Source organism: Phodopus roborovskii, unplaced genomic scaffold (assembly GCF_943737965.1).
Source record: "Phodopus roborovskii unplaced genomic scaffold, PHOROB, whole genome shotgun sequence".
NCBI classification, from domain to species: domain Eukaryota; kingdom Metazoa; phylum Chordata; class Mammalia; order Rodentia; family Cricetidae; genus Phodopus; species Phodopus roborovskii.
The window spans coordinates 2,320,757-2,897,472 of record NW_026125295.1 but is presented as its reverse complement, the minus strand read 5'-3'; the positions used below and the strand labels follow the sequence as shown (position 1 = coordinate 2,897,472).

Below are 576,716 nucleotides of genomic sequence, written 5' to 3'. Positions count from 1 at the left end.
GGAAAGGCGGTAGGTAGCAAAAGGCAGGTCACAGAGAGCAATGGGCACTTTGGGTCTGGACACTAAACCCTCCTGCACTCCTGACCAGTGGCCAGATTCATTCGCTCCCTTCATCTCAGATGGAAAAAGAAAAAAAAAAAAGACAAATGTATAGTTTTAAAAAGTAAAACTAGGAAGCTGGAGAGATGGCTCAGTGATTCAGAGCCACCTCTAATTCCAGCCCCAGACCTTTGGCTTCCTCAGGCACCTGCACTCATGTGGAAGACACAAAAACCTACACACGTTTAAAAATAAGTCCAAAAATAAAATAGCTGAGTAAAGGCTCTTGGCACCAAGCTGAGCAATGTGAGTTCGATCCCAGAGACCCACATGGTAGGAGAGAACTAGCCCCTCCAGCTGTCCTCTGACGGCCATGTTAGCCATCATAGACACACACACACACACACACACACACACACACACACACACAATTAAAATATATATTAAGTCCTCATTATCTTCATTTACTTCCTTCTGCATTATGGGTAAGAGGGATGTTAGACTTAAAGAGACAGCGCACGCTGGGCACATGGAAAAATTTTCAGACTTTAAATCAAACCAAAGAGAACTGTAAAAAGACAGTTCCCTGAGAAACTGGAGAAAGCACAGGGCTCCACGATGCACTCATTTAATCCCAGCACTCAGGAGGCAGAGGCACCAGGATCTCCTTGAGTTTTAGGCCAGCCTGGTCTGTGTAGTGAGTTCCGGGACACCCTGTCTCCAAAACAAATAAACAAACAATAGCAACAACGAAACCAAAACAAAATACCCAAACACAGATCAATGAAATAGAAGCCAGAAAAAAACAGAAACAGCACAAAAGAGTAAGCAAAACAGAACTGAAAAACTTTATCTACAGGGGAACCACTGAGTTTATAAAGGAAAGGGTGACTGACTGGTGCCACAAAACAAAGATATGACTGCAAGAGAATGGGATGGACATGGTGGCCCATTAGCTGTGATCCCAAGAGTCAGCGGGCCGAGGCAGGCTCCTTAGTGAGACCCAGTCAGGGAGGGAAGGAGGAGGAGGAGAAAGGAATTCCGTGAACACCTTCAATAACCCATGAACACCTTCGATAACCCGGAGTCGTGAAGAGAGTGAAGTAGCAAACGCTCTAAAGCAGGAAGAGACAGACGAGCTGGGAACACAGAACATCTGCTTCCCTTCTACACAAGGAGAGCGGGCGGGCGGCCTCATCTCTTCCGAGAACTGTCCTGTTCATGTCATTGTGTGCGTGTGGGCCACGCGATCTGTGTCTAAGTGTGGGCACACCCTTGGCACCACACACACGCACACGCAGGGGAGCTCAGAAGTCAGGCTTTGTGGGGCTGTCGCCTGCTGAGTCTCCTCATTGGCTCTGATCACTGTTTTTTTCCCTTTCTGTGATGGTCCCGAGACTGAGCCTAGGACCCCCACTTGCAAGGCAAGCTCTCCACCAGTGAGCTGTAGCCCAGCCCCCTCCTATTAACAGAAAAGTATTCAGTGACACAGAGTTCGGAGAGGATGGAGGAGCCAGGCGTGGTGGCGCAGGCCTGGCATCCAGCTCTTGGGAGGCAGAGGCAGGAGGATGACTGTAAGTCAAAGGCCATGGGGTATATACAAGAAGACCCTGCTTCTGAAACAGAAACGAAACAACAGAATGGATCCCAAGATGGCGGTATCAAACACGAAAGACCCAGGATGGCCAAAGCTAACTAACTTCATCAAGCCTACTGCCCTGAACAGAAAGATCCAGAGATCAAGGAACCAGTAAAAATAATGGGAATGGCAAGAGTCGAAAAGCTCCCAGCGGCAACAGGAGCCTGGAGTGGAAAGATGATGTCAACTGGAAAGATGTCAACTGTCTGCTGAGATGAAAAGCAAGTAGGAACAGAAGGGGCGGTCGTGACCCAGAGGGGGCTGAGTCGCCAGAAATGCAGAGCACGGGAGAAAGTGATCTTCGTGATGCTGGAGGGTGGCAGCCGGGAGGAGTCTGGGAGAGCTAGGGGCTGAGTGGTGGCTTCTCCTGGAGTCCCAGCCATAAGTCGTGGTTTTACAAAGTCTCTCTCAGGGCCCTGAAATCCTGTGTGAGGTGGGAGGGGGAAGAGACTACTCTCTCTCTCTCTTTCTCTCTCTCTCTCTCTCTCTCCCTCCCCTCCCCCACACAGGGTCTCATGTAGCCCAGGATGGCCTCAAACTCACTAACTCATTAGCAGCTTTGAACTCCTACTTGTCCTGTCTCCACCCACTGAGAGCTGGGGATTAGAGGTTGGACGGGGCCACTGTCCATGCCCTATCTACTGGGAGACAAGAATGCTCGAGTAGTCTCCTGCACCGCCCCAGACCCCACCACACCAGAAGGACAAGAAGGTGAAGAACCCCATCTACAAAGCAGAGTGTGTACAGGGCAGGAAGGAGGCTCTTAGTAGGCATCACATGGACACCTGGACTCTACTGGCCACTCAGATTCCTCAGGGCTGGCAGCCCCAGAGCAGAGGCTCTGCAGGCTCAGATTCCTCAGGGCTCGCAGCCCCAGAGCAGAGGCTCTGCAGGCTCATCCCTTAGCACCAACCAGCACTAGGACATCACACTAAGTGCCGACTGTGGGGACAGTCCCAGCGTTTTCTCAGCAAAGCAGCTCGAGGTAGACGCAAGAATTACACCCATTTCAGGGTGGATGGAAGTCAAGGATCTAGGAGGACTTGTCACTGCCGGGCACCAACCCTGCCTCAGAAGCAGCAGGAAGCTCCTCTCCAGGCAGAGGGTGTCTGCATGCCCGTCCAGAGGACTCCTGGCCATGAGTCTGAGCTACCCAGATGGTCCTGAACACATCTCAATGAGGCCTTTTCCTTAGAGCAGCTTTCTGCTATGCAAAAGGCAAAAATCTCTCTCGCCCCTGGCAAAGGCTAGACCAACAGAACTGCAGACATTCACAAGACAGCTCCTTTTAGTTTTCTTGTTGGTCTAGTATGCTTCTGTGGCCAGGGGCCAAGGTAGATGGATTAGAATACCCCACCAGGTAAAACAGTCCTATCATCCATGGCCAGGGCCTGAGGGAACTTGCAGGGGCAGAGCTGGGTCACATCCATGTCAGCTTTCCTATGGGTGGACAAGAAACCTCAGCTTCTCACCAAAATATCAGACCCAAACCTGGGGTAATGAGTAGGGGGTTCCAATCTCCTGGCTCATTCAACCATAACAGATGGCCTCCTGCAATTAGCAACTCTTAGAGGGCTCACTCCATCTAGGTATGGGTGAACTGAACCCAGCCTCAAACAAGCAAACCACTTTGAAGGGAACACGGGGCTCTGGGGCCTTGTTTAATGTTTATCTGCGTTCACCACGACCAATACAGCTACTTAACCACCGAGCCATAAAATGAACTTTCAGAAGGATTTAGCTCCCGCTTTGCACATCATGCATGCAGTCTCTCTCTCTCTCTCTCTCTCTCTCTCTCTCTCTCTTTCTCTCCTAGTTTTGTTTTGTGATGCTGGGTTGGAACTCAAAGTCGGGCACCTCCTAGGCAAGTACTTTGTCAAGCATACCTGATCACATCCAGTGTCCTTTCCTCACCCCTGAACACAGAAGCAGCCTATCCTTAATTGCCTCACCCAAAGACAACAGAATTCAGAGCCACCAAGAGTGTGAGAATCTGCAGAGTCATGACCTACCACCACTCACATGATTTCTTCTGCAGCTACCCAGCACAGCAATCAGTAACCCTCAAGGTCCAGACAGGAAAGACCCTGTGCTTCAGCAGGTTCTGCTGACGTCCTCAATAAGGGTGACTTGGACTGAGCTGAGGAGGAAAGGGACACACTCCTCCGGCAAGCAGAGGGAAGGCGTCCATCTCGTTTGACTTCTAAACATGGTCCATGCCCAAACCAACTGTCTCTAGAAATTCCAGAACCCACCCAAGTCCTGACCAGGGTTAAACCCACAGGAGACAAGTGTCCCTCCCTGAGTCTGAGCCAAGAGGTGCCCTTTGCAACCTCCCCACCCTCTACAAAAGGGCCTCTCTCCACAGCAGCCAGAAAACAGACGAGCGTTCGCATTTATGTGGAGGAGTAGACTCACAGGTGTGCTATCAAGAGCAACTGATTAACACAATTGGTAAACCAGTCTGAACTTGCCAACCCCACTGCAAGTCGCTGTTCCCAGCAGGCTGTGGTCAAAGGGGTGCTGGCAGGGCTGGGCTGCAGCAGGAGATGGACGAAGGTGCTGGGCAAGGGCGAAGCAGGGCAGGAGCACTGGGAAAGGCTTAGGGAGCCCGCCATAGGATGAGCTCTGTGATCTCCGCCCTGCTCCCCAACCTCATGGGTATCCCGTAGTAGGCCGTGCCAGGGCTGACATACACGAATGTAGCCTGGCCTACTTGGTAGAGTCCAGCAAAGAAAGGGTTCAGGAGATAGGCTGCGACATTCCAGGGGAAGATCTGCCCCGCATGTGTATGTCCAGAAAGGATCAAGTTTATATCTGGCCGAGCCTGGAGGGCTCTCTTGGCAGCCAGAGGCTGGTGAGCCAGCAAGATGGTGGTGTCATCTGGGCTGCAGCCCTCCAGAGCCTTCTCAAGGTCCATGCCATGGCCAGAGTAGTGAAGGATGTCTGCTTCTATGTCATCCACGCCCGCCAGGCAGACCCATTCCTTACCAGCCCCACCGCTGTCCTGGTCCCCGGGGGCAGAGATCTTCACGTTCTCGTTATGCAGAGGCCGGACGCGCAAGGATTCCAGCAGCGTGAACCAGTTGCTGACGTCTGATGTGTAGTACTCGTGGTTCCCTGTGACAAAGTAGATGCCAAGACGGGAGCGAAGGTGGCCCAAAGGCGCCACCGCTGTCTGCAGGACGGAGGCCTCCGAGTCGGAGAGGTCACCCACGATCACGGTGATGTCTGGCTCTAGCGTGTTCACCATCCTCACAAACATCTCCATCTTGGTCCTGCCCACTGTGGGACCCAAGTGAATGTCGGAAAGAAGCACAATCCTGAGGTTGTTCATAGAGGCGGGCAGCTGATGGATGGGCACCTCCACGGTTTTCACCACTGGGGGCTGGGCAGCATTCAGAAGGCCAATGGTACTGAGGACAGCTGTCACCGCCACCGCCAGGGCAGGCCTGAGCACCAGGTGCCTCGTCTTGTCAAGGCTGCTCACCACTCTACCGCTACGCCACGCTAAGAACTGGTAGGCCTGCTCCATGGCGTTCAAGATACAAAGGAAGAAAACCATGATGATGTAAGCCCCCAGGCAGGAGTAGGCTGCTAAGGAAAACACATAGGGTTCCTCGGCCACCAAGAAGAGCATGGTGAAGAAACTGGAATGTGCCAGGGCCAGAAACGCCATGACAACCAGCTTCCAAAGCTGAAAACAGGTGGATTCCACGGCAGGGGAATGGCTGAGGTTGCTCACTGTGCTCCGCCAGATGTACAGGGAACCAATGAGCATGAGCGAGTTGACAAACAGGACCAGCTGCAGGCGAAACAGCCAGCGCCAGGCCTGGAGCTCAAGGGTCTCAGCCAGAAAGGATCGGGAGAGGGTCATGGACACGAAGACAGCGGCTGCAGCCAGGGCAGCCTTGGAACCCAGGGACAGCTGCCTGAAGAGTGCCATTCTCAGCTCCCGGAAGAGTCCCCAGCAGCTCAGTGCAGGCGGACTCTGGAAGGCAATGACTTCTTTAGAAAGGACAGTGGCCAATGAGAAACTTCCAGGTCAGCTGCGCCTGCAACCAGGAACCGGCATCAGCTTTGTGGGATAGGTAATCAAAGCATCCTTGTCCCCATTCAGTAAAAGCCCACAGACCACTTACACAGCTCCAGCCTGCCCTAAATCCAAGCCACTCAAATGTCCATTGCTCGCTACAACTTAACATTAAAATACACTGCAATCGTGACATGATGCGCGATGGACAGTTTTATTTTTATTCATTTTAGTTTTGGTTTCTTGAGACAGGGTTTCTCTGTATAGCTCTGGCTGTTCTGGACTTGGCTCTGTAGACCAGGCTGGCCTCGAACTCAGAGGTCTGCCTGCCTCTGCCTCCTGAGCGCTGGGATTAGTGGCTTTGCCATGGGCAGTTGGTTTATATGGTTCCAAGGATAGAACCGAGGCTTCACCCATGCCAGGCAGGCATTCTACCAGGCAAGACACATCTCCAGGCTCAGTTTCCATCATCGTAACAGTGTTTTTTTTTTTTTTTTTTATGTTTAAGGGTTCCCTGCAATAGGTATGTATTGTTTCCTTTGTTTTGTTTTGTTTTAACAAAACATTCTAAAGCATCAGTAATCAGTGTGAAGTCTTTTTCTGAGCCAAAACCATTTTTGTAATTTATTAAACAGTTACTTACTAGTGTTTTTTTCAAAGGCAACCAACACGAGAGTTCATTGTAGACTGCAAAGGTCAACATAAAAAGCTAGGTCTGGGGGCTGGGGGTGTGACTGAGTTGGTAGAGTGTTCAACATGAACAAAGCCCTGGGTTCCACCTTCAGCACCTCATAAACAGGCATGGTGATGCACAGCTTTGTCCCCAGTATTTGAGACATGAATGGGGACCAAGTTAGAGGCCAGCCTAGGCTTTATGAGACCCAGCCATTAAAAACAAAAGAACGACTTCTCTTAATGGAGCTATAACCCTGTCCGAAAATGTTAACACTTGATTTTCATACAACGTATTTCGTGATTATTGGTTTATGACTTCTTAAGGAAGTACACATTTTATAACTGGGTGGTGGCGCTAGCACTTAACCCCAAGACGCAGAGCCAGGCAGATCTCTGAGTTCAAGGCCAGCCTGGTCTACAGAGTGAGTTTGAGGACAGCCAAGGCTACACAGAGAAACCCTGTCTCAAAAAAAAAACAAAACAAAACCAACCAAACAAACAAAAAATAAAAAGAAAGTACACATTTTAACTTTTCATCTAGGACTAAAGTTTGAGAGTTAATGTTGCAAATGCAAACAAAAAAATAATGGAAAGCTAGTTTACTAGTATTTTTCTTTGGCTTGAGTCTAACAGCTCAACAGGGTATCTAGATTCCTCAACAGGCGCACCTCCTACTTCTTACCTGACTTACACCAGACAGATGGCCTCCATGAATCCTTATCTCTCTCTCTGCCCATACTGATATTGAAGGAATTACGGATTCCTTTCTGTCCTCTACTCTACTGGTTCCCATAAACCTCTGCCCACTGGTTCTAAAGGATGGCAAGTTCTGATGGAGCAGCAGGCACTCAATTTTCTTTAAACGAGAGCATTCAAAAAAAAAAAAAAACGCGAAAGTTTAGATAAACGTCTGCCATTTCCAGGGGTGTAATTTTTATAAGTCATAAGGCTCAAAGTCTTCTAACTTGTACTTTAACTTACCCCCGACTCAGTCCGTCTGGCGGGCCCCAAGCTGATTCGCTCAAAGTGCAAAGCAGCAGCAGCCGCGTCCTACCACACTCTGTCCCCTTCACACGCTCAGAGCTGACCTCTCCTCCAGGTGCGCGTCCAACAAGCCTCAGCGCCCCCTGCCCCGAGATCTCGCCTGCCTGAGGCAGTTTGCCTCTTCCCCCACCCCCTTTTCCCCCTAAAAGAGGAAAGGTTTCCAGCAAGCCAAAGAACACCCCAAACTAAAAGCAGCCAGCAGGTGGCTAGCGAGAAGTGACAAGATGTTTGAGAAGGAAGGTGTCCCCGATTGCAAACATTCCTGTGACTCCACTGCAGGAGCCTCTCCTGACCCCATCTTTTTCTCCTTCCGGAGCGCTCTGTGAAGCCCGAACTCCGCAAGGATCGCGCCCCACGCAAGGGCCCGCGGGTCCTTCCCGCAGCCCCGCGCAGCCTGGAGCCCCTCTCCCCAGAAACCGAAGCTGGAAAGATGCGGGCGCACCTCAAGCCAGCCCCCGATCGCGTTGCACAAACGGGGAAGCGAGTCCGCGCGCAGAGCAACGCCGCAGCGGAACCCACGCGCGCCAGCAACCAGGAAGGAGCGCGCCCCGCCCTGCCGCTCGGCCGGCCCGCCCCCTACGGGAGGCCTGGCCACTGCCTGCGCCTCGGCGGCCTGCCTGTTCCGAGGGGTGACCGGGGGTCCCCGGGATCCGCGCTTTGCAGAGCCACAGCTTTCCTCGGCCTGTGGCCGCTTCCCAGCGGCGGAGCGTCCCCGCGCGGTGGCACCGAAGACTTACATAGACGCCGTGCGCGGCGCCCTGCAGCAGCGGCGCCGATAGCAGGAGCAGCGTGCACAGCGGGACCCGCAGCATGACGGCGATCGGCGGGATCTCAGCACTCGACCGTCGGCGCTCTGGCGAGCCGCTCCACCTCCGGCGGGGGGCTGAGGACCCTCAGCCTGGACCCGCCCCGGGAGGACCCGCCCCCGCCCGCCCCCAGCCCCGCCCCGAGGCTCTGCGCTGGGAGCGGAGATCCAGCCTCCCCGCTACGTGTCGCCGGAGCCCCTGTTGGCTAATCACTTCTCGCCTCTGAATGGCGGTTTGCCTGAATCAGCCTTGATTAAGCAAGCGCAGGGACCGGTCATCCCTGGGGACCTTCAGGCTGTCCCGGCTACCAGGAAAGAACTGAGCGGGGAAGAGGAAAACAGCCAGTCCTGAGTGTTCCGGGCAGCCGATGCCTAGCTCTTAAACCCTCCCTAGCACGTGGTCTAACACTCACGAGGTGGGTGGGATCCACAGGCCGCGTGACTCAAACCTGGAAAAGGCACACTCCGGTCCCCAGCCCAGGGAGCCCTGAAACACAGACGCTAGGACAGGACCCAGCTCTGAGTTTCAATGCAAGCTAAAGTTGGAGAAGCGCTGCGCTAGGTTACTGAGGAATTCTAAGTGTGACTCAGCTACGGTGAATTTATTGGTGAGACCGCAGCGCTTTCCACCGGTAACTTCTGGTCTACCGCCTCCTGAGTGCTGGAATTACAGTCGTGTGCCACCTCCTCTGGCTTAAGTGAGGTTGATTTAAGTATACATACTTGGGATGTACCAGCTTTAATGAGTTGCCATCTGTAACAGTGTTCATTTATTGTAAGGCATTGTAGGCACTTTATCTATTTATTTTATTTGTCCTTTCAGTGCCGCAGGTGGCCACAGGTCCTCATTAATGCCAGGCAAGTAGTACTCAACTACTGGGCCTATAAAGAACAAAACTCCCCATTTGGTTTATTTCTTTATTTCTTTGTTTTCTCTTATCTATTCATCTTCTGAGACAGCTTCTCAACATGTATCCTCCGACCTCCACATGTACACCATGGCACACATACCCGTGTGCCATGGACATACACATATACACACGATCTCAAGCAGTGCTCGAACTTACCACAGTTTTTGTTGTTTTGGTTTTAGACGGCAGGGTCTCTGTTATGTAGCCCTGGCTGTCCTGAAACTCTATGTAGAACAGACTGGTCTTGAACTTACAGAGATCTGCCTGCCTCCCAGGTGCTAAGATTAAAGGTGTGCACCACCGTGCTCACTCACATTCTCTTTCGGTAAATAAATGTGTAGTTAAATTACATTATTTTGACAGATGAGAATCTAATGTCCTTTTCGCACCTGGATCTCCAGATTCAGCCATTACACTTAGTTCTGTCCAGGGACTGAGGCAGGAGGATTGCCACAAATAAGAGACTAGCTTGGGTTACATGTCACTTTAGATAGGCGTTCTTAGACCTGATGTTTCTTAGTAATTTCCCACACACTAAGCCCCTTGCTTGCACAATGCTGCATGTTCACAATTGTATGTTCTTCGTAGGGCCCAGCTAGATCACTCCCCTATTGTAATGGTATCAACCCCTATTTCAACAGCTGAGAAAAGTCTTCCTTCAATTTTTGTTTTTGTTTTTTTCTCTGGGTAGCCCTGGCTGTTCTGGAGCTCGCTCTGTAGAACGCAGAGATGTGCCTGGCTCTGCCTCTGCCCCTAGAGTTCTGGGCGTGCGCTATCGACACCCAGCTTCTTCCTTCAAATTTTAAAGTGCAGACTAAGTTTTTCTTGGGGTCAGGGAGACGGCACAGCAGGTCACGGCTCTTGCTGTGAAAGACGGATGATGACTTGTGGAAGTAAATGCTTCCATCCAAGTCTAGCTTGGTAGATCATTGATTTTACTGGGGTTAATTACAGGAGACTGAGTGACTCAAAAGTAGCTGTATCAGGGACAGGCATGCCGCCCACAGATGGTTGAGGAATGTGTCACAGGGTCTTGACCACTCAGCCTTCCTCTTCTTGAACACTCAGCATTCCCCAAGATCACAAGGAGCTGGGTGCAGGGAGGAAAGGCAGTAGGGACCTCAGGTGAAGGTCCAGGGACTGGCTCCCCAGCCCTTGACTGCCACGTTACACCTGGCTGTCTCTGCTCTGCTAATTTAGCTCTATGGCTGCAGGCCCCAAGGCTCCTTTGACTCCCTCAGCAGCTTCTGCTTCGTGAAGACGACGGCACCATCGTGATGACAGACGGCGAGGCAGTGACACCACCGCCCTCCACCCCTTCCTCGTCTTTCTGCCACCTCTTCAGTCATGTTCAGTCTTTGAGGGGGTGACAGATGTTTTTCCTTCCTAAGCACTGGGATACTACGCCAAAACAACAACAGCTGCTTGCCTATCCCCAGGAGCGCGATCGTCAGTCCCCACAGACACCTCCGCCCACACTAGAAAGGGGTTTCCCTGGGGCCCAGCTGAAAGGTCCTACATGGGTGTAAACACAACGCTGTTCCATCTACCGAAACAATAGCCTTAGCCTCCCGCTGGTACCTGCAACCTGCCAGCCACACAGTGTCCCCCTGACGTTGGTAATGTGGTAAGCGAGATCCGGAACTGAGCAGGACCGACAGCAACCATTCTTTCCCAGCAGCCGGCACAGTGCCTTCCAGTGCTGTGTGTGCCCGCCATCAGGAAGGAAGCCTCCAGCTCTCTGCCCCTCCAGCTCTCTGCCCCAGCCCCTGTGTCCTGCAACTACAGGACATAGTGTTTGAGCAACACGGATTTGCCATCCAGTTCTGGTGTGCAGCCACCAACAGTGGCAATGGTGTTTATTTTAGGTCCACAGGAACCTTTCTGCCCAGCGGCTCATAAAGTGGTGATCGTCCCGTTTCTGGGATTTCTATCTAAGGCTTCTGGGAGCGCCTTTTTCTCACTTTAAAAAATTATTTCTTGTGGGTGGGTGTTTTACTTGCATGCATGTCTCCTGTGTGCCTGGTGCCTACAGAGGCCAGGAGGAGGTGTCAGAGCCCTCACAGCTGGAATTACAGATGCTTGAACCTCCATGTGGGTGCTGAGACTCGAACCTTAGTCTTCTGGAAGAGCAGCCAGAGCTTTCAAATGCTGAGGACTCTCCAGCCCCCTTTTCTCACAAAAAAAAAAAAAACAAAACAAAAAAACCCAGATTGTTATCTCTCTCTCTCTCTCTCTCTCTCTCTCTCTGTGTGTGTGTGTGTGTGTGTGTGTGTGTGTGTGTAGGTCCATACATGCCCTAACACACATGTGGAAGTCGGAGGACAACTTGCACAGGGATCGAACTGAGGTTGTCAGGGTCTTGGCAGGGCTTTACCTCGTGAGTATCTTGCTGGCCCCAAGACCAAATTCTTAGATCAAGTTTCTCAGCACAAAGGAGACTGATTTGCCCCAGAGGGGCAGAGGGCAGGGATAAGGGACAAAGACAGGAGATAGAGGATGAAGGAGAGGGGAGGGGAGCCAGGGGAAGGGGCCAAAAGACCAAGGACTTCCTCTGGATAGAGAGGGGACAGTAGCGACCCACAGGAAAACTGCGGTTTGTGAAGCTACAAGGGGAACCCTCATGTTAGGACGAGGTGTTTAATTTTAATTGGGCCTGTTGACTTGGTGAGCCCAAGGGGTTCTTTTGATTGCTGGATTTCAATACCATGATGGCTAGACCTTGGTAGGCGGCCTCAGGAGGAGGGATTGTCCAAATACGGGAATGGACCTCACGGGCTAGCTTCAGGAATGCAATCCAGCCGTTTTTGGCAAGGGCGAGGCCTGCCAAGGCCACATGTTTGAGTGGGCTAGTGTCTCTTCACCCACTTTTTAAATTTTGATTTTATTTTTTCCCCCCATAAAGAATCTCACTCTACCCCAGATTGATCTGGGAATTCGCCATGTTTAATGGAGGCTGGCCTAGAACCACATTGATCTCCTAATCTCAGCCTCCCAAGTGCCGGGATTACAGATGGGAGTCACCATGCCTGGCTCATTTTAACTCTTGTTTGTTTGAGACAGGGTCTCGCTAGATAGCCTTGGGTGGCCTGGAACTCACAGAGCTCTGCCTGCCTCTGTCTCCTGATGTTGTGATTAAAGAGTGTGCCATAATGGTAGAATCCTGAGGCCCACTCTGTTCAAGCAAGTATGAAGTAGACTTGGGATTCAGTAGCTAAAAGGATCACACACACACACACACACACACACACACACACACACACACACACACGGCATGAAGAGATCCCATCACATTGTTCTCTCAAAAGAACAATGTTAGGTACAGTGGCTTGGGTGGGGCACTACCTTATTTCAGTCTCCATTATCTGTAGTCATGCCATGGGCCCCCTAGACTCTCCATTGTCCACACTTGGCATTTGGAATGGCTTTGGCTTAGATGAATAATCTCTCACCTTACAGGCTGTCGTTTCCCCAGCCACACCAGATAATGCTCTAACGGTGGTGTCCAGGATGTGGTCAGCGGGCACTCACCTCCAGTGGAGAATTACACACACCCTACTCTCAGACCCAGTGCTAAGGAGCAAGCATAACCTGTGTCATCTGTAAACCTTCTTTCCACATCCCTCTACGCTGTCTCTGCTGCCTGGGGCGTTCCCACGAATTAAGGTACAGCTAGCTCCAACATCGACCGATGCTCCAAGTAGTCTGCACGTTATTAGCAGGGGACCAGTAAGTCTGAAATCCAATGCAGAGCCACGGGTAGCCCTGAGTAGTTCTCACCGTCGCATAGCATCAGCCGTCTTATTTGGGAGCAGCTGGGTGAGATCCCCAACTCCTGAGACCCCCTTTCTCTACACACCATCAGTGCCAACTCCTGCTGGCCACTTCTTTGGTGAACCCGTCGTGCTTCACAAGTTTTCAAAGGCTCACAAGAACAGCTTTCACTCAACTTCCCTTCACACAAATCTGGCCACTTTTGTCTGTGAGTGACCCAGGCAGGCCTCATCTGCTTTGCCATCCAAACTGGATTTACTTGCTGGTAGAAGTCTTTCAGATCCACCGAAGCCTCTCTCAGCTAGCAAGGATTAGGTTCCAGTACGGGTCACCGGAGCCAACAGTCCCCTCTCTTTCATCTTTCTTTCTAATTTTATTTTATGTGTATAGGTGCATGCATGCCCAGTGCCCGTGGAAGCCAGCAGAGGGCATTTGATCTCTTGGAACTGAAGTTAGAGATGGTTGAGAGACACCATGTGGGAGCTGTCAATCAAATCCAGGTCCAGTACTTCCAACAATTGAGCTGTCTTTCCAGTCCCTCATTTTCTTTTTCTTTTTCTTTTTTTTTTCTTTCTTTCTTTTCCTCTTTTTTTTTTTTTAAAGAGATAGGCTCTTACTATTAGACAAGGCTGGCCATGCAACTTCTACCTGGCTTCGTATGGGACACATATGGACACTGATTGCAGTCTACTGTCAGCCATTCATGGGGCCTCCCTGTAGTCGCTTGCTTGAGCCCACAGGCTTTTAATCACAAAAGTGAAGGGGCAAGGTCCCTGATCCCTGAAGAAGAAGGGGCAGGGTCCCCGATCCCCGAAGACGTGAACTTTTATTTGACTGGCATAGATGATTGACGCCTCTAGGTTATATGTTATATCAGATCTACTCAACATGCATCATCCCAGTATCCTCTCTCTCTGTTACAGTCACAAGATGACTGTCACAGTCTTAACAGACTTAAGTGGTTTGCAATGTCCCAAAGATCACCTTGGGACAACCAGTTTCCTTTAGTGCACATGTGTGCCAAATCCCTACTGAATTTTACTTCCTCAGTGGCCAGACTTCTTCCAGTGTGTTGGAGTCGGGGGTTCTGCACTGTGCAAGGGATGACCCAGTACAGTCCGCAAGGCAATTGTTTTAGTTGCTGTGTCTCAGAGATAACCTTGCCAGACTCGTCGTCTGCATCTGCCCCGCGTTCCTGCCTCAATAGGTGGCCACATTCATTCAGAACTGTGTCACCCCACATCACACAGAGGAAGACACACCTGCACTAGGACATCTCGCACAGACATCCCACCTCCAGGCAGCTCAGCTTTGTTCTCGTGTGTTACTTGTAAAAAGGACCATGCAACTGCCCCTCTCATTCTTTGGGTCCGTCGTGTTGCTCTTGGGGAACTGGTCTATTGTCTCATTTTCCCTGGGGGACAGGTGAGCAAATGTCTATTCACGCAGACACGGTGGCAGCCCACAGAAATGGTTCCGTTGAGTTTGGAACCCAGTGAGTTTACTGGGGTTACACACAGAGGCACGAGTTACTCGGTAACAGCTGCACCATGGCAAAGCACCACCCGCAAATGACCAATGGTCCCACTCCTGATTGTCCTTTCACTTCCTGTGTTCTCATGCTCCCTCAAGACTGCATGCAACTGGTGTGCACGAGTGTGGAGTGCATGAGCCTCAGTCACGCGTTAGAGCCGGCTCTGCTCTGTGTGTCCAGGAGAAAGCAGAAGCTCTCCAAACTTTAGTCCATACTCTGGCAAGATAGAGATTATAACATGACATTCTCTCATCGGTCTGATGAGTATCTAGAAGTTTGGCACATGGTTGCAAAAAGAATTGGACCCATTGAGTAGATAACACCATATCTCAAAGTCAGGGTTCTTATTGTTCATTATTTATTTGTTTTGTTAGTTGGTTTTTCGAAACAGGGTTTCTCTGTGTAGCCCTGGCTGTCCTGGAACTCACTCTATAAACCAGGCTGGCCTTGAACCAGACCTCTGCCTCTCTAGTGTTGGGATTAAAGGTGTGCACCACAACTTCCTGGATAGTGTTACCGTTTGATAATGACCCACAGACAAAGAATTAAGTAATATTTTTCACTTGGGAGGTGGTGTCAAGGGGATCAGAAGTTAAAGGTTATCGTTGGCTACAAAGAGAGAGAGAATTCAAGGCCAGCCTGGTTTACATGAGATCTTATCTTTAAAAAGAAAAGTTTTTTTATTGTTGATTTATTGACTTGATTATTACAGAGGGAATGTGAGAGACTATTCTGTTTTTGTTTTTTTTTTTTTTTCATTCAAGATTTATTATGTATACTTGCCTCCATGTATGCCTGCAGGCCAGAAGAGGGCGCCAGATCTCATTTTGGGTGGTTGTGAGAATTGAACTCAGGACCTCTGGAAGAGAAGCCAGTGCTCTTAACCTCTGAGCCATCTCTCTAGTTTGCCCCCCCCCCCTTTTTTTTTTTATTCTTTTTGGACACTTTTTTTTTTAAACCAATTACTCCAACCCATTCATGAAAAAAAAAAAATGGAGGACAGAAAATGTATCCCCAAATCGGTATTCCAAGCATGAAGAGACCCAGAGAGAAGGAAGTGAATATAGAATAAACAGTGACATTTGGGAAATCAGTCGATGAAGGGATTCTTTGTTTTGTGTTATTTTTTTTTCCAAGTCTGAAATTATGTTACATGGAGTTTTCAGTGTTTCTTAGAGCATGGTAAACCTAATTTCTCTGTTTCTCCCCAGCTTTTAGATACAAGATTATAACATGCAATAAACATTTTTAGCAGAACCGAGGCCGGGTGTTTAGAGCAGGGCTGACCAACTACAGGCAGGGGACCAAATGCAGCCTGTGTCCCGTTTTTCAACAGCCTGCCCGATAAGAATAGTTTTTGTATGTGCAGTTGGGCAGTGATGGACTGGCTAGAGATCCAGTTCCACACTGAGCATGTGTGTGCGTGTGCTGTTGTGTGCTGGTATGTGTATAGTGTGGTGTGCAGACATGTGAACACGTGTGCACGTGGAAGCCAGAGGACAACTTGGAGTGTCATCCTCAGGGACACCACCAACCTCCTGAGCAGCAGGGTCTGTCAGTGGCCTGGGGCTGGCTCACCAACTGGGCTAGCCCCGCTGTCAGTCAAGCCCCAGGATCCTCCTGTCTCTGACCCCCCCCCCAGCATTAGGACTGCAGACTGGTGTCACCACCCCGTGATCTTTACACTGAGCCCCTCCCCAGCCTAATATTTACGACGGAAATGTCAGTGTCTGTGGCTGAAGCACTCCTGATCTCTAGCGGAACTGTTTTCTCCATCCACTGACGGGGAGCAGCAGCTTCTACGGGGACTCGGGAGCAATAGACCGAAGTGCTTGTTACTCGGCCCTTCGCAGAAATCGCTCAGGAGAAGGCAGGTTGTGTTTGTTTCTGAAACTGTAGCATTTTACTTTTTATTGTAGTTGCAGTGTTAACTCCAGATTATTATTAGTTTTGAGACAGGGTATCATGTAACCCAGGTTGTCCTCAATCCTGTGAATAGACACAGACACATGTATGGAAACAAAAAGTAAAATAAATTGGTTTTTTTTTTAAGTACGAGTGCTTGCTTTGGCAGTACATATGCCAAAACTGAAATCATACAGACATTAGCATAGTCCCTGGGGAAGGGTGACGTAAGCATTTGTCAAGCAGTCTGTATTCATTTTTAGATTTTTTTTTTTTTGTGCATGAATGTTTTATATACCACACAAAGGCCTGGTACTCAGTGAAGCCAGAAGACTGTGTTAGAACCCCGTGACTGGAGCTACAGACGGTTGCAAGCCGCCATGTGGGTGCTGGGGATTGAACCCAGGTCCTGTGGAGGAGCAGCCAGTGCTCTTCACCACTGAGCCACCCCTCCATCCCTATCTCATCATCTGGCATACAGGAGTTCTTTTTATTGTGCTTTTTAGATTTTTACTCTTCCCATGCAGCCCAGGTTGGCCTTGAACTCATAACAATTCTTTTGCTCCAGTCTTTGCCGGTACATACAGGAACTCTTATATCAGAATGGAAAGTCAGCAAAGCGCTTGTGGTGGTGATATCTCATTTATGATTTAGGAAAGCTTGCCTAGAGTTCAGAAATGCAAAGTAGCTGGCCACTAGTTTCTTATGTCTGCCTCATGCTTAAAGAGCTGATCCTGTCTCCAGGAGGTCTCACCAAGCCTCGAACTGTAACCTGTCCTCAGCGTGGCTGGAGAATGAATGCCTCTGACAGAATACTGAAGACCCTGCTTCTATCTTTTATGCCCCTCTAGTGCTGGTGTTAAAGTCATGTGATCTGTTACTCTTTCAGACTGATCCAATCTCATGTATCCCTGGGCGGCCTTGAACTCAAAGAGATCTGTCTACCTTTTAATCCTGCATCCTAGGACTAAAGGTGTGTGCCACCACCTTCTAGCTTCTGGCTGATGGAATTAAAGGTGTGTGTCTGGCTTCTATGGCCTGTGACTGACTTTGCTTTCTGAATCCTCAGGCACGATTTAATAAATCATGACTAACATATCACCACAGCTTGACACACAAATATGAAGACTTCCTGAATTTGAGTCTTCAGAAATCATGTTGCAAAAAGAAGAAGAAAAAAAAAGTGTGCCCAAAGTCCTTATAATTCCAGGATGGGAGGCAGACATCAGAGGGTCCCTGGACCCCTCTGGCCAGTCGATCTTGCCAAGTCAGTGAGTTCCAGTTTCAAAAGACCCTGCCACAACAAAACAAGGTGGTGAGTGGCTAAATAAGACACCAGATGTCAACTTTTGAACCCCCACATCCAGATACACATGTGCACATGCACACACAGAAATGCACACACATACACAATATAAAATTTAAAGTTACTTAAAAGTAAATACCTAAATAAGCCAGGCATGGTGATTCACACCTGTACACTTGGGACTTGGATGGCTGGAGTAATAGGACTGCAAGTTTAAGGCCAGCCCAGATGTGTGCTATGAGCGGTTTTCCTGCCAGCCTGGTTCCACTGCTGCACCAGCCCCAAATAACACACTGTATTAGACATAAAGTTGTTAGCCTGTTACTAGCGTTTCTTATTGGCTACCTCTGTTTTAAATATTAACCCATTTCTATTAATCTAAGTATTTCCATGTGGTCTTATCTAACTGGAGAGAGGGTCTGGAGTTCTGCTCTCTTGGTCCTACATTTTGAATCTCCTCCTACCTCTCCCTGAATTCTTCTTCTCTCCTAGTCCCGCCTACCTTGCTTTCTTATTGGCCAACAGTGCTTTATTCATTAACCAGAACAAGAAACATATTTACAGAATGACATGTCCCATCAGATGAAGAAGGAGGTGTTCAAAACGAACACAGGGCTCGAGTGAGAGCTCAGTGGCGAAGCCACTTGCCTGAAGTCCCGAGTTCAGCTCCTAGAGTTCACATGGAGGAAAGACCCAACTCCTACAAGCTGTCCACTGACCTCTACATACAAGCATGGCACGTGTGTGCCTGAAGACATAAATGATGTAATCTAAAATAAACAGCAGCGCCCTCCCACCCCACCCCAGCTGAAACCGGGGGCAGCCCTTTTCCTTTGTTTTTTGAGACAGGGTTTCTCTGTGTGGCCCTGGCTGTCTGGAAACTCTCTCTGTAGACCCGGCTGGCCTTGAATCCACAGGGATCTGTCTGTCTGTCTCCTGAGTGCTGGGCCACTGCCAGGCCCCACGGTCCTTTTCTGATCTCTGTCACATCTTTAAGTCTCTGACAAAGGAAATCATGAGTTCCACATCTCAGGGTTAAGTTGCGCAACCAAGCCAGGGGCGCAGTTATAAAGCAATGAAAAGATAAAATTGTGAAATACACAACCCTGCAAGTTGATGGTCATGTGCCAGGAACCGGCTCGTGCATGTGATAGGGAGGGCTTCTGGGGTGTCTGAGCTGCCCTTGGGGGACACCCAAGGACCCATGGGACGGACTGGGTTGGGGGAGGCTATGGGAACAAAACGGCCATCATCATCACCATTCTCCCCAAATTCCCTTCTTATCTTCCTGTGTGTAGGGAGTATGAGCTTTAAGGTTTGTTTTGGGGTTTTGGTTGGTAGTTTCCTGGTCTTTCTGGTCTGCCCCCACACCCTGCTGTTCCTTCTTCAGGGAGGTCCCTTAGGTTGACCCCACTCTGAGCTTACAGCCACACCGCAGCCTCGAGTCACTGCCTCTGAATAATCATAATGGGTTTCTATCCAGATGGAAGGTTGTAATATGAAAAATAGAAGACCCAGAGACAGATATTGGGGTTCAAGCTTCAAACCTATCTCTTTTACCTCTACCTCAGGCCGGAAGGGCTGGACCTGTCTCCATGAGCTCTCACCATGAGCCTCTCCTCAGTGTGGCTGGAGAATCCTGAGGCTTCAATGTCTTCCTATCCTCACTGTGGCTGGAAAATGAATGCCAACTCTGAGACCCTGTTCCTGTCTTAAATACCACTTGAGTCTTGGGATTAAAGGCATGTGATCCCAGGTGCTGACATCACCTTTGTGTGAGCTCTTTCTCTCTAGGACTGGATCAATTTCCTGTATTCAGTGTGGCCTTGAACTCACAGAGATCCATCTACCTCTTGATCCTGAGTCCTGGGATTAAAGTGGCTGACTTTGCTTTCTGAATCCTCAGGCAAGCTTTAATAAATTATAAAAATATATATATCACCACAAAATGTAAAGAGCTATTGATTTGGCCCACACCATGTTGACCCACTAGTGTCTCAAGTTTAATTTCTATAACTGTCAACATACAATCAGAGAATGACATAATGTACATTTCCAGTTTTTCTTGAAAGATGAGACAGTCTGGCCACACCAGGCTGAAAATCCCAGAGAATAAGAGCATACCAGACTCCACTGTCTGGACAGTGGGGACACCACTGTCCTGGCTAGACTTGTCCCCCAGACACAGCCTATAGTCTTCTAAGAAAAGCCTCAACTCAGGGATTGCCTAGATCAGGTTGGTCTGTGGGCATGTCTGTGAGGCAGAATATTGATTATTAATTGATGTAGGAGGTCCTGGCCTACCGGGAGTGGCACCATTCCCCAGGTAGATGGTGTACAAGAGAGCTCTAAGCACACCTTTTACCCTAGCACTGGGGAGGCAGAGGAGGAGGAACTCAGCGAGCTTTGGGCCAGCCTGGTGTACAGAGTAAGTTCCAGGCCAGCCAGGAGTGAGACCGTCTAAAGATAAACAAAAAAATATTTGAAAGTAAAAGAGAAGAAAGCCAGGTAAGCATGAGCTTGAGAGAGCCAACAAGCCGTCTTCCATACTCCCTGTGCTCCTGCTCCGACTTCTCTCAAACCAAGTACACACTTTTCTCTCCAAGTTGCTTTTGGCCAGTGTTTTTATCACAGCAACAGAACACTGTGCTGTTGGTTTTTTTTTTTTTTTTTTTTTTTTTTTTTTTTGTCAACATAGAGTCATCTGTCGTCTGGGAAGAGGGGACAGTCAACTGAGAAGGCGCTGCTATCGGACTGGCCTATAGGCAAGCCTGTGGGGGCATTTTCTTAAAAAAATGATTGATAAGGGAGGGCTCGGCCCACTGTGGGCGGTGCTTCTCTGAGTGGGTGGTCCTGGTGGCATAAAACACGAGCTGAGCAAGCCTTGGAGAGCAAGCCAGTGAGCAGCATTCCTCCAAGGATTCTTCAGTTCCTGCCTCCATATTCCCGCCTCGGCTTCGGATGACGGATGCAAAGCCAGGAAATGATTTCATTGCCAAGTTGCTTTCAGTCATTCATGATGTTTTAATACAGTAACATATAAAGTAAGGCGGACAAACGCCCTCAGTTCTGAGGACTAAGGCTAGGACCTCACATGTTAGGTAAGTACTCAGCCACTGAGCCCTTCTTACTTTTTTAGAGTTTATATGTATGGGTGTTTTGCCGGCATGGTGCACCAAGTATGTGCCTGGTGCCTGGTGCCTAGAGAGAGGTCACAAGAGTGCATCGGTGCCCTGGGGCTAGAGTTACGGAAGGTTGTGAGCTGCCATGTGAGTCCTGGGAACTGAACCCAGGACCTCTGGAAGCGAAGCTAATGTTCTTAACCACCGAGCCATCTCTGCAGCTCCATTATCAATTAATTCTAATCTAATAGTCATCTAATCTTAGTCCTGAACTTGGTACGGAAAAGGAATGAGGAACTTTTGTCTTAATCGGATGATCTTTTACAGGAGTCTCCCAAAGAACATAATTTTCCTGTCCCGCTGACAGCACAGCACACTTGGGTACCCAGCATACATGTGGAGGCCACAGGACAACCCCAAGGATTGACCCTGTTTTCCCAGTTTGTCCCAGGATAGGACCCAGGCCATCGGGCTTGATAAAAGTGCCTTTAGCCACTAAATCTCGAAACGCTAATTAAGTTTTGGGTTTAGTATGTCTTAGACAAGTTGTCACTATGCAGCCTGGGCTGGCCTGGACCCAAAGATCCACCGCCTCTGCCTTCTAAGTGCTCAGATGAAAGGCGTGCCAGTCTCTTTGTAAATTTTCATGAAGGGGCATATATAGGGATTTTGGTTTCTGTCCCTATCATTTTGCTGTAAATTATTTCAAAAGTGTAAAGATTTTTAAGATGCTGTCTTCAAGATCGCTCAAGCACAAATTCTCCAGCATACTCCCCCCTAAAATGCAATGCAACCTCAATCCGACAAGTCATACCACGACACCGGCATTCTTATTAATTTTATCTATGAAGCATCTTCTAAAACCTTAGGCCAGCTGCGCTGCTATTCAAAGTGTGATCTGAAAGCCCGCAGCCTCAGTTGTTTAGGACAGGCTTGGTGGTGAATGTCTGTGGCTTCCAGGAGTGGGGGGACGGCAGACTATGTATAGTGAGTCCGAGGCTAGCCTCTGCTACAGCAACGAGACCCGGTTGGAGGGAAAAGAAAAAGCACACTCCAACCAGGATGTGCTGAACCAGAAACTAGGAGCGCGTGGTCCATGCATCCTCCGAGTGATTATAAACTTTCTTTCCTTTCCGAGATGGAGTCCCACGTACCCCAGGCAGACCTGGAATTCGCAAAAAGTCTCCACCTCGAGGGCTCAGCGCCTCCCCCGGGACACGCCCATCTCGGTCCCCGGGCAGGGAGGTCTGCCGGACGGGGCGGGCCACGGCCGGCGTCCCCGCCTCCCCCACCTCCCTCCCGGGCCTGCCGCGTCGCTCGTCCTCCGCTCGGGGCTCGGGCCGCGCGCGATGGGATCCCGCCTCCCCGCGGCCGCGTGGCTGGTGCTGCTGTGTGCCGGGTGCGCGCTGCCACCCGGGCTCGCACAGTACGAGCGCTACAGCTTCCGCAGCTTCCCGCGGGACGAGCTGATGCCGCTCGAGTCGGCCTACCGCCACGCGCTCGACCAGTACGGCGGCGAGCACTGGGCCGAGAGCGTGGGCTACCTGGAGGTGAGCCTGCGGCTGCACCGCCTGCTGCGCGACAGCGAGGCCTTCTGCCACCGCAACTGCAGCGCGGCCCCGCCCGCGCCCGCGCCCGCCGGCCCCGCCGAGCTGCGCCTCTTCGGCGGCGTGCTGCGCCGCGCGCAGTGCCTCAAGCGCTGCAAGCAGGGCCTGCCCGCCTTCCGCCAGTCGCAGCCCAGCCGCGCGGTGCTGGCCGACTTTCAGCAGCGCGAGCCCTACAAGTTCCTGCAGTTCGCGTACTTTAAGGTACGTGCGCTCGCTCCGCCCACGAGCCCCGCCCCACGGAGCCCCGCCCACGGAGCCCCTCCCTGCCGCGCTCAGGCCCCCGCCCATCCGAGCCCCTTCCGGCTGATCCCCCCCTTAAGTTCCGCCTAGCTGATCCTGCTCCCTAACCTCTCCCGCCCCACCCCCTGCCCCGCCCAGTTCTGATGAGCCCCGCCCCTCACCTGAGGCCCTCCACCCCACCCCAGATCTCACCCTATCCCATTGAGCCTCCCCCCAGGAGCTCCACCCTGACCACTGAGCCCCACCCTTGTGAGCACCCGCCATCAGCATCCATATTGGGCCTTTCCTAGGCCACTGCTCTAGGTTTGGACTCACTGTGCCCAAGGATCAGTCCTTTCCTAAAGCCTTGGGCATCATTCCTTTATCATTTGAATTTTTTCTTTATATTTGTGTGTGTGTGTGTGTGTGTGTGTGTGTGTGTGTACCACGCCACAAGTGTGTGAATGCTTTTGGAGGCCAGAAGAGGGCAATGGATACCCTGAAGCTGGGATTGGAGGAGGTTGTGAGCCACCCAATGCAACCTGAGTGCCGGGAACTGGCCTTGGGTCCTCTGGAAGAGCAGAGCGGGAAGGGCCCTTATCCACATGGCTCCAATCCCCTGCACCCAGGTTCTACCAATCAGCTATGCTAAAGGTCTCCACATCCTGCCCTGTGGGTGGAGTTTTTCCTTGGGGCGCCTGCTCCCCACACAGAGACTTCTTATTCATTGTAAATGCTCGGCAGTAGCTTAGGCTTGATACTTAACTAGCTCTTACATCTTAAATTAACCCGATCTCTTTAACCCATATTTCTTATCTACGCCTTGCCCGGTGGTGGTTCCTTTTTCCGGTGGGGCATTTTCGTCTTGTTTTTTTTTTTTTTTTTTTTCTGTGTCTTCTCCACTCCGCCTTTCTTCCCCGGGCTCTTTTCCCTCTCCACAAGTCCCGCCTCACCTCCTTCTTCCCAGCTATTGGCCGCTTAGCTCCTTCCTAAACCAATGAGATCAACAGGTATTCATAGTGTTCAAAAAGGTTATCCCACAGCACCGCCCTTCCTCCCTCATCTTAAGCATGAAAATTCTTTTTTTCCTTTTTGAGACACGGTCTCATGCAGCCTGGGCAGACTTGCTACACTGCTGAGGCTGAATTCTTCACCCTCCTGCCTGCATGCCTCCTGCACGCCCCACCCCTCCTGTGAAAATTGTTGCAGCCTGTTCTAAGGTGGCAGAGATGCCCCAGGATGGAAAGAGGTCTGCTCTTTGGGGGCAGGCTCCTCTCTGCTCAGAGAAATGAGTGCCCTGAGGCTCTCCAGGCTATTCTCTGTCAGTTAGAATTTCACACACAGTTCACTGCCTCCTCTTTATGGCTGCTTACATTCTGCCTCTGATTGCTTGCTAAAAATAGCCAGAGATTGCAGTTCCCTGCCCTCTAAGTCCTTGCTTGGGAGGTTTGAAATCCCAGTTGCTGGATAGAAAGGCCTCAGCTTGTTGGGCCTTCATAGGGCTTGGCAGAGAGAGAATTTTCAAAACCCAGTCTGTGCTTTTTCTGGTTTTTCTTGCTCATTTATTGTGTGTGTGTGTTGAGGTGTGTGGGCACACTCTGCATGTCTGAAGGTCAGAGGACAGCTCACTGGGAGCCTGCTCTCTCCTAGCATATCAACTCCAGGCTTCATGCTTAGTCATCCAGCTTGATGGCAAGCACCCTTACCCACTAGCCATCTTGCTGGCCCTTGAACTCCTCTTCCTAAATGTTTTCCCTAGATCAAATCTCACGCCTTTGGCTGCATCCAGAGCCTCCCCCTTCTCCCCAGCTGCTAACCTAGGCCTCCTCCCAAGTCAATCAGCCACAGGCCACCTACTGTCATTCTCTAGGTGTCAGCCTTTGTGGTGATACATTGTTTATGATTTAATAAAGCTTGCCTGAAGGAAAAGAATGCAGAGACAGCCACACTAGTTAGCCACAGAAGCTGGGCAGTGGTTGTAGGCATTTTGGTGGTTCGGATGGGATGGACATCTGGCACTCAGGAGCCACAGAACACTGAGTGTTACAGCTGGGATGGAAAGATACTCAGGCACTCAGGAGCCAAGGAATACCACAGATCACAGTGAGCATAGCAGCTTACAGCCCTGCTTCAGGGAAAGGCTTCCCCAGCCTATCAGCTCCCCAGGAGAGGGTTTCTAAGCAAAGTTGTTACAGTTCTGTTCCAGTCCCCCTGAGAGCTGAGTGTAACAACTTCGCTTTGCCAGGGGAAGGTTTCCCTGGTGAAAAGTATTTCAGCCCTGCTCTGCTCTGCTCAGGGTCGTCTCTGCCTGGACTAAAGAAGGTCTCACCCAAACCTCATTCAAGAGATGTATCAGGAGGGAAGAATCCAGGAGAGTGGCTGCCCTCTACCAGGGTGGCAGAGGACAGCCAGACAGCCTGAACAGCCAGAAGCAGAACAGACATGGAGTTTATATATGGCTTCTTAGGGGGCGGAGTTTTCCCAGGGAGATTTCCAGGGTAGGGATTGGTCAGATTTCAATCCTTGAGCTCAGACTGGCTAGACCTTGTCCTCAGGGATTGGTTGGTTTCCTGCACAGGTGTAGGGTCAGGTTTGGCTCTGGTTTCAGGGCCAAAGTGTGTTTCTTCAACTGGTCCTTTTTAGCCTTTTGGCTCTAATTTTAGGGCCAGGATGTTTCTTTCACTGGCTCTGATTCCAGGGACAAAGTGTGTTTCTTTGGCTCTGCTCAGGGTGTGTTTCTTTAGTTGGCCCTTTTCCCTTACAGTGGTGGCACACACATTTAATCCCAGTATTCAGGAGACAGAGGCAAATGGATCTTTGTGAGTTCAAGGCCACCGAGGGCTACAGAGAGTTAATTAGTCCAAAAGAGAAATGGCTCACACCTTTAATCCCAGCACTAGAGAGGTATGTAAGGAAGAAGTAAAGGGTCTCATGTGAGTTTCAGTTTCCAGTCAGGGAAGACAGGATCTCCATTTCAGTCTTGGTAGAGGTAAGAGCTACTGGCTGGCTGCTTTGCCTCTCTGATCTTCAGGTTGAACCCTAATTCTGTCTCTGTGTTTTTATTATTCATGCTATAAGCCTTGGCCTCTGGGAGACTACCCTCCTCTCCACCCACCCCCTCTCCACACGGAAACCACCATTGTATCTGATGACTTGCCTCAAATTTAGGGGCACTCTGGTACAGATGGATGCTACCTTACCTAACCTTATTCTCAAGAATTTGATGTTTCTCACATTCTCTCTCTCTCTCTCTCTCTCTCTCTCTCTCTCTCTAACCCTAACCACCCGCCTCAGAGTGTTCCTTCCTCTGATAGGCTGAAGGAGGCCTTGTATGTATCCATGAACCCATGATAGGGAGCCTTCTCTCTACCAGACTGTGCCAGAATTCTGTCAACATGGGGGCCTCAGGTTGTTGGCATGTGTCTCCACAGGGAGGCTGATCACCACCATCTGCCTGCCTGTGTTAGTTACTTTTCTAGTTTTTACTGTGACAGAGTGCCCACAGAGCTAACTTAAGGGAAGCCTTTTTGGCTTACATTTGAGGGTAGAGTCCCTCATAGAGGGGAAGTCAAAGCATCACTGTGTCAGGTGCCTAGTCACATAGTGTCCCCAGTCAGGAAGCAGAAAGAGAGAGAGATGCGTGCTGGAACTTACCTTCTCTAGTTTAGGTCTGGGAACCCAGGTTATAGAATGGTATTTGCCCATAGTGGGCGGATAATCCCAATTAAAAGTTAATGTAGATAATTCCTCACCGGCATGCTGAGGGGCCTGTCTCCTTTGTGGTTCTGGTTCTAGATTCCATCAAGGCGACCATGGAGACTTATTAACCACACGGCCTCCCAAGGTTCCCCCAATGGCACACCCACCCTATCTGAGATCATCTGTGTTCCTGGTAGTACCGATCAGGTGGCCATCTCTAAACCCAGGGCCCTGGACCCTGCAGCTCCTGCAGACTCTAAATGAATTGACGGTCGCTGACCTGATCCCTGGAGAGAGTGCCGGTTTATAGGGGACGTTTCACGGACATTGTGGGGAAAGGAGTCAGGAGAGAGGGAGCAGCAGTCCCCGAGAGCGGAGGCAGAAGGTTCTGGAGAGACCTGCAGGCACCAGTGTTTGTCAGGGTTGCAGAGCAGAAAAGATGGCATGAGGAAGATTCACCAAGACGGTTGTTTGTAAAAGTGTGCGGGTGTGGGCACCCACAAGGGATGTTTTAATCCCCCAGGGTAGTGCCACTTGGTTGTACCCATCCATTTGCGGGAAGGAGCAAGGGAGGGGGCAGTTCTGGAAGGTAGGAGGAGCGAGCACATGGAGAAGGCCGTCTTGACAGGCCTGCGATCTTCAGTTTGAGAACACACGCAGTCGGGGCTGACTGTAGGGAGAGAGCCAGAAGATGAAATAGGCCATAGCCCCCCTCCCTTTTAGCTTTCTAGTGGGCGACCCCTGTGGAAGCCAGAGAGTCCTGAGACTGCTGTAAGTGCCGCAGAGGCCATCCTCCTGGGGCCTAGGTGGTGGGGACAGAGGGGAGTAAATGAGGAAAGGCGTGATGAAGCCATCACAATCACACTATCACCTCGGGAACAAATGCTCACCGGAATGGCTGGCCCAGGTCTTGATAGGCCTGGAAAAGTCATTGACCTCTGAACTGGAAGTGTTATTTAGGTAAAGAAGGAACCGAAGGGCTCCCTGAAGAGGCTGGCACTGTAGCTGGCAGAGTACTTGCCCGGCCCGTAGCAGTCCTGCGTTTGAGCCCCATCAACACGTAAAACTGGGTGTGTTCATGGATGCCTGTGATACCAGCACTGCAGGAGGTTAGAAGTTCAAGGTCATCCTTAGCCTTGAGGCCAGCCTGAGATGGTAGGACTGGGTCAAGAGAGAGGAAGGAAGGACAGGGAGGAAAGGGGTGAGGGAGGAAGGAAGAAAAGTTCCTGAAAGGGGGCTCTCAGTTCTAAAACTCAGGCTCAGCGTGTGTCTGAACTGTTACCGCCTTACCGTGCACTCAGGCCAATGACCTCCCGAAGGCCATCGCCGCGGCTCACACCTATCTTCTGAAGCATCCCGATGATGAGATGATGAAGAGAAACATGGCATATTACAAGAGCTTGCCTGGAGCTGAGGACCACATTAAAGACCTGGAAACCAAGTCTTATGAGGTACTCTCTGGCTCCCCCCCCCCCCACAGTCGATGAAACAGGATGTGTTGAAGAAGCATGTCTCTGGGAGAAGCTAGCATCTTTTTCCTTCTTAATTACGTTCTAATTAGAGGTGTGTGTGTGTGTGTGTGTGTGTGTGTGTGTGTGACGGCACTTGGGTGGAGGTTAGAGGACAATGTGTATTTCTCTTCTCTAATCGCGTGGGTCTGGGGGTTGAACTCAGGTCCTCAGGCTTGGTGGCCAGTGCCCTAAAATTCACTGAGCCATCTTTCTGGCCCAGATACTGTCATCTAAAGATGTTTGTGATGTTTTCATTGATTTTGCTGAATTGTGACAGTCTGAAACCTCCTGAGCACAACATTTCCATGACGGAATAGCAGCAAACTGGGCATGGTGGCTTTTTCCTGTAATCCCAGCATTTGGGAGGCTGAGGCATTGATGGTTGCTGCAAGTTCAAAGCCAGGCTGGGATCCATGCACCACCTTGCACTTTATCTAACTGTTGATGAACTTTGCATCATTCAGTGATCTGTGACAACTTCATGTGTCATATGACAGCTACAAAGAACACACCGAGGAGTTTAGCACCAGCCTGACAAGTCCCCTCCTGCCCTTTTTCATTTAGGCTGTCACCCAGCCCTGACTCCTGGGAACCAGTGATCTGATTTCTTTCCCTTTTTCCATGGTCTGAATTTGATTTTCAAATACTTGCTATATTTTGAGTTGAACTAAAGAAGAAATATAATCATTTGGGCCGGGGGTGGGGGGTGGGGAGGGGTATGGCTCAGTTGATAGAGCGCTTGTCTAGATGCGCAAGACCCTAACGTTGTATAACACAGGGTATGGTAGTGCAGGCCTGCGATTTCAGAAGTTCAAGGCTGGCAAGAGGGCTCACTGGGTAAGGATTTTTCTGCCAAGCCTTGGGAGCTACGTGAGTTAAAGAATGTACCCCTTGTGAACGGTGTAGGCGGGCACGGTGCCTGATTTGCATCCAGTCAGGAGTCACTCAGGACTGACACGGATGGCTTGGTTAGGGTCATGGTTCTTTTGGGAGATGGTGGGGATGGACAAACATGTCTCCTGCTTGGCAGGAGGGAGCCTCACGGCATCTCCTTGCTTTCCAGAACCTGTTTGTCCGTGCGGTGAGGGCCTACAACGGGGAAAACTGGAGGACATCCATTACGGATATGGAACTGGCACTCCCTGACTTCCTCAAAGCCTTCTATGAATGCCTGGCTTCCTGCGAGGGTTCCAGGGAGATTAAGGACTTCAAGGACTTCTACCTGTCCATAGCAGGTTGGTGGTGGGTGGGGCCTGTACTCCAGATGCCTGGATAGCATCTGAGCACACTTGGTTTTTTCTTCAAGGTATGATTATTTATTTGTTACCCTGAGAGACTTCCTTTTGACTAGACTCAGAGAAGGAGCACTCAGCGAGGACAGCCTGTGTCTCTTGGCGATCCGCTCCTGGTGCTTTTCTTTGGCTTCCTGCGTTCTCTTGGCCAAGAGTTTAGCATGTTCTACAGCCTCCTCCGTTTTCCTTAGTACGTTGTTTCTTCAGAGCAGTATGTCCATTGTGTTGTGTTTGTGTTGCAGGACATGTGGGGTAACAAGATGCTGAATCTTGGGTGCTTTGGTCCTGGACTTCTGACCTTCTTTAAGGGCTTTCTGACAACAGATGGCAGACATCATCTTCTTTAGAGAGATTAAAAACCTTTCAGATTCTGCTAGCTCTTTTAAGTACCAACTGATGAGGCACAGTAGTATCTGTCAGTTCAGGAGTATTCTTCTCGGGCTGGAGAGATGGCTCAGCTGTTAAAGGCTAGGCTCACAACCAAAAGTATAGGAATATCCTTCTCTCCTTTTAAAACTTTTTTACGATAAGTAACTTAGGAACACTCAGCTTGGCATTCACAATGCATCCGCTAACAGACCTGGGCTTCCTTGGTCTATAACAGAAATGCCCCTTACTCAACGGCAAGCACAGTCTGCCTCGTTCAAAACCGCTTGCTACATGGGAAAATCTTGTCTGTTATTCCCACCAATGATTGGGACCACATAACCCTTCCACTCTTCACCCAGAGCATCGGCAGCTACTTCTGTGGCCACGCGCTTCTCATAGAACGTACGAAGCTTGCGTTCATCATCCACTTCAATGAGCTTCTAACAGCCAGTGGCGGGGAAGGAGATACTCAGCTTTATCTTGACATAGCCTAGGAGATGCCACAAAAAATGAGCTAGGAACACTTTTTTAAGATAGGAAAGACATTCGTGTTTTTCCTTTTTCCAGGGTCTCACTGTGTAGCCCACGCTGGCCTGGCTGTGTTGTGTATACCAGGCTGGTCTCAAACTTACAGGAATCTTCCTGCCTCTACCTCCTGAGCGCTGGGGGGTTATAGGCATGGGCCGCTATACCCAGTTTTTTGATTATGGTGGAGTCCTTAGAAGGTGGTCATACTTATATTTTTCTTTATTGGTATCTGGAGTAATTCCTCTACTTGTTTTCCATCCCCAATATTCCTTCTTCTGAAATCACTGGTAATGATTTCACTGTGTTTTTAATTCATTGAATTTTTAATTTTTAGCATTTCCGCCCTCCCCATCTCCATTTCCTTGTGAATTTCTCATCCATGTTGCTGCCTTTTCTTCTATATTACCAACTTTCTTTCCTTCCTTTTCTTTTTTCCTTTCTTTTCTTTTTTTTTTTTTTTTTTTTTTTTTTTTTTTTTTTTGAGATAAGGTTTCTTTGTGTAGCTTTGGCTTTTCTGGAACTCACTTTGTAGACCAGGCTGGCCTCAAACTCACAGAGATCCACCTGCCTCTGCCTCCTGAGTGCTGGGATTAAAGGTATGTGCACGCGCGCATGTGTTTATATGGATGCATGTGTGCGTGTGTGCTCGTGTGTGTGTGTGTTCGTGTATATGTGTTTATATGTGTGCATGTGTGTATGTGTGTGTATGTGCTCGTGTGTATACATTTGTATATGTGTATGTGCTCATGTGTATGCTTGTGTGTGTGTGTATGCATGTGCTGTGGACAATTTGTGGGAGTCAGTGTCTTCCTTCCACTATGCCGGTCTGGGTTTCGAACTCACGGGGTCAGGTTTAGCTGCAAGCACCTTTACCAGTGCTGAGCTGTCTCACTGGTTCTTATTTATTTATTTTGTGTGTGTATGTGCTTGCACACATGTGCATGTAGAGGTCAGAGGACAATGCATGGGGTCACTTCCCTCGTTTGCCATGTAGGTTCCAGGGATCAAACTCAGACCACCAGGCTTTTGGCAAGTCCCTTCTTTACCCAGTGAACCGTCTTGCTGACTTGTAAACACAATTAAAGAAAAAAAAAAAACAAAGGTTCCTGGCCGCCACCCCCTGCCCCTCTCCAGGCCGCCACCCACTGCCCTGGCCGATGCCCTCGTCACCTCTCGAGGCCGCCAGCAGGCTCCACACCTGAGCATCATGCCATTGATGTCACCAACATTACTTTTAAGACATTTAGGCCAGATACTTTGTAAATATTTCTCATTTGGGCTGGGCACAGTGGCGCACCTTTAATCCCAGCAGCAGGGAGGGGAGGTAGAGGCAGGCGGATCTCTGTGACTTCCAGGACAATCGGAGCTGTAGAATGAGACCCTTTCTCAAAAAAACCAACAAATGAACAAGGTTATTTGGTTTCTTACGGTTATATTGAGAGTGTCCATTTTGGCTGGGACACTAGAAGACCCTCAGAATGTCACACCAAGACAAGTGTGGTATCTGTCACTCTCTTACAGAAGGTGCTATTTATTTTATTTCATTTTTTATTGCAACGGTGGGGGTTGAATCTAGGGTCTCACATGAGCTACATTAACACTCAACCCTGCGCTCTGCCCCTAGCCCAGTGCTATTAATTTTTAAGCATCTAGTTCAAATGTTCTCTGTGTCGCTGCAGCAGGGTTGGTATTATCTCCTTACCAGTTACATGTTAACAGCCAGACGCTAGGGATTTCACATTCCTTACATGCTTCTCCTCCTCAGTCCCAGCTTTGCCCCCTGAGATTTGCCTCTACCATTTTTCTTTTTCTGTAAAGGCTACTCATACATAAGTACTTCCCCCATATTTTGTGTGCTTATTTTAGATAGAAGACGCATAATATGTCAAACTCATGTGGTTTTCATTTTGCCATCTCACATATCCGAGTTTGTACATAGAATGTATGTTATTTTGGGCTGTGGGTGTAGCTCAGTGGATGGACTTACCTAGCACGCACAAGGCCTTGGGTTCAATTCCCAGCTGTGCATCATCTGGTCATGGTGGTGCACAGCTGTTAGCCAAGGTCTTCTGCAGCTACACAGGGGTTCAAAGCCAGCCCCGGCTACACGAGATGCTGTCTCAATTGTTTTTCTACCAACTTGACAATTTGCTGTTGTCTTTGCGGTGCTGAGGATCAGATGCACCCGCCGCCATGGAGCTAGACTCCCAGCCTCCCGTTTAACTGTGTGAAAAGTGATACTCTTTGCTGCAGAAGACACAGCGTCTCGACAGTGCTTGACTGCTACTCCTATTCATTTATATTACATTAAGACATTGTAAATTATAGTTTTATTTACTTATTTTGTGTGTGTGTGTGTGTGTGTGTGTGTGTGTGTGTGTGTGTGTGGCTCCAGTGACGTGGTCAGATGACAACCTATGAATGTGGGTCTCTCCGCCGCTATGAGGGTCCTAAGGGTTTTGTGTTTTCTTTCTTTAAGATTGATTTATTTATTAAGTACACAGTGTTCTGTCGGCATTTACCCCTGCAGGCCAGAAGAGGGCGACGGGATTCCCCTGAAACTGGAGTTATAGGCAGTTGTGAGCCACCATGTGGGTGCTGGAATCTGAACCTGGGTCTCCTGGAAGAGCAGCCAGTGCTCTTAACTGCTGAGCCAGCCCTTAGCTCCAAGTTCTTTATTTTAGATGTTGTATTCTGTTTTTCCTTTACCTGACTGGAGCTGGATGAGTGGTAGAACACATGCCTAGAGCTCAGGAGGCTTTGGGTTTCATCGAGGGGGGGGGCAGAGAGAGGGAGAGAGAGAGAGAGAGAGAGAGAGAGAGAGAGATCGCAAGAGGCGTGGGAAGGGAGGCTGAGACTGTTCTGAGACCTTACATCTGTTTTTCAGATCATTATATAGAAGTTCTGGAATGCAAGATTCAGTGTGAGGAGAACCTCACCCCAGTCATAGGAGGCTATCCCGTGGAGAAATTCGTGGCTACCATGTACCACTATTTGCAGTTTGCTTATTATAAGTGTAAGTAACCCCGTGCAGGACCTTGAATGAGGTCCCAAGGCTTTCCTGTTACCTATGGTGGCTGAGAAGGCCCAGCAAAGCTATGTTCATGCAGTCCACGAAGAGGCCTTGTGGCCCCTTGGTTAGGGCAGAGACTCTGAGCTGTAGCGCTTGACTCCAGGTTTTGCCTACTGTTCCCTGGGAAATCTTTGCTTTCCAGGGATGTAGATTAAATAGTGTAAAGTAAAAATTAATATTTATTGAACGTAGTTGCAATTTACATTTGAAGCCTTCACCACCCACACAGACTGTCTGGGAGGGAAGAGCCTTAGATGTTCAGGTTTTAAAGTTGTCGTTATAGAAAACAGCCACCAGGTGGCACAATTGAGCCATCTACGGCTGGGTCCATTCCTGCCAACTAGAGTTTCGTAATAGAGGCGTCTGCCATAAAGGTTAGAGGTGGCTGTGGAAGGTGCCTGAATAAATACCCAGGGGCTTGTGTCATGTTTCTTCTTTGCCTGACTCCCCTCCCTCCCAAGACAAATGCCACCCCGCAGAGTCCCCATGTTGAAATTGTTGTAGGGGTGCGGTTCTAAGCAGAGGGCTGCAGCAGATCGGGGAGCCCTGTACCCAGGAGATGGCAGGACAAGGTAGCTCTTCCAGCGCCGAGGGCCCGCCATGGTGTATCTTGTTGGTTTCTGTAGCCCAGGCAGGCCTCCAACTCACTGTATAGGCAAGGTTGACCTTGAGTCTCCGGAGAGCCGGGGATGTGCGGACATGTGTGGTGTATGGGGAACTGAGGATAGAACCCAGGCTTTGTGGGGGCTCGGCAAGCCCTCTACCCGAGCTACATCCCCGGCCCTTCTTTATGCCTTCCAAATTTGGTTTGGTTGGAGGGGGGCCCACCTCCTCTGGGTATTGTTGGACTGGCCTGATGGGACCCAGGAACTGCAGCCGGAAGCTTCTAGTTAAACAGCCTGTCTTCCTCAGTCCCAGTGTGGCCCCGGCCTTGAGACCCAGCTCCGATTGCCTGAAGCCAGCTGAGCGGCACAGCCTGAGGGTGGTTCGAGGCCTCTACCCCCCTTAGCTTGGGCACTGCCCACCTTCTGAGGTCAGGGTTTTTTCTAGACGAGGGTCTGGTGGAAAAAACCTTAGGCGTGGTCTTTTCCAGGAGGAAGGCCAAGCGTCCGCCTTGCAGCAGATCACCCTGGAGCTGCAGGGCGTGGCTTGCCCACCTGGCCAACCTTTTCTCTCTGGTTCCAGTGAATGACCTGAAGAACGCGGCCCCCTGTGCTGTCAGCTACCTGCTCTTCGACAAGAATGACAAGGTCATGCAACAGAATCTGGTCTACTATCAATACCACAGGGACAAGTGGAGCCTCTTGGACGAGCATTTCCAGCCCAGACCCGTGAGTGTCCCACGCTGGGCCCCTCTTATTCCTCCTCCCCACCCTCTGGAGAATGTAATGAAGGAACTCTCTGTTTCTGGTTACTGTTGGTGCCTCCTGACCCTCTTGAATCAGACCCTGACTCCGTAGCCCTGTATGACCGGGCTGGCCTTGAACTCACAGAGAATATTTGCCTCTGCCTCCTGGATGCTGGGATCAGAGGCATATGCCATCACATCCTGCTTAATTCTTTTTTATATTTTTATTTATTTATCTCGTGTGTGTGTGTGTGTGTGCGTGTGTGTGTGTGTGTGTGTGCATGTGGAGGTCAGAGGACAACTTAAGAGAATCTGTTCTTACCTTCTTCGCTGTGGGTCTGGTTCTCACACCGGAAATCTGGTTGTCTGACGGGTCTCTCTTTATCTGAACAGGAAGCCGTCCAGTTCTATAATGTGACTACGCTGCAGAAGGAACTGTACAGCTTTGCTCAGGAGCACCTAATGGATGACGATGAGGTAAGCTTCCATGCTCTGCACACGTCTGCCTGACAGAAGGCGGCACTCATGTCTCTGCTGAGTCCTCCCCCAAATAAGAAACAGAAGGGGCCCTGGAGGAACCAGCTGCTGTGGGGTTTTAATGAACGCCAGTGCTCTGGTGTGGAAGAGTCCAGCTTTCTAGGAAGCCCAGGCTGGACCGCTGCTGCTTCTGCCTACTGTGTGGTAGATATTTCCTGACTGTTCCCTTCTTGATGGCGTCCTGACTTTGAGTGGAGGGGCAGCGGTGCCACGGAGAAGCCATTGTGGACACCTCTAACTATTTATTTAGAGAGTTGCGATCGGAAGGAATTGGAAAACGCTTTGTAAGAAAGCTGGGAACCTGCTGGGTTCGGAGCCAGAAGAGACCCGGGGGCTTCTTCTGCCTTGGCCCTTCTCATCCTGGGGGAGCCTGGAGGCTGGGGCGTTCTGACAGATGCTGGGCCAGGCCCAGAGGCTCTAAGCTTCTCCCCCACCCCACCCATGCCACTCTCCCAGAACTCCAGTTCTGCAGGGGAGTTTCGCCATGCTGAGTCACGTGGCCACTGCTACTGAGGAAGAAAGCGCCAGCCCTCTATGAAATAGGTGTGGCCATAAGTTGTGGGAATGGAACGCCGGTTGCCATACAAGTGTGGAAGTGGATGGAGGCTGGGCATGTAGCTGCCCTATAGTGTTTGCCTGCAATGCCCCAAGCCCTGGGGCCTTAGACTGGGTCTCATTGGAGAGCCCCAGGGATGCTGTCAGAGCCCAGGCTGGCTGTGGTGGTTTGGGAAGTGTAGGTTGCTGGTCAAAGCGGAAAGTACAGAAGAATGTGCTCCTGAGGCGCGGCCGAGGGTGTAGGAGGGAGACGGAAGGATGCTCAGAGCCCGGAACCGTGTGGAGCATTTCAGGATGGTGGCTAGACCTCCTACATGACACGGGTCATCTTTGGGATGGCGGGTCACTTGATGCTGAGGCCACATGGCGGGGAGAAGATGAGGCTCTGTTCCCAGTGGCGGTCTTAGACGCCTTTCGTGGTGTGTGTGGGGGGGGGGGCCACCTCACTGATGTCTGCGGTCTCTTCCAGGCAGAGGTTGTGGAGTATGTGGATGACCTGTTGGAGGTGGAGGAGGCTGGCTAGTCTGCGGCAACTGGAGAGACTTCTCTTCCACGTCCCTTCTTCCTCGAGTGCCTGGGTTGTTGATACCTCAACGGCTTCCCTCGTTAAAGGAAAGGGGAGCCGCCATCGGTCTTGCTATGGGGAACCAGGGTCCAGCCCTCCCTCCCTGTGTGTTCACACCTGCCTACCCACCTTCCCACCTGCCTCCTCTGCATTCACACCCGTGCCGTCTTCACGGCCTCCAGCCGTTTTTCCTCTTGTTCACACCCGTCCTCACACATGCACACACACACACACACACACACACGCACGCACGCACACTCACACGCACGCACACACACGCGCACACGCATTCCCACATCCCATCCGCCCTCCCCGTGTTCACATTTGTCTTCCGTGTGACCCCACCTGTGTCCCCCCCATGTTCAGAAAGACAGTCGTCTGTGGTCTGGTTTTTTTTTTTTAATCCCTGAAAAAAAAAATCAGTATTATTTTTAAAGTAAGAAAAACACTAAAAGATGATAAATATATTTGAAGAAGTCTTTTAGTCTCTAAACTCCTGCACGTCTCTTGTTGAAGATGAAAGACGATGGAAGATAAAGGCTTCATGTTGGCCTTCACTTGGTCTGCCCCGAGCCTCGCCTGTAGCCGCTGAGAAACAAATTGAGTGGATGGATGCGCAGAACACGGGAAGGAGAGGCCTAGGCCAAGTTCCTTTTAGTCTTCAGACTATAATGGCAACAGTGCCCAGTTACACGTCTCTGAGTTAGACATGGGTGCAGGCCAGGGCCAGGTTCTAGCTTTGTTTATTCTTCTAAGGGTTGTTGAGTTCCTGTCCCACATCAGGCATTTAACTGACACCGGAAGTCCCTGGTGCAGAGTAACTGATGGGAAAGGAAAGCCTGCCCCTGCTAGTTCCTGGCCTGCCAGCTGTGACAACACACCTCACTTAGCAATTTAAGGGAGGGTTCGTTCTGTCTCACAGGTGGAGGGTGGACTCCATCCTGGCGGGGGGAGCCATGGCGGCAGAAACTTGAGATAGCTGGTCATGTGCTCATGTTGTATCTGCAGGCAGTGAATGCTGGTGCTTAGCTCATGTCTTCCTTGGCTGGAACTCGCTCTGTAGACCAGGCTGGCCTTGAACTCAGATCTGCCAGCCCCTGCCTCCCGACTGCTGGGATTAAAGGCGTGAGCCACCATTACCAGCTGCACTTCCTCCTTTCTGTTACGTCTGGGATCCCCAGGAGAGGGGATGCTCACAGTTAGGGAGGATCCACCTCAGGTGTTGTAACTCCTTCACAGACATGCCCAGAAACTTCCCTCGGGCGACTCTGGATCCCCTCAAATTGACATTGGATGTTAACCACTATGCTCTCACAGTTTAGAATTTGCAGGAAGAGGGCATTCATGGGTTTGTAGGGGCCAATGCATCCTAGGCGTAGGTTGCTGCCTGGGGCGGGGCATGAAACGGAAGAGCAGGAGTTGGGGTGAGGGGAAGTGAGGTCAGGCTGGCCAAGGTGACCTTCAAGCTAAGGCTTTGGGGCATCAAGGTCTCAGGTGTAGCATTCCGGATCCAAGGAGGAAGGGCAGCAGAGCAGAGGAAGGGCACGGAGGTGGTGTGATTGGGGGCCGGCGGCGGTGGTGTGATTGGGAGCCAGCAGGGAGGCCTGCAGAGGGGGCTGGGCCGGGGACAAAGGAGGGAAGGCTAGGCAGGCGGGTGCACTGGATGGGCCAGGCACTGTGCTAGAATATTGTTTTAAGGTGTGTTACTTTTGTCTGTTGCATTTGTTTAACTCTGTGAAGCTGTGTTACTTTGCTTATCTAAAACGTCTGGTGGTCTAATAAAGAGGCAAACGGCCAATAGCAAGGCAGGAGCAAGGATAGGTGGAGTTGGCAGGCAGACGATAGGAGAAACGTGGCCGAGGAGGGACAGAGAACAAGAGGGGATGGCAGGGGCCAGCCAGCCAGCCAGCCAGCCAGCCAGCCACAGAGTAAGCATGAAAGTAAGACATACAGAAGTAAGAAAAGGAAAAAGCCCAGAGGCAAAAGGCAGTCGGGATAATTTAAGAAAAGCTGGCAAGAAACAAGCCAAGTTAAGGCTGGACATTTATAACTAAGAATAACCAACCCTCCGTGAGTGAGTTATTTGGGAGCTGGGTGGTATGCCCCCTCCCCCAAAAGTAAAGCATCACACGGCAAGGGATGAAGGAAGCCTAGGCGGGCGTGCAGGCTGGAGAGAGATGGCCAGGGTCCTGGTAGTGCTAGGCCTTTGGCTTGTGCTGAATGAAGGGTGGAAACTGCGCGTTTGCGCCGAGGGTTTCGCAGGGGTTACCCACTGCCCTGCTGTGGGGGCCTGAGCAGGAGGGTGGGGGCAGGGTGCTGAGACTGGGCAGCTCCAGGGTCCGCACCATGGCGATGCCAAGGAGGGGTCAGGTCCTAGATGGATTTGACAGCACAAGCCATGGGCGTTGATAATAGGGCATGTGTGGCATATAAGATGGCTTCCAAGTTTGGGCCTGAACGTAGAGAAGGATGAAGCAGGCACAGCATTGGGAGATGACCGGTACGGATTGAAAGCAAACATAAAAGCCTCTGCATTGTGGTGGCTTGATGAGGGCAGGGAACGCTCACGTGGGTGGGCATGTTAGGGACTGGAGTTCCAGTCCCCAGACCCCACCTTAAACAACAGCAGCTGGAAGATAGCTCAGTAGGTGAAGGTGGCTGCCACTAAGCCTGACAACCTGAGTTAATTCCCCGGACACACATGATAGAAGGGGCTCGAACCGACCGCTACAGGACCGCCTTCTGACCCTCACCTGCATCACACACACACACACACACACACACACACACACACACACGATAAGAAAGGTTAGAGGGGAAAAAAGCTGGGCATGGAGGTGGCTGGAAGCAAGCTCACTCACTCCTTCAGGCCAATGAACCAGTCATAGCAATATATCTTCACACAGTGTACAAATGTCCCTCTCAGTGACCAGTAACTTCCAGCTAGGGCAGATGACTCCCAGCAGTCCTAATTGGTATTAACTGCCAACCTGACACAGTCTAGGCTCACCTGGGAAGGGTGTGTAGTTATCTTGATTAAGTTGGTCTGTGGGACCTTTCTTTTTTTTAAGATTTATTTTTATGTGTATAGGTGTGTCATAGCTTCTGTTGTTACGGAGACACCATGGCCATGGCAACTCTTACAAAGGAAAAAACATTTAATTGTGGTGGCTCGCTTATAGTTCAGAGTTTTAGTTCATTATCGTCATGGACGCAAGCAAGGCAGTAGGCAGACAGACATGGTGCTGGATTAGGAGCCGAGAGTTCTACATCTTTCCGCGAAGGCAACAGGAAGTGGTCTGAGATACTGGGCATGGCTTGGGCATATATAAAACCTCAAACCCGGTCTCCACAGCGGCACCCTTCCTCCAACAAGGCCACACCCAGTCCAGCAAAGCCACACCTCTTAATACTACCACTCCTTTTGGGGGGCATTTTCTTCCAGACCACCACAAGATGTTTTGCCTTTGTGTATGTCTGTGTGCAGTACAGCCAGATGATCCCCTGGAACTGGAATTACAGACAACTGTGAGCCACCACATAGGTGCTTGGAAGACAACCTGTGTCCTCTGGCAAAGCGGCCAGTCCTCTCGACTGCTGAGCCATCTCTCCAATCCTGAAGGGTTCTTTCATTATTTTAATTGATGTAGGTGGGTCCAATCCACTGTGGGAGGAGCCATTTCCTGGGCAGGTGGAACTGGGTTGTATCAGAAAGCTAGTCAAGCATGAGTCTGTGAGTGGGCCCCAGGCGGTGAGCCTCAGATTCCTGCCTTCCGGGTTCTTGCCTGAGTTCCTGCCCTGACTTCTCTCAATGACGACGGTAAGAACACCACAGAGTGGTGGGTTCTCCTTCCTCACTTTGCCCCACCCACTATTCTACGAGAGCTCCAGAGTCTGCGCAGAGAACCTGCTGGTGGCTGACTTTGCTGTAAGCCTGTGGTTTTCTTTCCAGCCACGTGACAAGGGACAAGGTGGCAACTACAGGAGCTCACTCATCCCCACGGCCCTTAAAGTGGGCACCCTGTCCTTGTCCTTGGAGTCAGCGTGAAATGGTGGGTTGAGTTGGGACACTTAGAAGATAGCCTCCCATCCCAGCAACCTGTTCCCTGGTGGCGATATGGTGGACACTGACAATGCTGTGATTTTAATTTGCTGAATTTTGTTTATTTGAGGCAAGGTATCTCTATGTAACTCAGGTTGGCCCGGGGAAGTTGTAACCCTCTCAACTTAGCATTCGGAATCATGGGATGGCAGGCACGAACAACTGAGCCCAGTGAAATTATTTTATTTCGAAGGACACCAGATCTTCTCTCTTAAGAAAATGAACATGAAGTTGTTCCTTGGTTTCTACCATGCAATCGCTCAGTGGCTCAGCCAATGCCTCGCTCGCTGCCTCTGCTTCTTAGGAGAGCCTAGATGGTCTCTGCATTCCATAGGGCCAGCATCAGCTTGGTCTATCTTCTGAAAAAAAGTTTTAAAGCATGCAGTGGAAGTTTAAGGGACTTTCCATGTCTGCTCTGAGATGCCTTATTTGTCCTCTGTCCCACCAGCATGGAGCAATGGCTATCCTGCGGTGACCCCATCACAGGAGGGCATCTATCCAACTCTAGGAACCTCCAGTCTGAGTGTCAAATCCCTCCAAAGGGCCCTAGGGCTGGCACTTGGGGTCCACCCAGATTCAATGTGTACTCTGTTTTTGTTTTTTGAGACCCAGAGCCCACTTTATAGCCCAGGCTGTTTTTGAACTCGAGACAGTCCTGTATTTCAGCCTCTTAAGTACTGGGATGATAGGTAAGAGACCCACACGGGCCTTGGACCTGGCTTGCAGAGAGGAGAAATGACAAGGAAGAGTTCATGTACAGACACGAATGTAAAGGTGACCAGCAACCTACCAGATTCAAAATTATTTCTTCTTGTTTCAAAGCAGTGTCTCACTATGTGGCCCTGGCTAGCCTAGTTCTTGCTACATAGACCAGGCTAGCCTGAAAGTCACAGAGATCTCCCTGCCTCTGCCTCCTGAAAGGTGGGCACCAGCACACCTGACTATTTCTTCTTCTTCTCCTCCTCCTCCTCCTTCTTCTCTTACATTTTTATTTCTTTTATTTTTATTTTTGAAACAGTCTCATGGAGCCCCGGGCTAATCTCAGACTCCTTATGTAGCTGAAGATGACCTTGAACTCATGATCCTCTCGCTTTAACCTCCCAAGTGCTGGGATTATAGGTGGGAACCCTCATCTTTGGAATAAAGGGAACTTTGGAATGCATGGAGGTTGGGGGCAGTAATTGGGATCGAACCTAGGGCCTTGGCAAACATTCAGCCAGTGAGCTATGTCCCCAGCCCAGACCACTAGGTTCAGTACCCAAGTATCTTTCTGCATTATGACATTCTATTGGCCACTAACTGGGCTCCACTCACCTCCGGGGTCCAGAAGAGCTGCTGGGAATGTTACCCACAGAGCCCGGCTTCGGAAGGAAACGTGTGCTCTTAGGAGCCCTTATTAAGGGAACGTTAAGCACAGAAATGTTATTGAACCCAACCCAGTGGCAAACAGAAAAAGATCTGTTAGATTGTCAGTGGGCAAGGATTTATTATAGCCACCAGGGAATAAACAGTGGCTGGTTTTTGCCAGCTTTTATGGAAATAATGTTTTTTAAGTTTTAAATGTGAACTGCAAACCAAAGCTACTTCAGTTAAAAAAAAAAAATTCAATAGTTAAACTGTGGGGAGAAGACGGACGGGCGCCAGAGAAAACATTCTCATCTAGTAGTGTTTGAACATGGGATGGCAACGCAGTTTGTAGCTGTGAGAAGAAACCACAGCTAATCGTTCATCGCAGCTGTCTGAACTCTTGATCATCTGCCATCCCCCCGAACAGCGACTTCTTTTTTCTGGTGATTCCAGACTTGAATGCCCTAGTGTGGAGAGCAGAAACTATGTACAGCGGGGTGGGGTGGTGGGGGGAGCTTGAGTCTCAGTCAAAAGGGTTGTGTACTGCCCTTCCTGTCTGCAGCCAGGGGCAGCGGTCCTGCCCGAGTGTCTGTCTGATAGCATGTTTCTGCAAGCACGGTTGCAAGAGCTCAGGTTTGCATGGGCTGGCCCACTCAGACCCCAGCCAGGGACAGCAACGTTTGTACTAGTGCTTTTGAAACATTTCTCTTGGTGGCACACAAGCGCCTCTATCCTCAGACCATCTGCCGCAAATTCCTGGCTTGGGTTGTTTGTGGCTTTGTTTCAGCACCCTGAGAAGCTGGTACTCAAGGTTATCAGTGCCTCAGTTTACAAGCCAAAGGGGCCGTACATAAGCTGTGGTGGTTCACGCTTGCAAACAGGAGGCTGAGCCAGGAGGATCGCAAGTTTGAGGCCAGCATTGGGAGTTCTAGGCCAGCCTGGGCTAGACAGTGGGACCGTGTCTTAAAACAAAAGCAACAGAAGGGGGGGGATAGATTTCCGTTGTCACAGTGCTTGTCATGCAAGCCTGAGGGCCCGAGTTTGATTACCAGCTGTGCGCGAGAAAACGGATAAAACACGCAAGCAAGCAGACGCGGTGGTGTGCAGCTACAGTCCAGCACTGGGAGAAAGAAATGGACATAGGTGGGATCCCTCGGCTGGCTGGCCGGCTTGCCCGGGGCCCAGGAAAGGACCCTGTCTCAAAACACAGCCCCTGGGGAATGACACTTAAGGTTGACCTCTACCTGCGCAGGTATGCACACACAAACCAAAGGGATTAGTAAATATGGCCAGGGAATGCAAAACAGAGTCTCGTTTCCCACAAGGATGGTGAGCCATAGCCCAAAATGTTATTTCTGGCCCTGCCTACCCACTTGAGTTAGGGTGGTGTGCTCAGTCTGTGTCTTGGAGGAAACTGGAATTTGGAAAATAGTTGGGAAAAGAAGCTTTTCTTTTTTTTTTTTTTTTTTTCTTTTTAAGCTACTTGAAGTGTTTCATTTTGCTTATTTCCCACTGTTTCTCTTCTGTCCACTGCGCTCAGGGATCTTAGCCGCACCCAGTCATTCCAGGACAATCCTGCATACACTCTTTTCTCTCAAGTCCACGGAATTTCTGACACTCACCCACCAGGCCAGAATTTCCACAGCAGGACCCCTGGGTCTCCCAAAGTCTGGTTGGCTTCTGGAGTCCTGGGCTGGTCAGGACTGGGTGAAGCAGGAGAGGACCCCTCTGGAAGACTTCCAGAGGAGATCTGGGGGCCCAGAAGGAAAAGTATTTGCAGTCTAATTCATACAAGGACCCAGAGCAGTTTTGGACATGAGTATTAACCGCTTCATGCATGCCATTAAAGCACGGGAGGAACAAAAATAATGAGTGAGCAGAGAGAATAAAGAAGTAGCCAGTACAAAAACAGGGGACTCTCGGCATGGTGGTTCATGGCCACGATCCTAGCATCCCGAAAGCCTGAAGCAGGGGGATTGCAGTTTGAACTAACCTTGGGCTACATGGCAAGACCTTACCTCCAAACCAAACCACTCTGACAAGCCCAGCTAAAGCAAAGCAAAATAATAAGGAAGCCGGCTTGACAAGGTCAAGTCCCTTCCCAGCATGTAAAGGCCATGGTGGGTTCTGTGCGGACTCTGTGTCCTATGTTACTACATGTGCCAGCTTGTGCGGTCTGAACCATCTCCTCGTCCTTGGAATGAGGCCACATTGAGCATGATATATACTAAAAAAACGGGTTGTTAAATCCATTTGGCAAATATTGTACCAAAATGTTTTGTGTCCACACTCATGGACTATTGGTCTATATTCTTTTGTTATGTGCTTCTTGGTTCTGGTATTATCATAATACTTGTCTCATAGAATGAGCTTGGCAGTGTTCCTTCATTTCTATTTCATGCAACAGTGTGAGGAACATTCATGCTAGTCTCTCTTTAAAGGTCTGACAGAACTCAGCAGTGAATCTGTGTGGTCCTGGGTTCCCTTCAGCGGGAGCTACTTTATTACTGCATCGGTCTCCTTGCTCCATGTAGATAAATATTATTTATGCATTTTTATTTAACTTTGGTTGGTCATACATGTCCAGGAATCATTTCCTCTTGGTTTCTCAGCACTTTGGAATATAGATTTTTCAAAGCAGTCCTTAACAGTCCCCCAGGAGCTTGGAAAGATGGCTCAGTGGTTAAGAGCACTGGCTGTTCTTCCAAAGGTCCTGAGTTCAATTCCCAGCAACCACTTGGTGGCTCACAACCATCTGTAATGAGATCTGGGGCCCTCTTCTGACATGCAGACGGAAAGTGCATACATACTACATAATAAATAAATAAATCTTTAAAAAAAAAAGCAACAAAATTCTCTGTGTTTGGTTGATATCTATTGTAGCCTCCTCCTTTCCATCTCTAAGTTCATTTTATTTATTTTTGGTTTTCAAGACAGAGTTTCTCTGTGTAGCCCTGGCTGTCCTAGACTCACTCTGTAGACCAGGCTGGCCTCAAACTCAAAGAGATCAGCCCACCTCTGCCTCCCAAGTGCTGGGATCAAAGGTGTATGCCACCACTGCCAAGCCCATCTTTAATTTTAATTTGGGTTTCCTCTTTCCTTCGGTTACTTTTGCTTAGGACTTGTGGAATTTACTTATGTTTTTAAACAACCAACCCATTGATTCTTTGTGTTCTTTTATCCTCAGTCCCCTGTCCTCCCCTGTCCCTCCCACCAACCCCCATCCAATCCCTTTTCTGCTCTCTAGAGAGGATGAGGCCTTCCCTGGGGAATCTTCAAAATCTGTCACATCATTTGGAGCAGGGCCTACACCCCCATCCCATGTGTCTATGTCCCGCGCTACCATCTCACCAGCAAGAACGACGCAGCACACTCAGGATCCTTCTGCAGGAAAGCTTTAATGCATCTTGAGAGGGAGAGCATAAGCTTACAGAGCAGAGACCCCAAACATCCAAAACCCAACCCTTATATAGGTTTACAACCTTCGCCTGGGACGTGTCACCTCCTAATTGGCTGCAGCCCATCAGCCCATATGACACCATGGGAGAGGCAGAGGCCAAGGGAGGGAAAAATCACCCTGCAATTGCGTACTGACTTGTTTACTCTCAATGCCAGCCGGATGCAGGCGCCATCTTGTAATGGAGAATGCAGGGACAGCTCCCTACATGTCTAGGCTGAGGGAGTGTCCCTCTATGTGGAATGGGCTCCCAAAGTCCATTCATGTACTATGGATAAATACTGATGATCCACTACAGTCCTCCTAAGTAACACCCACATTCAGGGAATCTGTGTGGGTCCTATGCTGGTTTCCCAGCTGTCAGACTGGAGTCCATGAGCTCCCACTTATTCAGGTCAGCAATTTCTGTGGGTTTCTCCAACCTGGTCTTGACCCTTTTGCTCATCACTCTTCCCTGTCTGCAACTGGATTCCAAGAGTTCTGCTCAGTGTTTAGCTGTGTGTTCTAATTCTGCTTCCATCAGCTACTGGGTGAAGGCTCTAGGATGGCATATAGGGTAGTCATCAATCTCATTATCAGGGAAGGGCATTTTCACTATTGCTTAGATTGTTAGTTGGGGTCATCCTTGTAGGTCTCTAGACATTTCCCTAGTGGCAGGTTTCTCGTTAACCTATAATGGCTTCCTCTATTAAGGTGTCTCTTTTCTTGCTTTCCTCTGTTCTTTCCCTGACTCAGTCTTCCTGCTCCCTCATGCCCACCTCTCCCCTCCTCTTCTCCCCTTCTCTTTCTCCTGACTCCCTCTCCCCTCTCCCCATGCTCCAAATTTGCTCAGGAGATCCTGTTCCTTTCCCCTTCTCTAGGGGACCATGTATGTCTCTCTTAGGGTCCTCCTTGTTTCCTAGCTTCTCTGGTGGTGTGAATTATAGGCTGGTGATCCTTTGCTCTGTGTCTAAAATCCATATATGAGTGAGTACATACCAAGTTTGTCTTTTTGTGACTGGGTTACCTCACTCAGGATGGTTTCTTCTAGTTCCATCCATTTGCCTTTGAATTTCAAGATTCCAGTGTTTTTTTTCTGCTAAGTAGTAGGCCATTGTGTAAATGGACCACATTTTCTCTATCCATTCTTCAGTTAAGGGGCTTCTAGGTTGCTTCCAGTTTCTGGCTATTACAAATAATGCTGCTATGAACATAGTTGAACAGATGTCCTTGTTGTGTGAATGTGCATCTTTTGGGTATATGCCTAAGAGTGGAATTACTGGATCTTGAGGTAGATTGATTCCCATTTTCCTGAGGAACTGCCATACTGATTTCCAAAGTGGCTGTATGAGTTTGCACTCCTACCAGCAGTGGAGGAGTGTTCCCCTTTCTCTACATCCTCTCCAGCATAAGCTGTCATTGGTGTTTCTGATTTTATCCATTCTGACAGGAGTAAAGATGGTATCTCAGAGTTGTTTTGATTTGCATTTCCTTTCCTGATAGCTAAGGATGTTGAGCACTTCTTAAATGTCTTTCAGCCATTTTGGATTCCTCTATTGAGAATTCGCCATTTAGTTGTGGACCCCACTTTTTAATTTGGTATTTTGGTAACTGGCTTCTTGAGTTCTTTGTATATTTTGGAGATCAGCCCTCTGTCAGATGTGGGGTTGGTGAAGATCTTTTCCCATTCTATGGGCTACCGTTTTTGTCTTGTTGACTGTGTCCTTTGCCTTACAGAAGCTTTTCAGTTTCAGGAGGTCCCATTTATTTAATTGTCGATCTCAGTGTCTGTGCTACTGGTGTTATGTTCAGGAAGCAGTCTCCTGTACCAATTTGTTCAAGGGTACCTCCCACTTTCTCTTCTAAGAGGTTCTATGTTGAGGTCTTTGATCCATTTGGACTTAAGTTTTGCGCACAGTAATAGATATGGATCTATTACCTGCAGTCTTCTACACACCATCATCCAGTTATGCCAACACCATTTGTTGAAGATGCTTTCTTTTTTCCATTGTATAATTTTAGCTTCTTTGTCAAAAATCAGGTGTTTGTAGGTGTGTGGATTAATATCAGGGTTTTCAATTTGATTCCATTGGTCTTCCTGACTATTTTTGGGCCGATACCAAGCTGTTTTCAGGACTAAAGCTCTATAATAGAGCTTGAAGTCAGGGATGGTGATGCTTCTGGAAGTTCCCTTATTATATATTATACAGGGTTGTTTTGACTATCCTGGGTCTTTTGTTTTTCCATATAAAGTTGAGTATTATTCTTTCAAGGTCTGTGAAGAATTGTGCTGCGATTTTGATGGGGATTGCATTGAATCTGTAGATGGCTTTTGGTATGATTGCCATTTTTACTATGTTGATCCTACCTATCCAAGAGCATGGAAGATCTTTCCATTTTTTGTTATCTTCTTTAATGTCTTTCTTTAAAGACTCAAATATCTTATCACATAGGTCTTTCTTTCACTTGTTTGGTTAGTGTTACCCCAAGATATTTTGTGTTGTTTGTGGCTCTTATAGAGGGTGATGTTTGATTTCTTTTTCAGCCCCTTTATCGTCTGTATAAAGTAGGGCTGCTGATTTTTTTGAGTTAACCTTGTATCCTGCCACGTTGCTGAAGGTGTTTATCAGCTGTAGGAGTTCCCTGGTAGAGTTTTTCAGGTCACAAATAGTGAGAGTTTGACTTCTTCCTTTCCAATTTGTATCCCCTTGATTTCCTTTTGTTTTCTTATTGCTCTAGCTAGAACTTCGAGTACAGTATTGAAGAGATACGGAGAGGTGGTGCATGCTGGTAGGATTTGCTGAAGGAGGCAGAGGCAGGAGGATTATAAGTTCATTTTTATTTTTTTAATTTTTAATTTTGTTTTATTGTTTTCAAGACAGGAGTTCTCTGTGTAGCCTTGGCTGCCCTAGAACTGCAGACCAGGCTGGCCTCTAACTCAAAGAGACGCACCTGCCTCTGCCTCCTGTGTGCTGGGATTAAAGGTGTGCACCACCACTGCCTGACTTATTTTGGTGGGGGGGAGTTACAGACACTTGTGAGCTGCCCTGTGGCACTGGAAATCTAACCTGGATCCTCTGCAAGAACAAGCGTTCTTGACTGTTGCGAGCCACCTCTCCAGCCCCCAGCCCTGGCTTTTTAAATGTAAGCATCTATAGCCATAAACTTCCTGCTCGGCTGTAACCACAACTGAGCTTTTCACCCTCATCTGTTTATGTCCTCCTTTCTCTGGTCCTGTTGATCATTCAAGTGTGCTGTCCTGCTCCTATGCTTGTAGAACTGTAAGGTGTACAGTTTTTCCACCTGCCGCCGCTGGTCTTGTCCCACCGCTGCGCCAGCCCCAAATAACGCACAGAGACTCTGTATTTGATACAATGCTATTGGCCACGTGCTAGTTTCTTATCGGTAGCTCTGCCTTAATTATTAACCCATTTCTATGTATTTCCACGTGGTCTTACCGAGAGCAGAGGAATGGCGGTTATGTTCTCTCCAGACTCTCCATCCTGACTCCTCCTATCTATTTCCTCTTTCCTCCTTGTCTCCTAGTCCCTCCTCTCTTGCTTTCCTATTGGCCAGCAGTGCTTTATTCATTAACCAGTATGAGAAACATTTACAGAATGGCATCTCCCATCATAGAACTTCTTCTGCTACTGTTTTCTAGTTTCATTCCCCTATGATTTGATAAGCTGTAAGAAATGGTTAATATTGTTACAGTGGTTGTATTCGTTTGAATTAACTTTGAGCCCTGGGGTCCTGGGGATATTTGTATGTCAACCAAAGTCCTACATCTGGGTTCCTGAAGCATGTGGGAGGGTTCGTGTGAGGGACAAGCTGTGTCTGTCCAGTGGAAGCCCTGGAGCATGAATTACACAGATAGTCTGCATTTTAGCTGGGGAGGTGGGCCCATTTGATCTCCATGGTAACAGGCCCAGCAGGGAAGAAGGTGGGTCTCACTTGTGAGTACTCATTAGGCAGCTGTCAGAACAGCTGAGAGAGAGTCACCTGGCCCAGTGAAAGAGACCCGGGAGGGAGATCAAGTGTCTGCAACACGGGGGCCTTGTGACCTCCTTCTCTGCACACAGCCTCTCACCCCATGGACCTCTTTGCCTCCCCGATCTTTATGTTGTATACCACCTGGGCTTCCTCACTCTCTGACTTCCTGTTGCTAATTAGATCCATGTGCAGAAGACTGCAGAGAGCAGTAGTCAGGTCTTCACCCCACACTGCTCTAGGTCAAGGCTGGCCCATGGCTGCATCTTCTCTAAGGCCAGAGCTCCCCTTGCTGTATCTTCCGATCACTGATGCTGTCACAGAGTTCTTTGCCAGCTCCCTAGGAACCGTTGGTATTTCTCTCAGGCCACACCTTTGCAGACCTCTCTCTAACCCTCTTTAATGATTGCTTTGAGGTCATTGGCTGTGGTTGCTCAGATCTTACCACACACATCAATCACCAGGACCTTGCTCAGCGAGGTTCTAGCTCACCAGATCTGGAGAAGACCAAATTCTACATTTCTAGTATGTCCTCCAAATCCCTCTAAGGTTGGCATGAGGAAGAAAGAAGGAGAAGAGGGAGAGGGTATAAGAGCTCTGCTTCCCCCCCCCACCCCAATCCTGCAGGAGGTCAGGGGTTAGAGAGAGCCACTGTCAACATTGCAAGCACTAAGACATGGATTCTTAGAAGAAACCATGGCCGGTTGGGGAGCAGCTCAGTGGGTGAAGCACTAGAGTGAGACTGGGGGGGGGGCTGGTCCCCAGACCCACATAAAGTCAGGCACAGGAGTGCACATCTGTGACCCCAGTGTTCCTGCCGGGAGCTCTGAGTCAGAGACTGAGTCTCTGGAACTCACAGGCCAGCTAGCCTAGCTGTGCAGAGACAAACAACTGGACACTGTCCCAAACACACACCTAAGATGGCCCTCTGACCTACACACACAGTCGTCTCTCTCACACACACACACACAGAGCCAGGCACAGCCACAGTCTCTCTCTCATACACACACACACACACACACACACACACACACACACACATACACACACACACAAATTCATACACACTACATTTTTTTTTTTAAAAAAAGTGGCACAATGTAGATATTAATACAACTATCAAGGGTCTGTGGGAAATAACATTTATTTTAAATATATCAAAAGCTTATATTAAAGAAAACCTTCTCCCTCCCCATTTTCATAAGCATCTATTATTTTCAAAGATTTGTAGTGACAGCTCACGCCCTCCGACATGCAGGCTCATGTCCCTTCACAGCAAATCAGTCAAAATTATGAGCTAATGTGTTGCGCTTACTTTATAGTCCATGTCCATGTCTACAACAGAATGCATTGACATGTGTTAATAATTTACAATCAACTTATTAATACACTGGTTTCAACACCATCTACTTACACGTTGATATAAATTCAGGGTTCGGGGTTAATTTTAGTTACTGACAGGGTCCCCATGTGGAGACGGAGGTTATTTTACATAGCTAGTGATAAAAATAGAAATGCTATGTCACAAGAGATTAGACTCTACTTTAAAAATATACAGTCTCTGGGTTTACTCCGTCGAGTTCTTTGGCTACGTACAGAAAGCATCTTTTCCCTTCTTTCCGTTCCCTTGGTGGCAGACGTATTCTAGCAGGTTCCCTCAGGCCTTCGTTTGACCTAGTTATGGTCAGTGGGATTTTGTGTGGTGTTACACTGTTTTGTAGCTACTGAGGCTGGCGTTTTTCAAAGCGTGCATGACAGCACAGGAAATACATCATGACATCTTTTTCTCTTCCTTTGGTAAAATGCCGTCACCAACTCTTTTGTTTTTGTGGTACCAGAGATGGAACCTAGGGCCTCACACCTGCCAGACAAAGCCACAGCCCCTGCTGCCTACATTTCAGCTGTAAAATCACCACCTACACAGGCACATCTCAGGGTTTCTTGTCCCATATGAAAATAGACACTGCCAGGATGCCTCAGAATAAATGTATGGCCTCCATCGCTTTTATACCTTCAGGAAGGAACTCAGATAGAAAAGCATGGTGTGCTTACTTCTGGGTTAATACCCTGGGGACAGCCGGAGGTGACACTTCACACACTGCTGTCGAGATGCTGAGGTCAAACTAGACAGGGCACATCGTCCCCCCTTACTGGAGTTCAGAGAAACAGTTCATCCTGAGAGAGGAGTTGGGTTTTGTCACCAGCCCTGGTAGCAACCCCAAGCCTTTGTAGGCACAGAGCAGAGGGCACCCAATGTCCTCAGTGGTACAAAGTTCACCTTGCTCTTAAAGGAAATCTGTCTCACAGCTGCAGGGTCAGGGTGGGCAATGGGCCTCTTTGCTCCTCATACCCCGAGGCAGGATGTCAGTCTGAAATTCTCTCCAATTTCAACGAACAAACGAGGAAGTCAAAGTTTACGAAGTATGTTCTGGCTCCCGACTGTCCTCAGCAGCATCACACTAAAAGGAGACAGCAGGCTCCTTCCCTGTCCCATTCCACAACTGGACATCAGTTTCCTAACACGGCTCATCAAAACCACACGTTTCAGGGCACAGGGTCTGTAACTCTCTCTCAAGATGGAAAGGCATTACGTGATGAAACAAAAAGATGATTCAAACAGTGACAACGCAACCTTACAAACGCAGAGGCCTGTGATTCGGGCAGTGAATTCCAGAGCATGTGGCTGAAGAGACCTTGGCATGTGTGACGGCTCCACCAGACCCTTTCTGCCCGCTAGATGCCTCCAGGGACCCTTCTCTGAGCACAGAAGACTTGAACTTTAGAGGGTGAACCCTTATCCGCCTCCGATCCTGAGAATTATCAGTGTGACGAGTGACAGTTAATCTTCCTCCAGGTGGCTTGGGGAGAGCCCAAGCTGACGGGGGGAGGCTAGACCTTCTCCATCTCGATGTGCTGGTGGTAGTGTCTAGCCTGCCGCGGTCCAACATTCAGCTTGTATACAGAGCTCTTGTGCTGGTACCTGCGGTAGCCCCACACGGCTCCCACGACCGCCAGGAGCAGCAGCAGGCACAGGACAGTGACAATGATGGCGATCACGGGGCCCCTCCGTAAGCCGGGACAGTCATCCCCCACACATGCTGCCGAGGTTGGAAGAAGTTTCTCCTCGCTTGCACCGGGCCCAGGGCCCTCCTGTCCCAAGAAGTCCTCAGACAGCAGGTAGGGGAAGCTGTCCTGGCCCTCAGGAGCCTGGGTGGCCCCGGCTGGAGGCTGGGTGGCCCCGGCTGGAGGCTGGGTGGCCCCGGCTGGAGGCTGGGTGGCCCCGGCTGGAGCCTGGGTGGCCCCGGCTGGAGGCTGGGTGGCCCCGGCTGGAGCCTGGGTGGCCCCGGCTGGAGGCTGGGTGGCCCCGGCTGGAGGCTGGGTGGCCCCGGCTGGAGCCTGGGTGGCCCCGGCTGGAGGCTGGGTGGCCCCGGCTGGAGCCTGGGTGGCCCCGGCTGGAGGCTGGGTGGCCCCGGCTGGAGGCTGGGTGGCCTCCGAGGGGACGAGTTTAAGGGTGTGCTGCGTTGTTGTTGGCGCTGTCCCTCGGGTGGAGGTGGCGAGTTCGTAGGCTAAGGTGTCTGCGGGGGCCCTCCCTGTGGCGACGCTCCGAGGTGCAGCTGATCGATACTTGGTCAGGTCACCATTGCCCGTGCGGGGACCCTCGGCCTCGGCCTCATCCACGGGGCCTGGAGCCAGCGCCTGCACGTCGAGCGATGGAGGCGGCTCCCTGGTGCCGGCGGCGGCGGCGGCGTCCCTGCGCCCGTCAGCTCCCCCGGCAGGCTGACCCCCGGGACCCAGCCCCACCGACGCCTCCCTGCAGGCCCCGTCGGTCACGGGGTAGCCATCCAGCCAGGAGTCGTCGGTGCTGCCCGCCGCCGTGTCGCCGGGCTCGCTGCCGCCGCCACCCCCACCCGCGGACGGCTGCGAGGGCCGGCGCGCGGCCGCGAGCCCCGGCCTGGCGTCAGGCTCAGCCCCCAGCTCCCGCCCCGGCGCCGGAAACCAGAGCGAGTACTTCCCGTGTGGGCGTGGCCCGGGCCGGCGCGTGCGCGTGCGGCCCCTGCCGGCCGCGCCGGGCGAGCCCGTGCTGGGCGCGATCTCCGCCGACGCAGACGTGAGGGCCGGGCGGATGCGGCCGTGTCGGGCCGGCTCCTCGGACGCCTCGTCCTCCTCCCCCTCGGCCCGCGAGTCTTGCGTGAGCTCCCGGAAGGACCCGGATCGGTCGTCGGGGAAGCTGTCCTCGTAGTCGACGTGGGCCTCGGCCGCCTCTGCGCGCAAGCGGGAGAAGCCTCGCAGTGAGCTCTCTTTACAAGGTGAAGCACGTGTGCACACACCAGCAAATGTCACCGTAAAAGGACTTTCGGGGACTGGCGGTTTTAGGGTAGTCCCAGCATTGGTGTGGCTGAGGCCGGGGGCCTCGGGTCTGCGCCTGAGCCATGCGCTGAGACCCCAGCGTGTGTGGGGGGGGCTGGGGGTTAGCTGAAGGGTAGCTCACTTGGGAGCATGCTCGCCAGCACGCACAGCCTAGTTCGTTTTCTGTGGCCGTGAAAAATACCGGGACTAAATGTGACCGGTCACCTTAGACCTCTGAGCCAGAGTCCATCATTTAGGGAAACCGGGACAGAAAAGGAAGCAGAAACCATGGGAGAACAGCTTCCCAGCATGCTCTCGCCCTCCCGCTCCCTCCTCCTCTCCCCCCCTCCCTGAGACAGGGTCTCACTATGGCTGACTTGGAACTCACCATGTAGACTAGGTTTGCTTCGACCTCAGATTTACCCGCCTCTGTCCGCTGAGTTCAGCTAACTTTCTTACACAGCTCAGGCCCACAAAGTGCTGGGTCTCCCAAATATCCACCAATCACAATGACCCACAGCACGCCCATAGGCCAGCCTGATAAAGGCGGTTCCCTCTTCCCAGGTGACCCAAAGTTGTATCAAGCCAGCTACAAACAGTGACCAGTACAGCTCACAAGGCCCTGGGTTTGATTCCCCAGCACCACATAAACCAGATGTGGCCGTGCATATCTGGTACCCAGCACTCAGCGGAGGCAGGAGGATCAGAAACCCAAGGTCATCCTCAGCTATATAAGGAGTTTGAGGCCAGTCTGGGACATGTGGGACTCTGCCTGAAACACACACACACACACACACACACACACACACACACACACACACACAGTAAATTAATATAATGTAAATATATTGAATAAATAAAATTTAAAAGATGGGTCAGGGCCTCACATGCTTAGCTAACCCCAGGACTAGGGGTTGAGGACAGGAAGATTTCCCCAAGATCTGCTCTCCAGATGGACTAGCCAAAAATAGACCTTCAGATATAGTGAGAGACTCTGTCTCAAAACAAGGTGGCAGGAGCCGGGGACACAGTTCCGTGGGCAAACGTGCTTGTCACGCAAGCATAAGGGCATGAGTTCAAATCCCCAGAACCCACATAGATCTTGGGAGGGTATTGTAAGCCTGTGAAATCCCAATGCTTCTAGAAGGAGAGGAGACAGGATATCCAAAGCTCACAGGCTGGCTAGTTTGTGTATTCAGTAGGAAAACAATGAGACCGTCTGAACGTGAAAGGCAAGGCGCAGAACCCAAGCTTGCTTCTTGTCATGTCATTCCAGGTCTGCTGTGACCCAAGTCCTTCACTCAGTGAACTTGAGTGAAGGTCGACTACCTGCCTTGGAATGTATCATGATGAAGTTCAAAAGCTTTTGTATGTGAGGTCTCACTCACCATGCTAATAAAACTGCCGGCTTTCGTTTACACACTGTACTTTAAGATACAACACACAAGATAGATGACAAATCTTTTCTCTAAAACTGGTCAGTTGTCCTAGATTCAGGTGACATCCCGGGCCTCGGGAATAAAGAGGTTAGGTGTGCTTGGACCTCAGTTTACCCACTGGCCTTCATGGAAAGATTACCGGTGTGTGTGTGTGTGTGTGTGTGTGTGTGTGTGTGTGTGTGTGTCTTCCCCATGCTCCCTTGTCTTTCTTTTTGTTTAAGATGGGGTCTCTCTATGTAGCCCTGGCTGGAACTCAGTAGACGAGGCTGGCCTTGAACTCAGAGGTCCACCTTTCTGTGCCTCCCCAGAGCATTCTGTACTCCAGGTTGGTTTTAAAATCAGCAAGTAGCTGACGATGACCTTAAACTTTCCCCAGGGCCTCTCCACACCTTTAGTGCTGAGATTATAGTCACAGGACACTTCACACGCTCTCGATGATTGTTGTTTCTTACTACATTTTTTTATTTTATATATGGGTGCTTTAGCTTTCTCTCTCTTTCCCTCTCTCTGTGTGTGTGTGTGTGTGTGTGTGTGCGCGTGCACCATGTGTGTACTGCTCACAGAAGGTAGAAGAAGGCATTGGGACCCCACAAACTGGGGTTACAGATAGTTGTGAACCACCATGTGGTTGCTGGGAATTGAACTCAGGACCTCTGGAAGAGCAGCAAGTGCTCTTAACCTCTGAGCCATCTCTCCAGTCCCCTGATGCTTGACTGAGCCAGTATGATTCAGAAAAAGCTAAGACACGGGCAATGGACAGCTCTCAGGAAGGAATCCAGGCATTGAATTTGTAGGATGGGATAAGAAGACCTATTGCAGGCATTTTAAAAAATACTTAATTTTTTTTGAGACAGGGTCTTGCTATGTTGCCCATGCAGGCCTAGAATTGCTGGGATTGCAGATATTTATCCTCACGTCTGGCTCACAGAGGCATCTTTGAATGGATGAAAGAGTAAATTGTCCTGGCATGGGGAAGGAGAAAAGTCTGAAGTAGCTCACACCCCAAACTGCTCTCCAAAGAGCTTCATAACCACTCAGAACCAAAGACCTGTTTCCACAAGCTCAATCTGCCACTGCCAACTGATGAGGGACGGACGGCTTGTACCAAGTCCTCTAAAAAGACACCATTGTTGAGTGCGTGCACGCACACACACACACACACACACACACACACACACACACACACACACACACACAGGCCAAGAGCCCAGCTCCCCCTTGATGCCTAGACCCCTGTGTCAGCTTAATAGAATTCCCCAGCAGACCACTGCTGACAGACTCATTGTAACGAGGAGGAAAGGTGACTTTTTCACCAAAATTGAATCTTGTTGCACAGAAACTTGGCAATAACTCTCAACCCTACACGTTATTCTAGTCTGTGGCCAATTTGCTTTTAATTAAAAGAGAAAAACGCTGGTGGCGGTGGTGCTGATCTGATGAGATGGATGGTGCAGCAGTAAGATGCTTGCTATCAAGTCTGGTGACTTGAATTCAATCCCTGGGACCCACATGCTGGAAGGGAGGAGCCGTGCGCGCATGGGCACGCGGTTCTCTAAAGGCTGTGGGCAGCATTTGTCCGTATGGCCATAAACATAAATATTTAGACGGCCTCTTGGCACCGTGGCAATTTAGCTAAACAGTAATACTAAGTTCACCTTTATGGCCTCAGATCTCTTCAGCCATGGTAGTTTTTGTTGTTGTTGATTTTGTGCTTTGAGACAGGGTTTTACTATGTAGCCCTGACTGGCCTGGAACTCAATATATATAGACCGGGCTGGTCTTAAACTCAGTGACCCATCTGCCTCTGCTCCTACCTCCCTAGTACTGGGGATAAAAGTCATGCACCACCACACCCAGCCAGAAGCCAGTTTTCACACAACTTTATTTGGCCTGAAGTCTATGAGACAGATGGCCAGAGCCTGTGAGTTCCGGCACTTGGAAACATCACCGTCAACTCCTCCTATGTGGCTTATCCTGCATATTTAAATGTGTTGTGAAGTGAAGTAACATCGTGAGTAGGGACAAGAGGTGAGTCATGGTCTTATCCCCACTGTCCAGAGTAGAAGACACTGGCCTTATGTTTGGTGTTGAGGATGGCGGAAAGTGATCACCCTTGGGCTAGGGAGTGGACAGTGTCAAGATGTTAAAGTCACCCTCAGCTCGTTGTGTGTGTGTGTGTGTGGGTGTGTATCTGCCTTTAGGGCTCCCTGTGGATACAAACCCCAGGATGGTCTCCCAGTGCCTTAGCCAAGACCTTCCTGTCTCCAGATTCTCAGTCCCATAATGTCCTGGCACTGAAACAGCTCTCCCTGTGTCTATTTCCCCAAAATTTCGAATGAGGACAAGGACATCAAGTGTTTATATACAGCTTCCATATTCATGGAAGAGTATCCCAGGCATTTTTTTTTTTTTCACAGCAAACAGCAAAGTCTGTTCCTGACTAAATTTCTACCAGAAAGTATGTTTGCCCCAGAGACGCAGAAGTCCGGTGTGACTTCTCTCAACGCCCTCTGTGTCCTTACTGCAAGCTGACGTCATGCCAGCATCCAAGCCCTTCCACACATGGCACTCTCTACAGCAGCCTGGGCTGACACAGCCTGGAGCCTGCATTCTGCAGCTGATAGGAGGAAGACTAGGGAAAGGGAGCTCGTGGTTTTCCTGGCAAAAACCAGGCCCTTCACTGGGCATTTATATCTGACGGCTACTTTAGGAAACAGAGCTCAGAAGTCAGGAGGAAATGAGAGGTTGGGCCTGCGTCTTTATGTTTGTTTGTTTGTTTTTCGAGACAGGGATTCTCTGTGTAGCCCTGGCTGTCCTGGAATTTGCTCTGTAGACCAGGCTGGCCTTTAATTCACAATCCCATTTGCTGGGATTAAAGGTGTGTACCACCACAACCTGGCCTATTTCTCCTTAAAAGAAAAAAAAAAATTTAAAGTTGGACATGGTGGCTCATGCCTATAACCTCAGCACTTGAGAGGCTGAGGTGGGATAATCACTGTGTTTAGTCAAGCCTGGGCTACAGAGTGTGACTCTTCCTAAAACAAAAGTCAATCTGTTTTAGTGAGGCACAATGGTACATGCCAGCAATCCCAGTATTTGGGAGGCGGTTTGAGACCAATTTGGGCTACACAACAAGAGTCTATTTCAAAGAGAAAAATAAATAAAGCAATAAAAAAATTCAATTAAAAACTAGTTTTAGGAACTTAATGGTTAAGAACACTGGCTGCTCTTTCAGAGGATCCAGTTTTGATTCCCAGCAACCATATGGCAGCTCATATGGTTGTTTTGCATGCATATATGTCTGAATACTGTGTGTGTGTGTGTGTGTGTGTGTGTGTGTGTGTGTGTGTGTGTAGTGCCTGAGGAGGCCAGAAGAGGTTATCTCTTAGAAATTGAGTTAGAGATTGTAAGCTCTCATGTAGGTGCTGAGGGAAATTAGCATCTGATGTTTCAGAGGCGCCCACTCTGTGTTATTTTGTATAAGAGCAACTAAAAAACCTGAAGGAGAGTTAGAGCACCACAGACGAGGAAGGTGGAAGCAGCTCCCTGAGATGGCGGAGTCTTGTTCCAGGAAGGCATGGGGTGGGTATCTAATCAGGACCAAAAGGGGAAAGGAGTCCTGTTAAATCCCCAAGTCTGTGCCCATTTAGTGGACTTCAGCCTTACGCCTCTCCCATCCCGAAGGAATAAAATGTTCGCTTTCCCTTTCCCTGAGGCTTGGTCTTCGGCTCCCCCAGACGTTCAATTCTTTCTCTGAGTCAGCATGACCACAAGCATTCCCATTACAAAATCTATTTAGTGTGACGGCCAGTGGTGGCGCACACCTTTAATCCCAGCACTTGGGAAGCAGAGGCAGGTGGATCTCTGTGAGTTTGAGGCCAGCCTGGTCTACAGAGTGAGTTCCAGGATAGGCTCCAGAACTGCACAGAAAAACCCTGTCCACACCATGATAACAGTGGACAAAACCTCTGAAAATGTAAGTCAGCCCAGTCACACGCTTTCTCTTATGAGAGTGGCACTGGTAATGGTGTCTCTTGCACAGCAATGGGACAGTGACAAAGACAGGTGGACTCCTGGGGCCCCTGGCCACCCAGCCTAGCCTGCTTGGTGAATTCCAGGCCAGTGAGACAGCACATTTCCAATAAACAGATACAGATTTGAAGATGGCTCAGTGCTGAGTCTTCCAGAGCACCCAAGTTTAGTTCCCAGCACACATATCAGGCGGCTAACAACCCCGTCTAACTCCAGCTCTAGAGGCTTCTTCCCCCTCTTCTGGCGTCTGCAGGCATCCACACACGGGACATGCTCAACATAGACACACACAGGTATAACCATTCTTTCTAAAGGAAGATAGCAAGTGATGAATGACACCCTAAGTTGTCCTCTGGTCCCCATGCCCCATGCACACACATGTACACACACACACACACACACACACACACACACACACACACACACAGAGAGGGAGAGGGAGAGGGAGAGGGAGAGAGAGAACTAGATAAACAATGTCCTGACTTATCCAGGCTCTGGGGGCTGCTCTGACTTCCCTCCCTTCTCTCCCTCACCCGCGCCCTCCGCTGGACTAGCCATCCTCTGTATACCTGCACATCTGCAGTTCTCAGAGGATGTGGTCAGGGGATAATGTGCAGAAGGAACCCAGAGCTCCTGGGCTCTCCAGATGCCACCACTGTCCATCCTTGTCATGTCACATTTTGGGAAACCTACACGTAGCTTCTCTTTGCCCTCTGGTCTTGTCTACACAGCCTTTAAAAATAGTCGTTTTATAAAAAGACATCCAGACATGCCAGAAATAACCAGGGCTCAATGAACCTCTGAACAAATATGGTCACATTGACGAGGGAATTCTAAATTCGGCTTTGGGCTCATGTTTGAGTCAATGAGGAACACGAAGCCCAAATGGTAGAGAAAAATAGAGCCTGAAGTTGATTTAAGAAACCAAAAGAATGTCTTCCGAAATGAGAGCAAAAGCGAGCGAGGGGGTAACTCAAGGAGAAGACAGTTTGGGAGCCCGCGCCTGGCCGGCCTTGCTCACGAGAACTTTTGAGGTTCCTGGCAAGACACTGCTCTCCCCATGGTCTCTTCCCATGATGACGCTGGAATGACACAGGCAAATTCTTTAAGTCCAGCTCTGTAAGTGGTTTCCCTGTCTGTGACATGGACAGGTCAGGGAAGCTTTGTGAACCCCAATTTCCCTATCTGCACATTGGTGCTAGCCATTAACACACACAGAGACTGAATGGGGGGAGCGTGTACAGTGACTGTTGTAGAAAGGTGCAGGGGGAAGTTGGGGTGATGGGCAGAGATGTTCTGATTTTTTTTTTTTTTTTTAGACAGGGTTTCTCTGTGTAGCTCTGTAGACCAGGTTGGCCTCGAGCCTCAAACTCACAGACATCAGCCTACCTCTGTCCCCACTTCCCCCAGAGCTGGGATTAAAGGCGTGTGCCACCACTGCCTGGATGTTCTGATCGCTTTTAAATATTTTTATTTTGTGTTTATGGGTGTCTTGTCTGCATGTGTGTCTGTGTATCATGTGTGTGCCTGGTGCCTGAGGAGGCAAGAAAGGACCCAAGTTCAGTTCCCAGAACCCACCTCAGGTGGAGTTACAGATGGTTGTGAGTCTCTGTGTAGGTGCTGGGAATTGAACCTGGATCCTCTGGAAGAGCAGCCAGTGCTGTTATCTACTGAGTCATTTCTCCAACTTTGGGGTTCTGTATTTGATTGTGATAGTGGGTTCACAGGTGTATCCACCTGGGATAACTCACATAGTCTTATATTTGAAGTGAGCAGTCTTTCATGTTTAAGTTAAGCTTTAAACAAAGGTTTAGGGGAAAAAACATCACAATATCCAGGCCAGCAATGGCATGGGACAGATACTTGGTTGGTAACAGCTCTTAGGGCCTAACAGAGATGTGTCTTGTGTCCATGGCTGATCAGAACAGGGGAGTTAAAGAAGGGCTAGAGAAAGCCAGGCATGGTGGCAGACATTTGTAACCTCAGAATGTGGGTGCTGCAGGCTGGAGGATGTGGAGTTCGAGGTCATTCTCAGCTGCAAGATGAGCTCTAGGTCAGTTTGAGCAACAGGAGATATTGTCCCCCAAACAAACAAACGAACGAACAAACAAAATAACACATAAGAAACATGATATAGAGAAGCCAAGTTTGTTCATGGGGTAAAGGTGCCTGCTGCCAGCTCTGAGGACCTGAGTGGGAATTGTGGGTCCTACATAGTGGAAGGAGACAACCCACTCCTGCAATTTGCCCTCTGACCTCTGCATCAGCACCTTGACACACCCACCCACACACAAAAAATAAATAATAAATGTATAAATCCCAAAGAACCTGAATAAAATAAACACACGCATACACAGATGCACACACCTGTACATATACTTGCACTGGGGTCTTTAACAAACATTTTACTCAACTTTTTTTGTCTAAAGAGCATCTTTTTTTTTTTTTTTTTTTTTTTTAAATTAGGGAATGGCTTCAGATTGGAGAGCAGTCAGCTGTCCTGAAAGAATGAGAATATTTATCTCCTAGACTTAGCCCAGGTGTTCCTGGGGTCCTGGAAGCCGTGACCACTATGCTAACCGACCTACTCTGCTCTTCCTTACATGCTGGTATTTTCTAGCCCTGGCCTGGGTCTAGCTATTCAGCCTTCCATTCTTCCGCCCAAACCCACACATCTTGGTTTCCATTCCCAGGTTGGCAGCAGTGTCTGCTTGCTCTCCCCTGTACTCAGGACCCTGTGCTCAGGATCTGACTATAACTGCTTGTTGCTCCTACTACAGAGACCCTCATTGCCCTGCTCCTGGAGCAGAATGCCACCGATTTCCATGCTGGGTCTGGTTTCTATCGGTTCTTACTATGCCAAGCCTGTAATCTTCTGAAAGGCCATTTTCTTTCTGAGCCACTGTGTAATGACAGCAGTTCCCGCCCCGGTCACATGACCCTACTGTCGACCCTCCTAACGTGCCTGTGTTCCAAGAAAACCTGGAAATTAAACCCTTTAGCCCTCACCTCATGGTAAGCCCCAAGACTCCAAAAGACCAGTAGAACCTTCTACCCTCCCCCCACAATTCCTTATGTTTATCTGTTGTTTTAAGACCGTCTCTTGTAGCTCAAGCTGTGCCCTAACTTGCTGTGTAGCAGAAAAATGACCTTGAAGTTTTGCGCCTCCTTGCTCCATCTCCCAAGTCCTGAGGTGACAGGTGTGTGCCACCATGCACGGTTTGTATGGTGCCAGGGACCAAACCTAGGGCTCCAAACACAGTATGCGCACACCCTACCAAATGAGTCAATTCCCCCATCCCCAGGTTCCATAGATTCCAATTATGTTTTCTGTATGTATGTAGTGTTAAGGGAATGAATAGCTGGTCCTAAGCTTGTCTAATTCTTTCTCCCTTCCCCATCTCTCCTCACCCTTCCTCCTTCCCTCCCCCCTTCCCTCCTTCCTTCCAAAACAATCTTTCCCAACCCTGAAAACAAAACAAAAGCTCACCATGCAACTGAGAATATCACTGAACTCGGGTTCCTCCTGCCTTCACCTCCAAACTGCTCAGATCACAGGTGTGCGTCACAGGTGTGCGTCACAGGTGTGCGTCACCATGCACATTTTGTGTGGTGCAAAGGAGTTAATCCACGGCCTCACATGTGCTAGGAAAGTTCTCTTCCAGCTGAGCAACATCATCAATCCTTTTTTCCCCTTTTTCGGATGTATTTTCATGTATCCCAGGCTGGTCTTGAACTTGCTTTTGTGTCAAGGATGACCATGTCCCTCTCTTCTTGTCCCCACCTCCCAAGTGCTGGGATTACAGGTGTGTGCCACCATGACCATGTTGGTCAAGGTATTCTGCAAGAAAGGCGCGCACACATACACACACACACACACACACACACACACACACACACACACACTTTCTTCCTAGGACACAGACATTTTAAATGCCAAATCTTCTGAGTAAGGAGAACTGTACCCAGCCAATGTAGAAGCCAGAATCAGTTGAAAGCTCTGATTCCTCACAACAGTGAGAAAATAAACACCTTCCAGAACACACAAACCCTGCATTTAGTTTTCATCCTCCCTGGGCCAGTAACCCACCCATTTGGTAGATGGGTGTGGCTCACAGGAAGGTGCGACTTCAGCGCCTCTGGAAAACACTAAGGGTCTGAGTAAGGGTGGGCTAGGCCATTGATGGGCAACACCCTCCATGGCCTGCCTGTCTGTGCCACTTTACTAGGAAATAATAAATAAGGGGAGATAATGGCTGTAGAAGCTCCTGGAATAATTTCACAGGGAATTTAAAACTCTATGCCAACAAAAAAAAAAAAGTGTATTTACAGTGGGGATCTATTTTATAGAATTCATTTATTTATCTAATACCAAAAAGCTTGTAATAGTCCACAGAGTTTGCAGCTAGTCTATGACTAGACCACTCTAAATGTACCCACTCTAGTCTGGAAGGTTATACAATGGATATAGACACACACCACACACACACACACACAGCTAAAAACCCACTCATTAAAATGTGCTTGGAAGAGTGGCTGGATTAAGCCGTAGGCTGGGACAGAATCTTTACTTCTACCAATTCTGTGTTTGTGGGTTAGTGCTGTGCTTGCTTAGCATTCGTGAAAGCCTGGGTCCTTCCCCCAGTGTTGTATAAACCCCTGCCTTTTAGTTCCTTAGCTGGGAAAGAGAACAAACCTCATCAAGACTCGTAGACTGAAAGCTCTGGCTGTGGTGTCCATGCCTTTAAACCCAGCCCTTGGGAGGCAGAGGCAGGCAGATCTCTGGGTTCCAGGACAGCCTGGCCTACAGAGTGAATTCCATGTCAGACAGAGCTGCACAGAGAAACCCTGTCTAAAAGAAAAAAGGAACACACACACATATACACACACACATCCAAAAAAAAAAAAACCAAAAAGTCAAGAAAAGAAACAGATAGGAGAGGCATCTCGGTGGATGGAAGTGGTCCTGGTCGGCACAGCCTAAGGGTCTGAGTTTGATTCCTAGGACCCACACGGTGGAGGAGGGGACTGACTTCTGCTGGCTGTCCTTTCACCTCAATTGCATGCCATAGCATGTGTGTACTTACACACACACACTCACATTAATAGTAATGAAAAAGAAAAAAATACAGTTTAATTTGATTGCATGCATGTGTATGCATATGTGCACATGTATATGTGTGTGCCTGCTTGTGTGTGTGTGTGTGTGTGTGTGTGTGTGTGTGTGCTGAAAATTAAGTCCAGAACATTCTGGATAAGCACTTTATGAATGAACTATACCTCCCAAGCTAGGAAAATATTTATAACATATTAATTACGAATATCGCATAGGAAAACCTATGATATGTAAGTGAACCTTCCTTCCTTCCTTCCTTTTTTTCAGGACAATGTTTCTCTGTGTTAACAGGCTTGGCTGTCCTGGGGCTCACTCTGTAGAACAGACTGGCCTTAAACTCAGAGATCCGCCTCCCAAGTGCTGGGAATAAAGGTGTGCCACCAACACCACACCCAGATGCAAATGACCATTTCTAAGCAACTGGGAACCCTGACAAAATATTTCAGCTGACAGCTGACACGAGGAGAGTATAATGCTGGGCTGCCATGTCACGACCTCACTGCCATTTGACCTGATCCATGAACGTTGGGAGAACGGAATATGAGCTATCGTGTGATGGCTGGTGTCAATGCCATCACAGAGAGGCAGGGCGAGGGATTCCTGTTTGAGGTTAACTGAGGCGAGAAGCGCCACACTAAAGGTGGAAGGCGACACTGTGTGCGGGGTCCTCAGCTGCAAGAGAAGGGAAGGGTGAACTTCCTGACTGTGGCTGTTATGTGACCAGATGCTCCTTGCTCCCGCCACCATGACTCCCCACGGGGACCCTCCCCATGAGGGTCAGCTGGCCAGACTGGCCTAGAAAACGCTTGGGGAGCCACATTGAAGCTGGACGGGCACACGGTATAGTAGAGAGTCCTGCTCGTAGGAGCCAATGACACGACACTTCCCGAGAACCAAATGGCATGGGTGACAATCACCATGGTAGACAGCTCCGGACAGCCACAAAATGAAAACAAGCAGACAACAGACATCCTGGGCTGTGCCACACTAGGGATAGTAATTAGTAGTGGAGACATACGATAAACCAAAACTTTAGACCATGTGGGTGGATTGCAGTTTCCTAAAGGTACCAGTAATTCCTAATTCCCTCATGATCTTCATATGAGATGTTTGAGGACAAACTGTCCTAAATATAACACCGTAGCAGGGCTGGGGAGATGGCTCAACGGTTAAAGTGTTTGCTTTACAAGCGTGAGGACCTGAGTTCGGGTCCCCAGAAACTCCCATAATGTCTGGGTGGCCGTAGTGACCTATGCATATTTTAATGTAAGCTTTGAAGGTGAACAGGGCAAGCTGGGTAGCAAGACTATCTCTGTCTATGTCTGGGTTGACAGATATCTACACATGCAAAGCACCCATCAGATATAAAATGAAACAGTACAAACTTTAAAAGAAGCAGCTTAGCCTGAGGCAAGTCTCCCCTTAGAGAAGAGGGGCTGGGCATCGTTAACTCTTCACTTCCAGCAGGGAGATGAAGAGTGCAGTTGCGAAATGCCCCAAGCACCTGCATTCCCAGAGGTAGCGGCTCCCGATGCCCGAGGTAGACAGGGTGGGGACCTTCTGGAAGCCCTGTATGGGCTCCAAGTAGGCAAGTGGTGCTTACCTTTCCCGCAGGCTTGTACCAGCCCATACCACTCCCCACAGCTGTTACACAGCAAGGTGAAGGCAGTTTCTTGATGGCCTGTGACGGAGCCTGGTGCACACACATACAGCAGCTCATCCCCCATCTCCAAGCCAGTGCGACCCTGGAGGATGGTGTGTGGGAAGGATGGTGGGTCTCCACACGGCCTCTCTGAGGAAAAGAACATCAGTCAAAGTCTCCAAGCCGTGCTGGCTACTCCTGTCAGCTGGACAGGATCTAGAGCCACTATGGGAATGTATCTCTGGGCGTGTCTATGTGGGATTTTCTAGGTTGGGTTAATTGGGTTGGAGGACTTTAATGTAGGTGGCACCATTTCATGAGCGGTGGTCCAGGACTGAATACGAAGGAGAAAGTAGAGGAGTGTGGTAACGTGAACCTTTCATCCCAGCACTTGGGAGGCAGAGGCAGAGGCAGGAAAATCTCCTGTGAGTTTGAAGCCAGCCTGGTCTACATATCAAGTTCCAAGACAGGACTACATAGAAGAGAGAGAGAGACAGGGACAGAGACAGGGATAGAGAGAGGCAGAGAGAAACAGAAATAGACGGAAAGATGGAGAGCTGGCTAGCAGACTGGGATGCAGGAGACTTGACCCTTCTTCACCACGTATGGACTGTACCCTCAGGCTGTGAGACAAAAGAAACCCACCCTGTCAGGCACTCCACCCCAGCATCATGTCAAGTAATGGACATACAAATGATATAGAACTTTTCCAGACTGTGAGACAAAACCGAAACACTGCAGACACCCTGTTCTGTTCCCCAAGTACCACATGTACCCAGAACCAGGGTCCCAGGGGCAACCTCACTTAACTCATGGTCTGGCAGAATGCCTGACCGGAGGAAGCACCCCCCTACACACACACACTCACACAAATAGCTTGTTGAATGACTCAGTGTGGTACCACTGAGTTTGTGATTTTAAACTGCCAGACACCAAGACCCCTGTGCCTTGAGTGACTCAGACATACAAGCCCAGGAGCAGTTTCTTTTGCCTTGCTAGGATGAGGAATAATACGTCTCTCATCAAGAAGCCACATCTTGAGGGCGGTGGTGGCGCACGCCTTTAGTCCCAGCATTTGGGAGTCAGAGGCAGGTGGATTTATGTGAGTTTGAAGCCAGCCTGGTCTACAGAGTGAGTCCCAAGACAGCCAAGGCTACACAGAGAAACCTTGTCTTGACAAACCAAAAGCATAAATACAATAAAACTGGAGATGGAAATGGGGAGGCTACAAACAAGCACACAAGCAGGCAGGCATATACGAATTCATTCTTTCTTTACTCCTGAGCAAGGATGTGGTTGTCTAGCTGTTCGAAGTTCCTGTGCTCATGGATGAGTCTGATACTGTGAGAGCTAAGATTGCCCCCACTCCCTCCGTGAGTTGCTTTTCGTCAGGGTATACTATCACAGCCGGCAGAAATGAAAACAGGCCAGCGATGGTATGTGTTATCATTTGTAATTCCCTAAGTTCAAAGGGCGTTGGACACCTCTTCATATGCTTGCTGTCTGTGTATGCCTTTGGCAAAATACTTGTTCAGGTCTTTTGTCCATTTTCTGTTTTACCTGTTTTCTACTTTTATTTAGTGTTTGGTTTTTCGAGATAGGTTTTCTCTGTGTAACAGCCCTAGCTATCCTGGAACTTGATTTGTAGACCAGCCTGACCTCAAACTCACAGAGGTCCGCCTGCCTCCCCTCCCAAGTGATCACTCCGTGGCTTTGTCCATGTTTTAAACGAACTGATATAACAGTCATTGATATTGCTGAGTCATCTGTCAGTCCTTCCTGTCGTCCACGGTCCTTCCTGTGTTCCCTGGCCTGTGGCTCTTTTCTCATTCTGCTGTGCACCTATGGGACAGAATCTAACCCATAAGCCCCAGTTACCAATTGCATCTTTCACAGGCTGTCCCTGTGGTGCCTGCTGCCGTATCCAAGGCCACCTAGGCTTTCTCCTCCACTGTCTCCAGGGGTTTGTAGCCTGTTGCTTTATCCTTAGGTCTGTGATCCATGTTGAGTTCGTGTCTGTGAGGGGTTTAAGGTCAGCTTCAGGATGTCCAGTCGTTCTGGTATCTAAGTTGATAAAACTGTCTCTATTCCATTGTGTCTCTTTGTCCCTCTTTCAAAGATCAATTGGCTGAAGTGATGTGAATCTGGTTTTGAGCACTCTGCTCTGTCACACTGATCTGAGTTACTGTCCCACAAGCACCCTCTCTGCTGCTCACTGTAACTTCCAGGAGTCCTGAAGTCCAGCAGTGTTGGAGCAGATTTCATTGTTTAATATTGAGTTGGCTGCTCCGAGTCCTTTAGTCATAGTGTCTACAGCTATTGATTACATCCATAAAAATAATGTCTGAGCATTTTAACTATGGTATTGTGACAAAAAGAAATCAAGTTGGGAAGACTTAACATGTTGAACTGTCAAGTCTTACTGTTCACATGGAACATTTTTCTTTCTTTATCTCCTCAGTGTTCTGCAGTTTGCCCCATGCTCAACATTAGTTTTAGATTTATATCTAAGTATTGCACTTGGGGAGCTCTACTGTAAATGATGTGTTTTGAATTTCAAGCCCCACTGTGCACTGCTGTATAGAAGAAAGCAGAGTGTGGACTTTTATTTAGTAACTTTGCATTCTAGTTTCATTTCTGTTGCCATGACAAAATATTCTGACAAAAAGCAACTTAGGGTTTGTTCGGCTGACAGTTTAGGTTATAGTCCCACCACTGAGGGGAGTCAAGACAGTAGGGTGTTAGTGACATCACATCCACAGTCAAGATAGGAAAGGAGAGAAATGAATTCTTGCTTGCTAGCTCACCTTCTTGCTTGTACTCAACTCAGTGCCTCCACTCTTACCCACTTAGGACACTCCTGCCTAGGGATGGTGCTGCCCACAGTGGCCTGGGCCTTCCCACATCAGTTAACTGAGACAGTCTTCCACAGCTGTGACTATAGACAGTGTTGATGATCCCACGTTGAGATTCTCTCCCTAAGCTATTCCAGGTTATGTCAGTTGACTCTATATACATCATAATTTGTATCTTGCTGCTTTGCTATGATCAATTTCAAGACACTTTTGCCAATTGTTTTAGGTTCTGGAGTTGGAGAGATGGATCAGTGGGTAAGGGCACTTGCCTTCGAGCCTGATGACCTGGGTTCAATCCCCAGAACCCACATAGTTGACAGAGAGAAGCAAGTCTCAGAAGTCATCCTCTGACCTCTATGCACACACACACCAGGTGTGCACAGACCCTCTACCCACTGAGCAAATAGAGAGACATTGTTGAAACATTGTTCGAGGTTTTATACCTATACAGTCATTTTATCTGCAAACAAAAGACACCTTTTCTTTACTGCTCTGTATACCTCTTATTTTATCTTACTTAAAAAGGTTTATTTTTATTATTTTTAATTATGTGTATTTATGTGGGAGTTTGTGAAGGTGTATGTTATTTCTTGGAGCTGGAGTTATAGGAAGATGGTCATAAATTACCAGCTGTGGGCCCCGGGAACCAAACCCCTAAACCCCTGCCCTCTGGAAGAGCAGTCCAAACTCTCAACCACGGAGCCATCTCCCCGTCCCCCTCCATATACCTTCTCTTCCTTTCCAGTTGATGTTGGAAGGCAGGGGTAAGGGGTAAGTTAGTTCTGATCTCAGTGAGAGCCTCTTCACCTCTTCACCATGGTGAGAAACCCTTCACCTCTCATCATTCAGGAAATGGGAGCAGCAGGGTTTTATTTTCTAAATGCCCTCTGTCAACTCAAGAAAGCCCCTCTCTATTTCCATAATGGCGAAAGCTTATTTTATCAGCCATGGGTGCTGGATCTGCTCAACTGCTTTTCTCATGGATCAAACTTGTCACATGATTTCTTCTGTAGTCTGCTGAGGTAATGGATTATATTTTAACGTGAGAACAGATAAGTGCATCTGGGATCAGTTCCACTTAGTGTATGTGTGTGTGTGTGTGTGTGTGTGTGCGCATGGGCTCGTGTGTGTACATGCAGAGTCCAGGGCAGGACATCCAGTGTCCTTCTCTATAGCTCCCCTCCTCTCCTCCACCGTGGTATAGCTTTGACACTTGGTCTGTCACAAAAGCTGAAGCTTGAGTAGCTGCTTAGCCAAAAAGCTCCAGGATCCCCGTCTCCACCCCCAAATCTGGGGCAACAGGCACGTACAACTTTTTACTTATATGATGAGGATTTGAACCCAGAACTTAATACTTGCAGAGTAAGTGTTCTTAGCCACTAAACCATCTTCCCAGCTTCCCAGCTTTTTGGGGTAGGCTGGAGTGAGGTGTAGGGTCTTACTATGTAACCCAGACTGACCTCAAATTCGTGATTCTTCTGCCCCTGCCTTCTGGAGTGGTGGGATTCTAGGCAAGTCATCACACAGCTCTGTAATTCTTTTATATCTTGTTAGACTGAATTTGCTAATGTTTCCTTGTCTGTTCATGAGATATATTGGTCTGTAGTCCTCTGTTCTTGGAATGTCTTGTCTGGTTTTGGTTTGGAGGTAATAATGGTTTCATGGAATGAATTAGGAAGTATTCCTTCTGCTTTAAACTTCTGGAAAATTTTGCAGAGAATCAGCATAATTTCTTCCTTAAATGTGTGGGCCCATCTGTGCCTGATGCTCTCTGTTTCAGAGTTATTGTTTATTCTGTTTTCTGGCAGAGACAGGGTTTGTGAGATTGCTCCTGTCTTCTTAACAGTTTTGCTAGACTGTTCTTTCAGTGAACTGACTCATTTCCTCTAGGTTTTCAAAGCTGAGGGCACAACTACTCAGACCTCATTTATATTTAATTATATGTACTTATGTGTGTCTGTGTGTGGGTTTGTGCACATGAGTGCAGGGGACAAAAAAAGGGGGTCAGAACTCCTGAGGCTGGGATTACAGGTGGTTGTGAGCCATCCAGCATGTGTGCTGGGAATCAAACTGCCCCATGAGCTTGCCTAGCCGTTGCTCCAGCTCTATTTATGTTATTTTTAGGATTTATTTAATATCCACAAGATCTGCAATGATTCTCCTTTTCCCATGTCTTTTCTTTTTTGGGGGTGGGTGGGGAGGTTTCACTGTGTAGCTCTGGCTGGCCTGGAACTTATGTTGACCAGGTTGCCCTCAGACTCACAGAGAGCTGCCTGCCTCTGTCTTCTGAGTGCTGGGATTAAAGGCAAGCGCCACCATGCCCAGATGCTTTTTCATTTCTTTAAAAAAAAAAAAATATTTATTTTATTATTTGTGTATGCGCTCTCTCTCTCTCTCTCTCTCTCTCTCTCTCTCTCTCTGTTTCTATGTGTGTCTGTCTGTGCGTGGCTGCCTATGGAAGCCAGAAGAGATGTCAGCTCTCCTGGATCTGGATTTAGAGGTGGTTATGAGCCACCCAGTGCAATGTGGATGCTAGGAATCTAAGTCTGGTCCTGCCAGAGACCAGTGACTGCTCTTCACCAGCAAGTTATCCGTCCTGCGTTCCCTTTTCCATTTCTTACAGGGTTTCCCCCCTCTTACTGTGACCACAGGGTTATCAGCGTTTGCCATTTCAAAGCACTAACTTTGGCTTTTATTGATTTTTCTCTTATTTTCCATTTCTTCGTGCTCTTCTCTTTTGAGTATCTTACTGAAGCTTAGATTATTGGTTTCAGATCTTCCATTCTTTCTAATATAAGCACTCAAATCTCTATACTTCTGTCTGATGACTGTCTCATGAATTTTAATAAATTGTATTTTATTCTCATTTATTCTCGTTGAGTTGAAAAAAAATCTCTTAATAGTTTTTCTTTGATTCATGGGTTAGAAGATTTCTTAAAAATTCTGTGTCTGGGCACATATTTTCTGTCTCTAGTATTTATTTTTGTTCTCTCTAAGAATTTCTATTTAGGGCTATTGAGATGGCTTAGTATGTAAAGGGGCTTGCCACAAAGTCTGGAGACATGAGTTCAGTTCCTGGTTCCCACATAATAGAAGGAGAAAACTGACTCCTACATATTGTCCTGTCAGCTCCACGCCAGTGCCACTGGCACACATGAGTGCAAGTGCACACACACACACACACACACAGAGAGAGAGAGAGAGAGAGAGAGAGAGAGAGAGAGAGAGAGAGAGAGTAAATAAATGAAAATGTTAAAGTGTTATCAGTCTGTCAGCTCATTTCATGTTTTGCCTGTTATGCTTGGGTGTAGAGTCTTAGATGTCACATATTAGGCCAAAAAGCCTCTCCACCCTGTGTGTGTGCATGTGTGTGTACATGCCATTTGTATTTGTCTATGTGTGTCTTGTCTTCTATCCTCCATTGATGTCTACCTTACTTTTTGAGACAGGGTGGGTCACAGGACCTGGAACTCACTTGTTTTTTGTCTAGAGTGGCTAGTGAACCCCAGGATCCACCTGTGTCAGCTCCCAGCACTGGGGTTACAGACAAGATACAGACTTGTGTTGTAACACTTGGCTTTTATGTGGGTGCTGGGATCCAAACCCAAGTCTTCATGCTTCATGCTTGTACAGCTCATACTTTACCCAGTTCCACTGGTCAGCCCCCCCCCCCCAGACAGGGTTTCTCTGTAGCTTTGGAGTCTGTCCTGGAACTAGCTCTGTAGACCAGGCTGGCCTCAAACTCACAGAGATCTACCTGCTTTTTTTTTTTTTTTTTTTTTTTTACAGAGACCCACCTGCACTGGTGAGCTTTCTAAAAGCATGAATCCTGGACATTCGAATTCAGATCCAAACACTTTACCCCCTGAGCCATCTCCCAGTCCCATATTTTATTTAATTATTATTTTCTTTTAGGATAAATCTGTAGTAGTAGAAGTGCCACATCAAAGTGAAGAAATCTTTTTTTCTTTTTTCATAAAGGAAAATAATTTGGAGTGCATATTTCCTCTTCTAATATCCTATCATTCTTTCTTTTATTGTTAATGCTGTGAAGTCGCCCAAGAAACATGTTGCTCAAAAGAGATTGATGGGCCGGTGCGATGCCTGAGTGGGTAGAGACGCTTACCCACAGGCGTAAATAAATTTTACTGTCCAGTTGACTCAACCTAGAGTCAACTGGGAAGAGGAAACCTCAATTACCATGATCAGAATGGTCTGTGGGCATGTCTGTGACAGATTGCCTTGACTGCTGAAAATGTGTGAGAGGACCTGGCCAACCTCGGGTGTCACCATCCCTAGGCTGGTGGGTCTGGGCTGTCTAAGAAAGATCGCTGAACACGAACCAGTTGGTGAGCCAGGTAACACCGTTCCTCCACAGTCTCTGCTTAGCTCCTGCTTGGGCTCCTGCCCTCAGTGACAGGCCATGACCTGGAGGTGTGAACCACATCACCCTTTCCTTACCAAGTTGCTTTTGATCAGATTGTTTCACCACAGCAGGAAAACACCATGTTGGAATCACAGACAAGTCCAGGACCTACGTTATTCTTAGCTTGCCAGTTAGTTCTCCTTTACTTTCTTGTTTATTCATTTGAGCTACTGGAAACCGAACCCAGGGCCTCACATGGGCGGGACAAGCATTCTACCACTGAGCTAAGCTCCCAGCTCCCTCTTAGCTTTAAAACTCCCACAAGGGGCTCCTTGACGGTGAGCATATTACGTGCATATACAATCTGTGCGTTCTTGACCTTGATCAATAACTTCGAAAGAAAATCATGCATAACTCATTAGTTAAATATTGTGTAGGGTTGCTAGGCTGTGGTGGCATACGCCTTTAATCCCAGCACTTGGGAGGCAGAGACAGGAAGATCTCTTTGAGTCTGAGGCCAGCCTGGTGTACAGAGCTAGTTCAGGACAGCCAGAGCTCTATACACACACACACACACACACACACACACACACACACACACACACTCTCTCTCTCTCATACACACACCATCTCAAAAAACAGAAAACGAACAAGAAAATTGTGTAGGGTTAGGTGAAGAAGTCGGGCTATTATTACCCTGTATGTGTAGAGCTCTTGTTGAGCTAGACACAATTCACGTTAATGGTTCACACTGGAGCTTGAGTTTGTCCCCGTGTCAGGCAGGGCTAAGAGATTTACTTGTTTAGCTCATCTGTCTATGGCTAATTCTGCACCAGGAATTCTACCATTCTTCCCAAGGCAGAGAAGTTCAAAGCCAGGATTAGAAACGAGGACCTAGAAGGAGAGAGTCCATGGGTCTGGTCCCCAAACACTGTTGAATTTAGATGCTTTTTCATCAGGACAAACTGAGGTTCAGCACAGACTTGCCTTTTGTCATTGCCATGGGTCTCCCCATAGGAAGCAAGTTCAGGGCCTGCTGCACCTCTACACTCTGCCTCCAGCCACTAGAGCAACCAACCGCAAGATACTCAAAAACCCATGCTAGCCAAGAGCCGTCAAGGGCTTCCCGTTTCCCCCTTAAAATCCAGTCAGTTTTCTTTCCCCTGCAGATAACTGCTCAGTGTTTCCAGCCTTGTGTCAGACTGCCCTCCTCTTGGCGACATTGCTCAGATGCACGATATCTGCCTTGCTGCTGTTCAACACGGCTACCCAGCTTGGAGTCCTCCAAGGCAGGGGTTTTCAAAGGGTTGCAACCCCTCTGGGGGATTGAATGGACTTTTTTGTTTTTCGAGACAGGGTTTCTCTGCATAGACCTAGTTGCCCTGGAACTAGCTCTATAGACCAGGCTGGCCTCGAACTGTTCACCACCTGCCTCGGCCTCCCAAGTGCTTGGATTAAAGGTGTGCGCCACCACATCCAGCCAAACAATCCTTTTACAGGAGTCGCCTAAGGCCGTCAGAACACAGATATTTACAGTTCATAATAGTAGCAAAATCACAGTGAAAATAGTTTGTAGTTGGAGTCACCACACCATGAGGGACTGTGCTAAAGGGTCGAAGCACTGGGCACCGTCCCAAAGGCCAGCAGACCAAAAACTCCACAAGAGATGGGGCAGAGTGCATAGAGGGGGAAGAGCTGGGAAGTGACAGCTGTGTCACCTGCTTCTGTGACATGGAGTAACTAGACTCAGAGTCTGGGAGGAGGACCTGCCCTGAAAAGATAGTCAGAGGGGGCCGCAGAGATGGCTCAGGTGGGAAATTCTCCCACCTCCACCAGGAAGCCTGAGGGCTGTGAGGGATGGCTTACACGCTCCATCTAAGGCAGGACAAAAGGACACAGGGACAGATTGTGATGGGAGCAGTGGGGGGGGGGGTGCGGCTTTCCTCACAATACTCATGGTGGAGCAAGTTTTCTGCGCTGGGTTGCCTGTGAGTCGGTCATGTACCTGTGAGTAACTGCAGTCAACTCATCACCAAGATGGACTTGAATGGAGTCATTTCTTGTCCTGCCATTGGTGTCCTACTTGAGGTAACACGTTTGTTCACATCTCACTAGGAAAATCTCACAGTGCATGAGAGGAGACACGTGTGTGTGCACGCGCACGCGCACACGCACACACCAACACCCACACACTGCCCTGATCCATTTGAGAGTAGGTTGTAGACATAGTGCCCTTCACCTTCAAGTGACTTTGCTGTGCATTTCCTAAAATCAAGGATGTCGTCTTTACCACTGCAGCAGTAGCTATCAAAATCACAACGTTCAGACATTGACATCAAGCTGTTCAGTTCACAATCCATATTCAAATGCTATCAAATATAGTAGTTTTTTGCTAGTCTGGAAAACAAACCAGGATTGGATTTCATTGTCAAGTCTTTTACCCCATTTTAATCTAGAACAGCTGCTCAGCCTCTTGTTTTTCCATCCTTTGCATTTTAGTTTATTTTAGTGTGATGTGTGTGTGTGTGGGGGGGGAGTCTGTGTCTCTGTGTGGGGAGTGTCTGTGTAGGTGGTGTGTGTGTGTGTGTGTGTGTGTGTGTGTTAGGTGGTATCTGTGTGTGTATGTATGGTGCTGTGTGTGTGGGGAGTGTCTGTGTAGGTGGTGTGTGTGTGTGTGTGTGTGTGTGTTAGGTGGTATCTGTGTGTATGTATGGTGCTGTGTGTGTGGGGAGTGTCTGTGTTCTCTTTGTGTGTAGTGCTGTGGGGGGAGTATCTTTGTGTGATGTCTGTGTGTGTGTGTGTGTGGTGTTATAGGGGGAGAATCTGTGTAGGAGGGGTATGTATGCATGTGGAGGGAGTGTCTGTGTGTATCTGTGTGTGTGTGTGGTGTTATGGAGGTGTCTGTGTGTATCTGTGTGTGTGTGTGTGGTGTTATGGGGGTATCTCTGTGTATCTGTGTGTGTGTGTGTGGTGTTATGGAGGTGTCTGTGTGTATCTGTGTGTGTGTGTGTGGTGTTATGGAGGTGTCTGTGTGTATCTGTGTGTGTGTGGTGTTATGGAGGTGTCTGTGTGTATCTGTGTGTGTGTGTGTGTGTGGTGTTATGGGGGGTGTCTGTGTGTATCTGTGTATGTGTGTGTGTGGTGTTATGGGGGGGTCTGTGTGTATCTGTGTGTGTGTGTGGTGTTATGGGGGTGTCTGTGTGTATCTGTGTGTGTGTGTGTGTGTGTGGTGTTATGGGGGGGTCTGTGTGTATCTGTGTGTGTGTGTGTGTGTGTGTGGTGTTATGGGGGGTGTCTGTGTGTATCTGTGTCTGTGTGTATCTGTGTATGTGTGTGTGGTGTTATGGGGGGGTCTGTGTGTATCTCTGTGTGTGTGTGTGGTGTTATGGGGGTGTCTCTGTGTATCTCTGTGTGTGTGTGTGTGGTGTTAGGGGGGTGTCTGTGTGTATCTCTGTGTGTGTGTGTGTGGTGTTATGGGGGGTGTCTGTGTGTATCTCTCTGTGTGTGTGTGGTGTTAGGGGGGTGTCTCTGTGTATCTGTGTGTGTGTGTGTGTGGTGTTATGGGGGGTGTCTGTGTGTATCTGTGTATGTGTGTGTGTGGTGTTATGGGGGGGTCTGTGTGTATCTGTGTGTGTGTGTGGTGTTATGGGGGTGTCTGTGTGTATCTGTGTGTGTGTGTGTGTGGTGTTTTGGGGGGGGTCTGTGTGTATCTGTGTGTGTGTGTGTGTGTGTGTGGTGTTATGGGGGGGTGTCTGTGTGTATCTGTGTCTGTGTGTATCTGTGTATGTGTGTGTGGTGTTATGGGGGGGTCTGTGTGTATCTCTGTGTGTGTGTGTGGTGTTATGGGGGTGTCTCTGTGTATCTCTGTGTGTGTGTGTGTGGTGTTAGGGGGGTGTCTGTGTGTATCTCTGTGTGTGTGTGTGTGGTGTTATGGGGGGTGTCTGTGTGTATCTCTCTGTGTGTGTGTGGTGTTAGGGGGGTGTCTGTGTGTATCTGTGTGTGTGTGTGGTGTTATGGGGGTGTCTGTGTGTATCTGTGTGTGTGTGTGTGGTGTTGGGGGGTGTCTGTGTGTATCTCTCTGTGTGTGCATGCCTGAGCAGACTTGTGTGGAGGCTGAAGGAGGCTGTCAGCTGTCCTGCTCTGTCACTGCTAGACTTACTCCCCTCAGACAGGGTTTCCTTTTGAACCGGAAGTTCATCGTTGCATTGCAGCTAGGATGGAAGCTCTTGAGCTCCCCAGGAGCAAGGGTTAGCTCCAAACCATAAGCAGCCTAAAGATTTGTAGATGAGCCTAGCCAGGATTAGCACAAGAGCCACAAAAATTGTCATTTAAGTCACTCTGCTTTGGAGTGGCACATTATGTCACAAAAGCTAAAGAGGACCCGTTCCCTTGAGATCACGAAAGGGACGAGGGTTTTGCCTCTATTCTGTTTCCCTCAGGGATTTGACACTGCTGAGGTTTGAGATCCATAGGGTCAGTTGAATTTACTTATATGGCAGAGAGAGAGAGAGAGAGAGAGAGAGAGAGAGAGAGAGAGAGAGAGAGAGAGAGAGAGAGAGAGGAGAGATCTTACTGTCTCTAGATGTTTGTAAAAACAAGGCCACATCTCTTGATTATTTGATTGGGCCAATGGAGAGCGGGCTCTGGTGGTCTTCCACACCACCCAGCAAATGCAGACCGTTTCCTAGGCAGAGCGCTCACACTGGAAGATGGGCTTGTCACTCATGAATCCACACGCATGTTTTGAATGCATGTATCTATATGCACCATGTGCTTTCCTGCTATCTTCAAAACTCATAAGAGGGTGACTGACCCCCTGGGACTGGCATTACAGTCAGTCATGAGCTTCTATGAGGATGCTGGGAATTAGAGCTGAGGCCTCTGCTAGAGCAGTGAGCGCTCGTAACCTCTGAGCCAATTCTTCAGCTCAGAAAAGAGTTGTTTTTCGGTATGGCCCTCACTAGGAAGAAAGGCCTAAACTGTGACCATCAGGGTCTGGTGTGAAAGGCTACAGCTCTGTTCTTGTTTGTTTGTTCAAGACAGGGCTTCTCTGTGCAGCCCTGGATGTCCTGGAACTCACTTTGTAGACCACGCTGGCCTAGAACTCAGAGATCCACCTGCCACTGCCTCCCTCAGGCTGGGATTAAAGGCGTGCACTGCCACCACCCAGCCCAGGGCTCTGTTCTTATTCCCTAGAGACCTGGGTCTCTCCAGGCACCCGAGCCTCTTTGTGGGATGGTGGCACTTGTACCCAGGCAAACAAAAATGCAGAAGTCAACATTCTCGGACACATCCCTTGACCAGTGATTGACAGCTATACTGGCATATCTATCCCAGCTCCCTCACCCTAATCAGGAAAATCATGATTATGTACTGTGAGGGTTAATTTTCATTATCGACTTAGCTTGATTTAGAATCATAGGAGACAGATCCAGGTGTGTCTGTGAAGGGAGACATGTCCTCAGAGTGGCTGGTGCCATCCCATGACCTCTGGGAAAACAAGGGTCGGGTGGGCAGCAGTATTTGTCCCTCTCTGCTTCCCAGATGTGGACACACTGTCCACAGCAACTGTCCACAGCAACCCTAAGATCCTGCAGCATGATGGACTCTACCCCCACACTGTGAACCAAAGCAATCACCTACTCTCTTATGTCACCTTTTGTCACAGCACTGAGACAGTGAACAAACATGTCTCCAGAGGTTCTGCATACATGCACACTGTCTCCAGAGCTCCTCCATACATGCACACCGTCTCCAGAGCTCCTCCATACATGCACACTGTCTCCAGAGCTCCTCCATACATGCACACCGTCTCCAGAGGTTCTGCATACATGCACACCGTCTCCAGAGGTTCTGCATACATGCACACCGTCTCCAGAGCTCCTCCATACATGCACACCATCTTCAGAGCTCCTCCATACATGCACACCATCTCCAGAGCTCCTCCATACATGCACACCATCTCCAGAGCTCCTCCATACATGCACACCATCTTCAGAGCTCCTCCATACATGCACACCGTCTCCAGAGCTCCTCCATATATGCACACTGTCTCCAAAGGTTCTGCATACATGCACACCATCTCCAGAGCTCCACCATACATGCACACCATCTCCAGAGCTCCTCCATTCATGCACACCGTCTCCAGAGTTCCTTCATACATGCACACCATCTCCAGAGGTTCTGCATACATGCACACCATCTCCAGAGTTCCTTCATACATGCACACCATCTCCAGAGGTTCTGCATACATGCACACCATCTTCAGAGCTCCTCCATACATGCACACCGTCTCCAGAGGTTCTCTGAGACACTGGCTCCTGGCACATCTCTGTGAACTCTGCTGAATGTTGAACCATTGCTTGGGCCATCTTTGTTTTCCTGTCCAGGTCCTCACTGCCTTATCGGCTTCCCCAGTTAGACACTTTCTAAATTCTTATTTATTTTTTAATGCTTGTTTTATTTTTTAAATTATGTGTATGTGTGTGCACATGCGATTGCTAGTTCCCACAAAGTCCAGAAGAGGGTTTCAATTCCCTGGAGCTAGAGTGACAGGCAGTTGTCAGCTGCCCAGCAAGGGTGCTGGGAATGGAAGGTCCTTTGGAAGTAAGTGATCTTATCATCCAAGCCACCCCTCCATTCAACGAAGCATGTTCAGAGAAGGGTCACCTCGGGGTGTTCGTCTAGACAGCAGCTGCCACTCATCCTCCCGGCCCCTTACAAACACTGACCTTCATCCTTAATACAAAGGGCGTTGTACTTGGCGCCAGGAACTGGGTGACTGTCAATTCTCACATCAACAGCCCTGGCGATTTGCTGCTCTCCGCTCCCTTTGCTGCACACAGTTGTCCTGAAACAGACACAGGAGCACAGGAGGGTTAGGGGACTGTCTTCGGGATGAAAAGAACGCCTTTCTGCTATCAGCTCTAAGTCAGCAGAGATTTAGGTGACCCATGCGTGACCTTTGGGTGGAAGCATCCACATAGAAACAGAGGTCACATTTTGGAAGACAGCGGATGCTGGGGTTAACTCATCAGCTCAACTCTCAGAGGCAACACCTTTTGATCACTTCTACAACCTTTCTTCTTCACTATGAAAAAATCCATCAGAGGAATCGCTTGAGTTAGTTTTACATTCTGTGTGTACAAACTTTGTACATGTATGTATGATGAGCATGTGTGTATGAAGATCAAAGGATTGTCTGCCTGAATTTTTCTGAATAATTTATTTTTATTTTATTTGCATTGGTCTTTTTCTGGGCATGCATGTCTGTGTGAGGGTGTCAGACATGTAGTTACAGTCCGTTGTTAGCTGTCATGTGGACACTGGGAATTGAACCCCTGTCTTCTGGAAGAGCAGTCAGTGCTCTTAATCACCGAACCATCTCTCCAGCCCCTGCCTGAGTTTTTAAAAGGATTAATATATGGGCTGAAGAGATGGCTCAACAGCTGAATGGAGGCTCACAACCTCCTGTAATTCTAGTTTCAGGAGATCCCAAAAGACTAAAAACTCCACCAATCCACTAATTACGTAAAATTCTTTAACTTGCAAAGAAGAACCTAAGTCAAGCAAATCTATCACTCTAGGTAAGCAGTTGCAACCAAAGCACTTAAAAAGCAGCAGATTATTTGAGAACAAAAGGCATAAAATGACACATATCTTCCATAATGGCACACAACTGTAGCGCCAGCTACTTGGGAAGCTGAGGCAGGAGGATTTCTTGAAATAAAGAGTTGGAGACCAGCTGGGCCAATATTGTACACTCTCCACTACCATCTCCCCCAAAAGACAGATGGTCACCCAGGATCCCATTAAAAAGTTGGATATGGTGGCACGAATCTGTAATCCCACCATTCCTATGGCAAGATGGGGTCAGGGGCAGGGGAGCTGGCTGGGCAGCTTCAGGTAGAGCAGAAGAGACAAGAGGGACTCTGCTTTGACAAAGTGAGAACTGAATTCAAAAAGTTGTTCTCTGATTTCCATGTGGGTATGTGGGCATGCACAAGCTCGCATGAGTGCCTGTGTGCGTGCATGCGTGTGTGAGTGCGTGTGTGCGCGCCCAAACACATACACCCAAATAAATAATAAATAAATATCAGACATGCTAGAAGCCAGAGTCCTTTTCACATTGCCCACCCGCTTCTCCTGCTGGGCCATTGTTGAGCCCCATATATACCTAGCTAGGGCAGCTGAGGTGGCTGGGAAAGGGCACTTCCCTGTGTCCTGACTTACCCAAGGGTGCCATCATCCAGCCAGCCTGTTGTGCACACTGCGAAGGCGCAGTCTTGGACCACCCTCTTGAGCTCTTCAGCGGACACCAGGTGGGCACCCCTGCTCCTGCAGGAGAGCCGAGCTGCCTCCAGGTCCAGGCCCTGAGAGCCGTTCTGAGACTCCAGCAGGAAGAGTTTCCCTGTGCAGGGGGAGAAGGGTATGCAGATGTGAGGCCCATGGCAGAGTTCACCAGGCTCTCGGTCCTCACACACTGGTGCACTCCATCCCTGGGACCGGCCGTGACAGTTCTGCCCAGGTTTTCACTTAGTCAGCTCTAGTCATTTTGAGGTGGGCTCTCCTGTTGTCTAAGTGAGTTTCAAACCCATGAGCTCAGACCATCCTCCTCCCCCCACCCTCCCTTCTGTCTGGAACAAGAGTTTGACACCAGGTCTCATGTGTTCTAGTCTACTATAAACAAATGAGTTTAACTGTAGTGGGAGGACAGACTGATCGGTTAAATGACTGTTGGGGGAGATAGACGGGTCGGTTAAATGTTGCCCTGGGGGCTTACAGACCCTGAGTTTGATGTGCACAAACCATGTAAAGATAAAGCAGGGGTGGGGTGGAGTGGTGGTGGTGACTTGTGGCTCCAGTGCTGAGGAAATGGAGATGGGGACATAGTGGGGCTCACTGGCCGGCCGGCCAGCCCGGCCTGCCTGAGGAGTTTCAGGCCAATGAGAAACCCTGTCGGATTTGAAGACAACAGCTAATGTGTTCTCTGACTTCCACACTTGAGTGCGAACACACACACACACACACACACACACACACACTCCCCACTCCATGTACTTTCTGTCCCACCCCTTACATCAACCAGATGGTCCCGAGTGGATTTGAATTAGCTGGGTGTGGTGACACATGTCTCTAATCCAGGCACTGGGCAGGCAGAGGCACAGAGATCTCTGTGCTCTACTGGACAACCTGGTCTGCAGTGAGACCCTATTTGCGAGGGTGGGCATGTTTTTGTGTTGCTTTGTTTAATCCTTCTTCCAAAAAAAGATGCGTCAAGGCTCAGTGTCCTGGGGTCCCTGGTGTGGGTGTCTTGGTGCCCAGGGCTAAGGCAGTCCTCACTGCATTAGAATTCTGAAGTTATACAGAGGGTTGGGAATCAAGCCCTGGTCCTCCAGAAGAGCAACAAGCACCCTTAGCTGCTGATTCGTCTCTCCAGCCCCAGTGCCTAGTAATTTTTACTAGTTTTTCAGATTATCCTACTTTAAGTAAAAAGTCTCTTATACTGAAGTCAGTAGCTCATGCTTTGAACCCCAGCACTTGGGAGCCAGAGGCAGGGGGATCGCAGTGAGTAGGAGGTCAGCCTGGTCTGAGACCCTAAGCAAACAAACAACAGATGACAACCTCCTGGCGTGACTCTCGGAGCACCTTCTAGTCTCTAATCTCCTCAGTGGCGGACATGGCTATTGTACTCATCAGTGGCCTGCTTGAAGCTCTCCTCCTGTGTCTTCCCTGGTAGAAGCACCCATTTCCCTTCATCACTCTGTCTTTGTCGGCAAGGACATTGCCTGGTATGCAGTAGTTACTCAGAAAACATGGACTGAGTTAACTCTTTTTCTGCAGCCATTACCCAAACAGTTCTTTTACATCGAGTTGATAGGAGCGAAGTTTGGGAGATAACTCAGTTGGCAAAGTGCTTGCTGCTCTAACCTGAGGGCCTGAGCTCCAACCCCAGCTCTCACACTGGTAGGCGAGCCCGCTCAGGGGTAAGGGAGCTTGCCTCATGAATTTGACAATCTGAGTTTGTTCCTGGGGCCCAGATAGAGGTAGAAGGAGAGAGATGACTCCAAAAAGTTGTCTTTGACATCCACGTGTGAATGTGGTGTGTGCCCCACCCCCAATGACGTAAACTCTGAACATAGCGACACATGCCTGTAATCATAGCACATGAGCATTGCCGGGAAAACAAAGTAAAAACACAGAAATACAAGAGCCATCTGTGTATGTGACACACGCTGAATTACTGAAATACAAATGAGATGTTTCCTGTTTAAATTTTACTTTTTCGTCCAGATCTCTTCAAATGTCTACAGTCCCGAGTCTCAGCTAATCATTGCCCCCCTCCTCCCCACACAGACTCAGATAACCAGAACAGACCCGGGGAGGGAGCCATTCATAACACGGTTTACGGTTCGTCCACGGCTCTGCTGTCCCAGGGAGGGTGTGGCAAGTGGCGGTTCCTTAAAATGAAGTGTGCTCATGACTCTCCACAGCTCAAGTGGAGCGATGAAAAAGGACTGTGGTAGGAAAACAGGTGCCATTCCTGGCAACAAAATGCACACACTACGAGCCCTGGTTCCTCTTTGAAGGGTGGTGCTCCCTCTTTCTATTTTCTATGCCCCCCCCAGCCAGGCACAAAACTTTGACCCTTATCCATGTGGCATTCTGCTTAACTGTCCATAACAGGGTGAATCTCTATAAAACATTATGGGAAGAGATTTTGCTCAAAGGAATTAAAACTGGAAAGGAAGTAGACATTGTTCAAAAGTTAGTACTAACCCCAACCCATTCTACTTGCATTTTAAAAAATCAGTTTAATTTTCATAACTAAACATCAGAAATACTAAAGTATTACCAGTGGACGGACTGCAAAGAGGTGTGATGTTTCATGGGGGCAATGATGGAATGTTCTAGAATTAGATGCACAAACATTAGTTTGTACAATGAAATGTTTGTGTATATTTTAAAAACTGCAGTTATACATTTTAAACGGTAACTTTTATGAAGTGTACCTAGATTTTTTTTTAATTGGGGCTGAAGTGTGGGACACTTCTACAGTAAATGAACTGGTAATTGCATAGAGGGACCACTAACGGCCTTTAGAGTTAACAGTGCTCTCTCTTAATGCTCTGTGGCTAAGACGCTCACAGAGATGGCAAGTCCTTGCTTAAACATGGCACATACAGGCAAACTCGGAGAGCACACCTGTGGTGTGAGGGACATACTGTCCCCTCACCATTTCCTCAAGGGCCAGGCTTTTCTTTCCCTGTCTTTAGCTTGCCCTTATGCTTTACCAGATGTAAATAACCATACTTCAATGTATGCAAAGCTTCCTAAATCAGCCCACGGCTTTTCTCCCCTGTTGGTGGAGGTTGCCCCAAGGATGGGCTAGACGCCTTCTGAGGCTCCCGTCACACTCCCCACCTCCACGTTCTGAGGGGTTTTGTTTCAACAGCTAAACACAGCTGAATTCACGGAAATTATACTGACACAGAGCCCTAATCCTGCTAGGTTAAGGCAAGTATCAACAGCCAAATTCAAGGGCCAGGGAGATGATGGCCCAGCGGGTAAAGGTGCTTGCTGCCAAGCCTGATGACCTGATTTCTACCCCAGGGACCCATGAGAGAATCCTTCAGGTTGTCTTCTGACTTCTGACTTCTACACACACACACACACACACACACACACACACACAATTTTAAATTAAAGGTGAATTCAGACTTAAAAAGCAAAGTAAATAAACAATACATAAATACATACTGAATGTTTAAAATCTGTAAAGCTGAATTCGAGTTAAAAAAACAACAAAAACAAAACAAACCAAAACAACAACAAAAACCAAAGTGGGCCAACTTGTCAAATGGCTGCTACCTGGTTTTTCATCTCCTGTCCCAAGGCATCCACCCCCACCTGGCAGATAGGCTCCTGCCTCTCCCCCCCCCCCGTCTGTCTTTAAATCCTGTGCCCCACGTTCCCCAACACCCTGAGCACCTCAGGGCCAGCTGTGGCCCCTGCCCGGACGCCTTACTTCCCCTTTGCCCGGACATGGGTCTCCATTTGTCTTTCAAATATTCCTAGACAACGCTGAGTATTTTCTACCCGCAGCCTCGGGGAAGAGCACCCACTTAACAGAAACGAGGGAGGAAGGAAAATCAATCCCAGCAGGGGCAGTTCGAGGGCAGCCTAGACGTGACTTCATTCCGGGGCTCTCTCTCGGGAAGCAGGCGGCGGGGAAAGGCGGGGAAAGGTGGGGGCCGGTGATGCGGGGCTCGGGGTGGCGGGTTCCACGCTGCACCTCCGGCCCAGCTGGCGTCCCGGCTTCACCGGGGCCCTGCGGCTGCGGACACTCACCGTCGGCTGGCACGGGGGGCGGTTGCAGACCCAGCAGGAGCAGCGCGGCGCAGAGCGCAGCCAGGCTGCCGGGTGCCGGCCATCGCCGCCCGGCGTTCATGGTGGTGGCGACCACGGGCTGTGCGCGTCCGCAGAGTCTCGGGTTCCCGGGGATGCTGGAGCCGCGGCCAGGGATGCTGCGGGAGTCTCAGCCCGAGCGCCGGGACCCGCGAACACCCGGGGGTCTCGGTGGCGCCACCCAGGCGGCTGCAGTCCGGCTCCGCCTTTGCGCCGGGCACCTGGGAGCCGCGGTGCCAAAAGGGGCTGCGCCCGGGGCGCGGCCGGGGCGGAGGGCCAGGGCCCGGAGGGCTGGCAGTGGGTACCTTCGAGGGGAGGATGGTTGCCACGCAGGGCCCGAAGTCTCGATTGGGCGCAGACTCACAGACAGAACCTTCGTTAAACGGACGTGTTTTTTAAATGAAGGAAAGCTGCTGATTTGCTAGCCTTGGTCCTTAGAACAACGAGATCTGTTCCATTAGGAAAAGGCCATCTTGGGGCTGGGGATGTGGCTCGGTTGGCAGAGTGGTTGCCTGGCTGGCACAGAGCCCTGGGTTCTAATTCCCAGCACCGCAGAGAACCGGGTGTGGTGCAATCGCTTATAATCCCAGCACATTTGGGGGATGCTTAAGGTAGAGAGCTTGCATCTAATGTAAGCAAATTTTCCTTCCTCACCTTGGCGTTCCTCGACACACTATTCACTTCCAGAGTCAGAACTGGGTGACCTTCCAAGCGTGTGGAATTCCCAAATTTGGGGGGTGGGGTGATCTGAAAAGCTACAATCTTGATCTCGCCCGGACCCGCTATCTATCTCTTCCAGCTTACGGATCTTGTCTGCCCCAACATCGATTCCCTGTAGAAACCCAGCTCTGCTGCCTGGCCTGGTGGTTTTTATTCCCCCTAATCCTAGCACTTTGGAGACTGAGGCAGGAGAATTGCTGCCAGTTCTGGGCCAGCATGTGCTACACAGCAAGACCCCTATCCCAATTATTCAATCAGTAAAGAACAATGCATTGTCAAACTTAACACCAGTGGCGCTGCAGTTTGCAAATCCCTTCCATGTTAATATGCCGGTCAATATATGGGTTAAGTGCCCACAATATGGCTGCCCCTGTACTAGACGATAACGATGCCATACTTTGTTATATTGTTAAAGGCTAGAGACTGAACAAGAGTTTGCTGCTAAGCCACAAATAACTGTCGATAGCTAGTGAGCAAGGACATAGGGAGAATTTGCTTTCTTTTTGAAGTATAGAGTGGGATTTGAACCCACATCTGGCCTAGGACAGATGACATTTTTCAGCTCACATTGTTTAATTGAGCCAAGGCTAGTCTGGAACTCACTAGCCTGGTTGGCCTCAAACTCACAGCCCTCCAGGCTACACCCCTAAACATACGTCTTGCTACGGCCCAGGCCTTCACATAACTTTCATTATTTTTTTAAATGTGTGTGAGTGAATGTGTGTGAGAGTGTGTATGTGTGTGTATGTATGTATGTAGGTCAAAGACAAGGAGTCTCCTTCCATCATGTGGGTCCAGAGACTTGAACTCAGGTCCTGAGGTTCGAAGGCAAGTGCCTTTAAAAGCCAATAGCATCTTGCAAACCCTCATGTAATTTTCGGACTACCCTAAGAAGACAGCAAGTCTCCTCTCCTCGAAAGCACAAGTGCTGGTTAATTCCTTTAGATGATTAAGTTTCACATTTAAAACACAGGTACTTAAGGGTGTTGATGGAGCGAGGCCTGACCATCATTCTAAATGATTTTCCTTAGCTACTTTCAGTTTTGCTGTTGGCCAAGCAACCTAGGAAGTGAGACTTTGCATGTCTGGACTGGGGGAGACGCTGAAAGCTGAGTGCAGAAAACAAAGGAAGGGCTGTGAGGATGCCTTCGAGCAGGGCCAAGAGGCCCGTCCGAGGGCAGGCTCTGCTAGCACCCTAGAAGCCATTTGGAAACTGACTACCTAACCCTGATGGCATTTTAAACACTATCCTTGCCCAGGTCTGTCTTGGCCTGTCCTACTCCAGGGAAATGGTATGTTCTAGAGGTATAATTTGTGCAAGCACTGGGGAAAATCTTCCAGCTGTCTCCCAAGAGTGTATGCTTGCCTCGTGTCCAAGAAAGAACTGTAGTGTATATACAAAAGCAACGAAAACAAGCAGCCACAAAAAGATTCGTACAAAAGATGTTCATAGTCTCCCCTTTGTGCCACTCGGGAGCAGCCTGGACATCATCAATGGATGAATATAATGAGGAATGGCAATGTATTCAAGCAAAATACCAGTGGAAAAGGAGAGAAGCTAAACACATCGCTGAAGGTCCAGATGCTTGCCTGGCACACACCAACTTCCAGGTTCAACCCCAATACCACATCAGCCCGGTGTGGCTCTGCACACCTTCAGTCCAGGAGGGTCATGGACCAGAAGTTCAAGGTCATTCTTAGCTACATTAAGACCAGCCTGAACCTGCAAAAAGTAAATAAAATAAAACAAATAAAACGAAATAAAAACAGACCAGCAAGATGTCTCAAATGGAGAAGGCACTTGCCAAGAAGCCTACGGCCTGAGTTCTGTCTCTCTAGTCTACATGGGGCTGGTACTCTGACCTCCACATTCAAATTGTGACAAACACATCCACAAATAACTAGATGTTAAAAACAAACCCAGGTGTCGAGGCAGTGGAGGCACCTTTAATCCCAGTGCTTAGGAGGCAAAGGCAGACAGATCTCTGTGAGTTCGAGGCCAGCCTGGTCTATAGAGTGAGTTCTAGGATGGGCTCTGAAGCTACACAGAGAAACCCTGTCTCTCTCTCTCTCTCTCTCTCTCTCTCTCTCTCTCTCTCACACACACACACACACACACACACAAAGCAAAACAACAACAAAAACCAAAACAAACCAAAACACACACACCATCAAAAGTAAATAAATAGATAAGTAAATAAATAAAACCAAATACCAAGAAAAGCCTAATGCAAAAAAGGTTCATGCCGTCCGACTCCATTGATGTGAAATCTGTTTCAGATAGGAAAAAACAGCCAAGTGTGTTGCAGCTTGACTTTAACCCTGGTGCTTAGAAGGCAGAGTCAGGCAGATCTCTCAGGGGGTGAGAAGGTGGGGGATAGATAGTTCAAGCCCAGCCTGTTCTATATAGTGAGCTCCAGGACAGCCAGGAGCGAGGCCTGTTGTGCCAGGTAGCCACTTCCTGCAATGAAACCATCACCTGCAGAGGGAAGAAAGGTCCTGAGATTCAGGAAGCTTAGGAGGCCCAAGCTCCAGAAACTTAAACCAACCAAGGAAACTCCCAGAGGTCTTAAGTTCCCACCCAAGCAAATTTTGTATGAGCAGGAAGCCATTGTTCTGGGAGAGAAGATCCTTGGGTGGGGCGGCTTGCAAGCTGAGCAGGGTTAGGGTTATCTCGCACGCTGGGGTGGGCCTTGTGCTCCTGCTTGTGTGACTCATGCTGCAGTTAGAAACCCAAATGAACTCCCTGGTTCACCAAGCTAGACCTTTTTTTAATCTGTCAGTAATGTTCTAGCTGCAGTAAGTAGATGTCTGATCATGTCTCCCTAGGAAAAGCCTTCAAACTACCCACTACACCATAGCTGCCTCTGAGGGGCAGGAACACAAGTCTGAAGTACGTCCCCTCTTCTGAGGACAGTGGTGATCACACAGGTGTGGACATTTGTCAAAGCCCGCTAAACTATACATTTGAAGTGTACAGTGTTTATTGAGTAGTTATTCAACACTTTATTGATTGGATATTTTTTAAAATCATACATTCAGTTGCTTCTCTGAGGAACAAATAAACATTTCATTGCAAAAAAGAGCTGACTGAAAAGACCACATCCCGAGATGTGGGTGGGGTTAAGGGATGCCCAGGTTCTTGGGAGGGGCAACTGTGGAAAGGGGGTATCACCTTGGGAGGGGAGATTGGGGTGTTAGCAAACGGGGCAAGGACCTGAACCATGCCTGGGAGATGACTCAGTGGGAAAAGGTCAAGTGCAAATAGGAGAACCCAGATTCAGCTCCCCAGCACCCACAGAAAAAGCTGGTCACAGCAGCTGTAGTCCCAGACCCTGGGAAGCTTGCTGGGCAAGCAGTCCATTTGGACTTAGTGATCTCGAGTTTCAGTGGCAGTTGCTTTTCTGCTGCTGTGAGGGAGCCCTGACCAGAAGCAAGCTGGGAATATGTCACAGCATCAGGGACTTGACAGAGAAGGTCACGCCATGCCCATAACTGTCCTAGATGGACTGAGGTTGGTTGGGGGTTTTGTCGGTTGGTTTCCTAGTCAACTTGATGCAGTGTAGAGTGATCTGGGAAGAGGAACTTCAATTGAGGAGATGTCTCCATCAAACCGGCCTGTAGGCATGCCTCTGGGCGCGTTCATGATTAGTGAGTGACTTGGCAGGGCCCAGCCAGCTATGGACAGGGCTACCACCCATAGGCAGAGGGTCCTGAACAGGAGGAATTCAGCTGAGTAAGCAAAAGTAATATGTACGTGTTCATTTCTCTCTGTTTTGTTTGTTGGTTAGTTTGTTTGTTTTGAGGCAGGGTTTCTCTGTGTAGCTTTGGAGCCTGTCCTGGAACTCGCTCTGTAGACCAGGCTGACCTCAAACTCACAGAGACCTGCCTGCCTCTGCCTCCTAAGTGTTGGAGTTATAGGCTTTTGCCACCATGCCTGGCTTAACTATTGTCTTAGGGTTTCTGTTTCTGTGAAAAGACACCATGACCACGGCAACTCTTATAACGGAAAACATTTAATTGGGGCTGGCTTACAATTTAGAGGTTTAGTCCATTATCGTCATGGCAGGAGTCATAGTAGCGTGCAGGCGGACATGGGTCTGGAGCAGGAGCTGAGAGCTCTAACATCTTGACTCCCAGGCAAAAAGAAGTGGCAAGCTCCCAGGCAAGCCACTGGTGTGGCTTGAGCATATGAGACCTCAAAGCCCACTCCACAGCGACACACTTCCTCCAACATGGCCACACCTACTCCAACAAGGCCACACTGCCTAATAATGCCTATAGGGAGCCACTCGAGGGAGGAGAGGGTTTATTTCATCTTATAGCTTACAGCAGTCCATCCTGCAGAGAAGTCAGGGCAGGAACTCAAGGCAGGACCCTGGAGGCAGGAACTGATACAAAGGCCATGGAGGATGCTGCTTACTGTGTTTCCACGACAACCAACTAAATTAAGACAGTCCCCCACAGACACACCCACAAGCCTACCCGGTCTAGGTAATCCCTGACTCTCTTCCCTGGAGATTCTAGGTTGTGTCAAACTCATAGTCTAAAGCCAGGCATCACGGAGCCAGAGCAAGAGGCTGCTTGCACACGGCCCGGGTGCTGGTGCAGGTCTCCCTGTACCAAAAGCTTTCTGAAAGTTTCCAAGGCATTGTATGCTCTCCCCAATCACTCTGAAGTCAGCCAGTATGTGATCGACACCTGTCTCTGGCTCCAGGCCCAGACACACAATGACAGCGAGTCCTTGCTAGGTGAAGGCAAGCTGCTTCTGACGAAGTTGGACTAAGTGTTTACCTGGTTAGCAGCCACACCGCAAGCATCAGAGAGTGTACTAACAGAGCTCGGCAATGGCTGTGTTCCTGGGAGTGTAGCTTCATTCAGAATGGAGGCTGGATACGTTTGAATAGGAGTCACTAATATTTTTCCAAATTCTTCTAGCTTTTGCTCTGTTATGGGGAAGGAAAGCCACGAAGGAGCAGATATCCTGGTTCATATTTCTTACCTATGTGTAGGATCTCAGTATTCTATCCAGTTTCATATTGACCCAGAGTTTTCACTGCTTTGAAGACGTACCAATACCTTGTAATGTGGCTCATCTGTCCTGCCCCCGTCCTACAGCTGCTTTTAAATAATCACTCAGAGGTTTAATATTAATTACCATCCGCTTGGCCAAACAGCTCCGGCTTATTACTGACTAGCTCTTACTCTTAAATGAACCCATTTCTATTAATCTATGTTGTCTGTTATCTCCATGTTTGCCATGAGATTTCCCTGCATCGCTTTCTTTCACTGAAGTCATCAACGCGTTTACCGGAGAGATCAGTGAGTTACTTTCTTTCACAATTGTGTCCCCCAGGAGATACATAAATGGGATCACAGTCCCTAAGATTAACCAGTTTCTGTACCATGTAGCAATTTTCTATGCAAAAACATACAGTTCTCACCTTAAAAGGAAAGAGTGGTAGTTTATTCTCCAGCCATTTGAATGAGCATGGTCCAGGAACCCAGATTTAGGTTACCCCAAATGCCATGTTCCAATGGGGAATCAGTTCTATAGTTTTACAGAACAAAGAACATCTTAAATCAAGGTAAGTTTAAAACACATTAGTGCATCTATCAGTGTGGTGGCATGAAGGAGAATGGATCTCAAAGGATCCCATGTTTGAGTGCTTAGTCTAAAATTAGTGGGATTGTTCGGGAAGGGTTAGGACGCATGGCCTTGTTGGAGGAGGAGGTGTGTTACTAGGGTGGGCTTTGATGTTTCAAGTTGGCTTTCCTTCTCACGCTTGTAGATCAGCTGTAAGCTGTCAACTACTACCCAGTGCCAAGCCTGCTGCTTGCCGCCATACTGATCACGGACACTTCCACCTTCTGGGACCATGAGCTCCAGATTAAATGCCTTCTCTTATAAGTTTCCTTGCTCATGGTGTAGAAAATTAACTAAGACAAGTAGAGAGGAAAAGCTTTTCCATAGACCTCAGATACTATTTGATGACATTCTTAGCTTTGGGGACCTGAAAACTTCCAAGCCCTCCACATCACTGCAGTTTTAACCCATCAATTTGTCTTTGCAAACACAGCTACTTTCCAGGAATTCTTGCTCACAGCAAGAATTTTATGGATTTTTTTTTAATCACCATCACCACCACCACCACCACCACCATCACCATCACCAATATTGCCACCATCACAACCATCACCATCACCACCATCACCATCATCACCATCACCATCATCACCACCATCATCATCCCTACTTAACACATAGGCTGAAATTTAGTACCTAGTTTCCCCAGAGTGAAGGCATTCTGTGAAACAGAAGTGCCTGCCTCAAGAGGCCTCACTCAGACTCTCCATTCCACTGAGCTTCTAAGGATGAGGTTTCCCAGCCAAATAACCCCACCCCCTCACCAGGGAGAGTGGGCAGGGTTTCTGTTTACCCCTGAGTAGCTGGCCTCAGTTCTCTGCCAGCCTGGGAACTTATTCAAACAGGCCAACCGCACTCTGGGAGTGTGACCAGGCGTCACTCCACCCTCCTCTTACCACAAAGCCTGCCTCTCACTCATGTCCTCATGGACCGTGTTCTGCCAGTAAATGTAACCCCTGGGTGGTCTGTTCAGGGTGTGGCATCTTCACCCAGTGAACGCTGTCCATTTCATTTGGCCCGCACAGGGTGACAAGTGCTCAGCCATCTTCAGGTCCCAAGGACCAGACTTGGTGCACCAATGGGGTGAAGATGGAGTGACGGAATAGACAGCTAATCCACAGCAATGTGCCTGCACCACACCTCGCTGCCTCCCTTAGCGCCAAAACCTGCCAGACAGACACAGGCAGGAAGCCGAAGCTAACCTAGGAGGATAGACCTGGGGTGGTGTCCCTCACCTCCCCTGAGCTGAAGGGATAGGAATTCACGAGGTGACTGCTAGTTACCTGTCCCGAACATAAAACCGGGTTTGCAAATAGAGTCATGGCAATTTGAAGGAAGAATTGTCTACAGGAGCTTGGGATGTGGTTCACTGAGTTTGTCTGAGTAGTCTGCTGGGTGGGGCTCCTGGGTTTGAGTTTCAGCACTGAAAGGGGAAGAAGAAAAGGAAAGGAGGGAGGAAAGAAGGTATTAACAGAAGGAGGGCAGAAGGGAAATGGGAAGGAAAGAGGGAGAAAAGAAGAGGGAGGAAGAGATAGAGGGATGGAGGGACTGGGGGAGAGAGGGAGGGACGGGGAATGGAGGGAGGGACGGGGGATGGAGGGAGGGAGAGAGGGAGGGAGAGAGGGAGGGAGTGGGGGATGGAGGGAGGGACGGGGGATGGAGGGAGGGAGAGAGGGAGGGACGGGGGATGGAGGGAGGGACGGGGGATGGAGGGAGGGAGAGAGGGAGGGAGAGAGGGAGGGAGTGGGGGATGGAGGGAGGGACGGGGGATGGAGGGAGGGAGAGAGGGAGGGACGGGGGATGGAGGGAGGGACGGGGGATGGAGGGAGGGAGAGAGGGAGGGAGTGGGGGATGGAGGGAGGGACGGGGGATGGAGGGAGAGAGGGAGGGACTGGGGGATGGAGGGAGGGACTGGGGGATGGAGGGAGGGACTGGGGGATGGAGGGAGGGACTGGGGGATGGAGGGAGGGACTGGGGGATGGAGGGAGGGACTGGGGGATGGAGGGAGGGACTGGGGGATGGAGGGAGGGACTGGGGGATGGAGGGAGGCTCTGGGGAATGGAGGGAGGCTCTGGGGGATGGAGGGAGGCTCTGGGGGATGGAGGGAGGCTCTGGGGGATGGAGGGAGGCTCTGGGGGATGGAGGGAGGATGGAGAAGAGAGGGCAGGAAGAGGAAAGTTTCAGTTCCAACAGTGCTCTCTTGGGACTTTGATGGGACAACACCTAGACAGCAAAAAGCCACGTGAATCATGAGCTATCGCCACTTAGATGGTTTTTGGACTTGCACAAGACTTGCAAAAATCCACATAGCTTTCATCCATCAGTCCCGGGCCCTTTAGGGAAGTGGTTCTCAACCTGTGTGTTTCCGCCCCTGAGGGGTTTGAAGGGCCCTCTCACTAGGGTCACCTAAGATCATCCTGCATATCAGATATTTACATTATGGTTCACAACAGTAGCAAAGTCACAGTTATGGAGACGGTAACTCGGGATGGGGTCACCACACACATGGAACTGTATTAAACGGTCTCAGCGCCAGGGAGACCGAGAACAGAGCTTTAGCGGATGCAGTCCCAACAACCAGACCATCAATCAGATGCATCCCTCTGGAAGTTCTCTAGGGCTGTTTTCTTACCGCGAAACCATTGCTTGTGTGCCCACGCTCAGGCACATGTTTCACCTTGAAAAACACTCTTGGTGTCTTCATCTTGTGAGCATCATGTGACAGGACCCCTCCCCTACATGCTGTATGTAGATTAGTGACCCCCAACAACAGTGTCTACCCAGCCTTTGAAACACGTTCAAGTTACAGAGTTTGTTTCAAACTGTTCTTTCAGTTATTACTGTGTAGTGTGTGTGGGTACCGGTGTGCTATGGCACGCCTGTGGAGGTCAAAGGACAACTTTTGGAAGTTGGTTCTCTCCTACCATGTGGCTTCTGGGGAAGCAAACCCTGGTCACTGTCTCCCATGGCTGGTGCCCTAACACACAGAGCCGTCTCTCCAGCCCCATTATTTGCACTTTGTCAGACTAATCCATCTTGTCCAGCAAGAGCAACATGTGATTAACCCAATTACTCATCGTGGGTCCCCAGACTCCGTGGTCTGTTTCTACCCCAGCACTAACCCAAATGTGGAATTCCTCTTAGATTTTTTCATTGTCTTCATCCAGTATGTCAAAAGTGGTGAATTTTGTAGCATAAATGCAATAAGGTAAAGATTACTAGATTTCTCTATTTGAAAAAGTCATTTTGAGCCACTTCACTATTTTTCTTGTGTTTATTTGTTCTTTTAAAAATATGTACATATGTATTTTTTTAGGTGTGAGTGCTCTGCCTGCTTGTACACCTGCACGCCAGAAGGGGGCACCAGATCCCACTGTAGATGGTTGTGAGGCACAAAGTGGGTGCTGGGAATGGAACCCAGGTTCTCTAGAAGAGCAGCCAGTGCTTTTAACCTCTGAACCATCTCTTCACCCCTGTCTATTTGTTTTTTGAGACTGTGTTTCTCTATGTAGCCCTGGCTGTCCTGGAACTTATTATGTAGACCAGGCTGGCCAGATACACCTGCTTCTGCCTCCAGTGTGCTGGGATTAAAACGTGCATCACCAGGCCTATTTTTCTTTTAATTTATTTTCTTCTTATTATTACTACTAGTAGTAGTGTGTGTATGTGTGAGTGTGTGTGCATGTGTCCGTTCATGCATGCGTGTGTGTATGTGTATATGTGTGCTTGTGTATATGTATGTTATGTGTGTGTATGAGTGTGCATGTTCATGTGTGTATATGTATGTATGTATGTGTGAGTGTGTATATGTGTGTATGCGTGTGCATGAATGTGTGCATGTGTATGTGTATATATATATGTATGTGTGAGTGTGTGTGTGTGTGTGTGAGTGTATATTTGTGAGTGTGTGCATGTGTCCGTTCATGCATGCGTGTGTGTATGTGTATATGTGTGCATGTGTATATGTATGTTATGTGTGAGTGTATGAGTGTGCATGTGCATGTGTGTATATGTATGTATGTGTGAGTGTGTATATGTGTGTATGCGTGTGCATGAATGTGTGCATGTGTATGTGTATATATATATGTATGTGTGAGTGTGTGTGTGTGTGTGTGTGTGTGTGTGCACATAGGTGACAGTCAGAGACAACTTTGAGGTTAGTTCATGGAATCTCGGGGTTGAGCTCTGGTCCTCAGCTGTCCTAGTTTGCTCCTAGTTTGCTTTTCTTTTGCTGAGATAGACCATGACCAAGAGCCGCTGGGGATGAAGGTGGAAGTCATCATGGAGGGAAGCCACGACAGGAGCTCAGGGCAGGAGCCTGAAGTGAGGCCATGGAGCAGCAGTAGTGCTTGCTGGCTTTCTCCCAGGCTCACATCCTGCTACCTTTCTTCTTTTTAATGTTTGCATTATTTTACTTTATGTATGTGGATGGTTTGCATGCAATACCCAAAAGTGCCACAAGAGGGCGACAGATTCCGTGGGAATAGCGTTATGGATGGTTGTGAGATTCCTTTGGTGCTGAGAACAGAACCCGCAAGAGCAGTCAGTGCTCTTAGCCATCAGCTTGCTCTTACAAAGCCCACGCCCACCAGCCGAGGGATGGGACCGCCCACAATGACTGCACTCTGCTGTCAATTAGCAATTAAGACAGGCCAATGTGATGGAGGCCATTCTGCAGTTAAGGTTCCCGCTTCCTAGATGACGTTTAGTTTGTCTAAAGTGACTATGGCTGAAGGTAACTATGACATCAAGCCGGAACAGCAGGTGCTCTTACCCACCAAACCATCCTCCTGGCTCCAACTTCATCATTGGTTTGTTTTGCTTTGTTTACCATCTTCCCGTGTTGTCTCCTTGCCTGTCTCCTGTCCTCTCTCTCGTCATCAAATTCTTCCTCCATTTAGGTCTCCGCCCCTGTTTGGCTTCCCACCAGGGGCTCATAAGCGTTCCAATGGGTGAGGACCCAAGTGAGTCCCACCCTGGTGTATAGGACTGTCCTCGGAGGCAAACAGCTTCTGTCTTCCGGGGTTTAGCTGGAGAGGGTCATGGGATCCTCACCCCATAGCCAGCCACTCCTCCCGGACCAGATGTATACAATTCTGCCCTAATTGAGCCTTGGGGGGGGTCTCTGGGAAGGGCCAGAGGATAATGGTGGGGAGGGTGGGATGGGCTAGGGAGCTACACAGCCATACAGAGCCACCTGGGTCCAGCCCCTCCAGTTTGGCCACCCATGCTCCTGCCTGTAATTCCTCAACCCTTGCTCTGATACACTGGTTGCTCCCAGAGTGGACTTTGGTGGAATCCCGCCTTGGGGACTATTGGAGGAGAGGTGTTTAGGGCTCGCCAGGGGAAGGAACGTTAGCAGCAGGCACACTCCAGAGTCCCATTATTTACATTCAAGAGATGTTGCCTTGAACTGGGCACAACGATGCATGACCGTAATTCAACAACTAAGGCAGTGTCGAGACAAGAAGATTTCAAGTTCAAGGACAGCTTATGCAACTTATTAAGACTCCCTCAAAATAAAATACCAACGAGAAAAGGTCTGAGAAAGTAATTGAGTGGTAGAATGCTTGCCTGGCATTTCAAGAAGCCTTGCATTCAACCCCCAATACTACAAAGTCGGGGGTCAGGGAGCTCAAGATGGAGAAGCTAAGGGAGCTTACTGCTCTTCCAGAGCACTGGAGTTCAGTCGGGAGGGCCTCTTCTGGGCTCCACAGGCACCCGAACACATGCAGTTACACTCACACGTATACATACATACAAACAAAAATAACTCTTTAAACATTGTTTCAAATAAGGAAGAGAGGGAAGGAGGGACCGGGAATTAAACTGCTTGGAGGGAGAACCCGTTCCAGGGTGGGTGAGAAAACCCACCTGGGCAGCCCGGGCCTGCACAGCTGGGTCCTGTGATTATGCTTATGAACCTGTTCCTTTCCATAGGGTGGGGGTGGGGTCCTAATCTCCATATTGGGAGGGTCTTCCCCATCCTGTCCCGGTGCCTGGCATGTACTGGTTGCTAAAGGTTTGCTGAACGGGGGACATATTTCCATCCCACCGAAGGCGATTTCTTTCCCACAATCCTGGTTCTACACCTCATCATTTCCGGACTGTGTCTGTGGCAACGCCTCTGCCGAGCTGGCCCTCCTGGCGACCAAGCCCACCCCCTCCGCAGTTGAGGCAGGCAGTCTGAGGGTTAGTAGAGGCAGGGCCACCCCTTTGGTCTGAGCATTGGTAGAGGTAAGAACACTAGTGGATGGCCATCTTTCAGCTTTCACCCACTAATGTCTGTCTCAGGTTTTTATTATTAAGAACAATTGGAATTCATGCTACATCTTTTCTCTCCGTTTTTGTCTCCCCCCCCCCTCCCCTGATAGTCTCCTCCTCTCCTTCCTGATTTCCTGTCACGTATGATGTGTATGTCTATATATCTATATACAGATGTATAGATATGGTTTTTCACATCTGTAAAGGACTCTAGAACTCACAAATGAGAAAAAATGTGGTGTTTGTGTAAGTGCGGATTATTTTGTTTAATGTGATGACCTCCAGTTTTAGCTGCCACTTCCCAGCATACAGCAGCATTTCATTCCTTTGTGTGTGTGGGGGGGGGGTTTCAAGACAGGGTTTCTCTGTGTAGCCCTTGCTGTCCTGGAACTCACTCTTGTAGACCAGGCTGGCCTCAGATTCATCTGCCCCTGCCCCCTGAGTGCTGGGATTAAAGGCATGAGCCACCATAGCCTGGTACATTCCATTCTTTAAAAAAAAAAGCTTATTTTTTATGTGAATTATGTGTCCACATGTATGCAGTTGCCAGTGAGGCCACAAGAGGGCGTCAGGCTTCCCTGGAGCTGGAGTCATTGGTGGCTGTGAGCTGCTGGATGCGATTGCTGGAAAACAAGGTTTCTCTTCAAGAGCATCAAGTGGCTCTTAAGCGCTGAGCCCTCTCTCCAGGCCCATCATTTCCTTTCTCTATAGACGAGTAAAATTCCATTGTGCAGATGACGGTTATTTCAATTGACCTGGCAGGATCTAGAATCACCTAAAAAGCAAATCTCTGCCTGTGCCCATGAGTGGATTGCTAGCTTAGGCTAATCAGAGTAAAGACCCTCTCTACCTGTGGGTGGTGCTGTTCCATGGGCTAAGGACTCGGAATAAACAGGAGAAAGGCCATTGAGCAGGAGGAGCACTATGTAACAAACCAGGGAAGATGCTGCCCATCTACAACCCCGTCACGGGAACGGAGACAGGAAGATCTCCAGAGTTCCCTGGCCAGCCAGGGCAGCTGAGCCAGCGAACTCCAGGTTCCGGGAGAAACTCTCGGTCACAAAATAAGGTGGCAAGAAATGGACGGAGACCCGCAACATCTGCTTCCAGCATCCACATGCACACACTCATGCACACGCATGCACATACACATGCACACACACATGCACACACTCATGCACACGCATGCACACACACATGCACACAGGAATACATACACATGCAAGCAACACACATAGCATGCATGCACTCACACAATCACTCACACGTGCACACACACACACACAGTAGAAAGCCAACTGAGGGCCATCTTTCATCTTTCTTAGCTTCCTAACTGGGATCCGAATCAACCCATTGCCTGTTTCTCTTCCTACCAGAACATACCAAAGTCAGCCTTTTGTCAAGTGTTTGACTGCAACCATGAGAAAAGAAACTAATGCATGTGTTTGTGCCATGTTTTCTTCATTCATTAACTCGTGTTCATTCACTCACTCACTCATTCATTCTTCAGCTGTCATTGAACTCTTAAGCTGATTTATACCCCGGGCACAGCACTGTGTAAATATGGACATTTCTGAGCGAGTTGTTTTGGGGTCCATCAGGTTTACCCTCAGGAGTAGTTCTAGCTTTGGTACTTTAAATTTTTGCTTATTTATCGAGCGCCTGTGCATGCGTGTGTGTGTGTGTGCGCGTGTGTGTGTCTGTGTGTGTGTGAGAGAGAGAGAGCCCTTGCGTATGTTGGCCATAGGACAGTTTGTGAGAGTTGCTTCTTTGAACCTTGTGAATCCTAAAATCCCAAGGATCCAATTCAGGTCATTAGGCTTGGTGGTGACCTCATTTGGACACAAGCTTCCCCCTGGGAAGAGGGAACCTCAGCTGAAGTGTCACCCCCTCCGCCACACTGGCCTGTGGGCGTGTCTGTGGTACATTGCCAGCACTGGCGATTGATGTGGGCCTGTGGGGTCCACTGTGGGTAACACCGTCCCTAGGCAGATGGGCCTGGACTGTCTAATGAGCCCTAAGCAGTGTTCCTCCACAGCTTCTGACTCAGACCTTCCTAGACTTACTCCTGACTTTTCCTCTGATGGAATGTGACCCAGAACTGTAACCCTTTCCTTCCCAAGTTGCTTTTAGTCCCAGTGTTTTATCACAGGAACAACGGAATGAAACTGAGATGCTCCTCCATACTGTTTCCCATAGTGGTTGGGCCAACTTACTTTTCTGTGTTTTTTATCGGCAGTGGGCCCTCTGTCACAGGGTCAAGTGATTATAAACCCAGTGTGTCAGGCCGACTCATGAAGGGCCCCACAAGAAAGCTGGTTTCAATGTCTTTGTGCACTTGTACTTACGTTTGTTTGCATGTGTGTGTGCATGTGTGAATCGTGATGGGAGATGTCATTCTGTAAATACGTTTCTCGTATTGGTTAATGAATAAAGCACTGTTGGCCAATAGGAAAGCAAGATAGGCGGGACTAGGAGGCAAAGAGGTTTCGGGGAGAGAGGAGGAGATTCAACATGTAGGACTTGAGAGAACAGAGGTCCGAATCTTCTCTCCAATAAGATAGACCACATGGAAACACTTAGATTAATAGAAATGAGTTAATATTTAAGACAGAGCTAGCCACTAAGAAATGCCAGCAACAGGCCAACAGCTTTATATCTAATGTAGCGTCTCTGTGTGTTATTTGGGGCTGGTGAGACTGTGGGACCAGGCTGGCTGGTGGAAAACTACTCCTAACAAAATCCAGTCTTTCTCAAGTGCTCTCTCTCCACCTTATATTTTGAGACAGGGTCTCTCCTTGAACCTGAAGCCCAGTTCAACTCCAGCAAGCTCCAGGGAGTCTCCCGTTTTAACCTCTCCAGCCCTGGAATTACTCGCATGTAACCATCACACCCGACTTTCTACATGGGTGACAGGAATTTGAACTCAGGTCCCGGGGCCTTCACAGCACTTTACCAACCGAGCTGTCTCCCCAGCCCCTTAGAGTCCGTTTTATAGGATAACAGCCCTATTCTTTGGCGGCTTTCTGTCCCTTGTAGCCACTGCAGGACTGGGCACATCTTGCCCATTCGATAAAGGATGGCTCCACGAGCCTGCAAAGCAGCATTATAGGGGCCAGTATAGAATTTCAAAATGTGTTTGATGTGCAGCAGCCTTACAAATCATCTTGCTACCAGCCTGAAGCCACTGAAGGCACTGTAAAAACCCAGAGCACAATGTGGCATTTACATGTGGGCTGCCCCGGAGGCCCCGGAGTCTGTGGGCGGGGTCCTGGGTAAACAGGCTGCACTGGAGAACCATTGTGGACACTGGGGTTCTTTCAAGTTGCCCCAGGGTCTGAAGCCGATTTGCAGCTGGACCCAAGTCATTGCCAGAACTGCTCCCTACTTCCCAACCCTCAACTTACCATCCCTGCCTCTTTTAAAAATTAACTCCAAGAAACCACCAGGGAGGAGCCCGTTAGCCGTTAGCTGCAGGCTGCCAACAGGAGACCTTTCTTGTTTACCACAGGGTTAGCAGGAATGAGCCCTCAGAGAGGGGTGCTGAAGCCGGGACCCCAAAGGAAGCCCCTCCCCATACACTTAGAAGGAAGGCAGTTTAGAGTGGCCGAGGAGAGAGACCCTGGTGCACTCAGGAGTCTTACTTCAGGGTGTTGTCTCTGGCTGCTTCTGCTGGCATCTCAGAGACCCTGGGAAGCCCCCACTCTCCCAGGAAGCCCCTGCAGGCCCCTGCTGCTTTCTTCCTTTCTTGTAGAAATGCAGATGGTCCTGGGAGGGACAGTTCTGGTAAAATACCATATTTGAAGCCTGTGGTTAATTCTAGATCTTGTGATTTAATGGGCAGAAGCCTTGCCGCCTCCTTTTACATTTCTGGACCTGGGTTGCTTTTCTGTAAAACACAAAACAATGTCACCTACATAGCCATTTTATTTGTCTAAAGACAGCATCTGGCAGGCTGGAGCCTTGGCTCGGCGGTTAAAAGTGTGTGGCTTGGCAGAAGACCAAGCTCAGCTCCCACCTGTAACTCTAGCTCTAGCTCCAGGGATCTGATGTGTCTGTGCACCTCCACTGTCCACACACACACACACACACACACACACACACACACACACACACACTGGAAAAATAAACCGAGGACCTTAAGAGTCACAATTAACCAGAGAAACATATCCTTCTTCATTGACTCCTCCGTTGTCCTCTGGGCCTGTCATAGCGACAGCTCTTCTAGGGACTGTCCATCCCACACTGTCTTATTGTACCCATCAGGATACATTGTTTGTCAGTCTCCGTGGCTCCGTCTTTGTTTCTGGCATAGCTGTGGTTGTACAGAACACAGCAGACCCTGCTCTAAAGCACCGATAGGTTAAAATGGCTCACCTGAGATGCGTGTGGATCCGGGCTTTAGCAAAGGTATTTTCCTGCCTCTATTTCCTTCCTTCTTTCCTTCCTTCCTTCTGTTCTCCCTGCATCCCTCCCTTCCTGCTTTTCCCTCCATTGGCTGGGCAAGTACTAGGACTCGAACCTAGGACACATGCTAGGTGAACAGGCTAGGTAAAGAGGTCTAAGGCTTACATCTGCTGTCCAAGGTCAAGAGATGCAAGGGGTCTCAAAACAGAGACGTAACCATGATGGGTGTGAGACCTCTAACCAGCAGAGAAGCCTGACGCCTAGCAAGTTGTGTGTGTCGACCATTAACTGTCTCGTGTCAGGTTCTGAACTGAAACTGCAGGGCAGAGAAGTCCAGTCTGGGCTGCAGAGCTTGGCTTCCACCCTTTCAAAACCTGAGGGTTTTGCTTAGTGGTAGAGCCTTGCTTAGCACGTGCAAGGGTTTGCATTTGGTCCCCAGCACTGAAAAAAAAAAAAAAAAAAGAAAGAAAGAAAGAAAGAAAAAAACAGTTTGATGATTACCTAAAGTGGGAGAACCCCCCCCCCAAACTGGTACCAGCAAAAGCCACATGTTGGAGGGCAGGAGAAATGACTACAGTAAGTAGCTCAAAGGAGGACTAGAGAGGTGGCCCCAGGGACAGGAGCACTTGCTACTCTAGAGAGGACCTGAGTTTGGTTTCCAACACCCAAGTCAGATAACTCACAAGCACTGGGAACTCCTGCTCCAGGGGATCTGGTAGTGTCTGTTTTTCTGGTTTCTTGATGCAGGATGGTGTCATGTAGCCCTGGTTTGCTTTGTATTGGCTATGTAACCAAGGCTGGTCTCGAACTTGTGACAATCCTAGTCTCTCTAGTACTAGACTTGTAATCATGTGCCACCATGTTCCACCCTTGGTAGCTTTGTATTATTTTGTTGTTTGTTTAAGACAGGGTCTAGCTGTGGAAGCTGTGTCTGCTTCAAACTCACTATGTAGTCAAGGCTTACCTTGAACTCAAGATGTAGCCCAGGCTGGCCCAGAATTTTGTGACAATCTTTCTGTCCTTAATTCTCAAATGCTGAGAGTATAGGCATGTACCACTGTGTCTGGGTCAACTCGTGTATTTTACTGTGTGTGTGTGTTCATTTGGAACCTCATTTTTATTCTTTAATTTTGCATATAAAACTGAATAACTTTTATTTTTAACATTATACAGTAGAGGCTAAGTCCACTTGCTACCAAGAGCTAAAAATAACAAGACAGGCATAGTTATGGAAGTATGAGAATGGGTCTGGAGAGGAGCTCAGTGCTTAAGAGTATTCACTGCTGTTGGAGAGGATACAAGTTCAGTTCCAACCTCAGGTGCTCACAACTGACAGCAAATCCAGTTCAGGGGATCCAGCACATCCTGCTGACCCCACCCCAGGGTGAAAAGACCCCCAAGACCAAGTTCTCAGCACAAAGGAGATTTTTTGCCCCAGAGGGACAGAGAGCAGGGATAAGGGACAAGGAGACAGAGGACGAGAGGAAGAGAGGAAGAGAGGGGCCGGGTATTTGTGCCAGGATGGGGGTGGGGGGAGGGTGAACAAAGAAGCCTATGGATAGAGAGGAGACAGATGTGGCTCATAGGAAAATCATAGTTTATAAAGGCGAAATGGGAACCCCGTGCTGGGACGAGGTGTTTCATTTTAATTGTGCATGTTAACTAGGTGAGCCAAAGGACGCTTTTGATTGCTGGATTTCAATGCGTTGATAGCTGGACCTTGGTGGTCAGCCTCAGGAGGAGGAAGTGACCAAACAAGGGCACAGACCTTGGTGGCTGCCTTTAGGAATGTCATCCAGTGGTTTTTCAATGAGGCAGAGGGGCGGAGGAGGGCCAGGCTGCCAGAGTCCTGTTTGCCATGCTCCAGCTGGCTAGAGTCCAGTCTCAGAGGGTACCTCAACACACACACACTCCCCCACACAATAATACTAACACATTTTTTATTAAAAATAATTATGCAAGCTTTCTTGGCAATTGTTGTTGTGTGGCAGATTTTTCCTGGGGAGACACGGCGAATACCTCTCTTCACCCCATAAAGAGAACCATCACAGATTGAGGTTAGGACACCAATATCCTATTATGGGTTACTAACATGAATGGGGATGAAGGTTCTTTTGGGTTTCTGTTTGTTTTTAAACAAGGACAGGGATGACTCCAAAGTGGATGCATCTCTAGGAAGCCCACGCCAGCACGGTGATGGAAGACAGCTCACATTGCAGTCCTGGCCCTCGGCACAGCTTGCAGGCAGGTGGACAGCTCAGATGTGTGCCCTCCCCTCTGCAGTCCAGTTGGTCAGAACCTCCTTCCCAGGTTGTCTACTCATCCTTTATACCGCTGAGGAGGGACCCTGGAGAATCTTCCCAGTGTAGCTGGCTGTGGTGGTGCACACCTTTAATCCCAGCACCCAGGGGTCAGAAACAGGTAGACTGTGAGCTTGAGGCCAACCCGGTCTACAGAATGAGATCTGGAACAGCCAGGGTTACACAGAGGAACCCTGCCTTTTAGTTTTTGTGACGGGGTTTCTCGGTGTAACTCTGGCTGTCTCGGAACTCACTTTGTAGACCAGGTTAGCCTTGAACTGAGAGACTCCTCTGCCTCTGCCTCCTTCTGGGATTAAAGGCATGCACCACCTCTGCCTTGGACAAACAAGGAACGCCTTGAAACAACAAGAAGAATCCAAGTTTTGTTCTCTCAGGCTTGAGCCCTGGTGGGCTCCTCCTCCCTCCTGGAGGGAAAGTTTCTACTCAGAGGAAAAGGCCACACATCGGTGATGGTAGAACTGACTTTACCCGTCAGGAAGCAAGAGAAAGCCTTTCTGTTTTCCCTTTACAAAGGGCAGCAGAGAGCTGACAAGCTAAAGAGACCGGAGCACCATGGAGAAGAGGCCTCCGGCCAGAAGGGAGTTGCCCGGCACTCATGCGCGCACGATGCAATCAATCCACAGTGAAGGAAGATGAGGGGCTGGCGCAGTGCCCGCTGAAGGAGGCAGCTGCTTTCACAGCCCAACTCTAGGACCCAGTCGGCCGGAATCCAGACCCGGCAGTGCCACAGGCATAAGGAACTGTGGATCCCACCAAAAGGCCTGACCAAACCCTGCCAAGGGTAACACCTGCATCAAGTACTCCTCAGACTGCTAGACGCGCTCCTCTCCCCCCCCCGCCCCCGTACGTCCACGCCACCCATTAGAAAGGTGGCCAGGCTGGCATTTGTTTCTCGGAGGTGGGAAGGACCCAAAGCCAGGCTTTTCATCACATTGTTTCAGCGCACCATCTTTTCCTGTCTACTGACTTTTTATAAGAAGCCGAGCCAGGCTCTGCCAGAGCGAATGAGCAAATAAAAGGATTGCTTTGTAGCCGCTTGGGAGCTTTGGAACTTTATCTTCATTTGCACGGAAAAAGAAAACAAATCAAAACAAAATCCTGACTCCACGGTCCCTGCAGTCTGTGCCTGCTGGAGCAGAGAGGGGAGGATGGAAAGAATAACCCTGTTACCAGTGGAAAAGCTGCTTGCTGAGGTGATGGGGAGAGGCCACTGTATGGACCGCTGTGAACCAAACGCTGGGGGATGGGAGGGGCAGTAGGACCGTTTTTCGGTGCTGTATGAGGAAATGGTATGAACAGAGAAGTTAAAAATAATCCCCGGAGGTGGGGAGATGGTTTAGTTGGCAAAGTGCTTGCTGGACAAGCACGAGGTCTTAAATTCAGTCCCCAGCACCCACATAAAAATCTGTGCCTGGGGCTAGAGAGATGGCTCAGAAGTTGAGTGGACTGTTCTTCAAGAGGACCCAAGTTCGGTTCCCAGCACCCATGGCAGGTGGCTCCTGTAACTCCAGCTTCAGGGGATCTGACACCTCTGGCCTCTAAGAATAACTGCACTCACTACACACACACACACACACACACACACACACACAGAGAGAGAGAGAGAGAGAGAGAGAGAGAGAGAGAGAGAGAGAGAGAGAGCTGGGCCTAGTAGCATCTGCTTGTAAGCCCAATGCTAGAGAAATTGAGACAGGCAGGTTCGTGGGGCTCACTGGTCAACCAGCCTATCTCAGAATGCACCCAGGCAATGACATCTAAGACTGTCCTTTGGCCTCTGCATAAGTGCATCACATGAGACCACATACACATGTAGCACCCCCTCCCATTGACATACATGCACACAAATGATTCCCATCTGGATGTACATTGTAGAAACACAGGACCTAGGAAGTGGCAACTACTTACAATAGGTGTAAGTAGAGGCTACTAAGAGAAGAGAGTGATAAATCCAGGCCAGAGGGGACGAGGTAATGAGACCCTGTCCCAAAAGATCAAACATCAAGCAAGCAGACTCAAAAAAAGCTCCAAATGTTAGAAGATGTCTGGGAAAATGACGCTGTCTGCCCCAAAGGCCTTCTGCTCTAACCCCCAATGTCTTTACCTCACTTACAACCCTGACTTGTTCAGACTCTGAATTAGTAAGTTTCAATTAATTCAATTATCTTGTAAAAAAGTAAAACGTTATGTGACAGCCCAAGCACCAGGTGCCTGTATCATTATGAGCTGGTGCCGGTAAGCCCTGGGAACCCTAGCTCAGTGTGGTTAAGGACACTGCCTCTCTTCCAGAGGACTCATTCTCAATTCCCAGTGCCTACAGATTGACTCCGATGCCTGCAACTCCAGTCCCAGGGGACCACACACTGTCTTCAGGCTTCCGTGGACACCATTCATGCATGAGATGCACAGATGTACATGCAGGGAAAACATCCATATACATAAAACAAAAGTTAGTAAGTCCTTACAACATATAAGATCTTGAAACTACAGAGAGCCAAACCTCGGTATCCTAAAACTGCTAAAGTCCTATTATAGAAAACATAAATATTAAAGAAAAAGAGAGTGCAATATCATTTGTAATTGTGAACACATTAAATGTGTCTTCAGAGCTAAGGCGTCTCATATTAAAGATGGGCATAACATGGCATGCATCTCTCTGTTGAGACAAATGCATCTATTTAAAGAGAGGGCTATCTATACATGTATGTTTGTGGAACGAGTCTGTTGATTGATGAGTTCATCTACCAATCATCTAAGACCAGCCTTCCCAAGGGCACAGCATGGAGCATTTGAAAAACGAAGAGGGGGAGAGACTAGAATCGCATTGCCAACTGATACCCTGGCAAAGCAATAACCAAGGGTAAATGGGACTCAAGGTGAGACTTTCAGAAGAGAAAGGATAGACAGGACGGTAAACCACCAAGACAAAACCATTTTAGTGGGCTGGAGAGATGGCTCAGCAGGTGAGAGCACTGGCTGCTCTCCCAGAGGACCTGGGTTCAACTCCCAGCACCCACATGGGAGCTCAAGTGTGTGTGTGTGTGTGTGTGTGTAACTCCAGGTCCAGGGGATCTGACACCCTCACACAGACATACATGCAGGCAAAACACCAACGCATATGAAATATAAATAAATAAAGTAGTGAGTATCATTAAAAAAGAAGGGAGGAAAACACGAGGCAGCAGCCGCAAAGGAGGTGGTGGCACACGCCTTTAATCCCAGCACTCGAGAGACAGAGGCAGGCAGAGCTCTGAGTTCGAGGCCAGCCTGGTCTACAGAGTGAGTTCCAGGACAGCCAGGGTGACACAAGAAGAACCCTGTCTCGAAAAGCAGAAACAAACAAGCAAAAACAGAATAAAAGAAAGTGTCAGGGATAACAACATAGATTATTTTTATTTTTTGGGTTTTCAAGACAGGGTTGCTCTGTGTGTAGCCTTGGCTGTCCTAGAACTCAAAAACAAACAAACAAACAAAAAACACCTTTAGTGCTGGGGATGCATTCTATTGCTGGGGGGCTTGCTTGGCTCGAACAAAGCCCAGTGTGGGATCCCTACCGCTGTGTAAACCTAGTGTGGTAGCCTCCATTTGTCATTCCAGCTAGGAGGAGATAGAAAAGGCAGGGTCAGAAGTTCAAGGTCACCCTCAGCTACATAGTGGGGTCAAGGCAGCCTGCACTACTAGGGACCCTGTCTTTAACGGGATATTTACTTGTTTATTGTATATTATGTACATATAGTTGTGTGTTTGTACATGTCCGTGTGTGTGTGTGTGTGTGTGTGTGTGTGTGTTTGTATAGTATTTGTGTGAGTGCCCATGTATGGAAGTCAGAGGACAATGTCCACTGCCTGTCCTTGCCTTCCACCTTGTCTGAGGCAGCACGTTCTACTTTCCACCTATGCATAAACCAGGCTAACAGCTGACAAATTTCCAGGGATTCTCCAGTCCTCCCCTCCCATCCCACCATCGGGGTGCTGTGCTGTGGAGTTCCGAGGATTCTGAAGTTCCCTTGCTTCCATTGCAAACCCTCTACCCATTAAGCCATCTCCCCAGCGCAGTCTTCAGGCTACCTTCTAGTGGCTTTGCGCCCTGCCTGCTCCTTGGCCCTTCCTGATGTGGCTAAATGAAATACCAGAAAGGACAGCCCATGCAGACAGAGGTCTCCAGTGCCCTCCTCCCGTCCCCCCACCTCACGGAGCCACACAGACTTGTGTTGGAAGGGAGGTTATTTTTGGTGAGTACATATAGTCTGTTTAGGAAGTTATCTGTTCTGGAAGTTGGAAAAAAATGGCTGTGAAGCTTAACGGTGGAGGTCACCAAAGATCAGAGGTCACTACAGGAGCGGTGAACTGAGGTTAACCTTATTGGCCAGCACCTTTATCCCTTTATCGGGCCAGCTCTCTTTCTGTCTCTATTCATTCTAGGCAGAGCCTCACTCTGCAGCCCTGGCTGGCCTCAGACTTGCAGCAACCCAACTGTCTTGCCTCATCTTCCCAGGAGCTAGGCTTGCAGGACACGAAGCACAATGCCTACCTCTTCCAGTTTGTTTGTTTTGAGGCAGGGTCTTACTCTATAGCTCAGACTGTCCTTGAATTCAGTGTGTAGTCCTCAGTGGTCTTGAACTCCTGACTCTTCTGCCTCCACTTCCTGAGTGCTCAGATTATAGGATGAGCCACTATATCCATTAAAAAAAATCATTTATTTATTTGTGTGTGTCTGTATGCGTCTTGCATGAGTTTATGTGTACCGAGTGCATGTAGTTGTTCGCAGAGGCCAGAGAATGTTGGGGCCCCTGGACTAGAGTTAAAAGTGTTTGTGAGCCACTTGATGAGGATTCTGGGAACTGAAACTGGGTCCTTCTGAACCAATGAGCCATCTCTCCAGTCCCAACCGCCTAACCTCTTGGTTTTTATGTAAGTATGAAGTTGTCCTTTGAAAGAATCTTGAGAAGGACATAGTTAACTTTGTGCATAGTCATAATCTCTCTAAGCAAAATAAGACAGTATCCTTGAGAAATGCAGAGTCTATATATTAAAATGATGTGAAAAAAAAAAAAAAAAAAGAACGCACCAGTCCAAGATACTTAAAAATGTAAGTGTCAGGCAGTGGTGGTGCACACATTTAATCTCAGCACTCGGTAGGCAGAGGCAGGCAGATCTCTGTGAGTCCCAGACCAACCTGGCCCACAAAGTGAGTTCCGGCACAGGCTCCAAAGCTACAGAGAACTCCTGTCTCAAAGCAACCAACCAAAAAAGTATGCGTCTTAGTTACTTTTCTATTGCTGTGATAAGACACTATGACCAAGGCAACTTCTAGAAGAGCTTTTAGGTGCTCACAGTTCCAGAAGGTTCCAGTCCATGACTGCCATGGAGGGGGCATGCAGCAGATCGGTGAGCATGGTTCTGGAGCGGAGAACTTACATCCCGACACACAGGGTTTTGTTTTGTTTTTCAAGACAGGGTTTGAGTTTCAAGACAGCCCTGGCTGTCCTGGAACTTGTTCTGCAGACCAGACTCAAACTCAGAGATTTACCTGTCTGTTTAAAAGCTTGCAACACCACCCGGCAGCCCTTAGCTCTGCCCCTATGGGTCTAGTCTCCCACAAAAGCATTATCCAGTCCGTGTTTTGACAGAGACTCAGTTGTGAAGCACACCAACTAGCTGATGCTGTCAATCAGAAACTGGGGAGCTAGGAGGCAAGGAGTTGGTACAAAACCTGACAATGGGTTTAAAGAAGGCTGGACCTTGGGCTTCTTAAACCTCAAGGCCCATCCTCAGTGACACACCTCCTCCAAGGCCACACCTCCAAATACTTCCCACACAGTTCCACCAATGGGGAACAAGTATTGAGACATAGGAACCTACAGGGCCATTGTCACTTAAACTACTGCAGTGTGCCTGGACAGCAAAGGAGTATGCCATAGTTCCACTTTTAGTTCGCCAGCTTTATCATGGGCTCCTTTAGAATAACCTTTATCGATTCAGTAGCAAAGATGGTGAACCCTAGAGACAGTGCAAGCCTAGCCACCTGGGTTTTACCTCTGAAGCCCGTGCAATGGTGGAGGGGGAGGATAGGCTCTGACCCCCACGTAAGCACTGTGGCATGCATTCACATCATTTACACACACGCACGCATGCACGCACACACTGATAATAAAAAAGACATAGAGACATTCTCCCTGAAAGAGTCGCCGTCTTTTCCTGCTTCTGTGGTTTTGAATGGAACCTGGAGTTTGACCCAGCCAGCCACTCCCAACCCTCTGCTCCTTACACCCCCACAACCACAACATCAGCTTCGACAATGTGTCAACCCATCACCAGGACCCGGATGCTGCCATCAACTGCCAGGTCACTCTGGATCTCCATGTCTCCCATGTCTCTGTCCCACGCCTTGCTACTCTAACCATGATGATGTGGCTTTGAGGAACCTGGCTAGATACTTTCTTCACCACCCTCAAGAGGAGAGATGCTGAGAAACTCAGGAAGCTGCAGAAGAATGAACTGGCTGAATGTGCCTGGAAGTTATCAAGAAAGCAGGCATCAGGGCTTGAGCCGGCTCACTGGGTAGAACACTCACGGGCTGCTCTTCCACAGGACCCAGCTGTGACTTCCAGCACCTACGTGACAGCTCACAATCACCTGTAGCTCCAGTTCTAGGGGACCTGACCACAGTCTGGCCTCTACAGTACTTTCACACACGTGGCACACAGGCATTCATGCAAGCCCAAACACTCACACACATAAAATATATTTAAAAATAAACCTGTCCCTTAATTAACTAATATACAGTTTGGACCAGGCAAAAAATGAGCCTACGCTAAGGCCAAGCATTCATACCTAATAAGAAGCCTCCATGTCATGATTTCGGACTTGGTTGGTGGCCCAAAAGAAAAAGACCATCTATAGTAGTTTTACAAACAAACAAACAAACAAAAGAAAAACAAAACCCTTTTCAGGTATCAGTAATAGCAAATTTATGTAACTGGAATAGCTGAGTGTGTGGCCTGAGCTCATAAACGTGGTAGCTTTAGTAAATAGTGTGGTGACATCTTCAGCACTGTCCTCGGCAGGTTGCAAGGGTCTTGTTCAAGATTCTATAGTCCTTTAAGTGGGGGTGGGGGTGGGGGACAGTGGATCATGGGCTCAGAGTCTGGTGGGGGTCTTAGCTCAGCAGGTGTCCCTGCCCATGGGTGGTCTCCATTCCCTTATGAGGCATTGTCTATCCTGCAGTCCAAGAGGACCGTAGGAGCCAGACACAGTGTAGAGGAGATGATGCCGAACGCAGGCAGGTGGCCAAGCCTTTATACTGTATTTGCTTACCCATCCCTGTCTATGGACACTGTAGCTCAGTGAGGCAAATTCTTCCCCTGAGCACAAACACCCATCAAGTCTTTGTCACAGTGCACGGGAACAGCAGTTGCAAACGGTAGAATGTACGGGTCTCCCAACAGGTAAAGGCTTATTGATTGTGATAATTAATACTGTTCAATACTCGTCGTCAAGAGTCACCTAGGAGACAAACCTCCGGGCTTGTTTGTGAGGGGGTTTGTGCATTAGGTCACTTGAGGTGGGAAGACCTGTTGTTGGTTGTTTTCAGTCTTTGCTCTTTGGGGGGCCCACCACTCCAAATAAACACACACACACACACACACACACACACACACACACACACACAGAGTTTTATTATTATTATGAATATCTGAATGCCTGGCCTTAGCTTGGCTTGTATCTATCTAGGCAGTGTTTCTTAACTTTTTATCCTGTGTATTGTTTGCCTTTGGGTTTTTATCTTTCTCTGTTTTGTATACCTTTCTTCTTACCCCGTGGCTTGCTGGGTGGCTGCCCATGGGGCTCTCTCTCTCTCTCTTTTCTCTTGCTTTCTCTTTTTTTTTCTCCTTTTTATTCTCTCTATCCTTTCTCCTGGCCAGCTGTTGACCACCGGGCTCTTTATTAGACCAATCAGGTGTTTCAGGCAGGCACAGTGACACAGCTTCACAGAGTTAACGCAACACATCTTTCCACCGTTAAACAAATGTTCCACAGCGTAAACAAATGTAACACATCTCCCACCAATCTTCCATAACAAAGACCCTTCCTAAATCCAGCCATCTTCCACAAGCTGTGGTCCCTGCTTGAGTAGAGAGACAGCAGGGTGAGCGGCAGCCTGCCCCCACGCTTCCTGACCGTGGAGGCTGCGACAGTGTGATGAGCTACCTTGTGTTTCTGCTGCTCTGCCCTCCTGTCTCAATGTACGGGAACCTTAAACTGGGAGCCAAAGGAAGCCTTTCCTTCCAGAAGTTGCTTTTACTGGCGGGGATTTCATCACAGCCAGAGGTGAGCAACTGACCTAGACCATCAGAAGAGCTAGAAGGTTTTCTTTTGCCCTAAATGCCAGAGAGACCACTGGAGCCCTACCATTGTGCACACCACTGGAGGGAAAACAGATGGTACAGCGTGTTAGCTTGATCGTGCGGCTGTGGCAAAATACCATAGGCCGTGTCGTTTATAAGAAGTAGAAATTGTTTCTTATGGCTCTGGAAGCTCCAGTCCTGTTCAGGGCTGAGCCCCAAGAAGCATCATGTTCCCAGAACCTGGACACCCTGAGTCTCCTCACCGCATGGACCACTTCCCATGGCAAAATGAAGCCCCGAGCTAGGCCACGGTCTTTTCATGACAATAAACAGGTAAGTCAGAACATGAGTTTTGGACATAGATGCTCAAAGTATAGCACAGAAGCAAATTTAGGCAAGAGTGCCTGTAAGAAAGTAAGTCTGAGAAAGTAGATTTTTCAAGATACAGATCATATAGACACACTATATCTACAGTTGTGTCTATAGTGGGTATGTTTGTGTGGTATGTGTGTTTGTTTGCACACATGTGTGTAGATGCATGTGAAGGCAAGAGGACATCCTTGGACACTGTTCACCTTGATTTCCAGACAGGGTCTCATACGGCGTTTCCAAGCGGCCAGCAAGCTCTGGGAATTTCACGTCACTGGGATTACAAACACAGGCCTCTGCGACTTTTTTCTTTTAAACATCTGATCTAGGGGTCAAACTCGTGTCTTCATGCTTGTTCAGTAAGTGCCTTACTGCCTGAGCCATCTTGCTAGCCCCTGAGGACGTGTTTTTGTTGTTTGTTTTTTGAGACAGTTTCTCTATGTAGCTCTAGTTGTTCTGGAACTCTAAGACCAGGCTGGCTTCAAACTCAGAGATCCTCTGGTCTGTGCCTCCCACCTGCTGGAATTAAAGGCATGAGCTGCCAGGCCAGATAGACTTGAGAATGTTTGTTAATAGATGGAAAGTGAGGTCAAAGGAAAAGAAGGACACCAAGGACAATTTGTTCGGAGCAACCAGGGAACAGTAGGAACTCTATCGGACATCCCAAGGGAGATGGCATGTTTGATTGCATTTTGTTTTATCTATTTATTTTTGAGACGAGCTCTCATGGAGCCCAGACTGACTCCAGACTTACTACATAGCAACAGGGTGCCCTCGAACTTCTCACCCTTCAGTTTAGTGTGCATGCCCACCATAAAATGTTCATGCAGCACTGTGGGTCAGAACCAGGTTTCCTGCATGTTGGGTAAGCGCTCTACCAGCTGAGCCACAACCTCAAACCAAATGTTTCTTCTCCATCAGGTTGATGGGCTGCATCTGGGAATATCTAAATTTTATTCAACCACATTAAAGGGCTGGGGGGGTGGCTCAGCTGTTAAAGGTTAGGCTCACAATCAACCACATTGAAAGCATCTAACACACTGTCGTCAGATTTACTAAATTAGAAGCTATGCCTATTAAGCAACATCAGTAAGGGTCCTACAGAGATTACACATATGAATGTGTTTGTGTTTGAGATGGGGGGGGGTGTTTCTCTGTATTGATCCTCCTGACTCCATCTTCCAAGTATTTAGTATGCCACCTAAGCCACTGCACACCAGTTTAAAGATATTCTTCTTTTGTTCTGAGACAGGGTTTCTCTGTGCAGCCCTGGCTGTCCTGGAACTCGCTCTGTAGACCAGGCTGGCTTCCAACTCACAGATCTGCCTGCCTCTGCCTCTCTAGAGCTGGGATTAAAGGTGTGGGCCACCACTGCTTGCTGATAGTCATTTTTAATAGAAAAAAGTAGCTTATAGAACGGATGCATGCTTCACTATATTTGATTGGAAGGATGCAAGCAAACAGGTTAGAGTAGCAGTCGCGACCATTTCCGGTGTTGGGATTTACTGTGGTTTTATTCATTGGTCATTTTAAGACGGCCTCAACAATCAAGTGCTGTCTCAGGTAATTGGGGTTTGGTTTTTTTTCCCCCCCAAGACAAGGTCTCCTGTATCTCAGGCTGACCTGGAACTCTCTATGTAGCTAGGGATGACCTTGGATTTCTGATCCTCCAGCCTCCATCCGTGTGTACAGGTGTGCACCATCTCGCTGGGTTTATGCAGTGCTGGTGGTGGAACTCTGGACTTCCTGCCCTCTAAGCAAGCAGTCTATCAACTAAGTCACATCCCCACTCCAACTATTTGGGGTTTGGTTGTAGCGTGTTTGTTTTAATAAAGAGAACCCACAAAGGTGTCTTGCTCTGAACAGTGCGTGGCTGTGCCACCTGTCGGCTGCGAGGGCGTCAAGGTGATGCTGTGGTGATGGGAAAGGACCAGGTGTGGAGCCCCAAGGTAGGCAGGCTGCGTGGGGCCAGGAGGGGAGGGCGGACCGAAGGGCGCGCCTACAGATCACGTGGCGGATGCGGGCCAATGGCCGCCTCCGAGCCCACCTTGAGGCCGGGGCGGGGCGCCGGGCTGGCGTCACCAGGACAACGGGCGTCGCCGGCGCCGTGTGACTCCGGGCTGTGGGCGCGCTCGCGGCCATGGTGAGTCTGGGGCCCGCGCTCGCGGGGCAGCGGAGATGCTGGGCGCCTAGGGAGGGTGCAGAGGGGAGCCAAGGCCTGCTGGGCGGGGCGGGGCCGGGCTGAGCAGGGCAGGGCAGGGCCGGGTGAGGCCGGGCAGGGCAGGGCTAGGCTGATCGCATCGGTCCTGAAGAAGGAAACCCCAGGTCCCCGGGTCCTGGATGCCGGGGCACCGGGACGCTGTGCTCTCCGATGCTCCGTGTCTGGATCACACACCCGGGACGTGCACTCGGTGCACCACCCCGCCGCCGTGACGCTGTTCGGCCCGGGAAGCCACCAGAGGGTGTGGTTACACAGATACCCACAGTCACACTCTCCAGCCTGCGTACTGCACGCTGCTTTTATGCAATGATGTCAACACTGTGCCACACATCTGTTTCAAGTTCAGCGTCCTGACGGGGCTCCTAGCACGAGGGGATGTAGTGGGTGGCTCCGGAGAGACCCTTACCCCCACTTAACAATGGGGGACATTGAACTGGACTTTTATTTTTCCTTCTGAGTGCTGCACCCTCTGTGGGATTTAATGAATCTGTCATTAGTACCTTGTAAACACCTTAAGCCGTTAGCTTTGCTCAATAAACTTGGAAGGCTGTGGGCATTCCACCTGGCCTCCATTAACTTCTTGTTTAAAGCCACAACTGACTTGGGCCTGTGGGCTGGCTCGAATGGACAAGATCCAGGTGTGATTTCTTGAGAGGCCTCTATACAAAAGAAATGGGTTCCCTGGTTCGTGACACACCCTGGGAATAGGATATTTGAGGGTTGGTTAATATAGATGTGCCTAATTTTAAGAAATACATATCTAGAGGGCTGATGAGATGGCTCAGTGGGTAAACGTACTTTGTTGCCAATCCTGACAACCTGAGTTCCATACCCCTGACCCATGTGGTGGGAGCAGAGGGTCCCGTGAATTGCGCTCCGATCTGTACAGGGCATGTTCTCCACATAAGTAATAAAATGTTTAAAAATGTGTTTACCATGAACAGTTACATGGACATTTGCTTGGTGTGTGTTTGTGTGTGTGTATGGGTGTGTGTGTGTGTGTGCATGAGCCTGCTTGCGTGCATGTGTGTGTGCACATGCACATCCAGATGCGTGTGTGTAGGCGTCATGTGAAGTATGGAGCTCAGTGACTGGATGTCTTCCTCCATTCCTGTCCACCTCACTTTTTGACAGGTTCTCCCACTGAACCTGGAGCTCTAGGGGATCTTTAGTGTCTCTCACCCTCGGTCTCCTCCTGGCTGAGGTTAAAGACACTGCACACAAGTGGGTTGCACTGGAAAGCGTTCTGTGTTTCCCTGAAGAGACACCGTGGATGTTTGCATGCATTGGTTCTGAGCCGTGGTCGGGAGGGATCGGAGTCTTGTCCCACCCAGCCTTGGCTTACAAGCTGAGGAGCAGAGTGGGCAGGCCTCAGGCTCTCCTGGCTCTGCATTCTTCCCCGTGGTAAAGCTGAATGAGAAGGGATTAGCAGGCGCAGGCAGGGGCGCAAGGCTACGGTCACACTTCCGCCTAGGACCGCTCTGGGAGTTCGTCCCGGCACCTCAGTTTGTGTCCAGGACTTGGCGTCTGCTGCCTGTGCCTGGCAGAACTGGTGATTTACACAACGCCTTCCACCACTCAGGATGAAAGCGCAGTGTTTAAAATGTTGGTTTCTTCCCCTTGCTCTCCTTTCTTCAGCCTCGCGCGCACTCTTTCTCTGCCGGTCTCCTTTTACTGTTCTGGGTTCTCTCCTGCGGCTGCCGTGTGGGACCTCCCTCCAGCAGCGGGTTTGATGTCAGCTCGTCAGGAACACTGCCAGAGATCTTGGCTTTGGTGCCAGTTTTGTTGTTGTTTAATTCACCAGTAAATGTATCTTTTAAGTTGTATGTGCTGGGATTGCCGGCTCCTGTGCATCTAACACAGGCTACCGTAGAGAGATTGTAAATCCAAGGCCAACTCTGTAGTTTGTTGTGATCTTTTCTCGAAAGGGGCTTGGAGGGTAGCTCAGTGGGAGAGTACTCACCTGGCATGCACAAGACCTGCAGTATGGACAACACCAGGGAGGTTGGTGATGATACCCACACTCCCCACAGCACCAGGGGAGGTGCTGATTGGGACAGAGCCCCTATAGGATGAGAGCTCTGTGCTCATGATGATAAAAAGTAGTTGTCTGGATTCCTGCTCCCAATGTTGAGGGTTAGAATAATTTCATTCTAGCAGCTTCCTTCCCTGGAGCCTGAGTTCTGGGCTGATCCCACTGACTTCCTGCACCCCTCCACCGTCCCCATGAGACTGGCAACCCTATGCATATTTAGTAGACTTAGATTAAGCCTTTGCCTAGTCCCACAGTAGTTGGTCAGTAGCCAAGTAAGGATTTAACCTCACTCAATGTTCTCCAAAGCCTATGATCTTAACCTTCGCACCAAGGCCTTCCAAACTGTGCTACACTAAGAATCTCAGAAGGGGCTGCAGAGAAGGCTCAGCGGACCCAGGTTCAATTCCCAGCACCCATGTGGCTGCTCACAGCTGCCTGTAACTCCAGTTTTCAGGGACCTGACACCCTCTTCTGGTCTCTGCAGGCGCCAGGCATGCAAATGGTACATAGACATACATGCTGGCAAAACACCCGTGTACATAAAATAATAAGATAAGGGGGGGTGGGATAATTGCAAAGGATCCAGGTTAGGTTCCCAGTGCCTGCATGGCAGCTCACAACTCCCTGTAACTCCAGGGGGATCTGCTGTCCTTCTGGCCTCCCAGGCCAGAATGTACGCATGTGACATTCATGCAACTTATACACATACACACAAAATAAATAAAAGTAAATCTTTCCATGTTTGGGGGCTGGAGGGATTGCCTAGTGGTTAGGAGCACTTGTTGTTCTTGGAGAGGACCTGAGTTCAGTTCCCAGCACCCACCCTTTGACCGCTGCAGGAACCAGGCATGTACATGCTGCACATACACACATGCAGGCCAAGTACTCGTGTAAAACAGATAAGTCCAAAGATTAAGAGAGAGAACTTCAGTGTCTCGCCAACCAAGCCAGTGGAAGACCAATCTCTTCCCCTCCTTTCTCTCTCTCCCTGACAAACCGTCTTTTAATACTGACTGATGTCAGCTTGCAGAATTAGTCCTGGTTTTGTTTACATTTACTTGCATACTGTGTGTGTAAAAAGGGCCATGGTTTGCTCCAGGCTCTTGCGATGGCGTGTGGCGTGTTGACGGCCGCATTCTGCAGGATGTGTATAGACAGTCACAGCTGCCGAAGGCTCTGCAGTGCGCGCGCTCCTTTTGGTGTTTAGAAGACAGCGCTCTGCCCCCCTCCAGCTGCTCCTCTCCATCCACCGCCATTGTCCACTATGTTCCTTGAGCACTGGAAGGGATGACATCACTATCCTTCTAGGGCTCATCTTTCAGCAGTCGGTGATTGTCGGCAGTCTGCCCACTGCCGACAGTAAGAATAAGCCTCTCTGACTGAAGCTGCCAGCATCTGTGGCATAAACAGACATGTTTGGAAGGGGGATCTGGTGGACACACCGTCCCCAATTAGAACAGTCACAGTGATTCCCCGCTGAGACCTGTGATCGCCTCAGGCACAGGCTGTTTGGTTTATTTGTTTGTTGTTTTGAAATGTGTTGTTCGCGTCTGTGTGTCTCTGTGTGGGTATGTGGACATGAGCCCGGATGCACGAGAAGGCCAGAAGAGGGCGCTGGGTCCCCTGGAACTGGAGTTAATAGGTAGTTGAGTTTTGAAGTTTTTATTGTTTGGGTAGGAGTAGACCAGGCTGGCCTTGAACTCACAGAGATCCACCAGCCTCTGCCTCCCGAGTGCTGCTATTAAAGGTGTGCACCACCGTTAGGCCCTGGTTTTTCGTATGTGTTTTTGAACAGTGTCTCATGAATTGTAGGCCGGCCTCAAGCTTGCTGTGTAACTGAGAACAACCTGGATGCTCTGATGTACTGGCATCATGCTTTGCCAGTGAACTTGTGGTGATGGCCACACCCTTTAGGCGTGGTTTCCAGATGCAGACAAGACCCCTTATAAGGTAGAGGAAGGGGGCTCTCTTGGGTTGTGGAGAGCATCCGAAGGGCAGAGACTTCATCTCCTGGAGCAGGAAGACCGTGGCAGTTACTTACTCTTATCCGTTTAAGTGCTTCCCTAATAAATACCTAATTATAATTCATCTTGGGTCTGGTGGACTCATCTAAACCCTGCCCTCATCCTGATGCCCACACCTTCGCGTCCCAAATGCCAGGCTTGTGGACAGACCACACATGCTCCAAACAGTTTCTGGCCTGGATGAAAACCAGGGCTAGGCAAGCACTCTGTCAGATGAGGTGTACCCCTTGTTTGTTTGTGAGATGGGTCTGGCTGTGTTGCTCAGGCTGGTCTCAAAATCACGATTCAAGTGACTCCTCCTGCCTCATCCTCCCAAGCAGCTGGGGCCACAGGTACACAGCTCCACACCTGTCTCTGCCTTATTACCTTGGGACGGGGTCTCTCGCTGCACCGAAGCTCATCATTCAGCCGGGCTAGCTGGTCGGTGAGCTCTTGGGATGTGCCCCACCCTCCCCAATGCTGGGGTCATCAGCATGCTCAGCCATGCTTGGGTTCTAACATGGGTGCTGGGGATTTGAACTCGGGTCCTTATGCTTGCTGAGCAAGTGTTCTTACCCACTGGACCTCTCCCCGGCACTGGCCTGCCTTTCTGTGGTTGAGAGGTCTGGTATGTATCACGGGAACCCTTTATGTTAATTGTAAAGATTTATTTACAAGTACTGATCTGTTCCCATCTCTGTCTCTCAATCCCTGCCTTCCCTGTCCCCTCGTGGTCTCCCCATGTGATCTGAAACTTCCATTGTGGGCTAGTGTGGCTTCAAACTTGTGGCGATCCTCCTGCCTCTGTCTCTGCCTTAGAAGTGCTGGGCTTACTGGAGAGCGCGCCACCACACGCGGTCCCTTTTCTGTGCGGCGCCCTTTGTATCAAGAAGGTTTTAACCGTAATGAAGTTCACCTTACCTACATTTAATTCTGGTTACATGCGGTCTGGGTGTCCCAGAGCCCACAGCACAGAGGTTGCAGCTGTTGGTCCTGTGTTTGCGTGCGTCACATGCCTCCACGTGGAGTGAGTTCTGTGTGGAGGTGAACGCAGCCCCATGTTCTCAGCATGTCCCGTCGTCCCTGTGCATTTCTTGAAAAGACAGCCTGGTCTACAGAGCGAGTTCCAGGACATCCAGGGCTATGGGGAAACAACCCGAAAGAGTTTGTATCTGGGCTTTCAGTCCCGTTCACTTGTCTGTCTGTCCTTAGTTTTGCCAGGACTTCAGTGTTTCAATTGCTGTAGCTTTGTGGTCAAACACTTACTCTTTAGGACTGGAGCGATGACTCACTGGTTGACATTGCTCCTTCAGAGGACCCGAGTTCAGTTTCCAGCACCCATGTCCCCTCAAACTGCCCGGCACGCCAGTTCCAAGCGACCTAGGGGCCTCTGTGGGCACCGCACACACAATTGCATGCATTCACACTGTCTGGGGGTTTTATTGCTGTGAAGAGACACCACGAGCACAGCAATGCCGGTGTTTTGAGGCAGGGGTTCTGTGTAGCTTTTAGAGCCTGTCCTGGAACTCCACCTGTAGACCAGGATGACCTCAAACTCACAGAGATCCGCCTGCCTCTGCCTCCCCAGTGCTGGCATTAAAGACGGAGCACAGCAAATCTTACAAAGCATTGTACCGGAGCTTGGAGTTTAGACATGGAATCCATTGTCCCGGTGGCACACAGGCGTTCCAGACATGGTGATGGAGGGGCAGCTGAGAGCTCTACCTCTGGCTTGGCAGGCATCAGGAACGGAGAGTGGCATTGGGCCTGGCTTGGGCTTCCAAAACGCCAAAGCCCACCAGAGGAAGCCCAAAGCTTCCTCTGACAAGCCCACACCTCCCAATAGTGCCTGTTGGAGCCATTTTCATCCAAATCAGCACACACAGATACATAAGTTTGAATAGAGTTAAGACATCATCATCAACAACAAAACATTAAGAGTGTTTTAGCTTCGTGTGCACGCGCTCACGTGATTGCTCTTTGTCCACCGCTGTGGCAGCTGAGATGTGTGTGCCTGGCTATAGAGTAAACGTTGAAATTGGGAAGTTTGAGGTCTCCAACTTTTTCAGGCTTACTTTAGCTATTTTGGGTTCCTTGTATTTGTGCATGAACTTGAGGCTTAGATCAGATGTTGGTATGAATTTCAGGCCTGCACGGCAGTTTTGGGATTGCTTCGATTCACTTTGCACAATCAATTTCTCTTAACAAAATGTTAAGTAATCTCCTTTCCTTGTTTCCCTTCCCTCTCCCTGTCTTTCTCTCTTCCCTTGGATTTTCTGGGGTAGGGCCTCCCTCTGTAGCCCAGGCTGACATCTTTTATGTCCAGTCTTCCTGCCTTAGCCTCTGGAGTGCTGGATTGAAGGTGTGTCTACTTGGTGTGTGTGCATGCATGCTCGAGGGTGTGTGTGTGTGTGTGTGTGTGTGTGTGTGTGTGTGATGTATGCCTGTGTGTGTGTGTGATGTATGCCTGAGTGTCTATATGTATGTGTGTGTGATGTATGCTTGCCTTCGTGTGTGTGCGCGCGCGCAATGTATGCCTGTGTGTGTGTGTGATGTATGCCTGCGTGTGTATATGTGTGTGTGATGTATGCCTGTGTGTGTGTGTGTGTGATGTACGCCTGTGTGTGTGATGTATGCCTGAGTGTGTATGTATGTATGATGTATGCTTGCCTGCGTGTGTGTGTGAGATGTATGCTTGCCTGCGTGTGTGTGTGATGTATGCCTGCGTGTGTATATATGTGTGTGTGATGTATGTCTGCATATGTGCATACCTGTGCACGTGCAATTGTAGGCCAGTGGAGGATGTTCAGTGGCCTCCTCATCACATTCTGCCTTATTCACTTGAGAGAGAAATAATCACTGAGCTTGAAGTTCACTGGTCCAGCTAGGCTGCTGGTCAGTGAGCTGGAATCCACCATCACCCAGTGCTGGGGGCTATAGGCACTTACAGCCATGCCTGGCTTCTTCATGTGGGTGCTGGGATTTAAACTCTGATCTTTTGTTTGCACAGCAAGCCATCTGAACCATCTCTCTAAACCCAGAATGCAGTTTCAGTATGGAACTGGGTTTTTTTTTTTTTTTTTTTTTTTAGTCAAATTCATTTCTGGGTATTTTATTCATTTTAATGCCATTATAAGTTGGATTGCTTTTTAAAAATTTATTTCCAAGTTGTTCGTACTAATGTATAGAAATATATTTGCATGAAGCTAGAGAGATGGCTCAGCAGTGAAGAGCACTGGCTGCTCCTGTAGAGAACTAGAATTTAGTTTCCAGCACCCACTTGGTGCAGACAGCTCTCAACTGCCTACAACTCCAGCTCCGGGAGGTCCGGTGCCATCTTGTGGCCTCCTAGAGTGCCACACACACACACACACACACACACACACACACACACTTATAATTAAAATAAATCTTTAAAAATGTGTAATCTCCCTGGGTGTTGGTGGCAGTACACGCCAAGCACTTGGGAGGCAGAGGCAGGCAAACTCTGTGAGTTCAAGGCCAGCCTGGTCTACAGAGTGAGTTCCAGAACAGCCAGGGCTGTGACACAGAGAAACCCTGTCTCAAAACAAAACAAAACAAAACAAAAAAAGTGTCTAATTTCTTTTTTTATAAATATCTAACCTCGCTGAACTTTTTGAGTTATGGTGCTTTTGTGGCATTCTAAAGTTGTCTCCATACAATGGAGGCTGCCCCTTAAGTCTTCTGTCTTCTGCTCTGTGCTCACCAGAACCTCCAGTACACAAATGGCAGTGTGTCGCCATTTTAAAAAGATTCATTTTTGATTAACTTCAATTATGTGCATACGTCTGTCAGGGTTGGGATGGGAGAGGCTGGTGTCATGGAGGGCAGGGCTGTGGAGCTGGAGTTGCAGCTGGTTGTGAGCCGCCTGGTGTGGGTGCTGGGAACCGAACTCCGGGCGTGAAGCTGTTCTGATCAAGTATGGAAATACATGACTCAGGCTTTTTTTCATACATGGGCTAAAGAACTGATTTTCAGTCTCTCTCCTTCAGGTTTTCTCAAACAATGATGACGGCCTTATCAACAAAAAGTTACCCAAGGAGCTCCTCTTAAGGTAAGCGTGCACATGTTTAAGATCTTGGGTTTGGCTGGGGCCTCCGGGGGCCCTGTCTTAGAGCAGTCCTGAGCTAGGATGGTTCCGAGCCTGCCCAACTTTCTGGTTTTGCTTTGTAAAATTGCCGTCCGTTAAGCTTGTTCTTAAGGCTCGCTTGGTCTGCTCCAGAACCTATCAAGTATGGCTTCGTTTTGTAATGTGACTCATTTGTCATACATACCGACAGCAGGTGCACGTGTTGGGTATGACTAGACAATTATAAATCAATTAGTAACTTGGGGAAAGATGATTGCTACAGGCGTGAGCTCTTGGGGTCACAGAGTTTGGGGCATTTTCTAAGAGATGAGTTATTCAACAGTTACAAAAGATGTGTGTTTATGATGGCCTTACCACGCAGCCAGCCTGCTGTCCCCCCAGGTAGTGAGGCGATCACATGCTAAGTGATAGACCTAGAAAACGAAAGGGCATCCGGGCGTCCCTGTACTGCTCTGCTGTTACTTGCTTGTCACTATAGAATCTGCAGGTGACACTGTTGGCCACTAGGCACTGGGACTTTTTTTTTTTTTTTTCTGCAGTTATTAAATGTTCGTTTTAGAGGCTGTCATCTTAATTCTTTCCAAATAATTGACTTAGTACATGTGACAATCTTTGAGTGGCATTTTCCAAACTGTTTCCAATATCCCCCAAAACAAGAAACGGGTTCTGATGAAGGATGGACGTTTCTTTGGTGCAGGGTGTCTTAGAGTCGGGAAAGTTGGCGTGCATGGTTATGGCCTGGGGTGAGGCAGGAAGTTTGCAGGGTCCTTCGAAGTTGTAGAAGATGCTTACTTGCATCTAGAGAGAGATGGGGCACACGAGTCCACGCACTGGCTACGCTATATCTTTTTAGACCTCAGAAGTGAGTCTGTGTTTTGCTTGATCACTGGGGGTAAGTCTTTATGTGTAAATTACATTTATTTGTTTGGGGTGGAGGCATGCGTGTGTGTGTGTGTGTGTGTGTGTGTGTGTGTGTGTGTGTGTGTGATACAGTGTATCTGTGGAGGTCAGAAAATTCTTGTGTGAGTTGGTTATGTCCTCCAGTCACATTGGTCCCAAGGATGGGACTTAGAGCATCAGCCTTGGTGGCAGGTACCTTCATTTGCTGAGCCATCTGGTCAACCTGAGAGTAATTTTTTTCTCTCTTTTGGAGTTGACAATGAGCCACAGACCACTGCAAATGCTGCCAGGCCTCTCCCCTGCTGCCGTATGATGTTAAACTTTTTCTCTTGAGTCAGTCAGGGTGAGAACTTAGCTTCCTGTGCAGTGATCACATTTTAGGAACCCCAGAGTGTTTAATCTGGGGGGGGGGGAAGATTGTCTGGCACTGTGCTTACTACTTAGTTATAAAAACAGTAACCGAGGCAGCCCTGTATGAGAAAGTTTGTTTCTATTTTACTCCAATTAGAGATATTTCCATAAGAGAATCACCTTTGAATCCCCCCACCAGACAGGGTTTCTCTGTGTAGCTCTGTAGACCAGGCTGACCTCGAACTCACAGAGATCCGCCTGCCTCTGCCTCCCGGGTGCTGGAATTAAAGGTGTGCGCCACCAGCTTTATCTTTTAATTTTTAAATTAAAAAATGGTGACAAAGGACTGGATGGCATACTTTGACAAGGGCTCGAAAAGGATGAGGAGCCACTGGATCCTGGGTGGACTTTGTCACAATTCAGCTGCAGGGGACATGGCCCAGGCGGCACCTCCAGCCTCAGCATGAATGCTTGCCAAGCACAGGCCTCAGGCTGCCGTGTGAGGGTGATGTTGGTGCTGTGGGGAGCCGCAGCCAGCTTCAGACAGCCAGGCATTAGTCATTCCTCGCTAGGCTGTGATTAAACTCCACCCTTCTCAACAGTGCTATGAGACCCAGAGACTCAGGGCCACACATGCACACACACACGCACACACACGCACACACACACGTGAGCTTTCATATTCAGCCACAGCGTGGTTTCTATCTGCTGATACGAGGGAATGCAAGTCAAAATAAGGGATTCTGTCACTCTCTGTGGCCCTGTGATTTCTGAACCTGGCGTAGAAGTTCAGTCTTTCCGTTGTCTTTCTGTGGAGTCGTCAGCCTGTGGCACCCACAGCTGACCTAACTCTGGGCTGAGTGTCACAGACATATTCTCAGTTGAGATTTCCCTCATCCCCAGGTGACTCTAGCTTGTGTCAACTTGATAAAACACCAGCCAGCATTGCCACCTCGTATCGTTTACATCGAAAAGCTAGCCCGGCGGATATTAAACTGGTTCATGTTTCCTCTTCCTGATTCATTTAGATATGTTGCTCAATTTTCTTGATAATCGTGTTAAGGGATAAAAACAGTCTTCCTCCTGCAGTTTAGACAAACCAGGACCCCAAACTTGAATGCTCTGTGTTTTTCGTCTGTAGTTTGGTTACTGGCCTGTCCATAGCCTGTCGTGTGTGTGTGTGTGTGTGTGTGTGTGTGTGTGTGTGTGTCTGTCTGTCTGTCTGTCTCTGTGTGTTATGTGTGTGTGTTTGTGTCTGTCTGTCTGTCTGTGTGTGTGTGTGTTTGTGTCTGTGTGTGTGTGTGTGTGTGTGTGTGTGTGTGTGTGAGATCTGTCTTCCCATGTTGTCTGTCTCTCCTGCTGTCTCTAACAAAGGCCTTTACTCTGTATTTATTGAAATCACAGAAAGCATGGTGAGGGAAAGGCATGAGGAAGATACTTTCCTCCTCCACCTCCTCCTCCTCTTTTCAAGACAGGTGTAGCCCTGACTGTCCTGGAACTCACTGTGTAGGCCTTGAACTCAGAGATCCGCTGCTCTGCCTCCCGAGTGCTGGGATCACAGGCATGTGCCACCACTGCCTGGCCTTTAATACAGCTACAGGTGTCTGTGGGTGCTGGGGACGGCACTCAGGTCCCCTGGGAGAGCAGCCCGAGCTTTAACTCACTGGGCCATGCATGTCTCCTGCTTCTCTCTCTTCTGCATGAATGTGAATTGGTTGGGGATGTGCCGTAGCTGTCCTAGTTAGGTTTCCATTGCTGTGGAAACACCAAGACCCAATGCAACTGGGGGAGGGGAGGGGGCTATTTCACTCAGTTTCACATAACAGTTCATATCAAAAGCAGTGAGGGCAGGAACTCAAGCAGGGCAGGAACCTGGAGGTGGGAACTGATGCAGAGGCCATGGAAGGTGCTGCTGACTGGCTTGCTCATCATGGTTTGCTCAGACTCACCAGCCCAGGGATGATGCCACCCATAATGGGCTGGGCCCTCCCCCATCAATCTCTAATTAAGAAAATGCCCTGGGCCAGGCCTTGGTGACACTGGCCTTTAATCCCAGCACACACTCAGGAGGCAGAGGCAGACGGATATCTGTGAGTTCAAGACCAGCCTGGTCTACAGATTGAGTGCCAGGACAGCCTCCAAAACAATACAGAGAAACACTGTCTCAAAAAAAAAAAAAAAAAAAAAAAAGGAAGGAAGAAAGAAAAAAAGTCATATAGGGTTTCTTACAGTCCAATTTTATAGAGGCATTTTATTTTATTTTATGTGTGTGGTTGTTTTGCCTGCATTTGTCGGTGAACCACATGCACTCAGGGCATTAAATCTTCTTGTGCCTTGAGTTACAGATGGTTGTTAGCCATCATGTGGGCGCTGGGAATTGAACCTAGGTCCTCTGAAAGAGCAACAAGTACTCTTAATCCCTGAGCCAACTCTCTAGCCCACTGGAAGCATTTTCTTAATTCAGGTTCCTTGATGGTGCATACCTTTAATCCCAGCACTCAGGAGGCAGAGGCAGGAGGATTTCTGTGAGTTCAAGGCCAGCCTGGTCTACAGAGCGAGTTCCTGGACAACCAGAGCTGTTACACAGACAAACCCTATTTTTACCCCCCCCCCCCCAAAAAGGGTCCCCTCCTCTCAAATGAATTTAGTTTTTGTCAAGTTGTCGTAAATAGTTTTACAGCACAGACGACTACTGGCAGAATTTGGTTCTTTCTGTTTACCACGTAGGTTCTGGAAATGAAACTCAGGACTTTGGGCATGGCAATTGAGACGTCTCAAAAGCCCAAGATGTCCTAAGCAAACCTATAAAATGTAGCACAGGTTCTAATAGGTCGTAATGATAAAGGCCTGGAGTCAGATACTGAGAGATGCTGAGAGATCAAAGAGACGAAGGAGAAAGCCACAGCCACACCTTACCTTGCTAACTTCCCAGCCAAAAAGACACGGAGCTCGACCCAGCCATGTCTCTTCATGTCTGTGTGTACAGACCCCCAGATCTATGTGGTTACTTGGTGGCTAGTTCTGCTCTCTGATCTTCAGGCAAGCTTTATTTGTTAGAGTACAAACAAGATCTCACCAGAGTAAAGTGAGTGGGTTCCTAGAGACAGTGGTAAGTAACTAATAGCAGGTTTCTGGGCAGCAGCGATAAAAGGAAGAGTCCTATTCCATGTGCGCAAGGGAGGAGAACCCTAGAACTGCCTTCCTGAGCTAAGTTATTCTAAAATGAAGATGCAATGATGATGATGAAGTCATAGCTGGTGTAGCCAATTGGCAATTCTTCAAAACAAAGCATAAAATAATCACACGGTGGTGATTCCTTCCTTGGGTACGCTGTATCCCTGTGATTTCAGCAGCCCGCGTGACCTGGCGGTGTGTTGTGGTCCTCCCTGCATTGTGTTTTTCCTGTGCATGCAGATAAAGTTGAATCAACTCACGAGCAGAGTAAATAACAATAGCGAGTAGTAAAACAGATAACAACAGTCGGTAATGAAAGTTACACGAACTCACGCCAGATGCGGTGGCACACACAGCCCTTCCCAGCACTTGGGAGGCAGACAGTGGGTCTCAAGCTTTAAGGCCAGCTTAGTCTGTGTGGAGAGACTTTGTCTCAAAAGAAAATAAAAAAATCACACAAACTTAAAAGTGCTTATTTCTGGAATTTTTCCTTTTAATATTTTGAGATTGCAGTTTGCCACTCCAAAATTGAAGCTGCAAAAATCCAAAGTACACGACCAAAACAATTTAAAATGCCAATAATTACGCGTACACAGATATTCATAGCAGAATTGTTCACAAGAGGCGAGTGAGTGTGCCAGTATGGGTGAGTGTGTCAGTGTGGGTGAGTGAGTGTTTCAGTGTGAGTATGAATATTCCAGTATGGGTGAGTGTGTCAGTATGGGTGTGTGTGTGTGTCAGTGTGGGTGATATGAGTGTCAGTGTGAGTGTGTCAGTGTGAGTGAGTGTGACTATTCCATTGTGGGTATGAGTATGTCAGTGTGGGCGAGTGTGAATATTCCAGTGTGGGTGAGTGTGAGTGTGGCAGTGTGGGTGAGTGTGAGTGTGGCAGTGTGGGTGAGTGTGTGCCAGTGTGGGTGAGTGTGTGCCAGTGTGGGTGAGTGTGGGTCAGTGTGTGAGTGTGAGTGTGTGAGTGTGAGTGTGTGAGTGTGGGCGTGTCAGTGTGGGGGTGAGTGTGTGTGTGAGAGAGAGAGAGATCAACCTTGAGGGGCCATGACTGTTCCCTACTTTAGCCAGCTGTTTCTTCTTTGCTTTTGTATTTTTGGTTTGTTTGTTTGTTTGGGGGGGCTTTGTTTTGTTTTCTTTTTATTGTGTTTTTTTTTGTGTTTTTTTTTGTTTGTTTGTTTGTTTTTTTGTTTTTTTTTTTTTTTTTGAGACAGGGTTTCTCTGTGTAGCTCTGGCTGTCCTGGAACTTGCTCTGGCCTCGAACTCATTCACCTACCTCTGCCTCCCGAGTGCTGGGATTAAAGGTGTTTGCCACCGCCTTGCTTCTTATTTTGTTTTTACTTAAAAAAATTATTTTCTCTCATTCTGTGTGTGTGAGAGAGAGAACACGGGCAAGCTGGAGCAAGCCAGGGCACATGTGTGGAGGTCAGAGGACAACGTGGGAGTCATGGGCCTGACGGCAGGGACAGGCACCCTTACCTGCTGCCCCATCCCCTGCCGACCCCCCCCCCCAATCTGTCTATCACTAGTATCTTTCAGCATCGATTTCGTTCATCAAACCCTGGGTGAGGAATTGGTGTAGGCTGTAGACTGGCAGCTGGAAATACCACCGTGCCTATTTGTGGAAATGAAATTGCATTCAGTTTAAAGATGTGTGTGGGGGAAACGATGTAAATACCTCGGGCAATGCGCTTTTCCATTCCGTGACCATATAACGGAATAACGGGCACAAGAAGAGGCCCCGGCATGATGTGTGCGTTGTTGGTTTGTGGGTCCACTTGTGGGCTAGCAACACAGCTGTTGGGCAGGAGGGCCTGTGGGGTGAGCAAGGTAAATCCCCATAGAGGTCACCTGGGTGTGCGGAGACCCTGACCTAAGAGTGTGATTTACATGTCAGCCACTGGTATTTTCTGCACTTGGATCTGTACGGCCAGCGCAGCCCTAGGCTTCTGTCCCTTGTGTTCACAGAGCCTCTGTCGGAGAGCCGCGTCTGTCACCTCTGGTCCCATGGTATTGCATGGGTCCACCATGGTAGCTTGCGGCACTGTGGCCTTCTCGGGCTCTGCCATCCATCCCTGAGCCCACAACACTAACTCAACCCCGGCTGTAACTCGGGAGACTTGTGGGGACCTTTATTGGTGTGCACATGCCGTCTTACCCACACGGCACTGTGCATCCAGCCTCCTCGCAATGTCTGTCCCCACACTGCAGTGCACATAACTGCACCCACTCTGCTGTCATCAGTGACTCTGGCGTCAGGAGCCCCTCAGGCCCCGCCACCCACGGCCACCTTCCTCTGAAACCGTTGGACGTCCCAGGCTCCCATCTGTCCCTTGCCTTCCGTCCCTGTCTTTCTCATCTCCCGTGGCTCCTTGGCTTTTTATTTTTTTATTAATTTTTACTTAAATTAAAACAATTTTATTTTATATTCCAATCCACACCAACCTCCCCCTATCACTACCCCCCTCACATCTACTCCCAGGGAGGGTGAGTCCTCCAATGGGGGATCATCAAAGTCTGTCACATCATTTGGGGCAGAACCTAGGCCCTCCTTTAGGTGTCTAGGCTGAGAGAGTGTCCCTCCATGGGGAATGGGCTCCCAAAGCCCGTTTGTGCACTAGGGATAAATACTGATCCACTGCCAGAGGCCCCGTAGACTGCCCAGGCCTCCTAACTGACACCCATGTTCAGGGGCCCTGGTTCTGTCCTATGCTGGTTCCCCAGCTGTCAGTCTGGGGTCCATGAGCTGCCCCTTGCTCAAGTCAGCTGTCTCTGTGGGTTTCCCCAGCCTGGTCTTGGCCCCTTTGCTCATCATTTCTCCCTCTCTACAACTGGATTCCAGGAGTTCGGCTCAGTGCTTAGCTGTGGGTGTCGTCTTCTGCTTCCATCAGCTACTGGGTGAAGGCTCTAGGATGGCATATAAGGTAGTCATCAATCTCATTATAGGGAAGGGCATTTAAGGTAGCCTCTTCACTATTGCTTAGATTCTTAGTTGGGGTCATCCCTTGTGGATTCCTGAACATTTCCCTAGTGCCAGATTTCCCCTTAAGTCCATAACAGCTCCCTCTACCAAGGCATCTCTTTCCTTCCTCTTTCTCTGTTCTTTCCCCAACCGAACCTTCCTGAGCTCTCATGTTCTCCCCCCCTCTTCCTCCGGCCTCCCTGCCCCATGCTCCCAATTTACTCAGAATGTCTTGCACCTTTCACCTTCTCGGGGTGGGGGGCTAGGGGGGCTGGGGGCATGTATGTCTCTTAGGTTCCTCCTTGTTTCCTAGCTGCTCTGGGGTTGTGGATTTCAGGCTGGTTACCCCTTTGCTCTATGTCTAACACCCACTTGTGAGAGAGTGCATACTATGTTTGTGTTTCTGTGACTGAGTTACCTCACTCGGGATGGTTTCTTCTAGTTCCATCCATCCATCCATCCACTTGTGAATTTCAAGATTTCATTGCGCCGCCCCCCGCCCGCCCCGCTGAGTAGTATTCCATTGTGTAAATGTACCACATTTTCTTTATCCATTCTTCAATTGAGGAGCATCTAGGTTGCTTCCAGGTTCTGGCTATTACAAATAATGCTGCTATAAACATAGCTGAACAGATGTCTTTGTTGCATGAGTGTGCATCTTTGGGGTATATGCCCAAGAGTGGAATTGCTGGATCTTGTGGTGGATTGATTCCCATTTTCCTGAGGAACTGCCATACTCCTCTCCAAAGTGGCTGTACAAGTTTGCACTCCCACCAGCAATGGAGAAGTGTTCCCCCCCTCTCCACATCCTCTCCAGCATAAACTGTCCTTGCTGAGGTTTTTTGTTTGTTTGGTTTTTTTTCCATTCTGAAAGGTGTAAAATGGTATCTTAGAATTGTTTTGATTTGCATTTCCCTGATGGCTAAGGATGTTGAGCAATTTAAGTGCCTTTTGGTCATTGAGAATTCTCTATTTACATCTGTTCCCCATTTTTTAATTGGATTATTTGGTGTTTTGTTGACTAGTTTCTTAAATTCTTTGCATATTTTAGAAATCATCCCTCTGTCAGATGTGGGGTTGGTGAAGATACTTTCCCATTCTGTGGACTGCCATTTTGTCTTGTTGACTGTGTCCTTTGCCTTACAGAAGGTTCTCAGTTTCAGGAGGTCCCATTTATTAATTGTGGATCTCAGTGTCTGTGCTACTGGTATTATGTTCAGGAAGCAGTCTCCTGATCCAGTTTGTTCAAGGGTACCTCCCACTTTCTCTTCTAAGAGGTTCAGTGTGGCTGGATTTATGTTGGTCTTTGATCCATCTGGACTTAAGTTTTGTGCATGGTGATAGGTATGGATCTATCTGTAACCTTCCATATGTCAGTATCCAGTTATGCCAGGACCATTTGTTGAAGATGCTTTCTTTTTTTTTCCATTGTATAATTTTAGCTTCTTTGTCAAAAATCAGGTGTTTGTAGGTGTGTGGATTAATATCAGGGTCTTCAATTAGATTCCATTGGTCTACCTGTCTGTTCTTGTGCCAATACCAAGCTGTCTTCATTACTATAGTTCTATAGTAGAGTTTGAAGTCAGGGATGGTGATGCCCCTAAATGATCCTTTACTGTACAGGGTTGTTTTGACTATCCTGGGTCTTTTGATGATCATGTGGTTTTTCTTTTTCGGTTTGTTTATATGGTGGATTACATTGACAGATTTTCAAACCATCCTTTCATCTCTGGGATGAAGCCTCCTTGATCATGGCGGATAATATTTCTGATGTGTTCTTGGATTCGATTTGCCAGTATTTTGAGTATTTTTGCATCGATGTTCATGAGGGAGATTGGTCTGTAGTTCTCTTAGTTTGTGTGGCCTGGGTACCAAGGTAATTGTAGCCTCATAGAAAGAATTTAGCAATGACCCTTTTGGTACTATTGTGTAGAACACTTTGAGGAGTATTGGTATTAGCACTTCTTTGAATTTCTGGTAGAATTCTACACTGAGTCCATCTGGCCCTGGCTTTTTTTTTTTTTTTTTTTTTTTTTTTTTTTTTTGGTTGGGAGGCTTTTGATGATTGCTTCTGTTTCATTTGGGGTTATAGGTCTATTTAAGTTGCTTATCTGTTTTTTATTTAATTTTGGTAAGGGATATCTATCCAGGAAATTATCCATTTCCTTTAAATTTTCCAATTTTGTGGAGTACAGGTTTTCAAAGTATGACCTGATGATTCTCTGAATTTCCTCAGTGTCTGCTGTTATGTCCCCTTTTTCATTTGATTTCTTAATTTGCATATTCTTTTCCTTTTGGTTAGTTTGGATAAAGCTTTGTCTATCTTGTTGATTTTCTCGAAGAACCAACTCTTTGTTTCATTGACTCTTTGTATTGTTTTCTTTGTTTCTACTTTAATTGATTTCTGCCTTCAATTTGATTATTTCCTGGCATCTACGCCTCCTAGGTGAGTTTGCTTCTTTTTGTTCTAGAGCTTTCAGTTGTGCTGTTAAGTCTCTAGTGTGACTCTCCTCCAGTTTCTTCATGCGGGCGCTTAGTGCAATGAACTTTTCTCTTGACACTGCTTTCAAAGTGTTTCATAAGTTCCGGTATATTGTGCCTTCATTTTCATTGAATTCTAGGAAGTCTTTAATTTATCTCTTCCTTGCCCCAAGAGTGATGCAATTGAGCATTGTTCAATTTCCATGAGTTTGTAGGGTTTCTGAAGTGTGTGTTGTTGAATTCTAACTTTAAACCATGGTGCTCTGATAAGACACAGGGGGATATTCCAATTTTTTTGTATCTGTTGAGGTTTGCTTTGTTGCTGGGTATGTGGTCGATTTTAGAGAAGGTTCCATGTGGCATTGAGAAGTATATTCTTTTGTGTTTGGATGAAATGTTCTGTAGATGCCTGTTAAATCCAGTTGAGTCATAACTTCTGGTTGTTCCTTTATTTCTTTAAGTCTCTGACTGGTAGTCCTGTCTAGTGGTGAGAGTGGGGTGTTGAAGTCTCCTAGTATAAGTGTGTAGGGTTTTATATGTGATTCGAGTTTTAGTAATGTTTCTTTTATGAATGTGGGTGCCTTTGTATGTGGGTCATAGGTGTTCAGAATTGAGAATTGAGAATTGTTGGATTCGTCCTGTGATGAATATGAAATGACCTTCTTCTTCTCTTTTGATTGATTTTAGTTTAAAGTCTTAGGTCCATTTGATTGGAAACTCTTTTACCAACCCTTTACTCTGAGGTAGTGTCTGTCTTTGAAGTTGACATGTGTTTCTTGTATGTAACAGAAAGATGGATTCTGTCTTCGTATCCATTCTGTTAGCCTATGTCTTTTTATAGGCAAGTTAATACCATTGATATTGACGGGTATTAATGACCATTGATTATTGATTCTTGTTAGTTTTGGATTTGTTGGTAGTGGTGGTATTGTGTGTGGATTTCCCTTTTTTTGGGGGGGACTTTTGGTAATGTGGGATTATGTATTGCCTATGTTTTTGTGAGTGTGAGTGTAATAGTTAACTTCCTTGGATTGGAGTTTTCCTTCCAGTACTTTTTATAGGACTAGATTTGTGGATATATATTATTTAAATCCGGTTTTGTCATGGATATCTTGTTTTCTCCATCTATATTGAAAGCTTTTCTGGGTATAGTAGTCTAGGCTGGCATCCATGGTCTCTCAGTGTTGGTAGAATATCTCTCCAGGACCTTCTGGCTTTCAGAGTTTCCATTCGAGAAGTCAGGTGTAATTCTGATAGGTCTGCCTTTATATGTTACTTGGCCTTTTTCCTTTGCAGCTTTTAATATTTTTTTCATTATTCTGTATGTTTGGTGTTTCAATTTTTTCATTTAAAATTAAATATGAACATATTTCTTTATTAGTATATTCAAGAGTGAAGATTATTTTCACTCTCTTCATGTGATAGAGAATACATTTGATCCATGTTGTGGGAAGAGAAGGATGAGGGCCCCCAAAGTAAGTGTCAAACAGCTTCATAAGAAATCCCCATTCAACCAAGGACAGGATGTGCCATATAGCATTGCCTCTGCTGAAAGCTCCAGCCCAAAATACTTTATTCCAGCATTACTTTACTGTTTGTCCTTGCTACTCTTCAAGATCCAAGCACTCAAACTCACCCAGGCTACCTCTGAGTCTGCAGACCATCCCTTTGGATTGCTACTGCCTTGATAACCTCTAGGGAATGGGGTGAGAATAAAAGGTTACACACACCAAAAACACCCGAACATTATTAATAAATGGCACTTAGACGTAGAGTTAATATTATCAGACTTCCTCTTCAAATGATGGTGGGCGGGAAGACTCCTACCCAAAGAAAGATCTTCAGTCATGGTAATATTTATGGAGATTTTGTACGGGACCAGTGTTAGCATCATCTTACCCTACACAGAGGAATGAGTTTGCAGATGAAAGTAGACACTATGCCTGGCTTAAGTTTTTCCTGTTGTAAAATAGTGGCACCCTTTGTCTTAGGCATCGTTTCATTTCGTTTGTTTTAAAGATGAAAAAATGGTAGAAGAGAGGATGAAGAGATGGGGACAAACAGCCCCTTAAGACAATAAAAATACAAAAGCCAGATGTACAATATTTATAATAGAAACTGACCGAAAACACTACATGCTAACAGACGCTATGATACACAAGCAGTGTGGGGACAGACAGGAAGGGGCAGAGGCCCACACCAGCAGCCTTCCAATGGACTGCTGAGTGCCCGGGATCTGCTACTGTAGCTGAGAGAGAGCCTTCTCTGATAACAACAGGGGCCTGCTTGGAGTGCAGATACATAGGGGACATTCTGTCTTCACACAGCACTGGAGGTGCAGGATGATCGCCAAGGGCTCAGCGTCCGCTGCCATCACGGTGAACTCAGACATGTCCCTGTTGAGGGTTTTGGTGGCTTCATTGGCTCTCTTCCGAAGCTGCTTGTAGTTATAGGATGCTGAACAAGGCCCAGCAGCTTCTTAGTGAAGTGGGCATCTGCGAGGGGATGGGCCTTCGGATTCACACCAGCCTCTTCATGGCTGCGGTGAGCTGGCCTCGCCGCAATCCGAGAACAGCTCCCCTCAGACAGACCGAAATGCCGCACAGAAAAAAACTGGTGTTTTGATTGTACTTTCATAGGCATGACCTTCTTTAAGTTGGGAAAGTTTTCTTCTACGATTTTGTCGAATATGTTTTCTGCACCTTTGAGCTGGGCTTCTTCGCCTTCTTCTATGCCTATTATTCTTAGGTTTGGCCTTTTCACGGTGTTGAACAATTCCTGGATGTTTGTGTTAAGGATTTGTTGGATTTAAGATTTTCTTTGGTTGATGAATCTATTTCTCCTAGTGTATCTTCAACACCTGAGAGTCTGTCTTCGATCTCTGGTATTCTGTTTATGTTTGCGTCTGTAGCTCCTGATCGTTTGCCCAGTTTTTCTATTCCCAGCATTCCCTCAGTGTGTTTTCTTTATTGTCTCTCAGTTTTCAAGTCTTGAGTTGTTTGAGTTTTCTTCACCTGTTTGATTGTGCTTTCTTGCGTTAAGGGATTTCTTTCTTGCATTTATTTATTTATTTACTTATTTATTTATTTTGGTTTTTGTCCTTCTTTTCTTCCATTTTTTCCCCTTCCATTTCTTTAAGAGACTTTCTCATTTCCTCTTTGAAGGCCTCCGTCGTCTTCATAAAGTTGTTCTTAAGGTCACTTTCTTCCGCTTCGTCTGTGCTAGGATGTTCAGGTCTTGCTGGTGGTGTCATTTTAGTCTCTCTGCTGTAGAACGTGTTCTTATACTGTGATCTTCCCATCCCTCTTCCAGTGGGTGCAGGTGGGGCCTCTCCCTCTCCTGGTGGGTGCAGGTCCAAGGCTCTGACGGTGGCAGATGCTGGATGGTTCGGCTCCTTAGCTTTTACCTGGGAAAAGGCGCTGGGAGACTGGGAGAACTCTTTGCCAGGTGACCAGATACATCCAGCCAAGTGGGTTTTCTCACCAAATGATTTGAATCGTGTCATTTGAGGCTCCAGTATCTGGACCAGTAGTTGGTACTGCGTGTTAGGAATATTAGAAGGACGGGAAATTAGTTACCCCAGCCCCAGCACCTGGGAAACTAGAAAGCTGATTTTCAAGGAAAATGAAGAAGGGTCCATTTTTCCACGTCCAGTTCTCAGAGCAGGAGAAGTAGAAGTTCTGTGACCCCTGGTTAGAGAGAGTTTGTATGACAGGACTAAAGCAGGCTTGGAGCAGCCAGAGTTTTACCACAGCAGCGGGGAAGTAGCGTGCGTTAGTGAGCTGTTGACTGAGCATGTTGCCAGCCACTGGCTCTAGAAAATTCTGTGTATCCAGCAGGTGATACCTTAGATTTTTATCTCTCAAGTTCTAATTGTCCTCGATGTTGACAGCACCTCATCTTTCTTCTCTCTCTAGAATATTCTCCTTCTTGGATATTGTAACTCTTTGCCGCTGTGCACAGATTTCCAAGGTAGAGTATCACCCGGTTGTTAGGTTAATCAACGAGAGGACTGAGCTTGGTTCAGACAGGACTGAGCTTGGTTCAGACACGTTACAATCACATGTTATCTTCTTAAAATAACAGATTATAATTCCGTATTTTATTTTAAATTGGCGTAAACCATGAATAAAAGTTTGGAAATACAAAACATTGTCCGTTCTTAGCAGACATGTCCCTCTCACCCTGCCTTCCTCTCTTACCGTCACCTCCCAGGCATGGAACATCCTAGCCCTGGATGGAAGCAACTGGCAAAGAATAGACCTTTTTAACTTTCAGACAGATGTAGAGGTAAGTTAGTCCACTTAAGTTATTTTGTATGTATTTATCGTATGGGTAAGTGTGTGCACATGCATTTGCCAAGGGTATGAGTAGGGTCAGAGGACAACCTGTAGGAGTTGGTTCGTAGGGTCCCAAGGATCAGACTCCGGTCTTCAGGCTTGGGAACAGGCGCCTCTACTTACTCAGATGCCTCTCCAGTCCCGTTGGTGATAGCGCTTTTTGAGACAGGGTCTCTCCACATTGCAAGCATCTACAGCAAGTGGGCAGAACACTCTTACTATTCGCTTTGGAGCCCTTCATTCCTTATGCTTTGCTGTGTGAGCACAGAGGAGACAAGGACCAAGGGGTCCATGTGTCCCTCTGAAAGGGAAGCCATAGTCCCTGCAGATAACACACAAGAGTAATTCCTGCGAAGCAGGCCATGTGTGTTAATGCAGCTCGTCCTCTCAATACCAGACAGCAGAGAGTCTATAGAGATGGTTCAGTGGTTAAGAGCACTTGATCTGGGTTGGATTCCCAATACCACATGGCGGCTTACAACCATGTAAGTTCTAGGCAGTCAAACGCCCTCTTCTGGCCTCCGAGGGCTCCTACACTCACATTGTGCACATAAACTCACACAGGCAAACCCACATACATGAGAATTGGTAAATTAATTTAAAAACATACTGAAGAAACTGAGGAACAGTCTAGGTTCAGTCTAAGTACTTACCTAGGGAAGTGTGTTACACACCTGTGGGTTGATAAAAAGACAGAGTAAAGTGTTCAAGTGGTAGGAGCTTTAGGAGTCTTCCCCCGAGAGCCACTCTTTCTGAGCACACATGCTTCTCTGTGTCGAGGCCTTTCCATGCCTCCAGAGACTGGGCACATGAGATTGCTCAGCGGGTTGGTAAAGGCACTTGCTACCAAGCCCGATGATCTGAGGTCGGCCCTGGGGCCCCACGTGGTGGAAGGAGAGAACAGACTCTTGCGGATCGGCCTCTGATCTCCATACATGCGCCATGGTATGTTTACATGCATACACACATAAACAAATAAAAATTTAAAATGAAAAAGAAATCGGACATTGCCATCAATCTTTGTAGTTACAAAAAATGCTACCCACCCATAGCCAATGAACTATTGACATTGATAGATGTTGGGAGAGGGAGGGTCAGTGTTCCTTAAGAGTATAGGCCCTGTGAGTTGATCATTGGCCAATGGAGCCGCACACCTCCAAGAATGGGTAGATAGTGCAAATCAGACCTGATGGGTGAAAAAACAAAAACAACCCGCAGAGTTGGGTGCATAGGGGAGGGGTGGGCCTGGGAGGGGTGGGTGGGGGAATATGATGAAACAGATAATACAAGATTCTCAAAGCTCTAACTAAAGAGTGTAACGAGCCCCCAAATGACATGTGAGTCCTAGCTTTTAACAGGTTTTAAAGCCGATTTCAGGCCCCTCAATCCTAATGTGCATGCCTGTGTGTGCCGTGTCAGCAGGTAGCAAGGGTCAGTGAGTAAATGTTGAACTAGCCGAGGACTTGCTATTTTTCCCTTCTCAGAAACAGTGGTACATCATTATCACCCTGTACATAAGGTTGGTTTGTTTGTTTGTTTTTTCTGGTGCAAGAACTGTTGTTCCAGTGGGGAAAAAAGAACAAAGAAGTCTTTAAAACGGAGAGAGGTACACAGAAGCTGCTGTGGGCTTCTGCGCTTAGGTGCCCACGTAGCTACAAGTCCTAATCTTCTTTTCCCTTTGGTAGCAAAGATTTATTTTACAGTTGTCTTAGATTTTGCTTAAAGATGAGAAACTGTTAGAGAGATGGCTCAGGGACTAAGAGCACTTTCTGGCTTTCATCTTTTTTTTTTTTTTCTGTTTACATTGATTTTTCTTTGTTCTTGAGAATTTCTTACACATACAATGAAACATTGGCTATGTTTCCACTTCCCCTGTGCAGCTTCCCCAAGCCCTTCCAACCAATTCAGCACTCGTTTAGTTCCTTATTTTACATCGTGACTCCCTCCGTCCCGGCTCTCAATCCACCCCTGCCCCTCCTATTCACTCGAAGGGCAGCCCCCCTCCCCCCCATGAGCATCCGCCCTGCAGCTTTTGTGGAGGCCTCCAGTTCAGTTCACAGCACACATGCTGGGAGGCTTTACCAGCTCCGGGGATCCAGCGCCCTCTCCTGGCCTTTGTGGGTACTCACACACATACACATAAGTAAAAATAATATATTAGACACTTGCTCAGGTAACGAATACCACCAGTGTCGAAGTTCAGACTTGAGCCTAGTGAAATGTTAGCCAGGTAGCAGTGTGGATCAGCCCCTCTCGTGACGCTGTGGTTTGCGTCCTAGCAAATTCCTTGTGTTTATATGTCTCTACGGAGATAGGTATACACAAAAACACCACACACACACACACACACACACTACACACACACACACTCACGCACACGCACACACTACACTTACATTAAAAAGATTGACTTGTGTTTCAGCAGTATTATTTTACTCTCCAGTGGCTTCCACAGCCACGATCCGGTAGAATAGCTGTATAGCAGTGAGTGGGGAGGGTGTGTTCAAACCCTTTGAAAGGCGCTAGGCTTTCAGAGAACCTTCTCTGTGCTGGTGGAAGACAGGTCAGGATGGGCTCCAGAGGGCGCCGGGTGCATCTCTTGTTGTTGCGTTTGGAAAACTGCATTTACAGCTTAACTCATTCTGTCTCGAAACAAGCATCGTGAAAAAGTGACCATTCCCACCTTTCTCCACCTAAGGGCCGAGTGGTGGAAAACATCTCCAAGAGGTGCGGTGGTTTCCTTAGAAAACTCAGCTTGCGCGGCTGCATCGGCGTCGGGGACTCCTCCTTGAAGTGAGTGACAGCCACCACCGCCAGTGACTGGTGTCAGTAAAAGCAAAGCAAACATACTCTAAGCTTTTCTTCTGTTGTGGCCTTTCTGTGCTCATTTGCATAACGGGAGCGAAGCCTTTGGAATAACTGACACCCCACTGTCCTGAAGGGAACAGCCTGGGGACAAATGGCTTCACCTGCCTAGTGTGAGCCCTCTCCTGGACACCAGTGGGTCAGTCACAGAGCATGCGTGGAAGTAGCAAGGATGCCCATCATGAGTATTTTGCTCACTCTCATGTTACAGGTGGTTTTCCCGCCAGCCTGGTCCCACAGCCTCGTCAGCCCCAAATAACACGCAGAGACACTGTATTAGATATAAAGCTGTTGGCCAGTTACTAGCATTCATTGGCTAGCTTTGTCTTAAATATTAACCCAAACTAAGTATTTCCATGTGGTCTCATCTTACCCAAGAGAGAGTCAGGATCTCTGCTCTCTTGGTCCTACATGTTGACTCCTCCTACCTCTCCCTGAATCCTCCTTGTCTCCTAGTCCCACCTATCTTGCTTTCCTATTGGCCAACAGTGCTTTATTCATTAACCAGTATGAGAAACATATTTACAGAATGACATCTCCCATCATCTTCTCTTTTCTGTCTAAAATAAAAAGAAGGGTTTTAACCTTAACACAGCAAAATATATAACAAAGCAGTTATCAAGTAAGAACCATAGTTAGCAATGTTCAGTCCATTAACCAGCCAGATTTTCTACTTGAGAAGTTTGCCCATCAGTGAAATGGACTGAGTCTAGCTTAACAGGAAGCAAGAATTGACTGATAGGTCTGGTGTAGCTTATAATGCAAGGCATACAACTAACAGCTGCCCCATTGAAGACACCAACATAAATGTGAGCATGTGGCTTGCTGGTGGGGGGTATGATAGAGCCCTGGCTGGCGTAGAACTCTTTCTGTAGACTGGGCTAGCCTGGAGCTCACAGAGATCCACATGGCTCTGCCTCCTGAGTGCTGGGGCTAAAGGTGTGACCACCATGCCTGAGAGAGCTGCTCCTGTGTGTGGCTCCTGCCACTCAGCACAGCTGTCCTGGACTCATTCATTAATCTTGCTGTGGACACCGTTTGCTCCTTTTTACCCCTGAGAAGTAATCCGTCCTATAGTTGTGCAGGAGCTGTTGAACTGTCAGGGTTAGCATCCCATAACCCCACTGGGGTGGGGAGCTGGCTTATAGCTTAAGAGCACTTGCTACTCTTATAGAGTTTCCAGAACCCATGTCCAGTAGCCCAGAACCTGCTGTAACTCCACTCCAGGGGATCCAGCACCCTCTGTGGTCACTTGTGCTCGCATCACACACACACACACACACACACACACACACACACACACGTTCATAAAATAAAAGTAACCTCCTGTAATTGTATTTAATTCTCTTAACCTCAAAGCTTAGCCTAGCCTTAGCAGTGTTTGGAATACTGCTGTGACCACAGAACTGAGCAAAATTGTCCAATCCAAAGCTTGTGTCATACTTTAGTTGGGAGAGTCTTATATACTTTATTGAACGTCTGCATCTAAACACAACATTGTCTCTGGAGTAGTTTTACTGTTCATTCTTGATAGCCTGTGGCCAGCCGGGAGATGTGTCCCCCCCCCCAAGTGTCTGACCGCAGGGTTAGCCGGGAGCTGTGTCCCCCACCCCAGTTATGGATAATAGAGAGCTTCCGTGTGGGTGCTGGGAACTGAACTTGGATCCTCTGAAAGAACAGCCAGTGATACTAATTAGCTGTTCAGCCAGTCCCCTACAGGCCCTGAAGTGAAGTTTTTAATGAAAGACATTTCACAACTTCTTCCTTATGGAACAGAAGAACTTGCTGCCTAACTCAAGGGCACAGACACCCTGCCCTGTGCTTTTCTTGTAAAAGTCTTTAAGATTTGCTTGGTTTTTCTTTTACGTGCATATGTGAATGCCTTCACAAATGTGTACCGTGTGTGCTTCATGTGTGCCCGGCGCCCACTGAGGCCAGAAGAGGGCGTCAGACCTGGAACTAGAGTTGTACGTTGCCATGTGGATGCTGGGAAAAGAATGCAGGGTCTCCGCAAAAGCATGTGTGCACGTTTATCTGTTGTGGGGTTAGGCTATGTACATTTGAGTGCAGTGCCCAAGGAGGCCTGAAGAGGGCATCAGATCCCCTGGAGTTGGAGTTATAGGTGATTGTGAGCCACCTAACATAGGTGCCGGGAACTGAACTCGAGTCCTTTATAAGAGCAGCCTCCATTAATTAATGAAAAATACGGCTAGGTTGGGCAGAGTGGCATTTAATTTAGTCTACTTCTCCAATCCCAGAAACAATGGCACATTTTTCAAGTTTCGCAGGTGGAAGTAGCAACTGTACCTCACCAAGGGACCTTGGTGACCTCCCAACCTCATCCTCCCAGCCGATTCTGTCCCCAGCCTTAGATGGCTCCTCACGTGTAAATGTCAGGGTCCACATGGCAGCTGCTGGCACTCTGGTCCACGCGCACTCTTTGAGCACCATGGACTCCGTGGGTTTTATCGTTTGGTTCCATCTCTCAGAACGAGCAGATGACGTGCTCTGTGTTCATGGTTCAGCCAGCATTCGATCCTCTGAGACTCGCTGAAGTCATGTTTGAAGAAGTCGCGGATTGCCTGAGAGCATCCAGGCAAGCAGTGGTAGTGGTTGGTAGTTAACTGCTTCCGGCCTTGCTGTCACCCACAGTCGGGGCAGCTGTTCTTCATGCCTTGGGGTCCTGGTCAGTAAACTTGGGTCTTGATAGTGATGATACTTGACAGTGTCAGAGTGCCCCCCCTCAGGGCACAGTCAGGAGAAATGCCTGGAGTCTCAGCTCAGAAGGTCCCCAAGGTGGGGCTGGAGAAGGGTCATTGACAGGCAGCTTGGGCCAGGCTAGCTGCAGGCCGTGCCTGAGAGCCACCCAAGTTCCAGAGCCCTGTATCTGCCTTGGCGCATGTGGCCTTAGCTGATCTGTGTTTAGGAGGATTTGGGAAGCGCTGTTCTAAATGGATGGTTGTGCTGCCCTCTAGTGGCCACCATGAAAATTGCAGCCACCCTGTGGCCACTGGTCTCTTGCCTCGCATTACTTTGCTTTAATGTTCTCTTTTTTCTTTTCTTCTCCTTTTTTTTTTTTTTTTTTTTTTTTTTTGTGTTTGCTGCTTTGGGGGAAGAAAAAAACCCCACACAACTTTTGCCCCCATCCTAGGACCTTTGCACAGAACTGCCGAAATATTGAACATTTAAACCTCAATGGCTGCACAAAAATCACAGACAGGTAAGGAACAGAGATGGGTCCGGGGACAGAGGGGCCACAGGGAGACCGGGTGAGAAACAAGGTTGAAAATATCATTAGTGTGCCTGCCTTTTCCCAGCACGTGTTACAGCCTCAGCAGATTCTGCTCCAAGCTGAAACACCTGGATCTCACATCCTGCGTGTCTGTTACCAACAGCTCCTTAAAAGGGATCAGGTGAGCGGGCTGGGCATTCTGGGGTCAGAAAAATACCCTGGCATATGGGCTAGGGAAGTGGCGCACGCAGCCTGTATGGCAATAAAGACCCAAGTTCCAGTCTCCAGGATCCGTGTAAACAGCCAGGAACGGTGGCACCTGCCTGTGACCCCAGTCCTGGGGAGGGGGAGGCAAGCTGGGGGGAGAGGGGAGTCCCCAGGGCTCACTGGTCGGCCAGCCTGAGTTTCTGGGAGCTCAGTGGGAGACCCTGTGTGATCAGGAGGGGTAGAATGCAGGAAAAAGCACACTGGGCTGGGGAGAGGGCTCTGGGTAAGGGCACGTACCACTTTGTAAAGGAACCAAGTTCACAGACGGTAACTCCAGACCCGGGAGTATGGTGCCCTCTTCTGGCCATCTCGTGAAACTACACCCACAGACAGTTTAAGATTAAAAAGAGGATTTGAAGCTGTTTTTTATTTTCAATTCTATCATTTTTTTTCTTTTTGTGATGGATAAGTACATAAAATTGTAATCGATACCGTGAAGTCCTAAGGGAAACCCCGTGGCTTCGGAATGGCCCTTCTAACTGCGCAGAAGTCCACTGAGATGTTAGAGTTTGAGGCTGGGTCAGTATAAGATTCACTTAATCTAGCTGTGTCATGTTTTGTTTGTGAGTCCATTACAATCAACTGATCTTTTAAAAAGAAGTAACAAAAGATGGCGAGGAATTGAGGAAGACACCCAAAGTCCACGTCTGGCCACACACAACATGCAACCACACATACGTGCATTTACACAGAGAAACCCCAAACCCAACACTAGTATGTTTCGCGCCTCGGGCTGAGCTTTCCCTCCCAGGGACTGCGCGGGGTGAGGAAGAGGTGGCTCAGCCGGGCCCTGGGCTCGCGTCCTCTCCACCTGTTTGTGGGGTACTGAGTTCAGCACCGTCTGCAGGAGGCTGCACAGGGCTGTTCTTTGTTCTCTCAGCGATGGTTGCCGGAACCTGGAGTATCTGAACCTCTCCTGGTGCGACCAGATCACCAAGGAAGGCATCGAGGCGCTGGTGCGGGGGTGCCGGGGCCTGAAAGCCCTGCTCCTGAGGGGTTGCACACAGGTACAGGGCCCACGCACCTGGTCGGCCCGTTTCCCTTGGTGCGGCAGTCACCTGGGTACCTGACCCGGATTCCACCCTCTTTCATTTCCTCCATCCACTCAGTTAGAGGATGAAGCCCTGAAACACATTCAGAACCACTGCCACGAGCTCGTGAGTCTCAACCTGCAGTCCTGCTCAGTAAGTATGGCCCCGGGCACCCGTGTGCCACCCGTGCGCAGCCCCATTGTCTGGCCACGCATGCCCAAAGTGGATGGCAGATGGCCACATCACCCCGCCCCGCCTCCTTTTTCTCTGTCTTCCTTGGAGCTGTGAGTCTTTGTAAAGTGACATAACGATAAATATCGAGGCAGCGTGGTCAGCACAAGGCCAGTGCCACCTCCCCGAAACCATATCTATCAGTCTTGATTGATAAGTTTTATACCTGTATTCATATTCTTGTATTCTATTTAGGCACATATGTGAATATGTATGACATACATCACACATACATATGAGAGATAGACACGATCTCCCTGCATAGCCCAGGCTAGCCTGAAACAATTCTCATGCCTTAGCATATTGGAAGCTGGGATTTCAGGCGTGGGCCAGTATGCCTGGCTGACTCTCAGAACAGTCAGGAGTGCTGTAATTAGCTAGCTGTTAGACCGGAACTGCTTGGCGAGAACTCAGTGACTCATTTCTTTTTAACACACTGGGATGTTGACCCCTGTAATTCCCCACTGGGCCTTGGTAATAGTTTTGTAAGCACAGGGACCTGAGTTTCCTCTCTATAACCCATGCAAAAAAAGCTGCTGTGCATGGTGGCATGTTCTTAGAACCCCGGCACTGGGGAAGCCCGGCGGGGGGGGGGGGTTCCTCCGGCTCGCTGGCCCAGCCAGCCTCCTCTGAGCCAGTCACAGAGTGACTTTTATCTAGGAAGTCTCCTGAGTTCTTTGTTTAATGTTTTATCACGTTAATTTCTCCTGAAAACTGTGTCTTTTGTTGACTCTTTGGGTAGTCTTAAGACTTTCAGTGCTCTTTGCTAACACCAGGCTATTTTATAGCTAGGCAGGAGCGTCTCTCTGCTCTTCTGTTGAGTAGGACTGGGATTGAACTTGGGGAGAGAGAGCCTCTTGCATGCCAGGCAGGAACTTACCAACTTACTCATAGCCCAGACCTACTTACCATTACTTGGGTTTTGGAAAGTTTTGTTTGAGTTCTTGGCTGGCCTGGAGCTCACTCTGTAGACCAGGCTGACTCCAGACTCACAGAAATCCTCCAGAGGGTTCATTGCCACACAGGGCTTTTCCTCCTCCCTCCCTCCCTCCCTCCCTCCCTCCCTCCCTCCCTCCCTCCCTGCCTCCCTCCCTCCCTCCCTCCCTGCCTCCCTCGCTTCCTCCCTTCCTCTCTTTCTTCCTCTCTCTCTCTCTCTCTCTGGGGGGGGGTACAGTTTCACTTATGTAGTCCAGGATGGGCTAGGACTGGCACAATCCTCCTGCCTCAGCCTAAGTGCCAGGACTACAGGCCAGTGCTGCCACACCCAGCCCGCTCCCACTTTGCTTGGGCGTCAGGGTGAGGCGCCTGTGGGCAGCTGTTGGCGCATTCTCCTGGCCCCGAGTCTGTGCTGGCGCCCACCCCTGCCTTCCTCTCCCCAGCGCATCACTGACGATGGCCTGGTACAAATCTGCAGGGGCTGCCACCGGCTTCAGGCTCTGTGCCTCTCGGGTTGTAGCAATCTCACAGACGCATCTCTCACGGCCCTGGGCCTGAACTGCCCCAGACTACAGTGAGTATGGCCCACTCTTACTCTATGGCTCTGCCAGGGCCAGGCTGCCAGAGGGGAGAGGTTTGCCAGCGCTCGGAGAGGGATGGTGGAGCCAGGAGCTGTTGGCCGGGGGTGTAAGACAGCACCTCCCCATTGGGGGGGGGGACGGATGTGTGGTACGATGACTCTTAACATGTTTCTTGGTATGTTTCATGCGTTTGCCCATCATTTGACTCACACTGTTACACTTTGGCTATCAGAGTGGTCTGACAGGGGACAGATTAGTGGTGGGCCTCTGCGGCACCAGTCCCTAGATGGGTAAACTCTGGGGAGTATCAGCTGCTTGCCTGTCATCTTCCTGAATTCGGGAAAAGGGCTAGTTCCCAAGGCAGAGCATTCCTGTCCACTGCCCAAGCACTAACTCTTCACATGCTGGGGCTTGGTGCCTTGAGAGTAGCCGTTCCCTGTACACCTATGTCGCCCTGACTCAACACATCCCCGTGAGTTGACACTCACCTTACCCTGATTTAATTCAACACGTCCCCGTAAGTGGGCACTCACTTTCAGGAGAAACTGAGGCGCAGAGGAAAGTCAGTTTGTCCTGAACCTCATGATGGATACGGAGGGAAGCAAGATTATGAGCCTGTAGATTTCTACTTCAAAACCAGTTTTATTTTGCTTTTTGAGTCAGGTTTCCTCTGTGTAGTCCTAGCTGTCCTGGAACTCACTCTGTAGACCAGGCTGGCCTCGAACTCAAAGAGATCCACCTGCCTCCCAAATGCTGGGGTTGAAGATGTGTGCCACCATCACCCGGCTCCTGTTTAACTTTATAATTAACACATGCTTTTTCATTGCCTATTGTTAAAGTTTCCTAGAGGGCAACTAGACATTTCAGTGTCTAGAGGCTGAAGACATAACTTGCCTAGGTTACACGAGGCCCTTAGTTCAACACCCAGCACCACAGAATAAACAGCATGGATCTCAAGATGATTTTGTTTAGCAAAAGTTCATTTTAACTGTGTTTTTTAAAAACATTGGTGGGCAGGCTCCTGGGTCATGGTCCACATCTGTGATGAGACATTAGGACTCTGGTCCAGTCCATCTGTCCTGAGAGGCTGTGATTTCAAGGCCCTGCAGGACGCAACCAGAAAGCAACTCAGTGTACCACAGAACAGAGCAAACCAGAGAGCGTGCATCATGTCATGCAGTATGTTCTGATGTTAACCAGGCTCCTCCTCTTCTCCCCTCGTCCCCCGTCCCAGAATTTTGGAGGCTGCCCGATGCTCCCATTTGACGGATGCAGGCTTTACGCTCTTAGCTCGGGTAAGACATTGAGTATGAAACACAACTGTGTTGTAACCATTCCCCCCCACACCCAATTCAAAGTGACTCAGGTAGTTCTGGGGAACACAAAAGTCAAACCCTTCAGAAGAGATGAACATGAGGTAGCGTAGAACCCTTCCGGTAGGCTTTGCACTTTTTTCTGCTGGCCAGGACTCTAGGGAGATCCTGAAGTCATGCCTAACCTTTCAACATAATATTGCCGTTTACAAAGTTCAGGATAAGAGCTGTGCAATTGAGAAAAAATGTTGGGCCACATTCACAGCTCTCCTGGGCATGGGTGTCCCCCAGGGTGCAGTTTGGACATGCCTTCAGAGCATGTGGAAGGATCAGGCCTTACTGTCCCTCACTTGTCTTGAACAGAACCTTCTCTCCAGTACCAGTTACCCTCTCTGTGTGAACCCAACTGGGCTGTGCTGTGCTGTGTCTTGTAGACTGCCTGTGGTACCCTATGCCCTCCTGTCCTTCCCTCCCACAGGGCAGAGCACCCATTTCCAGGCCCTCCTTGAGCCTGTGGTATAGGAAGGTACATCAACCGCTTGGGTTGAGAGATGATGAGGTCCCCAGTAGCCACGGCCATTGGCCAAAGTGAGCAGGAACTCAGGACAGCCACTCTGAACTGCCGGCTTGGGGTGGCTGTAGAAGTAGGGCCCGCTCCTCAGTGGAACGGATGAGCTACAGGGCTGCTCTTTGTGTGGCCCAAGTAGCAGAGTGTCTGTGGCCTCTTTCAGAATTGCCATGACCTGGAGAAGATGGACCTTGAAGAATGTGTCCTGGTGAGTAGACTTGTGGCGACCCTTAGGACTACTCTCCCTAGCAAGCACAGGGTACCAATACCCCAGCGTGGTGGGAGGGATTGGGCCCCCATCAGGCCACTTGTGTTTGGCTGTTCCAGAACTTCAGACAGACTATGCAGAGGCTTATGACAGAGCCCAGCCATTCCCAAGCATGAGGACTCCCTTTTCCTTTACTCCTCGCCTGTCAGAGGAATAGACCTGCATTTTAGATGGTAGGGAAAGTACAGAGAAGGGGTCCTGGGGACCCCCCCCCCCCCCGTCTGCTCGCTTTCGTGTCCTGCCTCCCCGCTCCCTCAGGCACCGGAAGCAAGGCCAAACAGCAGCATCTCCCCAGGAGGGAATGGTTGAGCCAGTGAGCTTGGATGAGGTTTCAGTTTCTTTTGTGCCCTCTGATCCCCATGTTGAGGAGAAGCCAGGATTAGGTGTTAGATCCTGGCCTAGAAACCACACTGACATCGCGTTTCTCTCCAGATCACTGACAGCACCCTCATCCAGCTATCCATCCACTGTCCCAAGCTACAAGCCCTGGTGAGTGAGTTAATGGTCATAGGAACGACTTAACGCACGTCTCAGAGTGCCATATGGGTCCATTTCCTGTGAAGCCTGTCACTGTTGGTCTCAAAGGCCTCTTTGTTGGGCTGACTTGGGCTGTGGGGTATCCGGATGTTACTGCTTCCACGGTAGGAAAGGAAGCTGATAGGGACCCACAGCCCTGTCACTTCACTTAACCGCGTGGTGTTCATCTCATCAGGGAGATGGAAGTCAGAATGGAAAGTGCTGTTCCCAGACCAGACACTGGGCCTCCCTCCCCATAGTGTTGCCTGCAGGGGAAAGGTCTGAGCATGTTGAAAGGTGTGGCAGTCGTGGGAGAGTCCTGTAAGAACAGCGCCCACTGCCCTCCTTGGGAGTGCCTTCCAATAACCAAAGTCGTCCCTGGAGGTCTCTCTCAACGCAGCCCCCGATTTTCATACATGCTGCTTCTAGGGACGGGCCTTACGAGAGTAACAATGAACCGTGATACCACTGCGAGACAGGTGGTGTGAGGTTCACAGCTGTGATTTTAGATGATACAGAAGACTTCGGGTGTGAGCCCAGCCTGGCTAGCATGCAGAGACCATGTTTCAAAGAACAAGATAAAAAAAAAAAAGCTTATCCAGAAACTAAAGAGGCCAAAGTAAGACCCACCAGGGATAACCAGCAGACGGTCCTAGAACTTCAGGTGGCAGTCAGATGTCTCTGCACCTGAATCTGAGGTTTCTGAATGCCCATCTCCATCTAGCAGTATAGGCATCCGACCAGACTGGGATGGGGACTTGACCACTACATGTTGACAACAGCAAAGAGACATCAGAACCTCTTGGACGCAACAGAATGATCTGGACTCATGAAAAGAGATGGTTGGTAGCCAGCAGCATCAGGATGGCAAGTCCAGACGACATGAAAGCACTCAGAAATATTCCCGCTAGAAATTATGAAAACAGGAAGACCAACAGAAAACCAATGTCTGAGAGTAGATTCAGTATATACAACTGTTCGGGAAAATTGGGACCTAAATTCAATGGACGGCCTTAAAGCAGATGGAGGACCCCGTGAGAACAGACTGAAGGAAATAAAGGAAAAGAGGGAAGCTTAGGGCCTCAGTGAGCTTTAACAGAAGATGTGACAGTCCCAGTATCACAATCCTGTGGGTTCAAACTGATCAAACCTCGGACAGACCAATGCTTCCATCCATAGCCACCCATCTACCCACCCACCTACCCATGCATCCCTCCCTCCCTTCTTTCCTCCCCCTCCCCCCAAAGTCATTGCCTCACGAGGAAGCTCAGACAGGCACTGGCCTCATCAAAGGCTGAGAATTCTCAGCTCTGGATCCTGTGTGGTGGAAACAATGAAAAATTGGAACCTCTCTGTGCTGCTGGTGGGAATGGAAAAGGGTTCCACTACCCAGAAAGCAAAACGTGGTGGGGTCCTCAGAATGTTGCAAACTGCAGTGTGTGGTCCAGTGATGCTATTGCTGGGTATATTAACCACCACCACCACCAACAACAAACACCCAAAACGGAACTCAAGCCAACCTGAAAGCAGGATGTGAGAGACAGCCGGGCACATCCAAACTAAAGACGCTGATTCACAACAGCCAAAGGGAAATGACCCAAATGCCTGTCAGCAGGTAAATGCAATATGCTGTGCACACACAGAGAATGTTGTTCCGACAGAAGGAGTTAAGTCCTGGCACATGCTTCAGGATTGATGAGCTTGAGGACAAGATGCTAAGTGAAGCCACTCCCCCAAAGACAAGTGGCCTGTTCTGTAGGCCTTGCCACGTCTCTGAGATAGTCAGGGTCACACGGATAGAAGCTGAGGGGGGATGTGTCCTGGAGTAGGCGCACTTTAGAATACCCTGCAGCCTCACTGAGTAATGGCCTGAACTAGAGAATTACAGGTTCTCAGCTCAAGACAACAACAGAAAAGGTTACACATGGGAACCGAAGAGTAGGCTTCTAGATAAGGAGTCAAGGAGGAGCTCAAGGGAGTAAGCCGGGAGGTTACCTGATCAAAATCCAACCCGCCACTACATGTGGGTATAAATAAGACAGCACTCCAGACCCTGACACCAATGCTTGCATTTGAGAAAGATCCCAACGATTTAATCTTTCAACTGCAAGAAGCCAGAACAAAATTAAAATAAAGCCTAAATTAAAAGGACAAAACATGGTAGAGACCAGTGAAACTGGAAACAAAACAGGACAGTAGCAAAGCAACAACCTGCTGCCCTGTAAACAGAGCCTTAGGCCTTGGGCCGTCACCAGATCTGCCCAGGCTGAGCGTCCCTTATCCAAAATGTTTGGGACAGAGGTGTTTGGGCTTCCAGACTGTTGCATTACACACTTATCATACACACTTACACAACGATGTGCTTGGGATTAGGGCCAAGATCTAAACAAATTCATTTCTGTCTTGCACTGCACTGTGCCGACTGTGGTCTCAGCAGGTCAGCCGTGGGTTCCTATTTGTGGTACTATGTTCACAGCTCAAAAATTTTAAGAGTCTGGAGAATTTCAAATTTTCACATTATGGATGCACTCATGTACATAAATTTGATAACACAGGTGAAATGGACAAATAACTCATTTGATGCAAAGTAACTCTAAAATACTGCTTAAGGAAATTCACTTACAACCCCTAAATTGCCCCAAATGTTCATGAACAAATGGATTTGCTTAGAATTCTTCCTATCATTTAAAGAATGAACAGGATTTGATGCCGAGATAAGTGTAACATCTTCCCAGTGACCCTGGGATCAAAAGGAGCCCTGCGGAGGGACAGACTCAGTGGGGAAGGGTGTTTGTTGCCAAGCTTGATCCATATGGTGACAGGAAAGAACCAACTCCCGCCCCTTCATGTATTAGCTTGCATGGTCTTCACATCCTGTAACTATTTCTCCACCCAGGGGCATCCCCTACTTCCTGCTAAACTCTGAACCCGACATTCTCCTCCGCCAGCTGGGTCCTGGCCTCATATTCTTCCCTTTCCTATTCAGCCCCAAAACCTCAGACATTACACTAGCTTCTTCCTCAGGGTGAACCTCAGTCGCTTTCAGTCCTGCCCCTTTTCCCCTCTGAAGGTTGGTGTGGATTTTCTATTTTCACAGTGGGGAAACTGTCCCACTTGGTTACTAAGTAACCTTGGCTGTGTAAACTACCCATTATTTTTGTAACCTTTATTACCACTTCCAAGAGTTGAATGAACTATGTATGACTTAGGTCAGGGTCTCGGCTGTCTACACTTTACAGTGTGTATTGTCTGTGCTAGGATAAAGGCATTGGGGTCCTCCTGTAACCCTACACGGGTTGAGAGCCACACTCAGGTCCTCTGAAAGAGCAGTATGTGCTTGTCACTACCCAGCCACCTCTCCAGCCCTGTACATTTCATAGGAACAAGAGCATCAAAACTGCTGGCTTTACTGATGAAGCCCCTCTCTACTCAAATGGTGAATTGGGTCACACAATTGCTGGTGTGTGTGTGTATAAACTTTGAAACATGTATTTCCTTGTTTCTGGTTAGAGTTAGCTGCTATGGCCTGGGAGCAGCAAACGCAGGAGCTTGCCAACTCCTCCCTGGACAAGGAAACAGCATCATGGTCTTATAGAAACCCCCAGACTAAGTGTTCCTGCGGTTCTGGATGTTGGGGTGGGGGTGGGGTAAACAACAGCAGGCTGTCGATTTGATGAAGTTTTGTAGATTCCGTTCATTACTAAAGGTGGCTGTCACCAGCACATGGCATGTGCTCTGCAGAGGCCATAACGCACCTGGCACATGGCACCACAGCAAGCAGTTACTCTGGGCACTCCTGGAGCCAGCTCTCTTGCTCTTATTAGCCGGAGCCTCGAACGGGGGTCCTCTGAAGGAACATCTTTCTCCCCTCCCCAGAGTTTGTCCCACTGTGAGCTCATCACGGATGAAGGGATCCTACACCTGAGCAGCAGCACGTGTGGGCACGAGAGGCTGCGGGTGCTGGAGCTGGACAACTGTCTCCTCGTCACGGACGCTGCGCTGGAGCACCTGGAGAACTGCCGTGGCTTAGAGCGGCTGGAGCTGTACGACTGCCAGCAGGTCACACGTGCAGGCATCAAGCGCATGCGGGTAGGTGTGAGTCGCTCAGCAACTCAGGGATACCCAGAAATCAACATCCAGGCTGTGGGAGCGCTCAGCAGGTAAAGGTGAAGGTGCTGTGCCAAGCCTGTCTGTCCTGAGTTCAACGCCAAGAATGCAAAGGAGACTAGAATCAATCCCCAAATGTTTTCTGACCTCCACACAACGTGATGTGGCATGCACTTCTAGTGCACACAATGCACTTAAAAAAAAAAAAAAATCAACATCCATTTCTCTAGTCTGTTGGGTTCATGCAGACTGGTCTGGTTACACAGCACTACCTTAGGCTTCTTCAAACATCTACTCTTGGGAGGTACAGGTTCCATGTAGTCTGGTGATTGGCACCTTTGCAAGCTTCCATCTAAGGAAAGCAACCAAAGGTCACTGACTGCGTTAAGTGCGTAGGGGCTGTTTACAAAAGCCACTGGACAGAAATGCTGCCGTTTGTCTTCAGAAGTTGCGGGGCTTTGGAGGTACAAGGGGATATAACAGGAGTTGTAGCTTACAGCATCCTAGCTTCCTGATATCAAGGTAGTCCATTTTAAATGATCTTTAGGTTTTCAAAGGTTATACAAGAGTCCTAACACCAGGGCAGACTATTCCCCCTTTTCCATCTCCTTCCAGGCTCAGCTTCCTCATGTCAAAGTCCATGCCTACTTTGCTCCAGTCACCCCTCCACCAGCAGTGGCAGGAAGTGGACATCGGCTGTGCAGGTGCTGTGTCATACTTTGACGGCAGCTGCTTAGGCCGAGGGCCCCATCCTCCCATTACACCAATCTGCACCACCATCAGCCAATCTCAACTCTGCATTGGGAAAGCATTACAGGTAAAAGACTTCAGCACTGACCGGAGTAACTGGTGGTACCGTGAACTCACCTTAACCTTGCTGGGATGCAAGCCACGCCAAGCCTGTGCAGAGCAAGAGCACACACTTAGGCCAGAGCCCTTCAGAGGTGGGTACCTACCCGGGCACGCGAGCCCCACCCAGTTTTGTCAGCATCTTACACACAGACCTTCAGTGTTAGCACAACCCAAGCAGAGCAAAGAGCCTGTGGTTTTCTACTCGATCCTTAAGCCAGTGGCCTACTTTAATTCAGGATTCCTACTGATTTGCAGGACTTTTCCACTTTGAAGACTAAACAGCACCTTTATCAACGTGACTGTACTGCAAGCTCAGAATGGCTGGTAGTTTCATATGTAGAAACGTGGGAAAAGGCATGTTAACACATTTCCTTAAGACACCAAAGAAATGACTCTAAGCTGGGTGGGGCAGGATCTTCACCTTTCTGTTTATGTCAACGGGTCATACCCAACTTTAGGGACCAAAAACTAAACAAAAGCAGCCTACTTTGCATTGCCCCACTGGAAATAAGCTCTGCCATATGCTACAGCATACAGTGCATTTTTGCTAAAGGAAAAAAAGCCAATTATGTCCACATTTTTCAAAAAATTTGGGGGAACCTTGAAGAAATCCAGAATTAAGTTATCTATAATGTAATCAAGTAAAAATAATGAAGGGGTGCATGAAGAATGGATGTATTTTTTTTTTCAAATTTACTCTGAATTTTTAGAGATCATGCCAGAACTATATTAAAGCTTCACACATGAAAAACTCAAATGATTAAAGTGTTGGCACCTTTTAAATTCTAACAACAGTGCTCACTGGGACTGGTCAGAGGCTTTACTGACGCGAGGCTTGAGCTGGCAAATGTGAGCTAAGCCCCTTCCCAAACGCAGGCATTTCTCTCTCGCCTGAACTGGGGCAGGGTCCCGGTCTTCTACTATTGTGGCTGCTGCCAGCTGTGCCGTCCACATTTCCCACCACCTTCAGTGAAGCCACACTGGGGTTAATGGTAGTTAGCAGAGATAAAGGATCTGTACACTGCCGTAGCTGCAGAGGGGAAGCAGATACACACACAGCCTGAGATTCCTTACAGTCAGGAGAATCCTTGTAAGCAGTAGCTACTGTGAGTTCAACTGCCTCTCAGTATGCTGCAGCATTCCCTGCTTTGAAGGCTTTGTGAGCATCACAGCAGCTATTACCTAAACTGGGGGTGGGCATGTACTAGACTTGCTCCCGGGATTCATGAACTCATTTCTATTAGTTACCAGAGACAACCACACAGTTTTTCTGCGCTAGAATACAGCCCATCATAGATGCTGGACTTGACGCTCAGTGACCATAAGTTCACTCGCAGTCTAGAAGAACCAGTCAGAAAGCCTGACTTGTCTTCTGTAAGTATGGTTGTAGAAATCGGTGAAAAAGAAGGGAGGTTAGGGACAGTCTACAGGGGTGGACCTCTTACAGCACATCCACTAAGGTTTCTAGGACACCCAGGGACGTCCTTGATTCCATGTGAACTACTGAGATGACAGTGGCACAACTTAGAGTTTTAAATGAGTGACACGTTTACAAAACAATCAGAAAACATTTATTAGACGGAGCTGTGCATCCTATTAACAAAGTAGCAAACTGCTGGTGCGTGGGTTCTGCGTCTCACTGAGACAGACTGGCAGTCTGTGCTGCTCAGCGCAGTTTCAGTCTGAGGGGCTTGTGAGTACTTTCACCCCACTTTTCTAACCCTGATACGGATTAGAAAATAGCACACAGCATTAAATGACATTTATTGTTCCACAAATCATAAGATCCAAAAAAGAAAGCTAAGAGACAAGCAAAACTCTAAAAACAAGTAGATAAATTCACTTCTTTCCAAATAAGTGACTGGTACAGAAAGCATGTGGTCACACAAAAGCAAAGGGAAGGACAGATGGGAATGTGCCCCTCTTAAAGGGCCCGCAGAGCTATGGCACTGCCAAGCCCAAGATGAAAATATCGAGACAGTTTAGAGTTTGTGGCAAATAATTAACCCCCATCATAACTAAAAACTAAAATGCAAGACGTTAACGCCTTCACTCACGGAAGCAGTCACTCCTACCCACCTGAACAAGGTCAGATAGACATCACAGCCAGCAGCCGAGCAAATGGGCGGAGATGCTACATAATTAAAATGGAAAAAACGCTTTGTAAAACTCAGACCTGCCACAGGCCTCACAAGAAGTTTGCTGTTGAATCCTGGAGAGATGGTGATGAGGGAGTAATTAATGGCAGTGGAGGAAGGGAAAGCCAAAGACCCCCCCCTTTGAGAGTGGTGTTCGAGCATGTGACCCTGAAGAGGCACGCCTGTCACAGAGCAGCAGCAGAGATGCGAACACCGTAACAGCCCCAACCGATCACCAGAGTGTACAGCCATGACTGAACTGAAACTCAGCATGTGAGGGGAGAGGAGGGGGTTATGGTACATTTTAGTGTCTTGTTGTGACATCTAGTGTTTCCATGGGTACTTTCATCTCATTCAAAACACCAAGTGAGAAGCTATCAACAATAATACTCTGTTTCCCCCGTTACATCACATCACCTAGTTCTAATGTTTAAACATGTTTAAAAACAGCCCGGCATGGCACAGGCACACACCTGGAGTTCCACTGCTTGGGAAGCTGGAGCAGGTGAGAAAAGGAAACCACGTGAGTTTAAAAGGCAAGGAGGTTTCACAAGGAGAAATCTGGGAACTCAAATGCTAAAAATGGAAGCAAAAGCCAAACACCCAGTCTTTGTACCTATTAGGGTTTACACTGACCTCACACCAAGGTACTGCTGCTAGTTTGCTCGTCTTCTCTGCTTGGCTTTTCCCTGGTCTGGCATGATCCTCTGAGAAGGTGCTCAGCCCCTTACCTGACCATGCTGCCGCGTCAGCACAGCTCCCCAAGGAGAGCACACCCTATCTCCTCCCCAGGTCAGCATTGAGGGTCAGGAAACAAACCCAAACTGGCACAGAAAGGTAAATGCCCACAGTTGAGTTTTACATTCATTTCAAACCGCATACAGTGTAAAAAGCTGGCAGAGACTCCTGGGAACTCTGTCCGCTGGTCCCTGGCTAGGGAAGTGGGCACTGTGTCCCCCATGGCCGGGAGCTGGTTGCACGTCGACTGATGGATGTGCTCACTCTCGAGGGTGCTGGGCTGCGGCAGTGGCAATGAGGAGACTTGTCTCTCCTACAGCTCGTTAGGAAGGTCATCTTGTGTTTTCAATATGAAACATTTCACAGTAAAATCCAATCCCAAGACTTCTTGGATTCAGTCTTCACACACTTTTAAGCATGACTTTATTTGGTACTGGATAGAGTTCAGTCTGTATAAGGTATCATTTCAAAATTATGTGAATACCATCATTATTTTCAGCTGCCAAAAAAAAAAAAAAATGAAGTTTTAAAAAGAGTAAATTTAAAAGCACGTTAAAGAGGGAAACGTGCAATCTGCTTCAGGGTTACAGCTTGATAAATCGCTAACTGCTTTGCTCTAGACCTGCTTCCCTCAGACAACTCTGTAGTCAGTCCCCCTTCCACAGCTCTGGCCCCAGCTTCTACACCTCTTGCTGCTCTACAGGGACCCTTGTGAGGACCGCAGCAGAGACCTTTGTATGTGGAAGGTAAGTAAACAGGCTTGCACTATGTGAGGGCAGACCAGAGAAAGCCCTGCACAAACAAAACGTGTGGGTTCTCCTGTAGACACACATCTTTCCTGGGAAACCGAACTCTCAGAGGCAGATACAGAGCAAGACTTTGCCTCAAAGTGGTGCGAGGCAGTGAAGGCACTCACAGAGACAGATGAAGAGGAAGCTAAGACTGGAGGGGTCCTGTGAAGACCAATGCCACAAACGGCCACTGGTTTCACAAGACACAGTATGCAATTAAGTTCAGGTTTCTGGGTTTTCTGGAATTTTGCAAGATAAAAGCTATCTGGTTCTGAAGTTAGAGGTGTCTAAGAAGTGAGCCAGCTCACTGCTGCATTCATCGGCAGGTAGCTTAATGGCCAGTGGCATGTATTCCAATCAGGTACAAAGCAAAACTGTAATTTCAAAACCCTTTGGGGCTGCCGCTTTGCGGAGTGACTACCAGGAAAGGGGGACGTTGAGACCTTGTCCTCTTCTTGGGGGGTGGGGAAGGGTGTCTAGGTTCTGCCTTCACAAATCCCTTCCCTCTCTAACTTTATAGCTCATTTGACCTGGGCTGGACCTCTCCCCACACTCTTGCCTAATTAGCTCTGTCTGGATCTCAGCCACTACCGATAAGTACCTCAAGCCCAAGGGACCCAAGGTACCTCAGAATGATACAATTAGCTGCCTGCTTGACACACCAAGTTGTTTTGAATCAACCTTAACCTTTTTGATGAGGTGGCAACCTGCCTTGGCAGTTACAACTACTCCCTCATCAAACAGGGAGCCCAATGAGTGGGCCCTGTCCATACACTCCATAGCCTCGGCCTGGATGGACTGCCTACCTGCAGTTTTGTTATCTTGTTATCTCTCTCCACAGTTGTAGTAGAAGAAAAGACCCAATCCCCTTATTCCTTTGTTTAAACCACTTCACTGACTTCCCATCCCAACCCATCTGAAATAAGATCCAGCCCTCCCTGTGTGCCAGGGCCTGCTCTCCCCAACCCCGCTCTGCTCCCCGTCGCCCTACATGGCAGCAGCATGCCTTTCTTCCAGGGTTCACAGAGGCCAAGTGCATGCTTCTGCAGAGCCCCATGCTGCCTTTGGGCTAGTCCTGTGGCCAGCTCATTTTTCAAATCACCTCCTTAGAAAAGTCTTCTGCAACAGCTCCATGCCTCCTCCCCCAGGAGCCCCACGCTTCACACTGGTCAGTTTCTGTGCCTGTGGCCAATTCTGACTTCTCCCACTACCCTTGTTCATTCAGGGACTAGCACTAACAGTCAGTCTTGGATACATAGCCAGTCATCTAGAAAAACCAACCATTTCTACATCTATTAGATAGTTTCTATAAAAAACACTTCATCTTTTTCTTTCAAGAATATTCACATACAGCTAGGTGGTAGTGGCATATGCCTTTAATCCCAGCACTCTGGAGGCAGAGGGGGCCAGCCTGGTCTTCAGAGCTAGTTCCATGACAGCCAGGGATACACAGAGAAACCCTGTCTGCAATAAATACATGAGAGCTGCTATCAGGCACACAGTCCTTCATGACAACATTCTGAAGTGCACGAACATGGACAGTACCTTTCACTGTGGAGAATAAAAAACAACTCTCGTCTTGGAAGTTCTGAACCATCTAGAAGGATAAAGCAGACGTGTAAGTGTATGAGATCCACCTGTCCTTAACTAGCCATAAATGGTTCAATCCAGACTACAACATAATCTTCCTTACACAGATTACAGGACCCAGGTAACTCGTGGTGGCAGACAAGATGGTAAAGTCTACACCTGACACACACACACATGCTGTACCAGGTCCTACAGACATCTACTTCAAAATTGTGCAGACTGTTTCCCTACTATTATCTCTCTTCAGAGAACATAGCTTGAGCAAGGAAGCAGGCTGTACTTGTAATATCACATGTTTTTAAAAGATTGCTCTTCCAATAATGTGTAAAAGGAGAACACATCTAAGGCCTCACCTCACAGGAAGGACCGAAGACTAACACTAACCTTAGAGCCCCAGAAAGATCCGTTTCAACAAAAAGGTCGAGGAAGCAGACTGAGCTTCCCCGACTCTTCTCCACTAAGATGCTGTAATTCCTGATTATAAACCCATACATTTTGATCCCACCTCTTTAAAAATTGACTATCAATACTTACAAAGAAGTCAGCAGCGTTTCTTACAGTTCCAACAATACATGTGAGTGCCACTGTGGCAGAAAGAATGACTACTATTTGATTTACCTGGTCACTAACAAGAATGTGGATACCAGTGGGGCCCTGTCTGTAAACTTGGTTAATTTGGTGGAAAGGAATATTAAACACTGAAGCAAGTTTTCGAGCAACTTCTGAGGCAACCATTTCTTCCAAGTAGATTGCATGATAAACTGAAAGAAAGAAAAGTAGCACTTTAATAATAATGTTTGATCTGTTTGATCTGCTCTATACAGTCCATCTTTTCAAAGTGCCTAAGAAATCTCAGAAATAGGGACAAGGTAATGTTTCTTTGCCTCCTTAAGATTTCTACCCACAGCCAGGTGGTGGTGACGCATTTGGGAGGCAGAGGCAGGCAGATCTCTGTGAGTTCGAGACCAGCCTGGTCTACAAGAACTACTTCCAGGACAGCCTCCAAAGCCACAGAAAAACCCTGTCTCTAAAAAAGATCTCTACCCACTTATTTGAAGAACATTATTTATGGTCATGTATAATAAACACTAATGCTTTATAAAAACAATGTGACTTCATATTTTTCTGCAACAAACGAAGTCTCATATATTGAGGGTTTAAAAAAAACATTGGCTGGGTATGGTGGGGCACTCCTTTAATTCCAGTGCCTGGGAGGCAAGAGGATTTCTGAGTTCGAGGCCAGCCTGGTCCACAGAGGGAGCCAGACAGCCAGGGCTACACAGAAAAACCCTGTATAAGGAGAGGAAGGAAAAAAAAAAAAAAAAAAAAAAAAAAAAAAACCACTGGGGATCAGAGTAATGAAACTTAACTTAATAAAGGATTGGGGCAAAGGATGAAAAAATATGTGCATGAGCTACATTTGTCATGTGCAGACACAATGGGAGGAGTCTGCTATATAAATTATGTCACAAGCAAGCTGGGGTTCTGTTATTAAAAAGAACTCTTAATAGGAGTTTGAACCAGTAATTCTCCAACAACAGATTTAAGAGTAAAAATCTGTGTCACCTCCTAGATACACACCAAATTAAAAGTAAGGAGTCAGACAATGAAGTCTGGTTAGACTGTTCTTTCTGTCCATGACTTGAACTCAGCAGCACTTACATCTGGGTGAGTGTCACTCAAGGGATACAGCTCAACCACTGACTCAAGCCAGACATGGATCTGCAATAGGGAAACTGAAAAGTCAGCTTCCCAAATGAGCAGCTGCATGTACAGGAACATTCACGAATCACACACACCCAAAACTAAAGGCAACTCCGAAAGACTACCCTATCAAAATTTGGGAACTAGTTCCTGCCAGTTGGATCTTTTAATATAGTAGAAGCAACTATGTATGGTGTTCTGCCTGCATGTATTCCCGCAGGCCAGAAGGTGGCGGATCTCATTATATATAGATGGTTGTGGGCCACCATATGGTTGCCGGGAATTGAACTCAGGACCTCTGGAAGAGCTGCCAGTGCTCTTAACCACTCAGCCATCCCTCCAGCCCAGAGCAAAGGTGTTGTTCACCTGCTGTGATGGCAGAGGAGTTCAGGGCAGAAAAGCCCTTGTATCTGGAGTTTTACTTGAGCTCACGAAGAATGTGTGAATGGCCAAGGGCAAGGTGGCTGGTGCCTCGGCCTATCCCCACCCCCACGCTCATCTCTGAGGACACACATGCCATAACACCATACTCCTGGGGAAGATGGGAATGGTGCAGTGATACAGGGGGCTCCTTTGAGAATGTTTCCCCTCTTCCTGGGGTTGAATGACACATCTGGGTCTACACTGGGGGAAGACTCACCTTTGCCCACGCCTGATGAGGGCCCCTCCCCGTATCTGATCAGTGAGACGGGGGAAGAAGAAACACGCTCTGCTTTCCCCAGCATCATTCAGAAAGGTCTCAAACGGGTCAGGTTATTGTATTGCTTCCTGGGTATTTCAGGCATAAAGCCATATGAGAAGTACAGCAGGCACACACAGCTGAGGACTAAGGAAGGTTTGCGTTCTCTCCTTTCGCAAGGACTCAGCCCTGTGGCTGCTGCTCTAAGCCTGCGGCAGCAGCTCCACCACCCTGCGTGAACCCGGCTGACAGTCCCAGCAAGGACAGAGGCCGGAAGCCCTCAGTACCCACCGCAGGGGGTCCCACCGCCACTCTCGCCTGCAGCTTGGGGCCCTTGCGGCACACTGCTAGTCGGCTGCTCCTGGCAGACATAGATGGTTAAGCGGGGCCTAACCGACCTGTAATCAGAAGATGCCATCAATAAGACGATGAGCGCAAGTGGCCTCAGCACATGCACAGTCAGCAACTACAGGAATCTAAAGTCTGTTTTTCCTTATGAGAACTTTACAGTGTTATTTCATTATGCAAAATAATTTTCTAATAAAAATATAAAAGCCACACACCTCACACCAACTACCACAGGTCCAGACTCTAAAACCATTGAGATGGTCTGTCAGATGCTGGTAAATTTAAGTTTCAAGATTGATTAAGCAATTTGAAATCAGTAAGGCTCGAGTTTACTGAACTCTCACCACACAAGTCTAGAGACAGTAATGGCAGGCAGTAGGTCTCAAAGCCAGCACAGTCACAGTTCTAGCATTCTAATCGGACAGTTACAAGTTCACATTTAATAACTGCTTAACAATAATCATGACCTTGAAAACCATAGATTCTGTAGAGCTCACCTAAATTAGAAGTTTTGTTTTCTTGGCAACAAACCCAGTCGTCTTCAAGAAATCAGTCCTGCCCATGTGCATTGCTACCAGTCTTAGTCTACCTCTGCCCTCATCAGTGCCTGCCCTGAAGGTGTACACAAAACAGTCTTCTCGTGAGCACGATGCTGCCGATGCTCGGTGGCGCACACAGGCACACGCCAACCTAGCGTGGAAACACATTCTGCCCACCAAATCCCCCAACGCAGAGAAAGGTCCATTCTCATTTCTCACAGAACAGTCTATAGTATTTTACCTTGACTTCAGGGAATTATAGAGCCGAATTCCATCGGCTGCACCACAGATCTGAACTAAATCCTCCTTTGTCAGCTTTAATAAATCGGCACCTGGAAAACAGCAGAGACCCTCCAGTAAGCAGGGGACGACACAGCAGGTGCTTCACGGGGCTGTCTTCACACGGCTCTGTCCTAATCAGCGACGGTGTCCTGAATTAAAAACACCCATATCTGTCCCTCAGCGCAACAACGTGCTATGGTACCAAGGTGCCTAAAGGCCTGTGTGTTCACAATAACAAGACTCCCACACTGCCTTCCTTTCCTTGTGGCCGGGCTGTGGCTAACCATGTTTCTCACCCAACCCTGAAACACCCCCTCACCCCCAGACCTGCACCTTTCTCCTTTTTTATAAAACACATATGGAACTGTAGCATCTGGGGAACTTGCCCAAAGCCACCAATGAGTGGGAAGCAAAGTACAGACCAGGCCTCATTACAGCAGTCAAGTCAAGACTCTGTTCCTGCTCCATCCCCACAGCCAGTTCTAACAGGAAAGCAAGCACAGTAGAGAATCGCTCTGTTACTTACGGTCTCTTCCTTAAGTACTTGGCCTTAAAAGCAACAAAAGGGCCAATGTGTAAGGGAGACGTGGATACAAGACTGAGCAAGCACTGGGCAACAGCTAACTTGGGGTGGTCACAGGAAGTCCTTCATGTACTCCATACCTTTTATTGTGTTTGGATATAGCCATAAAATCTTGTTTTTAACTCTTTTAGTATCAGTCAAGACCCATACTTTCAGAACGGAGGCATGACTTCCTATAATAAATACCTACTCCCATAGGTAACAAGATAATGGGGTTGTCTTTATGTTACATAGGCTCAAAATGGTGAGCCTGACAGATTCCTAGCTTGTAAAAAGAATGAAGTTCAGAACCTAACTCCCACGGTGTGAGCCACTGTGAAGTTGCTCTTGGAAAGAAATAGCAGATAAAATTCTCCCATCTACTGGGGTCATTATACACAGCTCTGAGGCAGGGCTCCTGGTTGTGACAACTGTAACCCAGGAGGAGAAAGGGAGAGGGGGAGTATCACAGCTTTCTGACTGCACAGTCTCACTGTCCTCTCCATTCTCTAGTGCTGTGGCTCAGATGACACAGCTCTGCATGTGTCATGCAGCTTTGCATGAACCAAAGGAGGCCCAGGTTAAGGAGGAAGCAGAGTGCAAACCCCATGACCGCTGCACAGGGAAAAACCTTGCAGCTCCACACAACACACATGGTTCTGCATACCACGCAGGCTCCAGCTGCCACACGGTTTTCTATGGGCTGTGCTTTTCATCCACTTTTCCTAAGGGTTCATGAAATCCTTTCCCCTCATCTTGAATTCTGTGATTTTTAGTTTTCAACACATGAAAGGCTTTATTTAATCATATAAATACGTGGATCACAGCTAGCAAATTACTTCCATGTAGTATTTTAATTTCAGAGTCCTAAGAGCTACATGAGGAATGACTGCCCAATGCACAAACAATACAATAGAAACCCACTGTTTCCTTCAGCTGGGTATAGGCACACGTATGTCTGCCCTCATCAAACTGTTTCAGTGGCCCCACACACAGGGAAAGGGATGTTAGCTGCTGCATCTCAACGGCCCAGCACTTCTCAGGACGTTTGGCCAGGACACATTAGCAAATGGGCTCTGGGGAAAGGAAGAAGGGCCACACGCATTTTGAAGACTGCCCTTGCCTCTTGCATGCTCTCCACACAACCATACTACCTGGGGCAGTGCTGCTTGACACCTAAAGTCCCAACAGGGTGTTCCCTTAGATGCCTGTGCAGAAAAACGCATAGACAGCCACACTTGAGCAAAGCCAAACAAATGAGATACCAGTCTAGGTGAAATGGCTAAAACCACAGGACACAGGGCAGCCTTGTGGGACCTGAGATCATAGGCCAAGGAAGAAAAGGCTAGCTTCAAGGAGCCATTTGTATAGGGTTTCATTTGTTTAACGTTCTCAGAGTGATCAAATCATAGGCAGGACAGCTCAATGTGTGGAAAAGGTATGTGTGAGGATAGGGCAAAGAATGGTCTTAGAACAGGGCAATAGGCAGAGAGAACCCCTGGGTAGAGACATCCTACATCTACTCTTCTCTGCAGCAGTGGCTGCAGGGACCTACACTCACAGCACAGTGACAGATCCTGGTTGGAATACTATAGTTTTATGAGACACCGAGAGAATGTGTGCTGGATCATCTCCAAACTGGCTTTACAATTTACCATAAAACAAAGTTTTATGGGGCTGGAGAGACAGCTCACCAGTTAAGAGCACCTGCTGCTCCTGTAGCAGACCAGAGTTCGGGCTCTAACACCCATGGTGGGGTACTCACAACCACTAACTCCAGCTTCTGGGGCTCTGATACTTCTGGCTTCTGTGGACACCTGCACTCACGTGCATATACAGACATAAGCACACACTTACACACACAACTTTAAAGTTATAAAAATAAATAGAATGAAAGTATTTCATAGAACTAAATACATCTGCAATGAGTGGACTAGAGCAATGTTAATTTCCTTGTTTGGGAGGAATTTAACAAGGAGTCACAACTGAAGAAAACTGGGAGATAAATTCTTAGTTAATAAAAACACAAAAACATACAAATAAAATACTCTCCTGCATGCACACATATATACATACCTGAAAAATTAGAGAACAGTCTTGTATATGAAGAGAACCTGTTTTTGAGCAGCCACTGCTGTGTTTCCTGGGTTGTAGCTGAAGGCTGAATTTGCTATTAATGAAGAAAAAAAAAGTGACCATAGATAAAACCATTTAAGTTTAAAAACAAAAAACAAAACAAGTAACAAAACCCAAGTCACTGGCATGTCAATAAGAATGTTTAAAAGCAAAACTCAAAGGGCGTTAATAAAATCTGAAGTCATAACACAGCTGAAACTGAGCAACCCATACCACATGGTCAGAATCTTTAAAATGTAGGACGGTAACAGTACTTAATGCTTTCAGGGAAAGATACTTACTTCCCCAGATGCTTGAGCAACTCCGTCTCCCTGGTGATTTGGGGATGAAGAATTGCTGGAGAAAGGAAAAGGAACAGTTTTAAACTATGGAGTTAAAGGTTTCTGCACAGGTAATTTGGAATGGGACAGCTCTGTGGAAAGAGCTGTGTGAGCTTGTAACAAGAACGCAGCACATGGGGAGAGCATAGAGGTTGTGATGACGACATAACAATAGCACCAGCACGCATGAGTTAGTCCCCGTGAAAAATGTTCCCGCAGCCTTTGTATGGGTGCCAGGAAAATGGGGAAGGTATGCATTCATTTTAGCTAGGAAAACATGTAAAAATAACCGTAAAACACTAGTAAAATAGGCTATAAGAAACAGCGATCTTAACTAAATATACAAACCCTCCTCTTTAATTACTATATACATTCATGAGAAATGAAGTGAGACAAACGTGCCACAATGCTTGAGTCTTAAGGTATAAAGAAAACTGCAAATAAATTTCTTTCTCAGCACCAGACCTTATATTATTCTCCATCCACCAGAACCTGAACCCCTTCCAACAGGAATTTGTCTGGTCATCTAAATATCTTAGCACCTAGAACCATGCTGGGAGTAGAGTGGGCACTCAGGAAACGAAGGCATACAACTCAAAGCTCATCTCTTAAGATCACAGCCATTTCCTAACACACACAGACAGGAAACACAAGAGACTGCTTGGATGCTACACACTGGCTCTCTGATGCCCCTGGTCAGTGATAATTTTTCTATTTATTTTGTTGTTGTTGTTTGTTCTTGTTTTGACAGGGTTTGTTGGTATAGTCCTAGCTATCCTAGAATTCATTTTGTAGACCAAGCTGGCCTTAACTCAGAGATCTTCCTGCCTCTGCCTCCTGAGTGCTGGGATTAAAGGTGTTTGCCACCACACCTGGCATGAATTTTTCTACTTGTTGACAAAACCAATACATGAAAACAGGCTCCTGATCAGTTTTTCCATCTCCACAGAGAAAAAGGATTTTGTAGTTTTTCTTAACAGACCTTGTAAACAAGACTAGACTATATAAAGAGAACTTTTCCCTGCCATCTCAAGCTTTTATAATTTTTCTGTCTAACAAGAAACTTCCTAAAAGCAAGAACTTCTGAACTACTGCCCTCAGCAAGGCTGCAGGAGCTGAAGGCTTACAGAGGCCTCAAGCCTATGCAGCTCTTAGCTGTGAAAGCCTGATAACACATTCAAGAAAATCCAGACAGCCTGATTCAAAAGTCACCATAGTCATAAGGAAATCCAAGGTCTTTCCTTTAGTCTTAAATACTCAAGTAAAACTACATTAGCTGAGAGGGTAAGAAACAGTCAGAAGAAGGAAGGAAGGAAGGAAGGAAGGAAGGAAGGAAGGAAGGAAGGAAGGAAGGAAGGAAGGCTAAAACGCCTATGTCACATGGTAAACTTAAAGTCCAGTGTACTTTGTATTCACATCAGGGCTCACATCAACCACTCGTCCTTGACTATGCACCCTGTTAGTGCATTCTTAAATCTCTCAAAGACAACATCTTGGCTCTATCTTAAAAACTCCCTTCCCCTCTTTTCAGACAGTCTTGTTACATAGCCCCCAAGCTGGCCTCCATCTTCCTGTTTCAGTTTCTGCAGAAATCGCCCCTCCAGACTGTTCAGTTGTCAAAGTGAGACACAGGACGAGGTGTACAAGGACTGTCAGGGGAAGACGCATGCCTAGGACACACTGTTTCCTTGTACTAGGCACACCTGACACACAGACACACATAAATGAGGAGACTGCATGGATAGGGACTTGTAGGTGCAAGCACACGGCCACACAGACCAGATACCTGTCTGGGACACTGCAGGTGCTCTGTTGTGAGGAGGTGAAGGTGGGCGCTGGGGAAGGGCTGTTATTCACATAGGCTGTGGGGGTGTCAGGCCACGGAGAACACTAAGGACAGAAACAGAGATGAGTTAACAACTTGCTTCTTCAATGCGTCATCTGGTTTCTAACTGACCCAATGCAAACTTAAAAAGCACAAGATACCTGGTGCCTACCAGACATGTGTCAAATTCACCCTGTGCAGCAAAAGACATTACTTATAACCTGAGTGGTGATAGCAGCCAAATTTATAAAGACACTTTAAATATATATGTATATTTGCTTTCTAAAAGCGCGCACACACACACACACATTTCCAGCATCATCTGTCAGGTGCTCCAACAGACACATCTGAAGGTTTAAAAACAGCAGACAAGAAGGGATTCACAAGCAACATCTGACATTACACAGTGATCTGGGTGTGGCCAGGTCCTGTTTATTGCTCATATGCTTGCCCAGGGAGCAGCCTCATCAGTATCCCCTTGTTATCTTGATATAAATAAGACTTACTGAACAGGCTAGCAGGCAAGCAACCAACTGTTTGTGTATGCTGCCAGATATGTATCTGTTTTCTAAAAGGGATATGGTGAACTGAGTGTCTCTCAACCTTAGGCAAAGGTACAGAAACTAGCCAACTAAATAATAATCCAAGGTCCAGGGCATGCCAAGCAGGCCACAGTGGTCAGGTAGAAACCTTCCCTTCTGAGCTTCACAGATGCCTGCCTGACACTGGGTATTCTTTCTACAACTGTTCTGTGGAGGTTGTCAGTTTCAAGGGTTCCCTTTATTATCAGCCAGCTCCCATTTGAGAAAAGACAGGCATGACACCCAACCTCAGCACTGGGGTTTAAGACTCTCTAGGGCCAAGTAAATGAGAATAAAATAGCTGCTTCTGAAGGATGCTATTCTAAGGACTGAAAGAGTTTTCCTCTAAATAATGTGACCTTCAGGTCTTTGCTCTATTTACTACAGGGACGATGATTACCTGGCAGATACTAAATCACCTACAAAGATCACTGGTATATTTGTAGAGGGTTCAAAAGGAATGTTGATTCTTGAATGATACTATCAAATTTTATCTAACAAATTTTCTCATACCTATTTTTAAAAAACTGAGCTGGGCATGGTGGCACATACCTATAATCTAAGGACCTGAGGATGTTCCAGGTCAGCTTAGTCTCCCCCATCCAAAAAAAAAAAAAAAGGATCTAAAGAGTAATTGTTTTCTTTATTCAAGATGCATTTACAAAGAAATTCTATTTTATTTATTAACTGTTCTTCAAAATTTGTATAACTGACTGTCATGTGGTAATGTTGCAGCTCTTTAATCCCAGCACTTGGGAGGCAGAGGAAGGCTGATCTGATTTCCAGGCCAGACTGGTCTATAAAATAAGTTCTATAACAGCTAGGGCTACACAACGAAACCTGTGTTTAAAAATCCAAAACAAACAAAACATGTATTAACTGTTTTTAATAAATTGGTCCTAATGAGTTTTTCTTTTTAAAATGTATGTATGTATGTATGTATGTATGTATGTATGTATGTGCATTGCACATCTACCATGGCATGTATGTGGTAATCAGAGGACACTCTAGAGAGTTTGTTCTTTCCTTCTACCATTTGAGTGTTGGAGATCAAACTTAGGTTGTTGGGCTTGGCAGCAGACATACCAATTTTAATTTCCCACCCAAGCTTAATCTACAGTCATAAGAAATTTTAAAAATTCAATTTCAAGCGAGGCATGGTAGCACATGTCTAATCCAGGCTTGAGAGGTGGTGGCAAGGAGATCAAAAGTTTAAGGCCAACATCAGCTACATGAGACCCTAACTTAAAAACAAAACAAAATTAAAAACAACGAAACTCTTTCTTCCACATTTATAAAAATCTATTGTATCCAGGAGTGGTGGCTCATGCCTGGACTCCAGAATTCAGGAGGCTGACTAAGGAAGATGGCCATGAGTTCAAGGACAACCTGGACTAAAGAATAAAACTCAAAAACCCAGAAACTATGTTGTAAAGAGCTGGAAATACTGGGCTGGAGAGACGGCTCAGTGGTTAAGAGAATTTGTTTTTCCAGAGGACTTAGCTTTGGTTCCCAGGGCCCACATGGCCACTTACAACTGTCTGTAACTCCAGTTCCAGAGGATCCAACTCCCTCTTCTGGCTTCCTAGGCATTACACACATGTGGTACACAGACATGTATGCAGGCAAAATGCTCATGCACATAAAATAAAAATAAAATTTTGAAAAATTGAGGTTATCATGAGAAGACTTCCAGGCATAAGGGTATAATCACATTAAGGTAAGATTTAAAAGGAGCAGAATACACAGGTAAGCCAAGAGAGAAGATGGAAGTAAAATTCAGCACTAAACAGAAAAATCTGAAATGTCTGGGATACTTGGGTTCTATAGCCCACTCCCTCCAGATTCCTAATAGTTTTGTTTTAAAAGATTTATTTAGTATGTACCTGCAGACCAGAAGAGGGCACCAGATCTCTTTATAAATGGTTGTGAGGCAGCATGTGGTTGCTGGGAATTGAACTCAGAACCTCTAGAAGAGGAGCCAGTGCTCTTAATCTCTGAGTCATCTCTCCAGTCCAATAGTTTTAAATTTGTTTTTCGAGACAGGGTTTCTCTGTGTAGCCCTGATTGTCCTCGATCTCATAGATTTAAGTTTTAATAGATTTAATTTAAGACTTTAAATACAAATATTCATCATGCCATGAAATACTTCCCTTGCAACTGTTCAAATTCACAAGGAAACTTTTAGATGCCAGTTTGAAAATAATCAAGGGAAAAATCATCTTGTTCAAATTCTTAGCAACGTGTTAAGATCACTAATATGAAGCAAAGAGCTTGAACTGAGACCTCTGTAGGCAGGGAACACCTGTGTCTTAGCAGCTACCAAACAGCATAGGTAGGGAAAGAAATCCCCAGCATCCCTCATATCCGATCCCTCAAAAAAGAAAAGTCACTGCAGACACTGTTCCTACCGCCTTTCAAAGGAAAACTGCCTATAGTGAGATAGTCCTTCTGTGGCACTGGCCACGCCCATTGGGGGGTGGAGCCATGGGCGGAAGCAACCTGTGGAAGGTCAGAGGAAGAGCCGGTCCTGGCGGGACTCGGACAGGTGAGCATCTGGTGGAACTTGCTGGTGTTCATCAGTCTAGGTTGTAAGTTATTTCTCCCTGAATAAATACCTATTTGGCCTATTTGTTTATACTGATCCTTATTTAACAGCAATAACTGCCTGTCTGATCAACTCTAGCAGTGACCTTACTACACATTACATTCCATATGAAAATACCTGTTGTTTAAGAGTAGAGCCTGTTTTGTTTTACTAAGTATCACTTTTTCCTCAGTTCACACGTTGTGAAGAGCCCATGCCTGTAACAGTACATCTAACTAAGGGATCATGGCTGTTTGTCCCTCCACTACAAGCAAGAGTTTCCTGTTACACTCTTCTCCTAATAAAATAAATATCACAATATAACCAAACATACAAGTCTGAATAACTCTTAATATTCAACACAACATGTCCCCAAATTTACCTTGGTAATCCCTGCCAGCTCTATGAGGAAACAGAGCTATCCCCAAACTTCATGTTGGAGTGGCACAGTGCAGACAGCACGTTTACTCACCATACACCCATCTATTTCACTTTCACAACGTAGCTGCGTTTACTATTATCACAAGGAGAGTTTTTAATCTGGGGCTCTGCTTGCTTTGTGGGACTGGAGAGCAAACCCAAGATCACTATGTGTGCTGGGCAAGCACACACCACTATCGGGTACCACAGCCCAGGGAGCTGTTAAATGCAAGCTGCAGCACAGTGCTGATGTTCCTGTTCCAGTGTTCTGCAAATGTAGTGCTTTCCCACCAAGATTAAAGAATGAAGACCCACTGTCAGCAGCAAACTGTGGCAATCAGGAGTGAGCCAAAGATCAACAGAAACACAAAGGATTTATCTGGCATTATCTCCTGGGAACTAGCAGGAGTGACAATTCAGAATGGGACCCTGTCTTCCAGCATGTTTTAGGTTTTATCAAAACTTCTGGATACACATCCTTTTAACTGAAAGCCCAAAACTGCAGGAAAGGTTGCTCCCCCACCCCCTTTAAAGACGAAGTGATGCAGTTATGTTCTTGGTTAAGGGAGTCATGATCTGGCCCCTGCATTTTGAAAACAGGTTTCCAGACTGCAGTCTAAGCAACTGTAGAAGCATCAAACCCAAACCAAACACAGCCAGGGTGGCAGGCGGCACACATAAGAAGATGTGAAATCCCAGGTGTGAACTGCTGACGTTTTGCATGTTTTACACTTAAGAATTCACTACTGACTTCCTCATTTTTGGGTTAGTTCTGGCTAAAACAGATTTACCTATCAATCACACCAGAACCAACTTCTTTAAATGAGCTACATGGTTTATAAGGCAAGTGACTTAAGCTCCCAAGATCCCCTCAAAAAAAAAAAAAAAAAAAAAAAAAAAAGTTACTAAGAACATTTGTAGGTTTTCAGAGCAATTAGGAGCTGATAAAACATGAAATGGAGAGCAGACATTTGGGGGAATGGAGCATTCGGTGGTTCTGATTGTTCCTGATTTAAACCAAAACAGCCCAGCTAAATAAAATGCAAAGAATCAGGGGTGGTGGCTCACACCTGAAATCCTAGCACTTGGGAGGCTGAGGCAGGAGGACTGCCATGAGTTCAAAGCCAACCTAATCTGTGCAACATAGTGTCTAAAAAAGAAAAATTAAATAAATGAATAAATAAAAGAAAATGCAGCATGTGCTTCCAGTGCCCTGGGATGCAAGCATGCATGTACAGGCATTTAAACATTGCTCTAAAATGGAAATGATGTCCCTGAGATAGTCCTTGTGACGCTGACCTTCAAAGTCCACAATCAGTCACAGATCATTGTAAAAGAGTGAGAATCCATGTTGGGGACCCTATTAATACAAACAATGCAATAATAAACAGTGTACTCAAAATAGTTATTTTAAGATATTCTTTGACATTTCTACTTATATTTAATAAGGGTATATAAGCTGATTTAAATCTGAAATCAGAACAATCCTCTGTGGACTGCTGGACAGAGTTGTGTTATAGACTTGCTATATTTAACCTGACAAAGTTCAAAAACCCTCACTAACTGTTTGTCCCTGAGGGTCCTGGGGTTAAGTGCAGCAAGGTCACCACTGTGTGTGGTCTGAAGCATTGCATCACAAGCAGGTGCCGAGAGGAAACACTGCACAGTCACAGATTTTTCTACCAGTGCTGTCAAAGAGGCTTTTTAAAAGCACAGACAGACACACATTCTTATAGTGCATGCAAGGGGATGTGACACAGAGTACTGCACATGCTAATGTCAAGCTTGCTGCCATCATTTAACTATCTACAAAATTTTCTTATTAGGTATACACATGAAAAAAGCCAAACTTTCTTAACTACATAAAAATGACTTAAAATTAGTCAAGTAATTTCAGTATCTTGAAGGAGTTGTGTGTGTGAAGGGGAAGAAGGGAGGGGGGAGGGGAAGGGAATAAGGGAACATATTGGAAAACATCCGAGTGTCGTTCCCTCCAAAACCACCCAATATGGTCAACATCGTTTATGCTTTGTTTTAAAGTGTTAGATTTAGGAAATTTTCCTCAGCGAGGAACAAACAGAAAGCAGAAAGTCTAAACAAAAGCAAATTAAATAAAGACATGGACATAAAAAACAGTTTCGGCTTTACTTTTCCATGGAAGTTGGTCCTATATCTAACACTGCACAAGGGTTCTTGCACAATGAAAAGAGAAGCAGAAGTCCCTTACACTGCCTCGCTTTGCCAGAGAATCACCGTAGTCTGCTGGCAAAGTCCGCTTGCTGGACTTTTTCTGCTCATGTTCAACTGCATCTTCAATTATAGGCTCAAGCCTCATCTGGACAAACACCAAAGATTGGGGTCAATGTCTTTTCATTATACAAAGAAAGACCTAATACCCTGTTTCATGTCTTTGAGCTCAATTAAACAAATGTATGACTAACAGGATTCAAAGTTAAAGAAAATGCAAAACCCCAGCAGTGACAAAAATTGGACATTCTAGGCCCCCACTTAAATCTCTTGTCAATTTCAAGGTTTTAAGGTCTGTTCTGAGACCTCATTGGGATTTCAGCATCTTCATTCAAGATCCCACCCAGGCAAATAAACTCATGAACATCCCCAAACTTAGGTAAAACATGTGCCCACAAAATCCTCAGAATATCATGTCAATCCGCCACCCAGCCTTCCCAATCCCTTTGTTGCAACACATCTGCAAGGTCCTGCTAACACGCAAACCTCTGCTTCTCTGCAAAGCCAAATGCTGCGCCACATTACCTCTGTGAGGATGGTGGTGTCATAAGACGGCTGATACTTTTCTTTTTCATGAGCCGTTCTCTTCTCCATCTTTTCTCGGTCAGTTTTTTGTTTCCTATCAGCACCTTTAGGCTTAAAAACAAAGTAAATGACCTCATTCATCTGGCTGCACACAACTGTACAAGCAAAACTAAGCATCCCTCCTGGTTTCCATCGCTTACCTTAAAGACTTTGATTTGGCAACTAGCTGAGTGAAGATGATCTGTGTATTCTCCGTTTTCATTCTGCTTAAAGGTGTCAACCTGGATCCTAAAAGGCACTCCCTTTTCACCTCCATGCTTACGTGGAGTGAATTCTGTGCTGATGCAGTGCACCTACAAAACAATCCAAGCCGAACTATGTCAAAACAAACAAACAAACAAAAAACTGATGAGGCTCTATTTTATTTTATTCCCTCATGGATATACACTCAAGAGCCTTTAGAACAGAGCAGTCAGATTATCTCATGAGTTTCCGGAACCACTCTGAATGAAGCCCTTCCTTTCAGAGCTGCAGGGTCTCTGGACTCACCGGCCAGTAGTTCTCTTGATTTAGTGCTGCTCCTCAGTCACTGCTCCCTGCCTCCACCCCAACAAATGCTCTCTCAGACCCAGGGTAACCCTGCTTCCCCACTGTCTCCACCCCTGCTATCGACAGCCAAGCTTCCTGCTACTGCTTCTCCAAATACACCGATTTGTAATGCTCTGCCTGGGCAATTTTCAGCCCCTAAAGCCTTATTACTTATCAAGTTCAAATCCATCTAAACTCTCCATATTAACCTTTCCAAGCCCTGGCAGGGTCCTGGAGGGCAAGAATCATTTTAATCACTCATCATACCACTTGAAAAAACAACTCAGGATACAACACGAAGTTAGCAAGCAGCAAGACCAAGGGTCATGTCTGACTGCTACTTAGACATGCCCTCTTCAAATGATATGCAATGTGAAAAGTTCACCTCTGCAATATGGTTGCACAACCGGAAACAAAGCCTGGTCTTATCATTCTTATTTACTACAAAACCGATTATTCTATTGGACAAACACTAATAGCATGTGACAATATTAAACAAATATGAATCATGTCACCATCATTAACTAATGGTAATATTTCATAGACAACCCAAATACTGAATGCTAATGATCCTTAGAGTTGACACAAACACAGCTTACTTAAGCTGGTCAACAATTAAATAGCTATTCCCTCCTATATAATGACTACATAGATAATAGTTAAATTCCACCACTTACAAATTTATATACACTACATACTACAATTACTTTTGGGTTTTACATATGTAATCATGTTACTTTCAAAGTTACCTCTTGGACACACAAAAGTGTTTATGGACAAGGTAGAGTGGGGTTTGTTTTAAAATAGCCAATAAGTGCCTTGTGTGATGGTGCAAGCTTTGATCCCAGCACTCAGGAGGCAGAGGCAGGTAGATTTCTGTGACAGGATGAACACATGAAGAATTTACTATCATCTCTTCATTTGTGGAGGTTTTAAAGTTTGATTATGTTTTTGGTTGTGAGCCTAGCCTTTAACGGCTGAGCCATCTCTCCAGCCCTTAAAGTCTGATTATGAATGTATTTTAAATAATGTTAGAAAAGATTTAAACCTGAAACTTTTTAAATATCCTTTTAAAGGGTGGTTTCTATTCAAGAGAATGTGCATCATGGAAAAAAAAATTCTATTATTGTGAACACTGATTTAAAAAAAAATTTAAGCTGGGCAATGGTTAAGCATGTCTTTAATCCCAGCACTCAGGAGACAAGAGGCAGGTGGACCTCTATGAATTAGAGGCCAGCCTGGTCTACAGAGTTCCATGACAGCTAAGGCTATTACACAAGTAAACCCTGTCTTGAAAAACAAAACAAAACAAATTTATGACAGGTGATGGTGGCGCACGCCTTTAATCCCAGCACCTAGGAGGCAGAGGAAGAGTTCACAAGCAGCCTGGTCTACAGAGTGAGTTCCAGGACAGCCAGAGGTACAAAGTGAAATCCTGTCTCCAAAACAAACAAACAAAAAAAGGTACCGGTAGTGCATCTTTAAACTCATTACTCAGCAGGAGGATCTCTGGGAGTTGAAGGCTAGCCTGGGCTACATTCTGAGTTCCAGGACAGCTAGGGCTATGTAGAAAGACTCTGCCTTAAGGGGGAAAAAAAAGAAAAAACAAAAAAACAAAAAACTTTATTACTATCACCCAGTATCTTTTATGTCTATATGACTAAATCTAGCAAATTAAATCCATTTTAAACTGTGTGAATTTTTAAATTTTTTAAAGTTTATATTGTGTGCACTGGTGATTTTCCTGCATGTATGCATGTGTGAGAGTGTCAGATCCTGGAGTTACAGACAGCTGTTAGCTGCCATGTGAGTACAGAGGATGGAACCCAGACCCTTGGGAGAGCAGTCAGTGCTCATGACTGATGAGCCATCTGTCCAGCCCCTTAACTATGTGTATTTAAAAAAAAAGACATTACACTATAATTTACAAATAAATACTTTCATGACACAGGGATCCAATCTTCTAAACGGCTTGGGTAGTACACTTGTAAACAACACGAAAAGGCAAACCTGAATGAAGGCAGACGTGCGCTTTGCAGGGTCCCACAGAAATTCAACTGCATTTAACTGGCTTGGGTTTGTCCTTGTGTCAATTATTCCCACAGACATTGGAATATCTGTATGTTCAAACACAAGTTACAAAAAAAAAAAAAAAAAAAAAAAAAAAAGAAAAAAGAAAAAGAAGAAAAGCATCCATTTTAGGTAAGTAAAAGACTTGCAGGTTGAGCCTGGTGTGGTGGCACACTCCAGTAGAGTCCCAGCTATTTGGGAGACTGAGGCATTGGGGGGGCTTGAGCCTAGAGGTTCGAGCGCAACCTGGGCAGCATAGTGAAACCCCATCTCAAAACAAAACAAAAGATAAAAACAAACAAAAACAAAACAAACTTAAAACTTACTATATTATGTTCTATGGAAATAATTAATCCATGTTGAACTTCCCTTCAACGTTCTCCGTAGTCAACCTTGTCTTCAATATCAAATCCACCTAACAAGAATCACAGTTTCTCCTACCACGGCTTGTATTTCATTTCATTAAGATTATGATGGACATTGCCAACTGAGGTTTAAAACAGCTTCAAAATCATACAATTTCTGGTGGAGGTTACTTTAGCACCACAGAACTACTTCACTCTTCAAGCATAAAACAATTCTCAAGACAGACCCACTAACACCAACGCTGCATCTGAGAGATGACTTTTACGTGGTGCAAACATGTTAATGGACATAGCTACACAGCACCTTCATCTCCATGGTCTTTGACAGCCACCTGTACCTAAATCGAGAAGTCTGTCTCCTGGGCGATTCCACTTCCAGCCTTCAAGCTGCTGATGCTCTGTATACTGTAGCCGTCTATCGTGGAACACCACCCTTATGATGCTCTGTGAAACAAGGGAGGAAAGTGGGCATTTCAACCGCTCTAGCTAAAGGCAGAAGCATCTTTGTTTTCACATATTAACCAATAATAGATGAGCATACAAACCAGGTTCTGCTTTAAATGCTCTTTCTGTGAAGTTGGGTATCATGGCTCACACCTATAATGGCAGCACTTGAGAGGCTGAGGCAGGACTGCTTTAACTTTGACGCTATCCTGCCTGGATCACATAAACAGCTAGTTTCAAAGCCAACATAGGCTATATGTGACATCTTAGTTCCAAAATAAGAGAAATATTACCCGTAACCTTCCCATTCTTGGATACCTGCTTTATGATACACTTAGTTACCAGATATTACGAATAAAAACCATGCCCAATTTTATTTTCTCAAGACAGGGGTTCTCCGTGTAACAGCCCTGTCTGGAGCTCACTTTGTACACCAGTCTGGCCTCAAATTCATGGAGATCCAATAGAGCATTGGGGATTAAAGATGTGTGCCACCACTGCTCAGTTAAAACACACATATATTATATATATATATATATAATATATATATAATTATTTATATATATATTGATCCCAGTTCCCTCTCCCTCCTTCCCTTCCACCCTCCCTCTTTCCCACTCTCCCCTCCCACCCCACCTCAACTCCACATGTAGTGTGATGCCCTCCAGGAGGGGTCATCTAAATCTATCAAGTCATTTGGAGTAGGGACTAGGGCTTCTCTCTTGTCTCTAGGTTAAGGCAGTATCCCTCCATGAGGGATGTGCCCGCAAGGTCCTTTTGTGCACCAGGAATACATCCTGGTTCCACTGTCTGAGGTCCCTTAGACTGCTCAGGCCTTCTAGCTGAGACCCATGTTCAGGGGGTCTGAGTCAGTTCCATGCTGGATTCCCAGCTATCAGTCTGGGGTCCGTTAGCTCCTCCTTGTTCAGGTCCACTGTCTCTATGTGTTATAAACCCAAGACAGGGTTTCTCTGTGTAACAGCCTTGGCTGTCCTAGAACTCACTTTGTAGACCAGGCTGGACTCAAACTCACAGAGATCTGCCTGCCTTAGCTTCCCAAGTGCTAGGATTAAAGGCATGTGCCAGCAATGCCCGGCTAACTTATTACTCTTAATACTGGCTGTAATGACTCATGTCTGCAATCTAGAGGATGAGACAGCAAATTTCAGGATTGAGGTCAGCTGGGCTACATAGGCGACTGACTGAAAAAACAGTAACAACTGATAAGTTTCTCTAAAAAGACAGACTGGTGAGGTGGCTTACAGAATAAAGTGCTTGTAGACAACCTAAACTCAATCCTAGGAACCCACATAAAAGTGGGAAGAGAGAACTAACTCCATAAAATTTTCCTCTAATGTATACACATTCACACACACACACAGTGGCATATACATACAACTAAAATAAATCATCAAAAACTACAAAAATGATCATTCTAGCTGGGCCTAGTGATACTAGCCTATAATCCTAACTAATTGAGAGGCTGGAGAATCAGAAAATATGAGGCTAACCTAGGCTACTGAGTGAGCAGAAGGCCTTCCTTTGCAACTTAATGAGTCCCTGTGTCAAATGTTAAACATAAAATAAGCAGAGCCAGGTCTGACAGCTCACACTCAAGCCCAGCACTGCAATACCACAGTGAAGTCTGAGGCTTGAGCTACATGATGAGTGCTTGGCCACACAGATCCACAAAAAGTGAGAGTGGTCACTTTGGGAGCAGCCTGAGGTAAAATATACAAGGGGGGAGGGGGGGAACCAAATGCTCTGAGTAAAAGGAGACCTCACCCATAGAACTAGCATGAGAAAAAGGGGACAAGACCAAGCCAAGGCCACAGGGGCAGAACCTGGTACACAAGGCACAGGCCTGAAATCCCAACCCTTCAGAAGCCGAGACAGCAGGATCAGGAAATCTAGGACAGTGTAGGCTGTATCGCTGAGTTCAAAGCCATCCTGGACTATATAAGGAGTCTTAGCCAGACTAGGCTCCAAGTGAGACTCCATTGTTTATAAATAAAAAGCAAGCAGAGACAGCACATCAAAGTTCAACAGAGACAACTTCTACAAGACCTCTGACAACATCATTTTGGGTCCTAGGTGCCTCCAAATTTAAGTTGTACAGTCAAAGATTACAGGGCCAATAAATAAACTTAAAAGATGTGATTTGATTTTTTTTCCCCCCAATAAATTCACCCTATACTCATCCATGTTCTTTGTTGTTTTGTCACTGAGCTGAGGACCAAACCCAGGGCCTTGCACTTGTTAGGCAAGTGCTCTACCCACCGAGCTAAATCCCCAAACCCCTCACCCATGTTCTAAATCCTACCTCTCAGGATATAATTGGGTGTACTCAAACACAGTCAATAGAGGGAGGGAAAAAAAAAAAAAAAAATCAGACAAGTTGCCTACCAACTGAACTTTTTTCCATCAGTGTACTCAGTGTTTATGTGGACTATCGTGATGTCAACAGGACAGATCCATCTGGCTGGTTTTGGTAACAGGTCCTTATTTCATGGACTGCCAGCGTTGCCTATTTCTTCACTTGAAGTTAGTCTGATACACTGTTTCTGTATATTTTAATTTGGAAGTAAATCCAAGGCAGTTCAACAAATTAAATGATTAACCTTCAATACCAAATTAATCTGACAGGCTAAATTTTAACTAGCTCCACAAAATCATTTTAAACACCTCACTAATCAGCCATTTCTCAACCAGGGAACTGTTGTAAAAAGCCAATTTTCATTGATAAATGGCAAGTATTTCAGAACCTACTTTTCTAGTACTTTGATAGAAATTCAATTTGGCATTTGGTGTGGATGTCAAACTGTGTTTTACTTTCCACAGAACATCCGTAGTGTTGGCTACATGAATTAGTAAATAGTATAACCCAGCACACACAGGACTAACAGCTCAGCAGTTCTTACAGTCAGTCCAGGGTCATAACCACCTGTAATTCCAGCTACCAAGGGTTCTCTGGCCTCTGAGAGCTGCTGTATGTACGCATGTACACATACACGCACTTCATAAAATCTTTTAAAAACAGAGGGCAAAGGGGGATAGACGAGATAAGACTCCAAGACTGGAAAGTTATTGGTCACTGTTTATGCTGACAAGAGAATCTACAGAACTCAAGATAGACACTGCACTTTTCACATCACAGGTGTATGTGAGTTCACAGTACCTCCTCTCTATTTCCGGGTGTGTTCAAAGTGTACACAATACAAAAGTTAAAAAGCCAAGCCTGGCAGCACAAGACAGCAGCTCTGTTAGAAACTCTGAGGCAGGAGGACTGCAAGTTCAAGACCTGCATTGTCTACACAGGGAGATCAAGGCAGCTTATTTAAGCTGTTACAAGATTCAAAGTCCAATGACACTGCAAATTAGCTCACGGATAGACTACTTGCTTAGGATGCATGGAGCCCTAGATTCAATCGTCACTACCAAGAGGAAAAACAAAAACCAAACAAAAGAGTTTTTAAGAGCTGAAGACATGACTCAACAATTAAGAGCATTGGCTACTCTTCCAGAAGCCCAGTTTCAATTCCCAAACCTACGTAGCAGCTCACAAGTGTCTGTGGCTCCAGTTCCAGGGGATCCACCACCCTCACATGAACATGGAAGCACAAGAAAAACCAATGTACATAAAAATAAAAATAAATTTAAAAGTTTTTAAGATGCTCTAACAATTTTGGGGATTGTAGATATAGTTCAGTTGGTAGTGTTCCCTTAGCATGCATGAAGCTGTGGGTTCAATCCCCAGCACAGTGGTACTCCTGCACCATCCCAACACTTACACAGAGAAGGCAGAAAAAAACAGAAACTCAAGGCCATCCTCAGTCTACATAATGAATTTGAGACCAGCCTGGACTACATGAGACCATGTGCCAACAGACACAAATACACTAGAGCTTGACTTTTGAAACCAGTTTTAAAGGGCTCAACACAAGACATATCAAATACACTGTCCATTATATTATAGAATCCATAATATGAACAAATTTTCAACTGTGTTAAACTTGCACATTTTTGATAAAAGCAGCATACTAGTTATCAAGTTTAACTTTTACAGTGACAAAAAAATGCAGTCTTATCTCCTCATTAAAAAAATGATTACTTGTGCTGTGGAGGTGTCGCACACCTTTACTCTTAGCACTCGGGAGGCAGAGGCAGGCAGATCTCTGAGTTTGAGGACAGCGTGGACTACAGACTGAGTTCCAGGACAGCCAGGGCCACACAGTGAAACCCTGTCTCAAACAAACAATAAAACCAATGAAAAAAAATTACTGGGTATATGGGCAAATATCGGTCTAGCCTGTGTGAGATCCCAGTTTGATCCCCAGCCTCCTGCTGACAGTACAACTTATACCTTTCCAATAAACATGTTCCAAAAAACATACTGCCTCTAATGCTGTGGTATCTATAACAAACCCTGGTACACAGGCAGACAGAAGCTAGAAGGACTCACCTTCCATGAGCCATGTGTGAGAGTGTGTGTATTCCTTGTCTGAAGATCAATCCTCAAGGCTGACCAGACAGGGGCTATGTCCCTATATGTAGGATGACTGACATCCTCATTTAGATATGCCACTAGATAAATTGAAATTTCAAGTTATATTGAAAAAAATTTAAAAAGTGAAATCAAAGGATCTTAAAAGTTTTAAATTAACATATTTTCAAATTAAAGGTCTGACTGCTCAAATGGCTCAGCTGGTAAAAGTGCTTGCAATACAAGCCTGAGCATGCTGGTTCACTCCCCAGAGCACAGATAGGAAGAAGTTGGAAGGAGTTAGTCTCTAGCCTCCACATATGGTATGATATGGTATGTGTGTACCTGTGCTGGAGTGGCCTCTCTCCCCCACCAATAATAATAACAAATACAGTAAACTGAAAAAAGTTTCATTGTGGTGATAGGTTTCACTCTGCATAACTAAATTAACGACCCTACTGTTTCCTGGTTCCCAACAACTGTAATTTCCATGTCACACACGAGTAAGCAAAATACAGCTTAAAAAGCCCAAACTTCTAAAATAGTCAGTTTTCTAAAGAGAAATTTTTCTATGAAGAAGCTTGCATCAATGGCTCAGAGGTTAAGATGCAATTTCCAGAAGACCTGTGGTGGAAGCAAAGAACCAACTCCCTCCAGCCTCAAGTGTGCCGTGGCAGAGGCACACACACAAAATAAACACATATTTAAAAACAATCAAGACAACTTCTTGCATGACAATAGCCACTCTTACTCAATCACCACAGAATCTATTAGAAATTAAAACAGACTGTCCTTACCTTTACCAACTTCCCACTGATCTCAGGCATATCTCCCATTTTGCGATTATCCAGCATCCGAATTTCGTAAGACTGACCTGATTTAAAGAAATTATGTATCAAAAACAATCCACATAAAGAACACTACTCTATTCCACATAATTTAACTGTTCCTCCAAATACACAACCACATGAAATTAATTTGTCAGTGTGCCAGAAGTATATTCAAGTTGATCTTTCACTTTTGTCCCTGAAAAAAAATCACACCATCTATTCTTTTAATTACACATGGGAGACTGACAATTTACTTTCACTTTACTTAGGTCATTCTCCTAAACTATTTTACTGCATATGTATCCAGCATTAACTTTCTGCTTCTCTGAAATATTAATGTGTACCAAGAAGTTTATCTTATTTTTTGAGACAGGATTTCTCTGTGTAGCCCTGGCTGTCCTGGAACTTACTCTGTTGACTAGGCTGGCCTCAAACTCAGAGATCCACCTGCCTCTGCCTCCTGGGTGCTGGGATTAAAGGCGTGTGCCACCACCCACAATGAAATATATTTTTTAAGCCATAATTCATGGGTTTTAAATATGCCAGAGCTGCACAATTATTACTACTACCAATTTTAGAGCACTTCATTAAACAGAAACCCAAATCCAGAAACAATCACTTCCTATGCTCCGCTGACACTCCCCAAACCCCCAGACAATTACTAATCCACCTTCTATCTCGAGGGACTTGCCCATTACAGACATTTCATATAAACAAAAACATAATATGTGGGGTTTTGGAAATTGCCTTCTTTCACTTAATGTAATGTTTTTCCTTTTTATGTTACATTTTCCCTTTCTATTGCGAGACAATATCTACTGCAAGAGCAGACCAAATTTTGTTCATCCACTCATCAAATGATGTATATTTTGTGTTGCTTTCCAATTTGGGGGTGATGATAAATGGTACTATGAACATAGACAAATGTTTCTGTACGGACCAAGACCAGTTTTTAATCTTGGAGCCTCTGTGTTACTAAATCAAAGTCACACTTGCCCATTGCTTCATTTGTACACACATAATTTCCACATACTGGTCTAGAGAATTTAGAAAATTAGGATAAACTGCTGCAAAAAAATTAGCCACAGGGAGCTGAGAGACAGCTGCCTCAGTGTTTAAGAGTCAGTATTTACTGTTTCTCCAAAGGGCCTGAGTTGGACTCCCTATGCCCACATCAGGTGCTTACACTCTTTCCTAGCTCCAAGGCAACCGCACTCATACCCACACTAGCCACCCTACAAACACACACACAACACACACAACACACACAGAGTTACATGCACCCAAAGCAAAAAATACTACTTCTGATGGTGTAACATGGTATAAAGTGAAGACTATTTCTAGTTCAGGCTGAGTTGGAGGTTACTACCCAACACCCTATCAATCCTGTGAGTCTATGGGACAACATGCAAAGCAGGCTCTAGCTAGTGGTTCTCAACCTGTGGGTCATGACCACCACAGGGGTTGAATATCAGATACCCTGCATGCCAGATATTTATATTATAATTCATAATACTGGCAAAATTAACTATTAAGTAGCAATAGAATAATTTTATGGTTGGGGGTCACTACAACATGAGGAATTGTACTAATGGGTCACAGGATTAGGAAGGTTGAGAATCACTGTTTTAGACCACAGAATTATTTACAAAAGGTTATCAAAATATAGGCAAATCACTTGAAAACTGGTGAGAAAAAAAAACAGCATGTGTAGTGCATTACTGAAATATTCCTTAATTTCTAAAGTATTCCTTAAATTTGTCCATCATAATGAAAGATTAATAAAAGCATTTACAACAAGTGAAGTTGTTAGTTGAACTAAAATACAGGTTGTTAGTTAAAATACAGTTGTTAGTTGAACTAAAATACAGGTAACATTTAACAACGGATCTTGATTTTGAAAACTAACGATTTTCAAAGAAGCATAGGTGCAGTTTTGAAAAATATACCATTATACATTTAAAATTATACTGAGCCTCACAAGAACTTAGGAAATGAAGGTAAACGCGTTTTTTAAGAAAAACAAAACAAAAACAAACAAAAAACAAACAAACAAACAAACAAACAAAAAAGGCCAGGGTTTCTTTGTGTAGCCTTGGAGCCTGTCCTGAACTTGCTCTGTCTCCCAAGTGCTGGAATTAAAAGCGTGCATCACCACTGCCCAGCAAAGTAAAAGTTTTGTGTTAGTTATCTGATTATTCAAAAATGTTGAATAAAAAGTCAGCACTGTTGGGTGAAGCAAGACTGAGAGCTTCCGGCCACCCTGAAAAACTCAAGTGGGCAAGGAATGACTGCATACGATGGTAGACAAAATAGTCCTTCTAGAAAGCAACCTGTATACACCTGTCAATAAGCTAAATTCCAGATCTGTGAACTCAATATTCTAACAAATCAAAGCAGAAAAAAATACAAGAGAGGGACTATTTTAACTTGTATTCCCCTCAAAGGGCTGCCTACCCAAGAAGTGCTCACAAAATCACCAATACCTGCTATTCCCCAAGGTACACATATACAAATCAAAAGGACATGTAAGTTAAAAACAAAAACAAAAAACAATCAAAAAAACAAAACAGGAAAAGCCAATTGAAGACCAAGGAAAGCCAGTTAACCTCTAAGAGAGAAATATAGAACGATGATCATCTATCAGAGTGGTGTCTGCCCCTCAGTTTGAGTTTAAGGCTAAAGGTATATTCCCACTGGCTAACAGCTTAAGAGGGTAAGAGCAGAGGTCACTCATGGGAGACACCATAAGGGAGAGCCTGAGTGAGTTTTCAGCTTTCAGATGTGAGCTGTGAGAGCTCTGATGGAGACTGAGCAGCAGCCACCGTGTGACACAGTGAACACAAGGAGCAGACCTAGAGGAGATAAGATGAAGTCACAGAGTGGGCTGTGATGATAACAGAGGGCTTTTCAGGATTTAGTTAGTGTGGCCATTTAAGCATGGACCACTGAAAGAGTAAAGATGAAAACAGAGGGCTCAGACTCATGGAGTCACTCAGGAAAGCTGCTAATGAGAGGCTGGCTCTCATAGAAAAAGGGAAGTTTGTCCTACCGGGATTATTTCATGACACTCAAAAACACAAAATCCTCAAGCCTGAAAGAAAAAGAGAGAGAAGGAAGGCATCCTGGCGTCCCAGCTTTCTTTGATCAATGTTTCTTGATCTATCTAAGGAAGGGTCTGAACCACACACATGGATGACAGTTCTGTGTCTTCCAGACAGATCAAGACTTGCTGCTGGTGGATAAAAGTTACTTATTCTTCCAAACCAGAAGTGGCCTTTAAAGGGTTCTGGGAACTGGACATGGCGCTATGTGCCTGTAATCCCAGGATTTGAGATAGAGGCAAGAGTTCCAGGCCAGCCTGTTCAAATCCCAAGGGCAGGAATGTAGTGCAGAGACAAAGCACTTGCCCAGTATAACCACAATGCAGCATAACCCACTTCAGAGACACCCACTGGAAGGGTGGCCCAGAACTTTAGAGGCTTCGCTTTCCATTTGTCTTCTCCTCCATAGCCTTTCAACTCCATACATTTCACTTTCAACATTTCAGTTCCAAATGAAACTCGAAATTCCACTCCTAATAAAGTATGGAGTGGATACAATAAACTGCAACATCCGGTGAGATGCCGGTCCTGCCTGAACTTTACGGTTTGAATTTCTTTTAATATTTAGTTTTTATATGTTTGCCTACATGTATATATGTGCACCATGGTCAGAAGAAGCCATCAGGTTCCCTGGAACTGGAGTTACAGATGGTTGTAAGCCACCATGTGGATTCTGGGAAGTGAACCCAGGTACTCTATAAGAGCATTAAGTACTCATAACTACTGAGCCATTTCTCCAGCCCCTACCTTCTGAATTTACCTTCCACAGTTTGGTATTTTTCTTCCTGTGAGGTTTAGTAACACAAAAGAACTGCCATGAGTTGACAACTGATAGCTGGGTGTGGTGGCACATGCTTTTAATCTGAGCATGTGGGAGGCAAAGGTGGGCTGACCTGAGTTAGAGGCCATCTAAGTCCACAGAGTGAGTTCCAGGACAGCCAGGGCAGCATAGAGAAAGCCTGACTTAACAAACAAACGAAGAAAATACAACTGCTATGATGAGCTCATACCCTACATACCTCTTGTTTTGAGTACTCAGACTCTATGAGGACCTCCAGATGGACTCAGATGGACTCCAAAGATGTGACAAAGCCCACTGGCTAAGTTTAAGCATATTAAAAAAATAATTTACTGTTTTTAAAAAATGTGTATGAGTGTTCTGTCTACTCATTTGGCTGGCAGAAAGAATGTGATAGATTCCTTAGAACTGGAGTTATGAATGGTTGTAGCAGGACATGTGGGTACTGGGAAATGAACTCAGGTCCTCCTCTGCTAGAGTATCAAGTGTTTTTATGGCTGGAAAGCCCAGCACATGGGAGACAGAGGTAGGCATATTTCTGTGAATTTTAGGCCAGCCTGATCTATATAGTGAGTTTCAGCTAAGTCAGGACCACAAGGGAGACCCTATGCCCCACCCCCCTAAAAAAAAAAAAAAAAACCCAACCAAATAAGATAAAAATAATAAAAAAGCAGTATTCTTAACTGCAGGGCTACATTTACATATGGTCTAGCTTCTTATTTCTATAGTCCTGATTTGTAGTATCCAAAATTAAACAAAAGGAAATCTACTATGGAATAAAATGAAAGTAACTAAAAACATTTTTTCTAGAGTGTACAGTATTTTAACAGAATTTTAAGTCAGTAAATGTGCTATTATCTACTAGAGCCTAAGACCCATTTGCAAAGTAGTTAATAATGGTTAATTAACAATCATAGCAGAACAGTCTCCAAATAGAATTCAGCTCCAAATGAAGAGTATTTGAGAGGGACTAAGAGAAAGGCTCTTTTTGCTTGCAGAATGAGATGACACTCCAGGGCTACCAGGCACTAACCCAGGCCACAGCAGAGGGATTTGAAAGATCCACTCTGCCTTGCTGCATATTAAGCCCCTTGGGTTTCTCTGTAGCTTTGGAATCTGTCCTGGAACTCACTCTGTAGATCAGGCTGGCCTTGAACTCACAGAGATCTACCTGCCTGCCTCTGCCTCCTGAGTGCTGGGATTAAAGGCATAGGCCACCACCACATGGCCAAAGTTGCAGTTTTTAAACTCTGTACTCCTATAATTTTAACACTTCCCACCCACCCCCACCAAGCTAAGAATTCTCGTTCCAATTTCTGCTACCTAAGTTCCCTCCAGTTTCCGCTTTCTTTTGGCATAGTCCTTATGAATAGCTCCAAAAGGCAGGTGAGCAGCGAGCTTACGGGGGGCCCCAGCAAATAGCAAATCACAGCATTAGTTCCTGAATACCTGTCATCTCTCCCCTGAATGCTACTCTTTAACAGGTGGTGCTGGAGGGCTGGGGTTGGAGCTCAGTGGTTAGTATCTTCTGATTGAAGCAATGCAGAAATAGGAAATCAGATAAACAGAAATTTAAATTTTCTCAAATTATTTAAAGTTAAAAAAAAAAGTGAACTGTGAAGGGCATGGTAGCACAGTTTTAATCCTAGCAACTGAGGCAGAGGCATGCAGATCTCTGTGAGTTCAATGCCAGCCATGTCTACATAGTGAGTTGCAAGGATAGTCAGGGACATACAGTGAGACCCTGTCTCAAAAGAAAAGGACACCTGTGGTCCCCAAGTCAACAGCAGCCTCAACTCAAATTACCAGGCATACAAGTACCTGGTATACATACATACACACACACATACATACATACATACATATACATACACACACACACACACCATACATACATACACACACACACACACACACACACACACACACACAGTGACACACACCTTTAACCTCAGCACTTGGCAGGTAGACTTCTGTGAGTTTTACACACACACACACACACACACACACACACACACACACACACACAGTGACACACACCTTTAACCTCAGCACTTGGCAGGTAGACTTCTGTGAGTTACACACACACACACACACACACACACACACACACACACACACACAGTGACACACACCTTTAACCTCAGCACTTGGCAGGTAGACTTCTGTGAGTTACACACACACACACACACACACACACACACACACACACACACACACACACACTGACACACACCTTTAACCTCAGCACTTGGCAGGTAGACTTCTGTGAGTTCCAGGCCACTTAGAGACCCTGTCTCAGAAGACAAAAGAGGAGGGAAGTAGAGAGATGTAGAGGGCAGGAGAGAGAGAGAGAGAGAGAGAGAGAGAGAGAGAGAGAGAGAGAGAGAGAGAGAGAGAGAGAGAGAGGACCAAAGTCCCTGCATCTTGTCCCAAACCTCCTAGGAACTGGGACCTCACTCTCAGTGTCCCTACAACTCCAAAGCCACTGCCTTGTATGCAAGCCGAGTACTGGTCAGGACTCTTCCCAGTGCATTCAGAACTTTCCTTGACAAGGTCCTGCTCTAAAAGCTCTTGGTGGGCCTGATGTAGAACACAGCATTTGTTACACACCTACAGCCCGGGGTTGGATCCCAAGCACCCCAACAACAAACAAAGCACCTCTTACTGAAACAGTCAAGAATTAACCATGTTTCCTCAGTCAACCAACAGAATGAATAAAATAAGATTAAACGAATAACCTTGCCCCCACGCTATTTCTTTAGACAACTTCAAGTCCCAAACAAATTACTAAATAAAATCATTTGAAAGTTAAACCTCAAATAACTCCAAATAAGTACTATATATTAAAAGCAAAGTGAGGGGCCCACATATGCTACAGGTAGGACTCCTGTCTTAAGATAAAGAGCCTCATGATTCCAAACTCCCCATCAAAGGAAGTTACAAGTCATTCTTCCATTCTTCATTCTTTCCCCCTTTGTACAGGGTCTTACTGTATAGACCAGAGTGGCCTCAAACTCAAGATCTGCCTGCCTCTGTCCCTCAGATATTAGACTTAAAAGCATGTGCCACCAGGCCCAATTCCCTACTACATTTTGTAATATTAACCATAAATATACAGCCTAAAACCTATTGTTCAATGGCCATTTAGTGGCATGCCTTTAATGCCAGCACTGGGAAGGCAAAAGAAGGTGTGCCTCTGAATTTGAGGCCAGTCTGTTCTACAGAGCATGTTCTAAGACAGCCGGGGCCACACAGAAAACAAACTCAAAACAAAACAAACAAACAAAAAGACTCCATTTAGTGACAAAGAATCACATGTATATGAAAGAGCTGGCCTTGTATAACACTGTTGGTGCACAGAAAATGTCCCACATTTCTGCTAAGTTTGCACAATTTAAGAACCTAATTTTTAATTATTAATCAGCACTGTAAGTTATAATACCAAAACATTTCTTTAAGATGTTTGTAGATTTCTGCATTCTATATGACAAATCATACTAACCCTGGTTCAAGTAAGTGAGCGTCTCATCATGCAGTTTCACAGCTGGCGAAGTTGCAGCACACATCACATACTGGAAGGGGGGGTGCTTGGCCTCGCCATCCAAGGAAAGGCTGGAATCTTCTTGCTTGAAAATGGGCAATGCCAACACATCGCTGAAAAACAGAACATTGAAAGCATGTAAAGCATAGTTCAGGGGTCATTATAACCCACCCAGTATTCAAGATGGAACCGAAGCTTTGCATGCTAGGCAATGAATTATTTAAGAAAAGGTAGACTGTAGCAGTGCACGCCTTTAATCCCAGCGCTTGGGAGGAAGAGGCAGGAGGGTCTCTGTGAGTTCTAGACCATTATGGACAGCCAGGATTGTTAGTTAACACAGAGAAACCCTGCCTCAAAAAACCAAAACCAAAACCAAAAAAAAAAAAAAAAAGGTAAAAGCCAGGTAGGTGGTGGTGGTGCTTGCCTTAAGGTCAGCCTGGTCTACAGAGCTTGTTCCAGGACAGCCAACGATGAGCAAAGAAACCCTGACTTTAAATCCTCCTCCACCTCCACCCCAAATTAAGATAAATGTTCTGTAGAATAAAACCACTATGAATGCTAAACTGGTTCATCTAAAAGATACTGTAAGTCACCCGTTTTTCTAATGAGAGCACTGTAAAGTAATAGTGAGCTGGGCATGTAGCTCAGTGGAGAACACTTGCCCACTGCACAAGGACCCTAGGCTTAACAACCCGGCACCCCCAACAACAAAAGTCACCTGCAAGTTGTTCTCTTTTAAAACCAGTAAACTTGCCAGGTGTGGTAGTACAAGGCTTTACTTCCAGCATTCAGTAAGCAGAGGCAGGTGGATCTCTGAGTTCAAGGTCAGACTTGCAAGAATTACATAGTTGAGATCCTCTCAAAATAAATAAATAAGACAGTAAACTTTGACTTGGGATATAGCTCAGATGATAGAGCTTGGTCCTGTGTCAAATAAAAAAACTTAAACTCCAGATCACCTTTATTTAAAAAAAGAAAAAAAGCAAATCCAGAGTGCATAACTACCTCTTTTGAGAGGCAGAAACTAAGACTGCTGGGAAAAGGCAGGTCACACTAGCATCAGGGAGCCACAAAGAGTCATTGAATAAAATGGTGCTGAACAGAATGCCCCGCCCCCAGGCTGCCACAGCTGAAAACAAAGCTTTCCCTCTAGTTCAAAATGACTTCACAGCAAACTGACAGTAGAAACAGTGGCTACTTTTCTCCCAGTAATAACCTGCATCCAGGGGTCTTCTGGGACTGTCTTCACCTGTCAGCTTTGTGTGCATGCCTGACTGGCTCTTTTGTGTTTAACAGTATCATTAAGCAGTGACAGTCATCGTTTAACAATGTATGATTCCATTATTTTTGGTGTACTGATAGAGTCATGCAACCATTACCAGTATCTTAATTCCAGAACATCCCCCTGCCCCCCACCAAAATAAATCTATTATTATTGTAATCTCAGCCCTTGGAAGATTCAATGTTTGAGGTTAGCCTGGGTTTTACAGTGAGATTTTCTTTTCTTCTTTTTCTGAGACAGGGTTACCCTGTGTAACCCTGGCTGACTCAACTCTCTGAGATCCACCTGCCTCTGCCTCCCAAGTGCTGGGATTAAAGGCCTGCACCATCACTGGCAGGCCAGTTATATTTGCTTGCCTACCATACAAGAAGCCCTGGGGTCGATCCCCAGAGACACACAAACATGGTGGCTTCTGCCTGTAATCCCAGAAGTTCAAAGTCAGTCTTACTATGGAGCCAGTTTGAGGCCAGCCTGGACTGGACTACATGAGAACCTGCCTCAAAAGAGGGCGGTGGGGAGAGTGGAGATGCCCCATATCCAATAGCAATGACTCGCTGTACTGACCCCCACACTCGCACTGGCCTCCATTCAGTATCCACTACTAACTTGCTAATTCTAGACAGTTAATGCAAATGGAGTCTAAAGGTATTTATTGCCTCCTGGGACCTGGCCTGTCGCACTTAGCATCCTGTTGGGTCTATCTGTGTGCCCACGTGCACCAGGACTTCTCTTTGTACAACCTTACTGTATTATATGGACACAACACATTCTGCATCTGTTCTGATGACATGGGGCTGCCTCATGAATAATGATGGGAACATACTTATGTTTCTGTGAAGATATGACTCAGCTCCGAGTTTGCACCTCAGCAGAGTCCTAGACCACATGACCAAACAGCTTTCCAGGGTAGCTATAACATATGCCCACCATTAAAACAGGGAGATTTGTTGTTAAAGACTTACTTGTTTTATGTGTATGAGTGGGGTTTTCTGCCCATATGTACATAAGTATGGGCACCATATGCATGTTTGGTGCCAATGGAAGCCAGAAGATGGCATCAGATCCTTGGAATTGGAGTTGTGAACTGCCATGTGCAGTGTGGTGGTGGGAACAGAATCCCTGAATTCTCTAGAGCAGCAAATGCTCTCTTCAGAGCCATTGTGGTTGCTTTTTGTTTGTTTGACACAGGTTTTCACCTAGCCTAGGCTAGCTTCAAAATGACTATACAGTCAAGGAATGACCATGAACTCCTGATCCTCCTGCCTCTGCCTCCCAAGTGCTGGGACTACAGACATGTGCCACCATAACCTGAGATGCCAAATGTTTCTTAAACTTGACTTAATTAAAAATAAAATGTGGGAGCTGTGCATGGTAGCACACACTTTCAACCCAAGCACTCTGGAGGCTGAAGTCAGGCCTGATCTGCACAGCAGGCTCCAAGCCAGCCAGGGTATATAATAAGACTCTGTCTCAAAAAAAATGGCAAGGCTGTGCCTCAATAGTACAACATTTGCTTAACATGTACAAGGCCAGAAATGAATGAGAAACATGCTTGGCGTGGTAGTGCACACCTCTGATCCCAGCACTTGGAGGCAGAGGCAGGCGGGGCAGCTCTGAGTTCCAGGCCAGCTAGGATTTCATGGTGAAGACTTTGTCTTAGAAAACATACAGAGGGAGGGAGGGAGGGAGGGAGGGAGGGAGGGAGGGAGGAAGGAAGGAAGGAAGGAAGGAAGGAAGGAAGGAACTTAAAGGCAGACAAACAAAGCAAGTGATTCTTGCTCAGCCTCTGGGGTGCTAGGATCACAGGTCAGAAGGGGGTCTTAATCACATTTTTAAGGGAAATGGCTGTGGAACATTTGTTTAATGATGCAAAGATGTGCTACATTCTTTTATGTTGTATTTGTTAAACTCTGTGAAGCTGTGTCACGGTGCCTGCCTGAAACACCTGACTGGTCTAACAAAAAGCCCAATGATCAATAGCTAGGCAGGAAAAGGTTAGGGGGGACTGGGAGGCAGAAAGAACAAATAGAAGAAATGAGAAGAGAGAGGCAGATATAATAAATACAAATATTTTTAAATTAAAAAAGGTCCAATCAACACAGCAAATGTCAGAAATTAGATTATTTTATTCCTGTAACCCCTCCATCAGCTTGCTTTCAACCAGGGTCCTAACAAAAATCACAAAGCCCAGCCACGGTGTTCTGGTTCTCACCAGATCCTGGCCACACTGACCTCCCAACACTCCCTTCTCAGGGATATTTGCTGGCTCTGCTCTCCTACAGAATGTCCAAGCAGCTTATTTCATTTGAATATTATACTTCCAAACACTCCCCCATTACTCTGCTAACACAGAGATCTGATAAGTTTGTGTCCTCCCTAGCACAGTCACACCCAAAGTTGTTTCTTCACTGCTATCTAATACAAAGGAGCAATATTTGCTGAATCAATAAAACACTTAACTCAAGATTTCCTATATTAAACTATAGGAAAGTGCTAACACTCAGTGGTCTCTGTAATCTCACAAACGGAGAGTCTTCTGAGTATTAAAGACAACCTTTTTAAATTTATTCATTTTTATTTTATGTATATGGGTGTTTGGAGAACGTATATCTGTGTACCATGTGCATGTCTGGTGCCCACAGAGGCCAGAAGAGGGCATCAGATCCCCTGGAACTGGAGTTGTGAGCCACCATGAAGGTTCTAGAAACAAAAGTTGGGTCCTCTGAAAAAGCAGCCAGGGCTCTTAATCACTGAATGATGTCTTCAACCCAGGACAGATTATTACAGTTAACTAAAATAAGTAAATTTCATCTTTTAAAACTGGTAAATAAAATAATACATATATGATGTTTCAAACAAGTAGAACTTTTAATGAAAGACAATGGATGCTATAACAGATTTGATCTTACAATGTATCTACTGCATAGCCACAAAATGCATAAAACCCTTGATAAGAAAAACTGAACCATCTACACAGTTAGCACTGAAGTTATGACTTTAAAACCTTAACAAAGCTGGGCACACTGTGCATGCCTGGCATCCCAACAGAGGTGGGTCAGTTCAGTTATCCTTAGTTACATGTGGAAATGAAAACTAGCTTGGGCTACAGGAGACTGTGCCTCACAAACTCACAAAACAGAAACATGCTGCGTACGTCAGTATACACCTGTAACTCCAGCAATAGAGGCCTCAGAAATTCAAGGCCAGACCTGGCTACACAGTGAGTTTGAGTTTGGCCCAGTGGCCTGGGGAAGGAGTTTGGCCCAGTGGCACAAGAAGTTTGGTGAAATGACCATATGAAGAACTGTAAGGCTGCCTCAGGGTGTAGCAGTGCACGCTGCTTCCCTGGAGGATGGCTAGGCTGAGTGCTGTGCCTGCTCTCATAGTTTTGATACTACAGTGATGGGGTAGTTTTCAAATACAAGTTCAAATTTGATGCCTTCTTAGTGAGAAAATGGCAAGTAAATAATGAAAACATAAATGGAAGGTGAAATTCTAAAGGATTCAAAAGACAAAGGGCTGGCTAAATGACTCATCCAGGAAAGGCCTTGCCACATAACCCTGGTGACCAGTTCAGTCCCCAGGACCCATATGGTGAAAGGCAGGACCTACCCCAACAAGCTGTCATTGACTTTCACATGTGTGCTATGGTATGCATATGTATACCTGCATTCACACACACACAGTAATATATAAAATAACACTTTTTTTTTTTCAAAATTCAAAGAACAAGAATAAAACAACATGGAGACCTACACACCAACTCTGCCCTACTCAGAGCAAGAGAGCAAACATCTGAGGCAGATGGTCAAGGCTAAGGCTGAGTTCCAGGCAGCAAAGCGGTGCAGTCTCTATAATATACATACATAGTTGGAGGTAGTGGTACACATCTTTAATCCCAGCACTCAGATGGCAGAGGCAGGAGAATCTCTGAGTTTGAGGCCAGCCTGATGTATAGAGCAAGTTCCAGGCAGCCAGCACTATACATAGAAAATTACTTATATTCTTTTTAAAAAAAGGATTTAATATTTAGTGTGCATGTGTACATGCCCCACATGAATGCAGGAGCCCAAGGAAGCCAGAAGAGAACACTGGATTCTCTACATCTCCAATTATAGGCAGGTACTTGTGAGCCACAATACAGGCATTGGGAACTGAACCTTGGTTGTCTACAAAAGCAGTAAGTGTTGAACTTTCTCTCTAGCCCCAACATATATTCTTTTTATAAGTACTATAAGAGCTAACGATCTTGTATGGAAATAGTCTGAAATATAAGCAAAATTGAGAAACTCTGAGCAAACCTGGAATGCAAAACAGCTTTGACCAAGGGATACCTTTCCAGTTTGAAGATAGAATCACAGAGCTGTGTCATTATTTTGGCTACGTCATGGGTCTAGAATACTGCTCCCCTTCCCCCCCCCCACTCCCAGTGAACTGGACAGAAAAGAGTCCAAGGGCATGAAGCTAGAATGAGCTTCTGCAAGGATGCCTTTCACATTAATTTCTCCAGATGATCCAGGAAACTGCTAAATGTGGCCAGGTAGGATGACCTCCCAGAGTTTGACAAGCTATTGAAAAGCCATAGGCATCATCAAATTATTCCACATAATTCCACAATGCCAAGATTCAAAAATAACCACCAAAAGAACAAACAAGAATTTAGGAATAAGAACCCAAAGCAAAAACAACAGATGGCTTAACACCCAGTCCCAGACTCCTGTCTGCAGTACCCGGCTCTCTTCTATCTCTGCTGCAGAGGACAGAGACCTCACAACCCTCACAGGTGACTTCTTGCTAATGGAATCTTGTTAGTTTGAGTCAAAGAGAAGCACTTGTGGGAGATTTCAGAGCGAGGCAGGGAAAGGTATGTCCAAGGCAGGCAACACACAGGCTTCTGAAAGCTGGGTGCTGAGCCAGCAGGAATTAAGGGCAGCACAGCCTCTTCCCTAGTCCTCTCAGCACCTCTGCTGAGGAAGGGTTCACTAAGCTCTCTACTACAAACAACTCAGTGGTTTCCACTTTCCTAATTGGATACAGAAATGATTGAGACTTCAAACACTAGAATTCTGAAATCATGCTTACCTAGTTTGAAAAAATACAAGTCTGGAAAGACCTGCAGGGAAAGGAAAGTTTCAAGGAGAGCACACACAGAATTCTCAGAACAGAAAATTAAGACAGGCCAAATTAAGAACTTGGGCTGAATGGCAGCTCTGACTGTGACTGGAAAGTTGGGAAATGGAATGAGAAAAGAAGGTGTCCAGAACCCGGCAGACAGAGAGAAGTGGAAACAGAGGAGGAAAGGAAAAAGACCGCAGTGGTTTGTTGTCTGGAGGAGGGGCACCGAGACAGGGTCTCACCATGCAGCTCTGGCTATCCTGGAACTCAAAATGTAGAACCTGCTGGCCTCACAGAGCCACCTGCCTTAGCTCCTGAGGGCTGATTACAGGCCTGCGCCCCACCTGGCCAAGACCGCAAACCACCTAGAGTGCTGCATGGGGTGGCATCTGGAGACACAAAGGCTGAGAAAATCCCAAACTTGAACTCTTCCAATTTACTGACCCAAGATGTTCAAGAGACCAAACCAGGAGAAAGACAAAGTCAGCCATGCCCAAGTACACCTGACAGCCCAGAAGTCTTGAGTAGGTGCAGATTTGCTTTGCTCACTCAGTATCAAGGAAGGGAGTTAGCTGGACACAGAGGGAGGCACCCTGAGGCTGGGAAGCTATATAGGAAAGTATGGGGGGGACAGGAACAGGGGTAAAAGGTCACTAACTACTGAGCAGCACGAGCCAAGACTCAGCTAGGATCATGAGTCAAACACAACTATGATAATCTCAATACTCTCGTGTACCTGGGGGGGGGGGGAGGACACACGTTCAAACATTTTTGCAAACATTCTCATTGAAAAAGATCTGAAACTTAACTTAAAATCTAAAATTCATTCCAGGTTTTTTGAGGCAGGGTTTCTCTTCAGCTTCAAAGCTTATCCTGGAACTCATTTTGTAGAGCAGGCTGGCCTCGAACTCAGAGATCTGCTTGCCTCTGCTCCCAAGTGCTGGGATAGAGCTCTGTGCCACCACCACCAGGCCACTTTTGTCTTTTTAAAAAACAGCTTGCTTTTAATCTTATGTGCATTAGTGTTTGCCTGAATGTATGTCTGTGTGAGGGTGTTGGATCTCCTGGAACTGGAGTTACAGATAGTTGTAAGCTGCCATGTGGGTGCTGGGAATTGAACCGAAGTCCACTGGAATGAGCAACCAGTGCTCTTAATCATTAAGTCATCTCTCCAGCCCCCACTTTTTTTCTGTCTTTAGAGACGGTCTCATGCAACTCAGGACAGCCTAGGATGGTCCTGAACAACCAATCTTCCTGCCTCCATTTCTAAGTACTAGGATTTCAGGTGTGTGCTATTATGCCTGGTTTCAACCTTTGAATAATTAATTCTGCTTGAGCTATAGCTCTAAGAAAAATGAACAAAGGGCAGTGAAATTGCTCATCTGATAGAGGCACTGGTTGACAAGCTGGGACCCACAAGGTAGAAGATGGAATCCAGCAAGTTAGCATTTAACCCCCACATGTGTGCTGTGGCAAGTACACACCTCTTTCTGCCCCCCCCACACACACAGAGAGAGAGAGAGAGAGAGAGAGAGAGAGAGAGAGAGAGAGAGGGAGGGAGGGAGGGAGAGAAGTAAACAGAGAGCTGGAGAGACGGCTCATGGCTAAGAAGTTGCTGCTCTTAAAGAGGACCTGGGTTTGATTCCCAGCACCCACATGATGACACACAACCATCCAAAATCTGGCTGCAGGAAGTCTGACACCTTCTTCTGACCTCCTTGGGCACCAGGCATATACATATTTGCAACATTCATACACATATAAAATAAAACTTTAAAACATTTTGTTGTTGTTTTTTCAATACAGGGTTTCTTTGTGTTAATAGTCCTGGCTGTCCTGAAACTAGCTTTGTAGAGCAGGCCTGCCTCTGCCTCCTAAGTGCTAGGAATTAAAAACATGTGCCACTACCGTCTGGCTTAAAACCTTTTTTAAAAGAAAGAAGGCTAAATAAAAGTCAATCTTGTCTCAGAATGGAGACAAACAATTTAAGAAAATTTAGAATTCAAATTTAAAATTTATAGTATAGAATCCTCTATAACATCAGTAGACAAAGACTCCAGCTTTCGATGTCATTAGGCAACACTTCATTGAAACCCTGGCTGGCTGTCTCACAAAGGGAAATAGAAGAAAATATAAAAACTATAGTCACCATTTAAAGATACGGTCTAGCTAGGCAGAAAACCTGAGAGTTTATATACTCTTAGAATGAAATAAAATTACCAGAATGGTAACGAGTAAGATGGGTGTAGTGGGAATTCTCTTTGGTCTTAATAATAAACACTCAAGAGTCAGCTATCAAGGAGTGAAAGCTAAAGGATCAAAGAAGCAAAGCGGCCAGACTCTAGGAGTTCTTATCTCTACCAATGCTCAGCCCAAAGGACGATCCTGTCCTCAGACTGCACTACTCACTCCTCAGAATGCTCCCTCAGATTGCCTGCTTTAGACTGACTGCCTAGACTGCATTCGTCTCCACAAATCCTCAGACTGCCCTGCCCGGCTAGCTCAGTCGGTAGCGCATGAGACTCTTAATTGCAGGGTTCATGCCCCACATTTGGTGCCAGGTGTAACACAAATTTTAATTGGTACTACTACTACTGCCCCAGTCAGATATTATGGGGGAGGGGGGAGCTGAAATATCAGAGAAACAAAGAGCCAGCCATTAGTTCTTATCTCAGGCCAAAGGGACAATCGATCCTGTCCTCAGACTGCTTCTTCAGTCTGCATCCTCAGACTGACTGCCTCGGGCAGGCTGCACTGCTCCTCAGACTGCTGCCTCAGACTGCCATGAGCTCCTGTCTCCTCCTGCCTTATATTCCTCTCTGCTGAGTCATATGCCTTCCTGTCTCCACCTCCTTAGTGCTGGGATTAAAGGCATGTCACTCCAAGTGCTGGGATCACCTTTGTGTGAGCTGTTTCTCTTTTAGAATGGATCAATTTCATGTAGCCCAGGGTGGCCTTGAGCTTACAGAGATCCATCTGCCTCTGTCTCCTGAGTGCTGGGAATTAAAGGTGTGTGCCACCATTGCCTGGCTTCTATGGCTAACTAGTATGGCTAGCTTTGCACTCTGATCTTCAGGGAAGCTTTATTTGTTAGATCATAAACAAAATATCACCACAATAGAAACTCTAATCAAGTCCATGTGCCTCTACACAAAGATTGTACAAATTTTAGGCCGCCTTGAGTACATATAAATTTGAGGCCAGCATGGGCTATATAAGGAAACCTCACTCAAAAACCAACACAACACAACACAAAACAACAACAAAAAGTGCGTGATTCTCAATCCACTTTCCTCCTGTTGAGATCCTACTCTTCTATGTAGAGACTGTTCAATTACTGTATCAGTAGCATGTTTAGGACACTAAAGGAAGGACCAGAGGTCAATCCTAGTCTGGACCTACAAACCTCAACTGTCACTCTGTGATGCTCACAGCTACTAAATTTCTCTGGGCTCTAGCAATTAGTGAAGTGGAGGGAAAGATCTTACAAGTGTGAGAGACAGGAACAGACATCATTTTAACCTGAAAAGGTATGATTACTCGGATCTAGATGTAGAACAGAAATGGCCTCAAAATTAACACTGTGAAGACTGGCAAGAGGACTTAGCAGGTAAAGGGGTTTGCTGACAGACCTGATGACATGAATTCTATTCCTGACACACTTGGAAGGAGGGAACCCACTCCCAAAAGCTGTTTTCTGACCTTTACACCAAGGATGCCCTGGGGTATGCACAAGCACAAAAAAATGTAATTTTAAAAATTAAAAATTTAACAAAGTGAACCCATCATTCAAGGCAAAAAGCTGACAGTATGTTACAGTAATAAAGTCTGGGCTCCTCCATCATGGGAAGGAGAGACTGCCTGCTATATTAGAGAATACAACTTGTTGACACTGTGTAACTTCAAAGTGTCAAAATGTAACTGACTATAGCAGCAAAGGCCTGTAACACAGCACTGAGGCAGGAGGATAGAAGGTTCCAGCCAAAAGGGCTACATAAATAGACTCTGCCTCACAACAACAATCAGAAAAAGCAAAAACAGAAAGTACTGAAATGTCATGGTTTTGGATTCTACACCCCAGCTGAGTTTTAAGAGACTATCACTAGACCGCTCAGCGGGTAAAGGTATTTGCTGCCAGTCCTGGCCACTTGAATTTAATCTGTAGCATCGTATGGTAAAAGGGAACAACTGACAGAAGCTGTGGCTCACACACACAAACTCACAAGGAAGTTTTAAAAAGTAGTATGTTTTATGTGTATGGATGTTTTGTCTCTGTATTTGTCTGTGCCCCATATGCAAGCCTGGTGCTGGAGGAGATCAGAAGAGGTCTGTGGATCCCCGGAGACTGGAGTTCAACACAGTTGTGAGCTGCCCTGTAGGTCTTCTGGAAGAACAGCCATTGAGTATTCTTAACCACTGAACCATCTCTCCAATCTAGTAAGTTTTTTAAAAAGTAAACTACCACTTGTCAAATGCTGATATGCTCAAAGAATATCCACAACCATCTAAAAAAGCTATTTATATAAACTTTGTGAGGTTATTTTCTTCATTTGTATCAGATAAGCTGGACAGTGGTGGCGCACACCTTTGATCTCCGCACTGGGGAGACAGAGGCAGGCGGATCTCTGTGAGCTCTAGGCCAGCCTGGTCTACAGAGAGAGTCCCAGAACAGCAAGAGCTATTATATAAAGAAACCCTGTTTCAAAAAAAAAAAAAAAAAGTATCAGCTAATCAAATCCAAGGGAGAAAGTTAAGTTTTACAATAAAGAAAATAAGAATACATTTCATTCTATACCTAACTTTTCTATTTTGCAAAATAGTTTTTGGTTAAAAAAAAAAAAAGTAATACAAAATGGATTGTGGTTATTTTATAAATTAATAAGGGCTTTCTTTCTTTCTTTTCCTTTCATCTCATCATGTATCCCAAGCTGGCCTAGAATTTGCTATGTAGCCTTGAATTTCTGATGTACCTATTCCTATAACATTGTGCCCAGTTTTAGGCAGTGTTGGCTACTGAACCCAGGCCTTCATGCATGTTAGGGAGCACTCTACCTATTCAGCTCCATCCCCAGTCTTGTGTTGATACTATAATAAAAAAAAATTTAAGATTTATGTATGAATGACTTGGCTCATTTCAAAGAGGATCTGCACAGCTAGCTTACACGTCTGGCTACAGAACACATACCTGCAAAATGAGGACCAGATCCCTCCCCCAGAAAAAGAGAAGCAAAGGGAATATCAGAAATTTGCCTTACTATGTCCCCAATAACATCGGCCTACATTATTTAATGAAACACATATAAGGCCATAGAGATGAAGAAAACCAATTCTTTAATTCTTTCAAGTTACTATCCTCAAAAGTTGTAGAAACAATCCCCTAAAAAAGGTTTTAAGAATAAAGTTGCAGCCAGGCATGGTGACACATGCCTTTCGTCCCAGAGGCAGGCAGATCTCTTTGAATTCGAGGCCAGCCTGGTCTACAGAATGAGTTCCAGGACTGGCTCCAAAGCTACACAGACAAACCTTGTCTCAAAAAAAAAAAAAAAAAAAAAAAACCCAAAGCAACAACAAAACCATAAAAGAAAAAAAAAAAAAAATAGTAAAGAATAATACTGCTGTATTTGGAAGGCGGAGGGGAGCATGAACTACACTGTTGAGCTCCAAGACAGCCTGAAAAAGTCTTTAAAAGGTCGAAAGGGCAGAAGATATAGCTCAATTGTTCATGCTTACCTAGTTACTATGCACAAAGACCTGAGTTCAAGTCCAACACCAAACAGACCAGGAGGTGGTTCATGCCTATAATCCAAGCACTCTGAAAGTGGAGGCAGGAGGATTAGAAGTTCAAAATCATCCTCAGCTACTGAGTTCAAGGCCAGCCTGGGCTAAACGAGAACCTTTCTCAAAATGAATGAATGAATGAATGAATGAATGAATGAATGGGGAGGAGAAACAAAAATTTTTAATACTTTGCCTAAACTGGCTATGGTGACTTATTCCTATAATCCCAGCACTCAGGAATCTATTCAAGGCAAACCTAGACTACATAGTGAGTGCCAAAGACCTTAGCGAGTAAACTCAAGGCCTTTGGTTTAATTCCCAGAGCCATGAAGCTAGAGACAGAATAAATTTTATTTTAAGACATCCACAAATACAGTTTGAAGAAAAATGGCAATGCTTACTTTTAAAAAAAATCTGCATATGTGTGCCTTCAACATGTATGTGATAAAAAAAACAACTTACAGAAGTCAGTTTTCTCCTTCTATCATGTGTGTTCTAGGGCTAGAACACATGTCCACAAGCTTGGTGGCAAATGCCTTTACCTGCTGAGCCATCTCTGCAGCCCACCAAACCAAATTTTTATCAAGCTTTTTCCCAATACATTCACATATATATATATATATATATATATATATATATATATGAATATATACATATATATGTAATTTTTTTTTTTTTTGAGACAGGGTTTCCCTGAGTAGCTTTGGAGCCTGTCCTGATCTTGCCTCAGCCTCCCAAGTACTGAAATTACAGATGTGAGTCACCACCTCAGGCTTAGTTCTTGAGCTTAGTAGGTGAGAACAAACAATAAAAAGATAAGGCTTGCTTCCTATCAGATTCCTAGGCTGAGCACAGGCTGCTCTGAGACTCAGGGTAAATGGGAATAGAGACAGCAAATGGAGGGAGGAAGACCTATAGAAGACTAATGTGCCCCTAAGACTTTCTCCTTGTCAGCTCAATTTCACAATGTGTTTCTTATACTTAACAATTTTAAATCAAGGGTCTTGAATGCACAAGAGTCCAACTCCTCTTTGTTTCTCAAAACTCAGTTCAATATGAAATAAACAAGCCCCCTCAAAAACTAACATTCACTTTCAGAGCCATTGGAAATGTTAGATTAAATGACAGCCAAAAACACTGAAGGGAAAGGGTTTTCCCAAGCGTAGTGTCATTAATGAGAACTTCATGAACAAGGTCAAGGGAAGGGTATCACTAAGAATTGATTTTTCCTTTTGAGACATAGCCCTAAACACAAGTGAACCAGCTCAGAATCTCCAAAAACCAAAAACAGTTCACAGGAACCCCTAGAAAAAAGTCAAGCTCTGGAAACGGCTAATAAGCAAGCTTTTTCAGCAGCCGCGTCTGACTTCAGTACTCTCTGGGTGATCCCCCGACTCTCAGTAGCTCAATTTCCTCAACAACCAAGACAGTTGTTCTAGAAAACAATCCACCTCGTCTAAAGCCCTCAAGTTACACAACGGGGGAGAAAGGAGACGCCAAGTTTACGGAGCCGAGCAGAGACCAAAGCAGGGTTAGACACAAGTGACTTAATTCTCACTTTAGCAGGGTTTCTTTCCACCACTCCTTGCCACCGGCCAAGAAACCTCCCTCCCCACTGTCCTGAGAGCTCTGTGTGGGGCAGAGCCAAGCCACAATGCTTCAGGGATGAGCCTGGACTTCTCCAGACCAGTTGTGACCCGGGTCATTTGTCATGGGGCATTAATGCCCCTGTCCTCCTCCCCTGGGCGGCAGGGAAGCCAGGAGAGCTACTGGGAGCCTGCACCGCGCTTCACGCACCAGGCAGTTAGCTGCAAACAGAACGCTACACTTGATTCACGTCAGTCTCAAAGACCACTCCGCTTTTCGCCTCATTGGCTAACCCACCCCTACACAAGGCAGAGTCCAGTCCCAAAACAAAGGGCTGCCGAGCCACGAAGAAGTCTTCAACTCTCGGGATAAGGGGCAGACGGACTTGGCTCCTATCGGTTTCCACCTCTCCCAATTACACAAAATGGAACAGCTGCTGGTGCGGACAGCAGTGACTAAAGCATTGTTTGTGGCACAACCTGGACGCTGCCGGACCGAGGGGAGTCACTGCGCGGATGCAGAGCGAGTCAAGGGCCCAGCCTCACTCTCACGCAATCCGGAGACTAAACAGCAGGCCGATGCGCTCGCCAGCCCTCGGGGCTACTTCCACTCACAATATAACTTATTCTGAAGATGTCTAGTGGCTGAGCTGCTAAGGCCACCCTAACAGACGCGGTAGGAAAGGCTGCACCGTCTTCCCCCTGCAATCGGCGCCTTTCGTACAGCCCACGGCAGCTGAAAAGACTCGTAAATCACTGGGAAGGCAAGCCCCTTTCCCCTCTCACCCGGTCTCAACAGCTAGAGTGGCTTCCCCGGGCCGGAGCGCCGGCGCCCTCCTCCAGCCGTCCCCACCGGGCTCCGCGGCCACCGAGCCACGCGGCAGGACCCCGGCCCCGGCCCCGCCGGGGGAGGGGGAAGGGAGGCAGCCGCGCGCCCCTTACCTCATGCTGTAGGCGCCGGCGCCCAGCTCCTGCCCGATGCCCGACAGGCTGGAGTCGAAGTCGTGCACCAGCCCGGACTCGATCACCTCGTCCATCTTGAGCACCCAGGCCATCTTCCGGCCTCGCCGCCGCCCCGCGCAGCGCGGCCTCCGGGTCCGGGGCGAAGGCGCCCGAGCTCCGCGGGCGCGTCCTGAGGGAGGGCGCGGGTGAAGCCTCCGGCGGCGCGGCGAGTGGTCACCAGAGGCAGCCCGGGACGCGGCCGAGACGAGAGCGGCCGAGGCCCGGCTGTCAGGGCACAGCGCGCCGGCCAGCAGCTGCAGCGGGAGCGACCGGGCCGCGGGCCGCGCCGCCCTCCCGCGGCCGCCGGCCCCGCGCCTCCCGCGGCCGCCCGCCCGCCCCGCCCCGCCCCGCAGCCCCGGCTCGCATGCCCCCGGCGCGCCCGGCACCCACACCCGAGCCGCGCCCCCCAGGCCCTCTGCCCGCCCGCCCAGGCTCCAGCGCCCCTTCGCCCCGGCCAACCCCGCCGCCGCCGCTCCGCCGGCCCGGACGCAGCTTCCCGGCGACTCCGGCTCCAGCTCGCTCGCCGCTTCCGCCTCCTCCTCCGGCCCCGCCCCGGCCCCGCCCCCGCCCCCGCGGCCGCTCCCCTCCCAGGCCCGCCCCGCGCGGCCCCGCGCCTCTCCGCAGCGCGAGCGCCTGGGCCGAGCCGAGCTGCCCGGCCTCCGCGGCGTCGCTGGCTGGCGGCGGAAGAGGCGGGAGCAGAGGGGGCGGCTCGGATGACGGACAGCTGTGCTGGGCAGTCACGGCGAAGCGGCGGGGCTGGACTCCCGTGAGCCTCTGCGTGCTCGCCTGAGCCTCCAATCAAGATGTTCTTCCGCTCGGGGCGACAGTGGTTGCCGTAAGGGAGAGCTCATTGGCCCGCACTGGAGGAAGTGGTTCCGGGTCCTACTTCCGCCGGCGCTGGGGGAGACCTCTTCGCCGGCTTTCCTCCCGATTCGGGGAAAAGTGGCGCCAGTTCGCCTCAAGAGTTAAATTAGAACTGTTTTGCAGAAAGTCTTGATTGGCAGGAGGAGGAGCCAGACAGCCCGCCCCAAAAGGCTGCTCGAAGCCTCCCCACCCCCGGCCTCAATCTAGAAGGGTGGGGAGTCCGCACTCGGGAGGCAGGAGCAGGTTATCCAAGACCGAGGACGGCTTGGTCACCTTAGCGAGCTCCAGCCAGGCCACGTTTACGTAGCGAGGTCTGGTCTCAAAATTAAAAACTTTGAAATTTACAGAATACCTGGTGACTTTGGTATAGCCTAAGAACGTGTGACACCCTCCTTATTTTAGTCACGTGCGCTAACACAAAACATGTAAATTGCTGTGAGGGTTAACTTGAAGAAAACGAAGGTGTTTCTAAAGAAAAGAGGAGGCCGGGGCTGGAGAGATGCCTCAGCGGTTAAGGCCACTGGCTGCTCTTCCAGAGGACCCTGGTTCAATCCCCAGCATCCACAAGACGCTCACAATTGTAACTCCAGTTCCAGGGGATAAGACACCCTCACAACGATGCACATTGAAATAAAATTAAGTAATGAAAAGAAAACAGAAGATCATTGTTCAGGTGGCATGCAGACAAAGGAAGAAACAGATAATAATAGCAAAAAGAAACATAAAAACGACTACACTCAGTATGGAGAGGCTTCCTGCCCATTGCCAGGTGCCTCCTTTTACTTCCCACTGAAGGCCTTCTGTGTCTGGTTATCCCTAAACACGAAGCTTTGAGGAAAACTGCCACCTCACATTTATCAGGGCTGACCTTTGCTGAGTATTTCTTTTCCACAAAATACGGTCACAAAAGTACTGGATTTGAGTAATGAGCAGATGGATGTGGGTCCAGAACCATGGATTAGCGAGGTCTATTATTAACTTGCAAAATAAGGGGAGGGGTAATCTCTGATTATTGGGATGAGTAACAATGTGCAAACTGTTATCCCATCTCTTTAACCAATCGGATCATCCGTACCCTAAAGAAGTACTCAAATGTGTAGAAACAGAGTGTCTGAAATTCATAGAAACAGTTGCCAACATCTAAGCTTAGGGCTAACGGTGCTGGCGCACGCTTTTCCTTCCTGCACTCAGTGAGTTCATGGTCGGCCTGTTCTACACAGTGAGCTCCAGGCTAACCAAGGGTTACATAGTGGGACCATATCTCAAAACAGCAGTGACTCTTAGGTTTGTCCAGCTCATAACTCTACTGAAAGAGCAGGAGAGAGAAATGAGTGGAACAATTAGATTTATTCAAGACCATACCCAAGGAAAACGAAAGACTTTTATCAAATATTAGTCTTTGGAAGCAGGGCATGATGGTTCATGCATGTAATCACTAGGGATGCAGCACAGGAGAATCACAGTTAGTTTGAGGCCAGCCTGGGCTACAGACTGAGTTATAAGTTCATGCCTGGCTCAAAGAAGGTGTGTGTGTGCTGCCGAGTTAGCTTAATGGTTGAAAACACTAGCTGCTCACCCAGGGAACCTCAGCTGCAGGTTATCCAGCACCCCCTTCTGACCTTTTTTTTTTTTTTTTTTTTTTTTAAAGAAAAATGTTCAAGGTCTGTCTCAAAAATAGAAATCCACCTTGGGGTGGGAATCAGGAGTGAGAGAGTGCTGTGAGATAATCCCTTTGTACACTGTAAAGATTTGTCACTCAATTAGTTTAATAAAAAGCTGACTGGCCAGGCAGGAAGTATAGTCAGGATAACCAAACTACGATCTCTGGGAAGAGGAAGGGCAGAGTCAGAAGAGTTGCCAACAGATGTAGAGAGAGAAAGATGGGCATGCCCTACTGACTAAGAGTGCCAAACATCATGCCAAAGCACGGGTAAGAAATATGAGTTAATTTAAATGTAAGAGCAACAAGCCTGAGCTATTGGCCAAGTGTTTACAATTAATACAAGCCTCGGTGTGTTTATTCTGGAGCTGCTGGCAGAACAGAAACTCCCACAAACAAATGGAATTCTAACACACTCCCAGAATTTCCACGTAAGACCCGACAAAGCTTTAAAAAGGTTTCTAAACACACAAAAACAGAGTCAAGCATGGCTTCTTGATAACCACATTTTCTCAGGTAGGCTGTTTGCTGGTAACAAGCAGAGATGCAGCTCCTTTTAGAAATGGCTTCCTGGTCTGTGCCAGCAGCATGGGCATGGCTCTCTACTGAATACTTAAATGGGGTTTATGAGCAGAAGGCAAGGCACTGCTCAGTGGCATGAACCCCCAAACTCCCCGGAGTTGGAGCAGTAATTGTGGCTTGCTGCCTGCCATCAGTACATCCACCATGGAGTTAGATTCTCAGGGAACCAAGTGTAGTAAAGCCAGTGCCAAAGTAGAAGCAGAGGTCCTAACCACTCTGCTTAACTGTTTGGAGGCTCTTGAGGTCAGGAACAGAGTACAGATATGCAATAAAGAGAGAGTCAGATGGAAAACACCTCTAAATGGGTACAGGGTGTTTAAAAGTATACATAGGCTTGGGAGAGAAAGGAGAAAGTATAGACAGTCATAAAAAGAAATATATAGTTTTAAAATAATAAAATAAAGTCTTTAAGAAAGAAATAAAGTACGCCAGGCATTGGTGGCACATGCCTTTAGTCCCAGCACCGGGGAGGCAGAGGTAGGTGGATCTCTGTGAGGTCGAGGACAGCCTGGTCTATAGAGCGAGTTCCGGGACAGGTTCCAAAACAATGGAGAAACCCTGTCTCAAAAAAAAAAAAAAAAAAAAAAAAAAAGGAATGGAATAAAGGTAATATAAAAGAAAAGAAAGAAATCACAAAGATGAGAAACATGCCTTTCCGGTGGTGACGACCTTCGTATGAGAACATGCCTCTGGAAAAGCATCTCCTTCATCCCTCCTCAGAAGAGGAAAAGAGGGAACACAGAAAAAAGCACCTGGTGCAGAGCCCCAGTTCCTACTTTCTGGCTGTGAAATGCCCAGGGTGCCATAAAATCACCACGGTCTTCAGCCATGCACAAACGGTGGTCTGCTGTGTTGGCTGCTCCACTGTCCTCTGTCTGCCCACAGGCGGAAAAGTACAGCTGACAGAAGGATCCTCCTTCAGGAGGAAGCAACACCAAAAAGCATCTGATTCAAGATGAGTGGGAACCAACCTAATAGACACATTTTGGATAAGAAAAAAAAAAAAAAAAAAAAAAAGATGGGAAACACACTTGAGGCCTGGAAGCGCTGCGTGGCCTCCAGGGTCAGAACTGGAACCATGAGCTCCACTGGGACCAGGTATGACCTGTCTGCCTCTATGTTCTCTCCTGATGGAAGAGTCTTTCAAGTTGAGTATGCTATGAAGGCTGTGGAAAACAGTAGTACAGCTATTAGGATCAGATGTAAAGATGGTGTTGTGTTTGGGGTAGAAAAATTAGTCCTTTCTAAACTTTATGATGAAGGCTCCAATAAACGACTTTTTAATGGTGATCAACATGTTGGAATGGCAGTTGCAGGTCTGCTGGCAGATGCTCATTCCTTAGCAGACATAGCAAGAGAAGAAGCATCCAACTTTAGATCTAACTTGGGCTGTAACATTACTCTAAAACACCTTGCAGACAGAGTGGCCATGTATGTACACGCTTACACATTCTACAGTGCTGTAAGACTTTCTGGCTGCAGTTTCATGTTAGGGTCTTACAGTTCAAATGATGGTGCACGGCTTTATCTGATTGATCCCTTGGGTGTTTCATATGGTTATTGGGGCTGTGCCATTGGCAAAGCCAGGCAAGCTGCAAAGACAGAAATAGAAAAGCTTCAGATGAAAGAAATGACTTGCCGTGATGTAGTTAAAGAAGTTGCAAAAATAACTTATACAGTACATGATGAAGTTAAGGACAAAGCTCTTGAACTAGAGCTCAGCTGGGTTGGTGAATTAACTAAAGGAAGACATGAAATTGTTCCAAAAGATATAAAGGAGGAAGCAGAGAAATATGCCAAGGAATCTTTGAAGGAAGAAGATGAATCCGATGATGATAATATGTAACATTTTCTTCGTCATCTCTTCTGTTTTACATTTTTGTGACAGTTTCATATTACCAGCACCATGGATCATATATACCCACTGATCAATTTTCATTAAATTTTTGTTTAAAAAAAAAGATGGGAAACACACTGAAAGACTGGATTCTTTATGTTATTGTGTTACCTTGGGGAAGAGGTTATGCCTTTATTTTCACAGAAAATGAGAGGCTGTGGATTTGTTCAAGGTTAAAGATGATCAGTTGTGATTGAGGGAGACCCCCCCTGAAATCCTGACTACAGAAATAAAGAAATAAACCTGGAACTACAAGACACATGACATATATTTTACCTGCTCAAACAAATAACAAAAAATCAAATATGGATAACTTATGTATAATGCACAGTCTATACGTGTATTAATGCATCCATACACCTCTGTGTGTGTGTGTGTGTGTGTGACCTTTAAAAGTTTACATATTTTCTGGAAGGGGACAAGGACATCAATGAAAACAGATAGCCCAGGTGATCCAGCATTCAGAACAGCTTCAAGGTTGCTGACTGAAATGATCCAGCCTCACAGAATACCCCAGCCAAGACCTAGCAAAGATTATCAGCTCCCCAGTATAAAGATGTCCACATTCCCAAAAGATGGGCTACGGATATTATCACCTAAGAGAGGATTGTCACAAATTGTTAATGATGATGTGTTGCAGGCCACCCTGCTCAGACAGCCCTTGAGGGAGGGGATAAGAAGGCATGGAGTCAACAACACAGACACTGGCAGTCAGATGAGTAGCGAAGCATGCAGACTCAGACCCATTTTTTGCAGAAATCAGGCTCCCCTATATACCCTGCATCCCATGGCTTCAGTGAAAGAGTATATGGTGCTGGCCTCCTTCTATAGGCTCTGTGGATCAGGCAACCCCACATGAGTGGTGTCCAAGCACAGTGAAAGACTCCAGGATGGCCCAAGGGAAAGTCATTAGTATGCATGCTCACGTGAACCAGTCTACACAAGGGCAGCCATGGCCCAGTCAGGCTATCAGGCTGTATTCCTCCTATAATAGTGGTCAGGAAAAAATTAAACAAAGGAGATTAGATCTCAGGGATCTCATTCTGAAAAGAAAAAGGGGGATATAGAAATGATAGTATAAAAGGGTAGATTATTGAATCCACTTTGAACCCCCCCACCAAAAAAAAATAACCACTAGTCTTAAATATTTTATATTGGTATGGTTTTTTGTATATTGATACAAATTTAAAGTCAATTTTGTTATACAGTATGTATACTTTTACTCTTGTTTTGGGTATTATTTATATGCAGCTCATTTTAAAATATAATGCATAATTAAGAAATACAAATTAATAGTCATCTATAATAGTCAAACTTACAGTCACATTAGGTATGTTTTCAGGGTCATACACAGATATATTTAGATAGTCTTCAAACACTTCAAAGATTTATAGAATATGGCATTTAATATGTTTAATAGCCTAAGGCTTTTCATGACAAGACACATCTGAGCCTGGCAGCACCAATTTACTTCATAGAAGATAATGGGCATCAAAGAAACTCTATATGAAGTTGGCTTTGTTTTTGGAAAAGCTAGCCATTTGGCCAAAGAATCTGCCTTTGCCTCAATTGCTGACAGTATAGTGTCTAAACTGGACCAGTAGGACACAAAAGAAAACAACTGCTAAACTTTGCCAAGACAAGGTAGGACAGTCCTTCAAAACTCCCTGCTTCTTAGAAATGTCCATCAGATACACTGGGCCTGTAGATCAAAGTTGAATGCCTCAGTGTTACAGAAGAACCTAGGCTGACTGTTCAGACAGCCAGATGTCTCTGTCGTTAGGTAACATTTCACCCTTCTGAGGTCTTTGACAGAGTTGAAGACAACATAGTTATAGTTACTTTCTTTATGGTAAATTATAAGTATGGTAAAGGTGAAGTAGGGACACAACTTTAGAGTCACAATGATAAAACAGGCAATATTTTTTCTAATTTTATCAAATACAAATGAACTAGATATTGTAACGGTAATTCTTACTTGATATGTTTTGTTGTATATAATTTCATTATGTTAAAATTAAAACCTTCCTTTTCATTAGACAAAAAAGGGGGAAATGCTGTGGAATAATCCTCTTGTACAATGTAAAGATTTGTTGCTCGGATAACAAGCTGACTGGCTAGCAGCCAGGCAGAAAGAATAGGCAGGACAACCAAAGTGAGGTCTCTGGGAAGAGGAAGGGCGAAGTCAGTGGAGTCACCAGCAGATGCAGAGGGAATAAGATGGGAAGACCATACTGAGAAGAGCTACCAAGCCACATGGCAAAGCATAGATAAGAAATATGAGTTAATTTCAAGGAAAGAGTTAGCTAGTAACAGGCTTGAGCTATTGGCCGAACATTTACAATTAATGTAAGAGTCAGTGTGTTTATTTGGGAGCTGCTGGTGGGAAGGGAACTTCCACCGACATGGGGGCATTGACAGGACACTGTGAATTACTGTGAGGCAACTGGTGGGAAATTCCTGGATGGATGGAATCTTCTTGATAATTCTGTCTCACTCATTTTCTTTAAAAGTCTGGACCCGAGACTTGGGCAGCCTGCATTTTATCTTCAAACACAGTTTTCTGCAAGTCAATTCTTGTGTGCAGAAGAATGAAGGACACTTATAGAAGGATGATTGAGAATTTAGACAGCCCTGTGGAAAGGATGGTGATTAAAAGATTAGGGAAAGGAGAAGGGAAGGAGGTAGTTGCATGTAATCTACCCCAAAAGTGGGGAAAACAACATAGGTTGTTTTAACTATTCCAACTTTAGAGGTAGCTCCTGGAACGAGGGTGCAAAAGATACTTAGAGGGAGAGAGAGGGAGAGGAAGGGAGAGGGAGAGGGAGAGAGAGGAGAGAAAATATTTGTTCTAATCTCTTTATCTTCCAGGAGAGATGTTTACACATTTCTCACAGCAGAGATACAGTGATATTTTGTTTATAATCTAACAAATAAAGTTTGCCTGACCATCAGAGTGCAAAGCCAGCCACACTAGTCAGCATGCAGTCCAGGCAGGGGTGGCACACGCCTTTAATCTCAGCAGCCACACTAGTTAGCCATAGAAGCTGGGCGGTGGTGGTGCATGGCTTTAGTACCAGCACTAGTCCACACCAGTCATGGTGTGGTCTTCAGCTTGAACCCCAATATCTATCTGTCTCTGGGTTTTTATTATTTGTACTACAGAAATCGGAGTTGAGATGATGATAGATCAGTGATGTGTGAGACCACACCATGACTGGGTCTGATTAGATTTACATACCTGTTGTCCTCTATTATACCTAAACCTCTGTCATTATCCTTGAAGGTGGAGTAGGTTGGGGTCACTGGAACACTTCATTTGTTTCTCTTCCTAATGTGATCACTCTGAATACATCTCTGCCTCTAACACACACACACACACACACGCACACGCACACACGCACGCACGCACGCGCACACACACAAACACACACACCACCACCACCTGGCTTATTCTGTTATTTTTGAGATTATATCATTTCTCCCTTCCCCTTTTCCTCCCTTCCAATACCCCTTCTTGCTCTCTTCCAAATTCATGACCTTCTCCCCACTGTTGTTACAGTGCGTATATGTATATATACATATTCCTAAATACATAAAACCAACCTCCTCAGTCTGAATAATGTTACTTGCATGTTTTCACCACTGACCATTTGGTATTGGTTAGCAAATTGTGTTCTTCTCTGGGGAAAAGTGTCTCTCTCGCTCTCAGCATCCCTGAGTTGCCTGTAGTTCTTTGTGTGAGGCTGAGACCTGGTCCATGTTAGCATATTTGTTGTTGTTATCCTTGCTCAGCTCATATTTAGGCAATCATGTTGGTGAGATTTTATGGGTGTGTCTTCTGCCCTTACCAGGAGACACAACCTCACAGTAGACTCTTTCATCCTTTGGCTCTTACAATCTCAGCCCCATCTCTAGCAATGCATTCTGAGCCTTGGGTCCAGGAGTCATATTGCAAATGTAGGTTCAGGAGTCATATTATAAATGTATCCATTGGCACTGGGGATCCAGGGCTCTGTATTTTGATTGGTTGTGGCTTTCTGTTCTAGTCCCCATGTGCAATGGTCAGCTTCCTTCATAAGGTGTGAGAACTACATTTTTCTGTGAGTATAAGGGCAACTATTTGGGGTGTAGTTAGGGACAATGCTGGTTTAATAAATGGTTGTGGGTTCTCCTTCAAGACCCATGACTTCCCTAGCCATGGGTAGCTGGCAAGGTTTCCGTGGGAGGCACAATTTCCTTCTTGCACAGCAGGTTGTAAGTCTAAATAGCTATTGGTTACCACCAAGGTATGTGTGGTACTGCACCCTTAGGGTTATCATGTCATGGTGGTCATAAACTTCAAGCTAGTTACGACTGTTGGTTTCTGATGGGAGATGTCCGCCTGTATGCTGTGAATATGTTTCTCTTATTGGTTGATGAATAAAGTTGTTTTGGCCCATGGACAGGCAGGATGTAGCAGGCAGGAAATATGGGTAGGACTACAAGACTAGGAGAAGCTGGGAAAAGGAACACAGCGAGTGGAGAGAGAGAGAGAGAGAGAGAGAGAGAGAGAGAGAGAGAGAGAGAGAGAGAGAGCGAGAGCGAGCGAGAGAGAGAGAGAGAGAGAGAGAGAGAGAGCGAACATGTAGCTGCCGAGGAAGAAAGAGGTCCTGGCATCAGGAGTGAGCCAAGACCATGTAGAAATACACAGATGAATAGAAATGGGTTAATAATTAAGACAGAGCTAGCCAACAAGAAGCCTGAGCCATCGGCCAAACAGTTCATAATTAATATAAGCCTCTGTGTGTTTATTTGGGACTGCACGGCTTTGGGACCCAGTGGGACAGAAGCTTCCATCAATAGGTTTCTTTCCTCCTTTGGAAGCTGCCTGGTGCCTTCTGATATCATGAAACCTATTCTCAGGAAAGACACATTCAGGTCAGGTCAGATCCAGCCCAGGCCTTGCATCTGAAATGTACTGTGCCTTCAGCAAAAGGGATCGAGAGCAACATCAACAGCCTATTAGGTTTTAGGAGTCTCTTGGACAACTGTGACCCAAAATTCAAGAGGGCTTCTCAAACCTGGCCTTGCAGTCTTTGTTAGATGGTCTGACTCTTGGAGAACATTGTCAGCCCAGGCGAGAAAATTTTGTTTAAGCTACATACGCATATTTATACACAGACTTGTGCACAGTATATTTTAAATATATTTTTAATTTATCCTTTGGGAATGTCCCATCATGCACACCAACCCCACCCACTTCACAGCCAGCCCATATCTACCTGTCACCTCTGTAGCACCCTCCCCGAAAGAAAACGTACAAGTGTAATTAAAAACAAAACAAATAAAAGCCACGTTGCTCCCCCGTCTTTCCTCCGTTGGCCTTCGTGGCCCCGTCATACGGTGTGTCCTTTGTCCATTCTGCCTTACCTGCCAATATTCATTGTGGTCAACTATTGGTCTGGTGTGCCATCAACACTGGACCCTTACCAAAACTCCTGGATGTCCCCACCATTGCCCCAGGTCCTGGGGATCCTTTGGTTACGGCTCAGTCCTTTCACACCCTGCAGCAGGTCATGAATGGATTAGATGCTGGGGTGGGCCAACCCAGAGCCCTGGATGTGGGTTTGGTCGGTCCAGGCTGCTTGGGCTGCCCCCTTTAGGCGAGGGGTGGAGCCAGCTCTTCTACACCACACCTGTGGTGAGGGATGGAGGCCATTCCTCCTGAGTGAAGAGCAGGGACAGCTCTTCTGCCATAGTGGCCAGTGAGGGAAGGGCCAGCTCTCGCAGGGCCAGCACAGGGTGGTGCGTGCTCAGTACATGCATGGTTCCTATGGTCCCCTGGGGCATCTTGAACTATGGAGATCAGCGCAGACCCCAGCTGCAGCAGGACCACAGACCCAGGTATGGCCCACAGCAGCAGCCTGGCCCTAGACATCACCACTACCCTGGCTGGCAGCACAGGCCATTTAGATCAGCCTGGCCCCAGTGGAAACATGGCTCTCAGGGACCAACTTGAACTGAGGTGGGTGTCCAGAACCTGTAAATCTCCAGTGGTAACTGAAGCCATGGACATCAACACAGACCCTGGCTGCTGTAGGGCCATGGACCTAGACATGGTCCTTGGCAGGGGCTCAGGCCCTGACATCATCATGGCTCCTTGGGAGGCAGTGCAGGCTATTCAGCTGGTGACAGCATGGCCCTCGGACACCAACATGGTCTCAGGCTTAGACCTAGACTCTGGGCACCCATGTGGCCTTTAGTGGGAACATGGGCCATGGATGCCAGCACAGCCTGGCTGCTGTGTGACCTTGTATCCTGACCCAGCTGGCATCACCATGGCTCTGGGTAGCCTGCTCCTTTCAACCTTTGCCTCTTCCCACAGCACATGGACCAGTCTGCTTCTTTCTCTCCAATTTCTCCACCACACATTTGCTCATCACAACGGCATCTACGTCTGTGGATGTCTTCAGCCAGCCTGGTGTCATCACTGCAGGGTTTTAAGGGTAGATATTTAAACTTGCCTCTATTTTTTTTTTTTCATTTTGTGTATATGGCTGTTCTGTCTGCATGTGTCTCTGTGCACCAGCTGGTAGAGTACCAGTGGAGGCCAGAAGAGGATGTCAGATCCCTTGGGTCTGGAGTTACAATCAATTGTGAGCCATCATGTGGATGCTGGGAATAGAACCTGGGTCCTCTGGAAGAGCAGCCAGTGCTCCCAACCAATGAGCCAGCCCTTCACGTGTCTCTTTAGTTGGCCTTTCTAGGAACGAGTGGCAGCTCCTAGCCTCATAGGGCTGCCAGGGTAAAAATTAGCTCATGCAAAGCAGGGTAAAATTCAGAACACTTGAGTTAGGCATTGCCTTTCATTGGGAGAAGCCAAAAGAGGACTTGAGAGTCCCTGCAAAGGGAGTTCCAGACAGTTGTGAGCCACCACGTGGATGCTATGAATTGAATCCGAGTCCTGTGGAAGAACAGCATGTGTTCTTAACCACTGAGCCATCTCTCCGGCCCCTGTACCCAGGTTTTCCTAGACAAGGCTTCTCTGGGTAACCCTGGCTGTCCTGGAATTCGCTCTGTAGAACAGGCTGGTATCCAACTCAAGAGATCCCCTTACCCCGAGTACTGGGACTAAAGCCCCTGCCCGGCTGTACTCAGTTTGTTACTGGGGTTCTTCAGATCTAAACTCAGGTCCTCATGCTTGCTCAGTTTACTGATAGGCTCTCAAATAAACCAGGCTGGTTTCAACTTGCATGTAGCCGAGGGCCAACTTGAACTCCTGATCCTACTGCCCCCACTTTTTACGTGCTGGAATTACAAGTGTGTGCCACCACACCTGGCTCATTTGTTCCTTTCCATGCTAAGCAAGGTCACAGTACTGCCAGAGCATTTGCCATTACAGAACAAGATTACCTTCCCTCCAACTTCCAGGGAGGCCTCCCTTATTAAATTCTAAACCCCCTCTGCCTATGTGCTTTTAGGTTTGAGAGGGCATCCTCTTTGAGGCTGGCCTTCGGTTTCTGCTGAAAACAAAGCCTTGGGTCTTCCAGTATTTGTTATGGTGACAGCCCAATTCCAGGCAGTAGAGTCTACTGCTCTCATGTGATTATGTGACAAATCTAAAGTCGAGTGTCTCAAGCCAGCAACATCCCATGTTCCTGTGAGCACCTGTGTGCTGATGCCCGTGAGGCAAGAGACTAGTGCTGGCTGTCTTCCTTAATTCCACCTGTCTTAGAGGCAGGGTTTGCTCTGTGAAGCTGGAGCTCACCAGTTAGGCTAGGCTGGTTAACCAGTGAGCCCCAGGGATCGGACTCTGGTTCCCTGGTGCTGTGGTTACCACCTTCAGCTTTTATGTAGGTTTGGAGGATTAAACTCCGGTCTGAATGTTTGTATTCCAGTCACTGAACTGAGAAATGCCCCACCCTACCCCAAATCCCTGGCCTCTGTGTGTGTGTGGAAGGGCTCACTGTGCAGGTCTGGCAGGCTGGTTTCAAACTCACAGAGATCGGCCTGCTTTTTACAGACAGACAGTCCATTTTTTTAATATTTTGTGTGTGTGTGTGTGTGTGTGTGTGTGTGTGTGTGAGAGAGAGAGAGAGAGAGAGAGAGAGAGAGAGAGAGAGAGAGAGAGAGAATAATAAAAACCCAGAGACAGATATATGGGTTCAAACTAAAGATCTGAATTAAAGCAGCCAACCACTAGAGGGTTCTTACCTCTACCAAGGCTGGGGAGACTCTGTCCTCAGCGTGACTGCAGACTGAATACACTGCACTCCTATCTCCACCCGCATTATGTTCCTCTCTAGTGCTGGGATTAAAGCCATGCACCACCACCACCCAGCTTCTATGGCTAACTAGTGTGGCTCTGGGATTAAAGGCGTGTGCCACCCCTGCCTGACCTCTATGGCTGTGGCTAGCTGTGCACTCTGATCTTCAGGCAAGCTTTGTTATATCATAAACAAAATGTTATCACAATTCCCCCTTTGTTCTAATACAGAAAGGTTTAATTATATACAATAAGTACAATAACTATATACAATATATACAGGTAATAAGTACATCAACAATGTCTAGCCCATTTTCATTTAACAAATTCAGGGCAAATACTCCATCATCTATCCTATCTTGGTGAGTCCAAATTCAGCTTCTATTCTAATTTGGATTAGCAAATTATCTTTTAATGTCTCTCAAACTTTTACACCTCTTTAGTGAGTTTCTTTTCTGAGTCTGGTAAACAGGGAATACTATAACTATCTAGTCTTCAATCCCCTCAGAGACCCGAGAAGGAAATAATATTAACTGAGTAAGCAGGTAGTGTGAGCAAGTGATTTCCAAAAAATGTGAGAAATGACAAAAACAGCTGGCTTCCTGGACAGTCACCCAAGGTCCCTCTGTAATGTTGGGGCATCCATCTTTAGCCTAAAGGTCTAGAATATTTGACAGACTTTTCTATGAAGCAGGATTTTTGAAACACTGTCCTGCCATGTCTTGGCAAAGTTTTGCAGTCTCTCTCTCTCTCTCTCTCTCTCTCTGTTTTTCTAGACAGGGTTTCTCTGTCCTGGAACTCGCTCTGTAGACCAGGCTGGCCTCGAACTCACAGAGATCCACCTGCCTTTGCCTTAGTGCTGGGATTAAAGGCGTGTGCCACCAATGCCTGGCGATCCCTCTCTTTTGTGTTCTGCTTGTCCAATTTGGACAGCACACTGTCAGCAGTTGAGGCAAGAGTACTTCTTTCCCAGTGGCTTACTTTTGCCACAAAGAAAGTAACCTCCATGTGGAATTTCTTTGATGCCTATCATCTTCTCTAAGGTAGACTGGTGATGCCAGGGGCAGATATGTTTCACTGTCCTAAAAAAAGAGCCCATATTATTAAAATATCTTAAATGCTCACGTTCTGTAGACCTCTGAAGTGTTTAAGATGACCTGTCTATCCAAAATACATCTGTTTGACCTTGGAAACATACCTAATGTGGTTACAAATTCAATTGTAATAGGTGACTAGTTACTAGCCTGCATTTCCTTAGGATTCCATACAGTTGGTAATAATAATTTTTGAGGACTAGAAATTTGCATTACATTGGTAAATGAGCAATATAGGTAACAATACCTTGAACAAGATTAGAAACATATGTACAGTATGTTTTTTATAAAATTAATATCAAATTTATATCAAAATACAATATCTGTACACAATATGCAGAAATCCAAACCAATGCAAAGTATTTAAAACTAGTAGCTGCTTTTTAAAAATAGATCCAATAATCTTTTTATTCTATCATTTCTGTATCCCCCTTTTTTTTCTTTTCAGAGCAAGAACCCTGAATCTAATCTCCTTTGTTAGCTTTTTTCCTGACCATTACCAATAACAACTTAAAGTCCCCCAAACAATGACAAATATCTATAACCTACTGAATCACTAGAAACCACCCACCCTACCCCCTGGGAATGTGGGTATCACGTTCTTAAATTTACTTCCCACTGTCTGGGGGCAATGGCATCTTGAAGAGACCCTGAAAAGGAAAATTTGGGTTAAACTGTCACGTCTTGGGAGAGGCAGCTGTTACCATTTGTTGTCCAGCCTCTGTGTAATGGGAAAGCAAGCGTAGGGCGTGGCCTTGTCAAGTCCTTGCTAGAGTAGTCTGTAAGGCTGGATCATCTCAGAGCCATCTAGAAATTGTTCCAAGCAGTTTGTAGCACAAAGCTAATCTTTAGTTGGTGCTGTTCAGCTTGTGGTGTTGTTATAGTCCTTGTGGAATTGTTGTTGTGGGGTTCCATCATTAGGTCAGATTATTCCTATTCTTGGTAATTTTTTCCCCCCAGTTAGTTCTCCTGCCTTCTTTTGATGCTTATTTGTCCAAAAGTCTTTAAACTCTTCAAGTTCCCCAACCCTAACTCTGGGGAGGTTCCTAATCTCATCTTTACCCATTTTGACTTATGGTTTCTCCTGAAGTTTTCATTTCATCTTCCAAAGCTCTTCTATCATCCAGAGCAGCATGTTTTCTTACAATAAGCATTAGGTTTTTTTAATTGCCCTAGGAAGGAGTTTCTTCCAGATGACAGGAAACAACTAAACTGGATTTGGCATAGGGGCCTGTGAGAGGTTCCTCAAGGCATTTCATGATGACAAAGGGTTACACTGAATGTCCCTTGTTGACCTGTAGTCATTTGTTCAATGCCTGCTTTTGCCACATCTGCATAATCCAGAAGGGAGGGGCATTCTGCTTGAATTATGCTTAGAGAAAAACGTTGTTTTCTAGGAACGCCTTGTTTGCCATCCCTTTTAAGGTGACCTTGTTTGCCACAATTGGAAAACTTGACATTTTGATTTTTCTTCAAACCTCTTGAAATCACCTCTCCCATCCATGAATCATTATGGTCATGTGATTCAATATTGATTAAATCTTGGACCCATTTCTCCAAGGGTGCTGACCTTGCCTTTAAAGGCCTAATTATCTTTTTTCATTGAGAATTAGCATTTTCAAAAGCTAGAGATTCAATTATTATTTGTCTAGCTTCTGAGTTTGGTATCATTCTATTGACTGCTGATGTCAATCTTTGTAAGAAATCATCTGTGAAGGCTTCCTTTGGGCCCTGTACAACTTTAGAAAATGATGCAATTTTCTTTCCTACTTCTCCAATTCTGTGCCAAGCATTCAAAGCTGTTATGTGGCATAGCAGGACATGATTATCATACAGAAATTGCCTTTGTAAAGTAGCATAATCTTCTTCTCCAAGAAGTTGATCTTGGGAGATTTCCATACCTCTAGATTTACAATAGTCTTAGCCTCTTCTCTGAACCATGTATTCCATTGTAATTGTTGACTAGGCTCTAAAACAGCAATAACCAAGTCTATCCAGGCTTTAGGAATAATTCTATTACAAATTGACCATGAGTTTAACATCTGCCATATGAGACTTGCACTTCCTTGAATCTCTTTAAATGTAACATTGGCACAGGGGTCCAACTAGCTCTTACAGAGCCTCTATCATTTGGCAATTCCTGTAAGGAATTCCTGAATATATTAAGGTTGGTTGCTTGAAAACCTTAGGCTGTTCCTTTCTAACCTTATATAATGCAATGTTGAAATTCCTCTGGGTTTAAGTACCTCTATGATCTGCTTTAAAAAGTTTTTCTAACACCTGTATCTTGACACTTCCACCAACCAACTTTTTAAAGAGATAAACCAAGAATTATCAAACTAACAACAAAGATTATCAAAATGATAATTAACAGTATGTGAATCTCGGTTGATTATCCCTTCATTTAATCGTTCCAGTTTTAAATCATTCATTGTGCAATCTTACAGAGACTTAACTTTCTCCGTTTTAACAGTGTTTTTCATTCTTTAGTGTGGGAAAAAAATTCTCTTTTAACTAATTCATCCCTTTAAGAACTCCCAGTTGCCTGACCAGATTTGCTGACAGGGTCAGTGAACTGTGGGTGTGTAGCCCTGAGCTGAGATTAGCAGCCCAAGGAAAGGGAGGGGCTGCAGGGCAAGCCCAAGACCCATGGAGCCCCGGGGTGGTAGTGGGTGTCTGAAAAACCTACTCAGGATTGTCAGGAAGGAGCATGTGTGACGGGAGCTGCCTTGAGGCAGGGCCAGCTGGTCCAGGGTGGGAGATTCCCGTGGTCTTTGAAGCCTAGGTGCTTCTGGAGTTTGCCTGGCGGCTGGCGACTGTCTTAGGGAAAAAAGAGAAAACCTAGCCAGCTGGAAGTGAACCCAGTGGGAACCCCGCTTGCAGCTCCGGCGGCTGTAAAGCCACAGGCAAATGGCTTTTTCGTGAATTTGTACCTTTAAGTTGGGTGCCAAAATATAGCACGGGTAATAAAAACCCAGAGACAGATAGATATTGGGGTTCAAGCTGAAGATCAGACAAGCAAAGCAGCCAACCACTAGAGGGTTCTTACCTCTACCAAGGCTGGGGTGACTCTGTCCTCAGCGTGACTGCAGACTGAATACACTGCACTCCTATCTCCACCGCATTATGTTCCTCTCTAGTGCTGGGATTAAAGCCATGCACCACCACCACCCAGCTTCTATGGCTAACTAGTGTGGCTCTGGGAGAAAAGGTGTGTGCCACTGTGGGAAGCCACGCTGGCCACGTTGGCTTTGCCACGTCAGCTTGTTTATTGTTCTTGTATCCTAATCGTCTGCGCATGAACATTGTGACGTTATCCTAAGATGGCTGCTCACCTATCCCGATTGGGTGATGCACAATCGTCCGATGAGACCTAAGCCAATCAGAGGACGCTGCATGTCCACATCATCATGAGTATATAAGCTTGGCGCTCCGTAGGGTCGGGGTCCTTCTTCTCTTTTTCAGTCCTTCTCTCTTTCAGCTTGGAGCTCCCAATAGTGTGCTTGAGAAGAATCCTGTTGTTGTGGTTCTTCCCGCTGGCGGGACGGGCACAACATGCCACCACTGTGTAGCCTATGGGCTGACTAGTGTGGCTAGCTTCACATTTTGATCTTCAGGCAAACTTTATTTGTTAAATGATGTGTTTCGAAACAAGGTTTTGCTGCGTAGCCCTGGTTGATCTGGAACTCACTGTGCATCAAGTTGGCTTGGAACTGACAGCAATCCTTCCATGTCAGCCTGCCTAACAAGTGCTGAAATTACACGTGTGTGCCACCATGCCCACCACTTCAATATAAAGTCTGCGATTCACAAGTGAAATGCTTGGCTTGGGGACAGTAGGTGGAACGGTTCAGGTCTTGGGCAAGAAAATGAGCAGAGTATGAAGGAAGGCAGCAGCAGCCAGGCTGCTTGGGAGGTAGCTGCTTTGACATCTGCATAGATGCTCATGGCACCCATATTAGATGTCTTGGTTTCTGAACAGTTACTTATTTGAACTCCCATCTCCCCTCATCCTCAATGGCAACCACCAGTCTCATTTTGTCTCATTCTGATTATGTAGGTACTGCTCATCCGAGTGTAACCACGTAGTACTCAGACAACTCTCAGAATTTTTTTTTTTTTTTTTTTTTTTTTTTTTGAGATAGGGTTTCCTCTGTGGAGCTTTGGAGCCTGTCCTAGCACTCACTAGGTAGACCAGGCTGGCTTCAAACTCACAGAGATCTGCCTGCATCTGCCTCCAGAGTGCTGGGATTAAAGGCGTGCACCACCGCTGCCTGACTAAGTCTGGAACTTTTAATACTAGCCAGCCATTGCTGAAGGTTATTTGTCTGGTTTCCTTGGTTATTGTACTGTTGCTGACCTGGGGTAAAAACTCAATGTAAGCAAGTTTTGTTTTAAATTTGTATTTCTTTCTGTGGACTGTGGAACTGACAGCGGTATTCTGAAGTAAACCCCACCATTTTGGAGTAGGGGACATTAGCGGACTCTTTGTGTGACATACATGAAGCTCTGGATTTGATCTCCAGCAGCTCAAGATCACCTTCAGCTCTACAGTAAGCTTGAGGCTGCCCATGCTATATGAGGAGGTGTCCTTAAAACAAGAAATAACAACAAGACCCAAAACAAAAGCCTCCAGATGACCCCAACTCCAACAATAGTAATAAAACCCCAACAAGAACAACAAGCAAAATCCCAAACCACTCTTTCATGAGAATAACTTTAAAAATCCCACCTTCTGTTAACCCGAAACTTCTGAACGGAATGTGTTGTTGGAGAAAACATACAGGATCGAGTTGGTGTGACGGTTAGTCTACAATCACAGGGGAAGAGTGTCAATGAAGGGTTGTCTCTATCAGGTTGGTGTGGGTCTATCTATGGGAGATTATCTTAATGACATTGAGAAACATGCTCACCACAGGCGACACCATTTCCTAGGAACTTCATTAGAGAAAGGAAGCAGAGAACTATGCGTGCAATCATCTCTGCTCTTGATTGCAAATGTACTGTGGCAAATTCTCCCAAGCCCCCCCCCCCGCCCCCCCCCCGTATGTAAGTGTACCATGTGCATGTTTGGCGCCCAAGAAGCCCACTGGAGAGGGCACTGGATCCCCTGGAACTGGACTGACAGATGATTGTGAACTGCCATGTGTGTGTTGGGAACTGAGCTCTCAGGTCCTTTGGAAGAGCGTGGTGGCTATCTTGGGCTGTCAACTTGACCACAGCTGGAATTTTGCTCAATTCGAAGTGTGACGATCCATTTCTAATGTGGATCTTCGAGGTAGGAAGACATCTTTAAAATGCAGATCTTTTGAGGTATGGAGACCCGCCTCTGATCTGGGCCAGTCTTTTGCTGGAAACCTATATGATACAAGGGCACAGGAGAGTTTTTGCTTGCTGCCTGCTTGGTTTTGCCTCCCAGCACATCTATTCCTGGCTTTGGAGTCTCCTTAGGATTTCAGCATATACTGAAGAACAGGTAAGACATCCAGCCTTGTGGACGCATCAAGTACTGGATTCTTGGGACTTTCCATTCACAGGCAGCCATTGTTGTATTAGCTGGACCTAATAAATCCCCTTTCTATATACATAGAGAGAGACTCATTCTAAGTTGTTATTCCAGAGAACCCTAACTAATGCAAAGGGCAAGCAAGCACTCTTAAATGTGAGCCATTTCTTCAGCGAAGGACATTTAAACAGTTTTCTTTGCATGACAGTCTTTAATAGCTGATATCGAAGTTATGTCTCTCAAATGAACAAAGTAAAAGTATACTGCATACAGTGATCTATCTGAATATCAATAATTTTCTTACTCTGATAAAACTTGAAATTATGGAAGTGTTTTTGTGGCCCTGGGAAATGGACCTAGGACCCTGTGCACACTGGGCAAGGGCTCTGCCACAGACCCATATCTAATTCCAAGATTATACAATTTTCATGTTTAGTTCTTTCTTCCTTCCTCCCCCTCCCCCCCTTTTTGAGACAGGGTTTCTCTGTGTAGCCCTGGCTCTCCCGGAACATACCCTGTAGACCAGGCTAGCCTCTAACTTTGAGACAGGCCTGCCTCTGCCCCCTGAGTGCAGAGATTAAAGGCACCCCACCACTGCCAGAGTGCGTGTTAGCTTCCTTTGGGAACCATAAACCATGCTTTTCTTTTATGCAGCTCACTCTTTCCTGTGAGACCCAGGGACTAGATCTAATTTTTCAATGCTATTATTGAGCTCAAATCGATCTACTCAGCTGTCAACAGTAATGAAAACAGTGCAGAGGTCCAAATTAAATCCATACACGGATTCAACATTGTTATGAGATACATTAAAGGCCTCAATGCAAAACACTACTTCAGTGTTGAAGTTGTAAGAGACATACTGGCTTGTGGTGGTTGTTTCTGGTATTTGCAACTCAAATACACATATAAAAATTCATGAGGACATACCTGGTTCAAGATCTTTCATGTTTATGTAAGAACCCATACCTCTTGTTACAGTGAGACAGAAACAGCCGAGCTACACTGTTAAGGTTTTCAAGTAATGTTATGTACAGTTTTATTGCCAGTATATGCACAACAGTAAGCATAGAACTATAAATACACAATGTCATTAACAGTAGAAAACAAAACTGTTACAGGTAGGGGAGGGGATATGGAGCAATACCCTTTTACTTGCTGCTGGAACAGAATAAAAACAAAGGAAGGGAAAAGCCTACAACCATCCATCCGTCCAGTTCTCTTGGCATACGCTCTTTACATACATTTCTACATTCTTTTCAGTTGAACAAAGAATAGATAACTCTGTAACAATAGCGAACTCCTTCCCTAACAGCCATTTGCTTTCCGGTCAAATTCACCTTATGTTAGGATTAAAAAAAAAAAAAAAAGGTCAAGATGTATCCTGGTTCCAAATTTCCTACTTTGGTGCTTTACTCAAACTGGTAATATCTGAAAGTTGGCTGCACATAAAAACAATAGCTTTAGCAGAGGTGAGTTAAAAAAAAAAAATGTTAAATGGTAACGAAACAAACATCACCTTAAAGTAGTTTTCCAAGACACTGCAGGCAGCGGGTCAGTGAGGTGTCAACCCTGAAGAGGTAGAAAGTGTGAGCCCATTGTACACGAGCCGCGGCACCGTCTTCTCTCTCATCAGGGTCAGGGTTTTCATAAGACAATTTCATGGTCAAAGGAAACCAGGTTCCACCACTCAACAGAAGGTCCTGGTTGACTCCCATGTCAATAATTAGTTTATCAATTGAGAAACAGAAGACAGTCAAAGACACACATGCACTTGATTTTTTTTCATCTGTTTCCATTATCAAGTCTATTCATAAGTGAATTTGATATTAATAAATACAACAAAAAGCATCATTCACAACAAAGATAAACCAAAAAGCTCTGCAACAAAACCTTCCATTTTAGTAATTCCCATGGAAACCCAGGCAGGTGATTTGGTGCAGCTTTCTAACGGGGTCAGAAGGGGCACGGCTTTAAATAAAGGTGGCAAGATCAAGAACCAACAGACACCATCAGTCTTACAGACATGGCTGATTCTATGACATTTCTCTTTGAGGGCATCTCAAAGAAGTCGCAGCTAACGACATGTACCACTGTCACATCAACAGAGTCTGGCTGGAGTTCCAAGTAGCCCTGCTTTGTCTCACATCATTGTCAACATCTCTAGCATAGGACATGATACGGAACAAAACTCAAAGTAGCAATAAAAATATTCTCCTGCAATTGAACAGAGGCAAAAAAATGTTTAGTCTGTTACACTTTTAAAGCCTGAAGCATTCCTGTTTAACCAGCATTTAAAAAAAAAATTTATACAATCATAACACTGGCAAAGGTTAATGGGAAGACAAAGAAGTAAAAACGTGAAATGGTGAATTAGATTAAAAAATTCCTTTGTAGACTGATCAACTGATGTTAATACTGCTTTTCCTGAATTTGGAATAACTATCATAAAGTTACATGCAGACTGAGGACATCCTCTGTCACAGAAAATACAGAACGGAATAAAACAGAAAACTATATAGAACTGGGAAACGGTAGCTTAGTCCCAAAAGCTGTACTTGAGAGTTTCCTTTCTTTGAGGAGGGTGGGCAGTTGTCTGTTCCGAGACCTGCAGCACTAACTTTGTCCAGAAACATCAGTAGTGGGATCAGCTCCTGCAGAGCCTGTCTGTGCACGTTTGATGTAAAGGTTCAGCAGCTTCATCTGTGGACCAGAGCCATACAAGCCACATGAGAAAACTGCTCTAATTACAATAATACATTCAGTAAGAAATTGCACGTGCGCACACGCACGCATGTGCATGCATGTGTGCGCACACGCACACACACATACACAAGATCTGAAAGATAGATATTTTTGGGGACAGGGTCTCTTATAGCCATGGTGTCCTCAAATTTGGTATGTGCCTGAGAATGACCTTGAATGTCTGACCCCACATTTCCATCTAGACCCTAGGTGTGCACCATTATGTTCAGTTTATGTGGTGCTGGGGTCTGAATCCAGGGCTTTGAGTGTGTTAGGCAAGCTGTTTACAACTGAGCCGCATGTCTTACCCATATGTCTACTTTTACTTTGTCTTTTTGCAACTTAATATATATATTTGTCCACAGTAATAATTGTTGGGATTTGGGAAAACTCTAAATGAAGGTAAATGCCTCCAGTTAGCTGCACTAGCTAAAATTCAACCATCATGGTCCATAAGAAAAAGTTTCAAAGCTCGGTAGGATTAATACATTAAGAAAAATAACCTTTACTTAAATTTTTAAGTCTTGCAGATGAATTACCAAGTCAAAGTTGCATGGTAATCGGGATCACGGTACAGCCACGGTAGGAGCTAGTGGGGTGGGAGTCCACACCTGTAATCTCAGAACCTTCAAGGCAAAGACAAAAGGACTCCTGCAAAGCCAAAGTCAGCTGGCACTGTAGAATCTTAGGAAGATTCAGTCTTCTAGCGCATCCCCCAAACCAGAACAAGCGAAACAAGAAAGCTTGGAGAGAAAAGTACAGTATCTGACTGTCTTTCTGTCTGCTTTTGGAAGCAATCTGGAGCTGTAGTGTAGCCTGGCCTGGAGTTTGCTATGTACCCTAGACTGGCCTCCAAGCAACGACTCTCACAACTTGAAATGGAAGGCCAGGATGCACAGAAGCAGAGTAGCAACACAAGCTGTTTCCTAGTGTCCTAAGCTTTGGAACTACAGACAACAGTTTAAGAAAACACCCTGACAGATGGTGATGGCAGACTCCAAACAAAAAAGGGTCCAGGGCTCTCTCTCTCTCTCTCTCTCTCTTTTGGTGACTTAGCTTTGTGCTAAGAGGTAAAAGCAGCAATGTGTACCTAAGTATGCCAGGCTGATTTATGGGCATATAGTGAAGCCAAAGAAAGGATTGGTGAAGTCTAGTGTTTACTTATCAGTTTAGAAAATGTGGGTGACAGATGCAGAAAATAACAGGGGCTAGGGTGGGTATCTTGAAAAAGTATGGTAAGATTGAACCACAATGTTAGGATAGAATAGAAGAAGGGGAGAATTTGCTTTTCTGAATTATGATCATGAGACAGTTTGATGGGAGATGTCATTCTGTAAATATGTTTCTCTTATTGGTTAATGAATAAAACACTGTTGGCAAATAGGAATGCAAGGTAGGCGGGACTAGGAGACAAGGAGGATTCTGGGAGATGTAGTAGTGGGGAGAGTCAAGATGTAGGGACTTGAGAAAAGAAGTCTGGACCCTCTCTCTGGTAAGATAAGACCACGTGGAAACACTTAAATTAATAGAAATGGGTTAATATTTAAGACAGAGCAAGCCAATAAGAAATGCTAGTAACAGGCCAATAGCGTCTATGTGTGTTACTTGGGACTGATGCAGCTCTGGGTCCAGGCTGGTGGGAAAACTGCTGGTAACAACAGTTGGTAAAAATTATGCACAAAAATACTGATGTGTACAAACTGTAAGTGCAAAGGACCTTTCTAAGTAAGAAGAGGTCCTGCTGGATCACAAAGAGGTCCTGGAGGTGGATCTGGGTACTTAGGGGTTGAGGAGGCCACTTTGGAGGTATAGGTAATTTTGGCCATGGTGGGAAGGAATTTCAGTGGATAGGAAGCTACAATGATGGAGGTGATTGTGGCCACTATTAGTGGTCCTGGTTATAGAAACAGAGGAGGCTACGGTAGTGATAGACAGCATAAAGTTCTTCTGGTTGTTATAATTATGGTGGTGGTGGTAACTCTGATCAGTATTGGCCAGCAACCATTGAACTATGGACCACGATGGGGGTGGTGTTGGTGGAGGACACTCTGGCACTGCTCAAGGTAGTAGACAGGGTAGCAGGTTTAAAAGACAGCAAAGTTCTTGGCAGGAAAGAGGAAGCTTTGCAGGGCAGGTGGCCTTGAGACAGCCCTCCCACACAGATGATAAGGCATAAAAACACGGCAGGAAACAGCCATGGCCAACATCAGCAGCAGGAAACCCTTCTGCAGATGCCACAGTGCAGCCACTGACCGATCAGGTACAAAATCCCGAGACCTTTCTTTCACAAAAGGCTCTTTCCTTCCCTCTCACTGGGCCACGCATGCAGCAGCGGCACCAGAATCAAATGAGAAACAAGCTGGGCGTGGTGGTGTCACCTCTGATCCCAGCACTTGGAGGCAGAGGTAGGCGGGGCAGCTCTGAGTTCCAGGCCAGCTAGGATTACATGGTCAAGACTTTGTCTTAGAAAACAGACTGGGGGGGGGGGGGGAGAAGAAAAAATAAAAAAAATTAAGAAACTTAAAAGACAGACAAATAAAGCAAGTGATTCTTGCTCAGCCTCTGGGGTGCTAGGATCACAGGCCTGAAGCGGTTTTAACCACATTTTCAAGGGCATTTGTTAAGAACTTCAAGTGTTCCACATTTCGGGAGATATAATTTGTGAATTAACTACAACAACCTGTTCTTAACTAAACTGTTATGGAAGATTGGTTGAAGATGTGTTACATTTGTTTACGCTGTGGAACATTTGTTTTAACGGTGGAAAGCTGTGCTGCATTCTTTTACGTTGCATTTGTCTAACTGTGTGAAGCTGTGTCACTGTGCCTGCCTGAAACACCTGATTGGTCTAATAAAGAGGCCAGTGGTCAACAGCTGGCCAGGAGAAAGGATAGGTGGGGCTGGCAGGCAGAGAGAACATGTAGGAGAAGAAATATGAGAGAGAGAAGGGGAAGGAAGGGGAAGGAGAGGATGGCTCCAGGGGCCAGCCACCCAGCTTAGGGCAAGCCACAGAGTAAAGAAAGTACACAGACAGTAAAAGAAGTAAAGAGAGGTGTATAGAAAGGTAAAATCCCAGAGGCAAAAGGTAGTCAGGATAGAAAGAAGCCACGCTCAGGTTAGGCATTCACGAGTAAGACTAAGTGTCTGTGTACTTATTTGGGAGCTGGGCGGAGGGTCGGGGTGTAAGTGTGCTGGGAGACTGTCGGCTGTATCCCCACAGCAGCCTCCTGACCGTACCGCCTCTGTTGGTGTTAGTAACCGCAGTACGGACGGTAGGAACAGAGAAGAGCTAGAAGGCAGCTGGAGGGATAAAGGCCAAGTGAAAGCTCAGAACTAGTTACTAAAAGCCGGGTAGCAAGCTCACCACCTACTACACAGAGAACTAAGTCTGGGACTCATCATGGCTGCTACCCGACTGCCAGCCTCAGTGCTACTTACTTTACTGCCAGTGAGTTGACTGAGGTGTGGCTTGAGTTCATCACCAATCACCGCATGGACGGCTACCAGGCAGAAGACACAAGCTTTCCGGACACTGCTTTCTGAATTATCGTAACCCTAGGAAGAGAGGCCGTGTTAGTGTCTCTGATGGTTTAAGAAAGTCACCTCAGGGACAGAGGAGCTCTCATATGAACCTCACCTGTGCCAGCCCTCCCCCACAGGCAGGACTGATGCAGCTGTCCTCTACCCCACGCCACACCCCACCAGCCGCCCGTGTTCTCCACATGTCCTTTCTTTAGGATCCACTTTGCAGACATCCCCAGGGAACCTCCGTAGAGCATGCAGCTCAGAGGCAGTGCAGCCCTCCACACCATCTAATGAGGATGCTGTGGTTTGCCAGTCAAGGTCTTCCCGTAACCCAGGCCTAGCATGTTCCACATGTCTCCCTCTTTAAATAACCTTCTCAAATAAGTCCAGTCTAGATAATGCACTTTTGTTAAGTTTGGACATACCCTTTATTCTCTCCCAATAGTCCACAGAAATCCTATTCATGAGTACTAAATCAATTACCTGAATATAAGTAAACACTTTACCAAGAGTCCATCCCCACTAAAGTCACATCTTTTCTAAAATGACTGAAAACATAAAATACCAGGCATTATCCTTTTGAAAGAAATTCATAATAAAAGATGTAACTTTTCAGTTTTACCATCTCTATAAGATTATAAATTAATTTTTAACCATTTAGCACAATCCTAATTTCACTACTCTTTAGTACTGTAAATTTAGGCTTGATTTCTGTGCTGTGAATGAACCCAGGGCTTTTAGTATGAAGGGAAAATACTCTAGCACTAAACTGCACACTCAAGCCTAAATGCTCAAGTTTACTTCTGCTGACTTTTCCAATTACAAGTAACACTCCGATACTGCTATATTTAACAGTCAGATACTGTGAAGGGCTTGCTATGTAACCAGGATAGGTCAGGCTAACAGCGCTTGTCACTGTCCAGTGAGATACAACGGATCCTTGTGGAAGACTTACTGAAAGCCATGGCCGGGAGAGAGCAGGGTAGGAAACCGATAGTCAGAAAATACTTCACAACACAATCTAGAGGAGGACGCTGGTTGGGACAATAAACTAGGGTGGTATGGAGTAGAGATGGAGCTCAGTTGGTAGTGTGCTTGTCTAGGTCACACAAGGCCTTGGGTTTGATCCCCAGCAGGAGGTAAAGGCAGGAAGACCACAAGTTCAAGGTTACCCTATGCTATATAGCAGATTCAAGGCCAGTCTGGGCTATATAAAATTCATTCTAAAAAGTAAGGACAAGGAACTGGAGAGCTGGCTCAGTGGTTAAGAGCACTAGCAAAGGACCAACCACATGGCAGCTCATAATCATCTGTAACTCCAGTTGCAGAGAACCCAATGCTCTCTGTAGGCTCTGCTGAAACTGCACGTGCAGACATAATACAAGCAAATATCCATACACATAAAATAAAAATACATCTCAAAAGATAAAAAGGACAAAAGGGAATGAGGGCTAAATGTACCAGAGAGAGAGAGAGAGAGAGAGAGAGAGAGAGAGAGAGAGAGAGAGAGCGCATGACTTCATAAACAACCTAGCACTTCCTATGTATGAATAAATTCACTCATTAAAGGAGAACACATAAAATAGGAGGGCTTTAACCCCAGTAATTGGGAGGCTGAAGCAGGCATATCTCTGAGTTCTTGGCCAGCCTGATATACACATGGAGTTCTAGGTCAAAAACCAAAACAGGAACAGGCTAAGTAGGAGGATGAGGAAGGCAGGACCAGCTGGAGATCTACATGAGATACAGCTCATTTGGGTTGTGGAAACTGTGAAGGAGCTTGAGAGGTATTATATCAGAGCTGTACTTAGGAGGTCAGTCTCTGAGACCCAGCTTAATCTGGTTTGTATTCGCTTCCCGCTGCTGTGTAACAATTACCAAAACCCTTAAACCTCAAATCCCCCTGTTTTAAGGTCTTGGCATGTCAATCTGTCTCCATTTCCTGTCTGTGCTATGTGAAATCCCCTCTGCCTCTCCTATTTATAAGCACCTATGACAGCAGTTAGGGAGCATTGAAAAAACCCAGGGCTGCCTCATCCCAACACACCTAACTTGTCACATCTGCACACATTACTCACAGAAGGTAACACAAGTTACATAAAGCAGAATTTGGCATCCTTGTGACAACTATTCAGACTAGTACACTACCTATCCATTTTCCCTTTTCATTAAAAAGTAATTTTTACTTTTACGTATATGGGTGTTTTGTCTGCATGTATGACTGCATCACATTCATGTGTGACCTGTGGAAGGCACTCAATCCCTGGAGCTGGTATAAGAGATGGTTGTGAATGCTAGGAGTCAGACCCAGGACCTCTTGCTAGTACTAGTAACTGCTGGACCCATAGCTCCAGACCCACATTTCCATTCCTGAATTGCTGAGGCAAGGCCTTGGTATACCATCTGCACTGTCCTTAAAGTCAAGGTACGCTTGTTTCAGCTTCCTAAGTCTTGAAATTACGGGTAAGTGCCACTACCTCTGGTTCCTCTATCCATTTCCCTGGGCTTCTTTATTTTTCTATTTTTAGTTATTGTTTTAAAGATTTATGACTTTATTTTTAATCTTGTATGGTGTGTGTGGCAGGGTGCTGTGGAGGCCAGAAGTGTCAGATTGTTTGGAGCTGGAGTTCAAAAAGGCTGTAAGTCCTCTTTGTTGATATACTGGCATTATGCTGACAACAGGCAGGATAGCACACCAGCATTCAGGCAGATACTTAGACAGCTCAAAGGGCCCTGTGTTGTGTGGTCATGCATTGGGAGGGTGCACAAGGACAGCATGTGCGAGCTTTCCCTCTTAAGTGAGTGCCTCCCACCTGTTTGCCCCTTCTGCCAACTTCCCCTTCCTTCTCTGTCCCTGGTTAGACAACACCTACCCCTCCCTTTGTTTCCTCTCCCCAGTAAACTCCACACCGGTCTCGTGGCTCATGTTCCATCGCCTGCAGCTGCAGCAAAACAACAACACTCTTGACAAGCAATATCCATCTCTTTAGCAACTGGGCAATCTCTCTAGCCCTGGGTTTTGTTTTACTTTTTGTTGTTGTTGTTTTTTTTCGAGACAGGGCTTCTCTGTGTATTGTAAGAGATAGCTAGTAATAAGTCTGAGCCATTTGCTAAACAATTATAATTAATATCAAGCCTCTGAGAGATTATTTTATAAGTAGCTGCAGGGTAGGGTGGGACACAGAAAAGATTACTGTCACATCTGGTGCCTACTGTTAGGCACTGGTTGTCCTGGAACTCACACTTAGACCAGACTAGCCTCTGCATCCTGAGTACTAGGATTAAAGGAATGTGCCATCACCACCACCACCCCATAAACCCTGTCATTTTTTTGAGATAGGGTTCCACTTATAGCTCTGACTGGCCTAACACTATGTAGAAGAGGCTGGCCTCACAGAGACTCACCTACCCCCTGAGTACCAGGATTAATTGTATAGCTGTAGCACGAGTTCTAATAGATCTTAATAATAAAAACCTAGAGTCAGATATTGGGGTAAATGTTGAAAGGTCAGAGAAGTAAAGGAGCCAGCCACAAGAGATAATTCTGTCCCTATGAGTTTTCAGACTGAATGTCCTGAGATCTGTTACCTCTTGCCTCATACTTTCTGCCCAGCCACATCATCCCTGCTCTACCTCCCTAGAACTGGGATTAAAGGTGTGAGTAAAACCCTGTCTCACAAGACAAGAAACAAACAAGAGAACCCAGAGCCACAGGAACTCTCAGCATATGCAAGGCTTCATCCAGGAAACATTAATTCAGCATGCATAACATATGAAGAATATGCACCATGAACATGTTGTGCTTATTACCAAAGCATATGTAATAGCCCTGCATAAACACAGTGAGTTAACAAAGTTCAGGGAAAAGTCACATATAAACTACTATAGATGCAAAGAAATGATGCTCAGCCACTAAAACTATACTGTACAATATTAACAAAGTTTTACAGTATGTGATTATGTTGCAAAATATAATCTCACTTTTGCTAAAATGTTTAGATGCGTGGGTGGAAAGAAACAGTCATAGTCATAATGTATCTATGGATATTAATCAGTATAACTACCTTTCAGATAGATGTGGCAACAGGTTTCTGCTTCTAGACTGCAATAGTTACAGTAATAAAAAGCAGGAGAAAAATGTAGAATTCAAACATTCAGCAATGAATGGATAGTTAAGCAAATGTAAATTCCTAAATGATGGAGTGAGATTCTAACATTACGAAATTAATGAACTCCCAAAACATTAGGTAAGAGGACAAATATTTATGTTTCTCACATATATAGAAAAATCTACAAAAATTAAGTTCAGGGACAACAGAATAGAGATTACTGGGGACTGGGAGGGAAGTTTTGAGAAATAGATTTTATTGCCTTGTACAAAATGATAGTCTGGAATGATGGGGATGTTCTAGCAATGGACAGCAGTGACGGTTATGAAACACTACAAATGGATTCAAGAATACCAGATCATGTACTTAAGAGATTGCTTAGTTATGTTATATTTTGGGTACCACACCTAAATACCACCTACCTATATCTACAATGTAAATCTCTGTCTTGACCATGCCACTAGTGTTGCTTGAAAACACTATACAATAACCAAAGCACACATGCATCCTGCTATACTCCTCCATGCTTTGCAGCTTACCTGTATTAGGCCTGGCATGATCTCTGGTAAGAGCAGGTTAAGGGTTTCCTTGGATACTCTCTCTATCACTTTTGTTTGCATTTTGATTGCAGCCAGATTAATTGGGTAGTCAGCAGTTTGTATGATTGGACAAAGCACTTTGATGCACTGCTCTGGACTAATTGAAGTAGCCAACACAGAGGCAGCTTCTTCAGCAGACCTCACCACCTAAAACAAAAGGGAAAGCCAGGCAGGTAAACAAACAAACAAACAACTGTAAACCCTAAGCAAGAATTTCATCAAGCATTTAATTTGACATGATACTTTGGATTTGCACTGCAAATACTGCAGTAAACAAATACAAGGGAGGTAAGAACAGACTAGCAAGTACCAGTAGCTGCCACTGGGCTTCACTTTGTCATTCTCCTTACTCCCAGTTCTTTTACTTGGCAAAAGTAGTTTCATGACTGTAAGCATTCATTTATTTTGCTTTACTTCATGTCACGGTGATGTAAGTGGTACAAGCACTCCTTGAATGTAGGGTGCTGATGAGGATTTGTAGGGAGAGGGAATGTCATTAACATGAAGTGAGGAGAGAGATTTCCATGACTTTTAAGAAGGCTGATTTGCAGGGGCTAGAAAGATGGCTCAGAGGTTAAGAACACTGACTGCTCTTCCCAGAGGTCCTGAGTTCAATTCCCAGCACCCACATGGTGGCCCACAGCCATCTATAATGAGATCTGGTGTCCTCTTCAGGCCTGCAGGCATACATGCAGACAGAACACTGTATACATAATAAGTAAATCTTAAAAAAATCTTAAAAAAAAAAAGGCTGTTTTTATTGCCTTACTGAATAAACCTGCAACAGACACAGCTCCTCAACAGTGAATCAACATTCACACTTAAAAAATGACAATTTGTTATCTTCACCTGTTACGTAAACAGTAAATTCTTATTGCTAAGTGAAATGCAGGCTGGTGAATTCTAATTAGAAAGTGAAGAGCAAAATGGAGAAAGTGAGCCTGGATGGATCACCGAGGACCTATTCTATGGGACTGGTCTTGTTATCCATGTATTACATGAGATGAGCATATGCTCACACTTGTGTGTGAAGGCCAGAGCCAGGTGTCATTCCTCAGAAGGTACCTACCCTATTCTAAAATAAAACTGTAAATTTCAGTGTTCTGTGTGTGTATGCCTGAATGCATGTGTGTGTATGCCTTGATGGATATGAAAGTCAGAGGACAATTTTCAGGAATCGGTTCTTTCTTTCCATCATGTGAGTAAAACTCATATCATAAGCCTTGGCAGCAAGCGCTTTTATCTTGCCCGCCCCCAAGCAGTTTCTGTAAAAAGAGTTTCTCATTAGTATGAGATTGCCTATTCGGCTAGGGTGGCTGGTCATCCAGCCCCAGCGGCCTGCTTGTTCTCTAACCGACTTTCCAGGGTTAGACTCACACCAGCGCACTGGCTTTTTTCTGTAGGTTAGGGGACTGAACTCAGGTTCTCACCCTTTTGTAATAAGTACTCTACTGACTAACTTACGTGCCCGGCCCCATGCTTACATCTTAATCAAGCATTGTATCAAAAATCTAGTGTTTATGAAGGAAATGATTAAGAAGGGCCCTGTAAGCAGGAAATGTTAGCTCACATCTGCCGTCCCATACTTACAAGATTGAGGCAAGGGGGGGGGGGGGGCGTTGAGAGTTTGAGGCCAGCTGGACTACACAGTGAGTTTCAGGCAAAACCAAGGTGCGATATAAGACTAAGTGTAGGGAAGGACACAAGAAGGTGGTTCAGTGGGTACAGTGCCTGCCATACAAGCCTGGCGACCTGAGTTCAATTCCCAGAAGGCACATAAAGGTGGGAGGAAAGAACTGAGCGTATGCTCACATACACAAAAAATAAAAGGAAGCCTCACCCGCCGGAGACAGTCCTTTCTGGGAGTGCTTACACGTTCATGAGACAGTCACGAGCCACAGTAGCTGAGCTTGCTGGCCACTCACCTCTTTATGGGGGTCTTTATGTGCTTCCAGGGTTTTCATGACAGTCAGCTCTGCATAGTTTTTGAATCTTGCTGGTTGATGCCTTAAGATTTCTTTTAAAACTTTTAATGCCAAAGCCCTGATTGTAGGCTAAGAAGAAACGTTTAAGTGGTTTTAATATTTTGGATGGTACAAAAATCTTCCCACATTTTCAACTTCCTATAAGCGTGTTAAGACGGGGAAGGGGCAGGGTATAAAGAGTGTAGTACACAGCTTACGTCTGCAGTGAAAACTCTTTATTCACTCTCCCTTTTGCTGTGTTTGGGAGACAGGCTGGGCTCCAGTAGCCCAAGCTGGCCCCAAGCTGTAACTCTGCTGCTTTCACACCCGGAATGGAGACACTGCAGGTGCCTTCAGAGGACAGAAACATGGGCCCTGCTGGAGCTGGAGTTACAGGTGGGCTGTGAGCGGGTCACTACCAGGGGTTTGGCGTTCAGTACAGGTCCTCTTCAGGAGCATTAAACACTCTGAACTGCTTAGCCACCGCTCCAGCCCCATACCCAGATTTTTTTTTTTTTTAAATGATTTTAGTCTTTCTAGGCTTAAGACCGTATTATCAGAGTTTGAGAGAAAAAAAAAAACAAAACAAAACAGGACAGATAGCCCGGCGATGGTGGCACACGCCTTTAATCCCAGCACTTAGGAGGCAGAGGCAAGTGGATAGCTGTGAGTTCGAGACCAACCTGGTCTACAGAGCTAGTTCCAAGACAGCCTCCAAAACCAGAGAGAAACCCTGTCTTGAACCCCCTCCCAAAAAACAAAAACACCCCCCCAAACAAAAACCAGGACAGATAAGTTAAAATTCCGGAAGCTGAGGAAAGGAGACCATGACTTTTGAGAGAAGCATACAGGGTAGAGGGTTCCCTCAAGGCCCAGAGTGTCAGGGCTGACAACCAAAGAGGAGGAGGAAAAGGGGAAGTCGTGCTTTCACAGTTAAAATTCAGAAAGCACAGGTTCTGCGATGAAGACCTGCAGACAACTGCTTGGTAGCTGGTTCTAGACAGGGTCTACCTGTTGCCCAAACTTGCAGTGGTCCTCTAACTCAGCCTTCCAAATGCCCAGCTTTACTACTTTTAAGTAAGTAAATAGTAACATTTTGACTACGAAAGGAATTTTCACAACTGAAGCATCCCCTCTCCCCCCTCCCCACACCACCAAGACAGAGTGTCACTGTGTAGTCCTGGACTCACTCTGTAGAGCATGCTGGCCTCAGACTCACAGAGTTTAATCCCAAGTGCTGGGTTTAAAGGTGTGCACTATCACGGCCCAGCTCTGAAAAGGATTTCAATATATTCAAGTAATCTTTACTTTTCCATGGGAATCAGCTTGCTAGGTGTATCTCCTTTAACTATTGGAAACTTCATAAAATTTTTTGAAACAAAAATCTGTTAAAAGAAATAGCACTTGAGTAAAAATTAGATGCAGAAATCAGCAGCAGAACAGAGTCATCTGTCTATTTCCAATGTGTACTAGCTGGTCAACAGGAAAGCTAAACAAGCAAGGGCTGGAAAAGCCCTGGGGTAATTCCTAGTCCTCCACCTGCCAAGCCAAATAAGAATAAAGACATAAACACTCAGACAGGACAGAATTTCATTTATATATACCCTGCAATTTACCTCTTTATCCCCAAGGGTCTCAAGCAGTAACAATAATATTGTTTTGAAGTGTTCATCCCAAACACTGAAAGATTCTTCCTGGGTTAGCTTCATGAGTTCATAGAGGGCAATTTTTCTTTCTTCTATACGTTCATTGTGGTTAGACAGCTCTTTCAACAGCTCTGCAACTAGGTCAGAATGGTCTAAGGAGAGATCTGTCGGAAGGATTTAATATTAACTTTGTAATCTTATAGGCTAGCTCTCAGGTGCAGAAATGAGCACTTTAGAACACTATAAAACACAGCCACAACCAATATTGGTTACAAAAGAGATAAAAACAAACATTAATTTTCAGTTGTCAACCCTGAATCACCAATGTGCTTTAAACATTTACAAATTAAAAACAACAACAACAACAACCAAACCAAACCAAAGCAACAACTCTAGAGAGCAGTGTTAAGGGGCCCCAGGTGTCTTCTCACCCAGACCTCAGCAGGAGTAAAGCATTCCCACACCCCCATACCCAATCCCACCCTCAGGTCTCCTAGTTACTGTCCTTCAGGTAGCACCTGCCAGGAGACTCTGTGTTTGCAGATTCTACTTTCAGTGACTTAGGTAGTCACAACTTGATCACTGGGAACTCCTCGGGCAATATTTCAACAGTGGGCTGATCCACTGACTGCTGTTAAAGCAATTAATTTAAGGAGTTAAAAATGTTCATTATCACCAGCAGTGGTGGCACATGACATCTGCTCAGGAGGCAGAGACAGGTAGATCTCTTGTGAGTTAGAGGCCAGCCTGGTCTACAGAGAGAGTTCTAGGACAGGCTCCAAAGCTCCAGAGAAACCCTGCTTCAAAAAAAAGTTCATTATCTAATCATGTCATTCTTTCCAAGGTCCACAATTTTTCAGCAAAGTAACTGTATCAATTAGAGCTATTTCTTTATTTCTAATATCCATCCCTCCATCCATAAATGATCTTACTATGTATTTCTGCCTGCCCTTGAACTTACTTTATCGGTAAGCTGGTCTTGAACTCAAGAGCTCTACTTGCCTCTGCTTCATGAGTGCTGGAATTAAAAGCGTGTACCACCATGCCTGGCTAATGTAATTTCCTTTATGTTTCACAGTCAAGTTGAGATCAATTGTTATTAAAGAGGAGTTGGGTTTTAGTTATGGATTTTTATTTAAGTGCTTGTGTGCATATGCCCCACATGTGTAAATGCCTTCAAAGGTCAGAAGAGGGCATCAGACCCCTTGGAACTGGAATTACAGGTGATTGTGAGCTGCCTGACCTAGGTACTGGGGACCACACTTGGGTCCTCAGCAAGAGCATCAAGTGATCTTCATAGCTGAACCATGTCTCCAATCTTACTGTAGAGTTGATTTGTTTTTGCTCTCTTTTAAATACGTATTTAGAGATGAGGTCTTCAAAGGCATGCATCACTATGCCTGGTTCTTTTTTTTTTTCTTTTTTCTTAATGTGTTTTTTTTTTTTAAACTGTGTGTATGTGTACCACAGTATATACATGGAAGTCAGAGAACATCTTGCAGGAGTTAGTTCTCTCCTTCTATCATGTGGGTTCCAAGGACTGAACATAGGTTTCCATACTTGGTGGCAAAATGCCTTTCCTACTAAGTCTTATGTCTGGCACTGACAGGGATTTAAGTTTACCACAGAAAGTCATAAAGAACTGGAACTTTTAAAATTTTTTTTTTCATGTGTTTGAGGGTTTTGCCTGTGCGTGTGCAAATGTATCATGCGCAAGGCTGGTGCTCCCAGAGATCAGAAGAGTGTATCATATCCCCTGGAACTGGAGTTATGAATGGTTATGAACCACCATATGGGTGCTAGGAACTGAATTCAGGTCCTTTCCAAGAGTAGCAAATACTCTAACCCTGTATTGGAAATCTTTAAAGAAAGTAACATGTACTTATAGGAATAAAAATCTGGGCTGAGGAGATGGCTCAGCCATTCAGAGTACTGGCTACTGCCAGGCAGTGGTGGCACACACCTTTGATCCCAGCACCCAGGAGTCAGTCAGAGGCAGCAGATCTCTGAGTTCAATGCCAGTCTGGTCTAGAGGGTGAGTTCTAGAAGAGCCAGGGCTACATAGAGAAACCCTGTCATGAAAAACCTAAAGCAAGCAAACAACAACAAAGAGCACTGGCTGTTCTTCCAGAGGATCTGGGTCCAATTCCCAGCACCCACATGGCATCTTACAATTGTCTATAACTCCAGTTCTAGGGCATCTGGCACCCTCACACAGACATAAAGCAGGCAAAACACCAATACACATAAAAATATAAGAAAGTCTTTAAAAATGTATACAAAACACAAGAAAACAAACGCTTAATAGTTCTCATTGCCATGACTTTCTCGTCATGATGGTCTGTATTCTGAAACTGTAAGCCTTTCTTAAGGGGCTTTAGTCAAGTATTTTGACCCAATGATAAGTAACAAACACACATTCCCATTCCCCATTTCCTTAACATTTTAAAGAGTTACAATAAGAGAGTAAACACATCCGCTTGTTTCACTGATTACCAGTCTTCCAAAGTGCAAGTGGTAGGCCCTGTAACCCATGACATACCGTCAGGAAACTGGTCAGCGTCATCATCAAACATGGCTTCTTTGAGAGCAGACTTGTTGAAGGGACTGATGCTATCGGAATAGTTATATGGATTATAGTCACGAGATCGTGAAGAGGAGTGAAGTGGCATTGAATGGAGTAGAGATGCTTTATTATCAAGAGCTGTCTGGCTGGAGTCAGTAGCATCACCTCCTGCTCGTGGATCTGACATCCCAGGACCACACATCTATTGATAAGAAGAGGAAGGTATTGCAAGTTATCTTGTCTTAAAATACCTCATTCACATTCTGCTTCTTGGGGATAGGAGAGATGACGTGGCAGTTAAGAGTGTTTCTTGCTCTTCCAGAGGATGTGAATTCAGTTCTCAGCCTCTACACTGGGTGACTTCCAACTACCTGTAACACGAGTTCCAGGAGATATAATGCCCGCTGAAGACACCCAACAGTGCATATATTCACGGACATATAGGAATAAAACTAGTTTAAAAATAAAAAAGTTGGGTGATGGTGGCACATGCCTTTAATCCCAGCACTTGGGAGGCAGTGGCAGGTGGAACTCTGAGTTCGAGGCCAGCCTGGTCTATGGTGCGATTACCAGGACAGGCTCCAAAGCTACACAAAGAAACCTTGTCTCAAAAAACCAAACAAAAAAAAAAAAAACCAAACAAAAACAAAACAAAACACAGATGCTTCCCTTCTGTTTAAGGGGCTGTTTACAAATAGTAACAATAGGACTGGAGAGATGGTTCAGCAGGTATGAGTATGTGCTACCTTGTAGAGGAAGCAGGTTTAGCTCCCTGTAACTGCAGAGCAGCTCACAACCATCTAACAGTAGAACAGATGCCTTTTCTGGTCTCTGTGGACCAGATTGCATGCATGTGGTGCAAATACATATAGGCAAAACACTCATAAACATAAATAAATAAACAAATAAGTAAATATTTTTCTAAAAAAAAGAGAAAAGGTAAGGGTATAGAGAGACGGCTCAGTGGTTAAGAGCACAAGCTGCTCTTCTAGAAGACTCTAGTTCAGTTCCCAGCACCCACATGGTGGCTCAGAGGCTCCGGGAGGCTTCTGCAAGCACAGCATGCACATGGTGCACAGGTGTATGGGTAGGGAAAACACTATATACTTAAAATAATAAATTAAAAAAACAAACACAGGTAACAATAATTTAAAAGGAAATTAATGGCTGACAGTATGGGTTACAATAGATATTCAAATATATTGTATAAACATATAACATAATATATATTCAAAATGAAAAAGCTTAAAAAAAGATGTAAAGAAACCATAGCGGAGAGGCAAATAAGTCATCACAAATGTTGCCTCCAATGAAGTTATTCTTGCCAATGGCTCAACCAAGTAAAATAATACTGAGATTAGCAACAGCTTCTCCATGCCAGCTAAAGACACAAAAGACTTTCATTAGCAAAACATAGTTGAAGATTTATCTCGGTGCTAAGAGGGCTTGCCCATCACATTCAAGGCTCTGAATTCAATCCCAGCAATGAAACAAACAATAACAATAATAAATTATCTTTAAAATCTGGCACACTATACTATCTTTGAATATGAACTATTATTACAAAGCATCCTTCAGCCTATGTTTCTATGCCTTTCTCCTCCTAAAGGACAGTTTAAAGGCCAATATAATTTTCAGATGGATGCTAACAGAGTTGGGATACATTAACACCTTTACCCAACACTCAATATTAATACAAATACTACCATCAACATTATTATCACCAGAAGTATCACAATCATCAGCATCTGGTTGCCGGGAAGTCTACACATACCCTTCGTCCTTCATCCGGCCTGTGTGTCCAGTCCAAGCCAAGCACTGCTTCTGGCACTACTTGAGGCACCACCTTGGTTATGGAATATTTGCATCATTGAAGCAGTGACTTACTAACCTTTGGCACTACATACAGCTTTAGGATAGGGAAGCTCACACCTGGGTGGTTTTGACAACTGTTTCTATTACTCACTGCTACTGAGCTCTACCAGACAGGTATTAAGGAATACCAAGTGAGGGAAAAGGTAGGTGGGAAGTTAGTCCTTCAGAGATGTGCAGAAATGCTGTGGCTCTGAGGACACTGAGCAACAGGAATGAAGAGATGGCTTATTTCAACAGTCAAGTATAAGCAGATGCAAAAGTAAAGCCTAACTACTGATGTACCATAGCACAGGAAACCAGTTAAAACAGTATTTATATGTCGGGATGTAGGTTATAACAGCTCAGTGGGGACCACATAAACTGATGATGCAGACTACTATTACTACAATTAGTATGGGGAAAAACATAAACTTCCATTCCTAAACTCATGCGCTAAGACACATAGCCTAGTATGCTCAAGGCCCAGGCCAATGATAACCCATGTTCTGTGACCAAAGTTCCACACTTCCTTCCTTCCCTTCGTCCTTCCTTCCTCCCTCTTTTTAAAAAGATTTATTTATTTATTTTATGCATATACTGCTCTCCCTGCATGCCAGAAGAGGGCGCCAGATCTCATTATAGATGGCAGTGAGCCACCATGTGGGTGCTGGGAATTGAACCCAGGACCTCTGGAAGAGCTGCCAGTGCTCTGAACTGCTGAGCCAACTCTCTCACTCCACTTCTTTACTTCTTAATGCTCCAACTACACCAGCTTTCTACCAAATCCTCAACTACATAAGTTGGTTCCTAGCTAACCCTGTATTGCCTAATCAGTTCACAGAATTTTTTTCTATATTTTGTGGTTTTTAAGTCTCAGTACAAATGTCATTTGGCAGAGGTCTCCATTTCATGACCCCATAGTCTAATATGTATATTCACCTTCCCCTATAGCACAATCCAACCCAAAGCTCCACAGTACACATCTCTACTTAGAAATCTAAAAGGAACAATAGGAAGAAACTCTGCCTTACAGATCTAATACCTAAAACTTGCTAATATGTAGGTCAATGATACTTACTTAGTAAATGCTCAGAGTTATTGCCTGCTAAGAAATTATATGTGAAAGTGCCAGAAAGCAAAGTTTAAAATAAACAAACAAAACGACCTCCCTCCCCGGACCCCACTTCGATGGAAACCAAAGCAGTGTGCTGCAGTGTAAGAACACTCACACAGGAGGGACTCGGTGTGTTAGGAATGGTGGTAACAGACGGTAAAAACATGCAGACACTTACCGTGTCACCATCCTCTTTTTTAGGATCCCTCTTCAGTGGTTCACTCATGTCTTCTTGGCTTCTGAAGCTGAAATTCTGGATTGCCTCAGTGACACCTCTAAGGGAGCTGTAAATGTCTTCAGAGTTCATGTTTTCTGTGTCGTAATCAAATGCACTGCGAAAAAGATGGTACTAATTTTTACTTATTCTCTGTTTGGTTTGATTTTTATATCTATGTGTATGAGTGTTCTGCCTACATGTATACATGTGGACCATATGTGTGCAGACCCCTTGGAGGTCAGAAGAAGGCATCAGATCTCCTGGAAGTGGAGTTAACAGATAGCTGTGAGCCATCAAGTGGGTGCTGGGACCTAAACCCAGGTCCTCTCTCATAAAGTGCTTTTAACTACAGAGCATCTCTCCAGTATCTGTTTTTGAGGGTCTCACTCTGTGGCTCAGGCTAGTCTTTTTTGTTTGTTTGTTTGTTTTTGGGGACAGGGTTTCTCTGTGTACCTTTGTAGACCAGGCTGGCTTAGAACTCACAGAGATCCACCTGCCTCTGCCTCTGGAGTGTTGGGATTAAAGGCGTGTGCCACCACCACCAGGGGCTTGGGCTAGTCTTAAACACACTGTAATCCTCAATCCTCCTCAAAGTGCTAGATTTAGAGGTGTAAGATACCACAGTTGGCTATTAATTTTCAGTTATATTTTTAGAATACAAACAGGCTGGCTGTGGAGGAACACACCTGTAATGCCAGCACTTGGGGAGTAGAAGGAGGGTTAGGGGTTCAGGACATCCTCTACTACATAGAAGGTTGAAGATTAGCCTGGTCTAAACCTGACCCTGATGAAATAAATACATTAGAGGATATTGTAGAAGATATTTATAAAGATATGAATCATCTAACTTTATTTTTTTAAAATAAAAACTTTCTCTGTAACCCAAACTTTGCTAGAACTCTCTCTGTAGCCAAACCAGGCCTCAACTCAAGAGTCTCCTGCCTTCACTTACAGAGTTCTGAAATTATAGGCAAGAACCAATATGGCCAGCTACTACTGAACTCACAGGGATCCTCCTAGTTCTGCATCCTGAGTGCTGGGATTAAAGGGTGGGCCACCTAGGCTGATCTTAGTATTACAATTATTTTGCATGTATGTGCAGGTCAAAAACAACTTTTGGAAACTGATTCTTTCTTTCCACATATGGATCCTGGGAACCAAGCTCAGGTCATCTGACATTTTGCAGCACTGAACTTTTACCCACTGAGCCATCTTACCAACACAGCTTACATTTTTAAATTATTTTTTTATCCTCCCTCCCCACCCCCAGACAGGGTTTCCTCTGTGTAGCCTTGGCTGTCTTGGAACTAGCTCTGTAGACCAACCTGATCTCGAAATCACAGAGATTTGCCTGTCTCTGATTCTCGAGTGTTGGGATTAAAGGCGTGCACCACCACCACTGCCCAGCTCTAAAAAATTTTGTTATTACATGTGAATATTACACACAATTCAAGTTTCAGAACATATAAATACAATTTCACTGGAGCAGTCTGTGACTGTTTTGGAAGCATAACAGCAGAGCTGACTAAAGGTTACAGATCACTTGGCTTGAAAGCCTAAATTATTGGCCAATCTGGCCCTTTATAGAAAGCTTCCCAGTCCTTGTAATTAGCAAAAAGTAACAGGACTAGCTGAAGAAGAAACATAGTTGTGGATGAGTGTAGTCATTCTTAGCATTCAGAACTAAAGGCAGAAGAACAGGGGTCCACAGCCGTCCACTGCCAGGCGGAGGCCAGCCTGAGCAGCCAGGCATTCCAGTCTCTGAGAACAGTCCTTGGTGGAGAAATGTACTTCACCTATTTACAGTTCCTGCCCATTATTTTGCAAAATACCCCTTGGGAAATAAACAACAAAGGTAAAGGTAAAATGAAAAGGCAGGGCGTATTTTGAAATAAAAGCACGTATTATAGTGTGTGTTTGCGTGGGAGTGGGGGCACCAGAGCGTCCAGAGCACGCACGTGGAGCTCAGAGGAAAACTGTGGAGTCAGTTCTCACCCTTACGTCACATGGTGACCTGAGGACGGACTCAGGTAGTCAGGCTTTTTCACCGAGACCACTTATCTCCTGAGTATCTATCTATCTTTCTCTGCAGATTGTTTCGAGGTTTGAACTCACTGAACATAAATATTAATGACATGAATTCTATAATCAAGCTCAAAATACAACTAAAGCTTGAATTTACCCAGCAAAATTGTCACAAATGTTAAGATATAGTTAGGTGGTAAGTTCCAATACATTTCCTTCCTTAAACTCTGATGTAGCACCCTGTGATTTTAATGGATAATCTGATGAAGCAAGCCATGGTGTATGACCAATAACAAAACCCAGGCCGGCAATTCTAATGAGAGATTAAGAATCATTTTGCAAAATGCCAGCAAAAGGGGCTTGGTGGCTACTGACTATAATGAATCAAGGATTTAATCTGGGGCTGGTAAGATGGTCTATTGGGTGAAGGTGCTTGTTGAGCATGCCTGGTCACCTCACTGGATCCCTGGAACCCACAGAGGAGGAAGAAAATCAACTCCCGAAGGTTGTCCCCTGATCTCCATATGCAACCCTTGGACCATGTGCGCTTGCATTCACACACACACACACACACACACACACACACACACACACACACACACACACACACACATCCAATTAAAAAAGAGAAAAAGGAGAATTTAATCTCAAATATACCGATGCTTGAACTATGTGTGTAAAAATTTTACCTAACTTATTTTGTATTTAGGAGCAATATCTCAGTCACATCTTGCCATGTAAGTATAATAATGCCATTATGTACTCATAATATATTTACCTCTTCCCTGTTACTTTCTCTTTATGCTCTGTCTATAATATAAGCCCAAGTCCCTCCTGACCTTTCAGAAGTGACTCATCAGTATTCTATCTACTACCGTAACGGATACTGCCATTTATATTAAATAGTGTAAAAGAAATGTAACAATACCTTTTCATTCTGTATATCAGCATTTAAAGGGTTGGATTTTATATACCATTAAAGTTGTTTGAATCTGCTTAGTTTCTAAGGCATTTCAAGTCAAATACTGTCTACTGGGATTACAGTTACGCCTCCTTTCTAAGAATGGAAACTGGAAACACAAACCGTGAATGAAAACAATCATGTTACCTTGGAGATAATGTATTCTGTGATGTGTTGGTAGGAGAAGTAAGAGGACTGGACCAGTTGGCTGGTGATCGAGGTGTTGGTCTTGTCAAAGGACTCCCCATGGAACTCTTGATGGTGGCAGTAAAAAGAGTATTAACACAGGAAAATGCAACTAAAAGGTCCTCAGGGGAGAGGCACAGTCATGAGAGAGGACATTGTGCAAGCGCCATCTTTGTCAGCACCCTAAATACCCATGCCCTACCCACCTCTTCAGCCTTCTCCCTCACTTCCTTACCTGCCCTCCTCTCTATCACCCCCTCCAGCTTCCGGAGAGACTCATGTGCCCTTGACTAGCCTTGAACTTACTACATTCCCAAGAATGACCTCAAACTTTCGATCCTTCGGCCTCCAGCTGTGTATCACCATGCCCATTTGTTTTTAACCGGCTTATCTTACATATGTTATTAACATTTTTTCCATTAAGGATTTAACATGATCTTAATTTTTTTTTTTTTAGACAGAGTCTCATTAAGTAGCCCTGGCTGGTCTGGAACTCAATATATGGGTCAGGCTGGTCTCACAAAGACCTGTCTGCCTCTGCTCCTATTTAAAAAAAAAAATCAACTTTCTGTTCTTAGCTTATTAACCCTTCCTACTTCATTGACAATTTGATTTAATTCCTTCTGAGTCTTTTAGAAATGATTTTCATACAGACACCAAGAAAGTAAAATCTGGTCATGTTATTTGTCTTTTTCCTTCAGTTAATAGTCTTTCCAATTAAGAAGAGAAGGGACTGGTTCACAAGACATTACTCCCAGAGAAACTCTGACCCAGGAGCTAGTGCATGTTGGCAGTCAAGGAAAAGAGCACACACTTGAAACTGCAAGTTGCTCACAGATGCTGCACTAAGAGCAGAGAGTGAGTGCAGCCTTACAGCAGGGTGTGGGGATAGCTAACTAAAGCAGCTAAGGGGTGGACCAGGGCTCTGGGACAGTGACTGCAGGCGGCTTCCACACCTCTAGCCCTTGGGGAATATGTGTAAGGCACTATTGCTCGTTCATATATTCATGTGTCAAATGCAGCTAATTCTAACAGACTAAGTAAAGAGAGCGTCTAAGAAGGCCTCCACCTCTTTCAGGAAGGAGAACCCAGACCATTTGGAAGACTAGGTGTTAACTGCATGTGGGAGCCACGAGGAACAAAGAGTTCAATAGAATTATCGATTGAGACCCCTGCAAGGTCAGAAGGTAGTCAGAAGGCAGTAACATCCAGCAAGTGACCAACACCTAGAAGACAGTCAGGTCAATAGTAGACCCAGAGGAGGCTTCAACCATGTGCCATTAGTGTATGTTCACCTTTCTGGTTAGGCTGGGGGAACATACAATACTACATGGGTCCTCTATTACTGGTCCACAATATCTGTGAGAACTAGCCAATTTCACAGCCATTACTCCAGTCCAGATCGGTCCATTGTCTGCCATGGCCCCACAAAAGCCTACACGAACAAGTGTGACGCCATTTTTCTTCTCCTGGAAACCTTTCTGTCTCTCAGGAGATCCTCTCTCTTCTCTGTAACTCTTTTTAAGAAAGCTTGCTTTTGCTTTGCATGCTCCTTCCAGCGTCTGCATCTGGAATCTTCATCTCATGAAACAAGGTGTAGTCAATGCCATGGCAATCTTTGGTGAGTTCAGCATCAGAGTTCAGCATCCTAGGTCCCTGAGCCATGTACAACTGGGTTGTGAAATGTCTTGCCACACTCAAAAATCTTGCATCACTGTCAACCCTGAAACTCTTCTTAAGCCTGGCATCAGGTACATCTGTATCAAATTTCCCTCTTTTAAAACGTCACTCAATCTTTTATGTAAATTACACCTAATTTCACTAGAATGAACATTTAGTCAGACTTTCTTCCTCAGAACAAAATCCTGAATATTCATACCCAGAGGCCAACAAGCCTATAATCCTTTAGTGTGATTCTGTTCAAACTTACCTGTTAACTTAGGATGAGTTACTCTTGCTGGTGCTCAGTCATGGACTGGCTTCTCTGAAGGGCAAAGGGCAGGCATGCCCTAAAGTTCTAACACCTTCAGAGCTGGGACCCTCAGACACACTCTGCTCATATAAGTCTTTCCTTCCAAGTTGGCCACTGCTAACTACTACCCCAATGAACACAAATTATAATACAAACAGGATGGTTCAAGGGACACTAACTAGTCTTCCAAAGGCAATATTTAATCTTACTCAGGAAATATTTCCAAATGCAGATGTATAAATCATATAGTAAGTTAAGTCAATTCAATACAAAAGAAAGCAATCATTGTTAACCCAGTCATAAGATCGTACGTACAACAGGCACGGAAACAAATGAGAAATACCTGGGTCCCGTTGCCAGTGTTTCGAAGGTGATTATGAAGAAGTTTAGTAGCACCATCTTGGAAAGTTTTTGGTAAAGCTCCTAGTAACATTGTAAACTCCGGGGTATTGAGTTCAAATAAAGAAATCAGCACTGACTGTGCTGCCTGAAAGAAACAAAGACATACAAAAAGCAGGTGAATGCATTCTGGCTACTTGAAGGTGGGTGGCCATTTTCTTATGTTCCTGTTCAACAGCTCAAGGCTTGCCTACCTCTCCCATAGAAAAGGAAAGCATCAACTTTCCCCGATTCTTTTTTGGGGAGTACAAAAACACTCTCAACTACCATTTATTTTCTGAAGTTAAGAATGGACTATAAAAGTGTAACAGATGACAAAACTTTACAGGGTTATTCTGTCAACAAATACTACTGTTTCAGTTTTCCGACTTTCTCAGTGTGAGAGTTCTGTCTATTTATTTAGAAGATGGCCTTTTTAAAGGAGTACTGGGGAGACAGGTGCAAATGCGTACACAGCAGCAGACAATAGAGGGTTAGAGGGTAGGAATGGCAGGAGGAGGGAAGCAAGGGGACCCAGTAAACATGAAAATGCATAGGGACAGCTGCTACTTTAAAATAAAGCCAGGTAAGAAGGGGGAAACAACAACAACAACAACAATCAACCAACCAACCAAACGAACAAAACAAGCCAGTGCTGGGCTAAAGGTGTGTGCCGCCATGCTGGCCTGTGCTTTATTCTCCATTCTCAATTACAAACTCGTGTTTGCTTCAGGTTTGCTTTGACTCACTGTCTCATGGTGCTTTGATTGTATAAATGCTTTAAAATATTTGTTTTTATTATAAGCTCTGAATTAGTTACTTTCACAAAATACCCGACAAAAGATTTATTTTGGCTCACAGCTTGAGGGGATAGTTCATTTGTGTAGAAAAGGCTTGGTATGTGGGAGCATGAGGCAGCCGGTCACAACACATTTACAGTTGGTGTGCAAATTTCTTTTGAGAAAGGGTCTCACTCTAGTTTTGGCTGGTCTGAAACTCACTATGTAGACCTGCCTTTACATTCTGAGTTGTTGGGACTAAAGGTGTGTGCCAGACTAGCTTCCTATTTTATCCATCATCATCATCATCATCACCGTCAGTGTATGAGTGTTTTGTCTGTATGTATGTCTGTGTATCGTGAGTTCCATCCCAGATAGATTCAGCTGTATCTCTAGGTTTTATTGTGCCATGTCTTCACTTAAACGCATTTCCCCTGCCGCTTTTTGTGATATGTGCATGTGTTTGTGTTCATGCATGTATTGTGTTCATGTATGTTCATGTATGCAGTTGTGCATACATATGTACATGTGCTAAATAAAGTATGTTCAAATGTGAGGTCAAAAGTCAGTTTAGCTTCCAATTCTGAGATCTGCCTCTTGGGTGCTGGGATTAAAGGTGTGCACTACAATCCCTAACTATCCTTTAGTTTTTGAGACCAGGTCTCTCACTGAGCTAGGAGCTCAATGACTGAGACATATTAGCTAGCCAGTAAATCCCAGAAATTCTATTTTATCTGCTCCTTCCCAGCTCTGAGATTACAGGCATGTACTACCATGCCTGGCTTTTTAAGAAAAATAATGTAGATGCTAGGAATATAAACTCTAGTTCTCATGCTTGCACGGCAAGTACTTTACCAATAGAACCATTTCCCTAGCATAAAGACCAGTACTTTTGAGTCTACAGACAATGCCAGCCACAAGTCCTTCGCAGAAATGATAAAAATATTAACATATACTAACAAGATGTGTTTACAAGTTCAGTCAAGCTGGGCATGGTGGCCCACGCCAGCATTCTTGGTACTTTGGAGGACTAGGAGTCCAAGGTCATCTACTACAGAGTGAATTCCAGACTAGCTCGGGTGATAAAAGACTGTCTCAAAAAAAATCATAACTCGAGGACATGAAAAGACAGACAATTAACTGTAAGACAAAACTCAATGATATGAAAAGCAAGGCAGACATTAAGAGTAGACTTCTTTAAGGAAAGATGCAGTAGCAAACTCCTTGGTACAAGAGTGAGGACTTGCAAAACAAAACAAAACAAATGGTAAATCTCCACATTACCAAGAACTGATTCTTCAGTACAATAAAGATTATAGGGACCGACTGAACAGGATATGGGAAAAGCATAGGGGAAGCCAACTGCTCACTTATGATGAAATAAATATAACACTTGAATCAGAAAAGACACAAGAAAAAAAAATTATCTCCTGATCCCACTCAAACATACCTTTCGAACATCAGAGCTTTTGGGCTCCGTCGTCCAAGTGATGACCCGAGACACTGCCAGGCGAGTTTCACTGGAATTTATAAAATCTCCCGGATCCATCTGCTTGGCCAGAGTTTCTATGTACTTAAGGATAGCAACCTTCACCTGCAGGGGACAGCACAATGAAAGAGGTCAGCAAGATGGACTCTCTAGACTGGGCAATGCATCAGGAGTAACCACCATTAGTTTCTGCCAAGAGAAGCAGAAACAACAAACCTCAAATGAATGACGCATCTACTTACCCACCTGATATGAGGTGAGGTTTTCTGTTCTCATATGCATTACAACTGTTAGCACTCCACTCCCAGAGTGTGAACTACTGTTAGCACTCCACTCCCAGAGTGTGAACAATTGTTGAAGATTTTCTTAACAAACTGTAATCCACCCCCAGGAATCTGCTTTCAGAGTGTATAGGTGGCTAGTCTTACACAGTCATTTCTTCTTGAAGAAATTGCCAAAGTGTTAGGTGATAGGGTATTACAAGACAAGCCTGTAATCACAGCAGGTAACACAACAGTCTATTTATTTATATTTAAGGTAGGGTTTTCTAGCCCAGGGTGGTCTCATATGCACTGTACAGCCGAGAATGACCTTGAACTTCTCTAATTCTCCTGCCTCTGCCTCCTGAGTAGTTTGTAAGGTGCTGGCACAAGTACTCCTCAGGTGAGTCTCACCCCCAGCACTTCCAATTAACTCTTTCAAGTAAGGTGCATGAAAGGCAGCTGTGGGGTGGGAGATAGAGCTATTTCTAAGGCACACATGCTTTTTTCTAGACTCAGCCACTTTAAACTCTTCTAATGAGCAATTGATAAATTATATCATTCCTCTCCAGTATTCTAGTGGAAATAAACAGGCCGAGAGTCCTTGCTTCTGGTCACAGACTGCAACATTCTTTTAGTTTCTAAATGACAGTTCCCTCAGGCGGGGGTTGCTTATTTTATTTGATTATCTTTAAGGATTACTCTTATGTGTATGAGTATTTGCCTCCATGCCTGTGTGCCTGGTGCCCTTGGAGGTCAGAAGATGGTCAGATCCCTTGGAATTGAAGGCTGTAGAGTTTGTGTGCTGCCCTGTGTGGGTGCTGGCAACGGAGCCCACGTTCTCCCTGAGAGCAATAAGCACTTTTCACCACCAAGTCACCTCTCCAGCCTCTGGGATCCGCTATCTTTGAAAGTTATCGTTACCATCAGCGTTATTTGCCTTCTGGGGGATCAAGTCTATGGCCTTGCAAATGTCAGGTGAGCACTCTGACACAGATTTACATCCATAGGCCCACAGATGATCTTTGAAAAAAAGTTTCTTTTGCACTGTGTGTGTATGTGTTCACATGTGTGAGCATTTTCATGTGTGAACATACGTAAGTCAGATGTTGACACCGAATGTTTGCCTCATTCCCTATCCACCTACATACTGAAGTAGGATCTCTTGCTGATTTGAGTAGTCTAGCTAGTCAGCCCGTCCCAGCGACCCCTTATCTCTTCTGCCTCTTGACTACTGGGGAAACAGGTGTGGGGCTACCATGCCTTCTTGTAGTTTTGCTTTGTTTTTTTTTTTTTTTTTTATTTCATTTATTTATTTCTTTTTTCGAGACAAAGTCTTAGTATGTCCAGTTGTCTTGGAACTCTGTGTAGACCAGGCTGGACTTGAACTCAGAGATCCATTTACCACTGCCTCCCACATGCTGGGATTAAAGGCATTTACAACCATGCAATGCAAGTAATGCAGTTTTAAAATGTTTTCACAAAATAGCTGTGTTAGCTATAATAAGCAAGTAACCACAGAAACATATTCATTGGAACACTCCCATTTTAGTAAGATACCTCAAAAAGTCATGAATTCTACCTCTAATGATGTAACTATACATTCCATTTCAAAGAACAAAACAATATAGTTGGCAAAGGCATTTATAATCAGTCCTTCAGTGTATTTATCAAGCTGGAAAAACTGTTCAGGAAAAAACCCACAAGTACAAAGGGGTCAAGACCAGGCTGGGGAAACCCACGAAACAGCTAACCTGAGCAAGGGGGAGCTCATCAACCCCAGACTGACAGCTGGGAAATCAGCACAGGACTGAACCAGGGTCCCTGAACGTGGGTGTCAGTTAGGAGGCCTGTGCAAGTCTAAGGGGCCTTTGGTAATGGATCAGTATTTATCCTTAGTGTAGGAATGGACTTTGGGAGCCCACTCCCCAAAGGGGGATACTCTCTCAGCCTAGACACATCGGGGAGGGCACAGGTCCTGTCTCAAATGACGTGACAGACTTTGATGATCCCCCATGAAGGCCTCACCTTTCTTGAGGAGCAGAAAGGGGATGGGTTGGGGGGGGAGGGTTCACGAGGGGGTATAGGAGGGTGGAAGGGAGAGGAACTGGGATGTATATGTAAAATAAGATTGTTTCTAATTTAAATAAAAAAAAAAGCCCCACAAGTATGCCAATAATTCAATAAAAACCACTTTCTATTGTTCTTTGGTCCACTGCTATTTCCTTTCTTTTAAAAATATTTATTTACTACTTTAACTTATTTTAAGTTTTCTAGCTATTGTTATTATTATTTGGAGACAGGGTCTCTCTATGTAGTCCTGGCTCTTTTGGCCCTTTCCATGTAGAGCAGGCTGGCCTCCAACTCACAGAGACCCCATCCTCTGTCTCCCCAGTGCTGGATTAAGGTGTGCATCATACTCAGCAGCCTGTTAAAATTTTTTAAAGATTTATCTTAAGAAGTTTTATGTATGTGCTTCTGTGTGATTGTATGTCTAGAGGCCAAAAGAGGACAGCACTGGATCTGGGTCCCTTGGCTGAAATTACAGGTGTTGGCAGGATGGCCAACTTGTTACCGGGTACAGAGGTTCAAGTTCTAGTTGTTGGAGACAACTGCTCTGAACCACTGAGCCATCTTTCCAGCTTGTTAAGTTCTTATGATTTAAAAAATGTTTTACCTGCGCGTGTGGCAAGTATGAGCAGTTGCCAGAGGAGGCCAATGAATCCCCTAAACTGGTGTTACAGGCATTTATGAGCTGCCTGACCTGGATGCTGGGAGCCAAGCTCCAGTCTCCTGAACGTAAGTATTGAGCCATCTCTTCAGCATCCTCACCTCTGACTAAGCTCTTTATATTTAATCCTGTCACCCACATACAAGCTGTTCTCACTTGGGTATGAAGTATGATACCAATATACTTACTCCTGTTGTCTACACTATAACAAATAAGCCCTCTTTTAGCTTTGCAACCGACTGTACTGATACTTACATCAAACATAGAAGAGCAGCTCTGGTCCCACAGGAAGCTCCTTTTACTTCATCTGCTTCCCACATCCCTGTTTCCCTTACTTGTCTTTCATTTTAGGTCTTCAGCAACTTAATTCTTCCCTCACATTACCTGTCTCTTTTGGGGTTTGAGAGTTACTGCTTCATAGCTTATGATAACCTAGAACCCTTTGTGTAGCCATATTGACAAATCACTGGTTACTGCCTGCCTCAGCATCTCATGTGGTGGGATCAGAGGCCTATGCCACTACACGTGATTCGTGTTTCTGAAGATGGCTTCAGGGCTCATTCACACACGCATACAAGTTATCTTCACTTATAGCTTCAACAGCCACCGAGAATCCACCACGTAACAGCATCATCTCCTTTATCATCGTTTAGTTTATCAAGTAGTATAAGTAACAATGATAAAAAATCCAAAGCTTTCTATTCTCAGGAATGTCTTGGCTATAGTATGAGCTACAATGTGTGTGTTAATATGGAAAAAAAAAATCCTTCTTCTGCAGGTAACTTTTCAAAATAAAAACAGAGAGGCCCTTTTTACCTCTTGGCTCTGAGAAAATGACATTCCAGTGAGTGTAAGTCAACCCTGTTAGAAACATAATCGTGATTCTGAGGCACAACTGCATTCAAAGAGAAAATCAATCTTGGGTAGTAAGGCATTCATTTGTGCAGAATAGAGCAGAAGCTACAAGGCTTGTATGACCAGTATGCTTCTTATTTCCCTAACCTTAATCTCAATGTCTACCGCTCAAAAAAAAAAAAAAAAAAAAAAAAGCATTCCATCAATTAAGTTATATCCTAGACACAGCCATTTCATTTCTTATGTTAAAACTTAATCATTTTAAATCAGAAATCAGAATCTATCTATTTTTCACACAACTGGAAAATGTGTCCAAATGGAAACTGAGGAAGTTGTCTTCATACAAACTTTATGCTAGTTTGAGAAATTTCACATTGCAGAAAATGTTATTTCAAATAGGAAGAATGAACTGAGATTAAACTTGAAGTATCCTTTCCTTACTAAAGTAAGCAATTAGCCAATGCTATGTTTTGTTCCAAATACAAGACTAAAAACTACACTAAGGAAAAAAAAAAAAAAAAAAAGTATTGGGAAATCACAAACATACAATTAAGTAAGATTTTACAAAGTAACTCTGCATTACCAGCTTAGGGTTAGACGGCCATACTTTGTGATGCTTTTACAACGTATTTATACAGAGAGCTTTTTCCAAATATAGGTCAAGCCTCTGGAGAACAGCTGATGTCAAGTACATGCATGCAGAAAAGGCTTAAGAAGGTGAGTAGTTAAATACAGATGCATAAAACATCATCTCAAATAGTGCAGAGTTATAAAGAGAAATAATGCAGGCTAAAATGAAAACAAAAGAAAAACCTTTGAGCTCCAAAAAGAGTGAAGCTGGTCCTGGAGGGCTGGCTTGACTGTCTGCAAAGTTTACAAAAATAAAACCCACTGATTGAGCAGCTTCTTGTGTGACAACAATTACAAATATTACCATAACTTTATTAGTAAAATACTATAATTCCTTGTAATGGACTCGGAAGAAATCAAATTTTTACCTTCAAGCTTGGTGTTTGGGTCTGGTCAACTGTAAATCTCATTAGGATATTAAATTGAAGATCATTTGGAAAAGATTCTCTGAAAAAAGAATGAAGAAAAGACAGTTAAAAAACAAAATAAGTGGGGCTGGAGAGAAGGCTCAGAGTTTAAGAGCACTGGCTGCTCTTCCAGAGGTCATGAGTTCAATTCCCAGCAACCACTTGGTGGCTCACAACCATCTGTAATGAGATCTGGTGCCCTCTTCTGCCATGTAGTACAGGCCTACATGCAGACAGAACACTGTATACATAATAAATAAATAAATCTTAAAAAACAAACAAACAAAAAGCAACCAACCTCCCCAAAATCAAGTCGATAAGCATATATTTTAACAAATTCCAGAACAAAAGACTACATTTAGTACCCAAACACCATGCCACTCAAAGTATGTATGAATTTATAGGTGAAATGTTACAGTCTATGAAGCACAGTCTAAGAATAAAGGTATTTGAACTTACAGCCAGTAAAGTGTTCAGAAACAAAAGCAGGTAAGAGTACCTTGCTTGTCTCACTATGTATATAATTAGGAAACTGTAGTCAGTAACGGTTCAAACTTCTGGTCCTGAGAGATGACTCAGTGGTTAAAAGCACACAGACTGCTCTTACGGCAGAACGGAGTTTAACTCCTAGCACCTACATGGCGGCTCACAACCACCTCTTACCCCAGCTGCACAGGACCCCTCATCCCACTGAGAGTGGTGGCCCACACCTTTAATCTCAATGCTCAGGAGGCAGAGGTGAGCAGATCTCTGTGAATTTGAGGCCAGTCTGGTCTACAGATCCAGGCCAGCCAGAGCTACATACTGAGACCCTGTCTCAAAAAAATCACCACCAAAAAAAGAAAAAACAAACAAACAAACAAAAAAACCCCAAACCAAAACCAAGCAAACAAACAAACAAAAAAAAAAAAAAAAAAAAAAAAAAACCCTGAATTCCAGATTTCAACTTAGTATATGGGTGTGTGAAATAAGTCACTTCGACAGTAAGATCAAAGAGCTAGAAACCTACCACTGGCTTAAAGCCTTCTGCAAGGAGACTGTCTAATGGCATAATAAAATTCTATTTACAAAGGAATAGCTTTTAATTTCACACAAGATCATATTAACCTTCAATTCAGTTTACACATACATTTACAGTTGTTTTTTTACCAAAGGGCCAAGACATACTTATACATTAAAAATTTTTTCTTTAGTTGGTCATGGCGGCACATGCCTTTAGTCCCAGCACTCAAGAGACAAAGGCAGGTGGATTCTGTGAGTTTAAGGCCAGTAGAGTCTACAGAGTTCTAGGACAGCCAGGGCTACACAGAGAAACCCTGTCTCAACACAAACAAATAACCCCTAACCAACAAACCAACCCAAACAAACACACACACTTCTTCATTTGTATTTATGTATTTGTGTGTGTATCTGGGCATGTGTATGCTATAGTGCACTTGTGGGAGTTGGCTCTCTCCCTGTGGGTTGAGGGATCAAAGTTAGGTTGTAGGACTTGATAGCCTTTATCACCATGCGCCACTGATCCTTACTCTGTCTTTTGAGATAAGCTTTTATTATGTTTCCTAAGATTGCCTTAATCTCATGGACTCAAACAATCCTCCTGCCTCAGTATCCCAGCAAATGAGACCACAACTGCATGCCACTGTACCAGGCTCTAGTTACATCTTTTTGCTTTGTCTTCTTTCTTTTTTTTTTTTTTTTTTAAAAAAAGGACCACTCTTTATAGCTCAAGCTCCTTCTGTCTCCAGCATGCTGGGATTATTGATGAGTGGCAGCATGCCTTTCCCCATATGTATGTTTAAACACAAGATTATTTTATTTTTTGAGACTGGGTCTCACTACATAGCTGTGTAGTTCTGGCTGTTCTGAAACTCATTTAATAGACCCGAAGGGCTTCAAACTCAGAGATCTGCCTCCCTTTGCCTTTCAAGTGCTGGGATTAAAGACATGCACCACCAGGCTCAGCTCTGCAGCTGTATCTTTATTGCTATTGTTTTGACAAGTTCCTGTAGCCAAGGTTGGCCTTACACTTACTATATAGCCAAAGATCACCCTGCCTCTATCTCCCAAGTTCTGGGATTACATGCATGCACTACCATGTCATTTTAGTTATATTTTACTTAAGATGTTAACAGCTTCAAGTACTCAAAACCAGTATTAATAACACTTTAACATAGGGATTAAATGTTTGTGATTACCGATAGGTAAACTTGAAATGCATGCAGAAAACATTACCTTGTAACATCGAGGGCTTTCTGAACTTTTGCCTGAACAGAACCAAGCAAATCAGCACCCATTTTTTTCAGCAGCTGTGTCAGCAGCACAAATAGCCAGTCTTGAAGATCATCTTTGTGGACTTGTATGAAATCTACTAGAGTCTCCAGAAACATACTGAACACCTGTAGTTGATAAAGGGGAGAAGTGGGAAGAACAAAGAGCAGATATTGACCTCTACACTCAATTCAATACAGAAACAGATGGGGAGAAAAGAATCTGAGGCACAGCAATTGGCAGCCAAGCAGGGGGGGGGGATCTCTCTTGCTTTTCACTGGACTCGGTGATACAAGAGTGCATCTGCGCTGTTATCCAACTTCTGCAGAAGTTTGACAATTAGCTATTCCATGCAGCACCACTTGGTAAAGAAACTGCCCATAATGGCTGGCACACCTAATGTTATCAGCGATGCCACAGCTTCAGCTAGTTACATTGAGACTCATTCCTAAGGAATGGAGGTGGTGTCCTGTGCTTTTTCAAGGACACTCAGTGTTTAAAAGAATACTGGGTGAATTAGAAAATTACTGAATTTATAGTCACCATCCAGTAGTAGTATCATGATAAAAGGCCTCCGGCTTCACAAAATAACAAATTTCATAAACTTTTTGGTATAAGATTTACTGCCCCAAAAGTAATTTTTACTTGTCTATAGTAACTAAAAGCATAATAAAATCGAGAATAAAAGTATGTATTTAAATTTTAGTTAGATTTTTAAAAATGTTCTTGTGTTGGTGGGATTTATATATTTATTCATTTAGGATTTTTGGGATATGGTTACACTCTCTATAGCCCTGGCTGTCCTAGAACTCACTCTGTAGACCAGGCTGGACTCAAACTTAAGAGAACCCCTGCCTTCTCCGCCAAATGCTGGGATAAAGGTGTGTGCCACCATGCTCAGGTTATGTTGGTAAGTTTTATACTTGGTTCCAAGATTTTATATATATATATGAGTGTGAGAAACTGTGTAATGTGAAAAACTTTCTTAAGGGAAAGATAAACTAGTACGTGATGTCTTATTAAAAATTTTTTGAAAAAGTAACCCTTGATGAGATTTGTTTCTTTGCAAGGAATCAATATTAAACTAGAAGGTCAATATCTAAGTAAAAGGAAAACATTCTTAAGCATCACAGACACGCTATACTAAGACACATCACCATTAAGTCAGGCGAATACAAATCTTGATACTTTAATTCTTTACTCTTTTATGTATGTGTGTGCCACGTGCACACCAGGGGCCCATAGAAGCCAGATGACATGACATGGAATCTGGGTATGGAGTTACAGATGACTGTGAGCTGCCCGATGTAGGTGACGGGACTGGAACCAGGTCCTCTTGAAGGGCAGTCGGTGCTCTTAACTGTTGAGCCCTCTGTTATTTTGAGATGCATCTCTTGTAGCCCAGGTTGGCTTTGAACGTCTTATGTGTTGAAAAATGGTCTGCAAGATGGTCTTGACAACAGGCCGCCAGGATTTCAGGTGTGTAGCACCTCCAATGTTTAACCGCGATACCTCCACACCTCGTTTGTGTGTTTGTTGGGGACTGAACCCAGGGCTCTGCGCACTTTACCAACTGAGGTTCATCTCCTGCTCCATTTACAAAAATCTTCCACCTTTGCTAATTTGAAACTGGGTCATCTTCAATATTTCTGAAATGTTCTTTATGCAGTTGTGATGAACTCTAGTTTTTGCCACTTTCATTAGCAATGAAGTTTTCTCTACTTAGAGTTAGAACTAAGGTTTAACATTTGAAACTTGGTTAAAAAGAAATAAAAATCCACTTTAGTTATTTTCTTAAGAGGGTGTGTGTGTATTTGTGAAAGCAGCAGCTATGACTACTTAAGGGTCCCCAGTGCTCTCTGCTCCCCTACTCATTTACATTCCAGACCCTTGTAACTCCTACGCTTCTCCCAACTAAATCCCCAAAATTTGGTTTCAAAGCTGGCTAAGAGCTTCACTTAAACTCTTTTGGACTTTCTCATCTGGGCCTGAAAGATTGTAAAAGAATTTTTTTTAGACCTGGTCTGTGGCAACTGCGTGTATCTAACCTGGCACCCTTCTCCTGGTGCTGTCTGGCAGTACACTAGGGCTGGTTTTGTCTTCCTCAACAAGTCACATGTTATAGAATCAGGGGGTGGTGGAGGTGACTGAATTTTTAGAGGGTGCCTCAAAGCTGCTGGTCACTTGAAAACAGCCACAGTAGCATCACAGAAATCAACACAGTACAAGGAGGGGCTTCTTTCTCTTCAGGGCTGCTGCTTCCTTGCATCCATCCTTCCTTCCTTCCTTCCTTCCTTCCTTCCTTCCTTCCTTCCTTCCTTCCTTCCTCCCTCCCTCCCTCCCTCCCTCCCTCCCTCCTTCCTTCCACTTCTTTACTGGCTCGCAACTACTTCTTTCTGAATCACTTTTACTCTAGTTACAACTGTTTCCACATGAAAACCTGTCCTGAAAATCTTAAGCCATTTGGAAAGTCACAGAATTTCATGTTCCACAATGTGCCAATGGTTGTCTGGGTTTTGGCTGTGCTGTAACCACACCGTTACTACAGTTTCACTTTTCAGTGCCTTGCTTGGGAAACTGACTTCCTCTACACTTCATGTTCTAATGAGCCTCCCTAAGCAGCCTGATTTTACTCCTTCCTAAAGCCAATCCTCCTGTTGAGTATCTTGTTCTTGGGGCATCTCTGCTACCTGACTCCCTACCTGACCCTCTGCTTACACTTCAGTGCAGTGTGTCCGGGCTTTCTCTAAGTTAATGCTGCTTTCTTCAATGTCCCCTCTTTCCTTCTTTCTTGTCAGGGATTTTCCTACTGGGTCTCTCTCACTAGGCCCCAGTCTCCCACAAACAGCACCTTTGGCCTTCCCAAAGCTTGCTTACCTACTGCTGTATGTACAAAGCCCTTTGACCTTCAGGCCCGACTTTACTCATTTCCTGTATAACAGGATCACCAAGTCATTTCTATAGCAGGCCAGATAATAACTGTCTGAGACCCTACAAGCCATAGGTCTAGCAACCACACAGAACTGTCATTGCACCATGGCCACAGACATAAAATTAGTACAACTGTGTTTCAAAACAACTGTACTTTTCTCAAACCAGACCTTGGACAAATTTAGCCTCCAGGCTGTGGTTGTAGACTCACGCTTTTTTTTTTTTTTAAACATACCATCACTGGAACGTCATTTTGATAGAAATAAAACCCTTACATATTCTCAGTTAGTGGGAACCCTCAGACCTTATTAAGTTCTACACCTCTCCAAACTGGCCTGAGAGCATCTGGCAACGTGAACTCTGTCTTCCCTTTCATACATATTTCATAAAATTCCCAATTTCCCACAGTTCCCTTATCTTTTGCCCCTTATGCACAGCATGTGAATCTCAAAAGGTATATCAAGAAGCTGCTTAGGCTAATTTACATCATAGCCATTCATTATTCCTACCTGAAACTTTTTCTTATATGTTTGTTTGAGATAGGGTCCTATTGCATAGCCTTGGCTGGCTTGGAACTCACTAAGGTTGGTCTTGAACTCACAGACAACCATTTGCTTTTGTCTCCCAAGTGCTGGGATTAAAGGCACGTGCCACTATCTATTTGGAACTTGTAATGTGACTAGCTATGCATGCTACTACTTAAAACTTTTCTTAAATTCTATTACCACTCTACCCAGAATATTTATGTGTATTTTATGTATCTCTGGGATACAGTCTCACCATGTATTCCAGGGTGACTTTGAACTCATGATACTCTGGATTCAACCTATTTAGTGTTGAGATTAAAGACAGGTGTTACTAGGCTCACCCCAAGGCTCTGTCATTTGTATGTACATCCACATGAGTAAACATGGATGTACCTATATTTAAAGGCCAGAGGTCACCCTTGGGTGTAATTTTTTAGGTATTGTTCATCTTACTTTAGAGACACATTCTCTGGCCTGGAGCCTACCAAAAAGGCTGTCTGGTCAGAAGACCTGCCTGCCTCTGTGTCTCTGGCACTAACAGTGCAACTGTGCATTGCCTGACTCAGCTTTTTAAAAGTGTGGGTTCTGGGACTGAACACAGGCCCTTCTTATACATACATAGCAAGCAAGCATTTACCAACTGAGCTAACTCACATAGCAAGCAAGCATTTACCAACTGAGCTAACTCTCTATTGCCAAGACTGGATCTTATCATGTAGCCCAGGATGGCCTCAACTTCATTGCAATCTTCCTGACTCTAGATAACTTCACAGTCTACACTTCCATTTCACCTAAGATTCCTTCCAGAGACTTCTCTGAATGCCTCAGATAGGAAGTTCTTCTGGTTAGGTAGAATGTTAAGTAACATAATTAAAATACAGAGATATGACTTATAGCCCACTGCCTACAGAACTGTATTACTTGACAACATGTATTTCAACCCATCACTGGCAATATTGACTACATGTATGCATATACACACACATATATGTATAACCACAGCCATAATAGGTTGGAAACAATACACAACCTTTTGCAAGTAATTTCTGTATCACAGAGAATTCATTTGTGTGTCAGATCAGAAGGCAATCAATATTCTCTCCTTTCCTCACTCCCGAGTAAAGGTGAAATGTATGTTAATACAACACAAAGACTGCAAATTGTATTTCACAAGTTGAAGTTTAGAAGTAGTGGTTTATAACCATTGCTTACTTTCACAGAATGGTACTAATAGAGTATTACAGAGTACATGGAGGGTGGTAGAAGGTAAAATTGTATATATATTCTCAAAAATCCTGAAGCTTGGGAATTATTTTAAACCTCCAATGAATCAATCTGATATGGAATTATTCAGGAAAGAATCAAATACTGGCCTATTACAATTGAGGCAGACTCTTATATAAACCTGTTTTATTTTAGGTGTGCCAGCCATCAAATTTGAAACAGAAGATCATAAATCAAATTAGATCAATTAGTAGATTAAAAAAGCACATCTCCAAACAGAATGACAGTTTGCGTAACTGCGAATAGCATGTCGTGAATTGCAAAGGGTCCAACACTGCATGAACTCTTCAGGAGAGAAAAACAGAGAAAATGGGTTAATTCCACAGTCATGCAGTAAAGTTAGCTTTTCAACAAATATTGAACCAACTTACTCTCTATTGAGAGTTCCAACACAGGGGACAGCATGCAAAAAGGAAAAAAGAAAAAAAGAAAAACACACAAATTAGTCGCCATCAATGCAAAGTTCCTGTATGGAAGAAAAAAAAAAAAAAAACAAACCACTAAAGAAAATAAAAGTGACAAATGTTTTTTAATGTTTTATGAAAAAACTCAAAATAGTTTTGAAAACAAGAGTTAAATGAACAACATAGGAGAAGAACACATGATTTCTCTGTATGTCTCATTTTAAGGAAATTTAAGAAATAGGAAAAAAGCCTTTATTTTTGCTTCCTAAAATATCTGTCTATTTGGTCTCACTATGTAGCCTTGACTGTCCTGGAACTCATTATGTAGATCAGACTGATAGGGAACTCACAGCCATTACAAATACTTTTTTGTTGTACACTCTACTGTCCCCAAGGCTTAATATTTAGGGGGGGGAAAAAAAAAGATGAATAGAACCTCACTTCTATTTATCAACAGTGTCAACATTTGGTTCCAAACCACAATATCTAGAATTCTTTCCCCATCTTCTCCCTCTTCACAAGTTAGATGATTTCTGTGAAGTTTTGAACAATAACTATTGTACGCAAGTAAAGATAAGTATTCCAATTACACTTTACATTCCATGGGTAAGATGTGTTACCATCACCTGCTACAAAGACTATCTTATCTGACCAGAATATCTGAGAAGCTACCTGATATGACCAGCATGCTTGACAGAAGACAGTCAACTAGTACAGCAGTGACAGAGTGTTTTCTACAGCAGTCCAAGGCTCAAAAGCCCAATTCAAAAATTTAAGTTGCCAGTTCATGGCACACATCCCAGTGAAGATGGCACTTTCAGGGTACCAGATATCCTTCTTGGGCATCTCTGCATACACATAGGCATATGAACTTGCAGACAAGTAAACACAGACACGCACACACACCTATACACACGCAAGCAGACACACACAAAACAAACACAGAGGAAGATATATGCATGAATCACACATTTAAACTGCCCATAAGTAAAATTGGGAAAGCAGTCTCTAAAATACTTACTTTAAAAAAAATTACATTTGTCGTTCTAAAACTTCTAAGTAAGAACCATACAAGAGATCTATTCGAAAAATTTTATACATTTTAACTAAATCATCATCAAAAGCTTACAGTTGGATACTATTATGAGCTGCTATACAGATTAATAGGCTAAGGCACACATTGCTAACAAGTACTGCATATAGAACAGAACTAAGACCACTCACTACCTATACTTGCTGTTACTATGTTGTAAAGCTCTTTTGTAAAACTATCAAAAAACATCTTTAAACGATACACGTGATATCTTATGGTCTTAGTTCTTGTCGTATATATGTATATGACAAGATATATATGTATTATGTATATATATACACATATATACATACATACATACATATATACATATCACAGTTAGATCACTTATTCTCATACTGTACAGGTAGCTCTTTGAATTTGCAGATGCCATGATCCGAGGATTCATCCTAAAGAGGACTGAAAACATTTCAGCAAAGAAACTGCACTGAACACATGGATACACATGAAGATCTTAGTATCTGTAGGAGATCCTAGAACCATCCCATGACACTGGGGGAATGATACATGGAATAAAGGTAACTTATTGAACTATAGAAAGACATCAAATGATCGCCGCTTGCAAACTGAACTTGCCACATTATCTGAGTCCCAGGGAAAGTCTTGGATCCACTCCAACTGCCCTAAGAAAGGGATATTTTCTAGTGCTTCTTTTTATGGGATGTCTCACAGCATACTAGAACATGCCTGGCATTTTGGCTGGACCAAATCCTTTTGTCTAAACATATTAAGGTACATGTCTGAGAGCTGAAATCAGTGGTCTTAGCTGGAAAAGTATGGGCTGTTGCTTACAACCTTGTTCTTGAAGTGCCTGCTGGAGTCAACAAGTGGTCTCAATCAAGTCAGACAAAAGCAAGAACAACCTTTACTCTCAGCGCAGTTAGCTATTGTCTAATGTTCACAGACTCAATGAAGCACTGATAGAAATCTAAAAGCACATCGGGCAACTCGCTATCCACATCATGACACACAGTATCCCCTAAGCACCTTTGTGGAGCTTTACACAGTTTCTACCCTGCGATCCCGCAAAACAATTGAGTTATAGATAAGGATTCCAATCCAGAATGGCACATTTCCGGCTATACAGAAAATGGCACAGGATAGTTGGTGAAGAAAGGAAGGTTCAGGCTGAGGATATGAAATGGCTAATCAATGTTGTCAACTGGCTACACAGCTGGGCACACCTGTGGGGGATCTTCTTGACTGGATTATTTGAGGTCAGAAGACCTGTCCTAAGTCTGGGCCACACCTCCTGGTGGAAGCCCTTTAAATGGACATGGTAGAAGGCAGCTTTTGCTTTTTGCCTGTTGTCCTCACTTTCCCTCCTGTTGAGGGTTTCCTTTACTGGCAGTGGGTCATAATTCTTCAGGACCCAACACAGCCTCAAGACCAGCTGAGACATCCAGCCTGGAGGACTGCATGACTACTGACTGATGCTTGGCCTTTCTGTCAGAGACAGCCACTAATGGACTAACTGGCCACAGTCTGTAAGCCACTCTTATAAATCCCCTTTTAATGTAGAACCATCCTATCAGTTCCCAGACTAATACAGGGAATATAGATGAAAATATCAGGCTCTGCTTGGACATTTCTTAAGGGTTTTAAGATAGATGCACACATTGTGGCAGAATAATTTAGGTATAGGAGGTGTGTGTGTGTGTGTGTGTGTGTGTGTGTGTTTGTGCAATTGGTAAAAAGAGTACGTTGAATTAGCAGTGAGAACGGAGAGACATTCAGAGGCAGACTCAAGAGGACTAGTCTTCACAGTAATGCAAATGCCTGAGTTGAGCAGTCAATCGGTGGCAGTACAACACAATGAGGTCAAGAATAAAAGAATGGTGAGGCTGAGGGCAGTCAGTCAGCCCTCTGCATCTCAGGGGTCTTCATCTGTGCTTTAACCAACCACATGCTGAAAATATTTGGAAAACTTTGCATCTATAACCTCACACATTTCCCCTATATTTTTCTAAATTATACAATTTTACAATCAGTTACAATGTAATTACATTAGGTATTATATGGTGGCCCGCATCTTAAAGCTTAACATCCAAGAAGCAGAGGCAGGAGGATCTCTGTTAGCTCGGAGTTCAAGGACAGCATGATTTATATAGAAGAGTTCCAGGTCAGCTAGTCTACATAGGAAGACAGACAGACAGACAGACACACACACAAATAAACAAACAACATATAAAGTGAGGATCTAGGTACAACATTCTATCTACCCAGCAACATCAATAAAGACAGGGAGAAATAGGGTGTGAGAGCAAGAGTAAAAGAAATGTGCACAGGGGGCTGAGGGGTTCAGTACAGAAGAAAACACCGTTTTTCCTATCTCAGCCACATCCAAGAAATGATACGAAAAGTACTTCCAAATACAAAATAGATTCAAAATGAAGCTGAATAACACAAAAACAGGATCAAACAGCAAAGCAGAATTTGCAAGAAATTCCTGAAAAGCCAAGTAGATGAGACCATACGGCACAGTGGCTCTCAACCTGTGGGCTGTGACCCTTTTGAGGATAGAATGAGTCTTTCAAGGGGTCACCCAAGACCATCAGAAAACACAGATATTTATATTATATAATAGTAGCAAAACTACAGTTATGAAGTAGCAGTGAAAATAACTTTATGGTTGGAGGACACCACAACATGAGAAACTGTATTAAAGAGTCACAGTATTAGGGAGGTTGAGAGCCACTGATACAGCAAGAGACGACGGGGTACACATATCTGTAGCAAACAACAGTTTCAAGGTGAGAGCTCCTTCTGTCTCAGCAGTAAGAAAGGGAGTCGGAGGCAGGGAATACGGTTCCTGCTTGAGAGCTGAGGTCTATGCAGAAGGGGAGATAAAAGTGGCTGGGGGGGGGTCTTAGAAGACAGAATGGTTGATATAAGAACCAAAAGGATGATTATGAGTACTGAGAGAAGAATCTTGGGCCAAATGTGGAGACAGCAGGGGAGAGCAGGACACAGGACTGTGCAATTTCACCCTCTAGAGAGGGTAGGTGGTAAGTGGTACATTTCCACCTTCAAGCCTCCTAATTTTCAGTCACTTAAGCTCCATGATCTGAAAATATAGGTCCCTGGGGCTGGAGAAATGGCTTAGTAGTTCAAGAGCACTGACTGTAAACTGGGCCTGGTGGTGCATGACTTCAATCCCAGCATTTGAGACAGAGCCAGAGGCAAAAGCCGGTGCTGAGTCTTAGGCTAATCAAGCCAACATAGTGAATCTTACCTCAAGAAACAAAGAAACAACAAAAAAGAACCATCACCAAGTCACTGGCTGCTGTTCCAGAAGACCCAGGTTCAATTTCCACTGCACACATGGTAGTTTCAGACCTCTTTTGGCACCAGGCTTGCACATTACATACATGTAGGCACTCACACAAATAAAGTAATTATAAATAGGTGTTTTTTCCTTCTGAAGAAAAGATGCTGGGAGGGGGTGGGGTAAGAAGGATCCTAGATGTTCTATAGATATAGTGAAAGGGAGAGGCATATGTACTACTTTAGTAATATGATGATATAATTAAAAAAAACCACATGAAATCCCAGTATTTTTAACTTGGCACAACATGGTTGTACTTCTGATTTATTCTGAATTAATTACATTACTAGCACAGCTAATAAAAAAAAATCATCAAACAAAAATAAAAACCTTCCAGGTGGTGGTAGTGTACACCTTTTATCCCAGAAATCAGAACACAGAGGTAGCCAGATTTTTGTGAGTTCAAGGCTAGGCTGGTCTTCAGAGCAAGTTCCAGGACAGCCAAGGATACACATAGAAACCCTGTCTTGAAAAACTAAAACTAAAACAAAAACTCAACTGACTTCAAAAGAAAAGAAACCATCCTTACTAAACAAGTGAAGACAGATGGGTCCTTGAGAATTCTGATCAGTTAGGCTAGGAGCACTTGCTGCTCTTGTACAGGACCTGGGTTCAATGAAAAGTGTCCCCATGGAGGCCCACAACCACCTGTAATGGTAGTTCATGGGATTTGACAACTTCTTCTGAACTCAGTGAGTGGTAGGCACACCGCTGGTGCACCTACATGCATGCAGGCAAACACTTATACATATAAAGTAAAAATTTTAAAAAGAGAAAACTCTATGTTGTAAAATCCTAAGACAAAAGCCCACAGGTGACCCTTCTTTGTAGGGGTGTGGAGTTAGTTCTACACATTATGCTCACTTCAGTTCCCTAACCAATGTCAAACTCAGTTCTTCTATTTGGTATTTTAAAAAAAATTACTATTACTTATTTGTTTATTTGTGTATAGGGGTTAGTTACATGCCACAGGTCACATGTGGAGATCATAGGATAACTTTAGGAACTCAATTTTCTCCTTCTGTAATGCGGGTCCTAGGAATCAAGTTCAGATTGTCAGGCTTGGCAATAAGCACCTTTAGTCACTGAGCCATTTTACAGACTCACCGATTTGATCATTTAAAAAGCGTTTCTCTTTATGTCTGTGAAGACCCTGGCATCTAAATGAAGTTGCAGTACTATCAAAGGAAGAGCCAAAAATTAACCTTAAGAAATGCCTTGGCCTTGGTGATAGCAACATTATAATTTTATCACTTCTGAAGATGTTTAACGATTCTAATTTCAAAGTTGAATGTTCTATAAATTAAAATGCTGTATAATAAAAACAAAGGTACATTCAGGTAATGGTCTCCTTCTTTGGCTTATATTGTCAACTGAAATGATCAAAATTAAATGTTTACACTGTAGAGAAACATTTCCAATAAGGTAAACACTACAGAAGTCAGTAGTGGTAACAACAGCAATATAGAACGGTATGGTGCTTTGAGTAAGAATGGCACCCAAAGGCTCATATATTTGAATGATTAGTCAGTCACCAGGGAGTGGCTCTCTTTGAAAGAATTAGGACTAGGAGGTGTGGTCCTGTTGGAGGAAGTGTGTCAGAGGGTGGGCTTAGAGTGTCAAAGTGCCATAAGAGACTTTCCCAGGTGCAAATGTGAGGAAATGTCCTCTGCAGCTTTCTCCCTCCAGATGTTTATGGTCTGATTGCTCCCCTAACAGAGACTGCTTCTACCAAGGATCAGCCTCCTTGTTCAGCTGTATACTATCAACACTGTCACCATGTTGACTGTATGCAATGACCCCTTCTCCCTGTGGACTGTATGCAATGGCCCCTTCTCCCTGAGCTCTAGCTTTCAGGGTAGCTTCTCCATCTGACAGCCAGCTCAGCTGGTCCCAACTTTCCTGCACTTTTGTCTGTTTATCTGCCGTTTGTGCACTGTCACCACTAGTCTGAGTTCTGGTACCCATGCCAACTATGGATGTAGCACATTTACAATGATGAGTGTTGGGGAAGCCAACATTTCACAGTACACATGATGACTTTACATACTTCATTAAATACATACACTTGAGACAGAGCCTCATGTAGCCCAGGCTGGCCTCAAATGCACTATGTAGCTGATTTTGGCCTTGAACTTGTGATCTTCCTGCCTTCATTTCCCAAGTATTAGGATGACAAGAATATGTCAACAAACCCAACTCTAAATACACTTGACAAATATTAAAAAAATGAAAATACTCAGAAAGTTTTATGTATTTTTTCAATGTATGAAGAATTTCTTTTATAGTTCAAATGTTATTTTATGGTTTTTGTTAAGAGCAAATTCTCTACAATATTTTTCTTTCAAGATAAAGAATAGTTACATTAATGTTGTAATTAGCACAGAAGAAAGTAGAAATGTTAAAAATGTTTGCAACTTAACCCATTTACATCCTTTACAAGCAGCAAAATGTTTTGTTGTATATGTGTGTTCACACACATATATGTGCGTGAACATGTTCATGTAAGGGTATGAGCGTGTATGTGGAAGGCCAGAGGGTAAACTCGGGTGTTGTTTTCAGGGACCATTCCTCTGGCAGGCCTGGCCCATACCAGGCAAGGATAACTAGCCAGTGAGCCTCAGGGATCTTCCTGAATCCATCTCACCATTCCAGTGTTCAGATTGCAAGAGTGTACCACCACAGCTGACAGTTTTTCCCTTTTTTCTTCCTTTTTTTCCCCCCCTCCTTTCTTGAGACAGGCTTTGGAGCCTGCCCTAGAACTCAATTTATAAACCTGGATAGTCCCAAACTCACAGAGCTGTATGCCTCCCTCTGCTTCCTGAGTCTGAGTCTGGGATTAAAGGCATGTGCCAAACACTATCCGGCTCCTTTAAGATTTATTTTTATTATTCTAACACACACACACACACACACACACACACACACACACACACACACACACACACGCACGCACAGGCACGCGCACTCACCAGCTCGAGTTAGCGCACTCGCCTGCTGGAGTTAGCAGATGATTGTGAGGCGAATGATGTGGAACTGAAGTCGGGTCATCTGTAAGAGCAGCCGGTGCTCTTAACCACTCAGCCGGTCTCTCTAGCCGCATAGCTGACATTTTATTTTACTTTTAAAAGTTTTTTGGGTTTTTTTTGAGGCAGAATTTCTCTGTGTAACAGCCTTGGCTGTCCCTCAGAGATCAGCAGGCCTTTGCCTTCCAAGTGCTGGGACTAAAGGTGTGCACCAACACCACCAGGCCTTAACGCTACCATTTTTAAACCTCTGTTTCTAGTGGTAAAACTTCAGATACTACCAAGCAACCATCCAGCCTGCACAGCATTCTTTGCTGAGTCTAAACCATAAGAGTTGAGATTGCAGCTGCACCTCCTCAATCTTCCTTTGGAGAAGCTTGAATGAATGGATACAAAGGTCAGTTTCCAAATTATGCATCATATGAAACAACTGAAATTATGTTTGAAAATATCACTACCAATGGCTTATCATTTCCTTCTGTTACTTTACTACTTTTTTGGATACCCCAAAGGAATAAACAATCCTTAAATACTACAACATACCTTGCCATGAGGATCAGCAAACATTCTTGTGAAAATTTCACATAATCTTTTCAGTTCCACTCGACTGCCAAAATAAACAAACAAACAAATGAATAAATGCTGGTCAATATCTTGCTATAGGGTGACGTCATACTTTAAAAATAAGCCTGTGAATCATGAAATTTATTAACAACGACAACAAAAAGGTTATACAAATTCCTCCTCAAAACTGAGAACTGTGCAGGCTCTCTTGTGCAGGCTCTCTAGGCCACGATGAAGGTGGAGCTGTCAACTGTGATAATAACCCTGCGGCAGCCCACACTGCTGCTGAATGGGAATGACGATGAGGGGAAGAACCGCACTTTATCGGCAGTGTGTAAAAAAAACAAACTGTATGTAGGGACCTACACAGGGGTTTTATTAAGTGTTCCAGTGTCCTCTTAAGTCCCGCCTTTTCCCAAATCGCCCACTCTCTTTTCCATTTAAAATGACACGATCCTCCCAATACTCCTGATATTATGATTAAATGCACTGAGTCATGATACGTGATATGTTTACCCGGAAATATATCAGGTAGTGCAAAAACAAAAATTTATATTTCTAATACATCTCAACAAGTATATAAACAGAAAGTATATAAAACATCGGTATTACTGTTGTCAAGTGAGAAAACAGCTTTCTACACTTGTAATGCACTAGCACCGATCAATTATCCAAATCTGATTTTTATGGAGACTGTCTCCCTCACTGGCCTTGAACTCACTATGTAGAACAAACTGGTTTTAAGCATAGAGATACAACTGCCTCTGCCTTCTGGAGTACAGGATTGAAGGCACGTGCCAACATACCTAATCTGAAGTTGGATTCTTAAGGAGTCAACTATATAGGTTTAAAATATCACATCAACAAGGAGAATGAAAGTTGTAAGAATGAAGCAAACTAAACCATTAAGAGAATTGCTCTAAGCCAGGCAGTGGTGGATCATGTCTTTAATCCCAGCACTCAGGAGACAGAGGCAGGTGTAGCTCTGGGTTTTAGGCCAGTCTGGTCTACAGAGTGAGTTCCAAGGCAGCCAGAGCTGTTACACAAAGCAACCCTGTCCTGAAAAACAAACAAGCCAAAACAAAACAAAACAAACAAACAAAAAACAGTGTTTTATCACTCTATAATCATCCCTTACTTATTTTGAATTCCAAAATTACTAACAAGTTGACTTATTTTGAATAAAAAGGTGTTTTTTGTTTTGTTTTCTAGATGGCTGTCCTGGAACTCACTTTGTAGACCAGGCTGGCTGCAGACATCGCCTGACACTGCCTCCTGAGTGCTGGGATTAGAGGTGTGTGACACAATGCCTGACTAAAAAGGTGTTTGTTTTTTAATGTGTTGTTTTAATGTTGTTTTCACATGTGTGGATGTGGACTCACGTGCGTAAGTCCCCTGTCGCCAGTCCTTGCCTTCCACTTGTTTGAGACAGGGCCCATTTGTTTGGCTGCTGTGCAAACCACACAGCTGGACTGAGTTCCCAACTGTCCTCCTGCCTCCACCTTCCATCCTTCCAAAGGAGCACGGGATTAGAGTGTGCTACTGTGTCCAGTTTTTCATGGTCTCCAGCGACCCTGTTCTGGGGCCTCACACTTGCATAACAAGCATTTCACTCAGTAAGTTATCCCCTAAACCTGTAAGTTTTGCTTTACAATAACTTACTAACTACAAAAAGAAAATTATAGCCTTTTTAGTTATGATACTGATGGCCCTAAAGGAGTACAGCTTGGGAAAACCTTTAATATAGTTTCTGATACATTTCACAAACTCAAGACAAAAGGTGCTATCCTGCTTGAAAAAGTATTTCATGACATTTCTCACCTTAGCGTTCTCTGGTTTTTTAACAAGTTCTGCAGACCCAAGAGGCCTTCTTTTCTTTCTGACCAGTTGGAGCTAGCACATCTGTTGAGGACTTCTGCCACGTCCTCCGTCTGTCTCATGTAGGTAGGAATACTACCATTTCGAGAACTATAGGAGCGTTCTGAACATGCGCTAGAAGCATCACTGTTGGCATCATCATCTGAGTGCATTCCGTATGATTCATATCTTCTTCGAGCAGGTTTTTTCTGTTACATATCAAGAACTACATTAGCAGAAGTTACAAACATATGGGTATTCCATAGTGTTTACACAACACAAGAAGACTGATTTCTGTCTTACATCACTGGGGCATGCTGCTAACCAGTGTAAAGTAAATGTCAACATTTAATTTTTGTTCATGAACTATTTAACTATGAGGGCAGTACAGGAGAAGATGACTATGTGCAAGCTCGGTCATGTCAAGTGGGAGATGCTCAAAAGGACAGGCTTTCTCCTTAGAATGGAAAAGAACAAGCAATGTAAACTGTACTAGAAGTAGGAGTAGATAATAAGAAAATACCACCTTTTGAGAGGAGTAAAACCTTGATTCCCGTATGTAAAATACCATGTTCTCCCCTGTCCATATATCCATTCTTTTCTATTTCTCTTGCCATTCCTCCCCGCTTTATACTTCCAAGAGAAGTAAAATACAAAGACGGTGAGAAAGGGTTATGCTCACTAAGAATTGTAGGAAGCAAGATGCGTATGTATCCCTAGAGTTTTCCCAATGTAATCTATGTTGTGTAGCTTATTCTGTATGAGAAAGCAGTTGAGGTTCCTTTCATTTCTTGATTTATACATCTGTCCATTATGCCTTTCATATTAAAAGTGGCATGAGGTCGAGTAAAGTACTCATTTGAGGTTTTCCTGGAGAAATTGAAACAGATGTAATCACTCTGATACTTGGGATTTGGCTGGGGAGAAGTGGAGCTACTGCCATGAAGCACACTAACCGTGGCAGCAATTCAGAATTCCCAAACATCTACCTATGCTCTGTCTAAAATCTTAAAGATAGACTATCTGAACACAAATAATCACATAGGTTTTACAAAACTGCTGCCACTACTAAGTCAATTTAGAATGACCATGTTTATTCAGGTGGGCTCCAGAATGAATTCTATTAAAGACTCTAGTATAAAAGTGGCATCTCCCTAAGACACTATGTTCACTCAGTATCCCCCACAGACAATCACAGTGACAGAATAACAGATGGACAGCCAAGGATTTTATTACTGCCACTTTAATTTTTTTATAGATGACTATTATCTGTTACGTTGATGAAGCAAAGAACAAAAGTTATGATATCAGAAGATGTCAGAAAATAGCGATGTCTATACCTTAGTCCGTATGTCTCCTAAGAGCTGAGAGCAGCCAATTTTTAAAGAGAGAAATTGAAAATAATGAAGAACATTTTGCTAAACAGCACAGTGAACTTGGCATTAACAACGCCCACAACCAGAAATATTCAGTTTTACAACGTATAGATATCATAAGAGCTGTTTATTGTAAGGTTTTATAATCTTGCCAGTATCCCTTAATTAAAAAAGAAACACCTAAGCTACAAAAACATTCCCAGCAACAGTTTCCCAAAGAAACTCAAAGTATTCTTACTATTTATAGCTGTTTTGCCATTTCTAAATTAGACTTTATTTCCCAGGTACAAATCAGGTTTAGTAGTTGGAAATTTTCCAAAAACTTGACAGGTACAACTGTGCTATGCAAACGATGAAAGTAGAATCCTCTGACTATAATTCAGATTTACAGCTTTGTAGTTAATACCTCCGATGGTTAGTACTGCACACCTTAATCCCAGCACTCACAAGGAAGGTGGATCTCTGTGAGTTTAAGGTTAGCCTATACAGTGAGTTCCAGGCCAGACAGAACCACACATTAAGACTTTGTCTAAAAAAAAAAAAAAAAAAAAAAAATGAGCTGGAGAGATGGCTCAGGGATTAAGAGCACTGGCTGCTCTTGCAGAGGACTTGGGTTCAATTGCCAGCTTCTACATGGAAGCTCCTAACCATCTGTAACTCCAGTTTCAGGGGCTCTGGTGCCTTCCGACCTCCACAGTCACCAGGAATGCAGATGGTGCAAAGACATGCGCTCAGGCAAAATACGCACACACACATACATTAAATAAACTCTAAAACTATTTTCTTGAAGCTATCATCTTTCTTGCTTGCATGAATAGCAACTCAAGAATAACAAAGCCAATCCCTAAAACTTATACAAGCAAAAGTTAAATGGCAAATCATTAAACTTAAAGGGGGGAAAAAAAAACCAAAACCAAAACCAAACCCAACAACCAAAAGGAAGCTGGAAAACATGACTTGGGAAACAGAATAAGGCACAATAAAAACTTAAAACACCTGACTGATTAAATGCCATCAGAAAATGTGATCAACACACTTCACGTTCAGAAGAACAGAGCCTCTAAGTATATTAAAAACTTTGGCAGCTGAGGTAAAGACAGAAGGTCAACATTGTCATTATTATCACACATTATCATATATGTTTATATGTAATAAATCATAGCTATAACCAATGAATATTTTAAAAATGTATCTTTTACATCTATATCCAACTTTTTCCCCACAATATTGGTCTTTTTTTTTTTTTTTCAAGCTGAATACTGTACTTGTAAATTTCAAAACAAAGCTGGGGGCACAGGGTGCTAACCCAGTGGTAGGGCCTTCCCTAAATTACAGGTAGAAATTCAGCGTGAACAAGGCTTCGAGACCGATGCCAGTAGCAACCCTAATACCCACAAAGACAAAGTGAATGGACACTTTGAATAAGAGGGTTACTATCATCATTTGAGTCCCCTTGTCTTCAGTCCTCGACTACTCAGCTACCCACAGACTAAGCCCTAATGTGAAAGAGAAGGAGTCCTATTGGACTGCCTAGGGAAGGTAAGCAAATGAACTCCATCCCTTGTTTCCAGTCTTCATAACTGCGCATAAGGACGGTATAAATACACATGTGAACATACATATGGTACACAGCAGTCTTCCTACAACTACCCCAATTCTGCAATACTTAGTTTTTCATGTGGAGCATAAAGAACCAGGAAAATATCTTACATAAATAATCAGTCCAGGCATGGGGGGACATGCCTTTAATCTCAACACTCAGGAGGTCAAGGCAGGTGGAGCTCTGAGTTGAAGGCCAGTAGGGTCTGCACACAAAGCTCCAGGACAGTCAAGACTGCACAGGGAAACCTTGTCTCCAAAACAAACACCTACAAACTCAAGGTGAAGATAACCTTGAAATTATGTTTGTGAGTATATACAAATGTACCAATCCATTCGCCATCAGTCAGTACACTGCGATAATTAAACATGATACTACTGTTACTAAAAACATCAAGATTTTTGTTTGTGACACACAGTTAAGATTACTGGGCCTGGCTTGAAATTCTGAATATTAGTAAGGATCGATCATTAATGTTCTACTCTGCTACGTACACTGCCTACATTTTGTCTTCTTAGGTTTACCTAGAATCTCTCAACCCTTTGCCCACACAGAGGAAGGCTCTCTCACACACTGGCTTCGAACAGAAACATCTATAAGGACGCACAAAAGAAGAAAAGTACCAAGGCATCAGCGACCGCTTCCTCCACATCGGAGCCTGTGTTTAGAACTCGCATGGCACTCACGGAGGATGACAATCGGCTTGACTGGCTGATCCCATATCCCGGACCTAATTCACCAGAAAAAGAAAAAAAGCTTTCAGACAGTCACAAATGTAATAACGCAAGGGGTAGGGGAGTGGGATTCAACTCTTACTAAGGGGGGAGAAAAAAAACCAATGGGACAAAGCATTTTAAAAGCAATATTGTTCTTTTCTGGGCACAGTGAGGTTTTGGTCAAGTAAAAGGGAAAAAAAGCAATCAAAATTATTGACAAATGAGAAACAAATTTAAAGAACCACTGTTTACTTAGTAGAACAGGGAGACAATGGCTCTGCCAATACAGGCAAGGCTCCCCAAATGAAGCAAACCCTAAAGTAACTAACCCAGAGCTATGAAATCACAACAGCAACTCACCACAAGAAAAGGCTCTAATTATAACCTCTCCTCCAGGACAATGATGTCATTCTTTAGCTAAAACAGACTGTTCAATAACCATTAAGTGACTACTACGTGCCCACTGGTCTGACACATAAACAAACCAGAGATGAATTCTCACCCTCCCACCAACTATTTTGTATACCTTTGTTTACAATTAAAACACTTCATCCACCATTTTGGTTTTTTTTTTTTTTTTTTTGAGCACACATATATAAAGATGAAATAAATGAGAACATAAAACAATTATAATTCTATATTTAAAAAGTGACGCAAGTTGTACCAAAAAAAAAAAAAAAAAAAGAGAGAAAAAAAAAAAAAAACCAAGCAAAAAACAACGCCCATCTGCTAGTTAGAAAAATGCTAAGATTGCTAAAGGAAGGATAGTTACTTGTGGGGGAAAAAAACTCAAGCAACTTATTCTCTAATAAATTAAATGTAAATAATGAAAATTAACTTTAAAATGGACATTATGTGATGAAAACAGAAAAGGACAAAATCTGAGATGAACGCAGAGATGGCAGTGAAAATGTACTCATCCTTCACCTGAGGCCCCATACACATCGGGGGCGTAGAGGGCACCAGTGGATCTGGAATGGTGTCTGGAGGCTGGAATAACAGGACCATACAAACCTCATCTATCACCACAGAAACAAGGAATAGTGGCAGCACTACTGTCAGGCAAGGAGAGTTAGTTAACAGTGGTGTTACTCTTCATATTTAATGACCAGAGTATCGCCACATGCGGCAACTCAACATTAACTACCATTGCAAGATCAACCCTGACACAAATACAAACTATACCTAAGTGGACAGACATAGGCCTGCAGGAGACAAAACAGGCAAGTATTCAAATGGAGGGAAATGTCAAAAGTACAAGCATGAAAACAGAACAAAAACAAACACTTGTAGTGGAAAAAAAAAAACCACTATGGTAACTAATCTTATCTCCTTTACTCTGAATACCCAGTGAGCACTATTGTTTTAATTTTATAGGTCTGAATTTTTGTGCCCTTCCATTCATATGTCAAAATCCTGACCCCACGTGTTAAAAGGCAGGTGGTGCCTCTAAGATGCAATCTGGTCATGAGAGCAAGGTACTCATAAGGGAGACTCCAGGGAGCTAAGCAGTTCCTGCTCCAGAGGAGAAGCCAGGGGCCCTCAGCACACAATGGATAGTGCCTTCACCTGGACATCTTAGCCTCCAGAACTGGGAGAATAAATCTTGCTCACTTAAAAGTACAGAGACTACAGCATGTTATAGCAGCCTGGGCAGACTAAGACAGATGGGGAATTACAATACAGAGGCTGATTTATGTGATGAAAACCACACCATTAAGTGCTGTAACTCAGTATCTGTGTTCTTTCAAGACCTTTGTTTTCAGAAAGTACACAGACAATGCTCTGATTATTCAAAAATCATTGACTTCACCTCTGTTAATGTGCATCTTATTCATAATAGTCCACAGATTATTAGCTCTACATTCAATAATGCACTATTGAGAAATGGAAGTCTGAGCATCAAAACAGTATCAATAACCTAATAAAACCCCTTAAAATCTGTAATGAATCCCCCCTAAATATCACTCTACAACCTAAACTTAACATACTTTGCATGTTTAGATCTCTGTTCAGATTCTGACAGCATAGGAAGCTGATCCCTGTCTTACATCCAGAAATAAGCAACTACATAAATGAATTTTAGTGAAATACATAGCTTGCACTTTAAGTTCATCCTCCTCAGATTTATTAGTGAGGGCTGTTAACTATTTTTTATTACAAGAATCACTTTTGCTTTTCCTACAGGATGGCTGTCATAAATAGTAAATTCATCAACAAGACTGAGGGAAAGGATTAGACAGACAATAGTGCACAAATAGCTAATAAGTACTGAAATCTAGTACTAAAAAGCCAGTAGATAACTATACTACCTAGTTATTATATTATGTAAGGGAATGGTCTAAAATGTCGAGGAAAGATCTGAGCCATAATGTGGAAATGCCTCATGGTTGAAAATCTTTGAAAATTTTCAGGAATGAACAGTCCCTTTGGTCCAGGCTATAGTTTACATGAGTAAGATCTATCAAGTTTGTGGCTACAATATACATAAGAGGTATATGCATGTGGCTACAATACAGAACATCTTTTCTTGACTCTTGCTTCCTGAGTAAACAGAAACGCAAGGGATTAGTTTCAGAGAAGTGGAACTTTGCTCAGCTTTGACTGCCTGCGTTTTCAAACCTTTACACTGGCTTTGTGACATGGGGACTGTGTGACAGGCTATAGAATCCGTGTGTGTGATGTGGGGACTGTGTGACAGGCTATAGAATCCGTGTGTGTGCGCGTGTGTGTGTGAGACGTGGGGACTGTGTGACAGGCTATAGAATCCGTGTGTGTGCGCGTGTGTGTGTGAGACGTGGGGACTGTGTGACAGGCTATAGAATCCGTGTGTGTGCACGTGTGTGTGTGAGACGTGGGGACTGTGTGACAGGCTATAGAATCCGTGTGTGTGTGTGTGTGTGTGTGTGTGTGTGTGTGTGTGAGAGAGAGAGAGAGAGAGAGAGAGAGAGAGAGAGAGAGAGAGAGAGAGCGCCGTGGAGACTGTGTGACAGGCTATAGAATACATGTGCTGAGTATATATATTCTTCAAAGCCACAGAAGACTAGAGATTCTATCAAGTCAGGATATATAGGAGTGCCTCCAGGACAGAGAAAATGGGAAGGGTGAGGACGGCATGCCCTTTGGATTGCTACCCCTGTGAAGCAAACAGGACTAATCAGCCTCCTGAATGCTGGGATTCAGCATTGGCCACCACATGGGCCGCTGTTCAGTATTTTTATGTAAATAATGAGATTACAGAAGCATGTCTGAAAACTGATCTAGGAATTGAAAAAAAAAAAAAATCTTCTAGCAAAAGTCGATTAAAAGGTTTTAGCATCTTTATCCCAAGTAGAAAGTTGACTGAGAATCAGGAAATAGCTGCCTGTAGCAACAAATCTAAGTAATTTGTCAAATGAAAGCTTTGAAATTAATCTAGAATATTAATGGCCTAGCTATGTATGGTGGCATAGCCTTGCAACTCCAGGACTCAGAAAGTTAAGGTAGGAGGATCACGTGTTCAAAGCTAGCCTTGGCCACATAGCTAGTTTAATGCCCACACCATCTTTCCTTAGAAAAGTGCATTTTAGAGTGGAGGATACAGCTCCGTGGCAGAACACTTATCTAGAATTTGGAAGCCCTACATTCAGTTCCAATATCATACGTTTCTTTAAAAAACTAGATTATTAACCAAGGTTACGGTTTTTGTTGCTGCTGTCGTTTTTGAAAGAGTGTCTTGCTGTGTTGCAGGGTGGCCTCAAACTTTCAGTGCCTATGTCTCCTTGACTGCTGGGATTGCAGGCACGTGTCACTGCACCCAATTAACTAGGCTCACTTCTCTCTCTTCGTCTTGGCCACAAAAAGATGCTGGACTCTGAGAACTGGAGTTAAAAACAGTGTGTCACCATGTAGGTTCTAGGAGCTGAAACTGTGTCCCCTGGAGGAGCAGCCTGTACCCTAACCTCTGACAATCTCTCCAGCCCCACGCTTACCTTTTTACCCTTTTAAACTAAAGTACTTGGTTATACATTTCATACAATCTTAAATTATTGCACAAGTTTAAAATAAACAGAAATACATTTGGTTTCTTCCTGACACATTTCCTACCAGTACAGTATTAGCGTTATATAAATGCATATACCATTAAAATCTTTTTTTAGGTAAGCCAAGGGAGGAAAATAACAGCCATAGCTTGCTGTGGGCCCTGGATTGCCTTCCAAGTATTTTGTTACTGTATACAAACTTACAAACATTCCTAATTTTTATGTACTGTATACAACTTACTGTTACTGTATACAAACTTACAAACATTCCTAATTTTTATATACACTATTATCCTTATTTTACAGAAAAGGAGATCTAGGCATGAAAAGGGTACAGAGAAAAATTTTAAAACATTCTCAAAGCAAAATATTCTGCTTGTCCAGTTATACTGGAAACATTAAGGCCTTAAAAACAATTAATACTTTTATAATGGTGGCAAATATAGTATTATAATCAAAATTATAAGACAAACTACAATCAGAAATAAGTTAGCTACATGGTGATTAAACTATAAAATAATATAAAATGTCAATCCTTCCCTACGATGATGAAGTTTATGTCACTCTGTAGTTGTCTTTCTAGAAGACTACATTAAATGATCTACGTCGAAGTCAATTTTTCTGTTGAAAAGGAATAAATTTACTTAATCAACTAGTTCATACTTTACTTGTGAGTAAATATTTAAAAATTAAAGTATGTTCTAATTCTAATGTTCTGAATTCAATCTTTCTTTTTTTGTCTTCTTAGAGAGAAGTATGTAGGCTGGGTTGCTTTCACTTATGATCCTGAGTCAGCCTCCTTAGTGCAGAAATTGAATTCGATATTTCGAGTTTGTATCTGTGTGACACTGACTTGACTGTGATAGGAGTCATTTATATAATGACTGACTCAGTCATTAAAGATAAGTTACAAAGGCCAAACTCATTACTTAAATGTATCACTCCTCTGGACTCTCTTCTCAGAATGGCAGAGTAAAGATACAATTGATGAAGAACCCTGAATCCCAGGAAGATGGAGGTCTCCAGATGGTGAAGGCTCCCTCACTGGGGCGGCAGTGCAGCCCACACCTGCTCAGACACTTACCAAGGGGCTGAAAAGAGCGGACCGGGCTCGTGTCCCTGCTGCTCTCTCTACTAGCTTCCCGGCTACAGCCTTGACTCACACTCGGGCGAGGAATACGACTGCTCCGGGCTGACATCAAACAGCAGCAGCATAGTGAGAGGAAACAGAGGGCAGAAGTTAGGCGTTTGCTTGATTTGGGGCTGAAAATAAATTACTCTTTTATTATTTTCTCTTTTGAGATGGAGTCTAGACCCACAGAACCCAGGTTAGTCTCAAACTCACCATGTAGCTCCTCATGAATAAAAACACAAAATACAAACACAAGGAAAAAAGCGCCTGAAAAATCTGAGTACTCTTCAAAGCAATACACAGATAGAAACCCTATCTCAAAACAACCAAACCAAACCAAACCAAACCAAGAACCCAAACCCAAACAGAAAATCTGAGTACTGAAGGTAGATGAGCAGGTGGACCTCTGTGAGTGCCAGGCCTGCCTAATCTACAGAAAGAGTTCCAAGACAGCCAAAGCTACACAGAGAAACTCTGCCTGGAAACAAACAAACAACAAAACAGAAAGGAGGAGGAGGAGAAGCAGTGGCAGCAGCTCCTCCTGCTAAAATAATGTCTGGAAAACTAAAAGAAACAAGTCAGTGAGGATGCAATCCCAGAAGTCCTTGGCGCTATTAAATCTGCAGGCCTAAAGGAAGTCTCCGGCTCTGAAATGAATAAAGACATTTTTAATGCAGTGACAAAAACCCAGACTCCTAAACACAATTTCTGAGGAATTTATTTGAGAAAGTGTATGAGGCCAAGCAAAAGAGTAAATCAAGAAAGATGAGACAATCCGAGGATGAGTCCACTCAATCCTGCAAAGCAGTGAAAGGGAATGACAGAGTGACATCCTTGACAGTGGACCAGGCCACAGCCCACACAAAGGAAGCCACAACTCTAAGGCAAGAAGCTCCACCGACAATGTCACTAAGGATATGAGAAGAAAATATGGCTTTTATAAAAGTTTTTTAAAAGAGGTAAAAAGTCAGAAATCGTTGGGATAAAATCCGGGGAGGCCTCACTGCAGAGCAAAGTGGCCAGACATGGCCTGATCTGAGCTACTGGAAGGGCTCTGAGCGGAGAGTGCAGCAGAGTGTCCCTTCCCACACGCCACAACACTCAACACTCAGTACTCTCAGGAAGAGGAGGGGTCGTGGCAGACTATGTCCTGGTAGCAAACTAGATTCATAACAAAATAAATACATTTTATAACTTTTTATTTTTGTCTTTAAAATAATTTGTAACAGAGAAGAGTCTTACTATGTAGCCCAGGCTGACTTAAAATTCACTATATACTTCTGCCTCTGTCCCAGGATTAACCGCCATGGCCAAGGTATCAGTCACTATGCCCAACAATTCAAAAAATAAAAGTATTTAGCTGGCTGTGTTGGCTTACACATTTAATCTCAGCACTCAGGAGGCAGAGGCAGGTGGATTTCTATGAGTTGGAGGCCAGCCTGGTCTAGACTGAGTTCCAGGACAGCCGCCAGGGCTACAGAGGAAACCATGGTTCAACAAACAAACAAACAAAGAGCAACAACTCCCCCCACCAAGTTATTTATGTGTGCATGTGTGTGTGTGCCACATGTGTGACAGTGCCTACAGAAGCCAGAACATGGTGCCAGAACCCTGGGAACCAGAGTTGCAGGTGGTTGTAAGCTGCCTAGTATGGATGGTGAGAACCAAACTCAGGTCCTGTGAAAGAGCACCAAGTGTTCTTATGCCCTGAGCCATGTTTCAACATTAAAGTCATCTTATGAAGCCAAACTTGCTTGTGAATGCAAATGCATAACACTGAATATTATAAAAAGTCAGGCTTGCAAGATGGCTCAGGAAATTCCTGTCAAGCCTCATCACTTAAGTTTGATCCCAGAACCGGTAGAAGTAGAGAAAGGCTCCTGTGAGATGGCCTCTGACTGCCACATGGGATTGTGTGTGCATTTCAACACACGATTCATATCCTACATTTCAGCAACCTAGACTTCAATTCTCCTTGAACTTTCAAAGAGGCCAAAGGTGGACCTCAGAGTCTTACCCACGGAAAGCCTGGACGGGCTGGCCTCTCTGCTGCAGCCCTGGCTCCTTGGTATCTTGCTTCTCTTCTGGGCTGAAGCTGAACTGACCAGGACTCGTTGGGCACCAGAGCTCAAAGTAGAGAGGGCTGTTGTGGTTAGAACTCTTCCTGGAGACCCAGACCGGCTGCCAGCTAAACAGGAAACACATATAAAAATATGCAAATGCTGATGCCAAGGGAACTTGCAAAGACACAAGAAAACTGTGGTATTATGTCAGGTTCTAAGACCAAAGAAATGGACTGAGGAAGAGCTATACAAACAAAATGTGCTTGGGAAAAGTGCTGCGCATGCCAGCTCTGAAGGATAAACTGTACAAGTGTGTGTTTGATGATGGCAATACTACTGGGGTTTTTAAGACAAACAGTAAAAATATCCCCAGATGAATCCCACATTTGACACTGTGTTTCATATGCTAAAGATGCTCTGTGCTAAAGCATTACTTAAAGGGATGTAATCTCTTAATTCTATCACTATTAATTGTGCTGTGTACATAAAAGTCACAACTTGCTTTTTCTTAAAATAATTTGCCTCATGAAGTATATCTGGTCAAGGTCAGTGGTGCTATTCACATTTTTAAATTTTACGAAATTTAAAACTGTGGTGCTTTTGAATTTGGTCAGAGAAGGTTTTTTGCAGTGGGCCGTGATTAATGCAGAGACTCCTAACTGTCCAAAGGTCTTAGAATAAGTAACCGTTGGATGCTCAGCTCTGAGACTTCTCTATTAAGTCCCTCCATATACAAGGCTCAGGACACATTTGCAGAAGGCATTATGGAATGTAAGGGGATGGCCGAAGTAGTACTGTGAAATGTAGTTTGGGGACAGGACATAACTACTATATTGATTAACTCACAGCAGCTTGGGTTACCTGCACTTAATCCATCCAGCTAATATAGTTCAGCCTGGATAGAGGAAGAGCTCGTGAGGCCCCATCCACACCTGAAGAGCTTTTGGCAGTTGATGGCTACTGGAGAAGGGAGAGTCAATTTTCTTTCCCCATGGTGTGGCCCCTAGTAGGTCACCCTCTCACACACACATCCTTGCACATGCTGGTAGCATTATTTAGGTAGAGGGGGAAGATAAAGATGGACTGAAAAGAAAGGCAGGGGAGACTGTATGACCAAGATACATAGTATTCAATGTATGAAATTGCCAAGGAATAAATAAAGCACTAAATTTAAATTAAATGTTGAATGAATTGGGCCAGTTGATAAAAAGAACCCCCCTCCCCCATTCGAAGGCAGAGACCTCTTCGCTGACCACATTCTAGGACACATAAGTACTAAAGGTAGACCAGAACTCTGAGGGAAATGTCAAAGGAAACAGAGATGTAGTCAAGGAGAAAGAGAGGGATGTCAGAAAAACTCAGAGATCTGAGTATGGATTTAGCAATGTTAAGAAATGCATTTTTAGATAGGGCATTCTTGAATATCTTAGGTTGGTCTAGAATGTGAAGCAATCCTCCAGCTTCTACCTCCTAAGTGCTAGCATTGTAGGCATATACAACCATACTTAGGAAGAAACACATTTTTAAACTAGAAACACACAGGCTACTTTTTTAAGGGGGGGGGGTGACTTTGTCGATTGAATTGCTTTATGTGTATACTGAATAAAAACATGAATCAGACAGCTCAAAGATACAATCTAACTGAATAGCACTATTATAGAAAAGTTAAATCTGCATTTAAATAAATCTTCAGGGCAAACTTTTCTCTGTTATCCCTATTTACTACCCTGTAAGAGTCACTGCTCGCACTGCATATTAATACCCATTTGGGTCTCATTTCCAACCAGCAGATTAAAGACTCAAATGCCAATGGGAACAAACACTGGGTGTCAAAAATGGCACTCTGTACAAGGCAGGTATTTCAGAGGACTGTCTCATCTTCCTTATAGAGGATGCCAGTTTTCATTCTAGCCAGCTGTCTTAAAGTAACTTTAAGGAGTTCTTGGGAACATTCATTTAAAGCTCCTGATTATGCTACTGTATGAAGGCTAACAGCACAAACAACCTGGATGTGGTCTGCTATGGTCCTTATTGTTATGTTTTCTGGGCATGGTTTGCTTAGTCCAATTCATATTCTTGGTTAGTTCTTAAATGTTATCAGCACACACACACAATAGCAATATTATAAAGTGAAAAATCAGTGCTTCCTGTGACATTAACAATTTACTTACTGAGTAGAAGACTTCTAAATTATAAGGAAATTATTTGTCTAGTTAAAAATGATTGTTCATTAAAAAATTTCATGATGTTGCAGATTAAGAATCTTCAAATCTAGGGCATTGGTGGCGCTTGCCTTCAGTCCCAGCACTTGGGAGGCACAGGCAGGCGGATCTCTGTGAGTTCAAGGCCAGCCTGGTCTACCAGGGCTAGTTCCAGGACAGGCTCCAAAGCCACAAACTCTGTCTTGAAAAACAAACAAACAAACAAACAAACAAAACAAAACAAAACAAATCTTCAAATCTGGTTTCTTTCTCCTTTACAAGATAGTTGAGGCATCTGTTTCCTCCATGCAATATCTAAACTAAACATACACACAAAAACACCCAAACACCCAACATGCCACAAACTCACGATGCAAGATAGGCGAATGAAAGTTAAGAGAAAACTGGCAATAACAATAAAACTATGACAAACTGAGAGCATACAGTATGAATTCTGTAAAAACCAGTAATAAATTGTGTGGGTGGAGGTACTGGAAGTAAAAACAAACTCTTTGAAATGTGGGTCTATTCAGCAGACAGAAAACGTGCAGTTTAAGACTTACATATTGACTGCTCTTTCTACTTTGCATTTATGAACTGATTGAAAGTATGCTGGTTCGCTCTCTAGAGCTTTAACACACTCATGTCTTCTACTTAAGGAATGACACTGGCCGTGTTTATTTTATGTAAGTGCTACCCTCTCCCAGGAGATATGGCTATTTCCGGCACCTGTAACTCGAAATCACTTATACTTAAAATACTGAGGCTCTTTTCTCTGGTAGAGCCACTGCAGAATTGAAGAAAAGGGCATGCTCACCCCAGAGTATAGTATAGAACAGAAATGCCCTAGAAGCAAAACTTGATAACTATTTTTTTCCTGTTGCAGAATTTGAAAACATTACTGCATGCCCCTCTCTCTTCTAATATTTGTATCTGTAGAGTCAACTTGGATAATTAAAGTTTTAGGACTTTAACTATCTATATTAGCAAGACAGACCAAAGAGAACTCATGACTAGCAGTTTGTGCTTCAATACAATCACAGAACAATATTATCTAATAGGTATTTCTGCTGAATAGAACTCATTCTTGTTAATGAAAACAGGTGACCGAACAACAGATGTACACATAAAGGCTATAGATTCTTACCACCAACGGTATTAGCAGATTGTGATCCTGAACAAGTGTAAGGCAGAATTAGGGTAAGGGTTATAATCCACGAAGAGGGAAGAAGCAGTTTAAAATGGATGGCAGATGAAAATAATAAAGCTTTAGTCAGTTCTCAGGGGAAAAAAAAAAAAAAAAAAAAAAAAAAAAAAAAAAAAAAAACTAACACAAAAAAAAAACAGAGCAAACTTTAAAAAAAATTCCATAGCACAAATGTCTGTCACAGAAGCAGCACACTTAACAGTTTTTATAGCTGACACTCATGTACAAAGCAGATGAAACGATATGACAAAAGTCAATGCCCATTCTTCAGCTTGTCCATTACGGGAAGTCCCAAATCTCAGTTGTTAAATGCTTACAATTTTGTTATTTAAACATTCAATTGAAACTTAGATATAGGAATAAATATCTCATCTTATAGCTGAAGAAAGAAGGAAATGAAAAGGCTACAAATGTAATCTTTCTTAAGATTCACAGATAAGCAGGAGGTAGAGGAAGGAGAAAGAAGCCAACAGGCCGTACATCATCTGTACACAGTCAGTCGCTACCAGCACAGTGAGGGCATACTGCTTTCTCAAAGTAAATCCACAAGTCTTTCCATTAGGCCTGCTTTAATTTATTCTGTGAACCTGAACACACCTGCTTTGATCCAAGAGATTCTCTTTTGTTTTCCTAGATGATAATACAAAACCATGCAGCCCCTAATGAATCACTACAACAAAGTGAGGATGGAGGTCACAGGAATACTCCTGTGCAAATACGTTGTGAAGAAACTTGCACACAAATCACACATTTCAGAATCTGAAATGGACACATACTCATTCAAATAAATAAGCAAGCAAACAATTATAATCTTTCTAATATGATCTACCACCTGGATGATTTTTATAGTGGGAATCCTATGAGGTTTATTTAACAAGCTAAATGTAAAATAATTCTGTTTTTCACTGGTGATCTGAAGTTGCAATGACTGAAGAAGAGGGTCCCAACAAATGACAAGAAGTCAGAAAATTATCTCACAATTAAGTTTTATCCTTAAATCCTGAGCATTGACAATGTAATATCTTAATTTTTCTTTACGTTTTAAACACACTAATTTTAGTGCTTACTTCCGTTTCATGAGGGCAGCAAGGACATTAAGATATCAAACTATGTAACATCAAGATGAATTTCAGTTTTCATTTTATTATGAGTAATAACAAGGACAATTTTTCTTTTAGATTTATTTATTTATTTATCTAATGTGCACTGGTGTTTGGCCTATATATACTTTGTGTGAGGGTGTTTCATCTCCTGGAACTGGAGTTACACACAGTTGTGGGCTGCCATGTGGGTACAGGGAACCGAATCCAGGTCCTTTGGAAGAGCAACCAGTGCTCTTAACTGAACTTTCTCTCCAGCCCAACAAGGATAATCTTATCAGCTAACAGTCATGGCATTTACTCTTGGGCAGGCACTGTTTTAACTGCATTAAATATTCTCTATTATTTGATGCTCACGGAAGTCCCATGAGGTAGATGCTATCATCCTTCTCCTTTTATGGATACATACAGAGGAATATGGTAACTTTAACTTAGAAGAGCCAGGACTCCCCCTTGGACAATAAAGCTCCAAAGTCTTTAAACTTGACTACAGCACAGACCACTCAGCGATCAGATTCGGTACATCTGTGGTGGTACACAAGACCTGTATTTCTAACGAGCTCCCAGGTTGTACTGATGTTTGTCTGGGCAGCACACAAGAAGGGAGACTACATTGGTAATTGATGTGCTCTAGGAATCACTGCAAAAGCTCACAGAATCACAAAAGAATGTGACATTATTATCCACTTTTGATCTGTAAGAGAAAAGCCCCTGCCTTATAGGACCATGTGTTGTCCTGGCTGTTTATAAACAGTCTTCATTTTGAAAACAAATTCTACCAAATCTTCCTGCTTATTTCAGGACTCCTGCAGAAAGCTTGTGATGATAGTCTGCTGGACATTCTCATGCTAGAATGAGCTCGTGTTGTGACACATGTACTCAAGAGCCCTACTATCTTTCTGAACTTTATCTCTGCTTGCCCCACTCACCCATCATCCCAAGATCCATGAACAAGGCTAATAAAACAAATAGGACATCTACAACCTGACAATCATCTTTAAACCCACTCTTTTTCTTTTATAATTTGTCTTTAGTTTTTATGTGCTTTGGTGTGAAGGTATCAGATCCCCTGGAAATGGAGTTATAGACAGTTGTGAGCTGCCATGGGGGTCCTCTGGAAGAACAGCCAGAGCTCTTAACTGATGAGCCATCTCTCCAGCCCTTAACCAATTATTTTAAGAAATAATTAATTAGGTTATACAGAAGAACCCTAATCATTACTTCTTTAGAAAAGCTACCCGATTTTAGAGAGAGAGGACAATCTCTTGATTAAGAGGGAATGGATGAAATGATTTTCAGTTAAACATGTCATTATATATGGGTTACTTGTTTGAACATACAGAAACTGATTATTCATTTTACCTAGTCCCAAAATTGTGCTTGTCAATTGTTCTTTTAAGGAACTCAGTGACCAGTGAAAATGTAAGAACATAAATCTCAAATGTCATATGGAATTCAGCAGATTTGGTTACTTTAGCCTAATTGTTCTCTCACTTTAAGAGAAATTTATGATGACTTAACAAATTTGGGGGAGATTAAGAAGATACTACTTATCTGTCATTGTATAGTGTCTGCTAAATAGAAACAGATTTTATCTACTACTTAGGAATCATTGTGCCTCTAAGGGCACCATTCTCTACAGCTGCAAGCTTTTGAGTAGAGTGTGAACCTTGATTTTAAAGATTTGTGTTTAAAGTATCTCCATGCAAACAACTGTATAGAAGATGAACGTTTTCTTTCTAAGAGGTGGAGGTCATAATGTGTTCCTAGTAACACAAACACAAGACAACACCCACTCAAAAAAACTCCCAAACATGCACAACAACTGACCCACAACATTGAAAAAAATACCTTCATTTTTGTCAGGTGATGATGAACCTAAAGTACAGAACAAGAACTCAGTACGTGGCTTGTCATTTTACAATCAGCTTTGAACTTATCCACTGATCATCTCCTAACAGTAACAAAGAAACCCATTCATCCCAGCAGACTGACAAACGAGGAGGGGCTGATGAGCAGTACATACGCTGGGACTGAGACACCATTTTTGTCCGACTTCTTCCTCTGGAGTCTGTCTTGGCACTTCCCACCGCAGCAAGTGGTGCAGAAAGCTTGGCCCTCACCCGACCTGAGGAATAAATGTTAAGAGTTAGAGTATTTCCCACAATAGGACTCAGTATTAAGACGGGGGACCACCACTACATTCAAGTATTTTTTTAAATTCTGAAAAAAGGCAGGCATTATTTCCATGTTATACATCTCTTAAACAGTAAAAGTACACAGTATAGGGTCTACTTTCTGGAATGGCACTCCACCTAGGCTTATCTGGAATTCCTTGGCTTAGGAGATCCTCCTGCCTTAGCTTCCAAGTATCTGAGACTACAGCCTGTATACCACCAAGCCCAGGTATATACTGCTTTATACATGTTCTATATAATAATTAAGTCAAACTATAGAAGACTTTCATTCTTAGTTTGATATTATTAATGTAGTGATTATAACTAATTATGCTGGACATGGTGGTACATACCTTTCATCTCAGCACTTAGGAGGCAAAGGCAAATGGATCTCTTTTTGAGTTTAAGGCCAGACTGCTCTACATAGGGAGACAATCAGAAGACAAACAAAACAAAACAAAACAAGCCCCACCCCCTACAAATAAAAACCTCCCAGTTCCTAGGAAATTAAGACTGTTCTCACATAAAGCCCAGAACTTTAAACAACCCCAAGCAATCTTTTTAACTAACAGTGTACTTCTAAAGAGGTCTGCAGAAGAGATGCCATAGCCAAGCTATCTTTTTAGATCAGGTGAACACAGGTACACACGGCTGTGTTCACACCTTTTTTCTGACCAACAATTTTACAAGGAGGGCCACAGAGAACTGGCACTTAATATTCTTTTCTTACTAGATGCATTCCTTTTAGCTTCACCCTCACCTCATCCCCTCTATAAAACCATACTACAAATGTCCTCACGTATTTCTAGAGTTGTGGGGGACAGGGTCTCTGGCCCTGCTGGAACTCACTGTGTAGATCATGCTGGCCTGAAACTCACTGAGAACTGCAGGGTTAAAGACTGGGTCACCCCATTGGCTATGCCTACAGCTTTTGAACTAAAGGAAGCACGCTCATCAAATTGTCTGTGTAAGCTGCCAGTAGTAAAAACCAGTGACAGTAAACTCTCTACTGCTATGCACCAGTCTCAAATAGATCCATACTGATGCTGAACAGTGTTTGTTCTTTAAATGTTTATAATCTTTTTAAATTAAGAGGTACATTTTGTAGGTAATTCCAAAATTCTGAGCAGCCCAACCTGATTATATTGATTAGGAAAGAACAAGCGTGAAGGCCTGGATGAGGACGGAAAACAGGTCAGAAGGAATAAATATTTTTTGAGGAATAAATATTTTTTGATTCAGTATACACAGCATGTAGTTATATTCTCAAATCCAATTTGAATCATGAACCAACTCCCTAGCCATTGATTCAGAATTAAAAGCTACATTTCAAACTGGATGGACTAGACATATTTGATGTCGAGTGATAAAGCAGCACTCCTACAGAACAGAAATGACTTGGCATTGACTTTTCTTTAAAAAGCAAAATAAAAGCATTTCTTTTGTCAATATTGGGAAAAATGAAATTATATACGTTATTAAACATGTTAAGCAATTGTTTTTCTAGCATGAAATGATCCTCGATATAAAGCAAAACTGCATGATGAAGAATTAGAAAAAAATTCACACACAATGAACACAACCAAATGGGGGGATGCAGAAGCTACCACAGCTGGCAAATGATAGAGGTCTGCAGATAAATTAGCCTGTTTAGTTTCAATGCTTAAGTCCTACCAATGAAAATAGAGTGGTAGAGGTATTTGTATTACTAACAAAATATTTACTTCTTACCATCTTCAGATGCTGTTCCTAAATAAGAGAAATAAAACAATATTTCAACAAATTCTGAAAATGCTACCTTATAATCCCCTCCCCCCAAGAATCATCAGAAAACATTTGATTCACAGCTCACATCAAAAAGTTAAAACCAGACAACTAAAACAGCACAATTCTCTAGTGACCACTTGGGTATTGCATTCTTAAATTTTAAAAGGTTTGAAGAAATCCAAGAAACTAATTACTTAAGAACAATTTAACTCTTTAATTACTTTTCCTTGCAAATGAAGGACTATATAAACCTTCCTAGAGCAGAAATGTTTTCTGTTTATTTTCCCATAAGGGAGCTAAGAAAAAAACAAACAAATAAAAAACTGGCTAGTATAGAAATGAAATCCATGACCTAGGATTCATTTGCCTAATTTTTTCATCAGAGTACACGCAAATTCAAAAAGCTAACAGTGGTCTTCAGTTACTTACTCAACACAATTACTTAAAATGTGTGTGAAATCTGTTGAAAATGAGCAAATACACACATCGGAACTCACTACTCCTAAAGGGCAGTGACACACACGGCATGGTGCACACTTTAAATAAAAGGGGTACAGAGCAGTGGCACCTCAAAAAGGTTAATAATTCTGACCCAAACAAGAAAAATACTTTGATTGGGAAGTGATACATTTTCTAAATACTTCAGCAATATCAAGGTTTGAGGACATCTACAAGAGTGAACAGAGGGAGGGAAGGATGGAGGGATCCCATCCTGATGGCTGTCACTTCATTCAAAACTTTAATTATGAAATACTTTAAAATAAAGATAATAAAAATAGCACTCATGTGTGCAACCTGAGATTAAATAAAGCTTCCATCTTATTAAAATAGAAAAAAATTAAGGTCAATTTGTAGAGTTTACATAATAATTAGTGGAAAAAGTATCTTGTTTCAACAGTATCTTTTTTATTAAAAGCTCAAACTTCCTGCTAATGCTATAGGCCCAGACGGAGTGAAAAGAAAGTTGCGATGATTTTTCTCTCTAGTGACACACAAAACTGCACAGATTTGTTACTAAACCAAAGCAAATACAGACAAACTGTAAGAATTTCAATATTGGAATTTAAAAAGCAAAGCTGAAACTTCAGTTTCAATTAAATGTCTCAAGTGTTAAAGCAAAAAACTTATCAGAATCCTTTCCTCCCGCTGAATCAAATATTGTAAAAGAAAATATGAAATTAAAAATATATGAGTCCTATTTTTCAGGGTTCATGTGAAATATTTTAGGTAACCGATTTAAGATGCCAAAAAAAAAAAAAAAAAAGAAAAGAAAAGAAAAACAACAACAACAACAACAAAACCACAAACCAAGGAGATCCAAAATGGATGTAAGTAACTCAAAATTTAGCCAGTGAGTCATTTTCAAATTGAAATTCTTGATAAGTAGCACATTTTCAGAAAGGTATAAAAGGGTAAACAAGGACCCAACAGAAATGTGGGAAAGAGTGATAAAAGTAACTCTTACCATCCATCTTGTCAGAAGTATCCTCTTTGATGAAAGAGCAAGCAAAGAACAGAGGAAAACTTAGTATAGTAGAAAGATGTTATAACCTGCCCACCCCCTGAAGACAACAAGTCTCTGTCCAGGCCCAGTTTGCCATCTGGCTGCTCACATATCCCATCTTTTCTTTGAACATTCAGGCCCTATAATCACACTGTCTGTCTCTATCCCATGACTTCGTAGAGAAAAATCACACAGCCACATGGTCAGACGGTACTACTGAAGACCTGGCCTTTAACACCTGGCATAAGAGAGAGCTAACATAGTAGGACCAACAATACACTTGTTTTCGAGGCCTGGGTGTCAGGGTCCTTTTGTCCCAGGCTCTCTGCAGTCACAGGTATATGCCACCACGCTTGGGTGCTGTTGCTCTTCAGCAAATCCTGTGTGATGCTGGCCTCTGCTGCTAACTCAGCTCTGAACGCCTCCCTACATTAAGTGACAGTAGAGGCACAGCATTCTGCCTGAACCATTTTCAAACAGTATGATTTGTGGTAAGCAGCTACTTTCTTCTGGGTGTATGGAATTCTGATAATTGAGGCTTGCTGAGCAGGCAAAGCCAATATCACCAGCCCCTCTCCCTACCCCACCCTGGACTACAACTCTTAAACGAGCTTCTTGGGGAGAAACACGGTTGACATGTTGCAGCATTCATGCCCGAGAAATGAGTCTTCCGTGGCCCAGCCCTAGAGTAAGAACTACAAAGCATACAACAGACGACTGAACAAGGCGTTCTCCCTATTGGTTCCGCTGTGTAAACTTTCACGCTAATAAACCTCAGCAGTGAGTCCCAAATGTATGATAGGTATGCCGAGTTTAAAAATGCCCATCCTCTTGCGCCCCGCTCAGTGAATGTTCAAGACCTTAAGCCACTTCTTGGACCAAGAATCCCCAGGCAGAAAATTACAATCTTCCAATGACACTCTCCTTAATACCCACCTGCCGCTGCAAATACCATGTCTGAAACCACCACTCCCTCCATGTTCTCTTCTGGCTCCTTCCACAGCAAGGCTGCCCTGCTCTCTACTTCCCACTCACCACGGCGCCCTCAAGCTCTCTCTTTCCACCCTTACACTTATTCTTATTACCTAACCAACCATGTCAGTGTGCAAATGAATGCCACTTCAAACGTCCTTAAAGGAGGAGGAAAGTGCCGGAATCGAGAGGAGCTGCAGAGCTCTTTCACCTTCCCTGGTCTGTTCAGCACAGGAATAGAATACAGATTCCAGTGCCAACTCCTTCCACAGCCAACCGAGACTTTACTGTAGTCCACTTAATGAGAGTAAGTATACAAACGTGCATGCAAACTAGTTAAGCATTTTATCATGAGCTATACCTCCAATATAAACACACACACACACACACACACACACACACACACACACACACACACACACACACAGAGCTTCCTCTACAAGTTAACAGTTTTCCAAACACTCAAGCCACCTTTCTGCCAAAGAATTCAGTGCTTTAGACAAAAAAAAAAAAAAAAAAAGCAAATTAACCAGTGGCACTAAAGTCTGTATGGAATGTAATGCCATTCTTTCTTTCTCTATCCATTTTACCAACTGTTTCCCAAACACTTGGCCACACAGCAACTTCAACTAAAAACGTTTGAAAGTTAACAAACTTTTAGCCTCTTATTTCTCATCAACACATGAACAGACTAAAAATCTGAGTACAGAATTACCAGATCCTCAGTACCTATCAGAAGCCCTGTCAAAAACTAAATGCAGGAAGTGTTAGTGTTAACTGGAAAAGAATGATACACTCTTTCTGGATTCTGTATGTTCATGCATGATAAATAATGCTCAATGCAGCAGAATGCAAAGGCCACCAATCACAAGTGCAAAGGGTTTCATGGGGACAGAGGTAAGGTGCGTTCAGCCATGCCTACCTTTTAGGTAGGCGCTCAGATCTGAACTCAGATTCTCAAGCTTGTGTAGCAAGTGCTTTACGCATTCAGAGAAATCTTCCCAACCATGTTATTACTTCCTTTTATTTGACGGAAACAGTGTCTCCCTATGGAGCCCTGGCTGTCCTGGAACTCAGAGATCTATCCGCCTCCCCAGTACTGAGACTAAAGGCATGTACCAAATACCTGGCTTCTGATTTGTTTTTATTTCCCTCCTTCTTCTCCTTTTCCTTCCTCTTTTACCTCCTTTTTTTTTTGGGGGGGGGACCACTTTTTATTTCATTAGACTGACAGACCCTCAGTGACAACCTCTCACAGCATTGTTTAGACAGAGGCCAACTTAGACTTTATACCTCAAGGGGATCTATTCCCCACTAGAGACAATACAACTAAAACACAGCTGAGCCCAGAGTTTCCAGTACTTTCCATGGATCATAGGAATGCTGCTCTTTCTGAACACCATCTCTACCCAGATGTCTGCAGTCAGCACCTTCAGAGGCAAGGAGACCATGTGTGCCATAATGATATTGATAAAAATAGCACAAGATCATATTTAGTAAACAATGCACAGGTAGAGTAATGGGAATGCCTTAATTCGAAAGAGACTGTCTCCATTCCAAAGACAATCATTATGGGGGGATGAAACAACAGCCCAAGTTTTGGAGTGGAAGGCTGGTTTTTATTTTTTGGTATAATTATTTAAACATTAGATTACTGCATCAAAACATTTTAAGTCTTACAAATTGTTATTATATTGTGTGCACATGCATGTCCCTGTCCACGTGAGCTGTGGAACATATGGAGGTCAGAGGACAACTTACAGTAGTAAGGTCTCTTCTTCAATCACGTGAGCCCTGATAGTTAAACTCAGCTCATCTGGATTGGCTTTACTTATTGAACCAACTCGATGGCCCTGGATCTGAACTCCTAATATTTAAAAAGGCTTCACGCACTAAATTGCCATTTCAAAGACCGTGATAGTGAACCACCATGAACTCACTTCAACACTGTTTCTGATGCGACCCTGTTCACCATATTCTCATCAGTGGGCATCTAACGAAATTGTCCGGTATTTTTACAGGTCTTTTAATCTGCATTTGTTTGAGTAGGGTTAAAACCCAGCATTTGTTCTGGTGTTTACAGGCAGCTGGGGTATGTATATTATTTTTATGGTCTATGTAAGCACATCTGTATTCGACGTGGAAAACACTGCCATTGGAGCGCTCTCTCTCTCTCTGGTGGAATGTGACAAAAACTGTTTCACAGCTACTTGATTTTATAGTTTCACATTAGGCTTAAATCTAAGACTTTTCATCATAGTTTTTTTTTTTTTTTTTTTTGGTTTTTCGAGACAGGGTTTCTCTGTATTGCTTTGGAGCCTGTCCTGGAACTAGCTCTGTAGACCAGGCTGGCCTCGAACTCACAGAGATCCACCTGCTTCTGCCTCCTGAGTGCTGGGTCTAAAGGTGTGCCCCAGCAACACCTGGCAAAATTAGATGAATTCTTACCTGTTCAGCTTTCAACACTGTCTTATAGTTTTGTTCAGACATCTGGACATCTGGAACATGGTGCACCACAGGAGGAACACATTGTAACAGGTTATAACTTATACTTACAAAAATTATGGAATGCTTGTCTCAGCACCATGTACTGACTAATCTACCCTTACCCCATCATTCTGAAACAGGGCCATTCTAGCACACACAAACTCATGTCCCAAGTCTCCATGCTCTCTCCTGTATGCCAGCATCTTGTCCGCTTAGTGTCCCATCACTACAACCGTGAGTAAGAAAACACAGGTACGCAACAGAGATACAACATGGGTTAGCAGCCTTAAAATTTTCAAGTTGATGGATATGAAAACATACAGCAGCACTCAGAAGGCAGAGGCAGGCGGATCGAGGCCAGCCTGGTCTACAGAGCTAGTTCCAGGACAGACTCCATAGCTACACAGAGAAACCCTGTCTTGAAAAACCAACAACCAATACCCAAAACAAAACAAACAAACAAAAAACCAGAGAAGCTGACTACAAAGTCAGTGCCTTCCCTTGGTAACCAGTGGGTAGGTGTGTCATTAGTGCAGTCATGAAAATTCTATAGGCAATCATAGAATCAAGAACAATATGTCTGATCAAGATGAGGAGGAAGACAATGGGGAAAAGCAGACACAAGATGGCAGACAGGTACATAGGTCATCCCTGACAAGCAAGAACAGACTAGAAATCGGTATGACATATCATTTGGTCTCCACGGAGACCAGGGGAAGAATGCAATTGGCTGTCTTACCAAGCGATGCGTAAGAACCTGGGTTCAGGGCGCCTGCCCCTAACCGCCCACTTCGGACAGCCTGTCCAGCGGCATGATGTGCTTTGGCACCAGCTGCAGCATTCACATCAATGTCACTCCGAGAGCGCTGCAGGCTTCCTGGGAGGGAGCTGACTTTGCTGCCTCCCACTGGCACTACAGGAAACAAGTTACCCTGTGTTATTTATGTTGCTGCAAACAAAATGACGACACAAGAACTCTAAACTATCACCATCCACAAGGCAGTAGGGGCCAAATGGACAGCACTGTAATGTCACTTTAAAGTCAGAATATCTCAGTTTGTTATGATACAACAGTTTTCTTCAGCAAGTTTGAATGGTTCTGTGCTTCACTTTTCTCTTGTGGGAACATAGTGAATTTGGATAATTCACAGGTCGGGGCTGGAGAGATGACTCAGTGGTTAAGAGTACTGGCTGCTCTTCTGCGGACCTGGGTTCTATTCCCAGAACCCACATGGCAGCTCACAACTATCTGTAACTCCAGTTCCAGGGGATCTGGTATGCTTACACCAATGCACATAAAATAAAGTGAAAGTATTAAAACAAACAAACAAACAAAATATCACAGGTCTGTCTTGATATCTAAAGAGGTGGGGTTTAGGGCTGATTTGGGAAAATGAAACACTAAAACACATGACATCATTATTACTGGTCACTACTAGAAAATGCAAGAAAAGTTACTCTAGAAATAGGAGTATTTATTGAAAATCAATGGAGCTTTGCTACTCTTGGGAAGTCTGAGCAAAGTCATTAATTTAGTTTCAGCTGTGAAATTTAGTTTCAGTTTTTGAAAGGAGTTTTAACATACTATGAGCTATGGGCTGTTAACGGCTATGAAATGAACTGAGTGGGTCCCAACAAGCATTTTTAAGAAATGAAACAGTAGAGGAAACAGATCACAAAAGTCTAAGTAAGTACAGCTTCCCAAAGTGTCAGCTTACACACACTGTGCTGTGAGTGTTCATGCCCGTGTGACTCCGGGCTATGGGAACATTTTCTCATTGTAGAACACATCAAAGCAAGTTAAAGCCTCCAGCTTAGAGACAAACTAGGCTGTAACTCTTACTCAGAGAAGCTATTACCTCTTCCGGCCACAGTGGATGGATTCGCTGTAGACCACTTAGAAGAAAAAGGACGACTGGAAGGAAAAAGAAATGAATGCTTTTAGTAGCGTGCCTTAACTGATCACTCTAAAAAAGAACGAAACAGTGGCTGACAAGAGAACTGAGAAAGCATCCTTAAAAAAAAAAAAAAAAAAAAACAGGTGTTTTCAAGACTGGCTATAAAGAAAAGTAACTGGCAATGGAAAAACAGAGACCAGGTTACTTTGTTCACTCTGGCCTGTAGTACACAGACAACTCAATGTTAGCATGACCAATCACTTGCATCCCAAAACACTTCAGTGAGAAGAAAGGGACAGTGTTGTTATTACTAGCACACATGCAGCCTGGCACACCAGATCCTGTGTCACCTGATTCCTCCAATGTCATGTCCTGGAAATGCACGACTTACTGCATCAATCATTTTACAGTATAAAGAAATGCATAGTCAAGGGTTCCCAAATAAGAACATATAGAAACAAAATGCGAATCATTAAATTCTTAAAATAAAACTCAAAGAATAAAAAATAAAACTCAAAGAATTAAAAACAAAACAAAACAAAACAAAAACCAAAAGAACCCCCCAAAAACTCAAAGAATAGTTAAACTAGTACACGGTCCAACACTAACAGGAGACCAAAGAAATTAAAAAAAAAAAAAAAAAAAAAAAAAAAAATCAAGTCATCATTTTTCCAGGGTCTTAGTAGATGCAAGCTATCCAACTGAAGGAGAGAAGATGGAGAGAGGAACACATGCAACTATGAAGAGTATAACCTTACTTGAGACTTTCTTGTGAGCTAGATGAGGACCTGTCTGACTGTGGAAGAGATGCTACGCTGCCAGAACTCTTTAAGTAAGTCTGAAGACTCTTCTGATAGGATGGCTCAAGAGAATTATACAACGTTTCAGCTTCACCAGGAAAGTGGTTTCTAAGACCCATGTATGTCCTGTAAAGGAAAGAAAAGTGTATTAGCTTATCACGACTGTAGGAACACAAGCTCACACGCGTTTAATGCATTCGGTGTGTTAGGTGAAAACTGTACATGAACTAAATTTCAGATGAAAAATTGCAGGTTTTTGAAAAAGCAGACTTAAGTTCACATTCTATTTGTGCCACTTACGGTTCCTTTAGCACTGAGTGAACCTCCAACCTCAGACTTCAGATGCATCTATGGAGACAATATCACCTTTGCAGGACTACCCTCAGTGTTAAAAACTTAAAAATGAGACAGCTGTGGTGGCACACACCTTTAGTCCTAGCACTTGGGAGGCAGAGGCAGGTGGATCTCTTTGAGTTCTAGGCCAGCCTGGTCTACAGAGTGAGTTTCTGGTCAGCCAGAGCAACAAAGTAAGAGCCTCTCTCAAAAAATTGGGGGTTGTGGTGGAACACGGACATCAAGAGCCTTACTCAGTGTTAGGTACATAACACCTACTCAATAAGTGCAGTTTTCCTATTAACAACGAAAGGGAAAACTCTGATGGTATGAAAACAATTATGACTGCACAGAGTAACTGAGATATATTACATTATAATCATCTCTCAATGTAATTCATTAAGAACAACAAGAAAATAGCTCAAAGTATGTTTAATTAAGTTTTCACAAAAATACAGTACAGACTTACTTTCTTGCCTCCACTCTGGCCTCAGCATCAGCATCATGAATTCCCTTCTTAATAGTTTCAACTAAGACGGCTGCATGCCTAAACAACAAATGCATCTTTATGTTAATACTTAGTAGAGTATTTTATCACAACAATAGTTATTCCTACATGGTACACATCTACCCCAGACGAGGAGGAAATGAGGATGTGTGTATGGGTGGGGTGCCTACCTTTCCAGTGAATGAGTCTGCCACTCTTGTAGCAACAGATCTAAAAATTCAAATGAACGCCTGAAAAGTAAATATTAAATTATAATTACACATACTGAGAAACACATTCATACTTTCTTTCAAAACACTTCATTTTGCCTCTGAATTAAACACACAGAACATATTTTCAGATTACCTAAATTAGAAAAAAACTAATTTAAAGGACCTAACTATTACTATGCTGGGTAGCTTAAAGGAACTTTGTGTCCTGTGATTTAATTTCAGATACTCACTAGATAGGAAACGTTTATGATGGAGCCCACAGAGAAGGCTCCGCAGGCACATGTGACCCTACAAAGTAGTCCTCTGACTCTCACATGTGCTATGCAGGCCCAATGCACACCACACACATAATGAAACAGACAGTGATGGCCAACACGTACATGGCAGTTTTGAACTTCTACTTTACTATGTGCACATAGGATTTTAAAAAATTCATGTGTTTGCTCCTAAGCCCTCTAATTCTCAATTTCAGACATTCTGTCTTGGAAAAAAAGGGCTGTTAGCCAGATTTACCTATGGGTTGTTATTTTCTGACTGCTGAGATTTCAAAGAGGTAACTACATAATTAGTCTAAAAAATTTAAATCACATAAAGGATATAATACCTTATTTGGCCTTTGTCCAATGACAAAGTACTGAGCAAACTGGATTGCTCTTCAACACTGCACAAATACTGGGCCTAAAGGTATAAATACTGCCATTTTATTTTCTGTAGCGGGTTCTTGAGTGATAGGCAAGTGCTCTCCCACTGAACTACATCATTAGCCTTTAGGTCTGAACTGCTGGCAGCAATAAATTTTAAAGTAATCAAGCTAGGTATGCTGGTGCAAACCTGAAATCTCAGTAACTGAGAAATAAAGGCAGAACAAACATGAGTTCAAGGCCAGCCTGGCAATACTGCAAAACCTTCTCTCAAAACAAATGGATGTTCTTTTTTTCCAGAAATCATACAGAGAGAGGGACTATCAGACTTAGTTTATCTACTTACTATCTTCTACACACAAAATTAGGGACTCTTAAATGTTTCATCTGCAGTCTGTGGGGTGAACTCATTAGTGTCCCATAATTTACATATGCACTGAGATATACAATAGAGCAGATACAGAATTCTAGCTATTCCTAACTCTATACTCTGAAAAACAAGGCAATCAGTGAGCTAAGTAAACCAGAGCTTAAGTGATAAACCTGAGAAATATGAGTACTCACAACAGTTGCTTTATCATCCTAACCCTTAAATGGATGTGGTTAAAAATCATGTGTTATGGGCTATGGAAATGGTAGGGTAAGTAAGGGTGCTCACTGCCAGCCTCATGATCTGACTTTGAGTCCCAGGATCCACACGATTATAAAACAGAACTGATGCATGAAAACTGTCTTCCCGACTTCCACAAGAGGTAGGTAGGTGTGTGTGTGTGTGTGTGTGTGTGTGTGTGTGTGTGTGTGTGTGTGTGTGTGTGTGCGCGCGCGCGCACAGTAATAGTAAACAGATTTGAAAACTTATATCATCATTTTAGTCGAAAAAGTAATTTTAAGAAGTTATAAACTAAATTGAATTACTTAATGGTAAATTTATACTAAAAACCTTTTCCCCACAACTTACCTCCTCACAGGAACTGATTTGGATGTGCAGTTGCTTGTTATTAAGGGTATGAGTCTGGGTACATGGGTATGCTGAAAAAGATATTTTAGGAAAGCATGAAAACACTGAGCTGGTCATGTAGTGCCTCTGTGTGTCTTATACTCAAGAGCTTAGCTATGGAAAAGCCAGAAAAACAAAACAAAACAGCTGCAAATCAGATCAACAGAAACCCAAATTGTCCGAATTAAGAGTTAATAATGATGGTAATTTTCAAGAGATTGCTGTGAAATCACCAATATGTTTGCATGCCCAGAAAGACCTGTGAGGTCAGTACGTACGTGTGTGCATGCGTGCGTGCGTGTGTGTACAATAACTACCTGTCAGTGAGATCACAATCCTAACTACTATGATACAATGCACTGTGAAACAATGATTTTAACAGAACTTTCTGGCTTAATCACAAAGCCCTCCAACGTCTAATTCTTAGTGCCTTTCTTTAGTGAAGGAAGCACGAAAGTACTCTTTATAGATACAGAATGTAAGCATGGACATGTGTCACCACTGGTCTGGTACTTTTCTCATTCCTGATTTAGATATTAAACACTCCATTTCTGTTATTTTATGAAATTATAGTATCATTAATTTTATCAAAATCTCTGTATGTAGTAATCCATTTTAAGAATATATTTGCTGGTTTCTTCACTACCTGTGACATTTGTGATTACATACATGAGTATACACATATAACTACAGATATGAATTATGTTCCATATTCAAATGGTATATTTTGCAGTCTTTTACAATATTTACTGCTTTTATTATTAGAAAAATAATTAAAAAGTAATGTTTCCTTTAGAAGTAAAAGGAATAATACGACTTAATTAAGTACATGGGTGGGGAGGGGACTTGTGAGAAACCTACCCGAATAATAAATCTGATTGCTGCACATCCAGAAGTTGCCATTACTTTTGCACTATTGGGGACAAGATTAAAAAGTGTAGGTACAATGGCTTCGGCGCCGTGATCAAACTTGTTTCCCAAAACCGTTGAAAGGTGTCTACAAAGGAACAGAAAAATTATATTAACATTAAATACAGAAAAAAATATTCATTTATTTATTTCGAGAAGGAGTTTCATTCCCTAAAGTTAGCCTCAAATCTGGCACGTAGCCAAAAATGGCTATCACTGCTGACCCTGTCGCACTACAAGCTCCTGTGCTTCCCATGCCTGGGTTATGAGCTGATGCGGGGTGTCATCCCTGCTTCTGCCAACTGAGCAGAGCGGCATCCCCATCCTCCAGGGACTACCCCTTTGCTCCTTCTTCCTCCCAGTAACTGGCAGTCCAAAGACAAAATCTGGTATTTTATTTATCTCTGTGACATTTAGAGAAGCGATGTGATCATAGAATCAAGCTATGAAAGCGAAGTAAATATTAAGTAAAATCATTGCCGATTGTGGGTCCCCTTCAGATATTTCTATTTTGATCCCAACAACCTAAAGTCCAGAACATTTTACTCAAAGTTCTAAACCTTGAAAAATATTGCCTATTTTGATTAGTGATGGAATTACTTCTTGTGGGGGGAGAAAAATCACAAATTCTCATCTCTCTGGGGTAGGATTTAATAATCTACTGCTGAAACTCTAATATCTCCTAAATTCAGTGATCTTAAACACATCTATTAATTTCTTTCCACATTTGTAATTCTTATTCTCTCTCTCTCTGTTTACAAATGTACACACGAGTGAAGAGGATGGAGGACGAGCTCAGTAGTCATCCTCAGGAATACGGTCTATTCTATCTCATTGGCCTAGCGTCACCACTAAGCTGGATTGCCTGACTAACAAGTCTTGAGATCTTCTTGTCTCCACCTCGCCAGTGCTGAGATTGGAAGTGCGCACACTAACTCCTAATGCTGCACAAGGGGAAGCTAACCCACTGAGCTCTCTCCCTAGCCCTAATCAGCTTGAGATAAGGCACTCAGGAAGGAAGTGGTCATCACTGACAGCTTTGACAATGCTTGTGATGTCAGTCAATTTCAACATACACAGAACCTTTTTTTGATTAATGTTTTATTTTTTGGAGAAAAGGTCTTATGTTGCCCATGTAGGCCTTGAACTCATTCATAGCCTTTTTGTTTTTTTTCTCTCTCTCTTTTTTTTAAACTCTGGACCCTCCTAGCTCTACCTCCCAAATGCTAGGATTACAAACATGTATCACCATTCTTAGGAGAATACTGTCTTATTGAAAATACATGCTTGGGATACATGTTTGTGCCAAAAAACTAAGGTTCTTGATTCAAAGACGTACTCCAGACTTAGACTTATTTACAAAGTCAGTTTTCCAATCTCTTGATGCCTAGGTGCAGAGGGCCTTCGAGTCTGATATCTTCCTTTAAAGAGTGTACGTTCCAGCAGGCAGGTAATATAACTGGGAATCAACTTGACTGTTTGATAAACATGCTGGGAGAGGTGAGACCTACAGCATCTGGCTGAGAACCAATCTGTAAAAGGGCTTTTCTGGGGTATCTGCTGAATGTGCTGGAAAGTCAGATTTGACCCTGGGAGTTGCGGTATGCCTCAGTGTTGGGAAGCAGGGATTTTCCCTACTCTTCTGTGTTGCGGCTTCCACATGCGCAGCTGGGTATCCAGCCAGGCTCAGGATTCAGGATCACATCTATTTCTACAGCTCTCTGGCTCTGTGCCTCTTTTTTCCACTGTTCTGCACACTAATCTTGGCTACCACCGCCTTCTGAAACTAAAATCTCTGTTTCCTAGTTGAATGAGATTGCCTGCTCTCTGTGGGTCTCTAAGGCACTGTGATGTAGTCAGCGCAGCGATGACTACACTGCTCTGTTCGTTTCTCTTTCCAGTCACTCAGTTTTGCCTCCACTGTACATTCCATGCAAAACTTATGTACTTACTCTGTAGTTTATCTTGCCCAAGATTAAGTATGTTTCGTTTCTTTTTCTTTAAAAAAAAAATCATGTTTATTTTGTGTACATATGTGTGCCATGGCATACATGTCAGGGTTAAGAGGACAGCACTCAGGGATCAGCTCTCTCCTACCACTGGGGTCCCGGTGACTGAATTCCGGTTGCCAGTAAATGTTCTGACCCACTGAACCATCTTACTAGCTCTTCAGTATATTTTTCAAGGTTACATTTATGAATTTGTTTTTCCAGAGATATATCATAATTTTGGTATTTTGGCATCACCTGGCAACCTTGCTAACTTCCTTTGATTACAAGTCATCCACAGAGTTTGTTTGCTACATAGGGTAATTATGCCACCTGGCACATTCCCCTTTTCTTCCATTTGTCGTAATTTTAACAGCCCCCTTTCTTCTAGAAGATGTACTGGAGGTACCTTTGTGCTCCCTGTCTTGAAACAATACTTAATAACCACATATACAACAGCAGTACTCAGGTGACTGCAGTGGCAAACCAGATTTCAGGGGAAGACTATATACATACAGAATTTGATAAATTACGGAGTTATGATTCTAATTTGCTAAGATAGCAGAAATATGGTACTAAATACCCAAATCAGGAATGGGAAAAATAAGTATTGCCAGTTCCAGATGATGGCAGATGTCATTCTGTAAATGTTTCTCATGCTGGTTAATGAATAAAGAACTGTTGGCCAATAGGAAAGGAAGATAGGAGGGGCTAGGAGATAAGGAGGAAATAGGAAGTAGAAAGGAGGGGTCAAGATGGAGAGCCAAGATGGAGAGTCGGGAGAAAGCAATATGCCGGCCGGCTCCCCGGTAAGAGAAATACATAGATCAGCAGAAATGGGTTATTTAAGGCAGAGATAGCCAATAAGAAACCAGCACCTGGCCAACACCATAATATCAAATACAGAGTCCCTGTGTGTTAATTGGGGCTGCCGCGGTGGCGGGACCAGACTCGGCAGCAGGAGGAAAAACCGTACACCTTACAAATGGTGCCCAACGTTCCCCCCTATACACATGGAGTTAAAACATTTTAAGGCTGCTGTAAAGATTATGGAAGATGCCTTTTACCTAGTGTTCGGCACTAAACCACAGCCTCACACGTGTTTGCTCAGTATTTCATCATTGTGTCAATCTTAGAAGAAGAAAGACTTTAAAAAATAACAACAGCAACAACAAAAAAGAAACAGAGAAAAATCATAATAACTGAACCAGTATGATTCTGGGGTCACATATTAGCTTCTTTGGGGTGACCCTGTTACTGCTTTACTTATTGAACATTGATTCAATGAGTACTACATTCTCAGACTGTTGTAGAATACGATATTCAGATGTATTATATTTGTTTATGCTGTGGAACATTTGTTTAATGATACAAAGATGTGTTGCATTCTTTATGTCGCATTTGTTTAACTCTGTGAAACTGTGTTGCTTTGCTTGACTAAAACACCTGATGGCCTAATAAAGAGCTGAATGGCCAATAGCTAGGCAGAAGAGAGGACAGAGATTAGGCTAGCAGGCAAACGGAATAAATAGAAATCTGGGAAAAGATAATCAAGGAGCTGTTGTGGGATGTTGATCTGTTTAATCAATGGTTTCTGGGGCAGCAAGCTCCAGGGCGTGGTCTCTGCCTGCCAATGTGACAAGTTAGAAGCTTAGGGAGAAGATTGCTGGCTCTTGTTAGTTCATTCTCTTGTGTAGTCAGAGTGGAGCAGGCAACTGTCTCTTCACCCCTGGACAGAACAACTTGACAAATGCAGCAGTGTCTAACTGTTCTGTGTCAGTCAATGTTTACCCCTATTTTATGGATAAGTACATTCTTAAGAACCTTTACCTTTACAGTCATGGATTAAAGGAGAAAAGAAGGGGCCAGCCACCCAGCTACACATGGAATAAGGATATAGAAACAAAGAAAGGTAAAAAGCCCAGAGACAAAAGGTAGACAGGATAATTTAAGAAAAGCTGGAAAGAAACAAGCCAAGATAAGGCCGGGCATTTATATGTAATAGTAAGCCCCTGTGTGATTTATTTGGGAGATGGGTGCCAGGCCCTCAAAGAGTAAAACAACCAGACAATGCCAGACAGCCAGGGAACCAAGACTATATAGTAAGACCCTATGCAGAAACAAACAAAAGCCCTCCGCAGCATGAGAGGAGACACTTACGCAACAGTGATGCAAGCTTCTCTGACCACCTGGGATCTGAGATCCTTAGCAGACAGCTTAAGTGCTCCATCCAACAAACGTAAATGCTGGAAAAAGCAATCATACTGTGCAGCCCCAGCCACAAGCAGTGATCTGATTTTCTTAAGCTAAAAGAAAAAGAAATTTCATTATTGACATAAAAGGTGACAGCCTACAAAAAAAGCTACCCAAACTACATCATCAAACAATTAAGTTTTTCTTTACAATGAACTATATGGGTTTCATTACATTTACATAACTAAATTCAGACATTTTAGTAGCACAGAATGCACCTCATAAATAAACATATAAAACAACTAAAAGCTTTCTTTAAAAAAAAAAAAAAAAAAAACAAAAACAAAAAAACAGCATTACAAGTTTAGTTACATGTGGAACAGACTGATACGTACATAAAAAGGTAAATTCAAAAATCTAAATCATTCTTTTCAAAAGTACAGTAAAATGTAACTACCACAAAACTTACCATTTTAAAATGTCCAATTTGTGGTATTTAAGTGCATTCACAATGTTAGACAACCACTATTATTACCTATTAATAGCCTCAAATCCCTTTCTTTTCTTGTCTCTCTCCTGCTGTGCTGTATTGTGTGTGTGCTTAAGCTTAAACACATGCTCAGCAAACAAGACACAATCAATACATAATAAATGAAAAGAAAACAAGAAAAAAAAGCTAATATTAAATTGAGTAAAATAAATATGCAAAACTGTATTCATCTGCATTACTGACAGGCTACATCAAAGTAGCAAGAAAGCTATCATTTTTTCATCAGAGGGGCAAAACTTTACAGTACCAGAGAGGACTGTTCACAAACAAACAAATAAACAAACAAACAGGGAAGTAAAATTATGAAGAACTAAAGCATTTATTCAGCAACTGAAATGAACTTGCATGCACTCTTTACAAGAACTCACATGTAAGTGCAAGCCTAGAGAAACAGAACAGTTACAAGTCTATGCAAAGGCTGGGGACTCAGTTCATTAGGGAGAACGTATTAACATAATAACACACCAAGGGAAAAAAGAGAGCACAAGGACATTTATTACACCAGTAAAGCTGAGGTTTTACACCAGTAAATCCCAGCACTCAAGGCAGATGCGGGCCAAACTTGATTATGAGGCCAGCTTACTCTACACAGTAAACTGCAGGACACCAGAGATACCCTATCTACAAAAACAAAAACAGATATTGGTCGGTGGTATTGTGGATGACTTTAATCTCAGTACTGAGAGGCAGAGGCAGGTGGATCTCTGAGTTTGAGGCCAGCCTGGTCTATAGAGCAAGTTCTAGGACAGCCAAGGATACACAAGAAGAAGAAACCGTATCTCAAAAGACAAAAACAATGAAACAAAAACCAAAACAAATGCAAAAATTTGTAAAATCATCAAATGAGGATGATTTTAGTAATTACACACACATATATATTGAAGAATGTATGTACACACTGATCTGTACTCAATAAATATCTAAGCAAATATGACATCTATACCAGCTATATAGAATAAGCATGATTTCTTAATTAAACAAAGGATTAAGCATTGTTTAGTTTTAATGAAAGTGGTTGTGTTTTTTACACATGCTTGAATGAACAGAGAAAATGTCAAATTCATAAAAAACATGTCAGACTAATGATTTCTGAATGACTATGCTAAAGGAAATCAAAACATTCAGGTTTAAGTTTATGTCTTCTATTTTAATCTGTGATATTCCTCCATAATTCACCCATGCCAAAGATATTGTTGTATTTTTTAATTCTAATTTGTGCTTGATTTAGAACTGAAAAATGAATAAAATCATACTGAAACAAATCCAGAGCAAACATTCAAAGATACACTTATATAATTTATTTACTTTTATGTACACTGGTGTTTTGCCTGCATGTATGTCTCTGTAAGGGTGTCAGATCTTAAGAGTTACAGACAATTGTGAGCTGCCATGTTGTGCTGGGAATTGAAGCCGGGTCCTCTGGAAGAGCAGCAGTTAGTGCTCTTAACCTCTGAGCCTTCTCTCTAGTACCCCACCCTCTTACAGACTTCTTAACACAGAGATGGAGAACAATATGAAATGCATATGTCATAAAGCACCGTTTGTCAGGAGGCTTCCTGGAGCCTCCTGGAAGCCAGACTGGAAGCGTTGAGAGCACAGGCATCTTTCCTGGCTTCTTGCGGATGCTGAGGTGCTCACTGTAATCTCACCAAACTTGACATCACAAAATGTGAAATACGATACAGAATGATCATTAACACAAATACTATTTTAAGATTCAATGAGTCTACTGTAAATAAACGGTTCCTAACTCAAGGATGATCAAAATTTTTGTAAATCATTCATTCACATTCATTATATTCACTAGAAAGCAGAGAGTCAGATGAACGGACACACTGCTGTGGAATTATGCCGATGCTGAAAAAGTCCTGAGCCCAAAGGCAGCGAAGGTCTTCTCTTCTCCAGCATGTCTTTGTGACTTTAGGGTCACTGACAATGGTGCTGACAAGCAGCAGGGCACCCCGAGGAGGCCGGACCAGAGCTCTCAATCTCACATTTCCTTGTCAGTCAGCAAACCACACAAGGGGACAGGCACTGACGTGATCAGCAAAAACAGGAGCTGACAATGCCCATGACTTTCATGGTTTTCACAGAGAAATGGCACCCAGCGGAATCTAATTTCCTATCTACCACTATAGCCACAGCTGAAAGCATGTTCCCTTTGAGTTCCGAAGAGAAACGCTGCTAAGAAGAAAAGGGTAAGAAAACAAAGAATGAAAACTTACTGCATTGGCACGCTGGTCCCAGTCATGTTTGTCATCGGACAAAATTTCCCTGATCTTATTTAACGTTTCTTCAAGTTCTCGACTAGAATAGATCTTTAAAAAAAAAGAATTAAAATTTAAATAACAAATTTTAAGATTTAAAATTATAAAGACATCTAAGCACCGGTATGAGAAACAGTCTTTTACACAGTAGATCACTTCACACTCTTGCCATCACTTTCGGCGGAGAAAGCTACACACAACAGATGCTCCAAGGCTCTTCCTCAGCACCCTCTTTGCTACTTGTCCCCATGGAAACAGCCTGGAACACATTTCTACAATGCTTCCAGTGGAGACAAGTCCAAACAAAAGTGCACTAATATATCATTACAAAATACTGTTCAAAAGATATACTTTAATTTAGTTATGAATAACTATTTTAAAAACAACAAGTGCCAGAATAGATTAAGCACATAACGTATGTGTCACCCACTACAAAGGGGAAAACAATCCTCAATTAAATAGGCCCTTTTGGCAACATTTTATAATAAATACACTTGTTACCTATTTAAAACATTATATTTATAAATAATATATATTACATTTTAATGTGTATATTATATTCATAATATATAATAAACATTATACATGCCACATTTAATTTTTGTTCAAGGTGTTATCCTGGAAGACAATGCAAAGACCTTCTTTAAATCATGAAAGAAGGGAAAAAAGTCAACTCAGAAATTCACTCCAGGAATTCCGTAATTTTTTTTAAAGCCACTTTTCAATGGACTCTCCATGATTCTCCTAGGTATACAAAGAACAGAGTTAAGAGTCTGTTGTGCAATGACTCCTTGGTTTCTGATTTCTCCAGCTGACTGAATAACAGTTTCCACATAAAGAACACTGGAAGACCAAGTGTTAGAGGAGATATTATGACTCTGACTTTAAACAGATCGCATTGGAAGTGTCTCTGAGACACCCTAAAAGGAAATGCCAAGTAAAACAATAATGGTAAAGGAGTGCTTTTGATGCTCAGCAGATGTCTGGCTTAAAGGTAAGATCAGGTATAATCAATATAGAGGTGCTAGGTAACTCCATGATTTTGAAGGAAGTCATGGAGCGACACGATGAAGTAGGAAGAGGAGGCCCAGAAGCAACCCTTGATAACTATATCATAGTTGGCCAAATCAAGGATCCATCTGTAAAGGAAATGGATGTGAAGCAAACAGACAGGAAGGAAGGTAAATGGGAAAACACTGTTTCACAACTTTTACAGCAAAACTGTGACCCTAGAAGACAATTTAAACCAGCTGGTTTGGGTGCTACAAAGATGTTAAGTGATCAGGAGCTAGAAAATGTAAGGAAGCAAATGCAGGTGGAGAGGGAAATACCAAGTATAAAAATCCCAGTAATCCCAGTATGAAGCCAGGTGGTAGGGAGGCAGAAGCAGGTGGCTCTCTGTGAGTTCTGGGCCAGCATGGTCGACAGAATGAGTTCCAGGACAGCAAGGACTACATAAAGAAAGTGTGTGTGTGTGTGTGTGTGTGTGTGTGTGTGTGTGTGTGTGTGTGTGTGTGTGTGTGTGTGTGTCAGGGGTATGTAGAAAGAGAGATGCAAACAGATACCCTAACCAAGAAGCTATTTGCAATTGATAAGCTGATAGCTGCTGAGAGAGGGAAAGATCAAGTTTTCTACACACACACACACTGTACGTTTTTAAATTTTATTTTATGTGTTTGAATGTTTTGTCTGCACGCATGTGCATGTACCATATGTGTGCTTGGTGCCTGTGAAGATCAGAAGAAGTTGTTAGATTCCCTGGATCTGGAGTTAAGGATGGTTGAGAGCTGTCATGTAAGTGCTGAGAATCTAACCAGGGTTCTCTGTAAGAGAAGTAAATGCTCTTAACTGTGGAGCCATCTCTCCAGCCCCCAAATGCATCTTTCTTCTTTACAAGACTGACACTGGGTACATTACCTCATTCCAGGGCAGCATTTGTGCTTAGAAGGAATAGTTGAAAATGAACTCCATGCCTTTGGGGTGTGCATTTTATTTTATTTTATTTTTTGTGTTTTTTTTTGGTTGATATATATATATTTTTCTTAAATGAGAGAAAGAACAAGAAGTTGGAAAGTATCGGGGGAGGGGAAAGAATATGAAAAAAGATTTTAAATAGCATTTTTTTTTTTAAAGTAAAAGAAATATCAGGTGCATACAGCTACACTGGAAGGGACCTAAGTAAGTGTAGAGTTTTGAGATATGCAGTCCATTATTTTCTTCCCTAACTGGGGATCAAAACCAGGGCCTCATGAATGCTAGGCACATACCCTGCCACTAAACTACACCTTTTACTCAGTTTCTCATTTGTGCAACTGGTTCTCTCCTTTCTCCATGTGGATCCAGGGATAAACTTCAGGTTGGCAGCCTTGGTGGGAAGCAAGCCACTAAGTCTTCTTCATAGTCCACTTCTTCTCAAATAGAAAAACCCAGAAGGGGGCATTTTAGTCAATGACTGCAAGAAAGCAATCTGATCAGGAAACAACAACACTCAGAGTGTGAGGGATGTAACTCACGTGGATCTGAAGGGTGGAGAGGTGGTCAAAGACTGATGTTTCATCCAAAAGAAAAGGAGGCCATAAGTATGAAAAGAAAGAGGAAATGGGAAAATGGGGAGGAGGGCTCTAACTGGGCAGGGGAGGGAGGTCAACACAGACGCTGGGTGACAACAGTAAGGTTATTTTGACAAAACCTGAAGGAATCGTACACGTGTACACTCTCTCTCTCTCTCTCTCTCTCTCTCTCTCTCTCTCTCTCTCTCTCTTTTCACTGAGGTGAAGTTACATCACCTGGGCTTTGGGCTGACAAGAGCCACAGATTACCTAATAAAACCCCAGTACTAGGCGTGAGAAACCTCTGTTCAAGTTGTTGGTCAGAGTAGTTCAACTGACTCTCAAAGAAACACAGGCTACTGCTGCTGCCCTTGGCTGCCTCTCAAAGGTTGAAGGAAGATGCTGCTGCTGCAAACCCAGAACGCTTAGGACACAGGATTTGGATAATTCAAACGATCTGATCTGAAAGCCTCCTTCCTCTGGTCTACCTTCCACAGTGCTGGGAAGTACTGTGCATGCTGCCAAAGAAGGGAATCAATGACACTATACAGTTGTGGTGCCTGTGAATCAGGGTATTTGACTAGCCTGGCAAACACCCAATAGTGCAACAGTAGTAACTCAAGCCTGTGTGGTCATCAATGGTTGTCTAATTGGACTTAAGGCCCACTCAATAGGAAGGAAAACATGCTTGCTAGTCGTTAATTACATTCCAGTGCCCATCCTTATATCCAGATAGGTGTAGTTCTCACTCCTCATCAAAGCTTCTCTTTATATCAAATGCAGATCATTATAGAAAACACAACTAGAGCAGAGTTGGCTCATTAGTTAAGAGCACTTGTTGCTCTTGCAGAGGCCCTGGGTTCAATACCTAGCACCCACACTGTGTCTCAAAATCATCTGTAACTGCAATCCCAGGGGATGCAATGTCCTCTTCTGACTTGTGCAGGCACCAGGCATGCATGTGCTGGACACACATAAAAGGTGATACACTCACACACATAAATAAAATTAATCTTGAAAGAGAGAGACCATAACCGGACACAATGCAGAGATCAATGATCGACCCTGGGGGAGCCCAGCTCCAGTGGATATATCTTCAATGCAATTTCTCTTCAGAAGAGGGGTGGAAAGAGGGTAAGAGCCAGAGGATCAGGAAGGCTGATGGGAAAACAGCTGCTCAAACAATGACAGTGCCAACAGACATGTTAACCCAGTAGCAGGGAAATCTTACTCCTAGACAATGAACTACAAGCAACCAATGACCTCTGAGAGAGAGGGTTAGCCTCCCCCAGGGCCAAGGCCCCCACCACTGGGTGTCCAATACAAAATGGTGGGCCTGAAACCATACACATATCATCAGTGCGGTTGTATTTATATATTTGTACATCTCTATATATGTAACAATAATAACAACAAAGGGACCATTAATTTGAGAGGGAGATGCAGGGGAAATTTATTGTACTTTAATTAAGAGTATATTAAATAGAAAGGAAGAAAGAAGGGAGGGAGGGAGGGTATCATTATTTAGTGTGGTAGTAATAGCTAGCATGTGCCTACCATGCACTTATGGCATTGCCACATTTAATCGTCACAATCTCCCTGACTATACACTATTGATTTAAAGTGATCACACAGCCAGTGCAGCTGACCCATAGGTAATAGTGAACTGTTGTCCAGACTTGACAAAAGTAAGGGAATGGCCAGACTGCAAGGACCTCATGGTGGTGGTGGTAGAGAAGATGAGGACGGCAAACATCACCAATTACTCACCACCAATTATGCTAGAGCTTTAATGAAAGGAAAATTCTACTTTAATAATAGCATGGGCATGGAAGCGACAGACTCTAGGGACAGTGGTGGTGATGCAATAGGTAGCTGGGAAGCCTGTTCTTCCTGAGGCTGTGCTAATGGCTTCCTAAGGCCCATGGCTTCAGTGATACTGTAATGATCCCACTCTGGCAGAAGACACTGAACAATGGAAACTGATCAAGACCAGTCAAGCTTCGCAACTGTTCCTACAACACTAACCATTCCTTTATTCGGAAGGCCTACAAAACGCAAACGGAGGGGGAACATCTTAAAATAAAAATAGCCTTCAAATACTCTCAAACCAGAAAGACTTTTCAAGCTTTCCCATATCTTTCTAAGACCTTCAATAGCTTCAGGACAGCTCTTTCTTTGAGAGAGCTCAATAGCTTACACAGTGTGCAAATAAAGCAGCTGGGCCTTTTCAAGCCAGCCGTAGTTTGAAGAAGCACTCTGAGTGACAGGAAGTGCAGGCAGAATGTGAAGAAATTAGCATGTTCATTTTTTTCTCTCTCTCTGATTCTCTTTTTCTTCTCTATCTCTTGGTAAGAACAGTAGAAGGGGATGTAAACCATTTTTTTTTTTTTTTTAAAGGGGAGAAGCATTTCTACAGTGCAGGACTTTTGAAAGTGAGTTACCCAATCATACCTTTCTTGGGAATGGTATAATAATCCTTTACAGAAAATTTAGTGAAACAAAAGAACTGTAGTTATAAAATTCCATACAAATTACATCCTAAAGAAGCTCCTGTAAGAGCTGGGTATAGTGTACCTGCAATCCCAGTATGCTTGGGAGTTGGAGGCCGAAGAATAGGGAATTAAAGACGAGACTGGACTACATGAGACCTTATTTTAAAAAATGAGCAAATAAACAAAAACATATCACAAATAATATTAAAAAAATGGAAATAAACTGAATGTCATCAACAGGAAGGACACACAAATTACTCATGCAATAAATATCAGAAGGAACAGAATAACCAACTTTGAGTTGTGAAAAAATACATCAAACAACACTGGGGTACAAGGTCATAAAATTTGCAGTAATGTTATATATACATTGTAATGTTTACTTGCTTTTTAGGTATACAATGACTGCCTTACTTATGGATATGTCCATCTTGACTCCTTTAGTTATGCCCTGGGGAAGGACTTTCAGATCTCTGTCAGCCTCCAACACTCTCTGGGGTCAAAACTAATTATTTCAAAACTATGAATTTTATGTGTTTGACATCGCAATATAATATGACTAAGTCAAGGATTTCATTTTACTTAAGCTTTAGCTAATTTGAAAATCTAATTATGACGATAATTAATGGCTTGATAATGTCTAATACACTCTCCATACATTCCTTTACAGGAAAGCTTTTTTAAACATTTCAAATGTCCTCGTCTTAATGTGTACGGTGTGTCTATGTGGGCATGTAAGGAGGACAGAAGGCAACTGTGGAGTTGGTTCCCCCCCGCACTACCTTTATGTGGGATTCAGAGTCAAACTCAAGTTATCAGGCTTGCACTGCCAAGTGCATGACCCCTGAGCCATCTAGCCGTACCCACAAATAAAATTCATAAAGAGACACAGAAGTCTCGTGGGGACAATGAAAGTCTTACCTGAACAGAAGGAACATCTGTAAAAGCTTTTATAAAGTCATCCTCATCAACTGCTCCAGCCCCTCCTTCTTTAGAAGCACCTGTTGATTAAGAAAAAACTGATTTTCGAAGGTATACTTTAGGTATCTTGGCAATAAGAACAATGTGAAATATCCCTTTGATATGGACAATATCATAATTCTCAAGGATATTCCAATGCATTTGAAAATGTTTCAAAATGGGGCAACTTTCAGAAAAATTGTTCAGGAAAGTCAAGGCACATGGTAGTAGTTATTTCCTGATACAACAGCAGAAATTCCCAACCACACAACCACTGGATGCATTAGCAAGGACACAAATACAAGGGAAAGGGTAAACATTTAATAACTGAACAGTAGGTCAGGTGTTGTGGTCAAGGTTGTAATCCTTGCACTTGGAAGGCTAAGCAGGAGAATTGCAACAAGCTCAGTGCCAGCCTGGACTACAAAGAATAAAAATCTGTCTCAAAAACCTCAAATCAATCATCAACTGGCAACTTTAAATGACATTGAATGATAACTGATACAGAAATCTATACAAGATGATATGTTTAGGAATACATGTGAAAGTAAGGATTTTGACATTAAACTTGATTATACAAACCTTCATTTATTGTACAGAAAATCAATAAGGTTAGCTAATAAGCAGCAGCTATTTAAGAGCTATTTCAGTTACTATCTTGCAGCTCCGTCTAGATCCTCCTCTGAGATGTTGGACCTAAAACCTACTAAACCATCCTACTCTCACTCGGGGAGACCACTAGTTAGTTATCTTCCTGTTAAGATCTGTCACAAGGTGATGTGGGTGAAAGAATGAGAGCTGTAGGTATTACGGACTTGGCGGGGTGTTTACAGAAGCATGTGAACATTCTTGGGGGGGGGGTGTTTCTTCACAGAACCATGAGCTACTCTACTGAAGAAAACATCTCTTTCCCTTCCACATCAACAATCAGCTCTAAAAATCCTCAGGGTTGGTATGTCACAAACCCCTTCCCTCTCCATGACGTGTTGAGAGACGCAATCTTGGGCATGTAGTCAAAGAGGTGGTGAGCTGAGCGTGCATCAACCACGTGGTGCCTAGAGGGCCCGCCCAAGCCTTCCACCTCTCTTCTCTCCTGCTTCTTCCAGCACTTACATCTTCCCTCTCCTTCTCCATGAACCTTGGAAGGGGTGACACATTTGCAGCTGGGTACTCAGAGTCTTAGGACTTTGACCAGTTTATGAGTTTCTAAAGTCCCCACTGACCACTGCAGGAAATGTTCTCTGCCTGCAGCCACCTACTCATAGCATTTAGGTAAGCTCTAGTGACCGCGACCTCCACTGGTACCCACAGCTCTGGGGAGAGTAACTGCTTCATGTCATTTACTTAAGTGCGCTCCAGACTTAAGTGTTCTCTTTTTGTATTTGTTTTTAAATGTATGCGCTTTATGTGTGGGGATGATATGTGTGCATGTGTGTGCCTATTAAAGGGTGCCAGATCCCCCCCCCGCCCTCCCCCAGAGCGGGAGTTTCCAGAATCTGTGAGTCACTCAGTGTGAGTGCTAGGAACCAAATTCAGGTCTTCTGCAATGGCAATAAGAATTCTTAACCACTGAGCCACCTCTACAGCCTTATTTTCATATATTTTTTAAAATATTTATTTTTATTTTATGTGCCTTGGTGTTTTACCTGCATGTATGTCTGTGAAGGTGCCAGGTCCCCTGGAACTGGAGTTACAGACAGTTGTGAGCTGCCATTTGAGTGCTGGGAATTGAACCCAGGTCTTTTGGAAGAGCAGGAGGTGCTCTTACCATCTCTCCAGCCGATTTTCACATTCTCAATCAACAAAATCCACTGCACATGCCTAATTTGAAAATTCAAAATCTCAAGTGCTCCGAGAGCAGAAACACTCTGAGCATTGTGATCACTAGTCCCCAGCGTCAGTCTCACTGCATTTAGAATCCAGTCAGGGGCCTCTGGGTATATCTACAAGTGTTTCCAGTTAAAATAAGACAGAAACCTAACTTTCCTTTCAGTTGTTTGGTTTTTTTTTTTTTGTTTTGTTTTGTTTTTTTTGTTGCTGTTGTTTTTTTGTTTTTTGTTTTGTTTTGTTTTTTCAAGACTGGGTTTCCCTGTTTAACAGCCCTGGCTGTCCTCGAACTCACAGAGATCCTCCTGCCCCTGCCTGCCACATGCCCCCACACCTGGCTGAAACTCAACTTTCAGTGTGCATGCACCATTCCATAGGCTGGGGTCTGAGACAGAACAGAGAAGAAAAGGAGCTGGCTTAGCACTAGCAGCCTTTACTCCCGCTTCATGATTATGTAACTCGCTACCTTACCATCCAGCAACCGGGTCTTCCACACGAGGATGGGTGCATCCCTCAAATTCTAAATCAAACAAAACTGTTCTGCCACTGTGTGGTCCCTTGTCAGACACTTGGTCAGAGCGAAGCGAAAAACAACTAATGCAAGCAGCTCTGTGACGTCACAAGTGAAGAGTTTCACACCATGCAGGGCTGCTTCAGAAACTAGCTTGTCTGAGATACATGAAATTATCTCTAGATCAGGGTATACTCAAATGAAGTTTATATTTAGACTTTGGTCCTATCCCCAAAATATCTCATTTTGCATATACAAACATTCCAAAATTTAAAAGTAGAAATATTTTACAAGTACTAAACATGACTTGTTCTAAGTATTTTGGATAATCTGTACTAAATGCTCCTCTAGAAAAATAGCATGCCTTGAGTCTTAGATGGCCCAGAGGTTGAGAGCACTAGGCCCCTCCAGAGGATCTGGGTTTGATCCCCAGCACCCACATGGCAGCTTCTAACCATTGCTAACCCAGCTCCAGGAGATCCAGTGTGCTCTTCTAACCAGTCATGCCAGTAGTACACAGACACACACGAAGGCACAGCACCCATACCAATAAAATAAAAAATAATAAACAAATTGAAAAATCAAGCGATGTAGGCCACTTCCTAACAGAGTCTGGGTTACTACTGGCAGTTCTGATTTCTAAATCTAACTCAAATATTTAATTACAAGTTTAGTGTTAAGAATTCAATACTTAAAACACACACACATGTATATCATAAGGAACAATTAAATTTTAAACCTTTCCAATTAGATAGTTTAAAGTTTGGAGCTAGATCCTAACAAAGGCAATCCCCATCAAAATCCCAGCACAATTCTTCACAGAAATTGAAAAGACAATTTTCAGCTTCTTATGGAAACGAAAAAAACCAAAGATGGCAAAAACAATACTGAATAATAAAAGAACTGCTGGATCTCAAACTGTACTACAGAACTGTAATAATGAAAACAGCATGGCATTGGCATAAAAAAACAGACAGGTTGACCAATGGAATCAAATTGAAGGCCCATAATACATTAGTCCTCACACCTATGTACACCTGGTTTATTGGTTTTAAAAATCTAGAAATACGCACTGGAAAAAAAGATAGCATCTTCAACAAATGTTGCTGACCAAACAGTATGGCTGCATGTGAAGAGTGCAAACAGATCTGTACTTGTCACCCTGCACAAAACTGAACTCCAGACGGATCAAGGACTTCAATATAAGACCAGAACGACTGAATATGATAGAAGAGAATGTGGGGAATTGTTTTAAAATCATTAGTTAAAGAAAAGATTCTCTGAACAAAACACCGATACCGCAGGAAATAAGAAAAACAACTAAATGGCACCTTATGATGAACCTGAGAAGCTTCTGCATAGCAAAGGACACCATCATTTGTACAAAGATTTTTACCAACCACACATTTAACAGGGCTAATATCTAAAATATGTAAATAACTCAAAAACTGTACATCAAGAACACAAATAACCCAATTTAAAAATGGGGTACAGATCCAAACAAATTCACTAAGGAGGAAACTCAAATGGCTAAGAACCACTTAAAGAAATGTTCAATGTCCTTAGTCTTTCAGGGAAATGGAAATTAAAATTACTTTGAGATTTCATCTTATGCCAGCCAGAATGCCCAAGAACAACAACAACAAAAAAAAAAACAAAAACAAAAACAAAAACAAAAAAAAATGACAGCTCGTGATGGCAAGGATATGGGGTAAGAGGAACACTCATCTATTGCTGGTAGGACTGCAAAATTGTATAGTCATTAGGGAAGATAGTATGGTGGTTTCTGGGGAAGCTGGGAATAGATTATATTAGTGTATGCCACTTGTGGTGGACTGGATGAGATTGGCCACGCATGCTTAGTCCCTAGCTGTCAGGGAAAGATTAGGGAGTACAGTCTCACTGGAGTAGGTGTGGCTTTGCTGGAGGAGTTGTGGGTGCTTTGATATTTCAAAAGCCCTTACTGCACCCCCAACCCCAGTCTGCTGCCTCTGGATTAGAATGTAGTTCTCAGCTACTTCTCCAGCACCATGCATGCCTGCCTGCCGTCATGCTTCCCGCCATGATGATGGACTAAACCTCTGAAACCTTGGTAAGCAAGCCTTCAATTAAATGCTTTCTTTTATAAGAGTTGCCTTGGCTATGGTGTCTCATTACAGCAATGATAAGCCTAACTGAGACAGTACTTGGGCCCAAACGACTCTATATTCTACTACAGAGACACTTGTTCAAGCATGTTCATTATTGATCTATTCATAACAGCCAGAAAGTAGAAATAGTCTACTTGTTTGTCAATGGATGAATAGATAAAGAAAACATGGCACATTTACACAATGAAATTATTGCTCAGATGTTTAAAAAAAAAATCATGAAGTAATGGTAAATGGATGGAGTTAGTTATCTGAGTAAAGTAACCCATGCCAAAAAGACAAATGTGTGGATGTTAGCAATTACGACTTTGATAAGGAAACTACAATCCATATAACCACAGGTTAGATATTAAGCTAAGAGGAAGGAAAGGATCTCCCCAAGAAGGGGAAAGAGACTAGCTATAGGGGAGGGGAGGCTGAAACAAGGAGGTTCAAATGGGGAGAGACAGGGAAGATGAGGAGAAGGGTTTGGGGGGGACAGCAAAAACTAAGGGTAATCTGGTGGGCTGTATGGAAACCTAATTTAGTAGAAGCTTAGTAAAATATATACATATATGAAAGAAATCTAAACTAGAATCATCAACAAATGGGAGATAAAAAATTCCAACTAAACTTCTCTCACCACCAAATGAAACCCCCAGTGGTAGGAATGGGTTACGTCTAACTGAGTTGTTGGCCAAAGGGGCCTTATGAAAACCTCAAAACAAACAAACAAGCAAATTCTACACAGCCTCATGCCAAGACTATGGGTTGCTCTCCACAACCTAATGGTAAGGCCCTACTATTGAAGACAAAATCTACGTAATTCTTATAACATGGTGAAACAGGTGCCTTGATAATTGTTCTTATTGCATTTACTTTTTTAGATAATAACTGACATTTATTCTTATTGTGTATAGTATTACTGTAATAAAGTTAAAACCTTTCCTTTTTACTTAGACAAAAAGGGGGAAATGCCTTTGTACTGTTGCTCCAAGACCACCAATAGAGGGAGGAGTTTTCCAGTGAACCCCGATGAAGACAGAGAGGCACAAAGAGGAAGACAGAGGAGCTTGAAACATTGCCGGGTTTTTCTGATGTGTGAAACATGGACAGCAGAGTCAGCGGGACATCCCTCAGTTGTTCTTTGGATTCATCAGGGTTTTACCTCAATTTCTGACTCCAGAGTGTTTACTAGTACTAGCACAATTAAAGTTAACATATTAAAAAGTGGCTAGTTTTAGAACCAATATATACAAACCAATTTCTTTTCTTTGCATTGGCAGTGGTGACAGGTTCACAAACTTAAAAACAGACAAAGTTTAACAAAAACATACCTTGGAGCACCTAGAAATAAGCCAACCAAATCAATCTAAAAAGGAAACAAATGGTGTGCTGCCTAGTTTTATTTCAACTTAAAACATGCTAGAGACATCTGAGAGAAAGATGGGGCTGAAGGCAAGTCTGTAGGCCACTTTTTTTTTTTACTGACTGATGCAGGAGAGCTCAGCCTAATGTTGGAGATGCTATCCTTGGGCTGGGGGTTCTGGAAGGCAAAAGAGAGTGTGCTGAACAAGTCATGAAGAGCAAGCCAAGAAGCAGAGCTCCTCTTTGCCCTCTCTATCAGCTCCTGCCTCTAGGTTCCTTCTCTCTGCCTGGGTTCCTGCTCTGACTTCCCTTCCTTGATGGGACCGTAAGCTAAAATAAATCTGACTCTCCCCAACTTGCTTTTGATCATAGTGTTTTATCACAAGAGAAACTCTACATAAGACAAAAGGTACTAGGCATTTAAAGTCCCCAAATAAACAAAATGAACTCCATGTTCATGACAGGACAAATGTTCACCATAAAGAACTCCGCTCACTCTTCCAAGGTACAGCACTCATAATCAGGCTCACAAAAGGGGATTTGTCAAACTGACTAAAAACTACTTAGATGAGCAACAGGTCAAGAACTGGTGCTGGGTGGTGGTGGCACATGTCATTAATCCCAACACTTGGGAGGCAAAGGTAGGTGGATGTCTGAGTTTGAGGCCAGCCTGGCCTACAGAGCAAGTTCCAAGACAAACCAGTTACACATGGTTAAACACTGTCTTGAAAAAACAAAGAAACAAGAAACAAACGAACAAACAGTCCTTCAGAAGAAACATGAAGTACATTCTCTATCAAATGTAAAAACGTAAATACTAAAATAATGATTAATGGATTGTCACAAAGGAATAGACCAAGTAAAGAATAAAATGGAAAGTTCAAAATAGACCTAAGCATTTATGAAACCTTTAAATATAACACATATACCAATCTATGTTCTGTTACTATGACAGCATGCCTGAGACTGGGAACAATGGCAAAACAGAATAATATGGGACACAGTTTGGAAGTCTGGAAGTCTTGAGAGCCTCATAACAAATGCCGTAATAGTGGTGCATACAAAGGGAGAGGTAAGTCTGGCAAGATATGAATCCAGACAGATTGGGGACTCAAGCTTACTCTTTCACCATGGACCACGAAAATTTCTTAATGTCTTATAAAAAAGGAGTACCAACAATGACTGAAACATTTCACACTGGGACCTATTCTTCTAGGCTTTATACTATTTCTCCATAATGCCACAGTGAGGAGCAAGTCTGCATCACACATCAAACCACAGCAAAGAACCCTGATTCAATCTAGGCATAGTGGCACATGCCTAAAATTCCAGCACTTGAGAGGCAGAACCCAGAAGATCACAAGTTCAAGACCAGCCTGATCTCCATATTTAGTTCTAGAACAGGCTAGATTATAGTGACATCTATCAAATCAATAAATGAATGAATGAATGAATGAATGAATGTGAAAGTAATGAGGAAAATAGATCCTTTTCATCAATGTCCCAATGTTTAACAAAATGCTAACAGATCATCCATCTTAATATATATATATATATATATATATATATATATATATATATATATATATATATATAAATAAAATTATTGCTGGGAGGTTATGGCTCACACCTTTATTCCTAGCACTCGGGAGGCAGAGGTAGGCAAATCTCTGAGTTTGAGGCCAGCCTAGTCTACAGAGAAAATTCCAGGATAGCCTGGGCTATATAGAGAAACACTGTCTAGAAAAACAAACAAACAAAAACCCAAAACAAAACAAAAGCCTTTATCAGGTAGTAAAAACTTATAGTAGAGAGCCATGCCTTTAGTCCTGAGGCCAGTGAAGCTTTTTGAGTTTGAGGCCATGGTGGTCTATCTATACAGCAAGCCCCAAGCCAGCCAAGGCTACAGAGTGAAACCTGTCCCCATAAAACAAATGGGGAAAAAAAAAAAAAAACAACACAAAAGTTTCAGTAGACATTAGATTTATGAAAACACAGGCACCTTATCAAAGCAAATACGCAAGTAAATGTTCTATATAAATCTGTAGGAACTCAAAACAGAGTAAACAAAACTAAAGACCATGCTAGCAAAAAATAAAGATGAAAACCATTTCAGACTGCAATTCACAAGTAAGCAGCAGACAGAAACGCCTATGCCCATCAGAAATAACTGCAGAGACCTCTGTACAGAAAAGGTATTCTCCCAGACCAGAGCTAAGTGGCACTTAAAAGTAAAAGTACCCCTTCAAATATTGGTGGGCAAAGGAAAAGAAGACACAAAAAGGCTTCAGAAAAACAAAGTAATTCTAGATTCAGAAGTAGAAACTTGACACAGAATCTAGCTGCATTTTCAAAGACCAACACCTGAGCATACCAAGACATGAGCAAACTTATTCCAGACCCACAACACTCATCAAGAAGGAAAATCCAACAGAATGTCTAAACACAGAGTAGAATAAAATGAAAACAGAGTAAGAATGAAGCTTTTCTGATAGTAACAAGAACTTTTTGAAAAACAAGGCCCAACCATTAAGAGGAAAAGAATCATAAGCAGCAGCAGAAATTCAAGGGAATAAGCAGCTATTGCAGGCATGAAAGAATGACAAAGCAGTGTGCAAACTCAGAACACATACACAAGGTTTTAAAAGGCAACTGACTAAAGTCAGACAAGATGGTTTTTAAAAAAAGACAAAATCACCGAGAATTAAGTCACCAGTTATCCAAGAGAGAATACATACATCCTTGCTTTGAATGCTAAAGTTAGTTTAAATTTTTCTTAGAACATTTGAAGGAATTTTAATATTGAAATGACACATTTGAAGACACATAAGACATATATGTTATAAATAAATTTATATAAAATAAAAAGACTGATGGGAGATGTCATTCTGAAAATATGTTTCTGGTATTGGTTAATGAATAAAGCACTGTTGGCCAATAGGAAAGCAAGATACTATCTTGGCGGGATTAGGAGACAAGGAAGATTCAGGAAGTAGTAGGGAGGAGAATCAAGATGTAGTGCCAACAGGGTAGAACTCTGGGCCCTCTCTCCGGTAAGATAAGACCATGTGGAAATACTTGGATTAATAGAAATGGGTTAATATTTAAGACAGAGCTAGCCAATAAGTAATGCTAGTGACAGGCCAACAGCTTTATATCTAATACAGAGTCTCTGTGTGTTATTTGGGGCTGGCACGGCACTGGGGCCAGGCCGCGGGAAAACCGCTCATAACAAAGGTCTATAGGAAGAAGTTAGATAACATCACAAAGAAATCAAGGCAAAAAGAACACTGGGACAAACTAAAAAGACAACTAGTGTAGACTCTTTAAAATGTCATGGTCATGGGATTATTTTAGGGACAATACACAGAAGCTTCTTGTACGTAACAACTGAATTGTGGTCACAGCTGAACATGCCTTCTAACTCTGAAGATGTGCACATTGATAATTAGGGGTGAGATGTCATGTCTTACATTTACTTTTGTTGTTGTTGTTGTTGTTTTCTACCCAAAAGCTTAGGCATGAAAATGTATCTGAAGATAGAAAATTCATAGTAATATTTGGAATTGCTGGTTATACATGCAGAAAATGAATGCTTACTACTTACCAACTGTGCTGCATATAAAAATTCTTTGTAATGGAAAAAATAGAAAACTGAGTCAGGGAGAGTTCAAAGTCAGCTAGTCTACAAAGCAAGTTTCAGGACAGCCAGGGCTACTCATCATAAAAAACAAAACAAAACAGAACAAAACAAAAAAGTAAAATGAAAGTACAGACACTGATTCAAACATAAAGGTGGCATTTCAATGAAGTAAAGTATGTCTGACTTAACTGGGGACATGTATAAATAAAATGGAGGGAGAGAGTTAAGTTGGGCATATCGCCACTTTATACAAAATAAATAAAGTCGGGGGGAAGTACTATTATAGGAAACTAACAGTATTTTAATAATTTTAGTGTTCTTACTAAGTCTTTATTGAAGAAAGCAAAGTTAGAGTCAAAGGAAAAAGGACAGATTTTCTGATATCACAATAAAAACATGAGTTGAAGCCTGTTTCAAAAATGCACAGTGACTAAAGAAAGACAAAAATTTAAAAATTTAAATTTCAATAAATTCATAAGCTAAAACAGCATTTCTGAACATCATTAGAAGATAAACTCCTAGCATGTGAGGTCACTGTTGTCTACACACTGGTATGTCTCAGATTACAAACACTAAAATTCTTTGGATACATTTAATGCCCTCTTAAGGCACTTGTTACACGCCTGAACTTGATTCTCAATTACTCACACGGTGGAAAGAGAGAACAAGCTACCATACATCCCGCCCCCATGTACATGTGCACAAAATGAACAAAATAAAATAAATGTAAAAAGGCTTTCAAAGCCTTTAGCAAATATTTGCTAGCTGCTGCCCAAAAATAAAGGTAGACAGAAAATGCAAACTAAAAGAAATCATTTTCACACATCAAAATGGCAAAAACTAATAAGGTTGTTTTACATGTATATTTAAAAGCAGAGAGGGTAAAATAATATTATTTAAAGATACAACTTTGGATTAAGTAATCACACTGAGCAAATTTTCTAGCAAATAGAGACATAGTAATGTCATATCACGGGATCTGCATTCTCCCTGACATGACATGACACTGCAAATAAGTTAAATGATATGGAAAGGGAAATGGGTTTTTAAATCACGGCTACCACCTAACAGTGTCCCCCACAATCTCCTGTGCCACGTGCCTACTGTGTTCCCCAAAAGCAGACGGCTGGTGTTTGAAGATGAACCTGCAGGAGGTGAAGGAAGTGAGCTTCTTGACTGAGACTAGCAGCTTTGTTAGAAAGAAGGGGGCCTGAACACTGCTTCACACGGTGTTATGAGCACGAGGACCTTCAGCATGGGCCACTACCAAGATAATACATTGCCCAGCATATCTTTATTAGAGAAAATAATATATCCTCTGTAAATTATCCAGTCCAAGGCATACTGATATAGTAACAGAGAAAAGACTATTAAAACTATCAAGATGTTAACATGGAGGTAATAGCTTCCATTCTTGATACCTAAGAATACATTCTTCACTAGGAGAGAATCTAATTTTAGGACCTACAAAAATAAAAAGGGACTAATGCTAGGTAGAAGCAAAGGAATCACACATTGGTTATCTCTGATTGATGACATTGCTGAGGGAAAATATTACTCAAGTTTTGAAAGACAATTTAAAATCATGTGTGTGTGTGTAAGTATATGCAAATGTGTGCAGGTGCCCTGAGAGGCTAGAGATATCGGATGTCCCCAGGCCTGGAGTTACAGCTGGTTGTAAACTGCCAGGTGAGTGCTAGGAACCAAACATGGTTTCTCGTTCAGAGCAGTGTATGGTGTTGAGCCATCTCTCCAGCCTCTCAATTGTTTTCAAATTATACTATTTATTTTAGTAATTAGCATGATTTTTATATTTAAAACAAAAGTGTGTCCCCTAATTCTTTTCAATGGCATGCAATATACAAAAAACATTTTTTGAAAAAGACAAATGACAAGTTAACAAGGAAAAAAAAAAAAAAAAAAAAAACCTTTAGTTCACAATATGCCCATCATAGAAATAACATTCAATGGTTCAAGTGCATTAGAAATGTATACAATATAAATATAAGCCTGGTATTATTGAAGCCATTATGGTAAACTTCTATACTTTACATGAATCAACTATGAGGTTAAACTTTTCTCCCACAGGTCCATCTTTTTTAAGGCAAAACTGGAACAGATTTGTGTCTGTGAGGCTTTACAAGGTTCTAACACCTCATTTCCCATCCAAAAGAATAGGTAAGCTCATCATGGGATAACTCAAATGATACCAGTAATCGTCTTAGAGACATGAGGTCATGAGCAGGCATTCATTGTAAGTATCTTTTTAAGACTGAGACCTGGAATTGGGGGCTGGAAAGAACAGTTCTGTTGGTGGAGAGGTCGCCTGGCATGCACACAACCCTAGCTAGGTTCCATCACCACTGGCAGAGAAGAAACTGGGCGCAGTGACACACACCTATAATCCCTATACTCCTAGCACTCATTCAGTATTGAGGCAAAAGTTTCAGAATTGCAAGGTCATCCTCAGATATATGACCAGTTCAAGGCCAGCCTGGGATACAGGAGAGCCTGCCTCAGAAATAAGACCCTGCCTGAATTGAATATCTCTCTATGGTCCTTTCCGTACAAACCATGGAGCGCAGCACAGAATAAGTTCCACATTCAACTGCAGATGAGAACAGTACCTTACAGTAGAGTATGGGTCCACAACTCACATATGCAAATTTCAAACAGATTGTTTTTGTCACTTTTCCTAAGTATTCTGAATGCCTCAAAAAAATAAGCCTTGCACAAAGAGATGCCTTTGACATTTTAAGTTTTACATGGAAAAAAACACTGCTAAGATCAAAGAAACTTAACTATAGTAAAACCCATACATTCAGTGAGAAAATGGACAACTTGCTACTTACACAAAAACATTATTTTCTCACATAATTTTTATCTTAAAACCAAAGTTAAGACTTATGGTGTCAGGGCATTGTATGATGTACAGTCAAAGATCCGAAGATCAAAAATACTTAAGTTGGAATGGTGACTGGCTGATCTTTAAGTTCCAAACTTAGTAAAAGACTTCTAGTAACTGGGGGAAAAAATTAAGAAGCGTATGTATGGACTTTTGTTTAGGAAATGCCCCGGAAATGGCACAAGAGACGTCCCTGACAGTGGGCACGCCACAGGGTCTTACCTCATCCCTGCTAACAACTGCTTCTCATGGGGAAAACACTCAACTCTGAGGTCTGTCTGTGAATATATAAAGGCTGGAATATCCTTTAGACCAACTCAGATCTAAAATTTTCTGAGTCATAGATCATTCCCCGTCATAAAGGGAGGAACAGGGAAGTAAAATAAAACCAAAGCACATATACAGAAATATTATTTGGGCTTTCTATTGGTTGTTTCTTTGGTCAACAGGATCTCAGTCCAGTCTGGCTTGAAACTTACTATGTAGCTTGAACTTGTGAGTGCCAGCATTACAGGAGGACAGAGTTCATGAAGTTTATATGATGCTCATGCATGTGAAGCAAGAACTCCACCAACTGAGCCACACCACAAGGAGACGGGGGTCCACTGGTAAAATTCTGCATCATAGACAACAAGCACTTTGAGATTAAACGTGTGTGATTCCTGCCATGCTTATTTATTTAAAAGAAAAAGCAACTCTCTTCCTTGTATGCTGGGGAATTGGGATGACTAGCATCATCTGTAGAAAGTGAGTCTTCAGAAATTACAAACACATAAAAATATAAACAAACAAAGAAAGAAATCTCAGGTCAGATATAAACAAAGGAAACTGAGAACTGAGCAGACACTACTGACTGAGATGCTGGCACTTAACTAATAACTAACACCAACACTATTACTTACTTACCAAGGCAGCTCCAGGCTGGCCTTGACCTGCTGTGTTGCTCAGGGTGAACTTCTACCATGGAGTGCTGAGGTTGTCAGGCTAAAGTAATTTCAAAGTAGTCTTTGATATTAAAGGGAAATAACAGAAAGAAAACACTTTGGGCTGGAGAGATGGCTCAGAGATTAAGGTCACTGACTGCTTTTCCAGAGGACCTGAGTTTAATTCTCAGCACCCACATGGTGGCTCACAATCATCTGTAATGAGATCTGGTGCCCTCTTCTGGCCTGCAGGTGTACATGCAGGCAGAACACAGTATGTATAATAAATAAGGATGATAGGAGGGAGAGGGAAGGGGGAGGGAGGGAAGAAATGATGGAACAAAGGAAGAAAACACTTGGTTCATATAAATGAGTGAGCAAGAAAGAAAAGACAAGGAACTTTTGAAAACAGGATTTGTTCAGTAGTGTGTGGATAATGCAAGTTACTAATCTCAAAATCTAATACTAATTATATACAATGAAATTACACCATTGCCCAATTCTTCTCGTATTTAAAAAAACAAATAGTATAGAAACAGCTGCTACTATGACTCAGAAAACAAACTTTGAAGGCAATCTCAAAGCCAGGCATGATAATGCATACAGGAAGATCAGGCCTTCAAGGCCTGCCTTGGCTACATAACAATTTGGTGGCTAGTCTGGGCTCCAGGCAACCATTAAAAAGAAACAATCACAAACTAAAATATTGCAAAGAAGGCCAAATTTCAACAGGAAAACGTGTAAGTCTTGACATTCACAATGTAAAAGTCACAGGCTTGCTGACTGTGTGCTGAGTCTCACCAGCTAAACTTTAATTTGACCCTGGGCTGCTGAGCATTGCTGAGCTTGGGAGCAGAAAACCCTGCTTGTCAACAGAGATGAGCATGGCAGCAACAGCAAGGTGGTTTCTAGACTTTGCTCCTTATTAGACATTCTACCCTAGGCAAGTTACTTAATTTCTCCAAACTACAATCCATTCATCAGTAAAATTAAGGAAATGAAGTATTTAAGCTCTTCGATGAAAAGACTGTAAGCAATACTTAAGAAGAAGAGCCGGAGGGGAGGGAAAAGAGGAAAGAGGGAGATCAAGAGAGCAAGAAGATATGCATCCTTCAAGAACAGCTTTGTCCAAAACTAAATTGATGATCCCTCTGGATAACAATGCCAAATTTAATAAGCTAAAATTCCCTCCTCTTCTCTTTCAGTGAGCACCAGAAACGCAGTCCAAAGAGTCAAACAAGTGGCACACACCTATAACCCTCGCTTTCAGGAGGCTGAGGCAGGAGGATATAAAGTTCAAGGCCAGGCAGCTTGGGCTACAGAAGGGGCTTGAGGCTAAGTGGAAAAAGCCTGAGGTATGAGAAAAGACTATTGAAAGTTACATTCATTCACCTTTTTTTTTTTTTTTTTTTTTTTTTTTTTTTTTTGGGTAAGTCATTTAATTGTACTGTCCTCAAAAACCAAAGGCGGGGGGCGGCGACGGGGATATGGGACAGGAAGTGGGGGGGGACATGCCTAAACAACAACAACAAAACAATAACTGGGGCGGGAGGAACTGCTCAGCACTTAAGATCACTGACTGCTCTTCCAGAGGACCTGGGTTCAATTCCCAGCACCCACATGGCAGCTCACAGCTGTCTCATGTCTCATACAGTTCCAAGGGATCCAACACCCTCACACAGACACACATGCAGACGAAACCAAAGTACATAAAATAAACAAGCAAATTAATTTTAAAAATTAAAAAAGAAAGCTATCAGAATACAACAACAATAAAAACACTTAGTCATAGGACAATTGATATATGCTGAAAAGATACATAAGAATGATGGAATGGTATATAACAGTAAAAAAAAAAAAAAAAAAAAAAAAAAAACCCCTAAAGGCAATCCAAATATCTATACATAAATAATTTTCAGCTAATTTAAGACCATGATAAACGAGGGTAAAAATAATGGGTAGGAAAAAGGAATATATATGATGATACAATACAAACAGTGACAACTTTATCTTCTCAAGAAAATACTGGTATGTGTAGAAATAAGTAAGAAGAAGCCATTTCCTCACGAGAGCTAGTGCAAACGTACACTTCTGCTCTTGACTGTCTACAGAGCTGGTCCTTTCATCACATGGTAGCTGGCCACTGATAGGATAATATTATGAGTTCTGTGAGGCAGGTCCGTCCAATACAAAGATGTTGTGGCAAGTATAAGAAAACTCCTGGTAGCTAATTTAAAAATCAATACGTCTGCCAACACTAGAATATCTACAGTTAAGCTTTCAAAGAAAGACCGATAGCCAAGAACGGCATTAATTTCAGAAACATTATCAATATCCCCTGGCTAGTAGCTTGTTTCTTAGACAGAAAGACAGGCAATAGAAGCCTAGCATGGTAGATGGCATATGCTTGTAACTCCAGCACATGGAATTGGGAGTTAGAGGTCAACTTGGGCTACAAAGGGAGACACAATCTTAAAGAGCCCATGACCAAACAGGTAACCAAGTTGTCAGGGACAAACAAAAGCAACAAGAATGAATCTGCAATTGCTGAAAAGTAGGAGGAGAAGAAAGAAGATAAGGCTGGGGGGGGGGGGAGGACAAGGTCTCTCAATTTTAGCGAAAGAGCCACTGTCTAGGATGATGTGATGACACAATCCTCACCTAACATTTTCCTATTTGCAAGGACTACAAACTACCAACTGCAGACCAGAGGGATTAAGTCAGTCATTCAAGAAAAACCTTCTTCCTTTTTTTTTTTTTTTTCCTCTTTTTCAAAACAATCGTAGTTATGGTACTATCAGAGAACCATGTGACCGATGATAAGTAAATTAGTATCTCAAATTTTATTCCAGAATTAACTCATAAAACCAGGACTAATTATAAATCACTAGTAGAGATTTATAAAAATGTTATGCACTATGTCATATATTCCAAACTATTTTCAGTAAGGGATTTGTGAAATTATTATAAGTTAGAGTTCTGTAATTAAAAATCAAGAAATCCACCCTCCTGTAATGACTAAACAGAGCTATTTGCTACAGAAGAAATCAAAGAATAGCACAAGGACCTTGCTGAAGAACATGTGTGTAAGAGAGCACCACGTGCTACAGTGTTGTAACTATCCCTGCAGAACACATTTCCTGATTGCTAAACAAAATGAAAACAGTTAAAATCCTTTCTTTAGAATTTTATGATATGTAAGAGTTAAACATTCTGAATCACATGACTTGGTTCCGTTGTGCTGAAATGGAAACAACCTAGTAGACATGCAGTTTTTATTTTCCTTTCCCTTTTTGTTGTTAATCAAGGTAACATAGACAAGATAAAACACAAAAATCTTCAAAACCTTCATTTCCACACCAGTTACTGTAAACAAGATGTTTCCAAGATATAACCAAGGCACACATTTTTGTGTGTGTAAGAGATGAGTGACCTCTAGCATTCAAATAGGTATTCATTCTTACAGACTCATCCTATCAGACAGATCCAGCAGAAACTCATACCTGGGAGATATTCATGGATCCTAATATGAAAAGTATATTAGAAATATACTAGAAACCTTTCTAAAAAGTCCAAGGACATGCTGTATACTTGCATTAAAAAACCTGATTTCTCCCATTTATTTATTTATTATTACTGAATCCAGAAACCATTTTTTGAGGCAGTATACTTGACCACCACCCAATTCTTATTGAGACAAATTATTCAGGACCCAGGATCTTCAACCATTTTAAATGTTCAGGCATTTAATTTAATATACCTAGACAACTGTGAAAATCCATTCTGTATTTCTGTACTTCAAAACACAGCAACAGTATACAAAAATGGCACAATCCTGAAATACCACTCCCTTTAAAAGACACATGCCAGACTCCTTTCAATCTTTCCTTAAAAATAAGTACCTATAAGAAACCACAAACTCATACATGTTCTTGCTGGAAGTAACAATTTGTAACAATCATTTCTAAAAGGCAACACACTTTATATGTTGCAGCACTCTCCCCAGACACCTGCATCTCTGCTGCAGTCACAAATAAACACATTGCTCTGAAGCATGGAACATTGAGATGCATGAAGCATGCACATAGACCTGAAATGGATTTGCGTTACCTCCAACCTTAGGGCCACCTGCTGAACCAGGCTTTCTCCCACTGTTGACAGGGTTTCCAGATGTTTTAGGTGCAGGAACCTTGAAGGCTGAAGCAGCTGATGATGGCCTGTTTCCATCCACTGATTCCTCATCATCAAAGCTTTTATCTGCACAAACAAAGCATAAAAAAAAAGATACTTAAGGAAGCTAAGCTTTTTCCATTCTCCATTAAGACTCAAAAATAAAATAGAGCTACAAATAAAATTTATTATTTAGGTAGGATACAAATTAAAAAAAAATAAAGATCCCTTGAATAAGCAATTATACATTAGTTAACACTTTACAAAACAAAGTGTGAATTAAAAATAAAAATACCACATTTCCTACACATACATGTCAAAACATTAAAGCAAACATATCAACTTTAGAACGGTCAAAGCATCTCTCTTTCTTGATGCTCATATAAGCATTTTTCTGCCAGCCCCTCCCATAGTCAGTCTTCAAGCACGCCCTGCCTTATTCCTATGCCCAGATTTCTGCAACTTACAATCACAGATCCGTTTGCAAATCAGCCGCCTCATTCCTCCGAATTTCCCTCACCCTAGAATAGCTCCTAATAGTTCACATGGCCAAATACAGTCAATTTGATACTAATCAAAGATTCTGTCAAAAATAGATAGAAACAACCACAGAGCCACCACTGAGGTTTGAGCCGGCATTTTTCTTTCTCTTCCCTGCCCTAGGTGCTGCAACAGCCAATCAGCTGCAAGGTGACATCATCTTATGGCAGCTACTGCTAGATGAAAGGTAAAAATTCTCCATGCATCTGAAGAATCCTCCATGTACTCACAATGTATTCTCTATCAAAAACTGTGAAAGCATTTCATACCAAAGGTTTATAAATCTGGATCTGTTTCCTCTTACTTAATACACATGAAAACCCATACAAATAGGACATTAGGTTTTAGGCAAGAGCCACTGAGCTGTGTGCTACTGCGTCGGGAAAGCATGAGAGCAGCAGGGCTCACTGTTGTACATAATTAACCATCTACAACCTCACAATGTGCTGCCTGCGTCGTGACAGACATGAAACCCAAGAGCCTCTTCGCTTAAGTGACTCTCAGGAGTTCTACAGTCTCCTTCTGGAATATTCATAGCCACACTGCTATCATCTCCTCACATACAAGCTCACCAGCCTCCAACCAACTCCTCCCTCCCCCACTCACTCACAAGACAGATGCCTAGGACTCTGCTGAGAAAGGGTTTTCTCTAGGACCCTGCACAAACCAATCCTGACAAACAAGATGGGTGAGGCAGAGAAGCAGCTTTACCACAGGCTTCAGACCTAGTCTGATTCTTCTTCCTGCCCCTCCCGTTTCCCCACACAGATGCTCACTCATCCAGAATAAGGATCTCCATGACGATGTAACACCAGTGTAACTATTAGACAGGGGCAAAGAAAAGAAGACCCTAACAAATGTTAAGACTGTTTATTAGGAAAAAATAAATAAATGATCTAAAATCATGTTCCATTTCGGCAAGTGTTTTGTTAACATCACTTCTACTCCCCTACCCTTCCCTGCATGCCAAAACCAGGTTCTAGTTTAAATACGACATTATCTTACCATAACACAATTAGGGAGACAGTGCAGAGAAAGTAATGATCTTAAAATTTCTGTTTTAAATATATCATTGTATTAAGTACACCAGAATGATTCAAAATAAACTTTTTTGGTTTATCATTTTACACACACACACACACACACACACACACACACACACACACGACAGGAAAAAAATGTACAGAAAGTCAGGCATTGGAACAGAGAAGGCAGAGGTTCCCATGGAAACGGTGTTCCCTTCCTATACACACAAGAACTGAAGAGATAGATATGTGTCCCTACCACTAAAAAAAAATTAACTCTTAACATCCTCAAGGTACTAGGATTTTTAAAACTTTGTTAACAAAGATAAGCATACATGTCCCAAGATACAAATACAAAATTTTCCCAAAAAGAATGCCAGTCTAATCAGTACGCAAATGCAAAGATTACCTTCATCTTGTGTCTCCTAAGCACTCTCCAAACCCCTAACTCAGCCAGTCAGTTTGGAATCCCCACAAAGCTGTAAAGAAGTAGAATATCTACTGTGGCCTCTAGAGTCTCATCACTAGATAGGAAAGTAATATCAGAAGACTCATTTTGTTGCTGATCACTCTGGTGTATGAAGTATCACAGTTTACTGGTGCCCATTGCACTGCTCACAGACATGAGCTATTCAGAGTTTGCAGGTATTATAAAGCTGGGTTCTTGAGAGAAAAAACAAAAGGGTCTGTGGATTTCAACATTACTGGCAAGCAGTAAACAAACCACAGATCACGCATCTCAAAATAAATTCTACAATTTCGTGTTTTTTGTTAACATAATGCTGTTTCAGATCTGAAAGCATTTTGTGTTATGAATTTGGGGATTAGGGATATTCAGCTAAGTATAAGTAGACTCATACAAATATTGCAAACACAGAGGGGGGGGAAAAACAAAATCTGAAAAAATACTCTTAGTCCCAAGCAATTCATATAAGGGATATTCAACGTGTAATTTATCTGGACCACAGGAAATCAAAGATGTATTTAGTAATATCTATGGCAGTGATCCTCGAATGTGGTTTTCATCAGACAAAGCTCAGGATCGCCTGACGTTCCTTGGAGATGCATTTTAAAATATTATTACACTTGTTAATTCTGTGTACCCATGTGCCATGGCATTCATGTGGAGGTCAGAGGACGGCTTCAGGAGTTCATTCTCTTTTTCTGTCACATTGGTCCAGGGGACTGAACTCAGGACATCAGGCACTGCAGCACCTTGACCTGCTCAGCCATCTTGCTGTCCCCTAAAATGTGAACTCTTAGGTATGAACTCACCTGTATTCCATCAGAAATTGTAAGAATGCAGCCGGATACACTGCAATTTAAGAGCCCCTAACAATCATGTGTGAGCCACTCAGAGGTTGGTAGATTTTCTTTTTAACAAAAAGGGTCACATGGCAAATATCATAGGCCTTGAAATCTACATACAAATGTCCTTTTGTGCATTTGCTCAATTATGACATGACAACAACAAAGCAACCCACAATCTACAATGAAATAAGTGCAGCTATGTTTCAGTGTCATGTAAAAAAAAAAAAAATAAGAGGACAATTGAGACAGGTCCAAAAGCAACAAGGTGCCAATCCCTGGTCTAGGGTAAAAACTAAAAGTAGAGTAATTTTAAAAATTACAAATAATAGTTAAAATAATTTTAAAAGCAGAAAAGTGAAAAAAATTAAATGAAGTCTGAAAGGATATAAAATTTTTAAAAAATACAATGAAAAATTATTTTTATGATAGATATGTGAATTCCACTCCCTGTATGCTGAAGTACAAGAACCATCTTTGTGTTCTAAAATAATTGAAGTGTGTTACTCTTTGAAGCAGTGAACTTCAAAGTTGGGCTTTCTTTTTCATTCCATTGACCATTAGGGCAATAGCAATTAGGCACAAATAGTCATTTGTCTCACTGAGCAGTTAGAAAAGGTGAACTTTTAAAATAATTTCTTGGGGCAGGGGGTAACCTGAAATGTTGTTCTTCAGTTTAAAACTACATCAAGAAGGAAGCTAGAGAAATGGTTTAGAAGTTAGAGAGCAGGCTGCTCTTCCAGAGGACCAAGGTTCAGCTCCCAGCATCCACACAGAGGCTTACAGGTGTCTGTAACTGCAGTTCCAGAAGGGTCTGACCTCCCTCTTCTGGCACCCTCAAGCCTTACCTGCATGTGATGCACACACGCACACGCACACACACGCACGCACGCACGCACGCACGCACGCACGCACGCAAAACACCCATACACATTAAACAAAAATAAATCTTAAAAAACAAAACAAAAACTACATTAAAGGACTGAAGAGATGAGTCAGCAGTTAAGAGTGTTCACTGCTCTTGTGTAAGAACCCAAATTTAGTTCCCAGCACCAGCGCCAGGCAGCCCCCCCCTAAGTCCAGCTCCAGAGAATCCAAACCACTCTTTCAGCCTCCACAGTCAGCTGCACTCATGTGCACAAATCACTACTACACTCACTGGACAAAATACATGATTTTTAAAAGTCTTAACTAAAAGCACCAACGTTTGACAACAAGAAACACAAGACTAGAACCAGTACTTCAGATATTCTACTCTATTGTCAGGTAAAAAGAACAGATCCAAACCCACACAACATGCAAGCAGAAGTTAGAATACCAAATGGCTAACTCTTAAGGTTAAAAGGAATCACAAGGCAACCCTTTTTGACCACCAGGGACGGGAGGTGACTCAGTGAGTAAAGTGCCCACTACACACTGCAGGACCTCGCCCACATAAAACTGGGTGTGATAACATATGCATCTGCCACCCCAGTGCTCCTATAGGGAGGAGAGAGGTGGTTTTGTGGGCCAGCCAGCCAGCTAGCCAGGCATATGCAGCAGGAAAACACCAAGAAACCTGTTTCAAACAATGTGGAAGGTGAGGACTGAAACCCACGGTTGTTCTCTGAGCCCACTCCCACACGGGGTCACCAGCACACACTTGCACTCACGCGAATGCACACAGCACTTCTACCACCACAAGTATCATCATCATCACACATAAGCAAACAGATAAGTAAATGAATAAAAGTGGGGGGGGTTGAGTGGGAGGGGAGGAGGAGAGAGGAAGCGACAAGAGACAGGGAAGTGAATCAAATCAAATGCTACAGTACAGTCAATGAGCCAGATACTCAAGTCCTACTTCAGTAGGCTGCTAAGAGCACAAACAAAATTCCTAAGAACACCCAAAGTATCAGAGGACAAGAATAATAGAGCAGGATGGACTTTGTGCTATCTATCTGCCTAATGGAAAAGGTGACATGATGGAGAACAGGAGAAATCGACAGATGGAGGAAAGGAGAGGGAGAAGAGACTGAACGAGTATGAACACCTGGTGGGAATAGGTGTGCTTAAATACTGCATTTCCTCTGTGAGTTCAAGATGTTCAAAAGGACCAGAGGGTAGGAAGCAAGAGCTGAGTGGGCTGTCTACATGAGGAAGATGAAAGAGGTAAGCAGATGGAAATAGGACACATCAACAAAGATGAAGGAGAAAGAGGTGACAGAAAGGGACTTGGAAGATGCCCATTCTGGAGTGTGGGACCTGGTTCCACAAGTTTTGAATAAATTCTTTTTTTAAATGTTAATTTTCTAGTTAGAAGAAGCTTCTTATACAACTTATTATATTTAAATGCATTCTCAAATAAGAAACACTAGTTTGTGTTTTATTACTTAAATGAGAGAGAAGGAGGATGGAGTAAACTAGAAATAGCAATAAAGTTTTACTTCTCAAAACCTCTTACATAAACTATGGCAAACCAGGAACATTTCATAAACCTAGGAGATGGGTATATGGAAATCTGTATTGAGTGCATGCATGCCTCTGCTATGGTTACGATACTGCATAATAAAATAATCATACAAGTAAAACAGTAACAACAGACTCAAAACAAAACAAAAAAAAAAAAAAAACCCAATAACAAAAACAAACCCAAATTCCTTCAAGGCTTCATAAAAAGCAAACAAAACCAAATGAATCCTCTCCCCCACCCCCACCACACACACACACACACACACACACACACACACACACACACACACACACACACTAGCTGGACCAAAGTGCAAGAAAAATGAATTGTTTAGTAGGTGTTAGGCTGTGTGGCCTGGACAAGATTTAGGAAAACAACAGACTCAATCGCACATCTATCTGGGTGGGGGAAGAAAGAGAAAGATGCAAACAGAAGAGGATGAAGGGGAGAAGGAAGAGATGAGCTACAGGAGGAGATGGAGGACACTGGCAGAAGGAAATACTGGAAAGGGAGGAAGGACGAGGGAAGGAGAGGAGAACCAGAACAAGCAGGGAAGGAAGCTCGGCCTGCCTTTGCTGCCTTCCACAGCAAGTGTGGAGGTTTGGGGAGCACTAAGCTGCTCACTCACAAGCTGGCTCCTGTGCCCAAAAAATCAAGAAAGCTTGGGGAAACAGGTTTTGTTTGGTCTTCTCATTTTCTTCAGTAGAACTCATTTATTTTACGTCTGTTAGGAAAACTTAAATTTCCTGTTTAGCATTCACAGATTCAGCCAGTCTTTTCAGATTTAAACCTGTAAATTAGTGTGCGTGTATCTTGCACAGACTCCTTTCAAGTCCACGCTACTTAGGGTTACATGGGTACAATAAACATTTTTAGGTTTTAACTATCACATCAATGCGATTCTTTAGGTGCTCGCTCTCTCTCTCTCTCTCTCTCTCTCTCTCTCTCTCTCTCTCTCTTTGGTATTTGGAAACAGTGTCTCAATATGCATATTTGGTTGACTTGGAACTCACTATGTAAATAAAACTGGTCTTAATTCATAGCTACCTGCCTCTGCCTCTAGAGTGAAGTTTCCTCCTTTCCTCCCTCCCTCCCTCCCTCCCTCCCTCCCTCCCTCCCTCCCTCCCTCCCTCCCTTCCTTCCTGTTTTGTGAGACAGGGTTTCTCTGTATAGCTCTGGCTGCCCTGGAACTCACTCTGTAGAACAGGCTGGCCTCAAACTCACAGAGATCTGCATGTCTCTGCCTCCTAAGTGATAGAATTAAAGGCATGTGCTGGCATCATCACCACTTGGCCAGAGTGAATTTCTTCAAATAGTCAAATTTGTGACAATTACTGGTGAGATCATTACTGGTCAAGCCAGATAGTATTACACATATGAAATTTAACATTGGTTTTAAAAGTTTGCTTTGAGAAGGGTGGTGGTGGCGCACACCTTTGATCCCAGCACTTGGGAGGCAGAGTATTATGCATGAATTAGAATTTACCTCCAAGTTTAGGTTTTTAACAAACATGTAAAGAACACTGTCTACATATTAAAGGTGCATTTAGTCTCTGGCAGCTATATAAAACTGGTAACAATGGGAAGGGTGAATGCTTCACAATTGTAAGCAACCTTAAAATAAAATAAAACCACAAAATTTGGTTCAGTTTAACTACCTCTGTTTAACCAGTGCTTGAAGACAAGTTTCATCCGTCTTGGATGTTTTAAAATTCTTGATACTCAGTTTTACTAGTGAATACTTTCAGCATACAAATATTGAATATTTTCTAGTTGTTATTAAATACTAAATAAAGGAAGATCGCTCCCTAAGTGTTAAACTATTAGTCAGCGTTTGTTACTATTCTTTCCTTTTGTATTTTACTGCAAAATACACCCAGTGTTGGGGCTGGAGAGATGGTTCAGCAGCAAAGAGCACTGGCTGTGCTTCCAGAGGACCAGGGTTCCATTCCCAGCACCCACACAGCACAACACAACCATCTGTCACTCCACTTCCAGGGCGTCTGATGCTCTCTTTTGGCTTCTACAGGCACTGCATACACATGCCACACAGACATACAGCAGGCAGAACACCACATCCAAAGAAAATGTCAAATAAAGTAAAGAAGTAAAAGAGCTATATAGACCTGGTGCCACTGTTACATCCCTCAGTTTTCCAGAGTCTAAGATTTTAAGGGAAAACATCTGGGATAATGCCATACCAATGTGGTTCCATCGTCCACACAACTGCTCTTGTTTGGAAGAACTTTCTGGAACACTGACTTTGCTTCCACTGAATTGTAGGATACACTATTTCATCTCCTGAAATTCTGTTCTTGTAGCTTTAGGTATTCCATCTGCAATTATCAAGACTGAGAGCTCTTGAGTCAAGCCTTCCAGACATCTCAGCAGCTACCCAGGGTTTGTCTTTTAGATCATTTGGTAGCAAAATCTGAAACATGACCAACAGTCCCCAGAAGGTTTCTTTTTTTTTTTTTTTTTTTAAACTGGGTCTTGCCATATATCCCAAGCTGGCCTCAAATTTATAATCTTCCTGTCTCCATCTCCCACATCCTGGAATTACAGGAATTACACCATGATACCTGTTTTCACAGGGTTTCCAATAAGGATTTGTGAGTTTCTATAATTTAATGGAAACACACACCACTTTTTTCTTTTTTATTGAAGGTAGGTCACAATTTCAAATGGTTTTTAAATGTTCTACTCCATGTTTAAGATACACATAAAACAAAACAAAAATTGTTCCACGTCACGGGGTAAAAAGAGAAAGCCCACACAGGTCTCGCAGTATTAATTTTGTGCAGGTTTCCTTCAATAAGAACCCCATTACCAGGGATTTACACACAAGAAATACATTCTACTTCATACTAACTAGTTTCTTATAGCACAGTTCCTCTTTCACTTGAAACTATATCCTTCCTTATTCTAATTAAAACAACAAGCAATAGAACTTTGGGTTCCTGGGCTGTAATACTCTTCTTGCATAGCCAATGAGAACCAATAAGCATGGTACTTATTTAACGGCTAAATTGTTAACAGGTTAGTAATCAAGAAACTTACAACCACCACTTGTGTCTAAGGAAACTCACAGGACGCTCTGTTACCTCCCTCTCCTCTGCCGTCCCCCAGGTTCCCCCTACTCAATCCTTTCTGGTGGCAATTCCTGTTTAACCCAGACAGCATGTCTAAAAGTCTTCTCTCTACATTTTTCTAAAGCATTTCATCCATTCTGCATGTCAAGTATCCTCAAAATGTTGACAAATTTCCAGTGCTCCCCTCTGAGTTCCAAATCTATATATCCACTATCTTTGGCATGTCCCCTGAGGAAACCATCCCCTATGGAAATGTCAAAGGCATCTCCAGTTTAACACAGATGGCTACTCCAACACTATTTTTAAGTCTTCCCACACCAGTGAGATAAATGACATCACTATCTCTGCTTCTCAAGCTGTGGGAACACCCCCAATGCATTCTCCCATGCCCACACCCACCATCTACCAACAGTTCTTGTCCTATGTAACTCCCAGTAGTCTTGTTACCTCTACTGCCACTAATAATCTAAAGCCAGACTTGCAGCACCCTGTCAATAGCACTGTGACAGCTGCTTTACTGGGCTCTTTGTTTATATTCTTGATCTCATTTCAAAACACAAAGCAGACGCTGTGATACCCTACAAATTTTTTGAATCAAAGTTATCGAAACAATAAACAAAAGGAAGCTATATAAAGGATGGATTTGTTTGATAACTACTTACATTGTTTAATAATAATAACACAAACACAACCAAGTATTGTATGTCTTCTGACAGAAACCCAAATCTGGATCTGCTGCCACGCCTCCTCATCCTTCCCAAAACAGTTCCACCAACTAGGGACCAAACATTCAAATATATGAGCGCATGAGGCTCATTTTTATTCAAACCACCATAGTCAAACAAAATAGCACTTTTGAAAAATCTATAGTAACAAGACACCCAAACCAGACTTCATTTTGATCAAGCATTTTCAGTTTGCAAGAAATACAGTAGATATAGATGCAGGTGTGATGCTCCATGCCTGAATCCCAGCGCTTCCGAGGAGGCAGGGGGATTAGGGTTTCAGGGTCATCCTCAACTACACGAGCCAAATGTGAACAAAAGATTAAACAAAAATAATCAACAAAAGCATTACTATAATGCAATTGCCAAGCTATAGTATGGAAAATGCTTACCTGAGAGATGCCAAACAAATTCCAAAACGAGAGATCAGCTCTACTGCTGATAAGAGATGTATTAGCCAACAACAGTGGGGAACCTAACTTGAATCCCAATATTTAAAAAACCAAAAAAAAAATATTTATAAAATAACTGAGGTCTAAACACTGAAATTATTAAAAATTATAATTTGAATCACTTCACTCTATTTTCAAGACTCATATAACAGAGCCCAAACTATAAGACGGACTGTAAGAGTGAACACATAAGCTAAGGGCAGAGTATGTGGGTGAGCCCATAAAGAATATCAGCACATTCTTACAAGATGCGGGTAACAGGGATGGATGACTACTGGGGGGGGGGGAGAACACTATGCCAAGGAGCTCCAACTCAGATTTCCCCCCGCCCCTAGACAGGGTCTTGCTATGTAGTCCAGGCTGGCCTTGAATTTGTGGAAATCCTCCTGCCTCCACCTCCATGTGTTGGAATCACTTCTTTATGCCCAGCTACGAATCAAAATGCCAAGAATCTAACTGTTACAGCATAAAATTTATCTACTTTGCAGAATGACAGAGAAGTAACACTGCCTATGACAGAAATGAATACTAAGAGCAACTCCAAATCTATGGAATGGTTTCATCCTTAAAACGTTCTTAAAACACTCAATTCAGAAGCTCCACGCCTACATGTAGTGTACACACAAGTTTGCATAAATGTGTAGGGTGTATGTATTTACACACACACACACACACACACACACACACACACACCTTACGAAAAAGGAACTACTGCAAAAGGAAAGTTCTTGTAACCATTTAAAATTCTGCTTGCCGAGGTTAAAGGTTTGAGTGATAAAATGTTTCTTGGATACACAATAAAAAAGATGAAACAAAATGCATTAAAGACACAGTGGAACAACCTAATAATTCCAACTTGTAACTATGAACCACTATTCTGTAAGGAGAAGCAGAAGCCAACAAAGGGGTGACACATAATAATAATAATAAATAACAATAATAATAATAATTAACAGAAGAGGGAGTTTGAGAGAACACTCAGTGAAAAGCCCTGTACACAGCTGGATATGGTGGCAGCTTCAATAAACCCAGGTAAGGAGGGTGTCTCTGAAGTTGACAGGTCAGCCTACCCAAGATAGTGAGCTCCAAGTTCAGTGAGAAAAAAGTAAGGTGGAGAGCAACAGAGGAAGACACTCAACAGTGACTTCTGTTCCTGTTACAACAGGGTATGCATGCACACCTAAATGTATGTGCTCACACCCATGCAAAACATACACATAGTTATTATATTTATTAACAATTGCTATCATATTTATTATTATTATTATTATTATACAACAGGAATCTTTCCCGAGCTAAGCCAAAAATCTTCAGAAATAAAAGCTAGTAAAAAACTTTTTAGACAGGCAATGGTAGCATATCGCCTTTCATCCCAGAACTCGGGAGGCAGAGGCAAGAGAATCATTGGCGTTTGAGGTCTGGTCTACACAGCTAGTTCCAGAAAGAAATCCTGTCTCAATAACAATGTTTTTAAATTTTTCTTTAGAATATGAATTTTCAGTAAACTTATTAGACATTGAGACTTCTAGTAATTTTGACATAATTTAATAATTTAAAGAATATTTAAAGACTTTGCTGAGTATTTTTCCCCCTTTGAATGATGGAAAGTTATCTTTAAAGATGCAATGATTCAATCAAGAGATAATCACAATTTGAGCCACTGAAAAAATCAAATAACATCTCATGAAATAACCAAGGTAAATAATAAACCAGGTTCATAAAAGTTAGAAATTGTACAGAAGTTTGTCACCTAAATTTTCAAGCCAGCAGCTGTTAAGAACATCAAGCTGTAACATTCTGTAAGTACAAAGCAGTACACCTTTAAAGACTCCAACTCATTACTGATACCAGGTTTGGAAATATGCTGCTACTGGCACCCACCATTTGCACCCAGCAGGAAAATGGGGATTGATTCAGGAAGACTGCAGTCTGTTTAAAGGCACCTCACAGAACCTCACCAAAGGTGGCTGGCTAAAGTCAGCAGTGGCTACTGTAAGGCTGATTTATTTTTAGCCATTGGCTAGTTTCAGTTTTAATGACTGCTACTTACTGTCTTCTGTCTTACATTAATACTAAAGCCATTTTTTAAAGGGCTTGGATAGAATGGAAACTTCAGTCAGCAGAATAAGAGAGGCGTTTGACTGTTTCAAGTGGCCGGCAGTCTCTTCTAGCTTTTGAATACTTCCTGAAACATCATCTCTTCTTGAACTGTTATGTGCACTGCTGGCTTTCACACTTCTCAATAATAACCACTCTTTTGTTCCTTATAATGCACTTCTCTCCATATGCTCCTTTTTTAATCCTATCATTGATTTTAGTAGAAAATATTGGCCTTACATCAGTAAGTGGAAAGGCAGGTTTCTTTTCTGTGATTGACATCAGACAATCCTAGTTCGGGGAAGAAGGGTCTTTTCAACATTAGCTTCTCGCTAGTGGTCCAATCCTCTTCAACTAAGTTTCGATGAGTCAGAAGTGACCCTAGAAGGAAAAGGGGCTCATAGAAGGGTAATCCCTAAAACTTCATGATTATTTTTTTTTTTTTTTAAAGACAGGATCTCACTATGTAGCCCTAGGTGGCTTAGAACTTGTGATATAGACCAAGCTGTCCTTGAATCCACAAAGCTTACCCTGCTTCTCCCTGAGTGCTAGGAGTAAAGAAGTTTGCCTCCACACTTGGTCCAGTTGCATATATTTATAAAATATTAATTTCTGAATAAACTGTATTGAAATGTCAAAACTTTAGGAAGTCAATTTATAACAAAACCTTATTTCTTTCCAGCCACACTGCAGGAACTACAAAAGGCCAAATTCCTTTCTCATGCTTCTGGGGCAGATTGCAGGCCTCAGCACCACATAATAATCCTACAGGTTTTTAATTAACCCTCTCGGATTTGAGTGCACAATTACTCAAATGTTTGGTTTTATGCTTTGGAATAAGAATGAAACAACTGAGGTTAAAAGCCTCCCACCCACAGGACTCTCCGAGCAGTAAGTCACCCCAGGACCCACAGGACTCTCCAAACAGTAAGTCACCCCAGGACCCTCAGGACTCTCCAAGCAGTAAGTCACCCCAGGACCCTCAGGACTCTCCAAGCAGTAAGTCACCCCAGGACCCACAGGACTCTCCAAGCAGTAAGTCACCCCAGGACCCACAGGACTCTCCAAGCAGTAAGTCACCCCAGGACCCACAGGACTCTCCAAGCAGTAAGTCACCCCAGGACCCACAGGACTCTCCAAACAGTAAGTCACCCCAGGACCCACAGGACTCTCCAAACAGTAAGTCACCCCAGGACCCACAGGACTCTCCAAACAGTAAGTCACCCCAGGACCCACAGGACTCTCCAAACAGTAAGTCACCCCAGGACCCACAGGACTCTCCGAGCAGTAAGTCACCCCAGGACCCACAGGACTCTCCGAGCAGTAAGTCACCCCAGGACCCACAGGACTCTCCGAGCAGTAAGCCACCCCAGGACCCACAGGACTCTCCAAACAGTAAGTCACCCCAGGACCTTCTAACTCTGAGTTGACCTTGAAATGAAACTGCCAATGACATAACTGAAATATGCCTAAAGATCAGCTATAAACAAATAAAAAGTCACATGATTTGGCCAAGGAGGTCAAAAGGTGGGCAGGAAGGATGGCTCATTTGACAAAATAAATGCTTAATGCACAAAAGTCAACTGTCCTAAAACCTCATTCCTATCCCCGGCTGACTGCAACAGGTAGAGAGCAGGGGTTTGCTGGCCAGGCATCCTTGCTCAAACAGTAAGCTATAGGTTCAGTGAGAAATCTTGTCTCAGAAAATAAGCAAGAGCAAAGGAAGAAGACAACACATCTGGACTCCACATCTATCTACACAGGTAAGCAGACCTGCATAAATAAGTAAAAGAAGCCAAACGGCAACTCCCAGAACACACGCACACAAGTCATATGAAGATGGCAAGAATTAGAGAAAGCAGGCATGTTTGATAATGTGAAAGATAGTTTTCACTGACTGTCAATAATATCAAGAACTGAAAAGATGATTGGTTAGTAGGTATTACTATTGAGAATGTATAATATAGGCATCACTATTGAGAATGTATAATATAAAGTATTTTTAGCCTATAGTTACAGCTAACACAACTTGAAGTGAAATTTTTGGTCCTAAAATGCTACTGGGGTATTTTGGAAAATGCACACATCTGTGTTCACAGACACGGCCTGTACCTTTTCCAGAAATTTAAGGAAAATTATCTATGGCAAAGGATGTAAACTTTCACAGAAGATGAGATAGTTATGCTGTGTCTGTACAATGGAAGGCTATGCGACAGTTTAAACAAATGAGGCAGAGTAACATGACGACATGGCATTAAAACACATCATGTGTTGTTGAGCAGACAACAAATGTCGAAATATTCTCAAGAGTAACTGCTTTCAGGGGACGCGGTTCAGTGGTAAAGTAACAGCACAGAGTAAGTGAGGCCCTGGGTTCTATTTCCAGTAGTCCTCACCCTTAAAAGCAATCAACACAAAATTTGTTTGAAGGTATACGTGCTGCAGCACAATAAAAGACATGAAAAGGCACTGCATAAAATATAAACAAGTTTAAGGGATTTTTGCATGACCATCATCATTTCAATTTTAAAAAGATGATATTTACATACTAAGTTCATACTTCAAAATTTTAAATGAGCAAATAGGTTAGGAATAGTGCAGTGCATTTGCTACAAACGTTCATGTGATGGTACATGGTGTGCGTACACACAAATTGTGCATGAGAGAAACTCATATGCAGAGTAGCCATATCAATTGTTAAGACTACTCACCCTGACAGCCTGCTGCTATACACATGGCTTTATTATTTCAACTTTTTGGGATTTTTTTTTAAAAAGGTGTATTTTAATCCAACAAAAGTGTTACTATTTAAAGAAAGAGAATTACTTGGAAGGCTACCCTCTAAGCTTTACAATAAGTCATCATTTTGAATTAAAAAAGAAAAAAATCAATACATTCCTAAACTGTCTAAATTTTTTCTTTGGAAAACAAAACACAAATAAACATACATGATGGCCAAAGAACTTCGGTTCAAAAAAAAATAAAATCTAGGCGTGACCCAAAGCAAATGAAACATTAATTGCCTAGAAAGTAAGCATTTTTGTTTTATCTTCCTAAGAAACCTGGCAATGCTCTTAGTATATGAGAAATTAATTTGATGTTTTTTTATCTTAAAAATTAATGAAGTATATTTAACTGACTTGTATAAGGTCATATAAAAGTTACATAAATTCTCAGAATCACTCATAACAATGTGTAAAACAAAAATCTGCTATCACGCTTTTATTTAAATGTACATAAATACTTTAAATGACTATCAATTAACAGCTTGAAACCTATTCCTAAAGCACGAAGGGGACCAACTCTCAGAAAACAGAGGTCATGATCTAGTCATAGGAAGGTTAACACTGCTAAGACTTAAAAACTACAAATCCAAGTAAGGGGCCCTTAAGAACCTAAACACACACATGAAACACACAAAAACACAGGCATGCACACACCAAAAAAGGGCAAAAACACTGTAGAGCCTTATACTCCCTCTGTACACACCTATGATATTGATGCGATTATGAAACATACATCTAAGCACCTTAATAGAAGGGTTAGTAGCCAGGAAAAGGCCCACACAGCCAGTGTTGTGAAGGACAATAGCAGATGCACCTCTGGGGCTGTAGATTCGCCTACTTTACTTTCTGTGCCTGGACCTGGAGCACACCTTTCAGCAGGTCTCAGTTCCCTAATCTGTGGAACGGAAACACCATGTATCTGTGTACTTCACTAGTCATTTGTACCTGAGGAGTTAATGTATATAAAGTGCCTTTAAAAAGTACAAAACACTACAGGAATAAGTGTTTTTAAAATTATCCTCACCAAAACACACACACACACACACACACACACACACACACACACACACACACACACACACAAGCAATTTGTGATCCAATTATGTCCTATATAAATTTCTTAAAAGATGTTTCCTGGAGACACTGACAAATCCCAAGCACGCTAATCAATGTAGTATCCACGGCAAGCCATTTTGCTTCTCTAAGTATTTTATTGCTACAGAACTCAAATTCTGTCAAATACAACAGGAAGGATATCAAGCCAGCTAATCAAACCTCCCTGCCTAAGTCTACCACTGCTCCAAAGGCCATATTTTCCTTCCAGAGCTTCTGTACACATTTCCTGACCCTTCTACTAACCCTTCATACCCGATACCAAAGACTGAAGGAGCCCTGACTGGGTTGCAAGGTAAATTTCATCTTATGTTTACCAGACCCCACAGCGACACATCAAATGGGGGGGGGGGGGACACACACATACGTGCATGAATACCCGACTGCACAAAAACGCGTAGATGTCCTTCATTCTTTAGGGAGAAATGTATTTCTTACATAGCAAACAATCATCACCTTAAAACCAAGTGTATAACACAGCACAACAAGAAAAATAAATCATACTCACCATCTCCCATAGCCATTCAGATGGTCCAGAGAGCTCTCTCAAACCAAGAGGTCAAATATCACAGCAAAATAAGTGTAGCTCAGTGCCTGCGCCACTGGGCTCGGCCTGCAGCCTACAGGCACCGGGAGCACTGTGTGACCCAGGCCGCGCTGCAGCTCTGCACCGCAATAGCCAACAGCTGCTACTCCACTTCAAAATAAAAGTCTGGGGTCTTGCTGAAAACCCTCGGTTTTTTAGCAAAGCCTTAGCAGGGCTTGATCAAGATTATTCTGTGACTGCACATATGCTGTTAGATACACGTTGTGATGTTTCTCCTTGTACCGGATGCCTAAAATTTAATCTAAGAAAAGCTCTGGGAGCCAATAAATGTCATCCCACTGGGGGACTTTTAATGCAATCATCAAAACACAAGGCATGTGTTCAGCAATCATTTTCTGCTTCCCTAAAGATATCCATGTAATCAGTAGCAATCACATGATCTGATGGATTAGCTGGTTTGCGCCTTTTAGAAAAGGTTTTCATCCTTTTGTCATTACCTTTTAATATTTACAACAGAGGACTGCTAGAAGTGCACAAACAGGAATAGCCCAGTTTCCATGATTAACTGCTCTCATTATGCAGGAAGCATTCTGGCTGCCATAAACAAATCACGTCAAAGACAGCCCATCAAAGGCAGCTCTGTGCACGGACAGCGGGGCCACACGGAACAAAGCTTGCTTCTGGTGGAGACAGAACTAGCCACTGCGCAGCTGCAGGGGAGCTAAGCACCCTCTCTCCAGGCTGCACAGCCATCACTACATTATTGAGCCCTGAGAAGGCCCCGGGGCTCATGGCTCAGAGATATGTTTTTTAAATGGACCTAAGAAAAGAAAAGAGCTTCTCCACTTGCCACCAAAGAGCATGCCATGAAAATTCACAAAACTGGGCTGAAGTTTCAGTACTGACTCGTACACTGAATGCCATGGCAATTTACAGCCTAAAGCCTAGCGCCTAAGCTTTACTTTATCGTCAGCCTCTAAGGTAAATAATTCTCTGGACAACTGTCTCAAACAGAGAAACTGCAAATTACTCTATCGTGATTACAAGCCAAACTGTACCTGGTCCTACAAGCACATCAGATAAATTATACACAGTGTTTTTCACAATGAAAGAGAAAAAGAAACAGCCGTAGCCACCAATACCGTTGGTGTTTACATCTCTGTTAGCATAGGAGATGGTCTAGAAAGCTCCATGCCAATACCAGGCCCCACCACAATCACAGGAGACCACAACTTGTAGTCTTTTCATCTGGGGCTGATGTTGGCCTTGCAGCCACAATATGCTTAGTTTTAATTCCATTTTCCTTTTTGCTGCACTTAGTAGGGACTTTACCAACTTGCTTTGTAACATGAAAATTAAAGTTCAGCTTCTTAAAATCCTCAGGAAAAACAAATGTGCATTTCTCACTATTTCCTAAATCAAATGATATACGGTCCAATCTGACAATTTAGTGTTCTTGACTCTGCTCAGTTAGTGCTTTTAAAACTAAAGTCAAAGAATTTAATCAGAGCTTCAATCAAGAGCATTGCAATGGCAATTATGAAAGAAACGAGAGACAAAAGCATAATGTACAGCTATGCACCAGGACTCATGAGACGAGCAAGAGAGACAGGCTTGCTCTGAACAGTCAAGCCAAGGAGACATGTCAGCCCATGAACATGGCCCTCTCCTACCTCTAGGTAGGAGTGTCCTATGGGACACTTCCAACACACCTCAGACACTCTCCCTGACTGGGCTCCCTGGTCTCTCTGTGTTCTTCAAATAACTAAGTCCTCTTCGCCTCCGTGTTCTCAGTTTTGGTTGTGAGACTATCCTTTAACAGTTGAGCCACCTCTCCAGCCCTCACCTCTGGGCTTTCATAGTCACTATTTCCTTCTGGCCAAAGTGTTTTCTGACAATTATTCCTTGACTGGTTATTCTATTTATCAGGTCTCAACTGAAATATGCCACTTCTTGAAAGAGGCTGAATAAGCATCCCTGAATTACTTATAACTTCAGTATACTATTTTCTTCACATAATGACCATTCAGGTGGTCATTTATAACCATTTATAACTCCTTTATAACAAATCTCCTAGGTTTTACTGTTTATATTTTTCATCACAAACACTAAATCATTACACTGCAAGACATGTCATCCCATTATTATAGTCTCAGGCAAAGAAACAATACAGTATTATTTGCCATAATAGTTTCTGGTCACAGATGACCACGTAGAACAAATTTAAACTTATACCATATCTGAAGAGCCTGAGATAATTTCCCCTGGATACAGACATCTCGTGAATAAGAGGAGGCAGCGTGTTCAGGGTCATCATCACACTGCACAAATGACCCATTTCCACATATCTTCACAGTGTGCATTTATTCCACCCTAAGATGTTTCATTCTCTATAACTTTACTTTTTAGTTTGAGACAAATAAGGGCTGAAAACTCTGTAGGGCAAAAAAAAAAAGGGGGGGGTACAGAAATAAAAAGAGTTGAATTAACTGTCATTAAATTACTTTTTACACAAACTACTGCTCATCCTACAAAAATATTTTCATTGCTCACTTAACAACTGTTTCAGCACTACTGGGGAATGAACTGACAGCTCTGTATACAGGTGAACATTCTCTCTGGGCTCTAGCTCCACCCCATCCAAGCCTTGACCGACCTCCCGCTCCCCTCGGCCCACAAGCAGCCCAGATGGTGGGCCTGTTCCATCAGGTGGGGTGTGTGCATAAAATGAAGCAGGGTCAGGGTCTTTAAAGACAGACACACCTGCGAGCCCGGGAGTGGACTTCTCCAGAGTCACCAACTAATATAACTTTGAACATTCAAGCATCCCCAGTTAGAATAAAATGCAACATAATTTTCCTTGTTAATATTAGTGGATTTTTTTTTTTTAATTTAATGATCTCCTACTTGGCAGCAGGGTCTTTAGGAAAAATGCAAATTTCATGAACAAGAAATATCTATATTTTCCTCAATGCTGTTACCACACTATGTATGTTTTTGACATGGGACATTAAGGCTCCTGCAGTGGTCCGGGGAAACACTAAAGGAGACCTAAAGTATTCATAATGGCAATGAAAAAAAACAAGCAAACAGAAGTTTGTATATCAGAGGTAGAAATGACCAGTTAGTTGACTAGAATGGGAAATTAAGTCGTTTCACCTTGGTGATACGACGGACTGAAATGACTAAATAGGGGAAGAAACAGATTTAAGGATTAAGGAGAGAAACAGAGCCAGGCCTGGCAGCACATGCCCATGATTCTAGTATTTGCAAGGTAGAGACCAGAGGATCAGAAAGCCAAGGCCATACTCTGCTCCACAGAGTTAGAAGCCAGCAGGGCCATATGAGACCCTACAGGGATGAGGGGGAAAGGAGGGAGGCAGGGAAGAAGGGGATAGGAAAGGAGAGAAGGGAGAGGAGGAGGCAGGAGGGGTGAGGGAGAACAGGAATACATGAAACAGAACACCAACAGGCTTGTTCCTGGATATGATGAACCTGAAATGCCTATTGTGTATCCAAACAGCAATGTCATCAAGAGCACAGGCTACCAAAAGTAGAGAATAAAGAAGAGGTAATAACAACTACAGCTATATTTGGGAGTCATCAACAAAGAATTTGCTTATTTGTTCATCAGGACTGGATCAGCGAGAGAGAGATTAAAATCACAGGAAAGGTAGCCTGAGCCCTGAGATTTGCCAACATGACAAATGGGCTTCCTTCTCCTAGTTTCCTCTGTTGTTAACTAATTCATAAAGGTATTTTTCAATGACAACATAATACAGTCATTCCTCTGGAACAACAGGGGACTGGTTCCAGCAAACTAAGGATGATCAAATCTTTCTTATATAAAATGGCATATATTTGAGATAACCTAAATGTATCCTTCATGTATCTTTCTATTTCTTTAACTCCTCTCTAGAGTAATCAGAACAAATGCATTATACTTTTGAGGTAATAATAAGATGCTCCCCAGTCTCTCCAAGTTCAGTACAGAGGTGCTCATCACAAGCATGTGATGTTCGGGTCCTGAATCGTGGATGTGGCATCCGCAAGTGTAGAGGCACAGATATAGAGTTAAGTATGCTGTCATTTAAGCATCCTAACTGGGCCAGCCAGTGGCTCGACTTTAATCCAGGTACTTGGGAGGCAGAGGCTGGTGGATCTCTTGAGTTTGAGGCCAGCTTGGTCTATAGAGTGAGTTCCAGGACAGCCGAAGCTGTCCTGTCTCAGGAAAAATAAAATAAAATAAAATAATAATTAAAAAAAAAAACTGAAAACAGAAAAAAATTCAACTATCTCCTATATTCAATATGTGTATTATATACAATTTTAACTTTCATATTCAACTAGTCTTGCAATATTTACATCATAATCTCCAAGACCATCTTTGGAACTCCCTCCAAGAAAAATAAATGCCAGACTCTAGCCTCAAGCTGCTGTATTTACACAGAGAGAAAAAGGAGAAAAAGAAATGGAACAAAGAACAAAAAAGCTCCCCTTCCGAAAGTAGCAGGGATAATCTCACCAAACACAGCAGCAACCACATTTCCAAAATGACCCGCATTCAAACAGTGACTCCTTTAACTTTATAACACATCCCATAGACTTTCCTTAGTTATAACCAAACAGAATGGAGCACAAGGAATGCTACTGAAAACCTCAAGTCAAAAATATTTAACAACTCTTCCTTTTCCTGCTGCTCTGGTTTCTACAGACACCAACAAGGATGACTACTAGACAAATTAGGACGCAGCTCTTGAACACCTTCTATTCAGAGAATACATGTGAGAAGCTGCTGGCTGAGTGAGAACTGGCAGCAGTGAAGTCACTGAGCTTGGGACCTAAGTTTAGATTAAAGGTACACATGATCCCCGTAACACCTAACCATCACTCCACCAGACCCCCTGCAATACCACAAAGCCCAACCTCAAATGAACTGAGAAAAAAAAGCCTAAATTTTATTTGACTAGTTTTCCTATTGTATGACTTTAAATTCATAAAACGAAATTTTTCTCCAACATCATTTACTCTGTCAAGCTAACCCATATTCTGATGTAAGGCTGCTTTCCTACTTGAGGGAAAAAAATTATTATTATCATTGGGAATAGAACATATTCTTCGCAAATGTGGCTAGCGAAAACAGTTTAGGTAGTTGCTACTCAGTAAAACAAAACACAACTTATCAACATTATTAAAAAGGAAGGAATCACAAACCAAATAAATGCCAACTATCTGTGGATAGGACTAATTCTAACCTCTCTGAATTCTGCTTGGCCTCACGTTCTACCGCAGAACAGATGATCACTGTAATAAAATCCCTGCTTGTTTCTTCTCTAATATTGTCACTCAGAATCTACACATTGGTCAAGAAGGCCAATCAACCCCACAATCTCTACTAAAGGCAACAAGATAAACTAATTATTCCAACTGTAAGAACACATTTCACACATGAAACAAAGCACAAGAGGGTTATCAACCATTAAACATGAAGACAAAGAGTATGGCCAGAAATATTATCCCTTTACTACTACAGTGTGAAACCCTCACAACTCCAGAGCTTCAGAGAAGACACAGACCCTAGATTGAGAGTCCACTGTTATACCGTGCAGTTTACAAGCTACAAAACCAACACTTTTAAAATTGAGGATGCATGCTTGGGTTGCAAACACACTTGGTGTCTAACACTTGACTAAGTCATCTCAGAAACGTTTATGAGACGGAAGAACTTAATTACTCTTACCTTTGCAGACACTCAAAACCATACCGCCCGAATTTTGTACTTCATCAAATTTGGCAAGTATCATTTCTAATCTGGGAATAAAGAATAAATTGTTTTTACATAGAGGTGAACAGAAATAATTTCTTTTACCATCTCATTTAGAAAAGAAGATTCTAGGGATTTGCTTTATCTATACAATTGACTCATTGTAGACACAAACTCTGCTCTCTTCATTCATGAGAAGCCAAATACAGGCCTGCTTCTACATGTGTGGATATCTCAATAAAAACAACTTTCACACAAAGTAATTTCATCAAAATTATTTCTCCAAGCCCAGCAAGAAATTCTGTAGTTCCATCCTTGTAACAAATCCAAGACTCAGACATTATTCAAAAGTCTGTGAAAGTCATGCTAAGGAGATGGAAGGCAAACAAAAGATAAAGGCAGAAACTACAGTGATGCAGGAATGACTGCATCTGAAGCTTCCCCTGATATTACCCTATCTCCCACAACACCAATTCCACTAAACTTATATTCACAGTAATTACTCTTTCCACACTTCTGCTAATACTTGAAAAAAAAAAAAGCAGCAACAAACAACACAAACAACACCCCTTTCTTTCTTATTAGAAATGCAATGCACAATCATTACAGAAGGATATTAGGAACACAGCAAGCACAAAGAAAAAAGTACCAGCACATTCACTGACCATGCAAAGAACTTCTGTCCTGGAGTATTTAATATTGACATAGATCTTCCTTTGGGATAAAACTTCATCTTGCTGACAATATAGTTTGCTTTTTCTTTAACTTTCCAACCTATCATTCTATGACTTCTTCTATTCATGACACATATTTGAGCAAGGAAAAAGAATCACTGTTCTATGACTTTTAACTGCCAATTTTTTTTTCCTTTGGCTTACTCTTCTTTTTCACAATTCTATTTCCTAAAACATGTTATTAAGTCTTGATTCACATCTTTTAATTTCTTACTTAAAAAGTGAGCTTACAGATACTTTTTCAAATGACAACACCTAACTTTAATAAGAAATAAAAGAGCCAGGTGGTGGCGGTGGATGCCTTTAATCACAGCACTCAGGAAGCAGGGGAAGGTAGATCTGAGTTCGAGGCCAGCCTGGTCTACAGAGTGAGTTACAGGACAGCCAGTGCTACACAGAGAAACCCGTTTCAAACAAACAAATACCAAATTTGTTTTTTAAGTACTAAATTTGTTGTAAGAAGAAAAAGAAGAATAGAAAAGAAAAAGAAAAAAAGAAAGGGGGGCTGGAGAGAGAGATGGCTCAGAGGTCAAGAGCACTGGCTGTTCTTCCAGGGGGCGGGGTTTGATTGCCAGCACCTACACAGCAGCTCACAACCGGGTATAACTCAGTCCCAGGGGATCTGATATCATCTTCCTGGCCTTCACAGGTATTGCATGCACATGGTGTGAACACATACATGCAGGCAAAACACCCATACATATAAAATAAAAGGAAAAGAAAAAAATGTATTTTTTAGCTAAAAACTCCTGGGATTCCTTATAAAGCAATTTCTAACCCTTAGCCACACCTCCGGCACCAGCTGATCCAATAAGTACAACTATGTATGTATCTGCGGAGGAAAGACACAGGCTGCCTCATCCTACAACACAGCATCTTCCACGGGGCTGAGCAGATCAAGCAGGTAAGATGCGAGCATGAGATGCAGGGAGCACCGACCCTGGAGCCTGACACCTCAGGGCGGGTCCAGAAGAGCCAGGGACAGAAGGGCACGGACTTGGAGAAGCTGTTTGTGGGAAAAGCAGTGTAAGTCCATGAGAAACATGACAACACATGAAAACCTGGGTTCCCTCAGCAACACAAACAGAAAAAATTCTAAAGATTAGGAAATGGGAGTAAGAAACTTAGGATAGAAATCGTAGAATGAGGGGGAGGTGGGCGGTGGCTGTAACCCTATAAACCCAGCACTTGAGTCAGGAGGAGCAGGGACTCCAGGTGAGCCTCGGCTATCAGGGGAGTTCAAAACCAACCTGGGCGCAAGAACCCGGCCTGTCTCCAACAAACACCAAACAGGAAGTCCAGAAAGGGGCTAGCATGGAGCAAGGAAGAGACACAAGCAGCGTTGCTAGGAAGAGGAAGCAACTGCGACAGTTGAGTAGAGGGAAGGGGAGACAGGGGCCGCCAAAGTCTCGGGCTAGGCTAGGCAGGAAGGGGGAAGACAGCTACTTCACACTCCCTCTTGTGCGAGTTCTCACTTTCCCCCTGCAACTACCTAGCGCCTTCTGGGCCTCCCCTCTTCCCAACCATTCTCTTTCAGCAACATTCACAGTAAACCACAACGCAACCTCAGTACTGACTAAAAAAACATTTACTGTCCTGTTCAAAAGCTTTATCAAAGACAATTTACATCTTTAAAGCAAACAAATGAACGAATAAAAGCCCAGCATAATTTTCTACATAGACTTCACTGACGATTCCAACTTCCACCATTAAACTTCAAACACATATTTTACAACTTAATTTTTTTCTTAGGAGACGCAGCTGGCCTGGCACTACCTCTATAGGCCAGGCTGGCCTCGAACTCACATAGATCTACCTGCCTCTGCCTTCTAGATACTGAGATTAAAGGCATATGCCACTATACCTGACAGAAACTCATTCTTTTGTAATTTTTTTAAATTTTACATGCATTGATATTTTGCCTGAGTGTATGTCTGTGTGGAACTGGAGTCACAGACAGTTGTGAGCTGCCGTGTAGGTGTTGGGAATTGAGCCTGGGTCCTCTCTTAACCACTGAACTATCTCTCCAGCCCCCAAAACAGAACACCTTTCATGTATAATCTAATGAAAAATGAAACAAAGAGCTTAAAGAAGACTCCAGGCCCTTCTGAATAATTGTGTGTGGGGATGAGTGTTAAGAGCAGTTTTTTTCCCCGGCCTGGTCCCACCGCCGCACCCGCCCCAAATAACACACTGAGATGCTATATTTGATATAAAGCTGTAGGCCAGTTACTAGTTTCTTATCGGCTAGTTCTGTCTTAAATATTAACTCATTTCTATTGATCTAAGTATTTCCACGTGGTCTCATCTTACTGGAGAGAGGGGCTGGCGTTCTGCTCTCTCCGTCGCCCATGTTGAACCTCCTCCCTGTTACTTCCTCTCTCCTCCTTGTCTCCTAGTCCCGCTTATCTTGCTTTCCTATTGGCCAACAGTGCTTTATTCATTAACCAATAAGAGAATCATATTTACAGAATGACATCTCCCATCTGGTGAGAGCAACAAATTGAAAGGAAGGGGAACACAGCAAAGACAGGGCTGTCCAAGAGAATTTAACACATCTGAGGAGTCTCTGGGAAGGTTCACATTTACAGGCTACAGGAAAACAGACCTGGAAAAAGCGACTCTAACTTAAGTGCAGTCCCAGGCTCCAAGTTAGGAAGAGGAAATTACGGTCAGGTGTTCAGAGTCATCCATCTGCTTTGAGCTTTACTGAGTGAGACTTTTAATACCATGCAACTCATGGCACTGAAGTGTATCTTTCAGAGCGGAAATGTAGCTCAGGAGTACAACCCTTGAGCAGCATGTGTGAGGCTTTGGGATTTATCCCCACTGTCACAAAAAGAGAAAATGAAACATACAACTGTGGTTTATAGTCTATCCTGAGTAATACAACCATTACCACGATTTTTACAATTTTACCATCCCAAGGGACATCCATTGGCAGTAGTTGTTCCTTCTCTGTTTTCTCTCTCCTCCCCCGTTCTAGGCAATCACCAATCTACTTATTACTATAGACCATACCTGACGTGTGAATTATCCCATCTGGTCATTAATTCAAGTGGAAACATAACGTGGCGCTTTTGATGACTGGGTTCTTGCTATTCTACTGTATAGACATACTGCACTTGAATATTCACTCATTAGTTGATATACGTGGGGATGGGAGATGTTTGGGTGGTTTTGTGACCTTGACTAATGCTGACACTCTGCAGTTATAAACTGTGCCCCCCAGCTGCTTTATTGGCACATGGTCCCATGAGAGTCTCATCCTTTTATACTTTAGCTATGCCACGGTGGTGTGAAGAGGTCTGTGGCTTTGTTGTTTTGTTTTGGGTTTTTTTGTTTTTTGTTTTATTTAGGTATGTAGTTTTGATCAGACTTTCTTACATAGTTAAATGACAGTCAGCATCATTTTATGTGTTCCTGGCTATCTGTGTATTCTCTTTTTATAAGTATTTCATTTGGATCCTTTAAAAATCGCATGACCTGTTGTCCTTTATACAATCAAGATACAAGTTTCATATTATTTGGAAATATTCCCATCACATATGGGTTTTCTTATAATGTCCGTTGAGGCATATTTTGAATTATTATAAAGTCAATTTTTATTAAATATGCCAACATATTTTTAGTTAATCCTTTTATTTTGGAGAATGATTTACATAATTACCTCATTCGCTCCTTCCCTTTCTTCCCTCCAAAGCCTCACATATGCCCTCCTTGCCGCCTTTCAATCTGGGCCTTTTCATTAATTATTGCTGCATTTATATATGTACATGAACACACACACATATTCTTATTAATTATTGCTGCATTTATATATGTACATGAACACACACACACATATTCTTATTAATTATTGCTGCATTTATATATGTACATGAACACACACACATATTCTTATTAATTATTGCTGCATTTATATATGTACATGAACACACACACACATATTCTTATTAATTATTGCTGCATTTATATATGTACATGAACACACACACACATATTCTTATTAATTATTGCTGTATTTATATATGTACATGAACACACACACATATTCTTATTAATTATGGCTGTATTTATATATGTACATGAACACACACACACATTCTTATTAATTATTGCTGTATTTATATATGTACATGAACACACACACATATTCTTATTAATTATTGCTGTATTTATATATGTACATGAACACACACACACATATTCTTATTAATTATTGCTGCATTTATATATGTACATGAACACACACACACATATTCTTATTAATTATTGCTGCATTTATATATGTACATGAACACACACACATATTCTTATTAATTATTGCTGCATTTATATATGTACATGAACACACACACACATATTCTTATTAATTATTGCTGCATTTATATATGTACATGAACACACACACACATATTCTTATTAATTATTGCTGTATTTATATATGTACATGAACACACACACATATTCTTATTAATTATGGCTGTATTTATATATGTACATGAACACACACACACATATTCTTATTAATTATGGCTGCATTTATATATGTACATGAACACACACACACATATTCTTATTAATTATTGCTGTATTTATATATGTACATGAACACACACACACATATTCTTATTAATTATTGCTGCATTTATATATGTACATGAACACACACACACATATTCTTATTAATTATTGCTGCATTTATATATGTACATGAACACACACACATATTCTTTTTAATTATTGCTGTATTTATATATGTACATGAACACACACACACATATTCTTTTTTGGGGGGGTTGGTGGGGGATGTCCTTCTGAATGCTGCGAATATGCTTCTCTTATTGGTTGATGAATAAAGCTGTTTCGGCCAATGGATAGACAGGATGTAGCCAGGCAGGAAGTACAGGTGGAGCTACCGGACTAGGAGAGTGATGAGAGAGGAACATGTGGAGTGAGTCACCAGGATGTCACGTAGCTGCCCAGAAAGCAAAAGGCTGGGGCATCACCAGTAGCCAAGACCATGTGGAGATACACAGACTAATAGGTTTGGGTTAATAATTAGGAGAGAGCTAGCTAATAAGTAAGAAGCCTGGGCCATAGGTCAAACAGCTGATAATTAATAGAAGCCTCCGTGTGTTTATTTGGGACTAAACAGACTAAACAGCTGCAGGACTGAGTGGGACAGAAACTTCCGTCAACATTTGGTGTTTCAAGACAGGGTTTCTCTGTGTAGCTTTGAAGCCTGTCCTGGAACTTGCTCTGTAGACCAGGGTGGCCTCGAACTCAGAGATCCTCGGTCACCCAAGTGTTGTAGGTTTGTGCCACCAGTGCCAGATACATATACTTTCTTAAATACAATCTGCTTGGTCTGTATAATATTACTCGTGTGTGTGTTTTCAGGGCTAACCTAAAGCAGGCATTGGGTAACTGACTGGTGTGCTCTTCCCTAGGGAAGACTATGTCTCCCGCCCTCATAACTATGCCTGCCTGTAGCTCTTTGTGTAGGGTTGAGGCATTAAATTCTTGGAAGGCCTCCCCCCTTTGCCAGCATATCTATTATTATTGGGCTGTTCCGCTCATGGTTAGGAAGTCATATTAGTGAGACTTTATGAGCACATTGTGTCTTACTAGAAGACAATCTCATAGTAAACTTCCTCTGGTTATTACAAAAATCTTTCTGCCCCTCTTCAGCCATATTTTCTGAGCCCTAAGTATAGGAGCTGCTTTGCAGATGTATTTATCCATGGGGCTAGCCTCCACAACTCTGCACTTTGACTGGCTGTGGAATACTTGCTGTTGTAAAGAGATTTCTTTGACAAGGGGTGAGAACTACATTTATCTGTGAGTATAAGGACAGTTATTTGGAATGTAGCTAGAGATTTTGGTACTAAGCCAATCAGCACTGGTTTAGTAAAGTGGTAGATTTATGTTCTTCACTACCCTGGGTAGCTGGCTAGGTTTCCAGTATCAGGCATGATTTCCCTCTTGTTAAGTGGATCTTAAATTCAATTAGAGAGCTGTTGGGTTACTGCCAAGATACACATGCCACTATTGCATCCTTAGAGTTATTGTGCCCTTCTGGTCACTATTGTGGTTCGTAGGCATAATGGCTAGGTAGGTAGCTTTCTTCCTTTGAATCGCGTGGTGCCTTGTGGTATGATGAAGATAGTCCTTAGGCAGGGGGCTTTCAAGTGAGTTCCACTGCAGTGTCTGAGAGTGTGTGATGTCTTGAGTGACAGGGACTTAACCTTCCACCTCTAGATGGCAAACAAGGGCAATAGCAGTAGGCTGTACTATTTTAGGAGTCTCACGGACAACCTGACCAAAAATTCTAAAGAAGGCTTTTGATTCCTGGTGTTGAAATTTTTGTTAGGTGTTCATGGCTCTCAGAGGGAGTATTGTTGGCCCAAGTGAGAAAATTTCATTTAAACTATATGTGAATATTTATACACTTTAATGTATGTTACAGGCTTTTTGAGGTAGATCGTTAATAGTGTGAGTCCTACGACTTTTTCCAGACATCCTTACCTCTATTTTACCATCCCCCTCCCTAGTTAGAACCCCAGCAACACATTTTTTCCCATATTCCCCTCTCTATAGCTCCACTACCCAACCTCTACTCTAGCAATGGTCCCTTTTCATTCCTGGTTTCTGCAGTTACTCGAGTACATGTACTCACACTTGAACATCTGGAGCTAAGAGCCTCTGATGAGAAAATCATTTGTCCTAGGTCTGGGTCACCTCGCTCAATATGATCATTTCTAGTTCCATCCATTTATCAGCAAAGCTCAGGATTTCATTTTTTTTTTCCTTTATAACTGAATAGTACTCTAAGTATATACACCCCATTTTCATTATCCACTTGTCAACTGAAGGACATTTAGGTTGTTTTCATTTCCTAGCTATTGTGAACATAGCTGAACAACTATCTGTGTAGCGTGGTGTGCTCTGGGGCATATGCCAAGGAGTGGTGTGGCTGGGTCACGCGGTAGATTTTGTGTAGCTTTCTGGGAATTCACTGGGATCTCCACACATACTGCCACAATTTACAATTCCACCAACAGTGAATGAGGGTCCCTACACCACTGCCCCCATCCCCTCAGGCATCTGCTGTCAGGGCTCCACTGACTCTTGCACTTCTGACTGGTGTAAGATGAAAGCTAAGTTATTTTGATTGGCATTTCCCTAATTACTAGGGACAATGAATATTTTTTGAGACATTTCTTAGCCATTTTGTTTTTCTTCCTTTGAGAACTCCCTATACAAGTCCCAGGCCCACATTTCTTAATGGGTCATTTGTTTGTTGGTTTTTGATTCATTGTTTTATGGGGGTTTTGAGTTGTTTCTATATTCTGGGTATTAATCCTCTGTCAGATTTATAACTTACCAAAGATCTCTCTCATTCTGTAAGCTTCCTCCACCCAATTATTTTTTGTTGCTGTTGGGTTTTTGGGGGTTTTTTGTTTTTCTGTTTTGTTTGTTTGTTTGTTTGTTTGGTATATATAAGGCTTTTACTTTTGTGAAGTCCCAGTTGTCAGTTGCTGGCTTTAATTTTGGGGCAAATGGAGTCCTATTCAAAAATCCTTTTGTGCACCAATACCCTGCAGGAATGGCCTGTGTTTTCTTTTAGCAGTGCCAGTGTTTCAGGTTTCACACTGAGGTCTTTGATCCATTTGGAGTCAGTTTTTGTGCAGAGTGATAGATGTGGGTCATATTTCATCCTTCTGTTAGTGACATCCAGTTGTCCCAGCACCATTTAGTCAAGACGATTGCTTCTTATCTTTTGGTTTCTCAAGTCAGGGTTTCTCTGTGTAGCCCTGGCTGGCCTTGGATTCACAGAGATCCACCTGTCTATGCCTCCTGAGAGCATTAAAGGCGAGTGCCACCACCACCCAGCATAAGATGCTTTCCCGTTCACAGCTTATGATTTTGGAACCTTTATCAAATATTAAATGGCTAGCTAAGCGGACATGGCGCACGCCTTTAATCCCAGCACTCGGGAGGCAGAGGCAGGTGGATCTCTGTGAGTTCCAGGACAGCCTGGTCTTCAAAGAGAGTTCCAGGACAGGCTCCAAACCCCAAACCTACAGAGAAACTCTGTCTTGATAAACAAAAACAAAACAAAAGAACCCTCACTCTCTCCTTTTTCATACTAACCTAAAATTTAACAAAAAAGACCTAGCAAGATGATTCATCAGGTAAACCTGTTTTGCTGCCCAGCCTGACTGCTTTATCCTCCTTCCCTAGAAATTACATGATGGAGAGAAAATTAAGTCCCACAGACTGGCCTCTTCTATGCCCACGCTCACAGGGGAATCTTTTTTTTTTTTTAAATTAACAAAAAAGCCACATACATGGGAGGGGAGGAAAAAAAACATGGAAGAAAGTAAAATATCCAGTATGTCACAGAGTGTGAGTGGAACATCATGAGTGAGTGGACAGGCGGTGGTGGCGTGCATGGCTTTAATCCCAGCACCTGGGAGGCAGAGACAGGTGGATCTCTATGAGTTCATGGCCAACCTGGTCTACAGAGTGTGTTCCAGGAGAGCTAGGGCTACCCAGAGAAACCGTGTCTCATTTGCACCCTACCCTCCCCCCCAAAAAAAGAAAAGGAAAAAGGAAAGAAAGAAAACGCAGACAATAGATAGCTACAAACAATACTAGTGGAAAATAAATGTTTACAATCTGGCCTCTAGGGAAAAGATATTACAACAATCTGGAGAAAAAAAATTTCAATTTGCCCATCCCACCTTTATAAATAAAACATCCAACTGATTTTTAGTTTTAACTCTATATACTTAAAAAAGTTCATTAGCATCTATTTTTAGGGTTAGAAAGATAGCTTAGTAGCAAAAAGATATTTGTCCCAAAGACAGATCACGTGATGATTCCCCATGCTGTCCTCTAACCTCCACACATGAACCATGCTACTCACACCCCCAAATAAAATGTAATTTAAACAGTGTAAACTCCTAACATCAGCTTTATTTTTTTAAAGCAGGATCTTACTAGCCCCAAACTCACAGAGATCCACCTGCCTCTGCCTTCCAAGTACTAGAACTGAATGCATGCATTACCACCCCAGCAAGTAACACCATTCTTAATGTTGCAAAAGTAGAAATTTTCTAAGATCAGAACAAGACAAGAATGTAACCCCAGTCAACTCTTAACAGCACATAGGAAAAAATGAAGACAAGAATGAGAAATGAAAACTATACAGACTGAGAAAAATAAAACTATCTTTGCAGATGACAGGATTACCTATGGAGATAATTCTAATTCACATACACCCATCCTGGAAATATTAAGCTCTTAAACAGCCAAGTTGAAGGAAACGAGTGCCAACTGCCTGGGTATGTAACTTTACTTCTATAAAATGGTTCCAGAAAACTCAGGACACTAAAATGTAGATGCTACGGATCCCTCCCTGGCCTGGAACTCTTTATGCAGACGAGATTTGCCTGCATCTGCTTCCCAAGTGCTGGGATAAAAGGCGTGCCATCACACCCGGTTCTAATATTTTACTTTAATAAAATGAACAAAATTATATCTTTAAAAATCTGTTGCAATAGGCCAGGTGAGGTCAGCCTGATCTACAGAGCAAGTTCCAGGACAGCTAGGGCTGTTACAGAGAGAAACCATGCCTCAAAAAAAAAAAAAAAAAAAAAAAAAAAAAAAATTACAGTTTTTAAAAAAAACTATAGTAAAGTATAAATTTAGGAAGACTTACCTAGCAGGAGGAATGTCTCTCTTAGACAGATCAATTCTCAGCTTCTCCCCTACGTGTCTATAAATCTCCACTACAGCTGATATTGCAGCATTTCTCACCTGTCAAAGATTTCAAGACATTTTAATTTTAATAAAACTTAAGATGTGACACTTACTTCCTTTCAAGGTAACAAAAAAAAAAAAAAAAAACTACCAGGCCAACCTGACACTCTAAATTGGTTTTAATATCATTTCAGTCCCTGGAGAAATTATAATATTACATGTTATTAATGAAAACCCAAAACCATGTTTTGTCCAAAAACAAATAAAGCCCTACAGACCCCATTTAAAGAAGAGCAAAACCTTAGTGGTGGAGCACTTGCCCAGCGTGTGTGAGATCTTTAGGTTCAAGCCCTACTACCATCAAAAAAAAAAAAAGAAAAAAAAAGGAGGTAGGAGGTGGTTAATAGGAATCTGTGAATAAAAGCTACCAATTGGAATTTCAAAAAAATTTTATTAACCTAAAATACAGTTAATTAATGTTCCTAGAATAAAATTACTTTCAAAAATATATCCTGAACTCAAGTATTTTTACATCAATATTTGTAACATTATTCAAAAGAGTCAAAAGGAAGAAAAAAAACCAAAAATTCCTATTCCCATATGTATGTGTGTGTGTGTGTGCGCGCGTGTGTGTGTGTGTGTGTGTGTGTGTGTGTATTGTGATGTCTCTATTACTGGAAGATTAGTGTGTGTGTGTGTGTGTGTGTGTGTGTGTGTATTGTGATGTCTCTATTACTGGAAGATTATTCAACCTTAGAAAGAAAAGGGAAATTCTGACACATTTTGCAACATGGATAACTTGTGGGCATTATACAAATTGGGACTGATCAGAAAGGACAGCTATTGTCTGATTGCTTCCACTAGGTACCTGGAGTAGTCAAATTATGATGAAGAATGGTAGTTGCCAGCAGCTGGGGGAGAGGAATAGGAAGTTGTCTCATGGGTACAGAGTCTGAGTTCTGAGGAGGTAAAAGTTTTACAGGTAGATGGTGATATAGTTGCAAAACAATGTGAACGTATTTAATACCACTGAAGTGTACACTTAAAAACAGCTGCAATGGTAAATTTTATATTCTATATAAGAGGTGAAAAAAAGAATGGGGCTGAAGAGAACAATTTGAAAAACAACACTTATTTGTTTTGCACAACTCAATGTCAAACAGCAACCGAGAGCCAGGTGTGGGGGCACACACAGTCCTAGCTTCCTGGGAGACTAAAGTGGGGAAAATCGATTGAGTTCAAGAGCTTCAGGTCAGGCTAGGCAAGAAAAGAACCTTTGCCTATTAAAATAAAGCTGCAGTTGAAGAGAGTAAAACTGTACAAACCTGTTGAGGGACAACTAGAACTTTTAAGAAGGAAAAAAAAAAAAAATCTTATTCAGTGTCACTCCAAATGCCCTAGTTAGTTCACAGATAATGATATTACAACTGACTTTCAGGGGAGGATGAATCCTGACTACAGTACAGACAGCTCAGGTAAAGAGATGTACCATAGACACAAAGGACTTCCCTATTAAACAGGGCTATCAACAACTAAATAGTTCTGGTATAAGCATATTCAAGAATGTAGGCCGGTGACACTCTGGATAAGAAGGGAACACAGGATTCTCTTAGTCTGTCAACTCAAGAACCAACCATTAAATTCTTTCTATCCTTAATATCAGCCCAAGAACTGACAACTTAATGTTCGTTCCAAAATAAATAAGTAAACAAAGTCTGGTAGAAGAAGGGGAAGAAGAAGAAGAAAGGGGAAGAGGCCTGTAGTCCTAGCTACTTGAGAGGGTGGATCAGGAAGGTGGGGAGAGACCAGTGGATTCTGAGCAACACAGCCAGACCCCCCTCAGTTAATTAAAAAATAATCTTTCCACTATCTACCCTCTCAGCTTAAATAAAGTAAGAGCACAAGAAAGGACAACACCCGCCCCCATACACACAAACTCAATGCTTGAAGGTAAAAAATTTTTACCTGACTATTAGAATCTCCAAATAAGATACACAAATGTGGCACCAACTTGCTGATGACCAGTGGCTGAGCTCCAAAGCTAAATATAATTTGAAAAAGAGAGAGAGAGAGAGAGAGAATTTGGTTTCATTTAAATACTGAACAAAATATCCTGATGCTATCTTTCTGTTTGTTGGTTGGTTTTTGGTTTTTGAAACAGGATTTCTCTGTAGCCCTGGCTGTCCTGGAACTCACACTGTAGACCAGGCTGACCTCTAACTCAGAGATCCACCTGCCTCTGCCTCTCGAGTGATGGGATTAAAGGCTTGTGCCACCAACACCTGGCCTTTCTTTTTGTGTCTATCAGGACAACTTTGGTGAAGAACATAGACGTATATCATTATTAAAGAAAAACTAGTATCAAGCAAAGTGATGCTAAGCAACAAAAAGTGCCAACCCGCATAGGTGTGACTGATGCAGTCCTAGTCAGCAGAACTACCACTATGATGAAACAGATCGACCAAAAGCAAGTTAGGGAAGAAAGAGTTATTTCATTTACACATCTATCTCCAAAGGAAGTCAGGGCAGGAACCTGGAGGCAGGAGCTGATGCAGAGGCCATGGAGGATGCTGCTTATTGGCTTACTCATCATGGCCAATCAGTCTGCTTTCTATAGAGCCCAGGACCACCAGCCCAGGAACAGCATCACCTACAATGGGCTGAGCCTTTACCTATTAATCACTAACTAAGAAAAAGCCTTACAGCTGGATCTTATGGAGGGACTTCTCAATTGAGGCTCCATCGTTTCAAATGGCTATAGCTTGTGTCAAGTTGACACATGAACCCACAGGGCAAAATACTCAATAGCAATTTGACAACCCTGGCAGCCTACCAATTACTTAAGAAAATCTGAGCATGTACTTTTGAAATAGTATTTGTTTTTAATGACACTGGATCTTGATACACAGTGAAATAAAATAAGTAGCTTAAGAGAGCTTTATGTTTACTAATATTATGAAGTCTAGGTTGAATGCAAAGTGCTGACTGGAGGCCACAACCAGAACTTGCCAGCAAGAAGGACCCAGAGCAGTGAAAGAAGAGAGGTCACACCACAGGAAGAGTCCAAAGGGACCAGGCATTACCTATCACACTGCAGTCCGCAAAGCTGTTCTAGAATAACAACAAAAGCCTCCACTCACATTTCCCCCGCCTATGTCAGTCAAGGTGCCGCCAGTCCTGTCAGGGCTCTGCCAGCTGCTCCTAGCTGGGCCGTACAAAGCCCTGGCACAGTCCTGACAGGTCCACAACTCCAGCAGTCACTCACAGTGAGTGCTCTAGCCTAGAACTAACAGACACAAAGAATGTGGGGAAATAGCTTCAACATGTGACATGCCATTGAGTTTAAAAATTCTGTAGCAGATCGTAACAGAGAAAAGAGCCCAACTTATTAGCATAATCAATTCTTTAACCAATTCTGGTTGGCTAAAGAAAAAAGAGACAGCTTTAAAAATTAACATGTCAGATACTTTACATATACAAAAGTGGCACTAAAGATTATATTTTCGTTTAGGACACCAATTAATAACTACTTAAAATTCATTTTCAAAGAGGATGGGGTGGGGGTTGGGAGGGGGACAAGGAAAGAGGGGAGGGTGAGGGAACTGGGATTGACATGTAAAACAAGCTTGTTCCGATTTTAAATTAAAAATACTATAAAAAATAATAAAATGAAATTTATTTTCAGTATTCAGTTTGTGAAAACCCTTGAGTCTTGAGAAATGACTAAAAGAAAGAAAGCTGTTTCAGTAACCACGGAACTTACATGTTCAAGGTTTCAATCAGACACATGCACACACCCTCTCGAGATCGAAAGTTCTTGTGCTTGAAACCAGAGGCCAGATGCTCCCAGATGTACTATGGGGAGAACAAGTAGACACATACGATAAAGTCAGGTAATACATGTGACAAATGTACAATTAAGCCATCAGGTACCAGATGTGCTCCAAATTTAAAACATTTTTCAAATTTTGGAATTATTTACATGGTAAGAAATCTTGTTGCTAGGACACAAACCTAAACTTGAGACTCATTTGTGTTTCATACTCACTTTATATATATAACATGAGCAATATTTATATAATATTTTTAGTGCAGCTAAATTTTGACTATAGCCTGTCACAATCAGGTGTGGAATTTTCCACTCGTAATATGAATGTTATGTCAATGAACAAAAGATTTTGTGTTTTCAAATCAGGGATGCTCAACTCATATTTACAAGGTTTTTGTTTGTTTTTTGTGCGTTCCTACCCATTTAATATCTGAACCACCATTTTGTGTTTTTATTTACATGCTTTTCACTTTAAATATCAATAACTGTAAAGAAAAGCATGACCCATACGTAAGCATCTAAGCATTACTAAGAACACAGGTTTCTCGTATGCTAACAATGCTGCAATTATAAACACAGTGGTCTAGGAAGCACTCGATGGATGCAAAAGTCCCCAGCAACTACAACAGACTGTCACATGGAGTGACTTCAAACATCTTATAATTAAAGCTTTTCTCTTTTAAAATGGGACACAAATACAGAAACATTTGGGACAGGTCATTTTATGACTACCTAGTTGTTGTGGAATATTAATTTAAGATGTATTACGCTAATTTATGCTGTGGAACATTTAACGATGCAAAGATATGTTGTGTTCTTTTATGTTGCATTTGTTTGCCTGAAGCAGTGATGCTCTTGCTGTCCAAGACACCCGATTGGTCTAATAAAGAGCTGAACGACCAACAGCAAGGCAGGAGAAAGGATAGGTAGGGATGGTAGACAGAGAGAATAAATAGAAGGAGAAATCTGGGGGAAAGAGGTAGAGGAGCAGAGATGGAGAGGAGGAGGAGGACTCCAGGGGCAGCCACTCAGCTAAACAAGCCACAGAGCAAGAAGTAAAGGAAAGTATGCCAGAAAGATAAAAGCCCAGAGACAAAAGGTAGACAGGATAATTTAAGAAAAGCTGGCTAGAAACAAGCCAAACTGAGGCCAAGCATTTATAAATAAGACTGAGACTTCATTTGTGATGTATTTGGTAGCTGGGTGGTGAGCCCAGAAAAAAACAAAGAGTATTAAGAGCCAAACAGTGAAAACAACAACCAACTAAACCTAGTCTGCATAGTGTAGCAAGGACTTCAACTATACCCTTCTAAACATACAGTAAATTTCCTCCACCGTGTGTGTGTGTGTGTGTGTGTGTGTGTGTGTGTGTATACACACACTTATGTGAGAGGTATATGTCTGTGCAACTAGAGATATGAAGGCAGAGGACCACTTGTAGGAGTCAGGTCCCTCCTTCACCATGGATCCTGAAATCAGGTCACCAGCCTTGTGAATTTTAAAACTCTTAACTAAGGTTGGACAGAACATTTGCTACTGAGGTCCACAAGGCTCTAGGTTCTGTAGCTACCACCAGGGGGAAGGGGGAGTTGTATGTGTCTTAAAATAACCTGACTCAGCAACCCATCTCCGGAACTGTATTTTATAAAAAAAAGTTTACATCTACAGCACTCTCTGTAGTAAGAAAACAAAAAACAATTTAAAATGTAAATTAGCAAAGACTATCGACAAAATTTTTTTAAAAGGTATTGTTATGAAGTATAAAATCCCTTCTAATCAGTTTCCCTTTATAGTTCAGTACTCTTGCCTTACTAAACATATGAAACATAACAGTTTAGGCATCACATGATATCACCTTAAGCTACTCTCTCAATTGTGGTGTACGGTCAGCTTGTTTTTGCTCTCCTTTAAAGTATTTCTATGCTACGGTGTGGACGTAATCCCCCCGACACACACACCCCCAGGGTTTATGTGTCAGAGGCTTGGTCCTCAGCATGGCAGTGTTAAGATAGAAAAACCTGGGGGCTAGAGGGATGGTTTGGTGGTTAAGAGCAATGCCGCTCTTGCAGAGGACATGAGTTCAGTTCCCTGAACCCACTCAATGGGGCACAACTGCCTCTGTAACTCCAACTCTGATTTTTGCAGGTACTTGCATACATGTGGTGTGTGTGTGTGTGTGTATGCAAGTATGTGTATATGTATATGTGTATGTATGTGTATACACACACACACATAATAATTTTCTAATGAAAGAATTTTTAATAAACTTAGTAAATTGACAAAACACAAAAACAAAAAAACACGTGGCTTTTAGTTTCTCTTAAGCCTGCACACATCTCTGCCATCACAAGGCCACTTCCCATGAGTTGACGCACCTAGGTGGAACCCATAGCACCTCCAACGGCTATGTATAAAATACACCTTTTTTTTTTTTTTTTTGTTACAGGTATCTAGCTAGCCTCAGAGCAATACATTAGTAGTCTATGAGCACATATGCAAGTGCATGTGTGCTCACGCATGCGAGTGAACCTGAGCATGTGTACATGTGGAAGGCAGAGGGTAACCTCGAAAAGGAAAGAAAATAAAGGGAAAAAGAGAAGGCTTCTGGAGATCTGACTAAATTATCTTACAGCATGCCATGTACCCAGTGCAATCAATATATTCTTTAAGGACAAGTTATTTCTACTATATTAATAAAACACAAGTTGTCATAAAACATGCTTTCCATAATCAATAGCCACTTATGAAAATTAAAGAATTTCTTCTTGTTTGTGAGTTACAGAAATTAATATTCGGTAGTTTTCAAAATAAGATTTCTTTTTCAGTATCTTATAATTTGCTGATAAGAAAAACCAGAAAATGGTGAAGCTTACTAAGTACAACCAGCACCTGTCAAATCACTAAGTCTGTATGTTTTTTTTGTTGTTGTTGTTTTGTTTTTTGTTTGTTTGGATGTTTTTTGAGACAGAGTTTCTCTGTATTGCTTTGGAGGCTGTCCTGGAACTATCTCTGTAGATCAGGCTAGCCTCGAACTTAAAGAGATCCAGCTGCCTCTGCCTCCCAAGTGTTGGGACTAAAGGCGTGCGCCACCAACTACTGGCTTTTATGTGTTTTGTTTTGTTTTATATAAGTAACTGAAAAACAGAAAAGTTAAATTAAAAAAAAATAAAGAAAGAAACCTTAACACATATTGGCACTGCACCTTAAATGTAAAGTTCTTTAGAATATTACATTTAATAATGTAATTTTACATTACATTTAATAATCCACTATTTAAAATTCCCCCATCCATGCTTCCTGAAGGGTTATTATTTTGCTGTAGTTACCATCTCTCCGCTTAGAAACTTTTCATTCAAATGCAAGCCTACCATAGGTGGTGCCACCTCATCCATCAGCTTCAGGGTCAGGTTCTGAGCTTCATCTCGAACTTTCTCTTTGGCATCTCCCATCCTGTCTATTAAAGCTGTGGTAACTAATGGGGGAAGAATAAGTATTGACAACTTCATCACAAACCATATTTCACAAAACTACAATTAGCAACTTTTTCCATGAATAATTATCTAAAGAAATTATTCTAAGTTCATTAGTCATGAATTCAAATGAAAACAATGAACATATTTCAATACAGTATGTACAATCATATCCACTTAGGGCAGGGTTCAAAACCATACAAACAGTATTACTCAATTTGGAGGTCAAGATCCACAGACAAGCAAGCAAATGCTTTCCTCAAGGTCATGACAGGGAGACCTCTGGTAGAGTGAAAAGGTATCCTCAGGGAGTATAGACAGGTGTAGTCCAAAGACCTGGCAGACTTAAGTTTCTGAACCCAGGTATAGTCAAGGGTATGTTTTATAATTATTCTTTAAATTACAAGTTATTCAGTCTTCTTGTTGAACATATTTCACAACTGACAAACAGAAACAACACAGGCCTAAGTCTAGGTTTTAAGGGGGAAGCAGAAGAAATGAAGTAAGACAAAGGGATACACTTGTCCAGTTTACTTACAGAAGTTTGGGGGGGGAGGGGCTTCAGGCCGGGTATGGAAGCACAAGCTTTAATCCCAGAAATAATAATCTTCACAACAATATAATTAGACTACAATAGTATTTATTAGGTAGTAAAACCAGTATTTACTTTTAATTTAGGTAGTTAGGACTCTGTGTGTGTGTGTGTGTGTGTGTGTGTGTGTGTGTGTGTGTGTGTGTAAAACACAAAAAATAAAAGATCCAGAGACAGATGCTGGGGTTCAAGCTTCAAGCTGAAGATCAGAGAAGCAAAGCAGCCAAGTCAGTAGCTCTCACCTCTCCCCAGCAGATGTGTCAATCCTGTCTCCAGGGACTCTACCCAGCAGAGATGTCAACCCTGTCTCCAGGGACTCTACCCAGCAGAGATGTCAATCCTGTCTCCAGGGATTCTCCACGAATCCTCAGAGGCAAAACTCTCATTCCCAGTCTCCCCTGACTTTTATTCCTTTCTCTGCCCAGCCATATTACTCCTGTGCCCAGCTCTCTAGTGCTGGGATTAAAGGTGTGTGCTACCACTGCTCAGTTTCTATAGCTAACTAGTATGGCTGCTGGGATTAGAGTGTATCACAACTGCCTGACCGCTATAGCTCGTGGCGAGCTTTACTTTCTGTATCCTCACATAGGTTTCAATAAGTCATAAATCTCTCTGTGTGTGTGTGTGTATGTATGTATGTATGTATGCATGTGTATGTTGGCATCCATGTAACAGCAACAGGAAAAAAGATACTCTGTTCCTGAGAGATAGAATTTAACTACAAAAGAAAATTCAAATGCTGGACCAAACAGGGGCTCGTTTTAATACTGGACAGTATTTTAGTATGTAAAATTTGGTGGCATACACCTGTAATCTCAGTACTAGGGATTAGGGAGGTAGAGGCAGGAAGTTCAAGGTAGCCCAGGCTACATAGTGAGTTGAAGACAAGGCTGGGATCTATATATTAAGTCTCTGTCTCAAAATTAACACAAAATTTTAGAGCCATTTGTGCTGGCTCATGCCTATGACCCTCCACTTTGAAGACTGAGGCACACAGACAGCCATGGGAATCAAGGCCAGCCCAGGCAACATAGGAAGTTCCAGGACACACAGCAAAATCTTGCCTAATATAACAAAGCAAGACAAAAGTAATTTTATAGAAAATAATTTAAAATCTTTAATAACTGTAGTACATGTGCATAGTATTGTATTAAACAAAAAATGTTACTCCTTTTGTACAGAAAATTTTGGTTGGGTCTATGTATGTGTGAGCACCTGTGCCATGGCACACACAGGTGGGAAGACCAGAGGACAACTTCATGAGGTCTTTACATCTTTCCATGGGCTCTGCAGATCAAACTCGGGTCAACCATCTGGTGTGGCAAGTACCTTTACCTGCTGAATCACCTTGCTCGCCCTTAAATTCCTTTTTTGCACTTATTCTCTTGGAGACAACATTTTATTTAGTTCTACCTAGCTATTAATGATGGGAGACAGTAAATTTTCCTAAACCTCAGTTTTCTTGTTTTTCCCTCATGACATGAAATAAATAGAAAAAAAGAAAAAGAAAATAAGCATTTGAACTGTCAGCAATATATACTAAAGACCTATGGTGACACATTACGATTTATAATAGCTTGCTTGAGGATTCAGAAAGCAAAGTCAGCCACAGCCATAGAAGCCAGGCACACACCTTTAATCGTAGCAGCCAGAAGCTAGGAGGTGGTGGTACACACCTTTAATCCTAGGACTCAGGATTAAGAGGTAAATGATAGCTCTCTCTGAGCTCAAGGCCACTCAGGAATATACAAGATTGAATCAGTCTAAAAGACTAACAGATCACACACCTTTAATCCCAGCACTAGAGGGGCATAAAAGGTAGAAACAGGGTCTTCAGTATTCAGTAGGAGGCATTCATTCTCCAGCCACACTAAGGACAGGCAGTAGTCTGAGGCTTGGTAAGAGCTTGTGGAGACAGCATCAAACCATTCAGCCTGCCGTACAGGTAAGAAGCTAGTGGCAGACTGCTTTGCTTTCTTCAGCTTGAAGCTTGAAGCCCAATATCTGTGTCTGAGTCCTTTTATTTTTCGTATTGTATAGATGTGTTCATATATGACCTGTGAAACATCAGTACTACAGTAAGCACTGTCTTTACCAGGCACCTAGAAAGAGACTTCCACTCTGTAAGCTCAGAGAATTTAAACTAATGTGTCAATTTACCACAGACTGCACTGGGAGGTGACACACTGAAGACTCAGGGATAGTGTTAGTAGTTTTCATTCTACTGCATTGTAAAATATGAAATTACTCTACAAGACATAAAACTCAGTACTGAGGCTGCTGAAAACTCTGACACTCTCATCACACCACTTAGGGGTTAGACTAGCTGCTAAATTTTTATGCTACTTGGTCACCATAAAACCAGAGTTAGTGATCAGTATCAGGGTAGACAGATGACTTATTTAAGCATGGCCCTGAGTCCATACTCTCTTCAGAAGTCTAAGGCTCTAATGACTGAGCTATGTGCAAATCTCTTCTTGGAACTAGAGATAAAACAGAAGAGGACTCTTCATTTTTCAAGAACACATTTTAACTTTTAATGTACAGAGGATTGATGCACTTATCAATTCACAGAGATGCTGCAGTATGCACAGGCCTACACGGGTTCAAGTGAGATGGACAGCCACACTGACAAGGGAAAGTGGATAGGGTTCCCATCCTATGTGCAACTGGTACCAGCTGGCAAAGGAAAACTTGGGGGGTTCCTTGCAATGGACACTTACTGAGTATATTATGCACACTTAAGGGAAGACCCCATGCCCAGCAGTACATAGACAACGCAAAATGAATTTTTGTAGACTTTTTGTCTCATGTTGCTTTGTTTGGGCTTTTTTTTTTTTTTTTTTTTTAAATCTTACTGGTCTTCTGCTTCTCTATAATGTTTTCCGATTTTGTTTTTATGGGTTTTTGTATGTGTGTTTCTTATAGTTTTCTTTGGAATTTTTTGTTTGTTTGTTTTTATCTGCTTTGTTGTTTACTTCCTACAGAGGGAGAGAGAAATGTTGAGGAGTTGGGAAGCATCTGAGAGGAACAGGGAGGTTTAAAAACCATTAGACCATGATTCAATTAGATCTTTTCCTTTTAAAAAGAAACTTTTAAAACTTTTTTTAATATTTGCTTACTTATTTTCTGTTTGTGCAAGCGTGTGTACCATGTCATGTGCATGGAGATCAGAGGACAACTTGCCGGATTTAGTTCTCTCTACCACGTGGGCTCTGGGGATGGAACTCCGGTCATCAGGCTGATGACAAGCAATTTTACTTACTAAGTCATTGTATTAGCCCTGTACAGAGTTAGGTAGCCTGTTTAAGTCTGGTGAAAGGATTTAAAAAAGAAGGCAACTCTGAGGTAGTCCAGTTCTTGAAGAGTATGTAGACATGATGTCTACCCTCCAAGTCAGAAATGTGACGATTCCACAGACATAATCAATACTTTTAAAGGATGCTTCCAATACATGGGAGCAAATTAAGATCAAGTTTTCCCATCATACCACATGAGCTCACAAGTAATAACAAGTTCAAATCCCACAAAGGGTCTTCAAAGTGAAAGCAGTGCTGACTAACAGTAAATCTGCCAAAAAAACCAAAAGCAATAAATAGATAACAAATGAAAGTAAAACAATAAATAAAAAGCAAAGCAAAGTTCCATGAATCCAGACAAAAGGAAGGTGTAATACAACTTCAAACTATAATTACACACAAGAGAATATCAGGCACACTTTATCATCCAATTTCTCAAAGTCCACAAATATGGAACTTTATTTTTTTAAATTCCCATTTATGCACTCAAATGCAACCACAAGTATGTTTGCAAAGTGTGATTTCTAACACCTACTATCAATTTTAAGCAGAAGACAGACAATAAAAAAATTTCTCTTCAGTTGCTATTAATACTAAGGGTAGGAACTACCAAGTAGTAATTAAAAGTAAATACCAAGAAACCTATTTGAGAAAACAGAGAAGAAAAATAGGAAGACTGACACAATTTAGTGGCATACCAAAGATGGAAAAGTTGACCAAAGATATTGGAAAGTAAGTTTAATAATTGACACTGTGGGGCATTAACTTAAACCACAAAAGAAACCCACTAAATTCAAGGATGTATTTCTGTATGTCGCTATAAAATAGTACCAAACTCATTCATGAAGCATTGTAAAATGCACACAAATATCACACATGTTTTATCAAAGTCGACTATGTCATTATATCATGCAGAGCAGCAGCTTAAGAGTAGCACAATGTCCACGCAGCAAGCATATCATAACTGCTGCTCAGAGTAAAGCCAAAAACCATGACTAAAAAACAAAAAACACAGTATTTATGGAACCTTCCAGGGCAATCTAACCACAGTTGACGTATTCAACCTAACAATAAAAACTTATAGGACCAGAGTGAGGCTCGAGGTTAATGCTGTGTGCTTAGTGTGCAAGGCTCGGGCTCAGCACCTAACACAACAAAAGCAGGGCCTTGTATTTCTTTCATTGAGGTGTTACTATATTTTATAAGATATTTGTCTGGACAGACTTCTCCAAAGGTAGTGAAAAAAATAGCAGTGTAGCTGGTGTGGTGGTGCACGCCTTTAATCCCAGCACTTGGGAGGCAGAGGCAGTAGGAGCTCTTTGAGTGTGAGGCCAGCTTGTTTTCGTCGTGAGTTCCAGACCAAGGCCATATAGTGAGACCCTGTCTCAAAGTAATAAAGACAAAAGTAAAAAGGAACCCCACAGGATGAAAATTATATTACAAATTTTTTCATCTTACAAAAATTAGATATGGGGCTGGAGAGATGGCTCAGTGGTTAAAAGCACTGACTGCTCTTCCAGAGGACCTGGGTTTAAGTCCCAACACACACATGGTAGCTCACAATTGTCTGTTACTCCAAGATCTGACAACCTCACACAGACATACATGCAGGCAAAACACCAATGCAAATAAAATAAAAATTTTTACAATTATCTATTTAAGTATCAACTCTTTTTGAGTAAATTAAAATGCTAAAGTACCATAGTCTGGGCTGTACAAAATGGGATGTGTGGGCGTGTATGTATTTTTTTGAGACAGGGTTTCTCTGTGTAACCCTGGTTTTCCTGGAACTTGCTCTGTAGACCAGGCTGGCCTCAAACTCAGAGCTCCTACTGCCTGTCTCTGCCTCCTGAGTGCTGGAATTATAGGTGTGCACCACCACCACCCAGCTCAAAAATCATTATGTTTTAAAATGGACTTCAATGTGTCTGCATGTTACTATATACTGTATGTGTAAAGTTCCCTCAAAGTGCAGAAGAGGGCATCAGATCTCCTGGAGCTAGCATTATAAATGCTTGTGAACCACATGCTGTGAGCCAAGACTTGAACTCAAGCCAAGACTTGAGCCTTTAGAAGAACAAGAGCTTTAACGACTGAACATCACTGCAGACCCCAAGCTACATGTTTTCTAAATTTACAGTAACTAATTCTGTTTAACAAAAAACTCAAAGATTCATATAAGGTCCCTCACAGAAGGGGAAAGGGACAAGTTCTCCAGAGCACATGGGGGGGGGGTAGTGAGTGGAGAGAGAAGTAGGAGAAAGAGAAGGGGAGGAGAGAAAAGCACTTGGGACTAGGAAGATTGAGTCAGGGGAGGAATAGAAGAGAGAAGAGGAGAGGAGAGAGAGAAAGAGAGAGAGACCATAAAAGAGGTAACCATTATAGGATTAAAGAGAAAACTGAACCTAGAGAAATGTCCAGAGACCTACAAGACTGACTCCAACTAACAATTTGAGCAACAGTGGAAAGACTACCATAAATGCCCTTCCCTGTTAATGAGTTCAACAACTAACTTATCCACCATCATGGAGCCCTCATCTAGTAGCTGATGGAAACAGAAGCAAACATCCACAATTAAACACTGAGCCGACTGGAATCCAGATGCAGAGATGGAGGACAGGACCACGCTGCAGAAACACATAGAGACAGCTGACCTGAACAAGGAGGAGCTAACGGGCCCCCAGACTGATGGCTGGGAATCCAGCATGGGACTGACTCAGGCCCCCTGAACATGAGTCTCAGCCAAAAGGCCTGAGAGAAGTCTAAGGACCTCAGACAGTGGAACCAGGATGTATCCCTGGTGCACAAAAGGACCTTGTGGGCACATCCCTCATGGAGGGATACTCCCTTAACCTAGAGACAGGAGAGAAGTCCTAGTTCCTACTTCAAATGACTTCACAGATTTAGATGACCCTTCCTGCAGGCCATCACCCTACATGTGGAGTGGGGGGGGGGGGGGAGATGGGAGGGTGGCCAGGGTGCATGTGAGGGTGGGAAAAAGGGAAAGAGGGAGAGAGGGAGGGAGAGGGATCTGGGACCGATATGTAAAATAAAAATAAAAAAAGAAATTAATAAAAAACTCAAAAAGTCACTATATCAAACTCTACAATGATTCTTAAAGTGAACTTACCCATTGCTACATAAGATTTAAATCGTGTTGACAATCTATCCACAAAGGCACTTAAAATCTCCAATCCTAATAATGATACCTGTAAACAGAGATTTAATAAATACAAATTACTGATGCATATTGTAAAATCAGCATATAATTCTTAATACACAGCATATTAGTAAGATTTTAAAATGAAGTTTAGCGGAGTATGGTAGCATAGGTCCCTAATTCTACCTCTCGGAAGACAGAGGCAGGAGGATCTGAATTTAAGGTCAACCTGGTTCACACAGTGAGTTCCAAAATGGGAATAGAGGAAGACCCTGGCTCAAAATAGTAAAATTAATTATGAAAATTTTAGTGAGATTGACGCTTTCAGAAGCAGGCCTACATGGCAATGAGGATTCTACCCTCAAACACAACAACAGTAACAATTTGCAAATGTCTAGGAAAACAGTGGCGAAGCACATTTGGCAAAGATTTAGTAGCTGATAAATTAGGTAGTGGTTACACAGAAGTTTTGTGACTATACTAACTTTTCACTTTGCACTGTTACCTAAATAAAATAGTAACAAATCAATAATACCTTTGATTTAAATTAAAAACGAAAAAGAAAACTTATCAATACCCAGAGGCACAGGAGAGTTCATACCCACTCAAACTCCAGTTTGCAGCCACAAACAAGACTGCTCTGTAATTAAGACCCAAGGCTAGGCAGGAGATTGGAAGGCACTGCAGCGGTGGACAGCTTAGGGAAGAGCATGGTCTACAAGCAAAGGCATCAATGCTTCAGTGCCCCGACTTAACTTTAAGAACTGAGGGAAAAAGATCCAGAACACAGGTAAATAAACCATAGTGGAGGGAAGGAGAGAGACACAGAGCTCTCAAAATGAGACATAAACCATCCTTAACCCAAACTACCCAGGTGAGAGGGTGTCTCTGATAAGGGCAGAGATTTTCCAAAGATTGAATCTTGGCCAGAAAGATTAAGAAGCTGGCCCCACACCTCAGAGTCAGGATACCAATACAAAGATCACTGGGAAGATGGTTTCCCAGGAAATAGGGTAGGATTCAAGTAGAGTTGATCCGAAATACTAAAGAAAACCCCCTATCAAACCAGAAGCAAACAGCAACCAGTAACAACCACAGCAACTACAACACAGGGATCTAACTCAACTTCTAACTAAACTGATTAAATATAGCAGAAGAAGGTGCTACTTCAAAGATAAAAACTATTTAATTTAGTCTTAAACTTCTTGACTACACTATAACTTTTTCCATTAAGAAGTAGAGGAACAGGTAAGAAAAACAGATAGGAGGATTGGGACCCCAGTATCAAGAGCAGAGCCCTCAACAAACAAAATACAATGCACAAAGATGAAGCACAAGTTTAAACCAATGATTAGTGTGTTTGTAGTATAGGGTAAAGACCAGTCACAGAGCTTTAACTAGACTCTGAAAAAGCCTTGGCTCAGTTCCTAGCAGAGAGTAAGTGGAGTGTGACCACCAAAACCCTCATTCTAAAACAACAATGATTAAAGGGGCTCCAAATCCAGGTTAGTTGGTAAAGTGCTTGCCTAGCACGCATGAGGCCCTGAATTTAAATCTTTAATATCACATAAACTGGACATGGTAGAGAACAGCAATCACGGAGGCTATCCTCCACAGGGAGTTTTTTTTTTTAAAGATTTACAAAGCAAAAATACTCAGACAACATGAATAAATAATTATTTTCAGCACACAAGTGGAAATCTTGGGAAACATAAGCCATCCTGGTTCACTACCATGTTCCAGGACAGCCAAGGCTAAACAGTGAGACACTGAAGACAAAACAAAAAACAAACGATACAAATAACCCAAAACATATTCTATTTAAAAAATGGCAAACAGAGGGACCAGTAAACTGGCTCAGCAGGTAAAGCCCTTTGTAGTGCAAGCCCTGACTATGTGTGAGTTCACCCTCTGGGACCACATAAGGATGGAGAGATGCAACCTCACAAAGCTGTCCTCAGCCTCCACATGCACACCAAGGCATACACGTACTCCCCACCCCACTAGCAACCACCCCCTCTCTGAAACACGCGCGCGCGCACACACTCTCTCTCTCTCTCTCTCTCACATACACACACACACACACACACACACTCCTAGCTGGGTATCTACTACTATGATAAACACCATGACCAAAGCAACTTGGGAGGAAGAGTTAACGTCATCTCACAGTTCACCCTGTAAATCTTACAGTCCCTCATGAAGGCGAGTCCTGGCAGAAGCTCGAGGCAGGAACCTTTGGGTGTAGTGGTCCATCCCAGCACTTTGGAGGCAGAGGAAGCTGAATCTACATTTGAGGCTAGACTGCTCTACATACTAAGTTCCAGGACAGCCAGGGCAATATGGAGGGGGGAAAAAAGGGACCCTGAAGGCAAAGGTGATGGAGGAACGTTGCTTACTGGCTTGTTCCCCATGGCTCACTCAGCTTGGTTTTTATATAGCACAGGCACAGGATGTCCAGCACAGAAGTGGTGCCACCCACACCCACAGTGGGCTGGACCCTGCCAAGTCAATCACTAATCAAAAGAATGCCTCAGAGACTTGCCTATTGGCCAATCTCCTAAAGGCATTTTTTCAACTGAGACTCTAGCTTGTGCCAAGCTGACAAAAATAAACAAACAAAACACTAACACACATATTATCATCACCATGGTAACAGTAATACAAAAAAAACTTTTAAATAAATATTAAAATAAACAAAGGAAAGGGACCAGGGCTGTAGCTCGGTGAATAAAAGTCATGACTTAAACACACAAGTCCTTGCCTAAGATTCCCCAGCACTGCACAAAGCAGGCGCCATGGAACTCGAGAAGTAGATGCAGTGCAGGATGATCAAAAAGGAATTCAGGACCAGAAAAGAACAGGAAGGAAGGATGATAGGAAGGATGGATGAATTCAAGACCATCCCTACCTACAATAAGAGTTCAAGGCCACTCTGGACTGCACAAGATCATGTCTCAAAAATAAGTAAATAATCACTAAAAAGTACTCATACTCTAAGTAAACACTGAAATTAATGAATTTGACAAAGAGCCAAGATTAAAGGTTGCTATCAAGTCAACTGTGCTGGGAGTGATGGTGTACACCTCTAGTCCCAGAAGAGAGGCAGAGGCAAGTAGATCTTTATTAGTCTACATAGCAAGTTCCAGGACAGCCAGGACAAGGGCTGGGGAGATGGCTCAACAGCTATTTACAGCTGAGTTTGACAACCTGAGTTCAATCCCTGAAACCCACAAGGCCAAAGTAGAGAACCAACTCCTATGGGCCACCATAAAAGTCCAGGAATTTAAATTAAGCCAGTTAAAGAGGCTTTCCCCATCTATCTTCAATAGCATTGGCTCAGGTATGCAAGAGAGTTGTGTTAACGAATAATGCATTTTATCAAATGAAGACCATAAAACAAGAACGAAAAGGGAGACAAAAATTAAAAACTAAAAGAAGCCTGGTAGTGGTGCATGCCTTTAATCCCAGCATCCAGGAGGCATAGGCAGGCAGATCTCTGTGAGTTCAAGGCCAGCCGGGTCTACATAGCAAGATCCAGGACAGCCAGGGATACTTAGAAAGACTAGTCTCAAAAACAAAATAAAACTAGATTAAATGAGACAGAGAGAGAAACAGAAAGAAAGAAAGAAAGAGAGAGAGAGAGAGAGAGAGAGAGCACAGTTTTAATGAAGCCAAGTATGATGGTACACACCTGTGAGTGGAGGTAAGCGGTTACAAATTCAAGTCCAGCCTAAACAATAATGCTAGTACCTGTCTCTCTTTAAAAAAAAAAAAAAAAAAAAGTATTTTACAAGAGAGGTCTTAATAAAATGGGTGTCCTATGAGGTGTCAACATTAACTTTTCATGAGTATACAATGTACATAGGGAAGGCAGGGGTGTGTGTGTGTGGGTGGGGGGGGGGGCTCTTCCTGTTTTGCCTATGAAACTCTGGGCTGGCTAAGCAGCTAGCCAGGGATTCATTCACTTCATTCACCTGCCTCATCCTCCACCTCACAGTGTACTAGGACTGCAAACACGCCATCTGTCTTTATGTGGAGTACAGGGATTCAAACTGAGGTCTTCATAGTCTCAGGGAAGCTGTTTTCCCACTGAACCACTTCCCCAGCCCAACTAGTCAGATTCTCAGTTCAGGTACACTGAAGAAATAAAGTTTGCCAATAACTACCCGACTTTCAAAGTCTTAGTCACCAACAGCCACCACTCATCTGTAGTGGTCTGAATTGGAGTGACGGCATTCCAGAATTACACGTTCTGCTGCAGCCATGTGACTATTGTTGTATCTCATTGGTTAGTGGACTGGCATGTCCACAGGACCTGCATTCTCAGACTAAAGTGACATCAGATGGAAAATATTTGGGGGGAAAACAACCCAAGTCCGTGCTGAACAGCTACAAACTTTGTCCCTTTATCATTAATCCCTGAACAATACAATTTAACAAGTATTCCCACTGAATTAGCTGTGAGAAATAACTGAAAAAGTACACAGAAGGATTCTGCAGGCATATACACTATAAGGGCCTGAGCATCTGTGCATTTCAGTGTCCAAGGGAAGGAGAGCTCTGGAACCAATCCCTATTGACATGACGGCACATTTTCTCTCATTATAAATTATGTGTAGGAGTCCTTTACAGCATAGTTAGGGTAGTACAAGGGTTTTAAAGATTATATGCTTGATACCAAATGTTATTTCAGAATATAACATAATTTCAGATATAAAGAGATAATTAAAGGAGGACACTGAAGCCAGACACTGGCACAGCACACAGGAGCTTGAGGCAGATCTGAAAGACCCTGGGTTACACAATAAAGCTCTGAGAGAAAGACTAACCTTCACAGAGGCTCACTCGCCTACACAAATTCTCATGTATATCCCTAGAGTGGCAACATACAGTGTTAAAGGTTTAAAAAAAAAAACAACTAAAAACAACCTGGATGTTCATCCCACCCAGCAGGTAAGTAAGAACAGATAAAACCAGTAAGCAGTGATGAGAGGTAACCCTTGCCTTCTTTCTCTGAACCAAAACTAGTACACTTGGAACAGCAAAACAGCTCAGCAGGTAGAGGCACTTGCCACCAAGCTGACAGCCTGAGTCCAATGTCCAGAGCCCATGTGGTGGGAGCTCACTCCTACAAGTTGTCCTCTGACTGGCCCCACACTCAGTGAAACATAATAAAACTGGTATATTTTCAGAATGTGGTATTTAACAGGAAATATGACTTAGGTAATGCTGATATTATTGGGACTTATAGGAATGCCAAATGGGAACCAACAAGATGGTTTGGGGGCCACTAGGTACAATCACTTACAACCTGAGTTTGATCCCGAGGACCCACATGAGGAAAGGAGGGAACAGGCTCCCATAAGTTATTCTTTGGCCTACATGTGGACTGGGGCACAATTGTGTACCTAAACCACACATGTGAGTGCACACATGCATGCATAACACAAATAAATAAATAAACAAACAAATGGCAAATGGGCTGTGATCTTGGACTCCCAGAAATAAAATAATACTAACACATTCATTAGCCTAGCACTATGTATTGATACTGTAAATGCTAGTTATCATTTTCAGCCCACTTACTGTTATATGTTTCTAGACAGAATGTAAATGTTATTATTAATCCTGAGGAGGTACACAACAGAAAAAGAACATTCAAGTTCTCTCCTGCTAATTTATACCAGGGCTCTGACCTAAGTCAAGATACTTAGGTCATCTTTTCTACAAAAAGGGGAAAAGTAAGGATACAATCTTTCTAAAGCCATCCTAGAGAGTAAATGACGTCATGCAAATTAAGCACTTGGGACTCTTAAGGAGAACTTTTAAATGGTGATTTCCATTTTGACAATATTTAAGGGGGGAATTTTATTAACATAATATTGCTACAAAATCTGCAAATACCAGAGTATATACATCACATATATGCCCATTCCCATGATTGTTAAGTCCCTACTTATGACTTCTCCACCAGACTCAAGACCTTAACCACCTTCTTAACATTTTAACTTTGATATTAAACAATGTAGCCTAGTAAAAACCAAACTTCTCTCTTCCTTGACCCTCCTGGTCTCCATTTCAGCAGATAGCTTGTCTATCCTATTGCTCAAGAAGGAAAGATCCCAGCTGGGCAGTGGAGGCGCACTCCTTTACTCCCAGCACTTGGGAAGCAGAGGCAGACAGATCTCAGTGACTCTAAGGCCAGCCTGGTCTACAAAGTGAATTCCAGGACAGCCAGGACTGTTACAAAAAAAAAAAAAAAAAAAAAAAAAAAAAAAAATCAAGGGCTGGAGAGATGGCTCAGCGGTTAAGAGCAGTGGCTGCTTTGCCAGAGGTCTTGAGTTCAGTTCCTGGCAACCACATGGTGGCTCACAATCATCCATAATGAGATCTGGTCCCTCTTCTGGCTGCAGGCACACATGCAGGTAAAGAACACTGTATAGATAATAAATAAATCTTTTTTTAAAAAAATCAAAATAACAACAACAAAAAGAAGACAATATCCCTAATTCCTGTTTCTCTCAATCCTCACACCAATCCAAAACAAAGTCAGCAGGCTTTCATATTCCACACAACAAAAGTCCTACTGGACCTACCACAAATTACATCTCAAATGTTTAGCTGGGTGTGGTGGCGAATGCCTCTAGTCGCAAGAGGTAAAGGCAAATGGATCTCTGCTTAGTTTCAGAGGATTAGTCCATGAACATCGCCGTGAAAAACAGATAGGCATGGTGCTGAAGCTTACATCCTGACCCAAAAATTGAGGAACGGGAGACTAAGCTGGCAGGGGCTTTTGAGACCTCAAAGCCCACCCTCAGTGACACACCTTTTCCAAGTTGGCCACATCACCTAACCCTTCCTGAACAGTCCACCAACAGGGGATTCGAATCTATGAGCCTAAGGGGGCCATTCTCATCCAACCCACCACATCCTGTCTCCAAAAGAAAATTCAGTTTTCAGCACTGTCCCTGCTACCAAACCAGGCCTTACCACCTAGGGCTTTTTCTGTTATTCCTTTACTTTCCAAATAAAGGACTATCTCTCATATAAATCCTGTACCACATTTAAAATAAGATCACACAGCCTCAGTTCAAGGCCGGCCTAAGCAACAAGAAAACCTGTCTTCAAAAAAAAAAAAAAAAAAAAAAAAAAAAGAGCAGTGGTGGTGAATGCTTTTGATCCTAGTGCCTGGAGGCAGAGGCAGGCAGATCTCATTGAGTTTGAGGCCAGCCTGGTCTACAAAGTGAGATCCAGGACAGACAGGACTGCTACAGAGAGAAACCCTGTCTCAAAAAACAAAAACAAACAAACAAACAATACAAAACCTGAATCCTGTACATCTGTAAATCCACTTGGCACTTAAGTTAAAAGCACTGGCTACTCTTCCAAAGGACCTAGATTCTTTTCCCGGCGGTTTACAACCTTCCATTTACAACTCCAGCTCCAAGGAGTTCAAACAGCCTCTTCCGGCCTCTGTGGGAACCAGCCATGCATGCAAAACACCTACACACATAAATAATAAGGTAAAAAATAATTTTTAAAAAATTAAGACTAAACCAGGAGTGGTGATATATATGTTTGTTTCCAGCATGGGAGGGGACAGGACAGGCACAGGCAGGTCTCTGTGGTTCTGAGAACATAGTGAGTTCCAGGCTAGCCAGGACCTCATAGTGAGAAGTGAGATCTTGTGTCAATAAATAAATTTTAAAACAAAAAACAAAACCAGGCTCATCACAATAGAATGCACTCTTTTTAACAATATTAGAAAAAAAATTATATTTAAAAAAAATTAAATACTGAGGACTAGTAATTCCTGAAGGAGAGAAAATTGAGTGATCAATGCCTGTGAGTAGAGAAGGCAGGGCATCTAACACCAGCGCCGAGGAGCCACTGGCACAAGTAAGGAAGACAGCAAATGCATTCACACCAGAAAAGAAAGTGGTGAGGGGCGTGCTTCCAGAAAGTGTTAGACAGCGCAGGAAGAGCCTGTGGCCCTGCCAGCTGATCAAACAGTCTCAGGCCACATATCTTGTGAGGAACATGGAGAGAATGTGTGAACCTCAGGCACTTCCCTTAAGGATCCTAACCAGTTAACTGGAAGCTCAGAGACATGACAGAAAACTTGGAGTCCTGTGGTATCACAAGCGCCACTTGCTGACAAATATCTGAAGGTTGCAATGGCTTGAAGGCTTTCAGTATCGAGAGGGCCGCACATGAGTTTTCACTGCAGGAGGAGAGCAAACATTACTAAACAATGGGCTGACTTCCCACAACACCCAAAGCTGCAACATACCATAAAGCAGCTGAGCTGAGTGCATACGCCTTCCTTACACAGTAGGGTATCTAGTTTATGCCTTCAAAAGAAACTAATACTCAACAATTAGTAACCTTATTTTAGTAAAGATTAACTTTCCCCAAATCTTTTTGGGTGGTTTTTTTTTTTTTTTTTTTTTTTTTTTTTTTGAGACAGGGTCTCATTATATAGTCCAATTTATATATAGCCCAAACTCACTATCGAGCTCAGTCAGACTGACCTTGATGGGGGAGGGAGCCTCCTCCCTTGGCCTTCCAAGTGCTACTTTACCATTGCAAACTTAAAAACATAAGAAGAATGAAGAGAAAATATGTAATGGAACACTGAGGTGATGAATTCTAAAACTCCATCACTGTGAAGGGAAACATTTTCTTCAGTGATGTAGCTACTAGTAAGATGCCCATGCTCCTGTACAGAACTCCTCCTCACTAATGCCCCTTTAAGTAACCCTAACTGAGCTCACTGATCCATGTAATTAAAAGAAGGGAACAATATGAAAATAGCGAAAGTGGAAAAATAAGAGTAACAGGTGGTGAATGCAAAGAAAAGTACATTATACACATGTATAAAAATGTGACCATGAAACCCACTATGTATAATTGATATTACATAAAGTAAGACTTTATTCTAAATCTTGTTAACGTCTAACCTCCCTATAATTCATAGAGTCCCCACCATTAAATCTGCGGAATTGTAGTTTGTTTTCTTGTCCCGATAGATAAAAATTCCAACGTACAGCCTATTCACTGGATATATTGCTAAAAGTCGCTCCATCCAGGGGAAGTTCCAGCCTGCATTTTAAAGCAATACTGCCACCAGAAGACTAAAAGGAAAAGTTACTGCTAACAACTCCGGAACCGACTAATTACTGAATATTTACTTCTCTCCATTCGTGGCGATATTACAACCTGCCTGCTCCGGACGAAACACCCATTCCTTCTTGTACCTCATCCCACTCCCGATTTGTTTGCAGCATCAACTAAACCTGATAGCCCACGCTTTCAAATCTGAGTCCGTCCCCAACTGCGGCAAGGCAAGAGGGCAATGAGCGTCCAACGGCTTTCCGCTGCCAATTAAGAGAAAAGCAAATAAATAATGCCACGACGGGAGCAGTCCTTTCGTGCGAAGGTCCTGAATACGCGCTAAAGATACTTTTGAGAGACGATCACAACCTTCACATAAAGACTATATGAAAGAAAAAGGAGGGAGGAAAGCAGAGTAGAAGAGAGTAAGGGAGAGGGACGGAAAACAGGGAAAGAAAGAGGGAGGGAAGGGAGGGGGAGAAAGAGGGACTGGTTGAGGGAGAAGGGGTGAGAAAAGAAACTGGAGATTAAGCAAAACAGAAATCAATCGGAAGTGAAGAACTTGACCGTCCAACTCCACGCCGCTTCCTAACGCCCTGCCTCGGCGCAGGCGTCTACAAAACCGTACAAAGCCTTCAAGCCCGTGGCTGCGAGCGATCCCTTCCTTTGTCAAGCGCCCAAGCAGCTCCGCAACGCGTCGCGGACCCGCCGCCTGCGGGCCGTCCCCCAACCCCGGGGGCGACGCCCCCGCCCCGGCCGCGCGCCCGACCGCCCCGCCGCTCACCCGGTAGTTGCTCGAGCCCACCCAGCCGGTGAGCGCGTCCACGGTCTTGGCCAGGCGGCTCGGGTCGTCCTCCAGGTCCGGGATGGCGCCGGGCGCGCCGAGGTTGAGCAGCAGCTCCTCGCCCGCCTGCAGCCGGCCGCTCACGTCCTTCTGCAGCACTTGGGCGCTGAAGTACTCGGCGCCGCGGGGCTCCATGGCCGCGCCCGCCGCCCCTCGGCCGCCAACTTTCCTCGCGGCACCGCCCAGCCGCGGCGGCGGCCCCCCCCCCCCCGCCGACACGCGCTCGCCGCTCGGAGACGCCGCTGCCCGGGGCCACGGCGGCCGGCGGGGTACGGCCCACCCCCAAAACTACTCAAACTCGGCGCCCCCCGCGCTCAGCCCCGCTTCAGAGGCTGCGGCCGCCGGCGACGTCAGCGCGCGCGTGACGTCAGAGCCGCGCGCCCGCCGGCCGGGGCCTCGCGGCGCGCCCGGGCCGGGCGGAGGCCGAGTGAGGCCCGAGGCCGCTGCTCGGGGCCGGTGGGATCGGCTCTGTCTACTCGCGCGGACGCTCCCTGAAAGCCCCCGTGGGGATCCCGGAAGCTCCGGCGATTCCCTCCGCTGCCGCCATCACCGGCGCTGAAGGAAAAGTCTCTGGGACTTGTTCCCGCCCCGCCCCTGCCGTCTTTTTAAACCGGAATACATGATTCACGTTCTCCCTCGGCAAAGACCTGGCTGACCCTGCCTGCAGCCACCCACGCAGTCGCTGGAGAAGGCTTTCTGTGTCTAGTCGGTAGCGAGGTTTTGCAAATGGATTCGCAGTTCTTGTTAACACTTTTTTCCCGTCCCGCCCCAACTCCACGGAAGTTCTCAGACCGCTATAGCCGACTAACCACATCTGCAGCCCTAGGCGGTTCCAATTTGATTTTTGCCTTTGTTGGGGTTCAATATTGTTACTTTTTCTTTTGGGGCAGGGGCTCGTATCTTACGAGCCGGCCTAGAACGTGACCTGTAGTAGGGGATGACCTTAAATTTCTGGTCCTACCCCTACAGCCAAGTGCTGGGAATAGAAGCCTGAGCCACAGAACTCGAGTTTTGTTTTGGGGTGACTGGGGCTGTTATTGATAAGATTTGTTTTTTATGTTATGTGTACATGCGTGCAGCTGAGTGTATGTATGGGCACCATGTGCACACATGTGTCTGATTCCAGAGGTCAAAAGAGGAAGTCAGGTCTGGAACTGGAGTTACAGGCAATTGTGAGCCACCTGACATACTGGGAACTGAACCTGGGTCCTCTAGCAAGAGCAGCAAGCCCTCTTAACAGCACAATGTTGTTAAGAATAGGGCTGGTCGTGAAGCTCAGACCAGGCTGGAACTCCTGACCCATTCTAATTTTATTTCTAACATGATAGGATAGGTTTCCCACTTGTAAGTTATGTAACTTCACGATGTTCCTTTTCCTTTCCTTCCCCTCCCCTTTTCCTTTGATTCTGACAAAATTTAAACTATATTCTTTGAGTCTGACTTCTTTCTCGTAGCAAAATGTTGGCATTTCATTCCATACAGTGTGTATCTTATAAGTTTCTTTTTATGACTTAGTCATTTTGCATTGCACTGTGGCTTGTTGAGCCTTTCATTCATCTAGCAATAAGCATCTGGGTTGTTTGCAGTTTTTCATAATTATTGGTATGTGCACATCCATTGTGGGTGCTGGGAACCAAACTCAGGTCCTCTGCAAGACCAGAACTTTTAACCTCTGAGCCATTTCTCCGCCCTGCTATGAGATAAACATTTTTAGGACTCGGGTGTAGTTCAGTTGACATATTGTTTGTCTAGCATGCACACATCTCTGATTTTGACCCTTGCATTGCACATAAAGCCAGGTATAGAGACACGGACCTGTGATCACAGCATACAGGAGTAGTTACAAAGAATGGGGAGTTTATTCATTCTTCACTGTGTAATGACTTTGAACCTCCCACCCCCAGCTACATGCAACTCTGTTTTTTAAAAAATACATAAGTCTTGAAGGGACTGGAGAAATTGCTCAGTGGTTAAGAACGCTTGCTCTTGCAGAGGACCCAGGATTGAATCCCAGCACTTAAATGCATCCCACAATTGTCTGCAACTCCATTTCTAGGGGATCTAGCACCCTATTTTAGTCATGCTGGGCACTAGGCATACATGTAGTGCATATACAGATATGCAGGAAAAACAGTCATACACAAAAAATAAATATTTAAAAAACAAACAAAGGTATGTGGGGCAGTGATAGCTCACACCTTTCATCTCCCATCACTCAGGAGGCAGAGGCAGGTGATCTCTGTGAGTTCAAGGCCAGCCTGGTCTACAGAACGAGTTCCAGGACACAGTGAAACCCTGTTTTAGGGAGGAAAAAAAAAAACAGTGTGCAGGGAAGTAAGAGATGGAATTTTAGGAAAGAAATGATATACTGAACATCCATCCTTTCATGGTCAGTCACTAAAATGTATCTAGCAGCATGTGTCTATTTTTAGCAAGAGTGGAATGGCGTATTGAAATACTAGAGACTGACTTCCTGGCCTATTTGTTATTTGTGAAAATAGTGGAAACTCTGAGTAAATTTTGTTCTAACTGGACTTTATTTTCCGTACAAAGCTAGGAAAGAAGTGAGCACACTGCTAGTTGGAAATGGTGTTTTCAAGCGGTGTCCACCAAGAAAGCCATTGTGTTCTCTCCTGGGTGGGGTAGGAGGGGATAAATGGAGTGGCGGACCGCAGATAGGGCACAGCCCAACTGGAAATAGATGTGTTATAGCCATACAGTAGAATTTTCATAGCAAGAACAATACAAAGACTCGGTGAGTACAAATCTCAAAAGCATAATGTTGAACACAGACAGAAAAATTCAAATCCTGTGCTAATGAGGAATATGGGCTATGGTTACTGTTTGTAATTTATACCTAGGAAAAAGAAAGAAAAGGTCAAGGAAAGGAACTAAAATGGTAGGGGGAAGGATAATACGGTCTACTTACTTCTAACAGCCACTGGTTAGAGGTGACTGGGCATAACAGCCTGTAATCTCAGCATTCAGGGAGGGAGAGACAAGAGCATCTTGAATCTGAAGCCATTCTGAGCTACAGCCCCACAGAAAGTGTTACTTAGTGGTAGAGGGCTTGTCTAGCATCGCATGGGAAAGACCCTAGGTCTGATTAGCAATACCACAAAAGAAGACATAGAATCAAAATAGGGATTGAGTTGAAACGCTGGCAACTGTAGACTTCCTGCCTTCACACCTCCACACCAACAATGGTTTTGAACTCCTGACCTCCCACTATGTCCTGGGGTACAGAAGGACTCCTTCAGGTTGTGATGCCTAGCCCATGTATGTGCCACCAGGAAGGAGAGAGACAACTCAAGTTCCAAAGATGTTATTAAACACCACATGAACAAGTCATGGATGGTTCGGGGCTGCAGGACAAGAAGCCTTGTTTCCCCTGACAGTCCTGAGCAGGGGGCAGAAGCAGGGTTTATAAGCACAAAAACCACAAACATTTGTTGCCAAGTTACAGTTTTCACCAATCAGGATTTAGGGATTGGAGGCTTCCTTGAATTGAATGTTCCATCTTTGCCAACCAAATGCAACACAAGCCTTTCAGTCCAACCAATCAATCCACGTGTTCCTTCTGTGGCTAGGAACAGCTGTAATGTTTCTGAAGAACTAAAGATGCATAACCACTATTTCTTTGGTTTAGGGGGGAAGAGGAGTCAGCCACTGGAAAGTTCTCAGCTCCCCTAGGGCTTGGGAACCTGAACTTTATTTCACCCCACAGGTAAAATGGAGTCTGAAGTCAAAATGTCAGTACTCAGGCCAAGGTTCCCCTCAATGTAACCCTTCTAATGGAAAATACCATTTTTGTTTTTATGAATTTGAACTAAGCTCTTAAAGAGAAGTCATCAAATCCAGAAGAAACTTAAGCTCCTTTGGGGATAAAGAACTTAACTCCCAACATTTTTCGTTTCAGAAACAGGAATGTTAGAAATGCTAAATCAACACACAGGGTAGAAGATTCAGTTTGGTTTGGTTTGGTTTTTGTTTTTTTGTTGTTGTTCTTCCTTCCTTCCTTCCTTCCTTTGTTCCTTCCTTTCTTTCTTTCTTTCTCTCTTTTTCAAACAGGTTTTCTCTGTGTATCCCTGGCTGTCCTGCAACTCACTTTGTAGACCAGGCTAGCATAGAACTCACAGAGATCCGCCTGCCTCTGTCTCCCAAGTGCTGGGATTAAAGGTGTGCACTATCACCGCCTGGCCTCCATCTTGCTTTGTTCTGAAATTATTTTAGTACACTAACTTATTGATTAGTGGGCAAGTGGCAAAACCATGGAGTGTGTGGAGATGAGGAGACAACCTTTGGGACTCAGTTCTCTCCTTCCACTATGTGGACTCTGGAGAGAGAACACAGGCTGGATGGCAAGCACTTTTACCAAGTGATCTCTCTTGTTCCCTGTTCTTTGTTTGGGGGTTTTGTTTTGATTTTTTTATAGTGAGACAAGGTCTCTTGTGGCCCAGGCTGCCCTGGAACTTGCTATGTTCCTGGGACTGTGCTTGATCTGCTGATCTTCCTGCCTCTATCTCCCACAAGCTGGGATTACAGGCATGTGCTACTGCCCCCCTGAAACATCCTGGCCGATGGTGGTGGCGCACACCTTTAGTCCCAGCACCCAGGAGGCAGAGGCAGGCAGATCTCTGAGTTTGAGTCCAGCCTGGTCTACAGAGCTAGTTCTAGGACAGCCAAGACTATACACACAGCCAAGACTACACACACAGCCAAGACTACACACACACACACACACACACACACACACACACACACACACACACACACACACAAAGTGTCCTTCTAGACAAATGAGATATTGGGTAGGTGGGCATGATTTCTCCATCAGGAGCAAAGGTTCCCAGGGAAACAGAACTCTTGCAGTACAGAGGCAGGAAATAGCAAGCAGAAGTTAGCTTTCCCAGCCAAGTCAGTCACAGTGGTCCCCTGTACTTACATGGAGAGTTCTCACTGGGACATTAAACCAAAAAAAAAAAAAAAAAAAAAAAAAAAGCTTTAATCACATGATCTAATAGGAAAATAAACAACACGACACTTTTTCCTGAAAACCAATGTCTCATTTTCAATAAAAGCCTGAAGAATAAAGGAAAGTTTGTGTGTAATAAATGATAGGGAAAAACCAGTGCTTTGAGGGTGTCCATAATTCCTTGTCAATGGTGCCAACCTGTTAGAAGGCTGTAACACAAACGGAAAGGCTGCACCCATTGTATGACTGGGACTTCTTGTCTGCAAGAACCCACCAACTTGGTGATTTCAGAAGTAAAATTGTCACCTTGCAAAAGACCATTTTAAGAATGTTTTGTGTTGGAATGTAAAAAATAAAAATGGGGGGGGGAGGATGCTTTGTAACAAAAAAAAATATCTACAAAGTCCTATAAATAAAACCCTGCCCCGGTTGCCTGTGCCTGGGTGTTTGGCTTTAAGTGGTGCATTTCCATTTCGTTTAGCAGAGTTTGGGGATAAGAAAACATACTAAAAAGTTTGCATTGCCCTTTGCCTTGACTCACTTGTATCAGTGGTCTGTGGCTGAGCTGTGGACCACCTCGATCTGAACAGCCTGGAACAATGGCAATATTATCTCTCACATCAGGCAGGGCGGGAGGTCGAGAGGCTTCCCCAGCAGTTTGGCCCGGGTTCTTTCCTGAGGTGACAGCCAAGCCTGTGATTGTCTGAAGGCACATGGTGGTTTCAAGATGTCCCCTAGCTTTTATCAAGAAGCTTTGGGTGCCATGATTGTCTCCATGACAGGCTAACTTCCTTTCAAGCCATACCCAGGGGGGATGGGGGGGACAACAGTGCCTTTTAGCACTTACTTTCAGAACTCAAACACTATTTCCAGAGCAGTCTGTCATTTTCATAGGTCAGCCACACTCACTGTAGCAGAGAGTAGTCCTAGATTAGGGAAATCTACAGTTGAGGTGGGGACCATGTTGGCTGACAGCTTATTATAATTATTTTCATATTGTATTTTCAAGTGGGAACATAAGTCAGTGATTAAAAGAAGTTTGGGGGCCAGAGGGATAGCTCAGTGGAGAAAGACTTTTGCTCCCAGGTCTGATAACCTGAGTTTGATTCACAGGCATCATGTGTGGAAGAAAACCGATGCCCACAATTGTCCTCTGATATACATGCACTCATATACACACAGTAAGCCAATAAGCAAGCAAATCCATAGATAGTGCAATTTTTAAGAGACATTTTAGTTATAGTTATTTATTGACAGAGTCTCCCTCTGTAGAGCAAGCTAGCCTCAAACTCTCAGGCCTTTTTTTTTTTTTTTTTAAGGTTTATGGTGGGGCTGGAGAGATGGTTTAGCAGTTAAAAAGCACAGGCTGCTCTTCCAGAGGACCTGAGTTCAATTCCCAGCTGCATGGCAGCTCACAAACCTCTGTAACCCCAGTTCCAGGAGATCTACACACTCACACAAACACACATGCAGGTAAAACACCAATGAACATAAATATAAATCATTTTAAAAATTACTCCTTTAAAAAAGCTTTTATTTCATGGGTATCTGTATGTGCACCACATGTGGACAGGTGCTCCAGGAGGCCAGAAGAGGGAGTTGGAGCCCCTGAAGCTAGGCTTACAGGTGGTTGAGAGCAGCACAATCTGGGTACTGGGAACCAAACTCAGGTCCTCTGCAGGAGCAGCAAGTGCTCTTAACCACTGAGCAATCTTTCCAGCACAAAGCCTACGAGTCTCCTGAGTCTACATTCCCAGAGCTAGGATTACAGGCACACACAGCCATGGCAGGCTAAAGAGACCAGAAAAGAGTTTCATAAAAACCTGAGATTACCAAGGGTACTGATAGCCTGAACTGTGCACAGCTCCCTATAATTATTTTAGCAGACATACAGTGATGATTCTAATAAGCTAACATCTATCCAGTATGCATAGAATATGCTCCATCTGCCAATGGTACAAACTACCATTATTATGAAAATGTAAATGAAGATTGGAATTCATTTTGCTCTGGGAAATGAGTAATAATTACTAAAATGTGTATATTTAGGTGTTGTAGAGATGGCACAGAGGTTAAAAACACCTACTGTTCTTCCAGAGGACCAGGGTTCAATTCCCAGAACCCACACAGCAGCTCACAGCTGTCAGAAACTCCGGTTCCGGGGGCACAACACACTTTCTGACTTTCTCGGGTATTAGGCACACAGGTGGTGTACAGACATACATACAGGCAAGAAGTCATGCACACAAAATCTTTACACACACACATACACACGCGCACGCTATATTTAAGAAGCTAGGGATTTAGCTCGGTGGCAGAGGATTGGAGAAAAATGTTGACATTTAAAATTAGTATGGTGACATACCTGTAACCTCAGAATTTTGGAGGCTGAAGCAGAGGGGATCACAAAATTGAGACCATCCAGGGCTACAGGCCAGGTTTGGAGGCATTCTGGGCTCCATTACCAGAACCCTTCCTCAGGAACAAAAAAAAAAAATGTAACATTTAATCAAATTTTACAAGTGTCTAAGGAAACTGTGGTTGCATATTTTAATTACAGAGTTTCCTGACTACAACATGGAAAAAAAAAACACAGCTCAATTAAAAATTGCTCAAAACTTTGATATTGATTTTTTAATTACCTAGGGAAATTGAAGAGAAAGGAAGTTGGTTTAGTGACATGTTAAATAATAGATATTTCCAAATTTGTTTATGTCAAAAAACAAATTGCCAACCTGGAGAATTGTGTTCTTGTAAAAATGCCACTTAAATATATGTTTAGGGTCATGCATAATACAAGCCTTTTCCTTATATTTGAATGAATGTGTGTTATTAACAAGGCAATTGTTAATTTGTAATGGTGACATCTATGGAGATATTAGTTCATAGAATAAGGGTTGAAAATATTTTCAAGATGACACATAATAAGCTAATAGCTGGGTATGGTAATGCATACCTGTAACCCCAGCATTTGGGTGCTCAGGAGGCAGGGCAGGTAGTGCATGTCCAGTGTGTTACATCGTAAGTTACAGGCAGGCCAGGGGTACATGGTGAGACCATCTATTAAAAAGAAAAGTCTTTAGCACACGGAATTTTCTGGATACAAATGTATGAGTGTATATAGAGATGAACCTACATGTATGATAGAATTCCAGAGATAGCAAACCACTTCAAGACTCCTGTTGAAGAATACTTTGTTGCTAAGAGTTCTTTTTATATTTTCTGGGATGGTGAAAGGTAAGTGTTGATCTTTATAAATCCAGGGGTGGGTGAGGAAGGCGCTCAGAATCAAAAGAAAAGAGCTCATTCGGGTGGTGGTGGCACACACCTCTGATCCCAGTACTGGAAGGCAAAAGCAGGTAGATATCTGTGAGTTCGAGGCCAGCCTGGTCTACAGAGAGACTTCCAGGTCAGCCAGAGCGGTAACACAGAGAAACCCTGTTTCGAAAAACAAAACAAAACAAAACAAAACAAAAACCTCAAAATCAAAACCCACATAAAAGCTGGACACCGCAAGTGCACACATCTGGAACCCCAGAACTCCTCTGGGGAGATGTAGACATAAACAGAAGAACCCTCAGTAGATTGTGTGTGCCACCACTGCCCAGCCAGTTTCATATTTTTAAGAAGTTACTTGTAAACTCATGATTATTGCATCTGTGTGCGTGTTGGTGGAGGGGACACGCATGTGCAGAAGGTCAGGGGACAACTTTAGGGGTCAGTTCTTTCATGCCACTTTCTTGTGGTGTGGTGTGGTGGATTGACCGGCCCCCAAAGGGCATGGCGCTTTGTTGGAGTGGGTACGGACTTGTTCGAAGAAGTGTGTTGCTGTCAGGATGGGCTTTGAGATCTCAGATATGCTCAAGCCACACCCAGTGTCTCAGACTGTAACCAGAGGTTCTTTGCCCTGGCAGGGTCCTGCCACCTTTGAGAGTCCCAAATACACACACAAGATTTATATTAATTATAAAACCATTGGCCTGTGGCTTGGGCTTCTTATCGGCTAGCTCTGTCTTAATTATTAACTCATTTCTATTATATATGTATTTCCACGTGGCCTTGGCTTACCAGAGAACAACTTGCACATCCTCTCTTCCCAGCCTCTACATGAGGACTCCTTCTGCCTGCTTCCCAGAATTCTCATCTCCTAGCCCTACCTATCCTTCCTGCCTGGCCAATCAGCCAATCAGTGTTTTATTCATCAACCAATAAGAGAAGCATATATACAGAAGGGCAACCCCAACATCAAACCACTTCCTTTTGTCTCCCTATCAAGATGTAGGACTCTCAGCCAGCACTATGTCTGCCTGCACTCTGCCATGTCCCACCATGACAATGGACCAAACCTCTGAAAATGCAAACCACTCCAATCACATGTTTTTCCTTTTTTTTAATAATTTATTTTTATTTTATAAGCATTGATTGGTGTTTTGCCTGCATGTATGTCTGTATGAGGTGTCAGATCCTTTGGAATTGGAGTTACAGACAGTTGTGAGCTGCCATGTGGGTGCTGGGAATTGAACCTTGGTCCTCAGGAAGAACAGCTAGTTTTCCCAGCCACTGAGCCATCTCTTCAGCCCCCCCCACATGTTTTTCTTTTATAAGAGTTATTGTGATCCTAAGATAGAAGTTGGTACCAGGAGTGGGGTATTGCTGTGATAGGCCTGGCCATGTTTTGGGGAGTATTATGGAAAGACTTTGGAACTTTGGGCTTAGAAATCCATTGAGTGTAGAGAGCTCAGTGGAATGTTCTGTGGGAGCTTGGAAGATAAGAATGTTAAAAGCAATGCAGAGGATAGAGGCCTAGTTTGTTAAGTTTCAGAGGGAAATGTAAAGACTATCAGGGCTGTTTGCTATTTTGATTTAAGATTCTGTCATTCTGGTCAGCTGTGATTAAGTAAAAACGTTGTGTTTCTGGGACAATTGATGCTGGTTAGCTAGAGCTAAATTACTGGTGATTAAGAAGAGACCAGCATCGTTGCGATGGAATCTTCAGGAAAGTGTTTCCTGAGAACACAGGAGCGGTGTTCCAGAGGTGGTCACGGTTATACCTCACGCTGGCAGCTGGACTTGGTAATGTGCACTGGTTTTGAAGGCATGAAGGGGTCATGGAGAACAGCTATTGCTTGGCACGGTGGGTGGCCTGGAGTGACCACTGGTGAAGGTGCAGCTTTAGTAGCTGCTGTAGGCCCAGGACTGAAGGGGGTCATGCAAAGACGTTGAAGCTTGGCACCAGAAAGAGAGCCTAGGAGAGACTATTGGTGAAAGCAAAACCCAGTTGCAGTGAGGGAGCCCAGCATTTCGGAGATGCCAGTACCATGGGATGACCACCAAGAAAGGCAGCTGTGCGGGATACACGGTTACACTGCGTTAAAATGCATCTGTTTTAGCCGGGTGTTGGTGGCACACACCTTTAACCCAGCACTTGGGAGGCAGAGGCGGGTGGATCTCTGTGAGTTCAAGGCCAGCCTGGTCTACAGAGAGAGTTCCAGGACAAGATCCAAAACAATACAGGGAAACCCTGTCTCGGAAAAAAACAAAACAAAACAAAGAAAAAAAAGTGTGTGTTTTACCTCACTTGTCTAAAGCATCTTCTGATTGGTTTAATAAAAATAAGTCCTACTAGGCAGGACTTCTGGGCAGAGATAGGAATTCTGGAAAAGAATCTGGCCTAAGCTAAGGTCAAGCTTTCATATTTAATAAGAAGTCTCTGTGTCTTTATTCGGGAGTTGGTGGTCCAAAGAAAAACTACTACATCTGGCATCCAACACAGAAGCATGCATATCCAAGCTTAGGGCCTGAGAGCAGCTGGCTTGTTCAGTAGGAGACTAGGTAGAAACACCTGCCACAGTGTGGATCCAGCAACTTCCCAGAGCTGGGTTGGTAGAGGCTCAACTCTAACTCGACCCAAGTTGGGCAAAGCCAGCCACCAGCCACAGGTGCTAAGAGGAGCGGAAAAAGGAGCCTGAGTCCACACAGAAAGGCTTTGCAACAAATTTGCAACATTTTTCTAGAGCCACAGAAAGCCAGATCCAGACAGAGAAAATCTCTGAACAGGTATGGAATTCTTGAAAATGTACTTCGGTGCTGAAGAAAGAAAAAAAAAGTGGGTAAAGACAATCATAGAAAAAATAAATAGTTTAAAAATAATAAAGCAAAGTATTTAAAGAGAGAGTAAAAAAAAATCTAAGCCACATAAGGATGGGAACTATAACACAGAACATTTGGACCCTATATAGTGCTTTACTAATCTTAAGTTTTTAAAATGCTAATGAATGAAAAACAGCAGCAGGTGAGAGACATTGGATTGTGTAAAAAACTGCTGAATTAAACCAGCCTATATATTTTAAGGATGTCTTAACTTCAGAATGGAAGTCAGAAAATATATTGTGTTGGGGGGGAGGGGTTATGCTTTCCTTTCCACAGGAAACATACATCTATAGAGTCCTTAAAAATGAATAAAGATCAGAGTTGATCAGGGAAAACCTCCTGAAAATCTTGGCTGCAGACATGAAGGAAGAATCTGATAGGTGACATATATGCTGATCCCTCTACATGGGAACAGCTCTGAGACTGGATGAGACATGATAAATCTTGTTGGCTAAAGAGTCCTCATGGCTTATTATTACATGCCATCTTTTCATATGGCACGGACAGAAATTTATATTACAGTTCGGTTATGCAGTCCAAACAGACTTATAAAGTTGACAGATGCCTTTTACCTGCTCAAACATTGAAAAAAAAAATCATCTTTAGCTGATTGGTGCACACAGCACACTCCATGTTTGTGCTAATGCAGTTATGTATGTTACCTTTAAAAGTTTACCAGACACCAATGAAGAATTGTCATTGGTGATCCAGCCTCTTAGAATACCTCCATTGCAATTTTCTCAAAATTCTGCATCCAGAACAACTTCAAAGTGGCTAGCTGAGTTAGTCCAGCTTCACAAACTATTCCAGCCAGGACTTCAGATAAACCCTGCACTTTGCCACCACGCACAGACTAGACAACAAATGATACAGCTAGCTCCTCCAGGACTTGACCATTATCCCAATTTTTTCAGGGTCCTCTAAAGATGTTCATCCCCCCCAAGATAACAGAACGTAATTTTAAGAACATGATGCTCCCATTCTTGAAACAAAGGGTGGATGATTTTTTGGTTGGTTAAGTAGGTTATGGATATTTGTCAAAATTTAGGGGAGTTTGTTGCAAGTTATTATTGGTTATAGTCAGGGGGAAAAATGAAACAAAGAAGGTTAGACTGAGGGATTTCTTTCTTTTTCTTGTCTATATTCGTCTTCTCTCCCGTCTAGAAGGAGAAAGAGGGTAGGTACAGTAATGATAAAATAAAAGTATAGATTATTCAATCTACTTTTGAACTAAAAGGTAGCTACTAGTCTCAAATATTTTATATTGATATGGATTTTTGTGTATAGATATAAATTTAATATTATTTTTATTATAACATACTGTTTATGTTTCTACTCTTGTTTAAGGTATTGTATATATGCAGTTCATTTTAAAATATAATGTAATTTTATAGTCCTTAAAAGCTGTTATTACAAATTGTTTATGAAAATTAAGAAATACAGGTTAGCAGTTAGTTATCTATAAGAACTAGTAGTCATGTTAGGTATGTTTTCAATGTTAAACAGAGTTATATTTTAGATAGACAGGCACTCTTCAAATGTTTTTTGACATTTAAGATGTTTTAATAACATAAGACCTTTCAAGACAGTGAGATACATCTGATCCTGGCAGTGCAAAATCTACTTCAGAGAATATGATGGTCATCAGAGAACCTCCATATGGAGTTTTCTTTAAATGTGCCCTTGCCTCAACTGACAATAATATGCTGTCCAAACTGGATTGGCTGGACACAAAGGAAGTCAACTGTCAAACTGCCAAGACAAAGTAGGCAAGTCCTTAAAAGTTCCTGGTTCACAGAAACTCTGTCAGATATTCTTGGCCTGTAGGCCAAAATGGACACCCTGACATTGCAGAGGAACCTTTGGTACTGTCCAGGCAGCCAACTGTCTCTGCCATTTCTATAGTTTTGGAAGTTGCTGGCTCTGCACTTCGTGTTTACTCAGATAACATCTATCCTTCTCAAGTCCCTGATAGGCTTGAAGACTAGTTAGTTATAGTCTTACAATTTTCCTTGTTACCAAATTCAGAAAAGATACTTACCAAAGGGGTGTAGAGTTAATAAGGTTGAGAGACACAAAAGCCTAAGTTGTTTATCTAAGAAAATGTTTTAAGATCTAAAAAGATATATATATTTGTAGTGAGGTAGTCCTTCTGTAGCACTGACCATGCCCATTGGGGGGTGGAGCGATGGGCGGAGGTGACCTGAGGAAGGAGGTCGGAGGGGGCCAGGAAGGCGCGCTCTCTTTCTGGCGTGACTCGGACAGGAGAGGATCGGGTTGAATTTCCTGGTGTTCATCTGTCTAGGTTGTAAGTTATTTCTCCCTGAATAAACATCTATTCGGCCTATTTGTTTATCCTGATCCTTATTTACCGCAATATATATTTTTTTTTTTGCTTTGTAATATAAGTTATGATAGAAAGTGATTTGGGTACAAAACTTTGGACTCACCAAGATAGGACAGATAATAGGGTACTTTCTCCAAAGTTGCCAACTACAAATGGACTGGGCATTGTGAATGTAATTTTTAATCTGATAATTGTTCTTATTGTATATAATTTTACTGTGTTAGAGTTGAAACATTTCCTTTTTATTTAGACAAATGGAGGGAAATGTTGCAGGATATTTGATCACACAGTGTGAGGATATGTCTCTATTTTACCTTACCTGCCTAAGGCACCTCTGATTGGTTTAATAAAGAACTGAATGGCCAACAGGTAGACAGGAGAGTATAGGTAGGACTTCTGGGCAAATTTAGGAGCTCTGAAAAAAAAAATCTGGCATGAGAGATTCACCAGCCAGACATGAAGGAAGTGGATATACAGTACCAAGCAGAGGTCATGGTGTTTTGTTGCTGCAATAGAAACCGTAACTAAGAGTGGTTACCAGGGACTGGGATATTGCTTTGATAGGCCTGACTAGGCTTTTGTTTTAAGGAATATGGGACTATGGATTAGAAAAGCTGTTGAACGTTTTATATCCTGCTTAATGGGCCATACGGACCAGATCATGGATTTAGCGAGTGATGCTAAATGTGATTTGAACTGCGGGGGCTTGGATCAAGAGGTCTCAGAGGAGAAGAACATTAGTGGCTTAGAGATTATTCTTGTGATATTTTGGTGAAGAATGTGGCTGCCGTTTTCCCTGAGGCTAAAGTGAAGAGATTTGGATTAATTCTGTCGTGTGGTTGTTAGCAGCAACTCTAATAATGAAGCTTTATAATGAGAAGAAGCAAGCTAGCTGAGCAGGGAAAACTACAAAATGTAAAATTTGAGGAGGAAGGGGGTACCAGGAAATGGAATGGAGCTAAATTCGATGTTGAAGGAGATAGATTAAGAAATGAAATAAAGGGAGTGGTGACCTCAAGACAAGATCCTACCTAGCTAAGTTTCCAACTCGCAAGAAGGGATTAAAGAAAAGCTTAGAGCTGGGTGTGATGCTGCACACCTTTTATCCCAGCACTCCAGAGGCAGAGTCTGGTGGATCTCTGAGTTTGAGGAGGCCACTCTGGCCTACAGAGCAAGCTCCAGAACAGCCAAGCTTAGGCAGGGAAGGAAACCACCGAAAACAGAAAGTCGGTACGGCTTGTAATAATCGAATGGGGGAGGGACCATGTTTCAGCCCAAGCAAGCACCAGAACTTGGCAGCTTTGGCCACCTGGTGCTGACTCTAGAGTCAAGGACAAAAGAAAGGTGATATGGAACTTGCCTCCCAGGCTAAGGAAAGTCACTGAGGCCAGGCATGTGTCAGGGGAGCCCCTGAATAGAGACCTAGAGAGGCCACTGTGTGAAGCTGTGAGGGGGAAGCCTGGATTGCCTGGCTGACCCCAATATGTTGGAGATGGCAGAGCCGTGGGATGCCTGGGGAGGAGAGCTGCTAACAGAGTGGAACCAGCAAGAGCAGTGTGTGCTGCTGAGCAGTGTGTGCTGTTGAGCAGTGTGTGCTGCTGAGCAGTGTGGACTCTGGAGCAGTGTGTACTGTTGAGCAGTGTGTGCTGTTGAGCAGTGTGTACTCTGGAGCAGTGTGTGCTGCTGAGCAGTGTGGACTCTGGAGCAGTGTGTGCTGTTGAGCAGTGTGTGCTGTTGAGCAGCCACCTCTCCAGCATGAGTTGTTTTTCTTTATGAAAAACATGGCTATGACAAAAGGTAAAACATTAAACAAATGGCTCCTTTGTATCTCTAGCTTATAACAAGAATTGGATACCAAAATGGACTTAATTTACATTTAAGGAGCTAAGCTCTCAAATATAATAAAAGCAAATGACCTGCTATAGAGAAAACGTTCCTAAGTGAGAGACGAGGTCACGGTATGACTGAGCATGCCTTTTCAGAGTCTTATTGAAAAGATGGGAGCTGCCTTAGGGACACCATGAGCACAGCTAAAGGACGAGTGTGGCAGAGTCTGCTCTCCACTTTCTCTGGCCTTGCACTCAGACTAGAACTTCCACCCTTGGCTCTTTGGCTTCTCCAGACTTTACAGATGGACTGCAGCCCACACCATCAGATGACAGTTCCAAGGCCTTTCCCCCAAATTCACATCAAAGCCCCAAAGCCTTATGGGAGTGTTAGGAACAGTTGAGGTTCACATGAAGTCATGGCAGTGAGGGACTCCTGGAATGATTCATGTCCTGACTAAAGGAAAACAATGAATTATTCCAACCCTGATAACAAGAGCCAGAGCATAGAGGACAGAATACACTGAGAAAGCAAACCAACCGAAACAGACTCAGGTCAACCTGCGTTCCTGTGTGTTTTGAAAACTGCTTAAACCCCACGCAGGAGGCCACAAATGCCCCCTAGTTATAAATGATACCCAAATGACAGGGTTATTAACTTTGGTGAATCTAGAAACCAGAAGGCATCCTCAGGGACAGCCAGCCCATTCCCAAACTGTCTCCATTTGCGTTTTCCAGCCCCTCTTACCTACAGCCAGTGAATGTGCAGTGTGAACGACCTATGCTTTCCGTTCCCGAAGTCTTGTTAGAAAACTACGCTTGGATCTTCAGTTTTTCCCACATATTTCCGGTTGTTAGCCATCCCTGCAGAGGTTTGGATGTGGACTGCCTGCTGGAAGCTCTGTGGCAAACATTTGGTCCCAGATGGCCATGCTGTTTGGTGAGGAGGTGTAGCTGGTGGAAAAAGCTCAGCAGGGGTGGGATTCCAAGATATGCCCATCTGGTTCTTGCCTGACCGCTATACTACCTGACTGCTATCACGTGACCAGGAAGTGTCTGCTCCTGCTGCCAAGGGTCACCCTGCTGCAGGATGCTGTCTTCCTCCATGTTGGACTGGGCTCTCTAAACTGGGAACTGAAAGAATCCTCCCCTCCCTTAAGTTGTTTCTGTCATTTACTCTGTCACAGAGGGAAGAAAGGCAGCCTCAGGGGCTCCTGCTGGTGGCAGGCCCTTTTCTGGTAAGCATACGTAGTGGCTCAATAAATCCCTTTGTTTCAGACAATAGTTGGTTTTAAGGATGTTTATTTCATAGCTCTTGTCGGAAGAGACCAGAAGGGCTGGAGAGATGGCTTAGTAATACAAGTGCTTGTTTGTCAAGTGTGAAGACACAAGTTCAAATCTCCAACACCCACAGAAGAAAGTCAGGTGTGATTACATGCAGAATTGTTGGAGTTTTAGGTGTCAGCCTAGCTCCAGATTGAGTGAAAGACATGCTCTCAAGGGAATAAGGTAGAGAGTAACAGGACACCTGATATTCTCCTCTGGCCTCTGTAGTACTCCCAAACAGACATGTGTAGAGTTTGTGTTCATACTTGATTGCACACACACACACACACACACACACACACACACACAAACCTGAGTACTTCCCTACCCCTCTTCAGATAAAGCCATCATCAGCAAGAGGAGGGCCCTTACTGTGAGTGACTTGCGAGGCTGACAATTCAATCTCAGCCTTGCCGGCAGTCAAAGATTTGAGAAACAAATAAATGTTGTTGTTTTTAAAAAATAATCTATTTAACTTTATTTTATGTGCATCCCCTGTAAGTAGAGTTACAGACAGCTGTGACCTGCCATGTGGGTGCTGGGAATTGAACCCAGGGCCTCTGGAAGAAAAGCAGCCAGTGCTCTTAACCGCTGAACCGCCTCTCCAGTCCATAAATGTTGTTTTGACCTCACAGATTTTGCTAAGGAACCTGGTTTCCCTTTCCCCCTCTCTGCACTTCGCAACCAGCGAAACTGCACATTTAGAATCTGATAAGAAAGGCAAGGAACATAGCCCAGGAGCAGAGTACCGTCTTGGCATGCAAAGGGCTCAGGTTCAATCCCTACCCAATCTTAGTAATTGCTTTGTACTACTAAAATTTTAATTTTTAAAAAGTGTGTGTGTGTGTGTGTGTGTGTGTGTACACTTGTATGTCAGAGGACAACTTGCAGAAGTTGGTTCTTTCCTTCCACTTATAAATGCTGGTGCATCCAATTCAGGTCCTCAGACTTGGAAGCAAGCATCTTTACCCAATGAGCCATGCTGCCATCCACAAAATTTTAAGTCTTGAATACTCACTTTCCTTACATCAAAGTGGCCTTTTGGTTTTGAAAAAGGGTCTCACTACATGGCCCAGGCTAACTATCAACCTGAGATTCTCCTGCCTCCACTTCCCAGGTATTACAGGAGTGTGTACTGCACCCAGCTAATACCAGAGTCTTAATAGGAAAAGTAGAAGAAATGTAATCTATCATGGGAAATGCAATTTCAGCCAGCAATTTTGCCACATGCATATAGCAGCTTAGGTCAGAGCCAGTGTGAAAAGGTGAAAATCAGACAGTTGTGATACAGAAGGGCCTTAAATGAAGCCAATTTTTTTGATTTCCACTGAAGCTTGATATGTGGTAGTATCGTGGCCCCTGTCATACAAAATTGCTATTAAAAATTATATGTAGTAGAGCACTCAACTAGGATCTTAACAAAGCTGAGCACTGCCCTCCCTTTGTGCTTTGTCTTGTGACAGGATCTTACTGTGTAGCCCTAGACTGGCCTGGAATGCACGGCTCTTCCTTCTCTAGCCTCCCGAGGACTGAGATGTGATTACAGGGATGCACTCTTGCTGGTTTTTGTTTGTGTGTGTGTGTGACTCGCTTTTTTAGCGGTTTTATCGGATGTTCTTTTCTAAAGGCATCTCACGGAGATATGAGGTGCTTTTTGAATCCCAGTACGATCAATTCTCAGGCAGATCGAGTAAAGATTGGCCTGAATGTTCATATTCCAGCCGAAGGGAGAAGGAAACCAGATCCCTGTCCAAGATCGCTACGTACTCCCTATGGAGCTGTGGGCAATGTGAAAGCAATGTGAAAAAACATAAGTAAACTGAATTCCTTCCTTTTTTTTTTTCTCCCCTGTAGAGCAATTTGACCTCCTCAAGCCACTGTTACCTAAAGACTTAAACCTGCAGCAAGGACTTAAAATTCCTGTTTTTAGAAATCATTGAATTAGCTGGCATTTTTAAAAAAAATTATTTGTGCATTTGTGTTTTGCCTGCATGAATGCAGGTGTTAGATTTCGGAATTACAGGCATTTGTAAGCTGCCACATGAGTGCTGGGAATTGAACCTAGATCCTTTGGAAGAGCAGTCAGTGCTCTTAACCACTGAGCTATCTCTCCAGGCCCAATTAGCTGATATTTTAAGAACAACTTTTTTCAAAGCCTTTTTGTTTGCCAGACATGGTGGTGCATGTCTGTAATTCCAACCCTCAGTATGTAGAGGCAGGAGGATCCCCATGAGACAGCCTGGTCTGCATAACAAGTTCTATAGGCCAGCCAGGGCTTCATAGTGAGACCATATATATAAATGTTTTGTACTCTTATAATCCAGTCTCAAAGAAGTACTAGGAGTCCAAGATCAAGGCCCCCCTCAGCTAGATAGTGAGCTTGAGGAGACTCTGGACAGCATGAGACCCTGACCTCAAAAAATGACAAGGAGAGAAGAGGGAGGGAGAGGGAGAGGGAGAAATTAATTCTTAGAAGTCAATGCAAGCAGACCAAAATGGAAAAGAGGTGTAGGGGGAGGGAGGTGAGAGGGAAGACACTTAAAAACAAGGATCCACTGCGAGGCAGAGGCAGGCAGATCTCTGTGAGTTCGAGGCCAGCCTGGTCTATAGAGCAAGTTCCAGAACAGCTAAGGCTGTCTCAAAAAACCAAACCAAACAAACAAAAACAACAACAACAAAAAATCCAAGTGGAAAGGTTTTAAAACCCTGTTTTCATTTTAAATACACTTTCCTCTGTGCTTAGTCTCTATCACTCTTCAAACTTTTCATCAGTTTAGATCCTCTCTTGTTCTCCAACCCAACTAAGTTCTGGGTTGGGTTCTGGGGATGGGCCCCAGTGCAAGGAGTTACCAAAGGTAAATGGAATGTTACTGCCTGAAGGCTTAATTCTCCAGACCTTAAAGCCAGAGACTCGAGGGAAGCTCTCTTAGGTTTTCTTTTCGATAAATTCATTGAATGGTCATATTGCAAATGGCCAACCTTAACAGGGAGGGGGGGAGGCAGGTGAATGGATAATGGGTCTTTGGAATTTGCAGTTTCATATCTGTACCCATTTCTGTTCCTTACCAACCCATAGTAATACCTGAAGCAGACGTTGAGTCTCTAGGCTTCTGAGATAGGTGGAGCAGATAAATGCCCAGGACACGCGTGGGCATGTTAGAGGCACGCCTATGCTGTGACTGTTGAATGGCTATTGGAACCCTTTTCCTTGGAATGACTTTACTCATGTGAGACTTCTTTTGATAAATTAAGAAGCCTCTGGTTTTACTAGTTTTGCTAATGACTCCAATGGGCAAGTAATGCTCCTAGTTTAAGATGTTTTCACAGTGAATGGAAAATTTTCAGGAGTATAATGGAAGAAAAAAAAAAAAAAACCAGACAACCCAACAACCACAACAACAAAAAAAACCCCACAGAAACTCCCAGAGCTGAAGGAACCTTAGATAAAAATCAGAAGGCTCCAGGCTGGAATAGCATGTTGTAAACGAAGCAAAGCTATGTAGTAAATTATCAAAGAAACTGGGTGGTGGTGGCCTATGACTTTAATCCCGGACTTGGAGGTAGAGGCAAGTAGGTGGATCTCTGAGTTGAGGCCAGCCTGTTCTCTAGAGCAAGTTCCAGGATGGCCAGGGCACAAAGAAACTCTGTCTCAAAAAGAAAAATAAAGTGAGAAAGGAATCAGGAAAACTTGGGGAAGAGAATGGGACAATGCGCCCTTGAAGACCACCGTGGTGTTAATGGCGTCCAAACTGTGTTGTTTTCACATGGAGTCTCAGGTAGCACAGGCTAGCCTGGAACTCACTATGTAGCAGAGGATGACTTTGAACTTCTGATCCCCATGCCTTCACTTTCTGGATGCTGGGGTGACAGGCATGTGCTGCCATATCTGGGTAGCACCGATATCTTATTTCCCCTGGACTCACATTGCCAAGAATAGTTGGTAGACATTGTTAGGCTACTATGGCTTGCGTCTTTAGGCCGGATCCCACAGCCTGAAGACATCAGCCAACTTACCGGAAGCTCTCTCTCTGTGACAGTTGAGAAGCCATCTGTGCTATGGTTTAACAACAGTCCTTAAATTATAACCCTGGCCAGCACCTGGCTATTCCATGTTCTTTCTCATGTATACTGTGTTGAAATAGATCCCGTGATATGAAACTTCCTGCCGGGCCCCCAAACTTACAAAAGTCTGATATTTCTTTTGTCCTTAGGATTAATTCAGGGAAGTGACCTCTAAATATGCTTCTCTGCCCCTACTCACCATGGCAACTATGTCTCTTCTATTCTCTCTCTCTCTCTCTTTATTTCTATCTTCCTTGTATGGCTGTCATGTGTGGTGGAATATTCCTTTACACTGTGTAAAGATATGTCACTGTGATTGGTTTAATAAAAAGCTAAATGGCCAATACCTAGGCAGGATTTTCAGGGCAGAGAGAATGCTGGGAAGAGGAAGGGTGGAGACCAGGAGAGTTGCCAGCCAGAGACGAAGAAACTGGAAATCAGACAGAGTAAAGATAATAAAGCAGGAAGTAAATTAGTAGAAATGGGTTAATTTAAGTTTGAAGAGCTAGTTAGAAATGAAATGAGCCTAAGCTATCAGCTCAGCTTTCATTTTTTAATTTAATTAATTTATTTATTTTATTTTTGTTTTGTTTTGTTTTTCTAGGCAGGGTTTCTCTGTGGCTTTGGAGGCTGTCCTGGAACTCGCTCTGTAAACCAGGCTGACCTGGAACTCACAGAGATCTGCCTGCCTCTGCCTCCCAAGTACTGCCAGCTGAGCTTTTATAATTAACAACACGTCTCCGTGTCATGATTTGGGAACTGACAGGAGGGACAGAACAATGCATCTGCAGTCTTGCCTGCAGGTGCGTATACGCACCAAGTGCACACGGTGTCCTGGAGGCTGGGAGAGGGCATTGGATCCCCGGAACTGGAGTGACAGACAGCTGCTCTTTGTGTGCAGAAATGGACCAGAGGTCCTCTGGATGGTCAGCCGGTGCCCTTAACTGCTGAGCCATCTCTCCAGTCCCTCCAGAGAATTCCGGACTCTGCTGGAAATGGGCTTTTCTGAGATAGTCAGATAACAAATGTGAGTGTCTCCAGACTAAGCCAAGGCATTTCCAAGGCCAAATATGCTTTTTCTTCTTTCCCCTTCTCTTCCTTGTCCTCTTCCACAAAAATGGAACGTAGAATGCATTTTGAAAAATTTTTTTAGGTGTTTATATATATTTATCATAGGTTGAGAGACACTGGTTTGCCATAGTTTGTGATAAGGTCAAAGGACATCTGGTGGTTTTGTTTTGTTTGTGTTTTTGTTTTTAACAATTCCACTTTTTAAAAGATTTATTTATTATGTATACAGTGTCTGCCTCCATGTGTGCCAGAAGAGGGCGCCAGATCTCATTACAGATGGTTGTGAGCCACCCTGTGGTTGCTGGGAATTGAACTCAGGACCTCTGGAAGAACAGCCAGTGCTCTTAACCTTTGCGCCATCTCTCCAGCCCCAAAGAACATCTTTTGCAATATTGTTTTCTTCTTCTATCATGTGAGTTCCAGGCACTAAACCCAGGTTGTCAGTTTTGGCAGCAAGTTCCTTTACTGAGTCATCTTCATGGGCCTAGGTGTGCATTTACTACTGAGCTATATACCCCCAAGCATATTTGAACTGACTTTTTTTTCCCCCTTGCAACCAATAAAATACTTGACTAGTGTAATCATAAGAATCAAATGACACCCTTTAGAATGTGATTAAATATAAATATGAATATTAGCTGTCTTCCCACTCAAATGGAAAGAAAATATTGGGAAAAATGTTTAATGCGAGGAACACTTTTAAAATAGTAAACTCAGACGATTAATAAGTAACAAAAAAATCTGATAAAAATTCTTTTTAGGATTTGTAGAACTGGTCTCTCACCCAAAGTGGTCTGGATACCCAGATCAGAAGAGCAGGTATATCCCAAGGCTTTGGGAAAGGCAACTAGAGCATGTACGTCTGAGCTCCGTCGAATTTAGAAATAGAATGAGGGTCCATTTCCATTATCTCCATCGGAGCTGTAAGGCATGGTGTCCTCATCTACCCTCCAGCTGGCGATTACACGTGTCTAGCTGCTGCTTCTCAGAGTGTCCAGGCATTGCCTCATGCTGGGAACAAGGTGGACTCCCTCTCTGCCCCTAGGTCAGCTTCCTTGGCGTCTGGGGTTGCCAAAGAGAAGAGCTTTCAACCAAACCTCTCCGCAGGGTTCCCAAGTCAAGGGCTAAGAGTTTCCCTGCAAGCGGTCTAGCTCAATTTTGCAGCTGTCCCCAACGCCCACCACCCGCCCTGCCCCACCCCACTTATGTGTTTAAATAATGGTCCCCAACCCACGGTGCTGTTTTAGGAGGCTACAGGAAGTGGATCAGTGGGGGTGGGCCTTGAGGTTCGGTAGCTTGGTATATCTCCTGTTCGGCCTCCAGACTGCAGCCTAGCCCATTTTCTCAGTCATGCTTTTCCCGCCATGATGGATGGGAGTTCTCTCTTGCTTTCTTTTAAAGAAAGATGTATTTAGTTTAATTTTAGGTGTATTGAATGTTTGTCTGTACGTATGTATGTGCACCACGGATTAGATTCTCAGGAATTGGTGTTAACAAAAGGTTTGTGAGCCACTATGGGAGGGCTGGGTACCGAACCCAGCCAGGACTTCTGGGAAAGCAATCGATGCTCTTAACCACTGAGCTATCTCTCCATACCTAAATTATAAAAATTTAAAGATTATTCCATATAGGCACCCTTAAAGGCTCACCTCCCAGGTGGTTCTAGATTCCGAATTAACACTAACTACCACATTCAGCACTTGGGAGGTGGAGGCAGAAGTATCAGGAGTTCGAGCTCATCTTTGACTACTTGGGGAATTCAAAGCTAGCCTGGGTCATTTGAGATCCTGTCTCAAAGTGGGGGTGGCGAGGCAAGTATGATGGCACATGTCTCAGGAAGTAGAGGCAGGTGGATCTCTGTGAGTTCAAGGCCAGCCTGGTCTGTGTAGGGAGTTTCAGGGCAGCCAGGGCTACACAGAGAAACCCTGTCACAAAAAACAAACAATAACACTCAAGGGAAGAATCCATTATGCAATTGCAATTACCTTTATTTTATTTTTTCCTCTGTTTTTCTTCCTTACTCTTCTTAAAGCCAAAAGAATATCCCTCCCCTGAGGTCAACTTGGCTGTGTTTTGCTTAGAGCCAAGGTGAAGTAGCTAACATGGCTGGACACAGAGGTCTTTTTCAACCCTCTTGAAAGGGTTATTTTAACCTTGCTGTTTCATGGATTTTTGTTGTTGTTGTTCTTTATAGCCACTTTCTAAGGGCTGTTCAGCTGGTGGTCAATTATTTCAGGGTGCTTTGTCTCTGGTGCTGTGGACAGTTGGAACCCAGGACCATAAAACCTCTGAGCATATGAACTGCCAGCTGAGCTACGTGAATTATTTGTAGTTGTTCTCTTTACGAGAATGTTGATTCCCGGGGCTGAGGAGATGACTCAGTGGGTGACAGGGCTTGGTGCACAAGCTTGCAGGACCAAGTTCAAGTCCTCAGCATCCATGTAGAAAACCAGACCTGACCATAAGTCCCTGCATCCTTAGTGTTGTGGCAGTTGGGCAACAGGAGGATTTCTGGGCTTGCTGTCTGTCTATCTCACTCCAGGTTCAGGGAGTAGGAGGCCCAACACCCTCCTTTGGCTTCCTCGTGTGCACCGACTGACATGTCCACACACATGCGTACACACACTCACATAACTGTGCATACACCAAAGCCACATGCAGCACACACACATAGATATATAAAATTTCTTTTTTAATGTTCATTTCTGCCTTTATTCTGGATAGTATTTTTACTGGATATAGAACTCTGCTTTCACGGTTTTATACACTTGAGAGTTCTTAGGCTGCTTCTGTTTGGTTTGCATGGTTTGGGGTGAGGAATCTGTTGTCCAAGGAACTGGTTTTCGCTGTGGGTAAGGCAACATTTCCCTTTCGTTTCTCTCAAGGGTTCTTTCCCCCATCTTTGGTTTTTCAGAAGTTTGATTACGAGGCTGGGACCGCAGCTCAGGGATGGTGATTGCCTGGCACGCACAAGGCTCCTCTCCCAGCACAGGAAAAATGGGTGGGGCTCATTTGGCTCCTAGAATTATATAGATCTCTGTCTAATTCTGGTGAAATTCCCCCAGGGCTGTCAATCTCTTGTTCCAGCTCAAGGCTCATTCTCCTCCTCTATAACACGGCGGTAGACTGTGTTCCGCTTGCTGGTCCCTGAGGTGTGTCTGTCTGTCTGTCTCCCTTTAGTTCGCTGTTGTCTCATTGTTGAAAGTGGTGAGTCCCACCACACCCCTCGCCTTCATAGCAGCCACTGGCTGGCCCTCCTAGAGACACTGGCCCATCACTCAAGTTGTCAGGTCTGCCAGCATGGAAAGAAAAGTTCTGCCTATTGGAGTATGTCAGCGCTGGACACGGGAAGAATCTTCTCCCTTCCTTTAAAGCAGTGGCTCTCAACCTTCCTAACCCTGTGACCTTTAATACAGTTCCTCATGTTGTGCTGACCCCTACTGTAAAATCATTTTCATAACTGTAATTTTCCTGTGGTTATAAATTGCAATGCAAATGTTTTTGAAGACAGAGGTTTTACCAAAGGGACCATGATCCACAGGTTGAGAACCACTAATTTATAAGCGTATATTATTATTCTAATTTTTATTTCTAAAACTGTGTGTGTGCGCGCGCGCGCGCGCGTGCGCGCGCACGCGAGTGCATGTGAGTGCATTATCTTGCTCTGGCATTACAGTTCTGAGATTCCTGGTGTGGGTGTTGAGAACTGCAATATGAGCTCTAAACCATCTCTTCAGCCCTTACCTCCCCTTTTTTCCCCAGGATTCCTCTGTGTAGCTCTGACTGTCCTGGAACTAGTTCTGTAGACCAGGCTAGCCTCGAATTCACAGAAGTCTGCCTGCCTCTGCCTCCCAAGTACTGGGATTAAAGGCATGCGCCACCACCACCTGGCTCAAAGTCTCTCTCTCTGTTTACCTGTGGATCAAGATGCTTTGATGTCTGCCTGCATGCTGTCATGCTCTCTGCCATGGTGATAATGGATTAACCTCTGAGATTGCAAGCATATCCCAATTAAATACTTTCTCTTATAATAATTGCCTTGGTCATGGTGTCTCTTTGCAGCAAAAGAATAGTGATTAAGACAGTCACCATACCTGGTTCTTAACGGAAACTATTTTTTCCCCTTGCTTCAAGCATGTCCACAGTCTCTTGCCGATGTCTGTTTCCAGTGTCCTTTTCAGACTGTTCCGATGTCTGACATCGTGGGTGTTGCCAGTGTTTCTGCCTGTTCTCGTTATAGTGAGGTTTTCTCAGTTATGAGGATAATGAACAATGCATTAAACAATAGACATTGCAAAATTTGGATGGTATGTTATGAGAGTTTGGGTAGTTTTAACAGGCTTCCCTTTGGCAGTGCACCATGGTAGTCCTTCCCTTGTTACTGACTCAGGAATGAAAGACTGAGCTTTGAAAACATGAAGATGTCCTCTGACATGCATGCGCTCATGTGCACACACGTTTTTTAAAAGGCTCCCTTCTCTCTCAAGTTTTTCTGGATTACTGATAGCCACGTGGTGGGAGATAAATGATGCTGAGTTTCGCTTCCTATCTTCTCTCTCTGGGTGTAGGATTCTCCTTTTCCATTATGCCAGGGGTCTCCTGGGTCAGGGATGAGGGGATGGAGAACAGATGGTGTGGTTAGTGCACCGTTGCCTCAGACTGTGTGGTCCTCAGGAAGATGCTTTTTACCTGGGTAAAATCATCACATGGGCTCTTGGAAGTCAGCTCATGCCACATGCAACAAAGTAGTCATGTGGCTCTATTGTGATTTTGGCTAGTTACCTCATCAAAATGGCAACAGCCATGTGATGACATGGCCACCATCTTGGTTAGTGATATAATCAAGATGGGGAGGACCAATAGGAGATGTCATTCTGTAAATATGTTTCCCTTATTGGTTAATGAATAAAAGCACTGTTGGCCAACAGGGAAGCAAGATAGGTAGGACTAGAAGAGGTGGAAGATTCTGAGAAATGTAAGACAGAGTAGCAATGTGATCTTGGGAGGAAAGGATGTGTGAGTTTGGTCTTCTAGATAATACCATGTACAAATACATATATTAGTAATCATGGCTTAATAACTAAGACAGAGCTAACCAATAAGAAATGCTAGTAACTGGCCAACAGTTTCCTAATTAATACAAGGCTTTGTATGTTATTTGGGGCTGATGCAGCTGTGGGACCAGGCTGGCGGGAAAGTACTCGTAACAGAAGACCATGTCGTTTTACCAGTCTGAGCTATTGAGTTCCAGGCCTGGGCTACATATCAAGACCTGGCCTCAAGAAAAATGAAGAGTAAATATAACCTGCAGAGTGGGAGAAACGTATATCTCCTAGAAGCTTATATCTATACTATATGAACGACTCAGAACTAAACAGTAAGGACAAGTAACTTAAGACATGACGTGTAGCTGCAACACTCAGGAGAGCAGGTCCGTACCTCTCGTGGGAGGTACGCCATTGGCGGAGGTGTGGATGTGAGCATGGGAGAGCTGTCCCTATTATTCATCTGTCATGTGGTGTCATGGGTGGGGGAGAGATGCCCCTGCGGCAGGTGGGAGACCTGGCCCTGTCCCTCATCAACCTAGGGGAGCGTGGCCCCTAGGCCAGCCTGGGCAACACAGTAGAGCTGGCCCTGAAGATGTAGGTGTGGGAAATCCAACTCTGAAGACTCGAGAACTACCCCTCCCCATTACTGCAAGGGTGAACGAGCCAGGACAATGCTGGAGAGCTCCCCCTGGTGGTGAAGACAAGGGAGAGCTGGTGAGCTGACCGACCCAGCAACTGCCCAGGCCCAAACCAGGGTTACCCATCCCAACATTCACTCCATCTATGACATGCTGGAGCCTGTGAAGAGACCAGTCCTGCAGACACAAAGCTGCAGGATCTCCAAACCAGAGAGAAACAGCAGCATAACAAGAGAATCCCAGTGAGGGCCCAGCGTTGCTAGTGTAGCAGAAATCAAAGGCCTTGAACCAGACAATGACTATTTACAATGAACACTTGCAAGTAAAGATATATGGACAAAGGAGTTTACTGCGTGACTTCACTGTGTCACACCACAGCTTCCACAGTGAGATTAATTATGAGATTATTTTTTTCCTTATCTCTCTTTTCTTTTTTTCTCTTAAATTTGATTGTATTTTGTTTTGGTGGGGAGGTTGCAAGGACAGATGACAGATATGAACGCACGGGAACAGAACGGGATGGAGATACATGATGTGAAAGACACAAAGGATAAATAAAAAGGAGGAAGGAAAAAGATGCAGCAGGCACACGGCCTGCTTCATCAACACTGTAGGAAGAACAGACTCTGTCCTTACCTCTGACTTCCACAGGCACACAGAAGATACGCATGCGCATACTCGTCAGTCCATCAGTAAATATGTAAAGGAGAAAAGATGTGAGTCTGAAGAGCACTCGTCCAGGGCTGAAGACTGGCTCTGCAGGCAGGGTACTTGCTGATCTTCCCAAGGACCCACCTTGAGGCTCACAATCACCTGTAACTCTAGATCCTGGGGATTGGCCATCCTCTTCTGACTTCCGTGGGTGACTGACTGCATATATGTGCCCAAACCCACACACAGACTACACACGTATCACACGTATATACACATAATCTAAAAAGATTTTTAAAAAGAAGATACACAAATGGTCAATATGCACACTGGAAAAAAAATGTTTAACGTGATTAGCCATTAGGGAAGTATGCAAAACCCTAGTTGGAGATACTATTCACACACAGCAGGGTGGCTGTAATTAAAACCTCAGAGGGCAGAGGCAGGAGGCTCAGGAATTCAAGACCTTTCTCAGCTGAATAGTGAGTTTGAGGCCAGCCTGGGACGCACCACAGGTGCGTCTCAAATAAAATAGAAAAAGGAGAAAGCAAGCAGGCAGGCAGGCAAACACAAAAACGATGATTGAGGCTGAGCTGTGGTGACGGACACCTTTAATCCCAGCACTCAGGGGCGTGGGGGGGGGTGTTGGGGATGGGAGGGCATAGACAGGTGGATCTCTGTGAGTTCGAGGTCAGCCTAGTCCATAGAGTGAGTTCCAGGATAGCTAAGGCTACACAGAGAAACCCTGCCTTGAAAACCCAAAACCCCAAATGAAACAACAGCATCAAGAGTCAAACAAACAAACAGTTGGTGTATGTACATGGTATGTTTGTGTGTTCATGTATGACCAGAGGTTGCCATCAGGTGTCTTCCTCAGTTACTCCCTACTCCATTTATTTGTGTGTATTTATTTTGTGTGCATGTATGGAAGTCAGAAGACGAGTTGAGATGTCTGGTCTGTCCTTCTACCATTTGGGTCCTGGGGATTGAACTCTAGTTACTTTTGACTGTCAATTTGGCATCCTGTAGAATCCCCTGGGAAGGAACTGTCTGGATTAGGTTGGCAGGGGTGGGGTGGGGGAAATGTGGGGGAGTGCGATGAGGACTTGTCAGTGGCCTGTTATGTTCATTAGTGGGGAGACCAGTGTGTTGTGAGTGACAGCATACTCTGGGCAGGGGACCCTGACCTGCAGAAGAGTGGAGAAGCCCAGATGAGCACAAGAATGCCCTCATGAATGTGTTGCTCTTGACTGTGGTTGCAATGTGATTTCCACAAGGATAGACTGTAACCTGGAACTGTGCATGGCAACAAGCCCTGTGTCCCCTAACTGCTTTTGACAGGGTGTTCTATCATAACAACAGCAAAGAAACGAAGTCCCCTGCGTAACTGGGTGATGGGAGAGAGAGGGCCTCCTTTCTTCCAGGGCGTAGGTGTTGTTGAAGCTCGGCCAACTCGAGGGTTGCATTTCAGTGCAGGGTCAGGACACTGTGACATGAGCTATTTGGGTCAGGGATGGCTTAACTTGCCCTTCACATATTCAGCCAAGCTCACGTCATCCTCCCAGCCCAGCAAAATGTGTGTACCCAACCTTCCATCCCACATCACTCCTTACCAAGGTCGCTTACCCGCCTTCGCCTGCTGGGGAGATTCTGTTCAGCTTGTCTCAGTGTTTGGAAACAATGCTGGCCTTTCTGTTGGAGGAGAAGGCGGATTGCTGATGCCAGGGACCAGTCAGCTGTTCCTTCAGAGCCTCAGCTGCAAAGACTGCCAAGGGCTAAGGCCTTAGTCATTCTAATCTCTTCCTGCGTGTTGCTGGTCCTTGGCTCCCTCTTGTGGTTCAGAGGATATATGACACACAGCAAGAAGAAATTTTGTCTCAACATTTGCTGTTACTAAGATCTCTTGAGCACTGGTAAAAAGAGGATTATCAAGGTGGGTGTGGCCTGAAATCCCAGCACCCATGACATGGAGGCAGGAGGGCCACAGGTTCAAGGTTATCCTCCACTACAAAGCAAATTCCAGGCCAACCTGGCTACATAGAGAAACTCCGTCTCAATCTCTTTCTCAAAACACGATAGCTAAATGGTTTGATTTTTTTTCATTTAATATTAGTTTTAAAATAAGAACATTTATGACTGATCATTGAGATCCTTGAGATGGGCTGGGCACTGTGGATCTAAGTGTTGCCTCTCTGTGAAATCCATGTCTGAATCTGTGGTAGGTATTTTTAAAGAGCCTTTTTTTTGATCCAGGTCCAGTAATACTTCAACTTTCAGCCTTGGCACAGTAGTTGTACTTTTTCTTGGGCTTAGCAGGTCAGCCACACTTAGCAGGTCAGCCACACTTAGCAGGCCAGCCACATTTGACGCAGGCTGCCCTTGCAACGTGACAGGCCTTGGGGCAGACGCAGCAGCAAACGTGTGTCTTGCTGGGACAGCTTTCAAACAATGGCTTTCCTTTGTAATCTTACTTCTGTGTCCCTCTCCCACCCTGCTCTGCGCCACCCCAGAGAGACCGGAAGAGATCAGGTTGATACAATTTTAAAAATTCTTTATTTTCATTTTGTGTGTATTGGTGTCTTGCCTGTTTGAATGTCTGTGTCCCGAATCCATGCCTGGTGCCCACAGAACCTAGAAGAGGGAGCTAGACCCCTGGAACTCAAGTTATAGGCAGTTGGAAGCCACCATGTGGGTGCTGGGAGTCAAACCTGGGCTCTCTGGAAGAGCAGCCAGTGCTCTTGACCTTTGAGCCATAACTCTAGCCCCAAATTGGTACTTTTTAATAAAACATTGTAAAGATCTAAATTAGCTTAGCTAATCAATAACCACACAATCAAAAAAAACAAAAAACAAAACAAAACAAAAACAAACGGGTACGAAGGGCTAGAGAGCTGGTTCAGCAGTTTGCAACACATACTGCTTCTAGAGGACCCAGGTTCTGTTCCCAGCACCCATATCTGTTTATAACCACTTACAATTCTAACTCCAGGGCATCTAATGCCGTCTTCTGGACTTCAAGGGACCCAGAATACAAGTGGTATATACTTACACAGACGATGCACACATGCATGAATAAAAGATAAAAATAAATCCTTAAAAAAGTAAGTGTGGCACAGTGAATTCTCAGCATTGGGGAGGCCTAGGCTGGATGATGGTAAGTGCAACACTAGCCTGAGCTACCTAGGGAGGTTTTGTCTAAAAAGCAATTATAGAGCTATGGAGATGGATCAACAGTTAAGAATGCATTGCCTTTGCAGAGAACCTGGGTTAGGTTCCCAGCACCTAGACCTGGCAGCTCACATTCCCTGTGACTCCAGCTTCCAGGGGATCTGACACTGTTACTCTGTTTTTACCCTTTGGTCTTTGGTCTTTTGAGGGTCCCACTACCCAGCTCCCAAATAAATACACAGAGGCTTTTTCTTACTTATAAATGTGTGGCCTTAGCTTATTTCTAGCCAGCTTTTCTTAACTTAGACTAACCTGTCTATCTTTTTTGTTTGTTTGCTTGCTTGGGGTTTTTTTTTGGGGGGGGGGCGCCAGGGTTTCTCTGTATTGCTTTGGCGACTGTCTTGGAACTAGCTCTGTAGATCAGGCTGGCCTCGAACTCAGAGAGACCCACCTGCCTTTGCCTTCCAAAGACCTGACTTTTATTAGTTCACCAAATCCATGTAGTAGAAGGAGAAAACCAACTCCCCTAAGCTATTCTCTGACCTCTACCCATGGGCTGTGATGTGTGTGCCCCTCCCCACAAATAAAGAAATGTATTAATTTATTTTGTTGTTTTCTTCAAGATAGCGTTTCTCTGTGTAACAGCCCTGGCTATCCTGGAACTCACTCTGTAGTCCAGGCTAGTCTTAAGCTCACAGAGATCCTACTGCCTCTGCTAGGATTAAAAGCATGCACCACTACTGCCTGGCAGAAATGTAATAACATTTTTTGTCTTATTTATAAAAGTGTGGTAAGAAATTACATCTTGAACACTTGAATAAAAATGCAGCTTATTCAGAATTAAGTCATAGTTAACAATTATTCAGAAAAAAATCTTCCAGGTGTATGAAAATGATATAAGTTTTTGTTATGGAAAATTTCAAATTTAAAAAATAAAGAGGAGGTGGTCATGGTGGTGCACAGGTTCAGTCCCAGCACTTGGAGGGCACAGGCAGGCAGTTGGATCTCTGTGAGTACAAGACCAGCCTGGTCTATAAAGAGAGTTCCAGGACAGCCAGTACTGTTAAACAGAGAAACCCAGTCTCAAAAAAACAAAAAAACAAAACAAAACAAAAACCAAAAAAACCCAATAAATAAATACAATAAAAATAAAAACTAAAGAGGGCACTAGGGTGTGGTTCATTTGTAGTGTGTTTGCCATGCACATGCGTGAAGCACTGCGTTTGATTCCTACTACAAAACCAAACAACAAAACCTTCAAAATCAAATAGTTTGCTTTATCACCAAGTGTTTTGATACATGCTTGTGGTGCCAGCACTTGGGAAGTAGAGGCTAGCCTGGGCTAAACAAAAGCCCATCTCATTTATCCTCTTTCAAGAAAGAGGGGGGTGCCCCGTGAGAAGGCTTAGCAGGTAAAGGTTCTTGCTGAGCAAGCCTGATGATGTCAGTTTGGACCCCCAGGACCCAAGGTGGAAGAAGAGAATCAGTTCCCCAAAGCTGTCTTCTGATTTCCACACGAGCACTGTGGCATGTGCACACCTGCATACACACGCACGCACTCCCGCACGCACGCACTTTTAAACAATTTTAAAGGCATGGAAGACCTGTGCATAAGCATCATCTGCCCTCAATCATTGCCAGCGTTCGCCATATTTAAACCACGTCCATCATTTCCTCTCCCTCTCCTGGTTTTCTTTCCGTTAATGAAATAAGCCCTTGCACACAGCAGATTCAAACAGAACAACTGAACGAAAACATATGGCAACCCAAATATCTTAGAGATCTGTGGATTTCTTTGCCGAGTATAAATCCTTCCACTGACGTCAGGTAAGGTTTATACAGCCACACAGGATGGCAGCCTTTCAGATGAGTTGTTTTCATGTGAGATGAATTAAAAAAAACAAAGACGAAACATCAGACTGGCTGGATTCTAGGCAGAGTTTAAATTCACAGCTATGGTAGGATTGGGCTGAATGAAAACTGGAGACCACAAGCCTCTTTGTGTGTGTGCATGTGCACACGTGTATGGAGGTCAGAAGACATTCAGGAGTCAGTCTAGTCCTTCCAGGTGTTCAGGGGTGGAACTCAGGTCATCAGCTTTGCATGGCAAGTGCTCTTATGTTGAGCCATCTCCCTCACCCAAGCTCCAGTTTTGACACCTGTCCCCAGCAGGTGACAATATCTTGGGAGTCTGCAGGACCATTAGGAAGTGGGGTCTAACTGGGAGAAGCTGTCACTTAGGACCGAGCCTTTGAAGGGTGTTCCTTGGCTTGTAGTTCTAGAACTTTCTGTTTGTTGGTCTGTATCATACGAAGTGCCTCTGCTGCACATACTTCCTCCTCTGCTGTAGTGGAAGGAGACTGAAACTTTGAGCCAAAAAGTAAACAAACATCTTTCTCCTGAGCTGGTTCTTTCTGCTGTTGGGTAGCAGAGACAGACACAAAAGCAATATGCAAGGTTTTCTCCACTCTACGTGGAACAAAAGTATGTTTTTATGCTGTGTTATTGAAGTTTAGTTTCCACATGTTATATTAAAATCCTTTGTCTGTTTTCCCACCCCCCTTTTTTTAAAGATAAGATTTCATGCAGCTAATCTTGAATTCTTGATCCTCCTGCTTCTACTTCCCCAGTGTTAGGATTACAGGTGTGTATCACCATCCCTGGCTTTATTGTATAGACTTCTACACATTCATATTCTATCTCACCATTTTATTAAATTATATTATTGATTCTAATGATGTTTTTAAAAATTCTGTAGGAATATATATGTATATATATCTATATATGTGTCTATCTATCTATCTATATCTATATATTATATATATAAAATAGTGTCCCGTTTACATCCCTCTTAACTACTTCCTAGTAGCTGAGATTGGGACTGGCTCCTGTACACAGCTGCCTCCTCCTTCAGAGGATGGAAGGGTGGCTGGCAGACAACATGCTTCCTGGAAACAGCCGGCAGTCACTGGAAATTGGGCTGGTGATGTAGCTTAGTGGATGTTGCTCACTCTGCTACCAAGCCTGATGATCTGAGTTCCATTCCTGGAGCTCACAAGACAGAAGGTGAGAGGTGACTCTTGCTGTCCTGACTAGCCTGTGCATGCTGTGGCACATGTGTACAAAATAAATGTAAAATGTCTAACGCTAGTGACTGAGATCTCGGATTACATAAAGCTGGCCTCTGTTTTAATGTGCTACCCAGTCTGTGGTGCAATTCATGACTCAGAGTGACCCCATGGGTTCGGACTGTGTCAGACTCCAGCTGACGGCTGGTTCCAGGCTGGGCTTTCTGACTGTGTGTCTCAGGCTAGCTTCATCCTCCTGTTCTCTCTTTCATTTACAGGAACATTTTCCCCTGAACAAATCATATATCCTGGATAGCTGTGTTCCTGAGACAAAGAGTAAACCTCTGTTGTGAGACTTATGTCATCAAGTCTTCAGTGTATTAGACACTTTCTGGACACGGGGCATCTGGGAAGAGCAAGGCCCCTCTCCTGTGGTTCATTTTATGTATTTTAGTAGTAGTCATGGGCAATGAACAACTGAATGAAGACATTAACATAATTAACAGTGAAGAAAAATGAAGAATGAGGAAAACCAGGCCTGGTAGTATATCCTGAACCAGCAAGAACAGGGGTCTGGAAGGATGAGGTGTTGAGTAGGAGGATTGGGTAGGAGGAAGAGACAAGAAATAAGCCAGGTGTGGTGGCACACCCTTTAATCCCAGCACTTGGGGGCAGAGGACAGAAGATCTCTGTGAGTTCGAGGCCAGCCTGGTCTATAGCATGAGTTCCAGGACAGCCAGAGCTGTTACACAGAAAAATCCTGTCTTGGAAAAAAAAGGTACAGCATCACATATACTAATTATGGGACCAGGGGGATGGATGGCCAAGGTCAGCAGAGCTAAGAAAGACAATGTTGGCAAAGAGAACTTGGAATACCTCAGACAGCTGCCCAAGGACTGATAACCACAGCCCAGGAGGAAGAGTCAGGTCTCCAGAAGCCACAACCTTGACTCTTCTGAGGAAGCGCTGGCTCCAGTCCTAGACCACCCTTGCCAAGTCCATCCTGGACAAGGACACAGAACTGAAGTCTCCTTTGTCCTTTCATCCGGGACTCTGAGAGAGTCTTGGGTTAGTCTGGCTCTCCACAGCAGTGAATACCTGTAGCCTCAGTTCTCGGGAGATGGGGACAGGAGGATCTGATGTTCAAGGGCACCCTTGGTTACACAGCAGGTTTGATCTTTTTCTTGTTTTTGCTGCCTGATATTCCCTTATGATACCAGGCCGTTCAGTGAGTCAGCCTGTCACACGACCCTGAAGGCAAGCAACCCATACCTCACAGTGTACCATGTTGCTAAGTGATAATGTTTATTGGTTAAGAGACATTCAATACATTTTGTTTTATGATGAGTCAGTTTACATGGGATAAAGACACAGTTCCATTGTAAGTCAAGGGCTGCTTATAATGCCATACAAAAGGGACACACTTTTCTCCCATGAAGCTTAACATCCTAGTGGGGAAGTCAGATAAAGATCTAGTCATCAAGGTTGGGCAGGATGGTGCATGCTGGCAATCCCAGCGCTTGGAAGGTGTATTACATGGGTGTGCCATCACCCCCAGTTTATCCAGTGCTGGGACCAAACCCAGGGCTTCAGGCAAGCCAGGACAGCAACTGGTCTACACTGTCAGCCCCTATGCTAACTTCCCTCCTCTTCATCTGCCTTTCACTTTCTTATGGCTCACCTCTCCTCTTATACTCTTTGCTCTGCTTCTCCCCTCCCTCCTCCCCTCCCTCCTCCCCTCCCTCCCTCCTTCTCTCCCTCCTCCCCTCCCTCCTTCTCTCCCTTTTCCCCTCCCTCCTCCCCTCCTTCCCTCCCTCCCTCTCTCCCTCCTCTCCTCCCTCCTCCCCTCCTCCCCTCCTTCCCTCCTCCCCTCCTTCCTTCTCTCCCTCTTCCCCTCCCTCCTTCTCTCCCTCCTCTCCTCCTTCCCTCCCTCTTCCCCTCCCTCACTCCTTCCCTCCCTCCCTTCCTCCTTCTCTCCCTCCCTCCCTTCTTTCTTTCCTTTTCTTTCTGTCTCTGTCTCTATATTTTTTAAGCACCACAGATTGAGACACTTTACTTTGGGAAGCAATTTTGTTTGTTTTTTGATATAGGGTTTCTCTGTAGATTTGGAGCCTGTCCTGTAACTCACTGTGTAGACGAGGCTGGTCTCAGACTCACAGAGGTCCGTCTACCTCTGCCTCCTGAGTGCTGGGATTTAAGGTGTGTGCTACTACCACCTGTCGGGAAACAATTTTTAAAAAGGATTTGTAGCTGGAAGTTTTTCTCTGTCTTGTCCAGTCCCAGTGGACTGGTTTCTCTCCTGACTTCCAGTTCCCACGCCTGCTTATTAAATAGTCACTTTGAGGCTTAATATTAATTAAAATTAAAATTGGTCAATGGCTCAGGTTTCTTACTGGCTAGCTCTACCTATAAATTAACTCATTTCTAATATCCTGTATTTTACCACGATGCTTGTGGCTTGTTACCTCACATCTTGCCTCTGGCAGCTACATGGCGTCTCTCTGACTCCCCCTTCCTTCTCTTGGCATCTTTGTTTGGGTTTCCCCAAACAAAGGTTGTATTCTGCCTGGCCATTGGCCAAATCAGCTTTATTAACCAATACAATCAATACATATTCACAACATACAGAAGAACACATATCAAAGATTTATTTTGAATTATTTATAAATGTGTGTTGTGGGGAGGTACGTGATCATGAACGCAGTTACCCTTGGAGTCCACAAGAGGGTGTCCAATCCCATGGAGCTGGATCTACAGGTGACTGAGCTGGACTGATGTGGGTGCTGGGAATCACACTTGGTTCCCCAGAAGGAGCAGCATGTGCTTTTACTTTTAACCACGGAGCCATTTCTTCAAACACTTTGTGTGTGTGTGTGTGTGTGTGTGTGTGTGTGTGTGTGTGTGTGTGTGTCTCAGTGTGGGTTTTGGCATTTGAGTGCAGTGCCTTTTGGAGGCCACAAGAGAGTGTGGGACCCCAACCCACTGGAGCTGGAGTACAGAAGGTTGTGGTGCTGCCCAATGGATGTGGTGCTGAAAACCAAACTCTGATCCTTCACAAGGGCAGTGTGTGCTCTGTGCTCTTAAACGCCCAGGCCCTCTAGCCCTCTTTTTTAAGAATCTCCATTTTCCCTCAATGATGCAGTCTTGTCAATCAACACAACAGATTCCCAAGCATTTTCCATCTCAAAAAATAATGTGCTAACAAGATAGCTCAGCAGGCAAAAGCACTTCCTGTGTGAGCCTGATCACTTGTGTTTGATCCTCAGAACACACACACACACACACACACACACACACACACACACACACACACCGATGCCAGCAAACTGAGCCAGTGAATGCCTTGGGAGGCAGATGCAGTTGAAGCTCTGTGAGTTCGAGGCCAGCCTGGTCACACAGTGAGTTCAAGGATAGCCAAGGCTACATAGGAGAGAATTTGTCTCAAAAAACAACCAACAACAAAAACAACAAAACAAAGCAACAGCAAATAAAGCTGGATGCAATGGTGCACATCTACAGTGCCACAACTTCTACAGCGAGATGGGAGCTGAAGACAGGAGGGTTAACTGTTTGTGGGCCAGTTAGCCTAGCATGGCAGAACCAAGGCAGAGGAGAGAACTAATCCTGAAAAGCTATCTCCCAACCCCCCCCCCCGCCACAGGAGAATACTCCTATAGTTGTTTTTTTTTTTTTTTTTTTTTTTTTAAACCCCTTGGCTCTTAGGGGGCCCACCACCCAGCTCCCATATAAACACACAGAGATTTAGTATTACTTGTGAATGCCTGGCCTTAGCTTAGCTTATTTCTATTCCATATACCTTTTGCCTCTGGGCTTCTACCTTTCTATATACCTTTCCGTACTTCTTACTTTACGGCCTGCTGAGTAGCTGGGTGGCTGGCCCCTGAAGTTCCTCTCTCCTTCTCCTTCCTTTCATTCCCTCTCAGCCTAGATTTCTCTATTATTTATTCTCTCTGCCTGGAAGACCCACTTATTCCCCTACTGCCTAGCTATTGGCCATTCAGCTCTTTATTAGACCAATCAGGGATTTGGGCAGCCAAAGTAACACAGCTTCATGGAGTAAAACAAAGGCAACATAAAAGAATGGGATGCAGGTTCGCATCCTTAAGCAAATGTTCCACAGCATAAACAACTGTAACATCTTCAACTAATACCCCACAACACACTCCCATCACACACACAGATTTTTAAATAACAATGCCCTTAAATAGAGCCTTTACTTTCTGATAATTTTTGACCTATTTCATATGACTCTATCGTCCTACACATTTATAAGTAACTTGTGATGGGGGATGCCCTTTTGTATGCTGTGAATATATGTTTCTCTTATTGGCTGATGAATAAAGCTGTTTCACCCAATGGACCGGCAGGGTGTAGCCAGGCAGGAAGTATGGGCGGGGCTGCAAGACTAGGAGAATGCTGGGAAGAGGAACACAGAGTGATTGGCCAGAGAGACCATGGAGCTGCTGAGAAAGCGAGAGGCCCAGGCATCACCGGTAAGCCAAGGCCATGTGGAGACACACAGATGAATAGAAATGGGCTAATCGTTAAGAGAGATCTAGCCAATAAGAAGCCTGGGCCATATATAATTAACATAAACCTCTGCGTGTTTATTTGGGACTAAATGGCTGTAGGACCAAGTGGGACAGAAAAATCCGTCCACAAATTTGCATGCTGAATGCTGATTCCTATGCAAAACCAATGTGTAGAACTCAATCTTTTATATACCGTCACCACATGACTCTAACAATGTGTGTGGGCCAGCACAGCTGTTCTCCCCCGCCCCCCCACACACAGTGAGTTATGCACTGGTTTTCTATCAATACCGTGATCTCACCAGACACTCAGACCCACAGACGTGCAAACAAGGAGCCATCCTCCGTCGCTCCCCTTTTCTTGATTTCCTGTCTGCTTTGCTGGTAAATTTAATTCTAAACTCAAAAATGTATCACTTTTGATCACTCTTAGGTCAGATTTGATGATTTTTTTTTTTTTTTTTTTTTTTTTTTTGCCTGATTTCTAAACTTGTTTCAACCTTGCCTCAGTTTGATGCGTATCAGGCAGGGTGACTATTTAATTTGCTTTATCCAGGAATAGTTTAATTAGAATAAAGATACTTTGAAACTACTATTGAGATGGATCAGTGGCTAAAAGAATACTACAGGTCACAGCGAAGTGTTACAGTCCCCCTCCGCTCAATCTGCCCAGGGTGGTCTCTGCTCCGGCGAAAGAAGGACTCACCCAAACCTCATTGAAGAGATGTATTGGGAGGGAAGAGTCCAGGAGAGTGGCTGCCCTCTGCCAGGGTGGAAGAGTACAGCTGCAGAGGCTGAACAGACACAGGGTTTATATAGGGCTTCTTAGGGGGCGGAGTTTTTCCAGGGAGATGTCAAGGGTGGGGAGTGGTCAGATTTCAATCCTTGAGCTCAGACTGGCTAGATCTTGTGCTCAATAATTGGTTGGTTTTCTGCACAGGTTTAGGGTCCGATTTGGCTCTGGTTTCAGGACTAAAGAGTGTTTCACTGGTCCTTTTTGGCCTTTTGGGTCCAATTTTAGGACCAGGTTATATTTCTTTCACTGGCTCTGATTCTAGGGCCAAAATGTGTTTTTTTTGGCACTGGTTTCAGGGTCAGGATGCATTTCTATGGTTCTGGTTGCATGGCCAAAATATGTTTCTTTGGCTCTGCTCAGGGTGTTTCTTTAGTTGGTCCTTTCCCCTTACACCCAGACAATACTATATGCATATCATTTTGTGACTTTGCATTTTCCTCTTTACTTTGTTTTGTTTGTTTGCTTTTTGTTTCTTTTGAGACAGGTTTCTCTTTGTAGCCCTGGTTATCCTGGAACTCACTCCGTAGACCAGGCTGGCCTCAAACTCGCAGAGATCCCCCTGATCCCCCTGCCTCTGCCTTCCACGTGCTGGGATTAAAGACATGTGCCACCACGCCTGGTGACTTGCCATTTTTTTTTTTTAATGACCTCCACCTTCGTATGGCAATACAAGTTCGTGTTAGCAAATATTCCATGTCTTCCTTCACACTTCAACTGTCCTGAAAGGCATTTTATAGCTTGTCTGTTCAGAATAGGATCCAGTTCAGGCTGTAATGTCTCTTATAATTGTTTTTCTTCACACAACCATTGGTTTTTTTGAGAATGACAACTCATTGAAGCTTACACACCAGTTATCCTCTAGAATATCACAGAATTTGTAATTTCACCAGGTGTATTTCTTATAAATGTGTGTGTTAAGAGCACCAGCTGCTCTTCCAGAGGACCCAGGTTCAATTCCCAGCATCCACATGGCAGCTCATCATTTCTGCACATCAAGTTCCAGGAGATCTGATGCCATCTACTGACCTCAGGGTTCACCAGGCACAAACATGGCACACAGATGTATATGTATACACACAGACCATTCATACACATACAAAATAATACAATTTAAATACTGTGCGTTTGATGAGAAGGCTTGATAGATTCAAGTTAGTTTTTCTTGGGGTATTTCATAGATGATATTGTGTTACAAGCATGTTTTCCCACCAGCCTGGTCCCACAGCCACGCCAGCCTCAAATAACACACAGAGACACTGTATTAGATATAAAGCTGTTGGTCTGTTACTAGCATTTCTTATTGGCTAGCTGTGTCTTAAATATTAACCCATTTCTATCAATCTGTTTCCACGTGGTCTTATCTTACTGGAAAGAGGATCCACAGTTCTGCTCTCTAGGTCTTACCTGTTGAATCTCCTCCTCTATTTATCTCCAAATCCTCCTTGTCTCCTAGTCCCTCCTATCTTGCTTTCCTATTGGCCAACAGGGTTTTATTCATTAACCAATAAGAGAAATATATTTACAGAATGACATCTCCCGTCAATATTGTACATTTATATCTGCTCCCTCAAGACTGGTGAGATGACTCAATAAGTCAAGGTTCTTGCTGTCAGTGGTGATGAGCTGAGTTCGATCCTTGAGGCCCACATGGAAGAGAGAACTGACTCGGGAAGCTGTCTTCTGACCTTTGCATGCCCTCAAATAAATAAAACACAGTCAAAATGTAAAACACTAAAAATATCAGGCTTGTTCTCCTGGAGGCCATTATTAAACAGTTTACACACACACACACACACACACACAGAGAGAGAGAGAGAGAGAGTTATCAATCGAGTGAGTGAGCTGGTCCCCAAAAGAGGGTAGGTGACAATCACCTTGAGTTCCACCCTGCTGTGGGCTGCTAGAAGTGGGTGCTGGGAATTCTACTCTGGCCCTCTCTGACAGAGCAGCAAGCAGGCTTTAACTTCTAAACTATTTCTCCAGTTACTGAGGGGAGGCCTTTTTAAAAGGTAAACAATGCCAGGAGGTATTGGGGCACACCTTTAATCCCAGCCCTTGGGAGGCAGAGAGAGGCAGGAGGATCTCTGTGAGTTTGAGGCCAGTCTGGTCTACAGAGTGAGTTCTAGGACATCAAGGACTGTTAAACAGAGAAACCGTCTCTAGGAAAAACAAATAAACAAAAACTCAAACAAATTGCTTACATGCCACTGATCATACAAAACAAATTGTATACGTTGACTACCGTAAGTTCTGTAACGTTTGTGGCTTCACTTTTCAACTTCATAATCTGTCCTCCGCTTGCCTTTTAAGTCCCGCATATGGGACGCTGGTGCTTTTGGTCTGGGAGGCTCTCCCTCACCCAAGTCCTCTCCACTCTTTCTTTCTTTAATGTCAAGGCATCTTCTCAAGCTGCAGGTATCCTCTTAAGTTCATATTCTGGGAAACGGTTTCTTAAATTCTCTTGCTTATTTATGATATGTTCTTCTAAGATATCTGTCTTTACTTACCATCGTGTGTTCTTACCTGGCCCGGTGCCCAAAGGCAGGGTCTTTGCTACTTTGGACTGAGGACCTGCACACACAGTGGGCCTTGAACGAACCATCAGCATACATCACAATACCCCCAGGGCCTGAAGGTCGACCCTCATAGAAATTATTACAAAAGCGTATTTCACCACAGAGCGTAATAGTTCTAGATCTACAAAATTAAAGTAATTAAAAAAAGAAAAATACAATTTAAAATATTTAAAAAGAAAAAGCGCATAATTTAAAGAGAGATTAAAAAATCGTTTTGAGACCACTCCTCTACACCCCCTCCGCACTCGGCAGGCAGAGGCCTGCGGATCTCTGTGAGTTCGAGGCCAGCCTGGTCTACGGAGCGAGTTCCAGTTCCAGGACAGGCTCCAAAGCCACACAGTGAAACCCTAACTCGAAAAGCCAAAAGAGGAAAAAAAAAAAAAAAATCTTTCTGAAAGTTTAACCATCGCAGTAGGCGAACGCGTGATCGCCTCGCGCAGGCGCCGCGCCGCAGTGGCAAGACCAGGCGAGGGACGCCGCCGGGGGTGACGCCGTCACGTGACCGCACGGCGCGCCCCTTCGACTGCGCCTGCGCAGGGGCTCCCGGAAGTGGCCGGTCTGGAAGCGCTGGCGGCCCAGTCCGTCGGCCCGTCGGTCCGCTCGTCCGCTGCCGGTGCCGTCGTCGCTGTCCGTCCGTGTCTCCGGCCCGAAGCGGCGGCCGGGCGCTCACCATGTCGTCGTTCATCTGGGTGCAGCTGAAGAAGACGTCGGAGGTGGACCTGGCCAAGCCGCTGGTGAAGTTCATCCAGCAGACGTACCCGAGCGGCGGCGACGAGCAGGCCCAGTACTGCCGCGCGGCCGAGGAGCTGAGCAAGCTGCGGCGCACGGCGCTCGGCCGCCCGCTGGACAAGCACGAAGGCTCGCTGGAGACGCTGCTGAGGTGGGCGCGGGCCGCGGGGCTCCCTCCCTCCCTCCCTCCCCCGCCCCCCTGCCCAGCCTCGCTCCCTCGCTCCCCAGCGCTGGCCTCTCCACTCTGACTCAGACCAGCGGCGTAGGTGTGGTCAGCGTTCTTTCCTGGTGAGAGGGCTTGCCACCCTGCTCTCCTTTCCGGGTGGCTGCTGTCACCTAGGAGCCTTCCTTACCTGGCAGGAAGTCGGCCACGTAATGGTCTCTCTGTCACAGCCGTTTGACTGGTTCACTTTTTTTGGGTCTTAGAACCGAAGGCTCCTTTTTTCTACAGTCGCTGTGTACGATTCTGTTGGGCCACATCTAGATGTCCTAAAAATAGTTGCATGGGGGAAGTTGGGGAATTGGATCACTGGGCCAAATGTCGGTTATTCATTGTGTTGTTCGCTTGAAATAAGTCGTCTTAAGTTCAAAATAATCGAATGACAGATCGAGAGTTGTGAAAGTTAGGAGCTACACAGTCAGTCATTTGAAAGAAAACTCAAGTGACTTAATAGACCACTCAGAGTGAGTGGGTTCCTTAAAGTCTGTTGACGAGGGGGTTGTGCACATGTGAGATACATTGGTTCTTTTTGCAGTTGATGAGATCTCTGGTACTTAATGATGACGTTTCTGTGGTATATTGCTGATCCTATTTCCTGTAATACGATCTCCTTGCTTCATGCAAGAGGCAGTGGTATATTAGGGTGCAAGATGCAGAAACACTGATTTAAGTAGCTTAAGATAAGCTATTCTGGAGACAGAGATGTCTGGAGACATCCCTTTCTTACTTTTGGCATCAGTAGAGATCGTCTTGCCACCGCGATACTTCCTCTGTAGGTGAGCTTTGTGTGTTGAGAGATGGCCACCATCAGCTCTTCCCATACTATAATGGCTCACAGCACCAAGTAAACATTGTTGAAAGTGTGGAGGCTTCTCTGCTTTGGTTGGATTGCATGCGTTAATGATGAGGGAGGAGAATGGGCTAAGGTAATGACCTTTGTCTGGGTTACCCAGTTGGTTTGACTTTTCTGCTCTCCATGGATGAAAGAAAGATAAATTTGGGATAGGGAAAGGTTGGTTCCCCAAAGGAAGAGGTACTGGATAGTTTGCTCAGAGATTCTGAGCCTTTGGTGTCGATTTTAGAGCTAAGACTGTTGGATTGCAAGGATCATTAATTAGTCTGATAGAATAAGCACTTTTTTTAAGGTGATGAAGGAATACTTGACTATTTTTTTTTTTTTTTAGAATTAACATTAAAGTTTCAAAGTTATGCAGATACCAGTAGCATTCAGTGAGGTGTGCCCCTACCCCATTGGCTGGTCTCAAGTTCCTGTTGTAGCTGAAGATGACTTTGAACTTCTAATCCTCACATTTCCACCACAATCTCTTTTAGGGTTGATGGGGTTTTAACATGTTAGGCAAGCAGTCTGCCCACTGAGCTATATTCCTCCAGAGTTGTTGTGACATTGGGTATTGAAATAACGGATTCATGCATGCTACCACCACTGAGGTACACTCCTAGGTGTTTAAAATATTTAAAATATTTATGTATCTATTTTGTGTGTGAGTGCAAACCTGTGCACTACAGCACCCCATGCTGTATGTAATCTTTCCTATATGACTCGTGTATTAGGTTCAGCATTATTTGATAATTCCCTAACTGACAGTGAGTACAACTAAGATTTTATACTGTTAAAAAAAGGTAGTATAAGCCTGGTGTTGGTGGCACACACCTCTAATCTCAGCACTCGGGGCAGAGGCAGGCCGATCTCTGTGAGTTCAAGGCCAGCCTGGTCTACAGGAGCTAGTTCCAGGACAGTCTCCAAAGCCACACAGAGAAACCCTGTCTTGAAAAACTAAACCCAAAACCAAACCAAACCAAACCAAACCACACCACACCACACCACACCACACCACACCACACCACACCACACCACACCACACCACCACACCAAACCACCACACCAAACCACCACACCAAACCACCACACCAAACCACACCAAACCACACCAAACCACACCAAACCACACCACACCACACCACACCACACCACACCACACCAAACCACACCAAACCACACCAAACCACACCAAACCAAACCAAACCAAACCACACCACACCAAACCACACCAAACCACACCAAACCACACCAAACCACACCACACCACACCACACCACACCACACCACCAAACCAAACCAAACCAAACCAAACCAAACCAAACCAAACACCAAACCAAACCAAACACCAAACCAAACCATTAGTATAGATAGTCCTGTTGGTCCAGGGGCAGTGATCCCGTGAAGTTCAGACTTGAGGCTTCTTGCTCAGACTTTGGTCCTTGCTCTCATGGCCTTGGTTGCAGTTGTACCGATGATCTACAGATCAGTGGTTCTCAGCCTTCCTAATGCTGCGACCCTTTACTACAGTTCCTCATGTTGTGGTGACTCCAACCATAACATCATTTTTGTTGTTACTTCATACCTGTGATTTTGCTACTGTATGAATTGTAATGTAAATATGTGATGTGCAGGACATCTGATATGTGGCCCCTGTGATAGAGGTCACAGTCCACAGCCACTCACTGTTCTTAGATGGTAGGATGGAGGGAGGGAGAATGGTTGAGTGTCCAGGGTGTTTTCTGGGATCTGCCACACATCCGTATGTATCGCTGGCCATTATGTGTGCCTGCATCTTACCGAGGAAGTGCCTGGAGGGTATTTTATGGTTTAACTGTGCGCACTCAGAACTGGGACTGGATTGCAAGAACTGAGGAAGGCTGGCACCCCTTCACGTCGCCTGATATCCCAACCTAAACTGTTCATGCTCAGGGTCTGAGGGCCTGGGAGTGAGTAGGTTTGCTTCTTTCTTAAGCTACCCGTCTTTGGTGGATGGAACTCCCACCGGCCCTACCCGTGGTCCACGCTTAACTCAACACTGTCCCGCCTGCTCTGGTAGATTTGCCTTCTTACATTGCCTCCCTTTTTGGTCAGAGTTTTGCATTTTTTGCTTCTTCCATTTTAACATTTTCAAAAATGTTGAATGCCCTTTCCCTGCCCATCCGCTTTGTCCGTGCTGCCCTTCCAGCTTTCCCCCTGGTGGGCTGTTGCTGGGCATCATCCCACAGCTTTGTCCACTGCTGTTGGACATGTGCAGACTCTTTTTATAAGTAAGGTTTTGGGAGGCAGCAGAGAAGAGCATTTATTCAGGTTTATTTTCAACAGGAGAATCATGGTTGGGTCATTATGTTCTCATAGCCAGGCTCTGAGTTTTTTCCTCCCTCCGTATCCTTCCTGGTCTTTGTTGGCCAACAGTTTGAATTAGTGCTGGCATGTCAGGTAGCATCTGTTAGTGTGCCGAGGGAAACCTTATTACATGTGTGCTGGCTACTCAGTACCTCTTTCTCGTGTCTATTTTCCTGTCAGGTTGATTTTCCTTTACTGATTTGTAAAATTGTTTTCTAAATATTTTATTTATTTTTCCAGTGTCCAGTCAATTTTGCATCTTCCTTTTAATTGTATTTATGCTACCTTTTACCTCACATAAGTTCTCCCAGAATGTTCTAGTCTCATAATCGTAGTTCCATTTTGAATGTTAAGCATGCAATATATGTTTTTTCCCTTTGATGAGATTTGCTCACTGTTTGGACCCTCCCTCCTTTCCCTTTCTCCCTTTCTTCCTGCTGGGTGTGCAGATCAGTCAGGGCTTTTATTTATAGGCCAGCACTATAACACCAACTGTATTCTTGTCAGCTTTTACAAGCAAAGCCACTGTTTTGTTGTGTTCACCTCTTAGTCTGCATTGACTGCATCCTTCTGCCTTAGTGTATGATAGTCAGAGTCTCTCTGTCCTGGCACTCACTCTGTAGACCAGGCTGGCCTCGAACTCACAGAGATCCGCCTGCCTCTGACTAACAAGTGCTGGGATTACAGGCGTGCGCCACCAATGCCTGGCTTCTTTTTTTTTTTTTTTTTTTTAACAGAGTCATTTTAGATAGATTTTGTACAAAAATGAAGATGGGGGATGGCGGATGGCCTAATGGACAAGAGTATTCATGCTCTTGCAGAGGACTGGAGCTGTGGTTCCCAGCACCATGTAAGGCTGCTCACAATTGCTTGTAACCCCAGCTAAGGGGATTCAGTGTTTCTAGCCTTTTCAGATAGGTAAACACATGAGCATGCACACACAACCACACAGGCATACTCTTAATTAAAAACAAGAAACTAAATCCTAAAAAAAAAAAAAAAAAAAAAAAAAAAAAACGAAGCTGATGGACCTAGTTTTGTAATGTCATAAGTATTTTCCAAACATTTATGTTTTAATTATTAAGAAAGAAAATGCTATGATTCCATTTTACTTCATAGCTATTGTTTACACTTGGATTATTGGTTTAGGAGTAGAGAGGTAATTGTGATAATATTACACTAATGATATTATTACTTTGTGTGTGTGCTGGAGAGAGAGGATATGGATATGAATAAATGAGTATGAATATGCGTGTAGGTCAGAGGACAACCTCTGGAGTAGGTTCTCATCTCCCACCTCATTTCGGACAGGGTCTTTCTTCAGTGTTGGGTAGGTTTGCTGGTCTGTGTGAGCGGCTGGGGATTCTCTGCGAGTCTCCATTTTCCAGGGTTCTAGCCATGGGCACCACTGCTTCTGGCTTTCCTGTGGGTTCTGAGGATCAGAACTCACCAGGCTTGTGCGGCCAGTGCTTTACTCATTGAGCCGTCTGTGATTTCAGTTTTTATTTATGTATGTGTCTGTGTGTCACATGTTTATGGGTATCTGCAGAGCTCCTAAGAGGTTCCCTGTGAGCTGGAGGTAAAGGAGCTGCCCGCCATGCATGCCACGAACTGAACTGGTGTCCTCTGAAGAGCAGCCTTGACCACTGAGCCATCCCTCCAGCCCCTCCAAAACACTTTTACGTTTAGAATTTGTCCTCTATCTTTAATATTTTCAAAGAATATATTAATTGCTATTTTTCCCCTATGAGATTTCTGTTCTTAGTAATGTGTAGAATAAAAACCCAGTTAGGTCCCTGCCTATGCTACGTGTGTGCTCTGTTGAGGCAGATTTTAAATTTCTCCCATTAGAGTTTTAAAATGAATTTGCTTTAAAGTGCCTGTTTTGAAAAACAGAAGGGAACATCAAACAGTACTAAGGTGCTTGTTGCTACTGTTACCTTGTGTGGGTTGTGTATCCAGCCACTGTCTCAGACACTTTGTGTATTGTATTTGTCCCTCAGAGGCACTGGTTCTCAGCCTGGGGTCTTGACCCCTTTGGGATCACAGACCAGCTATCCTGACTATCAGCTATTTACTTTATGGCTCATAACAGTAGCCGCATTACAGTTAATGAAGTGGCAATGAAATCATTTTATGAGGGGCTGTAGTAAAGGGTGGAAGCTTTAGGAAGGCTGAGAACCGCTGCTTTCAGGGGAGTGTTGCTTTCAGTGTAGGAGCCGTTAGACTGAGAGAGTTCCTGTAGTTTGCAGGGGTTTAGATGCCTAAGACATTGAATGCATCCTTGGGTTGTCTGCTCGCAAAGTCTGAATTCTACTTACTGTGATATCTTTATTTTGTTATTGTTTTTTGAGACAGAGTTTCCCTGGGTAGCCCTGGTTGTCATGAAACTCACTCTGTAGACCAGGCTGGCCTCAAATTTATATATCCACCTGTTACTGCCTCCCAACACTGATTGGCTTCGCTGTGATATTTTAAAATATGCTTAGAATTTAAAATTTTAAATGATTAAAAATACACCTATTTGCTGGGTGGTTGTGGCACATGCCTTTAATCCCAGCACTTGGCAGCAGAGGCAGGCGGATCTCTGAGTTCGAGGCCAGCCTGGTCTACAGAGTGAGTTCCAGGACAACCTGGACATTAATACAGAGAAACTGTGTCTCAAAAAACAAAACAAAACACCTCTTTATAAGGATCCTTCCCTCTGCTTTGTGTGTGTCTTGGTTTTCCTGCCTTGGCATGTGTATGGGGGTCAGAGGACAGTCCATAGGAGTTCCCTGCGTGGTCAGGTTTAGTGGCAAGCACCTTGCCCTGCTGAGCTTTCTGGCCACTACTGAAGAAATGTTTATTTCTGAAGCTAAAATCTCAGGGATTTTTGTTCTTTACTGCATTGTTTCGTGTTTTGGAGGTGTTTTGGGGCCTTCTTTTAGTCATAGCATATTGGCTTTCTCTCAAACCGTGTTAAGCTTTTTAGGTTTGTATTTTAGGTCAGAGTCTTGATGTGGACTCCCTCTTATAAAGACATAGCTGGTCTTGTTTTGTTGGAGTTTGCTCCATGCTGGTCAGACATTGCTGATTCACTGACTGCCCTCCCATAAACTTCCTTGTCACCTCCCATAACATACTCTAAGGCAGCCATCTCAGAGTTTGTGACCATGTTCATGTGGAGTATATATAGCCTCTTTCTCCCGTGCAACTCTTGCTGTTTGACCTCATGTTGGTGGAGGAAGAGGCTTAGTGTAAAGGTTTCAGTATATCCTATGCAGCCACTCTTTTACCTTTGAAACAAGTAACTTCATGCCCTATTTCCTTCCTTGCTTACTCTCCAGTAGGGACCAGGATTAGAAATAATGGGCTGCCTGTTTTTGTTTGGCTTGAGGACTCCTCTTACGTGGGTCAGCACTGTGAGCCTTGGTGTCCTAGTGGGGTTCTGTGCTCTACGCTGCCCTTTGCTTTCCCCTTGGCCACAGCCGCCTAGACTTACTGTCACCCCATGCATTGGCTACTCTGCCCAGCCGTGCTTGACTCCCAGTAGTGGACCCCTGGTCTAGAAGTTCACAGTGAATTATTTTGTTCTCCAAGAGGAGAGGAGGAGTGCACTGAAATTTGGGTGTGGTTTATTGAGAAAAACAAGGGGAGAAAGGTTTGTTGTTGCTCATGGTTTCAGAGGTCTCCGGCTTGTGACTGCTGGTTCAGTTGCTTGGTGCCTGTCACACAGCCAGAGCCTGTGACAGCAAAGGCTGCTCACCTTATGCAGCAGGGACATTTGGGGAAATGGTGCAGCCAGAGGAGATGTGTCCTTCAAAGACATGCCTCCACTCACCCTCTCCCTTCATCCAGCTAGATAGTACTTCCTGTAGCCCAAATTAGGCTATAGAATTTACCAGTGGATTAACTCATGGATGAGATTAACGGTTCCTATGTAGGCATCTCTCCACAGTGCCACTGCCTGGAGTCAGTCTTGGGGGTGACTCTTCATAGCCAAACCACAGCAGGTGCTGGCCATGCTGACCATGCTGGATACTTCCTCTTTTTCTCTGTCTCCTCTCCTGCAGGCTGGTACTTTTCCAGAGAATGTCTCCAATTGACGGGAGTTGGAGAGCTGTTGTATCTATAGATTTACTTAAAGTTTAGGCTTGGGGCGGGGGCGGGGGCGGGTGCGGGGGGCGGGGCGCGGGCGCGGGCGCGGGCGCGGGCGCGGGCGCGGGCGCGGGGGGCGGGTGCGGGCGCGGGCGCGGGGGCGGGCGCGGGTGGCGGGCGCGGGTGCGGGGGGCGGGGGCGGGCGCGGGCGCGGGCGCGGGGGGCGGGCGCGGGTGGCGGGCGCGGGTGCGGGTGCGGGGGGCGGGTGCGGGCGCGGGCGCGGGGGCGGGGGGCGGGTGCGGGTGCGGGGGGGCGGGCGCGGGCGCGGGCGCGGGGGCGGGCGCGGGCGCGGGCGCGGGCGCGGGCGCGGGTGCGGGCGCGGGGGGCGGGCGCGGGTGCGGGCGCGGGTGCGGGCGGGGGGGCGGGGGGCGGGCGCGGGCGCGGGCGCGGGTGCGGGGGGCGGGCGCGGGCGCGGGTGCGGGCGCGGGTGCGGGCGCGGGGGGCGGGGGCGGGCGCGGGGGCGGGGCAGGCTCTCTCGTTATGGAAGTTCTTACACGTTGTCCTTGCTTTTCCCTTTCACTGGCAGTCTAGAATATCTCTTTTCTGAAAAAGTTTTCCAATTCCTGAGTGAGGCACATCTTCAGACCATCAGGCCTTGTTGCAGCCTCCTTCTGTCTAGTTCCTACATTTTGTCTTTTCAGAGATAGGAAAATAGGTTGCTATTTTGAAAGCTTTATTTTACTAATTCATTTGTGTGGTGCTGACAACAACTAGCAAACATATCCTATTCTCTTGGACTTTAGAATTGCTTGAGAGTAAAGACATTAAACATAATCCCAAATTGACATATTGCAGTCTGTGACATCTGCAAAGAAGATGTTGAGGGGTTTAAGGGATTGTAAGTGGATGGAGCCAGTTTTGAAAAGGGCTTGGATGGATGCCCTCCATCATTTGCCATCACCGTGGGCCATGTTAGGGTCTGAGAGAAGTCCCTAAAAATCCACCAGTCATGATGCAATCAGCAAGAACACGTGGGGGCCAAACACCTATACAAAATCAAAATGGCAAGGGCCTTGAGAGAGATGTGTAAGCTCTTTTCAAGCACAGCTACAGGAATTTTAAAAGCAGTGTCACCGTTCTACTTAGGTTTGGCTTACGCAAGTGGCAATCGCTTGTAATTGGTTAGGGCTAGTAAGGGTGGTCTAAGACTATAGTTTTTCCATTCTTGGGCAAGTCTGCACAAGTCCCAGGCTTTGTCCTTATTTGGTTATCACCTGTGGGGTGGAGAAGGGTTTGACCCAGACCTAGTACTTGCAGGAACTGAGGCCTAGTTCTTAACTGAGTTATTAGGGGCCTGTCGTGATATTTGCTTGGCCCTCTCAGGTCGCACTGGTCCATGCTAGATTCCTGCAGTAGCTCATAGCTCCCTGTCTCGTTTCTTCTTCTATTGTTTGTACACTTGCAGTCAGTTTTTATGTAGTGGCCATAGGAACTGCATGGAAAAAGAAAACAAATCTATTGTGCCCAAATTCTGAACCCCCAAATCACCAGGAGACCTATTCCGATGCAAAAGCAAAGAGCCCTTTATTGTTTGATGAGTTAAATGCCTTAACTCGATTCCCTTATCCATCCAACACAGTGGTTGGTGTGAGGAGGACCCGAAGGGGCCCAGAGTCTAGGGGTACGCAACAGTCTCAGGATTGGTGCACTTTTGGGCTTGGGTGACATGTCCTGTGTTGATTGGTTAACAGGATGCTATGGCCTATAGGACTTCCCAGGGCGGTTGTTATGCTCTGCAGGTCACTGTTATGCCACATTTACTGTAAAGCATGTCCAGAGCCCGCCAGCTAACTTCTGATTGGTTTCTGGCTTCCTAGTGACTAGGAGGGCAGACAAGCACATGTTGATTCCTACATCTTGCTGGGTCTTTTCTGCGGCCTGTCATGGCTGCTGAAACAGGGGTCTTGGTGAGGGTCTGGTCCCATCATTATCTTGTTGCTCTTTTGTCAAACTGACTGTTCACCCTTTCATTCTGTGTAAGAAAAACTAAAGGTCTTACATTCATACTCAGAGCCTCCTAGCTTTCGCTGACTTCATCTCCTACTGTTCACCTCTGTGCTGGCTGATGGTTGCATTGTATCAGCCCCTTTGCCATTGGAGGTGCAGTGCCGGCACATTCTCCTGCCAGGCTCTTGGCACCTGCTTTCCCTCAGATATCTGCTTGGCTCACTTCTGCCGACCTTCTCAATTTATGATTCTTTAAAATGGCAGCCAGCTTATTTCACACTGTGCATAACTTATTTTCTTACCCTCTGTCTTCGTAACAGTTAATACTTTATCATTCTATCATATGTTAAAAACCTTGTCTTCCTTTTTTTTGAAATATTATTTTAACTGGCAGAGATGTGTTACATTTGTGCTGCAAACTTAGTTTTTTTTTTTTAAAAGTTGGGGTGGTGTATAAGGTAGTGGCTTCTTCTCTTTTGCCAGTAAAAAGAGAGTTAGCTGGTTGCTATTAACTCTCTGAGCTTGCAGGTTTTCACCCTAGCCTTTGACTCTTGAGTTTTATTATAACTATAAAGATTTAGTTAGAACTACCTTTATTGGCAGCCACAGAGTCATTGTCTGGGGAAACAGAGTTCCCTCTCGCCCCCCTTGTTCCCCCCCCCCCCCCCAGGCTAGGCCACTAGGGCAGGCGCTGGAAGCCACTGGAAAGAAGGTAAAACAGCATCTTCCTCCTTAAAAGTATCAACAAAGTAGCAGACTTTGAAGCTTGTTTACTGCTGAATTCCCAGATCCTAGAAATACCCTTGGACATATTTATCTCCTAACATGGGCTTATTGGAGTATAAATGAATGAATGAAGATAAGCCAGCCCAGGCAAAGAAGGGGGTAATTGTTAGGGAAAGGTTTTTAGGTATGGAGGAGAAAAAGGGGTGAAGGTCCTGAGCCAGAGAGAATGCAGTTTATCGACCTGGATGTGGAATGACTGTCCTGATGTTGGGCCTGAGAGTTGAGTGGTGGCAGATAATGAACAACATCACGGAAGCTTGAAAGTAATGATGGGTGTGACTTTCCATTGTTATGATAAAACACCATGACCAGGCAACTTAGAAGAAGGGATTTATTTGAACCTATGGATATAGAGCTGTGTTTCTCAACCTCTGGGTCCTGACCCCTTTGCCAAACCACTGTCTCCAAAATTCACCCTACATTTTCATAACAGTAGCAAAATTACAGTTATAAAATAGCAACAAAATAGTTTTATGGTTGGGGTCACCGCAACATGAGGAGCTATACTAAAGGGTTGAAGTGTTAGGAAGGTTGAGAACCGCTGCCTAGAGGGATGAGCTCTCCGTCACGGGGAAGCATCAGGTAAGGCAGCTGGAGCAGCAAGCTGAGGGCTCACATCTTGAACCACAAGCAGGGAGAGAGCACATGAGATGGGGTGATAGCTTTGAAATATCAAGGCCCACCCCAGTGACACACTTCCTCCAGCAAAGCCACACCTCCTTAACCCCCAGTCAGCACTATGGACTGAGGATCAAGTGTTGAAATGCCTGAGACCAGGGGGTACCTCTCTCATAACCACAACAGTAACCCATCAAAAGGCGGCTCTTTCTTACATAAGCCAACCACGCCTTTCATAACCAGGAAGCTGTCTGACTCATTTAATCTGTCCAGCTGAAGTTTTGCTGATAAACCAATAGTGACATTTACAGGTCCTGCGTCTGGTTTCCACAGTGCATCTCTCCAGTTGCTAATGCATCTGTAATGTCCTTCATTCTGAACAGTTCTCCTTTTGGCTTTTGAACCTTGGCTTTCTTTTACTTTTATGGCTACTAGGAATCAAATGCTAGGCTAGGAGCCAGAGAGATGGCTCAGCAGTTAAGAGCACTTGACTGTTCTGAGTTCAGTTCCCAGCAGGCACATTGTGGCTCACAACCATCTGTAATGGGATCAGATTCCTTCCGGTGTGCATGAAGATAGCACTCATATACACAAAATCCATGAGTAGGTACATCTTTTAGAAAATGCTAGGTCAGTCAGTGGGTTACATCTTGCCCACGACATTGGCATTTTTGAAGAACAAGATTACTTTGCAGAATGTCCCTTGATAAGGTGTTCTCTCTCTCTCTCTCTCCTCCTTTCTCCTCCTCCCTCCTCTTCCCTCCCCTCCCCCTCCCCTCCCCCTCCCCTCTGTTTCTCTTCCCCCCTCACTCATTTGGGGACAAGGTTTCTCTATGTAGCACTGGCTGTCCTGGAACTCACTGTATAGATCGGGCTTGTCTTGAACCCACAGAAATCCTGAGTGCTGTGATTTAATGTGTGTGTCATCATTTCTGTGCCCCCCCACCCCCCCCACCCCCGTAGGGTTTTTGTGTCAGATTTCCTTCTGGCTTGGACGGTTGTGTGCAGGTGAACCAGCACTGCTTTCAAGGCCTATTAGCCATGTGATAGCTTGGGTTTCTTTTACTTGGTTACGGTACTGTTTGCCAGGTTTCCTGACCATACAGTTAGTATGTTGTACTCATTAATAAGTGCTTGTAGAGATACCGCATCAAATTTTGTTAACTATTGTTTTATTATGGCCTCAAACTCTCTGCTCCTTCTGCTTCTGCCGCCTCCCCAGTGCGGAGTTTACAGCTGTGTACCCACCACTGCCTGTAGCTGATATAATGGCAGGGATTGAGTCCAGGGATTGGTGCATGCAAAGCTTTGGTTATTTTTAGTATCCCTTGATGACTTAACCACAACCAGGTGTGTACTGTGGGAAAAGATGCGCTAGTTGGCACTGCACAGTAGATGGAGCTGTTTCTGGTCACTGCGTTATTTCCCTCAGAATGCTGTTCTTTTCGTCAGTGGGATTTATGTGGTGTGTGGGTGCATGTGTGCATGGGTCTGTGTGCGTGTGTGCACATCCATGTGGAGGTCAGAAGTCAGTCTTGGGTGCCATCCTTCTGGTGCCACCCTCCCCATTCAGTTTTCTTTAGCATTCATTTATTTATTTTATGCACATGAATGTTTTGCCTGCTTATATGTCTGTGCACCAGAATCATGCCTTGTGCCCATGGAGATCAGAAGAGGGCACTTGCTGCCCTGGGATTGGAGTTGAAGTTGTTTGTGAGCCACATGTGGGTGCTGAATCAAACCCAAGTCCCCTGGAAGAGCGCTCAATGCTCTTAATGGCTAAGCCATCTCCCCTGGCCTCAACTTTGTATTTGGAGACAGTCTCTCATTGGCCTAAAGCTTGTAGAGTAGGCTAGGCTGGACAGAGAGCTTCAGGGTCCTCATGCTGAGGTTACAAGTAGAGGATCGAACTCTCCAGGTGTTTGCATCGCAAGCATTTTAGTGATGTAGCCACCAACCCAGCTCCTTGTTTTATTTCTGTACTTGACTGTTAGGAGCTCCTTAAAACTAGTCCCTTGTGTTGTGCTTTCATTTTCATGTCTTTGTCACTTTCTGGCTTGAGTCCTGTTTCCCTAACTTTATCCATGTCTCTTACGGAGCTCTGCTGGCCTCTGCTGGTGCAGGGCATTATTTATTTGGGCGCTAAGTGTGTTTCTTGTTCTTGTGAGGTGCCATTGTGCCCAGACCCTCCTGGCATATATATTTAGGAAATGTATAAAAACATTTATACTTGTTCTTGTTTATCTCTATGGTGTTAAAAAATAAATGAGTTCACATTGATGCTTCCCGTGCAGTCCAGAGTTAGTTTGTCCCAGCCCTGCCCCTTCCACTTTTAGGGTTCTTGCCTCTGACAGTGAGATAACTGGCCCCCATTCGCTTCTGTGTGTGTTTACTTAATGGCTCAGTTCCTTCAGTTTGCAGCCAGACTTACTGCCATGGAAGTCAGTCATGTTGCTCTCTGTCTCTCGCCTGCTGTCTTGAAGCCCCCCTCAGAAGTAATCATTGGAAAGTTAGTCATGATGAAGATGGGGTGTGTAGACAGGATATGTGAGGGTAGGAGGCCAGTCAGAAAGGGTAGCTCTGGCTCTGTCTCCATCCTCTGAGTGCTGGCTCGGGGCTCACCCTGAGCAGTGGCTTGGGCATGGGCCAGTTTGGTTCCTTATGTGAGATGTTGGCTATTGTGTGAGCATACACTGCAGAGAACAAGAGAGAAGGCGTTTGGATTGCTGTGCCTGCAGTGGGTGTGCTCTGTGAGCTTTTGGGAGCTGTCTGAAAGCCGGTAATCTGTTGTTGCTCAGTTGACTAGGTATGTGAACTTGTCAAATGGACATAGACATAGTCAGCCTTTTTTAAAATTTGAGACAAGCTCTTACTGTGTAAACATGGCTGTTCTGCAACTTGCTATGTAGACAAGGCTGGCCTCTGCCTCTTTCTGTCTCCCCAGTACCAGGGTTAAAGGTGTGATCTGTTGAACCAGACCAAACATAGTCACCTTAATAAAGTATTTTAAGAAATACAACGTTGTCGGGTGATGGTTGGCACATGCCTTTAATTCCAGCACTCAACAGGCAGAGGCAGGCGGATTTCTGTGATTTTGAGGCCAGCCTGGTCTACAGAGTGAATTCTAGGACCTTCAGGACTACACAGATCAGCACGGTCTTGAAAAATTGGGGGAAAAAATTACAAAGGTTTCAAAATAGGCATGTATTTACTTTTACCCAATAATACTAGATGAATATTTATCTGTGGTGATGAGTACTCCTTTTCATTTTAGTGTAGCTCTGCATTGTACATAGTTTAGTGTGTGGTTTAATGGTTAAAGGACTGTGTTTAGGAACCGTAAAACAAATGGTTAAATTGGGTCTGTGGGTTACTGTAGTTGGGGACAAATAGTGTCTTAGTGTTGAATTGCTGTGAAGAGACATTGTGACCATGGCGGCTCTTATAAAAGAAAGCGTTTAACTGGAGATGGCTTACAGCTTCAGAGGGTCAGTCCTTTGTTGTCATGTCAGGAAGTATGGCAGCAAGCAGGCGACATGGTGCTGGTGAGGTGGTGAGGTGGCTGACTGAGGGTTCTACATCAGATCCAGGCCGCAGCAAGAGAGACATCCCAAAGTCCACTCCCAGCGACACATTTCCTCCCACAAGGCCACTCCTGTTCCAACCAGTCCACATCTCCTCATCCCTCTCAAGTCGCGCCGCCCCTTAATGACAAGACATTCAAATGGGGACTATTTCAAACCGCAACAGATAGTTTTGGTGTATCTTTTTTTTTTTTTTTTTTTTTTTTTAAAGTTCATTGTTTTAATTTTATGTATATGGGTGTACTGCCTGCATGTATGTGCACCATATGCATGCCTGGTACCCACACAGGCCAGAAGAGGAAGTCAGAGTCCAGAAATCTCCTGGAACTAGAGTGGTTGTGAGCCACCATGTGTGTTCTGAGTTCAACTCAGGACCTCTGGAAGAGCATCAGGTGCTCTCAACTGCTGAGCCATCTCTCCAGCCCCTATATATGTAAATCAGTTGGGCTTATATAAATTGTGTTTTTACTCTGCTAATAACTAGTCTTTTCCTCTTTTTTAAGGTATTATGATCAGATTTGTTCCATTGAACCCAAGTTCCCATTTTCTGAAAATCAGGTAAGCTGTTAATTTTATTATAAAGTTGTGTGATGATGGCAGGCCACCCTATTTCTTTCTACTTGTGGGTACTGCTTCATTAAAGTCAATGATGTGTCTTTACTATGTGTAGGCTTCTGTGGAGTTTTGGTAAATTAGGACTTCTGAGGTCTGTCTGATGTGAATTCTTGTCCTTCTGAAGAGTCTTTTGATATTTATTTATTTATTTATTTATTTATTTATTTATTGAGGGGGTAGAGGGTTGAGACAGGGTCTCTTTACACAGTCCTGGCTGTCCTGGAACTCTGTAAGCCAGGCTGACCTTGAACTCAAAGAGATCCATCTGCCTCTGCCTCCTGAGTGCTGGAATAAAAGATGTGTGTCATCATGCTCAGCTCTCCTTGGCGTTGACAAAATCGAGAAGGAAATTATTAATTCGAGAAGCACTCTGTTTAGTGCTTCCGAAATTATTGGTACAAAATACACTTGTATTTTTAAGATACAAGGATGTCAGCCTTTCTTTGTCTTAAAGGGTAGTTGTTGAAAATGCTGGATTTATGTGGGAGACATAATGAGAATCTTTAACATATATAGTACTTCTGGATCTTTAAATGGTAGAAAACAAGTGCTCTGTGGCCCTGAAGGGATGGCTGAGCCATTAAGAGTGTGTGCCACTCTTGCATAGGGTAACTCCACATTTGGGGTGTAGCACACTTTTCCCAGACTCTGTGGGCCTCTCCTCTCCCCCACACACATGACAATAAAAATTACCTTTAAAAAGCACGTTATGCGTGTGTGGTCCCCCCACCCCCCACAGGATTTTTCTGTGTGTAGTCCTGGCTGTCCTGGAACTCGCTTTGTGGACCAGGCTGGCCTCTGCCTCCTGAGTGGTGGGATTAAAGGTGTGCACCACCAGGAGGCGTGAGCTGTTGCACGAGACCAAACATGGTCATCTTAATAAAGTGTTTTAAGAAACACAAAGTTGTCAGGTGGTGGCGGCGGCACTCAGGAGGCAGAGGCAGGCGGAAGTGTGTGAGTCCAAGGCCGGCCTGGTCTGCAGAGTGAGATCCAGGTCAGCCAGGGCTGCACAGGGAAGCCCCACCCAGAGAGACAGAAACATCAGAAAGAACTAGGGAGAGAGGTAGGTCCATGTGTCGAGTTGTGTCGTGTCTCTCCCCTCCCGCTTTTGGTACTAGAGATCGGCGGACAGTGGCTGCACACACTCTACCACCATTTTATGCCCCCAGCCCTCTTTCTGCCTTTTATTTTGAGACAGGGCCTCACTAAGTGTTGAGGTTGGCCTTCAACTCACTCTGTAGCCCAAGCAGGCCTTGAACTTGTGATCCTCTTGCCTCAGACTCCCGAGTAGCTGGAATTACAGGCCTGTACCACCAGGCCCAGCTAATTTTTCTATTAGGTGAAATATTTATTCACCTATAATCACTTGTAGCTTGAATCTTTTCAAAGTAAATACATTGTGTAACTACAACCCAGATCAAGAAATAAAATATTACTCCATTCTCTCTCAAAGCTGTTCTCTTATACCTTAAAAAATTAATTTTTTAGTGTGAAATTTGACAGAAGCTTACAGCTTCCATTCTGAATGCCACTTCTAACATATATACACTACTAGGTTGTATAGTCTTTGAGTCTGGCTAATTTTTGATGTGTGATATTTTTAATGTACTAAAGCCAAAGGAAAAAAAAATTAGGTGAGATATGGTGTCACACATCTTTTAGCCAAATACCTAGGTGACAGACAGATTTCTCTGAGTTCAAGAGTAGCCTAGTCCAGGGCTACATAGTGAAACCTTGCCTGGGGGGGGGGGGAAAGACTATTATTAGTGTATGTGGTGTGTGTGTGTGTGTGTGTGTGTGTGTGTGTGTGTGTGTGTGTGTGTCCGTCCATCGTCTGTGTGTCCGTCCTGGTCTGCATGTGGAGGTCAGAGGAAACTCTAGGAGTTGGTTTCTGGGATTGAACCCAGCTCATAAGGATTGTGGGACAAGTCCTTACCTGCTGAGTCACTCACCAGCTCATTTTTCATACTTTTGTAACAGGCTTCTCAGTTTTGTCCACCGGAGGCCTTCAGTGATTTATTTCCCTGGCCTCTTTCTGTTTGTAAAGACCACATAGAGTGATGTTTTGAAATATCTTAATGCTAGTATTTTATGTGGAAAAAATGTCCATAAGAAGGCCAAGGGGTCATTGGTTAGAGGTGACAGCTGCACAGGGAGCTCTGTCCTCCTTCCTGGATTTTCTTCAGTATTTAACAAGGTCCAAGGTGGTAATACTAGTTTTTGTTTCCTCTTATTCATTCTAGATCTGCTTGACATTTACGTGGAAGGATGCTTTTGATAAAGGTTCCCTTTTTGGAGGATCTGTAAAATTGGGTATGTAATTTTTAATAAAAATTATAGAGTTGACTAGCATTTTTAATGCTTTTTAGATTTTTAAAAGTTCTCTCCTAATGACTCCTTGTGATTACTAAAGGTTTTTTTTTTGTTTTTTTGTTTTTTTAATCTCATTTTGTAACTTCAATTTCTAATCCAATGCAATTTCAGAATATTTGCAGAGCCCATGCCTTGCCAGGCACTGTCCTAGTTACAAAGTTGTATAAGGCAGTTGTGCTCAGTTCTGTTGTGAAGTAGGTTATCTACTGACGTGTACTATGTGTAAATAGATACCTGTAGAATGTATCATGGGATGATGTTTTGATCCACAAGAGATACTTGTGTGATGGTGGCCACATGATTGTCGTCTGGTGATATTGTACCCATCTTTGTGTAACATGCACATGTTGTGTACATGCACAACAACACAGTGCTTAATGGCTCATTTCTCAGAACATGTTGAAGGCATTGAGGCATGTCTGTAAAATCTCACGGGAGTGTAGATGAGCAAGAGGTGAATTCTGCCTGTGGAAAGTAAGCAACAAGTTAGGTCTTGAAGGATGAGTTTGTAGAAACATCAAAACCAATGGCAGAAGGTAAAGGCATTTTGATCAGACAGTACATGCCTTAATTTCCTCTTATGAAAAATGGAAATATTTGCTTCATGGAGTTAATATGTAGGTTAAAAGAATGAAAACATTTAAAGCCTTTAAACAGTGTTTATTAAGTATTAACTGCAATGAATAATAAATAATCATGTTACTATGTATAACCATAGTATATTTGTATACACACATTATTTGATGTTCATGTTTTTATAAACATGTCATATGACGTGTGTATATTTTATATAGTAGATATATTATGTAGGATACAGTAGCCGGGCAGTGGTGGCGCACACCTTTAATCCCAGCACTTGGGAAGCAGAGGCAGGAGAATCTCTGAGATCAAGGCCAGCCTGGTCTACTCAGGGAGTTCCAGGTCAGGCAGGGCTACACAGAGAAATCTTGTCCTAGAAACAAAAAGATACAGAATATATTAAAAAGATATATGTGTGTGTGTACATATATATATATATATATATATATAAATGTACATAGATACACCTTATGATAGGTGAGAAAAAAGGAATATTGTGAAAAAGTTATATGTTCTATATAAGATGTGATCAGTGCAGTAGTTATTGTTATGTCTTGAAACCATAGGTTGAATTGGAGTTCGGAAGGTGATTGTAGTGGAACATAGATCGTGAAGATATACAAATGTCCTCTTGAATTTGTACTTTCCCACTTACATATTAATAGCCAGTCATTACTGTTATTTACCCAGGGCTTCATATGTATTGTGTTAATGAATTCCCCAGGAACCCAATAAGAAAAGACACTTTCATTGCTAGTTGAGTCTATTGGCTTGGAAAGGTTAAGTGACATGTGAAGGGTATGTAGCTGATTTAAAGGTGCTTAGATAGGAATGCAGAGAGCCTGCCTCCAGGACTAGAGAACTAGTCCATTTGAGAGAGAGATCTGTCTGTGAGAGATGGTGACACTAGACTAGGTAGTGGGGTGTGGTCAGCAAAGAGTTGGGCTTCATTTACTGCCTGTCTGTGATTTGACCTGTTGTATATTTAGTTTTCATAGGCTGAATTTGGCTTTTCCGCTAGCTACCTCTGTGTAAGAATTGCTTTGCTATTTAGAAATAGTAGAGTTGAAGTTCAGAAGAGAGAGAGAGTTCTAGATTTGGTAACAGTTACTCATTGAGAAAAATTCATTCCCATTGGCAGATTATAGGCAAAAGCAGATAAAAGCCAGAGCTAGGGTGAAGTTGAGAAAAAGCATTTGGACCGTGGAGGACCAGGAGAAAGCATTCACCATGGAAGTGAATGTTGATGTGTTCTCAAGCTGATGCTGCCCAGTGGCCCCGACAGTTGGGGGACATGTTAAAGGTGAATATGCAGCAGAGTGTGCCTGGTGCCACAGAAGGAAATGTTGGGGTAGGTCACTTGAGTAACGCATCTCCAGCTGACCACAGGGATGGTGCAGGCTGAGGCACTGACAGTCAAGTAGGGTTTGAACCTGCAGGTAGGGGAACGTCTGGAAGAAGCCGGATTGTGAGGTTGAGGCAGGGTGGTTGCAGAGTGTGTGTGAGGAACTGTAATCTGTGAGTGTAGTTTTCTTGTGTTGGGAAATTTACAGTAAGGTTTGAGGGCCAAGGCAGCACTATGGAGAGTTGGAGCCAAGGTGAAGAAAATGATTTTTCGTGTTGTTGTGATTTAGCTGATTGGCAGCTCAGAGTAAGGAGCCAATGGCAGGTTGACCAGTTTTAGCTTGGCCTTGGCTCTATAGAGTTCTTGGCTGCCTGGAACCCCAAAATGACAACAGCAATAGCTCTGTACTGTTTCAGGCATGTTCAGGCTTAAGGGTTCTTTAAGGGTGTTGGCTCCAGCCTTTGACTAGTTGGAATTGTCTGCATTTATTCTGGTTTGCATTTATTCTAGTTTTCAGTTACCTTTGATTTTTGAGATAGTGTCTTATGTAGTTAATGCTTACCCACACTTCTTATGTAGCCAAGGAGGACTCTGAACCCTGATTCTCCTGCCTCCATTTCCCAAAATGCTGGGAGCACACCACCATGTTACCTTGATCATTTATTTTTCTTCAGGACGCCTCACACTGGTTACTGTTTTCATTATGTTACTTTGTTTTTTTGTAGTTACTTAGAATGCAGATTGGAGCCATCTTGTGTTTCTGCTCAGTGGGTGAGGGGAGATGAGAATGGGCTCCCGAACAAGTAGGGAACTGGCTGCTTTCAGAGAGGCGTCAGCTGCTTCCTGGTCCTAGTGTGTGGAGTAGGGGTGTGGAGTAGCTGCCCTGCTTCTCTGAGGTGGACTGTGCGCTGCTGTGTAGGGAGCCTTCTGAGAGTCTGGCTGGTTGGTGGTCAGTGTCTGGAGAACTGTATACTAAATGTTGAATTACACTGGGGGCTATTGTAGATTGAAAGAATTATTTTTAATTGTGATAAAATACACACGACCTACCAAAGAATCATGGTAAGCGTGTAGTTTCAAATGGTATTAATTATGCTTGCTGTTCTGATAAGGGTTACTAATGCTGTGGTGTAACACCATGATCAAAGCAACTTGGGGAGGGAAGGGTTTATTTCAGCTCATACTTCCAGGTAACAGTCCATCACTGAGGGAACTCAGGACAGGAACTCAGGCAGGACAGGAACCTGGAGGTAGGAGCAGAGGCCGTGAATGAGTGCTGCTTACTGGCTTGTTACTCATGGTCTGCTCAAGGCCAGCAGCCCAGGGATAGCCCCACCCACAATGGGCTGGGCCCTCCCGATCAATCACTAATTAAGAAAATGCACTACAGGCTGGCCCACAGGTTGGGAGGCATTTTGTCAGTTGAGGCCCTCCTCTCAGGTGACCCTAGCTTGTGTCAAGCTGACATAGAACCAGCCAGCACCCTTACGGTCTTTGGCAGTCAGTCATCTTACTGTCTGGCTTTAGAGCTCTGTCATCTCACAGAACTGAAATTGTACTCACTAAACAAGTCACTTCCCACCTCTCTCTTCCTGTCAGCTTCTGGCAGATAAGTTAACTCTCTTGTCTCTGAATCTTACTGTACTACATATAAGTAGACTTACGTGTCTGTCTTTTTAAGAAGTTACAAGAAACACAATGCCTGGGATGACCTTTTAACCATTTTGCTGTGTGTGGATTTTAGTAGTTTGAGGGTTCATTCACACTGTAAACAGATCTCAGACTTCATCTCTAGTCATTAAACAGCAGCCTGCCGGCCCCATCCCATCTTTGGTACTTGCTATCTTCGTACTTTTGTCTCTGAGACTTTGATTCCCTTAAGTATTTTCTGTAAGCGGAATCACTCTAGTCTTTCGTGACTGTTGATTTTAATAAATTTAATGTCCTCAAGGGTTGTCCCTCGAAGTTGACTAATAATACTTTATTGGATGTTTACATGTTGTTTCCACATCAGTTGGTTGATGGTCTCTGAGGTTGCTATGTGGGTAATGCTACTGGGAACATAAGTGGAAATTTCTCCACAAGACTCTGTTCAGTTCTTTGGGCACATACCCAGGAGGGGGATTGCTGGGTCATTGTTTTAAGTGTTTGAGGACGCACACTTTTTTCCTGTAGCTCCTGCAGCATTTTGTATCCCTTCAAATAAAGGTTGCAGTTTATTCCTGTTATTATCTATTGGTTTTTTTTTTTGTTTTGTTTTGTTTTGTTTTTGTTTTTGACACAGGGTTTCTCTGTAGCTTTGGAGCCTGTCTTGGAACTAGCTCTTGTAGACCAAGCTGGCCTCGAACTCACAGAGATCCACCTGCCTCTGCCTCCTGAGTGCTGGGATTAAAGACATGCGCCACCACCGCCTGGCTATCTATTCATTTAAAAAAAATGAATAGTTATGTTGATGGATGTGGGTGATGTAGATTCTTCATCAGGGAGAGTAAGGAAGCGTTGGTGTGCTATATTGAAGTAGGAGCTGGTGTGTATGTGTGTGTGTGTGTTCATGTATGCATATATACACATTGTGGGGGGAGGATAAAAATTTGAGGGATCATAGGAAACTGGAAATTATTTATTTGAATTTAAATAATTAAGTGAGCAATAGCATAAAAATAAGTTTTACATCCTGTACCTGACTATAGTAAAACTGGGAACAAAGAAGGAGACAAAGAATAATGTATTCCTCTTTTGAGTTTTTGGTGATGGACATGCTAGGGGAATACAGGCAGCTGGCCTGCAGTAGGTGAGAGGGCAGGTCTTGGGAGAGCCTCTGGGATAGAGGCATGGTAATTCTCATTGAAATATTGTTTCCTTTAGAAAATGACTAATCTGATACACTTTCCTTTTCAATTTTTTTCCAGCTCTTGCAAGCTTAGGATATGAAAAGAGCTGTGTGTTGTTCAATTGTGCTGCCTTAGCTAGCCAGATTGCAGCAGAGCAGAACCTGGATAATGATGAAGGATTGAAAACGGCTGCTAAGCAGTACCAGGTATGCAGAAAAGCAGTTCCTACACAGGGATGCACACTGGGTTCAGGGAGCGATTGGCACTTAGATGAGAGCTGCTGCCTTCGTCATGACAGATGCTCTGGGAAAGTCATGCTCTTAGGTAAACTGGTCCTTGTTGAGTCCCTGGATAAACACTTGAGCCCTGAAGCACTTGTTCTATTGCCCATGTCTGTTTTTCCTCACCGTGTTCTCCCACCCAGCACCTAGCACAGTGCCTGGCACAATCTAGAGGCTCAATGAATGTTGATTGGACAACAAAGATGACATACGTGTGGCAAATGTCATCCATTTGTGCAGAACCTCCTATAAGTAAACGACTTCATTTAAAAATTGTTAGACACTAGTGTGTGTGTCCTATGGCTTGAACTCAAGATGTCAGGTTTGGTGACAGGCACCTTTCCATACTGAGCCATCTTGCAGGCCCCATGGTAGTCTTGTTAACACGGTGACTTTGAGTTTTGTCTGTGTGTCCTACCAAGCTGACCCACTTTAAAATTCCAGATTGACTTGATTTCTTCTTTTTTCTCAGCTTAATTTGTTTCAAAAAAGCAATGTTAGTAGTAATCTCAACAAAATAAAATTGGGAAGAAAAATGTGAAGGGGGACATTTCACTAGGAAGTCTCGAAGGACAGATGGATATGTCTGTCAGTGTAATTGCTGGCCCTCAGAGTGTGCCAGTTGGGGTGTTTCCTAAGCCCAGTATACTTATTTGAAAGATGGCTTTGTTTGGGATAAAGGCAAGGGCATTTCTGCACTGAAAACAAATGAGTAGAGGCTGGAAGAATGTCTCAGTCAGTAAAGAAAGCACTTGCGTGTAAGCTCGAGGACCTGAGTTTGATCCCTATAAATCCATGCAATAGATGCTGGGCTTGGAGGTATATGCTTGTAATCCATTCCCTGGGGCTTGCTGGCCAGCCACAGTCTGTCTCATTGGTGAGCTCCAGGCCAATGACAGGCCCTGTCTGAAGGAAGTTGGGCGGTGGCCCTGAGGATGATACCTGGGATTGTCCTCTGGTCTAAACACACACACTCACGCGCGTGTGCACGTGCGCGCGCGCGCGCGCGCGCACACACACACACACACTCTGTGCTTGCACATGTATGTACACTTGTGTATACACACACATAGACATTTGAATAGTTTTATCTCTTCACCTGTTCTTCCGTATGTTTTGAAGAAGTGTATCTAATAAATTAACCTGGATCCCCTTTGCCATTGTCTTACCTTACTCTCCCCTGTAGTCTAAACTCCTTGTTGCTCTAGAATTGTGGTGAGGCCCTGTCTGTGGATGAGATGCTTTAGAGCTCGTAAGAATGTAGATGTAGTTACTGTCTTCTCACTTGGCCTGTTTGTGTGAAACAGTAGGAAATCAAGTCTCAGTATTAAAGAGTTTTTTTTTTTTTTTTTCCTCCCCATCTCCTAGTTTGCTAGTGGTGCCTTTTTACATATTAAAGACACAGTTTTATCTGCCTTAAGTCGAGAGCCGACTGTGGACATATCTCCAGATACCGTTGGGACCCTCAGTCTTATTATGCTGGCCCAAGCTCAAGAAGTATTTTTCTTAAAAGCCACAAGAGGTAACTCCAGTTTCTTCTTTGCTGTGTTACACATGAAAACGAGGGCTAGGTTTTTATACCAAGACAGTGATTAGATGATTGAGTGGTCTCCTCATTTCAGAGGGAGAGTTAACCTGGAGGAAGATGGTTTGCTTCATGTGGCAGTGGCTGGTGCTCTGGTGGTGGGATGGCTATGGATTGCTGCATTTGAATTAGTTTGTTAAGAATGACTAGGGGATAAGAACAACCCTCAAAAATGTGGTGTCAGTGTAAGAGATACAGACTGAATGTCTTAGTCCAGAGAATCTGAAAATGAAGACGCAGCACAAACACAACTTTCTTTTTCTTAAAATGGCAACTTAGTCGGGTGTGATGGCTCATGCTTGTAATCCCTGTGCTTGGGAGGCTGAGACAGGGGCATTGCTGTGATATTAGGCAATGCTAGGTTACCTAGTGAGTTTCAGACCAGCCTGGCAACTGTCTGAAACCCTGCAAACAAACACACACACACAATTCTGCATGTGGTGGCTCATCCCTGTAGTCAGAGAAGTTAGGTTAGGCTGGGTTGGAGGCCATCTGGGCTACAGAGAGACTGCACTTCAATCAGCGGGTAGGGTGGGTAGGTGGGGGGCACGGGTGGGGGGTAGGAGGAGCAAGAAGCAGCTTATGTGGAGACAGACGTGGTCCCCTCATCACCCCCCTTTTGACTTCATAATGCAGGGTTGCCTGGAGCATTCACAGAACTTCATAATCACCCCCACCTTGTGTTAGGAAATCACCACAGCCGAGAGCAGTTCCAGTGTCAGGGCCACACCCTTCTCTGCTGCAGCTGCCAGCAGCCATTACTCCATGCCTGTGGCTTTGACTTGTTTGTGGAATTGCTTATTTACTTATTTAGAAACAGGCTTATGTAGCCCGGGCTGACTTGGAACTTGCTTTGTAGCCAAGGATAGCTTTGAATATTTGATCCCTTGGTTTAGGCTCAAAGTACTAGAGTTCTGTAGGCTTGCATCACCATGTTTTGCTACCTGTGAAATGGTTTTTGTGCAGAAGACTAAGTTTCACCACTGTGGATTTCTTTTGACAGATGTATAAATTTTACTTTAGCCTTTTTTCTTTGTATGGGTGCGTAGTTCCTGCATGTATGTGCACCAGTTGTGTGCCTAGTGTGCTATGGTGCTTGCTTGGCACACAGAGGACAGCTTTGAGGAGTTGGTTCTCTCCTTCCACTGTGGATTCTGGTGATGGACTGCAGGCTATCCAAAGTTGTGCAGTGCAGACGTAGCTTTACCTGCTAAGTTTTGTTGCTGCCCCTTGTCTCATTTCCTGCACTCACAATGGTCATTTACCATTTTATTCCAGATAAAATGAAAGATGCCATCATAGCTAAACTGGCAAACCAGGCTGCAGATTATTTTGGAGATGCTTTCAAGCAGTGCCAGTACAAAGATACACTCCCCAAGGTCAGTTATATCTTCATAGACACTTGGTTGTTTTGCATGTGGGACTCTTTATATATGAGCAACAAGTTGAAAAGTATGTTTTAACAAAGACATCTGGTATTTTAGTGACACACTTGAGGAATAGTTTCTAGAATGTTTTCTTAAGTTATAAGATGCATGGGCTGTTCTTTTAGGAGATGCCTTTCTATTTACCGTTCACTAAATTTATTTTTCTGAGCTAAAACTTTTCTGGGAAACTTTGGTCATCTGTCCTCAATCATTTTATCATCCTGATTGTTGGTTTTGGGAAGAAGCATGGATATGGGCCATGTCAACAAGCCACAGTTTTAATCATTGTCCTGCTTTCTTAAGGATGAGCCTTAAAAACAGACAAAGAAAAAGGGAAAGAAAACGTAAATTCACCCGATTCCTTGATTAGAATTAAGTTTTACCAACAGACATAGGAAATTTTGCTGCTAATGGGCAGCTAAGGGACAGCGGCTGTCCTGACCACTCGCCACAGGAAGCAGCGCCCCTCCGTGTGCTTTCCTGAAGGGAAATGGGAAGGACTGTTCAGGGTGCCTTACAAATGACAAAGCATGTGACCAGCTGGGCCAGCCCAGTTGGAGTGGTTAAAGTCCTTTTAACACTGGCAAAGAGGACTTTCTTTGTTCTTTTGGTTTTTTTTGAGACAGGGTTTCACTGTGTGGCCCTGGCTGTCCCGGAACTCTCTGTAGAACAGGCTGACCTTGAACTCACAGATCCACCTGCCTCTGCCTCCCGAGTGCTGGGATTAAAGGTGTGCACCACCACCACCTGGCACAAAGGATGTTTTATCTGCTCTCCCTTACAGTTCAACAAGGAATTGGTTATCTGTGGTAGTAGATGATGTTTGTAGGCGGATCTGTGAATTTATTTTATTCAGGGATCTTTGTAAATTATGAAACCACAGAAAACATAGGGTACATTTAAAAATAGAAATAAGGTGCCCAGCAGTACATGAGCAGTGGAGAGCTAAGGTCAAGAGCTATGGATTAAAGGCACATTGGGCTTGAGGTCATTCTTGGGCACTTGCCTAGCTAGCAACTAGGACTCTGGATCCCATCCGAAGCACTGCCACTGTCCCCCAGCCCCAGTTCAGAGCTTTGCCCAGGACCCTTGTAGTATTCAGAATCTCTCCATGTTTAGCTGCACTGTGTACTGTCACACCCTGTCACGTCAATAATTCAGTCCTGTCACAGTCCTGTCGTCTCAAAGGCTTGAAAGCCACCTCTGCAGTGTTCCTGGGTCTTCTTGGAATATCTTTACTGAGATGCTCCAGCCTTCCTGAGTACCGCAGTTTCATACTACAGTGTCTTTGAATTTCTCCTTTCATTAAGTCTGCTGAGTTATTTTCACACCCAGTTCCAACTGGATGCCCATAAGCAGCAATGCAGTTCCAGTCCTAACTGGATGACTGTAAGTAGTGGCTCAGTGCTGGGGTTTTTCCTAGCAGACAGAAAACACTCGTGGTAGCAATTCAGTTCTTGATATGGCAGTTATCTAGTGTATTTATTGGGTTTTTAAAAATATCATGCGCTCCAGAAAAGCAGGGAGATTGTAGGATGGGGCTTGACAGTTTGGAAGAGTCCCTACTGATATAGTGGCTTTCTTGATTCATGCGTTTGGATTTGAGTGTATTACAGACTGTAGTTATTTTAAAAGTAAATTAGGGCAAAGTTACATTTTATCATCACAGTTAGTCATTAGTGCATTTGTATGTCTGGGATGTATATAATACTGAAATGTTAATATTTCTATGATACTAAATTATTTTTTATTGGCTACCATGATCTTTTTTCCAGTCTCTCAGAATGTGAATTTAAGTGAGGACTTACCTTACTGTCTTTTGTCTTTTAAACATGATGAAACAGTCAGCTCTAGAGCAGTTTCATTACTATATGTGAGTAACAGTGGTGTAGGTACCTGAAGGCTGGGTAAGGGCCTAAGAAAGCTTCTAAAACTGGGCTTGGTATTCCTCCATGAGCTTCCTGCTCTTTCTAATGCATGCCTTCCTATCTTCCTTATAGACAAAATGCTTATTTCCTGACTCCGTAGAATGAGCTTTAAAAAACATGAACTGGCTTCACTTAACAGTTTAAAAAACAAACAAGCAAACAAGCACACCCTAATTTTAATGGAAAGAAAAGTGAATTCATGGGCAGCACTTCCTGTAAAACCAGAAGGTCTTCTCTGCTCTCACCTAATGACTAACCTATCTAAACCATTACGGGTGATTGTAATTTCTGTCTCCTCTCCTTTCTCTTCCTGCATCCTTGTTGTCTGTGATGGTTTGTGTGGTTGGACTCTCCCCTGGTCAGTATTTTTATTTCCAGGAGATATTCCCCACCCTGGCTGCAAAGCAGTGTATCATGCAAGCCAATGCTGAGTACCACCAGTCCATCCTGGCCAAGCAGCAGAAGAAGTTTGGGGAAGAGATAGCAAGGTTGCAGGTGAGTTCTCGATGATTTGTTTAGGTGATGTCCTCCTCCCGTTTCTGCCTAGTGAGACCCAGTTTGCCCATAAACACTTCCCGTTCATTGCCTTATCAGCAGAGGCAAGTGATGGCTTTCATCTGTATACTTTACCTACAAGCATATTAAACTGTGTACATTCATTGCCTTGTTCAGGTTCTGCTCATGTGAATGACACGGAGGGGTGTGTGGTGTGTATCTCTGGTTGCTGATGTTTGTGGTTTCAAGACCGTCACGTCATCTTAGGGCGCTATAAAGGCATTCAGTACTTCTTAGTTACTGTTAATAGTTGTGTAGCTTGTGGAAACAACACCCGACCTTCACTAATGTCAGGCTATGCTGTTTGACCCCAGCTGTCTTTTACTGCCCTGGCAGCTCACTCATGTGTTCCCTGGGATGTCTGCCCTTCCCCTTTTATTATTAGGTGCTTTATCATGGAATTTCCAGGTTATCTTGCCAAGCACCGTGCTGCAGATCCTGAGAATTTAAAAATGGTGAGAAAGCATTCATCTACAAACAAACAAACAAACACTGTAAACATAAATGTTTATTTTTAGCACGCAGCAGAACTGATTAAGAATGTGGCCTCTCGCTATGATGAGTACGTCAATGTGAAGGATTTTTCTGACAAAATCAACCGTGCCCTTACTGCAGCAAAGAAGGATAACGATTTCATTTATCACGACCGTGTCCCAGACCTTAAAGATCTGGATCCTATCGGCAAAGCCACCCTGGTAAAACCAACCCCAGTCAATGTACCCATCAGCCAGAAGTTCACGGGTAGGTCTGGTCTCTGGATATGCTTCAGTCAGTTTGTGTTTTCTCCAGGTTCCCCCTCTTCCTGCCCCCTTTCTTGTGTCTTCCCCCTCACCAACCCTGGAAACTATTCATTTTCCATTTTCCATAAAGAAAATAGTGCTTCAGTGAAGCCTTCTCTTTCTTCCTGGCTGGTCTGTGTTATTAATGAAAATCTCACATATTTTATCTAATACTTTGACTATAACCTGCATTTATGTTTTTTAAAAGAAATGTGGGGATAGACATGGTTCACTGAAGTCTCAGCACACACGAGGTTGAGACAGGAGGAATCTGAGTTTGAGGTCAGCTTGGTCTACGTAGTGAGTTCTAGAGAGGCCTAGCTTGGCTATAGAATGAGTAAGACAACAAACAAGCAGGCCGCCAAGGACAAGGAAATGTGGGAAAGTTAAGTGTTGTCTTCTGTGAGTTTTTCTCAGGGAAAGTAAGCAACAAAGCATCCGTGGAGTATAAACCATGTGGCATCTGAAGCAGGGTTTTGATAAGATTAAGGTTTTAGACCAGCTTTGCCATTTTGCTGATGGGACATTTAAGATATCACCATTGAATATGAATATATGCTTATTTACTTATTTATTTGAGAGAGAGAGAGATGTCTTGTACTGTAGCTGTCCTTTAATTCACTGTGTAACCTAGGCTGGATTTGAACTTCTAATTCTCCTGCTTTAGCCTCCTAAGGGTTGAAATTACAGGCATGAGCCACCATACCTGGTTAAATAATTTTTAAACCAGTTTATTTCTAGTGTGGTATTTGCATTAGATCAATGTTGTTATACCCTTTCTTTGATAGTGTGGATATATGTTATATATACAGTATTTGATGGCTTCCAACAGATCTCCTGCATAATATTTAAGCTCCTGGGAAAGAGTGATTATTTAGCTTATTTCTATTTAATAAACCGAAAGTGTTAACCATATGCCAGTGTCAATTAAGCATTGACAAATGCAGTCGGTTTGTTTCTCACAGCAGCTCAGGGCACAGGAACTGTTGATGTCTTTGCTACTGGTGATGATGCTGAGGCTCCGGGTGAGTCTGTTTCCACAGGCTACATAGCTAGGAAGTGATGGACTGTGGCCACACATTCTCTCTAATCATCAAGTGAGCAGTGCACTAAGATCCCTCTTATATGATGACTTAAAAATTTAGGGGAAACGAAGGTCTGAGAGGAGGCTTCCATTGCTCTTGTCCATCAGTGTAGTGATCTAGAGTACTGTCCACCACTGGCTTTCAGTATGCTATTGTTTCTGATCTTGTGACATTATAGAGAAAATGAGTAGTCATGTCTGTAGTTTGAGTCTGCCCATATAACTTACTTGGACCTTCTCTTCTGTTTTAGATTTGTTTGAGAAGATGGTCCCTGTGTCTGTGCAGCAGTCCCTGGCTGTGTTTGGTCAGAGGAAAGCTGACTTGGTTAACAGATCAATTGCTCAAATGAGAGAAGCCACTACTTTGGCAAATGGGTAGGTGAACCCTGGCCTTAGAAGCTGACCTACAGGCTCTTGAGTTTGCCCTTGACTTGTGCTTTGAATAGTTTGGGAACACTTTAGTCTTCTGAGCTTTGAAATGAATATCACGCAGACATAGATACACCAACACTTGTTCTTTTGGTTACTTTCTTAAGCCTTAGGTAAACTTGAGTTGGAAGGAATGGAATTACAAAAAAAGGTAAGACTATGTGACTACTATTATGTATTTCAAGAGATTTATTTGAGGTAGAATGAGTAGAGATGAGTGAGCCCTTTTAGATTCATGGCCGATGAGATGGCTCAGCAGGTGAAAGTGCTTGCTGCCAAGGCATAGGACCCAAGTTCTGTTCCTGGGACCCACATGGTAGAAGGAAACTCCTGCAAGTTGTCTTCTGTCTGACTCCTCCACATGTGCACTGTGGCAAGTGAGTGCCCACACAACACACACTCAAAAATAAGTACATATAATACAAAGACTCTTTGAACCACTAGTACTATAAACCAACTTTTAGATTAAGAAATAGTTCATGGGTTAAAAAATTAGGTATAATTTACACACAATGAAATGTTCTCACTTGAAATGTAGTTCACTGAGTTTGGTAAATGCGTATACCCATGTAACTACTACAGAGAATATAGCGTGCACCTGTCCTCATGCCTCCTCCCCTTCTGACCCTCTATCATTGGTTCCTGGCTGTTTTCTGTGTCACCATAGGTCACGTTTACTCTGTGCAGTCTGCCGTAAATGTAAGCACTGTAGTGTGAACGTTGTGTACATCATAGTTTGTCACATTACGTACCAGACACACTACTAACAGTGCATGGTGCATGTGCTGTGATCATTGGCCATTCTGCTCATTGCTGTGATACAGTATCTGCAAGAAACATTCTGGGGAGGAAAACTTTGTTTGGGCTCATGACTTGAGAGGATCTAGTTTGTGGTGGGGAAGCTTTCAGGGAGGAACAGCTGGCTGAGGTAACAGGACCATGAAGCAACTGGTTATGTTGCATTGACAGGAAGCAGAGTTGGGATCTGCTTCGTCCATCTTGTAAAGGTTCCACAACCTCCAGGTCAGAGCTCCCAGTGGGGACCAAGTGTTGCAGAGCTTGAACCCATGGAGGACAGATGCCATTTAACCCACAACACTCTCAGTACATGACAAAATACTCTGAAAACTATTCGAGGGAGTGACTGAGGTTCTTTTCTGTTATGATAAAGTACCTTGACACAAAAAAGCACCGTAAAGGGTTTATTTTGGCTTAGAGTTAGAGAGGATTGGGGTAAGGATATGGAGGGTACCTGGGATCAAAACCGGGCCCTTTTATGTGTTAGGCACTGTGTTATACTCTTACCCATTTATTGCCTTTTCAAAATTTAAGTTTTCCTTTCAAAATTTAAGACCAGTGAGATGGCTCAGTGGTTAAAGGCATTTAACTTTAATCCTGATAACCTGAGTTTGGTCCTTGAGAACCACATGGCTGAAGGCAGGAGATGACTCTTGCAAGTTGTCTTCTGACTTCCACATGTAAGTCTCTCCTTCCATAAGTAAATTTAATAAGAACATTCATGTTTTTTTTTTTTTTTTTTTTTTTTGTTTGTTTTTTTTTGTTTTTTGAGACAAGGTTTCTTTGTAGCTCTAGCTATTGTGGAACTCACTCCGTAGATCAGGCTGGCATCAAACTCACAGAGAGCCACCTACCTCTGCCTCCTGAGTGCTGGGATTAAAGGTGTGCTCTGCCACCTGGCAAGCTTTTATTCTTAATCATCTTTAAAAAAATCTATTTAACATGTTATTTTACTGTAAATTTAACTAATATATTTTATATGTATGAGTATTGTGCCTGCATGTGTGTCTGTGCACCATGTGTGTGCAGTGCCAGTGGAGGACAGAAGAGGGCGTCAGATCCCCTGAAACTGCCTTTATGGATACTGTGAGCTTCCTTGTGAATGAAATGGCAGCTGGGTCCTCTACAAGTCCAACAAGTAATCTTGACAGCTGAGCCATCTCCCAGTCATCCTTGTCTTTAACGGATTTGTCATGTATTTTGGATGCAAGTCCTTTGTCAGATATTTGTGATTGCATATTTTTTCCAATTTTGTTCTTTCATGCTTTCAATTTAAGTGATTACATGAATTTTGTGGTTGAAATATTTATATTAGTTGCCTTCCTGCCTCCCTTCTTATCTATACATGCACATACATACATACATACATATATACATACATGGCCTCATGAAGTCTGACCTGACTTCATCTGCAGCTGAGGATAGTCTTGAAGTCCTGACCCTTTTGCCTGTGTCCCTCATGTTCTTTGAATTATTTGCCCTTTTTTGTCATTGTGAATAATAAATGGGTGTAAATTAAAAGTGACTGAAGAGCTGTTATACAAAACCCCAAATGTAGGAGAGTCTGTAAGTGATCTTCTGTGTTACTTGATTTTTTGATAGATACAAAATTATAATAGGGCGTACATTATTATGCCCAACATTTTTCTTGCTTTTTGTCTTTAAATCTGAACTTAAATATCTCAGTTATTTTTAGTTTTTTACAATTTTTTTCAAAATTTTATACTGGTATGTAATGAATCTTTGTAGTATCCATACCCCATTCCCTTCCTGGAGCCCCACACCCAGCCAGCTTATCTTCTCTTTTCCTCCCAACGTCTATTCCTTAATTATTTTAATGGTATTAATCATTGATTTCCCCTTCCCCTTCCCGCTTATATTTAATAAGAGTCATCCTTGCGGAGTGCTCACTCCATTGTTGATTTGGGTGGTTAAAAGTGACTGCTGTTTTACAGGAGGTGGTGTAGACTTACACATGACACGGTGTCTCCTTATTTCGCAGGGTATTGGCTTCCCTCAACCTTCCAGCAGCAATTGAAGATGTGTCTGGAGACACTGTGCCTCAATCTATACTTACCAAGTCTACATCTGTAGTTGAACAGGGTGGCATCCAGACTGTTGACCAGCTGATAAAGGAACTACCCGAGTTACTACAAAGAAATAGAGAAATCTTAGAAGAGGTGTGTTTGCAAAGATTGGCTTTTCATGTTGAAACTGCCATCTTGGTATTTTGGGCTTCAAGGAGCAGCACTCAGTGTCTGGTCTGGGTGAGGTCACTGTGCCTTACTTACCTTTAGCCCCAGAAGAATTCCACTGAGTAAGAATGAGCCTCTTTTTCTTTTTTTGATTTTCAAGACAGGGTTTCTCTGTGTAGTGCTCTTGACCTTGAACTTGAACTTCTGATCCTCCTTCCTGTACCTCCCTAGTTCTGTAATTATAAGTGCACACCATCATACCCAGTTTATGTAATGCTTGGGGATTGAACACAGGACTTTGTGTATACTAGGAGAGTATTTTACCAACAAGACCACACCTCCTAATCCTTTTCAAATAGTGCCACATCCTGATGACTGTAACATTCAAATCTATAAGTGTTTAGGGTCCATTATATTTAAATCACCACAGCCCTCCCCGATCCATACTGAATTGTTGACTTTGAACTTCCTCCTGCTTTCCATGTCCTGAGTGCTGGAATTACCTGGCTCTTATGTGGTGCTGAAGACTGAACTCATGGCTGTGGACATGCTAAGCAAGTACTGTACCCATTGAGCTCCCTGTTTTTCTTTTATTGAGAAAGATAATAACTACTTTTAACTCTGACTCTGTGGGGTGTGTGTGTGTGTGTGTGTGTGTGTGTGTGTGTGTGTGTGTAGGGGGCTAGGATTGAGCAGCAAGAAGCTTTACTGGTCAAAAATAAGTATGGTGGTTTACACCTATAATTCCAACACTCAGTAAATGGAGGCAGAAGGATTGTAGCAGGTTTAAGGCTTACTACATTCTCTACATACATTCTCTACATAGCAAGAACTAGGCTGTCCAGGGCTATGTAGCATGCCACTCTCCCAGAAAACCAAACCAAGCAGTCAGGCCTCTCAGACCCAATGAGCAACAATAAAAAATGTTGAGTTTTTTTTTTTTTTTTTTTTTTTTTTTAAATGCTAGCAATGATATCTCAAGGACTTTTGCTTCCTTTTTTTTAAGTCTTTGAGATTGCTGGATGAAGAAGAAGCAACTGACAATGACTTAAGAGCAAAATTCAAGGAACGCTGGCAAAGGACTGCATCCAATGACCTCTACAAGCCTCTACGAGCAGGTAACCATGGCACAAATGGCTGCATGCAAGTAAATTCCCACTTTGTCCATATTTATTTTTAAATGAGACTCAGTTGTAAACTCACTTTTACTGAGTTTGTATGACCGATGAAAATGTGGTATTTCCTCTGGTTAACAAAGGCAAAGACAAGAGGGTAATGAAACTCATCTAGGTTCACGGTGACCAGTGGGAGGGAGGAGGGAGTTAAGCTGATTTTGTGAGTCTCAAGCTTTTGCAAGCCTCACAAGTATTTTAAAAACACACATGAAGTGATATGTATGGTCATTCCTTTTTGCCTTAGTAGTGCATCCTAGGTGGGTAAGAAAATGAACCTTAACAGCTACTTTGGAATAGATTATGCTTTTTAAGAACTCGATTATTAAGAGTTGTGTTTACAGTAAACAGTATCTTCATTCTAGCTGGAAACTGTCTTCTTTAGAGTGTTCAGATGGATCTCCTTTTCTTTGCAGTGAGGTTACCCCGAGAGAGCAGTACTTTTTCACGGGTTGTAACGTCTGACGTGAATGACTCCTGCCAGTATTCATGAGTTGTAGATAGAAGCTAGACAAATGTCAGCCTTCTTTCACTTGGTAAATGTTAACCAAGTGACAACAGATTACTGTGCCCCAGCTCCACAAGTAATTTTGTAGAACTAGGGCCTACAGGGCGGGAAGGGGGATCAAGATGGGGGCCAGGGTTTTAAAATATAGTCGACCCCGTCAGCCTGAACTCTGGAAACTCTTTCCCTAGAGGGATCCAAATTCAGAGCGGTTTTAGATAAAGCCGTGCAAGCAGACGGGAGCGTGAAAGAGCGGTACCAGTCCCACCGCGACACCATCGCACTTCTGTGTAAGCCGGAGCCCGAGCTGAATGCCGCCATCCCCTCTGCAAACCCAGCAAAGACGATGCAGGGCAGCGAGGTGAGGAGAAGGGGGACTTGCTGTGGGTGCGCCTGTGTTTGTGGGATTCAGTTCAAGCTGCTGTGTACAGGGACCTGCCGGGGCTTCCTGTGGCCTGAACAGTGAGGAATGGGGCTTGGGGTGTAGCCTCGCCGTGGAGCACCAGGCTTTGGGTTTGATTCCAAGTACCATGCAGTCATGCATGCTCACACGCAGACAAACGCATGCAGAAGTGGATTAGGGTCTAAACTAGTACTATGACGCTGTGGGATGTAGTTACTAACACCCTGCTCTTTCCATCTGTTCTCCTCTTGTGAGTTGGGTGCTAAAGGCCTAGTAACTTCATATGGTAATAGTGTTCTGCTTTTAAAAAAGAGGGAGTCTTGGAAAGAATAGAAACTTCCCTTGGAGTATAAAATGTGGGTAGCCTTCTGACTACAATTTCTTTGTTTCTTGTGATTTTCTTCTGTTTTCCCTTATGTTCCAATTGGGTCTGGTTTGAAGGGAAAAATTGGCCAAGGTGTGCAATTTAGTAAATAGACAGCATCATGATAATATGTCTTTTTTAAAAATTTATTTATTTTTCATTGATGTGGAGTGGTGTTTTGCCTGTATGTACGTCTATGAAGGTGCCAAATTCCCTGGAATTGGAGGTGCCATGTGGGTGATAGGAATTGAATCTGTAAGATCAGCCAGGGCTCTTAATCTCAGAGCCATCTCTCCAGCCCTTATGATGATATTTCTTATGATGGCAGGAAGGAGGAACCCACAGAACCTCTGATTAGGGGAGTCCTAAAGAGGAGAGAAAGTGCAGATGTAATGTAGGGGTGACCACTGTAAGGTAGCTGATGTAGCAGGGTATGATAGAAACTCTGGTGCGCAGGAAGTAAGCCCAGGCAAGAAACACTGTACTGAAAGGCCAGTAAATTTCTAAGGTAGTTGATACTGTGCTTTGTTTCTCTTTGTATAGAATAATTTTATATATTCTGGCGAGACTTACTGTGTGAGATATTACGTTGAATACTTTGACAGATTAGCAAATGAATCATAGAGATAATTGAGATAAAACAATAGCCTTTATTTGTCTCAATTTGTGGTCCCGTGTGGACACTAGTCACGTACAAAGATGACAGTGATAGGTTAGAAGTTTGTAAACTCGGTAGGAAAAGCTTACGGAGTTGTCGGGATGTAGATGGGGTTCTTATGTTTCAGTAGTGTGGGGCACCTGGTTTGGGGCCTATTCTTGGGAAGTCGGCCCATCTTTGAGAACAGGGGCAGAGAAAGTGAACACATCCAAGGTCCATCCTGGGGCTGAGTTAGTCCAGTGTCCTGAGAAGTGGTAGGAGAGCAGACTAGCTGATGGGTGGCCCTCCAGCATCAGGGAACAGGGACAAGCAAGACAGAGTAAAGTATGATAAGAGAAAGCAAAAGCTATTATATTAAAGTTGGACATGGCAACCCAGCAGGAGGAAAAGAGTCCCAAGAGCAGGCGCAGGAGTCAGAGACCCGCTCGTTCTCACAGTCAGGAGTGCCATAAAAGCACTAAGCTAACAGCTGTAATCTGTGTGCAGGGGACCTGGCTAAGATCTGTGTGCAGACCCTGTGCTTGCTGCTTCAGTCTCTGTGAGCTCATATGCACCTTGCTTAGTTGATTCAAAGGGCCTTATTCTCCTGGTATCCTCCATCCCCTCTGGGTGTTAGTTAGAGTCTTTTCACCTCCTCTTCCGAGGGATTCCCTGAGCTCTAAGGGGAATGATTTGATGGAGATCTCCAGTTTAGACACTGAACACATAATGTCTGGGTGAGTCTCTGCATCTGTCCCCATCTCTGCCTGAGGAAGCCTCTCTGATGATGACTAGATAAGGCATTGATCTATGAGTATAGCAGAATATCATTAGGAGTCATTTCACTGATTAAAAAAAAAAACTGTTTTCAATAAAAGAGGAGAAAAAAAAAAAAAAAAAAAAAAAAAAAACCAAACCAAACATGTAGCCATTTGAAATGATTATTGAACTGGTAAAGTTGATGGAATGTTTTTCTATTATTGTGAGAAGTCTATTACCCATTTCCCGTCAATTTCTTTGGGCATCTAGTGTGAACCTGTTGACAGTGTGAACTGTGCTGAGTGTTTGCAGGTCCTTCCACCGGATGCTTGCTGCCTGAAGCTGTTTCTTCTCTCCTGCTCCCTGTCCTCTCTAAGACAGTGTCTCATTAGCTCAGGCTGTCTTTGTGTTTGCTGTGTAGTTAATTAGGGATGACCTTGGACTTCTGGGCCTCCTGCCTCCACAGACTACTGACATGCTCACCACAGTAGGTTCAATGGAGACTCACAGGGCCTTGTCCATGGCACTGAGCTATTAACATGGTACTAACCTGGGATCAGGCACTTCAAACATTGTAGGCATTCCCCTCCCTCTTTTTATTTTATTTTTTTCTTTTTAAAGAATTATTTTTATTATGTTTTATTTATATGTAGGTATGTCTGTGTGTGGGTTTCTTTTATTTCTTTTTCTTTTTTTTTAAAGATTTATTTACTTATTATGTATACAGTGTTTGTTCTGCCTGCATGTATCCCTCCAGGCCAGAAGAGGGTAACAGATCTCATTACAGATGGTTGTGAGCCACCATGTGGTTGTTGGGAATTGAACTCAGGACCTCTAGAAGAGCAGGCAGTGCTTTTAATCCCTAAACCATCTCTCCAGCCCTGAGGAAAGTGTTTTATTTGGCTTACATTTCCACATTGCTGTTCACCACTGAAGGAGGTCAGGACAGGAACTCAAACAGGGCAGAATTCCGGAAGCAGGAGCTGATGTAGAGGCCGTGGAGGGTGCTCTTACTGGCTTGCTCAGCCTGCTTTTTTGTAGAACCAAAACCAGCAGTCAGGGAATGGCCCCTCCCACAGTGGGCTGGGGCCTCCCCTATTAATTAATAATTGAGAAAGTGCCTTACAGCTGGATCTCATGGAAGCATCTCTGGCTCTACCTTCCTCTCTGATGACTCTAGCTTGTGTCATGTTGACACACAAAACCAGCCAGTACAGTGAGTTTCTGGGCATAAGACATTGAATCCCCTGGAGTTGGAGTTTGTGAGCTGCCCTCTGTGGATGCTTTGAAGTGAACTCAAGTCCTGTGGAAGAGTAACAAGTGCTCTTAATTTCTAAGTCATCTCTCTAGCTCTCTCTAGGTTTTTCAATTAGAGGATGTTTATTAACAGGTACCGAGAAGGCTTATCACTATACACACCAGAGGTGTGTTGTGGGGATCCAAGCTCAGGCCTTAATGCTTAACCATGAGCCATCTCCCCAGCCTTCCCAATATACAATACTTTTCCAACATTTTAAACTTATATGCCTTACTCCAACTTGCCCAATAAAAGATATGGCACATAATTAAAGAGTTACCTTACATTCACTAAATAAATGAGAGTTTAATTTCTGATCTGTTGCACACACACACACACACACACACACACACACACACACATATCTGTCTGAATGCTTGGATTTCTAAGTCTTTATGTAGTTCAAAATGTACCCAGGGTTTGCAGTTGTACCAGGAAGCTCACGTGCCAGGTGGCAGTGGCTGTGTGGTGGGCTCTGCCTGTGCAGGGAATTATGTCAACACTTCATAAGGATCACCTTGACCTTTACAGATGTCCTGAAATAGGTACTATTTCCATTTTGCAAATGAGAAGATTTAGCTTTCCAGGAACTCACCTACCCCGGTTATTCAGTAACTAAGTCTGTCATGTGGATCACTGGTATTCCAGTGTTGAAGTACTGTTTCTTTCCTACTTTTGAAACAGTGGTTCTAGGGTTGAATCTAGGGCCTCGTGCACATTAGGCAAGCTGAAAACCGTGGACTGGATTCCCAGCCCTGAAATCTAATCCCCCCCCCCCCCCAACTCTTTTGAGCCTTATGTAGCCTTGACTGGCCTGGGACTTACTTTGTAGACCAGGCTGGCCTTAAACTCAATTATCCTCCTGCCCGTGCCTCCAAGTGCTGGGATTAAGGCGTACAACACCAAACCTAGTTTGAAATATTTTCTTTGCTGTAGCTGTTTCACTTTGATAGGGAGGCCCATTTGTTGCAGTGCTAAAGTTTTATGAGTTTTGAATATATAAAAAGTGTTCAGTTCCCAAGAGGGAGTGCATTCCTCAGCCTTGAGTTTGTTCCCGCTGCCCTACCACTGACCTGCATGTGTTTGTTGTTTAGGTTGTAAATGTCTTAAAATCCTTATTGTCAAATCTTGATGAACTAAAGAAGGAAAGAGAGGGTCTCGAGAATGACCTGAAGTCAGTGAATTTTGACATGACAAGCAAGTTTTTGACAGCTCTGGCCCAGGATGGCGTGATTAATGAGGAGGCTCTTTCTGTCACTGAGCTGGATCGGATTTATGGTGGTCTAACAACTAAAGTTCAAGAGTCTCTGAAGAAACAGGAGGAACTTCTAAAAAATATACAGGTAAATTTATGTATTTAATAGGAGGTGTGTTCCAGATCTGTGACCATCGAAGGATGTGAAAATGAAGAATCCACAGAGGAGAATATGATCTGCATAGTTTGCGAAAATAAAGGGTTTTACAGCCAGGCTGTCGTGGAGCTCACTGTCATTGTGTGACACAGGTGGATCTCAAAGCTTGCCATCCTTGTGTGTCACCTTTGAGAGTGCTGGGGGTAAGATTAAGAGCAGCATGCACTCTTAGTGGCTGATAATGTCCATTGGTTGTATTCACCTCATATGTGTGAGGTCCTAGGTTCAATCCCAGTACCGGGAACAAAGCTGCTTCTTTGGTTAGGGTGCTACATGTTGCTTAGAAAGCCTTCAGACACATTTTCCCCAAATCATTTATAGTGTTTCCTTTATTTTTTTTTCTTGCCACATGTAGGGAAGAGTCAAAATTTGTGGGAACCATTAATGCTTGCTGGGTGATCTAGTTAATACACAATAGACTTTAGTTAGGTATAAGATTTTACCAGTGAATGTGTAGAATTCTATAGTGGTAAAGGTATTTTAAAATCATCAGTTCTTATCTGGGTACTTTTTGTGTTATAGGATGATTGATTGGTAACCATTATTGATTATATTTTGCTATCATTGAATTTGTGATATTTTTACTCAAGAAAAAAAGTCAAAACTGTACTGACATGTACAAATTCCAGGTTATTTCTTGTAATTTTGCATTTCAGCAATTATGATTTCCTAATTGGAAAAGAGACCAGTATATTTTTTGTTGTTCTTGTTTTATTTTTGTTCTTTGAGATGGTCTCACTATGTAGCTCTGACAGGCTTAGTGTTTTTAGAGATCTGCTATTAATTTCTGCTTCCCCAATGTTGGGATTAAAGGTGTGTACCACTACATCCAACCCCAGTACAAATATTTTGATTGACTATCAAGATGAGTTAGGGGATAACAGTCTTGATGACCTGAGTTCAATGCCTGGGACCCATGTGGTGGAAGAAGAGAACCAACTCCTGATATGTACTGTCCCACATGCACACCCACATACGTGTGTGTGTGCAACACATAATAAACGAAAGAAAAGTTGGTCATCTAAAGCTGAATTGAATTTATGAGTAAATAGACACTTTGTTTCTTTTACCAAGGTTTCACACCAAGAATTTTCTAAAATGAAGCAGTCTAACAATGAAGCTAACCTGAGAGAAGAAGTTCTGAAGAACTTGGCAACTGCATACGACAATTTTGTTGAACTTGTAGCTAACTTGAAGGAGGGCACGAAGGTAGGCATGCACTCCAGAGAGGCAGAGCTGACTAGTCCAGATGGGGAAGGACAGTTGGGATGCTGAGAGTGTGCATTTGATTTGCCTGTTGCTTCTGTCAGGCTTTAGAGGGAGAATGCTCAGCAGAGGCAGCGATGGTTTGGTGGGGTGGAGGGATAGATTGTGTGGAGAAGGGACTTGGGCATTGCATTGCAGGAGTTAGAGCTATCAGACACCAGTGACATTTTCATCAGGTCTGGTGGGAGCTCATCTGTGGTGGAAGGGGACACATGACCTTGATCTCCTGTGCTGGTGGTGTGATGAGGACAGACTTGTGATCTGCCCAAGTGTTAAAGTAGTTTTTAGATGTGTTCTAAGTACATCCCTTGCTTTGTTTGTTAAAGGGTTTAGAGAAATACTTTTATTATATATATATATATGTATGTATGTATGTATGTATGTATGTATGTATGTATGTATTATATATAATTTCCCCCTGACTGTTTTGCTTTTGAGAGAAGTGACTTTTAAGTTTTCAGATACAAGGTTCATTCTGGTTCTTAACTCCATGATGACTACTGAATAAGGTCACCTTGATGGGATGCAGTGTTTATTCTCAGTGGCCCTTTGAATAGACAGCTCTCTAAAGCCTTGGCGTGAGGGGGGAGGATGCGGCCATTCATTAGGACTCAGTGCTTTGTTCAAGTAGAGGAGCTGAGGAATTCTCCAGAGAGCCTTGGGTGTTATCTTCAGTGACCTCTGTATTTTCGTAGTTAGTATACAGGTGTAACTCAGCATGACAGTAGATTTAGTCATATGTAATAGTTGGTTTTTGTATAGGGATTGGGAACATGTTCACACTTACAAACTTTTAACTTGCAGCCATTTAATAAGTAGTGCCAGTATTCTGTGAACCTGATATTAGTTTTATTTAGGTCATATTTAGTCCTAAGTTACTCAGTTCGTAGTATGAGTGTATCTCATGTGAATGATTTCAGCTTCTAGTCTCAGCATCATTGATAAGTTATTATTGTTAGAATGTATTTTTCCCAAGTTACAATTGCTTTTTAATCATTACTTGTATCTGCTCTTTGCTTGCTCATAGTTTTACAACGAGTTGACTGAGATCCTGGTTCGGTTCCAGAACAAGTGCAGTGACATAGTGTTTGCCCGGAAGACCGAGAGAGACGAGCTCCTGAAGTGAGTGTGCTTTGTGTGAGTCAGATTGTGCGCAGAGCTTGTCTCTTGCGTGTGGGTGCACTGGGCAGTGCTGATGCTGCAATTCCCTTCTCTCCTCCGAGTATTCCAGAGCATAGGGCGTCTTGATCTGGGACGAAGTACAGAGGTGAGAAAATAGCACGGTCCCTTCTGCAGGAGCTCCGCGAGAGCTGGGCCTGGAATAGAGGACTGACACAGCCAGTAGTGTGGAGGAGGCTGACCATGTCCACACAAAGGGCTGTGCCCAGGGTGTGAGCAAGGGAGCAGAATGCAGTAACCTTTGACTAACACCTTAACGGGAGCTAGCCCATACCCGGCACTAGACTTTTTATTTAGTAACCTGTGACTTCCGTGAGGAGCACTATCCCCTATGTAGGGTGACTCAATTCAATCCTCACATGTGTATAAATGTACACACACGCACACACACGCACACACACGCACACACACGCACACACACACACGCACACACACACACACACACACACACACACATGGATATACATCTACATATACCTGTATATATTTATGAAGCTTATGAAATTATGTTTCTGGATATGTTTCTTTTGAAAACCCTAATGTTTAGTTATCCATGTCCCCACCCACCCCCTCCTCTACTCCCCTTCCTTTGTCCTCCCTACTTACATTTTCTTCCATATTCCCTTCTCCTCCTTCAAGTCACCTGTGTCCCATTGTCCCTACCTCCCTTAAGATCTTTGTCCTCTGTCCCCCCCCCCCCCCCAGTGGCCCCTTTCTAGGCTCAAGGCTTGTACAGGTACTCCAAATAAACACACAGATCTAGAGTGAGTGAGAACATTCCTTACCGGTCTTTCTGGATCTGGGTTGACTTCAGTCAGTGTCATTTTATCCAGTTACAAGCATTTGCCTGCAGATTTCACAGTTTCACTGTTGATTGAAACCCTTCAATCCAAGGCAGAGCATTTTGAGGACTTGAGTGCCTTCCCCTGTATTCCCTTCTGTATCCACAGGTGATTTCAAACACTGGTGTCAGTGCTGGTGGCTGGGGGCTTAGCAGTTGTGGTTTTTACCTCTGCTGTTTTACATTATTGAGCTGTGACTCAATAGCTTTGATTTGTATCATTAGTGACTGTGTAGGAAATTCTCATTTGTCCATGAGTATGTTAATTATTAGTTTATTAAAGGAAAAGTCTTACATTAAGGCTTTGTAGTATATGTATATATTTTAGACCAAAGTCTGACTTACACTATTAATAGTGACTAAAATGTCCCCATTTGTAAGCATTATTTACTTACATTAAGTACTTACATCTTTTTGTTTTAATCAAGATAGTATGTCTAATTTATCCTCTACCTGGGCCCTTTTTGAGAGTGAAGGTGTGGGTGGCCGATGAGGGATGGCTGTGTGATAAAGGTGACTGACGGTGACTTCGTGACCAGCGGTCCTGGTGTAGACACTGACCGAGCCCTGCATGGCTGACGGCCATCACGTGTCACTGGAGTGTGTGGACCTTCGGGTTTAATGAGACTTTTGAAGTTAACTCTGATTTACTATTTGAAGAGACTTTATCTGTCTCCTAACATGTCTATGTTTTGATGTCTTTCCAATAATATATTTTATGTCGGTTTATCCTAGTGACAGATTACCTAGTGATAGATTATCACATTAGCTTTTAATATAAAATAGCTCAGTGCCTCGTGTCTTTTTTAAGTATCAGGTTAAGAATTGTTCTAGAAATTTACATAATTACTTGCATACTTAGCTTGTCTTTATTTTGTCCTCTTGTTTGTTTGAGAGAGGCTTTTGCTACACAGCTCGGGCTGGCCCCACACTCGTGATCTTCTGTGTCTGCCTCCCTGCTGCTGGGATTCTTTTTGTGTGGACACGGATGTCATACTTGGAATGAAGCCTTAGCCCAGTATCTGAGTGGGTTGTAATTCTCTGACAACTGTGCTACTAGCTTTTTGTTTTGTAGTTAACTCTTATTTAGATAAGAAGCAGTCTTCTAAAGCTGCTTGCCTAGTTAAGACATCCTTATTTGAGTTGTGTAGACTGAGTTTCTTTTCCGCCCCGTCCTGCTGCCCTTCAATCCCAAATAAACACACGGAGGCTTTTATTAATTATAAACTGTTTGGCTGATGACTCAAGCTTCTTAATGACTCTCTCTCTCTCTCTTAATTATTAACCCATTTCTACAAATCTATGTGTCTCCATGTGGTCTTGGCTGACTGGAGAATTCCAAGTATCCTATCTTCCCTGTAGCTACATGGGGTCTCTCTGTAGACTCCTGTCTGCCTCCTCTCCCAGAATTCTCCTCGTCTGGTCGCCCCACCCATACCTCCTGCCTGGCTCCTGGCCAGTCAGTGTTTGTTCATCAACCAGTAAGAGAAACACATACTCATAGCATACGGAAGGTCATCCGCATCAGAGTTGTAACTGAGACGATGAAGAAAACCTACCCTTTGCTGGTTTTTAGAAGTAGTCACACTATTAACTTTGTTTAGCTGCAAGATTTAAAGATTTTCTTTCTATGCAGGAGTAGGAACATATTCTAGAATACTGTTATTAGTTGGAGGCAGTTTTTTTTAACATGTGAAGAAAAACAAAAGAAATAACATCTTACAGGTGTTTTTCATGGTGCCAACCTTAACACCCTGTCTTTCACAAGGGATCTGCAGCAGAGCATCGCCAGAGAGCCCAGCGCCCCTTCCATCCCTCCTCCAGCCTATCAGGCTTCACCAGCAGGGGGACACGCCACAGCTCCTCCAACTCCAGCTCCAAGAACCATGCCGGTGAGTGGTGAGTGGTGAGTGGTGCTGGCACAGTGAGTGGTGAGCAGGCCAGGCCGGCTGTTGCATTCCTGCAGTGGAGGAATTGCTTGGGTGTGCAACTCAGCAGCACTCATGGATTCTCTGCCCCCAGAAGCTTTTAGCCTGAGTGAAACAATATCTTTAGCATGGACTTCCCCCAGTGAAGACAGGGCATGAGGTAGAGACTTTTGTTTTCTAAAATACGTGGGAAGATGGGAGGGAGTTGTAGTGAGAATGAGCAGTTCGTTATAGACTCTGGCTTGTGAGCCTTGGTTTGAATTTGGTTCACAAAAGCAGCCGCAGGAGACCTTTCTTTCAGGTGAGTGGGGAATCTTGGCTCGGGAATGGATTGTTTTGATGACACATTGAGTCTGGATGTCTGGAGGGACAGTGCTGTGAAACTGGCAGCTTCATTCTGGTGGTTCTGCAGATGCAGAGAAGACAGGGTAGTATTAACAGTTGCTCAGTTTCATCGCTACTTGTGCAATTATGAGTTTTAAAGTTTTCACAGGTTTAGTCTTTTTAACAAAAGAATTTGGGGCCTGACAGTCCAGTAGTGTGTCTGAGTGTTGGTGGGGACAGCATGTGAGTAGATGTCAGCACCGGGAGGGGCAGAGGCTCTTCAGAAGCGGGAGAGCAGATTTCAGCCACGTTCTAGACTAGTAAGCTGATGTTTAAGAGTGGGAGTCGAGGGTGTGTTTGGTCGACTAGTGATGTTTAAGAGTGGGAGTCGAGGGTGTGTTTGGTCGACTAGTCAGGGTACCCATGCTCTCCTTTCTTCCAGGCTGCAGTGTCTGAGAGCCACACCGCACGTTCCCTATCATTGCTTGTTTTCTCTTGCAGCCTGCGAAGCCCCAGCCTCCAGCCCGGCCTCCACCTCCTGTCCTCCCTGCAAACCGAGTATCCCCTGCTGCTGCTGCTGCTCCCACAGGGGCAGGGGCTGCTCCACCAGCACCAACGCAGACCCCTGGCTCTGCTCCCCCTCCACAGGCTCAGGGACCGCCGTATCCTACCTATCCAGGGTATCCTGGGTAAGGATTGACTAGTTTCTAACTGTGATTAACCTTTAAAGGCAGGCTCGTCCCTTCTCGGAACACAGATCTCATCGATTAGCCATGTTGTCAGCTTGCCCCCAAATTAAAAATCATGTTATAATTGCTTATCTGAGTAGCATAACAGCTATTTCCTAGATGTCTAGGATGTATGTTTCTTTTTTTCTTTTTTTTCTTTTTTTTTTTGCATCTTTCATTTCTATAAACTCATCTTCTGTGTGAAATTCACTGCATGCCCCCTGGCTGCCTGTCTTTATATGAAGCCAGGATCATAAAGCCTTATCTATGTGTTTGTACTTGGGAATCACAGTGTCTGGTAAACCGACGAATGGAAACTTAGACAGTTATGTGATGTGTTTGAAGGCTAGCCTTCTTTGTGGGAATGTCTGTTTATTTGTTTGTCTGTTTACTTATCTTTGCGGTGATGGGGATTGAACCCAGGTCCTCTGAAGAGCGGCTGGTGCTGGTAGCCAGTGAGTCCTCGCTCCAGCCCCAAATGGGAGCATGTTTAGAGAACTTCATTAAAATGAACAGTCTCTCTGTTTTTATCTTTCCTTTAGTAGTTGGATTCAGCATTGTTATTTTCTGGGCAGTATTAAAAGCCGGATCATCTTTGATTTAGTTAATGGTAGGGATGCTTTTTCTCTGGAGACAGGCCTGTTGTCTCATCTCTCTTCTCTAGGAGAATGAAAAGCTCTTGTTGAAAACTGACTATAGAGTCGTGGTGTTCACTCTGTAGGGCTTCATTTACCAACCTGGTGTTCTGTTTTCTTCTCACCATCAGGTATTGCCAAATGCCCATGCCCATGGGCTACAACCCTTATGCATATGGCCAGTACAACATGCCGTACACACCGGTGTATCACCAGAGTCCTGGACAGGCTCCGTACCCGGGACCCCAGCAGCCTACCTACCCCTTCCCTCAGCCCCCACAGCAATCTTACTATCCACAGCAGTAATGCTGCAACGCGCTGGCGGGTTCAGACCAGAGGGGCAGGACAGCAGCCGCCTCAGTGTTCTAAGCCATGTTCCAGCCACGAAAGAGGACTCTGCTCTAGCGATTGCCGTGGGTAATCTCTGTCTGTGGCTAAAAGCCGAAGCTGGGCCCCATCCCCACATTTGATCACACTCGTGAGATTTTGCTGCTGTCACAGTGTAAACATTAGGTAAAATAGCATTTGAAAAAAATTACAGTTGATAAAACGTTGAAAATGAGAAATTAACCCCTGCAAATGAAATTAGCATACTTTATAAGATGCGGCTGGAACAAAGATGGTTTAAGTACTGATATTCAAGAAAAAGTTTTCTTTCTCTTTTGGTTTATTGATTTAGCTTAATTTCTATTATGATATTTTACATAATCAAGGCATTGTAAATCTTATAATTTAAAAATAAATTACTTAAGAACAGTTGTCATTGTTATGTTTTGTCATTGATTCTCATTGCTGTCTAAGTCCTTTCTGGTTTTAGCCTCTTGTTTTGTCTGTTCACAGGTTAAATGTACTGTGTTGAATTGCGTGAGCAGTGCCAGTTAGCAGCCAGGGTCAAGGTTGCAATATGAAAGCGCAGAGCTTAGCTCTATAGTCCATCTTTCATATGCTGAATAGTGAGCTAATTTTCAAAAGCCCTATAATGTGGGACACTCACAGTTGTTACCAAAGATGCTTCAAATAAATAATAAAATTTGAAAAGCATACATTTAATGTTTCATTGTTAGATTTTTCCAAGAGAGCAGTACAGATTCTGGTTACAGTTGGTTTCCTTGGCCATTATCTGGTTTAAATAGGTAGCTGCCATTGGCCTGATGTGGTAGAAAGCTCTCTGTGCCTTTTTTTCTCGTCCTTGGATTCATCTGTTTTTATCCTGTAATGTTTAATGCACAGATCTTAACCCTGCCTTTTAAAATTTCTTCTTATTTAAAAAAAATTTTTTTTAATGGCTCCTGAAAGCTGAGGTTGTCTTGTAATTCAGGGAGCAATTCAACAGGACGGTTGCTGGGGACATCCTCACGAGGGCCCTGACAATGCCTACTTGCCATACAGGCCTCTGTGACAATGAGGAGATGCATCTTGGACCGGAAGCCGAGCAGGCAGGGTCTCAGGGTCTTGGCAGGCTCTGTGTGTGAGGCTTTCCAACACGTTAGGCGTGAGCAAACTCTAATCTGTGTTTGTTTTCTGAGTTTAATGCTGACCTTTTCTCGCATCATCATCTCATTTAAACGATCTGTCGCTCAGTCCACTGTCGGTGTCAATGACGATTTAGGCTGATACTTAAATGTAAGACTGGAGATACAATTGTAAAAGGGAGTAACCCTGGTTTAAACGGATGTGTATTTGAAATCACCTTACTGTTGCTGTATGCAGGGAACACAAGGATGTACTACTTCACCACAGATGACCACCACCCGGAACATGGACATTGGCTTCGAGTCCCATAGCCAGAACCTTGGCAAAACTAACATTTAAACACATCCTTGCTCAGCTTCAATGCTTTGGATTACTCAGTGTATGAGGTGTTTTCTTTGAGTCCTCTGTAAATGCATTGCATTTCTATATTCTCCCCACTTGAGTATCTTATACTGACAAAGACATCCCCTGAGTTAGGGAGTTCCCAGATTGCTAGTCTATACTCCTTAACAATGCAAAACAGCCACCAAAAAAAAAAAAAAAAAAAAAAAAAAAGGCCTGAATATTCTCTTGGGGAATGGGGGGTGGAGGGCTAAAGGAAAGGGTGACTGTATCAGAGAGCCAAAGGGATGAGGGGTCAGGTCAGCAGCCATCCATCCCCTCACTGCACTGGGCTATTCCTGCGGGGTCACAGGAAGGTCACCGTGGGAGGGGTGTCCTCAGGCTCTGGGGCAGCCTCTTTCAAGGGCCTCCTAGCTCAGCACCCTAGGGAAGCCTCTTGTGTGGCAGTCCCGTGTCTCCCCCCCCCCCCCCCAAGTGTCATCCTTAATAAGTTGTTGAGGATGTTCCTCTGGGCTGAGGCTTGGCATCACTGATCCGCAGTGCTGGCTAGGTCTGTCTTCCTAAGCCTCTTTCTGTGCCTACTGACCTTGGAAAAGGAGGTGGCAGCCCTCACTGGGGTGGTTTGCCAGCACACCAGCCTGCCCTCGGTTTGCTGTACCTCTGCAGAGTGCACTGTAGAAGTTACAATGCACATGTTGTTTACTTGGAGGTGGAGGTTCCATTCTGACTCGAGTATGTTGCCCCATGTTTATGATTAGACTTTCTGTTACTTCTTACATTAAGGTACCCACTCTCAGGCCGTTTATGTTGGTTTCCTAAGTCTATTATGAAATGGGTTACCTGCCAGCTCCTGAAGCTGCTGAGAAGCAGTGAGAAGCAGGGAAAAGCTATCCAACGTGGATTTCCCATCCTCAGAGACGGACGGCTTGATGCCACAGCCAGTGTGGTCTTTTTCTTAGTCGAGGAAAACAGCCACATGCCGCTCAATATGCAGCGACAAGTCATGCTCCCCAGTGTGGGTGTCACAAGTGTGGGCAGCCCCACCCCTGTTCTAGCCAGCTACCTTTCTAGTAAAGAGATTTTTTTTCCCCCATTGAGCTTTAGAGTTTGCAAACATTCCTTTGTATACATTTCCTGATTTCATGAACAGGATAAACTAGTAAGCAGGCCTCAGTTTGCTAGTGGGAATTTTTAATCATTGACTAGGGTATCTTGCAACCTTGCTACAGCCCCATGGTATGTATCATTTCTAAGACTTGTGTCGTTGTTAGTTGACTCCCACTGTAGAACAGGGCACAAGCTGGACCAAACCTTTGCAGGAAGAGTTAAAATTGCTGGTTTAAATACAGATTTAGAATTAAGTGGAAGAGCAAAGATGGAAAATTATATTTTTAACAAAAGAGAATATTCAGGCTTTATTTCTGGTATGAAGTTTATATTTTTTAAAAAATATATCCTATATTATCACACCGGAGATTTTAGATTCCTTTCTGGTTATAAACATTGCTGGTAGTTGGATTATATTTTTATTGTATTCATTTCTCTTAGGGGGAAAATTGTAAAGAAACAAAAAGATTCCAGATGAATGTATCCTAGAAATAAAAGTTGAAAGATTCTTACTTCTGTGGAGTATGAATTCTTATTTAAGTAAGTGTTTCTCCTTCAGCTTCATAGTACCCACAGTTGCCTTGACAAGTGGTGGGTTGGGAAGTAACACACCCTCCAAGGTATGAGACTGCAAAAGGAAGCCTGTGAGTTTTTAATAGCTATCCATCTCGTATTTGTTATGGGTGGTCAGTGGTTTTTATTAACTGGCAGTTTGGCCACAGCTCTTTCAGACATGGCTTTTCTTCTAGAGACTTTTTTTTTTTTTTTTTGGTCTAATTTTTGGAACAAGTCAACAATAGTCATTTAATTGGAGAAGGGGTGATGAAGAGTGTTTATCTTCCCTGCCCTCTTTTCATTAATGCATGCTAATTATATAAAATATTGCACTTAATTATAGCATTTCATACATGGATATCATGGCCTTTGATCATGCCCAAGGCTCAGGGGTCAAATTGTCCCCTTCTTTTCCACTTCTACTTTTGTGTCTTTTTTTTTTTTTTAAATTGTGTTTTGCATATGAGAGAAAACGCAAATATTTCTCTTACTTTGCTTAACATAATGACCAGGTTTATTTTCCTGTAAATGACACACAGTTGTTCTTTATGGAAGAATGAAACTGTTGATCTGTTGATAAGCACCAATGTTGACTCCATGATTTGGCTGTCACGGATATTGTCACAAGTGTGCGTTCAGGCATCTCTTGATCCCTGCTTGGATTTCCTGAGCGTATACCCAGAAGTGGTATGGGACGGTCATGTGGTAGTTCTGGTTTTAATTTCTTGAGGAGTTTTCATTGTCACAGCAATTGGGCGTTCATAGAAAATTGAGCAGAAAGCACCTGCACTCAGCTTCTGTTAACAGTTTGCGTTAGTGTGTGGTTCATTGACCGAATGAGTGGACCCATAACTCCACAGTAACTAAAGTCATAGTTCACATTAGGGTCCACTTTTGTCCTAAAAGATATTTTATCATTAAGTCTCCATCATTGCAGCTTCATGCAGAAAAGATTTACAGCCCCCAAGTCCCTGTGTGTCACCTCCTCACCCCTTCAACTCCTGCCGGCCTACTGTTGGTCTTTCTCCCTCCCTCCCTCCCTCCCTCCCTCCCTCCCTCCCTCCCTCCCTCCCTCCCTCCCTCCCTCCCTCCCTCCCTCCCCTTTTCTTTTCTTTTCTTTTCTTTTCTTTTCTTTTCTTTTCTTTTCTTTTCTTCTCTGTATAACTTTGGAGCCTGTCCTGGAACTAGTTCTGTAGGTTCTGTAGACCAGGCTGGCCTCGAACTCACAGATCCGCCTGCCTCTGTCTCACTGACTTTTCTAATACTGCCTTTTCCAGATTGTTAAGGGTTGGAATTGGAATCATAGGGTATATAATAGCCTTTTGAGGCTGATTACTTTGTGTCTGTTTCTCTCTTGCCTTTTCATACACAGTGTGAAGATTTACCTGGGCAAAACAAGAGTCCAGCTACCCACTCGTCCCTGATAGATCCATCTTGGGGGCTTTCTGGGCTTGAAGCATAGGAGGAAACATTCTTGCACATGAGTGTTTGTGGCCATACAGTTTCAGTGTTATCTGGGTGAAAAGTCTTAGTGCAACTTATGGATAGACCATAGATTGCTTTGAAAGAAATTGTCATTTTCCAGCATCTCGTTACCATTTTGTATTCCCACCAGCAGTATGTAATAGGCCCTGTTTATCCCATCCATGTCAGCATTGACTACTGTCAGTCTTCTGGGTGTTAGTCATGAACAAGGCCACACCTCCTAGTAGTACCACTCTTTGTGTGCCTGGGGGGGCATTGTTACTGTTATTCAAACCATAGCAGCTCTTGAGAATCTTCTCAGAACTTCCCAGTACACTGCTGTCATCCACACAGTGTTTTGTGCAGGGTTTTGTGTAGCTCTGTCTCTTGTCAAACTTGCTATATAGCCCAGGCTGGCCTTGAGCTCCCCACCCTCTGGCTCATCGGTGGCCCCCTCTCCAGTGTTTGAACTCACAGTCTGTGCCTGCACATGGTATTTCTTCCGCTCTTTTCTCTCTCTCTTGACCTGGTATTCCCACTGTGCCTGTGGTCTGAGCTCGCTCAGTTCTTAGTCTGTTCCGGTTTTTCATTCCCTTTTTTCTACTTATATACTTACTTGGGACATTTTTATTGGTGTATTGCCAAGGCTGGCAGGTCCCAGTGTGCTGCTCTGTTCCTTGTGAAGTGACAGGGGCTAGAGAAGGTGGCTCAGGGGTTAAGAACGCTCAGTGCTCTTGCAGAGGACCTGGAATCAGTTCTCAGCATCCACATGGTGGCCCCTCACAAGTGCCAGGGTATCTGGTGCCCTCTGCTGGCCTTTTTTTGTGGGGGGGTCATGCTCATACTCATAAAAATAAATCTTACAAAATGAGTGACAACTTCTAAGCTCTTCACACTCCAGAGGGGAGCCTAAAAGTCTAGGTCCATCTGTTTTCTTGTCTTAGAATGTGACTTTTACATACTTTTGGTGTGGATGGGTGTCTTAGGGTTCCTATTGCTATGATAAACACCATGACTAAAGCAACTTGGGGAGGAAAGGGTTTATTTGGCTTTTGCTTCCACATCACTCTTCATCATCAAAGGAAGTCAGGACAGGAACCTGGAGGCAGGAACTGACGCAGAGGTCATGGAGGATGCTGCTTCCCATGGCTTGCTCAGCCTGCTTTCTTATAGAACCCAGGAGTACCAGCTCAGGGATGGCACCACCCAATGAACTGGGCCCTCCCCCATCAATCACTAATAAAAAAAAAAAATGCTCTGTAGGCTTACCTACAACTCGACCTTACAGAGGTATTTTCTTTCTCTTAAAGATTTATTTATGCATTATGTATACAGTGTTCTACCTACATGTTGCCCGCATACCAGAAGAGGGCACCAGATCTCATTATAGATGGTTGTGAGCCTCTATATGGTTTCTGGGAATTGTCCTCGGCAAGAGCAGCCAGTGCTCTTAACCTCTGAGCCATCTCTCCAGCACCTCCTCCCTCCCCCCCAGGCATTTTCTTCACGGAGGTCCCCTCCTCTCAGATGACTACAGCTTGTGTCATGTTGACATAAAAGTAGCAGCACAGTGTGTTCGAATCCACTTAGCTGTGTGCTTCTGTGCAGGCCAGAGGTCAGGGTTGGGCATTTTTCTCTTTTGTTTTCCATCTCATTGAATTATTATCTTAAAATTTTATTTTTGTTTTATATGCATGGATGTTTTGCCTGTATGCATGTCTGTGTACCATATGCACATGGTGTCTAAGGAGACCAGAAGACCATATCCGATCTCCTGGAACTGCAGTTACAGACATTTGTGAGCTACTATGTGCCTGCTAGGAATTGATCCTGGGTCCTTCGGAAGAGAAGCCAGTGCTCTTAACCATTGAGACATCTCTCTAATACATTTTCAGATCTGGCTATGGTATCATGTGATCAGAGACAATCTATTGATCCCACATTCTCTCCATCACCACTGGCAGCTTTGTTTAATCAATACCATGGTGGCCACCATGCTTCACATAATAATGACTTGATTAGGGACTGTGGTCTTTGTCTCATGGAGCCCCATGAAGGTGGACCCACTGCCCAACCACACTCTGCACAGAGGGCTCGGCTTAGCTGAGTTGAGCAGCTTGTCCAAGGCTGTGGGGCTTCTGAGGAGCCTAGAGGGGCTTCAGCTGTTTCCAATCTTCTGTGATGCTGCTCCTGATTCTGCAGTCAACAGGCATCCGGAACTTTGAGCATGCTAATCCAGTTCCTTCAGGCATTTAGTCCAACAGCAATGTTTGAGATCTCCACTGACTTCGCCTCACTTTGTAGGAATGGATGGAACATGGCCAGGAGATGATAGTGACTGAGATTGGGATATGCTGAAGCTGGGCTTTCAATATGTTAATGTTTCTAAAATTTCTCTTTCTTTGGAGCTTATTAATTGAAAGGCTTTTGCTCCCATCCATCTGTCCATCCATTCATCCATTCCTCACTCACTCACACTTACTCACACTCACTCGATAACTCGCACTCATACTCACTCACACTCACTCACTCAAGCTATTGAAAGGCAGCCTTTCCAGACTCCTTCCTAGAGGCTGGAGCCCCAGGAGAGGACCTCTCAGGATGCTTTGGTACATGCTGGGAACATGTGAATATACACTGGGGGACATGTGAATCCTTTGAGAATGCCATACAGAGAAAAGATATCTATGTGGCTAAACAGAAAAGAATTATGGGTTAATTTAAGTTGTAAGAGTTCTGTTAGTAATAAGCCTGAATGATAGGCCAAATAGTTTATAATTAATACAAGCCTCTGTGTGTTAACTTGGGGATGAATGGCTGCAGGACCAGGCAGGACAGAAACTTCTGTCTACACATCCATCACCCACCATCCCTCCATCCATCACCCACCATCCCTCCATCCATCACCCACCACCCCTCCATCCATCACCCACCATCCCTCCATCCATCACCCACCATCCCTCCATCCATCACCCACCATCCCTCCATCCATCACCCACCATCCCTCCATCCATCACCCACCATCCCTCCATCCATCACCCACCATCCATCTATCCATCCCTCCATTCATTCATCATCCATCTATCCATCCATCCTCCATCATCTATCCATCCACCCATCTATCCTTCATCATTCATCTTTCGCACTCCTTAATCATTCATAATTCTATGTTGAAGGCTGGGATGTAGTCAGTTGGTAGAGTGCTGGCCTAATATTCACAAAGCCCCAGGTTAGATGTCCAGCAGCACACAAAACTGTAATATAATCACAAAACTCAGGAGGTGGAGGCAGGAGAATGAGAAGTTCAAGGTCATCCTTTTACTAGATAGCAAGTTTGAGACCAGCCTGGATTATTATCGAGAGCCTATCTCTGTAGACCAGGCTGGCCCTGAACTTTATTTTTTTCTTTTGTATCTTGCTAGGCATAGTGGCACACCTTTTAATTCCAGCACCTGGGAGGCAGAGGCACGTGGATATCTGTGAGTTAGAAGCCAGCCTGGTCTATACAGTGAGTTCCAGGATAGCTAGGGTCATACAATGAGACTCTGTGGGTGGGAAGTGAGAAAGAGGAAGGGAGAGAAGAGAGAGAGAGAGAGAGAGAGAGAGAGAGAGAGAGAGACTATCTCAAAACTAACCAAACTAAATTGCATGGTGGCAGACTACTTTCATTCTAGGCTTTAGGAATTTGCATTTTGAGTGAGTGAGGTTGAACAGGAAAGCTTGAAGGTGAATACTATTAAAATGTATGAGACATACATGATAACCACTGCATTTTGGAAACCTCTTCCTCTGTGAGAGGTGGGCATAGGTGCAAGCAGGAGCTGGTCTCTGTAGCCAAGAGTCAAAGATAAGATCTCAGAGGAGGTGGCTCTTTGGCACGATGGTACTGGAACATTCCTTAGAGGTGACATGCTTCCTGTGAGGGACAGGCTGTGTGGCAGTTCAGGGCAGCACCTATGCCACTGTGGCTGACTGTAGGAAGACCCAGAGACCACTCAGACAGTCCCTCATCATTCCACTGTGCTTGAGAGCCAGAAGCCAAACATTTCAAGAAATGAAGTAGGCATTTCCTATGTTTCCCAGTTGAAGGCTTCAGTTCACATTTACTTCCTGCATTAGGCCATCTCCTACAGCAGAAGTATTTACTACTGCTATTACTATCAGTGTGTGAGCATGCACTCACAGCGTGTGTGAAACATCCTGCAATGGCTTACATCTGGAGGTCAGAGTAAACCACCTTCCACCTTTACGTGGGTCCCAGGGGTTGAACTCAGGTCACCTGGCTTGCATAGCAAGCACCTATAGTCCCTGAGCCACCTCAACATCACAGCAGAAGTATTTCTGTTGTGAAAACCTGCCCTTCATACCTGCTGCTTCTGCAATACTGATTTTGATGGATTGTCCAGGCTCCAAGGGAAAGGGCATAGTGGGTGTGGAATAAGAATGGCAATTCCACAGATAACCACAAGATGGGGACATTTCACAATTTATGTTTTAAGACATTGCCGCAGTGATTTTTTTTTTTTTTTTTTTTTTTTTTTTTTTTTTGGCCTCTTAGCCCTTGTTCTAAAATTGGTTCAAGTTTTCCTTAGAGTTAGCAGGGTGATTGGAGCCCTGTGATGAGACTCTGGGCGGCTCCCCACCAGGAGCTGAAGAATCCTTGTCTTGTGAATCCAGGGAGGAGAGATGAGAGCATGAGTTTCCCAGGGCTAGGTGACAGCATAAGGGTTATTGTTCACTGCAACCCCCCACCTCCCCCTCCCCCCTCCATCCCAAACCTTGCAGAGGGGAGAAGCTATTTATTTTGCTGGTCTGCTATGACTAGGACTGATCAAGACAGACACATAGATGTAGGTTTTCTGTTAATACAGCATTTGGGAGGTGTGTGTGTGTGTGTGTGTGTGTGTGTGTGTGTGTGTGTTTGGGGGACAGAGCTGGTGTGAAGGAGGGGTAGGAGAACATTACAAGTGGACAGAGGATGTGATCCTGCACTAAAAAGCTGAGGCTCAGCCAGGCTTTCTGCTTGGTTTTCCTGTTCGCCCCGGGGCTGATTTAATGGGAATAGTTCCCATATTCCCTCGTCCTTTGGCCGCATCAGCACGTAGGTCACTGTCTTTATTGCAGGGCACAGAGGAGAGGTCTCAAAGCTGCTAACTGCAAAGGGCAGCAGCCACCTTTTCAAGCCAGCACCATTGTTCAAGGGGACAGCTCTGCAAACCCTGCGTGGCCTGAAGTAGGTCAGGCTGGAGGAAGCAGCCTGGAGTCTGGGAGAGGAGTGTTCAGAGGGCTCTGAAACGGACTCTCCTCAAGCTGCCTGCTTCTCTGACCGTGAGGACGATGGGTGTCCCCTCATCCTGTGTCAATTACGGGCCATGTCTCATTCACTCACTCACTCACACACACTCACTCACACTCACACTCACTCATTCTCACTCCTCACACTCATTCTCACACTCACTCACACTCACTCATTCACTCTCACTCAAGCTGCAAAGGCAGCCTTTCCAGACTCCATCCTAGAGGCTGGAAGTCCAGGACAGGACCTCTCCGGATGCTTTGGTACACGCCGGGGACATGTGAATCCTTTGAAACCCGTCTGCTAGGTGGTAACCTAGTGTCTTCACTGAACTTCAGTTCAGGAATAATCTTGCACCTACCGACACCGAAAACTGCACAAGATTACAGCCAGGGCAAAGGCAACAGACTGTTACACTGTATACACAGCCAGCATGGGGCCCGGCTACGGAACCGGCTTTGTCCTTGGAGCAGGTGGCGGAGGCGAATCGGTAGCCCAGAGTGTGGACTGCTACTGATCGCTGCTTTACTTGATGGCACTGGCGTCCTAAACCCAGTGAACCTAATACATGTCCTTCCCTAAGGTGTCCACGACTGACTTTGTGAGATGACGGTATGACAAATTGTTTAAGGGCACAGGCCCTCGAGCAGCCTGGCCAGTGTTACTCCCAGAGGGACAGTTACTGGCTGTAAGATTTAAGCTGGGTTACTTAGAGTCTTTGGGTTTCAATGTCCAACTTGTAAAACAACAACAGCAGCGTTCTGAATGCAATGGTCATGAGTCAGTGCAAAACACTTAGCACAGGCCCCTGTGGACTGCAACCACTCACTGTGCTACCGTTGTCCCAGCCAACTTGCTGAAGCTTCTCTGAGGATGTGATCTCACATCCATGGAGGCCATTTCTCTAACACAGTAGGGGGATGGGGTAAGATCATGGGAGGGGGCAGCAGTAGAGGTGGGTTATAATGGTAAGGTTGTGGTGAGGATGAAAGTGAGGATGAAGTGTACAGAAGGATGAGATGTTGGTGCAGGTGGGGTGCTCAAATAACTCCAGGGTTGGAATCACTTCACTCACCATCTCAGAGGGTTCAGTCCATGCACATTTGGCTCTGTCATGCTGGGCTCCTGGCGAGGCAACATTTCATGGTACTAGGAGTGATGGAGGAGGCTGTTCTCTCAGCTTCTTGGTTTCCCAGAATACCCCCAAACAGCACAATCGACTAAGGACCTAGCACTTAACACACGAGCCTTTTGGGGGGACATTTTAAGTCCAAACATTAGAGGTGAAGGAGGTGGCGCGTGGCTATTGTCTGTGATGGGAGTGGACTGGTGGTCAGGTGGCTGATGTGGCCAGTGGGGTGTTAGTAGGGGAGGGGTGATGGGGGCTGGTATGTGGAGGGGTGCATTGGGTGGTGTAGCTGGTGCTGTGGAGAGGCAGCGTGAGACGGGGCACTGGCAGCGTGGTGAGCTAAGATGGCCTTTCCCTCTGCTCTGGGAGGCCATCCTTCCTACAACGAGCACCATGGGTCACCTGCAGGGACTGGCATGATCCCAGCTCCTCACGACCCTGAGTATCTTGGAGACTCTGTTGAGCTGACAGCTATTCCGGTTTTTGCTCATGGCCTGGGAACTTGTCTCATTCATTCATGGGCTTTTCTACTACAGCAATCGATCCATCAATTAACCAAGCGATGACTAATTCATTTTCGTGTGTGTGTGTGTGTGTGTGTGTGTGTGTGTGTGTGCATCCTTCATCCCTGTCCCACCTGCTCATTGAGGCAGTATTTCCCAATCAAACCCAGAGTTCACTGACGTGGCTAATCTCACTAGCCAGCTTGCTCTGGGAATTCTGTCTCCACCTCGTGATCGTGGAATCACAGACAGACTGCCACACCCCTGCCACACTTAGGTGGCTTTGTGGGGCCTGCACTCCAGTACTCATGACTGCGTAGAAAGCTCTTTAGCCACACTGAGTCATCCCTGCAGCCACGTCACACTTTATCGGCGGGCGCGGGTCTTTAATCACAGCGCTCGGGAGGCAGAGGCAAGAAGATCTCTGTGGGGTTGAGGTAGCCAGGGAGGGTGGTTACACAGAGGAACCCTGTCTCAAAAAAATTCTAAATATTTATTTTATGTGTATGGATATTTTGCCTGCACCTAAGTATGTGTACCACGCCTGTTCCTGGTGCCCAGAGAAGAAGCTAGGCCTTCTGGAACTGGGGTTACGGACAGCTGTGAGCCGCCATGTGGGTGCTGGGAATCGAACCTGGGTCCTCTGCAAGACAAGTGCCCTTAATGGCTGATCCATCCCTTCAGCCCTTATGCTTTCTTTTATGGTCTCATCTCACACTCTTTCCCCCCCTCTGAGAAACCACAGGCATTTTAAAGACATTGTTCACATTTTTCTTAAAGCACGTCTTTGATGTGGGGTCAGTACAAGAGCCTCACTTTACAGGTGACAAAATCGAGGTTCGTCTTCAGATCTCATGTTTCTTAAACCATGTCAAAGTGGCTTCTGGTGTACAACCCTTCCCGGGGCTGGTGGAGTTAATTTTTGTTGGAGAAGAAGGCCTTTGGTTATGTTTTCGCCTCCTTCTCCCATGGGAGGGGAGAGCCCAGGGACAGCTGTTTCTTCCTCTTTTTTTTCAGAGAGCTGGGTTGGGTGGATCCTGTATCGGATGGGTGACCTGCTTTCCTTGCTGACAAGGCTGAGCCACGGAACCTTGGGGACACACGGAGGGGCACCACGCAGTTTCCCTGAGCCTTTGAAGAGCGCGTGCAGTTTGCGCTGCCCTTGCCAGCTCAGGAACCATTTTAGAGACAGAAAAGAAAGGAAGAGAAAAAAAAAAAAAAAAAAACCAAAACCCTCAAACCCTAAACACTTCATTTTTGATCGCTCTTTTGTTTTTGATTTTTGCTTCACAGTTGGTAAAGCTTCACATTTTCCTTGGTGAGAAAAGCTGCAGTTTCTCCCAGAATGCCTTTGAAGGGAGGGGCCCGCTGCAGTTCCTGTCCTTGGAACTGCATTGTTGGAGCATGAGCTGTGGCAAAGGCCGTGAGAGAAATGGATGGAAGGTCCACGTACGGGCCATTCATCTCTAGCAAGCAGCGTCCTCAAATGCTAATTGTGCATGTTAAACAGAAGCCAGAAGCTCCCAGCAGCCTCTCTGGTCCTGTTTGTAGATGTTTTACGGATGTTTAAGCCTCGGACTCTCCCTTTCTTCTCTCTGCTGAACGCTCTTGCTGGTGCCCACTCATTAACTTGTGTTCCCATTAAGGACCCCAGGTTGCAGTCTTCTGCTTGCAATCAGCGGTCAAGCGCCATCAGCGGAGATGGGGGAGCCACAGAAGTGTTCTCGGAAGTGGGGCAGTGTCAATGACAACTTCGCAAATTTCAAAAACAGCACAGAAGGCAAAAAACGAGGAAAGCCACCGAAGTGCTGACCAAGAGCGGCCTCCCTTCCAGTCCTGGGGCTGCGTGTGGGAGGCAGCTGGGGAGGAGGGAAATGTTCGAACCGAACGTGATTGGTGGAGATCCTCAGAGGCTTTGCTTCGTGATGTCTCAGAGGACTCCCAGGGCAGCCTGCTCGGTGCCCACCTGGGTCAGGATGTGGAAGTCAGCTGTCAGGAAGAGGCAGCCCTGGCATCAGGAAGGAAGTGTTCCGGCAGACCTGTGTACCCCTGGAAGAGCAGGGCGCCGCAGGGTGTGAAGCCGTGGTGCGTGGTCCCGAGAAGGAATGGATGACGTGCTCCGGGTTCTACTCTGCTGAGGTGGGACAGAACACATGTCAATGACCACCAGGCCTGGGCCTCGAGTCAGAGCTGGGCTCCTAGCTTATTTCATCCAAGGAAAGCCGAGTGCCTGAGGCACTTGAGCTTATGAAATCATTTGGGCATGTGATGGGGGGGGGTGCAGTGTTGACTACAGTGGATTTGGGCTCTGTTCTGGGTTCTGTATGTCAATAAGGGGAGCAATTTGGTGGTTAGGTACCCTGTCTTATTCACACTCCTTGATTTAACCTATAGGTCTGGACGTGGGAGGATGGAGCTATCTGCAGCTCTTGCTTGGAAAAGAACAGTAATGAGTCACCTTAGTCAAGGGAGAGGAAACTCGGGCACTCTGCCTCCCCCGTTCAGGTTGTGGAGTGGCTTTCCTTTTATGTAACTGGACTTTGATGCTGACATTGTGACAGACATCACAGTCTAGCAGGGAGCAGCTAGGCTGACTACCAAATGAAACATCTCCCCACCTTCCCCTTCATGAAAATACCGGGGATCTGGGCCCTGAGAGATGAATAGGAGTTTTCTAGATCAACTGGGTATCCCAGGAGGCCGTGGACCCAGAGCAGGTCAGGACTGCAGACATGAGGGTGTGTGGGGAGATGGTGTTCCAGGTGTAAGGAGACCGGCAGGGCAGCTGGTGAAGGGCTGCCACGGTTGACTGAGGGGTCTCCATTGTCTTCTAAAGCATCTACTCAGCTCAGAGCCGCTGACAGACAGACCGTCTTGCATAACCCACTTTCTCCCACCCCGTTATTTACACCCAGGCCATAATGAAGTACTGTGTGGGGTAGCATGCCATCCTCTGGGGAGAGCAGAGACGACAGCCTGGACTTGGGTGCTCATGGAGCCGAGGGGGTCCACACCACACAACCCACAATTCCATTGCCCTCCACAGATGCCACAGTGACACCAAGGACCTTTTCTTCCACTCTTCCATCCCAATGCCCCCCCAGTGCTCCCTTGTGCCAACCACGCCCACGCTGCTTCTGTGGCTATTATCAGGAAGCACACGCCTTTCATCCCAGCACTCAGGAAGCAGAGTCAAGCAGATCTCTGTGAGTTGGAGGTTTGTATGCTCTACATAGTGAGATCCAGGTCAGGTAGGCCCCCGAAAAGAGGCCATGTCTCAAAATAAACAAATAAATGAAAAAAAAATTTTACAACAACCCCCACATTGACACATGTGTGTGTATTAAGGATCCATCAAAAATTCTATACTCCCCCCCCCCCCAGTGTTAGGGACTGAACCCAAGGCCTCTGATAGCAAGGTAAATGCTTTGCTACGAGGCTGTATCCCCAGCCAGCATCGGCCTTCCCAAGTCTCACATAGTTCCTGCATCTGGCTCTAGTCAGATGTTGCCATCAGGCCTTAAAATGAGCTGTGGTGACTTGAATAGGCATGGCCTCCCAGACTCATGTGTTTGAATCTTGGCCCATGGGGAGCGGCGCTGTTAGAAGCTGTGGCCTTGCAGGGGGAAGTGTGCCGCTGTGGGGGTGGGCTTTGAGGTCTCATATGCTCAAGCTTCACCCAGTGTGTCCCAGTCTCCTTCTACTGCCTGTGGGTCCAGATTTGAATCTCAGCTCCTTCTCCAGCACCGTGCCTGCCTACACAATGCCATGCTTCTCTGAAACTGTGATCCAGCCCCAATTAAACGTTTTCCTTGTAAGAGTTGCCACGGTCATGGTGTTCTCTTCACAGCAATAGAAATCATTCTTGGACAGGAAAGTGATCTGACATAACACGGGAACAGGCTGGGGACATGCTATTAAAGACTGTAATCTGAGCGACGTCTCCGGCACCTTGTGTACGGTTTTGGGTGTGTGTGTGTATGTGTTTATATGTTTATGTGTTGTATATGCACACATGTGCATGTGGGTGTACATTCACACGTATGAACAAGCCAGTGGAGGCCAGACATTGACCTCAGGTGTCTTCCATGATTGCTGTCCACTGTGTTTTGAGACAGGGTTTCTTACTGATTGGTTACAGTGACTGAGCAGCAAACCCTAGCGATCCACCTACCTCTGCCTCCATAGTGGTTGGTTTACGGGGTGTTTGACCACGCCTTATCTTTACAGGGGTCATGAGAATGAGGACTCAGGTTCTCATGATTTTGAGGTTAGCAGTTTTGGGGGGCATATAGTATTGCCTTTCAGCCTTTTCCTTGATCATTTTCTCTGTTGTTTGCAGGTGTATCTGAGACAGTGAGTATCTCATGCCAGCTCCCCCTGGTCTCCAGATCTCAGAGACAGGCAGCACTGTTGTGGCGGTCAGTGTCAACCTGATTTGGCCATGGAATCCCCAGGTATTTGTTCAGACTTATTATATTAATTTTATTATATTAATTTAGAATCTATTAATAATATAACGGAGGGAAGGAGACTGCCCCCTTACACTGTGGGCAAGCCTCCTCCCATCAGCTAAAGACTTGACTAGGACACAAAGTAAGCATGGTTCTCTATCTGTCCACCTTTGGAGTGGGTCTCCTTATCAACTCTTCTGGGCCTTGAGCCTGCCAACTTGCACTGAAGCTTTGGCCTTTGCGAGCTTTCACAGGCACAGGAAACGAGAAACTGCTCTGTAAAGTGGAGATGTAGCTCAGTTGGTAGACTAGACTGCTTGCCTACTGTGCATGAGGCCATGGGTTTGATTCCCATCACCACATCAGCTGGAAATGGTGGGCACACCTGTAATCTCCACAACTGAGAGGTAGAGGCAGGAGAATCAGTAGGCTGAAGTCATCCTTAGCTGTAAGCAAGGTTGAAACCAGCCTGAGCTATGGGAAACCCCATATCAAAAAAAAAAAAAAAAAAATTGCTCTGTACCGTTTCTGTTTCTGAGCAATGCCTGCCTACACATTTGCTCAATCAGAACCCAAGGGATCACAGTGATCACCCCCACACCAAACCAGTCGCCAGAGTCCTGGGGATGTCACTTCTTGTGGTGCTTGCTGGCAGGTTAATCCACGCCTCATCATACTCGATGCCACCCCTGGTAGGTGGCTATCATGTCTCAGGGCATCCTACTCACAAACTGATTTTCCTCTCCCCACACACTGCCCCCCAAACAGTAGAATTTATTTTCACAGAGGTACCTGCCCAGTCATCTCTTCAAATGCCTCCAGTGGAATTCCTCGAGTTTCTGAGTTCTGGAGTCCATCCTGTGCCCCATGCCCTTGGGATGGGAGCTGGGTGGCCTTTCCCCATTCAGGTTACAGGGGACTTGACGTTCTGCACCTTGAGATGGTACATACCCGTCCTGGTCCACTGCTCTTGGGGCTACTCATGCTCAGGACTGGCTGTTGCCTAAAGGATGGTGATGGTGTTCACTCTGTCTCCACCCTCTCTGGTGATGTGGGGTGGGAGGTGGACCTTGTCTTTGAGATGTGCTTGGAGATGTGGCTTGTTACTTCCCTGTATCTTCCTGGGGAATCTCAAGCCATTTTTTTTTTTCCATCTCCTTAGTCTGCTGTTGTCCCTGTGAAGTGGTTACCTCGGTTGCTTGTGTCTTACCGAATACCTTTGTGCTCTGGGATGGCAGAACCTTGTCACGTGTGGTTACCCCAAGGGAGGTGAAGGTTCTGAGTCGTTACGAGGGTTGCCTCTCGTATAAGTTCAGCATCTCCTATGACAGCACGACACCCTAAGGTGCTGGGTGGGTTGATGATGGGAACAGGAGCTTGGCAACGAGAACAACAAAGGTTAAGGCTTATGGGAGATTTAAAATTTACTCAACAGGAAGCCTCAACCTATGCCAAGGGGGTCCTCAGAGTTCGATGGCATCCCCACCCAAGGACCCAGCATGGGGCGGGGGTGGGGGGTGGGGGAGGAGAAGAAACACTGGCCGGAACTCAGAATGGTGGGTTAGACCATTTGTTACTTTATATCATGGAACCAATCTGTAATATCATTTTTAAACATATTGAGACACAGTCACATGTAGCTCAGGCTGGTCTTGAACTTGCATCACAGCTGAGGACAAGCTTGAATTTCTGATCTTCCCGCTCTTATCTGCAGAGTGCTCAGAATTATGGGTATGCACCATCACATCCGGTTTCTGCAGTGCAGGGGATTGAACCCAGGACTCCATGGGTGCTAGGTGAGCTCTACAACCAAACCACATGTCCGTCCCACTGCACCATCACTTGGAGAATTCTCATGCTCAAATATTTAAAAGCCATTCAGACTTTCTTCATCTGAATTCTCCTCTCTTTATGTGAAAGGCAACCTCAGCCAAAGAGGTGGGAAGCTGTGCCCAAAGCCAGTGGTGGCAGAGATGAAGCCTGAACTCAGCTCATATGTAGTTTTTTTTTCCTCAGTGTAAGCAAATACTTACAAAGCCATACATGTCACCATTTTTTGAAAGTGTGTAAGGCATCATGCTTATACATGGCTTGCGGAATACTTCTTTTAATGCATGCCCCAGCCATGATTTTTATTTGCTATGAAAAGTGTTTGGAATTTTTATGGCTTGGAGTTTAAAAATAATTATTATTTTTATAATTTAAGAAGCACAAGGTAAATGTAATAGGCCTATGAAGATGTTGAGGTTTTTTTCTTTTCTTTTTCTCCCATATACAGAGAATTGAACCCCTAAAGAAAATGTCCTAATGGGGTTAATAAAGGCAAGCATTCCTCAGAGAACTGGGAAATTAATCTGCCGGTTCAAACCTCGGAGGGGTTAATGGAAACTAAAGCAACGGTTGTGCATATTGAAGTGTCTATAAATAGCTCAAAGTCCTGAGCTTCTGTAGCTTCCTTATTAACTCTGGCAGCTGTGTGCCATGCAGGATGAGACTTGAATCCATTCCTGTGCATCCAGAAGACCCCTGCAGCACATCTCAGCCCTGACCAGACAGAGGGGTGCGGGGGTTGATAGCAGGTCTCCTGGTCATGAGTGATGTGTAAGGTCCTCTTACAGTGAGTGGTGAGGTGTGTGTGTGTGTGTGTGTGTGTGTGTGAGAGAGAGAGAGAGAGAGAGAGAGAGAGAGAGAGCCTGAGATGAGAGAGAAGAGAGTTTGGTTAGGGTATGAATCCCTCCTGAGGGTTAGAATCTTTTTATTTATTCAATTTGTGTGTGTGTGTGTGTGTGTGTGCGTATGTGTGCATGTGTGTGGGCATATGTGTGTACACGTGCATATGGAGGCCAGAGGAAAAGCTGAGGCACTGTTCATCTTGTTTGGTGCGAATTCTTCACAGGCCTGGAAGTTGCCCAATAGGCTAGGCTCACTTGCCAGCCAGTCCCAGGTATCCACCTGTCTCAGCCTCCGAAGTGATGAGATTTTTAAGTGTGTGCCATTCTACCTTATGCCACCCTTTAAGAGTGTGGATTCTGGGGGGTCAAACTCAGGATCTCACGATGGTAAGGCAAGCAAGCACTTTATCAGCAGAATTATCTCCCTTACCATTTTTTCCATGAGAGGTGTCCTCTGAAGGCCCAGAGAGGGCAGGTAACTTGAATGAGACCAGGGTTCCAAAGAGGGTATGGGTCATATGGGTGATCCTCCCTATCTGATAACTGCCTTTCCTCTCTGTTTCTGAGGCTGCCTGTCTTACCTGTCTCTCCTGCTGCCCTGGGACCTCCCTCCCCAGAAAGCAGGGGCTGTCCCATTTGATTTTAATGCCCCGTGCCTGGCAAAGGGTCTTGGCACAGTGTAGATGCTCAGAAAACCCTTGTGAGTGGATTGACTGAGTGAAAGAGCTTTCTTAGGAGAAATTGTCCGAAATTTCCTATAGAGAGTTTTTTTCCTATAGAGAGACTGGAGAGGTCATAGGAAGATGATGATGATGATGATTTTTTTGTGTTTCAGTCAGGTGTCACTCTGTGGATAGGGCTGGCCTGGCCCTGAACTCACAGAGATCTGCCTGCCTCTGCTTCCCAAGTGCTGGGATTAAAGGTGTGCAACATCATTCTTGGTGGGAAGTTTTGAACAGAAACCGGGACAATGGTACCTTCCCTGTCTATGACGTCATTGTCTCCCATGACCGTGTGTGTGAGAAATGCTGTGAACTAGTTATAGCTGGAGGGCACGGGGCCCTGGGAGACTCAACACTGGGTAGAGGCACGTCTGCTCAGAGGCCAGGACGGAGCCTCTGTGTGCTTTGTTAAAGCTCCATTCTTTACGTGAGGGCAGCTTTCCTGTTTGGCTGTCCTGAGAAAACCTGGCAGGGACAGAGAGGGGACACCATGGCAGGTATTTTGAGAAAAAAAAAATAACGGTAGTCCTCTGTTCAGGGGTGTCCTTGACGTGTTTTCTACCACCAGCCCCCTCCTTGGTCCCCGGCTGCCTAGCTGAGGCAGTGAGCTCTCTGTCCCCATTATCACGGTGGCAGCTGACGGCACTGGGAGTGAGCCTAGGCCCTCAGCCCCCCGAGTCTCAACTCCACCTGCTGTCCCACAGAACTTCTGCCCAGAGAACAATAACAGGCCTGACAGCAGAGGGAAAGCCTTCACGTTGCAGGGCAACTGGCTCCTCTGTGAGGCAGATATGCAGTCCCTGGCCCAGGGCTGTGCCTGAGCTGAGGCTGCTGAGGAGGCCCTGATGGGCAGGTCTGAGGGGGAGAGAAGGAGGCAGGGATGGGAGACAAGGAAGCCTGCAGAAACGGAGAAGGACAAACAGCACTGAGGTTTCGCTTTTGTGTTTTTGAGACAGGGTCTCTCTGTGTTGCTTCGGAGCCTGTTCTAGCACTGGCTCTGTAGACCAGGCTGGCCTTGAACTCACAGAGCTCTGCCTGCCTCTGCCTCCTGAGTGCTGGGATTAACCAGCAGTGGTTCTAATCAACCAGACATGGAGGAGGGGAATGAAGGGGGGGGGGGGTAGGCAGAGGGACAGAACAGAGGCAGAGAGACAAAGAGAAACACACAGACGGACGGACAGACAGACAGACAGACAGATAGACACACACACACACACACACACACACACACACACACACACACACACACACACAGGCGCTAGCCAAGTGGAGGATTCTGAGAAGCAGAACGGAGACCTCATTCCAGGAAGTGTTTTTAAGCTTCGGAGTGTCAAGAGATGTTATTTTCGTATTTGTGACATTCTGGGCTGTTGCTACTTGCAATTTAAAAGGACAAAAAAGAAAATCCTCAATCAACCCAACTCAGTCCTTATGGTGGCGGAAGGCACAATGCTGAGCTGCTAACCATTACATTTTGAGGGTTATGGAGACCATCCATACAGAATTTAAAAAGGCCACACTCACAGTTCAGGGTCCTTAGTACTCAGGTGGTGACAGAGGGGTCAGGAGTGTGCACCCAAAGCCCAGACCAGAGCAGGGCAAGGACAGCACCTTCAGGAGGCACATCCTGGGGCAGGGAGGCAGCAGAACTCCTCCCAAGGGCTGGGTCACCTCCCAGACCTGGACTTCCAGTGGCTGGCAAGGGTCCGTGTAGCCTGAGCCCCGAGGTCTGGCTCAAATCTCCGCTCAAGGTTTTGATTGATCTCAGATTTAATTTTGCCTCCTAGGCATTTCTGACAAAGCTCCAAGCAGGAAAACAATATTATTTTTCTTTTCTCCTCATGAAAAAGAGGGCAATGTCTTGCAATCATTTTCCTTTGTGAGAGAGGATAAATTGAGATGTCTGTGGGCAAGAAGGAATAAAAGATGATTGCAACTAGGAGGAGCTTGGTAGGGCCTGAAGATTGACTGCCTGTCATTGCTGTCTCAACGAAGCAAAACAACACTCCTGTGCTGGGTAGTTTTTGCTACTTTGACATAAAGTAGGAACAACTGGGAAGCAAGAACCTCAGTTGAGGAATTGGATTGGCCTGTGTGGCATTTTCTTGGTCAATGCTTGATGTGGGAGGCCCAGCCCACTGTGGGAGGTGCCATCCCTAGGCAGGTAGGCCTAAGTAAACTGAACAAGTAATGGGGACTAAGCCAGCAAACAGGGTTCCTTCTTCTGGGTCCCTGCCTTGATTTCCCTTAGTGATGGACTATAGCCTGAAATTTACCACCCCCAGAAGTTGGTTTTGGTCAGTGTTTTGTCACAGTGACAGAAATCAAAGTAGGACAGAAATTATTAGCAGAGGCTGAGTGGGCTGTTGCTGTGATGGACCTGACTATATAGCTTTTAGATTTTTGGATTGTACAGTGGGAAGAAAGTGCAAGGGTTTGTAGCTTTGGGCTGAGAAAACCATTGAGTTCTCAGAGCTCAGGGAGCTGTTGTGGGATCTTGTGGGATAATACCGAGGGCAGTGAATAATAGCGGCCTGGCTTGTCAAGTTTCAGAGAGAGGTGCGAGAGTCCCTTAAAGACTCTCTTGGGGCCATTCATGTGAATTAAGAATCTGTGATTTGGGCTGGGGAGATGGCTCAGAGGTCAAGAGCAGTGGCTGCTCTATCCAGAGGTCCTGAGTTCAATTTCCAGCAACCACATGCTGGCTCAAACCATCTATAATGGGGTCTGGTGCTATTTTCTGGCCTGCAGGCACACATGTAAATAGAGTACTCATATACAAGTATAAAGAACCTGTGATTTCTTTTTTTTGGGGTGGGTGGGTGTTGGCTTTGACTGATACCTTTGTCAGCTGTGATGAACGAGAGACCAGCATCATTGAAATGAAATCTGTGAACCGTTCACTCAGGGTCATACAGAAGCCGTGGTCTAGAGAGGAGGCCAAGGCTGCATCTCAAGTTGGCAGCCAAGCTTGGTAATCTGTAAGTGTCTCCCACACGGGCTTTGAGGATATGAAGGAGTTATGAATAGCAGCCAGGGCTTGGCACCATGTGGGTGTGATGACCTCCTGTAGAGAGGCCAGGAGGCTGCTGGTGAAGCTAACGGGCTCAGCTGCGGTGGAGACCCCAGTGTACTGGAGATGCAAGGCTGGTGGTGGGTGTGGAGTGTAGCCAGACAGAGCCTAGGTGACAAACAGCACGTGATACTGATCAGACCCAGAGGGGTGGGTTACCCAGGCCCTTTGGTTCCCAGAAGATCATGGGTGAGTCTAAGACTTTAGACACTGAGCTATTTACACTGCTGATATGGTAAATTGAACACTGCAGTGTATTATTAGTCAGTGTTCTCTAGAGCCACAGAACTTACAAAATTAATCTCTCTTTCTCTGTCTAATATATATGTATACATTATGTATGTAGTATATATACATATATGTGATGGGAGATGCCATTCTGTATATGTTTCTCATACTGGTTAATAATAAAGCACTGTTGGCCAATAGGAAAGGAAGATAGGAGGGACTAGGAGACAAGGAGGAAATAGGAAGTAGGAAGGAGGAGTCAAGATGGAGAGTCTGGAGAAAGCAGTATGCTGCCGGCTCCCCGGTAAGAGAAATACATAGATCATCAGAAATGGGTTAATAATTAAGGCAGAGCTAGCCGATAAGAAACAAGTAACAGGGCCAACAGCATTGTATCAAATACAGAGTCTCTGTACGTTATTTGGGGCTGGCGTGGCGGCAGGACAACCAGGCTGCGGACGGAAAAACCCATACTTGTTACAAATGGCGCCCACGTGGCTAATAAGAACTTTCACTTAAAATTTAACAAAAGCTTTAAAAAGGGTTTTAGAAACAAAAGAACAGAGACAAGCAAGGTTTCTTGGTAACAACATTTTCTGGGTTGTACTCTGTTTTATGTGAGACAAGCAAAAATTTCTGCGGCTCCTTTAAGGGAAGATTCCTGACTCAGCATAAGCGGCAAAAAACCGCAGGGCTTTTAAGAAGCACTGCTAACAATTTATTGGTGTGTATGAGAGCTGGCAATGGCAGTGACCACATCTCCAAGCCGGCAGCATGCTTTCTGGGTGGCAACGCAGACCAAGGCGGTGAGCACAGCTTTCCGTGCTGGCGGTAAAAGTACCGGCCACCATGTTTGGTAAACCGTGGCTGATACAGCTATGACTTTCATTTTAGCAATGTTGTTGTTTAACAGATAAAGACTCATGGCCAAAAAAAAGATAAAGATTTACAGTAAAGACAGATTCATATTAAGAAAAACCTCTAAAGGTTTACAGTGTGTTTTAAAATATACGTAGACATGAAAAAAAATGGTTTTAAAGAGACAAAGAGGAACTGGGTGTTGTAGCACACGCCTTTAATCCCAGCACTCAGGAGACAAAGGCAAGCAGATCTCTGTGATTGCAAAGTAAACCTGGTATGCAGAGTGAATTCCAGGACAGATAAGAGTTACACAGAGAAACCCTGTCTCAAAAAATAAAAAGTAAAAGAAACAGAGTAATAATAAAGCCACATAAAGATGAAAAGCTCAGAGAGAATCTGGTTACTGTATGCTATTGTGTTGTCTCTACATTGTTTGACTGCTGAGAAAATAACAACAACTGATGAAGGAAATGCTGCTGGATTAATTCAATTTATATATTTTAAAAATGCTTTGACTCCAAAATTTAAGTTCAAGGACAAGTTACTGGGGAAAAGGATTTCTATTTTTGTTTCCACAGAAAATAAAAAGCTGTGGATTTCTTCCAGACTAATGTGGTTTGAGCAAGCCAGACCCCCTGAAAAAGAGTACCAGGTGATCCTACATTCAAAACAGGTGGACACAGCATCCTTGCAGGCTACAGCCAGGATTTCTGCATCTTCTTAGGATCCCCATGACAGTGCCCCCTATCAGCAGGAAGTAGCTTGGAAAGAACGACACCCAAATTCCCAAATATTGTTTATAAATGTTTGTTTTCATTTAAATGAGCTTGGTTATAAATGGTTAATGATCACAACCAATATCCTTTTAAAGGTAAAAAGGGAATTATGGTGTAGATATGAATACTTTGTTTTGGAATGGATTTTCATTTATTGATACAATTTAAGGTCAATTTTGTGATATGCATATTTCTCCTTTTGTTTAGGTATTGTTTTTATATTGCTCATTTAGAAATGTAATGTTTAATTCAATACAGATTATAGATAGTACCTATGATAGTCAGATATTATAGTTTAGTTAAGATTTCTAGATATACAGACATGTATTTGAGATGGATAGGCATTCTTCAAACCTTTCAAAGACCTACAGAATATGGCATTTAAAATCCTTTAGGGTTTTTCTTGACAGTGAGACGTAACTGCTCCTGGCAACACCACCTGCGTCAGAAAGGAAGATGGGCATTGAAGAAACACGTTATGGAGTTTACTTCCAATATGGCAAGACTAGCCATTTGGACAAGATACTGCTCTTGTCTGGACTGTTTGACTTTGTGCTGTATAAACTGTACATGCAGGACCCACAGAAAAGTGACTGCTCATTCAAGATGGACATTGCTACAGAGTTCCTGCTTCATGGAAGAGTCTGCCAGACAGTCTGCAGGACACAGAGAAAAGTGACTGACAAACTGCCAATATGAGAAGACAGTTTAAAGTTTCCTGCTTTGCTGAAGAGTCTGCCAGACACACTATGGCCTGTGGGCTGAAGATGGAAGATTACAAAAGAACTTCGGGTGGCCAGGCAGTGAGATGTCTCAGTCATTTCTAGAGTTTATATATTATCCTTCTGTGGTCTTTGAAGGAGTTGAAGACAAATAGTTATGGTTATAGTTTTCCTTAGTTAGGATTAAAGATAAGTTATATATAGGGTTTTAAACTCACAAAGATAGAATAGATGATGGAATATTTTCTTAAATCTTACTAAATGTTAATGGACTAAATATTGTTAACTGTGATTCTTATTGGATAACTGTTGTGTTATATATTTTGCATGATAAGGTTAAAACCCTTCTTTTTATTTAGACAGAAAAGAGGAGATGATGGGAGATGCCATTCTGTATATGTTTCTCATACTGGTTAATAATAAAGCACTGTTGGCCAATAGGAAAGGAAGATAGGAGGGACTAGGAGACAAGGAGGAAATAGGAAGTAGGAAGGAGGAGTCAAGATGGAGAGTCTGGAGAAAGCAGTATGCTGCCGGCTCCCCGGTAAGAGAAATACATAGATCATCAGAAATGGGTTAATAATTAAGGCAGAGCTAGCCGATAAGAAACAAGTAACAGGGCCAACAGCATTGTATCAAATACAGAGTCTCTGTGCATTATTTGGGGCTGGTGCGGCAGCAGGACAAGACCAGCGGCGGCAGGCAGAAAACCGTACTCGTTACATATATGTGTGTATATATTGCTATATGCATATATGTATGTGTTATTGGAATGACTTACAGACAACTAGTCAATGGCCAGTTGTGAACAGAAAATCCAGGGATCTAGTAGTCGTGTAGTCCCGCGAGGCTGGGTGTCTCAGCTGGTCTTCGGTATCTAACGGAACCCTGAAGAAGTCCACTCCAATGCCAGTGAAAGGGTGGATATACTGAAAAGGCGAGGGCAAGCAGCGAAGGAGAACGAGCCCTTCCTTCTCCCATCGTCCTTACACAGGCTTCCAGCAGAGGGTGTGTGTGGCCCAGATTAAAGGTGTGCCTTCCAGCCTCCGGGTCTGGGTCAAAGGCAGGTGCCTTCCAGCCTCCGGGTCTGGGTCAAAGGCGGGCGTCTTCTTGCCTCAATCCAGATCACAAGTTTGCCCTCTATTTCTGGATTATAGATCATTCCAGATATAGTCAAGTGGACAACCAGGGATTATAGTTCAATCCAGATATAGTCAAGTGGACAACCAGGGATTACAGTTCACTCCAGATATAGTCAAGTGGACAACCAGGGATTACAGTTCACTCCAGATATAGTCAACTGGACAACCAGGAGTGGCCACCACAAGTACTCAGAATAGATAAAGTGATTTCTGTTTTCCCAGTTCCTCAGCAAATTAGGAACTGGCTAGGTTTGCCGGTTACCCGCCTGTCCTAGAAGGGTTGCAAAGCTCCCAGGGCCAGGGCTGACTAGTGTTTCCAGCAGGCTTCCAGTGTAACAGCCAAAAGCAGAGGGGTAACATGTCTGCCTATCTTCTCCCCTCCTCACATCCCTTCTCTCCACCTCCTGGCTTGTTTTGCACGACGGTCTGCTCTTTGGGCTCAGAAACACCCCTGTCTGCTAATATCCGTCCTTTTGGAGAATGAACCCGCAGTCAAGAGCAGAGCAATGGGGGATTTGGTGCTTTCCTGCGATCCAAAGGTGACAACTCAGTGCTACCCACAGGGCTGTCCTCTGTATTCTGCTTCAGTGGGTCATGCGATTGTCCACACTTTACTGAGGAGAAAAAAAAGAGGCTCTGAGGGTTAGCGTCTTCCTCAAGGTCACACTGTAAGCAGCACTCCAAGCTCAAGCTTTCCACCTGCTCGCAGACTGCTGGTGATGTAGCTTCCTGGATCTAGACGGCTGTGATGGGCTGGTCCTGTGGCGTGTGCAGAACCCTGTGCTGGCCAGAGTCTGATGAGGTTCCGCATCCTTAGCTGTGCTTCTAGCTGTTTGCTCAAGCAGGGTCTCAGCTTGTTATAGAGACAAACCCTGGCACCCCCAACTGCTGCATCTGAATCTGCACTTTAACTGGTAAATTGCTTTTGTTTCAGTATCTCTGAGGGTGTATGTGTGTGCACACATTTGAAGGTCACAGGACAGCCTTAGCTGTCATTCCTCAGGTCTCTCACTGGCTGGGAACTTGGCAAGTAGACTAGGCTTGTTGCTCAGGGAGCCCCAGGGATGATCTGTCTGTCTCCCTCTTCACATGGGATGGTTCTGGGGATCGAACTCAGCCCCTCATGTTTCAAGCTTTATTAGCTCAGAATCTGTATTTTGATTCCTTCCTTCCTTCCTCCCTTCCTTCCTTCCTTCCATGTTGGGGATCAAACCCTGAGCCTCATGTGGACCAGGCAAGACTTCTACCACTGAGCTACAGAATATATATATATTTCAACAAGATCTTCTTGTGATTGGAATGCATCTAAGACTCTAAGAACTTCAATAGAGATGTCCTTCTGAAAGAAAAGACTTAAGGGAGTGCCGGGAACAGATGACACAGCAAAATGCTCCATGCTAGCGTGTCCACAGGGTCAGAAATAGAAATTTCTCTGAAAGGATGGACAGAGCCAAACCTGCCCCTGGTATTTATTTATTCCCAGGGCAATGAATTTTTAAAGTAGCTCACAGAAACGATGTGACAGTGTGTGACCGCTAGATGGCAGTGGATGGACATCAGAAGAAAGTTTGCTAGGCTCTGTTGCTGTCTAGGGGTAAGACAAAATGATGAGGGGTGTGGAGCAGGGGGGGGGGCAGCTGAGTATGGCTGGGTCATGAAGAGATTGTTGGGATGGTTTGAAAGCAACTGAGACATCAGGAGCAAGCCCAGCAAGTCTTGCAAGGCAGTTTTTGTGGCATGAGAGGTTAGGGCATTTGTAACTCCTTCCTTCCTCCCTCCTTCTTTTCTTCCTTCCTTCTTTCCTTCCTTTGTTTCCTTCCTCCCTCCCTCCCTTCCTTTCTTCCTTCCTTGTTCCTTCCTTCTTTCCTTCCTTTGTTCCTTCCTTTCCTTCCTTCCTCCCTCCCTCCTTCCCTCCTTTCTTTTTTGCCTCTGGCTGTGTTAAGCACACGTTACCTCCCTACAGGGGAGGGGGTGTCAGCAGCTGGGATTGGTGAAGCTGCAGAGAATTAAGTGTGGGCAAACAGTTCTCAGTCTACTTGGTTCTGATCCCGGAGGCCAGGGGAGTCAACATCAGTTAGTCAGAGGCAGGCTGCAGAAACAGAAACATCTTTCCCACCATGAACCGGGCCTTTGGGATGTAACCTCTGGCGATGGCTGCCTTTTGCCCCTGAGAGGCTAGAGGGACAGTTCTCAGCGTGTAGTCCCCAATGTCCACCTGTTTGAGTACCCAGTGACGCCACGGTAGAGGGCTGGAGTCCACCCATGGCCTGGAGGGACTTGCCTTCTAACAAAAGGCATAGGAGAAGCTTCATCAACCCCCAGGTCTGTAGAGTCATCTTATAAAAACTGGTCTCTCTACTTTAAAAGATTTATTTTTATTTGCGAGGACAATTGCCTGCATGTGTGTCTGTGCACCATGTGTGTGCAGTGCCCATGGAGGCCAGAAGAGGGCGCGTGGAACTGGAGTCAGACGGATGTGAGCTGTTAGGTGGGCGCAGGGACTCAGGTACTTTGAATTGCTACACCGCATCTCCGGTCGCCCCACCCCCAAACCTGGCCTCTTTATCTAATGGTTCAAGCAGGTCTATTTGGTCAGTGGAAATAAGAATTTGAGAATGTATTTGGGAACCCATTAAAAAAAAAGTACTATTTCCTGTCTATTTGGTGGCAATGCTGGGGTCATGACAGGTGGGTGGGGCCTCTTTGCTTTTAGAGACTTTGGCATTCAAGTTCAGAGTCTGGTTTTATTTACTCAAGTGACTGTCTTTAATGTAGCTTGGCTAGGTTGCTGACGCTGCAGAAGCATGCAGGCCTATTGGCAGTGGGGTTGTGGGTGTAGGACAGGGCGCCAGAATGTCTTAGCCATCTCTTGTTGGAGGCCCAGAGAGATTCAGGGTGCTCATTTAGCAAAGCCAAGGGGAGCAGGCTCACACCAGGCTCCCTGCAGAGACTGAGGATGCAGGGGTGGAAAGCACAAGTCCAATCAGTGTGTCGCTCTCCCCTCCCTCCCTCTTCCTTTCTCCTTCCCTCCCTCCCTCCTCCCCTTCCTCTCTCCCTCCCTCCTCTTGCTTATCTTCATTTTCTCCTGCTCTCTTAAACTCTCTTCCCTTTTCCTCTTTTTTTCCCCCCTCTACTTTTTGATTACTCAAAATAATTTTGTCTTATTGGGAAAGGTTTCATTTAGCCCAGGCTGGCCTCAACATGCTGTGTAGCTGAAGGTAACCTTGAACTTTTGACTCTCTCGTCTCTGCCTCCTCAGTGCTGGGGCTACAGGTGTGGTCATTACATCCAGTGGATATGGTCCAGGGATGCAACTCCCATGCGGTTCTAGGCGAGTCCCTTCCAGCTGGGCTACAACCTCAGCCTCTCCTGACCCTTTAAAAGTTCTGATGCTGCCTTAAGTCCCCCGGGGATTTTTCATGTACCAGGAGAAGATGAACAAGCAGGAACTTGGAGACTCCCTCCAAGGACACGTTTGTCCTCCCCCAAAGGCCTCAACACAAGACAAATCCTTTTAGACTTTAAGAAGAAAGTTTGCATTTTACCAGAGTAACTTGCCTTGTATTTTGAGAGAGAAAAATAAACTGGACTAGTTAAGATTCTTAAAAGGTCTTCCCCCTGACCTGAGGAAATATACCTTCTGCCATAGAAATGCTCAGAAAAACCCTTTCAGGAAGGTGCGGTCCAAACACAGCCCAACCACACTTTACAGTGGGCGGCACCTCTCCGAGTTCTGGGCTTTTGTTAGGGATTTGTGGATAGAAAGAAACAGTGAACTGAGTGGAGATGTTACTATGCTTCCCGGAACGTGGCTAGACACACTGGCAGTCAGTGGTAGGAAGATCCCGTGCAGATTAGCCCCCACTTCTCACATGCGCAAGGATGGAAAGGCTGCGTCCATTCCTCTGGTCTCTGCTGACCTAGGGGAAGAAGAACGGACCTGGCAGCAGGCACCTGAAGTTTGCATATAATTGGGCTTCCAGGCCTCTAAAATCTTACATTTTCTTCACAAACACAGGCATCTGGTGCTAATTAAAGTATCAGGGTATAATTATACCCTTTCTTATTAGTAGATATAGAATCTGACAGTTGCTTAGATACAAAATAAGCAAGTACAGATTGCGTTTGCGCCCTTCCCAGAGCAACGCAGTTTTCAGAGGCTGCTTGTAAATGAGTCTTGTTGCCCAGAAGATGCAAAGTTCTGAGTTATGCTCGGTAAATGTGCCTTCGAACAGATGTTCCTTCCTATCTCAGCTCTGGGATCCTATCACTCTCCACCCTCACCCCTGCACGGCATCTAAACACCAAACAGAAACACAGTTCCTTCCAGCCCACTCACAGTTCAAGCTGTGGCCTCACGAGGCAGGGCAGGAGGAGAGGGCTGGCTTTCTCAGGGCATTCTGGAGTCAGGTGAGAGTCACGTGGCATAGAAGGGCCTTGCTGGGTCTGGCTTGACTTTGGAGTGTGTCAAAGACTCACTGTGGGCTAAGTGGTTTGCAAATGGATGTTTCCGGTCCCTGAGCTGCTCAGTCCCAAATACCCAGAAGGCACTTCCCAAATCACCCACACAGATGCTTATATTACTTATAAATTACTTATAAATGCTTGCCCGACATCTCAGGCTTGTTACTAGCTAACTCTTACACTCAAATTAACCCATAATTCGTATCAATGTTTAGCCATGTGGCTTGGTAGCTTTTCACAGAACAGCATTCTCGTCTCGCTTCTCTGCGTTTGCTGGCGACTCTCCGATTCCGCCCTTCCTCTTCCCAGAATTCTCCTAGTCTGCCTCTTGCACCCACTCCTGCCCAGCCATCGGCCAATCAGCTTTTATATAACAACGAGCATACTCCCCAGCAATGGTTTCGATTCCGTGTCCTTTTGGCACAGACTCATGCCCTGCTCAGAATGGTCCTCCTACAGTCTGCCATCTATTAGCTCTGGAAGTATGAGGGACCAGGTCTTCTCTGGATGTCTGGCCTACTTTCAGCATACGTCCTGCTACAGAGCTGTAGGAAGCTGCTTAAAGCTAGCAACTGGGGAAATAATTATTTTCATATATGCATTTTATTATTTTGTTTGAGTGTTTCATACATGAGTTTAGATTCACTTTCCCCTCTCCAACTCCACTTGGGCCCCCCCTCCACCCCGACTCCCTTGCAAACTCATGACCTCTTCCTTTGAAATTATTAATCCGGGAAATGTTGGTATTTCAACCTCAGTATTGGCTACTCAGTTCTCAGACTATCACACATTAGTTGGCTAAAGACTTGGTCCTTTTATTATTACTGTAACTATATTGTATATATAGACATACCCTGCCAAGTTTATTTAATGGTGCTCATATGTGTACGTGTTTAGGGCTGACCGCTTGGGACAGGATAGCCTAACAAAGGGCTTTTCCCCAGAAAAGATTGATTGTCCTTGTCTTAGCAGCTACCAATTGCCTGAGGCTGGGGCTGTGCTGCTGGCTGGCTAGTACTCTGTCAACTTGATTCAAGCTAGGGGCACCTGGGGAGGAGGAATCTCAACTGAGAAAATGTCTCCACCTGATTGTCCGGTAGGCAAGTCCACGTGGCATTTTCTTTATTGTTTATTGTTATGGGAAGGTCAAGCCCACTGCGGGCGGTGCCGCCCCTGGGCAGGTGCCGCCCCTGGGCAGGTGCCGCCCCTGGGCAGGTGCTTCTAGAGTATCTAAGAAAGCAGGCTGAGCAAGCCACAGGGAGAAAGGCAGTTAGTGACATTCCTCCATAGCTTCTACTTTAGGTTCCTGCCTTGAGTTCTTGTTCTGCCTTCCCTTCATGAAGGGTGGTCAGACGGGAGATAAAACAAACCCGTTCCTTCCCAAGTTCCATTTGGTCGTGGCCTTTATCATATGCACAGTGGCACACGGGCTTGTACTGTCATTGTGCAGGTTTTGTTTAGGCGATCATATTGTTAAGATTTCATGGGTACCACAGCTAAACACTGAGTCCAACTCCTGGAATCCAGGTGCAGAGAGGGAGGAGTGATGAGCAAAGGGGTCAAGACCAGGCCGGGGAAACCCACAAAAGCAGGTGACCTGAACAAGGGGGAGCTCATGTACTTCAGACTGACAGCTGGGAAACCAGCATAGGACCTATCCAGACCCCCTGAACGAGGGTGTTAGTTAGAAGGACTGGGCAGTCTATGGGTCCTCTGGTAGTGGATCAGTGCTTATCCCCAGTATACAAAAGTACTTTGGGAGCCCATTCCACATAGAGGGATTCTCTCTCAGCCTAGACACATAGGAGAAGGCCTAGGCCCTGCTCCAAATGATAAGACAGACTTTGAAGATCCCCCATGGAAGGCTTCACCCTCCCTGAGGAGCAGAAAGGGGTTGGGATAGATGGTTGGGGGAGGAGGGGAGGGAGAGGGAACCGGGATTGACATGTAAAACAAGCTTGTTTTAAAAAAGGAAATAAAGGGGGGAGAAAGATTTTATGGGTCCACCTCTGTCATTTGTAGAAGGCACCACAGAAGACATCCTGGTCCTTTGTTCTTACATTCTTCCTTCATCATGTTCCCTGAGCCTTAGGTTTAGAGGCTGTTTGTAGATGTGTCCATTGGAGATGGGCATCTCACGGTGAGTTCTCTGCATTTTGGCCAGGTTTGGAATGGAACGGACCCTTGATGCTAACATGCAGTTTGCCTTGGGGGAAGTTAGTATTTCAGTCCCAGTACTGGATATTCCTGTCTGAGAATATTATGCACCAGCTAGATGAAGACTTGGCAAACCGTAGCTGCTGGGATAAATCCTGCCTGCCAGCCTGGTTTTATGTGGCATGGAAGCTAAGTACGGGCTTTAAGGTTTTAAATGGTTGAAATTGAAAGAATAATATTTCCCAACATGTAAAAGTTATGTGAAACTTACATTTGCAGTCCATAAACAAAGTTTTATAGAAACAGCTATTCTTATTAATTTACATGTTGCCTGTGACTGTGGTGGAATTGAGGGGTAGCAAAGGAGACCTCTTAGCCTGTGAAGTCTATAATATTTACTATTTGCCTCTAGATCAGGAAGATCATCGCCTTGGGTTAGCCTTTAAGCCTGGGGATTGTGGGTGGAGGAAGGGGTAAGATTTTGGGGAGAATGAGGGACAGGTTGGCTGGAGGGAGAGCCTGGCAGGAAGCCTGCAGAGTAATTCTTCATTCCTGGTGGATGTGCCAGCCCCAGAAGTCCACTTTCTCCTATGATTCTGATCGGGGCCAGCAAAGGAGGAAGCCACAATCAGTTCTCAGTCCCCGTGCTACTTTGATTCAAAGGGTGGTGTCTGCTTTTTCTCAGCCATTGCAAATCCTGCGTCTAAAATGTTCCTTCTTTGCTAGACACAGAGTTTTGCTTCCCAGACAGTGTTTGGGTAGTAAATCTGTATGTGTGAGTGAGCATGAGTTGTAGTTTGTTTTGGAAAGTAAATACCTTCCATCTTCAGTGGTCCAGCCACACGAAGCAGATGCCCAGCATCTTAGCCTCCCAGGCAGTGTTGAATCCCACCCCATGGAAGCCATAAGCTTCCTGTCTCTAAACTCCTCCCCAGGATGGAGCCCTTTCCTTCCAGTGAAGTGCCTCTGTGATTAACCCTGAAAGGATGCAATCAGCCTAGTTAAAGCCTTGATAATCCACTTGATCCTTCCCAGTTATCGGTCCAAATCCCAGAGGCACCTCCTAGACTGGAGCTTCATTTCTTTGGGGTTTGCAGGAGCATCCCCTGAGCCCATAACACCACCTCATTCTTCTATTATCCATCTAAAGTCTAATTTCCTCTAAACTGTACTCTTTGGACTGGCTGAAGCCCCTGACTTCCTGGAGGAGACACACCACACACACACACACACACACACACACACACACACACACACACACAATGCCTAGTGTTCTCTGATGGTGCATTCAAGGGTCTTTGCCTTGTAAGGGACAGTGAGTGATTAACACTGTTTCTCCTTAGTGGAAATGAGCATTGAGACTGATAAGCAGTACGAAGGTTCCCACGGCCTTTCAAGTGTCAGCTAAGTAGGGCTCCTGTGGGATTCTTAGGCATCTGGCCTGAAGTGTTCATCTCTTCATTTTTGTTTTTCAAAAATTCCACGTCTTTGGGAGTTTTTGTCTGCATGTATGTTTGTACACCACTTGCATACAGTACTGGAAAAGACCTGGAGAGGACATCAGAGCCCTCGGGACTGGGGTTACCGTCAGTTACGAGCTGCCAAACAGGTGCTGGGAATTGAACCTGGGTTCTCTGCAAGAGCAGAAGCCAAAGCTTAACTGAGACACCATCTCCAGCTCATGAAGAGTCTATTTTTAAGGAACTGTGGGAAATGGTTTATGGGAAGGAAACAGGAGTTTTTCTTCTGAAATACTATTTAGCATTAGTTGCATTAGTTGCTAGGATGCTTCTCAAGTTGTTCTGCATATTTGCGATCTCACATCCTTCCTGGACATACAGTGTGTGCACATTCAGAGGGGACATCATGACCTAGATAGGAGGAATGGTTGCCAGAGAGTATGAAGACAGGAAAGGACGTGAATAGCCATGAAATTCATACAGGTATGGCTTCAGAGTCCATGTGGATGACATTGTATTGCACCTTTCTATTTTGTGGGAAATAAGATTCTGGGGCACAATATAGGCTGATTGACGTTTATTCGGGGAGAAATCACTTACACCAGAAACAGATGATCTTCGTGGGTTGCCGCTCCAAGGATGCCCCCAGATTTCTCTCCAACACAACCAGGAAGTAAGAGCTGGAGCTGGGGTCCCGGCCCCGGACCTAGCCCCCACAGGTCATGTTCACACCTGTCCCCATGCCCCAATGGCCTTGGTCAGTGCAACAGGTGCAGGCGGGGTGGATATTTCACTACACCTACCCTTTGGAGAGACACTTGAGACACTTCATACACCAAGGAAAGACAGAATTCTTTACTTTTAAACTTTCTTTTTATTCTTTGGGTCTTTCACATCATGCATCTTGATCCCATCCATTTCCCGTGTCTCTGTATCCACCCTCTGCCCTTGCAACTTTCCTCCGCAAATAGAATAAAATAAAATTTAAAGGAAAAAGAAAGAGGGAAAATCTCATCATGGAAGCCGTGGTTTGCAGCGAGTCATGCAGTGAACCCTTCTATCCATATATCTTTACTTGCAAGTGTTCATTGCAAAGAGTCACTCGTCTGGTTTGAGACCTCTGGCTTCTGCTACATTATTGATGCTGGGCCCTCACTGGGACTCCTTTTGGATATGCTGTGTTGTCCTGTGTCGTGGTGAGCCTGCAGCTTTGGGTCTGTAGGACAAGACCTTTCACATGCTCCAGCAGATCACAGATGGGGTGGATATTGGGGTGGGCCAACTCATAGCCCTGGTTCTGGGCCTGGTTAATGTAGGTTGGTCAGCCCACCAGCTCTCCTATCCTTGCCATCAGGGTGAGCTCATCAGCTTTGCCCTGGCTAGCTCACTCTTTGCAGCAATAAGTCAGGGACGGGGCCGGTTCCCCTGCCTTCTTGTCCTCAGGCTTGGCTCTCCCACACCTGGCCCTTCCCATGTCAACCTCCCAAGCACTGGGATTACAGGTGTGTGCTACCAAGTCTGGCTGTCTCATATTTTACTCAGCTAAAAGTTTTCATCCTCCTCGTTAGACGTTAAAACATAATTGTTAAAGCAGGGTTAAAATTTTTTTTTAGTTAAAATTTATTCATTATTTTTATATGTCATTTGATAAATTCAAAACCCCAAAGAGAGATATTTAAAGAAACATGTAAAGGAAAGTATATAAAGGAAATGGGTTATCTACTACCCCTGGGAGACTTGTTGAAGACATCCTTCTGGGTCTATGCCGATATGGTTGACTGCAAATGTGACTGCAGTTTCTTTCCCCTGGAGTCCACACCTTGCTGCTCTGTGACTCTGCAGCTTCTGCTATGAAGAGTTAGGGTTTGTTTCCCTATCCCTTCATGGAGGCTAGTCTTCTGGCAGACTTTGGTCGGTGGAATGTGGCAGCTGTGGCCAAGTGCAGTTTCTGAGCCTAGGTGTCATGTACTTCCTTTCTTTTCCTCTGAAGCAGGCTGAGCTACTACCCTGCAGACAAGCCCAGTCTTAGGTTGGAGGATGAGAGACCATGTGGTCATCCAAGCAAGTGTGAAGGCTGTGCGGATCAAGGATATTGGATGTGTATAATGAGCGGTTAGGACATCAGGGTGAGCAGAGGAGATGGTGGTAAGGATTGAGCTGGAGAGGGGGTTGGGAGCCTTGTCAACCGCAATGGGGATTTCATGTGCAGAACAGCAGTGTTTGAGTACATATGCAAGTTACCAAATAGATGCAGGTGTGACTGACCAACCAGAGGTTGAGAAAGTGCTTGGCTTCTTAGCAGACGAAAAGAGCAGTAGCTTCCCTTGTCTGGGACTTGAATCTTAAGAAGAACAAACCCCATGTTGCTCAGTGGCCAGCTTAGACACCAGTGAACAGGGTTGGTAAAAGACCATGTGACAAAGCCCTGGAAACCACCTAACCCAATTCCTGCTGTTTTCTTTTCAGATTTGGGATTCTCAGTGTGCTGATTAGTCCTTGCATTGATCGTTGACTTCTGACACATCCACGGAGGCTTTGCCCACAGTCAAATGGTGATTATCTGCAAGAAAATGAAAACTAATGAGCCTCCGATCCTGGTGTGGAAGGAAACATGAAGCTGTAATTATAACTAGCAGATTCCAACCTGTCTACCCAACAGCACTTCCTCCCCTTTCCCCAGCACAGTGAAGGTGATGTCTAACGTCCTTGGATTTCATTACTAGGAAAGTATCTGCAGTGCTAGAGAAAGAATTCGCCAGCTTTTGGTGCACAACATCATGAAACATGTTGGCTTGTGACTCTGTAGCCCAGCACAGTAGTAGTTTTCCCAACAGGAGGCAGCTTGGCCGTCCTCAGCTGGACTTCACATCACCTGTGGGCAATTTGTGTGTTGGCTTGTGAGTAGTCTAGCATGGTCTCACGCACATGTTCTAGTGGTTGGCAGACTGACGGCCCAGATGCTTCCCGTGTTCCCCCAGTCTTGTATGGTTCAGGAGGCTAGCTGTGATCGTTCCTATATGATTCCTTGTACTGTAAGAGAGAGAAAGCCTTCTTCGCCATCTCCTCTGCTTCGGTCATGCTTATTGTTAGCTCTCCATCAACCAAAGAAGTCCCAAGGCGAGTCGGGATGCAAGAAAAGGAAGCAGACTCCATTTCATCCCGGTCTCCATCTGTTTATTTTACTTCAACTACACTGCCAGGTGGATCGCTTACTTAGGTTTTGGAGTGGAGGACTGAACCCTGGGCCTCATGGTCACTTGAAAAGTAGCCAGCCATCGGGCTACATTCTCATCCAAGAGAATAGTTTTGTTTTAAAAAGTATTTCATTATATAGGAAGGTTCTGATAGTTCATGTGGCTAAGGATGACACAAAACATTAGGGCTTTTTCTGTATGTATTATATACCATAGAAATCACAGGAAGACATTTTAGAAACCTTCTTGGACAGTATAATGACAAATGACAATGACTTGTAAGTTGACAAATAATCTTCCTATTCTGTGTGTGTGTGTTTCTGTTTGGCGAGTGCTGGTACTCATAGAGACACCCACTGTAGGGATTTTCATGTGACTTCAGATGGCTTTACACTTGCCAGTATGTGGTAGTTAGAAAGAAAATGGCCCCCAGAAGTGGCACTATTAGGAGGTGTGGCCTTATTGAAGTAGGTGTGGCTTTGTTAGAGGAAGTGTGTCATTGCGGGGGGGGGGTGAGCTTTGAGGTTTTATATATGCTCAAGCCTCACCCAGTGAGAATGTTCAGTCCCTGCTGCCTGAGGACCAGAGATGTAGAACTCTCAGCTCCTTCTCCAACACCATGTCTGCCTGTGTGCTACCATGTCCCGCCATGATGACAGTGGACTAAGCCCATGAACTGTAAGCCATCCCCAATCAAATGTTTAGTTGTTGCGGTCATGAGGTCTCTTCCCAGTAATAGAAACCCTAAGCAAGACACAGTCCGTTAGCCAGTCTCAGAGAACAGCTCCTCCTCTTGGTGGTTGCTCTGCAGTTTATTCCCAGTGCCTGGGCTTGGGCACCTTGCCCTCTTTGTGACCTTAAGGACTGCTGCTTTCTACTTTTGGCTTGTCTACGGCACTTAATGGAAACTTGGCTTATCTCACTCTCTGCATTTGACTTGAGGTTCTAAACTAGTTCATACCTTCCTATCCTCCTCCCCCCCCCAAGACTACTGGATCAGCAATGACAAGCATCACGCGAGGCAGGGCATAGTTGCCTCAGGCTTTCACGTGGAACCGAGGAAGGAGGCTGACATAACCAGGGCTGGCCTCAGACCCATTATGAAGTGTGGTCCGTTCCTCAGTCCTGCTCATCCTGCCCCCGTCTTCCAAGTGCTGGGATTAGAGGCATGAGTCACCACAGTTGGTTAGCTATCACTGTTTTTTCTCTCTAACCCCAGTGCAGGGTTCTTGACTAGGATCCCAGGCTGGCTGTCTGTCTGGGCGATGGTCAGGCCGGTGCTATGATGCAGGCACGTTTTGTTACCCGATGCCTGGGGTACAGTAGGGCTTCTTTCCTGCCTTGGCCTGGTTTGAATTATCTCATAGGTGTCACCAGACTCAAGGACATTGAAGGAGATGAGCAGGTAGGCAGTAGACATAGAGAGCAGGGATAGACCTGAGAGGTATTAGGGTTAAAATGGACTGGCTGGAAGAGGGATGCAGAGGGTAGGTCCTGGATTGGTGTGAGTAATGAGCTGGTCCTGATGAACGAGAGATGTTCACTACAGCTCTGAGCATCTGTCAATGACTACTGATACCTTGATGTATTGATTCCTCAAGAACAATCACCAAGGGGCCCTGAAGTGGTCCCCAATAGGACCTTCAGAGAAACCTGGGAGATCTAAGTGTTCACGAACACCTAAGATCTTGCTGCAACCAAATGTTACCCCAGAATGACACAGTTACTCTCCCAGCCTGAGCTGTTGCAGCCAAGACACTGAGAGGTCATTGAAGTGGATAAAAAAAAGAAGTTAATCATCTTTGGAATGATTACATTCCGCAGAGATCTGATTGCCACTCTTTCCTTTGGTCAGTTTGGCTTCCGTCTAATAGTGTATTGCCTTTTAACACTTGCTCATCTCTGATGGCCTCCGTCGGTGGTTGGGTGAAACCTTCCAGCGTTCAGGAGCAGGCCTGTGTGCTGAGCCTCCAAACCTCAATCCAGCCCTCACCAACTACTTAGCTTGCCAGCTGCAAAAAGAAATCCTGTTTCTATGCACCTGAGGGTGGCTGAGGGGTCATTTCTTCTTAGGTGGGACATGGTAGGAGGACCAGCATCCTCATTCCTCATGGTTATGGGCATGTCTTGGGCTATCCATTTGTGAGATGGCTGGCGCACGTGGCGAGACAGGTTCTTAGTGACAGAAGAATATATTTGAGACCTGGCAGATGCTGAGAGGGAGGGAAGGAGGGAAAGACACAGAAGGGAGGGAGAGATACAGTATCAGAGATAGACAGATAGATCCCCATAAACTCCCCCTCCCTCTCTATAAGGCGATTACTGACAAGAACTGAGTTATTTTTAGATAAATATATTTTTAAGAGCATTTTAAAGTGCCTTAATATTTTAGTTGAATTGCTTTAGAAAGACATCATTTTAAAATGCATAGTATGATTTCTACTCCTTTAAAGCAGAATACTCTAAAGTCAAATTATCCTTAAAAGACACTTTTGGCTGTATTGAGAGAAATCCTAAGCATAGATGAAAAGCCAGAGCATCATATATTAAAGCCCATGAATTAACAAACTCCCACAATGACCCAGCCAATCTTGTTTCATCTACACCCCAATTTACCTCTATTCTAGGCTATGAAAGTTTACCTCAGTTCTATGGACCCAAATGGCCCTTGTGAATGTCATCACTTGCAGTGCACGCCCATTCTCAATGCATTCCCTACAGCTGTTCCCTCCCCTCCCCTTCCCTCCCCTCCCCTCCCCTCCCCTCCCCCTCCCCTTTCCTATCCTTTCCTTTCCTTCCCTGAGACTTGCCCTGGGCTCTCTGCCTGTAACTTATCTAGATAGTCGCAATTCCTTGTTACCTACCAGCACATGATGGTGAATGTCAACTTGGTTAGATTTAGAGTCACCTGGGAGACACACCTTCCAGCGTGTCTGTCTGTGAGGGCTTTTTCAGAGAAGTGTAACTGAGGACCTAAGGTGGGAAGACCCACTCTGCATTCGGATGGCACCGTTCCATGGACTGGAGTCCTAGACTGAAGTAAAAGGCGGAAGTGAGGGGCTGTGGAGGTGGCTCAGTGGGTAAAGAGTTTGCTGTGCAAGAATGAGAACCCGAGTTCAAATTCCAAGTAGCTGGTGACCAGACAGAGCCCCGTGCATCTGCAACTCCAGCCCTGGTGGGAGGAGACACACAAATCACAGGGGCGCGTCTGCTAGCTAGATGCTCATGCACAAATGGGAGACTCTATCTCAAGAAGTAAGGTGGAGAGAGACAAAGAACACACCCAGCATCGACCTCTGGCCACCACATGTGTATACAAGGGCCAGTGCACCTGCATACCTCCCACCCCCATGCTTAAAGATAAAGAAAACGCGCTGGGCACCAACATTCATCTTCCTGCCTTGGGTGTCACGTGACCAGCTGCCTCGTGTTCCCACTGCTTCTTTCCCCCTCTGTGATGGACGGTCCAACCGCTACGCTTCCCCCTCTGTGATGGATCGCACCCTCAAACTCTGAGCCAAGTCTTTCCTTTCTTAAGGAAGGAACTCTGACAACAGTGAGAAAAGAGATGAATATACTTTAATACCTTGATCTTATTATTATTATTATTATTTTTTTTTCAAGACAGGGTTTCTCTGTGAAACAGTCCTGGCTGCCCTGGAACTTACTCTGTAGACCAGGCTGTCCTCAAACTCACAGAAATCTACCTGCCTCTGCCTCCCGAGTGCGGGGATCAAAGGTGTTCGCCACCACTGCCCAGCCCTTCCTTGATTTTAATACTGGGTTTTTCTGGGCCATTTATAATCTGTTTCTGGAGGACTAAAATTTAGGATATTTCATCTCTCAAAGGTGGGGATATTTTATTGTATTATATGTAGTAGTGTTTCATTCTCTTTAAAAAAAAAAATAAAGCCATCATTCACAGATACAAATAAATGGAAAAACACTCTTTTTTTAAAAAGGGAGGTTCTGAGACATGAATGAGGGATTCTGAATATACTGTAACCATCATTTGTTGGATGACGAGTCTCAGTTTGGTTTTAGCTTCAGCACCATCTCTTTGCTCAAGAATGGGTCTGAGAAATTATATTCAATTTTGGGCCAAATGGCTTCAGACACTTTTTGTATTTATAACTGAGAGAGGAACTGTAGGTTGCCAGTTCAACCAGAGAGTCCCGCCTGAGACTGATCAGCCAGTGTGTGTGTGACATTATATCTGTAAAACACCTTTTCCAAAGAAGTGAGTAGCCTCCTGTGCTAGTGAACTTTCTGGGTCTTTACCGTCATGCTCTGAAGATGAAGATATGGATATGGTATGTAGACCCAGGGTCACAGAGGAGGGTTGAGTGAGTGAAACCATAAAAACCAAGAGAAGAATTTTATGGCCCTTCAAAAACAGAGTTTTGGAGTCAACGGGAGCTATCCCTACTTTCCAGAATCTTATAGCACTTCATAGCATTCTCTGGAGTGGGCATGGAGAGCTAACATTCTACAGACATTTTCACTATTTAAATTTGAATGGAAACGAGCAGGCTGTGGAGACTAGTTGACTCTCATATCCTTTGTGACTACTTAGAATCTGCCTTCAGCATTTTTCTTTCTTTCCCTTGGGGTGTGACCTTGTTGAAGTGGGTCACTGGGGGCAGGCTTTGAAGTTTCAAAAGACTTGTGTCTTTCCAAGTATACTCTTTGTCTCCTGCTTGTGGATCAAGATGTGAGCTCTAGCTGTTCCTGCCACTATGCCTTTGCTCTGCCATCATGGACTCCAGCCTTCTGAAACCATGAGCGCCAAATACACTTTCTAAGTTGCCTTGGTCATGGTGTTCTGTCATAGCAATAGGAAAGTTATTACTGCACCTACAAACATTTGTATTTGTTCCCCATCTTCTTAGTTTATTTGTTTCCTAGTACCTTAGATAATGGCAAATGATTATGGGTCCACATTGTGGTTTTATCTCTTTGTGAATGTAGAACTTAAGTCTTTCATCTGATCATACACTGTTCATTGCCAAGCCTTGTGCTATTGGCACTTGGAGGACTAGATGAGTGTGAGTGATAAGTGGGTCCAGATTTAGCCATTTTCTGTGAGAGCAATTCAGCATCGTAGGTCACTCTCTGAGAGTTGAAGTGCATGATGCAAATAGCATCCATCCATCATCCACCATCTACCCACACATCTGTCAATCATCCACCATCCATCATCATCTATCCATCATCCACCATCCTCCCACACATCCCTCAATCACCACCATCTATCCATCTGTCCATCTATCCATCATTCACCTGCACATCCATTCATCATCCACCCACATATCCATCCATCATTCATCATCCACCATCCTTCTACACATCCATTCATCATCTACCATCCACCTACACATCCATCCATCACCCAACCATCAATTCTTTATCCATACATCTTCCATCCATCTACTTACAACCCATCTATCCATTTTCTATCCATCCATCCTTCATTCATTCATTTACATACCCACCCATCCAAAAGCCCAAGAATGTTGAAAAAAGTCTTTATTTTTAGCAGATTTATGGAGGCTTGGACAGTCTGATGGCTTGGGAAGGAGGGTACCATTTAAATGAAAAGACACCGAGTAAATATCAGAAATTCTTTGTAGAAGTTTAATCTATGTATAGTCAAAGGAATACACATGAAGTGTGTGTCTTGATGACTCTTTACAAGTGTGTACAACCGTGTGACTACCAAGCTGATAAAGGTAGAGCTAAGGAAGTATCTGAGCCCACCTGTACCTCCTTCTGTGTACCCTTCGTGGAGTTAACTACCTTTCTCACTTGTCTTGGTGCTGCAAAGGGCACTGGCCTCTTTCACGCAAACTCTTGTCTGTGAGCGTCGTTCTCACGTTGACCTCTCACAGGTGTGGCCTGCTTCATTGGCCTGGCTTGTTGAGGAGCATCGTTCCGTTATGTGTGCTGCAGCTTTCCCATCTCTTTTTCTGTTAATGAACGTTCCAGGCGTTTCTAGCTTTGGACTACTTTGTACAGAGCGGCTGGACCATTTATGTGCATGCCTTTTGATGTGTGTTCTCTTGCCGTTTCCTTGAGGCATGATCTTGCTATCATAGCCATAGGTGGCCTGGAATGTACTATGCAGCCTCGGTTGCTCTTGAGGCCTCTCACCAACATGCTGCCTCAGCTTCCTACGTGCTAGCTTTAAAGGTGTGTGCCAGCACTACTGCCTCTAGTGGGAGTTAAATTTAGGACAATAAAGAGAGCCAATATGTTTATAGTTATTCATCGTGGTGCAACATGAAGAGCAACCCAAGGCTGATGGGATTTTGAGATTGGCTAAATGTGATCCTTCTGAGCTGCCTTAGCTCTCGTGGATGGTCATAACCTTTGAGGCTGAGCAGAGGGGGTGGGTTAGCTCTGCTGGGTGCTAGGTGTCCCCTCCAGCTTGTCTGTAAGTCAGTTTCCTCCAGGAGGGAAGGCTCCTAACGGACTCTGCTGGTTAGTTTTTGTCAGCTAGGCACAAATAGAGTTACCTGAGAACAGGGAACCTCAGCAGAGGAACTGCCTCCATTAGATTTGCCTGTGTGCAAGTCGGTGAGACATTGCCTTGATTGATGATTGATGTGGGAGGGCCCAGCCGCGGTGGGTGGTGCTTCCCCTGGGCAGGTGGTCCTGTGTTATGTAAGAAAGTGGGCGGAGCAAGCCAGTAAGAAGTACTGTGGCCACTGCTTGTGTTCCTTTCTCCAGCTGCCTGCCTGGAGTTCCTGCCTTGACTTTTCTCAGTTCTGGATTGGGACATGTAAGCCGAATAAATCTTTTCTCCCCAAGTTGGTTTTGGCCCATGTTTTATCATAGCATAGAGAAAGCTAACTAGGTTGTGCACCTCACTGCCACTGGGGAACCAGAGGCCCTTCTGGAAGAGCCTCATCTATGGAGAAGACGGGTCAGCTTGCCTGCATGTAGGGGATCCTGTATCTTCCTGTTGAATTGAGTCCAGCGTCTGCATAATAGAGAAAGCAAAGGAGGTAACACTGCCCAATTGTCAGAATTTCCAGTTGGCAGATCTTTGGGGTCCAGAACTCTCATCTCATTGGTTGAGTGTATGTAGCAACATGCAAGGCCAGTGTCTTGTGACAGGCAGTTTAATCTTACCTGCCTGCTGTGAGCTACACTCACCATCCTAGAGAATTGCCAAGTGGAAATTGTCTCTTAACACTGATAAACAGTAAGGAGGCGGGAAGAGCCCTGACAAAATATTACAACTTAATTGTATTTCTCAGCTGGGCTCAGGAACCTGCTTCCTCCTCAGGCGAAGGCTGTTTACCAACCCTCCCAGCCCCACAATAATTATTTCCTTAACCCGTGGTAGGCTAGCGCCTTCACCTGGGATGGGCTACATTGCCAGGCTAGCTGAGCAAGGCCTTTCCGGTGCTCAGGCGAGGACCCTTGCTTTCTTGGCTTCTGGCTTCTGGCTGGGGGTGGGGGTTGGCAGGAGGATGAGCTACCTCCTAAAAGAGGTGGGGGAGGGGAGGAGACAAGCCTTTCTGCTGGCCTGGTTTTCTGGTCACAGGTGTTTGCAACTAGAAATAAATGTGCAGTGTCAGGATTTAGCAGCCCGTCAGCTGAGACTTATAATGAGGGCTGAGCAGGGAAATAAGATGGGTCCTCTCTGGGCACTTGTCATTATGTTAGATGGACCCAAATTCAGGCCTAATTATGAAACTGGGAGAAGGGAGTTTGGAAGTGGGAGGGACAGGGGGGTGGCTGCCTGTCAGGGGGCCTGTGAGTGCTCCTGCTCTTTGGGTTGGAGAGATGTCGCTATCCTTCCTGGACAGGTGATAGGAACAATGCATTTTCTGAGCGAACGTTCGGAGGTAAGAGCAGCATCTAATGGGGAGCCACAAGGCTCGCAAAGGCTTACCTCCCATCATTTCACCTGCGTGTCATTCGGTCCGGCATTTGTTCATTCATTGCTCTCACACAAGTGAAGCATAACCCCAAGTCCTCACTGCAGGGGGTTGAACAGCAGCTCCCCCAGACTTCTGTCCTTCCCTGAGCCTCGGAATGTGACCTTACTTGGAAGGATGTAAAAGTGGACATAGTGGGCTAGGGTGGTCCTTCACCCAGTGTGACTAGTGTCCTTTGAACAAGAGGAGAATGTAGGTGTGGAGATGCAGGCCTATAACCCTGACATTTTTGAGGTTGATGGAGAGGACCTCAAGCTCAAGGCCAGCCTGCGCTACACATCAAGGCCTCATCTCAAAGGAAAAGAGACGGGAGATGCAGTGGGTGTTCACACAAAGGAAATGTAATCACGTGGCGGCACAGACTGAGGCAGGAGCAGGGAGGGTGGCGGTCATGAGGCGACGGCAGAGGAACCTGAGGTGGATCCTGCAGAAGGAACCCACTCAGCCAACACCTTGCTAGTGGGCTGTGAAAGACTATATTTCTCTTGTCTGTGAACACTACCCAGTTTGTGATACTCTGTGCAATACCCTCCCAGAGCACACACCATGACTTCAAATGCTCCTTCCATTCTCTCATTTGCTACTGGTTCCTTCTCAGTCAGCCTGGCCTCCTGAGGGCTGGCCATGCGTGCTGAGCATGCTTAGTCCTCAGGGGGCTTGCCATTTTGGCCTTCTTGCCTAGAATATGCTCTCTCAGAGGATCCCACGACTGGTCCCTGTATATGTCCCTCAAATGTCTCCTCTTCAGAGAGACCTGCTGTAGATAATATACTCAGTATATTATGTGTGTATGAAAGTGTCACAACAAATATCAGCACTTCTTGGCAATTGTTATATGGAGAAAAAGAAAAATACTGTTTTTGGTTACTCTCTACCCCTTCACTACACTTCAATTACTTGGAACTCACCATCGTCAGTATGTTGATGGAAATATTTTTTTTTTCTAGTTTCTCCAACCAGCTTGGAAGCTCCAGGCAGGTAGGGATTAGTTACTGCAGTACCATAGCATGTATTAATAATATGCATCCAGTTAAGTGTTTATTGTTAATATTACACCATGCAGGGCAAGCAAAAGTCAAGCCAGTTCCTAGACTCTCCATTCTCATCATGCATGCCATGGATATGAAGAGCCCCGAGAGGGGAGAGAAAAAGGGGTCACACAGTTTCAGGGGCCTACATGAATTTCCTGGACAGTGGTGCTTGAGATTTGACTGTGGGCCTGGGCTTGAGCAGGTGCAGAGTGTGCACAGGGGCACTGGTGGGAGGCAGAGTGGATGTCTGAGAAGACCCGTCTTGGAAAAGTTTTTTGACTTACAGTGTGTAATATAGGCCATCACGTTGGGGCAAACCATGGAGTGGGGAGTCTACGGTGGCTAGCCACAATGTACTCAGTAATTGAGAGACATGAATGCTTTTCAACTTTTATTTAATTACTTTGTTGAGACATGTTGTATTCCTGGCTAGCTTGGAACTCACTGTGTCTCACCAGGCTGGTCTTGAGTTCACAGAGCTCCACCTGCCTCTGCCTTCTGAGTGCCGGCATTAAAGGCACCTGCTAACAGGGCTGGCTCATTTTCTCCTTTTGATTGATTCTGGATTTTCCACATGGAAGATGGATGGATTTTCTGTTCTCAGTTAAGCCTTTCTGGAAATATTCTCGATTCTAAATTCTGTCCAGCTAACAGTCAAGACGGCAAGCAAGGGAAGATGCCATCCACGCCAAGGGTCCTTGTGTTTCTGATGTATACAGTGGAACAGATCAAGATACTATCTCCAGAATAAAGGACCAACAGAGGAACCACATGTGTTTGGACATGTGTGTGAGAGTGTGTTTCTATGTGGGCACTGCACTAGCCATTACAGTTGCTACAAAATTACTGCTAGATGATATTTACCAGCTTCAGTGGATATTAGAGGTGAAGCCCCTGAAGAAGGTGGCAGTCCTGGTGAGCCTTGTGCCCCCTGTAGCTGACTGCTAGGTGTCTCCTTTGAACCATGGGTTTTGTGTTTGTCCCTCCTAGTCTTGCTTTGGCTAGTGGCTTGTGGGTAAGCACAAAGAAGTAAGGTTGAGCTTGTGTGTGTGTGTGTGTGTCTGTGTGTCTGCGTGTGCGCGCGCGTGTTGAAGTTGCTCTTGAGATCCACCCTCTGCTATAGGGGACTTCAGGTCTACCCCTAACATGGCAAAAGCCATGGAGATTACTCCCAGAGGATGAGACTCGTGGGTTTAGCTGGTAGTGCTATTTGGGAGGGTTTGGACCCCAAGGGAAGTGGGACCCAGCTGGGAAGTGAAACATTGAGGTTTACAGCTCAGCTTGACCCTCTCTGTTTCCTGATTTGTCCTGTATGAGGAAGCAGGCCTGTCACTATGCCCTCGCTGTACTCTCAAACTGTGAGCCAAAATAAACCCTTCTTCCCTTGCGTGGCGTCTTGGCATCATGTCAGCAGTAAGAAAAGCAAGAATACAATAGGCCACCATGAATCCCCAGTCCCAGCTAACCAGACCACCGTAACTTGCCACCGTAAGTAACCACGGCTGCAGCACCTGGAGCAGAACCCAGCCTTGCTCACCAGACAGACAAAGAGGAGCACATTCTTGTTTGGGCTAAGCTGCGGGTGACTTTCGGCCCTGTACTGGTAACGGAAGCAGAGTCAGGTGGCAGAGTCACATTGCTTGTGGGTCCTTTGTGGAAGTGTCCCCTAGACAGAACAGCTAATGGCGACCCTTCCCTTCCTGAGGCTCCGCTCTGATTTCCCCTTCTCTCTGATTTCCCCTTCTCTGTGCTTCCTGTCGGTATCTGAGCCCGTGTTTTCTCCCTCCCTGCTTTCCCCTCTTCCATAGCCCAAGGAGCCCTCAAGGCTGCAGAAGTTTCTGGAAACTGGTTTAGGATTTGCACCATAGCCTATCCCCTCTATTCTTTTCGTCTCTTGTCCTGGTACTGGAGCACAATTAGCTCTCTTTTTGAACTAACAGGTTTGGCCATTGTTAGCTGGCTATATTATATAATAGACTAAAATGCTATTTGTGAGCCATTGTCAGCCGAGACAGGGGACCAACACGGACACCTTCTTAATTATGCGCCATTAATGATGTTCTAACTGTGGTTGGGGACGCTGCAATTTTAGTCCTCACTTTAATTCTGGGCTGTGTTGCAGAGAGCATTAATGAGCCCAGGAATTCTCAAAGGTCATAATCTGAATATATTTCCTTTCCTTCTTTTTAGGGTAACAGGAATAGGATTTAAAGCAATGAAAATGAAGTTTATCATTTGCTTTATAACATCGTCACCCAAATTAGACTGACGTATGTATTCATTCACTGGTCATCTGGACAGATCCCGAGTGTGCCAGATTTCTTGTATGGCCCCTATTTCTGAATTCTACACAGTTGCATGCACGTGTGTGTGTGTGAGAGAGAGAGAGAGAGAGATAGTTGCTAACCCTACTGATTATGAGAAATAACTGAAAAAAAGTCCACCCAAATTGTTATGATATGAAAAGTGCAAATTTAGCAGGAGCAGCATTGAATTTTCCAGGGAGTCATTTATCATCCTTAGAAAGTTTTGGTTCTTTGCAAATAAAAGAGAGAAAGGAGTGGTAATTGCCCTCCTCAGCTAATTGACAGAACTGTGTCAGGAAACAGTCACTTCAGTGCCGCCTCCGATGATGGCATTTGAAGGTTGCTCTCTCTGCTCTGCTCCATTAGGGAATCATCATTTCCCCGTGAATCTTATTAATATAATGGCTACTTCTGCACACAAGCCCCTCCAGTAGAAATGTGGAAACAAAACACGGAGGGTCAGAAAACAGTTTGGGCTGCTGTGTGGGACTCCTAAGTTTCATGGTTCCATCTGTCCATCAGTTGGAGAGAAGGGAGTGTCTGTTTAAATTGCAGTCAGGGGGAACCGAGCCATCTGTTAAGAAGGACTTTTTCATTCTTTGAAGGGAGCCCAGAAGGTTGGAATACCTCTGGGAAAGAGGAAGCCAAGAAGTTAGAAAGGGCAGACAGTAGTACCCATGCCCCCTCTTCAGGGCGCTTCCAAGGGGGACCAGAAGGCGCCAATGACTTTCAGGGATAATGAAAAATCCCCCCACAGGGTGTTTTTCTGATGCAGGTCTTCCGTTATGACTTCTGATGAGATGTTAATGTGACAAGGGCTGGACAAAGGAAATTGATGCTTGTCACCAGACTTTATAACCCAAATGCCAATTTGTGATGGAAACTGCACAGACAAGCTGTTGATAGAACAGCGCTTCCTCAGCAGGACAGATCAACAGCTGCCCTCAATGGCACTTGGAAAACAGCTGGCTGCCTTGTAATAGTGACCACACAGTTTGAAGGCTATTTGATATTCCAGGGATGTGTGCTCAGCAATGGCTTCCTAGCAGAAATATACTGCTTCGTAGTTCTGGAGGCTTTGAGGCCAAAAAGAAGGCAGGAGGGAGGGAGGGAGGGAGGGAGGAAGGGAAGAAGGGAGGAAGACAGGGAGAGACACAGAGACAGAGACAGAAGGAATGGGGGTCTGAATTTATTCTTTTAAAATCGTTTTTGTTAGCACATATTATACACAGTAGGTTTCATTTTCATGCGTGAACATAATGCATTTGAGCATTGTCCCAGTTACCCTGTCCTGTCCCCCTATTTCCCAGCCAATACCGTTCTTCTCCCTTCCTCCCTTTCCTTCCCTTCCTCCTTTCCTTTTTCCTCCCCCTCCTTTCCCTCCCTTTCCTTCCCCCCCCCCCCCCCCCGCCGATCCAATGAACTTCATTAGGGTTGTTTACAGAATCTCGAGTGAGGTTTGCTTACCATGTTTCCAATAGCTACACCATTGAGGAAAATCTCCCCCTCTCCCAGCAAATATTAACTGCATAGATGTCCTCTGAGACTTCCAAGACAGGTGATGATAGTTGATGAGCGTTTGGGTGTGATGGCCACAGGTCACCACACATGAATTTATTCTTAAGTAGGGAACCCACTCACCTGATAATGGCATTGACCCATTCAAAAGGGTGGACTCTTCAGGGGCCAATCACTTCTTAAAGGCCCCACTACTTAGCCTGTGTTATATGGGAGATTAAACATCAACCTGAGAGCTGGATGGTGGTGGCACACACCTTTAATCCCAGTCCTCGGGAGGCAGAGGCAGAGGCAGGCACATCTCCATGAGTTCGAGGTCAGCCTAGTCTACAAAGCTACACAGAGAAACCCTGTCTTGGAAAAAAAAAATGTCAACCTGAAATTGGGAACATACAAGCATTCAGACCACAACAGTGACAAATTGTTATTCACCCTCAGGCAAGACCTTGAGGGCTTTTCTGCCCTGGAATGTCTTTCTACTGTCTGCACCCTCTCCCTTTCCTACCTTGTCAATGTTCCCTGGCAGTAAGAGCAGGTAACATCCTCGATTGAGGATGCCTGACCAATGCATTCTGGGATACTCCCAGCTTCCTATTCCTTCCAAGTTATTGATTCCACAAACAGGCAGGGACTGAGATCTCTGTGGAGTAAAGATGAAGATTGGAAAATATTACTTAGAAGTATCTTCCTGGGGCTGGAGAGATGGCTCAGTAGGTAAGAGTGCTCTGGGAGCATGAGGACCAGGGTACAAACCTCAACCATAATCCCAGTGCTGGGCGGGGTGGGGCTGGGGTGGCCGGAGGATTGCGGGGGGGGGGGGGCTGCTGGCTTCCAGTCTACTCCAAGTTCAGTGAGGCACACCCTGTTTCAAGGGAAGGCAGGCAGTAGCAGAGCAGGACATCCGCTGGCCTCTACACATGTATATATTATAACACACACACACTCACACACACACCACACGCAATACACCACAGTCACACACACCACACACACACACACACACCACACATACACACACACACACCACAGTCATACATACACACCACACACACACACCACACATACACACACACACACCACACAGACACACACAATACACCACAGTCACACATACACACCATACACACACAATACACAAGTCACACATACACACCACACACACACACACACACACACCACAGTCACACATACACACCACACACACACACAATACACCATAGTCACACATACACTCACACACACACACACACACACACACACACACATACACACAGAGACACACAGACACTCCACGCACATATACACACATTCACTCTTAAATTGTTCAAGCTGTGTATGGTGCTGTATGCTTGAAATCTCAGTAATTGGGAGATTGAGACAGGAAAATCACGGGCTAGCCTGGGCATACACTGTCTAAAAAAAGTTCAGTGGCCTATGTTGATCTTTTAGATGTCCTCAATGTTTTTGGGCTAGTAGTTTTAGAAAGTAAATATTTTTTTTTTAAAATAACAATCTTAATTTAGTTAATGGCACTTGATATTTTAAATATAAGGCAAGTCTAGCTTTTTCCTCTACTGCACTCAGACAGATAAAAATGTCCTGCTTTCCTCTGGCAACCACCTCCAAATCAGATTTTTGATCAATGAAAAGCTGTTGGACCTTCTGCCTCCCGCCTCCAGGTGAGTAAGCTGTGACAGTGTTCTCGTTTAGTGGCCCATGTACATGAAGGGGTGTGCATGCTTTCACTTGTTTTATGATAGAATCAAGTACGCTTCCCCTTTTAATGGGACATTTTCTTTTACAACTTCAAATCACAGTGAAGCTCTATGAGTGATATAAAACCAGTTTGAGGGGATGTGGCTCCCTTAGTGGGGTGCTTGCCCAGTGTTCATGGAGCCATAGGTTCAAGCCTCAGCCCAACACTGAACTGAGCTGTTGCCTGTAATCCTAATATCTAGGAGGTAAAGCCAGGAGGATTGGAAGTTTGAGGTCAGCCTGGACTGCACAATACCTATCTCCAAAAAAAAAAAAAAAAAAGAAACCAACCAACCCCCCCCAAAAAACCCCCACAGACATTTGAAAAAAAAATCATTAAAAAAAAATCAAGGAAGTGTAGTGGCTTACACCATTAATTCCAGCCTTCTAGAGGCTGAGGCAGGCAGGCAGGCAAACTGCTATGATTTTGAGGCTAGCATGGTCTACATAGCGAGTTCCAGGCTAATCAGGGCTACACAGTGAGATTCTGTCTCAAACAAACAAACAAACAAACAAACAAAAACCAAAAAGCCAAAAAACAAAACAAAACAACAACAACAAAACATTAGTGTTTTGTTCGACTGAGACAGATTTAATTACATGCCTTTTTCCGTTTTCTTTTTTTCTTCCCCAAATTGCCTTTGTGTCCTCTGGGGTAGGTTCCATGTTTGGTGACAACCTGCGACCTCCTACAGTTACCACGAGAGAGGGCCTGAAGGACACAGAAGCCTGAACAATGTGGCACCCACTGTATTGTCCTTGGTTAAGTTTTTGTTCTCTTTCCTCATCTGCATGGGGAACCACACCAAGGATGCTTGAGAGTTCTTCATTTCAGCTCTTATCTTTTAGTACAACTTTGGCATTCCAAGGGCCATGCCCACCAGGAACCTAGTGCACATTAATTGCAGGCGGGTCTCCTGTGGGCATGTCGGTGTGTGTGGTTGCCAGAAAAAGAACGAATCAGATTTCATTTCTGCGTCTAGCGTTGGGTAGCATGACTCATCCTCCTAGCCTACATCTAAAATGTGGTTGTTAAAACAGTAACATGATATTTAGAGGGTAATTTTTATCAAGGCTGTCATAATTTTCCTTCCGGAGTAAGTCCGTATATCCTTTGTGATAACTCAAATCACCCTGACAGTTATTTAGAAGAAGTGGCGAAATAGAGCTTATTCAAACATGAGAGCAAAGGTTGACTTTGATTTCCTAACATGTAGTTTAATGCCATATAAACTTGCTGGCTTATTTTCTTCCCTGAAGACTATCATTTTTTTTTTAATCCATCTTACCTTCCTATTTATTGTTGAGGAAGAGCGTTGTGCTCATCTATTTTGTCCCTGTGTTGCTTGGCTCAGATGATCCTAAAATAGGACGTCTCCGTTGAGATCCTCGGTGTGGGTGGGAGGTGGGTCTGGGTCAGTGGTGATACCCTGGCTATTTTGGACTGTTGGCAAATCATTGCTGTCTCCACCAGAGCAGCTGTGACAACCTGCAAATAATCCTGCCACTGGGTCTACTTAAGGTCCCTCCCAGAAGGAGGGGTTGGAGAAGGAGAGGGTCATTACACCCTTACCTGAGGCTCAGTCACGTGGTCCTGCATCCCTCCCTCTTCTACCCTCTGCCCTCAACTGTCTATAACACTGTTCTAGCACAAACTTCTTATGGGAGGAGCTGCAGTGTATACAGGGCGGGACCTTGACAGAAGGGGACTCCATCTGTACAGCTATGGGAAGTCATCATCCGTGCTGAAGTAGCGCTCATGGTGTTCTGGCTGTTTTGGGTTCACCCATGAATCTTACAAGTAAGTCCCCTGAGTTCCTTGATTCACCAGGCTAGGCTTGTGTGGGATTGCTACTTTGGTGTGTCATTGGTGCTTTATCTGAGGGGAGCAGGCCTTTAGGGGAGAGGCACTCACCTCTCATGTGCAAGACCCTTAGTTCTATCCCAACACACACACACACACACACACACACACACACACACACACACACCCCACCAGCAATGACACACTATTTATCTACTCCTGGGCTCCCTGCAGCTGGAGCTTGTCTCTAGTTAGGAATTCAGCAGGGACCCTCCAGTGACTTGGCTCTTTTCATACCACTTCAGGGATCTCTATTAACTCAACACACTAAAAATAACCCCATAGAATTGCTGAGTTGGCCAGCGAGACCACAGGCCTGGGGAAGGCTAAATATTGCTCACATTGATCATGACCATGGGTCCCTCTCACAGCTGCCTGGCCTGCTGTTTGACCCCGAGGCTCATTAGCAATGTTTGTGCTTCTGTGGGGCTGAGAAGCAGGGAACACAGTAGGCTTGGCAGGCGATTTGGAGAAGGCAGGAAGCTGCTCTAGTTGCAGAATTCTGCCCCACCAACCCAGAGTTCTCCTTTCTCCTGAATGAATGTAGCTGTGGGAATGAAGGCATGCTCTTTGCTGAGAAGAGCCAACTCTTACCTTGACTCCAACCCCCAGGGAGTCAAGAGAACCGGCTTCTCTTAATTTCCTGGCAAAATGTCTGCTTCTTGTTTTTCTGGTGAATTATGGCTTTTCATGTGCATGCTCAGCTAATCAAATTTAGTGATTCGAGGCCCACATCCCATTATTATTTTTCAAGGCCATGTTGGAAGGGAGTGCCATGAACCCACCAGCAGTCTTGAGACAACTTGGGTCACTCAAACTCAGGGGAAGCAGTTGAAGCAGCCCATTCACGACATGTCACCTTGGAGATTATGAGATGAAACAGCAGCATCAGAAAGGGGACATTTTCATAAGGAAGACTTTAGGAGCTCTCGACAAAGCAGGAACTTCCCTGCAGGGTAGACAACGTGACACGCGTCCTGTATCCACTACTACTTCTGCTCTAGCTGTTGGCTTGGAGGGACAGAGGAGGAGACAAGGCTGGCTGCTGGGCCTATGTCACCAAGGATGGCTTGTTGCCAGAGATTCCCAGTGTTTGCCTGGGACTGGCCTTTGAGGCTGATGCTGTGGCTCTGTCCCTTCTCATTTTTCTCATCCTCAGTGATCCCTGGTGGGGACGTGCATAGCTGGTAGAATTGCCTCTGTCTCCCAACCATACGTCATACATGCTACATACACACGCATACACACACACACACATACATACATACATATATATATGTATACACACACACACGCACACATATGTCTCAGATCAATAAAAAATCAGTCTTTGCCTTAAGACTTTACACTGTCTAGAGAAAAGAAATCCTGATTTTTTTTTTTTTGTTAGCATTTGAATGTGTTTGAATCACAAGCCAACTGGGGTTTCTTTTATTTTTCTTCAGTCATTATTTGCGTGTGTGTGTGTGTGTGTGTGTGTGTGTGTGTGTGTGTGTGTTTGTGTGTATAGAGGCCACAGGTCAACATTGAGCATTCTTCCAAATCACTCTCCATATATATATATATATATATATATATATATATATATTTTAGTTTTATGTCAATCTGATACATATTATAATCATTTGGGAAGAGGGGAACCTCAACTGAGAAAATGCCCCCATCAAACTGGCTGTAGGCAAGTCTGTGCAGGCATTTTCTTGATTAATGATTGATGTGGGAGGGTCCAGCCCACTGGGGGGGGGCGGGTGGCACACTAGGGTCACTCCTGGGCTTGTGGCCCTGGATGGCACAAGAAAGTAGGCTGAGAGAGCCATGGTGAACACGCTGCAGACATGGCCTCTGCTTTAGCCCCTGCTCTGAGTCCCACCTGAGCCTCCTGCAGCGATGAAGTGGGATCTGAGCATTTAAGCTGAAATAAATCCTTTTTCCACAGGTTGGCTTTTTATGGTGTTTTATCATAGCAACAACAACAACAACAACAACAAAATGCTAACTAAGCAGAAATATACTGTCTTGGCAGGCTTTTTAAAAAAAATTAATTAAAATTTGAGATTATAATATAATTATATCATTTCTCCCCTCTAAATCCTGTCCTATATTCCATCCCTGCTTTGCCAAATTCATGGCCTCTTTTTCTTCAGTTGTTGATATATGTGTGTGTGTGTGTGTGTGTGTGTGTTTGTACTCCTAAATGCATAAATAGAACTTGTTCAGTTTGTGTTTTAGTTTTATGGGTATGTTTTCAGGGCTGCTGACCATTTGATATTGGATAGCCAGTTGGTGTGTTTTTTCCTGAGGATTCCACACTCTCAGGATTCCTTAGAGTTTTGTGTGTGTGTGTGTGTGTGTGTGTGTGTGTGTGTGTGTGTGTGTGTGTGTGTGTTTAAATCTGGGGTTGAGGCCTTGTAAGCCCCCCTCCCCATCACGCCCATTCATGCACCCGTATTGTCCTTGTTTAGCTTGTGTTTGGTTAGCCATGCTGGTGAGATTTCAGCTTTAGGAAGCAACATCACAGAAAACTACCCATTCTCTGGCTCCTACTATCTTTTCCTGCCCTCTCCCTCAATGATCCCTGAGCGGGAGTTATACTGTAGATATATCCTCTGGGACTGGACTTCATAGCTCTGCATTTTGATTGGTTGTGGTTTTCTGTAATGGTCTCCATGGTTCCTTGATGAGGGGTGAGGACCATACTTACCGGAGAAGGATGTCCTGGCAGGCTTACTGAGGACCTGAATTTCAGTCTTTAAGCTTGTGTGGCAGGCACACTACCAATTGAGCTGTCTTCCTCGTCCGTCCGTCCGTCCGTCCGTCCGTCCGTCCGTCCGTCCGTCCGTCCGTCCGTCCGTCCGTCCGTCCGTCCGTCTGTCTGTCTCCCCCCTCTCCTTGTGTATGTTTCAGGAGGCAGAGTAAGTGGAGATAGATGTTTAAATGAGCTATGAAAAATCTGTTGTGATTCTGACATGAAAACATCCGAGTAGTGTCCTCCCTTTTGAGGCAAGGTCTCATGGGACAAGTGGGAGGATCTGAGGCAGGTGGGCCTCAGTCTGGTCAGGGACAAGGTGGACCCGAAGTTCCATCTCCTACCACAGGAGCGTTGGGATCGTGGCTCCAGTTTAGCCAGTTCCAGGGAATTGACCCAAGGCCCCTGGGATGCTAGGCTGTTGGCACTTTATCCACTGAGCTAAATCTTCAGCTCCTGTTAGATTTTGTGTTGTTTTTAATGTGTCAAATGTAGTGAACACAGCTCTCTTTAAAAGGTTGCTTTTTCTATTGTTTTTAAGTAAAAATTGATGTTCATGGGTATTTCTCCTGCATGGATATCTGGGTACCACTGGTGTGTCTGATGCCTTTGGTGGCCTGAAGATGGCATCAGGTACACTGGAATTGGGGTTACAGATGGCTGTGAGCCACCATGTGGCTGCTGGGAATCAAACCCTGGTCCTCAGGAAGAGCAGCCAGTGCTCTTAACCACTGAGCTGTCATTTAGCTCTGTGTGTGTGTGTGTGTGTGTGTGTGTGTGTGTGTATGTGTGTGCTGTCACACGAATAGACACATCCGCTGATGGATGATGGGTTAATGGAGCAATGGGTTACTCTGAGGATGGGTTGTAAACGTTGTAAACAACGTTCTGTCTCTGTCTCCTGCTTGAACAGCTTTACCATGTAGCCTCCTTCCACACCGTGGACTCTGCAGAGTTCCCATCAGTAAGGAGATGCTCAGCAGATACCATCCCGCTGCCGGGGACCTTCCAGCCTCCAGGACTCTGAGCCGAATCTTCATGCTCTATAAACCACCTCATGTCTAGTATTCAGTTACAATAACAGCAACAGATGCACACACCCCAGACTGGTTTTTAGACTTAAAATGTTATTTGATGTTGAGAAATAGTTTAAATTTGTTCATTGAAAATTCCATGCATTCGTATATAGTAATTTCATCATATCCTCTGGTCTAGCTCTTCCTAGTGCTCTACCCTACCTTCCTTCCAACTTCATGTCCTTTTGACTGAGTCAATACATGATAATTATACATGGTGATGTTGTGGAGTGAGATATTTCAACACATGTACATAGTGTGTAATGATCGGGTCAGGGAGACTAGTATGTCTGTCACCTTAAATATTTTTTGTTTGTCTTTGTTAGGAACATTCAAAATCTTTGCTTCTAAGCTGTTTGGAAACAAACGTTGTATGTTGCCCACCATTGCTTCCATACAGCTCTGCTGGATGTTATTAGAAGTTGTTTCCCCTATGCCTGAACCCGTTAACCATCCTCTCGTAGCCCCTCCTCCACCCTCAGACTTCCCGGCCTTTAGTCACCACGCTTCTACTCTCTACTTCTGGTTTTTCAAAGTTTCTATGTGGGAAGTGAGAACACACTCTATGAGTCTTTCCACATCTGATATCTCATTGGATAGAACGTACCCTAGGCTTGTCATGCTGCAGAGGAGGCCATCCTTTTTGTGACTGAATAATAAATACTGCATTGCATATATATATATATATATATATATATATATATATATATATATATCATGATTGTTTATCTAGTCATGTAGGGATGGAGACCTGGGCTGATCATCCCATGCCTTGACTGCTGTAGATAGAACTATATATAATAACTGTGGGAAAGTTACTGTCTCCACACATACTGTTCTTTCCATACAGACCCGGGAATAGGATTCCTGGATCATTTGGTTGTTCTATTTCGTTCATTATAGTTATCCTTTCATTTATTTATTTTATCTCTCCTTTTACCTCTCCCTCTGTATGCATGAGTATACACACCTGTATCTGTGTACATGTGTGCCATGGCATGTATGTGGAGATCAGAGGATCTCTTGGGTAACGCGACTCACTGCCATATGTGTTCTTGGGGTTCAGCACAGGTCATCAGTTTTGGCTCCAAGCACCTTAACCCATTGAGTTATCTGTTCATTATAATTTTAGTTTTTTTTTTCTTTAAAAATTGTATTTGTGGGTTTGTGCAGGTGCCTGCAGAAGCTGGGAGAGGATGCCGGATCCCCTTGAGCTAGAGTTATCAGTAGTGGTGAGCTGCATGACATGAGTGCTGGGAACCAAACTTATGCCCTCTGCAAGACCAGTACTGTGTAGCAGCTCTTTAGGTCCTTTCTGTAGTTTTCTGAGGGTTACTTATACTGTTTTCCATGATGTCTACTCTAATTTACATTTGTATCAGTCATGCACAAAGCTTTACTGGTTCCTATGTGTATGCTTATATCTGTAAAGTTTTGGGAATGAGACTCTGTCTCATTGTGGCCTTGATTTACATGTCTGTGATGACCAGTGTTGCCGAACACCTTTTCATATACTTGTTGGCCATTAATACATACTCTGTTGATAAATACCATTTTGTCAATTTATTACTGTTGTGCTGTTCCTTATGTTTTGGAAACCAATTCTTTGCCAGAGGAATAGGATTATCTCCTTCCATTCTGAAGTGCGGTGCCCAAGGCCTTGTGCATATAAAATAGCTCATCATTGTATAACAGTCCTGAAGGAGTGATAGTGCTGTCTGTGTTTACAGGAATGGCCGATGCGTTGAGACTTCTGACATCTTTCTAGAACCTGCCTAGTATGTCAAGTACCTCTCTAGTTACAGTGGCAGGAAACAGCTTAAGGGGCGGCAGACTTACTTCAGCTCAGTTTTAGGGAGGTATCTCTCATGGTTGGGAAAGGGCATGAGGATGCCAGTCACATTGCATTCACAGTGAGAGCAGACAGGGAGTGGGGCTGGGCTGTATAGCCTTAGGATCTATCCCTACTCGCCCTCTAGTGAACCTCCCTCTCCTAAAGTTCCCACAACCTTCTAAAACCAGCACCACAGTCTGAGGACCAAGTGTTCAAACACGTGGGCCTGTGGGAGACACTTCACACGGAAACCACACTGAGTTGGAAAGTGGTTTACCTGACATGATGCTCCAGCCCCCTTGTCTGTCAGCTCTAAAGCCCATGAAAACAGAAGCCCAGGAAGTTCTCTGTATCTTTTTTCCTCAGGGGAGAATCACTGGGAAGCAATAACTAAAACGGAAGGGTGAGTTTCCCCCCCCATTAAGCGTTGTCCTGTTTTTTCAAATGTGAAGAAAGATAAAAAAAACACAATTTGGGCAATTTGTTAAATGCCCCTTCTCCTGAGATCAGGCAGAAAACAATAAACCAAAATGATAACACAGGAAACAGGAAAAACACTGGCCTCAGAGTTTTCTCCCATCTGGGAAAGGAGCGACTTCAAGTTTGTGTATTGTTGCATTTTGTTCCTGGGTGTAATTGACTGATCCCTGCAGTCATGGAGGCTGCAGATGTGGAAGAGAAGACAGCGCAGGTGGCAGAACCGTGCAGATACAAGTGACAGTTTTGAAAAATGGGAAAGATACTGAAAACTGAAAACGAATGTCTCCTGGAAGAGATTTTAATTTCCTTGCAAAATAATGGAGCAAATATCAGGAGAAAAGAAATTTATAATCATATGGAAGGTAATAGAATCAAGAGCAATGAGCAGTTCAGGTTTGTAAACAAAGATCCATGCCAGAACACCCTGCAGCATCTCACCGATGGAATTATAGAATTAGTGTATGAAGGAAAAAATGAATTTAACACATTTAGATTTTTGGTAATACCCAAGGGAGAGAAGGTGTGAGAACCAAGATGAACTTAATGTAACATTTTAGAAAAGTATCTAACATCTGGTTGGGCTGGGATTTTCTTTTTTGAAAGTTACTTTTTAGTTAAGCTAGAGTTTGCTAGAATTCCCATGAGCATGTGTGAAGGTAGATATTCCTTTCAGATAGGTGACCATGATTTGAAACCTAAAGAAACAAACACTACCCTCCCACACACCCTAGATCTACCACCTCAATATGAAATGACAGATTTTCATAAATTCAAAAGAAAGTATCTAGTTTTTAACCCTAAATGGATTACTTCATGCCTATGGGAACTCGGATGAAGATCCCATACATGTGCATGTATTTGGAGTGGACTTGCCTGTGTGTGCACATGCTGTGGGAGCCACAGGTCAGTGCCAAGCGACTTCATTGCTCTCCACCTTATTTAGCACCTTTCACTGCCTTTGGAGTGAGTTGACTTTCAGCTAGCTGGCTGCTCAGTGAGTCCCCACTGTCCAGCTGTCTTCACCTTCCCAGGGCTGGGGTTACAGGTGCATGTCATCATGCCCAGCTCTTCCATGGGTTCTGGGGATTCAAACTCAGGTCCTTATGCTTGATCACAAAGCACTTTCCCCACAGAGCCAGCTCCCCAGAGTTGATGCCTATGTCTTAAAACCTTCTTGGATGTAATGTGTGTGTATGAGTGTGTTGCTTGCATTTATGTCTGTGCATCATGTGCCTGCCTACTGCCCGCAGAAATCAGAAGAAGGCATCAAAAACCCTGTAGCTGGAGCTGGAGATAGCTGTGAGCCTCCATATGGGTGCTGGGAACTAAACCAGGGTCCTATGGGAGAGCAGCCATGCCCTTAACCACTGAGCGATCTTTGGCCGTTAATATTCCTTTGATGACACATTTGTCATTCCTTTTCATGGTGAAACACTCAAAAGTGCTGCAGGCCTACTACGAAACCCACAGAAAGATGCTGGGAGAGACCTTGATGTCGCAGTTTAGAGTCAGACTACAGTGTTGAAAGCAAACAGTTATCGATGGTTTCCAAAAGTAATATTAAAAGAATATTGTTGTATTTTGATATGTAAATAGGGATGAACGCTACAAATGAGAAAAATGGGAGACAGTTAATCTTTGCTGTTGTTAAATGGCAGATTGGAGGGACGGGGGAGATGGCTCAGTGGCTAAGAGTGCTTGCTGTGTAAGCATGGAGACAGCTGGAATCTCAGCACTATGGAAGAAATTGCATGTGGCCTGTGCACCTGTAATGGCAGTGCTGTGGGGATGGAGACGGGCGGATCTCAGGGGCTTGGACCAGCAGCCCAGCTCCAGGCTGAGTGCTAGCCGTCTCAAGGGGGGAAGGCACAGAGAGGGCACCCGCCTAATCTGGATTTCTCAGGTGTACACACAGCTGTGTATACTCTCCTACATGTGTGCGTATATATACCACACACACATGTGTGCACACATGCAGACACATGTAGAAGAGAATGGGGGAAAGGGCACTGAGAAATGAGCTTCAGGAATAAGCAATGGCCCATGATGAATGTTTATTGTGATTGTTGCTACAGACTCTCAGGGAGTGTGCTAGGCTTAGATGCTTTCAGTTTAGGGGTTGTGACTTGAGGGGGCCCCAGTGTAGTCACACTTCATCATACACACACACACACACACACACACACGCACACGCACACTTGGTCTGGCTGCAGTTGGGGTTCATCAGTACAGCGAATGCATCACACACACAGGTCTTAGGTTCAGTAATTCCCAGCACTGCAAAAACAAACGTTTCTTCACAATATTCAGAGTTTCATTTCTGAGCCCTCTCCCACTGCATTGGTTCAAGCATCTTCTATATCCCAAGTTTGGCTGTTTTGGTTATTGTAGATTTGTGGTAAGTTTTGAAATGAGCTTGAGATCTCTAACTTAAGTCTTTTGAAAGATTATTTTACCTGTTCTGGTTCCCCTGAGAATCCATGTGAGTTTTGGGATGAGGTTTTGTTTGCTTTTATGAAAGATACGATTGGAACTGGGATGGCTCTTGTCTGTAACTCAGCACTCTCAGGGTTGAGGCAGGAGAATTGCTATGAGACCAGCCTTGGCTATATAGTGAGCTCCAAATCATCCTGGAATGCAGAATAAAACCCTATCTCAAAAACCCAAACCAAACCAAATCAAACCAAACCAAACCAACAACAAAAACACAAAACTCCCCAAAGCAAAACAGAAATAAAAGTATGTTATTGTTGGGGGTTATGTTGAATTTATAAACTGCTTTAGGCATTATTAACATGAGAAGTTTTTTTTTTATCCATATACATGGGGTATTTTTATATTTGTGTTTTCTTTAATTATTGTTAATAATATCTTTTAGTTCTTAGGGTAAATGTCTTTTGCCTACTTGGTTGTTAGTTTGTTATTGAGTCTCATCATCATCATCACCATCATCATCATCATCATCATCATCATGTTATCTCTAGAGTAATAGCAGTGTATGTGTTTTGCCAGCATGTATATATGTGCACCATGTGTATGCCTGCTGCTGCTGAGGCCAGAAAGGGGATTGGGCCCCTTGGAACAGGAGTTACAGATAATTGTGAGCCGCCATATGGGTGCTGGTAATCGAACCCAGATCCTCTGGAAGAACAGTCAGTGCTCTTAATCACTGAGCCATCTCTCCAGCCCTAAGGGTCTCATTGTTTTTGATGATTTGTGAATAGAATTGTTTCTTCATTTCCAATCTTAAACTTGAGTTCTGTTCAGTGATTTGCAATAGCATCAGCTAGAAGTTTCCTTGTTACTGGGTATGTTCAAGCAGAGGTAAATACTAAAGTGTGTGTGTGGGGGGGTGTTTAAGATCTGGAGAAGAACCTACATAGTGAGGTTTTCTACAGACAGGAGAAGACTTCTTTGATTTTTTTAAAGTTAGTTTTTATTGGCACGTATTAATTACATATGATGATGGGTTTCATTATGGCATTCATACAGGCAATAATGCATTTGGTTTTGCCCCCTTCCCATTCTGCTATTCCCACTTCCTCCCTTCCATGGTTTTTTAAAGGTCCCAATGAGTTCCGTTTATTTATTATGTCTCTATTAATTTATTTTTTGGTGTGTGTGTGTGTGTGTGTGTACATGCACACATGAGCATGTACTTGTGTATGTGTTTTTTGCAGTGGTGTATATGTGGAGGCCACAGGCCAACTTTCAGGAATCAGTTTTTTCTTCCACCATGCGGTTTCTGAGGTCCTCAGGTTTGGTGGCGAGTGTCTTTACTTACTGCGCAATCCTACCAGCTCCCACAAGAAGAGCCTGGGCTTATTTACAGGGGCACGGCAGCTTACTGGGGCTGTACCACTGAAGAAAATGTAAAAGCTGTTCTCTTATAGGGAGAACAGCAGTAGCTGGAGGAGCAGGAATTACTGTACTATTTAATGAGCTAAAAATGTCCTTTTTGGCTATTAACTGTGTAGTTTGGATAATATGAGTTTCCCCCAGGAGGGCCGTTAGTGGTAGGAATCAGTCTGGTACAGCTTCTGTGGCCTCTTTCACACCCTCATCCATGCGCCCCCATCCACAGCGTGGGTGGTGGTGAGGATGGTGTAGTGGGTCCCAGGGGCAGCGTTACCTTAGTAATTTTCTGGTAACACTCAGCTCACAGACATGGAACCGCAGTTTACAGGAAGCCATCTGTCTTTCTCAAAACAGTTCAGAAAAGGAATCCATTTTCTTTTATATAAATCCTCTTTGTCTTGTGATGTATAAATCATGCCTTTGTAAGAAGCCCTCTGAGGTATCAATTCAAGGCATTCTCTCAAAGCATCATCTCTCAGCATGGCCCTCCGATGCGGGGTAATCCTTTATGGCTGCTGAAAAGGCAAAATTCATCCTGAGTTTCACTGAATTTCGCTGAAAGATTAATGTCCAGGCTATCCCTGTGTGCAGTCTGGTTGGGGGAAAGTGGCAAATGGTGATGGTGTTGATGTCCTCTCTAGAGTCACTGGGCTTCATTTATTAGTGAGATTTGTATGTCCAGCCATGGTGTGCTGTGGCTCATAGCTGGGTCACCGGAGCCACCTTCTCCTGACTGTTGATAGATGACAGGAGCCCGTCTCTTGTGCTGGAGCAGCAGATAGCAACCTCTGGCTGGTACCGGATGGGAGCAGGTTTAAGAAGCCCCGGTGTTCTGCCTTAGAGCTAGACAGACCCACCGTGCCATTTTTTCCCCCTGGGACAGCCTGTGAGAGTGGGTTGAGGCTTGACTTTGCCAGAGGATCTCATATTGCATAATTCTGCCGCTCATGGGCCTTCTTGTCTCACCCCGTTACAGGTGTCTCCTTGGAGCACTCCCTCCATAAATCACTTGGCCATGGCCCTCCTGCACAGGGCTGCCTTTGAGGAAACCCTTAGACAGGCCTAACTCTAGCTGACCCAAAGACCTCACAGGGAGTTCTTGTTCCAGAAGCAAAGGAGCTGAACTGTGGTTCTGGCTGGTTGAGGTTAAACGCCCCTCAAGGATACTGCAACCTCTTTGGTGTTAGTGACTTTGCTCTATGGATAATGTACTTGGTTGAAACGTAGGCTAACAATCTCGTGTTGCCCATGGGGATGTGAGCAGGGTGCTTGTAAGGAGCTGGACCTGCCTGCACTCCCCGCGTCCCAACTTTAGCTCGTCGGATGACTTTCTCAGGCAGAAGGTGTCATCTGGCTCTCCAGGACTTTGCTGTTCACTGGCACTGTGAAAAGGATCCCGGAATAAGGGGGGATACAGAGATTGTCTGTGAAGACATCATGGTCTGTACATCAGCTATCCCAGAAGCCTGAGCAGTCATTCTGGGATGTGACAGCAAGGACCTTTTGATGAATGGGTCTGAACCCAGCCTAGGGGAATTGGTTGAGAGACCAATTTTCTTTAAGGCTGGGAAAGACATCGAGTTGCGCTGGCAGCTTTTTGACCTCACACAGCAATTATAAACTATGATTCAATGTGTCCTTTACTATATAGGACTCTCAAAAGGGACTTGTGGCAAAAAGGAACTTCTGGAACCATGGGGATGACTCAGTGGGCATGGGCTCTTGCTGTTGGACCTAAGACTTTAGTTTGGTCCCTGAGAGTCACTCGGTGGAGAAAGAAAGCCAATTCCTGCAAGTTTTCTTCTGATTTCTATGTATGTGCCCCACTGTGATAAATAAATGGACGTAAAAACATGAACTTTCTTGCTCCTGCTGTACCCGACTGGGCTTGTTTGGACCGGAGATCATACATTTTGAGGGCCATTTCCCCTCCTCTTGCCGGAAATACGTGTGACCAGGCTGGTTTTTTTGTTTTTGTTTTTTTTTTTCTTTCTAGAAACAATTTTGCAAACAGGTCTAGTATGTCCCTGACTAAAGGATCTGGTCTGCTGGGTTCAGTGGTACAGGCCTGTTTTCTTGGTTGTTTGGGAGATGAAGGCAGGAAGACTCAAGCTCATTCTGGGCTCCAGAGTGACTTCACTGCCAACTTGGACTCTGTCATGAGACCCAGGGTCAGGGATCAAGTCAAACTCAAACAAACAGGGCTGGGACTCTCTGACTCTTCCCAGCTCACATGACTTGATGAAAGGCCCTGAGTTAGTTCTTTCAAAATTGTAACAAAATACTTGAACAAAACAAAACACCCAACTAAGGGATGAAAGGCTTATGTTATAGTGTTACGAGTAGGTTTTCCCTGCCTGTCTCACCAACCCAACCCCAAATAACACACAGAGACATTGTATTAGATGTCATTCTGTTAGCCTGTTACTAGTATTTCTTATTGGCTAGCTCTGTCTTCAGTATTAACCAATTTCTATTAATGTTAAGTATTTCCACGTGGTCTCATCTTACCAGAGAGGGGCCCTGGTATTCTCTCAGTCCTCCATCTTGGATCTCTCTACTACTCCCTGAAACCTCCTTGTCTCCTAGACCCCGCCTATCCTGCTTCCCTATTGGCCAGCAGTGCTTTATTCATTAACCAATACGAGAAACATATTTACAGAATAACATTTTCCATCAGTCGTCGTTATTCTTTCTGTTGTAATAAAATACCCTGGCAAAAGCATCTTAAGGGAAGGACCTTCCCCCAGCTCCTCATAGTCCACCCTGGTGGGGACATCCTGGTGGCAGGAACCAGAAGCAGCTGGTCACATTGTATCTGCCATTAGGAAGCAAGCATGACTGCTTCTGTCCAGGTTGCTTCTCTTTTTTATGTAGTCCAGGACCCTCACTTATGGAATGGGGTCACCTACATTCAGGGTGGGTCTCCTCAGTGAGACTACACTAGATAATCCCTTCCAGGCATGCCCAGAGGTGTGTCTCCTAGGTGATTCCAGATCTTGACAAGTTGATAATCATATTGGCCATCACAACTTATTTGGCTCACGATCTCAGCCCACGCATTATTGGTATAGGGCAGACCAGACAGGGTTGGTTGTTGACACAGTGGGGGCAGGGATGCTTCGCTTTTGCTGTCCAGGAAGCAGAGGGATGGCAAGGGAGTGACAAGAAGATACACCCTTGGAGGATATAAGTCACGTGCTCCACTTCCTCCAGTCAAACCTCACCCCCCCCCCCAGTCTCCGAGTCCTCTCAGTAAGCAATGCCATAAATTATAAGTCCATCAATGAATGAATTAGCCCATCTGTTAGGTGAGAGTACTGGTGACTCCATCTTCTGGGAAATGATATCAACTGGCAACTTGATCCTCCCCTGGGAGACACCTCTGACGCCAACTACAACAGAGTACCATAGCATCAATTCTAATTGGCCTTAATAATAAAAACCCACAGTCAGATATAGAGGTGAACGCTGAAAGATCAGAGCAGCCAGACACTAGTCCTAACCTCTACCTTATGGGCGATCCTGAATCTGTGAAACCTCAGATCGAATGCCCTGAGCTCCTGTCTCCTCCCACCTTATATTCCTCTCTCTGCCCAGCTGTATCACTCCATGTCTCTACTTTCCTAGTACTGGGATAAAAGGTATGTAACTCCCAAGTATTAGGATTAAAGGTGTGAGCCATCACTGCCTAGCTCTGTTTTCTTTTAGACTGGATAATCTTGTGTAGCTCAGGGTGGCCTTGAGCTCACAGAGATCCATCTGCCTCTGCCTCTGCCTCCCGAGTGCTGGGATTAAAGGTGTGAGCCACCACTACCTGGCTAACTAGTGCTTTAGCTCCATACTCTGACTTTCAAGCAAGCTTTATTTGTTAGATCAGAAACAAAATATCACATTTCCCCTTTTTTTGTCTAAAATAAAAAAGGTTAAAACTAACATAAGAAAAACTATGTACAATAGTTACAATAATTATATATAATATATAATAGCAGTAAATACATCAACAATGTGTAGTCCATTAGCATTTGACAAATTCAGAGAAAATACTCCATTATCTATCCTATCTTGGTGAGTCTAACGTTTTATAACTAATTCACTTTCTAGCCTAACTTGCATCACCATCCAAAACTACCTTTTGATGTTCTCTCAATCTTATATACTTTATACATCTTTAGTGAGTTTCCTTTTTTGAATCTGGCAAACAATTAAAACTATAAGTATACTATCTAGTCTTCAACTCCTTTAGAGACCTGAGAAGAAAGTAACATTAACTGAGTAATCAAAGTACAAGCAAGCGACTTCCAAAAAATGAGGAATGACAGAAACAGCTGGCTGCCTAGACAGTCAACCAAGGTTCCTCTGTAATGTTGGGGCATCCATCTTTGGCCTAAAGGCCCAGAATATTCAACAGACTTTTCCATGGACAAGGATTTTTAAAGGACTATCCTACCTTGTATTGGCAAGGTTTGGCAATACCTCTCTTTTGTGTTCTGCTCATCCAATGTGGACAGCACACTGTCAGCAGTTGAGGTGAGGGCACTTTCTTGTCCAGTGGCTACTTTTGCCAGAAAGAAAGTAAACTCCATATGGAGTTTCTTCAACGCCCATCATCTTCTCTGGAGTAGATTGGTACAGACATGTCTCATTGTCATAAAAAAAGAGACATATGTTATTAAAAACATCTTAAATGTTGTATTCTGTAGATCTCTGAATTGTTTGAAGATGATCTGTTGATCTAAAATATAAATCTCTGTTTGACCTTGGAAACCTACCTAATATGACTTCAGTCTACAGTCAAGTTTATTAGGATACTTTACTTGTCTTGGGAACACAGACATGTAGAGACCTATTTTCTCACTGAATATAAACAGCTAACTCCTTGTAGCATTGACAGGACACAAAAACATCAATCAGAAGTTGAAAAAAAATTAGAGTTAAGTATTCTTTGCTTTATACAAAGCTCTGAAATGCTCTCCCTGATCACACAGAATTTTGTTTGCTTACAGAGTCCAGAACCTGAGTGTTCCCTAGGGACTATGAATATACTCATTAACTATAGTGTTAATAGTTAATTAACTATTAATCTTCGCAGCCCACGCGAAGATCTCTGGGAAGGGGGCTCTTCCTTCTGCCAATGGGTGCAGTTGTGTGTTAAGGATCCAGTAAAAGTCCATTCTTTATTCTGAAGCGGAACATCTGTTGTTCAGATTCATTTCTTTAGGGCTGCTGTGAACATACAGCTTCAAGCTCATTTGCTTCCGGTCGTCCCAAATTCAGAGCCATAAATCTTCTCTCCTGCTTCTTTTGTTGTTAGAAGTTACTTTGGAAGTCCTGCCCTCATCTTTTCGCCCTAGGCCGTGTCCGCTCTGTTTGCGTCATTTCCCGGTGGCTCGGAATCAGGTAGCCAACAGCCTGCAGAGCAACATGCCCAAGTTTTAATTGTGCCTACTGTGACACCTATCTTACCCATGATTCTCCATCTATGAGGAAGACACACTGCACTGGGCAGAAACACAAAGAGAATGTGAAAGACTACTATCAGAAATGCATGGAAGAGCAGGCCCATGATTGACAGAACAATGGCTGCATTTCAAATATTCCTCCAGCTCCATTCTCTACTCCTCCTCCTGCCGGGGCCATGATTCCCACCCCCCTCTCCCCCGTCTCCCGGGTCCTCCTCACCCTGGTGTGATGCCTGCAACTCACATTGGAGGCCCTCCCACGATGCCGATGCTGTCCCCCCCTTCCTCCGCTCCTGGGATGACGTCCGTGGGAGCTACTCCTGGAATGAGGCCTTCCATGGTGGTCACATGTCCATGATGCCTGGGCTTCCAATGATGAGACCTCCTGCTGGTCCTATGATGGTGCCTACTCAGCCTGGCATGACAGATAAGAGCAGAAAGGCTCTATGTCACTTTTGTATTTCTTGTTTTGTTTCACCAGGAGATCACGGCGCTGAGCCTGAGTGTTTTCTAGCTGCACGACAAGGGAGGCTTCCCTCTTCCTAATAGAGAATAGTTTTGGAGGGGAGAAGTAGGATTTAAAAAAAAAAAAAAAAGCTCAGCTCTCACTTGTATTGTGAAAAATGAAAGTAACATTGTCATCTGTTTTAGTTAAAAAAATAAAAAGGTGTTTTGGAGATGGGGTTGTATGGTAGCTGTTGTCTATGTGTTGTGTCTGTGCCCAGCAGGGACTCACCCCCCCAGCTTGAATGAGCCCTTTCTCTTCTGCACACCACCATCATTTTAGTATAATCTCCCAGGTGACCTTACGCTGACAGTGTGCCCTGAGGCTCATGTCCTCCCGGAAGCAGCATTTTTTCTTGGATTAAAGAACAGATCTTAAACTTTCTGAAGTAACCTGTTGCTTAACTTGTAGATGGTACCTGCCTCAACAGTGAGCTCCAGCATCCTATGGAGGAGCATCCTTGATATTCACAATAGCATCTTAAAGGAGACTTCTCTTTTTTTCTTTCTTTTCTTTTTTTATTTTTTTATTTTCAAGGTCTCACTATGTAGCCAGGCCCAGCTCATCTATCCTGCTTCAACTTCCCAAGTGCTGTGATTACAGGCATGTGATACCATGTTTTGGCTGGAAAAAGAACTCTTCTACTTAACAGGAGCCACCAACTTGGCACTCTACCTTTCTCATGACATGGAACCATCTTGCCACTAGGTAGTTTTGAAAGGAGACCATGGTGGAGAGTTACTTTCTGCTTATATCCTGAGTCTGGTTATATCAGGGGCATTGAGTGTTCAGTGTTCTAGTGTATTGAATGTTAACAATAGCCTTTTTTTTTTTTTTTTTTTTTTTTTTTTTTTGGTTTGGTTTTTCAAGACAAGGTTTCTCTGTGTAATTCTGGCTCTCCTGGAACTCATTATGTAGACCAGGCTGGCCTCGAACTTCCTGTCTACATCTGTCTTCTTAGTGCTGGGACTAAATGTATGCACCACCAAGCCTGGTTTGAATGTTGATAATAATACATCTATTATCCTGTGTTATGTGACAGATATTTTTTGTTTCAGGGCATTTCTTTTTCCTTAGAATGTTCACCAATTGTGAACATCAGTTATGTGTTAAGAATTTTATTGTGTATTGGGCAGCAAACAGGAAAAGACAGGGTTTAGACCCCAGGTTTTTTATATTGTAGTAAGGAAGTATCTTGGGTTTGTTTCTGTTACCATAATAAAATGCCCTGACAAAGGGACCTCAGGGGAAATAGACTTTATTCGGCTCAGAATTCCAGGTTACAGTCATCAGTGTGGGGAAGCCAAGGCAGGACCCTGAAGGAGCTGGTCACACTATATCCACAGTCAAGAGCAGAGAGATATGAATGCATGCCTGCTCAACTTGCCTCTCTGCATTGCTATACTGTGAATGACTACATTCAGCACATGGTGCAGCCTGCTTTCAGCCTGGGTCCTCCCACATCAGTTAAAGCCATCAAGACAATGGTCCCCACCATGACATCCCCACGGGTCAAAGGGATTTAGACATAAACAGTCCCTTACTGAATCATTTTCCAGGTGAGTCTACACTGTCAAGTGGACAATTAGAACTAATATGCAAGGCCTTCATAAGATAGAATGGAATTGCATGTGAGTGTAATAATGAAGGTATGGCTGAAGCCACTTGACTATAGATACACCACAGCTGGAAGTTTATCTCTACTGCTTTATTCACAAACCACTAATGTGGATAGGCAATTCTCTAGCATTCATGTCTAAATATTTTATAGAGTTCTTTTACCAGCAGTGTTATATACAAGTATGTTTTCCAATTTCCAGAAGGTTTTTCTTTCTGTCTTTGGTTCGTACTTCCTTATTTATTTCCCTGTTACCAGGGATCCTTTGTAAGATGATAATTATTTGATGCTTGGTAAGCCTTGCTTTATAAGAAAGTGATTATATTTTTATAACAATAGATAAGTATAATGCTTATCATTATGATTAATTTTACTAAGTATTTCATGCATGTTTTGAGTAGACATCTAACTTTTAATTATTTGATTACATATTCAAGAGTTTCAATTGTGTCAATTGAAACTTATTTATCTTTGCTATTTTTTTCTTGTTTCATTCATCTATAATTTGCCAAGCAAGGCATATGAAGATGTTCCAATGGTTTTATCTAGTTTTCCTTGCAATTGTTTTGGTTTCCTACATTTTGAGGCTATATTGCTAGGTAATATTTCTTTTGAGTTTTTTTTTTCTTGTGAATCATTGTCTTTTACATACAGCATGTCTCTATCTGCTATAATTAAGGTGACAGTGTAATTTACTAACCAGAGATATACTTTGGGAGTGAACATGGAATCCTAGGGCAAGTTAGCCATTCACTGACTTTTAGGAGGTGGAACCAGGGCCAACCAGGGTAAATGGGGGTGTTTCATATACATATTCACAATACTTGTTTATGATATTTTTTACATGTTATATTTTCTTTCATCAAAATAGGCCTCCATTAAACCTGAGTATTCCTGGGAGAATCCTGAGGGTTTGGTGTGGGAGTAACTCCTTAGGTTATTTTTGCTTTGTTTTTTGAAGATATCTAAGGGGACAACGGAGTCACACACATTTAAGTGAAATCATTTGGTGGTGATGATGAGTGTGCTGGTGTTTGCCTGCATGCATGTCTGCACACCATGTATTCTTGGTGCCCATAGAGGTCAGAAAATGGTGTTGGATCTTCCGGAACTGGAATTACAGAAGGTTGTGAACCGTAATGTGGATGCTGGAGGTACGAACAAGGGTCCTCTGGAAAAGTAGCCAGTGCTCTTAACTGCTAAGTCACTCTCCAGCCTCCTCAATATTTTCTCAAAGATTTAATTAAGGGCAGGGAAGAAGACTTAGTCAATTAAGTACTTGCCCGAGTTTGGATCCTCCATACCTACTCAATAAAAGGTGTGTGTGATGGCATGTGCCTGTAGTCTCAATACTGGAGAGCACATGAAGGTCCCTCTGGTTCCCAGGCTCCAGTCTAGCCAACTTAGTAAGCTCCCAGCCAACGAGAGATCTGTCTCATAAAATATGGCAGAGGATTATTGAGACATCAACTTCTGGCTTCTACACACTCACACACATACATAAACATGTACACACAATGATTTAAGCAACTTCTACATGCGTGCACACACTCATGCACATACATAAACACAATGATTTAAGCAATTGTATAGTTTTTTTTTTAATCAGGTCAGAGAATGAAATTGAGTCCAAGAATTTGGTTGTAGAGACCGTGAGCCACACTAGACTTTCTGAAGAGGCAAAGACCTGTCCAATAGGCTTCAATATGCTAGAGGCTATGGGAGTATACAGCTGGTGACAACTACCGGATGAGTAACTCTCGGATGGGAGCTCTGCTTGCCAAAGGCCGTGGAATCACTGATTATGAATGACTGGTGGTTTCTGTATGTAGTTTTCCTCATGTGCCAGGTATGGGAATTTTCCTCATTGCTTATGTGCTTATCTTCTGTAACACTCCATCTACTGGGCACACATACAGCTGTGGGTAGTCAAGAAGGTGATTTCTGCTTAATGAGTAATTCTGATGAATAGGAATAATACTAGGATATTTTTCGTTACCCAGACTGACATAGGAAAGAAATAGTATTCTTGGTCGCAAAGCTAATTTAAGACTTCAGAACAAATTCAAAGCAAACTGGTTGTCCCTGGAGATGAATATCTGGTTGCCCCTAGAGACAAATACTTGAGGTCAATTCCCAGATGTTTATTGATGATTCAAGGTGAGATTGTGAGGCAACTTTAGTAGTCACAACTTTCTTAGCAATGGACTTTTTGTACCTACTCCCTAACCTCAAGGTTCAGCCAACTGACTGTTTATTGTTTAAGTCCTGAATTTCAATGTCACTTTCTGTCTGGGAACCCTCACCACTCAGAGCTACATGCTTACTTTCTCACTATGGCTGGTCAGCGCGACCTCCCCAGCCCGAGAGAAACGGTGTGATCCTTTTGGCTCTGTTTCTTATTGTTTACTTAAGAAGTGCTATGTGCCCCCGCAAATGTGATTCACATTTGTCCAGAGGCTTTTCTGGAGAAGTTAGAGAGAAAAGTAGGAGAAAAATGGGAGAGAAGGTGTGTCTGTGTACTGAAAGAGAAATGTGGCTGAGAATGGGCAGAGGAAAAGAGAAGTGTGGCGAGATGCAGCTGAGTAGAGAGATACAGATGCAGCTGTAGAGAGGAGATGTGCATGTGGGGAGATGTACGTGAAGGGAGAAGTATGTGTCTGTGTAAGAGGTAGCTGTGTGTAGAGAGTATGGCAGTTCAGGGGAGAGATATACATGTGTAAAGAGATGTAACCGTGTGTAAAGATTGTCAAGAGAGACAGATCATTTAAATTGAAGTAGAAGAGAAGGTCACCATCAGGCAAGCGTGTGCTTGGCCCGTTTTTTTAAGTTACCATCAAAAAGTGTGTTTCTTTAATTGCTCTCAGATAGGAAAGTCTAGCCCAAAGATAGAGACGAAATATCTTCTAAGTTCCTCACTGCTCTGAGAAGGCGTTCTTTTCACTACCCTGGGTGCATACCTGGGAGCTATCCTCCCAGCATGCAACAGCAATAGCTCACACCCCACTGTAGTCAGTTTATACACTGGGCATATGAATGTTTCTATAGTCCGCTGTCATCGATAGACAGTGGAAAGTTTTTTAGATGTGCCCGTGTTACTAATCAGCTAAGTTAGTCATGTCAGACACAGTTCTTCCTTCCTTCCTTCCTTCCTTCCTTCCTTCCTTCCTTCCTTCCTTCCTTCTCTTTCTTCCCCCTTCCTCCCTCTTTCCCCTCCCTCCCTCCCTCTCTCCCTCCGTCCCTTTCTCCCTCACTCCCCTGTCTCTCCCTCTCTCTCATGTGTTTGTGTGTGGGGAGGGCTGCATGTTGACATTGGGAGTCTTCCTTGATGATTTTCCACCATACTCATTGAGTCAGGGTTAGTCTCTCCACTGAATTTAGAGCTCACCATTACAGATAATCTAGTCCAGTTTGTTCCTGTGTCCAGGCCCTGAGTGCTGAAATTATAGGTGGGCAGCCACCTGGCATTTATGTTCTTTCTGGGGATCTGAACTCCAGTCCTTTTGCTGACCAGTGGATGTTTTATTCACAGAGTCATTTCTCCAGTGCTTCACACATAGTTTTAAAACATAACTTTGAACTCTCTGTTTGAGGATTCTCATCTATCAGGTCAATCATAGAAACCCCAAGATCTGCAGCTTGGGTGCCTGGTGGAGGCTTTGCACCCCAAGTCTGAATGGAGACAAGTTTTGTTATTGTTCTGTGTGCTGGTTGGGTGTTTGCCTTACTCTACCCACAGTGTAGATGGTCTTGACTTTGAAGGACCCGTGTCCCACCTCTGCATCCCTCACAGGCCTTGCCTATTATCTTTCGTGGGGCAGTTAAGAATCCCAGTCTCTTTATTCTCTTCGAGAATAGAATAAATCACAAGAAACTGTGGTCACCTTGTACTATAATGAGTTTGTTAATTAGCTAGGTTGGCATTCCACAGTGTATACACATGTCTGAACATCGTGTAAGTACATGGTGAACCCATGCAATGTTACCTGCCAGATACTAATTTTAAAAAGACAAAAAGCACACGTGCAGTGTGTGGGTTAACACTGGAACTAGTTCTCCTTCTACCCCGAGTTTGTGTGGAGTCATGGCTCTCCTGAGAAATAGGCTGTGGGCCTAGTGCTCTTGGCGTCATGTTTCAGAAGCACAGAAAGACACTGAATTCTGGATGTTCTATTTTCTTTCCAACATTAGATTTGAGGTGGAAAGCAACAGAGCTGTCTGCTTTCTGTTTGTCCGTGCATGTGTGTGCTTATGCCTGTGGAGGTCAGAGGACAACCTTGAGTATTGTTCTCCAGGCACTGTTCACTATTTTTAAAAACCATTTGGGATGGTTTCTAGCTGGTCTTGGACTTGCTAACTAGGCTAGGCTGGCTGGGCAAACCCTAGGGATCTGCCTTTGTGCACTTGCCCAGCTCTGGGATTACAGCTCTATGTGACCAAGCCTCTTTCTTTTTTCTTTTCTTTTTGAGTTCTGGGCTTCAGACTCAGGTCCTTAAGCAGGTGAGGCAAGGGCTTTATTGACTGAGCTGTTTTCTCAGCCCCTACTTTCTTATTTTATAATACTATAGTACATTTTATAGTATATTTTATAAAACTTATTTTGTAATACTAATTTCTTATACTTCACAATACTGTAGGTCTGCTGGCAGGCTTGAGAAGCATGGATTTGATAGATTTGCCAGGTCAGCAGAGCCACAGAGGTTGGGAGAACATAGTCCCATGCATCTTCCACCCCCAACTCCTTGTGTGTCTCCCCACTCTGTCTTGAATTGATGGCCTTTCCCTATTATTTTACATTTAGAGTATTTTTTGGAGGGTTAGGGAAATAGCTCAACCGTGAGCACTTGCTACTCTTGCAAAGGACCTGAGTTCAGTTCTCAACACCCATGTTTGCTGGCTCACAATTGCCTGTAACTCCAGTTCCAGGGTATCTGATACACCACTGGCCTTCTGGGCACTCACACATATGTGAAACACACACACACACACACACACACACACACACACACACACACACACAATCTTTAAAATGCTTTTTGAGACAGTGTCTCATGCAGCCCGGACTGGCCAGGGTAGACAAGGGTAATCTTGAATTTCTGGTCCTCCTGCCTCTACTTCCCAGTTGCAGGTATTATAGGCTTGCTCCACTATACCCAGATAGGGAAGAAAATTATTATAGGGAGGTTTTTTTTTTTTTTTGAAGATTTTTAAGTCTCTATCTGGGAAATCAAATGTTATTCCACAAGTGATTTAGGATTCCAGGACAACTAAGTGACAGACCAGAAGGCCACCATGAGCGGGAGCACACTGAAGGCGAGGAGGAGGGGTCTGGTGATTGGCAGTGGCTACGTTGGGCAGAGCAGGACCTTTCAGCAGAGACGCTGGTCCCGCACTGCACTGAGATCACCTCTTCAGGCTGTGAAAATACTCCTTCCTGTGCTTCTCAGTTCTGACTTTCTGGACCTGCCCTTAAGGACAGGGACAGCTTTGCTCAAGGTCACATCCTTTCTTACAAGTGCATGGATGACAGGCAGCGGGTTGGTGTGGAGATACTGAGACTCAACTTCATGCAATACTGAAGGGCCTGCCAAGTTGTGGAGCCCCTGTAGAGCCCCTGAGTGGTGAGCTCTAACTGTGTTACAGGTAGGCTTTCTGTCTGCCAATCTGTTGTTCTAATTCTGCCCCACAGTTAATCTCCTGAGAGTTCTCCCATGTAAAACTTCCACATACCATTTCTCAGCTCGCAATCTGATCGCAGAAAACGTAATCTACGATCAGCATCAGTGAAACCCTTGCATGGAACCTACGGAACTTCGCACTGTCATTCCCCCAGCTCTTGCTACAATGTCTGGTGCATAGAGGATCAATAAACACTCATTGAATGAGTGAATACATGGTGGATCTGAAGAAATCAAGAATGACCTCGGCCTTTGGTTATTAATTTAATTTGATGATGGGGTTACAGTGTGTGTGTGTGTGTGTGTGTGTGTGTGTGTGTGTGTGTGTGATTAATGTTACACTCTCTTTGGTCTACATTTATAGCTCAATCCCATGCAGTCTCTATAATCTTGAGCCCAATCCCATGCAGTCTCTATAATCTTGAGCCCATGCCTTCCCAGGAGATCAGCTGTAGGATATAGAGTTAGAATGATGGATTTGCAGACAAAAAGCTGCCTGGTAACACAGTTTCAACTCACAACTCATCTGGGTTCTACAGAGGCTCTGCCTTAAGCTGGCCCTTCAGGATTGCCTGAAGTTGAGCCTTAGTGACTCCATATATCAGTGGGTTGTCCACCATCTCGCCTTCTACTATCCTCCAAAATACAGTGTGTGGTTTTCCTGAGGCTTTTCTAGGTGTTTCAAAGGAATCAGGGGATGGTTCCAGTATGACTCAGGCTTTCCGACTCCTTCTCCTTGTTCCTACCTCACAACCTTAGTTGAAAGTCCATGCCTGCTGGTGTATGGGGTGTGGCATTCCCTCAAGAGTGGAGTCTGGATTTAGGGGCCCTCTATATGCGTCAATGCATAAAATGGCAGCAATTAGATAGAGTGTGGGGAGGAAATGCTTGGCTTCCTGACTGCTCCAAATTTCATTTCTGAGGTGTCCAGGAGCACACACATACTGGGGATGGGAACATTACCGTTTTAAGGAGCTCAGTCTCCCTGTAGTTTATGGCTTCCTCACCCACGGCAAATCTGATGGGCAATTGCTTTCCCTCTTAAGGTAGCCATTCTGGGATCTGAGAGTGGGTCAGACATTCCTCCCTACCATCAGGCAGCCTCATAAAGTCTGTTATGGCTCCTTCCTTTAATTGGAATTCCAGGCCATTAAGTAGTGGCCTAATTCGCCTGCTACAGACTGGTTCTCATACTGGCTCTGTCAAAAGAAGCAAAGCAGATTTGGGCATGGGTCTCTTCTGTTGTTTCTTTTTCTTTTCATTTTTCTCTCTCCTCTTCCGTTTTTTTTTTTTTTTTTTCGTCTTCTTCTCCTTTTGCCCAAGACAGGCAAGACAGGGTCTTGTAACATGTAGCCTAGGCTAGCCTGGAACTTACTACATGTAGCCCAAGATTGCCTCAAGCTCTCAGCATTCCCCCTACCTCTGTGATGAGATTTCAGGTGTCCAAGACTGCTTCTGGACTCTCTCTCTCTTTCTCTCTCCCTCTCCTCTGTATGTATGTATGTATTCATGTGTGTCCAGGTGCATGTGTGCATGTGTGTATATATGTGCATGTACTTGTGGAGGCCGGAGTCAATGTCAAACATCTTCTTCCATCTCTCTCCATCTTAGGTTTTGAGGCAGGATCTCTCACTGAGCCTGGAGCTCATTGGTTCAGCGAGGCTGGCTGCTCTCCTGTCCTGTCCTCTTGGAGCCTGTGTTAGAGACTTCATCCTGTGCACTTACTTTTACTCGGGGTCCCAACTCAAGTCCTTGGGTTTGTGTGACAGGCATCTTATTAACTGAACCATCTCCTTTGTTGCATTTCTTAGAACAATTGAATGTGGTTTAGAGAAGGACTTGGGGAGTAGAGGTGGAGGAACACCATTTAAGGCAGAGTCGTGGAAAGGTGAGCAGAGCTGGGTTCTTAGAGGGAACTGTGTGTCTGCTGTGTATTTTATACACAGGTTTTACACGATTCAGGTAGGGGACAGTGGAGAGACAACTTAGGGAAGGTGTTGAATAGAACCTGGGCCAACTGGAGTCCCAGGGGGAAAGTTTTGGAGTTGCTGTGTCCTGCAGAAGTCTCCATAGGTTGGGGCCCGGGGTGGAAAGAGTAGAGAGCGGGCTGTACGCACTGATTTCCGACCTTCAGGGGATGGGGGTGGGTTCTGATCAACCTCGGAGTGAATGTTGAATTTTCCAAATGAAAGGGTCCATGGAGGCCTTGGCCTGCTGGAGTCTTTGTTTGTGGTCCTATCTGTGTTCCAGCTGCAAGTTTCTCCCCAGAGTCTGCTGTTGACATAGCAAAAACTCTAGCTGACATTTAGTACCAGCCACTGCCCTCAGGCTGTCACTCTGTGAATCCCTTAGTCCTGCTGGATCTCTAGAACAAAGCTAGTCTACCTCTTTACACCTGGGCTTGTCACCTTTCATTTCTGGCTTCTGACTGCTGTCTCTAGGGAAATAAAGGGAAAGATTTCTCTTTTGCCCTCACATCCGCCTGACCCAAAAGGCCATGCAGCCACACCACTCTGCTCCTCGGTTTTGTAGTGTAAAATCATCTCTGAGGCGTTGACTTGCTCATTTTTCAGTTTTAATTTTAGGAAGCAAAGAATCCCCATGATAATGAAACAAAAGGTTTTTGGAAGCTCACCCTTCCTTCCTTCCTTCCTTCCTTCCTTCCTTCCTTCCTTCCTTCCTTCCTCTCTCTCTCTCTCTCTCTCTCTCTCTCTTTCTTCTTCCTTTCTTTCTTTCCTTCTTTCTTCCCCCCTCCCCCCAGTGTATGTAGCCCAGGCTGCCCTTGAGTTTGCTATGTAGCTAAGAATGACCTTCCGCTCCCAATTCTTCTGCCTCCGCCTCCCTCAGTTCTGAGATTATAGATATGTGCCATCATGCCAGTGTATAGGTTCAAACTCAAGCTTTGTGCAAATAGTCAGCAACCGAGTTACATCTCTAGCCCTAGAAGCTGTTTCTTTAAGTTATTTTATCATTTTATGTGAATAGGTCTTTTGTTTGTGCAGCACATTCGTGCAGTGCTTAAGGAGGCCAATAAAGGGCATTGACTAATCTGGAACTGGAGCTACAGAAGATTGCAGGCTGCCATGTGGGCGCTGGGAATGGAAACCAGCTTATTTGGAAGAGCGGCCAGTGCTCTTAACTGCTGAGCCGTCTCTGTCTCTATGCCTAGAATCTGTTTCTTGACAGAAAGATTTTTAGAGTAAAGAGATTTTATTTATTTATTTATTTTAAAATGAGGAGCTACACACTCACAGTGGAACTTCAGGCATGAAGGCTCTGGGAAGAGGTATTTTGGGGTCACACACACACACACACACACACATGCACATGCATCCCAAACCCATAAAAACACTAAACTGGAAGCCATAATACATATGCAGAAAACCAGTAAGATAAGAAATGCCAAACAAAGCAATATGAGGAAAAAAAAAAAAAGAATATACAATACCATTGCGTTCATTTTGTGTTGGCCATCTACGGCTGGGCACGGGGCCTGCCCTTAAGTGTGCATAATGTACCAAGTGAGAGTCCCTAAGAGCCAATGAATCTTTCCTTTGCAAGTAGCTGTCAATCACAGATAACTTCTTGTTAGGAGCAGGAGCCCATGTCCACTTTTTTCTTTCAGCATTGGGGCCCCATCTGTCTTGGAGCTGTGCAGACCCTGCACGTGCTGCCATGGTCTCTGTGAATTGTGTGCATTGGTCCTGTTATATCTGAAAGACACTGTTTGGTTCTTGTCATTCATCCCATGTGGTTCTTGCAATTTTTCTGCCTCCTCTTCTGCACAATTCCCTGAGCCCTGAGGGGAGGGGTTTGTCCCATTTAGGACTGGATATTCTAAAGGCCCTTCTCTTTGTGCATAATCCAGGTGTGGGTCTCTGTTCCCATCTACTGCAGGAGGAAACGCCTCTGATGATGGCTGAGCAGAATGTCCTTAGGAGTCATTTCATTGATGTGTTCCTTTTGCAGAACAATAAGCACATCTCTTCCTTTCCTTTACCTGTTCTTTCTCCTATGTTTAGTTGTCTCTGGTAAACTAAGGAGTTTACAGGGTTTTAGGTGAGAACAGAGCAGCCAGTAGAAGGTGAATGACAATTTCTCAGTGGCTTATGGGACACTGACTATCTTGTTTTGAGGGAGGTCCACACAGGCCACAGTACATCATATCCAGTATGTTGCAGTTGGTTGGCTGTTACAGTTTCTGTGAAAGGCAAGCTAGAATGTAAGGACATGGACTATGGTGGATACAGTCAGGTGGTCCTGGGAGCTGACACTCTACCTTTCTTCCAAGGATGGAGGTTGGAAAAGGAATATACAGCATCAACCCAGGACCCTCTTTGAGCCAGGGTGTTTAGAAGTTGGTTCTGTTAGTCAGGTGCAATCAAATAAGGCTAGGCCTGAAAGAGATCCTAAGTCTAGTTTCCTGCTGCCTAGCTTTGTTTGAGTGGTCATGAAAACCACAAAAACGCACTTACAAAGCCTTTGTGGCAGCTGGACTTCATGGACAAGGTAGTAGGAGCAGGAAGACACCTGGACCACAGCTCCTTGGTGTGATTCTGAAGTCAGTTGCCTTGTAGCTTGCTTATATGTCCTGTTTCGCCAACCCTCCCATGTTTGGTAAGTATTAGCACTTTGTATTGAATATCTTTTACTTTGAAATACCTTGTTTCCTCTAGCTTTGATGCAGTGCACTGCTTGGGGAACTCTTTATATGGATGGAGAGTCAGGCTAACGAGTTCTTCCTTGTCTTTGTGAGCTGGCTCCAAGGAATCTGCTGCTCCTCCGCTCTTGCTGCCAGGGTTTCAGGGGCTACTGACTTTCTGCATCTTCCAGCACATATATGTGTTCGCCCCGTAGGATGCCACACAGTAAGACCTGGCCTGAGAAGCAGAGACCTCAAATGGGAACATCGCGGGTGTCTAATTAGCTGGCCTGGGTCAATTTGGACACTTTCTTGAGCTCCAGCTGTAGGGGTTGCTGTGGGAAGCACTATCAGCAAACATGAGCTGCCACTCATTTAACAGAACTTACTGAGCATCGTCCATGTTGTGGGTCCCACATGAAGCCAGTAGCTTACGAGAGGGCCTAAGTCAGTGCCTATCCTTGGCCCTCTACAGGACTCTAGTAATCTTACTTAACAAGTATGGGAAATGCACGAAGGCCTTGTCAGCACTGTAAAAGCTCACCAAAACTTTCCATATCCTGAGATCTATCTATGAAGCCAGTGATCGGAGGAGGAAATCTATTCTTAGGTCCATAAATAATTTAGGTCAGAATATTCCAGGTAGCATAACATCATAGCTGAAAACAAACCCCAATTTGGACGGTTATGAAATGATTTCAATAAACATCATTGCTAAAAACACAAGCATTTTAATTAGCTCATCTGTAACTCTGCAGGGCCTGCTGAGATATGAATATACATATAAATTTATAATATAGATCATTGTGAGTGTGTTTCTTACCATATCTCTCCTCTTTTCCTATTGTTGCCATTATTTTTGGGGCCATAAAACATCTTCTACTTTTTGAGTGAATGAAGACTTCTACTTACTCTTATCCTGGGGGTCATAAAACAGTCACACTTAATTTTCCATGGGACAGGGGTAGGGTCCAGAGCGGTTTTGTCATCTTAAACTCCATGAGAAATTCCTGTGTTGCTCCATGGAGAGCTACAGCTTTCTTTGCTCCTGGTTCCAATGAGGTGCAGAAGAATTGACCTAGGGCTCACTGTTGGTAGAGACTAAAACACAAAGATAATGCTCCAGGGGAGCTGTGTGTCAATCAGGGTTCTCTAGGGAAACTCAACTAATAGTGTGGTTCATTAAAGGGAATTTATTAGATTGGTCTAGGTAGTTTAACAACAACCACCTGCTCACTAGAGCAGCTGAGAAGATGCTAGCTGCTCAGTCTGTGAAGTTGGATGCCTCAGTAGTTTGGTGTTGAAGACCTGAAGGATTAATGGATAGTCATTGGTCTTTGTCTGGATTGGAAAGTACAAAAGATGGGTTTTCATGTTATCATCACCATCACCATCATTATCATCATCACAATTATTATCACGATCACCATCATCACTCCAGCAGCACCAGCAGCAGCACCAGCAGCACCAGCATCGAGATGCCAACAGGGCAGATGAACTTTCAGTAAGACATGAAGGCAAGCAAGCAGAAAGCAATTGTTTCTCTGTTTCCTCCTATCTGGGTTGCCACTGGAAAGTGCCAATCACATCTAGGTTGGGTTGTCATACTTCAATTAAACTGACCAAGATAATCCCTCACGGGTGTTCCCACTGGCTTGCCTATTAGTTGATCCTAGATCTAGTTAAGTTGACAAAAAGAAATTGGTTAAACAGGGAGAAGGAAAACAAGAGAGAAACATATTTTTCCAGGAAGGCCAGGCTCAGTCCTGACTGGGGCTTTGTGTCTCTCTAAGTGGGTCTTGTCAGCATTACCTTGAGACACACTGATTTCCACTCTGCAGAGAGAGAGGGTGACCCAGGATCAATGAGTAATTTTTACATGGCTGTGTGGCGTGCTGTGGGTGCAGACTTCTAGCCTGGGAAAGAAGATGCATTATGCCAGGGTTCTGGGTCTATTGCCTTGACTGACTCTCGAAGCACACTAGGCAGATGAGAGTCTTAGAGACACAGAGGAACAGAGGGAACAGGAGACAGAGTGAGTGAGGTTAGCGGCAGAAGCAGAAAGAGAACAAAGAGCAGCTCTGATATCTGCACCAGTGCAGAGCATCCGCTGGGACCCCTTGGAGTCTGAGATACTCCCTCTTGTGCACTGACCCTCATGGTTTGGCAAATAGGAAGACACTGGGCTGAAATGGACTCGCTCCAGCTGTGGGGCCTTTAAAGCCACAGGTGAGCAAATTGTGTGACCCTTGGAATGCTCCCCCTCCACATTTGCTATGGTACGTAAGACAGTCACAATAAATGATCTCTTAGGGTTCCATGGTCTGACCCGGTAGGTGTCACTGGAGTCATCCAGAGTCCTGGGATGGCTACTGGGTCCAAAACACCATTATTCACTAGGGGGGAAAGTTGGTATTTCCTGTTGGACATCCTCAGAACATGACATCTGAAGCTGGTGAGGTGGCTTAGTTGGTGAAGTGCTTGCTTTGCAATCAAGAAGACCCGAGTTAGATCCCAGGACCTTGTGAATTAAAGCCAGGCGTGGCTGTGTGTTTCTGTATTCTTAATGCTGGGAGAACTGGAGTCAGGATCCCTGGGGCTCGCTAACCAGCAAATCTAGGCTTCTCAGCAAACTCTGTCTCAGAGAACAAGGTGAACGGTCCTAAAGGAATGACAGTTGAGGTTGTCCTCAGGCCCCTACATGTATGTACATGTGCAATTGCACACATACAGATATGCACACAAATACACATATACACAAGGCTTACAAGCCAAACCATGACAGCTGAATTCTGAAGAGCACTGTGGGGCGGGGGCTAAACCTCAATATGTGATTGCACATAAAAGGTAAATAATAGTCTAACTCTAAGAACACTGTGGCTTCCTGTCTGCCAGCTACTCCCCTGTCTGTGTGAGCTACTGCACTTATATGTGTGCCTTTGCATACACGTGCACGTGCGTGCACACACACACACACACACACACACACTCAAAGACATATACATTCATGTAATTAAACATAAAAATAAATCTTAAAAAAATAAGCCTCTCATCCAATAAGAATGCAGTGATAAATGAGTGGAGAAATTCAGAGAAACAGAAGTATCTGGAGTGGGAAGAGAGGGCTGCTTCCTACATTTGTCTCTTCCTCTCATTCCTTCATCTTTATCGCTGCCTTGGCAGTTCCACATCCAATCTCTTCCAGTCTTCTCGTCTGAGACGTGGTCAGCATCTTCAGATGAGAATGAATCAGGCTTATATTTTTTAAACCATCTACTGCCTTGATATAAATGGTCTTAAATTGTGTCCTAACACAGTAAACACCCTCTTTTATGATTCCAGTGGGTCAAGAGCTGAGAAATAGCCGAGCTGGGTAGCTCCTACGTCATGGGAAGCTGGACCGGGAGTGAGCATTCCTTCACGGAGCTGGTGATTTGGTGGTGCTAGCTGTTGGTGAGAGGCTGCCCCCTCTCTGTAGAGGCTGCCTCCTCTCTGTAGAGGCTGCCTCCTCTCTGTAGAGGCTGCCTCCTCTCTGTAGAGGCTGTCTCCTCTCTGTAGAGGCCATAGGTAGCATGAGTATTTTGAGTGTGTGCTATCATGACATGGCAGCTGGCTTTTCTCAGAGTTAGTAAGCCAAGACAGCTAGAGCTTAATGGGAGCTATTTTTTTTTTAAGGGTGGACATATTCTTACTATGTATTCTTAGCTGGCCTGGAACTGGCTATGTAGACCAGGGTGACCTCCAACTCATAGAGAGGCACCTGTGTCTGCCTCAGAGTGCTGGGACTAAAGGTGTGTGCCAACATACCTGCTGGGAGCCATCCTTTTTATGCATCACAGAGCCTCACATCTGCCCTTTTCTCTTGCTTCAAGTGAAGCCCAGAGCATGACCTGCTTTGAACAGGAGGGGAATTGCTCTCACTTTCTCACAGGACAAGTGCCAAAGAACTTTCAGCTGTTTTGAAGCCACTATTGCTGGATTTTAGACAAGGTGTGAAACCATTGAGCACCATCCCTCTTCATTAGCTTCTGAGGCGGGGACAATCCGTGTCATAGGTGATGCATAACTCCAAGTGGACAATTCCTCATTAACCAATCGTCATTCGCCTTCTCATGCAGGCTATTGATGACCAAGGTGACAAGGACAGGTGGATCTCAAAAACCAAAAGGCATTTGAATAGACAAAACTCCGAACTGCAGAAGATGGCCGGAAGCAACTGCTCTCAGTCAGGCGGTTTCTGGAGCCCTCTTCACCGAGGTGGAACCACACCCTTTCAAAGGTGAATTCTTTTTTGTCTCTCATGAAGTGAAGTATATTTAGACAGTGGGCTTATTTTTTTCCTTCCCCTCATGAGCTCTCTGTGGAATTCATTATCTCTGATTTAGTAAAGTGCATTCGACACCCTAGGAGTCAGTTTAACCAATTCCAGGTCACTAGCTAATATTGCTCTCCTCTCCAAACACGTCCCGTGGAGGAATCTGCAAAGATTGGAATGAAGTGGTGGTTCTGAAAAATACCCCAAAGCAGGAAGGTGTGAATTGGAGCATGGGGTCTTCAGCTCTTGGAAGGAATTATCTAGGGCACAATAGGCTCTGTCTGTTGGTAGTTGTTGCTGGTACTTCCTAATCCATATTTTCCTGATGGAACCTCTTATTTTAGCAAGAGCCTCACATAGGCTGGGTTCTGTCTGGCCAAGGTGGTTGTCTGGAGTTAATGACTTTAGCTCAGCGGGTCGGTGGGGTTCAATCACAACATTAGGAGTAATACTACAGTCTGGGGACTGTTTCATAGATCATTCAGGCTTGGGGAGCCGAATGAGGTCTGAGTGACCTGAGTTTCAATTCTAGATCTGGTGCTGAACAGCTTGCCAAATGTCTGTTAACACTGAATTTCTTTCTTCCTTCCTTCCTTCCTTCCTTTCTTTCTTTCTTTCTTTGTTTGTTTTGATTTTTTTCCTTTTTTAAAATTTAAATTAGAAACAAGCTTGTTTTACATGTCAATCCCAGTTCCCTCTCCCTCCCCTCTTCCCCTGACCCCACCAAGCCCCTATTCCATCCCCTTTCTGCTCCCCAGGGAGGGTGGGCTTAAGCGTTGGCCCATGGATTCAACTGTCTTTCTTCACACCAGATTCCCCCTGAAACTGACTCCTATAATCAACTCAGTTTTTTTTTTTAAGCTTTATTTATAGATCCCATTCTTATCTCTGTCACCTAGTAGTGGCAAGGCCTAGATACATGAATATCATGGCTCATGTGTAAAAACTGGGTCATTTTCAATCTGATATATGGGACTCATCCAAGGAGGGACCATTTAGAAGTCTTAACTCAAGGTTTAAAAAGAGATACTCACCTACTGGTTCAGGATATCATAATGCCAAGTGTTTCAAATGTCTTGTGTGTGTGTGTGTGTGGGTAGTTCCTCAAACTCATATCACTGTTATTAATGTACTATTAGCATCCTTAAAAAGAGTAATACACATTTAATTGATTTTGAACTTAATGCAGTTGTTTATTTCAGTGACTTCACTTTCATGTCTGTTCTTTGCCATTAGATTTGGTGAAATAAATCCCAAAGTGATTTTCCTAATAGCTGAAGGAACAAAAAAAAAAAAAAAAAAAAAAAAAAAGAGAGAGAGAGAGAGAGAGAGAGAGAGAGAGAGAGAGATCTTAGTTGCCTGGGCAGTTTTCCAATTTCCTGTCTTGGATTATACATGGATTTAAAGAGTCATGTGGCACCATTTGTCCTGTTATTTAAGAGGGACATTCCATGACTTCACGATGTCCCCCCGTGGAATGTCAAGTATTCAGTGTACCATTCTCCTCAGGTCTTCTTGATGCAGTTGTCCCCGCACCCATCCTGTTGATTTTTTTTGGTACATGTTTGTTCTTTGCCACTTGTGGTGGTTGACCTTAATGCCATGTCGATGGAGATCTAGAACCAGTCAAGAGACACAGCTCTAGGTACATTTGTGAGGGTGTGTCTAGGAAGGATGAACTGAGAGGAGACCCTTCCTCAGAGTGGTAGCGCCCCCAGCAGGTGACCCAGATGTAAGGAGGACCTAGGAGAAAGTAGCGCCTGCTCACTTACCTTAGCTTCTAGCCGGCGGGCGCGCCTATCCTTGCTCCTGCTGCTAGCCTCTGCTGCCAACATACTCTAGCTTCTCCAGCCCTCTAGTGCGGATTGAAGAACAGTGTCTTAGTCACTGTACAATTTCTGTGAGGAGACACCATGACCAAGGCAGCTCTTATAAAACAAGGGCCGCTTACAGTTTTCAGAGGTTTTATCCTTTATCGTCATGGCTGGAAGCATGGTAGTGTGCAATAGATACTGAAGCATTGCTAAGAGATACATCCTGATCCATTAGCAGAGAGAGAGAGAGAGAAAGAGAGAGAAAGAGAGAGAGAGAAGCAGAGACACAGACAGACACGGACAGACACCAGACACATACACACACATACATACAGAGACAGACAGACAGACAGACAGACAGACACACACACACACACACACACACAGAGAGAGAGAGGCAGAGACACAGACAGACACGGACAGACACCAGACACATACACACACATACATACAGAGACAGAGACAGAGACACAGACAGACAGACAGACACACACACACACACACACACACACACACAGAGAGAGAGAGAGAGAGCGCTTGGCATGGGCATTGGGAACCTTAAACCCATTCCCAGTGACACACTTCCTCCAACAAGGCCACACCTCCTTTCAAATAGTGCCTCTCCCTGGTGGCTAAGTATTCAAATATATGAGCTTTTAGGGGCCATTCTCACTCAAACCACCACAGTGAGTGACTCTCCAGAAGTCTCCAGCTGAGGCACCCTGCTTTACAGACTGCTGGGTCTCAGGCCCTCCAGCATGCAAATGGCTGTTGTCAGACCACCCAGTCCCTATTGTGTAAGCCGATCTGCTGGATCCCCTTTTGTAACATGCACACATTCTGTGGGTCTGTTCCCGTAGAGACTCACGCCTAACACATCCCCAATTACAGCACAAAATTCAATAACAATTAGATGCCAGCTCCTTGTTTCTGAGGGCTAGGGATCTGGGTGTGGCTTAACAGGTCTTCTGCTTCAGGGTCTCAAGGTATCACTTAGGGGTACAATTGCCTCAGGAATCAGCCAGAACAGGGTCTACTTCCAAGCTTGCTGGTAGGACTGTGTTTCTCTTGGGATATTGAGTCGGAAGCCTCAGTTGCTGTGTGGCTGTTGGCAAGAGGTTGCCTTCAGTTCTTTGCCAAGTGGCCCCTTTGACCAAAGCAAGCAATGCAAAGGGAGCAAATGTAGAAATGTGAAATTGGGAGGGAGAGCAAGAGAAAGGGGTGGTAGGTGTGGCGGCACACACTGTTAGTCCCAGCACTGGGGAGACCAGGCGTGGTGGCGCACACCTTTAATCCCCACACTCGGGAGGCAGAGGCAGGCGGATCTGAGTCTGAGGCCAGCCTGGCCTACCGAGTGAGGTCCAGGACAGCCAGGGCTGCACACTGAGCCCTTGTCTGGGAAAGAGAGAGAAAGCAGGGCTCGGAGGGTTATATCTATACTGGAGACTAGTCTTAGAACCCAGTCAGGGAGGTGACATCTCATTGCCTCTACTGTTCCTGTTGGTTACAAGTCACCAGGACCTGTGCATAGGAGCAGAGCTACAGGAGGCCATGGACATCAGGAGACAAAGATCACCTAGAGCTGTACCACAGACTACCATCCACACCACATGGTATTTACTGGGAAGGTACTAACCTCAGGCACTCTGCTAGGGCTTTCCCGTGGAGCATGCCACGCAATCCTTATAGAATTCTACTGAATAGACACCCTTTCCATCTCCATTTTAGAGACGACGAACCAGATGTAAAGAAAGGTTCCATAACTGGCCAGTGTCAGAGGTTGTCAGGGGTAGCTCTGTGTTCTGGTTCAGGTAGGATGCCTTTGATTCTCCATTGGCAATATGCTTAGCACGGGCTGGGTGGGTCAGGAACCTGCTAGTGATGGAGTAGCTGTTGAAGAAATCAAGGAAGGAAGGAAAGCAGGAAGGAGGAAGGAAGGGAGGGAAGGAGGGGGAAGAAGGATGGGAAGAAAGGTGAAAAAGATAGAAGAGAGGACGGAGGGAAAGCAGGAAGGGAGGGAAATAGGCCTGGATCACATTCTAACTTCTTTTGCCCAAACTCTGGTCCTGGGCTTTGATCCATACTAAACAATAGATCAACGACTCTGTGGTCAAATAAGGCTATTACATCTGCTACTCAAGGGGCCCGGGGTTCAGGCATAGCACTGATGAGTGGTCATGCGGTGCCATTAACTGTCCCCATGTGGACTTCATTACTACTGAGGACTTCAGAGGACGCCCTGCTAGCTTGAATGCTATGACCAGAGAGGCCACTGTCTAGTCGCAAGAGATGTCACAGGAGTGTTTGGAAGGTGAGTTCAGCACTTACTGTTGCTAGGGTTTCTGATAAGCTTTATGCTTTTTTTTTTTTTTTTTTTTTTTTTTTGTGGCAAGTTGGATTATTTAAGTGCTTCCAGGTTTCTATGCCAAAACCCCGAACAGAGGTTTTTGTCTTACGCATCTGAAGCTGGGAAACCCAGGGTACAGTGTGACCTTGTGGAGCTGGGGAGAGGATTCTGCAGGTATAAGCATGTATTGTGCAAGCCTGACAACCCACGTTCGATCCCTGGAGCCCCAGTGGGAGGGCCCTGGCTGCCAATCCTGTCTTTGTGGAGCTCTGTTTTCTGGCCCCTTGGGTGTGCACCTGTGAAGGCCTTCCCCCTCCGCACCCTCCCCCAACACAGCATCAATCTCTCTCAGGAAGACTCTGCCCAATGACTCGATCACCTTCCAAAGGCCTTACCTCTAAATATAATTTGGGAGTAAATATCTCAATATATGAATTTGCAGCGGGGCACACAGACATTTGGATCATGGTAGGGAATAAAGCTGGAGATAAACGACTCACTGAACTGAAGATAAACTGATGTGTGCCTGTGGCTAAATTCATTAAGGGGAAATGGATAGCGGGACTAGGGACCCGGTGAGGCTTTTTGCATCCTGCTGTCCTTGACTCCGTGATCCCGTCTTGCATCTCTTTACATTCAGGGCTCACTTCACTGGCTGGGCTCCTGTGGGCTGGATCAGATGGATCCTGAGGTCATGGCTCGTGGAAAAGCGCCATTACTGGAGCCCAGCAAAGCTCACGGAAGCTGCTGCGGTGCTCAGAACTGGCCGTTTATAAACTGCTTCCTCATGGGCTGCTCCCTCGGGTCTTCCGGAGACCCTCTGAAAGGGTGATGAGGAAGAACGGCTTGCTCTCCACCCTGACCACTCCTTCCACACTTAAAACCACTTGGTCATCAAATCACTGGGAGATACCCCGGTGAAAAGGAAACAAAGGCACTGTATAATGACTTTAGAGGAAGAGCTAGGCAGCACACTGGCTGGGGCCTTTTTTGTGTGCTGTCGACTGTTGCCTCTTTTTCTTCACTTTTAAGTACTATTATTGTGTGTATATATATGTGTGTGTGTGGTGTGTGTATGTCTTCATGTGGGTGTGTAGCTGTTCATGTGAGTGCACGTGGATACGGAGGCCAGAAGTCTGTGTTGAAAGTCTTCCTTCTGTACCTTATTTTTTGAGGCAGGGTTTCTACATGAACCCAAAGCTCACTAATTTGGCTAGGCTAGCTGGCCAGAGAGCTCCAGAGAGCCCCCATCTCTATCTCCCAGGTGCTGGGATTACAGATGCATGCTGCCATGCCCAGCTTTCTTATGTTGGTGCTGGGGATTTGAACTCAGGTCTTCTTGCACAACAAGCATCTTATTGGCTGGGTCATCTCCCATTCTCAACTGTTACCTCTTTGAGTCTCATTTTATATGGTTTAAGTAGACCTTCCTTATGCCTCTGATGGACTCTTCTTTTTCTGTTAACATTCCTGATCTGGTTACTACTATTGATGCCAATAAAGGAGACTCACTGCCCTGTTTGCAGCTGACACAAGAAGCAATTTGTCCTTGAGGTCCTGTTTGCACCATGGACCTCTGCATTGTTTATTGGTTGTGACCTAGCCTTGTAGATGTCTGTGGGACATCACCAGCTCATGGCCACCATCATCTCTGGTTTATAAATAAGGAAGCCAGATACAGAGAAGTTGTCACAGGGGACTTTTTGGGGTGTTGTATGCAGCAAGTGGGATACTCTTTGTTTTTCTGACTCTGAGTTTTTTGTACCCGTCTATTTTCTCTGGGTTGGGTCCTCAGGGTCGTATCAAGCGGTGACCATTATATCACCCATTTTATTGCATAGTCCTATCTGGGATGTGCTCGGTACTGGTGGACAATGCTGAGCAATGTTGCAAGGGGAGGCTGTTTGGGTGTCTAAATTGAGAAGGGGAAACCTAAAGAATTTGGAGCCATATTGCAAGGCAAAAGATTCTTTGGCCCCTCCCCCAACCTGTGAAGAAATGATTACACAGTGATTGCATAATGTGGGAACTTGAAGCACAGGTACAAATACGAAGGTCATGACCAGTTTCTACACAACTAGACCCACACTTTATCCATCTCTTCATTGAAGTTTCTCTTTTGGTAAGAGGAGGATGTGTCTCTTGGTGACAGGCTGTTGTCCTGGGGAAACAGAGGAGCCAGACGAGTCCCGGAATTCATCTCTCTCTCTGCATGTTGAATGCAGAGGCAATGTGGCTACCTGCCTCCCACACCAGCCGCTGTACCTTCCCCCACCATGATGGACTGAATGGTCTTGCTTCTTGTCAGTTATCCCGTTGGACCCATGAGAAAAGTATTGAGTACAAATGTTTATTTTGGGGCTGGAGAGATGGCTCAGTGGTTAAGCACACAGGCTGTTCTTCCAGAGGTCCTGAGTTCAATTCCCAGCAACGGCATGGTGGCTCACAACCATCCTTAATGAGATCTGGCACCCTCTTCTGTCATGTGTGCATGCATATAATAGATAAACACATAATCTTTAAAAAACAAAACAAAAACCCCAAATGTTTATTTTGTCCATTTTGTCTCAGCAAGGTTTCTCTCTTGTTTCATCACCAGCAAAGCAAATGGGTGAGTAGGTATCTTAGACTAGACTGTGTTTCTTGTTGGCTTTGAGTTACTGGTGCTTCTCTGCTGTGAGCAGGGTTAAAACAACTACCAGCAAAGGAGAGATGGACATTTAATGGGTAAGACCTGGGTTTATAAGAGGCATTTATAAGAGGCCATTCCAATGGGCCTATATTACAGCCAGGCTTTTGGGCTAGGTGGATGATGTGAGATATGAGTACAGAGCCAGA

At 44.6% G+C, this 576,716-nt stretch overlaps 8 protein-coding genes and 1 non-coding gene across 47 annotated transcripts in view; 5 read left to right on the top strand and 4 right to left on the bottom strand.

Annotated features, from left to right (window-relative positions):
• Window positions 1-8,272, bottom strand: part of Glb1 (galactosidase beta 1) — a 68,562-nt gene extending 60,290 nt beyond the window's left edge. The window contains exon 1 of the mRNA XM_051201872.1: window positions 8,168-8,272. Coding sequence (XP_051057829.1) covers window positions 8,168-8,242 — 75 coding nt within the window. The 5' untranslated portion in view covers window positions 8,243-8,272. The remainder of the gene's footprint in view (window positions 1-8,167) is intronic.
• An 8,240-nt stretch (window positions 8,273-16,512) lies between these two features.
• On the top strand, window positions 16,513-16,616 carry LOC127213547 (U6 spliceosomal RNA). The gene has a single exon (XR_007833648.1). It is a non-coding gene; the product is annotated as a U6 spliceosomal RNA (small nuclear RNA).
• A 5,489-nt stretch (window positions 16,617-22,105) lies between these two features.
• On the top strand, window positions 22,106-36,566 carry Crtap (cartilage associated protein). The gene is made up of 7 exons (XM_051201867.1): window positions 22,106-22,595; window positions 27,614-27,763; window positions 28,887-29,058; window positions 32,900-33,028; window positions 34,271-34,416; window positions 34,827-34,910; window positions 35,995-36,566. The coding sequence occupies exons 1-7, from the start codon at window positions 22,137-22,139 to the stop codon at window positions 36,046-36,048; spliced, it is 1,194 nt and encodes a 397-aa protein (XP_051057824.1). The 5' UTR covers window positions 22,106-22,136; the 3' UTR covers window positions 36,049-36,566.
• A 13,534-nt stretch (window positions 36,567-50,100) lies between these two features.
• Window positions 50,101-85,213, bottom strand: Susd5 (sushi domain containing 5). Its single transcript, XM_051173274.1, has 5 exons — window positions 85,114-85,213; window positions 80,995-81,172; window positions 79,494-79,612; window positions 65,503-65,691; window positions 50,101-53,227 (listed from the first exon to the last, which is right to left on the bottom strand). Exons 1-5 carry the CDS (start codon window positions 85,211-85,213, stop codon window positions 51,855-51,857), a joined length of 1,959 nt encoding a protein of 652 aa, XP_051029231.1. The 3' UTR covers window positions 50,101-51,854.
• Window positions 85,214-115,261: 30,048 nt separating this feature from the next.
• Window positions 115,262-154,517, top strand: Fbxl2 (F-box and leucine rich repeat protein 2). Of its 2 annotated transcripts, XM_051201847.1 has the most exons (15): window positions 115,262-115,385; window positions 123,515-123,576; window positions 137,404-137,458; window positions 137,702-137,776; window positions 140,525-140,619; window positions 143,843-143,911; window positions 144,009-144,104; window positions 145,071-145,197; window positions 145,300-145,374; window positions 146,832-146,962; window positions 148,204-148,264; window positions 149,014-149,058; window positions 149,551-149,607; window positions 153,511-153,723; window positions 154,357-154,517. In XM_051201847.1, the coding sequence occupies exons 1-15, from the start codon at window positions 115,383-115,385 to the stop codon at window positions 154,462-154,464; spliced, it is 1,272 nt and encodes a 423-aa protein (XP_051057804.1). In that variant the 5' UTR covers window positions 115,262-115,382; the 3' UTR covers window positions 154,465-154,517. The 2 variants fall into 2 exon arrangements, with proteins under 2 accessions (XP_051057804.1, XP_051057811.1); XM_051201854.1 differs by lacking the exons at window positions 137,404-137,458; window positions 137,702-137,776; window positions 140,525-140,619 and having other exon boundaries at window positions 115,306-115,385.
• Window positions 154,518-156,141: 1,624 nt separating this feature from the next.
• On the bottom strand, window positions 156,142-206,182 carry Ubp1 (upstream binding protein 1). Of its 7 annotated transcripts, XM_051201803.1 has the most exons (17): window positions 206,055-206,182; window positions 205,536-205,725; window positions 190,794-190,945; window positions 183,353-183,429; window positions 177,967-178,072; window positions 177,204-177,310; window positions 174,806-174,958; window positions 174,606-174,716; window positions 174,061-174,168; window positions 168,207-168,310; window positions 166,382-166,436; window positions 166,041-166,134; window positions 163,362-163,452; window positions 162,525-162,631; window positions 160,469-160,611; window positions 159,806-159,857; window positions 156,142-157,968 (listed from the first exon to the last, which is right to left on the bottom strand). In XM_051201803.1, exons 2-17 carry the CDS (start codon window positions 205,646-205,648, stop codon window positions 157,931-157,933), a joined length of 1,611 nt encoding a protein of 536 aa, XP_051057760.1. In that variant the 5' UTR covers window positions 205,649-205,725; window positions 206,055-206,182; the 3' UTR covers window positions 156,142-157,930. The 7 variants fall into 7 exon arrangements, with proteins under 7 accessions (XP_051057760.1, XP_051057752.1, XP_051057766.1 ...); XM_051201795.1 differs by lacking the exon at window positions 206,055-206,182 and having other exon boundaries at window positions 205,536-205,908; XM_051201809.1 differs by lacking the exons at window positions 174,061-174,168; window positions 206,055-206,182 and having other exon boundaries at window positions 205,536-205,907.
• A 3,597-nt stretch (window positions 206,183-209,779) lies between these two features.
• LOC127234693 (proteasome subunit alpha type-3-like) lies at window positions 209,780-210,645 on the top strand. Its single transcript, XM_051201787.1, has one exon. The coding sequence runs from the start codon at window positions 209,780-209,782 to the stop codon at window positions 210,545-210,547; it is 768 nt and encodes a 255-aa protein (XP_051057744.1). The 3' UTR covers window positions 210,548-210,645.
• A 17,195-nt stretch (window positions 210,646-227,840) lies between these two features.
• On the bottom strand, window positions 227,841-393,722 carry Clasp2 (cytoplasmic linker associated protein 2). 31 transcript variants are annotated; one of them, XM_051201527.1, is made up of 41 exons: window positions 393,507-393,722; window positions 383,573-383,651; window positions 376,450-376,553; window positions 373,016-373,107; window positions 371,218-371,293; window positions 369,212-369,309; window positions 358,718-358,788; window positions 336,781-336,927; window positions 319,326-319,405; window positions 313,319-313,411; window positions 310,511-310,656; window positions 306,315-306,450; window positions 305,415-305,485; window positions 303,774-303,833; window positions 303,565-303,642; window positions 302,721-302,888; window positions 301,924-301,979; window positions 300,804-300,977; window positions 296,567-296,590; window positions 295,066-295,083; window positions 293,184-293,285; window positions 286,604-286,774; window positions 284,539-284,646; window positions 280,360-280,422; window positions 279,340-279,446; window positions 277,081-277,104; window positions 275,705-275,949; window positions 273,863-273,926; window positions 260,691-260,854; window positions 258,417-258,495; window positions 258,232-258,282; window positions 253,534-253,677; window positions 251,270-251,413; window positions 248,916-249,022; window positions 245,744-245,897; window positions 242,574-242,799; window positions 240,002-240,195; window positions 238,347-238,475; window positions 236,362-236,568; window positions 231,627-231,743; window positions 227,841-228,146 (listed from the first exon to the last, which is right to left on the bottom strand). In XM_051201527.1, exons 1-41 carry the CDS (start codon window positions 393,699-393,701, stop codon window positions 228,060-228,062), a joined length of 4,653 nt encoding a protein of 1,550 aa, XP_051057484.1. In that variant the 5' UTR covers window positions 393,702-393,722; the 3' UTR covers window positions 227,841-228,059. The 31 variants fall into 31 exon arrangements, with proteins under 31 accessions (XP_051057484.1, XP_051057514.1, XP_051057492.1 ...); XM_051201557.1 differs by lacking the exon at window positions 258,232-258,282; XM_051201535.1 differs by lacking the exon at window positions 277,081-277,104.
• A 42,683-nt stretch (window positions 393,723-436,405) lies between these two features.
• On the top strand, window positions 436,406-484,039 carry Pdcd6ip (programmed cell death 6 interacting protein). Of its 2 annotated transcripts, none has more exons than XM_051201518.1 (18): window positions 436,406-436,701; window positions 451,533-451,587; window positions 453,888-453,957; window positions 458,851-458,978; window positions 460,422-460,575; window positions 461,917-462,017; window positions 464,372-464,488; window positions 465,067-465,289; window positions 466,663-466,786; window positions 469,641-469,818; window positions 470,840-470,951; window positions 471,702-471,871; window positions 476,065-476,313; window positions 477,457-477,591; window positions 478,676-478,770; window positions 481,437-481,560; window positions 482,422-482,609; window positions 483,415-484,039. In XM_051201518.1, exons 1-18 carry the CDS (start codon window positions 436,493-436,495, stop codon window positions 483,587-483,589), a joined length of 2,607 nt encoding a protein of 868 aa, XP_051057475.1. In that variant the 5' UTR covers window positions 436,406-436,492; the 3' UTR covers window positions 483,590-484,039. The 2 variants fall into 2 exon arrangements, with proteins under 2 accessions (XP_051057475.1, XP_051057466.1); XM_051201509.1 differs by having other exon boundaries at window positions 464,357-464,488.
• The last annotated feature ends 92,677 nt before the right edge of the window (window positions 484,040-576,716 follow it).

Coding starts and splice junctions, on each gene's coding strand:
- Crtap (XM_051201867.1), top strand. CDS start 22,137: ATGGGATCCCGCCTCCCCGCGGCCGCGTGGCTGGTGCTGCTGTGTGCC. Junction 22,596..27,613: donor TGCAGTTCGCGTACTTTAAG/GTACGTGCGCTC, acceptor CCGTGCACTCAG/GCCAATGACCTCCCGAAGGC. Junction 29,059..32,899: donor CTTCTACCTGTCCATAGCAG/GTTGGTGGTGGG, acceptor TCTGTTTTTCAG/ATCATTATATAGAAGTTCTG.
- Clasp2 (XM_051201527.1), bottom strand. CDS start 393,701: ATGGAGCCCCGCGGCGCCGAGTACTTCAGCGCCCAAGTGCTGCAGAAG. Junction 296,591..300,803: donor AGGTTCTTACGCATCGCTTG/GTAAGACAGCCA, acceptor CTTTCATCAAAG/AGGATACTTCTGACAAGATG. Junction 236,569..238,346: donor ATAAAGACCCCCATAAAGAG/GTGAGTGGCCAG, acceptor CTTTTGTTTTAG/GTGGTGAGGTCTGCTGAAGA.
- Fbxl2 (XM_051201847.1), top strand. Junction 137,459..137,701: donor GCTGTGCACAGATTTCCAAG/GTAGAGTATCAC, acceptor GTCACCTCCCAG/GCATGGAACATCCTAGCCCT. Junction 148,265..149,013: donor GCTTTACGCTCTTAGCTCGG/GTAAGACATTGA, acceptor GGCCTCTTTCAG/AATTGCCATGACCTGGAGAA.
- Pdcd6ip (XM_051201509.1), top strand. CDS start 436,493: ATGTCGTCGTTCATCTGGGTGCAGCTGAAGAAGACGTCGGAGGTGGAC. Junction 458,979..460,421: donor CGGCTGCTAAGCAGTACCAG/GTATGCAGAAAA, acceptor CCCATCTCCTAG/TTTGCTAGTGGTGCCTTTTT. Junction 464,489..465,066: donor AAGAGATAGCAAGGTTGCAG/GTGAGTTCTCGA, acceptor GTTTATTTTTAG/CACGCAGCAGAACTGATTAA.
- Ubp1 (XM_051201803.1), bottom strand. CDS start 205,648: ATGGCCTGGGTGCTCAAGATGGACGAGGTGATCGAGTCCGGGCTGGTG. Junction 168,311..174,060: donor CTCTGGCAAAGCGAGGCAGT/GTAAGGGACTTC, acceptor TTCTGTCCTTAG/TGTTCTCCGTGGCCTGACAC. Junction 160,612..162,524: donor TGGCGGTGGGACCCCCTGCG/GTGGGTACTGAG, acceptor TCTTTCTTTCAG/TTTATCATGCAATCTACTTG.
- LOC127234693 (XM_051201787.1), top strand. CDS start 209,780: ATGAGCTCCACTGGGACCAGGTATGACCTGTCTGCCTCTATGTTCTCT.
- Susd5 (XM_051173274.1), bottom strand. CDS start 85,213: ATGAACGCCGGGCGGCGATGGCCGGCACCCGGCAGCCTGGCTGCGCTC. Junction 79,613..80,994: donor CTGGATGATGGCACCCTTGG/GTAAGTCAGGAC, acceptor TGTCTGTTTCAG/GACAACTGTGTGCAGCAAAG. Junction 53,228..65,502: donor GGTACAAGCCTGCGGGAAAG/GTAAGCACCACT, acceptor GCTTGCGCGCAG/AGGCGGCCGAGGCCCACGTC.